We start from the raw sequence: 576716 nt of genomic DNA, 5'->3' as shown, positions 1-576716 counted from the left end.
ACCTGTATCAAGTCGCCCCTCATCCTTCTCCGTTCTAATGAGAAAAGGCCTAGCACCCTCAACCTTTCCTCATAAGACCTACTCTCCATTCCAGGCAACATCCTGGTAAATCTCCTTTGCACCTTTTCCAAAGCTTCCACATCCTTCCTAAAATGAGGCGACCAGAACTGTACACAGTACTCCAAATGTGGCCTTACCAAAGTTTTGTACAGCTGCATCATCACCTCACGGCTCTTAAATTCAATCCCTCTGTTAATGAACGCGAGCACGCCATAGGCCTTCTTCACAGCTCTATCCACTTGAGTGGCAACTTTCAAAGATGTATGAACATAGACCCCAAGATCTCTCTGCTCCTCCACATTCCCAAGAACTCTACCGTTAACCCTGTATTCCGCATTCATATCTGTCCTTCCAAAATGGACAACCTCACACTTTTCAGGGTTAAACTCCATCTGCCACTTGTCAGCCCAGCTCTGCATCCTATCTATGTCTCTTTGCAGCCGACAACAGCCCTCCTTACTATACACAACTCCACCAATCTTCATATCGTCTGCAAATTTACTGACCCACCCTTCAACTCCCTCATCCAAGTCATTAATGAAAATCACAAACAGCAGAGGACCCCGAACTGATCCCTGCAGTATGCCACTGGTAACTGGGATCCAGGCTGAATATTTGCCATCCACCACCACTCTCTGACTTCTATCGGTTAGCCAGTTCGTTATCCAACTGGCCAAATTTCCCACTATCCCATGCCTCCTTACTTTCTGCAGAAGCCTACCATGGGGAACCTTATCAAATGTCTTACTAAAATCCATGTACACTACATCCACTGCTTTACCTTCATCCACATGCTTGGTCACCTCCTCAAAGAATTCAATAAGACTTGTAAGGCAAGACCTACCCCTCACAAATCCGTGCTGACTATCCCTAATCAAGCAGTGTCTTTCCAGATGCTCAGAAATCCTATCCTTCAGTACCCTTTCCATTACTTTGCCTACCACTGAAGTATGACTAACTGGCCTGTAGTTCCCAGGGTTATCCCTCGTCCCTTTTTTGAACAGGGGCACAACATTTGCCACTCTCCAATCCCCAGGTACCACCCCTGTTGACAGTGAGGACGAAAAGATCATTGCCAACGGCTCTGCACGGAGAAGTGGAGCATCGTGAGATTATCCGTGGGCTTGCGGTAAAGCGAAGTGCTGAGGTGACCGTCCTTGATGGAGATGAGTGCGTCCAAGAATACAACCAATTTTGGAGAGTAGTCCATGGTGAGTCTGATCGTGAGATGGAGCTTATTGATGTAATCATGCAGTCCTTTCAGTGATTCTTCGCCGTGGGTCCAAAGGAAAAAAATGTCATCGATGTATCTGGTGTATAACATCGGTTGAAGGTCCTGTGTGGTGAAGAGGTCTTGTTCAAACTTGTGCATGAAGATGTTGGCATATTAAGGTGCAAATTTGGTCCCCATGGCTGTTCCGTGTGTCTGGATGAAGAACTTCTCCACATCAGGGATACTGTCAGCTGGTGCTGCGTTTGCCAGTGGTACGGTCCATGGCCCCCATTCAGTGCCCCCATAGGGGCTACAGTGACTGTTGCCATAGAGTGGGCTGCGTGATGCCTTGCCCACGGGTGGTGGCCAGTCGGGTGGGGTACGAGGGTACCAATACGGCCGGTGTCACTCTGCAGAACCAGGGGCCAATGTGGGTGGTCAGTCGAGTGCGCAGCAATTTGACTGCCTTGCAGCCCATGTCAATGGCGATCCATGCCTGGACACCGCCGCAGTCTCTTAGGGGGTCAGCTTGGCCACTCGGCCGTTTTTCCCATCAGCCCCCTGGTCCTGGAGGACTCCAGCCATCCCAGCCAGTGTCCAGCCTATCAGTCCACAGTCGTGCCTCTGTGTCCTACCTCCTCTCTGTCCCTCATCACGATTTTTGAAAGCACAAGTGAACCGTGCCGTCAGGAATTCGATCCATCGGAGATGGAGAATGGCGGAGTCCCTGGAGAATACCGGGTCAGGCCAGCTAATGATATGCAAATGATGTTTGCTATACGTATGTTCTGGAACACATTGACGCTGCTATCGATGTGATAGAGAATTGCGATTTGGCGTCATATCGGCACCTGCCGCGATTTCGGCATCAGAACCGATTCTCCGCCCAATCGTGTTTCCTGATTTCAGCGTTTGTCAACGGAGAATCCCGCCCCATAGCTTTCATTTTCCACACGTCGTTCAAGAGTGACAGAGGAGGTTCCGTTGGCGGCTATGAAGGAGTAAGTCGCACATTTGGTGGCTCCCGCTCTGGCCGGACTTTTGGACCTTTTCCCCCGATTTTTACTGGAGTGGAATTGTAAAACTGATGACAGAAGCAATTGTGTACTGAATTGCCACATCAGTGCCTGGAGAGAAGGACTAGAAGTGCTCGTAAAAGCAGAAACAGAAAGACAGAGAAGGCTTGGGCTGAAGCTGCAGCAGGAGACAGCATGGCGGAGGACCGGACCTCTGGTTTGTCGACCCAGCGGTCAACAGAGCAGCTGATGCAAGTTATTCAGGAAGGCTTTGATAAGCAGAAACGGGACTGCTTGGACCCGATAAAAGAGTCAATTGAGCGGCAGGAGCTTAGATTGGAAGCCCAAGAACGAGCGATCCAGGAGGTCGAGAAGGAGCTGGCTGAGCAGGAGGAACATCAGACTGCGGTGGAGCTGGAGGTGGGGATGCTGAGGGACCAGCAGAAGAAGCTCCTGGAGAAGGTGGAGGACCTAGAGAATAGGTCCCGCCGGCAGAACTTGAGAATCGTTGGGCTCCCGGAGGGGTCCGAATGAGCAGACGCTGAGGCATACATGTTTGAGAAGTTGCTGGGGGATGGGGCATTCCCCCAGCCCTTGGGGGTGGATAGGGCTCACAGAGCACTCACGAGGATGCCGCGAATGGGAGACCCCCCCGAGGGCAATGGTGGTGAGATTCCACAGGTACTTGGATAAGGAGCGCTTTCTACAGTGGGCCAAGCAGACACGGAGCTGTAAGTGGGGCACCAGTATCCTGCTTATTTGCCAAGACCCGAGTGTGGAGGTGGCCAGGAGAAGAGCAGGCTCCAACCAAATTAGGTTGATCCTTTTTAAGATTAAAGTGAAGTTCGGGCTGCTGTCTCCGGCCCGTCTCTGGGTCACACACGAGGAACAGCACTTTTATTTTGAGTCGCCTGAGGACGCGCTGGACTTCACGAAAAGGAAAGGACTGGTGGTGGACTAAGATCTTTTGAACTTTGCTGCAATGTTCTTGTTTCTGTTCCTTTTTAAAAAAAAGTTTCCCATTTTTTGTTTTGTGGAAGCTGTTTGTAATACCGGGGGGGGGGGGCCCGCCAACCGGCGCGGCTTGATTCCCACCCCCGCCGAATATCCGGTGCCAGAGAATTCGGCAACCGGCAAGGGCGGGATTCACGCCAGCCCCCGGCGATTCTCCGACCCGGCGGGGGGTCGGAGAATCTCGCCCCAGGTTCGGGTTCTGCCCTGAAGGGCGGGAAACCCCTGTGAACTATAAAGTAAAGCCCCCAAGTTCAAATCGTCCTTCTTGACAGGGTCACTCAGCAACGTGAAGCAACCCCTGAGAGTGAACTGTCCAGCGGCCGCCAACCAAGTAAGTCTCAAGTCACCACTCGCTACGAGATAGGCGCTCCTAGCTACCAGTCCATACCAGCTTTTGAATCCTGCGGACTCAGGACCTGAACGAAAGGCCATTTGTTCCCCTGACCTGGTGGGCCAGTCCGAAGCTAAGTATTGGCCTTTTAGTGATAGGAATAGTCTAGAAAGTAGAGTTTATGCATGAGTAGTGATTTACTGTGTATAAGAAATGTGTTTTGATTTGAATCTTACTAATTGGTGTGTTGAGTTATTGATCATTACTTGAACCTGAACCTCGTGGCGATATCATAAAGATAGCTGGCGACTCTAGAGCAAAGGTTAAACAAACAGAGCAAATTACGAATTAAGAGCCAACCAAACGTTAGCAACAATGGTTGCATGACCTATTTTCAGATCTTGCTTCACCTTCTCCTCCTCTTCTTCTTGCTTCACCCCCTCCTCCCTGGAGGATGCCACGGTTCATCTTGCAGCTCCACTCCTCTCTGCAGAACAATATTATGCAAACCAGGATCAACAACCGTTCCAGAGACCCTTCCTGATAGCTACCTCCGAACTGTTCAAGAACCTGAATCATGTCTTCAGTAATCCAATGGTTTACCCAATGGTCGTTCTCATGTCCATGTGACACCAATTGTACATTTCCTCTGAACCAGTGGGTGGATACTTCGAAGGAGTCATCAACCAGATCCTCAGAGCGTAGATCTTGGGCGGGATTCTCCGGTCGCCAGCGCCAAAATCGCATTCGGCGATTGGCCAGAGAATCCACGTTTCCGACTAAATGGGGGCGGCGACGCTTTTGTGATGCTCTGTCCCCTCCAAAGCGGCATACTCGAGGAGTACGCCACGCGCCGTATCGACAGCCTCAGGACCGTGCCTGAGGCCCGCCCCCTGATGCTCCGCCCCCGATCGGCTGAGTTCCCGATGGCCTGGGTCTCTCATGATCTTACCTGTCGGGAACTTGGCGTGGCGGCTGCGGACTCAGTCCAGCACCTCCACAGTCGGGGGAAGGCCGATCTGCATGCAGGGGTGACTTTGGCAGGAGCTGGGGGCACTGTTGGGGGGTGGTGCAGGGGTGTCGAGCCGTCCTAAGGGGGGCACTGTTTTGCATGCCGGGTCCACGCACTGCCGGCACAATGGTGCATGCCGCGGCCGCTGCAGGCCGCAGCCGTGTGCATGCGCAGCCATGGACCCAGCAAATCTCTGGGCCATATCGGCAGCGAGAGCAGGGTGCTCTACGCTGTCTTGCTGCTAGTCCTCAGCCAAACGGAGGATCGGTGGCTGTTTTGTGCCGAATCTTCAGTTGTTAAAGGCCACCTTTCCCACGCCAGCGTCAGGTCATAGCCTGAGAATCGGAGAATCCAGACCCTTATCTCCAAAGAGCTACCCACTCACATTGTATGGAGGTATGAAATGACTGCCGCAAAATGAAGGAATCATGCAGCTCCCAGGATATCTTGAAAATACATGTATGATTATCTCCGTTGGTCAACCGTGTTACCCGTTGAGAAAATGAAATCCCTTCTAATTGATAAATGTTTCACACTGCTCTGAAGGCACTTCAGAACTGCAAATTCTATGAACTCTATGAATACTTCAATTGCCACATGTGTACAGTCAGTGATGTCCTGTCCTGTGGAAATCCAGACATTTCTGTGGTAGCCTTGGCATTCATGGCATCCATGACCTGGGTGATAGATCGTGGACAGCAAATTGTGGGATCCTATGATGGTCACCAGAACATCCCTGAAAAAACCCAGAGCAAAGAAACTCTGGGCTGTTCTGATCTTTCTTGCCAACGCTCCCTCTTGGGAGGGGTCTTGCTCCAAGAGGCTGTAGTTCTCACCATCAGCCTGCTGTGAAAATCTAAACCTCCTGAACTAAGGTGGCTCAGTCATGTTGAGGAAGCTGATCCTCAGCCTTTGGAAAAGTATGTGTCTGTCGGGAAGTCAACAGCTTAAGCTATTGCTGTTGCTGCTGTGTGGCTGGTTCTGTCGTTTCTCATCTGGGGCCTCTTTTATATCTCTGCATAAACTCTTCTTATCCAGCAGTGAAAGTTGAAAACAGGGAGCATCAGAACAAGGTGAGCAAAGACCAAGGTAGGTGAAATAAATTCCAAAGAATTGGAAATCATCTGTGAAGCAGTGAAATCATGCTCACAGAACAAATATTGATGCAGAAACCTTTCCCACAGGCAGGTAAGCTACTGTGCAGTTTCACTGCTTAAAAACCTCCAAGCTCATTGGTTTCATTTATTAATGGCTCTCCATGGGTTTTCTTGTGTGGTTTACCTTGGTGAATTCCACACAGCTCAGGAACCTCATGTGCTGCTTGATAAAGCCAGAATCTTGAGTTAAAGCTACAATGAATTGCTTGTTTAAATATATATATCACTGACAATAAGTGGCATGATGGTAATGTCACAGGACTAGTAATCTAGAAGGCCAGATCAATGCTCTTGGATATGAGTTAAAATCCCACCATGGTAACTGGTGGAATTTCAATTCAATTAATACAAACTGAAACTAAAAGTGAGTCTCAGTAATAGCGACCCCATTGTTGTAACAACCCATTAATGCATCATTAGTTAACATATTAATGGCCTTTAGGGAAGGAAAGCTGCTGTCCATACCTGGTCATGTTTACCTGTGACACCAGACCAATGTGGCCAATGTGGTTGACTCTTAACTGTCCTCTGAAAAATCTGACAAGCTACTCAGTTCGAAGGCAATTAGGGCTAGGCAACAAATGCTGGCCTAGGGCGGCATGTGGCGCAGTGGTTAGCACTAGGGCTGTGGCGCTGAGGACCCGGGTTTGAATCCCGGCTCTGGGTCACTGTCCGTGTGGAGTTTGCACATTCTACCATGTCTGCGTGGGTTTCACCCCCACAACCCAAAGATGTGCAGGTTAGGTGGATTGGCCACGCTAAATTGCCCTTTAATTGGAAAGAAAAAATTTTGAATACTCTAAATTTATTTAAAAAAAGAAAAAAGAAACAAACGCTGGCCTTGCCAGCAATGCCCAAATCCCACAAAAGAATAAATAAAAATAAAGACTCGACAGCTTCACAGGGGTTTCTCACTTATCTCCAAATGTACTCCAATAAAAACCAGGTGGGGTGAGATCATGTTGGGCTTTGGCCATTTTTCAGCCATTTATCCCCCTGATCCACCCCCCATACTAAAATTCCGCCCAAACATTCTGAATTCTGAAGAGTCCACGTTAAAAATCACCTCATTCTTTCTCCTTTCTGATACTGATTGACATGTACTTCACATGTACATTGCCAGCATTCGATGCTTTGATTGCTCAACTAGTCACCATCTACATTTCCAGTTGGTTCCAAGCCTCTTCTCATGTTCGTCAATGGGTCAGTGGGCAAAATTATATGTGACATTGCCACAGCCAATGATAACAGTGGCCACAGACTCATTCTGACCAGAAATAAACAACTGAACACCGAGAGGGACAGGGGTGTTAACTTTAATAATATGAAGTCTAACTCCACAATTGTTGACAGCTCACCTCCATTAAACTATAGGGGAGAAATGAATTTGCTGTGGGTGGCCTAATTTAAATGATTCACTCCAATTTCTGCCTCTTCTGGTCCCCAGAAACCAGCCTCATAGTTAAACTGAATGCTGCCCTCGGGATACATACACAAACACACACACGCACATATGCATCAACCTTATAATGTTATAAACTGTTTATCTTTTACCACATTGCGTAACACACAGGCATAAAGTCACAAGGGGACATTTTGTTCTCTTTTAATCTTATGAAGGTTTCATTTGTGTTCACCTTTTCCATCATCTTTAATTTGACAAGTTTAAAAAAAAACTGAAAATAGTCACCAAGAGGTAACAGCACGGAAGAGCTAACAAATATATTTTGCTATGGTGCGAGAGAGAGTTTTTATGGAGATTAGCTTTGTAAAAGCAGATTTGTTATTATATCAGTTGCTGGTAAGTGCCCTGGCAGGTACGATGTTGCCTGTAAATCAAGAAAAACCTATTCTGGTGGAAAAGTAGAAAATAATGATGTGACTATTTATTGCTCAGTGTTGAAATTTAGACTAGTGATCCTATCACATATCATGCTCTGTGAAGCAATGGCCAGTAGCACTTGCTTTGGAATGCACATTCATCATTTTCATTCGTGAAATTTCAACAAATAACAGCAAAAATGATTATAGGATTCCAAAGGTTATTGAATCACAGATGGCAATATCCGTAGCTCTGTGGATTTGTTGAAGAATAAAAAAGTTCATCTGCAATGGGTGGAACATACTATAACTCATAATGAGTAATATATAGGATACTCAAAATTATGGCATTTTATGTAAATGTGGGGGAAAAAAGCAATGACTATCTGCAACATTTTGAAAAAAATACAATATTTGTACTGAAGTGGAAGAAACAGAATGGGAAAATGATTAAAGTTAAATTGCAGATCTGGAGAGACATGCCCTATCCCTAACACCTGTTCTGGTGGTTGTACTATGAGAGTGTGCAAAAATTCTTGCTTGGATCAATGTTCTAATATGTTGATGCATTTATAAAAGTATAGTACAATCAATAAGATAATCAGAAAGAGTCAACCTGGTTTTGTGAAAGAGAAATTATATTTGACAAATTATTAGGCTTCTTTGAGTATGTAACACACAGGGTAGATAAAGGAGAAGAATTAGATATGGGCCTGAATGTTCCGTCCAGGAGTGCACTCTCTTGGCGGGCCTGGATGTTGGGCTCAAAACATGCCTCCGGTTGCGGTCGACCCTGGAGCACGATTTCATGCTGCTGACAAATTAACGGGCAGTCAGCGTGAAGCACGCGCTTCGAAGGGCTGAGCGCTACCGTGGAGGACGAGAAGAGAGTGGGCGCTGCGAAAAGGGACAGTGCAGGCTATTGTTTCTAATGTGCTCCCTCAGGGCGACAACCACTGTGGAGTTGTCTCAGAGAGCAGCAGACCTGTGAAAATAAATAGCAACAGAAAAACAATGCAGAATGTCTGAGCAGCACACTCAGGGGGCTGTTTAGCACAAGGCTAGATCGCTGGCTTTGAAAGCAGACCAAGGCAGGCCAGCAGCACGGTTCAATTCCCGTAACAGCCTCCACGAACAGGCGCCGGAATGTGGCGACTAGGGGCTTTTCACAGTAACTTCATTGAAGCCTACTTGTGACAATAAGCGATTTTCATTTCAACTACAAATCTCAATGCCCAGTGTAGCCATCTGGGATGGCCACGTCCCGATTACAAAATGGGCACTTGCAAAGACTGCAGGGAAAATTGGATAATGCTAAGAAACAAGCAGGTGCAAGCTCTGTCTGTTGATTAGAACCTTAAACGCTCAGACAGGACAGAAACTACCAAACAATTTACATACTAATGAGCCATCTCCGGGGACAAAAGGGAAACATTCAGATACACAATGTTAGGACAGACTCCCCGGTGCCAGAAGAAGCTAAGACAAAGCAGACTGACAGTCACCAGGACACGCCCAGCGATCAGGGAACCACCCCTCTATTGGAGGAAAATCGATACCGATGATTGGGAAAGACCCAATTAGTTGAGGCCAGGTTCAAGGCCCGCCCAAAAGAGCGCAAAGCCCTTTGCAGTATAAGAGGTATCCCCCAAGGGAGAATCTTCCTCCTTTGGCTTTGGCTCTCAGCGAAGAGAGAGACCAGCCTAGCAGCTACAGCAGACCAAGTAAGTTCCAAGTCAACGCACGCTACAAGATAGACACTCCTAGTTGCTACCCTGTAAACAGCTCAACCCAGCAGCCTCAGAACCGAGCCACGGCCATTGTTCCTCTGACTGAGTGGGCGCCCGAAGCTAAGTATAGGCCTTAGTAATAGTGGTAGTTTAGTTTGTAGAGTTTAAGCATGAGTAGATTTGACTGTGTGTAAATAAATGAGCATTGCTTTTGAACTTACTAACTGCTGTATCGAGTCATTGATCAGTATTCGGTTCTGAGCCTTGTGGCAGTGTCGAAAGATACCTGGCGACTCTTGAGCAAACGTGATTAAATAGAGCCAAATTAAGAGCCAACCAAAGGTTAGCAACATTTACTGGCGACATCTGACGGGACTCGATTTAGAAGTGGCCTAACCACTCCAAGAGAACCCAAAATTTGAATTGAGAATCCAATTGGGAACAGAAAGAAAAACCACAAGCGTCAAAACAGTACTGATCAAACCGCTGAGATTCGGAAGTGTGTGAATGCATGCGTACTAACAGGAATATAAGGTAAACCTGAGAGATTTTGTTGCGAAAGACTGTCAGGCGTTTTGTAGGCCGGAAATTAGCGTAAGCCGTACCCGTGTTTACATCACCGCTTTATCAGCCCCTGTTCCAAATTTAGAACATAGAACATAGAACGATACAGCGCAGTACAGGCCCTTCGGCCCACGATGTTGCACCAAAACAAAAAGCCATCTAACTTACACTATGCCATTATCATCCATATGCTTATCCAATAAACTTTTAAATGCCCTCAATGTTGGCGAGTTCACTACTGTTGCAGGTGGGGCATTCCACGGCCTTACCACTCTTTGCGTAAAGAACCTACCTCTGACCTCTGTCCTATATCTATTACCCCTCAGTTTAAAGCTATGTCCCCTCATGCTAGCCATTTCCATCCGCGGGAGAAGACTCTCACTGTCCACCCTATCTAACCCCCTGATCATTTTGTATGCCTCTATTAAGTCTCCTCTTAACCTTCTTCTCTCCAACGAAAACGACCTCAAGTCCATCAGCCTTTCCTCATAAGATTTTCCCTCCATACCAGGCAACATCCTGGTAAATCTCCTCTGCACCCGCTCCAAAGCTTCCACGTCCTTCCTATAATGCGGTGACCAGAACTGTACGCAATACTCCAAATGCGGCCGTACCAGAGTTTTGTACAGCTGCAACATGACCTCATGACTCCGGAATTCAATCCCTCTACCAATAAAGGCCAACACTCCATAGGCCTTCTTCACCATCCTCTCAACCTGGGTGGCAACTTTCAGGGATCTATGTACATGGACACCTAGATCCCTCTGCTCATCCACACTTCCAAGAACTTTACCATTAGCCAAATATTCCACATTCCTGTTATTCCTTCCACAGTGAATCACCTCACACTTCTCTACATTAAACTCCATTTGCCACCTCTCAGCCCAGCTCTGCAGCTTATCTATGTCCCTCTGTAACCTGCTACATCCTTCCGCACTGTCAATAACACCACCGACTTTAGTGTCATCCGCAAATTTACTCACCCACCCTTCTGCGCCCTCCTCTAGGTCATTGATAAAAATGACAAACAGCAACGGCCCCAGAACAGATCCTTGTGGTACCCCACTTGTAACTAAACTCCATTCTGAACATTTCCCATCAACCACCACCCTCTGTCTCCTTTCAGCTAGCCAATTTCTGATCCACATCTCTAAATCACCCTCAATCCCAAGCCTCCGTATTTTCTGCAATAGCCTACCGTGGGGAACCTTATCACACGCTTTACTGAAATCCATATACACCACATCAACTGCTCTACCCTCGTCTACCTGTTCAGTCACCTTCTCAAAGAACTCTATAAGGTTTGTAAGGCATGACCTACCCTTCACAAAGCCATGTTGACTATCCCTGATCATATTATTCCTATCTAGATGATTATAAATCTTGTCTCTTATTATCCCCTCCAAGACTTTACCCACAACAGACGTGAGGCTCACCGGTCTATAGTTGCCTGGGTTGTCTCTACTCCCCTTTTTGAACAAAGGTACCACATTTGCTAACCTCCAGTCCTCTGGCACTATTCCTGTAGCCAATGATGACATAAAAATCAAAGCCAAAGGCCCAGCAATCTCTTCCCTGGCCTCCCAGAGAATCCTAGGATAAATCCCATCAGGCCCCGGGGACTTATCTATTTTCAGCCTGTCCAGAATTGCTTCCCTACGTACCTCAATGCCATCTATTCTAATAGCCTGGGTCTCAGCATTCTCCTCCACAACATTATCATTTTCCTGAGTGAATACTGACGAAAAATATTCATTTAGTATCTCGCCTATCTCTTCAGACTCCACACACAACTTCCCATCCCTGTCCTTGACTGGCCCTACTCTTACCCTAGTCATTCTTTTATTCCTGACATACCTATAGAAAGCTTTTGGGTTTTCCTTGATCCTACCTGCCAAACACTTCTCATGTCCCCTCCTTGCTCGTCTTAGCTCTCTCTTTAGATCCTTCATCGCTACCTTGTAACAATCCATCGCCCCAACTGAAACTTCACACCTCATCTTCACATAGGCCTCCTTCTTCCTCTTAACAAGAGATTCCACTTCTTTGGTAAACCACGGTTCCCTCGCTCGACGCCTTCCTCCCTGCCTGACCGGTACGTACTTATCCAGAACACGCAGTAGCTGTTCCTTGAACAAGCTCCACTTATCCAGTGTGCCCAACACTTGCAGCCTACTTCGCCAACCTATCCCCCCCAAGTCATGTCTAATGGCATCATAATTGCCCTTCCCCCAGCTATAACTCTTGCCCTGCGGTGTATACTTATCTCTTTCCATCACTAACGTAAATGTCACTGAATTATGGTCACTGTCCCCAAAGGGCTCTCCTACCTCCAAATCTAACACGTGGCCTGGTTCATTACCCAAAACCAAATCCAATGTGGCCTCGCCTCTTGTTGGCCTGTCAACATAGTGTGTCAGGAAACACTCCTGCACACATTGTACAAAAAACGACCCATCTAATGTACTCGAACTATATCTTTTCCAGTCAATATTTGGAAAGTTAAAGTCTCCCATAATAACTACCCTGTTACTTTCGCTCCTATCCAGAATCATCTTCGCCATCCTTTCCTCTACATCCCTAGAACTATTTGGAGGCCTATAGAAAACTCCCAACAGGGTGACCTCTCCTTTCCTGTTTCTAACCTCAGCCCATACTACCTCGGAAGAAGAGTCCCCATCTAGCACCCTCTCCGTCACCGTAATACTGCTCTTGACTAGCAGCGCCACTCCTCCCCCTCTTTTGCCTCCTTCTCTGAGCTTACTAAAACACCTAAACCCCGGAACCTGCAACATCCATTCCTGTCCCTGCTCTATCCATGTCTCCGAAATGGCCACAACATCGAAGTCCCAGGTACCAACCCATGCTGCCAGTTCCCCTACCTTATTTCGTATACTCCTGGCCTTGAAGTAGACACACTTCAAACCACCTACCTGAACACTGGCCCCCTCCTGCGACGTCAAATCTGTGCTCCTGACCTCTATACTCTCATTCTCCCGTACCCTAAAACTACAATCCAGGTTCCCATGCCCCTGCTGCATTAGTTTAAACCCCCCCAAAGAGCACTAACAAATCTCCCCCCCAGGATATTTGTGCCCCTCAGGTTCAGATGTAGACCATCCTGTCTGTAGAGGTCCCACCTTCCCCAGAAAGAGCCCCAGTTATCCAGAAATCTGAATCCCTCCCACCTGCACCATTCCTGTAGCCACGTGTTTAATTGCTCTCTCTCCCTATTCCTCATCTCATTATCACGTGGCACGGGCAACAACCCAGAGATAACAACTCTGTTTGTTCTCGTTCTGAGCTTCCATCCTAGCTCCCTGAAAGCCTCTCTGACATCCTTGTCCCCTTTCCTACCTATGTCGTTAGTGCCAATGTGGACCACGACTTGGGGCTGCTCCCCCTTAAGGACCCGGAAAACATGATCCGAGACATCACGTACCCTTGCACCTGGGAGGCAACATACCAAACGTGAATCTCTCTCGCTCCCACAAAATCTCCTATCTGTGCCCCTGACTATCGAGTCCCCAATTACTAATGCTCTACTCCTCTCCCCCCTTCCCTTCTGAGCAACAGGGACAGACTCCGTGCCAGAGGCCCGTACCCCATGGCTTACCCCTGGTAAGTCCCCCCCCCCCAAAAGTATCCAAAGCGACATGGCAATGAATGGCAATGAAGGCAATGGAACGCCTTATGAACCCCCAGGAATTCGAGGTCGCAGCTACCAGTAGAGTAGGACAGTGTCCCGTTTGGGAAGAAGAGATCAGGAAATATCTCAAAGGGAAAGGATGGCCCCTTTGGAGTGAATTCTGTGATAATGGGGAAACAGGACCAGGGAGTATAGGACATACTTGGTGGGCGAATCTGTCAGAGATCCACAAGAAGAGCTTAGGGAAAGCTTGCAAGCCGATGGCAATCGTGTCCTGTTTGGCACAATTGCGAGGCATAGAGGAGGTCATTAGGACGCTCCTTAGAGAGATAGAGGAGAGAGACAGAACCAGTGAGGTAGACGTGAGTGAGGTAGAGAAAGAGAATCGAGATCTGAAAGAGCAGTTAGCAGTGAGGGACAGAGAGGTGGATGATGCCAAGAAGGGCACATCAGTCTTGTCTCGCGCATTTGAACAGCTTTCAGACACAATACGATAAGGCCTACCAGGACACGCAACGCGCGGTCTTGGTAAGACAAGAAACAGAACAGCAAGTTGAGAAATTGCAGAAGCAATGCAATGATTTAAAAGCAGCCCTACGAGCATTCCATACTTCCACAACGGAACAAGAGCTCAGTAGACCATGCAAAGTGCTGGAAACAAATTGCAGAATTGCAATCTCTGCTGTCCGTGCAAAATGGCTTTCAGAGTACATTCGGACCCCAATTAGATCAAGGAAACGGTCCCGATTGGCAGGAATTGAACGAGAATGGCCATAGATACGTACATGGGACATGTACGCAGGAAAAACCCCAGAAAAGGAAAGCGCCCCAACCGAACAGGCAGAACACACCCCCATGAATTCTGTGACCACACACCGCAGGGCTGCAGGAGAAGGAGAAGCAGACTTCCTTTACACAACCCTGTTAACCGTGACCCAATTACGGGATGTGTGTGGAAAAATTACACCGTTCCTTCCCACATCCGACCCCCACCAATTTTTCGAGAAAGTCAAACAACAGGCAACCATGTACGGCCTGGACGAAAAGGAGCAAGTGAAGCTCACAGTTTTAAGCCTCGACCCTTCAGTAGTAGCAGCCCTTCCCGACCCACAGAATGTAGGAGGAGGCACATTCCAAGAGATGCACACAGCGATCCTTGATGCGATCGGCTTTAACAGAGGAGACCCATAGAAGGCCTAAATAAGTGTAGGTAAAAGAAGACAGAGAACCCCACATCGTTTGCTGGACATTTATGGATTCACTTTACGGCAGTTTTTGGAGAGTTAGCCCGTGCCCATTTGTCCCCAGATAATATGGCCACATGGACCCGAATTCTAGTCTCCCACGCCACAGAAGCAGGACGAAAAGCTTGTGCAAATTATGACCCCCTCAGATGAGGCCCACAATGAAAAATGGGTTTTGAAGAGATTGTCCTGCGCTTGGGAGCAATAAATTGCAGACAAAACCGCATTTATAATACCCGTTGAAGAGCAGGTAGAAATGAACCCAGTTAAGGCACACCAGAATCCCGCATGGGTAAATGAGGGCAGGAACAGCCAACCCCAGCCCAAAGCTCAGGAATGTTATAATTGTGGATAGCTAGGACACTTTGCACGAGAGTGCAATGCGCCCCAGAAGCAGCAGAGAAACCAACAGACAGGCACCCTAAACAAGAATAGGGCAAAGCCGATCCATAGCGTTAACGCCCGTTCAGAGAATGCAGACATGAACGGCACCGACTGATGGTGTCCGGACTCCCCAACGTGGGTCTGCGACACCCTTTGGGACAAGTCCGGTAGACCAGTAGTAGCAGGCAAAGTTCGGGGACAACCCGTGGAATTTCTTTGGGACACAGGAGGGTCCCGCACCACACTCAATTCCTCCTCGATGTTCCAGTGAAACACGTGGCCCACAACAGACACCATTACACTCAGCGGCTTTACAGGCCATTTACAACAGGGACACATCATAGCCCCTATTGCAATACAGATAGGGAACATTGCAACCAAGCACCCCGTAGTTTTAGTTGATCTGCCCCAGACAGCAGAACATATCCTTGGGATCGACTTCATGAGCTCCCATAACCTTTCTTTTGACCCAGTGAACAAGTGTGTGTGGAAAATGGCAAAGGCAGCACGAGCCCCCGCCACACTCACAGTAGGAGAATATGTAAATAGGATTAGCTCAGTAGGAGACTTTGAGCCATTAGTGCAGACAAACAGGTTAGGGCAGTCCTGCAGGAACACAAAGCAGCATTTGCACAGCACAAGCACGACTTTGGCAGTTTGATTGGCCTTGTGAACGTTACAGGTCCCGACCCTAAACCCCAGAAGCAGTACGGATTTCCCCAGGAAGCAGAGGGAGAAATCTCCAAAGTAATAGAGAGTTTGTTGGATCAAGGCATACTCAGATCAGTAGCCTCGACAAACAACGCACCAATTTGTCCCGTCATGAAACCGGATGGATCATGGCGACTGACCATTGATTACCGGGAACTGAGCAAAGTAACCCTAGCAACAGCCCCCACCATAGCCACAAGTCCCGAGACCATGCTCAAACAGGGACTTCAGTCAAAAGAAATTTTGGTTTTGGACATTAATAATGGCTTCTGGTCCATTCCATTGGCTAAAGCGTGACAGTACAAATTTGCCTTAACATTCCAAGGGCAACAGTACACGTGGACGTGCCTTCCACAAGGCTTCCACAACTCCCCCTCCATTTTCCACCGATAGCTGGCAAATGGATTAGCAAAATTTTCCCGCCCCAATTGTCTGGTCCAGTATGTAGACGACTTGTTACTACAGACAGACACAATGGGAGAGCATATTTCGCTTCTCGCCGAACTCCTAGCACTCCTAAAAGAAATTGGTTGTAAAGTCAACCCCAAGAAGGCCCAGATTCTGAAAGAAAAAGTGATTTACTTGGGAACAGTGATCACTCATGGTAAACGTGAGGTCGAGCACAAGAGAACTGACTCGATCGTCAAATTTCCCCTTCCCCACAATGTCTCAGCCCTCCGGTCATTTTTAGGACTAGTTGGTTACTGCTGAAACCATATTGATGGTTTCGTCACTAAAGCAGCGCCCCTTTCCGAGCTTCTCAAGAAACAGGCACCTTGGGAATGGCTTCCACAGCATACAGATGCCGTGGACGCTTTAAAAAGTGCACTCAGCACAGCCCCCGCACTACAGGTCCCAGATCCACATTCCCCGTACGCTATAGAGGTAGCAAGCACCGACCGAACCCTTTCGGCCGTGCTCCTCCAGTAACGCCATGACTTGTTACGCCCCGTAGCATACGCCTCACGCATGTTAGAGCAAGGACTTTCTGCCTGTGAAAGGCACCTGCTCGCAATTTTTTGGGCAGTACATTACTTCGCCATTACAGGACTCAACCCCATCACCATCCTCACAGAACACACACCGATACAACTATTGTTAGACGGCCGACTTAAAGAATGGCACAGTCAGCCAAATTCGTGCAGCCCATTGGACCCTTCTTTTGCAGGGACGGGTCATCACGGTAAAGAGAACCAAAACCCACACCTTCCTTGCTGATAATCTGCAATATGCAGGCACCCCTCACGAATGTGAGATCATCACCACTAAACACAACACAGGCCCATTTATTCCCAAAACACCTCCCAGGAAACCAGGTAGTACACCCCAGAGACCCCAGCCCACAGACACATGCGCACCCCTCAGGATTTATATGGATGGCTCATCCACAGTGTTAAACGGAAAGAGAATTACCGGTTGCGGTATATATGTAGAGGACGCGCAGGGACGCGCCCAAGGTGAAATTTCCTTGAAGTTGCCAGGACACTTAGGCTCGCAGGCAGCAGAGCTGGCAGCGATTGCGTATATTGTAGACCATCCAGACCCGTTCCTGATCCCAGCAGACATCTATTCAGACAGCTTCCATGTCTGCAGTAGTTTGACAGAGTTCCTACCACTCTGGGAAACAAGAGGATTTGTTTCTGCGAACGGTAAACCCCGACCCTCAGCTCCATTACTCCACCATATCTTAGAGACAGCGAAGGACAGGAAATATGGCATAATTAAGCTTTGCAGTCATCACCATTCTTCTCCTCCTGGAAACGTTAAAGCAGACGCCCTAGCGAAGGCACGCTCCAGGCATGGTTATTTTTGGAACCCCCCCGAAAGCACCCCAGTACACGCAGTTCAGGTCTCACAGACCAATATTCAGGATTTAGCGAAGGCCCAGAAAGAGGACGAGAAACTCAGGGAAGTTTTAAAGTGAACCTTCCCAGCCCCGTACGACAAGTTTAGAAACGCAATCACCACACACGACGGTGTGATTTTAAAGGATGGCATTTATATAGTTCCCAGCCAGGACAGGAACCAAATCATTTGTCAATCCCATGACAATCATGGACACCAAGGAATTGAACCCACCCTAGCCCACCTCAGACCGATTTTCTGGTGGCCTGATTTAAAAACCGATTTCACACACTACGTAGAGAATTGTTTAATCTGTGCCCAGAACAATCCGGACAGCTATGCTAAAAAGGCTCAACTTAGCCATACCCGCCCCGTTAATGGACCCTGGACAAATCTCCAGATAGATTATATAGGACCCCTACCCCCGTGCTGAAATGGTTACAAGTATGTGTTGGTGGTCATAGACACCTTCACAAAATGGGTGGAAGCATTTCCGTCAAGAACTAATACGGCCAAGACGACTGCTAAAATATTAACACACCACATCTTTACAAGATGGGGCCTCCCACGCAGTCCGATCAAGGCTCCCATTTCACCGGACATGTAATGAAAAACGTCCTCACGATTTTCGGAATTACACAAAAGTTCCATATCGCATACCACCCCCAGTCAAGTGGTATTGTAGAACGAATGAATAGGAAATTGAAAGCCACGCTCAGGAAAATGGTACAGCAAAATAACAGCACCTGGGATTCAGTACTCCCATTTGCTTTGATGGTTTTAAGAAACACAGTATCTACATCCACAGGATACACCCCCCCACACCCTCATGACCGGACACCCCATGAAAGGCACTGAGTATTTACTAGGACTGGATTTGGCCAGTCCCGCAGTTACAGCCCTCACACATGAAAACGCGGTCACACAACTAGTACAGAACATAAAGGCAGCCCAATTCGCTGCAGCAGTGAGACTTGGAACCAGGAAGAAACAGAGCAAGGCCTGTTTTGACAAAACAGTACACGCCACTGAGTTTACAGTAGGGCAACAAGTTATGCTTTCCCTTTACAACCCCACTTCATTCCTCTCCCCCAAATTTTCCGGACCGTACTCCATTTCGGACAAAGTCAGCCCCTCAGTATACAAAATAACCTATCCCAATGGTAAGTCTGCGTGGTTTCAAATAAACCAGCTCAAGGCTTATGGCTCACAGAATAACCACACACACCACATCCTGCTCGCAGCAGCAGACGATCACGCCCCGCCCACAGATGACGTATTCCTACCCTCCCCCAACCACTCCAGCTCGCCCTCAGACACGACTTCAACTTCGCCCCCAGAGGCACAACTCCGTCTCTCCCTTCCCTCAACCGACAGCGACAGTGATAGCGATCAAGATGACGATAGCCACAGCACACCACGTTACGCCTACACCCCTGCACCAGGCCCCACTCCCAGCGAATCTGAGCATGATTCTACCGACCCATTTGGGATCACTTATATCAAAGCCCCTGACCCAGACCGACCGCCCGACGATTATGGATTGAAGCATAGTAGCTTCAACCTCGACACACGATTCTGGCACCGAGACAATTCGTTAAGGCTCATCCGGAATGATGAGATGGACCCCAATTCGCCCCAAGCAGCTTTTGCATGGTTACTACAGACAAGAGTTTGGCAACCGGGAGAAGATGATGACTTAGAGTCTGCCTCCCACCAAACCAATCCCTTTGCGGCTCTGTTCGCTATTGAGCAGTGAGGTGTCCAGATGATGGAGAAAAAAGGAACCGATGGAGCGATACGGTGTCCTTTCTGATGGAACCTGCACCATGTTTGTTGAATGTTTGTCGTTAATGTTATCGTTAAGTGTTGTGTGTAAACTCGGAAAGTTTTTTCACAGCCCCACGTCATCACCCACTTTGACGCCCAATGGCTGTTAGAGGAACTAGTTTGTCCCCAGAAACTTGTTAATGGAACAAGTTTGTCCCAGACAATAGTTCAGAGGAACTAGTCTGTCGCGAGAACCCAATTCATAGTTGCTCTCCTAATTCGAGAGGCAGCCCCCCCATGACGACCACATTCTTACCCGTTCTTGCCAGTTGCTCAGGCAGTGGAGAAACAGCACTGGTCCCCGCCCTGCCTGAGGACCCCCCTCTGGTCAGCTACGCTCGGGTAGAGCACATACGGCATTGATCACCGTTCTACCCGGGGATTCCACCCATTTCTTACCCGCCGCGGCCCATACGCACCCCATTTTGGCTCGTTACGTTCAAAATTCTTTTGTTTGGTTTTGCCAACCCTTAGGTTGCTTCCCTATGCTATTTACATCCTCAAACACTGGGATGGTAAATCACACAGGCTGCGAGACGGCTCGCAGTACGGCAGTATTTTCTTAGATATCTTGTCCAAATATTCTTTTTTTTTAAATGAGGGAGTCACAGATGGAGACCAATTATAAAGGGAAATTGGCAGTAAAGGACAGACAGACAGACATACGAGATCTTAAGCAAGATAATAACAGAAATTATGCTTGTCTTCACAGAACACCAGAAACCCAGGAACCACAGAAGAAGACAAAGAAGTCCGACAAAGATGAAGACAGCCTTCGTGTTCACATGGATCTTAGCAGGATTCCTTCTGTTGCGCGCGGACACTACCCCCCTGACCCCTACCACACAAACCGTAAATGACTCTCACCCCTGTAATACACGGAACCCCGAGATAACTAGCCCAGCGACAGCAAGCAATACCCCAACCTGGTGTGATAAGTTTATCACCTCGCTCTCATATGTAGTCGAAGCACTCTTAGTGCTGGCGATACTTTGCAGTGTCGTGCAAACGTTTAGAGTCAGGAAATGGTGAAACAGAGCATATCGCTCTCGCACCCCGGTATACAGATTTAGGTCCCCCATTTTCGGATTTCACCAGTCCCCCGAAACCATTGGGACAGATTAAAGAGCATCCATTTTGTTTAATGTATTCTATGGAATAAAGAGATGTAAACCTCTGATTCTGACTGCCAGGCCAGAGAAATTTCCGTGCTGCTATTTTGTACAGTTTAAAATGTATAGATTATTTTTGGATTGTTTGTATTTTCGGATTGTTTAAATGAGCATAGTTTATTGAGAATAGTTTGAGGTTCCAGTTTCTTTATTTTTCTGTAATGCATGTATTAATGTCATTGCGCCCCGTAGAAATATTTGGCAATGAATGTATTTAAAATGGTTTAGGTAAAATTGTGTTGCATAGGATAGGACAGCGTAGAGCCTAAGCATGGGTGCCTCGGGGTTCAAAGGATGATGGTAATGTGATCCTTCACGCTTCGCATTGAGGATCACAAGGAGGGTGTGTAGCCATCTGGGATGGCCACAAAATGGACATTTGCAAAGACTGCAGGGAAAATTGGACAATGCTAAGAAACAAGCAGGTGCAAGCTCTGTCTGTTGATTAGAACTTTGAACGCTCAGACAGGACAGAAACTACCAAATGATTTACATACAAATGAGCCATCTCCCGGGACAAAAGGGAAACATTTAGATACACAATGTTAGGACAGGCTCCCCGGCGCCAGAAGAAGCTAAGACAAAGCAGACTGACAGTCACCAGGACACGCCCAGCGATCAGGGAACCATCATTCTATTGGAGGAAAATCGATACCGATGAATGGGAATGACCCAATTAGTTGAGGCCAAGTTCAAGGCCCGCCCAAAAGAGTGCAAAACCCTTTGCAGTATAAGAGGTATCACCCAAGGGAGAATCTTTCTCCTTTGGCTTTGGCTCTCAGCGAAGAGAGAGACCAGCCTAGCAGCTACAGCAGACCAAGTAAGTTCCAAGTCAACGCACGCTACGAGATAGATGCTCCTAGTTGCTACCCTGTAAACAGCTCAACCCAGCAGCCTCAGAACCGAGCAACGGCCATTGTTCCTCTGAGTGGGCGCCTGAAGCTAAGTATAGGCCTCAGTAATAGTGGTAGTTTAGTTTGTAGAGTTTATGCATGAGTAGATTTGACTGTGTGTAAATAAATGAGCATTGCTTTTGAACTTACTAACTGGTGTATCGAGTCAGTGATCAGTATTCGGTTCTGAGCCTTGTGGCAGTGTCGAAAGATACCTGGCGACTCTTGAGCAAACGTGATTAAATAAAGCCAAATTAAGAGCCAACCAAAAGTTAGCAGCACCAGACACCTTAAAATTTTTTATTCCAGCCCAGAGGGTTCATCCCGCCCTGGATCGAGGTTGAAGCTTAAATCGTAAAGATCACCTCGCCAATCGTAAAAACAGATGGGCTGTGTGAAATTACGTTCTACGGGCCCCTTAATGGGCTAAATTGCGCATGCCCGCTGACCGAAATATTGCGCAAGTGCGTAATGACATGGGATGCATGCCCAAAGTCTTTTCTCGCAATTTCACACTGCTTCCAGATCAGGCGCATGCCCATCTGAACAACATAAAATTCTGGCCATGGTGTATTTGGATTTCCAAAAGGCATTTGATAAGTTACCACAAAAAATATTACGAGACAAGGTAAGACCTTATTGTGTTGAAGGTGATATATAACGGATAGAGAAGTGGTTAACTAGCAGGAAATACAGAGCTAGGATAAATGGATAAATTTCAAATGACCAACAATAACTAGTGGAGGTTCACAGGGCTCAGTGCCAAGGCTTAAACTATTTATGATCTATATTAATGACTTGGATGAAGGGACCGACTATTCTGTCGCCAAATTTGCTGATGATGCAAGATAGGTAGGAAAGCACGTGGTAGAGAGGATAAAAAGAGTCCGCAAAGAAACAAAGATAGGCTAAGTGAGTGAGCAATGCATTGACAGCTGGAGTATAATGTGGGAAAATGTGAGGTTGTCTACTTTGGCAGGAAGGTTAAGAAAACAGTTCACATGGAGAGAAACTGCAGAATGCTACAGTACAGAAGGATCTGGGTGTCCTTTACGTGAATCACAAAAAGTCAGTCTGCAGGAACAGCTAATAATTTGGAAGACAAATGGAATGTTGGCTTTAATTGCAAGGGAGATAGCACATAAAAGTAGAGAAGTCTTGCTGCAACTGTGCAAGGCATTGGTGAGGCCACATCGTGAGTACGGTGAACAGTTTTGGTCACTTCACTTAAGGAGGGATATATTTGCATTGGAAGCAGTCATATATTCAAGCTGAATATATTCAAGGCTGAGTTCAACACATTTTTGATTGACAATGAAGTCAAGAGTTATGGAGATCAGGCAGGAAAGTGGAGTTAATAATCTATATTATTGTCATAGGTAGGCTTACATTAACACTGCAATAAAGTTACTGTGAAGAGCCCCTAGTTGCCACACTCCAGCACCTGTTCGGGTACACTGAGGGAGAATTCAGAATGTCCAATTCACCTAACAAGCACGTCTTTCAGGACGTGTGGGAGGAAACCAGAGCGCCCGCAGGAAACCCACGCAGACACGGGAAGAGCATGCAGTCTCCACACAGACAGTGACCCAAGCAGGAATCGAACCTGGGACCCTGGCGCTGTGAAGCAACAGTGCCAACCACTGTACTACCATGCCGCCCATAAGGCCACAGTCAGCTGAACCATGATCTTTTTTTTATAAATTTAAAGTACCCAATTAATTTTATCCAATTAAGGGGCAATTTAGCGTGGCCAATTCACTTAGCCTGCACATCTTCTGGGTTGTAGAGGCCAAACCCTCGCAAACATGGGGAGAATGTGCAAACTCCACACGGACAGTCACCCAGAGTCGGGATCGAACCTGGGGCCTTGGCACAGTGAGACTGCAGGGCTAACCCACTGCGCCACCGTGCTGCCCCGAACCATGATCTTATTGATTGCTGGAGCAGGATCAATGGGCCAAATGACCTACTCCTGCTCCTATTTTTTACATTTGTATGATTACCTCTATTTCAGACAGGAAATTATCAGATGAATGACAGCACTTCCAGGATGCAGTTGCCTCTATTGGGTTTGGAACTTAAAAAGACATGATTTGGTAAAAGTAAGTGAAAACTATTCCTGGTCAGCCACGTATGTGATGGAACCTCCACTATATCAATTCCAGGCAACAACGTTCATGTACAAGTATATTTGAAATGAAAAATGAAATGAAAATCGCTTATTGTCACAAGTAGGCTTCAAATGAAGTTACTGTGAAAAGCCCCTAGTCACCACATTCCGGCATCTGTTCGGGGCCACAGCAACTCAGGCTCCTTAGGAGGGGCTGAATGCCTCAGTTGCCTGGGAGACTTGTGAATCATATTGGTGCCAGGAGCACAGAGATGTTCCCTGTTTCAGCCGAGGTGTATTAGAAACCTGGCTCCTTGATCTACCTGTGGCGTAAGTTGTGGCACTAGGTTGGACCTGCCTTTGAGCAGAGACCTCAAGAAGAAGTGCAAGCTAAATAAACTTTTTAATTAATTTCAGTATAATTATTATTTTATAAAATAACCTGGATTGGTAAAATGGCATGGAATTGAAGACATCAAGCCATGTGGAAATTACTTTTGAGCTCCCCAGTTGTCATGATATTCATATAAACATATCATGGTACAAACACACACACACACTGATGGTCAGATCAATGGACCAATCAACACACACGCAATATCACAGCCAATCACCAGTGAGAGCACACGGACTATAAAACGGGGAACACCACAGTTCCCGCTCATTCCAGCAGGAGATAGCTCAGGGCACAGAGCTCACAGCGTGCCACTCAGACATACACCATGTGCTGAGTGCCTCTCGAAGATAGTGCAAGGGCTGGGTCCACAGGTTAACTGGTAAAGTACGAACCACAGCCAGAAGCTGTAGACTGTATACAGTAGATGTTATCAAGAATAATAAAACAGAGTTGTACCATCTACAACCGTGTTGGTTCGTTTGTATAGCAGAACACCCAACACGACACCAGTCACTATACAGTCAAAATAGCCTGAACAAAAATATGAATTAAAAAAAGCAAAAGAGAATAAGATAATCAATACTTCTCAATTCGGAAAAGTGGCCGGGATTCTCCGGTGACACCCGCTAGCCATGGGATTCGCCATGGTCCCGAATCCCGTGACGTGCCAAAATCAGGATTTGGCGAGTGTCAAAGTGATTGCGGGTTTCCCGGCTCCCCTGCCGGCCACAACCGGTTTCCCGATGTCTCAACCGGGTTTCCCTCCCCGATCCAACGGGACCATGCAAATAGACCATTAGAGTTGTTTTATATCGCATTGACGAGTAGGACTCCTGATTCACTTGCCAGCTGGGATACTCCAGGACCCGCTGCCGTGAATTGACACCAGTCTCGGGGAATGTGGACCTGGCAGCTTGCCGTCCATGAGGTGGAAAAATGGTAAGTACCCTCCCAACGATTGCTTCCAAGATGCTGAGGGGGCTGGGGATCCTTCATGGGAGGTGGAGGTCACAGGAACCTGTGCTGGGCTGGAGGGGCACAGATTGGGGGTCTTTCCTGGGATGGGACTCGTTTGACTGCTCTATCTATCTGCAGCCTTTAAACCGTTAAACAGTCAGTTTGGCTTTGACACAAACTGCAGATCTCTCCCTCAAGACAGCCAGCAGCCTCAGTGGTTGCAGCTGGAAGGAATCTAACTCAGTTCCAAACTTCATCTGACCTGCCTCCATTCTTTTGACTCTAATTGTACAGGCAAGCCATTTTTACATCTATTGAGGGCTATCTCTTGTGAAAATTGGGACTTCAATCAGGGTTTAATGGGGTTTCCTATTTTATGAACTCAGAAGATACCACCGGTGGGAATGGCTGGAAAATTCCAGTCAATGGCCAGAACATTCCGGGCATTCATGCTGGCGGGATCTTCCAGTCCCGCTGGTGGCTCACTCCCGCCGCGGGTTTCCCAGCGGCGAGGAGCGTGTCCTACAGGAAGCCCCATTGACAACGACAGGAGCAGAATGTTCCGCTTGCGGCCAAAGGAAAATCCAGCCCAATATGCTCCATTTGTTGAATGCTATTCTTCAGCTCAAAGCTCATCAGTTACTTTTCTAACCTTATGCTTAGTCACGTTTGCATCATGCTCATCGATCTAATGTCAACTTACCACATGAAAGAAACTGAGATTCTGAATTCCTCAGAATATTTCTATTAAGAAGATGAATAAATCACATGCATATTATGTATCACTCAAAAGTAACAGTCACCAGTTACATCGTAAGTTTAACAGCAGCAATTGCAATGGGTTTCACAAATGAGTTGTGCTTTAGAACCCCTCAGTAAAATTGCCTTGTAATTCACCAACACCTGTTGTACTATATTTCCTCTCACTATATTATATGGGATAATAAACAGAAACAATACTTAACTTTGAAATTTTGTCTGTCTTAGCTATATGTTTCCATTGCAGTACTATGAACCTGAATATTGGCAATCTCCGATTGTCGTGAAAAGTACAATTTCAAAATTCCCTGTCAATAAATGTCAGCATGGAATAGCCTTAATGAATTTACTATCCAGTTATGATGAACTTCTGAACAAAGAGCAGAATATGCATGTTGGATCAAGGGGAATGGTGCATCCTGTTATAAAGCAGTTTATCTTTTTTTAAGCTTGAATTTAATTGGAGCTGTGTTATGACAGGTTACTTGCAGGGCTGAGTAGGTTAACGTTTTTCTATGCACAGGTTGAGTTTCGCATTGATCGTAGCTCGAAACTGACAGTGTACTTCATCAAGATTGTGATCCTGAGACAAGACTGTTTACTGTAACTGAATTGCCTATCAAACTGCTAATCGGAAATGCTTGATCAACTGGCTGTTAATACAGCCAGGTGCCTAATACAGTGACATTTTGGTATGGCTAACAAGGTCAAGGCATAAGAAGTTTGGGCTGTAGTGCAACATAGGAGGTGATTTCCGATATGCTGATTATCAGCGCTTTCAAGGCCTATGGGCCACCCATCTGCCATCCCCATGGGAATATGGCATATTCCAGTTATTAGCATTTTAACTTCCAGTTGGAGGAAAGGTAAGCCTTCTGTTGGTGCCTCTGCTGGTCTCAACTGCTGAATCCACAGAATTGTATTGTATAATCACTATCATTTGAATGAATACAAGTTCATTATAGCAATGTCCATTTAAACAGTTACACAAGTCTTAAGACTCACAATTTGAATCAAAGATACTACGCAATTAGAGAGAACTTGGCTAGATTAACTCTGAAAGGTGTGTGCTGGTGAGTGTTCAAATTGATGGGGTCTGATGTCTTACAAATGTTGTTCCTGGGTTATCACTGATGAATCTCAGTGGTGCTGTATTTTATAAGGTTTAAATTAAACCAGGCATTTTCAAAGTTGGGGTTGCAACCCAGGGGTGGGTTGCGGGTGGGTGTCGGGAGGGTCGTGGAGCCGTCCATCGCGGTGCTCCCAATGGCACAAATTCGCGCAGCAACCGGCTTTTAACAATGCCGGCTGCGAGCGGAGTTTAAAATGACGGCCGCGGCCATATAAATAAATGCGGCCGCACTGCGCATGCGTGCCCGCTCATTGGTGCGCATGCGCAGCACCACGTGGTTCTGCGCATGCGCACCAATGAGCGGGCATGCATGAGCAGTGCGCCCGCATTTTTTTATATGGTCGCAGCCGTCATTTTGAAGGACGCTCGCAGCTGGCATTGTTAAAAGCCGGTTGCTGCGCGCAAATTTGCACAATCGGAGTGCAGGAGAAGATTTTTTTTTAAATTCAATGTAATCTTCCTGCCTGAAGGGAGGCAGAGAGCAGTTCACGCCCCCCAAACGTAGGCGTCACGTGCATTGGGCGCGATTGCAATTCCTCCATTTTGTCAACAGCAAGTAAGTAAATGAGGACCAAGCAGGCTCACCTCTCGCATTAAAGGTAAGAGAAAATGTTGGGTCACGAAGGTCGGCCCGCATGAGTTGCGAAGGTTAGCCGGCATGGGTTGTGAAGGTCAGCCCGCATAAGTCGCAAAGATCGGCCGGCGTGGGTCCCGAAGGTCGGCCGGCATAGGTCTCGAAGGTTGGCCGGTTGGTAAAAATCGGTCCCCGGAAAAAAAGTTTGGAAAACACTGAACAATACATTCAGTTCCAGATGTCAAGCCTTGTTCTCGATGTTCCCAAAACAAAGGTGTTATCACTGAAATGTCCAGCTGCAAGTCATGGAATCATAGAATTTACAGTGCAGAAGGAGGCCATTCAGCCTATCGAGTCTGCACCGGCCCTTGGAAAGAGCACCCTACTAAAGCCCACACCTTCACCCTATCCCCACAACCCAGTAACCCCACCTAAACTTTCTGGACACTAAGGGCAATTTAGCATGGCCAATCCACCTAACCTGCACATCATTGGACTGTGGGAGGAAACCGGAGCACCCAGAGGAAACCCACGCAGACACAAGGCGAACGTGCAGACTCCGCACAGACAGTGACCCAAGCCGTGAATTGAACCTGGACCCTGGAGCTGTGAAATAATAGTGCTAGTCACTGCGCTACCATGCCGCCCCCGTCTTTCTCTATGTTCCCACAAAATTCATTTTGCGGAGCTGCAGTTTTCCCACACAGACAAGTCTATTGGCATCTTTACCATGATGCTTCACAGCCCGCTATTAGCTATTGTCCACTTTTATCATCATGCCTTTCGGCCCAATGTTGTCAATTGTCCCCCTCGGCATTTCCATTCAGAGTCAGTCGTGATATATGTAATTTAATATCTGAACTAAGTGGAAATGAGCTTCTTCATCCAATGATAGATCAGGGAGGTGATATTCTAGATCTGTTGATCAGAAAATCAGAATGAAGTAGCACCAGAAATCAGACATGAGCATTTTTTGAAATCAGAGTTGAATATTGTCATTGAAAACGTATCAAGGTAGGCCTCAAAATTTACTATAACAGCATGCCTCTTCCCAGCGTACTTCAGCAAGCATACCAATGAAGAAGATATAAGGGAAGTAAACAGCCCCTCACCAGTCTGAAGAATTGTAAGAAAGGCTGAAATAAAACTTTTTTAAAAGTTAAGGAAAGTAGTAGAGAAGGTTGACTCGGAACACAAGCCCAGGAGGACCACTTGGAAAGATTTCAGTGAATGAAAAATTCCACAGAGGCCATTGGCACTGCTTGGCTTTAATAATCATGAAAGAAGGCAAAATAAAACATCCTCTTAATGAGCAGGATTATAAATGTTATCCATGTGTTGTGGTCTATCACAACCTAAAAAGTCTCAAGCATAATATGCAAGTCTAGTTGAATAATATTCTTTTCACTATAATTGATCACTTTCTGTACAATATTTAAGTCAGTAACGATATATTGGCAATAATTACAATTATTATAGAATAATACATAGGTCCACATCTTCCTGTCCTGATTATTGTGTGTATCAATCGTGAAGGCAAGTAGGAAGGCCTCATGGTATGGTGTCGCTGAAGTAAAACCTTGCGTCCTTTGTTATGTACTGATACCACGCCCTTTGAGTTTTGCCTTCAGTTCATTGTTTTCAAGCTAATTTTTCACTGGTTCATCATTCTAGCCACCCCCATCTCCATTGCCATACTCCAATGATCTGCTCTATATTTTGTCTTTATTATTTCATGAGGTGTGGGCATAGCTGGCGAGGGCAGCATTTCTTCCTTTTCCTTGAGAAGGTGGTGGTGAATCGCTACAGTCCATGTGGTGTTGATACATCTGCAGAGTTTTGTGTGGCAACATGGCTTGTATTTTATACATGGTGCACACGTGTATATGTTGTAAACCAGAATCATGAGTCATGTTGTGAATGGATAGCCCTTGTTGAACAACTTTGGTTTGCCTGGGTGATTTAAGATGTTGGTTGTCGCACACCAGCTGGACATTGAGGGAGTGAGATCGCTTACCGCTGCGGTACAGCTCTGAGTTTATATGCAGCACCTGCATTACAACAGAAAATGTTTTAGGTCCTGTCTCAATTTGTCAGCCAGACTTTTCTTCCTGCTTAAGTTTTTTTCCAGACCTGTCTTTGGTTTTCATTTTGAATCATTCTTCTGGATTTTTTGTGCAACCCTCCTTCTCATTATTCCATATTTCTTTTCACAATACTTTCTTCTACTTGCCTATCTGCTGAAGGAGGAAGGTATCTTTTGTAAGAGCCCCGAAGAATCCAGCACGAGTTTTAAGAATACAAAATAATAACGTTTATTTACTATAACAATATATACATAACAGTAGCAGTAACTTCCCTTGCTACCTTCTCCTTCCTCCCGGTTCCTGGACTGGCCAGCTTATTTATACTAGGAGTTTTTCCGCCCCCCTCATTGGGGAAGTTCATACTCCCATAGGATTGTGGGATAGTCATTAGTCCCCAGCCAATCGTCAGTAGGCAGGTTATAACATCCCTCCCCCCCAAAGTCCAAGGAATCCACTGTCGGCCCTGGCGAAGGAAGGCGTCAAACTCGTTTGGCCGCAGGCCGGACGCCATTCGAACACGGCACTGGATCAGGCGGCGTATAACGAGACGGAGAACGGCGCTTCCGTGATGAACGGCGCGGTTGTACATCCACGGCCTGTGGACCCGAGGATTCCCCCTCTGATTCATCCTGTGTCTCCATCTCGGAGTCAGAGTCTGCTGCCTCCGTCATATCAGCGTCTCTATCCCCATTCGGTCCCGTCACGACCTGTGCAGGCTTAGAGTGAGGCACCAGTGGTAGATTTGGAGGACTACCTTCCCTTGTTTCTGGTCTTTGCCGCTGTTGAACTGAGCTCCGGGGGCGGGGAATCTTTTGCGGGGAAGATCTTCTGGACCGGACGTGGTCTACATGTTTTCGCTGGAGACGACCCTGGGCTTGCACTTGGTACGATATAGGGCCCGTTTGGCGAAAGATTACACCAGGAACCCATTGGGCACCACCAGCAAAATTCCGCACGAATACTGGGTCACCGGGCGCAAACTGCCGAATCGGACGATGCCGAGACAATCCCGGTCCCTGCCGTTCTTGTGTGCGGCGTACCTTTGCGCCAATGTCCGGGAAGACCATACTAAGGCGGGTGCGAAGTCTCCGGCCCATTAGGAGTTCTGCGGGAGCTACCCCAGTCACTGTATGGGGGGTGGTCCTGTACGTAAACAAAAACCGAGCCAGTCTCGTGTCCATTGATCCGGAAGACTGCTTCTTTAGGCCTCTTTTGAATGTTTGCACTGCACGCTCTGCCAACCCATTTGAAGCCGGGTGGTAAGGGGCAGTGCGGATATGGCGGATGCCGTTCATCTTTGTAAACCTAGCAAACTCCTCACTCGTGAATGGAGTGCCATTATCCGTGACCAGCACCTCGGGGAGGCCATGCGTACTAAATGATAAACGCATTTTTTCAATTGTTGCGCAGGACGTTTTCCCCTGCATCTTATGCACCTCCAGCCATTTGGACTGGGCGTCAATTAGTAGCAGGAACATGGATCCCTGAAAAGGGCCTGCAAAATCTGCATGTAAGCGTGCCCAAGGCCGGCCTGGCCATTCCCAGTGATGTAGGGGCGCGGCCGGCGGAAGCTTCTGATGCTTCTGGCAAATGGAGCAGTTTTGGGCCACCTTCTCAATGTCGGTGTCGAGGCCTGGCCACCAGATATAACTCCGGGCCAAAATTTTCATCTTGGTCACGCCCGGATGCCCATTGTGCAAGTCTGATAATATCAGCTCCTGGCCTTTTTCCGGGACAATCACACGCGTCCCCCACAAGAGGATGCAGTCTTCCATGCTGAACTCTGACAGCTTGGAGGAAAATGCCCGCAACTCGCCTGGGAGCTGTCTATGCTGCCCACCATACAGGACTATGTGCCGAACCTTTGACAAGACTGGCTCCGTCTGGGTCCACTCACGGATCTGTGATGCCGTGACAGGCAAGGTGTCCATAAAATTTAGGGTTGCGACCACCTCACCGGTCGTGGGGGTCGACATGGGGCCAGTCGATAAAGGCAATCGGCTCAGTGCGTCGGCATTTTCTATCTGCGTACCTGGTTTGTGCTCCAGAGAATACTCATATGCAGCAAGCAACAAAGCCCAGCGCTGGATCCGTGCAGAAGCAATGGGCGGTATTGGCTTATCCTCTCTGAAGAGTCCCAGCAGGGGCTTATGATCAGTCACGATAGTGAAATGGCGGGCGTACACATACTGGTGGAAGCGTTTCACCGCGAAAACCACTGCCAGGCCCTCCTTCTCGATCTGCGCGTACTTTTTCTCCGCTGCAGTCAATGTGCGGGAGGCGAAAGCTATCGGTCGCTCGGCCCCGTTCTCCACCTTGTGGGACAGGACAGCCCCAATACCATACGGGGATGCATCACATGTGACGAGCAAAGGCTTTCCCGGATCATAGTGGGTTAGTAACCCAGACGACGACAATTGTTGCTTTACCCGCCGGAAAGCGGTTTCTTGCGGCTGACCCCAAACCCAGGTGTGATTTTTCTTTAGCAGCAGGTGTAAGGGGGCCAGCGTAGTTGCCAGATTGGGGAGGAACTTCCCGTAATAGTTTACGAGACCGAGAAAAGAACGAAGATGCGAAGTGTCAGTCGGGGTGGGGGCATGTTGAACTGCACGCACCTTCTCTGCGACGGGGTGCAGACCCTCGCGGTCCACCCGATAACCTAGGTAGACTACTTCTTTGGCCTGAAATACGCACTTTGTGTGACGTAAACGGACTCCAGCCTCCGAAAGGCGTCTAAGGACAGCCTCCAGATTTTCCAAATGCTCTTGCTCCGACGTCCCTGTAATCAACACGTCATCTAGGTAGACAGCCACACGCGGTAAACCTCTCAAAATGCCCTCCATAACACGTTGAAAAATTGCGCAGGCAGAGGATACTCCAAAGGGCAACCGTGTATATTCATACAGGCCCCGGTGTGTGTTAATTGTTACATATGGTCGGGAGGCAGGGTCCAGCTCCAACTGCAGGTAGGCGTGACTCATATCTAATTTTGTGAATGAGAGTCCGCCTGCAAGTTTCGCGTAGAGATCCTCTATGCGAGGCATTGGGTATCGGTCAAGTCGGGAAACTGTATTCACTGTAAGTTTATAGTCGCCACACAAGCGAACTGTGGCATCTGGCTTCATTACTGGTACAATTGGTGCTGCCCAGTCAGCAAAACGGACGGGCCTGATAATACCCAAACTCTCCAAACGAGTGAGCTCCCCTTCTATCTTCTCGAGCAAAGCGTAAGGCACTGGGCGTGCCCGGAAATAGCGTGGCGTGGCTCCTGGTTCAACTTGGATATGGGCTACGGCCCCTTTTATTTTCCCCAAACCAGGCTGGAATACCTCTGGGTATCGTCCTAGCACCTCAGTCAACCCTCCAGAAACTGTTTGGAGGATGTGCTGCCATTGCAACCGCAAATGGCGCAACCAGTCCCGACCCAACAGGCTGGGCCCATGGCCACGCACTACGATAAGTGGGAAACGCCCCTCCTGGCGTCCATAGACAACAGGGGTCATTGTAGTTCCTGCAATGTCCAATGGTTCCCCCGCATAGGTGGCCAACCTGGCCTGTGAGTCAGTTAATGTAAGGGTCTGTATACCCTGCTTGCTGCGGTCGAATGTACTCTGGGCGATCACGGAGACCGCTGCGCCAGTATCCAACTCCATCTCCAGCGGGTGGCCATTGACCCGTACTGTCACTTTAATGGGGGCCACACGGGGAGCTGCCACACAATGCAGCTGCAGGCAGTCGTCCTCCGTCTCCACGTCCTCAGGAGTGGTCGCCGCAGGTTCATCCACATGGAAGGTACGGCCTCTGGGCTGGTCCCAGTTACGGCCCCTGGGCTGGTCCCAGTTTCGGTCGGAACGACGGCGCCTCTGGCATCCCCAGGACCGCCGTCCGCGACGGAGTCGGCGCCTACAAGTCTGACACGGACATGGCTCCTCATCCATTGGCTCTGGAGAAGGCTCCCTTCGGGGAGGAATGTCCGATGGCCACTGGCGTCGGTCTGGTCGTTGCCTCGCCCAAGATACCGCAGGAGTGCGGGGGGACGTTTTTGGGCGGAAAGGGTTGCGCCCCAAGGCATGCACTTCCATTCCCTGTAGCTCCTGTACTCCTCGCTCTGCACTCTCTCGGGACATGACTGTTTGTATTGCCTGTTGAAAAGTCAATGTTGGCTCCGCTAACAACTTTCTCTGGGTGGCCGCATTGTTAATACCGCAAACCAAACGGTCGCGTAACATTTCTGACAAGGTCTCACCATAGTCACAGTGTTCCGCAATCCCGCGTAGCCTGGATAAAAAATCGGCAAGGGATTCTCCAGGGGTCCTCTCAGCGGTATTAAACCGGTAACACTGGACTATCGTGGACGGGATTGGGTTAAAGTGTTGCCCCACTATATTCACTAGTTCGTCAAACGTTTTGGTGTCCGGCGCAGCTGGGTACGTAAGGCTCCTAATCACCCCAAACGTCTGCGGCCCGCAGGCGGTGAGCAATATGACCACCTGGCGCTCGTTTTCAGTGATATTGTTTGCCCGGAAATAGTAACGCATCCGTTGTGTGTACTGGTTCCAGCTTTCCAGCGCAGCATCAAAAACATCCAAACGTCCGTACAGAGGCATGGTATAATAGAAAACAACTTCCAACCTGTATCCAACAAAAATCCAGGGAGGTGGCTTCAGCAGTGTAGACAGCTATTCACTTTTACCTTCGTCGCCAGTTTTGTAAGGGCCCCGAAGAATCCAGCACGAATTTTAAGGATACAAAATAATAACGTTTATTTACTATAACAATATATACATAACAGTAGTAGTAACTTCCCTTGCTACCTTCTCCTTCCTCCCGGTTCCTGGACTGGCCAGCTTATTTATAGTAGGAGTTTCTCCGCCCCCCTCATTGGGGAAGTTCATACTCCCATAGGATTGTGGGATAGTCATTAGTCCCCAGCCAATCGTCAGTAGGCAGGTTATAACAGTATCGCTGAGTGGATAGTTTCAGTTTTGGAGTTCAAGAGTTCTGTGACTCACGGCACAGTAGCACAGTGGTTAGCACAGTTGCTTCACAGCTCCAGGTTCCCAGGTTCGATTCCCGACTTGGGTCACTGTCTGTGCGGAATCTGCATGTTCTTCCTGTGTCTGCGTGGGTTTCCTCCCAGTGCTCTGGTTTCCTCCCATCTTTCCAAAGAAGTGCAGGTTAGGTGAATTGGCCATGCTAAATTGCCCTTAGTGTCCAAAAAGGTTAGGTGGCGTTAGTGGGTTACGGGGATAGGGTGGTGGTGTGGGCTTAAGTAGAATGTTCTTTCCAAGGGCTGGTGCACACTTGATGGGCTGAATGGTCTCCTTCTGCACTATAAATTCTATGATTCTATGATGGAGAAAGGGACTGAAGAAAAATATCTCTAACACATCTAAATGACTGTCAGATATCTCAAAGCACTTTACAGGTAGTTACATACTTTTGAAGTGTAGCCACTATTGTAATGTAGGAAACTCCGCAGCCAATCTTTGAACAGAATACTCCCACAAATAGCAATGTGCCATTGAACAGATAATCTGTTTTTTTTCAAACATTAATTGAGGGATAAATATTGGCCAAGAAACCTGGGATATCTCCTCAGCTCTTCTTTGACACAGGATATTTTATGTCCATTGAGAGGGCAGATGGGACCTTGGTGAAGATGTCACCTTCAATAATGCAGAACGCCCTCAGTAATGCACTGGAACTTCCAGCATCTGGAGTTGGACTTGTCCCTCAGTTTTCTGACTCAGAGGCAAGTGTAATACCAACGGAATCACTGCTGACACAGAACTCAGAGGAGGCTTCTTATGGTGGAAAAGAGAAGCCTGCAATTGTCTTGATCCTTTATGGTGATTCTGGAGGAGAAAGAGTGGGAAAGATTATACTGCTTGCATTCTTTAAATCGGGTCAATCTTGCGAAAATCAAGCCTGTATTGTAAATACTAGCTTGGCAATGCTACAATTCGAGCCGCTGTACTATGAGAACGTGTGTAAAAAATATTGTTAAGATTAGTGTTTCTGCAAAATGTTCCAATATGTTGATTCTCTGCATTTCAGACAGGGAATTACCAAATGAATGACAGTATCTCCAGGTTGAGATTCTCTTTGTTGTGTGTATATCTAAATATATAATAGAATTATAAAACTGTCATTTCTGGTGTTCATCTTGACAGCAGGCCTGTGCTGCACTTCAGTCGTGGCTCTGGTAAACCTCAAGATTAAAGTAGTTGGAGCGCATTTTGCAGTTACAAACTTAGGGGAGATTTTTCTTGCAAGGCTTATGAAAATCTGATTCCCGAAACACACATCACTTCAAAAATTATTGACTGCAATGTCATAATACTGACAGTGACAAACATGAAAGATTAATAAGTCATGAATTTCCTGCTGCTTAGGAGTTAGGAAGGCTTTTGACATTATTGAAATAATGCCAATACACTGTACTATCAATGCTGCAGCTTCTTAATCATTTAAATCTATTACTTTAATTTTGTTCCACAAAACTTACTATCCTATTATGACCCTTGAAATACACAAGAAGACAAAAATTGGGAGGAGTAGGCCATCTGGTCCCTTGAGTCTCCACTGCCTTTTGATATGATCATTTTTTTTTTAGATCAATAAGGGACTCAAGGATTAATCTTTATTATTGTCACAAGTAGGCTTACATTAACACTGCAATGAAGTGACTGTGAAAATCCCCTAGTCGCCACATTGCGGCGCCTGTTTGGGTACACAGAGAGAGAATTCAGAATGTCCAATTCCCCTAACAGCACGTCTTTCGGGACTTGTGGGAGGAAACCGGACCAAACCCACGCAGACACAGGGAGAACGTGCAGACTCCGCACAGGCAGTGGCCCAAGTCAGGAATCAAACCTGGGACCTTGGCGCTGTGAAGCAACAGTGCTAGCCACTGTGCTACCATGCTACCCAAGAGTCTTTCTTGTTTATACCTTTGTTCACATTTCTTTAATTTTATTATTTTGGTCCATAAACCCATAATCGGGATGTGCCTTTAAGCCTCAAAGTTAAAACAGCCTGTTTGTCTTGACACTGTGTTCCCAGGTTTTGTATTTTGGAAAGGAGAAACTAGACTGCTCAGCACTAAGTGGATCTCAGGAACCATCTTTGAGGGAGTCAGTTCGATTGGCAACTGGCAACAGGTGGGTTGGTTAGAGACAGGGTTTTGCCTGACAATGGTCAGTAATTGGTTCCTGTGTGATGCTTTCTGAGAGAATCTAGCAGAAGTGTTTAGACCTTGGAAGTGAAAGGAACTCCCTTTCTCTCCTGCTTGCAGAAGTGAAAGAACTGGGGTGGGATTCTCCGTTCCTGAGACTAAGTGTTGATGCCGACACAGACTCCGTGGACTTTCACAACAGAAACACTGGTGCCGCACCTGGACCGATTCCGCTACTGTCAAGGGGCTAGCACCAGCGCCACATGGAACACAATCGATTCTAATGGGAAACGGTGCTGGATTCACCAGTTTCGTGATTGACACTCAGGAGGTTGACAAGTTGTAGCTGCATATACACACTGCACTCCCCACACACACCATCCCAGCCAACAAGATAGCAGCAACGAGAGCAACTCCATGCTTCACCGATGCCGAGCTGGAGACCCTCCTGGGCGCTATGGAGGAAAGGACAGTGACCCTTTACCCGGGCCCGGGAAGGAGGCTGCCAGCTGCCACCGTTCGTCGTGCCTAGGCGAAGGTGGCAGAAGTGGTCAGCGCCACCAGAATAACTGTCTGGACCGGCCAGTCATGCCGGAAGAAACTGCAAGACCTCCTGGGGCGGCTAGGGTGAGTAGGCAGCATTGTCCCTGGCATGAAGCCACGTTCCACACACTCATAATCCTACACCCCCCAACCCGGAGGTCGATCGAACCCCGCCCAACCCCACATGCCGGCACCCATGCCTGCTGCCATGGCCGGGTGACCTGGCCACTGAGGCCACCAGCTGCCTATCCTTTGGGCTGCATGGGTCAGACTGTACAACACTGTCCTTTTCTGTTTCGCGCCCCTCCCCCACCCCAGGAAACGGCTTCGGACAACGAACAGGAATGTGAGAAGACAGGAGGGGGCCCGCCGGACCTGCGGCCCCTCACTGTGGGCGAGCAGAGGGCCCTGGACGTGGTCGATGGCCCGGAAGAAAGGGAGATCACCGAGGTGGAGCTCGTCTGCGGGCAAGGAAGTGAGACCCCAGTTAGTTGCGGCTCCCCATGACACATGTGTCAACCCCACCCCCAACACCGCCCTCACCTCCACACCACCCTCCACCCCCATATCACCCTCACCCAACACCACCCCCACACCACCACACCCCACCCTCACTTCTGTTGTGTTTGGTGTTTTACAACTTACAAAGAAATCCACCAAACACTTCGACTTGTCCAAATCAGAATCTTTTATTGAGTCTCGTGTGATAAGATATCAAGATATCACTCTGATACAGAGCACATTATCATGGAGTCTGCTTATTACAACTCTGGAATCTGCACCTCGCACCGACCATTCACTTGTATGCCTTATTACCCTCTCAATCTTCTTTTCAAGATGGCCTGATGTGTCTCCCCTTATATGGGAGTCACTAATTACATGACCTTAGTCTTGAGACCGTATGGTGTGTCTGCAACACCACCTGCTGGTTGGAGGTCACACACCATTCATCTACGATATAGTTCACAGGCATATCACCACACCCCTCACCACCCCACTCCGCCCCGACTCGCGGTAAAATCATGTGTCTTGCCTTGTGTCTCACAGGATCGGCAGGAGGTGGGGCGGGTTCATCTGGCACCCCCATCCCCAGCCAGTGTCACTGCTGTAGTCTCCCGTGAGCCGAGCATTGACACAGAGTCCAGCTCAGACATCAGCCCTCCGCCTGCGACTCAGGATACCGCAGAGCTCTGGTCGAGGATGACAGTGATTTTCCATCACAGCTGTCTCCAACACCCCCCGTATCCCAGAGACACTCACCTCGGTTGGGCATGTTAGTGAAGAGGCTCCTGGGACACTCTCTGGTGCGCACCACACAGTTCACCCGGTACAGCAGATGGAGGTAGGAACCCCCAAGGGGGCAGACAGTCGGAGGGCGGGCCGACCTGAGGAACCAGCTGCCATCCAGATGGGTCTCGAGCTTCAGGAACAGACAGCCCCATCCATAGTGGAGATGCAGTCGCAGAGCCAAGGACTACATGAGGGGTTGTCAGCGAACATCCAGTTCCTGCAGGTGCAGGAGTCCAACTGTGTGCAGCAGCAGGAGGTGGTGCCGACCATGCGTGCCACCCAGTCCAACACCCCACGGGTGGCGTCCGTACCGGAGGCATTGGGAGCGATGGTTTTGGCTATGGGTCAGCATGTCCAAGGCCTGGGCATTCTGTGCAGGCGCTGGCCAAGGCCCAGGACAGGGCTGCCACCTCACAGGTGACCATGTCCCAGAGCCACCTGGAAATCACTCCTGAGCGTGGCCCAGTCACTGCAGGCCATACCTGGGAACATCGGCAGCATTGCCCAGGCGCTGGCCGACATGTCGCAGACACAAAGGAGGTGACCCAGTCCCAGAGGGAGATGGCACAGTCACTGGCTGATGTGACACAGACCCAGAAGGTGTGATGTGGCACAGTCCCAGATGGAGAAGGTCCACTTCATGTGCTCCATGACCACGAGGGTGAGGACCCTGGTCAAAACCAGAGCGGCCCTCCGGGACTGGCAGCGCCAGGTGGCGGGGGGAGCTCAGGGGATGGCTCCGCTCACACCCCTCCCATGGAGAAGCCCGGGTGCTACCAGGCACCCGAGGGAGGAGGAGGTGATGGGGCCCGTGCTGGTAAACCCTGCAGGGGAGGAGCCGGAACCCCGCAGCATCTCAGACTCCCCCCGCCCCCTCCCCTCCTGTCCCTGAAGTATCTGGTGGGCAGCGGGCAGAACGAGAAAGCACCACCACCCGGACACCCGAGCAGCAGCCAAGCCCATCCAGGCCAGGCCACCCCAGAAGACACATCAACAGGGACTCAGGTTGCAGGATGGGAATCACAGTAGGCCGCCTCCACTCCTGCTGTACTGTCTGGGGAACCACCTAGGAATAGCAATAGGGCCGTAAAGCCAGAAAGTTAAACACCAGTTAAGTTGGCATGGGTGCAGGGCACAGTTTAGTTATAGGGGCTAGGGTACAAATCTGTGATATTTGTTCACATTAAACACCTGTTACCACAGTTACGACCTGCCTCGGTGCTCTGTCAGATGGGTGTGAGAGCTGGGCTGGGCTGGACGGGGTAGGGGTGAATGGGTGGACATTGGTGGGGTGGGGGAAGAATGGGCAGACCATGTGGATGGCCTGGCACCCCCCGACCATCCCTACGACCGCCACCCCAGGGATTCGATGTAACCATGGGACGGAACGGCCAGCTCGATGCAGGGATCACCCAGGTGGACGGAGGAAAGTGCTACCGTGGGCAGGAGTCAGAAATTGCCAAACAATGTGGAGCACCGGCTTATCGCAAAGCAGGTTGTCATCATCCTCCATCCCATGGACCAGTTACCATTGGCTGCTACTGCCAACCCAGGGCCCCCACCCTGTAGTCCGGCAGGTATATATCACGGAGGGAGTTGCAGATGTGGGGTGGCAGGGGGGTGGGGGAGTGAGGGGTTGTGGGGGTGGGATGCGGCGTCAGTACCCCTGGCTAGCTGACCCCCCCTCTACACACCCCCCAAGACGGTGAACCAGCAGGCGATCAGAGCATCCCGTGCGCATTGGTCCTAGCATACACCTGGCAATCCCATGTCTGCCTGGGCTTCATATCCCGCCCATTCTCCCCCTCTCCGACATCCTCTTCGTTGGACGAGGCCTGGTGTTCTACCTCCACCTCCAGCACATCGCCCCTCTGCTGCGCTATGTTGTGGAGAATGCAGCAGGTCGCCACGATGCGGACGACTCCAGCATCATACTGGAGAACCCCTCCAGAGCGGTCCAGGCACCTGAACTGCATCTTCAGAAGGCCAAAGCACCACTCAATCACTTTCCTGGTTGCTGAATGGGCATCGTTGTAGCATTGTCCACGTCAGTCTGTGGCCTCCGGATAGCTGTCATCAGCCATGCCCACAGTGGATAACCCCTGTCACCCAGGAGCCAAGCCACCATCCGAGGGGGGACGTCTCAAATATGTCAGGAATTGTCGGGTGTGCCAGGATAAAGGCATTGTGCACACTGCCCGGCTATCGGGCGCAGACGTGTATGATGGTCACATATCAGCTGCACGTTCGAGTGGCGCCCCTTTTGATTTTTGTAGCGCGACTTGTTTTCTGCAGGTGCTCATAGGCAGACATGCATCCCGTCAATCACCCTGCGGACCCTAGGGAATCCTCGCGATCACAGCGAACCCTGCTGCCCGGGCATCCTGGTGGGTTCGGTCCACATTGAAGTGGATGTATTCAGCCGCCTGGGCATATATATGGCCTCCGTGATGACGCGGATGCAATTGTGCACCAAGGTCTGTGAGATCACGGACAGGTCCCCACTCGGTGTCTGGAAGGACCCCGGCGCGTAAAGGTTCAGGGCGACCATTACCTTAATAGCCACCAGAACGGGTGACCTTCCCCATCCGCCACGGTGCCAGGTGTGCCATCGCCTGGCAGATATGTCGCACTGTCTCTCTGTTCAGCCGGAGACTTTGACGGCGTGCCCGGTCCGGCAGCCCCTCAAATGCCTGTACGCACGAGGCCTCGAGGTGCCTGTACACACGAGGCCTCATGCGGCGCCTCCTTGGCACCTCCTCCTCCTCCTCGGCCTGTTGGTGAGTTGCCACCTGTTCCTCTGCAGCACACTCCACTGCTGCACATTCCGCTGCTGCATGCGCTGCTACTGCAGCTTCCTCCTCCTCCTCGAGCAGCGCCAACTCGTACAGCCACTGGGCATCCCCCAGGTTACCACTGCCAAGGGGTGGACCTGAAAGGGAAGAGGCCTGAAAGGGGCATGGTCGTGAAGTGGGTGTGGGTATTAAGGGGCATGAAAGAGGAGGTGGCATGATGGTGGGTACATTTACTGACCCCATAGCAGGGTGTCTTTCACCTGGGTCCCAGAGATTTGGGAGTGGCCTGATGCCAGCTAGAAGGGGGGTCTTTGCCAGTGAGACGGGGGTGGGGCCTAAAGGAAGACCCTTTAGGAAGGCCAAGTTGCCCCAGTGCCAGCAGTCCATGGGGGGGGGGGGGCGGTTTGCGGAGAGGAGGTTGATGCTAGTGAAGATGATGGTGGAGGGATGCTCTGGAGCTCCGGTTCTAGCGATGTTTATTCAGAGTGGCCTTAACTGTCACTTACAGGTCGGTGCGCCCTATAAGAAGGGCGCCCAGATCTCTGAAGCTGGATTTGTCGGCTTCACCTTCTCAGTGCCAGTGCAAACCTCGCCCCCCAACAAAAGAAATTTGAAGTGTAGGTGGATTGCGATCTGGCTCACACCCAATGGAAACCACACCTCAAAATCCTACTGGAGACCACACTTCGAAATTTTGGGGGAGAATTCCGTACTGTGTTTCTAGCCAGAATTCCATTGTTCCTCCTTTTGACAGAGGCAAAGTGGTTATTAGCATCTCTTTCGGCATCAGTCTCAGTCTATTTCTCTTGTGACAGTTCTGGTTGGAGGAGCCAGTTCATCTGCACCTCTTCTGCTTTCATTGAATACCGGGGTCTATACAGTGCAATGTAAGATTTCATAGACTGAGTGAAGAATTATTTTGTTCTTGGAACTTCTGGTGGTAGCTCCCAGAACAAAGGTCCAACCCTGTTGGTTATATGACTTGCAGCAGCCACCTTTTTCAGTTCAGCAGGAAGTCTATTTAAAAATAAAGCAATAAGAATAAAGTTGTGAATAAAGTTATGATTTATTTTCATGCCATAGGAACCCAATAACTATCTCCATGGTACAATGTACTTCTATGATATTAAACGCACAGGTCAACAGAACATCATGGGCGGGATTCTTCCGTACCCGGCGGGTGGGCCATACCGGCGCCAAAGAGTGGCGTGAACCACTTCGGCGTCAGACCGCCCAGAAGGTGCGGAATTCTCCGTACCTTCGGGGGCTAGGCCGGCGCTGGAGTGATTGGCGTTGCGCCAACCGGCGTCAAAGGGCCTCCGGTGCGAGTTGGCGCATGCGCAGGAGCGCCAGCATATTCCCAGAACGGCTGGCGTGATTCCTGCGCATGCGCAGGGGGTTTCTTCTCCGCGCCGGCCATGGCGGAGCTTTACAAAGGCTGACGCGGAGGGAAAGAGTGCCCCCTGCGGCACAGGCCCGCCCACAGATTGGTGGGCCCCGATTGCGGGCCAGACCACCGTGGGGGCCCCCCCGGGGCCCGATCCACCCACGCCCCCCCCAAGGGCTCCGCAGGCCGCCCTTGGAGGCAGGTCCCGCCAGTGCAAACCTTGTGTAATTCACGCCGGCGGGACTTGCTGAAAACGGGCAGCCGCTTCTCCCATCAGGGACTGGAGAATCGCCGGGGGGGGGCCACTGCCAACGGCCCCCGACCAAAAAGTGATCCCCGCCCCCACCAAAAAACGGGCGCCGGAGAATTCGGCAACCAGCATCGGAGCGGCGGGGCAGGATTCACGGCACCCCCCGGCGATTCTCCGACCCGGCGGGGGGTCAGAAAATTCCGCCCCATGTATTTCCATGCATTAAAGGCACTATTTTACCCTTTTGATTGTCACAACCCTCCAGATGAGCACCCATTATATAATCACTCTGATTCACTGCAGGCAGTATGATATCTTGATGCTGCAAATGGCTGTCTCCTTCTAAAACTCTGATATTCTTGACTCAGTGTCACCAAGTGTGATATCACCAGAGGGTAAAGTACCAATTCCTTAATATTTCCCCTTATACAATCTATCTATACAGGATATACCAGCGCCAGACCTCTGAGCTGACATGCTCAATATTTCCAAACGAACATTAGTCACCCATGAGGCACATCCCCTTTATAAATTTGTCTTGTGCTTTATTGGGCTTGCTCTACCAGTGGTACATACATAATATACATACATACATCACACACACGTCATTCCTGACAACCTCATCAGAGGCGATCCTGTACTTCCAAATAATTTTGTTAACAGTCCTGGCATAATTCTCCAATTGTTCCACCACCCTCTTCAGGTGGCTGATGTTACTTTTGTTCTCTTTTAGCTCAGAGCCCTGGTTGGTACTTTCTTTCGTCAAAATGCCCTTCATTTTTCTCTCGAGGTTTTGCACCTCACCAGAGAGGCCAAATCCAAACTAGTTACTCGTGATGTACCCATGTTAAATACTGTGGCTGATTCATTGGCTCAATCTTTTTTTTCCTTCAATTTTATCCCATTCCCTGCAGACCTGTTGTACTGTCTCCATTCCATTACCCCGTCTCCGTGTCAAAGGTTTGGCCCAACACTTGTTGCAGAAGTTGTTCAGACAGACTCCTTGTATTTTACCACAGCAACCTGGAAATCCTATCCCCATTAGGTTTGTCATCACTGATAGCACCTCATGATGCACATCATGATACAATATTTTCCCAGTAGATCCTCTTCCTTCAGGTACAATGATCTAAGAGGGTATTGATAACCATGGGCTTCCATTGTATTGGTCCTTGATGATGCGTGGCAAAGTACTGCAGTGATTTGCCATTGACGTCTGCAGTATGTCTGACCAGGAAACTCATCCACCCTTACCGCCCGCCATCAGGCATATTGGAAGGATTCATAGTCTGATAATAACCTGTTTGACCATGCTTTGAATGCGCATTCTGTGGCCATCAAGTCCTAAAGGGGACTTGAATCTTGAACTTCTGACCCAGAGGTAGGGGCACCTCCAGACCTCCGCCCAGTAAATACCAGCACAAAACCATTCTTTGGATTCTTCTGTTTTCACCAGACATGATGTTATTCCCTTGTCTCATTATTGCTCTTGGTCATTCTTTCTGGCTCCAGCCCATGAGTAGGGTGATCTGCGCAACATTTTTACAGCATTTCTTTTAGATTTCTACTTCCTCTTTCCATAACCCCAGATGACCACACATGGTGAAAAATATAGAATTTATGTCAAATTCCATTATGCTCCACTATCCATTGTAGCTTGAATGTGATCCCTGAATACTATTGACTTAGGTTGATACTCGTTTGAGTCTGACAACACTCACCCCGCCACGGGACGCTCTCATCATCTTCAAGCGATGTCGATTAAGTCCTGCTATGATACTGGTGCAGCAGCCTCTGGAGATGCCCCCTCAGGCACCTCACTAACAAGGCTGACACCACATGCATCTCAGTCACAAAGCAAGACAAAGTGAGCAGACTGAGCCCATGTCCTCGGACGCCATAAAGGGAGGATCACACAAGGGTTGTTGAAAATGAACGAATTGCTGCAAAGAATACAAGGCACCTGTACTGTATATTCTAATGTATTTTTCTTTAAGGTGGACTCGGTTTAAATATACTGATTCCATCATCCCTGTGGATAGCCCCTCCCTCTGCCTTTCCTGCTAACAAAATCGAACGAATAAATAGAATTAATAACTCAGATAAATCATAATAATGGTAAATCTTTCGCCAAAAGAAGCCACATCTAACATGATTTATTTTGCCTGTAAATATCACCCATTTATCAGAACCCTTTCCTCTGCTCCAAAGTAACAGTGCAATTTAACTGCCTGACTCTGAAAAATTGATGCTTTAGTTTGTTCTCTTTTAATGTCTGTAATGGAAGTGAAAAACCACAGCTATTTTTACCATTCTTTTTTCTCAACTCATAAAAACTGACTTTTGAAAACTACGATATAAGATTTGTGTAAAGAGAAATCTGCTTCTTTGAATATTGAAAAATTGCAGATTAGTTAATCCCCACACTGGCAGTAAATAGAAAACATAGCAAAATACTTTGATGTTCTGCAACATGATGTGACGCAAAATGGATGGAAAATGTTCACTCACACATATTCAAGCCGGTTTAACTTCTGGTTCAGAATGGAACTTGACAGTCTCAGTGTTCATTTATTGCTGCCGTGAGCCTCAAGTCATTGTGGGGTCTGGGCCTCACTGCTCCAGTGGATCTTGCTGATTGAAGAGGGCAGAAAAATACCCACATCCTACACTCTGCTGGCTGGTAATACAGGCTGGGGAGAACCTCCGAGGAGAAGAAGTTGGGAGCAAGCCACATTATTTGTGTCGTGCCACAAGGAGTACAAAATTGGATTTGGGTTTTCTGAGCTGCCTCAAGCAGTCTCTTGAAGTGCAAGTGGAGGGGAATGTTATTTTTAAAACTGCTTTGGCCACTCAGGAATATAGACCACGTTAAGGAAACTGCTATCAGGTATCAATACTAAATTGCCACCAACTGGAGGAAAAGGTTTATTACTGTTCAATTAATAAGACTCTACATAATAAACTATACTGCAGGAACTAATTTTGTTTCTAAAATGCATGCAGGCTTTCATTCCCACCACCTTAGCAGGAAAGGAGTCTATTCAAAGTGTTAATCAGGCTCTTGTGAAGAGCTTGCTGGCTTCAGTCCTGAAGTTACTTTTTACAATTGAACTTAAAATAAATAGTTCAGATTTACTTTTTCCGTACCAGATATATTCTCCAAGATCAGCTCCTAGATGTCACCTTGGGAGACCGAAAAGTCCAGCTCTCCAATCTTTCCATCATAACTCAGCAGGCAGCCTTGTGGTGTCATCTTTGCATTGCCATGAGTGTTTAAATATCCTCCTTTTGTTTCAGTGACCAGAACTATTGATGTCAAAGCCAAGTTGAATTGCACAGTATGATCATAAATTCTTCCGACTCATATTCAACTGTTCCGCCGATTAAATGTTGTTTTCTCCTAGCTTTGTAGATTACCACTTTGTACTGATGGACATGTGTAGCATCAAGTCTAATAAGACTCATAGATCTTCTGCAGTAGAAAAGCAATACATTGCATGTGCTGGAAATCTGAAAAAAATAAAAATAAAATACTTTTAAATTTTTTTAATAAGGGGCAGTTTAGTGTGGCCAATTGACCTACCCTGCATATCTTTGGTTGTGGGGGTGAGACCCGCATAGACACAGGGAGAACATGCAAATTCCAAACGGACAGTGACCCGACGCTGGGATGGAACCCAGGTCCGCAGTGCTGTGTGGCAACAGTGCTTACCACTGCTCCACCGTGCCACCCTATAAATACAATCCTGAACTGGCCTGGTCGCATCTGTGGCGAGAGAAGCAGTTTCTCTCCCCATTGATTCTGTCAGACCCACCTTGAGTATTTCGAACAATTTCTGTTTTCATTTTATCATAGCTCTTTCCATTCAATGTTTATTAGAATTTCTGAATTTTCTTCCAAATTTTATAACTTATCATTTCTCCATGTACCACCTGTTTGTACATTCTAATTCTATTCTATGTTTTCCTAAAGTATTTTACAGTTGCCTCTTGCTCTGAAAAGTGTATTTACAAACTGTGTATGAAGTCTACTAATGGGTGTGACTTTTGCATGAAACAAAAGTATGTGGAACATGTACCATAAAACTGTGAAATTTGTGGTGTATATGTGGTGCTCCTGGATGTACTGAAGTTGGGTGATGGTCTATGCACCCCACCGCCGAAATCATCACAGTTATGAGCACTGTAATCCAACTGCCTATCTTAAAAATGCGAACCTAACCTATTGTTTGCACAAAATATATAAGACTCGACTTAGTTAATGCAAGTGTTAATCATCGGGGTAAACATATTTTACTTACTAGCCCATGGCCTGAAACTTCAGGCCAAAACTCCTTCAATGTTGTTTTTTAAATTAGACAAAATCCCTTCTCTAAAATCTTGCACAACTGCCCTTCAACAAAAGCGAAAGGTACTTTTTCAATGATGTGTGGCGGGGGTGCGGTTGGAGGGGACAGGAGGCATGTTGGTCGAACACAATTCAGTGAAGAAATGTTGGAGCTATAGTGAAATAAAAAAACTACCGCTTACTTTCCTCCAAAGTGACTCTTGATATAAATGATTCGACTCAGCTACTGAATATTGTTTTAAATTAAAATGGAATTGGATTGAGATTGAGACTGTTCAAGCACATTATGAATTTTTCATGTCTGGCACCAAGCATCTAGTGAGTTTCCCCGAGTAAGATTATCAACTTAATGTTAAATTATGGGTGGTATTACCCTGAATCTGTATCCACTGACAATTGGATTGGGACCATACAAAATTACTTCAAATAGGATTGCTACGGATGGAATGAACAGATCTTCGTCCTTTTATCCTGGATTGAATTCAATGACAGGGCAACAATGAATAAAGGTCAATGTAACTATGTTCTCTCTGCCCTCCTCCATCCACCCTTATACTTGAAAATTTCAATGCAAATGCCTTTTTGATTGGAGAATTCCCTCAACGGAATCTGTGTTTGAATTTCATTTGTTTTCTTGCTGAAGTTTCCAGAGAAGTTTGTTTTCATTCATATGGCTAGGGAAGCAGCTATAGTTTAATGCCAAGGTAAACAATCCATTCAGTTCCAGAGATTAATGTGCTTCACATTCTTGACACAATTAACATATAACAATGCCTTGTGCACATCTCCACGTCCAACATTATACAAAACAAGGGGAAATTTCTTCAGCTGTTTACTCAGTGACTCCACAGCCAATGGATCAGTTTGAAGCTCTGCAGTCCTGTTACATCCAGTCATGGGTGGTAGTGGACAATTAAACAACAAACTGGAAGAGGAGGCTCCATGTATACTTTGTACTCAATGGTGGTGGAGCATTTCACGTGAGTGCAAAAGACAGGGCCGAACTATTTGTAGCCATCTTCAGCTAGAATTGCTGAGCTGGCGATTCAACTCAGCTTCTCCTGACATCCCAGCATCAGAGCTGCCTGTCTTCAGCCAATTTGATTCACTCTACACGCTACATTTAGGGCAGCACGGTAGCACAAGTGGGTAGTGCTGTGGCTTCACAGCGCCAGGGTCCCAGGTTCGATTCCCCGCTGGGTCACTCGACTCATATTGTGAACCATTTATGCTTGCTTTAAGCAACATATATTCATACACAGGGACATATTTTCTGCAAATAAAGAGAATTGTTTCAAACCTTGAATTAACCAGACGTTTGGGAAGCCTATGTTGCTTATTATTTTCTCCATGCAGCAGCTTGGCCAATGAAAGTTGACTTGCCAACCAATCAGTACCATTTCTCCTGTAGTATAAATTGTTGTGATTATTTGCAATTTAGCATTCTTGCATTTGTCCTGATGAGTGTAAAATGAAAAGCTTCTGCAGCATTTTAAAAAAGGGCTGTGGAGTGATAACCAGTGAAAAATAATCCAGGAATTTACTTTAATTGTTCACTACATGTAAGTCACAAATTCTGTATTCAAGTGCAATCTGCAGTACTGACGTTCCAGTATTGTATTATATTTTTTACTTTTAATGTACCTGAATTGTAGCTTATATCTGAATTTGCATAGCCTGAGACAGTACCCATTTTTCGGCTACCTAACAATTACGCAAACATGAGAAAGTCTGAGTTAATTCCTGTAAGCAAATTACAGCATCAAAAATTTCCATTTGACCCTTAAACAAAGCCACATTATCACTTATTATTGTGAATGTAATCAAACATTAGTCCATACGGAATGAGAGCCCAATTATGGGAGAGGGCTCTGGAGCTGAGCATGTCTGGTAAAGAGATAACAGGAACCATTAACGGTAATAAAAAAATAAGATCTGTAAGTACTCAGAAGGTCAGGCAGCATATGTAGAGAGAGAAGTACTGTTAATGGGCTGGATTCTCCGTTTGGGAAGCTTCTTCCACCGGAGCTGAATCGCTTCTGGTCTGCGATAGTGCTAGGAGCGGCACCCAGAAGTGATTCACTCTCTCCAGCCATGCACATTTATGCATGGCATGGAGCGAGCGCAAGGGATTACGTTCTGAATCCCGCTATTGGGCCACTATTTTTACCGGGCGGCCTGATAGCGAGGCCCGGCAACTGGCACCCGTCCCCCCAGCAATGCAAATCCCGCTCGCCCCTTTCTAACAAGTAGGGGCAGCCTTCTGCCCCCACCACAGGAATTGCTGGCTCACCGTCCCACCCAGCATGCATGAGCGTGAACTGACCCTCCCACGACCCCCAATCAGAGACCCCCACTGGTGGATGGCAGAGAATCCCCCCATCCCAGTGTTTCAGATCAATGGCCTTTTATCATATTACGAGCATCCACAGTATTTTGCTTTTACCATTAAAGATAATTAGTGTCAAATGAGGCAACAATTGCACTCATTGTTAAAAAGACTTGAAATATATTTGAGGTACATTTGAATCTGCTTGGTAACATTCCAGCGTAGATAGTACAACATTTCTGAAGAAGGAAAATAAGGCCTGGTTTCACTCATGGAGAACCCAACAGTTAAACCCATGGTGGTGAAGTTGGGGTGTTGCTGTGTATGGGATGATTTGAGGAAAATTTCCCTGTTCACCAGTCTGGTTACATTCACCAACAGACTGTAAGACACATGTGGGAAAGTGGTGGTCCAATGCTACACGCACTGTGCATAATTCCGATGAATAGATGTAGAAGCCAATTCTGCGCTCTAGCTAAGTTACCAAGATTAATTTATGTAAAGGTTCCATTTTTTAGCTATAGTGTTCGTGTCACATTGTGCTGCCAGGTGATCTGTTACACAGTTACTGCTGGTACATGCCAAGCACTCACAATTTACAAATCTATTATTGCCTTTCATTCATGCCCACAAGGTAAACATTAAAATGGAACGTGTTAGCACTGGGACTGCGGTGCTGAGGTCCCGAGTTTGAATCCCGGCCCTGGGTCACTGTCCGTGTGGAGTTTGCACATTCTGCCCATGTCTGCGTTGGTTTCACCCCCACAACCCAAAGATGTGCAGGTTAGGTGGATTGGTCACGCTAAATTGCCCCTTAATTGGGAAAAAAAAAATGTAACTTGCAAGTCCAGGCCTTGACACATTAATATCATTAGAGGTGGGGTTCGGTTCGTTCAATTGGCTGGGCGGCTGCTTCATGATGTGGAGTGACACCAACAGCACTGGTTTGATTCCCATACCAACTGAGGTTATTCATGAAGGCCCGGCCTTCTCAGCTATTCCCCTCATCTGAGGTGCGGTGACCCTCAGTTTAAATCACCACTAGTCAGCTCTTAAATCACAGACCCAGCGACTCTCGCACCGTTTTTCATTGGAATCAATTGTGTTCCACGTGACGCCGGTGCTAGCCCCTCAACAGTGGCTGAATCGGTCCAAGTTCGGCGCCAGTTTTGCTGTCATGCAAGTCCACAAATCCTGGCCCGGCGTCAACACTTAGCATCAGGAGCGGAGAATCCAGCCCCTGGTCTTTTACAGAAGAAGGAGTAGTCTTAGAGAGGAGAGAAGGGGGAAAGTGAGGAGACCTGAGAGGTGAAATCCAGTGGCATTACCTATGTAAGAGCAGGTAGGTGACTGGGTGGTGATGTTCAAATTACTTTCTTTTCTCTAAACTGGGTAGTAGTTTAAACTAGCAACAAGGAGATATGCATCTCAATGATTGTGGCTTGCAATAACTTTCTGCAATAACTTTGCAACTGAATGAGTTAAACTACGTAATTTTAAATTTTTTTAAAATAATTTTTATTAAAGGTTTTCATAAAATATCAATAACAAAATGAGAAAGAAAAAATAACCCTACAGGGTTAAGTACAAAACACAATCTAAAAAAGCAACCCCCCAAACCCCTCCCCCCCCTACCTAAATAATAAATTAACATTAACACCCCGACTTAAGACAACAGGTGTATACACCCCCTCAGACCCTTCCAGTGTAAATAACATAAACAAAAATAAAGTAAACCCCCCTAAACTATGTAATTTAACTACAAATAATCATTGAATGCTTTTTCTAAATTAAAAAATCTTAATTTGGAAAATAAAATCCAGTAGAGATGGCAGAGTGCATAATGTGTTTCAGCTGTAGCATGTTGGGATAGTGGGAAAAAGCACAGAAACCACATCTGCAGTAACTGTCTGGAGCTCAAGTCTAAGCTTCAGACACTGCAATGCATCAAGGATGGGGAAAGTTACCTGGATACTTGTTTCAGGTGGTTATCGTATCTCTCAGGCAAAGTGCTTCAGATTTGGTCCACAGTCAGGGACAGGAGGCTGTGACTGTGATTGAGAATCATAGATAGAATCATAGAAGATTACAGCATGGAAACAGGCCCTTCGGCCCAACCAGTCCATGCCGCCCAGTTTTTTACCATTAAGCTAGTCCCAGTTGCCCGCACTTGGCCCATAACCCTCTATACCCATCTTACCCATGTAACCATCTAAATGCTTTTTGAAAGACACAATTGTACCCGCTTCTACTACTACCTCTGGCAGCCCATTCCAGACACTCACTACCCTCTGAGTGAAGAAATTGCCCCTCTGGGCCCTTCTGAATCTCTCCCCTCTCACCTTAAACCTATGCCCTCTAGTTTTAGACTCCCCTACCTTTGGGAAAGGTAACACTGGAGAAGTGTCAGCCATTACAAATGTCCAACAAGCTCAAGGTTCTTGAATTTTTATGGATAAGAGCAGGAACTGCAGGGAGGATAAGCAAACTGACGATGGAAGTAATCTTTAGATTACTATGTGAGCTACAAGCCAATTGGCATCGAGATAATAGGATCAGAGTTGAATATATAGCTCAAAGATCCATGTGGGAGAAATGGGTTTAGACTGATGGGGCTACTGGTAGCAGTGTGAGGAAAACATGGATCTGTACTGTTGGGGCACTCTTCACCCTAACCGTATTCGGACTTGTGTCCTGGGAAATTGTACAAATTGTCTTCAAACTAAATAGTGGTGATGGTGGTGAAGGTGTGGGGCGAAGGGTGTGTTTAGATGGGGAGGTCCATGTGAGGGGAGAGTTAGAAAGTTAGTGAAAAAGGGCAAGGCAAATATTGCAGTGTAATGAAATGGGGAATGATAACCAGAATGCAACAGGAAGGTACAGGGTGTATAAACATATGAGTAGACCAACAAATAGAGTCAGAATGCTGGAAATTATTTTTTTTAAATAAGAAATATATTTCCTGATCTGAATACACACAGCATTTCCAAAAAGGTAGATTAATTTATGGCCCAAATTGAAATTAATGGGATGTGGTATATGATAAACAGCACATGGATATGATAACCATTGGAGAGATTTGGTTACAAGGTGACCAAGGCTGGAAACTAAAAACTCCAGGGCATTTGACAGTTTAAACGTATTAGAAGAAAGGAAAAGAAGATGGCATAGCTTGGTTAATAAAGGGTGAAATCGGTACAAAAGTAAGAAATTATTTTGCCTTGGAATATCATGGTGCAGAATCAGTTTGTGTGGAAATAAGAAATAGTAAGGGAAAGAAGTCACTGCTAAGTGTAATTTAGACCCCCTCAACTGTCGCTACACTGTAGGTCAGAATGTAAATCAAGAAATAATAGGGGTTTGTGAAAATCATCCTGCATAATCATTGGTGATTTTAATCTTCTTATAGATTGAACAATTGAACTTGGCAAAGAAAGCTTTGAGGATGTGTGTATATAATGTACTTGGGGTAGTTTCTTAGAACAAAAATTCTGGAACTAACCAGAGAGCAGGCTATTTAAGACCTGGCAAAGTGTAATCAGACAGGCTTAATAATTAAAAACCTTATAGTAAAGAATCCTCTCGGCAAGAGTGATCATAGCATGATGGAATTTTACGTTCAGTTTGAGACGTGTGTCTGAAACTTGTGTTTAAACATAAATAAAGTCAATTACAGAGGTATGAAGTGAGAGTTAGCTACAATGATCTGGGAAAGGAGGTTTAAATGTATAATGGTAGAGAGGCAGTGGCAGACATTTAAGGAGCTATTTCATAATTCTTAACAAACATATATTCCACTGAGAAAGAAAGTCTCAAAATAGTTAAAGATGACATCTATTGAAAAGAGAGCATTTTGTATCTGCCTTCAGAGTAGAAGATACCAAAATCAACCCAATAATAATTGAGGAAAATCAAGGGGAGAAAATGGGAAGAAGGGATTTAAATCAATCACAGTCATTAGATAAAAATTATTAGGAAAACTAATAGAACAAAGGGATTGAAAGTTATTTGGACCTAATGGCCTGCATCCCAGGGTCTTAAAAGAAAGGTTGCTAAGATGTATATACATTGGTTGCAATCTTCCAAAATTCCATAGATTCTAGAAAAGTTCCAGCATATTGGAAAACCTCAAATGGAACACCTCCGTTCATGAAAGAAGGGAGACCAATAACTTTTTTTTTAATGAATTTCCAAGCAACCAATGGAAAGAAAGAAAGGAAATAATTTCACTTTTAAGACTTTTACTGCATCAAACTGTCAACAAAAGTTAATATGCAAGTGCAGCAACAAATTAGGCAACTAATACATCAAAGCAAAGAAAAGGTAGTTTTACATTAACTGACTAATGCAACTAAAATACGCCTGACAAAACCCTTTCACTATTTCTAAGATGTTATGTGTAGTTCAGTAGGTCTGACAAAGAGGCTCTGAGTCGTGTATAGTTTAACATTATGGATTTTGAACCCTCTCTCTTCGCCCCTGGGAAGCTTGACATGGGCTCAAAATCCACAGAGAATCAAAAAATGTGATTCTCTCCTGTGTGGTTGGCTTTTGGAATCATCCTCCCCACCTCACCAGAGGAGTGGTGTGAAACACGTCACGTGAGCCAGGGAACCTCATTTTAAAATATGAGCATGTCATTAGCGAGCACTGTCTCCAGACCTTCACCCCGCACAGAATATTCACTGGATGCCGGCATGATGTCATACCTGTGGAGTTCTTTGTGTTGCTAATTTTAAAGATGGTTGGCGTAGTGTAATCCAAGACCACAAATAGCTTTTAACTTGAACAAAGCTATAAATTTATTAACACTACTTAACTGGATTCGACACTTATAGTTGATACTAATCATATAATCCACACTCATTGACAACTAATCTCTACACTATTACATTAACTATGATCCACTCTCACTCACACTATGGCCGGGATTCTCCCGGAATCGGTGGGGCGGGCCGTACCGACGCCAAAGAGCGGCGTGAACCACTCCAGCGTCGGGCCGCCCGGAAGTTGCGGAATACTCCAGCACTTCCGGGGGCTAGGCCGGCGCTGGAGGGGTTGGCGCTGCACCAACCGGTGCCGAAGGGCCTCCACCGGTCGTCACGAGTTGGCGCATGCGCAGGACCGCCAGCATGTTCTGTCACATGTGCAGAACTGCTGGCGTGTTTCCTGCGCATGCGCAGGGGGTTTCTTCCCTAAGGCGGCCATGGCAGAGCTTTACACAGGCCAGCGCGGAGGGAAAGAGTGCCCCCATGGCACAGGCCTGCCTGCAGGTCGGTGGGCCCCGACCACGGGCCAGGCCACCGTGGGGGCCCCCCCGGGGCCGGATCCCCCGCACCCCCCCGAGGTCTCCGCTAGCTACCCTCCAAGCCAGTTCCCGCCAGTATGGACCATGTCTAATCCACGCCGGCGGGACTGGCCAAAAACGGGCGACCGCTTGGCCCATCGGGGCCCGGAAAATTGCCTGGGGGGGCGCTGCCAATGGCCCCCGACCGGCGCGATCCCCACCCCCGCCTGAATACCGGCGGTGGAGAATTCGGCAGCCAGCGTCGGAGCAGCGGGGTGAGATTCATGCTGCCCCCCAGCGATTCTCTGACCCGGCGGGAGGTTGGAGAATCCCGCCCTTTGTTTCCTTCAGTCTGTCCTCTATCTTTCTCCTCAACCTCTCACCCACAAGGCTTAGCATCAATGCATTATATGGTGGTACATCTAGCTCCCTCTCGTGGTTGATTTAGACATTACATTAACCCTTACAGTTCTTTACATTTATGATAATGTCACAACACCGGCATCATTTACAATAGGTTTATAAAAGCGTGAACCTGGTGGCTTCACCTCCAAGAGGGATATCAGAGGTGATCTCTCAGGCAGCCATGTTTCTCCAGGCTCTTCACTGCTCAGGGTGCACTGGAGAGGAAGTAGAGGAAACAGATAAGTTCAACTCGGGCTGGAGGTCAGTCATTCATTCTTAGGGGGAAAGATCGCTAGCAGACATTACCTTCCATTCACTTTGGGTGTTCCTTGCTTTAAGGGGGAGTTTGGGGGCTGGCATGTAGACATCACTCCCTTTGTCCTCCTTGCTGTTCTTGTGGCAGTTGCAGATCCCAGAAGTCCTTGAGGGAGTGCAGCATCTGGAGGGTTGGCTCTTCGGGGACAAAGGTACCAAATAAGGACGTGGCTGATGATGCCGGTGTGGAGGCCACAAACTGAGGTGAAGACTCGCTACAAAGAGACTCATGCTTCAACATATGTGCTGGTGGAGCAGGTGATCAGACAGTTGAAGTTACGGTTTGGGTGCCTGGACAGGTCGGGGAATACTCCCCAGTGCAGCCCCCCGAAAGTGTCCCACATTATTGTGGTCTGCTGCACTCCAGAAGGGAGACCACCTGGACCTGGAGGAAATGGAGAAGTGCCACATCTCCTCAGATGAGGAGGGGGTCAAGGAGGGTGGTGAGGGACAACTCGCGGAGGAGGAGAAGGAGGAGGATGGATCTTGGCCTGGGCCCACATTGACCATCAGGCTAGAGATATCGTTGTAGCCTCTAGTTTTGGGCTCAAGCAGGAGTAGAAGTGAGGATATTTCCAACTGTGGGAACTGCTATCTCAGCATTACTGTGGTGCCAGTGGTAGATTTCCATGGTGGTGCCCAACACGATGGGAAGGACGCTAAAGCCATTGGAGAATGATGGTGACTTGTACTGAGGACAGAGTGATGCTCCTCTCTTCCTCAGTGATATGTTTGAAACCTGCATTGCAATGATTGAGCCAGTGCACCAATGAACGTCTAGTCCGTGACTAGTTAAGATTTATTAATTTACAATAATGTGGGTGGAAAACAATACTAATACTACAAATAAACTATAAACTGTTAACAGCTGTAATACGAGAGCTAATACAAAACATGACTATCCACGACAACTCCTCACCCTGACTCTCCGAAGTTGCAGTATCACGTGGTGTAGCTCCACTGTCATCTGCTGGTTGGAGGTCTAACATATTAACATACATAGGGGGCGGCACAGTAGCACAGTGGTTAGAACGGTTGCTTCACAGCGCCAGGGTCCCAGGTTTGATTCCCGGCTTGGGTCACTGTCTGTGTGGAGTCTGCAGTTCACCCCCTTTCTCAGTGGGTTTCCTCTGGGTGCTCCGGTTTCCTCCCACAATTCCCGAAAGATGTGCTGTTAGGCAATTTGGACATTCTGAATTCTCTCTCTGTGTACCCGAACAGGTGCCAGGATGTGGCGACTCGGGGCTTTTCACAGTAACTTCATTGCAGTGTTAATGTAAGCCTACTTGTGACAATAAAGATTATTATTATACAGAATTGCTTCTGCATATAATTACAGGTGGGAGGGGGGTTTGCCAGCAGCAGTGCATCTACAATGAGTCATCAGTGAGGGAGCTGCCAGAGACGTAGTGTTGCCACTCGCACTGCACAGGGAAGAAGCATCACGTGTGCACGAGGGTTTGCAGAGCATGGCACCATGGAATGATAGGGTGGAAGATCTGGTGGTGAACAAAGGGTGTTTATTTGCAAGTGCCTATTTAAGTGGTCAGCTATTTATTTTTTGAAAATATTTTTATTGAACTTTTAACATTTTATTCAAATCGAAACAAAACAACAGCAACACATGCATCAACACCCAAATTGCCAAATTCCTATCAACAACTGTAACAACCCCTCCAAAGAAAACCTAGAACACCCCCCTTCACCCCCATCCCTCCGCTACTAATAGCTAACAGTGACTAGATCCTTAAAGTGCAATATGAACTGCCGGCATCTACAATAGAACTGTTGATCCACCCCCTCACAGTGAATTTGACCTTCTCAAGGTACAAAAACTCCATCAAAACACCCAGCCACGATGTGCACGGGGTGGTGTTGCCTGCCTCAAACTCAGCAGAATCTGCCACAGAGCCAGCAACGCGGCGAAAGCCAAAGCATCCGCCCCCACACCTGTCCTCAATTCTGAGTGGCCTGACACCCCGAATAGCGTTCGTAATGGACAGGGCTCCAGTCCACGTTCAGGATGGCTGATGTGTTAAGAAAAATGTCAGAACCACACCAACTTGGGGCAGGACTGGAACATGTGCGAATGGTTCACAGGCCCTCTCGAGCACAGCTCACACCTATCCTCAACCCCATTAAAAATCAACTCATTCTGGCCTTGGTGAGATATGTTCTGAACTCCACCTTGAGCTGTGTCAAACTTAACCTCATGCAGGCAGGATAACGTAGCGTTCACCCAGCAGAGGGACTCACTCCACACCTCCTCCTACAATATGGGTCCCAGATCCTCCTCCCACCTGGCTTTCACCTCCCCAACTGAAACCTGATCTTCCCACATAATCATTCCGTATCTCACGGAAGTGCTTCCCTCCTCCAACACCACACAGGGGAATATCCTATCCAGCAACATGGATGGCGGCACCTCTGAAAGAATTGAAAAAGCCCGCCAAACCCATTACCACCCCCTGATGCACGATCAATTACTATTAAAGACGAGGTAGTAACATAACTGAAGGCTTTAATAGACTAGTACTGTTCCCCAGCAGCTTCGGTACAGAATGAGGGCTGCTGGGACGGCACCGGTTCTTATACCCCGCCTGTCAGGGCGGTGCTACATACCAAACAGCCAATGGTAAACTCCTAGGTTTAACCAATGGTCTACAGCGTCTCGGGTACTGCAATACCTGATAATACCACATTCACCCCCTGTTAAAAAATGAGTCTGGCAGGGGTGGTGGCCAGTGGTTACAATTGCATTTAACATGGTATGATCAGATATGGAGGTACCGTGATACCTCCTTACAGGGTTGTCGAGAATATTTACAAGCGTGGAAGAAAAATACATTCAGTGTTCATTTACAGTTACAGTGAAGCAATCAGTCGGTCGGGTGGCCTGGTCGTCCTCCTGGATCGTCTGAGCTTCGGTGATGATTCTGGTGTGGGTCGGGGCGTCTGCGACTCTGGGATCGTGACTTCGGCCTCCATGGCAGCTTCGTCACCCCGAGACGGCGCTGGTGGGGCAACCGGTTGACCCGAGAGAGGGGCGCCTGTAGGGGGCGTCGGTGGGTGGGAGGGCCTAGGCAGGAGCGGCGGGAGGACTGACCCTCCTGTGAAGTGCTGTGGGGGGGGGGGGGGGGGGGGGGTAATGGTTCAGGTGCGTGTGGGGTTCCGGCGGGCGCCGGGTCCCGAAGGTAGACTGTATCTTGCCAGCCGCCAGGGAACGCCACGTAGGCGTACTTGGGGTTAGCGTGCAGCAGGTGGACCCTCTCAACCAAATGGGTCCGACCTGTGTGCCCGCAAGTGCTTCCGGAGCAGGATGGGTCCGGGTGTTGCTAGCCAGGTTGGGAGCAAGGTCCCGGAGGAAGACTGCCTGGGGAAGACAAGGAGATGTTCATGAGGTGTCTGGTTGGTAGTTGTACAGAGCAGTGACCGGATGGCGTGGAGGGCCTCCGGGAGGACTTCTTGCCAGCGGGAGACTGGGAGATTCCTGGATCGTAGGGCCAGTTCAACTGTCTTCCAGACGTTCCGTTCTCCCTCTCTACCTGCCCATTTCCCCGGGGATTGTAACTGTTCGTCCTGCTTGAGGCAATGCCCTTGTTGAGCAGGAATTGACGCAGTTCGTCGCTCATAAAGGAGGACCCCCTATCACTGTGTTTGTACGTGGGGAAACCGAACAGTGTAAAGATACCCTGGAGGGCCTTGATGACGGTGGTTGCGGTCATGTCTGGGGAGGGGATGGCGAATGGGAACCGGGAGTACTCATCAATCACGTTCAGGAAGTACGTGTTGCGGTCGGTGGAGGGGAGGGGGCCTTTGAAGTCCATGCTGAGGCGTTCAAAGGGACGGGAAGCCTTTATCAGGTGCGCCCTCTCTGGCCGGGAGAAGTGCGGTTTGCACTCCGCGCAGATTTGGCAGTCCCTGGTGGCTGTCCTGACCTCCTCGATGGAGTGGGGCAGGTTGCGGGTCTTAATGAAGTGGAAAAAACAAGTGACCCGCGGGTGGCAGAGGTCCTCGTGGAGGGCTCAGATGGCACTCCACTTGTGCGGTGGCACATGTGCCGCGGGACAGGGCATCAGGAGGCTCGTTTAGCTTCCCGGGAGGATACAAGATCTCTTAGTTGTAGGTGGAGAGTTCTATCCTCCACCGGAAGATCTTTGTCGTGTTGGGTGTTCCGATACACAAATGAACCAACACGGTTGTAGATGGTACAACTCTGTTTTATTGTCTTGAACAATAACAACTAATAACTGCTGGCTGAGGTTCGTGCTTCACCAGCTAACCTGTGGACCCAGCCCTTTCACTATCTTGGTGAGGCACTTAGCGCATGGTGTATGTCTGAGTGGCACACAGTGAGCTCTGTGCTCTGAGCTATCTCCTGGTAGAATGAGTGGGAACTGTGGTGTTCCCTGTTTTATAGTGCGTGTGCTCTCACTGGTGATTGGCTGCGATGTTATGTGTGTGTTGGTTGGTCCAACTACCTGTCCATCAGTGTGTGTGTGATTGCACCATGATATGCTGATCTGGATATCATGACATCCCCCCTTTTCACAAGGATATGTGCCTACATGGTAATAGATATTGGTGTGTACTGAGTGCATCTGAGTATGTGTGTGCAATATTTACAACATGTACATGAGGCTAAACTATATACAGAGGAAGGTGTCAGGTGCAACAGAGAAACGAGGTTGTACCAATAACAAAACAAGTGCAACCAGTAAACATCGAAAGAGAACTTCTGGAACGACAAGAAAGAAACACGTTAACAGTACTGTAAAACAATTCAGTGAGTCCAATGTGCTAACAGGCTCATAAGTCCAGTCTCTCAGGTGGGTGACGAATTCGGGTTGACCGCCTCAAGGGTGGGTCAGGATCCACCGGCTGAGGAACGGGCCTGGCCACGGGCGAGAGAGGAATAGGCAGAGTGGCAGGAAGCTCAACAAAGTCGACATCAGGGACAACAGGAGGGCGTGGCACCGGTGCATGATCTCGCAGCGAGCACGGACTCAGCCGATTACGTCGGCAAATGGAGCCATCAGGCATGCGAAACAGGAACAAGTGGGGAGCCACGTGGCGGAGAACCTCGGTGGTTGCCGACCAGCCACCCTCCGGTAGGTGTATGCGAACGCTGTCTCCAGGCACCAGGGCAGGAAGATCAGTTGCCCGAGTGTCATGTGCCACCTTCTGCTGAGCATGCTGTTGTTGCATCCTTCGCAATACTGGAGCATGGTCGGGTTCAGGAACATGAATGGACGGCACAGTGGTCCTGAGGGTGCCACCCATCAACAGCTGGGCTGGCAAGTGGCCCGTGGACAGTGGGGCCGAGCGATATGCCAGCAGGGCTAAACAGAAGTCAGATCCGGCATCAGCAGCCTTGCAGAGGAGCCGATTCAAGATGTGGACGCCCTTTTCCGCCTTGCCATTCGACTGGGGATGCAAAGGACTGGACGTCACGTGTATGAAGTTGTATGAAGTGGCAAAGGAAGACCATTCTTGGCTCGCAAAACAAGGCCCGTTGTCAGACATGACGGTGAGCGGAATTCCATGGCGAGCGAAGGTTTCTTTGCATGCCCGGATGACAGCTGATGATGTCATGTCGTGCAGGCGTATGACCTCCGGATAACTTGAAAAATAGTCAATCAGAATGACGTAGTCCCTACTGAGCTCATGAAAGAGGTCCACACCCACCTTTGCCAAGGGGGATGTGACCAACTCATGGGGCTGAAGTGTCTCAGGGGGTTGCGCCAGCTGAAACCTTTGGCAGGTGGGGCAGTTGAGCACCATGTTGGTGATGTCGTCGCTGATGCCCGGCCAGTACACCGCTTCTCGGGCCCTCTGCCTGCACTTTTCAACTCCGAGATGGCCTTCGTGCAGTTGTTCGAGGACAAGCCGGTGGATGCTGTGTGGGATCACAATCCGGTCCAACTTCAGGAGGACACCATCAATGACGGCCAAGTCGTCCCGGACATTGTAGAATTGTGGGCACTGCCCCTTGAGCCACCCTTCCGTCATGTGGCGCATTACACGGTGTAGAAGGGGGTCAGCCGCAGTCTCACGGCGGAATGTGGGCCAGACGTGCGTCAGTAGCCGGCAGATTGGCCGATGTGAAGGCTACTTGTGCGTCGACCTGACAAACGAACCCCTCCAAGTCGGGCGGTGTGTTGACCGCCCTGGACAGAGCATCTGCGACGATGAGGTCCTTCCCCGGGGTGTAGACAAGTTGGAAGTCGTACCTCCAGAGCTTGAGCAGAATGTGCTGGAGGCGAGGGGTTATATCGTTGAGGTCCTTCAGAATGATGCCGACCAAGGGGCGATGGTCGGTCTCCACAGTGAACTGCGGAAGACCATACACATAATTGTGGAATGTGTCGTTGCTGGTCAACAAGCTTATGCACTCCTTTACAATCTGCGCATAGTGCTGTTCTGTGGGGGTCATGGCCCGCGAGGCATAGGCGACCGGGGCCCATGATGCGGTGTCATCCCGTTGCAGGAGTACCGCCCCAATGCCGGACTGGCTGGCGTCAGTTGAGATCTTTGTATCCCGAGTGGTATCAAAAAACGGCAGCACCAGGGCGGTGGTGAGCTTGACCTTGAGCTCTTCCCATTCACTCTGGTGTGCAGACAGTCACTGGAATTCCGTTGTCTTCTTGACCAGGTGACGAAGAGCCATTGTGTGCGAGGCAAGGTTGGGAATAAACTTCCCCAGGAAGTTGACCATCCCGAGAAAGCGTAGCACTGCCTTCTTGTCTGCCGGCTGCGGCATGGCTGCGATAGCTGCCACTTTGTCGGCATCCGGCCACGCCCCTGACCGGGAGATGTGGTCCCCCCAAAACTTTAGCTCAGTCTGGCCAAAAGAGCACTTGGCTCAGTTGAGGCGCAGGCTCTGATCTCGTATCCGAGCAAAGATGCGCTGGAGACGACTGATGTGCCCCTGTGGTGTGGTGGACCAGATGATAACGTCGTCTACATAGATGCATACCCCTTCGATGCCCTCCATCATCTGTTCCATGATGCGATGGAACACCTCGGAGGCCGAGATGATGCCAAACGGCATCCTATTGTAGCAGTATCTGCCAAATGGAGTGTTTAAAGTGCACAGCTTCCTGCTGGACTGATCCAGTTGAATGTGCCAAAAACCCTTTGAGGCATCAAGCTTGGTGAATATTTTTGACCGAGCCATTTCGCTCGTGATTTCTTCCCGTTTGGGTATGGGGTAGTGTTCCCGCATAATGTTGTTTCTCAGATCTTTTGGGTCGATGCAGATCCGGAGCTCGCCGGAGGGCTTCTTGATGCACACCATGGAGCTGACCCATGGCGTGGCCCCGTGACCCGGGAAAGCACTCCTTGGTCCTGCAAGTCCTGCAGCTGCTGCTTGAGGCAGTCCTTGAGTAGTGCTGGGACTCTATGAGGTGCGTGAATGACCGGGGTGGCGTCCGGTTTGAGCCATATTCTGTATGTGTAGGGAAGTGTGCTCATGCCCTCGAAAACCTCCTGGTTGTGCGCGATGAGCGAGTGGAGCTACGCCCTAAAGTCTGCATCGGAGAAATCGGACGTGCCTTCTGGAGACAGAGTGTGTACCCGCTGAACGAGGTGGAGGATCTTGCACGCCTGTGCGCCTAACAGAGAGTCCTTCGAGGATCCAACTACTTCAAAAGACAATGTGGCTTTATGTGAGTTGTGTGTAACCTCGAGCTGGCAGGACCCTGTGGCCAGGATGACGTTTCCGTTATCGTCAACCAGCTGACAGTGGGATGGCAGAATCGGTGGTTTAACCTTTAAGGTCTGGAAGGCTGACCATGCGAGGAGATTGGCGGAGGCACCAGTGTCCAAGCGAAATGTGATCGGTGGATCGGTGATCGGTTGACCGTTAGGGTGGCACACCACTCATCGCCCGGATCAATGCTGTGCACTGGCATCGGCTGGTGGTTCCGACTTGGGGACATCCGGTTCTTGTTTATTACCGCAATGCGGAAGTGTTGAGAGTTGGCAGGTTGAGCTGCTCGACAGCAGGCAGCGTAGTGGCCCATCCTGCCACAGCGGAGGCATTGTTGCGCTTTGGCCGGACATTGCCGCTTTAAGTGGGCGGAGCCACAGTTGCCGCACGTCGTGACATCATGGCGTTCGTTGCACCACCACGCATGCGCGGTGCGGTCCTGCGTAGATCGTGCCTGCGCATCCCGTCCCTCTGCGTCGCCGTCCCCTCTTTTGGCGGGTACAAGCGCAGGAGGCCTCGGAAAGCGCGCAAAATTGCCGCCCTCGTCCGGGCCGCGGGCCAGGAGGAATACATTCGACTGGACCCGCTCGGCCTCGTAGGACCCCTGCCATGCCGATTCGGCCGCCTGGATTTGGGTGTACCGGCTGGTCGCGTTCTCGTGGAGGACGAAGGTCTCGATAGCAGTCGCTAGGGTGAGGCGCTTTATTTTGAGGAGCTGCTGTGTCCGAGGTGACCCCAAAAACTATCTGATCCCGAATCATGGAGTTGGTCGTGGCCTCATAGCCGCAGGACTGCGCGAGGATACGGAGGTGTGTCAAATAAGAGTGAAAAGGCTCATCCTTACCCTGCAGGCGCTGCTGGAAGGGGTACCTCTCGAAGCTCTCATTAACTTCCACGCCAAAGTGTTCCTCGAACTTTAGAATCACCGTTTTGTATTTTGTCTTGTCCTCGCCTTCCTCGAATGCCAGGGAGTTGTAGATGTGGATGGTGTGTTGCCTTGCCATGGAGAGGAGGCGGGCGATCTTCCTGGTGCCCGATGCACTCTCCCTGTCTGTGGCTTCTAGGAAGAGCTGGAAGCGCTCTTTAAACAGCTTCCAGTTGACGCCAAGATTTCCAGCAATTCGGAGCGGCTGCGTCGGGCTGATGTTTTCCATGGAGCAGGATGGCGGATTTCTGAAGAGGTGCAGGTAGGTCTCACAGTCGCTGGCTCGTTTACAGTCCTGGTATCATGTCGTGTTGGGTGTTCCGATATACAAATGAACCAACACGGTTGTAGATGGTACAACTCTGTTTTATTGTCTTGAACAATAACAACTAATAACTGCTGGCTGATGTTCGTGCTTCACCAGCTAACCTGTGGATCCAGCCCTTTCACTATCTTGGTGACGCACTCAGCACATGGTGTGTGTCTGAGTGGGACGCTGTGAGCTCTGTGCTCTGAGCTATCTCCTGATAGAATGAGCGGGAACTGTGGTGTTCCCTGTTTTATAGTGCGTGTGCTCTCACTGTTGATTGGCTGCGATGTTGTGTGTGTGTTGGTTGGTCCAACTACCTGTCCATCAGTGTGTGTGTGATTGCACCATGATATGCTAATGTGGATATCATGACAATCTTGTTTTTTATCTTGCCCCGCTGTGCATTATCGAACATGAACGCCACCGACCGTTGGTCAGTGAGGAGATTGAATCTCCTGCCGGCCAGGTAATGCCTCCAATGTCGCACAGCTTCTACTATGGCTTGTGCTTCTTTTTCGACCGAGGAATGGCGAATTCCGGAAGCATGGAGGGTACAGGAGAAGAAGGCCACGGGTCTGCCCGCTTGGTTGAGGGTGGTGGCCAGAGCTACGTTGTTCGCATCGCTCTCGACCTGGAAGGGGAGGGACTCGTTGGTGGCGCGCATCGTGGCCTTTGCAATGTCTGCTTTGATGCGGCTGAAAGCCTGGCGGGCCTCCGTCGTCAGGGTCAAGGTTGTGGACTGGATTAGGGGGTCGGCCTTTGCGTAGTTAGAGACCCACTTGGTGTAATAACTGAAAAACCCGAGGCAGCGCTTCAGGGCCTTGGGGCAGTGAGGGAGGGGGAACTCCATAAGGGGCCGCATGCGTTTCAGGGTCGAGGCCTATAACTCCACTTCACACTACGTAGACTAGAATGGCTAGGCGGTCGGTGCTAAATACGCATTTATCCTTATTAGTTAAGGATTTTCGCGGTCTGGAGAAATTTTCGGAGGTTGGTGTCGTGGTCCTGCTGGTCATGGCCGCAGATGGTGATGTTATCAAGATACGGGAACGTTGTGCGTAAGCCGTACCGGTCAACCATTCGGTCCATCTCGCGTTGGAAGACCATTAGTGACACCAAAGGGAACCCTTAAAAAATGATAGAGCCGCCCAACTGCTTCGAAGGCAGTGTATTTATGGTCAGTAGTACGGAGGGGTAGCTGATGGTAGGCAGACTTTAGATCCACCGTGGAGAAAACCTTATATTGCACGATCCTGTTTACCAGGTCGGATATGCGGGGGAGAGGGTACGCGTCCAGCTGCGTAAACCTGTTGATGGTCTGACTGTAGTCAATGACCATCCAATGTTTCTCCCCGGTCTTTACCACAACTACTTGAGCTCTCCAGGGACTGGTGCTAGCTTCAATGACCCCTTCCCTCAGTAGCCTCTCACCTGATGAACTGTACCGCCTGCTCCTCGTAGCGACGGGTTTGCAATCCGGGGCGAGGTTCGCAAACAGGGAAGGCGGGTCGACCTTAAGGGTCGCAAGGCCGCAGACAGTAAGGGGGGTTATACGGCCGCCGAATTTGAAGGTCAGGCTTTGCAAGTTACATTGGAAGTCCAACCCCAGGAGTGTAGCCGCTCAGAGGTGCGGCAGGACATAAAGGCGGAACTTGTTGAATTTCCTGCCTTGGACAGTGAGGTTTGCGAGACAGAACCAACCCCTTTATCTCCACCGAGTGTGACCCGGAAGCCAGGGAGATTCTTTGGTTTACAGGGTGGGTACCAAGTGAACAGCGCTTTACCGTGTCGGGGTTTATGCAGCTTTCCGTGCTCCCAGAGTCGATCAGGCATGACATCTCGTGGCCATTGATGAAGACCGTCGTCGTTGCTGTTGCGAGTGTCCGAGGTCGATTTTGGTCCAGTCACCGAGGCCAGATAAAGGAGTTGCGGGTTTTGATCGGGCAGCGTGTAGTCGGCCATGCTGGGGTCCTGGGGCCCCATCCAAGATGGCGGCTCCCATGGGTCGCACATGGTGGTCGGGGATGGACAAAATGGCGGCGCCCATCCATCCAGCGTGGTGTCCGAGGGGCAAGATGGCCAAGCCCGTGGGTCGCCCGTGGCCCGAGGATAGTGGGGTGGCGGTGAGTGCTGGCCGCCTAGGGACTGAAGAGAAGGTTGCTGTGGTGGTCTGGAGTCGCTGGAGACCGCGGCCACGGCTCGTGCCTGGCAGACCCCCACAAATTGGCCCTCCTTGCTGCACCCTTTGCAGGTGGAGGTGCGGGCCGGGCAGCGTGGCAGGGGTGCTTCGCCTGCCCGCAGAAGAAACAGCGGGGCCTGACGGAGTTAGCGGGCCGTCTTACAGCGCAGGCCTGCGGGGACACGGGGAAGGTCTGTGGGGCTGCCGTTGCGGGATGCCACGCAGCCCAGGGGGCTGCCGTGCGGTCGGGCGCATAGGATTGCGCGTTTCTGGAGGCAACGTCCATGGACCCTGCCAGGTCCCGTGCCTCTCTAAGTTCCAGGGTGTCTTTTTCGAAGAGTCTTTGGCGGATCTCTGAGGCGCTCATACCTGCTATGAAGGCATCCCGGATTAGGAGTTCCGTGTGCTCGCTCCCCGAAACTTGCGGGCAGCCACAGTTTCTGCCCAGCACCAGTAGTGCACGGTAGAACTCCTCCAATGATTCCCCGGGGCTTTGCTGCCTGTTGCAAGCAGGTGACGTGCGTAGACCTGATTTACAGGGCGGATATAATGTCCTTTTAACAGTTTGATCGCAGCGTCGAAGTCCTCCGCCTCCTTGATAAGGTTGTAGATTCCAGGGCTTACCCTTGAGTGCAGGAGATGCAGATTCTGTTCTCCTGAGGGTGTGCCTCCGGCCGTCTCGGGGAAGCCTTTAAAGCACGCCAGCCAGTGCTTAAATATCGCCGCCGAGTTCTCCGCGTGGGGACTGAGTTGTAGACACTCCGGCTTGATTCCATCCTTTCAGCTTAAGTGTAGTCTATTAAATTGATGCACGATCAATTACTATTAAAGACGAGGTAGTAACATAACTGAAGGCTTTAATAGACTAGTACTGTTCCCCAGCAGCTTCGGTACAGAATGAGGGCTGCTGGGATGGCACCGGTTCTTATACCCCGCCTGTCAGGGCGGAGCTACATACAAAACAGGCAATGGTAAACTCCTAGGTTTAACCAATGGTCTACAGCCTCTCGGGTACTGCAATATCTGATAATACCACACACCCCAAATGTGCCATCCAATTTCGCTGGATCGAACAGATTGTTCCTATAGATAGGGGCCAACCTTGATAGTACCCGCAGCTTAAATTGCTGAAGAGTTGCCGCCATATCTTTAACATGGCGATGACCACGGGATTCAAAGAATATTTTGCTAAAGCAAATGGCAGAGGTAACGTCACCAGCGTTTCCAAGTAAGACCCCTTGCATCACCCCGATCCATCCGCACCCAAGTGACTTCTTAGTCCCCAAACCAATCCAGCACCTTCTCCGCATTGGCCGCTCAGTAATAAAACATTAAGTTCTGCCACGTCAACCCCTTTCACCTGCCTCTCCCTCTACAAACACCCCGCTCAGAATCCGAGGAGTTCTTCCCACCCATATGAACCTTGTTATTTGATTGATTTGATTTATTATTGTCACATGTATTGGTATACAGTGAAAAGTATTGTTTCTTGCATGCTGTACAAACAATGCATACCGCACATAGGGAAGGAAGGAGACTGCAGAATATAATATTACGGTTATAGCAAGGTGCAGAGAAAAGATCAACTTAATGCGAGGTAGGTCCATTCAAACGTCTGATAGCAGTAGGGAAGAAGCTGTTCTTGAATCGGTTAGTACGTGACCTCAAACTTTGGTATCTTCTGGGGCTGGTTTAGCACAGGGCTAAAGAGCTGGCTTTTAAGGCAGGCCAGCAGCACGGTTCAATTCCCGTACCAGCCTCCCCGAACAGGCGCCGGAATGTGGTGACTAGGGGCTTTTCACAGTAACTTCATTTGAAGCCTACTTGTGACAATAAGCGATCATTATTATTATTATATGATTAGAGTGATGTATTTCTAACCATGGAATTGTTTTGCTGGGGAGTTTGGATACGGATTTGTGATCTATGTCTCACAGAGAAACTGCCACCAACCCCTTCCAATCAAAGGGCCTGAAAGGGAGAAGGTACATTTATTAAAGGCCAGAGATAAGGAACAGCAGGGGTGGCGAAGAGAGTATGTCCGGGGTGCATGGGGTCCTTAATTATGCTGCCTGCCTTTCTGAGGCAGCAGGAATTGTAGACAGAGTCGATGGATGGGAGGCTGGTTTGCGTGATGGATTGGGCTACATTCACAACCTTTTGTAGTTTCCTGCGGTCTTGGGCAGAGCAGTATCCATACCAAGCTGTGATACAACCAGAAAGAATGCTTTCAGTGGTGCATCTGTAAAAGTTGGTGAGAGTCGTAGGTGACATGCCAAATTTCCTTAGTCTTCTGAGAAAGTAGAGTCATTGGTGGGCTTTCTTAACTATAGTGTCAGCATGGGGAGATCAGGACAGGTTGTTGGTGATCTGGACACCTAAAAACTTGAAGCTCTCGACACTTTCTACTCCGTTCCCATTGATATAGACAGGGGCATGTTCTCCACTACGCTTCCTGAAGTCGATGACAATCTCTTCATTTTGTTGACATTGAGGGAGAGATTATTGTCGTCGCACCAGTTTACCAGATTCTCTATCTCATTCCTGTACTCTGTCTCATCATTGTTTGAAATCCAACCCACCACTGTGGGGTCATCAGCAAATTTGAAAATTGAGTTGGAGGGGAATTTGCAGTCATAGGTGTACAAGGAGTATAGTAGGGGGCTGAGGACACAGCCTTGTGGGGCGCCGGTGTTGAGGATGATCATGGAGGAGGTGTTGTTGCCTATCCTTACTGATTGTGGCCTGTGGGTTAGAAAGTTCAGGATCCAGTCACAGAGGGAGGAGCCGAGGCCAAGACCACAGAGTTTGGAGATGAGTTTTGTAGGAATGATGGTGTTGAAGGCTGAGCTGTAGTCGATAAATAGGAGTCTGACATAGGTGTCTTTGTTATCTAGATGTTCCAGGGTAGAGTGCAGGGCCATGGAGATGGTATCTGCTGTGGACCTGTTGCAGCGGTAGGCGAACTGTAGTGGATCAAGGCAATCCGGGAGGTTGGATTAGTGCCATGACTAACCTTTCTTCATGATGATGGATGTCAGAGCCACTGGACGATAGTCATTAAGGCACGCTGCTTGGCATTTTTGGTGCAGGGATGATGGTCGTCTTCTTGAAGTACATAGGGACCTCAGATTGTTGTAAAGAGAGGTTGAAGATGTCTGTGAATACTCCCGCCAGCTGATCCGCGCAAGACCCGAGTGCCCGTCCGGGTACCCCATCCGGGCCAGTGGCTTTCCAAGGGTTGACTTTCGAGAAGGCTGCTCTGAAGTTTGAAATGGTGGTTTTGAGGCTTCTGGGGTGGAGGGCTTGCTCTCGCTGACCTCTTTTTCAAAGCGTGCATAGAATGCATTGAGCTCATCAGGGAGGGGTGCATTGGAGCCGGTGATTTTACATGCCTTCATCTTGCAGCCCGTTATGTCTTGCAGACCTTGCAATAGTTGGCGGGGGTCCGTGTGGCTAGCCTGGGATTCGACCTTGGTCCGGTACTGTCTTTTGGCATCTTTGATGGATTTCCTTAGATCATATCTGGCTTTCTTGTATAGGTCAGGGTCGCCTGACTTGAACGCCTCAGATCTAGACTTCAGCAAGCAGTGGCTATCCCTGTTCATCCAACGTTTCCAGTTGGGAAACACGTGGATTTGTTTCTTTAGCACACAGTCTTCTACACACTTACTAATGAGCACAGTACGAAGTCTTACAACACCAGGTTAAAGTCCAACAGGTTTGTTTCGATGTCACTAGCTTTCGGAGCACTGCTCCTTCCTCAGGTGAATGAAGATCTCTTCGAACGAGACCTCTTCGTTCACCTGAGGAAGGAGCAGCGCTCCGAAAGCTAGTGACATCGAAACAAACATGTTGGACTTTAACCTGGTGTTGTAAGATTTCGTACTGTGCTCACCCCAGTCCAACGCCGGCATCTCCACATCATGACTTACTAATGAAGTCAGTTACTGTGGTGACGTACTCGTTCAGACTGGTCGCAGAGTTTTTAAATACTGACCAGTCCACTGACTCGAAACAGCCCCGTAGGAGATCATCCGATTCCTCAGACCAACAATGCACAACTTTCTTTGATGGATTCTCCAGCTTCAGCTTTTGCTTATAGGCTGGGAGCAGGAGCACAGCCTTGCAGTCAGATTTGCCAAGGTGTGGGCGGGCGATAGAGCGATAGGCATGTTTGATAGTTGCGTAGCACCATCACCTCAGCTATTGTGTCTAATGAAATGGGCGCAGAGGCCATCTTTCTTCCTATACTCTCCTAAGTCTTTCTCAAAGAGAAATTCTTCGTCGATGATTTTGATATAGTTTCATTGGCAAAAAGTTCTCTAAACCCACTAAGAGTGTTTGGCCATCAAAACCCCCCCCCCCCCCCCCCCAACAAAATGGGTAAAAAGGACCAAAAACAAAGCCCCTGCTGGTAGCCACATCTTGCATGATGTCACCGGAGGTCATGCGTTATTTTACATCAGAGTGTGTGCTGTACTGTACACAGTCCCACGTTAGCCCTTCATATGCTGGACCCTGACAGATATGCCGTGTTAAAGGAACAGTCCCATTGTCATTGCCAGTTCCCCAGCGAAGTTCATTTCTCTTCATCATTCCAAATCAAAATTTCCAGTGTCTTTTGACAATTGTTCCACTCTGACCGCATCTAAACTTCTCTATGTTCCTCATATCTTCTCTTCTGTTCCCTTCCTTTTGAACAGATGCCAAACTCTCACAAGCATCCTGCTTGGTGGTTAACACAAAATAGTTTTAATTAGTATGCTGTTGTGGTGAATGGAACTACTGTTAATTCACCAGTGCACTGTGATATCATGTTACTGCTGTATCATGTTACGTTATGTGTTTAACCCTGTGGGCTCCACCGATGGGCCATTGTACGGCTTCACCCAAAGGGGGATATGTCGGGGCATGTACGGGCTCGCCCATGGCTCCACCCCTTACAGGAAGTATAGAGGCAGCTGACCTGCGGGGCTGCATTCATTGTTGTCCCGGTCACAGGCAGGCTCAGTTGTAAGCTGATTAAAACCACGGTTTACTTCTCAACGTGTCTCTCAGTGAATTGATGGTCGCATCAATTTAATCAGCTTAAAATACTACTATGGAATCAGCCCTCAAACCTGATAGACTGGAACTCAATCCACAGGCCGCGGAGGCGAGATAAATTTTTTCGCACTGGCTTCGATGCTTCAAGGCCTATCTCGCCGCGCCGTCTACCCCATCCATCACGGACGTACAGAAACTGAATCTTCTCCTCGCACAGGTGAGCCATCGTATTTCTGTCCAGCTCGACGGTGCCGCGTCCTATACAGAGGCCCTCGCACTACTCGAATGCATATATGTACGGCCCGTGAACGAGGTCTACGCGCGACACTTCTTCACTACTCGCCGCCAGCGCCCCGGAGCATCGCTAGATGACTACCTACGCGACCTCAAAGCCCTCGCACGCAACTGTAACTACCAGGCCGTTACGGCCCCTCAGCATATGGAGCTCGCTATCTGAGACGTTTACGTGGCGGGGGTCCGATCGAACTATGTAAGACAGCGCCTGCTCGAAAAAGGGGCCCAGGATCTGGAGGACACAGTAACACTAGCTACCTCTCTGGAGGTTGCATTTCAGAGCCTTACTGCGTTCCCCGCTGACCACGCGACCCGCTCGTGGGCCCCCGACCAGAGACTACCCCAGGCTTGTGCCGCGCGGCCGCCCGCCCATCATGGGGGGCTGCCCTACTAATTTTGCGGCCAGTCCCAACACCCCCGACAGCACTGCCCGGCCCGCAACGCGAACTGTAGTAACTGCGGGCGAAAATGACACTTCGCCAAGGTCTGCCTGGCCAGGTCTAAAAGCTCGAACTCACAGACCCGATCCACAGACCCACAGACCCCGCAAAGTGGCAGCGTGTCTGCCGACTCCGCCTCCGCACAACACGTGCGACTCATGGGGGCCGCCATCTTGGCCATCCTCCATCACGCAGCCGGTCACGTGCGATTCATGGGGGACGCCATCGCCCTCACCGCCCGCCTCGCTCGACCAACGGGGGCCGCCTTCTTGGCTGCCATCTGCTACACCGCCCGAGATGTATGAACGACATGGACAGCAGCCATTGCCGCAGCACCTCCGATCACGCCGTCGGCTACCCCCAGCTCAGCACGGTCACCCTGGACCAGTCGCAACCAAAGCACCGCCGGAGCTCCTTAATGGCCGTCTGGGTAAACGGGTACGAGACACCTTGCCTTTCGACTCTGGGAGCACAGAGAGCTTCATTCAGCCGGACATGGTAAGACGTTGTTCGCTCCCAATATTCCCGATGCGACAAACTATCTCCCTCGCCTCTGGGTCGCACTCGATGCAAATCCAAGGGTGCACTACTGCAACCCTAGCGATCCAGGTCGCTGAGTACGCTAATTTTAAACTATATGTGCTCCCAGATCTCTGTGCTCCTCTCCTCTTAGGACTCGATTTTCAGTGCAACCTCAGGAGCCTAACTCTTAAATTCGGGGGGCCCCTGCCCCCGCTCACCATATGCAGCCTCGCAACCCTAAACGTCGACCCTCCCCCCCCCTCCCCTCTGCGAACCTCACCGCCGATTGCAAGCCAATAGCCACCAGAAGCAGGCTGTATAGTATGCAGGACAGGACGTTCATTAGGTCCGAGGTCCAGCGTCTCTTGCGGGAAGGGTTCATAAAAGCCAGCAATAGCCCCTGGAGAGCTCAGGTGGTGGTCGTCAAGACCGGGGGAAAGTTCCGGATGGTGGTTGATTACAGCCAGACCATTAACCGCTTTATGCAGCTCGATGCGTACCCCCTTCCCCGGATTGCAGACATGGTAAATCAGATCGCGCGTGTTCTCTACGGTAGATCTGAAGTCTGCATATCACCAGCTCCCAATCCGCCCGGAAGACCGCCACTACACGGCGTTTGAGGAAGATGGGCGCCTTTTCCATTTCCTCCGGGTCCCCTTCGCCGTCACAAACGGGGTTTCGGTGTTCCAACGAGCAATGGGCTGAATGGTGGACTAGTACGGGCTGCGGGCCACGTTTCCGTACTTGGACAATGTAACCATCTGCATCCATGATCAGCAGGACCACGACGCCAACCTCCACCGATTTCGCCAAACCGCCCAAAAACTCAACCTCACCCACAACAAGGAGAAATGCGTTTTCCGCACAACCAGGCTAGCCATCCTCGGCTACGTCGTGGAAAATGGGGTCCTAGGGCCCGACCCTGACCATATGCCAATTCCCTCTTCCAATTCCCTCTCCCTCACTGCCCCAAGGCCCTGAAGAGGTGCCTTGGATTTTTCTCCTATTACGCCCAGTTGGTCCCCCTGTACGTGGACAAAGCCCGCCCACTATTTAAGGCCACCATTTTTCCACTGGCAGCCGAGGCTCGCCAGGCCTTCAACTGCATCAAGGCGGACATCGCCAAAGCTACAATGCGCACGGTGGACGAGTCCGCCCCCTTCCAGGTGGAGAGCGATGCCTCAGAGGTCACTCGCGCCGCCACTCTCAACCAAGCAGGAAGACCGGTAGCGTTCTTTTCCCGCACCCTCACCACCTCTGAAATTCGATACTCCTCAGTCGAAAAAGGAGCCCAAGCCATCGTGGAAGCCGTACGGCACGGAGGCATTACCTCACTGGTAGGAGGTATACCCTCATCACCGACCAACGATCGGTTGCCTTTATGTTTGACAATACGCAGCGGGGCAAGATCAAGAATGACAAGACCTTGAGGTGGAGGATCGAACTCTCCACCTATAACTACGATGTGGTGTATCGTCCTGGGAAGCTCAGCGAGCCCCCAGATGCCCTGTCCTGCGGCACGATGACCGATTACGTGCTATCCACGATGACCTCTGCCACCCGGGAGTCACCCGGCTCACCCACTACATCAAGGCCCGCAACCTGCCCTACTCCATCGAGGAGGTCAAAGCTGTAATCAGAGACTGCCAATTCTGTGCGGAGTGTAAACCACACTTCTATCAACCAGATAAGGCCCACTGGTAAAGGCGTCCCGGCCCTTTGAACGCCTTAGTATCGATTTCAAAGGGCCCCTCCCCTCCAATAATCAAAACACGTACTTCCTGAACATCATAGACGTGTTCTCCTGTTTTCCGTTCGCCATTCCCTGCCCCGATATGACCACTCCCACAGTCATCAAAGCCCTGCATAGTGTCTTCACCATGTTCGGTTTCCCCAGCTATGTCCACAGCGACAGGGGCTCGTCGTTCATGAGCGACGAGCTGTGTCAGTACCTGCTCAGTAAGGGCATTGTCTCGAGCAGGACTACCAGCTATAACCCCAGGGGAAACGGGCAGGTGGAGAGGGAGAACGCGACGGTCTGGAAGACCGTCCTACTGACCCTACGGACCAAGAATCTCCCGGTTTCTCACTGGCAGGAGGTCCTCCCCGATGCGCTCCACTCTATTAGGTCCCTCCTTTGCACGGCCACAAACCAGACCCCTCATGACCGCTTGTTTGTTTTCCCTAAGGGAGCTACCTCAGGGGCCTCGCTTCGACCTGGCTGATGACACCGGGTCCAGTCCTCCTCCGAAATCATGTTCGGAGCCATAAGACTAACCCCCTGGTAGAGAGGGTCCAGCACCCCCACTCCAACCCACACTATGCGTATATCAGACACCCCAATGGCCGGCAGGATACCGTCTCCCTCCAGGACCTGGCACCCGCAGGCTCCGACACCACGACCACTACTGCATCCCCCACACTAGGTCCCGTCCAACCTCCAATGTTCAGCGCTCCTACCCCTATCCAACCTCCCATGTTCAGTGTCCCTACCCCGATATGGTTCTCACGCTCCCTCCCAACCACCACACCGGTCCACAGGAACGAAGCTCCGCAAGAGCCGCTCCAGGAGCCCACGCCTTTGTCTGCTCCGGGCCCAGCTCCACAGCCACCCAAAATGGCTGCAACACCAATGCTTCGGCGGTCGCAACGTATGATCCGGGCACCAGACCGACTGAATCTGTAAACCCGTCAACCCCGCCGGACTTCATTTTTTAAACAGGGGGTGAATGTGGTGAATGGAAGTACTGTTCATTCACCAGTGCACTGTGATGTCACGTTACTGCTGTATCGTGTTACGTTATGTGTTTAACCCTGTGGGCTTCACCTATGGGCCATTGTACAGCTTCACCCACAGGGGGATATGTCTTGGCGTGTACGGGCTCGCCCATGGCTCCACCGCTTACAGGAAGTATAAAGGCAGCTGACCTGCAGGGCCGTATTCATTGTTGTACCGGTCACAGGCAGGCTCAGTTGTAAGCTGATTAAAACATGGTTTACTTCTCAACGTGTCTCTCAGTGAATTGATGGTCGCATCAGCCGTCAAACACACTTCAGGTGTCCTTTGAGACATAGGTTATAGCTCTCTAAATTTACTTATTTTGCTCCCATTTCCCACCCAGAAATGGGGAAAACAAGGCAAAATTTCTGCCCGATCTCTGACACAACTATGCCAATCCCTTGGTCCAAACAGGAAAACAGTTTTTAAAGTTACACAAGATAACCAGATGCTGCAGCTCATACAAACAGGCCACAGAGCCCGTCACATTAAATTCTCAAGATGAGGCTCATGTAATTTCTTTAAGTAAGAAAAACTCCAGAGGCAAGCATTAATCTAACCCACTCGTTTTATTTCCAAAACATAGTAACAGGGATGTTCAAATTAAGCCAATTAATGACAGAAATGCTGAAGTAAAGTCAGTTAATACATTTACACGGGGGAATATCCTCCCTCTGGGTGTCAGTCATGGCTCAGTCGTGGTGTTCTTGAGCCTGAAGCAAAGAAGATTCCGGGTTCAGGCACTGCTACAGGAACTGAGCACAAACGTTGGCTGACACTTCAGTGTAGTACTGAGGGAATGTTAGAGATATCAGCTTTTTCACCCTTGTGTCTCGCATTTTTAAAGCTGAGCATAGCAACTTTACCCAGCTAATGGGGGCGAGAAAGGACATGAACCTGATCAGATCTAATATGCATTCATTTTAATCTCATTAGTGAGATTAAAATAGAATAAAGTGCCCTTCCGGTATGCCCCTAGGCCTCTGCTGGAGGTGGCCAGTTTGGGGTCTCCCCCGGGATAGGGGTAGCGGGGGTCTGTGAAGCCTTGATGCCTGCTGTCTTTCATGGTTAACACCCCATAACAGCGCACAGCATAGCTGCAGCCTGTTTTGTCCTAAAATCCTCTCACAGAACAGAGCAATTCTGAAGCTTGTCTCTTGGAGAAGCATTTCACTCCTCTTGAAGTTTCATGTGGTTTCACTGTTGCAGTATGCCTGCTTTTATCCTTTTCTACTTGCTTGTTTACATTCAATTTCACACTCCATTGATTTTTAGGAGTTTCTGCTGTTTAGCCAGTTGCTGCCTGCTTCATAGGACCAATAGAGATTGTTCGTTCATATTGGACTTCATGCACCATTAACTCTCAAGGGCTTCTTCGATTGCACAATTGGAGTCAATGCTTTTTTTTCACTATCCATTCTGACAGAGCTCTGTGGCTTGCTGAAAGCTTCCTTGAATGCACAGCTGGGGCCTGCCAGAGGGACTCAGAAGCCATTGTAGCATCCGGATGGTCGTGTGTGGCACCCTCTCAGTGCCAGCATGGCAGTGCCAAGGGTCAGGGCCTGATTGGAGGGGACCCACGGGGGACCTATAGAAAGCCTTATTGAGAGGGCCCCAATGCCGCCGATCCTTGTGGAGTGGGGAAGGGATTAATGCCAGCAATTCTTTCTTTTTTTTGGGGGGGGGGAGGGGGTTGATGCCAGCGATAATTGATGGGGAGGGAGGCTCCCGATGTCCATGGTGCCATGGGGGGGATCTTTACCTTCATTTTGAGATTGGGCGTCCTGTAAAAAAAGATGTGCGACCTCTGAAGTTAGGCTTGCTGTTGTGTTTAGGCCCCGCCCTCGCAATGCTGGCGCAAAGCATGCTCCCCATTTTAAAAGATGGCGAAATGCAGGAAGACCTCATTGGGAAACCTGCCTGTTTCTCTTGAGAGAAAATTACTGGTTGTCTGACTGTACTTGCCCTTTTGATCCATTTTTTGGGACAATTCCGTCCAACATTTTAGTCCTCAACCAATGCAGATTGATTGATCGTTTGTTAATTTGATTGCTGTTTGTGGAGCCTCGCTCTGAGCAAATTAGCAGCTGTGTCTGCATAGCAAAGCTGAACACATTCCAAAAATAAAACATTGGCTGAGAAATCTTTTAGGCTATCTTGAAAGAGAGAAAGATTTACAAAGTATTGGAGAAACAGAACATAGAACATAGAACATTACAGCGCAGTACAGGCCCTTCGGCCCTCGATGTTGCGCTGACCTGTGAAACCACTCTAAAGCCCATCTACACTATTCCCTTATTGTCAAGAGAATGATACAATTTTTCTCCATGAACGATCATTTCATTTTAAAAAAATATTTGTTATGTTGAAATTTACCAGAATAATCCGGGAAATGCTTGTTGCGTAATGCTCCACAAAAACAGTTCTTAAAATTCATATAGCATAAGGTTATGTTCCTACGGCCTTAGTCCCATTTATGGTGGTGATGAGAAGAATATTTTTTCTCTCTGGGAGCCATTAGTCGGTGGAATTCTCATCCCCAGGGAACAGTAGAGGCTGGATCTTGGACATTTTTAAGGCTGAATTGACAAATGAGTCAAAGGATATAAGAGGTGGACAGGAATGCAGAGTGAAGGCCAGGATCTGATCAGCCATGACCTTATCCAATGATGGAGCAAGCTCAAAAGGCCGAATGGTCCACTTCTGCTCCTAATTCGTATGCAAACAATTAATCTCTCGTGTTTAAACCATGAAGGCAATATATGCTGTGACATCGTCCTATAATATTAGTATCAGAAACTGTTTAGTAGTGCACAGATTATAAATGGAGACATTCCATTTAAGAATCCTTTTTGATGGTTGTTTCCGACTTAATTTTGAATCCAATTTGTGTGTTATCAAATAATCAGGCCGCATTTCATTACTTCTATTTGATTGGTGCTTTGTTTTATTTTTAATCAATTGATGGAAGTCGGTTGAGTTTCTATTTCCTTTCTACATTGTGCTAAGTGTGACTTTGTGACTTTGAAGGCATTTCGGAATATTAATCTTATTATTCACACTTCATAAATAGATAACTGCAGGAATAAAAGTTAAATGTTGAATTCTCCTTTCACCGATCCATTTTCTTGGTTTTTTTGAGCTGCAAAAAATTATAACCTGTCAGTTTCTAAGGGCTTTTACTTTTCATGAAGATCAATGGTTGCTTCAGCTACTTTATTGTGCCTGCTCTCATTTTACAGAAAGGATAATGCTGATCAAAAAAGGGAATTAAATAAAGATATTAACAAATGCTTAACAAAATGATATTAACAAAAGATCAACTATTTATTTAGTAAGAAGGTCAGTGCTTCCTATGATACTTTACCCATAGGCCAAGAGCTTCCAATTTGGGTGCAAACAAAACTTGCACTCAAAACTGTGCCAGTTTTACAAAGTTTGATTTTTGCTCAGGGTTTCAATCAAGTTAATTTGCATATTGCTGAACCTTGGACGTGATCTAAGCAAAAAAGCGAGTGCATTCTGGGCGGGAATCTTGGGGTTGTTACTGGCGCTACAAGCGGCGGGAACGACCCCACTATCTAACAGCACTATGGTTTTTTTTGGTGGCCCAACGGGGGACTGAGTGGGCTTCCCCGAGGCCGCACTCAGTCGCATTTCCTACACTGAGGAGCTCCGCTCGTCGGAACCCCTCAGTGCAGGAGGAGATTGGGACCCCATTTTTTAAATGGCACCCCAATCTCCCGACAGCAGGAGCCCTCAATTCCCCATCTCCGATAAGGGGTCCTCAGCCTCCCCCCCCCCTCCCGCCTCACCCTGCACCCCACCTCACACAGGCAGCGCACTCCCTGTCCAATCCCCAGCGCGGGTAAAATGGCAGACTGGTACCTTTGCAGTCCCCCTTCCAGCCTGGCAGTGACACCTGGGCACCCTGGCATTGCCAGGCTGGCACCCAAGAGGCACAGCCAGAGTGCTCAGGTGGACTGCTAGGGTGCCAGGCTGGTGGTGCCCAAGTGGCACTGCTGGTGCCAAGTGCCAAGGTGCCAACTTGCCTGGAGGCCAACCACCCTGAGACCTCAGAATCCCTGGGAGAACTCCCCCCCTCCCCAAGTGCCGTCCGCTAGGTCCCCATTTGTGGAGAGCAGTATGAACGGCACTCACCTAAGGTCTCCGAGGCAAAGAGGTTAGATCCCAAAGCCTCAAGTGAGTGCATATTCGAGTCAGACTAACGACTTACTCTAATATGCAGATTTGGCAAATACTGATCCCACCCACAGTGGGTGGGATCCAGATCGCGACATGTTACAAGATCCCATTAGATTTCGTGAGGCATGGCGAGCCAGACAAGTCTCGGAAGAGGCCTTTCCCAGCATCTACCGAGGTGGGAGGTGATTCGCCTGTACAGAGTATGTAGATGGTAAAGGGATGGTCTGTGGGGTGGGTCAGGTCTAAGGTTGTCAGGAGTTGTCAGAGAGTTATTTGGGGGGGTGGTCAGTGTGTGGTGGTCATTGAGGGGGGCATCAGAGCAGGTGGTCAATGGGGAAGCTGGTCAGTGAGGGTGGTTGGCTGATCAGTGGGAATTGGTCTGTGTGGGAGGATGGCAATCACCACTGCTGTATATATTAGGAGATGTGTGGTAAGGCCCTGTACTACAGGTACGGGGGTAGTCCCTACCTTCTGGCTCCGCCCAGTGGGCAGAGTATAAATATGTGTGCTCCCCATACAGCAACCATTTTGCCAGCTGCTGTAGGAGGCCACACATCTTAGTGTAATAAAGCCTCAGTTGTATTCAACTCTCGTCTTTGTGCAATTGATCGTGCATAAATTTATTTTATTTATTTATTTATTTTTTTAAAATAATATTTTATTGAAAATTTTTGGTCAACCAACACAGTACAGTGTGCATCCTTTACACAATATTGTAACAATACAGATAATAATGACCTTTTTTTAAATTTAAACAAAAACAACAACAAATAAATAAATATTAAATAACAAAAAAATAAAATAAAAACTAGCCCTAATTGGCAACTGCCTTGTCTCAGGCCACACACCCCCCCCCTCCCCCCCCCATCCCTCCCCCCCCCCCAAGTCCTGGGCTGCTGCTGCTGCCTTCTTTGTTCTCCCCTATCTATCTTTCCGCAAGATATTCGACGAACGGTTGCCACCGCCTAGTAAACCCTTGAGCCGACCCCCTTAGGACGAACTTAATCCGCTCTAACTTTATGAACCCCGCCATATCATTTATCCAGGTCTCCACCCCCGGGGGCTTGGCTTCTTTCCACATTAGCAATATTCTGCGCCGGGCTACTAGGGACGCAAAGGCCAAAACATCGGCCTCTTTCGCCTCCTGCACTCCCGGCTCTTGTGCAACCCCAAATATAGCCAACCCCCAGCTTGGTTCGACCCGGACTCCTACTACTTTCGAAAGCACCTTTGTCACCCCCATCCAAAACCCCTGTAGTGCCGGGCATGACCAAAACATATGGGTATGATTCGCTGGGCTTCTCGAGCACCTCGCACACCTATCCTCCACCCCAAAAGATTTACTGAGCCGTGTTCCAGTCATATGTGCCCTGTGTAATACCTTAAACTGAATCAGGCTTAGCCTGGCGCACGAGGACGACGAGTTTACCCTGTTGAGGGCATCTGCCCACATCCCCTCCTCAATCTCCTCCCCTAGCTCTTCTTCCCATTTCCCTTTTAGTTCGTCCATCATAGTCTCCCCTTCGTCTCTCATTTCCCTATATATATCCGACACCTTACCGTCCCCCACCCATTTCTTTGAGATGACTCTGTCCTGCACCTCTTGTGTCGGGAGCTGCGGGAATTCCCTCACCTGCTGCCTCGCAAAAGCCCTCAATTGCATGTACCTGAATGCATTCCCTTGGGGCAACCCATATTTCTCGGTCAGCGCTCCCAGACTCGCAAACTTCCCATCCACAAATAGATCTTTCAATTGCGTTATACCTGCTCTTTGCCACATTCCGTATCCCCCATCCAATCCCCCCGGGGCAAACCTATGGTTGTTTCTTATCGGGGACCCCCCCAGTGCTCCGGTCTTTCCCCTATGTCGTCTCCACTGTCCCCAAATCTTCAGTGTAGCTACCACCACCGGACTCGTGGTATAGTTCCTTGGTGAGAACGGCAATGGGGCTGTCACCATAGCCTGCAGGCTGGTCCCCCTACAGGACGCCCTCTCTAATCTCTTCCACGCCGCTCCTTCCTCCTCTCCCATCCACTTACTCACCATTGAAATATTAGTGGCCCAATAATACTCACTTAGGCTCGGTAGTGCCAGCCCCCCCCTATCCCTACTACGCTGTAAGAATCCCTTCCTCACTCTCGGAGTCTTCCCGGCCCAAACAAAACCCATGATACTCTTTTCTATCCTTTTGAAAAAAGCCTTCGTGATCACCACCGGGAGACACTGAAACACAAAAAGGAATCTCGGGAGGACCACCATCTTAACTGCCTGCACCCTCCCTGCCATTGACAATGCTACCATGTCCCATCTCTTGAAATCTTCCTCCATCTGTTCCACCAACCGCGTCAAATTTAGCCTGTGCAATGTGCCCCAATTCTTAGCTATCTGGATCCCCAGGTAATGAAAGTCTCTTGTTACCTTCCTCAACGGTAGGTCTTCTATTTCTCTACTCTGCTCCCCTGGATGCACCACAAACAGCTCACTCTTTCCCATGTTCAATTTATACCCTGAAAAATCCCCAAACTCCCCAAGTATCCGCATTATTTCTGGCATCCCCTCCGCTGGATCCGCCACATATAGTAGCAGATCATCCGCATATAAAGATACCCGGTGTTCTTCTCCTCCCCTAAGTATTCCCCTCCATCCCTTGGAACCTCTCAGCGCTATCGCCAGGGGCTCAATCGCCAGTGCAAACAGTAATGGGGACAGAGGACATCCCTGCCTTGTCCCTCTATGGAGCCGAAAATATGCCGATCCCCATCCATTCGTGACCACACTCGCCACTGGGGCCCTATACAACAGCTGCACCCATCTAACATACCCCTCTCCGAACCCAAATCTCCTCAACACCTCCCACAGATAATCCCACTCCACTCTATCAAATGCTTTCTCGGCATCCATCGCCACTACTATCTCCGTTTCACCCTCTGGTGGGGCCATCATCATTACCCCTAACAACCTCCGTATGTTCGTGTTCAGCTGTCTCCCCTTCACAAACCCAGTTTGGTCCTCATGAACCACCCCCAGGACACATTCCTCTATTCTCATTGCCATTACCTTGGCCAAGACCTTGGCATCTACATTGAGGAGGGAGATTGGTCTGTAGGACCCGCATTGTAGCGGATCCTTTTCCTTCTTTAAAAGAAGCGATATCGTTGCTTCTGACATAGTCGGGGGCAGTTGTCCCCTTTCCTTTGCCTCGTTGAAGGTCCTCGTCAGTAGCGGGGCGAGCAAGTCCAAATATTTTCTGTAAAATTCAACTGGGAATCCGTCCGGTCCCGGGGCCTTTCCCGTCTGCATGTTCCTAATTCCTTTCACCACTTCTTCTACCGTGATCTGTGCTCCCAATCCCATCCTTTCCTGCTCTTCCACCTTGGGAATTTCCAGCCGATCCAAAAACTCCATCATTCTCTCCCTCCCATCCGGGGGTTGAGCTTCATACAATTTTTTATAAAATGTCTTAAACACTTCATTCACTCTCTCCGCTCCCCGCTCCGTCTCTCCATCTTCGTCTCTCACCCCCCCTATTTCCCTCGCTGCTCCCCTTTTCCTCAATTGGTGTGCCAGCAATCTGCTCGCCTTCTCTCCATATTCATACTGTACACCCTGCGCCTTCCTCCATTGTGCCTCTGCAGTGCCTGTGGTCAGCAAGTCAAATTCCACATGCAGCCTTTGCCTTTCCCTATACAGTCCCTCCTCCGGTGCTTCCGCATACTGTCTGTCCACCCTCAAAAGTTCTTGCAACAACCGCTCCCATTCCTTACTCTCCTGCTTCCCTTTATGTGTCCTTATTGATATCAGCTCCCCCCTAACCACCGCCTTCAACGCCTCCCAGACCACTCCCACCTGAACCTCCCCATTGTCATTGAGTTCCAAGTACTTTTCAATGCATCCCCTCACCCTTAAGCACACCCCCTCATCCGCCATTAGTCCCATATCCATTCTCCAGGGTGGACGCCCTCTTGTTTCCTCCCCTATCTCCAAGTCTACCCAGTGTGGGGCATGATCCGAAATGGCTATAGCCGTATATTCCGTTCCCCTCACCCTCGGGATCAATGCCCTACCCAACACAAAAAAGTCTATGCGTGAATAGACTTTATGGACATAGGAGAAAAACGAGAACTCCTTACTCCTAGGTCTACTGAATCTCCACGGGTCCACCCCTCCCATCTGCTCCATAAAATCCTTAAGCACCTTGGCTGCTGCCGGCCTCCTACCAGTCCTGGACTTCGACCTATCCAGCCTTGGTTCCAACACCGTGTTAAAGTCTCCCCCCATTATCAGCTTTCCGGTCTCTAGGTCTGGGATGCGTCCTAGCATTCGCCTCATAAAATTGGCATCGTCCCAATTCGGGGCATACACGTTTACCAACACCACCATCTCTCCCTGTAATTTGCCACTCACCATCACGTATCTGCCCCCGTTATCCGCCACTATAGTCTTTGCCTCGAACATTACCCGCTTCCCCACTAATATAGCCACCCCCCTGTTTTTCGCATCCAGCCCCGAATGGAACACCTGCCCTACCCATCCTTTGCGCAACCTAACCTGATCTATCAGTTTCAGGTGCGTTTCCTGTAACATGACCACATCTGCTTTAAGTTTCTTAAGGTGTGCGAGTACTCGTGCCCTCTTTATCGGCCCGTTAAGCCCCCTCACGTTCCACGTGATCAGCCGAGTTGGGGGGCTTCCCACCCACCCCCCTTGCCGGTTAGCCATCATCTTTTTCCAGCTTCTCGCCCAGTTCCCACGCGGCTGTATTTCTCCCAGACGGTGCCCCCCCGCCCATCCTTTCCCGCACCCACTCCCCCCTTTCCCCAGCAGCAGCAACCCAGTAATTCCCCCCTCCCCCCCCCCCGCTAGACCCCCCGCTAGCGTAATTACTCCCCCCATGTTGCTCCCAGAAGTCAGCAAACTCTGGCTGACCTCGGCTTCCCCCCGTGATCACGGCTCGCCCCGTGCGGCGCCCCCTCCTTCCTGCTTCTCTATTCCCACCATAATTATCAGAGCGCGGGAACCAAGCCCGCGCCTCTCCCTCGGCCCCGCCTCCCATGGCCAACGCCCCATCTCCTCTCCCTCCCCACCTCCCCCATCACCACCTGTGGGAGAAAGAAAAGTTACCATACCGCAGGATTAATCATACAATCCCTCTTCGCCCCCCCCCCCCCCCCACTCGTCCCACCACTTTGTCCAAACGTTCATTTTCGTAGTCCAATCATTCCAATTTTTCTTCTACAATAAAAGTCCACGCTTCATCCGCCGTCTCAAAGTAGTGGTGCCTCCCTTGATATGTGACCCACAGTCTTGCCGGTTGCAGCATTCCAAACTTTATCTTTTTTTTGTGAAGTACCGCTTTGGCCCGATTAAAGCTTGCCCTCCTTCTCGCCACCTCCGCACTCCAATCTTGATAGACGCGGATCACCGCGTTCTCCCATTTACTACACCGAGTTTTCTTCGCCCATCTAAGGACCATTTCTCTATCCTTAAAACGGAGAAATCTCACCACTATGGCTCTGGGAGCTTCTCCTGCTCTCAGTCCTCGCACCATAACTCGGTATGCTCCCTCCACCTCCAACGGACCCGTCGGGGCCTCCACTCCCATTAACGAGTGCAGCATCGTGCTCACATATGCCCCGACGTCCGCCCCCTCCACACCTTCAGGAAGGCCAAGAATCCTCAAGTTGTTCCTCCTTGCGTTATTTTCCAGTGCCTCCAACCTCTCCACAGATCGTTTCTGGTGTGCCTCCTGTATCTCCGACTTCACCACCAGGCCCTGTATGTCGTTTTCATTCTCTGCTGCTTTCGCCTTCACGACCCGAAGCTCCTGCTCCTGGGTCTTTTGTTCCTCTTTCAGCCCTTCAATCGCCTGTAATATCGGGGCCAACAACTCTTTCTTCATTTCCTTTTTTACCTCCTCCACGCAGCGTTTCAAAAACTCTTGTTGTTCAGGGCCCCATATGAAACTGCCACCTTCCGACGCCATCTTGGTTTCTGCTTGCCTTCCTTGCCGTTGTTCCAAAGGATCCGCTGCAATCCGGCCACTTTCCTCTCCTTTTTCCATCCGTGTCCAGGGGGAACACCGTTCTGGTTTACCGCACGGTGTTTTCAGCCGTTAAAATTGCCGTTGGGGCTCCTATCAAGAGCCCAAAAGTCCGTTTCACAGGGAGCTGCCGAAACGTGCGACTCAGCTGGTCATCGCCGCACCCGGAACCGTTGTGCATCAATTTATTACACTAAAGTTTTCAGAAGATGGACCTCCGAATCAAGCCGGATCGCCTGCAGCTGGATCCGCAATCAAACAACGCCAAAAAGGACTTTGAACATTGGCTAGCTTGTTTCGAAGCTTACATCAGGTCTGCACCAGACCCAATTCCGAAAGCTCAGAAGATCAAGTTCCTCTACTCGCGGCTGAGCTCCAACGTTTTTCCGCTTATCCAGGACGCGCCGACCTATGATGAAGCCATGGCGCTACTGAAAGAGAACTACGCCCAGCGGACAAACACGCTCTTTGCCAGACACATACTCTCTACTCATAGTCAGCTCCCTGGTGAGTCCGTAGAAGATTTCTGACTTGCTTTAATTCCTCTGGTCAGAGACTGTGACTGTCAGGCCGTCACGGCCATGGAACATTTGAACCGCCTCATGCGGGACGCTTTCGTCACGGGGACAGGGTCAGACCACATCTGCCAGCGTCCTTTAGAGAGGGCCAGGCTCAACCTCGTGGAAACCAAAAAGCTGGTGCTATCGATGACAAATGCCTCGCGCAATATCCAGGCCTACACCCCCGGCCGCACGGCCCACTCCTCCTACTCATCGTAGGCTCCGCAGACGACCGCCCCACAGGGGACCCCACTCATCCAATCCTACGCCTGTGCCACGCGCCAGCCAGCCAACCCCGGGGGCCCAGATGTTACTTCTGTGGACAGCAAAAACACCCCCGCCAACGCTGCCCGGCCTGCAGCGCCCTTTGCAAGGCCTGCGGCAAGAAGGGGCACTTCACCGCGGTGTGCCAGGCCCGCTCAGTCGCCGCGATCGCCCCAACCCCCCCCCCCCCGCGTATGGACAGTGGGCGCCGCCATCTTCCCCTCCTCGGACCACGCGCGGCCAGTGGGCGCCGCCACCGTCCCCTCCTCGGACCACGTGCGGCCCATGGGTGCCACCATCTTTTTCAACCCCCGCCACGTGCAGCCCGTGGGCGCCGCCACCTTGTCCACCTCAGGATCTCCAGGCGCCGCCATCTTGTCTCCCCCACGGCATATGGGCGCTACCATCGTACCAGGACCCGTGCCCCCCGGGCACCCCATCGTCCGACACCAGCGATGACGAGCCGCGACTCGCCTCAGTCACGATTGACCAGTCTCGCCCGCACAATCTAGCCACTGCCTCGACAAGCGTGAAGATCGATGGGCACGAGATCTCCTGTCTGCTGGACTCCGGGAGCACCGAAAACATCTTCCATCCCGATACAGTAAGGCGCTGCTCCCTCACGGTACACCACGCCAATCAGAGAATCTCCCTCACATCCGGGTCCCACTCCGTGGCGATCCGGGGGTACTGTATAGCCACGCTCACGATCCAGGGCATAGAATTCAGCGGCTTCCGCCTCTCCGTCCTCCCTAACCTCTGTGCTGCCCTGCTATTCGGCCTGGACTCCCAGTGTAACATCCAGAGCCTAACATTGAAATTCGGCGGGCCCCTACCATCCCTTACTGTGTGCGGCCTTGCGACCCTAAAGGTAGACCCACCTTCCCTATTCGCAAACCTAATCCCGGATTGCAAACCCGTCGCCACCAGGAACAGACGGTACAGCACCCAGGACAGAACCTTCATCAGGTCCGAGGTCCAGCGGCTGCTTCAGAAAGGCATCATCGAGGCCAGCAACAGCCCCTGGAGAGCTCAAGTGGTAGTGGTGAAAACTGGGGAGAAACACCCAATGGATGTGGACTACAGCCAGACCATCAATCGGTACACGCAACTCAACGCATAACCCCTCCCACACATATCTGATATGGTCAATCAGATTGCACAGTACCGGGTCTTCTCAACTGTAGACCTAAAATCCACCTACCACCAGCTCCCCATCCGTAAGGCGGACCGCCCATACACTGCCTTCGAGGCAGATGGCCGCCTCTACCATTTTCTTACCCTTTGGCGTCACCAAAAGGGTCTCGGTCTTCCAAAGGGAGATGGACCGAATGGTCGACCGGTACGGGCTGCTGGCCACTTTCCCGTACCTAGGCAATGTCACCATATGCGGCCACGATCAGCAGGACCATGATGCCAATCTTGCCAAATTTCTCCACACCGCCACTCTCCTAAACTTCACCTATAACAAGGAGAAGTGCATGTTCAGCACAAACCGCTTAGCCATCCTCGGCTTGTGGTCCAGAACGGAGTTCTGGGGCCCGACCCCGACTGCATGCACACCCTCATGGAACTCCCCCTTCCCCACTGCCCCAAGGCCCTCAAACGCTGCCTGGGGTTCTTTTCTTACTACGCCCAGTGGGTCCCAAACTATGTGGACAAGGCCCGCCCACTCATCCAGTCCACTCTTTTCCCCCGATGGCCGAGGCTCAACAGGCCTTCAACCGTATAAGGGCCGACATCGCCAAGGCCGCAATGCACGCAGGCGACGAGACATTACCCTTTCAAGTCGAGAGCGATGCATCAGACGTCGCTCGAGCCGCCACCCTCAACCAGGCAGGCAGGCCCGTGGCATTCTTTTCACGAACCCTTCATGCCTCCGAAATTCGACATTCCTCTGTCGAAAAAGAACCCAGGCTATCGTTGATGCTGTGCGGCATTGGAGGCATGACCTGGCCGGCAGGAGATTCACTCTCCTCACTGACCAACGGCCGGTAGCTTTCATGTTTAATAATACACAGCGGGGCAAGATCAAAAACGATAAAATCTTGCAGTGGAGGATCGAGCTCTCCACCTACAACTACGAGATTTTGTATCGCCCCGGTCAGCTCAACGAGCCCCCCGATGCCCTATCCCGAGGTACATGTGCCAGCGCACAGGTGGACCGTCTCCGGACTCTGCACGACAACCTTTGTCACCCGGGAGTCACACGGTTGTACCACTTCATCAAGGCCTGCAATCTGCCCTACTCCATCGAGGAAGTACGGGCAATCACCAGAGAGTGCCAGGTCTGTGCGGAGTGCAAACCACACTTCTACCAGCCGGACCGCGCACGCCTGGTGAAGGCCTCCCACCCCTTTGAACACCTCAGCGTGGATTTCAAAGGACCTCTCCCCTCCACCGACTGTAACACGTATTTCCTCAGTGTGGTCGATGAGTACTCCAGATTCCCCTTCTCCATCCCATGCCCCGACATGACGTCTGCCACTGTCATAAAAGCCCTCAACATCATCTTTGCTCTGTTCGGCTTCCCCGCCTACATCCACAGCGACAGGGGATCCTCATTCATGAGTGATGAGCTGCGTCAGTTCCTGCTCAGCAGGGGTATCGCCTCCAACAGGACGACAAGCTATAACCCCCGGGGAAACGGGCAGGTGGAGAGGGAGAAAAGGACGGTCTGGAGGGCCGTCCAGCTGGCCCTACGGTCCAGAAATCTCCTGGCCTCCCGTTGTCAGGAGGTCCTCCCCGATGCACTGCACTCGGTCACTCCTATGCACTGCGACTAACGACACACCCCATGAACGTCTCTTCGCCTTCCCCAGGAAGTCTACATCCAGGGTGTTCCTCTCGACTTGGCTCACTGCTCCAGGACCCGTACTCCTCCGTAAGCAGGTACGTCTCCACAAGGCGGACCTGTTGGTTGAAAGGGTGCAGCTACTCCACGCTAACCCCCAGTACGCCTACGTAGCTTACCCCGACGTCCGCCAGGATACTGTCTCCCTCAGGGACCTGGCACCAGCAGGTTCCCCACACACACACCCCTCCGGCCCGGCGCCACCCTCCCCTCCCCCAGCGCACCCAGCAGCAACCCCCCCAGGACCATCAGACCTTCCCCTGCCCACGCCCAAGGATGAGGAGGATTTTGGCACGCTCCCGGAGTCACCGAGGACCAGACCGGCACCGGAATCGCCGCCACCACTGCATCGCTCCCAACGCCAGATCAAGGCCCCGGACCGGCTAAACCTGTAATTGGTTCGGGACTGTTAAAGCACCATGTACGGGACTCCAAAATTTTTTTTTTGCCTTTGTATATTGAAACTTGTTCTGTATATAGTTCTCCGCCACCTCCGCCGGACTCAATTTTAACAGGGGGTGAATGTGGTAATCACCACTGTTGTATATATTAGGAGATGTGTGGTAAGGCCCTGTACTCCAGGTACGGGGGTAGTCCCTGCTGCTGGCTCCGCCCAGTAGGCGGCGTATAAATATGTGTGCTCCCCATACAGCAGCTATTTTGCCAGCTGCTGTAGGAGGCCACACATCTTAGTGTAATAAAGCCTCAGTTGTAATCAACACTCTTCTTTGTGCAATTGATTGTGCATTGGCTGATCAGTGGGGATTGGTCTGTGTGGGAGGTCAGTGGGGAGTCGTCAAGCAGTCAGTGCAGAGGGTCAGTGGAAAGTATGGGAGGGTAGTCAGGGAGTTGGGAGTGTAGTCAAGGGTGGGCAGGGTAGTTGGAGGATGGGGAGGGTAGCCAGGGGATGAGAAAGGTAATCAGGAGTCAGGAGCGTAGGCAGGGGGATGGAGGTGTAATCAGGGAGGAGATGGAAGGATAACTGGTGGAGGGGTTGTTGAGGATGTATTGGGTGTGTGGAGGGTAGTCGGGGTGCAGTTGGAGGAGTAGAGGATAGTTGGGAGTGGAAATGTAGTCAGGAGTAAGGAGGGTAGTCGGGGTGTGGGTGTGTAGTCAGAGGGCTGGAGAGGGTAGTCGGAAGTGGAGGGAGTATTTGGGATGAGAGGGCAGTTGACGGTGGGGAGGACTTGAGGGGGGTTAGTCGTGGTTTCCTTTTGTGAGGTTGGGGCCTTAGTTGGATGTGGGGGGGGGGGGGGTTATTGGGGTTGTGGTTAATGGAGGGGTCCAGTGGGGGGAGGGGGAGGGGGGGAGTAGTCGGGAGAGGGAGGAGGGATAGTTGGGAGGAGTGGGAAGTTGGGGGAATCAATGGGATGTTGGGAGAGTCTGTACTGTAGTTACCCAGATCTTAGAAGTAGTTTTGATTCTTCTAACGTTTCCTGGTTAACTATCAATGTAGAACAGTCAGAACCATCTGAAATTTGTAATTTTGATTAGGGTTACAGATGGTTCCCAGTATAGGGCAGTTTCTCAACAGAACCTTGTTTGAACTTTGTGTGCAATTGGCTTGCAATCTTTACATGGGACCTCTGGCATGGAGGAGGGCCCCCTGCATTTCTTTGGGGTAACCCTGGGTACGCATTCCAGAACTTAGATGTTTTGGGCCTTAATGTCTTTCATGAACCCATGTAATTGGGCAGTGTTTGGAATGAAATTTTTAAAAATGTTGCATTAAGTGACTGAAAATGGCTTTAAAACGCTATTCAGAACATTCCGAACCAGTTACTGGTTATATTGGTAGGCTTAGTATTTAGTAGTGTTTCCCTCTGTAGCCTCACAGGAGGTTCACAATGATTGCAGTCGATGGTCACATTAATGAAAAAGGTTCAACAACTTTTACAGATATGGACCTCTAGAAGGTGTGGAGATTAAAGTTTGCAGAAGGCTGTCCAGTCATTAATTGTTTTTGGAAAATAGGAATTCGATAAAAGGTAGCATATTGCGGTATATACAGTTAGAGCTGTTGACTCTGATCTTGGTATGAACGGCACTGTAGCACAGTGGTTAGCACCGTTGCTTCACAGCGTCAGGGTCAGGTTAGATTCCAGGCTTGGATCACTGTCTGTGCGGAGTCAGCACATTCTCCCCGTGTCTGCGTGGGTTTCCTTTGGGCGCTCGGGTTTCCTCCCATATGTCCTGAAAGACGTGCTTGTTAGGTGAATTGGACATTCTAAATTCTCCCTCAGTGTACCCGAACAGGTGCCGGAATGTGGCGGCTAAGGAATTTTTACAGTAACTTCATTGCTGTGCTAATGTAAGCCTACTTGTGACAATAAAGATTATTATTATTATTACACTAGCCTGTTTCTTATTAAATTTAAAAAGGTCTAGCATTTAAAAACTTTTGAAACATGCCTTCTGCCTAAAAGAAACTTCAATTTTCAGATCTTCCTTGAAAACCCATAAAGATCCACTTGAAGTACTTAAATGAAGAAATCTATATGTGCAGTAATGTAGTGATGATGCAGTGATTTGGGATTTTAATATAATTTGACTTCGGTATTCCTTCTTTACATATCCCATCCACTACATCCCTGTTGCCTGTTAAATTTGTTTCTCTATTTTTGTGATTAGATGATTGTAACATGTTTCCTAGAGCTGGACTTAACCCTCCTCTGCTTGGGCTCATAAAGAGCAGCACTTTGCATGCCAACTGCCTTCTTGTTCATCCCTGCCCTGTCTCCCATGTTACAGAGGACAGTGGAAGTGTTGGGTGGCCCACTTGCCCTTGGGCTTATTGAGGCCTAATGCCTCATTCTATCCTCACTGCTATTTTACCCACAGCAGCATGAGGCCCACACCAAGTGGGTAGCCCGGCAAGGTGATGTCAGCCAATTGGGCTTGCGAAAGGCAGGGGGGGTGGTGGAGGGGGGGTGGAGGGAGACTTCCTTAGAGGGTCTCCTGTGCTCACTGTGGAGACACCCGCTCAAAGTCATACACCTCTTTATCCTTCCCCCTTCCCAACCTCTCAAAACTGTTTTGGGCGGGGAGTGGGTTAAATGGCACACCATAAAATTCAGCTCCATGTTTTTAACTTGAATACTTTGTCAATATATGAATTTATGAATGTTCTATGTGTAAGTTACAATGCAATTCAGCCTTTGGGCTGTGAATATGTTTCTAGAATAAAACACCATTGTTATTATTAGCAGAAATTTGCACGGGCAATTAATTTGGTTTCTGGGCTGGCTTCTGGTGTGATGTTTTGAAAACAATGCAAGAGGTGGCATAAACTCAATTTATGCTGTGTGTAACTTGCCATTGAAATTCCTCAATTGTTTGTGATGGCTTGAACAATTTTGGACAAACCAAACAGAAACCCCAATCCAATGTGTCCAGTTTATCATTGTTACACTGGCCCCTGTGTGGTCATTGGACCTTGTGTATTTTGATGCCCTCTAGTGGATGTTATTAAATGGATTCCTTTAGACTCTGTTAACTGAACGGCCGAATCTCAGTACAGCCCTGTGCCTGCATTGGTATTCTGACAGGCTACTGCTCAATTTACAGGACTCGGAGTTCTTAGAATTTTCTTCTGTGCCTTAAATAACATTGAAATCCACAGTTCATCTTGTTCTGATGAATTGCAAGTTAAATTATTCAAAGCTAATATCTGAATCAACTCAGATTCTTTCTTTCCCTTATACAATGCTCCTAGCTTAAAAATGAAAATAACCTGCCTGAAATGAATGACAGGTTCACAGCTTTACATCATCTTGGCTATATCTGAATTCACTGGTAATAGTCGATTGGTGGATTGTTCTATGCTGTTACTACAATTGCTCAATGCTCTTTCACACAAGTAAATACAACTACAACCTATAAATTACACCTTTAACATAATAAAACATTGCAAAGTCTTTATCAACAGGACGTTCGAACAAAATATGACACCATCAAACAGGTTGCTTTTAAGGAGTGTCTTAAAGGAACAAAGTGAGATCTAGATTTAATAATGGGAGATGAGGAAATGGCTGAGGAACTGAACAGGTTTTTTGGGTCGGTCTTCACAGTGGAAGACACAAATAACATGCCAGTGACTGATGGAAATGAGGCTATGACAGGTGAGGACCTTGAGAGGATTGATATCACCAAGGAGGTAGTGATGGGCAAGCTAATGGGGCTAAAGGTAGACAAGTCTCCTGGCCCTGATGGAATGCATCCCAGAGTGCTAAAAGAGATGGCTAGGGAAATTGCAAATGCACTAGTGATAATTTACCAAAATTCACTAGACTCTGGGGTGGTCCCGGCGGATTGGAAATTAGCAAACGTGACACCACTGTTTAAAAAAGGAGGTAGGCAGAAAGTGGGTAATTATAGGCCAGTGAGCTTAACTTCGGTGTAGGGAAGATGCTGGAATCTATCATCAAGGAAGAAATAGCGAGGCATCTGGATGGAAATTGTCCCATTGGACAGACGCAGCATGGGTTCATAAAGGGCAGGTCGTGCCTAACTAATTTAGTGGAATTTTTTGAGGACATTAACAGTGCGGTAGATAATGGGGGAGCCAATGGATGTGGTATATCTGGATTTCCAGAAAGCCTTTGACAAGGTGCCACACAAAAGGTTGTTGCATAAGATAAAGATGCATGGCATTAAGGGGAAAGTAGGAGCATGGATAGAGGATTGGTTAATTAATAGAAAGCAAAGAGTGGGGATTAATGGGTGTTTCTCTGGTTGGCAATCAGTAGCTAGTGGTGTCCCTCAGGGATCAATGTTGGGCCCACAACTGTTCACAATTTACATAGATGATTTGGAGTTGGGGACCAAGGGCAATGTGTCCAAGTTTGCAGATGACACTAAGATAAGTGGTAAAGCAAAAAGTGCAGAGGATACTGGAAGTCTGCAGAGGGATTTGGACAGGCTAAGTGAATGGGCTAGGGTCTGGCAGATGGAATACAATGTTGACAAATGTGAGGTTATCCATTTTGGTAAGAATAACGGCAAAAGGGATTATTATTTAAATGATAAAATATTAAAACATGCTGCTGTGCAGAGAGACCTGGGTGTGCTCGTGCATGAGTCGCAGAAAGTTGGTTTTCAGGTGCAACAGGTGATTAAGAAGGCAAATGGAATTTTGTCCTTCATTGCTAGAGGGATGGAGTTTAACACTAGGGAGGTTCTGCTGCAATTGTATAAGGTGTTAGTGAGGCCACACCTGGAGTATTGTGTTCAGTTTTGGTCTCCTTACTTGAGAAAGGACGTACTGGCACTGGAGGGTGTGCAGAGGAGATTCACTAGGTTAATCCCAGAGCTGAAGGGGTTGGATTACGAGGAGAGGTTGAGTAGACTGGGACTGTACTCGTTGGAATTTAGAAGGATGAGGGGGGATCTTATAGAAACATATAAAATTATGAAGGGAATCGATAGGATAGATGTGGGCAGGTTGTTTCCACTGGCGGGTGAAAGCAGAACTAGGGGGCATAGCCTCAAAATAAGGGGAAGTAGATTTAGGACTGAGTTTAGGAGGAACTTCTTCACCCAAAGGGTTGTGAATCTATGGAATTCCTTGCCCAGTGAAGCAGTAGAGGCTCCTTCATTAAATGTTTTTAAGATAAAGATAGATAGTTTTTTGAAGAATAAAGGGATTAAGGGTTATGGTGTTCGGGCCGGAAAGTGGAGCTGAGTCCACAAAAGATCAGCCATGATCTCATTGAATGGCGGAGCAGGCTCGAGGGGCCAGATGGCCTACTCCTGCTCCTAGTTCTTATGTTATGTTCTTATGTAGAGGCAGAGAGATGTGGGGAGAGAATTTCAGAGCCTAGGCATCTGAAGCTGCGAGCACTAAAGTGGAGTGATTAAAATTTAAAACTGGAATTGGAATTGGAAATTAAATTATTACAATTACATTACATTTAAAATGTCATATTAGTGTATCTACAATTCAAAAGCAAATAAACCAATGATGAATATTGGTGTTTTCCTATGGCCTGCAAAATTGAATCTGTCACATAGAAATTGAATAAGATTTTGGGGCTATTTAAAATTCATTCCTTCATGGGATGTAGGTATCGCTGGCAAAGCCAGCATTTGTTGCCCATCCCTAGTTGATCTTGAATTGAGTGGTTCGCTAGACCATTTCATAGGGCAGTTAAGAGTCAACCACATTGGACAGCATGGCGGCACAATGGTTAGCACTGCTCCCTCACAGCGCCAGGGATCCGGGTTCAATTCCGACCTTGGGTGACTGTGTGGAGTTTGTACCTTTTCCCCGTGTCTGCATAGTTTCCTTCGGGTGCTCCGGGTTTCCTCCCACAGTCCAAAGACGTACAGGTTAGGTGGGGTTACAGGGGAGTGGGCCGAGCTTGGGTGATTTGTCGGAGGGTCGGGGCAGACTCGATGGGCCAAATGGCTTCCTCCTGCACTGTTGGGATTCTATTTCTGTGAGATGGCAAGTTTCCTTCCTTAAAGGAGAATCTTTTTTAAAAAATAACAATCAACATAAACCATCATTACCAAGACTAGTTTTCAATTCTACATTTTATTAATTAATTTCTGCCAACTGCTACGGTGCGATTTGAACCCAGGACCCCAGGATGACTAGTCACCCAGGATGACGAGTCAAATGACATTACCATTACACCTCCTCATTATATCACCCTAGATATCAGGGAGAAATGATGGACATTTTAATCCCTTTGCCATTAGATCACTTTGAATGTTGGATTTCAATAAGATTCTGACTCTCGGCCATTCAGTAAAATGCCTGAGGAACAATTTCAAAAGTATGGGCATTCTCAGTGTATTCATATTCATACTCTAAATATGGTTTCCAAAATCTGAAATAAGCAAAATTTGCACAGACATGTTTTTACACTGCTGTTGAACCTTACACAGCATACAAAGTAATATCAGTAATCTCACAAAATCTGAAATAGAAACCGAAATATTCAAAGACCTGTAGCATCTGTGGAGAGAGGGAGGAATAGTCAATGTTTCAGGTTGGTCTATCAATAATGCCACCGTGATCACAAGCAAGTTATTAACTGCAATGATATCAATACGTTAAATCTAGCCTATTATTTTGTACCAATTTAGAGGGTTGTCATTTTAACAAACAGAGTATAGGCAGAAGAAAAGGAGAATGAGGGGTCATTTTCAAAGTCAGCAGGGGCAAGCAGCAGTGGTAGCAGATTGACTGACTGCTCTATGCCCCATTTTTAATAACAACCGATCAGCCACAGTGAGTTTTTCCACTTCCATTGAAGTTAAAAATAACCTTCTGATAAAATATAAGATTTCGTGAATAGACTGGTCCTATTTTATTTATTTCTTTGCACTAATTTTTTGTCCTCCCTTCCTCCATTTCTAAAAGCATCCTCTCCCAATAGTGTCAGGCATCCTCCAGTATCCCACAGAAGTAGCCATTCTTTGCCAGTGAATGTTATCAGACTATTTGACAGGATGAAGCGGCAGATTCAAGCAATGTTGAGCACTCTTGACATCTGCTCAAGGCGCTACCAATAGGGGCCAATAGCACTCAAAGGTCAAATTCTCCAAGCAGATTTTCCCCTCCTTAAAAAGACTTCACTTATATAGTACCAAAGAGAAAATGCTGGAAAATCTCAGAAAACAGAAAATCTCTTTTTCTTTCCCAGATGCTGCCAGGCCTGCTGAGATTTTCCAGCATTTTCTCTTTGGTTTCAGATTCCAGCATCTGTAGTAATTTGTTTTTATTCATTTGTATAGTGCCTTTCACAACCTCAAGCTTTTCCAAATACATTGCAGCCATTTGCCTACTTTTAAAAAATGTATTGTAGGAAATGTGGCTGCAATTTTCATACAGCCAGATCATACAAAGACTAATATGATAATGACTTAAGGATCTTTAGGGATGTTGGTTGAAGGATAAACACTGGCCAGCACACTGGGAAGAACCTTTCTGTTTTCCATCAAAATAACGACATGGGAACTTTTCCCAAAGGTACATAGAACATACAGTGCAGAAGGAGGCCATTCAGCCCATCGAGTCTGCACCGACCCATTTAAGCCCTCAGTTCCACCCTATCCCTCTAACCCAATCAACCCTCCTAACCTTTTTGGACACAAAGGGCAATTTATCATGGCCAATCCACCTAATCTGCACATCTTTGGAATGTGGGAGGAAACCGGAGCACCCGGAGGAAACCCACACAGACATGCAGGGGAGAACATGCAGACTTTGCACAGACAGTGATCCAGTGGGGAATCGAACCTGGGACTCTGGCGCTGTGAAACCACAGTGCTATCCACTTGTGCTACCATGCTGCCCCTATGGGACCTGGGACATTAGTGTAATATTTGATCTTAAAGATGGCACCTCCAACAGTGTAGCATTTTCCCAGCATGTATTGAAGTGAAAGTCTACATTTTCTAGAATAGGATTTGATTCTACAATCTTTTGACTGAGAAGTGGAAACGCTAACATTGAGCCACAGCTGACACCCTGGCCAGGATCTTACAGACATGCCAAAGTGTGTCTCTCGCCAATCAAATGGCCAGCCATTTAAATTCCCATTAACTTCGACGGGAACTATAAAATCCAGGCCCCTGAACACAGGGCTTCTGACTAAAGTTGGAGCTTTGAAAAACAAGTAAGATCACCCTTGATATGTCAAAACAGATAAAGGTAAGAGTGCAACAGAAATTGTTTCAATATGTCTTATGATTTTGACATTCACATCGAACTGGATCTTTTAAAGTTAATATTCATTTAGAATATTGTGAGCCAATTGGTATAAAGTTTAATCTCAAAATTATTCAAAAATTTCAGGGCAGCATGGTGGCGCAGTGGTTACCACTGCTGCATCACGGCGCCGAGGTCCCAGGTTTGATCCCGGCTCTGGGTCATTGTCCGTGTGAAGTTTGCACATTCTCCCCGTGTTTGCGTTGGTTTCGCCCGCACAACCCAAAGATGTGCAGGTTAGGTGGATTGGTCATTCTCATCTGCTCTCAGCCGGCGGGACCTCAGCGTGCAAGGGTCCCGGGGGGGCCTGTGTGGGAGGGGGGGGGAAAGGGGGTGATCGACCCGGGGGGGGCCTCCATTGAGGTCTGGCCCGTGATCGGGGCCCACCAATTGGTGGGCTGGCCTCTCGGGCTGGGGGCCTCCTTTCTTCCGCGCTGACCCCTTTAGCCCTACGCCATGTTGCGTCAGGGCCGGCGCGGAGAAGGGAGCCACTGCTCATGCGCGTGTTCGCGCCGGTGCCGCTGCGCATGCGCGCGTTGGCGCCGGTGCCACGGAGTATGCGTGGACCCCACGGCGCTCAGTTGATGCCGGGATCAGCAGTTGGAGCGGCGTGGGCTGCTCCAGTGCCGTGCTGGCCCCCTGTAGGGGCCAGAATTGCTGATCCTGAGGCCATGTTGACACCATCGAGAAACGCGACGCCGTTTCCGACGGCGTCAACACTTAGCCTCAGGATCAGAGAATCCCGCCCATTGTTCTAGTGCATGAGTCACAAAATGTTAATATACAGGTATAGCAAGTAATTGAGGAGGCTGGTGGAATGCTATCTTTTATTACAAGAGGGCATTGGTGAGAACAAATCTCGAATGCTGTGTGCAGCTTAAGGAAGGCTGTAAAAGCATTGGAGACGGTTCAGAGGAGATTTACTCGATTGACAGCTGGAATGAGCAGGTTGTCTTATGAGGAAAGGATAGGCAAACGAGGGATGTTTTCATTGGAGTCTAGAAGAGTGAGGGGTGATTTGATTGAAGTATATAAGATCCTGAATGGTCTCAACAAGGTGAGCATGGAAAGGATGTTTCCTCTTGTGCGGGTGAGTCCAGAACTGGTAGATACAATTTTAAAATTAGGCATTGGAATTTCAGGACAGAGATAAGGAGAAACTGTTTCCCTCAGAGGAATGTGATGCTTTGGAACACTCTGCCACAGAAGGTAGTGGAGGCAGGGTCATCAAACATTTTAATGTGGAGGCAGATTCTTGTTAGGCAAGGGGATTAAAGGGGCGCAATTCTCCCATCGGGAGGCTAAGTCCCGACGCCGGAGTGAAAACCGGAGTGTTTCACTCCGGCATCGGAGCCCGCTCCCAGCCCCCTATTCTTCCGCCCCCTGGGGGCTAGGAGCGGCGTCGTGTGATTTACGTGCGCTGGGCCTTGGCGCCGCGTAAAAATGGTGCCGCGTAAATGACGTCACCCGCGCATGCGCGGGGTGGCCGTCCTCCCCGAGGCCGCCCCGCAAGAAGGTGTCGGATGGCTCTTGCGGGGCGGCGGAGGAAAGGAGGTCCTCCTTCAGAGAGGCCGGCCCGCCGATCGGTGGGCACCGATCGCGGGCCAGACGCCTTTTGAGGCCCCCCGGTGCAGGAACCCCCCTCCCCCCCCCCCCACAAGAGCCCCCACCCCCAGCGTTCCCGCCCTGTTCGCGCCAGCAGGGACCAGGTGTGGATGGCACCGGCAGCAACCCATCGTGTTGGGCAGGCCGCTCGGCTCATCCGGGCCGGAGAATCGCCGTTCGCCCATTGCAAACGGCGAGCGGTGTTTCTCCCAGCGGCCAGTCGTGATTCTCGCCGCGCCGGTTTGGGGAGGAAGGAGAATCACGTGCAGTCATCGGGGCAGCGTGGCGGGACACGCACGGCACCCCGGCGATTCCCCCACCCGGCATGGGGGGGGCGAGAATCCCACCCATGGTTTTTGGGGTAGATGGGAACATGGAATTTGAAAAACAAACAGATCAAATGGCACAGCAGGCCTGAGAGACTGAATGGTTTACTTCCGCTCCTATTTCATGGGGGCGATTCTCCGATATTGAGGCCAAGTGTTCGCGCCGTAGTGAACGCCGGCGCGTTTCACGACGGCGCAAACAGGGCCCGGACACGACCTATTCTGGCCCCCACAGGGGGACAGCATGGCGCTGGAGCGGTTCACACCGCTCCAGCATGGCGCCGCGCCAACCCGCGCATGCGCAGTTGGGACAGCCCAATCCTGTGCATGCGCAGTAGGGACAGCCCAATCCTGTACATGCGCAGTTGGGCTGCACCATCCTGCGCATGCACGGGGGACGTCTTACGCATGCCGGCCCCTCACCAACATGGAGCCGGTGTTCTGGGGCCGGGCACGGCAGGAGGTAGGCCCGGGGGTGGAGAGGCCAGCCCGCCGATCGGTGGGCCCCGATCGCGGGCCAGACCCCATTGGAGGCCACCCCAGTGAAGGAGACCCCCCCCCAACAGGCCGCCACCCCCCAGCGTTCCCGCAGAGTTCCCGCCGGCAGCGACTAGGGGTAGACGGCGCCAGAAGGAACCTTTTGTGTCGTAGCGGCCACTCGGCCCATCCGGGCCGGAGAATCGACGCTCGCCGGTCTTCCGAGCGGCCCGGTGCGAATCGCGCGCCGCTGGTTTCTGAGGGGTGGGAGAATCGCATGCGGGGGTCGGGGCGGCGTGGCGCAATTCTCGCAGCGCCTCGCCGATTCTCCCACCTGGCATGGGGGGGGGGGAGAATAGCGCCCCATATGTTTGTATCTCTGTAACTATACCGTTTTAAAGATTTACCCCTGAATAATTGTACTCGTGTAGAATTGCACCTTTGGAAAGTTGTATCACTGGGAGCTGTATTTGTGAAACTCTATAGAACTGTATTCCTGTAGTATTGCACCCATGTAGAACTATACACTGTACACCTGTACATTTGAACCTCTGTGAAGTTGTATATCTGTTGAGTTTTACCTCTGTAAAATTGCACATCTATAGAGTTGTACTTCTGTAAAGTTATATTTCAGTGGAGTAGTACCTCTGTAGAGCTGTACCCCTGAAGTACTGGAACCAGTGCACCTGTAGACTTGTATCTCTGTAAAATTATACATCTGTTGCGTTTTATCTCCGTAAAGTTGTACATCTGTCAAGTTTTACCTCTGTAAAGTTGAATACAGTGGATTAGTACCTCTGCATACATATGGAACTGTCTATACAGTTGTATTTCTGTAAGGTTGTACATCTGCAGAGTTGCACCTCTGTAAAGTTGTATCATTGCAGAGCTACATCCTGTAGAATTATACCTTTGTAAAGCTGTATCATTGGAGAACTGTACTCATGTAGAACTTTACCTCTGTAAACCTGCATAATTGTAGAACTGTACACATGTAGAACTGTACCTCCATAAATCTGTATCGTTGTAGAACAGTACTCATGTAGAACTATACCTTTGTAAAGCTGTATCATTGGAGTACTGTACAAATTTACCTCCGTAAATTTGTATCATTGTAGAACGGTATTCATGTAGAACTATACTCTGGAAAGCTATATCATTGTAGAGCTGTACCTATGTAGAACTGTACCTCTGTAAAGCTGTATCATTGTAGAATTGTATCTCTAAAGCTGTATCATTGGAGAACTGTACCCATGTAGAACTGTACTTCCGTAAATCTGTTTCATTATAATTTGGTACGCATTTAGAACTGTACCTCTGCAAAGCAGTATCATTGTAGAACTGTACCTCTGTAAATCATTGCAGAACTGTACCCATGTAGAACTGTACCTATGTAATGCAGTATTATTATAAATCTGTATCCATGTAGAACTGTACCTTTGTAAAGTGTTGTATCACAGTAGAACTGGAGGTCTACAAGAAATTAGATCCTTCAGGGGACGAAGAGGAGAAAAAAATTGACTGTAAAAATAAAGACAAAGAAAGAGATAACCATGATAATGTGATGATTGGGCAATGGATTATAAAATTATGAGAGTGGACAGTAGCTGAAGAAAATTTTCAAAATCAAAGCTGGATTTCAGTACAGGAATTCTGTTCTAAATCTTTTGAAAATCTGGTTGCATGCCATTGATGTGTCTACATTATTTGTCTATGTAATGCAGTTCCACAGATGGTAACAATCTTCCAATTTCTCCAACAAAGTGTCAGCCAAGGAAATGACTGCCAGTAGATAGATTAATTAACGATGGGAACCATAGAGTTGTAGCCGAGCCTATCCAGCAGCATCTACACCCATATACTTTCCTGCAGCCGTAGCTGGAATAAGAGTGAGAATGTCTGAGTGGCCTTTAGCTCTCCTCAGCGCAAGGCTAATTATAGTGTTCTTACGGCTGTTTCAGTAGAAGTCAGCTAACACAACAGGCAATAGGAATATTCTTTTTGAATATTATTTCACCAAAGTCAATCATATGGGGTGTAAAATGGCCTGCCTTTTCATTATCAGTCATTTTACATAACTGTTAAAGAATAATTTTGCCCCATGCCAGTTGAATATAGCTATGGATATAAAGGAACTTTAGCAAAAACAAGAAGTAGATGGATAATTAAGGTGAGTAGGAGAGCTCTTTAGGAGCTTGCTTTTATTAATGCAGGATAATAACCAAATATTAGGCTTGATACAGGGCTTGAGAAACATCGCATTGGTAGACAACTAACTGGCTAGGTGCTAATAGCATTGAGGAAAGTCCTATCACCAGAATCACTTTTCTTTCTGAATAAAATATTGTAAATGTTACTGTTTAATGCTGAAGTGACAGAAAGTATTACTGTGGTATTTCTGTAAAATCCTTTCCAAGCAAAGTCCATGATCTTAGAGGTTTATACAGTTTTCTTGGAGGTTCACTTTTGCTGGGCTTTTTTATGCATTGCCTTCAATATTCAATAAATGCAGTTTAGAGGAGATGTGCGAGGCAGGTTTTTTTACACAGAGGTTGGTGAGTGCCTGGAACGTGTTGCCAGGGGTGGTTGTGGAAGCAGATACATTAATGGCATTCAAAGGCATCTTGACAAACACTTGGATAGGATGGGTATAGAGGGATACGACACAAGGAAGTGCTGAGGGTTTTGGCAAAGGTTGGTATCATGACTGGTACAGGCTTGGAGATTCCAAAGGGCCTGTTCCTGTGCTGTATTGTTCTTTGTTCTCTTTGTTCTTTGTTTGCTGAGTTCTCAAGCTTTTCCTCTTTTTGTTTCAGATTTCCAGCATCTGCAGTATTTTGTTTATATTTAATCTAATGATGATGATAGTGGGTCCATGAATAAGATTGTGGTATTGGAGGTGTGATGTAGAACTTCAAATAACAAGGATGGTTCCTATGATTTAATGCTGGTAAATGATTAAAATGGAAGAAGAAATTGTTGAAAATACTCAACGGACAACAGTGGAAAGGAAATCAGGGGCGTCATTCTCCGACCCCCCGCCGGGTCGGAGAATGGCCGTTGGCCGCCGTGAATCCCGCCCCCGCCGAAGTCTCCGAAGGGAGAAAAGTCGGCGGGGCGTTAATGGCGCCGCTGCCGCGGAGAATGTCACGGGTCTGCGCAAGGCAGCCGATTTTCGGCCTGCCGATATTCTCCCTTCCGGATGGGCCGAAGTCCCGTCGACGTGATGACCGTTCACGTCGACGTGAATCAAACCTCCTTTTCATCGGCGTGACCCGGTGCTCCAGGCTCACGCCGACCAGCGAGGAGGTGAGTGACGGCCTGGGGGGTTGGCTCTGGGCAGGAAATGGCGTGGCCGCAGACTGATTGCGTGAGGAGAGGTGTGTCTCGGCTTGTGTGTGTGTGTGTGCGGCGGGGGGGGGGGGGGGGGGTGGTTAGAGTAGGCTGGGCTCCGGGGGAGTGCCGGGAGGGGGTCCGTGCTGGGGTGGAGGTTGGGGGGGGTCCGTGCCGGGGTGGAGGTTGGGGGTTGGGGAGGGGGTCCGTGCCGGGGTGGAGGTTGGGGGGGGGTCCGTGCTGGGGTGGAGGTTGGGGGTTGGGGAGGGGGTCCGTGCTGGGGTGGAGGTTGGGGAGGGGGTCCGTGCTGGGGTGGAGGTTGGGGGGGGTCCGTGCTGGGGTGGAGGTTGGGGGCTGGGGAGGGGGTCCATGCCGGGGTGGAGGTTGGGGGGGGGTCCGTGCTGGGGTGGAGGTTGGGGGTTGGGGGGGGTCCGTGCTGGGGTGGAGGTTGGGGAGGGGGTACGTGCTGGGGTGGAGGTTGGGGGGGGTCCGTGCTGGGGTGGAGGTTGGGGGTTGGGGAGGGGGTCCGTGCTGGGGTGGAGGTTGGGGGGGGGGTCTGTGCTGGGGTGGAGGTTGGGGGTTGGGGGGGGTCCGTGCTGGGGTGGAGGTTGGGGGTTGGGGAGGGGGTCCGTGCCGGGGTGGAGGTTGGGGGGGGGGTCCGTGCTGGGGTGGAGGTTGGGGGTTGGGGGGGGTCCGTGCTGGGGTGGAGGTTGGGGAGGGGGTCCGTGCTGGGGTGGAGGTTGGGGGGGGGGGTCCGTGCTGGGGTGGAGGTTGGGGTGGGGTCCGTGCTGGGGTGGAGGTTGGAGGTTGGGGGGGGTCCGTGCTGGGGTGGAGGTTGGGGAGGGGGTCCGTGCTGGGGTGGAGGTTGGGGGGGGTCCGTGCTGGGGTGGAGGTTGGGGGCTGGGGAGGGGGTCCATGCCGGGGTGGAGGTTGGGGGGGGGTCCGTGCTGGGGTGGAGGTTGGGGGTTGGGGGGGGTCCGTGCTGGGGTGGAGGTTGGGGAGGGGGTACGTGCTGGGGTGGAGGTTGGGGGGGGTCCGTGCTGGGGTGGAGGTTGGGGGTTGGGGAGGGGGTCCGTGCTGGGGTGGAGGTTGGGGGGGGGTCTGTGCTGGGGTGGAGGTTGGGGGTTGGGGGGGGTCCGTGCTGGGGTGGAGGTTGGGGGTTGGGGAGGGGGTCCGTGCCGGGGTGGAGGTTGGGGGGGGGGTCCGTGCTGGGGTGGAGGTTGGGGGTTGGGGGGGGTCCGTGCTGGGGTGGAGGTTGGGGAGGGGGTCCGTGCTGGGGTGGAGGTTGGGGGGGGGGGTCCGTGCTGGGGTGGAGGTTGGGGTGGGGTCCGTGCTGGGGTGGAGGTTGGGGGTTGGGGAGGGGGTCTGTGCCGGGGTGGAGGTTGGGGGGGTCCATGCTGGGGTGGAGGTTGGGGGTTGGGGAGGGGGTCCGTGCTGGGGTGGAGGTTGGGGGGGGGTCCGTGCTGGGGTGGAGGTTGGAGGTTGGGGGGGGTCCGTGCTGGGGTGGAGGTTGGGGAGGGGGTCCGTGCTGGGGTGGAGGTTGGGGGGGGGTCCGTGCTGGGGTGGAGGTTGGGGGTTGGGGAGGGGGTCCGTGCCGGGGTGGAGGTTGGGGGGGGGTCCGTGCTGGGGTGGAGGTTGGGGGTTGGGGGGGGTCCGTGCTGGGGTGGAGGTTGGGGAGGGGGTCCGTGCTGGGGTGGGGGTTGGGGGTTGGGGAGGGGGTCCGTGCTGGGGTGGAGGTTGGGGAGGGGGTCCGTGCTGGGGTGGAGGTTGGGGGTTGGGGGGGGTCCGTGCTGGGGTGGAGGTTGGGGAGGGGGTCCGTGCCGGGGTGGAGGTTGGGGGGGGGGTCCGTGCCGGGGTGGAGGTTGGGGGTTAGGGGGCATCGTGCTGGGGTGGAGGTTGGGGAGGGGGTCCGTGCCGGGGTGGGTGATGGGAGGGCAAATGAGTTGGTCCACCTGGCCAGGTGCCAGCCTCCAACAGTTGGACCCATGCGGTCCATGCCACCTGGCTGGGGGGAGGAGGGGATATGGGCAATGATGACATGTCGTCGTTCCCCTCCCCCCCACCAGGCCGTCATGTTTTCAGACCATCCAGCGATGTTGGCCGCCGTGGTGGCAGCCGCTCATGTCTATGTTGCCCTGGATGAGGAGGAGGAGGAGGAGGTGGAGGAGGAGCGTGCCAGAGAGGCGGCGCAGGCTGCCGCAGAGGGGCAGGCGGCAGCCGCCCAGGCTGGAGGGACACCTGACCGACAGGACGAGGAGGGGGAGGAGGACGTCGCGGCCCCACGGCAACGGAGACACCCGAGGGCGCCCTGTGTGTACCGGCCCCGGCAGTCATACCAGGACCTCACGGACCGGGAATGCAGGAGGAGACTCCGGATGAGCCGGGAAACCGTGGCACACATCTGCCACCTGCTGGCACACCTGTCACCGCGTGGCACTGGCGGGGGACACCCTCTCCCCGTGTCCGTCAAGGTTACGGTGGCCCTGAACTTTTATGCAACGGGGTCATTCCAGGCACCAAGTGGGGACCTGTCCGGCATATCGCAGACATCGGTGCATCGGTGCATCCGGGCAGTGACAGATGCCCTTTATGCCATGGCGCACCGCTACATCCGCTTCCCCGTGGACCGGGCCAGCCAAGATGCCCGGGCCGTGGGCTTCTCTGCCGTTGCCGGGTTCCCCATGGTCCAGGGCGCGATCGATGGGATGCACGTCGCCGTGCGGCCACCTGCAGAGAACAGGGCCGTGTTCACTAATAGGAAGGGGACCTATTCAATGAACGTACAGGTGGTCTGCGACCACCGCATGATGATCCTGCACGTCTGCGCCCGTCACCCAGGCAGTGTACACGACTCATTCGTGTTGTCGCGGTCATCCATCCCCGGCATGTACGAGGGACGCCATCCCCGTCTGAGGGGCTGGTTGCTGGGCGACAGGGGCTACCCATTGCGATCGTGGCTGATGACGCCTATACGGAGGCCACGCAATGAGGCGGAGAACCGCTACAATGATGCCCATGTAGCGACAAGGGGAGTGATCGAGAGGTGCTTTGGCGTGCTGAAGATGCGTTTCAGGTGCCTGGACCTCTCTGGGGGCGCCCTCCAGTATCGGTCAGATAGGGTCGGCCGCATCATTGTGGTGTGCTGCGTCCTGCACAACATAGCCCAGCAGAGGGGCGATGTGCCGCAGGCAGAGGAGGGCGGAGTGGAGGAGCAGCAGGAAGAGGCCCAGTCCTCCCCAGATGAGGGGGATGGGGGCAATGGTCAGGGCAGACGGGGTAGACACAGGCGGGTGGCTGTCCACCGTTACCGGCTGGCCCAGCGGGCACGGGACAGACTGATAGACGCCCGCTTCACTGACTAGATGGGCGTGGGAATCGGGTAGTATGGCCACAGACCGCACACCATGACAACAGCCGACCACCCACACCCCCCACCCATCCACCCACCCAGCACCCTCACCCCCCTCCCCAACCCCACACACCCCACCCGCATGCACACCACCCCCCCCCAATTGCCGATCCACCGGCGGCACAACGGGCCGGGCTCACCCAGTTGCGGGTGGACGCATGTCTATCGCAGGCCATGGAGGATGATGACAACCCGCCTCCGATGAGCTCCTGGCTCTACATCGTTGGACTATGTCTGACCCATGGCCACAGTACCACCATCCACCCGGACCATCCCTGCATGCGGCTGTGACACTGCAGCGCACGGGGGATGTTTGCACGGGGGCAACATCCCTCTGCCCGGGGGATGTTGATGGCGGCCCAGGGGGAAGGGGGCAGACTCACCTGGGGCTGAGGTAAGACCACCCGTCACACACACACTTGCGCTCAACGTACATGACACGCCCGCACACTTTGGACAGAGCACAAAGGCAGCTTCGGTAGGTGTAACATTGACTTTAATAACCAAAGGAGTTCATGCACGTGCCCTAGCCCCTAAAACTCATCTGTGCCCTGCACCCGTGCCAACTTACTCAGTGTCTAATTATTTGGCCTTCCGGGCCCTTTGACTACGTCTACGTGGTTCCCCAGACGGTACAGCAGAACTGGAGGTGGACTCCTGTGATTCCTGCCCTCTGACACTGGATCCCTTTGGCGGCCGTTTCCTGGGGCGTCCTGGCCTAGATGGGCCAGGCTGCGGCCCGGGCGACTGGGATGGCGAGCTGCCAGCCTGTCCTGCCCGTTGCCCACCCAATGCACCTGGGACGGAAGGGGGGGAGTCCGAGGTGTCGCGGTGTACCGGGACCTCCCCTACAGAGGGAGCCGGGACGGACCACACCACCTCCTCCTCCCTCGGGGTGCCTGATGGCCCCCAGGCCTCTACATGGGTGGGGAATGCGAACGGACTGGCCATCCGACGCGCCCCCGACATCTGGCGCTGCCAGTCCTGGAGGCCCGTGCTGGTATCGACAGGGGTCTGCAGGTTTGCAGCCATGGAGCCCAGGGGGTTGTCGAACCCTGTCTGTGACAGTGCGACGCCGGCTCGCACATGGCCACTGGCGCTGATGCCCTCAGCGATGACCTGCTGAGACTGGGCCATGGCCTGCAGAGACTGGGCCATGGCCTGCAGAGACTGGGCTATGGCCTGCTGAGACTGGGCTATGGCCTGCTGAGACTGGGCCATGGCCTGCTGAGACTGGGCCATGGCCTGCTGAGACTGGGCTATGGCGTTGAGCGCCTCTGCCATCTGGCGCTGGCACTGGCTCATGGCCTCCTGTGAGAGGGCAGCCATTTCCTGGGCCACAGACGCCGCCTGCACAGAAGGCCCCAGGCCTCGCAAACCGTTCCCCATGTCTGACACCGTCGCACCCATTGCCTCCACCGCGGACGCCACCCGTGCGGTGTCAGCCTGGGTGGCACGCATGACCGGGACCACTCCCAGCTCCTGGACGCGGGTGGACTCCTCCACCTGCGACCGCAGCCGCCGCAAGCGACCCGTCACCCTATTCGCTCGTCTCCGTGTCGGTGGTTGCATCGGATCTATGTGTGGGTGTGGTAACTGCAGGAACCCGGGATCCATCTGGGCGGCAGATGTTCGCTTGGCCTGGGCTGCCCTCCGACCGCCCGGTCCCTCTGCTGCTCCTACCTCCACCTGCTGTACCGGGACGGCTGTGTTGTGCGCACCAGTGAGTGTACCAGACGCCTCATCACGAAAGTGCCAAACCGTGGTGAGTGTTTCTGCGATGGTGGAGGGTGTTGGTGACAGCAGTGGCGTTGTGTCGTGCTCTTCGTCCCACTCTGAGTCCATGGCACTTTGGGGTGGGGGTTCGTCTCCACCCATCCACTCTGAGTCACTGTCCGGTATTTCGTCTTCCCGGGTAGGGGTGTCCCGGGTAGTGCTGTCCCGGGTAGTGCTGTCCCGGGTAGTGCTGTCCCGGGTAGGGGTGTCCTGGGTAGTGGTGTCCCGGGTAGGGGTGTCCTGGGTAGTGGTGTCCTGGCTCGGATGTGACGGGGGCCTGTGGCTGTCCCCCTCATCGCTGGGTGGTCGCTCCCGCACGTGACGGGGGTGTCGTCTCCCTGTTGCTCCAGGTCTCTCCGTCTCCCATGGTGTGCGAGGGGCATCCTGCGGGCGTCGCATGCTGGAGGGTCCGGGTCTCTCCGTCTCCCGTGGTCTCCGAGGGGCATCCTGCGGGCGTCGCATGCTGGAGGGTCCGGGTCTCTCCGTCTCCCGTGGTGTGCGAGGGGAATCCTGCGGGCGTCGCATGCTGGTGGGTCCGGGTCTCTCTGTCTCCCGTGGTCTCCGAGGGGCATCCTGCGGGCGTCGCATGCTGGAGGGTGCGGGTCTCTCCGTCTCCTGTGGTCTCCGAGGGGCATCCTGCGGGCGGTGTGCATCTGCGGGGATGGGTGCCTGGACGTTTGGTCCTGCGATACACAATGAAGCATGCATGGTTAGACATCAGGCAGTGATCAGGTGATACGGAGGAGGGGGATATAGGGGAGGGGGGATATGGGGACGGGCTGTTGGTGGCTCACTTGCTCGTGGGGCCCCGACCTCTGCATCAGCAACCTCCCGGTCCTCAGGTCCGCCAGCCAGTTCCAGGGCCCTTTCCACGTGTACGGTCAGTGGCCTCTCATCAGCGGGCCCTCCTCCAGTCCTCACATGCTCCCTATTGTTGTGTGCGCGCTTCTCCTGTGGGGGGGGGGGGTGGTGGCAGGGGTAAAAGGCAACAGTGTTAGGCAGGTATATGAATGCACGCCATCGGTTGCGCATGCATTACAGAGGTTAAGGTTAGGGCTGGATTCACTTGGGGATATGGGGGATATGGGGGAGGGGGGATATGGGGGAGGGGGGATATGGGGAGGGGGGATATGGGGATATGGGGGAGGGGGGCTAAGGGGGAGGGGGGGAATGGGGATATGGGGAGGGGGGATATGGGGAGGGGGGATATGGGGAGGGGGGATATGGGGGAGGGGGGATATGGGGGAGGGGGGATATGGGGAGGGGGGATATGGGGGAGGGGGGATATGGGGGATATGGGGGAGGGGGGATATGGGGGAGGGGGGATATGGGGGACGGGGGTATGGGGGAGGGGGGATATGGGGGAGGGGGGATATGGGGGATATGGGGGAGGGGGGATATGGGGGAGGGGGGATATGGGGGAGGGGGGATATGGGGGATATGGGGGAGGGGGGATATGGGGGAGGGGGGGATATGGGGAGGGGGGTATGGGGGAGGGGGGATATGGGGGAGGGGGATATGGGGAGGGGGATATGGGGGAGGGGGGATATGGGGAGGGGGGATATGGGGAGGGGGGATATGGGGGATATGGGGAGGGGGATATGGGGGAGGGGGTATATGGGGAGGGGGGATATGGGGGAGGGGGGATATGGGGGAGGGGGGATATGGGGGAGGGGGTATGGGGGAGGGGGGATATGGGGGAGGGGGATATGGGGGAGGGGGGATATGGGGGATATGGGGGAGGGGGGATATGGGGGAGGGGGGATATGGGGGAGGGGTGTCTGGGGGAGGATATGGGGGAGGGGGGTATGGGGGAGGGGGGATATGGGGGAGGGGGGATATGGGGGAGTGGGGGATATGGGGGATATGGGGGAGGGGGATATGGGGAGGGGGGATATGGGGGATATGGGGGAGGGGGGATATGGGGGAGATATGGGGGATAAGGGGGAGGGGGGATATGGGGGAGGGGGGATATGGGGGAGGGGGGATATGGGGAGGGGGGATATGGGGGATATGGGGGAGGCTCACCCTGCCTGCTCTGACGAGGTCGTTCACCTTCTTGTGGCACTGGGTGCCTGTCCGTGGCGTTAGGGCCACAGCGGTGACGGCCTCTGCCACTTCCCTCCACAGACGCCGGCTGTGGCGTGGGGCAACTCTGCGGCCGTGCCCGGGATACAGGGCGTCCCTCCTCTGCTCCACCGCGTCCAGGAGCGCCTCCACATCGCGTGACTCGAACCTCGGGGCTGAGCGACGGCTAGCCATCCAGTCGGGTGTTGCGGTCGGGTGTTCCGGTCGGGTGGGGGGGGAGCTGCGCGGCCTTATGAGCCGTCACGCCGTGCAGCGCGTATGACGCTGCACGGCGTGAACTATTGCGCAAGCGCGGATCCCGTCACGTCGCTGCTAGCCCATTTCGGGCCGGAGACTATCGGCCCATTTTTATGACGTGACGCAAGTGGGATTTGCGCCGTTTTTTGCGCCGATCGGCGGACTTTCCACCGATAACGGAGAATTTCGCCCCAGAAATCAGGGACGGGATTCTCCGACCCCCCGCCGGGTCGGAGAATCGCCGGGGGGAACGGCGTGAATCTCGCCCCCGCTGGCCGCCGAATTCTCCGGCAACGAAAATTCAACGGGGGTGGGAATCGCGCCGCGCTGGTCGGCGGGCCCCCACCCCCCGGTGATTCTCCGGCCCGCGATGGGCCGCAGTCCTGCTGCTGTCATGCCAGTCCCGCCGATGTGAATCAAACCACCTACCTTACCGGTGGGACTGGCGGCGCGGGCGGGCTCCAGGATCCTGGGGGGTGGGCGTGGGCCAATCTGGCCCCGGGGGGGGGTGCCCCCACGGTGGCCTGGCCCGCGATTGGGGCCCACCGATCCGTGGGCGGGCCTGTGCCGTGGGGGCACTCTTTTCCTTCCGCCTCGGCCACAGCCTCCGCGATGGCCGATGCAGAAGTGACCCCCCCTGAGCATGCGCAGGGATGACGTCAGCAGCTGCTGACGCTCCTGCGCATGCGCGGACTTCCGCCAACTGGTGAAGTCCTTTCGGCCCCGGCTGGCATGGCGCCAAAGGCCTTTCCTGCCGGCTGGCGGCGCGCCAGCCACTCCGGCGTGGGCCTCGCCCCTCAAGGTGAGGGCTTGGCCCCGAAAGGTGCGGAGAAATCCGCACATTTGGGGCGGCCCGACGCCAGAGTGGCTCCCGCCACTCCATCCCGCCAGGACCCCCCGCCTCGCTGGGTAGGGGAGAATCCTGGACAATGTTTCAGGTCAACGACCTTCTGTCAGAACTGAGCAAAGTTAGAGAACAAAAATAAGAGAACAACATCACCCTCATGCAGAGCAAAAATGGTGACAAAAATGCAGGGCTGAGGGTATTGTATCTTAATGCGCGCAGTATAAGGAACAAGGTAAATGAGCTTGTTGCGCACATTGAAATTGACCGGTAAGATGTTGTGGGCATCACAGAGACGTGGCTGCAAGGGGATCAGGGCTGGGATCTAAATATACAAGGATATGTGTCCTATCGAAAGGACAAAGGGGGCGAGGTTGCATTGTTAGTAAGGAATGAAGTTAAATCGATAGCACGGAGCGATATAGAATTAGAAGGCATAGAATCTCTGTGGGTAGAGTTGAGGAATCGTAAAGGTAAAAAGACCCTGATAGGAGTTATGTACCTACCCCCTGGCAGTAGTCAGGATGTGGGGCAGAACATAAATCAGGAGATAGAGAAAGTATGTCAAAAAGGCACTATCACAATAATCATGGGGGACTTCAATTTGCACTTGGACTGGGAAAATTAGGTTAGTAGTGGTTCCCAAGAAAAGGAATTTGTGGAATGTTTAAGAGAAGGTTTTTTGGAGCAGCTTGTGGTACAGCCCACTAGGGAGCAGGCAATTCTGGATTTGGTGATGTGTAATGAGGCAGACTTGATTAGGGATCTTTAGGTGAAGGAACCCTTAGGAGCAGTGACCACAATATGATAGAATTTACCCTGCAGTTTGAGAGGGAGAAGCTGGAGTCAGGTGTAACGGTATTACAATTAAATAAGGGTCACGACAAAGACATGAGGGGGGAGCTGGCCACAGTTGATTGGAAAAGGAGGCGAGCAGAGAAGACAGTGGAATAGCAATGGCAGGAGTTTGGGGGGTTATTCGGGGGGCACAGCATAAATTCATCCCAAGGAGGAGGAAACATGCTAAGGGCAGGACAAGGCATCCATGATTGATGAGGGAAGTCGAGGGCAGCATAAAAGTAAAAGAAAAAACATACAAAGGGGCAAGGATTAGTGGGAAGCCAGAGGATTGGGAATCCTTTAAAAGCGAGCAGAGGAAAACTAAAAAAGCAATAAGGGGAGAAAAGATGAAATATGAGTGGAAGCCAGCTAGCAATATAAAAGAAGAGAGGAAGAGTTGTTTCTCAATATATAAAAGGTAAGAGGGAGGCAAAAATAAACATTGGACCACTGGAAAACGGGGCAGTACTAATAGGAAACAAAGAAATGGCCAACGAACTGAATAGTTACTTTGCATCAGTCTACACGGTGGAAGACACCAATGGGATGCCAGAGCTCCAGGAGAATCAGGGGGCAGAGGTGAGTGCAGTGGCCATCACTAAGGAGAAGGTTATGGGGAAACTGAAAGGTCTGAAGGTGGATAAATCACCTGGACCGGATGGACCACACTCCAGGGTCCTAAAAGAGATAGCTGAGGAGATTGTGGAGGCATTAGTGGTGATCCTTCAGAAATCACTGGAGGCAGGAAGGGTCCCAGAGGACTGGAAAGTGGCTAATGTGACACCATTGTTTAAGAAGGGAGGGAGGCAAAAGACGGGAAATTATAGGCGGGTTAGCCTGACTTCGGTCATTGGTAAGATTTTAGAGTCTGTTATTAAAGATGAGATTGCGGAGTACTTGGAAGTACATGTGAAAATAGAACTGAGTCAGCACGGCTTTGTCAAAGGGAGGTCGTGTCTGACAAATCTGTTAGAGTTCTTTGAGGAAGTTAGACAAAGGAGAACCAGTGGACGCGATTTATTTATATTTCCAGAAGGCCTTTGACAAGGTGCCACATACGAGATTGTTAAATAATTTAAGAGCCTATGGTGTTAAGGGTAAGACCCTGGCATTGATAGAGGATTGGCTGACTGGCAGAAGGCAGAGACTGGGGATAAAGGGGTCTTTTTCAGGAAGGCAGCCGGTGACTAGTGGTGTGCCTCAGGGGTCGGTGCTGAGACCACAACTTTTCACAATATAAATTAATGATCTGGAGGAAGGAACTGAAGGCACTGTTACTAAGTTTGCAGATGAGACAAAGATCTGTAGAGGGACAGGTAGTATTGAGGAAGCAACGGGGCTGCAGAAGGATTTGGACAGGCTAGGAGAGTGGGCAATGAAGTGGCAGATGTAATACAATGTGGAAAAGTGTGATGCACTTTGGAAGGAGAAATTTAGATATTGTTATAACCTGCCTACTGACGATTGGCTGGGGACTAATGACTATCCCACAATCCTATGGGAGTATGAACTTCCCCAATGAGGGGGGCGGAGAAACTCCTACTATAAATAAGCTGGCCAGTCCAGGAACCAGGAGGAAGGAGAAGGTAACAAGGGAAGTTACTGCTACTGCTATGTATATATTGTTATAGTAAATAAACTTTATTATTTTGTATCCTTAAAACTCGTGCTGGATTCTTCGGGGCCCTTACAAAAGATATAGACTATTTTCTAAATGGGAAGAAACTTAGGAAATCAGAAGCACAAATGGACTTGGGAGACTTTGTTCACGATTCTCTGAAGGTTGACGTGCAGGTTCAGTCGGCAGTTAAGAAGGCAAATGCAATGTTCACATTCATGTCAAGAGGGCTGGAATACAAGACCAGGGATGTACTTCTGAGGCTGTATAAGGCTCTGGTCAGACCCCATTTGGAGCATTCTGATAAGTTTTGGGCCCTGTATCTCAGGAAGGGTGTGCTGACCTTGGAGAGGGTCCAGAGGAGGTTCACAAGAATGATCCCTGGAAAGAATTATTGGCTTGTCGTATGAGGAACGGTTGAGGACTCTGGGTCGTTGGAGTTTAGATGGATGAGGGGGGATCTTATTGAAACTTACAGGATACTGCGAGGCCTGGATAGAGTGGACGTAGAGAGAATGTTTCCACTTGCAGGAAAAACTGGAACCAGAGGACACCATCTCAGACTAAAGGGAAGATCCTTTTAAACAGATGAGGAGGAATTTCTTCAGCTAGAGGGTGGTGAATCTGTGGAACTCTGCCGCAGAAGGCTGTGGAGGCCAAATCACTGAGTGTCTTTAAGACAGAGATAGATAGGTTCTTGATTAATAAGGGAATCAGGGGTAATGGGGAGAAGGCAGGAGAATGAGGCTGAGAAAGATATCAGCGATGATTGGATGGCAGAGCAGACATGATAGGCTGAGCGGCCTAATTCTGCTCCTATGTCTTGTAGCCTTATGATCTTATGATCTTAGAGATGTTATGTGTTTCAAACAAGTACAGAGGCAGAGAGAAAGGGGAGGGGTAGAACCACCAGTTGCCATCCAAAAGAAAAAGAAATCAGGGCAGAGGTTATGGTCTGGAATTGATGAACTGAGCGTTGAGTGACGTAGGCTGAAAAATGCCTAATCAAAGATGCAGCATGGGATTTTCCAGCACCCCCCCCCCGCCCCCCCACCCGCGCTGTGGTGTATTCCCAGCGGCAGAGGTGGCTCGCCATTGGCCACTGACAGGATGGTCCGGTCCTGCCGAAGTCTATGCTCGCCCGACCAGCCGCCAGAAAATGCCTTGGGGGGTGGTGCCTTCGGTGGAATGATCCCACCAGCTCATTGGCCGGGAAATCCCACCTGCAGTGTTGTTCTTTAAACGTGGTGTTTGAGACAGAGTAGGAGGCCAATGACAACAGAGAGGCCAGAGTGGGAGTTGGGCAGAGAAATGTCCACAAGTAATAATCAAGTTTATCTTCGAAACTAAACTGGAAGGTGGAAACATCTAAAGTTCAACATTTGTTCGGAACGTGGTATTAACAGTTTGAGGACAATACAAAGTGATATCCAACATCAAGTCGCAAATGAATTATTGGTCCTCAACTAAAATCTGTTTTGCTGTCCATTTATGCACTATCAGTGAACTCAGAGGAAAATGCTATTGCATTTGCTTGAGGATTATAGGTCCTATTCATAAAAAGCACTCCAAAACATATCTGCCTTTCATCATGTTCACTTATTGGTCAGATCATAAAGAGGTGTTTCAAGTATCAGCATAAAAGAAATCCTCCTGCAACCCCTGTACTCCCAATCAGACCAGGTGAATGTTTCCCTTTATGCATTAATTTCCCCCAAAACATTGCATCGTGATCTATGATTGGCAGATTAGCTGTGAAACATTTGCGTGCTGGAGGTTCCATGGTTGGGATTGGGTATCAAATTGATCTGTCATTTACCCTGTTTACATTTTATTCTTGAGGAGTAACGGTAAAGAGTGACTGAATAATATAAATAATAATTTGTAGCGGGTAGGTCATGCCTAACGTTTTTTGATTGAATTTTCTGAGGCATTGATTAGTGAACAGGGGGAATGCCTGTGGATGTTATTTATATCGAATTCCAAAAGGTATTCGATAATGTCCCTCAGAAGCGACTGTGAACTAATGTTGAATCTCAAGCAATTGTTTTTTTAATAAATTTAGAGTACTCAATTAATTTTTTCCAATTAAGGGGCATTTTAGCATGGCCAATTCACCTACCCTGCACATCTTTCGGTTGTGGGGGCGAAACCCATGCAAACACGGGGAGAATGTGCAAACTCCACACGGACAGTGACCCAGGGCCGGGATCGAACCTGAGACCTCGGCGCCATGAGGCAGTAGTGTTAACCACTGTGCCACCATATTGCCCTTGAGTCTCAAGCAATTGAGGGCAAATTATTTGCCTGATTAGAGGATGGGTTAAGCACCAGGCCATAAAGGTTGGAATTGTCCTAGGTGGATTGTAACCCCAATGATGAGGCAAGTTCCGGGCAATCATGAAATTATTAGCTGTCTGTACTCTGGAATCTAAACTTGCCAGGGAACAATGAAAGCCCCAGCTTCTTGTTCCCAAGGTAGTTCAAAGGGACACGAAGGCCTTGAATTACAATAAAATAACTCAAGCAGGTGGAAATCACAGAAACACAGCAATTCTTTCAAGAACTCTGATTGATCTCAATTAGAGTTATTCTTAATATACAAGAGTAAAAGAACCATGGAGTCCAAAACTGAGTCAAAAACAAGGGCCGGAGGATTCTCTTTACCTGCTGGCAGCACACTCCAGCCTGTGGATTTCATGGCGGCAAGGGGTGATTTCAATGGGAAACCTCATTGACAAGCAGCGGGAAGAGAGAATCCCGCCACCAACGATTGGCGCGCCACTGAGAAACACGCATCTGGTGGACAGGAGAACCCCGCCCAACATCTTGGACAGATGGACAGACACACATGCAGACACAGCAAATGTGATCTCCCTACCCCTCTGATTTCCAGTCGATCTTGGATAGCTTGGAGTATAAAAGTGCTTGGGATACTCTCTTCCATATCTTCGATTTTTGTGCTGTTTCTGGAGGGTTCGTTCGAAGAGGGCAGAATGTGTCAAATAATTTGTGGGCAGATATAAGTTTGGTGTATATAAAAAGTATTCAAACCAATAGCTCTGTTTGAATGCTGGATACAACATTATCTCTTTGACCCAAGCACCCAATGTTAACTGCTCAGTGGAAGAAAGAATAAAGTTCTCCTTGGAACTAGGACATGAATTCCAGAAATGCTGCCTTGCTCAGGCCAACAAAGGAAGTCTGATTTTTATTGTACAAAACAGCTTTTTATGCTATATGTGGACTGACTTAGTCCATCTCTGCAGCAGGACCCCAAGTCCAGCCATTCTGGAACTCCCCTCTTCGCAGCTGTGGCCTGAGAGGCCCACCTCCATAATCCTGAGGCTAGAAAGCCAGTTGAGGCAGGGGCCACCCATATGGTGTGAAGTCCCACTCCCTATGGAAATTCTTCAATCAAGGTAGACAAGGAAATATTGACCCATACGGTCTGGGAAAGATACGTAGTTTAAGTGTAATTGTTCTTCACAAGGAAAACATGAATAATGTACCGGAAGTTCTGAGAAACACAAGTTTCAGTGAGGAGCTGAAGGAAATTAGTAAATAAATGTTTTGGGGGAAATTAAGGGAGTACTTAAGGAAGTGGCCCTAGAAATAGTAGATCTACTGGTGGTCATTTTCCCAAATTCTTTGGATTCTGGAATGGTTCCTACAGATTGGAGGGTAGCTAATATAACCCCACTATTCAAAAAGAGAGACAGTGAGAAAACAGGGCACAAAAGACCAGTGAGCCTAACGTCGGTAATAGGGAAGTTGCAGGGGTCCATTATCAAGGATTTCATAGCACAGCATTTGGAAAGCTGTGATATAATCAGACAAAGTCAGCATGAATTTACAAAAGAGAAATCATGCTTGACAAAGCTACTGGAATACTTTGAAGATTCTAACTAGTAGAGTTGACTACGGAGAACCAGTGGATGTGGTTTACTTTGACTTTCAGAAGGCTTTCAACAAGGTCTCACATAGAAGATTATTATGTAAAGTTAAACTGCATGGGATTGCGAGTTGTGTCTTGAGATGGATAGAAAGCTGGTTAGCAGATAGGAAGCAAGAAGTTGGAATAAATAGGTCCTTTTTCGATTGGGAGACAGTGACTCGTGGGGTACTGTAGGGATCTGTGCTGGGACTCCAACTGTTCACATTATATATTAATGATTTGGAGGAGGGAACTAAATATATTAAATCCAAATTTGCAGATGATTCACAGTTGGGTGGGAGGGTGAGCTGTGAGGAGGATGCAGAGATGCTTCAGCGGGATTTGGACAGGCTGAATGAGTGGGTATATGCATGGCTGATGCAGTATAATGTAGTAGATGTGAGGTTATCCACTTTGGTAGCAAAACTAAGCAGGCAGATTATTATTTGAATGGAGATAAATTGAGAGGTGGATACTCAGTGAGACCTTGGTGTCTTTATGCATCAGTCGCTGAAAGTAAGTACGCAGGTACCGCAGGTAGTAAAGAAGGCAAATGGTATGTTGGCCTTCATAGTGAGAGGATTTGAGTATAGGAATAGGAATGATTTACTGCAACTGTAGAGGGTGTTGGTGAGGCTACACATAATTTATTAATAATAATCTTTATTGTCACAAGTAGGCTTACATTAACACTGCAATATAGTTACTGTGAAAAGCTCCCAATCACCACATTCCGGTACCTGTTCGGTGCACAGAGGGATAATTCAGAATCTGCAAATTACCTAACAGCACGTCTTTCGGGACTAAGCATTGTGTGCAGTTTTAGTGTCCTTATCTGAGGAAAGATGTTCTTGCTGTGGAAGGAATGCAGTGAACGTTTACTAGACTGATTCTTGGGATGGCGGGACTATCACATGAGGAGAGACTAAGTTTGTTAGGATTATATTCATTGGAGTTTAAATGAGTCAAAGGGGATCTCAGAGAAACTTTAAAAATTCTAACAGGATTTGACAGGGTAGATTCAGAAATAATGTTACCGAATGTGGAAGAGTCCAGAACTAGGGGTAATAGTTTGAGGATAAGGGGTAACCTTTTAGGACTGAGGTGAAGAGAAATTTCTTCCCCCAGAGAGTCGTGAATCTGCGAAATTCACTGCCACATAAGATATTTGAGGCCAAAACATTCTGTACTTTCAAGAAGGAACTCGATATTGCTCTTGGGCTATAGGAATCAAGGGATATGAGGGGCAAGGTGGGATCAGGGTATTGAACTTGATGATCAGCCATGATCATATTGAATGATGGAGCAGGCTTGAAGGGTCGAATGGCCTCCTCCTGCTTCTATTTTCAATGTATGTTTTTATGTACTAACAGGTTCCCTTACCTCAGAAATGCCACACATAAGACTAGACCTATACATACTGTTTTCTATTTGATTTCTACTTAATAAATATCCAGTTATTTCCTTCACTGGAATGAGACAATTTGAAAAAAGGTGATAGAAGGAATCAGTCTGCAAGACTGAAATATGAATTTCATATTTTCAGACAGCAGTGTTAATATTTTCTGCCAAAAATAATACTATTTCAGAACCAAAATGTGAACTATGGTGCATCTGTTTTAATTTGAATCAATTTATCACATTCGACTTTGTAATATATATATGGTAAGCTTTGTTCACATAGCGCTATGATAGCATTTGAATTACTTTGTTGATTTATTTCCCAGCATTCAGTTCCTGCCAAGCGGTTAAGAACAAACAGATACTGTAAAAAATGAACAGCTGTAAATAGCACTGATGAAAAAAACACAAGTGGGAAACAGTGAAGCCAGTACTTGTTCTTTTCACAAGCTGCATTTCAAGTGTTTGTATATGATCATTTATTTTGGATGACATACTTGAGCACATGAAAAAACTGTTTAAAGGCACTGGAGATCCCATGTTCTGCGTACTGATTTGCCATGGACATGGACAAATGCATTTGATTGTAATTATATAATGACCCATTTGCTTGGTCACATATATATAGCTTCTGCCCATGGTGAACAAATCAAATGCACAGGTTAGCCCGGTAAGTAAACATTAATTGTGCTGCAGAGAAAGTTGGATTTGAATTTTTCAAAAATAAACAGATGAGTGATGTGCGTCAGGACAGAATTCCTCAACAATGCCCATTCTTCACTTTCCCCAATTTCATAATCACTCATGAGGAGCAGCTGCATTCAGGACTGACATTGCCATGAGGCGAACTAGGTCTTTGCCTAAGGTAGCAAGATTAAAGAGGGGAGTGAAATGAAATGAAATGAAAAATGAAATGAAAATTGCTTATTGTCACAAGTAGGCTTCAAATGAAGTTACTGTGAAAAGCCCCTAGTCGCCACATTCCGGCGCCTGTTCGGGGAGGCTGTTACGGGAATTGAACCGTGCTGCTGGCCTGCCTTGGTCTGCTTTCAAAGCCAGCGAATTAGCCCTGTGGTTAGGGGGGAGGCAAAAGTCTGCCAGCTGTTTTTAAATATTTCTTTATTGACGCACGATCAATTACACAAAGACGAGAGTTGGATGCAATCGAGGCTTTATTACACTAAGATGTGTGGCTTTCTACAGCAGCTGGTGAAATGACTGTTGTACGAGGAGCATACATATTTATACTCCACCCACTGGGCGGAGCCAGCAGGCAGGGAGCTACCTCCTTACCTGTAGTACAGGGCCTTACCGTAAGGCACCTACACCGACATCCTCTATATACAATATATACATCAGTGGTGACTACCACATTCACCCCCTGTTAAAATTGAGTCCGGCGGGGGTGGTGGAGAACTATATACAGGTAGACGTTTTAAAGTACAGAGAGGAAAAAAATTGAGTCCAGCGGGGTGGAGGGGAAAATTATATACAGATGGATGATGTTTTAAAAGTCCAGGTCATGTTACAGATTCAGTCGGTCCGGAGCCTTGATCTGCCGTTGGGAGCGCCGGCGATTCCGGTGTCGGTCTGGTCTTCGGTGGCTCCGGGAGCATGTCAAAGTCCTCTTCATCTCCGGATGTGGGCAGGGGGAGGACTGATTGTCCTGGGGCGCGGGTTGCGGCTGGGTGCGCCGGGGGAGGGGGGGTTGGCGCCGGGCCGGGGGGGTGTGAGTATGTGGAACCAGCTGGTGCCAGGTCCCTGAGGGAGACTGTATCTTGGCGGCCGTCGGGGTACGCTACGTAGGCGTACTGTGGGTTGGTGTGGACTAGCTGTACCCTCTCAACCAACGGGTCCGCCTTGTGGAGTTGTACGTGTTTATGGAGGAGTATGGGTCCTGGAGCTGCGAGCCAAGTCGGGAGCGACACCCCGGAGGTGGACTTCCTAGGGAAGGCAAAGAGACGTTCATGGGGGGTTTTGTTGGTCGCGGTGCACAGGAGCGACCGAATGGAGTGAAGGGTGTTGGGGAGGACCTCCTGCCAGCGGGAGGCCGGGAGATTTCTGGACCGTCGGACCAGCTGGACGGCCCTCCAGACCGTCCCATTCTCCCTCTCCACCTTCCCGTTTCCCTGGGGGTTGTAGCTGGTCGTCCTGCTTGAGGCGATACCCCTATTGAGCAGGAACGGACGCAGCTCATCGCTCATGAATGAGGATCCTCTGTCGCTGTGGACGTAGGCGGGGAAGCCGAACAGAGTGAAGATGATGTTGAGGGCCTTGATGACTGTGGCAGGCGTCATGTCAGGGCATGGGATGGCGAAGGGGAATCTGGAATATTCATCGACCACACTGAGGAAGTACGTGTTACAGTCGGTGGAGGGGAGGGGCCCTTTGAAGTCCACGCTGAGGCATTCAAAGGAGCAGGAGGCTTCACCAGGCGCGCACGGCCGGTAGAAGTGCGGTTTGCACTCCGCGCAGACCTGGCAGTCTCTGGTGATAGCTCTGACTTCCTCGATGGAATAGGGCAGATTGCGGGCCTTGATGAAATGGTAAAAACGTATGACCCCCGGGTGACAGAGGTTGTCGTGCAGAGCCCGGAGTCGGTCCACCTGTGCGCTGGCACATGTACCTCGGGATAGGGCATCGGGGGATTCGTTGAGCTTTCCGGGGCAATACAAAATCTCATAGTTGAGGGTGGGGAGCTCGATACTCCACATCAAGATTTTATCATTTTTGATCTTACCCTGCTGTGTGTTATTGAACATAAAGGCAACCGACCGTTGGTCAGTGAGGAGAGTGCCTCCAATGCTGCACAGCTTCAATGATGACTTGGGTCTCTTTCTCGACGGAGGAATTTCGGAGGCATGTAGGGTTCGTGAAAAAAACGCCACGGGCCTGTCTGCCTGGTTGAGGGTGGCGGCTAGAGCGACATCTGATGCATCGTTCTCGACTTGGAATGGTAACGTCTCGTCGACCGCGTGCATCGCGGCCTTGGCGATGTCGGCCTTGATACGGTTGAAGGCCTGGTGAGCCTCAGCCGTTTAGGGAAAAAGAGTGGATTGAATGAGTGGGCGGGCCTTGTCCGCATAGTTTGGGACCCACTGGGCGTAATACGAAAAGAACCCCAGGCATCGTTTGAGGGTCTCGGGGCAGTGGGGAGGGGGAGTTCCATGAGGGTGTGCATGCGGTCAGGATCGGGCCCCAGAAATCTGTTCTGGACCACGTAACCGAGGATGGCTAAGCGGTTTGTGCTGAACACGCACTTCTCCTTGTTATACGTGAGGTTGAGGAGAGTAGCGTTGTGGAGAAATTTGGCAAGGTTGGCGTCATGGTCCTGCTGATCGTGGCCCTAGATGGTGACATTGTCCAGGTACGGGAAAGTGGCCCGCAGCCCGTACCGGTCAACCATTCGGTCATTTCCCATTGGAAAACCGCGACCCTGTTGGTGACGCCAAAGGGAACCCTAAGTAAGTGGTAAAGGCAGCCATCTGCCTCGAAGGCAGTGTATGGGCGGTCCGCCTTATGGATGGGGAGCTGGTGGTAGGCGGATTTCAGGTCCACAGTTGAGAAGACCCGGTACTGTGCAATCTGATTGACCATATCAGATATGCGTGGGAGGGGGTACGCGTCGAGCTGCGTGTACCTATTGATGGTCTGGCTGTAGTCCACGACCATCCTGCATTTCTCCCCAATTTTAACAACTATCACTTGGGCTCTCCAGGGGCTGTTGCTGGCCTCAATGATGCCTTCCCGAAGCAGTTGCTGGACCTCGGACCTGATGAAGGTCTTGTCCTGGGCGCTGTACCGTCTGCTCCTTGTGGCGATGGGTTTGCAATCCGGGGTTAAGTTTGCAAATAGGGAATGTGGAGTTTTTTAGGGTCGGAGGCCGCACACAGTGAGGGGTGGTAGGGGCCCGCCGAATTTCAGTGTTAGGCTCTGGAGGTTGCACTGGAAGTCCAGGCCGAGTAGCAGGGCAGCGCAGAGGTTGGGGAGGATGTAGAGGCGGAAGCCATTGAACTCCACGCCCTGGGCAGTGAGAGTGGTGATGCAGTACCCCCGGATCACCACGGAGTGGGACCCGGAGGCCAGGGAGATTCTCTGGTTAGCAGGGTGTACCGCGAGGGAGCAGCGCCTTACCGTATCGGGGTGAATGAAGCTCTCGGTGCTCCCGGAGTCCAGCAGACAGGAGATATCGTGCCCATCGATCTTCACGTTGGTAGAAGACGTTGCCGGGTTGTGTGGGCGAGACTGGTCAATCGTGACCGATGCGAGACGCGGCTGATCGGCGGCGGTTGCGGGCGGCACGCAGCCAGATGAGGTGCCGGGGGGCATGACTCCTGGTAAGATGGCGGCGTCCACAGGCCGCACGTGCCATGGGGAAACAAGATGGAGGCGCCTGACGATCCTGGGGAGAACAAGATGGGCTGCACGTGGTGGGGATCGAACAAGATGGCGGAGCCCACGGGCCGCACGTGGTCTAGGGAGGGGAAGATGGTGGCGCCCACTGGCCGCACGTGGGGGGAGCTGGAACAATAGCGGCGACTGGGCGGGCATGGCACCTGGCAGCGAAGTGCCCCTTCTTGCCACAGGCCTTGCAAAGGGCACTCCAGGCCGGGCAGCACTGTCGGGGGTGTTTGGACTGCCCACAGAAGTAACATTTGGGGTCCCCGGTGTTGGTTGGCTGCCGCGCTGCACAGGCGTGGGGCTGGCTGAGGGCGGTAGCCGGTGGGGTCCATGTTGGGGCGGCCGTCTGTGGAGTCCACGATTAACAGGAGGGATGGGCCGCGCGGTCGGGGGAATAAGCCTGGATGTTGCTCGAAGCAACCGTAAGCGATAGCGCTAGCTTTTTGGTTTCCGCGAGGTCGAGCGTGGCCCCTTCTAAGAGACGCTGGCGGATGTAATCGGACCCTATCCCCGTAACAAATCTTCCACTGACTCACCAGGAAGTTGACGCCGCGTGAAGAGGAGGTGCCTGGCGTGGAGCGTGTTAGTCTGAGCGTGGTTTTCCTTCAGTAGCGCCATGGCGTCTGCGTAGGTCGGCGCGTCCTGGATAAGTGGAAAGACGTTGGAGCTCAGCCGCGTGTAAAGGATCTGAATCTTCTGAGCTTCTGGATTTGGGTCTGGTGCAGACCTGATATAAGCTTCAAAACAGGCTAGCCAATGTTCAAAGTCCTTTTTGGCGTTGCCTGATTGTGGATCCAGCTTCAGGCGATCCGGCTTGATGCGGAGGTCCATCTTCTGAAAACTTAATGCAATAAATTGTTGCACGATCAATTACACAAAGACGAGAGTTGGATGCAATCGAGGCTTTATTACACTAAGATGTGTGGCCTCCTACAGCAGCTGGTGAAATGGCTGCTGTATGAGGAGCACGCATATTTATACTCTGCCTACTGGGCAGTGCCAGCAGGCAAGGAACTACCCCTGTACCTGTAGTACAGGGCCTTACCGTAAAGCACCTACACCGACATCCTCTGTATACAATATATACATCAGTGGTGACACCACATTTATTAGAGTATTTCTATTTTTACAAATAATGCAACAAATCCTCAGGACTGGCACAGCACAGCACAAATGTTTCAGCATACATGAATACAGAAACAGACAGGCGGTTCAGCTTAACCACTAAATTTGATGCCTCCGTATGTACCAACGGATAGGCTAGAGAATGAAGAAGAAGAGACTAAGGCCATGAAAACATGGTACAATGGTGCACATCTTCACATGTAGTGAATGCCCGAACAGCCAATGATCGAGGATAGATTGCGCATCAAAACACATCTCCCCCAACTCCAATCATACCAGAGGTATCAATATCACATCATGAAATTCTTTTCTCAGATGTAAGACTCTGTCTGTACCCCAGTGAACGATTCTCTAACCCCAAAATACGGAAGAAAAAGCTGTAAAAAAAATTCTCAAAGACTTTAGTTCTAAAAGGATATTTTACATATCACCACAGGATAGCAAATCCCCCAAATCCAGCACAGTACAGAGTGAACATCATTCCTCATGTTTATACAGAGTGGACCAACAATTTGTTCAGGTTATAATCAGGATGGTCAGCGTCTTCCAACAGACTGACAATGACAGGATAAAAAGATCCGACCAAGAGTAGAGGATCTCAGGATACCAGGATAAAACCACGAGTAAATGGCCGTATGATGCACGGCCCCTCCCCAGAATACAAAAAAGGAAAACGCTGCTCATTCAACACCTAACTCAGCCTCCCAAAACATCCAAGCCAAGAAGGAGCATCCAAAGAAAAGGGGAACAACAGGATAATGCGCTCAATACAAGACATGGCTTGGCATTGTACCTTCTCGTTATAAGAGATAGTAAACCAAGAATACCCACACCAAGCCAAGAATCGCTACACAACAGACCTGACTCCTCTCCAGCCACATCAGAGGCACCACTCTGGCCCTGTCGACACTGGAATTGTCAAGACACCCACCAATTGGGTGTCTCGGGAGAGGTATAATCCTCCTCCCCCTCGACACGATAAGCGAACCCCCTTACACCCCACCCCCACCCCCGAGACACAATATACCAAATCGGAGCCTGTATCAGCACCCTACTTACCCAAGTGAAGATAGGAATCCCAAATAGAGAGATAGCCCAGGATTAGCCAAAGAATGCGACACAATGTCTTATCGTACACCTTCACAAAAAGGATACCAGGGGCAGAACAGAGTAGCCTCATCAGAAATAGGACACTGCCTCCCCAGGGGTGCCCTGTCCTCAAGAAAGAGGGCAATCTGGAATTCTCTATATACGACCACTTGGAGGAGGGCGCCTAACTCCCAGATTCAGCCTACACCAAAGAACGACTCCAACAACGCTGATCCACAGCACTGAGACTCTTACTCAGTCCCTGCAGCCCACAGGCTACTGCCTCCCCAGTGGAATCCTAACTCATGGAGAGCAGACCAGGAGCCTCTTGGGGGAAGGGTAACCTAATCCACCACCCAACATACCCTACACCCAACCCAGGTAAACACAGTTACTCTTGCCCTAATCTACTCAACCAAGCGACCACTGTCATTACCAATGCAGGAAAGTGAATATTTAAGACCATGGAAGACTAACCAATCAAGGATTAACCAACCACAACCAGGCACGCACCATTACATACTTCCCCTTACTCCAACAACGCCAGAGACACCAACCACAAAGTAAAATCATAAGGAACCCAATCCTCTCTAGGATACATGATCGGTCCGCACCTTCAGAGGAGACAAGCAAGGATTCTATAATCCCAAAATAACAAAAAAAGAAGAACACTACACTGATCGTTCTAACTGGGGAATTTCCTCACCCATAATGAGGACTTACACGGCCTTACCAATCAGCTCCAAACCAAACCATCCACCTACCACCCTGCCATGGCGCTACTCATCTTCTCTATAAACTAGGTTAGGGGTCCCTAAACTATAATTCCTCTTTATAAAAACAAGGATTACAGCAGATTTAAAAATGTAGGTAAATACTGTACAAACCTCATGTCACACTACCAACTCAGTATGATTTTTTCTATAACAGGTGACAACTTATCTGTGCTCATATATCGTACACCCTTGTCAGGAAAAATGACAGGAACATAAAATCAGCAGCATAATCACAAGGGGATAAAGTTCAAGAATATTGATGAACTGCAGGATAAATTGTCCATTAAGCTGGGAAAGCCAGAGCCAGGACAGGATCGCTGAGCAGCATTCAGGCTCCCTCCAGAGTTCAATCGAAGCCCCTGCACCTTTGCCATGTCGGCATCCCGAAGGCCAAGTAGTGAGAAACCTAGGCCCTGGTGGGAGGCAATGATCCGTCACATTCAACTGCCTCCAAATCTTCTCAGTAATTGTCAACAATAAGATAGCGTAAAACCAGTGATCAGGGTCTCTGACCGACCCCAGGCCCCGAAGACCAGATAGAATGTGCCCCATAAAACGTGAAATGTGTCGTGATATCCACATCAGCGTATCATGGTGCAATCACACACACACTGATGGACAGGCAGTTGGACCAGAACACACATAACATCGCAGCCAATCACCAGTGAGAGCACACGCACTATAAAACAGGGAACACCACAGTTCCCGCTCATTCTACCAGGAGATAGCTCAGAGCACAGAGCTCACAGCGTGCCACTCAGACATACACCATGCGCTGAGTGCCTCACTAAGATAGTGCTCGGGCTGGGTCCACAGGTTAGCTGGTGAAGTGCGTCCCCAAGCCAGTGGTTAGTTTTTTTTTAACTTTTTCTGAGTTACCAAGCCAGGGCTCAGAGTGTGGGTCAGGGGCGAACCGATGATCCAGCTCCTCGCCTGCTCCAAAAAACTAATTCAAATTGAATCCAATTCATGGTCCCCACAAGAGAGACATACCAGATCTGAACCAAAGGCTCAATCTTCATTACACCACAGTTGTTAAGACAATAAAACAGAGTTGTACCATCTGCAGCCGTGTTGTGCATCAGAGCACCCAACACGACATGATACCAGTAGTGGACGCAAACCAGCGACTGTGAGACCTACCTGCACCCTTTCAGAAATCCGCCATCCTGCTCCATGGAAAACATCAGCCCGCCTCAGCCGCTCCGAATCGCTGGTAATCTTGGCGTAAACTGGAAGCTGTTTAAACAGCGCTTCCAGCTCTTCCTAGAAGCCACAGACAGGGAGAATGCATTGGACACCAGGAAGATTGCCCTCCTTCTCTCCACGGCGGGGCAACACACCATCCACATCTATAACTCCCTGGCATTCGCTGAAGGCGAGGACAAAACAAAATATAAGATGGTGCTTCTGAAATTCAAGGAACACTTCAGCGTGGAAGTCAATGAGAGCTTCGAGAGGTACCTATTCCAGCAGCGCCTGAGGGTAAGGGTGAGCCTTTCCAATCTTACTTGATACACCTCCGTATCCTCGCGCAGTCCTGCGGCTAGGAGGCCACCTCCGACTCCATGATACGGGATCAGATAGTTTTTGGGGTCATCTCAGACACCCTATGTCAGCAGCTCCTTCAAATAAAGCGCCTCACCCTAGCGACTGCCATCGAGACCTGCGTCCTCCATGAGAACGCGACCAGCCGGTACTCCCAAATCCAGGCGGCTGAAACGGCACGGCACGGGTCCTACGAGGCGGAGCGGGTCCAGTCGATCCAGTTCCTCCCGGCCGCGGCCCGGACGAGGACGGCCATTTCGCGCGCTTTCCGAGGCCTCCCGCGCTTGTACGCGCCAAAAGAGGGGAGGTTGACGCAGAGGGACGTGATGTGAAGGCGCGCTCTACGCAGGACCGCACCGCGCATGTGCGGTGGCGCAACGAACGCCATGACATCATGACGTGCGGCAACTGTGGCTCCACCCACTTAAAGCGGCAATGTCCGGCCAAAGCGCGACAATGCCTCCGCTATGGCAGGATGGGCCACTATGCTGCCTGCTGTTGAGCAGCTCAACCTGCCAACTCCCAACAATTCCGCCAGCCTCGCAGGGACGTGCGGGCGATTCAGCCCCCCTACACTGAGTCATATCCAGATAGTATGCAGACCAGCGATACCGAAGACAGGGAGCCCTTCCGCGTTGCGGTAATCCACAAGAACTGGATGTCCCCAAGTCGGAACCACCAGCCGCTGCCAGTGCACAGCATTGATCCGGGCGATGAGTGGTGTGCCACCCTAACGGTCAACCGATCACAGATCACATTTCACCTGGACACTGGTGCCTCCGTCAATCTCCTCGCATGGTCAGCCTTCCAGACCTTGGAGGTTAAACCACTGATTCTGCCATCCCACTGTCAGCCGGTTGACTACAATGGAAACGTCATCCTGGCCACTGGGTCCTGCCAGCTCGATGTTACACACAACTCACACAAAGCCACATTATCATTTGAAATCGTAGGATCCTCGAAGGACTCTCTGTTAGGCGCACAGGCGTGCAAGATCCTCCACCTCGTTCAGCGGGTACACACACTGTCTCCAGAAGGCACGTCCGATTTCCCGGATGCAGACTTTAGGGCGCAGCTCCACTCACTCCTCGCGCACAACCAGGAGGTTTTTGAGGGCATGAGCACACTGCCCTACACGTACAAAATACGGCTCAAACCGGACACCACCCCGGTCATTCACGCACCTCGTAGGGTCCCAGCACCACTCAAGGACTGCCTCAAGCAGCAGCTGCAGAACCTGCAGGACCAAGGAGTGCTTTCCCGGATCACGGAGCCAACGCCATGGGTCAGCTCCATGGTGTGCGTCAAGAAGCCCTCCAGCGGGGCTTCCGGTGACGGCGGGCGGGAGGCGGCCGCACAATGGAGGGCTCCCGGTCGGCAATGGCATTTTCGGGGCTTTCAGCCCGGTCCCAGGGTCCGCAGAGGCGGCAGAAGAAGGGAGAAGGCACGGAGGAGGCACAGTGGAGACACAGGAGGAAAAAAGGAACAAAGGAAAATGTCGAGGGTGAGCAAGAAAACGGCTGAAAAAAAAACAGCTGGAGGTCCGTTGGGGAGTGGAAAGGTCATCGCGGGGTCACCAGGGAAAATGGAGGCTGGAGCACCAGGGAAGGCCGCACTGCTTACGGCTGAAGAAATAACTACGGTGATGGCTGCGGAATTTGAAAAGCAGTTGGCGCAGATTGCGAAATGCATGGAGACGGTGAGGAAGGAGATGAGGGAGGTTTTGAGTGTGCTGGTGGAGGAGGCGGTTTCCCCGGTGAGGACGGAGGTGGCGAGTGCAGTGGCGGAGGTGCGAGAGCAAGGGGAGGCGCTGAAGGAAGTGGAGGAGACGTTATTGCAGCACGGTGATCAACTTGCCTCGATGGGGAAAGAGATGCGGAAGGTGATGGATACTAACAAGGATCTGCGAGGAAAAATGGAAGACCTGGAAAACAGATCCAGGCGACAGAATTTGAGGATTGTGGGGCTGCCCGAAGCCGACTAAGTACTTTGCCGCGATGCTGGCAAAATTATTGGGGGAGGGGGAGGATCCCTCCCGATATGAACTGGATCGGGCTCATCGGTCGTGGGGGCCTATACCAAAGGCGAGTGAGCCGCCAAGGGCAGTGACTCTGTGCTTCCGTAGGTACAGGGTAAAGGAGAAGGTCCTGAGCTGGGCCAAGCAGAAGCGGGTGGTGCAGTGGGCTGGAGCTGGTATACGTGTATACCAGGACTTTACGGTGGAGCTGGCAAGGAGGCGGGCTGCCTTCAACTGGGTGAAGAGGGCACTGTACATTAGCAAGGTGCGGTGCGGCATTGTATATCCAGCGAAGCTGAGGGTGACTTACAAGCTCAGGGACTTTTATTTTGGAACGGTGGAAGCAGCGGAGGAGTTTGCGAAAGCAGAAGGACCGTGGCAGAACTGACAAATTGAGGAATGGCCATGTGCCGATGTAACCTCATGACTGTATTTTCTTCTTTTTTGTATCACTGCGCACGGGTGTAGAGATTAAAGGAGCCAATGTGGTATATATTTGGACAAGGGAAGGGACGGGACTTTCACTCGAAATGAGAGTTCTTTGGGGTGTAGGTGGACATGCGGGGTTTGTGTGCGAAAAGGGGATCTTTGGGCTTTCCTAGGGCCGGGCAAGTGGGAAAGGGACCCGGGCGGGGGCCTCCACGCTGGCCGGTTTAAGCCGGCCAGTGAACGGGACTGAGGTGGGGGGAGGGGCTGCGGCCATCGGAGCCTGGCAGAACAGGGTCCGAGTGGTCTAGCCGGGGTGGAAATTTGGGGGGAAGGAACCGAGGTTGGGAGGAGGAGTTTTACAAGAGGCAGTGGACGGGAGGAGCTGGAGGCCTGGGGTGGGGGGGGGTGGGAGCTGTGTAAGATTAAGGGTGACTACGGGTAATCCCTGATTCCTTTTTGCCATTTGTTTATGTAAATATGCGGGTTGAGGTTTGGGGGTTGGTGGGTAGATGGGATCGTTGTTATTATGGGGACTGACATATCTTGCTGATTATTGTTTATTGTTGATGGATGTAAATGTGGGAGAAAATGTGAAAAAGGAGGAGAATTTAAAAAAATGTAGAAAAAAAAAGAAGCCCTCCAGCGAGTTCCGGATCTGTATCGACCCAAAAGATTTGAATCACAACATTATGAGGGAACACTATCCCATACCCAAACGAGAAGACAGCACGAGCAAAATGGCTCGGGCAAAAATATTCACCAAGCTTGATGCCTCAAAGGGCTTTTGGCAGATTCAATTGGATCAGTCCAGCAGGAAGCTGTGCACTTTCAACACTCCATTTGGCAGATACTGCTACAATAGGATGCCATTCGGCATCATCTTGGCCTCCGAGGTGTTCCATCGCATCATGGAACAGATGATGGAGGGCATCGAAGGGGTACGCGTCTACGTAGACGACGTTATCATCTGTTCCACCACACCACAGGAGCACATCAGTCGTCTCCAGCGTGTCTTTGCACGGATACGGGATCAGGGCCTGCGCCTTAACCGAGCCTAGTGCTCTTTTGGCCAGACGGAGCTAAAGTTTTTGGGGGACCACATCTCCCGGTCGGGTGTGCGGCCGGATGCCGACAAAATGGCAGCCATCGCAGCCATGCAGCAGCCGTCAGACAAGAAGGGAGTGCTGCGCTTTCTCGGGATGGTCAACTTCCTGGGGAAATTCATTCCTAACCTTGCTTTGCACACAACTGCTCTTCGCCACCTGGTCAAAAAGACAACGGAATTCCAGTGGCTGCCCGCACACCAGAGTGAATGGGAGGAGCTCAAGGTCAAGCTCACCACCGCCCCGGTACTGGCGTTTTTCGATACCACACGGGAAACAAAGATCTCAACTGACGCCAGCCAGTCCGGCATTGGGGCGGTACTCCTGCAACGGGACGACACCATATCATGGGCTCCGGTCGCCTATGCGCCGCGGGCCATGACCCCAACAGAACAGCGCTGTGCGCAGATTGAGAAGGAGTGCCTAGGCCTGTTGACTGGCATCGACAAGTTTCACGACTGTGTATATGGTCTTCCGCAGTTCACTGTGGAAACCGACCTTCGACCCCTGGTCGGCATCATTCAGAAGGACCTCAACGATACGACCCCTCGTCTCCAGCACATTCAGCTCAAGCTCCAGAGGTACGACTTCCAACTTGTCTACACCCCGGGAAAGGATCTCATCATCGCAGACGCTCTGTCCAGGGCGGTCAACACACCGCCCGACTCGGAGGGGTTCGTTTGTCAGGTCGAGGCACAAGTAGCCTTCACATCGGCTAATCTGCCGGCCACTGATGCACGTCTGGCCCACATTCGCCGTGATACTGCGGCTGACCCCCTTCTACAGCGTGTGATGCGCCACATGACGGAAGGGTGGCTCATGGGGCAGTGCCCACAATTTTACAATGTCCGGGGCGACTTGGCCGTCATTGATGGTGTCCTCTTGAAGTTGGACCGGATCGTGATCCCACACAGCATGCACTGGCTTGTCTTCGAACAACTGCACGAAGGCCATCTCAGAGTTGAAAAGTGCAGGCGGAGGGCCCGAGAAGCTGTGTACTGGCCGGGCATCAGCGACGACATCGCCAACATGGTGCTCAACTGCCCCACCTGCCAAAGGTTTTAGCCAGCGCAACCCCCTGAGACCCTTCAGCCCCATGAGTTGGTCACGTCCCCCTGGGCGAAGTTGGGCGTGGACGTCTTTCATGCGCTCGGCAGGGACTGCATTATTCTTATTGACGACTTCTCAAGTTATCCGGAGGTCATACGCCTGCACGACACAACGTCATCAGCTGTCATCCGGGCATGCAAAGAAACCTTTGCTCGCCATGGAATTCCGCTCACCGTCATGTCTGACAACGGGCCCTGTTTTGCGAGCCAAGGATGGTCTTCCTTTGCCACTTCATACAACTTCACACACGTGACGTCCAGTCCCTTGCATCCTCAGTCGAATGGCAAGGCGGAAAAGGGCGTTCACATTGTGAAGCGGCTCCTCTGCAAGGGTGCTGATGCCGGATCTGACTTCTTGTTTAGCCCTGCTGGCCTATCGCTCGGCCCCACTATCCACGGGCCTCTCGCCAGCCCAGCTGTTGATGGGTCGCACCCTCAGGACCACTGTGCCGTCCATTCATGTTCCTGACCTCGACCATGCTCCAGTATTGCGAAGGATGCAACAACAGCGTGCTTAGCAGAAGGTGGCACCTGACGCTCGGGCGACTGATCTTCCTGCCCTGGCGCCTGGAGACAACGTCCGCATACACCTACCGGAGGGTGGCTGGTCGGCAACCGCCGAGGTTCTCCGCCACGTGGCTCCTCGCTCATTCCTGGTTTGTATGCCTGATGGCTCAATTCGCCGTCGTAATCGGCGGGCCCTTTGTCTGGTTCCGCGCTCGCTACAAGATCATGCGCCGGTGCCACGCCCTCCTGTTGTCCCTGATGTCAACTTTTTTGAGCTTCCTGACACTCTGCCTCTTCCTCTCTCACCCGTCGCCAGGCCCATTCCTCAGCCGGTGGATCCTGACCCACACTTGAGGCGGTCAACCCGAATTCGTCGCCCACCTGAGAGACTTGACATATGAGCCTGTTAGCACATTGGACTCACTGAATTGTTTTACAGTACTGTTAACGAGTTTCTTTTCTTATCGTTCATTGTTCCAGAAGTTTTCTCTCGTCGTCTGTTGATTGCATTTGTTCTGTTCTTGGTACAGCCTCGTTGTTCTGTTGCACCTGACACCTTCCTCTGTATATAGTTTAGCCTCATGTACATGTTGTAAATATTGCACACACATACTCAGATGCACACAGTACACATTTCTATTTATTAGCATGTAGGCACATATCCTTTGTGAAAGGGGGGGGGATGTTATGGTATCCACATCAGCATATCATGGTGCTATCACACACACACTGGTGGACAGGCAGTTGGACCAACCAGCACACACATAACATCGCAGCCAATCACCAGTGAGCGCACACGCACTATAAAACAGGGAACACCACAGTTCCCGCTCATTCTACCAGGAGATAGCTCAGAGCACAGAGCTCACAGCGTGCCACTCAGACATACACCATGTGCTGAGTGTCTCACTAAGATAGTGATAGGGCTGTGTCCACAGATTAGCTGGTGAAGCACATACTCAAGCCAGCAGTTAGATGTTACAGTTGTTAAGACAATAAAACAGAGTTGTACCATCTGCAGCCGTGTTGGATCATTTGTGTACCAGAACACCCAACACGACAAAAACCTTCAAACCAAGATTGTGAAAGCATGGCAGCCAACTCTCAAATTCAGCTGGGAATTCGTCCCCAGATCCCCTCAGCAGACTGCGTGCATGAATACTTCCTGTTTGACCCAAAATCCATGAATCAACCAGGATATTCGACATACCGTGCAGCAGGATTTCTAAGAACTGAAAGTGAGCCCCCAGCAAGGAGTCTGCCCTAACAACTGATTGGATTCTCTCCTCCGCTTCATCCACTCTCTTAAGGATATCTCACAGTTCATCAAAGTGAGCGCCAACAACCTGCGCCATGGAACCAAGACCATAGTCCACATCATCATTCATAACAGCAACCATCACCTTGACGCCAACAGCATAGCTGAAGTGTAGGCCCTCTCACCAGCAAAACCAGCACTGCATGCTGGGCCCCACCATAGCCGCCTCCAACTGCCTCAGTCAAATGAGGATTTTGGCTCCCCATCTCCAAATTCTAGCCAGGATCTTCCAGTCACATAGCACAGGACATACACACCAGGAACAAATAATTATGGGTTGTGCATCAGGATAAGATGAGTCATGCCGGAGCTCACGAAACACGGCCGTTCCCGTGCTCACATCCCGTGAACCCCTCTGCAAGTTTATTAAAAACATCAAAACTGAAAGCCAGTCAGAAAACCAGAAAGCTGGTGAACATGAAAAGCATCTGTTCCTGCTCCGTGGGTTTGTAATAATTGCTGAGAGTAGGAAATGACTGCAGAGTGGTGATTGGAGGAGCTGCTCAATGACTGCCTGGGACAGAAAGGGAGAGTGACAGACCCAACTACTTTGTGAAAAAGAGTCTGACTTTGTGTGGTCTGACTCGATTGAGCCTGTGGATCACACTTGCCAAAAGGACTGACAGACAGCCCAATGTGGGAGTGCCAAAACTGGTACATAGCTTCTTTTACCAGTTTCACAACCAATGTCATGCTTGCGTATCCCATTCTGTCCAAAATCAGGAAGGTCACATTGTTGAAAACATGAATACTCCTTTCAGCACAGCCTAACAGTGTTTGTAGTGAGGTAGGGAGAAGGCACTGGGAACAGGAACGCATGAACTCTTTCAAATCAGCAAGGGTTTTCCTGGACGCTATTCATACACAGAAAACAGAGACGCTCCACCTGAACATTATGAATTATGCAGTCATTTCATGTCCCTTCAGAGAGCGTTCAGCAATTAAATTAAATGTTAGATGGCCTGATTTCTATGCTGTGCAGTCTTGAGAAAGTAACATCCTTAAAATTGTGAACAAGTTACTCAATTTCTCGGCATCCACTTCACGCATTATGAGGTTTAAGTGATGTCCAGGGAATTCGCCATATACAATTTCTTCTTGCAGCACTGCCTAGGTTTAGACAATAAACCATGTTACTGAATGCACAACATTGGTCAGACCCATTTGCTGCATGCTACATGTAGCACACCAATCTATCAGTGCTTATCTCATTTCATTCTTTTTTTATCAAAATAGTTGATGTTTTTTAAAATTTCACTTTGTACTCTGAAGAATAATAAAGTAGTCTGGGGTTCTGAGGCTACAATAATTTCTCAACTTTATGAGGGAAATATAAATTTAATCAAATAAACTAGATGTTGGATATTTTACTTTTGACAGTTTAATCTCATTATTTCAAACTGGAATTACATTGACAACACTTCTCTCTGTGTTAAAATCACAACTACAATTGTTGACTGTTTACAGTATCAGAATAACAGGATCCATTTTTTCCCCCTCAGAATCATTCATTAATATCACAACTCAGTCTCTACCATCTATCAATCTCAATTATTAAACAAAATCATTTTGGAATGATAGGTTTATTACAGGTACATGGTCACCAAGGAAATTAAATATTGCCAAAAGATTATTTTTTGGAGCAAACTTAAGCACTATTATATTAGAAGATTCATTTTTTAAATCTGTCATAACAATGGGAAAAGTGCTGGGACTAAATTGATGTGCCATCGTTTATGGAAATTATGATTTGTGCTGAAAATGAGAAAAAACAATTAGATTAGAAACAAATAATTATTACTTGTGTTAAATGTGATTAAAAGTACTAAAAGCTTCAATATAGGAATGTACAACTGTGTGACAGTTTAATACTGCAACAGTCTTTTAACATGCCATTTTAGCATGGTGGATCTATTTAGTTTGCCTGCATTACATTACCAAGGTATCAGCAGATGACATCCATTGAATCAGCAAAAGTGAATGCTCCGTAAAAGTTGACATCTAGCAAAGCATTCTTACATTAATAAAGGAAGCAGATATTGTGTTGCATCTGTCACTGTGGTAAAGGTAACGGAATTAGTGTGCGGTGTGCCAGGCTGAATGTTCACCTCGGGTGGCAAACACCCTTGCGCCAGCCCTGGCTGCATTAATTGTTAGCTTTGAAATTGTTCTGTTGGTCTAAAATCACACTGTAAAATGAGTAATAAAGAATTTATATGAAGTTCTTTGATACTATTTTATTGAAGGCATTAGGTTGTTTAAAGGAGATCAGCTTCCAACTTTATACTGCACAAAGCATAATTAAACTTCAAGATTTCACCCCATTCAAATAAGAACATAAGAACTAGGAGCAGGAGTAGGCCATCTGGCCCCTCGAGCCTGCTCCACCATTCAATGAGATCATGGCTGATCTTTTGTGGACTCAGCTCCACTTTCCGGCCCGAACACCATAACCCTTAATCCCTTTATTCTTCAAAAAACTATCTATCTTTATCTTAAAAACATTTAATGAAGGAGCCTCTACTGCTTCACTGGGCAAGGAATTCCATAGATTCACAATCCTTTGGGTGAAGAAGTTCCTCCTAAACTCAGTCCTAAATCTACTTCTCCTTATTTTGAGGCTATGCCCCCTAGTTCTGCTTTCACCCACCAGTGGAAACAACCTGCCCGCATCTATCCTATCTATTCCCTTCATAATCTTATATGTTTCTATAAGATCCCCCCTCATCCTTCTAAATTCCAACGAGTACAGTCCCAGTCTACTCAACCTCTCCTCGTAATCCAACCCCTTCAGCTCTGGGATTAACCTAGTGAATCTCCTCTGCACACCCTCCAGTGCCAGTACGTCCTTTCTCAAGTAAGGAGGCCAAAACTGAACACAATACTCCAGGTGTGGCCTCACTAACACCTTATACAATTGCAGCATAACCTCCCTAGTCTTAAACTCCATCCCTCTAGCAATGAAGGACAAAATTCCATTTGCCTTCTTAATCACCTGTTGCACCTGAAAACCAACTTTGTGCGACTCATGCACTAGCACACCCAGGTCTCTCTGCACAGCAGCATGTTTTAATATTTTATCATTTAAATAATAATCCCTTTTGCTGTTATTCCTACCAAAATGGATAACCTCACATTTGTCAACATTGTATTCCATCTGCCAGACCCTAGCCCATTCACTTGGCCTATCCAAATCCCTCTGCAGACTTCCAGTATCCTCTGCATTTTTTGCTTTACCACTTATCTTAGTGTCGTCTGCAAACTTGGACACATTGCCCTTGGTCCCCAACTCCAAATCATCTATGTAAATTGTGAACAATTGTGGGCCCAACACTGATCCCTGAGGGACACCACTAGCTACTGATTGCCAACCAGAGAAACACCCATTAAACCCCACTCTTTGCTTTCTATTAATTAACCAATCCTCGATCCATGCTACTACTTTCCCCTTAATGCCATGCATCTTTATCTTATGCAACAACCTTTTGTGTGGCACCTTGTCAAAGGCTTTCTGGAAATCCAGATATACCACATCCATTGGCTCCCCGTTATCTACCGCACTGTGAATGTCCTCAAAAAATTCCACTAAATTAGTTAGGCATGACCTGCCCTTTATGAACCCATGCTGCATCTGTCCAGTGGGACAATTTCCATCCAGATGCCTCGCTATTTCATCCTTGATGACAGATTCCAGCATCTTCCCTACTACCGAAGTTAAGCTCACTGGCCTATAATTACCCACTTTCTGCCTACCTCCTTTTTAAACAGTGGTGTCACGTTTGCTAATTTCCAATCCACTGGGACCACCCCAGAGTCTAGTGAATTTTGGTAAATTATCACTAGTGCATTTGCAATTTCCCTAGCCATCTCTTTTAGCACTCTGGGATGCATTCCATCAGGGCCAGGAGACTTGTCTACCTTTAGCCCCATTAGCTTGCCCATCACTACCTCCTTGGTGATATCAATCCTCTCAAGGTCCTCACCTGTCATAGCCTCATTTCCATCAGTCACTGGCATTTTATTTGTGTCTTCCACTGTGAAGACCGACCCAAAAAACCTGTTCAGTTCCTCAGCCATTTCCTCATCTCCCATTATTAAATCTCCCTTCTCATCCTCTAAAGGACCAATATTTACCTTAGCCACTCTTTTTTGTTTTATGTATTTGTAGAAACTTTTACTATCTGTTTTTATATTCTGAGCAAGTTTACTCTCATAATCTATCTTACTCTTCTTTATAGCTTTTTTAGTAGCTTTCTGTTGCCCCCTAAAGATTTCCCAGTCCTCTAGTCTCCCACTAATCTTTGCTACTTTGTATGTTTTTTCCTTCAATTTGATACTCTCCCTTATTTCCTTAGATATCCACGGTCGATTTTCCCTCTTTTTACCGTCCTTCCTTTTTGTTGGTATAAACCTTTGCTGGGCACTGTGAAAAATCACTTGGAAGGTTCTCCACTGTTCCTCAACTGTTTTACCATAAAGTCTTGGCTCCCAGTCTACCTTAGCTAGTTCTTCTCTCATCCCATTGTAATCTCCTTTGTTTAAGCACAAAACACTCGTGCTTGATTTTACCTTCTCACCCTCCATCTGTATTTTAAATTCCACCATATTGTGATCGCTCCTTCCGAGAGGATCCCTAACTATGAGATCCTGAATCAATCCTGTCTCATTACACAGGACCAGATCTAGGACCGCTTGTTCCCTCGTAGGTTCCATTACATACTGTTCGAGGAAACTATCGCGGATACATTCTATAAACTCCTCCTCAAGGCTGCCTTGACTGACCTGGTTAAACCAATCAACATGTAGATTAAAATCCCCCATGATAACTGCTGTACCATTTCTACATGCATCTGTTATTTCTTTGTTTATTGCCTGCCCCACCATAATGTTACTATTTGGTGGCCTATAGATTACTCCTATCAGTGACTTTTTCGCCTTACTATTCCTGATTTCCACCCAAATGGATTCAACCTTATCCTCCATAGCACCGATGTCATCCCTTACTGTTGCCCGGATGTCATCCTTAAATAACAGAGCTACACTACCTCCCTTACCATCCACTCTGTCCTTCCGAAAAGTTTGATACCCTCGTGACCATCCTTTAACCATGTTTCAGTAATGGCCACTAAATCATAGTCATTCACGATGATTTGCGCCATCAACTCATTTACCTTATTCCGAATACTACGAGCATTCAGGTAAAGTACACTTATGTTGGCTTTTTTACCTCTGTTCTTAATCTTAACTCCTCGATCAGTAACCTCTCCTAAGTTATATTTCCTCTTAACCTTTCTCCTAATTTTCCTTGTCGTCGAACCCATATCTTCCTGTAACAACCTGCTGTGTCGCTTACCATTAATGTTTTCACTTCCCGTTTTATTTCTTTTAGTATTCCTGGTCCTATTCACTGAGCTCCCCTCAGTCACTGTACCTTGTACTGTCGCCCTTTTTGATTTTTAACTATGGCTTCTCTGCCTTACACTTTCCCCCTTACTGCCTTTTGTTTCTGTCCCTGTTTTACTACCTTCCAACTTCCTGCATCGGTTCCCATCCCCCTGCCACATTAGTTTAAACTCTCCCCAACAGCTCTAGCAAACACCCCCCCTAGGACATCGGTTCCAGTCCTGCCCAGGTGCAGACCGTCCGGTTTGTACTGGTCCCACCTCCCCCAGAATCGGTTCCAATGTCCCAGGAATTTGAATCCCTCCCTCTTGCACCATCTCTCGAGCCACGTATTCATCCTCTCTATCCTGACATTCCTACACTGACTAGCTCGTGGCACTGGTAGCAATCCTGAGATTACTACCTTTGAGGTCCTACTTTTTAGTTTAACTCCTAGCTCCCTAAATTCAGCTTGTAGGACCTCGTCCCGTTTTTTACCTATATCGTTGGTGCCTATGTGCACCACGACAGCTGGCTGTTCACCCTCCCCCCCCCAGAATGTCCTGCAGCCGCTCCGAGACATCCTTGACCCTTGCACCAGGGAGGCAACATACCATCCTGGAGTCTCGATTGCGTCCTTCTCTGTATCTTCTCTGTATTCCCAGTAAGTACGAGTGTCTGCATAATAGTTGCCATTCTATACATTTTCTTGCCTCCCTAATGTATTTAAACTCTTAGATATTGCATGTACATCTTGTGAATGAAACATTTCCTTCCTTTTACACTTTTGATTTCCCTCATGATTTTTTCCCATTACATTATTTCTGCAAAGCTTATCTGCTTTGCTTATATCAATCAATTTCCTAAAGTTATCTCTGATTCGGTCCTCCAAGCCCCTTCCCCAAGAGAGGTAATGCTGTGACACTTGACTTTATGGTGGGGATTGCACTTTTCCCACATTTCCTATTAATCTCTTTCCATTTCATCCTGATGGACCACATAAAGCATTCATGTTTCCAAAACCAGGTTGGAGGTTCCTCTGGAAGATCTAAAGACACATTGCGTCTCTGGGCAGATTTCCTTAGGAGAATTCATGTCAGGGCATTCGATGCTCTGGACAATTTCTAGCAAGCTGCCAAGCGACAGTTGGGAATGCAGCTGTGGACTTGCTTTCTGACTGTAGAAGTGGAACTCCCGAAAGACCTTTCCCAATACTGAGTTTGGATGCCTATATTAAGCTATTAAAGTTAATTTTGTGCTTATATTATACTTTCTGACCTATGGTTGGTAATTACATTATCAGCGGACCAAGAATTTGGGCAGCACGGTAGCACAGTGGTTAGTACTGTTGCTTCACAGTGCCAGGGTTCCAGGTTCAATTCCCGGCTTGGGTCACTGTCTGTGCGGAGTCTGCTCATTTTCCCTGTGTCTGCGTGGGTTTCCTCCGCGTGCTCTGGTTTCCTCCCACAAGTCCCAAAAAACGTGCTGTTAGGTAATTTGGACATTCTGAATTGTCCCTCAGTGTACCCAAACAGGCGCCGGAATGTGGCGACTCGGGGCTTTTCACAGTAACCTCATTGCAGTGTTAATGTAAGCCTATTTGTGACAATAAAGATCATTATTATTATTGTTTTATTTATCTTAAACATCTACCCACAGAAAATATTGTTGTAAAACTTTTGGGTGGCAGAAATCTGTTTAGGATTACAAAGTTCATTCTTTGTGTCCACTCCTCTCAAAGATATTGCCAGATAGCAGCCTCGTTGACACTTCCTATACCTTCCGATAGCTTGTCACTCTGCACCCCGCCCCCCCTTCACTCAACCTTCCTGGGAGACAGCCATGATTCAGTGATAGCACTCTTGCCTCTGAGTCAGAAAGTTATAGGTTTCAAGCCCGAATGCGGAGAATTTAGCACATAAACTAGGCCGACACTTCAGTGCTAAAGGACTGTTGTACAGCCAAAGACCACCCTTCAGGTGTGATGTTAAACTGAGTCCATATCAGATGGCTAGAAAAAGTTTTATGGTATGAACTATAGAAAAGCGGGGAGATTCCTTGGGGTCTTGCCAAAATGTATCCCTCATCCAAAACTACAAAAATCAGATTGACTGGTTCACTTATCTCATAGAAAAACAAAAAATGCTGAAAAACCTCAGCCAATCTGGCAGCAGATGTGAAGAGAAAAAATAGAGTTAATGTTTCAGGTCCAATATGGCTCTTCTTCAGAACATTTGTCTCATTGTTAATTGTAAAGCATAAATTGGCTGCTTCATTTCCCTTCATTGGTGACTACAAAAGCATTCCACTGCGTGTGAAATGTTAGTGCATTCTGAGGTCAACAAAAGGACTATGTACATCCAAGATCTTTCCTTCTTTTCTTTCCTAAAGATCACTTTCCCAATGTCATGCCATACATTTTAACCTCTCTCAACATTACCTCAGAATCACGCAATGACATCTCCAGTTCAATGTCCAGTGATTGGCGCTTCCTGGACCATGTACCTCCCAGTAATTTCACACCCATGCATCCCTTTTCCCAGGGCCTATCCTGAACCAGGGTCTAGTTTGCTGCCTGCTGGATCCAAATATCAATCTCCATTTCTCATAGGTTACACCATTTCAAAAATCCAAACACGTCACCCCAAATACTTAAAAACCTTGGAACTCCCTTACCATTATTCTAGATTTAAGAGGCCCACTCCCTGTGGTTTCAAACCCCTTCACTTCTGACCACTACTGCAATACTTCTTGAACACAATGCTGACACAATAAATAAATTGATGCCCCCTCCATCCCCTCTCATTTTTCTCCAGTAGTTTTACACACCTCTTATCTTCTTACAAAACATCTTCTCTATTTTCTTCCAGGGAACCTGGGCTTTAGAATAAATTAAATAAAACTGAGTACATGTGAAAACAATAATATTCTAATGTAATTTATTTACAATGTATAATCAGCTAATATAAATGTGCAGAGAGTTATAATCTATGAATCAAGCCAGCGTTTATTGGTGCACAACCCCTAAATGGACCAGGGGGCCCAATTTACACAGGAAAAGGCAAAAGAGGAAATACAGTATTAAGAGCCTAGGCCAGACACCCAGCTTTTTGGTAAGATCTGGTTAGGGGCCAATAACATTTTCTTTAAAGTAGACAAAGTTTGAGATTTTGAATTGAATACGCCTCATGATTCTCCCAGTTTTGAACTAACAAAAATAAACTTTACTGTGCATGGTCAAGAAAGACAAAACAACTTACAATATCTGCCTTATGTGCTAGCGTAAAATGTAAATATGAGGTACTTGTGAATGAACAAACCAACTATGGGCGAACACACCACATTACACAATAAATGGCAGTTGCAACAAAGACAAAATACAGGGATTTCTTAATAATTCACCCTGATGTCAGTAAACACTGTGAGTCAACCAATCCCATTCTCTCATGAGGGGTTCTGGTCTTCACCTTCGAAGATCTAACCCAGAATTCTCTCCAAATGTCATTTTAAATCAGACTGCATCAACAATGGCCCACCTCGCAGGATTTCAATCTCATCTCCCAAGATTCTGTTCCTTTGGATTCCCAAGTACACTCTCAAACACCAAATCACAAGCACAACTTCAGCTCTTCAGCTGTATCGAGCAGAACACTACTGCTCGTAAGGGTAGCTATGGCTCAATGGACTACAGCAGAGAGTCACCAACCTCGGCTTCCTTCTTTGATCTTCAGGGCTTCTTCTGAGTCCTCTTCACTTCTACCCTGCACTTTAGGGCGGCACGGTAGTACAGTGGTTAGCACTGTTGCTTCATAGCTCAAGGTCCCAGGTTCGATTCCCGGCTTGGGTCACTGTCTGTGTGGAGTCTACACGTTCTCCCCGTGTCTGCGTGGGTTTCCACCAGGCGCTCTGGTTTCCTCCGACAGTCCAAATATGTGCAGGTTGGGCAATTTGGCCATGCTAAATTGCCCTTAGTGTCCAAAAAGTTTAGGTTGGGCTACTGGGTTATGGAGATAGGGTGTGCTTAAGTAGGGTGCTCTTTCCAAGGGCCGGTGCAGACTCGATGGGCTGAATGGCCTTCTTCTGCACTATGATAAATTCTATGATAAATTCTACTGCCCTTTTCCAGGGTGAAGGCGGTTTCTCTGTTCCTCTCTTTTTAACTGAACTGGGATCTTTTGCTGTATCTGCACCCTCACTGGGACCCTACCTTTGGGACTTCTCCCCCTGCCCCCTGTCTTTTGGACCTCTCCCTGTTCACTGCCTGGGAAGCTTTTTCTCGGTGGTGCTCTACCCGTGGTCACCTGACCTGGATTTTTGCCTCATTTTCCTTCTTCTACAGGTGCATTGGGCCCAAAGGATATAAACATTGCAGAACTGTTTATATCTCGATATAGCCCGCTCGTGGTCTGTGCCAGGGCAAAAGCCCTCAGGTCAATCAGGAGTTGCAGTTCCTGACCTCCACTCTCAATGATGTAAGGACAGTTTTCATAACAACAGTTGTAAACTATGAACCCAAATATTTATAACATCATTACAAATCTGTGTCAGGCAAGCATTTTCTGCCCAGAAATTGAACTTTCTTTTGCGTGATGTTAGCCATGATTTTCGCACAACATTTACCACAATGGATTGCTGTTTCAACATTTCCAATTCAATTTTACAACATCAAATGCAACAATGAAGTTTCAGGTTCTGCAGCTCTGTGAAACAAGTTTCTGAAGTCTCTCTCCAAATTGTATTGTCATCTTGTATATAAATTAGCTGACATGAGAAATGCAACTTATTGGTTGATAATCATCATATATCAATGGCTTTCGTAGTATTTTGTTTATTACATGGGCTATAACAACACCACAGGAGATCCATTATTGAAAAATATATGTCACACAGCATTGCTCAGGAGCGTCCTGTCCTCACGGTGCTGTAAGTCATAAGGAAATAGGTTAGGAAGGAATTTTATTAATTTGCACTCACAGTGCAGTAGGAATCTGTACCAGAAAATAACCACAGGAGCCAGTGACTCCCGCAAGATTTTCTATCCATCAATTGGTACTGGGAGCATAAATCCATCAAATTTAAGAATACAATGTGGTGGCCTTAAAGTGCCAAATACAAAAACAAATAAAGCAAAAATAAGTGTCAGCTATTCAACTTTGGAAAACAATTGTGCAGAGCAGAAATGATTGAATGCCACAAACACAAAGCCAAAACTGCAAAGCTGGCACAGGGGAGTCAGTTGCATAGTCACTGGGCTAGTAATCCGGGGTAATGCTCTGGAGAGATGAGATCTTGAACCAATTGAACATTGGGCGGCACGGTAGCACAGTGGTTAGCACGGTTGCTTCACAGCACCCTATCCCAGGTTCGATTTGCGGCTTGGGTCACTGTCTGTGTGGAGTCTGCGCGTTCTCCCCGTGTCTGCGTGGGTTTCCTCCGGGTGCTCTGCTTTCCTCCCACAAGTCCCGGAAGACATGCTTCTTAGGTGAATTGGACATTCTGAATTCTCCCTCAGTGTACCCGAACAGGCGCCGGAGTGTGGCGACTTGGGGATTTTCACAGTAACTTCATTGCAATGTTAATGTAAGCCTACCTGTGACACTAATAAAGATTATTATTATGTGTCCAAATCCCACCATGGTAGCTGGTGGAATTTAAAATCATTGAATAAATTTGGAATTGTAAAGCTATCCGCAATAATGGTGACCATGAAAACATCAGTGACTGTCATAAAAATCCATCTGGGACTTCCGGTTGCGGCTATGCAGAGCTAAGTCGCACGTTCGGCAGCTCCTGCTTGTAACGGACTTTTGGGCTCTTTTCAGGGCCCCCAACGGAATGCTTTCGACATTTCCCGGTGTGGGAAGAAGATTGCAATATTCCCCCGCAGTGTATGGCTTGGACCAGGAGCAGGGCGACTAAAAAAATGGTGGTGAACCCAAAGAAAGTGCGAGGGAAGAAGAGCAAGATGGCGGCGGGCGGGGACCAGGCAGCGTGGATGCAGTGGGCGCAGGAGCAGCAGGAGGCTATCCAGCGCTGCTTAAAGGAGATCAAAGCGGACCTGCTGGAGCCGATGAAGGCTTCTATCGATAAGCTGCTGGAGACCCAGACGGCCCAGGGGGTGGCGATCCGCGAGGTCCGACAAAAGATCTCCGATAACGAGGACGAGATCTTGGGCCTTGCGGTAAAGGTGGAGGCGCATGAGGCGCTCCACAAAAAATGTCAGGAATGGTTCGAGGAGATGGAGAATCGGTCGAGGCGGAAGAATCTGCGGATCCTGGGCCTCCCGGAGGGGCTGGACGTGGGGGCCTATGTGGTCACCATGTTAAACTCGCTGATGGGAGCGGGGTCCTTCCAGGGGCCCCTGGAGCTGGAAGGGGCCATAGAGTGCTGGCAAGGAGACCCAAGGCTAACGAGCTGCCGCGGGCGGTGCTGGTGTGGTTTCATCGGTTCGCTGATCGGGAGTGCGTGCTCAGATGGGCCAAAAAAAGAGGAGCAGCAGGTGGGAGAATGCGGAGGTTCGAATATATCAGGACTGGAGCGCGGAGGTGGCGAAAAAAAGGGCCGGGTACAACCGGGCGATGGTGGTGCTGCACAGGAAGGGGGTGAAATTTGGCATGCTGCAGCCGGCGCGACTGTGGGTCACCTACAAGGACCGGCACCATTACTTTGAGTCCCTGGAGGAGGCGTGGACCTTTGTTTAGGCCTAGAAGCAGGTCACAAACTGAGAGTCGGGATGGATAGTTGGGGATTGCTCTTGGTGTGTTACATTTTGAGGGGGGTTATTTGCTCTTGTTTCTTTTTGATTCCGTGTGGGTGGTTAGGGTGGGTTGGGCACTGTTTTGGTTGGGTCTGTCGGGTGGGCTCTTGGAGGGGGGCAAGTAAATGGAGTAGGGGTGAATGGCCAGTAGGGGGGATGGGGCCCCGCGGAGGAGGGGGAGGCCCGAGTCGGGGGTGAGGGGACTGGGCCTGTAAAAGGAGCTGCGTCAGAGGTGGCGGGGCCGGGCAGGTGGAAAGAGCGGGCTTTTTCCTGCGCTGAAGGTTGGAGGGGACGGACCGGGGAGGGGAAGCGAGGGTTGTGTCCCGCGCTTGGGATGGAAAGGGGAGGCGGAGAGCCTGCTGATGGGTAATGGAGGAGGAGGGGATATCCCACAATGGGAGGCGTCGAAGGAGAGGCGGGAGTGGCCGGGGTCAGCAGGCGTCAGCTGACTTGCGGGAGTGCAATGGGGGGAGCAAAGCAGCTAGGGGGGGTCCTAGCTGGGTTGGGGGGGGGGGTGGAGACAACCGGGTTGCTGCTGGCATGGTCAAGGGGGAGCTGGAGCGAGTAGAGGGGGTTGGGGGGGGGGGGGCCTGCCGCCGTGGGGAACGGGCCGGGCGTGGGGTGCGGGCGCGTGGCTAGCCGAGGAGGGGTTATGGCTAGTCGGCGGGGGAGGGGGGCGGGTAGCCTGGAATGTAAGGGGACTGAACGGGCTGGTCAAGCGGGCCCAGGTATTCGCGCACCTGAAGGGGCTGAAGGCGGATGTGGTCATGCTCCAGGAGACACACCTGAAGGTGGCAGACCAGGTAAGTTTGAGGAAGGGGTGGGTAGGTCAGGTGTTTCATTCGGGGCTGGATGCCAAAAATCAGGGTTGGCGATCTTGGTGGGAAAGAGGGTGTCGTTTGAGGCGTCGAGCATTGTGACAGACAATGGCGGCAGATATGTAATGGTAAGTGGTAAGCTGCAAGGGGAGAGGGTGGTGCTGGTCAACGTGTACGCCCCGAACTGGGACAATGCGGGTTTTATGCGGCGCACGTTGGGTCGAATCCCGGAATTGGAAGTGGGAGGCCTGATAATGGGGGGGACTTTAACACGGTGTTGGATCCGGCACTGGACCGCTCCAGGTCGAGGACGGGTAGGAAGCCAGCGGCGGCTAAAGTGCTGAGGGGGTTTATGGACCAGATGGGACGGGTGGACCCTTGGAGATTTGCAAGGCCGGGGGCTAGGGAATTTTCATTCTTCTCGCATGTTAATAAGCCCTATTCCCGGATCGACTTGTCTATTATGAGCAGGGCGCTGATAGCGAGAGTAGAGGATACCGAGTACTCGGCGATAGCCATTTCGGATCACGCCCCGCATTGGGTAGACCTAGAGCTGGGGGAGGAGAGGGACCAGCACCCGTTGTGGCGCTTGGAGGTGGGGCTGTTGGCGGACGAGGAGGTGAGTGAGCGGGTCCGAGGAAGCATAGAGATACCTGGAGGCCAACGATAACGGGGAGGTCCGAGTGGGGATGGTCTGGGAGGTGCTGAAGGCAGTGGTTAGGGGAGAGCACTGATCTCCTTTAGGGCCCACAAGGAGAGGAGAGAGCAGAGGGAGAGTCTGGTAGGAGAGATGGTGAGGGTAGGCAGCAGGTATGCGGAGGTGCCTGAGGAGGGACTGTTGAGGGAGAGGCGTAGCCTCCAGGCCAAATTCGACCTGTTGACCACCAGGAAGGCGGAGGCGCAGTGGAGGAAAGCCCAGGGGACGATTTATGAATATGGGGAAAAGGCAAGTCGGATGCTGGCGCATCAACTTTGGAAGCGGGACGCAGCTAGGGAAATCGGAGGAGTTAAGGATAGGGGAGGGAGTGTGGAGCGCAGTGGGATTGGCATCAATGGGGTCTTCAGGGACTTTTATGAGGAACTGTATCGGTCAGAGCCCCCACTGGAGGAGGGAGGGATGGGCCGCTTTCTGGACCAGTTGAGGTTCCCGAAGGTGGAGGAGGGACTGGTGGCGGGATTAGGGCCCCGATTGGGCTGGAGGAGCTGGCCAAAGGGATAGGGAGCATGCAGGCGTGGAAGGAACCGGGGCAGGACGGTTTCCCGGTCGAATTCTACAAAGAATATGTGGACCTGTTGGGCCCGTTGCTGGTTAGGAACTTCAGTGAAGCAAGGGAGGGGGGGGGGGGGGGCTTTGCCCCCGACGATGTCCTGGGCACTGATCTCCTTGATCCTGAAGCGGGACAAGGATCCCCTGCAGTGTGGGTCTTACAGGCGATTTTGTTGTTAAACGTAGATGCCAACGTGCTGGCGAAGGTCTTAGCTACGAGAATTGAGGATTGTGTGCCACAGGTGATCCACGAAGACCAGACGGGGTTCATGTAGGGGAGGCAGTTGAACGCGAATGTGTGGAGGCTCCTGAACATTATTATGATGCCAGCGAGGGAGGGGGAGGTGGAGATAGTGGTGGCGATGGACGCTGAGAAGGCCTTCAATTGGGTAGAGTGGGGGTACTTGTGGGAGGTGCTGAAGACGTTCGGGTTTGGGGAGGGTGTAGCCACCTGGGTTGGCCACTTCCCGACTTTAAAATGGAGATCCGCTAAGAATGCAGGGAAATTCAGTCAAATGCAGGAAAAACAAGCAGGTGCAAAGTTTCCTGTGTATTAGAACTTGCAGCAACCCAGACAGCACTGAAACTAACCACCATCTGCATATTAATGAGCGATCCCCAGGAACAATTGGAAACAGTTAAGATAAACAAAGCCAAGCCAGACTCCTCGGCGCCAGCAGGAGCCAAGACAAAGGAAGGCCAACGGACACTCAGGGATCGCCCAGCGATCATGGAACAGCTCCAGTATTGGAGAAATCGATCTAAGTGATCAGAGCTTAGTCCAATCACTTGGAACCAGGTACGGGGTCCACCCAAAAGGGTGCAAAGCCCCTGGGGACTATAAAATAGAGTCCCCAGGTTCAATTCGTCCTTCTTGGCAGGGCCTCTCAGCAGCTCGAAACAACCCTTGACAGTGACCTGCCTAGCCGCTGCATCAACCAAGTAAGTCTCCAGTCAACGCACGCTACGAGATAGGCTCTCCTAGCTACCAGTCTATACCAGCTTTGAAGCCTGCAGACTCAGAATCGAACGAAAGGCCATTTGTTCCCCTGACCTGGTGGGCCAGTTCCAAAGCTAAGTATAGGCCTCTTAGTGTTAGACATAGTCTAGTAAGTAGAGTTTTATACATGAGTAGTGATTGGCTGTGTATAATAAATGTGTTTTGATTTGAAACTTACTAACTGGTGTATTGAGTTATTGATCAGGACTTGAACTTGAACCTTGTGGTGGTATCATAAAGATACCTGCAACTCTAGAGCAAAGGTTATAAAACAGAGCAAATTAAGTAAAGACACAAAGAGCAACATTTACTGGCGACTCCGCCGGGACCCGACGTAGAAGTGGCCTAGCCACTCCGAGAGAACCCAAAATTTGAATTGAGAATCAAATTGGGATCAGAAACATTCACAAGTGTTCAAGCAGTTCTGATCAATCCTCATAATTCGGAAGCGTGTTAATGCTTGCATAACTAACAGGGCTATAAGGTAAAACTGATAGATTTTGTTGCGAAAAACTGTCGGGAGTTTGTTTTCCGGAAAATAGCGAACGCCGTACCCGTGTTTACAGCACCGCCTTAGTACCCCTCGTTCCAAATTTTAAAAGAGAGCATTCAGATAGGAAAAATGGCAATGAAGGCAATGGAACGCCTCATGAACCCTCAAGAATTCGTGGTCGCAGCGACCAGCAGCAGAGTAGGTCAGTGTTCCGTTTGGGAAGTTGAGATTAGAAGGTACCTCAAAGGGAAAGGATGGCCCCTTTGGAGTGACTGTTGTTCAAATGAGGAAACAGGTCCCGGGAGTATAGGACATACTTGGTGGGAGAACCTGAGCGAAATCCATAAGAAGAGCTTAGGGAAAGCTCACAAGCCGATGGCAATCGTATCCTGTCTGGGACAATTGCGAGGCACAGAGGAGGTCGTTCGGACGCTCCGCAAAGAGATAGAAGAGAGACATCGAATGAGCAAGGTCGATGTTAGTGAGATCGAGAGAGAGAATGTACAATTGAGAAGGAAGTTGCCAGCAAAGGACGGAGAGGTGGATGATGCCAAGGGGGCACACCAGTCTTGTCTAGCACATCTGAGCAGCTTCCAAACCCAATACGATAAGGCCTATCAGGACACGCAACATGCAGTCCTGGTAAGAGAAGAGACAGAAAAACAGGTAGAGGCATTGCAAAGGCAGTGCAGCGATCTAAAGGCAGCGTTAAGAGCACTCCACGCTTCCACCACGGAGCACAGACAAAGCTCAGTGGATCATGCAAAATGCCGGAAGCAGACTCCGGAACTGCAGCCTTTGCTTTCAGTGCAAAATGGGTTTCAAAGCACCTTTGGATCCCAATTAGATGAAGAAGACGGCCCTGATTGGCAAGAACTAAACAAAACTGCGCATAGATATGTACAGGGAACATGTGCGCAAGGAAAGCCCCAAAGGAGAAAAGCACCCCAACCCCCCACAGAGCAGATAGATCAGGCACCCATGAATCCAGTAACTACCCACCGCACAGTCACATCGGACGGAGATGCGGAATTCCTTTACACCACCCCCTTAACTGTGACCCAATTACGGAACGCATGCAAAACGATCAAACCATTCCTCCCCACCTCAGACACCCACCACTTCTTTGCTAGAGTGAAACAGCAGGCGACCATGTACGGCCTGGATGAGCGTGAGCAAGTGAAGCTCACAGTTTTGAGTTTAGACCCTTCAGTTGTAGCAGCCCTTCCCTACCCACAGAATGTAGGAGGAGGCATTCTTGCAGAGATGCACACGGCGATCCTAGACGCGATCGGTTATAACAGAGGTGACCCAGTAGAAGGCCTGAATAAGTGCAGGCAGAAGAAAACAGAACACCCCACAGCGTTTGCTGGACACCTGTGGATCCATTTTACAGCCACTTTCGGAAACTTAGACCGCGCCCATTTGTCCCGACAACATGGCCAAATGGACCCGCACCCTTATCTCCCATGTCACAGAGGCAGGACAAAAAGCTTGTACTAATTATGACCCCTCGGAAGAAACGCACAATGAAAAGTGGGTTTTTAAAAGGTTGTCCCGCCCCTGGGAGCAATCTGTCCACAACAAACCTGCGATTAGAAAACCCGAAGAACAGCAGGCAGAGGCAGATATCCAAGCAGCTAAAGTGCACCAGAACCCCGCATGGGTGAAAGAAGGCATGAACAGCCCCCCACAGAAACCACAGGAGTGTTACAACTGTGGACAATTAGGTCACTTTGCACGAGAGTGCAATGCCCCACAAAAGCCACAGAGAGCCCAGCAGGCAGACACTCTGAATAGAAACAGGACAAAGCCCATACATAGTGAAAGCACCCGTTCAGACCAGACAGACATGAACGGAACTGACTGACGGTGTTCGGGCTCCCTCACCTGGGTCTGCGACACCCTTTGGGATAGGTCCGGCCGACCAGTCATTGCAGCGAAAATACGGGGACAGCCCATCGAATTTCTCTGGGACAGAGGAGGGTCCCGCACCCCAATTAATTCCTCCACCATGTTCCAAAAAGACACGTGGCACACTACAGCCACAATCACCCTCTTCAGCTTCACAGGCCACTCACAACAGGGACACATCACAGCCCCTGTACCCCTTCAAATTGGCAACATTACAACAAAACACCCCCTAGTTTTGGTCAATCTACCCCAGCAGAACACACTTTGGGCATCGATTTCATGAACTCCCACAACCTGTCATTTGACCCAGTAAATCAATGTATCTGGAAAATGACAAAGTCAGCAAGAGCCCCCGCAACGCTTACAGTAGGTGAGTATGCTAATAAGATTAGCGCAGTCGGCGATTTTTGGTTTGACCCGACCACGATTAGCGCAGCCAAACAGGTTAGGGCAGTTCTCCAGAAAAACAGAACCGCATTTGCAAGTCATAAACATGACTGCGGCAGGATGGCTGATTCGGTTCAAATAACAGGACCTGTCCCTAGACCCCAGAAGCAATATGGATTTCCCCAAGAGGCAGAGGGAGAAATCTCAAAAGTTATTGATAGTTTATTAGAACAAGGCGTATTTAGATCAGTAGCCTCTACTAATAATGCCCCGATTTGGCCAGTGAGAAAGCCCGATGGATCGTGGCGACTGACCATCGATTACCGGGAACTCAACAAAGTCACCCCTGCAGCAGCCCCCACGGTAGCCACAAGTCCCGAGACCATGCTCAAACAGGGACTCAACTCACGATATTTTCCAGTTTTGGACATCAGTAACGGATTCTGGTCCATTCCATTGGCAAAAGCGTGCCAGTACAAATTTGCCTTCACTTTTAAAGGTCAGCAGTACACGTGGACATGCCTTCCACAACTCCCCCTCCATTTTCCTCCGACAGCTGGCCAATGGTTTATCAACATTTTCTCGCCCCGAATGTCTGGTCCAGTATGTAGACGACCTATTACTGCAGACAGACACCAAGGCAGAGCACATCGCGCTTCTGTCCGAACTCCTGGAACTCCTACAGCGAATTGGATGTAAAGTGAACCCCAAGAAGGCCCAAATTTTGGAAAACAAAGTGGTATATTTGGGAACGATTAACACGCATGGTAAACGCGAGATTGAGCATAAAAGAATTGACTCGATTGTCAAATTGCCCCTTCCCCAGAATGTTTCCGCCCTCCGGTCGTTTTTAGGACTGGTTGGCTACTGCCGAAACCATATTGACGGTTTTGCCACCAAAGCAGGAACCCTCTCGGAACTCCTAAAGAAAGGAGCCCCTTGGGAATGGCTTCCACTGCACACGGATGCTGTAGATGCTTTAAAGCGCGCACTCATTGCAGCCCCCGCACGACAGGTTTCATACCCGCTTTCCCCCTATGCTATAGAGATAGCTAGCACAGATCGTACCCTTTCGGCCGTGCTCCTCCAGGAACAGCACAAACAGTTAATTTTAGATGAAATGAAAAAATGAAATGAACATCGCTTATTGTCACAAGTAGGCTTCAATGAAGTTACTGTAAAACGCCCCTAGTCGCCACATTCCGGCGCCTGTTCGGGGAGGCTGTTACGGGGATTCCTGTGGAGCAGGAATTTTCAGCCTGTGAAAGGCACCTGCTCGCAGTTTTCTGGGCAGTTCAATACTTTTCATAAATCACCGGACTAAACCCCATCACAATCCTCACGGAACACACCCCCACCCAACTTTTACTAGACGGACGACTTAAGGACGGTACAGTAGGCCAGATCAGAGCAGCCAGATGGACCCTTCTTTTGCAGGGATGGGACATCGCTGTTAAAAGGACCAAGCCCCACACTTTCCTAGCCGACAACCTTCAGTACCCAGGCACCCCCCACGAATGTGAAATCATCTCACCGCACCACAACACAGGCCCCTTTATCACGAAACCCCCCCCAAAAAAAGATAGATAGTTCACCCCAGAGCCCCCAGCACACAGACACGTGTGCACCCTTGAGAATATATGTGGATGGTTCTTCCACTATATTAAATGGGAAGCGCATTACAGGATGCGGCATCTATGTTGAGGACGCGCAGGGACGCGCCCTAGAAGAAATCTCATTAAAACTGCCAGGACACTTAGGCACGCAGGCGGCAGGACTAGCAGCCATTGCATACACTGTAGATCAGCCAGATTCCTTCCCCAGCCCAGCAGACATATACTCAGACAGCCTCTATGTCTGTAACTGCCTACCCCAGTGGAAAGCAAGAGGATTTATTTCCGCGGACGGAAAACCCCTCCCTTCAGCCCCATTGCTCCGGCACATTTTGGACAAAGCACAGGGCAGGATATTTGGTATTACTAAAGTATGAAGTCACCACCGTTCCTCCCCACCTGGAAATGTAAAAGCCGTCGCACTGGCTAAAGCAGAACCCCCCCAAAAGCGCCCCAGTGAATGCAGTTCAGATCTCACAGATAAATATCAAAGATTTAGTGCAGGTCCAGAAGCAAGATAGTAATCTCAGGGAGATTTTAAAAGGAAAATTTCCAGCCCCATACGATAGGTTTAAAAATGCACTGACCACACATGACGGTGTGGCCCTAAAAGACACCCTTTATGTGGTTCCTGAACAGGACAGGAATCAGCTTATTTGTTTGTTCCATGATAGTCATGGGCATCAGGGAATTGACCGCATTACAGCCCACCTCAGGCAGCTCTGTTGGTGGCCGAATTTAAAGGAAGATGTCACGCACTGTGTAGAAAATTGCCTTATGTGTGCCCAAAACAATCCGGACAGATATGTGAAGAAAGCTCAGCTTAGCCACACCCGTCCCGTTAATGGCCCCTGGCCTAATCTCCAGATTGATTTTATAGGACCATTGCCCCCTTGCAGGAATGGTCACAAGTATGTGTTAGTTGTTACAGACACGTTTACAAAATCGGGAGAAGCATTCCCATCTAGAACAAACACGGCAAAGATGACAGCTAAGATTTTAACCCACCACATCTTTACAAGATGGGGACTCCCCCGCAGCATTGAATCTGACCAAGGTTCCCATTTTACGGGACGTGACAGGAAGAACGTCCTCACGATATTTGGCATTACCCAAAAATTCCACATCGCATACCACCCCCAGTCAAGTGGTATCGTGGAGCGAATGAATCGGACCCTAAAAGCAACCCTCAGGAAAATGTCCAACAAAACAGCACCACTTGGGATTCAGTCCTCCCTTTTGCACTAATGTTTTTGCGTAACACTGTTTCGACATCCACAGGATACACCCCACACACTCTCATGACCGGATGCCCCATGAAAGGCACAGAATTTCTATTGGGACTTGACTTGACCAGCCCCGAAGTGACGGCCCTCACACACGAGAATGCAGTGAAACAATTAGGCGAGAATGTAAAAACGGCTCAGCTAGCAGCTTCAGTAAAATTAGGCACCAGGAAGAAACAGCGCAAGGCCTGTTTCGACAAGACAGTGCATGCGACTGAGTTTGATGTAGGACAGCAGGTCATGCTCTCCATTTACAACCCCAGCACGTTCCTGTCACTTAAGTATTCGGGTCCGTACTCCGTTGCGGACAAAGTAAGCTCCTCCGTTTATAAGATTAAGTACCCCAACGGGAAGACCGCGTGGTTTCATATTAACCAGCTCAAGGCATATGGCTTGCAGTCTAACCACGCACACCACGTCATGCTCGATGCAGCAGACCACGCCCCGCCCACAGCCAACGTATCCGTACCCTCCCCCAACACACCCACCCCATCCACGGACTCGACCTCGACTCCACCCCGAACTCTAGACTCCGCCACGGAAATCCCACAGACAGCAGCAGCAGCGACAGCGACTGTGACACAGACGATAGCCACAGCACGCCTCCCTACTATCCCCATGCAACAGGCCCCACACCCAGCGAATCTGAACATGATTCGAGTAATCCCTTCCTGATCACATTCCTTAACAAACCTCACCAAAGACCACCGCCCTACGATGACGACCCCAACTCCATTTCCACAGAATTAGACACGACTATTTCGCACCGTGACAATTCGTACAGGCTCGTCAGAAATGACGAGATGGACCCTAAGTCACACCATGCAGCTTTAGCAACCCTCATCCACTCAAGAGTATGGCATCCGGGAGAAGATGATGACATTGAGTCTGACTCCCAAAACGAGAACCCCTTTGCGACCCTGTTTGCAACTGATAACTGAGGTGTCCAGATGATGTTTTAAAAGGAACCGCTTGGGAGAAACGGTGTCCTTTCTGATGGAATCTGCACCATGTTTGTTGAATGTTTGTTCGTTAATGTTATCGTTAAGTGTTGTGTGAAACCGCCGTGGCCCATACAAACCCCATTTTGGCTCGTTACGTTCAAAATTCTTTTGTTTGGTTTTGGCAATCCTTAGGTTGCTTCCCTATGCTATTTACATCCTCAAACACTGGAATGGTAAATCACACAGGCTGCAAGACGGCTCGCAGTACGGCAGTATTTTCTTAGATGTCTAGTCCAAATATTAGGATTTAAAAAAAAAAAAATGAGGGGGTCACACATGGTGACCAATTATAAAGGGAAATTGGCACTAAAAGACAGACATGCTAACGTACAAGATATTAAACAAGACAGTAACAGAAACTATGCTTGATCCACAGAATTCCAGAAGCTCCAGGAAGAGAGAAGAGATGAAAAGGAAGAGAAGAGAAGAAAGTAGAGAAGAATGAAGACATAACACCTGTTTTTCGTTATCATTATAATTTGTATTCGGTTACGCGCGAACGCGAACCCCCTGACCCCAACCTCCCCCGGCCGTCAATGATTCACTTCCCCATAGCACCCAGAGCCCAGTGACAAGTAACAACACACCATCATGGTGTGATAGGTTTATAACGTGGTACTCCCTTTCATATTGTTGCTAACTTTTGGTTAGTCCACTTGGCTCTGTTTTATAACCTTTGCTCTCGAGTCGCCAGGTATCTTTATGATACAGCCACGAGGTTCAAGTTCGAGTAATGACCAATAACTCAATACACCGATTAGTAAGATTTGAATCAAAGCACATTTATTATACACAGTAATCGCTACTCATGCACAAATTCTACGTCTAAGCTACTTCTACGACTAACAGGACTGTACTTAACTTCGGATTGGCCCACCAGGTCAGGGGAACAAATGGCCTTTCGTTCGGGTTCTGAGTCTGTGGGATTCGAAGTTGGTACGGATTGATAGCTAGGAGCGCCTATCTCGTAGCGAGCGTTGACTTAAGACTTACGATCTCTCGGTGGCCGTTGAACCGGTCACGGTCAATGTTGGTTCATGTTGCTGGGTGACCCAGTCAAGAAGAAGGATTTGAACTTGGGGGCTTAACTTCATAGTCCCCTGGGGCTTCCCGCCTTTCGGGGCGGACCCTGTACCTGGTTCTAGGTGATTGGACTTTGTTCCAATCGCTTGGTTCGATTTCTCCAATACTGGAGCGGTTCCCTAATCGATGGGCGGTCTTGGGTGTCCGTTAACCTCTTTTGTGTTGGCTCCTGCTGGCGCCGGGGAGTCTGGCTTAGTTTTGTTTGTCCCAAATGTTGCTATTGTTCCCGGGGATTGCTTATTGGTATATAGATGGTTGCTACATTATTATGCAGATGGCTGCTAGTATCGATGCTGTCTGGGCCTTTGCAGAGTTAAATACACAGCAAACTTGCAACTGCTGGTTTCTGCTGTTGCTCTTTCTAGCTTTATTCTATTTGCTCTGTTTAGGCCACCTTTGCTCATGAGTCGCCAGGTATCTTTATGATACCGCCACGTGGTTCAAGTTTAGGTTTTGATTAATAACACAGCACACCGCTCAGTAAGGATTAAAACAACGGTCATTTATTATATACAACAAGCAATATTAATACGCTAATACTACTTTCTATACAATAAACCTATCACTACTGGCTAATACTTAACTTAGGAAGAGCCCACCAGGTCAGGGAAACGAATGGCTTGTCCAATCAAATCTGGCCCGCGGGATTCAAAAGGGCTGCTACAGGTCGGTGGCTAGGTGTCTCTACCGGATAGCGATCGTTGGATTCAAACTTACTGCTACCGGTGGCTGGTCTTCTGAAGGTCTCGAGCAGGCGAAGATGAGAGAGAGATCTGAACTTGGACCTTTACTTTTTTAGGGCCCAGGGGCGTCCCGCCTCCCGGGGCGGCCCTTGACCCTGAGTCCCAAGTGATTGGATTCTGTCCCCAGTCTCTGGGGTCGATGTGTCCAATGGTGAGGCGATTCCTCGATCGGGGGGTGGTCGCTCACCTGTCTTTGTTTCGGCCACTGCAGGCGCCGACAGGTCTGGCCCGGTATTCAATTGCTAATATGTTGCAATTGTTCCCGGGGATAGCCGATTTAACTATGGATGTCTGAGTTGATTAGGTGTAAACAGTCCTGAATGAAACTGCGGATACCTGGGTTAAAGGGCTGTTGATAGCCCTGAGTATCGATCTGGGCTACGTTCCCAGAGCTGAATATGCAAACCTGTCTGCAGCTGCCTGCCTGTGTCTTCTTGGCTGCTTTTCCCAGCAGTCTTTCGGGTTAGCCATTTTAAACTGGGTTTTGGCCAGATTAATCAGAACGCAGCCATTTTACATGGCTACATTCCCGCCTTGTGATCCTAACGCGAAGCGTTAAATTTTGTCCTCTTCGTTTCCCGACTGCGGGGGGGGGGGGGGGGGGGGGCACCTCCCCCATGGCCACTACTCTGACCCGGGGGGGGGGGTCACCTTCCCCATGGCCACTACTCTGACCCTAGCTATGCATAAAAATTTACCTAAACAATTCTTGAGGGCGCTATGTCAGGCAGGGGCATGTATCTATAAAAAAATAAACTGGGAACCTCTAATTTTACCTAAACACTCTATACTCCTAAACATTGCATTATCCTATCTTCCTAAAACATACAACAACAATCACAACATTTAATATACTCTTTCCTGGCTTGGCAGTCAAGCTCAGGATCATACATTTTTTTTTAATGAATCGTTCCGTATATTTCTTAATTTACAGGAATAATGCACGTGAATACTCTTTATTCTTTATAGGTCGCGGGGGTCTGGGGTCTGGTCATAGCCGAATATCGGGGATCGGATCCGATATACCGGGGTTCGAGCGCGGTACGCTCTCCTTTTCCACTTGCGGAGGCGCATGGTCTGTACTGCACAACTGAGTATAGCCAATGCCAACAGTGCCTCAATGATGTATGATAGAGAGTACCAAGTTATGAACTTGGCACACCAGCATAATGCAGCGTGGTTGGTGACTGGGCCCTCGGTACTACGGGGCAGTGAAGCGTTAACGGCAGGGGGGTTTGGAGTGATGGGGTCCGCGTTCCCGCGCAACAAAAAGTCCATAACAAGCATGTTGAGCACGAAGAAAGGAGTCCTCATGGCTGTCTTCTTTCTTTCCTTTTCCTGTTTTTGCTGGTTTTCTCCGGACTTGGAGCTTCTGGAGTTCTGTAAGACAAGCGTAGTGTGTGTAAATACTTCGGTTTAATATCTGGTGTGTTAGTGTGTCTGTCCTTCTTGGGGCCAATTAAACCCTTATAATTGGTCACAGCATGTGACTCTCCCCCCATTTTTTTTTTCAAAACAAATGTTTGGACACGGCACACTTCCCAATGGTGGACCAGTGCTAACTTTATCATCCAAATGCTCTAGGATGTAAATAGCATGTGGCAGCAACCCAAAGGTTGCCTAAATAAAATAAAACGGTTTTTGAAAGTAAAGTTCGAATGAGGTGCGTGTGGGCCGCGACGGGTACGATTTGGGTGGAGTCCCCGGGTAGGACGGCTACCAATACCGTATCTTCCCTACCCGAGCGTTTTTGACCAACGGGGGGGGTCCCCAGGCAGGGCGGGTCTCACGCCGTTTCTCCACTGCCTGAGCGACCAAATAACGGACACGAATGTAGTCATCATGGTGGGGTTACTGTTCTGATTATACCATCCAATCAGAAGAGTAGCTACAATCGGGCGTCTGGTCTGGTGGGCCTCTGAGGCAAGTCCTCAGAGGTATCGGCCGAATCGGCGTGTGGCCGCGGTGGGTGTCAGCGGGAAAAGTTAAAAAGTTCAGGTGAATGGGTGTGGGGCGGTGAGAAAATTCTCCTGTAGGACGAACAACATTTAACAAACAGACAGACAACATACAACATTCTGCAGGTTCCATCAGAAAGGACAACACTTTTCACCAAGTGTCTCCTTTAAATCATCATGTGGACACCTCAGTTCTCGGTTGCGAACAGGGTCGCAAAAGGGTTGGCGGAGTCAGGCCCGAGGTCGTCACCGTCTCCCGGGTGCCAAACTCTGGAGTGGATCAGTGCGGAAAGGGCTGCGTGGTGTGAGTTGGGATCGTCCTCGTCGTTGCGGACGAGTCTGCAGGAGTTGTCGCGGTGCCAATGAGTGGTGTCGAGTTGGGTGCGGACAAAGTCGGGGTCGTCCGTGTAGTTTGGTGGTCGGTGGATGGGTTTATTTAAGTAGGTGATGAGGAAGGGGTCACTGGAGTCGAGGTCGGAGTTGCTGGGTGTGGGACCAGGATGGTAGGGAGGTGTGCTGTGGCTGTCGTCAGAGTCACAGTCGCTGTCTGTGCTGCTGCAGTCTGTGGGCGTTCCGGGGCAGAGCGTAAAGTTCGTGGGTGGAGTCGGTGGCGAGTCCATGTCTGGGCTGGACGTGGAAGGGGTGGGTGTGGTGACGTTGGATGTGGGCGGGATTTGGTCGGCTGCGTCAAGCATGACGTGGTAGGAGTGGTTTGACTGTGGTCCATAAACCTTGAGCTGGTTTATGTGAAACCATGCTGTCTTACCATTTTGGTATTTAATTTTATATACCGACGGGCTTATTTTGTCCGTAATTGAATATTTTGGAGACAGAAACGTTGTACACGGATAACATTACTTGCTGTCCTATGTTGTACTCCGTAGCATGTACTGCTTTAGCAAAACAGGCCTTGCTCTGTTTTCTTTTAGTGCCCAGTTTAACAGCGGCTGCTAGCTGAGCCATTTTTATATTTGCAAGTAGTTGTTCCACGGCCTTCTCGTGGGTGAGGGCCGTGACTTCGGGGCTGGTTAGGTCTAAACCTAGCAAGTATTCTGTCCCTTTCATGGGGCGTCCGGTCATGAGGGTGTGTGGGGTGAAACCTGTGGAGGTGAAAACAGTGTTACGCAAAAACATCAGCGCAAAGGGGAGGACCGAATCCCAAGTGGTGTTGTTTTGCTGGACCATTTTTCTAAGGGTGGTTTTTAGGGTCCGATTCATGCGCTCCACTATACCACTCGACTGAGGGTGGTACGCAATGTGAAATTTTTGGGTTATGCCAAATATCGTGAGGACGTTCTGCATGACCCGTCCCGTAAAGTGAGAACCTTGGTCTGATTCAATACTGCGGGGGAGTCCCCATCTTGTGAAGATGTGGTGGGTTAGGATTTTGGCGGTGGTTTTCGTGGTGTTGGTGCGGGCTGGAAATGCTTCCACCCACTTTGTAAAAGTGTCAATGACCGCCAGAACATATTTATAGCCATTCCTGCAAGGGGGCAATGGACCTATAAAATCGATCTGGAGGTTAGTCCAGGGGCCGTTAACGGTCGGGTGTGGCTGAGATGTGCCTTTTTGGCATACCTATCTGGGTTGTTTTGCGCGCAGATGAGGCAATTTTCGATGTAATGTGATACATCCTCTTTAAGATTTGGCCACCAACAAAGCTGCTTGAGGTGGGCTGCGGTGGGTTCTATTCCCTGGTGTCCATGGCCGTCATGGAATAGACAGATCATCTGATTCCTATCTTGTACAGGAATCACATAAAGGCTGTCTTTTAACACCACGCCATCATGTGTGGTTATGGTATTCCGGAACCTCTCGTATGAGGCTGGAAACTTCCCTTTCACGATCTCAGTGAGAGCGCTATCATGCTTCTGGGCCGCTACTAGATCCTCAATCCCAGTCTGCGCGACCTGAACTGCACTCACTGGGGCGCTCCCGGGGGCTTCCAAAAGTACCCATGCCTGGATCCTGCCTTAGCCAACGCGTCGGCTTTTACATTTCCAGGGGGGGAAGAACGATGGTGGCTGCGGACTTTTATAATGCCAAAAGTCCTGTCCTTGGCCTTTTCCAGAATATGGCGGAGTAATGGGGCTGAGGGGAGGGGTTTTCCATCCGCTGAAACAATTCCTCTTGTTTCCCAGAGGGGCAGAAATTCGGTGAGGCTGTTGCAGACGTACAGACTGTCTGAATATATGTCTGCTGGGCTGGGGAAGGAATCTGGGTGGGCTACAATGTAGGCGATGGCCGCAAGCTCTGCAGCCTGCGCGCCTAAGTGCCCGGGCAATTTTAATGCGATTTCTTCGAGGGCGCATCCCTGCGCGTCCTCCACATAAATCCCACAACCTGTTATGAGTTGCCCATCCAGGATTGTGGAAGATCCATCCACATAAATCCTGATGGGGTCACACGTGTCCGGGTGAGGGGGGTTCTGAGATGGAGTGGCTAGTTTTCTGGGGGGTGTTCTGGCTATAAGGGGGCCTGTTTTATGGTGGGGCGAGATGATTTCACACTCGTGGGGGGTTCCGGGGTACTGTAGATTGTCCGCTAAGTATGTGTGAGTCTTTGTCCGTTTTACTGTGATGTCCCGTCCTTGTAAGAGAAGGGTCCACCTAGCAGCGTGGATTTGGCTGACGGTACCATCTTTAAGTCGTCCGTCCAGTAAAAGTTGGGTGGGGGTGTGCTCGGTCAAAATGGTGATGGGGTTCAGTCCGGTAATGTATGAGAAGTACTGGACTGCCCAGAAAACTGTGAGCAGGTGCCTCTCACAGGCTGAAAATCCCTGCTCCACAGCATCTAAAATTTGGGAGGCATAAGCTACGGGTCTTAGCTGATCGTGCCGTTCCTGCAGGAGCACGGCTGAAAGGGTGCGGTCTGTGGTCGCTACCTCTATGGCAAAAGGGGAAAGCGGGTCGGGAACTTGTAGTGCGGCGCCGGCTATGAGTGCCTGTTTTAGTGATTCCACAGCCTCCGTATGCTGCGGAAGCCACTCCCAGGGGGCTCCTTTCTTTAGGAGGTCTGAGAGGGGCGCTGCCTTGCTGGCGAAACCGTCAATGTGGTTTCGGCAGTAGCCAACCAGTCCTAAAAATGACCGGAGGGCTGACACGTGTTGGGGAAGGGGCAATTTAGCGATCGAGTCAATTCTTTTGTGCTCGATCTCGCGTTTGCCGTGTGTGATGATAGTACCCAAATATATCACCTTTTCTTCCAATATTTGGGCCTTCTTGGGGTTTACTTTACAGCCAATGGAGTGTAGTAACTCCAGGGGTTCGGACAGAAGCTCAATGTGCTCTTCCTTTGTGTCTGTCTGCAGTAGTAGATCGTCTACATACTGTACCAGACATTCGGGGCGAGAAAGTTTTGCTAGTCCATTTGCCAGCTGTCGGTGGAAAATAGAGGGGGAGTTGTGGAAGCCTTGTGGCAGGCATGTCCACGTGTACTGCTGAGCTCAGAAAGTGAAGGCAAATTTGTACTGGCACGCCTTTGCCAATGGAATGGACCAGAACCCATTACTGACATCCAAAACCGTGAAATATCGGGCATGGAGTCCCTGTTTGAGCATGGTCTCGGGACTCGTTGCAACGGTGGGGGCTGCTGCGGGGGTGACTTTATTGAGTTCCCGATAATCAATGGTCAAGCGCCATGATCCGTCGGGTTTCCTTACTGGCCAAATCGGGGCATTATTAGTTGAGGCTACCGATCTTAGGACGCCCTGTTCTCATAAGCTTTCTATGACCTTTAGGATTTCTCCCTCTGCTTCTAGGGAAAATCCGTACTGTTTTTGGGGTCTAGGGTCTGGTCCGGTTATCTGTACGGAACCGGTCATCCGTCCACAGTCGTGTTTGTGGGTTGCAAATGCTGCCCTGTTCTTTTGCAGGACTGCCCTAACCTGTCGGTCCGTGCTGAGTGTGGTGGGGTTGAACCAAAACTCGCCTACGGCGCTGATTTTGTTCATGTAGTCCCCTATATTGAGCGTTGCGGGGGCTCTAGCGGATTTCGCCATCTTCCAGACATACTGGTTGACTGGATCGAAAGAGAGGTGGTGAGAGTTCATGAAGTCGATCCCCAAAATGTGCTCTGCTGTTGGGGCAGGTCGACTAACACTACGGGGTGTTTTGTACTAAGGGTGCCGATTTGGATGGGTACAGGGGTTGTGATATGCCCCTGTTGTGAGTGGCCTGTGAAGCCGCTGAGGGTGATAGTGGATGTGGTGGGCCACGTGTCCTTACCAAGGGTGGAGGAATTTAAGGTTGTGCGGGACCCTCCTGTGTCCCAGAGAAACTCGATCGGCTGTCCCCTAACCTTTGCTGCGACTACGGGTCGTCCTGACCTATCCCAAAGGGTATCGTAGACCCAGCTGGGGGAGCCTATACACCGTCATGCCGTTCCGGTTGCGTCTGTCTGATCGGGCTGGGCGCTAACGCTATGTATGGGCGCTGCCTTTTTCTTATTGGGAGTGCCTGTTTGTTGGGCTTGCTGTGGTTTCTTAGGGCCATTGCATTCCTTAGCAAAATGTCCCAAGTGTCCGCAATTGTAGCACTCTTGCGGCTTGGCTGGGGGGCTGTTATTTCCCTCGTTTACCCAGGCGGGGTTGTGAAGAGTGGTTCTTACTGCCTGCATATCTGCGGCAGCTTGGTTTTCCTCGGGTGTTCTAGTGGCTGATTTACTGTGAGCCGCTTGTTCCCAAACGCGGGACAATCTCTTGACCACCCACTTCTCATTATGAGCCTCCTCCGAGGGGTCATAATTGTTACAGGCATTCTGTCCTGCTTCCGTGGCATGGGAGATAAGGGTGCGGGTCCACTTGGCCATATTGTTTGCGGACAAATGGGCGCGATCTACGTTGCCGAAAACGGCTTCAAAATGAATCCACAAGCGTCCTGCGAACGCTGTGGGGTGTTCAGACTTTTTCTGTCTGCATTTATTCAGACCGTCTACGGGGTCGCCCCGGTTGTACCCGATCGCATCCAGGATCGCGGTATGCATTTCTGCAATGGTGCCTCCCCCAATATTCTGTGGGTCGGGAAGGGCTGCTGCGACCGATGGGTTTAAGCTGAGGACCGTGAGCTTTACCTGCTCTTTCTCATCCAGGCCGTACATGGTCGCCTGGTGTTTGACGGTGGCAAAGAAATGGTGTGTGTCTGAAGCAGGGAGGAACGGTGTGAGTTTGGCACACGCGTCCCGTAATTGGGTCACTGTGAGGGGGGTGGAATATAAGACGTCAGCCGTGTCTGCTGTGGCGGTGCGGTGGGCTGTTACAGGGTTCATGGGAGCCTGTATTATCTGTTGTGTGGGGGGTAGGGGTGCTTTCCTCCTTTGCGGTTTTTCCTGCGCATATGCTCCCTGAACATATCTCTGCGCTGTCTCCTGCAATTCTTCCCAATCAGGGCCGTCTTCCTGTTCTAAACTTTCCCCAAAGGTTTCTTGAAATCCCTTTTGGACAGAAAGCAGTGCTTTCAAGTCTGCAACCTGCTTTCGGCACTTTGCATGGTCTAAAGTACTCTGCCTTTGTTCCGTTGTTGTGGCATGGAGCGCTCTCAAGGCTGCCTTGAGATCACTCCATTGTTTCTGGAGCTTTTCTAACTGGTTTTCTGTTTCTTTCTTTACCAGGACTGCACGCTGCAGGTCCTGATAAGCCTTCTCATACTGTGACTGGAAACTACTCAAGTGCGCCAGACAAGATTGGTGACCCCGTTTGGCGTCAGCCACCTCTTGGTCCTTTGCTGCTTATTTCCCTTTCAATTCCTGGTTCTCTTTCTCAATCTCACAGATATCGGTTTTCCTTATCCGATGTATGTCTTCTATTTCCTTGCGGAGCGTCCTGACGACCTCCTCTGTGCCTTGCAATTGTGCCAGACAGGTCACAATTGCCATCGGCTTGCGCGCTTTTACTAAACTTTTCCTGTGAATCTGACTCAGGTTCTCCCACCAAGTATGCCCTATACTTCCAGGACCTGAGTCGTCGTTACAGCAGAAATCTTTCCACAAGGGCCATCCTTTGCCCTGCAGAAATTTGCGGATTTCCACCTCCCAAACGGGACACTGTCCCGCTCCTACGCTGCTGACTGGTGCGACAGCAAAATCTTTGGGGTTCATGAGGCGCTGCATCGCTTGCATTGCCTGCATGGCTCTCTCTTATCTGCTCGGTACATTCAAATTTGGAACAGGGGGTCAAGGTGGTGTGGTAGATAAGGGTACGGCTTGCGCTAATTTCCGAAATACCTACTGCCGATAGTTTTGACGCAACAAAAAAGCTATCAGTTTTGCCTTATTACCCTGTTAGTTACGCATGCATATACACACTTCCGAATTGTGAATTATTAACCAGAACCGCTTGAACACTTGTGGGTTTTTTTTTTTTGTTTCCGATTGGATTCTAATTCAAAATGTTGGGGTTCTCCTGGAGTGGTTTTCCACTTCTAAGTCGGGTCCCGGCAGAGTTGCCAATTATGTTGCTCTTTCTAGCTTTATTCTATTTGCTCTGTTTAGGTCACCTTTGCTCATGAGTCGCCAGGTATCTTTATGATACCGCCACGTGGTTCAAGTTTAGGTTATGATTAGTAACACAGCACACTGCTTAGTAAGGATTAAAACAACGGTCATTTATTATATACAACAAGCAATATTAATACCCTAATACTACTTGCTATACAATAAACCTATCACTACTGGCCAATACTTAACTTAGGAAGAGCCCACCAGGTCAGGGAAACGAATGGCTTGTCCAATCAAATCTGGCCCGCGGGATTCAAAAGGGTTGCTACAGGTCGGTGGCTAGGTGTCTCTACCGGATAGCGATCGTTGGATTCAAACTTACTGATACCGGTGGCTGGTCTTCCGAAGGTCTCGAGCAGGCGAAGATGAGAGAGAGAGAGATCTGAACTTGGACCTTTACTTTTATAGGGCTTCCCGCCTCCCGGGGCGGCCCTTGACCCTGAGTCCCAAGTGATTGGATTCTGTCCCCAGTCTCTGGGGTCGATGTGTCCAATGGTGAGGCGATTCCTCGATCGGGGGGTGGTCGCTCACCTGTCTTTGTTTTGGCCACTGCAGGCGCCGACAGGTCTGGCCCGGTATTCAATTGCTAATATGTTGCAATTGTTCCCGGGGATAGCCGATTTAACTGTGGATGTCTGAGTTGATTAGGTGTAAACAGTCCTGAATGAAACTGCGGATACCTGGGTTGAAGGGGTGTTGATAGCCCTGAGTATCGATCTGGGCTACATTCCCAGAGCTGAATATGCAAACCTGTCTGCAGCTGCCTGCCTGTGTCTTCTTGGCTGCTTTTCCCAGCAGTCTTTCGGGTTAGCCATTTTAAACTGGGTTTTGGCCAGATTAATCGGAACGCAGCCATTTTACATGGCTACATTGCCTGTGTTGGCTGAATTTCCCTTCAGCCTTTGCCGCTCGTCATTTTAAATCGGGACTTGGCCAACTCAGGTGGCTACAATATGTAATTGAATCCCTTTTAGCATTGGCGATATTCTGCAGCATTGTGCAGACTATCCACATGAGAAAATGGCAAAGGAGAGCCTACCGCTCTCGCACCCCGGTATACAGGATAAGATCCCCTATTTTTGGTTTTCACCAGGCCCTCGAACTCCTTGATCTACAATAAAGGACATTTGTTTTGCGTCATTTGTGAATAAAGAAATATGTCTCATTTGCAACTGAAAGATTGTACAACTCTGTGCTTGACCGCCAAGCCAGAGGAAAATGTGAATGCTGCTATTATTTTTCTATTGTTAGGAAGTTAGTATGATTGGATGTTTAAGTGAGTGTAGTTTATGGAAGATAATTAGAGGTACCGTTTTTTAAATATGTTGTACTGCATGTCCCTGTTGTGACATAGTGCCACTTAGAATTGTCAGTTAAACTTTTCTTGCATAGTTATGGTCAGTGTAGAGGCCATGGAAGAGTGCTTGCTGGGTCAGGGAGTGAAGACGATGCAGTTATGTGATCCTTCACGCTTCGCATTGGGGATCACAAGGAGGGCTTGTAGCCACCTGGGTTGGCCACTTCCCGACTTTAAAATGGAGCTCCACGAAGAATGCAGGGAAATTCAGTCAAACGCTGGAAAAACAGGCAGGTGCAAAGTTTCCTGTATATCAGAACTTGCAGGAACACAGACAGCACTGAAACTAACAACCATCTACATATTGATGAGCGATCCCCGGGAACAATTGGAAACAGTTAACATAAAAAAGGCCAAGCCAGACTCCTCGGCGCCAGCAGGAGCCAAGACAAAGGAAGGCCAACGGACACTTAGGAACCGCCCAGTGACCAGGGAACAGCTCCAGTATTGGGGAAATCGATCCAAGTCATCTGAACTTAGTCCAATCACTTGGAACCAGGTACAGGGTCCGCCCAAGAGGGCGCGAAGCCCCTGGGGACTATAAAATAGAGTCCCCAGGTTCAATTCGTCCTACTTGGCAGGGCCTCTCAGCAGCTCGAAACAACCCTTGACCGTGACCTGCCTAGCAGCTGCACCAACCAAGTAAGTCTCCAGTCAACGCACGCTATGAGATAGGCTCTCCTAGCTACCAGTCTATACCAGCTTTGAAGCCTGCAGACTCAGAATCGAACGAAAGGCCATTTGTTCCCCTGACCTGGTGGGCCAGTTCCAAAGCTAAGTATAGGCCTCTTAGTGTTAGACATAGTCTAGTAAGTAGAGTTTTATACATGAGTAGTGATTGGCTGTGTATAATAAATGTGTTTTGATTTGAAACTTACTAACTGGTGTATTGAGTTATTGATCAGCACTTCAACTTGAACCTCATGGTGGTATCATAAAGGTACCTGGCGACTCTAGAGCAAAGGTTATAAAACAGAGCAAATTAAGTAAAGACACAACGAGCAACAAGGGGTTCGTCAGGTGGGTTAGGCTGTTGTACGAGGTCCCGATGGCGAGCGTGGCCATGAACAAGAGGAGGTCTGAGTACTTTCAGTTGCATCGAGGAACGAGTGTCCCTTGTCCACCCTGCTCTTCGCACTGACGATTGAACCCATGGCTATGGTACTGAGGGAGTCGAGGAACTGGAGGGGTTGGTGCGGGGTGGGGAGGAGCATAGGGTGTCGCTCTATGCGGACGACTTGCTGCTATATGTGGCGGACCCGGTAGGGGGAATGCCGGAGGTAATGAGGATCCTCAGGGAGTTCGGGAATTTCTCAGGGTACAAGCTCAACATGGGGAAGAGCGAGTTGTTCGTGGTTCACCCAGGGGACCAGGAGAGGGGGATTGGCGAGCTCTCACTAAACAGGGCGGAGAGGAGCTTCAAGTATTTGGGGGTCCAGGTGGCCAGGAGCTGGGGGGCCCTGCATAGACTTAATTTCACGAGGCTAGTGGAGCAAAGGAGGAGGAGTTTAAGAGGTGGGACATGTTGCCGCTGTCCCTGGCGGGTAAGGTGCAGTCAGTTAAGATGACGGTGCTCCCAAGGTTTTTGTTCCTGTTCCAGTGCCTCCCCATTCTTATCCCGAAGGCCTTCTTTAGGCAGCTCAACAGGAGCATAATGGGGTTTGTGTGGGCGCGAGGGACTCCGAGGGTGAGAAGGGTGTTCCTGGAGCGGAGTAGGGATGCGGGGGGGGGGGGGGGCTGGCACTGCCCAACCTCTGAGGGTACTACTGGGCCGCCAATGTGGCGATGGTGCGCAAGTGGGTGATGAAGGGGGAGGGGGCTGCATGGAAGAGGCTGGAGATGGCGTCTTGTGAGGGTACGAGTCTGGAGGCGCTGGCAATGGCGCCGCCGCCGCTCCCTCCAATGAGGTATACCACGAGCCCGGTGGTGGCGGCTACCTTCAAAATCTGGGGGCAGTGGAGGCGACACAGGGGGGAGGTGGGGGCCTCGGTGTGGACCACTGGTTTGTCCCAGGGAGAATAGATGGAGGGTTTCCGGGGTGGCACAGGGCAGGGATAAGAAGGTTGGGGGACCTGTTTGTGGAATGGAGGTTCGCGAGCCTGGGTGAGCTGGAGGAGAAGTATGGGCTCCCCACCGGGGAACACCTTTAGGTATCTACAGGTAAGGGCGTTTGCCAGGCATCAAGTGGTGGAATTCCCACATCTGCTGCCACGCATGGTACAGGACATGGTGCTCTCAGGGGGGTGGGTTGGCGAGGGGAAGATCTCGGCAACTTACCAGGTGATGCAGGAGGAGGAGGAGGCCTCAGTGTGGAGTTGAAAGGTAAGTGGGAGGAGAAGTTCGGGGAGGTGATCGAGGAGGGGACGTGGGCAGGGTGCCCTTGGGAGGGTGAACTCTTCCTCTTCGTGCGCGAGGCTCAGCCTCATACAGTTTAAGGTGCTGCACAGGGCACACATGACCGGAACAAGGATGAGCCAATTTTTTGGGGGTGAGGACAGGTGTGTTACATGCTCAGAGTGCCCAGCAAACCACACCCATATGTTCTGGGCATGCCCAGCGCTGGAGGAGTTTTGGAAGGGCGTAGCAAGGACGGTGTCGAGAGTGGTAGGATCCAGGGTCAAACCGGGCTGGGGGCTCGCAATATTTGGGGTTGCAGGGAAGCCGGGAGTGCAGGAGGCGAAAGAGGCCAGTATTCTGGCCTTTGCGTCCCTGGTAGCCCTGCGAAGGATTCTTCTTCAGTGGAAGGATGCGAGGCCCCCAAGCGTGGAATCCTGGATCAACGATATGGCGGGGTTTATTAAATTGGAGAGGGTGAAATTTGCCTTAAGGGGATCGGTGCAAGGGTTTTTCAGGCAGTGGCAACCGTTCTTGGACTTCCTGGCAGAACGGTAGACAATGGTCAGCAGCAGCAGCAGCCTGGGGGGTGGGGGGGGGTCTATTTTATTTTTGTTTGTCTACACTGGGTGATCTGAGGGGGTGTATATATTTGCTATGTTTGCTATGTGTTAATTCAGGGTGTTAATTTATTATTTATGTATGGGGGAGGGGGGCATGGGGGTTGTTTTATTTTGTTCTGTATTTAACTCTATTGGGTTCCTTTTTCATTTTGTTGATATTTTGTGAAAACTTCAATAAAAATTATTTTAAAGAAATAAAAATAAAAATCCATCTGATTCACTGATAAAGGAAATCTCCCATCCTTACCTGGTCTGGCCTACGTGTGACTCCAGACAACCTTGGCTATGCGGTTGACTCTTAACTGCTCTCTGAAATGGCTGAGCAAGCCACTGATTTGGTGGGTGACAATAAATTAATAAAAGATATTACAGATACCTGTGTGTCATCAGCAGTTTTTAAAGTCATGCACAGGTGGTTTATTCTAAAGGTAGAATCCAGAGGTTTATTTGTTTGCATGAAATATCAGTAATTTTTGATTGAATGCGTGCTGCCTGAAGCATGGAAAGCCACAGAAGTGTTTAATTCACAAAGGGAAGGGCATTATGCTGCGAAAATGGTTAAGCTGGTCGAACGACTTATTACAGCTATTCAATAAAACTACTAAATGGAACAAAATGACATAATGAACAGATGCAGAGACATTTGACTGAACAGGAATTAGGCTTCAAGATGAAAACAGGAAACCTGAACTAAAAACCGAAAAGCAATTTGCCCTGTCATTATCTGCAAAGAGAATACATGGATTGATGTTTTGCCTATTAACCCCCAGAAGAACTGAAAACTGAAAGCGAAGAATGCCTCTTGCTGGGATTTAAAATACTAAACAGAAAACAACCAGCAACACAACCAGAAAGAGGGAATTAATGGGTTAAATGGCCAGCAGACATTTCCTGATTTTATTTCAATGGTCCCAGAATGATTATTTTTCTAATGCCCCTTCCTAAACACCACTTTCAGTGACACCATAGGAGATGCTAATGCTTGGCCCTCTGTAAATTGTGGTTTAAAGAAGGGCGGAAATGGCAGCTCAACTAGTTACAGCGTTTTCAGATGGGATCATAAGGGGGATAGAAAAAGGAAGGGGGTCACAATACTGGTTAAAGAAACAATCACAGCTGTGAGGAGGGATGATATTTGAGAAGGAACATCAAATGAGGTCATATGGTTTGAACTGAGAAAAAAAGAAGGGCAATCACACTGCTGGGAGTATATGACTGTATAGACCTTCTAAATAGTTGGAAGCAGACAGAAGAACAAATATGTTGGACAAGTTGCTGAGAAATGCAAAACCAACAGGACAGTAATAATAAGGGATTTCAACTACCCTAATATTAATTGAGAAAAATTCAGTGTGTAAGTATAGGGGGAGCAGAATTCCCAAAATGCATTCAAGAGAACTATTTTAGCTAATACATAGCGAGCCTAACAGAAGAAAGGGCAGTTATGGACTTAGTTTCAGGGAGCAAACCTGGGCATGTAGCAGAGGTATCAGTAGCAAAGCATAGGGGCTGGTTTAGCACATTGGGCTAAATCGCTGGCTTTTAAAGCAGACCAAGCAGGCCAGCAGCAAGGTTCAATTCCCGTACCAGCCTCCCCGAACAGGCGCCGGAATGTGGTGACTAGGGGCTTTTCACAGTAATGTTATTGAAGCCTACTTGTGACAATAAGCGATTTCCATTTGAGATGGGGGTTGGAAACAGTTACCTGGAGATCATTAAGTATCAAAGCAGTAGGAAGCATTCAAGGAGGAGAACAAAAAGGGTTCAGATTGAATATGTTTCCACTTAGAAAATGGGTGGTACTCCCAAATCTAAATCACCTTGCATGTCAAAGAGCATGCTGAGTAGGATAAGGTAAAAAAAAGGAAGCTTACGTTAAATGTCAAAAGTACAATACTGCAGAAAGCCTAGAATAGTACATGCAGGGGTGAAATTACAAAAGAAATTTGAAAGCAATGAGGGAGCATAAATAATATTAGCAGTTAAAATCCAAAGGTATTTTATAAATGAATAAAAAGCAAGCGGATGACAAAGGAATGAATAAGGTTAGTTAGACGCCAAGAAGGTAACTTGTGAATGGAGATAAAAGATGTGATTCGGGTTCTTAATGAAATAATTGCACCTGGGGTCACCAAAAAATGGAGAACAAAGCAGGCAATGTAATTAAAGAGGAGTGTGAAATATTGAATGGGATAAACATAGTGAGGGAGGAAATAGTAAGATATTTATTAACATTATTGAATGTGGATAAACCACCAGGCCCAGATAGAATGTATCCCAGGCTGCTAACAAAGAACAAAACAAAGAACAAAGAAATGTACAGCACAGGAACAGGCCCTTCGGCCCTCCAAGCTCGTGCCGAACATGCTGCCCGACTAAACTACAATCTTCTACACTTCCTGGGTCCGTATCCTTCTATTCCTATCCTATTCATATATTTGTCAAGATGCCCCTTAAATGTCACTATCGTCCCTGCTTCCACCACCTCCTCCGGTAGCGAGTTCCAGGCACCCACTACACTCTGCATAAAAAACTTGCCTCGTACATCTACTCTAAACCTTGCCCCTCTCACCTTAAACCTATGCCCCCTAGTAATTGACCCCTCTACCCTGGGGAAAAGCCTCTGACTATCCACTCTGTCTATGCCCCTCATAATTTTGTAGACCTCTATCAGGTCTCCCCTCAACCTCCTTCGTTCCAGTGAGAACAAACCGAGTTTATTCAACCGCTCCTCATGGCTAATGCCCTCCATATCAGGCAACATTCTGGTAAATCTCTTCTGCACCCTCTCTAAAGCCTCCACATCCTTCTGGTAGTGTGGCAACCAGAATTGAACACTATACTCCAAGTGTGGCTTAACTAAGGTTCTATACAGCTGCAACATGACTTGCCAATTCTTATACTCAATGCCCCGGCCAATGAAGGCAAGCATGCCGTATGCCTTCTTGACTACCTTCTCCACCTGTGTTGCCCCTTTCAGTGACCTGTGGACCTGTACTCCTAGATCTCTTTGACTTTCAATGCTCTTGAGGGTTCTACCATTCACTGTATATTCCCTACTTGCATTAGACCTTCCAAAATGCATTACCTCACATTTGTCCGGATTAAACTCCATCTGCCATCTCTCTGCCCAAGTCTCCAAACAATCTAAATCCTGCTGTATCCTCTGACAGTCCTCATCGCTATCCGCAATTCCACCAACCTTTGTGTCGTCTGCAAACTTACTAATCAGACCAGTTACATTTTCCTCCAAATCATTTATATATACTACAAAGAGCAAAGGTCCCAGCACTGATCCCTGTGGAACACCACTGATCACAGCCCTCCAATTAGAAAAGCATCCTTCCATTGCTACTCTCTGCCTTCTATGACCTAGCCAGTTCTGTATCCACCTTGCCAGCTCACCCCTGATCCCCTGTGACTTCACCTTTTGTACTAGTCTACCATGAGGGACCTTGTCAAAGGCCTTACTGAAGTCCATATAGACAACATCCACTGCCCTACCTGCATCAATCATCTTAGTGACCTCCTCGAAAAACTCTATCAAGTTAGTGAGAAACGACCTCCCCTTCACAAAACCATGCTGCCTCTCACTAATACGTCCATTTGCTTCCAAATGGGAGTAGATCCTGTCTCGAAGAATTCTCTCCAGTAATTTCCCTACCACTGAAGTAAGGCTCACCGGCCTGTAGTTCCCTGGATTATCCTTGCTACCCTTCTTAAACAGAGGAACAACATTGGCTATTCTCCAGTCCGCCGGGACATCCCCTGAAGACAGTGAGGATCCAAAGATTTCTGTCAAGGCCTCAGCAATTTCCTCTCCAGCCTCCTTCAGTATTCTGGGGTAGATCCCATCAGGCCCTGGGGACTTATCTACCTTAATATTTTTTAAGACACCCAACACCTCGTCTTTTTGGATCTCAATGTGACCCAGGCTATCTACACACACTTCTCCAGACTCAACATCTACCAATTTCTTCTCTTTGGTGAATACTGATGCAAAGTATTCATTTAGTGCTTCGCCAATTTCCTCTGGCTCCACACATAGATTCCCTTGCCTATCCTTCAGTGGGCCAACCCTTTCCCTGGCTACCCTCTTGCTTTTTATGTATGTGTAAAAAGCCTTGGGATTTTCCTTAACCCTATTTGCCAATGACTTTTTGTGACCCCTTCTAGCCCTCCTGACTCCTTGCTTAAGTTCCTTCCTACTTTCCTTATATTCCACGCAGGCTTTGTCTGTTCCCAGCCTTTTAGCCCAGACAAATGCCTCCTTTTTCTTTTTGATGAGGCCTACAATATCTCTCGTTATCCAAGGTTCCCAAAAATTGCCGTATTTATCCTTCTTCCTCACAGGAACATGCCGGTCCTGAATTCCTTTCAACTGACACTTGAAAGCCTCCCACATGTCAGATGTTGATTTGCCCTCAAACATCCGCCCCCAATCTATGTTCTTCAGTTCCCGCCTAATATTGTTATAATTAGCCTTCCCTCAATTTAGCACATTCATCCTAGGACCACTCTTATCCTTGTCCACCAGTACTTTAAAACTTACTGAATTGTGATCACTGTTACCGAAATGCTCCCCTACTGAAACATCTACCACCTGGCCGGGCTCATTCCCCAATACCAGGTCCAGTACCGCCCCTTCCCTAGTTGGACTGTCTACATATTGTTTTAAGAAGCCCTCCTGGATGCTCCTTACAAACTCCGCCCCGTCTAAGCCCCTGGCACTAAGTGAGTCCCAGTCAATATTGGGGAAGTTGAAGTCTCCCATCACCACAACCCTGTTGTTTTTACTCTTTTCCAAAATCTGTCTACCTATTTGCTCCTCTATCTCCCGCTGGCTGTTGGGAGGCCTGTAGTAAACCCCCAACATTGTGACTGCACCCTTCTTATTCCTGATCTCTACCCATATAGCCTCACTGTCCTCTGAGGTGTCCTCCCGCAGTACAGCTGTAATATTCTCCCGAACCAGTAGCGCAACTCCGCCTCCACCTTTACATGCCCCTCTATCCTGCCTGAAACATCTAAATCCTGGAACGTTTAGCTGCCAATCCTGCCCTTCCCTCAACCAGGTCTCTGTACTGGCAACAACATCATAGTTCCAAGTACTAATCCAAGCTCTAAGTTCATCTGCCTTACCCGTAATACTTCTTGCATTAAAACATATGCAGTTCAGGCCACCAGACCCGCTGTGTTCAGCAACTTCTCCCTTTCTGCTCTGCCTCAGAGCCCCACTGTCCCTATTCCCTAGTTCTCCCTCAATGCTCTCACCTTCTGACCTATTGCTCCCGTGCCCACCCCCCTGCCAACAGAAGGAAGTGAAGAAACAGCAGAGACTCTGGCCATCGTTTTCCAAACCTGTTTGACTACAGATGTGGTACTGGAGGACAGTTGATTTGTACCATTGTTAAAAAAAAGAAAAGTATAGCCCAACCTTGATGGTGAGCAAATTTTTTCAGAGGCACGGTGGCACAGTGGCTAGCACTGCTGCCTCACAGCGCCAGGGACCCGGGTTTTAATTCCGACCCAGAGTGTAGTTTGTGTGGAGTTTGCACGTTCTCCCCGTGTCTGCACGTGTTTCCTCCGGGTGCTCCTGTTTCCTCCCACAATCCAAATGCGCATGTCAGGTGGATTGGCCATGCTAAATTGCCTCTTCGTGTCAAAAAGGTTATGAGGGGTTACTGGGTTATGGGGATAGGCTGGGCGCGTGGGCCTAAGTAGGATGCTCTTTCAGAGGGTCGGTGCAGAATCGGTGTGCCGAATTACCTCCTTCTGCACTGTAGTGATTCTTTGATTCTATGAGATGTTATGAATTGCAATTTAAAAAGTCACAAATTAACATAGAGAATCTGCATGGATTTGTTAAGGGAAGGTTGTGCCTGACTAACTTGATTGAAATGTTTTGAGGCAACTGGCCGGGCCCGTGAAGGTAGCACATTTAATGCAGACTATATGGATTTTAGCAATGCTTTATACAAGGCAGACGAAACAGAAAATTAAAAGCTCATTGGAACCAAGGGAAAGTGGCAAATTGGATTCAAAATTGGCTCAGTAGCAGGAAGCAAAGAGGTCATTGGGTGCTTTTGTATCAGGAAGACTATTTCCAGTTATGTTCTGCAGGGCTCATTACTAGGCCTCTTGTTCTCTATAGAATATATCAATTATTTTAGGGGCTGTGATTAAGAAATTTGCAGTTGTCACAAAAAAAATGGTTGTGATTGATAATCAGGAAGAAAGCTGTAGACTGGAGGAATACATCAATGTATCAATCAGAGCCTACTGGGCAGAACACAATGGCAAATGGAATTGAATCTAGAAAAGTCTGAGGTAATGTGTTTGGGGAAGACTGATAAGGAAAGGTAATAAACAATAGATGGTCAGAGACTGAGAAATGCAGAGGAACAGGGGGATCAGAGATTGCATATTCATGGCTTCTTGAAGGTAGCAGGCCAAGTAGATAAGGTGGTCAAAAAGGCATAAGCTATATTTCCTTTATTGACTGAATCCCAGAGTATAAAAAGGGGGCTTTATTAAAACTGCAGAACAATAGTTGGACTGTAGATACAGTAGTACTGTGTTCAGTTCCGATCACCACATTACAGGGATGATGTGATGGCACTAGAGAGGGTACAACGAAGGTTTAAGAGGATGTTGCCAGGAATGGAGAATTGTAGTTGTGATAAAAGGCTGGGGTTATTTTCTTTGGAACAAAGAAGGTTGAGGAGTGATTTAATTGGGATGTAAAACATTAGGAGGAGACTGGATAGAGGGAATAGTAAAGATTTCCCTTATTGAGAGATCTATAACTAGAGGGCATAGATGTAAATTAATTAATGGAAGGATTGGAGGGGAGTTAGTTTTCACCCAGAGACTGATGGGGTCTGGAAATTGCCTGAAAGATCGCAGAGGCAGAAATCCTCATAAAATAAAAATAAAAACGCTTGAATTTTCACTTGAGCTATCTAACCTACAGGGCAGTGGACCAAGAGCTGAAAGATTTTGTGTGGATCGCGCGCTTTTTCCACCGGCATGAACATGATGGGCCGAATGTCATGTCTGTCTTGTAAATCCTTCTGTTTCTATCATGGGTGGGAGGGACAATGGGGAAAAACTTTTGCTCTCACTGAGAAATCTTGGTGCACTTTAATCACAGTGAGTGATACGAGGGCTTTTTAAAAATGATCTCTTCTAAATGGTCACTGATATCGAAATAATATCAGCATTGCATTTGTTTTACTAACATACATTCTATAATACCAGAGCACAGGGGAAAAGCATTTCGTTTAAACTAATTACACTTTGTCTATCTTCCCTGCCAAGAGACAGATAAATACAACGTCTGCATAATGAACGGAGAGTGCCTGTGTCAGCCTCAGCCCACTGTTTTTTTTTTCGCTGTGATACAGCACAGTGCTGAGAGGACTGTGCCAGTCTTGGAGAGGGTAGCTTGACAGTCAGTGCGCAGACTCGCTGGATGTTCCCTGGACTGTTACACTCGAGTTCACTGGTTGGAGCCAGTGAAATTGTTCAGGAGCGATCAGCAGCCCCAGAGCACTGCCGGCTCTCTCCAGCTCCCCTCTGATTCACAGTCTGGCTCTGTCTCCAGTTACAGACAGCTACCATACAAATGAGCGGCTCTTTCTCTGAAAGATGGCAAACGGGTTCACACAGCCTTTAGCCACATTGTACAAAGGAAGACAACTTGCATTTGTATATTCCGGTGCGTTTTATTTGCAAACCTTGCTTTGGATTATTTGTTCCGTTTGTGGCGAGGAGCAGCCCTTCAGCGTGGAGGTAAGTTTTCAAGACTTCTTTTTTCTGCCCTGGTTCCAGTGTTGGATGAGAATTTTCTGACGCTCCGGCACAGTGTTATATACACACTGGGATCTCCATAAATGACTAAAATAGAACTAAAACATGTTTCTCCAGCTAACAAATCGTGCATACTTGCTTGCGGGGGGGGGGGGGGGGTTGTTCCTTTAAATGCTGAACAAAGACGTTCTCATGTAGAACAGTATTCATTGGAGGGTAACGATATACAGCTTATTGTAATTCTTAGAAATGTAAAAACGAACGCAGTCTTGGTGTGAAAGGACTTCTTCGGAGAGATTTTTTTTCAAACCAAAGAACCTTTGTCGTCTGACTTGGTGGAAGCCGCTTTTGTTGATCAATTTGTGGAGAAGGGTTTTTTTGTTGTTGATTTATTATTCATTGCCCAGCCAATGAGAATAAAGCGTGTTGGGGGGGGGGGGGGGGGAGGGGGTGCTGGCTACTTTCTATTTAAGGCAGAGTTGCCTCTTGCAACCATGGCTGATGTGCCACAATCTCACTTTCCCACTCCTCAGCCCCAGCAGAGCCCGTGTCTTGTGAGTGTGACTCCGGGCTTCTGACATTGCTCCAGTCGGCAGGCTCCGCTGTGTTCACGGACACTACATCCCAAGCAGATTGTTTTGAGTTGATCTGCCTTTTCAGGTTTGCAGACATCAGAGGGAGAGAGAGACCAGTTGCCATTAGCACACGCGCAACAACGATGGTTTAACTCTGCAAACTTTATCGCTCTCTTATTTATCGAACCTCCTTATTGTGACCGACTGAGTTGCAAGCGATCCCAACCCCCGCCCCCCTCCATCTTTACATCATTCACTTTATATTCGTGTAGTAAAGCCATCCGAAGTTTGAGAAGTGGCCAAGTGGAGTTCAAGCCCTTTTAATTGAGCGCGTTTCTGGTCCAACAAACCAGATTTGATCGTTTCATCCGAGAAGCATCCTTTAAAAAAAAATAAAGTTCCCGCCTTTCCATTAACCATTTAACTATCTTGAAAAAAAAAGTCCCTTTCTTTCTCACCCCGGTCGGATAAGGCAGACCATGAGACTGCAAGTCGCGCCCCCCCCTCCTCCCATGTGGAGGTGGCTCTGTGTCCGGGTGGGTGTGAAGCAGCGTCGCCTAGGCGAACGAACCTTCTGGAAATAAAAAGTAGCCAGCAATCCCCCAAATGTGACTTAGCAGGGGGAGCATTACCGATGCTTTCTCAACATTGCCCAACTGCTTTGCCTTCGGCCTGTTGGACGGGGCAGTTTTAACGGAGGCTGAATCAGACCAACAACAATAAAAGTTAGACAGGGTCCACTTAAGAATCTCCAGTCGAATAGACCCCCCCCCCCTCCACAATAAGTTTTGAGTTATCAAATATTCATGTCAAGAGCTGAATTTGGAGAATTGTGGTAGCGATCGTCCTGGCATGTCACACGCGCTCGAGATTCCTGAATTTGCAGTCACATGGAATTGATGATTTACCAGCGGTCATGTGTAGCGGAATTTGGGATTGCTGGGTGCAGTAAGCGTATACCGCATGGTTTTCCTCTCACTACCATCACCGTCAGACAGCCTCTGCCAAGATTGCTTTTCTGAGCGTCGCACAGCATGATCATTGTCGGCAGTGAGCGGACGGCATTTCGAAGGGGAATAAACTATTCTGCAAACATCAGTACATTGGAGTGGGAGGCGGATGGCAGGATACCGCCTGGTGTTCAAGGAGGCTCCCGCCCCTTTTCTTCTGACTGTGTGACAGGGCGGAGGCCCCCTGGGTACTTCAGTCCTGTCCAGCAAACAGTTCAGTATGTTTTCCGTGCTGTTTCTGTAATTTCTTGAAATTACTCATGCTCACTGAACAAAAATACTTTAATGACGCCATGTCAGCAAACAATTCTTGCCTTATTTATTTTTTCATTGTACACATGGATGTAAAACTGTCAGAGGTGAATCAAAAGTGAGTATTAGCCTCGGATGTGATCAAACAGCACTGTCACTACGTGGCTGGGGCTGGCAACTTAGATTGGAGGCAATCCTGGAGGGTTGATCAGGTGTCATTCTGACCACATGATATCACAGAATTCTTACGGCACAGAAGGAGGCCATTTGGCCCATCGAGTCTGCACCAGCTCTCCAGGCGAGCTCCATGACCAGGTGCAATTCCCGTGCCTTTCCCCGTAACCCATGGGATCACTTGGCGTCTGATCATGTGATATTTGATGTCGTGGCATCTGATCACAACTTCCATATAAATTATAGAGTGGGACCCGTGTAGAAAGATGGGGAATTTGTTCAGGGCTTTGTGCCTGCAGCTGCTGAGCAAAAAAAATCAAGAGCCGTGATGGCACCAAAGAGCAGGCAAAAACTGGGTGCAGGGGAGCGAGAAAACTGAGGCTGGGGAAATGAGATTGAATATAGGAAAGGGAGGAGTGTGGGCAGGGAAGGAGGGAAGAGTGGACAGGGAAGGAGAGGAAGAGTGGGCAAGGAAGGAGAGGAAGAATGTGGGCAGGGAAGGAGGGAAATAATATGGGCAGGGGAGCAGGGAAAGAATGTGGGCAGGGAAGGAGGAAGAGTGTGGACATCTTTTTCTATTCTTCCTTTCCAAACATATAATATGCATATATATTATAAAATGCCCCATTCCCTTTGACAGGAAGGGCTAGTGTTTACCTCAATAACCACATGTTAGTGATGTATTGCTAATAGCCTTCAGTTCAAAACGTTTCTTTCTCTTTTCCTGCTTGTTGCTTCCAGTGAGAATCCTGCTTTCTTTCCTAGTTCCTTACTCTCCCTCCAATTAAAATGATCTTCCACTACTTAACCACAGTGGGCTCTGAGGGTTTCACTTGCTCTGTGGAAAGAAAACTTGTCACACCCACAACCCATTTTTTCTTAAACCCTCAATCCTCTGACCATGTAGGCAGGCCAGCAGCGCGGGTTCAATTCCCATACCAGCCTGCCCGAACAGGTGCCGGACTGTGGCGACTAGGGGCTTTTGATAGGCTTTTCATTTGAAGCCTCCTTGTGACAATAAGCAATTTTCATTTCATTCATTTCATGTTCCCTCAACTTGCACAAGGTAGGATTTTGCTTCCTACCTTGTGCAAGGTAAACTGAATGATTACCTCACAGTGTCATCAGGAATTCAGGGGAATAGAAAGTTTGAATATGAGTTGCACATTTTCATAGTGCTTTCCTTAATGCTACAGCATTCCGCTCCTCAAAACAACCAGAAACTTGCAACTACAGATTCACAAACCTGTGGTATAACATCTCGATGGCAGAATAACTTTCTTCCGTGTCTTAATTAGCTTGATACTTCTGTGACAACAATACTCTGAATGCATGTAATAATTCCAGGAGGTGTGGACTGAAAGGCCAAACTGGTTTATTTTAAAGTGAAGATAAAGCCGCTACCACGGCACACAAAAAACAAACATCCCAGCCCAGGACCACCGGGAACTGTTGGTCCGTGTCCGGGAGCTACATTTAAAGGTCCTGCTAACGAGCCCCAACTGGCCTGGCCTCCGCCCGTTCACCACAGGAACACGCATTCTACAAAGCCCGCAGGGTGATCAATCAGTGATCCCCCATGGTTCTCATGAGGATTATCACATTCCTTCCCGCTTCAAGTCCAAATCATCCTGATAGGCTGAGTCGCCTTGCCAGAGGTAGTTGCAACAGGCGTCAAGGGTGTTGTATTTGCTGAAACCATCTCTGCTGGAGTTGGTTCCCTGCTTTTCAGGTGGGTCAAGGTGTTTCTTCACTGCCTTCCCTTGGACTTTGACTTTGTAAGAAGCCGGATCAGTCTTTTCCAGCAGAGTTCCTGGGATCCATTGGTCACCACCTCCAAAGTTCCGCACGTAGACAGTACCTCCTGCCCTGAAAGTCCTTTGTGGTCTTCTGGTGCCGTAGTTCCTTTTTTTGGTCTCCTGCTTTGACTCTTCCCCCCCCCCCCCCACACACACACACAAGTTGGGAAACAGCAGGCTCAGCCTGGTGCGCAGTCGTTGTTCCATTGACAATTCTGTTGGTGCTGCTCTTGTCATTGTGTGCTGCATGGTTCTATAATCAGAGGAACCAGCCCAATTTCTTATCCAGGGAACCAGCAGACTATTTCTTCATTCTTGTTTTGAATGTTTGAACTGCCGGTTAGGAGATGCCATTAAACTATGGATGCCATTCGGATGTGTTTAATGGAGTTCAACTTCATGAATGCCTGAAATTCTCCACTGGTAAACGGAGTACCATTATCTGATACGAAGACCTCTCGTATGTCATGGGTACAGAGACCTTGCTGGAGTTTTTCTATTGTTGCATGAGAAGTCATCGAGGATGTACAACATACTTCTAACCATTTTGAGTGGGCATCGATCATAATAAGGAACATCGATCCCAGGAATGGGCCAGTGAAGTCCACATGCACCTAACTCATATGTCTTGATGGCCATTCCCATGGCTGCAAAGAGGCCAAAGATTGGAGTGTCTAGTTCTCCTGGCACAAGGAGAACTGCTTCACCAGATTCTTAATGTCTGTATTGAGCTCGGGCCAACAGACGTAGCTCCTTGTGATCATTTTAATCTTGAATACCCCAGGGTGTCCATTGTGTAATTCTGTCAGGATTGGATGCCAACCTGGGTGGGGTTGGGCTACCCATAGGATGATGCCATCTTCTACACTCAGCTCTGGTCATTTATTGAGGAAGTGCTTCATGTAATTCAGGGGGTGTCCTCTAATTCCGCCGCTGAGGATCATTTGGAGCAATTTTGCCAACGTGGAGTCCTTCTGGGTCTACACTTGAATCTGCTTTGCAGATACCGGCAAGATATCCAGGAAGTTCAAGATCATGATGACTTCTTCCAAGCCGGCAGAGGGGCCAAGCTTGTGGGCAGCGGGAAGCGACTCAGGGCATCCACCTTGGCAATGTGTGTTCCTGGGCGGTGGTTGAGAGAATATTCGTACGCTGCTAACAATAATGCCTAACATTGGATCAGAGCCAAGGCGATGGGGGGGGAACCATTATATCCTCATTGAAAAGGCTCAGCAGGGGTTTGTGGTCTGTAAAATTGTGAAATGTCGGTATGGGTAGAATTTCTTCACTCCAGAAATAACAGCCAATCCTTCCTTTTCTACATGAGAATAGTGTCTTTCTGCGTCCATTCTCAGCCGTGTCTTTCTGCTGCCAGTTTTCACTTGGGGTAGTAAGGAGCCAGGGTGATAGTGATTGCTGCTTCACTCACCTTCGAGAAGGCTTCATCCTGCGTCGCCAGCCACAACCACTTCTGGTGTTTTTTAATAGTGTGTGCAAGGGTGACAGTAAAATGGCCAAGTTTCGGATCAATTTCCCATAGTAGATTATGAGACCTCGGAAAGATTTTAATTCTGTCGTATTTTGCGTGGTTGGTGCCTCTTTGATGGCCTTAACTTTATCCTCCACTGGTCTTTTTTATCGGTACTCTCGGTAGATCACTTCACTTGCTTGGAACGCATAGTTTCTCATTTGAGAAGGAGACCTGCATCAGAAAATCATCTCAAAACTTCCACCAGATTTGCGAGGTGCTCTTTTTCTGTAGCTTCTGTGATTAGTATATCATCTTAACTATATTGCCACCATGGGTAACCCTTAGAAAATGTTCTCCCTCGCGCATTGAAAAATGGCGCATGGCGACAAAACTCCGAAGGGGAGGTATGTATATTTGTATAAACCCTTATGGGTGTTAATTGTCATGTATTTCCTTGATGATTCATCTAATTCTAGTTGGAGCTAGGCATGGTTCATATCTAGTTTGGTGAAGGTTTGACCACTGCCAGTTTGGTATATAGATCAGGCTTTATTAACCATTAGTTTATAGTCCCTGCAAAAGCGGGCTGACTTGTCAGGCATGAGGCCGGGTCTATTGGTGTAGCCCACTCAGCGAACTGTACTAGATACTGCTCATATTATCCTGAGGCTTGCTAACATAGAGTTTAGTCTGTATAGTGGTAAGTAAAGTGTATGGGAATGGCTGTGCCCTGAAATATTTGGGAGGGCATCGGAGTCCACATAAACCTTTGCCCTTTCTCCCTTTATTCTACAAAGTCCATCTTGGAATACCTCGGGGTATTTGCCAATGACCTTGGACAGTCCATCGGCTCCTACTTTAAAAATTTGTAGCCAGTCCAGACGGATCCTCCGGAGCCAGTCTTTGCCCAAAAGGCTAGGTCCTGGTACTCGTACAACTGTGGGCAGGAGTGGGGCCATCTGCTGCCCATCGGTAACCAAGGTCACAGTGGTTCCCATAATCTTCAAAGGTTCCCCTGTATATGTGGAGAAACTGGCACTGGTGTCTCGCAGGCTGAAGGGCAAGATACCCATCCAGAGATGCCGGAAGATCTGATCCCAATGATGGACACAGCAACTCCCGTATCCATCTCTTTCTAGGGAGTGACTACTGACCGAGAGTGTTATCTTTATTGGGGAAACTTTTGTGGGGCTTTGGCTTCTGATCCGTGTGGCATGTGTACTGCTGATTCTAGCAGCCTTGCCTGGGTGGTGTCCTTTGGCCATACTTACAGCAGCCTTGTAGCTGCCACTTGTAGTTCTGCAGAGAAGCTTTCCTGGTACTTCAAGGTGTATCTGGCCATCTTTTGAGATGCCAGGATGCCCTGGTTGACTGTTGAGTTGATGGTGGGTGAGGCACATGGGAGCCTTCACTGGGCATGCTGGCTTCTCCCCCCCCCCCCCCCGCCCCCCCACACACCCAGTTCCTCCACCTGAGAATTACTGTCAATCTTCCCTTGGATTTCTTGGGCTTCTGCCTCGGCGTTCTCCAGGGTGGCAAGCGGCACAGTGGTCAGCACTGCTGCCTCACATGCCATGGACCTGGATTCAGTTCCAGCCTTGAGTGACTGTGTGGAGTTTACACTTTCTCCCCGTGTCTGCATGGGTTTCCTCCGGGTGCTTCATTTTCCTCCTCCAGTCAAAAGATGTGCAGATTAGGTAGGGTTATGAGGATAGGGCAGGGAAGTGAACCTAGGTAGGGTGCTCATTCAGAGGGTCGGTGCTGACTCAATGGACCAAATGGCCTCCTTCTGCACTGTCGGAATTCTATAGTTCTATGGATAGTGCTAATTCGAGATAATTCTATGAGGTCTAGCGTGGGTTCTGCCAACACTTCGTTTTTGTATTGTGACATTATTGATCCTACAGACTCGCCAGTCGTGTAGCCTCTAGTCAGGGGTGGACCAAACTCACTGTATTCGACTAGCTTCCTTCATCTAGTCAGGAATTTTCTCACAGGTTCCCCAGGCATCCTCCAGTCGTATTGAATAGGTAATGCTGGACGATTACTGTATCCAGCTAAAACTGAAACTTAAAAGCTTTTCTACCTTAAAAGGGCCTCTGGTTGCTAATGGACAGCTTTGGCTAATAATGGTTCTTAACTAGATTCACAAGCTCTTTGACGTTTTAGTGTCGGGGCTGCAGGAAAAGTTAAACTGAACGTCAGGCTCCACATGCTGTCAAAAGGATTACTTTATGTCTGTCATATTATTCTATGTTGTTGACGCGGAAGACATAATGCATGGGTTTGGCATACTGGGCCAGTTCTCCATGTCCTTATAAGGCTTAAGTTTCCCAAACAAGGGCATTTCTGGGTTTTTCTTTTTGTTTCTTACCAGACTTGTGATCAGGGAGTTTCGATAAGGCTGCTCAGAATCCCGTGCTTGATCCTCGTCACCAATATAATAATTCAAGGTGGCGCGGAGTGAAAGGCCAAACTGGTTTACTTTGAACGGAAAATAAAGCCGTTATTGTGGCACACAAAACAAATGTCTGTGGGTGTGTCCTCACAATACTCCCAGGTGATTGCCACATGAGAGTTACCAAACTCCACTCCCAAAAACATCCTTTAAAATCTTTTTTCACAACAATGTTTTCCATTAATGATTTGCATTTTGGGAAATCCAGTCCAGATTTTCCAAAGTACTCTTTTAAACTCCACTTTTAACAGCGAATCCAGTCCAGGATTTAACTATCCTCATTAGGATTTCTTCATCTCGACTGCTGTACAAGCTGTTGTTCACAATTGCTTTAAGTCACGATTCCTAGACTGTATTGAAATAGCATCAAACTTTTGATTTACCTCTGAACTCTGCTTTCCCACTGTAAATCTGGTTACTGCAATTATCTCTTTAACTCTGAACACATTGTTTAGATTTACTTGAATTCTACTGGACAACACCTTGGTCTCTGTTCTCTTAATCCCATTAATTTTAAGACATTCTTTCTGTCCTGATTCTCTGATTATCTGGACTGTGTCTGGTTCTTTAAGAAGTGATGCACGATCAATGACCACTAAAGCGAGGTTGTAGTGCAACTGAAGGCTTTAATAAGGTAGATGTTTCCCCCAGCAGCTCAGGTACAGAATGAAGGCTGCTGGGGCGGCACAGGCTCTTATACCCCGCCTAGCAGGGTATTTACAATTTATGGTTTAAATTTACAATTTAAAATGAAGCAATCAGTCGATCGGGGGACCTGGCTGTCCTCTGTGATCGTCGGAGCTTCGGTGCTGACTCTGATGGAGGCTCGGGCATCTGTGACTCCGGGGGCATGGCCTCGATCTCTGTGGCAGCTTCGACATCCCTAGACGGCGCTGGTGGGGAAAATGGTTGACCTGGAAAGGGAGCGTCTGCGGGGTGCATTGGTGGGTGGGGGGAGGGGTGTGCCTAGACCGGGCCGGCGGAAGGACCGATCCTCCTGTAAGGTGCCCTGGTGGAGGGGAGGGTGGGACTGGTGGCTGGGGTGTGCGTGGGGCTCCGGCGGGCGCCAGGTCTCGTAGGGAGAGCGTATCTTGTCGGCCGTCTGGGTACGCCACGTAGGCGTACTGGGGGTTAACGTGGAGAAGATGGACCCTCTCGACCAATGGGTCCGACTTGTGCGCCCGCACGTCATTTCGGAGCAGGATGGGTCCGGGAGCTGCCAGCCAGGTCGGGAGCGAGGTCCCAGAGGAGGACTTCCTGGGGAAGACAAGGAGACGTTCGTGAGGTGTCTGGTTGGTTGTGGTACAAAGCAGTGACCGGCTGGAGTGGAGGGCATCCGGGAGGACTTCCTGCCAGCGGGAGACCGAGAGATTCCTGGACCGTAGGGCCAGTAGGACGGTCTTCCAGACCATTCCATTCTCCCTTTCTACCTGTCCGTTACCCCGGGGGTTGTAACTGGTCGTCCTGCTCGAGGCGATGCCCTTGCTGAGCAGGAATTGACGCAGTTTGTCGCTCAGAAAGGAGGACCGCCTATCACTATGTATGTAAGCGGGGAACCCGAACAGTGCAAAGATGCTATGGAGGGCCTTGATGACGGTGGTTGCGGTCATGTCGGGTCGGGGAACCGGGCGTATTCGTCAATCACGTTCAGGAAGTACGTGTTGCGGTCGGTGGAGGGGAGAGGGCCTTTGAAGTCCATGCTGAGGCGGTCAAAGGGACGGGAAGCCTTTATCAGGTGCGCTTTCTCTGGCCGGTAGAAGTGCGTTTGCACTCCGCGCAGATTTGGCAGTCCCTGGTGGCTGTCCTGACCTCCTCGATGGAGTAGGGCAGGTTGCAGGTCTTGATAAAGTGGAAAAAGCGAGTGACCCCTGGGTGGCAGAGGTCCTCTTGGAGGGCTTGGAGGCGGTCCACTTGTGCGGTGGCACATGTGCCGCAGGACAGGGCATCAGGAGGCTTGTTTAGCTTCCCGGGACGATACAAGACCTCGTAGTTGTAGGTAGAGAGTTCGATCCTCCACTGCAAGATCTTATCGTTTTTTATCTTACCCCGCTGTGCATTATCGAACATGAAAGCAACCGACCGTTGGTCAGTGAGGAGGGTGAATCTCCTGCCGGCCAGGTAATGCCTCCAATGTTGCACAGCTTCTACTGTGGCCTGGTCCTCCTTTTCGACTGAGGAGTGGTGGATTTCGGAGGCATGGAAGGTACGTGAGAAGAAGGCCACGGGCCTGCCTGCTTGGTTGAGGGTTGCCGCCAGAGCTACGTCGGACGCATCGCTCTCGACCTGGAAGGAGAGGGACTCGTCGATGGCGCGCATCGTGGCCTTTGCATTGTCCGTTTTGATGCGGCTGAAGGCCTGGTGGGCCTCTATCGACAGGGGAAAAGCTGTGGATTGGATCAGGGGACGGGCCTTGTCGGCATAGTTGGGTCCCACTGGGCGTAGTAACTGAAAAACCCTAGGCAGCGCTTGTGAGCCTTAGAGAAGTGAGGGAGGGGGAACTTCATAAGGGGGCGCATGCGCTCAGGGTCGGGGCCTATAACTCCATTTCGCACTACGTAGCCGAGGATGGCTAGGCGGTTGGTGCTGAACACGCATTTATCCTTGTTGTATGTAAGGTTAAGGATCTTTGCGGTCTGGAGGAATTTTCGGAGTTTGGTATCGTGGTCCTGCTGGTCGTGGCCGCAGATGGTGACATTATCGAGATACGGGAATGTTTCCCGTAAACCGTACCGGTCAACCATTCGGTCCATCACGCGCTGGAAGACCGAGACCCTGTTGGTGACACCGAAGGGAACCATTAAGAAGTGATAGAGCCGTCCATCTGCCTCGAAAGCAGTGTATTTGCGGTCACTAGTGCAGATGGGGAGCTGGTGGTAGGCGGACTTAAGATCCACCGTGGAGAAGACCTTGTAATGCGCGATCCTGTTTACCAGGTCGGATATGTGGGAGAGAGGGTACGCGTCCAGTTGCGTAAACCTGTTGATGGTCTGACTGTAGTCGATGACCATCCTATGCTTCTCCCCGGTCTTTACCACCACTACTTGAGCTCTCCAGGGACTGTTGCTAGCTTCAATGACTCCTTCCTTCAGTAGCCTTTGGAACTCTGACCTAATAAAGATCCAATCCTCGGCACTGTACCGTCTGCTCCTGGTGGCAACGGGTTTGCAATCCGGGGTGAGGTTCGCAAACAGGGAAGACAGATAGTCCTTAAGGGTCGCGAGGCCGCAGACAGTGAGGGGGGTGGTTATACGGCCGTCGAATTTGAAAGTTAGACTTTGGAGATTACACTGGAAGTCTAAACCTAGGAGTGTGGCCGCGCGGAGGTGGGGAAGGACGTAGAGCCAGTAATTTCTAAACTCCCTTCCCTAGACTGTGAGGTTTGCTACACAACACCCCTTTATCTCTACTGAGTGGGAACCGGAGGCCAGGGAGATTTTTTGATTAATGGGGTGGAGGAGGAGAGAACAGCACCTTACCGTGTTGGGGTGTATGAAGCTCTCCATGCTCCCAGAGTCGATTAAGCAGGATGTCTCGTGCCCGTTGATAAGTACAGTCGGTGTAGCAGTTGAGAGTGTTCGAGGCTGGGGCTGATCCAGAGTCACCGAGGCTAATCGCAGCAGTTGAGTGTTCTCTTCGGGCGGTGTGTGGTCAGCCGAGCTGGGGTCCTGGGGGTCCATCCAAGATGCCGGCTCCCATTGGTCGCACATGGCTGGGTGTGCACAAAATGGCGGTGCCCATCCATCTAACGTGGCGTCTGCGGGACAAGACGGCGGCGCCCGGGGGCCGCACGTGGTCCTGGAGTAGGAAAATGGCGGCGCCCGCTGGCCGCACGGGGACCGTGGAGAGGTTTGTGGTGGCGATCCCCATTCGCCTCCGGAGACCGCGGCAACTGCACGGGCCTGGCATACCACCACAAAATGGCTCTTTTTGCCGCATCCCTTGCAGGTGGATGCGCAGGCCGGGCAGCGCTGGCGGGGGTGCTTGGCCTGCCCGCAAAAGTAGCAGCGGAGCCCCCCGGGGTTGCCAGGCTGCCTTGCAGCACAAGCTTGTGGGAGGATGGGGGATGACTCGGGGTCGGTTGCGGAGGGGTTCCACGCTGCCCAGGGGGCTGCCGCGCGATCGGGAATGTAAGTGCGGGCGTTTCTGGATGCCACGTCCAGGGAGCCGGCAAGGGCCCGTGCCTCCTTGAGGCCTAGGGTGTCTTTTTCCAGCAATCGCTGGCGGATCTGGGAGGACAGCATATCTGCCACGAAAGCGTCCTGGATCAAGAGTTCTGTGTGGTCACTCGCCGAAACTTGTGGCAGCTGCAGTTTCTCCCCAACATCAGGTGTGCACAGTAGAATTCTTCCAGCCATTCCCCAGGGATTTGTCGCCTCCTTGCTAGCAGATGTTGGGCGTAGACCTGGTTTACTGGGCGGATACAATGTCCTTTTAGCAGCTCTATTGCCGCATCGAAGTCTTCCTCGTCCTCGATGAGGGTGTAAATTTCCGGGCTCACCCTCGAATGCAGGACTTGCATTTTCTGCTCTCCTGTGGGTGTGTTTTCGGCCGTTCCGAGATACCCTTTAAAACACGCCAGCCAGTGCTTGAAGATTGCCGCTGAGTTCGCCGCGTGGGGGCTGAGTTGCAGACACTCCGGCTTGATTCGGAGCTCCATCCTTTTAAATCTAGCTTATTAAATTGATGCACGATCAATGACCACTAAAGCGAGGTTGCAGTCTAACTGAAGGCTTTAATAAGGTAAATGTTTCCCCCAGCAGCTCGGGTACAGAATGAAGGCTGCTGGGGCGGCACGAGCTCTTATACCCCGTCTAGCAGGGTGGAGCTACCATACAGCTTGACCAATAGGAAGCATACAAACTCTACCAATGGTGTTCCAGCATTACCAGGTATCGTAATACCTCTACACAGACTACCACAAGAAGCTTGCATCTTTGAAACTCCCTCATCCTGCCCAGATTCTCCTGGAAACCTGAGAGATCTCCACTCCCTGGTGTCATGTCTCCAACTTCAATGTATCCAGCTGTATCCACTTAAAAACCTTTCTACCTTAAAAGGGCTTCTGGTTGTTAAGCAACAACTGCTAGCTCTATTTACTCTTCAGGCCATAGCCTCTCTAAGCACAATAGAATCACAGTTGGACTTGAAACCACCCTCACACAGACAAAACCTTTGGTTCAGCATTGATGTAACTTTAGGTTTTACCCTTCCAGGCAGAGACGCATTAAATTAAACACACTTTAAACTATCCCTTATTTCTAATGTTTACCAATACAAACATAAATCCCTTAAAACTACGTTTGTTTTCCTAACATTTGTTCTCAATTGCCATCCTGCTCTCAGTTGCATTTTTCCAATTTTCTCCTCTCATCTGGTTTTTCAATGCCCGTTCTTTGTGAATACTCTGGACATGCATTAATTCAAACTCGGGGTATTTCGCATTGTATCAGAGTATGAGGCAGGGGTGCCCGATGTCCCACCCTTCTGTTTGCATTGGCCAGGGACCCCTTGGTCATTGCTTCAATGAGCTCGGGGTTGTGGAAAGGGATAGTGAGGGGTGGGGCAGAACATTGGGTGTCCCTATATGCAGATGATTATCATAGATTATCATAGAATTTACAGTGCAGAAGGAGGCCATTCGGCCCATCGAGTCTGCACCGGCTCTTGGAAAGAGCACCCTACCCAAGGTCCACACCTCCACCCTATCCCCATAACCCAGTAACCCCACCCTACACTAAGGGCAATTTTGGACACTATGGGCAATTTAGCATGGCCAATCCACCTAACCCGCGCATCTTTGGACTGTGGGAGGAAACCGGAGAACCCGGAGGAAACCCACGCACACACGGGGAGGATGTGCAGACTCCGCACAGACAGTGACCCAAGCTGGAATCGTACCTGGGACCCTGGAGCTGTGAAGCATTTGTGCTATCCACAATGCTACCGTGCTGCCCACGGCGGCCCATGATCTGCTCCTATACGTCTCGGAGCCGAAGGTATCAATGGGGGGGTATAATGGCGCTGCTTCAGAGGTTTGGGAACTTCTCGGGAAGTTAAACATAACGAAAAGTGAGGTTTTCATGGTGTCTCCACTGGGAGTGGGAACGTGGGTGGGAGGATTGCCATTCCGCTTGGCGACATCTCACTTTAAGTATCTGGGGGTGCAGGTGGCTCGGGACTGGCCAGGGCTCTGGAAGTTTAAGTTTACCAGTTTGGTAGGGAGGGTGAAGGCTGATTTGGGAAGGTGGGGCAATCTTCCTTTGTCATTGACAGACCAGATACAGGCTGTCTAATTGAATGTGTTGCCGCGGTTCCTGTTTCTGTTCCAGTGTCTGCCGGTCTTTCTACCTAAATTGTTCTTCAAGGAGGTGGATAGGTTAATCTCCTTGTTAATTTGGGGGGGGGGGGGGGGGTGGGTGGGTGGGTGGGGGAGGTTCCCAGGATTAGAAAGGTGATATTACAGAGCAGAAGGCGAAAGGGAGGCCTAGGCCTCCCGAACCTGCTTTCCTATTATTGGGCGGCAAATGCTGAGAAGGTGAGAGGATGGTGCATGGAGGGGCGGGCTCTGGATAAGGATGCAAGCAAGCTCTTGTAGGGACTCGGGGTTGCGGGCGTTGGCAATAGCACCGCTCCTGATGGCCCCAGGAAAGTATTCAGGTAGTCAGGTGGTGGTGGTCACACTGAAGATTAGGAGGCAGTTTAGGCTGCACTTTAAACTGAGGGCAGGGCCAGAGGCGATGCCAATTAGGGGGAATCATGGGTTCAGGCCAGAAGGATGGACGCAAGGTTAGGGGGTTGGGAGGAGAAGGGTATTAGTGAAATGAAAGATTAGTTAATTGGGGACGATCTGCGAGGCTTCGAAGAGTTGGGAGAGAAATATGGGTTGACTCAGAGAGAGGGGTTTAGGGATATGCAGGTGTAGGACGTCACAAGGAAAGTGTTGCCGACCTTTCTGGTAGCGCCGGCTCCTTTGTTGTTGGAGGAAGTGTTGTGAGCTGGGGGACTAGAGAAGAGAGTCAGCTCGGCGATTTATGGGAGGATCCTGGAGGGGATTAAGATGAAATGAGAAGAGGAATTGTGGATGGTGCTTGAAGCAGGACTGTAGTGTGAGGTGCGTGTAGGGTGAATGCCTGAACTTCTTATGCGAGGTTGGGGCTGATACAGCTGAAGGTAGTGCATAGAGCTTACCTCACTAAATCAAGAATGAACCGGCTGTTCGAGGGGGTGGGGGATACCTGTGAGCGATATGGGAGGGGCCCTGCAAATCATGTGCACATGTTTCGGTCCTGTCCGAAACTAAATGATTTTTGGAGGTCAGTATTCAGGATAATTTCAGGGATCCTGCATGTGGGTGTGAAGTCCGGCCCCCGAGAAGCCATATTTGGTGTGTCGGACCAGCTAGAGCTGCAGGCAGGCGCGGGGGCAGATGTCTTAGCCTTCGCCTCGTTGATTGCTAGAAGGCGGGTTTTGTTGGGGTGGAGGTCAGCCTCTCCACCCAGCGTCTCGGTGTGGCGGGGGTATTTATTGGCGTTTTTGACCCAAGAGAAGGTAAAGTACGAATTGAGGGGGGTGAAGGAGGGATTGTACAATTGTTGGGGTTTGTTTATTATGCATTTTTCGGAATTGGTTTTCGTTGACTGTTGAGGGGGGGTGTGGTGAGACGGGATGTCTTTGTTTGTTTGGGGCTGTTTGGGTGCTGTATTGTGAAAATGTTGAAAATTTGTTGAATAGAAATACTTTAAAATAAAAGATGTCTTACTTGATGAAAATGTCCCATTGATTACTTTTGACTACACAGGATTTAAAACTGGAAAGCAACTGTTTATTTAGCACTCCTATACATTACTAATATGGAATCATGGAGGTACTAATATGGAATCATGGAGGTACTAATATGGAATCATGCAGGAATGTTCGGGAATGTTTTGGTCTTTCTGCAGGAACATCATTAATTGTATTGTACTAAGTGCGCATGGAGACATATTCAAATTAAAATGTATTAATCAGCATGATGGCACTAAAAGTACTGCCATATGATATGTTCTTCAAGCTCTGTAAAGTGGCACGTGCATTCATTCAAATATCATTGGTCCTAACACCAGAAACATCAAGCACTGTAAAACCTTTTTGTTGACCTTATTTTCTTCAGTTAGTTATCTGGGGCGAAATTCTCCCCCAACGGTGCAATGTCCGCTGACTGGCGCCCAAAATGGCGCCAATCAGACGGGCATCGCGCCGCCCCAAAGGTGCGGAATGCTCCGCATCTTTGGGGGCCGAGCCCCAACATTGAGGGGCTAGGCCGGCGTCGGAGGGATTTCTGCCCCGCCAGCTGGCGGAAATGGCGTTTGTTGCCCCGCCAGCTGGCGCGGAAATGACATCCCCGGGCGGCGCATGCGCGGGAGTGTCAGCGGCCGCTGACAGTTTCCCGCTCATGCGCAGTGGAGGGAGTCTCTTCCGCCTCCGCCATCGTGGAGACCGTGGCGGAGGCGGAAGGGAAAGAGTGCCCCCACGGCACAGGCCCGCCCGCGGATCGATGGGCCCCGATCGCGGGCCAGGCCACCGTGGGGGCACCCCCTGGAGCCAGATCGCCCCCCCCAGGACCCCGGAGCCCGCCCACGCCGCCTGGTCCCGCCGGTAAATACTTACTTTAATTTACGCCGGCGGGACAGGCAATTTCTCGGCGGGACTTCGGCCCATCTGGGCCGGAGAATCGAGCGAGGGGGCCCGCCAACCGGCGCGGCCAGATTCCCGCCCCCGCCGAATATCCGGTACCGGAGACTTCGGCGGGGGCGGGATTCACGACGGCCATTCTCCGACCCGCTGGGGGGTCGGAGAATGACGACCCTGATTTCTAATCTCATTACAATTAAATGGTAAATTATGTAATATACAGATTGTCTCCTTTCAATTCATATACAATTCCTATCGTTATAAATTGGGTCGATATCTAGGTTACGGTCCCGCAATATTAAAGCATTTAAAGTTATGTCACACCTTCGTGTTTAAATGTCACACTTAACTGACCGAAAATGGACTTGGGTGAAATAAGCATAAAGTAGAAAGACCACGTTTATGGGAAATTGAGATCGAATATCACTCTTGGGATCACTGAAATGACTGATAGTCCATCTGAAAATCCATCTGACTGTTCTTGCATTATTCCTCAATGGGAGGGGAGCATGCTTCATGACAAATGTAACACATCAAAAGGTATATTTTCCAGAAAAATAGCTCATTACGAGGAGCTATTCATAAACGTGTAGTAACCTGGAGAGAAGGACAGCCCTAGTCTATGTGTAGTGAAATTGTAAGCACTTACAAAAAAGCATTATGATGTTGTGCTCAGGGACTGGAGCAATTTTTCTTCCTTGATTGTTATATTTAGAGATGGTGGACATAACTCTTTCACACTCATACATACTATTGAAGGATTTCAATTATTTTCAATGGAAAATTCTCTCTCAGTTTCAATTGCTTTGAGTGAGGAACAGGCAGCATAATGGGTTTGTTCAGTTTCTCTGCGAGTGAGAAATAGGGTTGGATATATTTTAGTGCAATGAATTCTAAATATCACTTCAGTGCCATTTTGTTTTGACTTTTTGCCTAAATTGTTAGTTAACATGTGTTCATTAGAAGATGCAGAATGTAAGTGTTGAGGAGGGGATTTTGCACCCTCCTCTGCACCCAAACCATGCCTCCACCCACACTTCAAAATGTTGTGCCCAGTGTCAGCATTATACATTCCCAGTTCAGATATATATGGAATGGATGCATGTATAGGCGGCACAGTAGGACAGTGGTTAGCACTGTTGCTTCAAGCGGCAGGGAATCGGGTTCGATTCCCGGCTTGGTCACTGTCTGCAGATTCTGCACGTTCTCCCCGTGTCTGTGTGTCCGGGTGCTCCGGTTTCCTCCCACAAGTTCTGAAAGACGTGCTTGTTAGGTAAAATGGACAATCTGCATTCTCCCTTTTTTTCCCCCCCTATCAGGCGCCTGAGTGTGACGACTAGGGAATTTTCACAGTAACTTCATTGCAGTGTTAATGTAAGCCTACTTGTGACACTAATAAAGATTATTATTATTAAAGCACCCAGGCTCTACTTCAACAGTAAAGTTCATTCTTTTTTACCATTGTATAGTGTGAATATTTATCTTTGACACAGCAGCCATTCTCATTAGGTGGTATGGTTTTTCAACTATGCTGGCATGCTGGAATACACACATAAGACTCATAAGATGAGGAGATTTCCATTTTAACAGTTTCAGCTTGACTCAAACCAAGTTCCTTGTGATAAAACCTATTGCAGTATCTCGTACCTGTGGTTATCACCTTTATTTTCGGAGTCATTGAATGGAGTGTTTTTAATTAAGTATTTCAATTGTCTTTGGAAACAGATGTTACATTATCTGAATTTCAGTCATTTCTACTTGGGTTTGTGGAAGTGTCACATGAAACTATTGCTGCAAGTGCTAGTTTCATAAATACTGAGATCTAAGTAGTCAGATACAATTACAGTTGGTGCTCATTGTTACCATAATGATCCTTTCCTAGCCTGATTATCCACTCATTTTGCTTCATAGACTAAGAGGTCTTTAAACTTTTGAAACACGCAAAGCTATCTTTCCAGACAAATCTCAGTCAATAAGATTTTTTTTTACATTCATCATTGTCAATACTGCTAAGAATAACTTGAGAAACAGGCCAAACTACAAGAAATTCTTAATTCAGAGCTGCCATCGTTCAAGCTGATTTTAAGTTTTGCTGATGTGCTGGTGCTGATTGTACAAACATAGAATCCTAACAATGCAGGAGGAGGCCATTCGGCCCATTGAATCAGCACCACCATCTGAAAGAGCACCCCACCTAGGTGGCAATTTAGCATGGACGATCCACTTAACCTGCACATCTTTGGACTGTGGGAGGAAACCGGAGAACCCGGAGGAAACCCATGCAGACACAGGAACGATGTGCAAACTCCACTCCGACAGTCACCCGAGGTTGGAATCGAACCCGGGTCTCTGGCACTGTGAGGCTGGAGTGCTAACCACTGTGTCACCATCCCACCCCTCAAAGAGTTAAGGCAGTGCTTTGTTTTAAACAATGATATGCATTGTAAATTAAACCACACTTTCTTTATTCAGTGCTTTGCAGTGGTTCAAATAGTTTTTCAGTTGCGGCCTATACAATAGCACGATCCATGGAGAGGTGAGGACCCAGTAAATAGATGTTCAGAGGGAAATGCTTTTATTAACGATGGAATTAAATTATCAATAGACAATAGAGAGCCAAAAAGGTTTCCAGGAGGCCTGTGATCCTATCAGAGATAAATCAAACCCAATATAAAGCATTTTATTGTTTAAATATGTTGTAACTGATTTTAAAATGTTCTTGTTGAAAATAAGTTACCTTGTTTATTTCGACCCAAATGTGTAGGTAGTCACAACCTGGAACTGGATTGTGACAGAATAATAGGCAGGTTGCTACAATCAATAACAGGCTACAGAGTATTGATGCTGCAGAGTTATGGGGCTGTTGTAAGTACAAAATGTTAATAGCTAATTTCATTGTTTAGCCCACACACTATTAGAATATTATATGTTTTGGAGGAGTTGCAATTCATGATTCCTGGGGGCTCAGCACCAAGAACAATTTAAAGCTAGCCACAGCAGCAGTCATATTAGCATTAGTAATATTTAGCTAAAAATATGCACTGCAATATTTAATGACTTTAGCAATTGACCATCGTCACTGCTATCCGTTACCTCTGGATTAACTATAGCTTCTGTAAGGTAGACCACTCCACATTTGAGAGCCCACTAGCTGTTTTGATAGTGCCACATTTCAGTCTGTGAAAATTAATTCATTTTAAGTGACCACATTTTAACCAGTCAAGATTCTAGCCCCAGGATGTGATAATATTCTCTAACCTAAATGTAATATAATCACACCTCACTTGAGTAGTGATAATTGCCTGAAGCACATGCTCAATTTCTAGAAAGAGGATGGTGCAGTTTGTTTAGGGATGTCATAAAATGCAAGCTGTCCTGATGTCATACTAGACTCAACCATATTTTGAGGGGGTTGTTCTGGAATCATTATACAGTTAACAGGTTAAAATAAGTAAATAGAATTGACTTACAATGACTAGAGCTGTAGTCTCAGTAATGGACTGTGTGCGCGCTACCCCTTCCAACTGAGGATTGCCTGGATGATTGACAGACTAGACCTTTGGTCTTGTCCTTCAGTTGTTCGACCAGTGCTCTGTTTGGCAGGGCTACACAGGCATGCCCATTAGTGTTTAAATAATTGCTGGCAAACAAAATAATGCTTTGCATCTGATGTGAGCTTCAGAACTGAAATTAAAAACTATCATTCATGCCAGTGAAATATCACTAAAGGGTCAGTGTTCTTTTGCAAGATCCTCTTATAAAATATCCCTCCTTTGGGAAATACAGTGTTCCTGGTAATATTAACACCCCATCTCGTTCACATGTAAGGTCATTTTGATCATGTATTAGAAAGAAAGGTCATTAAAGACAAAGCACTACCTGAAGAATCACAGTGCAGCAGTAGACTACTAATATGTAGAATTAAATTATCTTTTTTATCTTTGCCACTGTAAACATTTTCCAGCATTAATCATGGCTCCTTACCCTAAGACGTGTGCTTACACAAAAAGCCCCCCCCCCCCCACTGCCCTTAAGAAGCCAACAGATTTATTCATAGGGCTGTATGTCATACTTTGATTCAGATTCAAAGTAATGAGAGCAACGCAAATGTCTGTCGGTTTGGATGTTTCCTATCTCTTCCCAAACTCAGACTTGAAAGATATGCATAATCCACTGAGGTAAGAATAGCCTCTGTGTTGATTTCCATGACTTATGTCTTAAGAACTGAAGCTATATTTTAGAACTGCTCTCAGTCACAAAAGGAAGCCAATGAAAATAACCTTAAGTGGACAGTCACTTTTAACATTGCGCACAAAACCACGTTTATGCAATACAAATCCTGTTTCATAAGAACATAAGAACTAGAAGCAGGAGTAGGCCATCTGGCCCCTCGAGCCTGCTCCACCATTCAATGAGATCATGGCTGATCTTTTGCGGACTCAGCTCCACTTTCCGGCCCGAACACCATAACCCTTAATCCCTTTATTCTTCAAAAAACTATCTATCATTATCTTACAAACATTTAATGAAGGAGCCTCTACTGCTTCACTGGGCAAGGAATTCCATAGATTCACAATCCTTTGGGTGAAGAAGTTCCTCCTAAACTCAGTCCTAAATCTACTTCCCCTTATTTTGAGGCTATGGCCCCTAGTTCTGCTTTCACCCGCCAGTGGCAACAACCTGCCCGCATATATCCTATCTATTCCCTTCATAATTTTATATGTTTCTATAAGATCCCCCCTCATCCTTCTAAATTCCAACGAGTACAGTCCCAGTCTACTCAACCGCTCCTCATAATCCAACCCCTTCAGCTCTGGGATTAACCTAGTGAATCTCCTCTGCACACCCTCCAGTGCCAGTACGTCCTTTCTCAAGTAAGGAGACCAAAACTGAACACAATACTCCAGGTGTGGCCTCACTAACACCTTATGCAATTGCAGCATAACCGCCCTAGTCTTAAACTCCATCCCTCTAGCAATGAAGGACAAAATTCCATTTGCCTTCTTAATCACCTGTTGCACCTGTAAACCAACTTTTTGCGACTTGGTAAGAATTTTGGTTTCCTAGCCATCTTCTTCATGCCTCACTCTGGCAGCTGTCTGAGGCTGAAGCAAACCTTTCAACCTGGGTGTTGTATTTGGCTGAACTTCCAACTACATATCCACTCCGTCACCAAAACCACAAACTCCAATTCCATTATCTATCTTTGTTACCTCGAGACTGTACTATTTCAATGCTCCCTTAGTTGATCTATTTTCTTTCATCCTACTTTCTTTCATCCTATATGAACTTGAGCTCATCCTAAACTCTGCTGTCTATATTTTAACTTGTGTAAAGCCTCTTCTGTCACCCCTGCACTGGCTAATCTATATTGGTTCCCAGTTTGCAACATCAAAATTCTTACTTTCAAATCCCTCCATGCCTTATTCTTCTACCTATCTCTGTAATCTCCTCCAGCCCTCTGAGATCGTTACATTCCTCCAATTCTGGCCTATTGAGCATTAATAGTTTTAATTAATCCACCATTCCCGGTTATGCTTTCAGCTGCCTCAGCTGTAATCTCTGGAATTCCCTCCCTAAACCTCTCTCCTGCTCTCCTTGTTTTCCCCTCCTTTAAAGCACTCCTTCAAACCTACCTCCTTGACCACGCATTTTGTCATTTGGCCTAATATCTCCTGATGTGGTTTAGTGTCACATATTGTTAGATAATGCTCTGTGAAGTACCTTGGGATATTTTACTGCGCATGCTAAAGCACTATATAATGTAAGTAGTTGTCTTTAAGATTGGGTTTCCACCAAACTTGCACCAAGGTTACAGCTGGCAATTATATGCTTTCTTGACAAAGGCTAATATCAAAATCTATTTTGAGTGAGCAGCGCGTAGGGTTGAATGATAAGGTTCATGGGAAAACATTTTTAGAGTTGAAGGGCCAAGTGGCTAGTATTGAGCTATTTGCCAGCCTGCTAGTATGGACTTAGAGCTGAACTTGGAACGTTCTGCTCTGTCACTCAAAATAATGCCTTTATCCTTTTGACCATCAGTAAAGAAAATGACTTCCTCTTTCACAAGTTGGCAGACATGTAGAAACTTTAATTTGTCGGTTCCTTGCTATATGCCCTTCTGTACAATAGTTAGTCTGAACCTACAAATTCTTTTTGCAGTGATAGTTTAGAAACTTTAGAGTTTGTAAACCGAAGAATGGATAACTGGAAAAACAAGACTTGAAGTTTTAACCTTGTGTTGTACCAAAATAGAAATGGAATTTATTTTACCAATGTGTATTTTGCTGTCTCAGTTTTGATAGATTCATAGATTCCCTACAATGCAGAAGGAGGCCATTCGTCCCATCGAGTCTGCACTGACACTTTGAAAGAACATTCTCCCCCTGGCGCTGTGAGACAGCAGTGCTAACCACTGTGCCGCCCCGATGCAAAGCTTTTTCTTTTACTGAGGCCATTGAATGTAACAAATATAAACAACACATAGCCCATGGGCTGAATCTGTGGAACTGCACATTTAGGGCTGACCCAGCGAATTTCCATAAAATTGGTGGGAGTTCATAGCAATTTTCTTTGTAGCTTACTTTCTTCTTGCACCATTCCTTGTGTATCAATGCAGCCAATGTCTTTCCTGCAGTGCTACTGGGATAAACACGAAGGAACTTGCATGCCACTAGGCTTTGTCCATGAGGCAGAATAAAAGCCAAAGCAAAACTTTGTAGACTTTGCTATTTCCCATATGTACTTCAAAATGAAATAGCGGATTTGTGCAAAAACGAGAGAATTGCTTGAAGGGTTCCGTTGACACACTCTGTAAGACCATGTGGACAGAGAAACTGTTATTATGGCTTAATGGAAAAGAAGGTCATGCCTTAACAATGTAACTGGACTTTTTGAAGAAGTTACTAGCTTTATGGCTGTAACAGCAATCACTGAACTTCAAAGTAATTCTTTGTGGGGAAGAGCAATGGCATGCTTCTGAGAGACATGAAACGGTGCTTTATATACAAAAGTCTTTATTTGTGGGCAGGCTTGTTTGTTACTAAGTGGCACGAAAAACATTATATAAATGGAAATATTTTCTTTCATTTCTGTTGGAGCTTCACCTCCACAGTTGTGACCAGTGATATTGTTGTGGAGATACCGGCATTGGACTGGGGCAGGCACAGTAAGACGTCTTACAACACTAGGTTAAAGTCCAACAGGTTTATTTGGAATCATGAGCTTTCAGAGCGTAGCTCCTTCATCAGGTGAGTAAAGAACCTACCAGGCAGCACGGTGGCGCAGTTGGTTAGCCCTGCTGCTTCACGGCGCCGAGGTCCCAGGTTCGATCCCGGCTCTGGGTCACTGTCTGTGTGGAGTTTGCACATTCTCCCCGTGTTTGCGTGGGTTTCGCCCCCACAACCCAAAGATGTGCAAGGTAGGTGGATTGAACACGCTAAATTGCCCCTTAATTGGAAAAAAAATGAATTGGGTACACTAAATTAATAAAAAAAGTAATGAACCTACCTCTTCACTCACCTGATGAAAGAGCTATGCTCCAAAAGCTCATGATTCCAAATAAACCTGTTGGACTTTAACCAGGTGTTGTAAGACTTCTTACATGACATTGTTGTCAGTGTATTTTCCATGCGATTGTGGATTATATGACAATATTAAGGACTGTTTACATTGTGACACTGAAGTCAAGTTCGAATTAGTTTGAGCTGGCAGGAAGGTCAACAATCGAAGGGAAACTACACATTGTTTTTGCATACATACACATTAGACTACGTTTTAAGGTCAAGGCTGGGAAGAAAGGTCCAGTTACATTATTGAGACATGACCACCTGTCCACCATTCTGGACTCAGAAAATTTACCATCGCTATCAGTTTCTCACTATCAAGTTCACTGGCGTCTTCTTAAAGGATAAAGTTTGTGAAGAAAAATCGCTTTTGTGTTCAAAGTGCAAATAGTGAAAATATTACCTCAGCAGAATTGAGTTGGTGGCGTGTTAACAATCTTTCCAATGATGTGCACAATTCATGCCATCACTAAACAGCAGTCACACTTACCACTTCAGTATCTGAACTGGATTTTTGTGACAGAGAAAGACGTGTCTTTTATTATTGAGGATGACCTTGACATTGGCCTGTTGCCTTCAGTTGGGTCTATATACAATGCTGAATTATTTAAACATATTGGGGGGAAAACAAATCGCACCAGTGATCCAGTGAGTAATTGTAGAGAGCCCCAGAATGACGTCACGAAGACTTGACTGGTGTCAGGTTCTCAACGATCTCATCTGTTTAGTCTTGATGTTGTGGCTCCTGTTTGAACATGGATGTTTTCCAGAATTATCAGGGCAGCACTGTGAGCAGAATGGTTCACGGGTTGCAATGTTTTCTCAAAAATCCCTTTCCTAGTGTTCCTATAGATTTGTCACTTTAAATATAATGGAAAGTTAAACCATTTTGTAAATTAAGTTTTTTTTTCTAAGAATCTGTATTAGGTTTTTTTCTACAGTTATTAAGTTCATGACAATGTAGGGAAGGCAGCCTTATGAAGGAAAAGTATTATTACAGTCCCAGGTGGCTTAAAACAAAAGAAAAGGCAAATGTCACTGTATTTGTGGCAAGAGCCATATTCAAAGGAAACTGAAAAGCTCCCAGCTGATTTGACATAGATCTGTCTTTTTTGTTACCCAGTTTAACTCTTTCAGGACCACTATTGTTTGGCATCTTTAACAGATCAAACAATTAGTCAGCGGTTGAATGGGATGATAATAAGGGGGAGGGGGTGGCGCAGTGGTATTGTCACTGGATACATAATCCTGAGACACACCACAGAAGATGGTACAATTTGAATTCAATTTAAAAAAGTCTAATATCTATTAAATGTTCAATGGTGACCATGATACCATTGTCAATTGTTGTAAAAACCCATCTGGTTTATTATTGCCCTTTAGGAAAGGAAATGTGTCATCCTCACCTGGTCGGGCTTGCATGTCACGGCAAAGCAGTTGACTCTTAGCTAATGGTCTCGCAAGGCACTCAGTTACATCAAACGCTTAAAAAATATTCCTGAAAAGGAAAGAATGAAACCAGATGGACCTTTTGGCATTGATTGAGGTCAGACATAGACAAGGAAACCTCTTGCTGATTACCATGTACTCCAACCCTCCTCAGCTGATGAATCAGTACTCCTCCACGTTTAACAAAGCACTGAGGGTGGCAAGGACACAGAATGTACTCCGGGTCTTCAATGTCTATCACCAAGGCTCGGTCGCACCACTCCAGACCAAGCTGGTCAAGCCCCAAAGGATATATCTGCTAGACCTGGTCTGTGGCAGGTGGTGAGGGAACCAACAAGATGGAAAAACATACTTGATCTCATCCTTACAAACCTGCCTGCGACAGATGAATCTGTCCACAACAGTGTCGGTAGGGGTGACCATCGCACAGTCCTTGTGCTCACATTGAGGATACCCTCCATTGTGCTTGTGGCACTACCACCGTCCTAAATGGGATAGATTTTGAACACATTGGACTGGACATCCATGAGGTGCTGGGACCATCAGCAGGAACAGAATTATACTTAGCCACCATCTATGATGTCATAACCTGGCATATCCACCTGCGCACCATTACCACCAAGGTAGATGACCTCATGTCTCAGCATATACCTCTGTCCTCCATTACCACCAAGGCAGATGACCTCATGTCTCGGCACATACCCCCTGTCCATCATTACCACCCAGGCAGTGACCTCGTGTCTCGGCATATCCCCCTGTCCACCATTACCACCAAAGTAGGTGGCCTCATGTCCCAGCATATACCTGTATTCATCACTACCACCGAGGCAGATGATCTCATGTCCCGGTATATCCCTTTTTCAGTCATTACCACCAAGACGGGATGAACCCTGTTTCAATGAAGAGCGCACAAGAGCATGCCAGGAGCATCACCAGGTATACCTGAAAATGCGGTGTTAGTCTGGTGAAGTTACAACACAGGACTACTTGCATGTGAAACAGCAAAAAAACAAGTAATAGACAAGGCTAAGCAATTCCACAACCCATGAATCCAACCTAAGCTGTGCAGTCCACCACATCCAGCTGGGAACAGTGGTGGACAATTGAACAACTCAGTGGAGGAGGGAGCCCAGCACATCAGTACAAAAGACAAGGCTGAAGCATTCCCACAATCTTCTCGGCATATCCCCCTGTCCACCATTACCACCAAAGCAGGTGACCTCATGTCTCGGCATATACCCCTGTCCACCATTACTACCAAAGCAAATTATCTCTTGTCCCGGTATGTCCCCCTTTCAATCATTACCACCAAGACAGATCAACCCTGGTTCAATGAAGAGCGCAGGAGAGCATGCCAGGAGCAGCACCAGGTATACCTGAAAATGCGGTGTTAGTCTGGTGAAGTTACAACACAGGACTACTTGCATGTGAAAAAGCAAAAGAAACATGTAATAGACAAGGCTAAGCAATTCCACAACCCATGAATCAGACCTAAGCTGTGCAGTCCGCCACATCCAGCTGTGAACACTGGTGGACAATTGAACAACTCAGTGGAGGAGGGTGTCCAGCATATCAGCACAAAAGCCGAGGCTGAAGCATTCCTACAATCTTCAGTCAGAACTGCTGAGTGGATGATCCATCTCTTCCTCCTTCTAAGGTCTTCAGGCAATTCGATTCACTCCACATGATGCCAAGAAACGGCTGAGGGCACAGGTTACTGAGTAAGCTTTGGGCCCTGACAATATTACAGCAGTAGTAACAAAGATTTGTGTTCTTGAACTTGCTGTACCCCTAGCCAATCTGTTCCAGTACAGCTGCAACATTGACATCAACCAACACAGCCCCATCAATCTACTATCAACCACCAGTAGTGATGGATGAGGTAATCAACAGTGCTATCAAGCGTCACGTGCTGAATAACCTGCTAACACTCAGTTTGGTTCCACCAGAGCCACTCACTCCTGACCTCATTACAGCCTCAAACATGGACAAAAGAACTGAACTCCAGAGGTGAGGGTGGGAGCTAGTTACTGCCCTTGACTTCAAAGAAGCAGTTGACCTGGGATGAAGGGGGTCGCAGAAAAACTGGTGTCAGTGACCCAGAGGCAAGAGGGTCATAGAAAAACTGGAGTCAGTGAGAATCTGGGAAAATCTCTCTGCTGGTTGCAGTCATACCAAGCATAAAGCAAGATGGTTATGGTTGTTGGAAAGCATTCATCTCATTTCCAGGGCATCGCTGCAGGAGTTCCTCAAGGTAATGTCCTAGGTCCAACTATCGTCAGCTGCTTCATCAATGGCCTTCCATTCTTCAGTGCCAGGCAATGACCATCTCCAACAAGAGATAATCTAACCATCTGCTTGACATTCAATGGCATTACCATCGCTGAATCCCCGGTTATCAACATCCTGGGAGTTACCATTGACCAGAAACTGAACTGGACTAGCCATATAAATACTGTGGCTACAATAGCAAATCAAAAGCTGGGATCCTGCTGGTGGTAACTCACTGACAACCCCCCCCCCCCCCCCCCCCCCCTCAAAAAAAAAACCTATCCACCATCTATAAGACACAAGTCAGCAGGAGTGTGATGGAATACTCTCCACTTGTCTGGATGAGTGCAGCTCCAAGAACACTCAAGAAGCTTGACGCCATCCAGGACAAAGCAGCCTGTGATTGGCACCACATCCACTAACATTCACCTCTCCACCACTGATGAACAGTGGCAGCTCTGTGTACCATCTACAAGATGCATTCACCAAAGTTCCTCAGACAGCACCTTCCAAACCCACAACCACTACCATCTAGAAGGACAAGAGCAGCAGCTACCTGGGAACCCCATCACCTGGAAGTACCCCTCCAAGTCACTCACCACCCTGACTTGGAAATATATTGTCGTTCTTTCACTGCCGCTGGGTCAAAATTCTGGAACGCCATCTAACAGCACAATGGCTGTACCTACACCTCAAGGACTGCAGCGGTTCAAGAAGGCAGTTCACCACCGCCATCTCAAGGACAATTAGGGATGGGCAATAAATGGTGGCCTAGCCAGAGATGCCTACATTCAGGCCGGAATTCTCCATCCGTTCATGCCAGTGGGATTCTCCGGTCCCGCTGTAGTGAATGAAGTTTTGGCTGAATGGCAAATTCTCTGTTCTCGCTGGTAGCGAGGTGGGACAAACTCTGATCGCCGAATCCCAGCCTCAACGATCGAATTTTAAAAAATATCGATGAGCCAAGAGAAAGTGTCAGGAAAATCAAGTGCATGCGGCCTCTCGTTTTCTGCTGAAACCTTAAGCAGCCTCCATTGTGCTGTCTGAGAACACAATTTGAAAATATAACCATCAGTACAACTTTTGCTGTTAGTTTCATGCCCAAACTGTTTTACTAGTACTGCGTAGCCTTTTCAAACTTTGTTTCACTATTGCCGTGGATTGGCGATAATAATGAAGGAACTATCGTTTTGTCGTAATTACTTCACAGAAACTGACAAAAACTTCAGGTGTCGGCATCTATGCTGAGTGATGTGGAAATCCTGAAGTTGCTGACAGTAGTTCTACATCTCACCAGAGGGTGTACCCTTGAGGAGTCCTGAGAATGCAATCCGTCAGTATCAGTGAATTTGCAAAAACTTCCATGTTTCTGAGCGTCAGTTGCTACCACTCTGGCCTCTGAATCACATGTTTCCGTGTATGCATGTTATTTTGAAGAACTTATCTTGGTGACCTGGCCAATATTTATCCCTTAATAAAATTGACAAGAACAGATTACCTGTTCCTTATCATCTTGTGTTTGTGGGTGTTTGTTGTGTATATCTTGGCTGCTACATTCCCTATATTACAACAACAGTGACAATATATCAAATCGTACTTCATTGACTGTAAAGTGCTTTTAAGATGTTAAGTGGTCTTGGAAAGTGCAATATAAAGGCAGGTCCTTCTTTCTGTTACACTGTTAGTCTCACCATCAAATGCCTCTCACTTTGTTGAATTAAATATATCTGAGTTTTTAATGGTGTGCTGTGGTCACAATTACTGCTAATCACTGGCCCTGAAAAATGAATTTTATATTGTGCAATGCCAAACTTTTCATCATGATCAGAAATTGCTCATTTAAAAAATAAATACCCAAATCTTTCAGTATCATTGGACACCGGATGCATAATGGAAAATGCCATCAGGACACTGCAGAAGCCCCGATGCATGAACCTACGTGGGAAGTTCCCTGGAAGTTTTAACACTGATACAGGGAACTCGTCACTCAAATAGATGTAAACGAGTATGATAATCAGGATTACGGAGACATGGTTGCAGGGTGACCAGGGATGGGAACTGAATGTCCAGGGGTATTCCATATTTAGGAAGACCGACAGAAAGGAAAAGGCGGTGGAGTTGCAGTGCTGGCTAAAGAGGAAATTAACGCAATAGTGAGGGAGGATATTAGCTCCGAAATGTGGAATCAGTATGGGTAGAGCTGAGAAACAGCAACGGACAAAACACATTTGTAGGTGACATATGTTGACACCCAAACTACAGCGGTGATGTTGGGAATGGCATTAAACAGGAAATTAGAGACGCATGCAATACTGAACATCTGTAATAATGGATGATTTTAATCTGCAAAGGTTGGGAAAATCAAATTAGCTACAATGCCGTAGAGGAGGAATTTCTGGAGTGTAGAAGGGATGGTTTTCTGGACCAATATGTTGAACCAACTAGAGAACAGGCCATCCTAGACTGCGTACTGTGTAATGAGAACAGAACCACTGGCAATCTGGTTGCGCGACACACCTTGGGGATAATATGATAGAATTTTCCATCAAGGTAGAGAGTGAAGTAGTTGATTCTGAGACTAGGGTCCTGAATCTTAATAAAGGAAACTACGATGATATGAGACGTGAGTTGGCTATGATAGATTGGGGAATGCCACTTATATGTAATGGCAAACATTCAAGGACCTCATGGGGAAACGGTAACAATTGTTTATTCCTGTCTGGCACAAAAGTAAAATTGGAAAGATAGCCAATCCATGGCTTACAAGGGAAATTGGAGATTGCTTCTTCCTTGGATCGAATACTTACTAAGTGGCCAACAATTCTCCGCAACCGGCCTGAGGATTGGGAGCTGTTTAAAGTTCAGCAAAGAAGGATCAAGGGATTGATTAAGAAGGGGAAAATAAAGTATGAGAGTAAGCTTGCAGGAAACATAAAAAATTACATGAAAAGTTTCTCTTGGTGCGTGAAGAGAAAAAGATTGGTGAAGACAAATAAAGGTCCCTTACATTCAGAAACAGAGGAGTGCATAATAGGGGACAAAGAAATGTCTGAGCAACTAAATACATACTTTGGTTCTGTCTTCACAAATGAGGACACAAATAAGATACCAGAAATGTTGGGGAACACAGGGTTTATTTGATGAGAGGGGGACCTGAAGGAGATCCAAATTTGTAGAAAAATGGTGATGGGGAAATTGATGGGATTGACGGCTAATAAATCCCAGGGCCTGATAATATATTAAGCCAGGTACTTAAGGAAGTGGCTCCAGAAATAGTGAATGCTTTGGTGGTCATCTTTCAGGACTCTAGACTCTGGAACAGTTTCTGCAGATTGGCGGGTAGTTAAAGTAACTGCACGATTTAAAAAGGGAGGTAGAAAGAAAATAGGAAATTACAGACCAGTAAGCCTGACTGTGGAAAAAATTCTAGAATCCATTATCAAATATTTTATAGCCGAGCACTTAGAAAACAGTAGCAGGATCGGACAGAGTCAGTATGGATATATGAAGGGGAAATCATGCTTGACAAATCTACTGGAATTCAAGGATGTAACTGGTAGAGTTGACCAAGGGGAGCCAGTGCCTGTGGTTTATTTGGACTTTCAGAAAGCTTTTGACAAAGTCCCGCATAAGAGATTAGCGTGTAAAATTAAAGCGCATGGGATTAGGGGTAGTGTATTGAGATGGATAGAAAACCTGTTGGCAGACAGGAAACAAAGAGTAGGAATTAACGGGTCTCTTTCAAATTGTCAGGCAGTGACTAGTGGGGTACCGCAGAGATCAGTGCTAGGACCAAACTATTCACAATATATATTAATGATTTAGATGAGAGAACAAAATGTAATATCTCCAAATTTGCAGATGACACCAAGTTGGGTGGGAGGGTGAGCTGTGTGGAGAATGCAGAGATCCTTCAGTGTGACAAGTTGATACAGTGGGCAATTGAATGGCAGGTGCAGTATAATTTGGATAAATGTGAGGTTATCCACTTTTTGGTAGCAAAAACAAGAAGGCAGCCTATTATCTAAATGGACATAAATTATGAGAGGGGAATGTGCAACGAGACCTGGATGGCCTCGTACATCAATCACTGAAGGTAAGCATGCAGGTGCAGCAGGCAGTAAAGAAAGCAAATGGTATGCTGGTCTTCATTGCAATAAGATTCAAGTACAGGAACAGGGATGTCTTGCTACAATTATACAGGGCGCTGGGTCGGAGAATCACCGGGGGCTGGCGTGAATCCCGCCCCCGCCGGTTGCCGAATTCTCCGGCACCGGATATTCGGCAGTGGCGGGAATCGCGCCGGTTGGCGCCCCCCCCCCCCCCCCCCCCCCCCCCCGGCGATTCTCCGGCCCGGATGGGCCGAAGTCCCGCTGCTGGAATGCCTGTCCCACCGGCGTGGATTAAACCACCTCTCTTACCGGCGGGACAAGGCGATGCGGGCGGGCTCCGGGGTCCTGGGGGTGGGCGCGGGGCGATCTGGCCCCGGGGGGTGCCCCCACGGTGGCCTGGCCCGCGATCGGGGCCCACCGATCCGCGGGCGGGCCTGTGCTGTGGGGGAACTCTTTTCCTTCCGCCTTTGCCACGGTCTCCACCATGGCGGAGGCGGAAGAGACCCCCTCCACTGCGCATGTGCGGGGATGCCGTGAGCGGCCGCTGACGCTCCCGCGCATGCGCCGCCCGGCAAAGTCATTTCCGCGCTTGCTGGCGGGGCACCAAAGGCCTTTCTCGCCAGCTGACGGGGCGGAAATCAGTCCGGCGCGGGCCTAGCCCCTCAAGGTTAAGGCTCGGCCGCTCAAGATGCGGAGAATTCCACACCTTTGCGGCGGCGCGATGCCGGACCTATTCGCGCCGTTTTTGGCGCCGGTCGGTGGACATCGCGCCGGTTGCGGAGAATTCCGCCCCTGAAGTCAGAAATTTGGTCAGATCCCAGGTACTTACCGAGATAGTTACCCAGGAAATGTTGCAACTTCGTCTAACATCTCGGTAACTCCGTAATCAACACCCGTACTCTCCCTCTCCCAATCATGCCCCCCATCGAACTACCAAGAATTCCCATCTGCCCGCCGACCTGTAGACCGCATTCCTGACCACTCGATTTACCCTGCTAACAAGACCCAACTACCCCCAACCACCTGTATATCCCTGACCAACTTACTACCACCCTGACCAGACCTGACTGCCACCCTGACCCGACCTGACTAACCCCAGAACCTGATCTGACTACCTCCCTGACCTGACTATCCCCCTCGCTCAACCTGATTACTCCGCCCACACATCCTGACTAACCTGGCTAACTATTCCACTACCCCCACAACCAGGTCTATCTTCAACCACACCCAGACCCGAGATGACTAATAACAATCTAATAATCTTTATCAGTGTCACAAGTAGGCGTACATTGCACGTTGCCTGTTCAGGTACACTGCGGGAGAATTCAGAATGTCCAATTCACCTAACAAGCACGCCTTTTGGGAAGAAACCGGAGCACCCAGAGGAAACCCACAGCAGACACGGGTAGAACGTGCAGACTCCTCCCAGACAGTGACCCAAGCCGGGAATCAAACCCAGGACGTTGGCTCGGTGAAGCAACAGTGCTAACCACTATGCTACCGTGCCACCACTGCCTGGCAAACCCCAATCCCCAATACGACCCCCTACCCAACGATTTAAACCCCCGATGCGAAGACCTGACTACCCCTCAACTGGACCCAACTACCCCTTGACCACCCAACTACCACCCAACCCTGACCCGACTACCAACCTGACCACCTGACGATAATCCCCCCCAGACCGGACCCAATTATCTCCCTCCTGAAGCAATAGCCTGACTACCGCCCCATGACCAGACCCGACTATGCCTAGACTACCCAGCCATTCCCCCCACCCCGCTCCCGTCTTTATATAACTTAATTCTGGTGTGCAGGACTGCAGGAAGAACTCTGAGAAACAATTTCTGAGGTTTACCCACCAAGGGTTGGCAAAGAGGAAAGTTTTAAGAAATCAACTGCTGTTCTGCTGAGTGAGACTAAGCAAGTGTCTCAAGTGCAAAATTAGTGCAGAATAGGAAAAATCTCTCCCAAAAACTGACCTGCTGAGCCCAACTGCACGGCAGCACAGTGGTTAGCACTTTTCCTTCAAACGGCCAGGGACCCTTTTGATTCCCGGCTTGGGTCACTGTCTGTGTGGAGTCTGCACGTTCTCCCTGTGTCTGCGTGGGTTTCCTTTGGGTGCTCTGGTTTCCTCCCACAAGTCCTGAAAGATGTACTTGCTAGGTGAATTGGACATTATGAATTCTCCCTCAGTGTACCTGAACAGGTGCCGTAGTGTGATGACGAGGGGATTTTCACAACAACTTCATTGCAGTATTAATGTAAGCCTACATGTGACACTAAAAAAGATTATTATTAGAAGGCAAATATTTGAATATTTGTTCAGTTGGCGAGAAAGCTGGTTCATGATGCAGAGCGTGGCCAGAAGCGTGGGTTCAATTCCTGTACCGGTTGAGGTTATTCATGAAGGCCCACCTTCTCAACCTTGCCCCTCGCCTGAGGTGTGATGATCCTAAGATTAACTCACCACCAGTCAGCTCTCTCCCTAAAAGGGGAAAGCAGCCTATGATCATTGGGACTATGGCGATTTTACACTTAAACTTACCAATCATTTAGGGCGGCACGGTGGCACAGTGGTTAGCACTGCTGCCTCACAGCTCCAGGGACCCAGGTTCAATTCCAGCCTTGGGTCACTGTCTGCATTGAAGTTCGTATATTCTCCCCGTGTCTGCGTGAGTATCCTCCGGGTGCTCCGGTTTCCTCTCACAGTCCAAAGAGGTGCAGGTTAGGTGGATTGGCCTTGCTATTTTGCCCTTAGTGTCCAAAAGGTTCGGTGGGGTTACGGGGATAGGGGTGGGGGCCTTGTCCTCGGTAAGATGATCTTTCAGAGGGTCAGTGCAGACTCGCTGGGCCAAATGGCCTCCTTCTACACTGTAGGGATTCTATGATAATTTTTTTCTTTTATTTGCTTTTATACTTTGTAACAGTATTTTAGCTAATAACTTTAGCACTTTAACTTAAATAGTTTTCAAAAGACAAGACAGGATTCTTGTTTGAGATTTGTCTGCTGGGTTATTTTTAAATTGATTCGTTCATAAAGTAAAAGAGGTGCCACATACATACTCAAATCAAATTCTGTGCTCAGAGACCACTTTAAGGAAACTCCTTTTATGTCTTCATCATACCTTGCTAATGACTTTACTCGACCGATAACCCCAAGCCATGGTTAAACATTACGCAGCACTCTCCATGGAATTACTATCCTTTTAGTCCACAGTCCCTCCCAGCTTCAAGTGGGTTCGTGACTCCCTGTTTCGCTGAGTAGTAACTCTATGTAGATTTCCCTTTGTTGTCAGAGAGTTTTCAAATCCATTACCAGCAGTAAAGTCTGCTCTGATGATTCGTCCTCCCTGGCTATGACAGGACAAATCTATCAGATTCCCTTAGATAGGGCGGGAAGTGACTCTTCAGCTAGAGACCCTCTTTTCCCTCATCCTGTTTCAGTAGCTCACAGAGAATTTGCAGCTTCTCTTCTGCTGACTACACTTACTGCAATGCTTTCCCCCTCTGTCTCTCTTTTGCATCAGAAAGCCTGGAGACTGCAAATCAGTCCTTGCCTTTGTTTCCAGGTGAACGAACTTCGCACCTTGCTCAGCAAGTCTCTTTACTTGGACTCCTCTTCGCCCCATAGCAATCACGCCACTGAGGCTTGTTATTGGACAGAATCCAGAGCAGGCCACATGATCCCTTTCGCTCTATTTTACTTTAAATTAAACAGTTTCAAATGTCACAATCTTTTGCAATCTTGCATTCATAGCAACTTAAAGTGTTGATAGTCACTTTGGGATTTTCACAATGCTTGTAACTTAGCCTCAGATTTAGATCAGGAAATTGAAATTATACTGCCATACTCACAGCTTTGACTTTTGATGAAGTGTAAAAGGGGCAATATTGGTCTGACCACCTGTCAGTCACCTCTCCTGAGTATTGTTTCGATGGAGATGAAATTTTGCATTTTTTTAACCACTTTATGGCCAAAAGCCAAAATTACCACCTCCGGTCAACATCACTAAGTCATAATCTTTTCTGATTTCAGTGCCTAAATCATCAAGAAATAGTTAATTTTTAAAGCCACTTGAAACATTGAATGCCTCCCAGTGAAATGTGATTTTCATTCCCACTAACGAGATTGACTACAATTCACTTGTGTGTTTTCACAGAATGCTTTCAGTATCCTCTTAGACCATGTGCCTGGCTGTTGTAGACAGAAGGATGAAAAATTATACTCAAGGCTGCTGAACACTGTTTTGAAATTAAGCTTTTTTTTTTTGCAAGGGTAACTGATACATTTATATTCCCCTGTTCTTTCTATCCCTAAGGTGCGCCTCATCAGAACATTTTATCTGGCAGCCCAACCTATTCACATCTATCTGGCTGCCATGAATTTAGCTCGGCAAAACATCAAATGACTCTGACTGTTCCAAATTAGACTGTCAACATTTTTATCCTCTGTTTGGTCCTCGGCCTTTTGGTTTCACTTGCTTTCGTCCACATTGGCCCGAGGGTTTCACCGGTCGGGTGTGTGCACTGGGCAGGCCTGCAAGAACCAATTAGTGGGCATGCAGCGTGAAATGCACACGCTATGAAAGGCTGAATGGTGTCAGGGAGAGCGGGAAGAGAGTAGGCACCGCGAGAAGTGACGGTGCAGGCGGCCCAATCCACTGAGCTCCCTGACAGCTGCATTTCACACAGAAGCTGAAGAGTGTGAAAGCTCGCGTTAGGAGGCAGGAGCCAAGGGTTGCTGGGAATGACCACCAGCAACTGGGAAAAATCAGGGGTTCGTTTGAGGAAGTCGGATGGACAATCGAGAATGAGGGAAGACTGGGGGAGGTGATGAGAAAGGAGGGGTGGAGGGAGTTGGGTTGTCTGTTGGGAGAGAGACATCATGGGGTGGGAGCTGGTTGTGGGTGGGGGAGGGGGCATTGTCAGACCCAACCACCAATAGAGAATGATGTGGAGATGCCGGCGTTGGACTGGGGTGGGCCCAACAGCTTTATTGTTATTCCGCCCTCACAAGCAGTGTTTGATCCAACAGCTCTCATCTCCATTTCGCAGCTGGGCTCCCTGAGCAAGCACATTCATAGCATGGCTAAACAGGTTGCGTATCAATTTGCAATTTCATTCAACTTTCTGTCAATGGCAGGTGATAGGAGCGGGAGAGATTCCTGCTCAGCTATGTGATGGAAAGAAAATTGGAGCCTCTATCGTTACTAGACCCCAACATGCTTGTAAATGTGCCTGTTGCCACAGCAACTCAGGCTCCTTGCTTGGTTCAGCTGGCTGGAGTGGATCACAAGTGTGAATCAGTTGGTGCCAACAGCATGGGCTTCAATCCCTATTCCAGAGGTGGATTCAGATCTGCTTTCCTTGCCCTACTCCTGGCTGTGTGGGCCACACCTGCCTGCGGACAGAGAATGGAGGAAGTTGTTTCCTGAGCACTGGGGAACCTGGCTGCCTGGCAACCGCTAAATTTAAATTGAACTCCCACATTCACTGTGGGTGTCCTTAATTTAAATATTATAATGAACTGTGTTGCCTCTCAAAAGCTGAACAGCCACACCATGCAACCCAGTGCTGCAAAAAGGTGGCAGGCATGTACACAGTGGGTCGTGGTTATCTTCTGTGAAATGTTTTATTTTCAACTCCTCCCCCCTGACCTTCTCTCACTCATTGGGCTGGTGTTAATCCAGTGGATGAGTTCTCTGTTTTATTCTTGATATGCATTTCGGCTGCTTTCTAAACGGCATCACCTTCATTCATAGTCTGATGGACTTCCCAAAGGCAACTTCATTGAAACAACAACAAAGGGCGGCACGTGGCACAGTGGTTAGCATTGCTGCCTGCTGAGGACCCGGTTTCGAATCCCGGCCCTGGGTCACTGTCCGTGTGGAGTTTGCATATTCTCCGCGTGTCTGCATGGGTTCCACCACCACAACCCAAAAGTTGTGCAGGGTTGGTGGATTGGTCACGCTAAATTGTCCCTTAATTGGAATAAAAATAATTGGGTACTGTAAATTTATTTTAAAAAAAATTTAAACAACAACATGGGCGCAATTCTCCCATCGGGAGACAAAGTCCCGACGGCAGATTGCAAACAGGAATGTTTCACTCCGGCGTCGGAGGCTGCTCCCTGCCCCCCTATTCCCCCCACCACACCCCGGGGGGCGAGGAGCGGCGTTGCGTCATTTGCGCGCGCCGGGCCTTGGCGCCACGTAAATGACATAAACCGCACTTGCGCGGTTGCCGTCATACCGAGGCCGCCCTGCAAGAAGATGTCGGATGGATCTTGCGGGGCGGCGGAGGAAAGGAGAGGCCGGCCCGCCGATCGATGGGTACCGATTGCGGCCCAGACCCCTTTTGAGGCTGCCCCGGGAGCAGGAACCCCCCCCCCCCCCCCCCCCTCCTCACAGGCCACCCCCCCAACGTTCCCGCACTGTTCCAGCCGGCAGCGACCAGGTGTGGACGGCGCCGGCGGGAAGCCGTCGTGTTGGGCAGACCACTCGGCCCATCCGGGCTGGAGAATCGCCGGTTGCCCGTTACAAACGATGAGCGCCGATTCTCCCAGCAGCCAGCCGTGATTCTCGCCTCGCCGGTTTGGGGAGGGTGGGAGAATCACGTGCGGGTGCCGGGGCGGCGTTGCGGGACTCCCATCCGGCATGGGGGGGGGAGAATTCCGCCTGTTATATTTGTATAGCCAATTTAGATAATTTATATTTACAGTTGGTAGCACAGTGGAAGCACAGTTGCTTCACAGCGACAAGGTCCCGGGTTCGATTCCTGCTTGGGTCACTGTCTGTGCGGAGTCTGCATGTTTTCCCTGTGTCTGCGTGGGTTTCCTCCGGGTGCTCCGGTTTCCTCCCACGAGTTCCGAAAGACGTGCTGTTAGGTAGTTTGGACATTCTGAATTCTCCCCCTGTGTAGCCGAACAGGCGCCGGAATGTGGCGACTTGCGGATTTTCACGGTAACTTCCTTGCAGTGTTAATGTAAGCCTACATGTGACAATAATAAAGATTATTATTATTAAAAAGATTACCTTCATGAAATGGGCTTTTGAGAAATATTTTATTACTACAAGTATACAAGGGGCAATGTAAACGTATGAAAGAATATCACTTCCAGTCATGACAAAAATGATGCAAAACATTCTGATCCTTTCCAAAAATGTTTTACCAAACCCTTTTAATAAAATACATTGATAACATATATCTGCTGTCCTCTGAATTCTGGTGTATCATTGCATTACTTAGAGGAGTTACAATTTTACTTTGAAACGCAGTAGGAAACTGTTACTCTCTTTTATCTTAATACATAATGGGCAGCCTTTTATTAATAACCCAGGCAAAATGAATTACTTGAGAAAAAGATGTAAGTTTACAAAGACAAAAATTGTAGGGCATCTTTGTGATGTGTGTCTGCTTAGTTAGACAGATTCCTGCACCCTTCAGCTTGCAAAGCTGCTGGAAATGCAAGTTGATAATGATGGACGGACGGGCGGACAGGGTGGATGGACAGGGACATTGGTGAATGGCAGGATCAGTGAGATAGATCCTTACAATGATTGTGAAACAAGTCAAGGAAGGTGAGTTAGAGTGGGTGAATACAGTGACAGATCAGGGATAGAAAGAGGAGTAAAGAGAGAAAGAACATTCAAAAAAGACAAGAACATTTCTTAAATTAAAAAAAATCTTCGAACAACAATTCTCCACCTCCATTCTTTAAATAGTTTATTTTTCTGTGACAAAGTGCTTGATTGGCAGTCATTACCAATTATCACATTGTTAAAAGGGTAATTACTCTGTTAATTACTGAACTTAACTTTCTCTAGTAACTTGAATCAGCAATTAATGTGTAAATGAAGCAACTTGATGAAATTGACGGGGAGATTAAATGTAAGTTGATGTTTCCAAGAAACTAATAGTGAAGCAGTGTAAATTGGCTAGCAACTTGACATGTTTGCTATTCGTGGGATATCTTGTCACTGCCACAAAATGCTGGCCAATTTTCACATTAATAACAATTAATTAGCTCACACCCTGCTTCTTGCAGGGCCACCATCCTATTCTCCCAGTTTCTCTGTCTTTGTTGTTTCTGTTGATGCTACCTTCCACACCAGTACCTCTGACATGTATTCCTTTTTCTTCAATCAAGGATTCCCACCCAGTGTGGTTGACAGGCTCAGTCCACCATGTCCAATCCATTTCATACGCTTCCTCTCCATAGGGCCATAATTGGGTTCCACTGGTTCTCACCTTCCATTTTACTAGTCTCTGTATTCAATGGGTCATCTCATCCTCTGCCATTTTCACTACGCCCAGTGTAATGCGGCCATCAAACGCATCTTCCCCCGACCTCGTCTTTCAGTTTTCCAAAGGGACAGTTCCCTCTGTGACACTTTGATCCACTCCTCAGTCACCCCTAACAGCTCCTCCCTTCCTTGAAGCACATAAATGTTCAAGCACAGAAAATGCAACGCCTACCCTTTCACCTTCTCCCTTCTCACCATCCAAGCTTTCAAACACTCCTTCCAAGTGAAATAGTGATTTATTTGCACTTCTTTCAATTTAGTATACTGTTCACTGTTCACGCTGTGGCCTCTCTGTACTGGGGGGACCAAACATTGAGTGGGTAACCACTATGCTGAACACTTCTGTTCAGTCCGCAAGCACAGACCTGAGCTTCCTGCTGCTTGATATTTTAATTCTTCTCTTTGTCCCAACTCTGACCTTTCTGTCCACGGCTTACCTCAGTTTTCAAATGAAGCTCAACACAAGCTTGAAGCACAGAAGCTTATTCTTCATCTCTGCATTCTACAACATTCTGAACTCAATATTGAGTTCAACAGCTTTAGGTTGTAACCTCTGCTTCTATCTTGTTCTGTGTGTTTTGTTTTTGTTGTGTTTTTTGCTGGTTTCCTTCTTTCTTTATCTCTTCACGTTGCATAGAGGTGGATTCTATGTAGCCATGCATGCCACATTGGACACTAGTTTTGTTTCTCTACTATACCCATTACCATTCTCTTTGGCTTTTGCATCATAAACCTTTGTCATTTAATCTCTTCTGCCCTCCACCCTCTGACTGACCTTTCCTTTTAGCACAGTGTCAGGGACCTGGGTTTAATTCTCGACTTTGGTCACTGTCTGTGTGCGGAGTCTGCACGTTCTCCCTATATTTGCATGGATTTACTCCGGGTGTTCCGGTTTCCTTCCAAAAGTCCCAGAAGACGTGCTTGTTAGGTAAATTGGACATTCTGAATTCTCCTTCAGTGTACCCGAACATGTGCTGTAGTGTGGAGACTAGGGGATTTTCACAGTTACTTCATTGCAGTGTTAATATAGAACATACAGTACAGAAGAAGGCCATTCGGCCCATCGAGTCTGCACCAACCCATTTAAGGCCTCACTTCCACCCTATCCCAGTAACCTAATAACCCCTCCTAACCTTTTTGGTCACTAAGGCAATTTATCATGGCCAATCCACCTAACCTGCACGTCTTTGGACTGTGGGAGGAAACCAGAGCACCCGGAGTAAACCCACGCAGACACGGGGAGAACGTGCAGACTCCGCACAGACAGTGACCCAGCGGGAATCGAACCTGGGACCTTGCCGCTGTGAAGACACAGTGCTAATCACTTGTGCTGCCCTGTAATGTAAGACTACTTGTGACACTAACAAAGATTATTAATCTATACCTCGATTGGTAAAAGCAAATATCCCATATGCCTTTTTCACAACCCTATTAACCTGCCTTTAGGCTATCAGAAATCTATCGACAAACACAGCCGTTGTTCCTCGGAACTTCCCAGTGTCAGGCCATTCATTGAATATTTCCTTGTCAAATTACTCCTTCCAAAGTGTATCACCTCACACTTTAAAGGGTTAAATTTCATCTGCCACTTACCTGTCCATTTGACCATTCCGTCTATATCTTCTGGAACCCAAGACAATGAACCTCACTCTTAGCCACCAACCAACCTTTGTGTAATCTGCAAAACTTACTGATCCTACCCCCCACATAGTTATCAATGACATTTATATAAAAGATGAATAATAGGCGACCCAGCACAGTTCCCTGTAGTATGCCACTGGACACTGGCTTCCAATCACAAAAGCAGCCGCATGTCATTACGCTGTGTCTCCTGCAACTGAGCCAATTCTGAATCTCCAGTAGATTCCCTAGCACTGAAGTGAGATACGCTGGTCTGGTTCCCTGGTTTATCTCTACAATCCTTCTTAAATAGCGCATCCACATTCGCTGTTCCCCTGTCCTCTGGCACCTTGCTGGTGGGCAGAGAGGAATTTAAAATTTAGGTCAGAGCCCCTGAAATCTCCTCCCTCCTCCCAAAGCAGCCTGTGGAACAATGGATTCAGATCTGTAGATTTCTCCGCTTTTAAGACAACCAACATCTCCACTACCTTGTCCAACCTTCTCCACTCCATGACTCCTATGTCACTTTTTCAAGAACCTCACAGTTTCTCTCCCTGAGATCCATACATACCCCCTCATTCTCTTGGGTGAAGACAGATGTGAAGTATTCATTCTACACTCTACCAATGTCCTTTTTTCCTTCTCATCGTATCCTGAATATCTCTGGTTATCCATGGTTCACTGGCTTGTTCTTCCTTATACCCTGGAGGAAACATGTTGGGCCTGTACCCTCCCCATTTCCTTTTTGAATGCCCCCCACTGCTCTTCTGTAGATTTCCCCACAAGTAATTCTTCCCATTATACCTTGGCCAGATCCAGCCTTATTTTACTAAAATCCGCTCTCCCCAACCCACAATCTTTTTTTTTGCAACTTGTTTATTTATTTGTCCATAAGAAACTTAAATGAAACCATGTTGTGGTCACTATCTGTAAAATGTTCCCCCACCAACACCTCAACCACCTGTCCAGCTTCACTCCCCAGAATTGGGTCCAGCACTGGGCCATCCCTTGTTGGAGCCTCTATATATTGATCTAAAATGCTCTGCTGTATACATTTTAAGAACTCCATTCCATCTAAGCCTTTAACGCTATGACTATCCCATTTAATGTTGGGAAAGTTGAAATCACCTAATATAATTACTCTATTATTATGTTTACAGACCTCTGCGAATTGCGCACATATTTGCTCCTCAATTTCCCGCAGTCTATCTGGGGGTCCCTAATAAACACCTAACAATGTGGCTGTCGCTTTTTTATTCCTAAGCTCTACCCACAAAGCTTAATTTGATGTCTCCTCCAAGATATCGGGGAGAATTCACAGTTTGGGAGACCTCCGGAGCTGAATTGCACTCCTTTACGATCCGCTTGTGGTCGTAAAGCAGGATGCAATTCAGTTTTCCACACCATGCAAATTTAAGCATGGTGTGGAATACGAGGTGATTCTCAGGGGCTCCCACTATCGGGCCGCGGCGGGCAGCTTGACAGCGGAATCCCGCGGCCAGCGACCCCCCCCCCCCCCCGGCCACGTAAATCAACCACGACCCTCCCCCCTTCGGCGCAACCCCCGGATTGCCTTGGTGATCCCCCCTTCCCCCAAGCATGTGGGTGACCTGACCGTCCCCCCTCCCGGGTCCCCTGTAACATGGGCACCTCCGTCAGGGACCCCTGTGATAGAAGGACCCCCACAGTGACCTCTGTAATAGGGGGACCCTCCCAGGGACCCCTGAAATAGAGAGAGCCCTGTAATGGGGCACCCCCCACAGGGACCCCCTGCCTAAAGGAACCTCCCCACAGACCTCCCTCAAACATAGACCCCCCCCCCCCCCCCCCTCACACAGACCCCCTATCTCCCATAAAGACCCCACCCTCGTGAAAAGAAACCCCTGTCTGGAAGCTAGAGAGCAGTCTAGACAGAGGCAGCGGGAAGCAATCTAGCTGCAATACTTACCTTGCAGCTCCACATATCCATTCCTTGAACGTGAGCAGTTGTGCCTGCGTCTGGTTCCCAAAGATTCAGTCTGCAATACATTCGTAGCTTGCTGATCCCGATTCTCCGTGCCATCGGGGAATGCATTCTGGGCGTCCCGGGGACAGAGAATCACGCCCATCAAATCTCTTTACTACTGTAACTGATGCCTTAAGTAATAATGCAATGACTCTTCCTCTTTTAACCCCTCCTCTGTCTCACCTGAAAATTCTATTTCCCGGGATGTTGAGCTGCCGATCTTGCTCCTCCCTCAATTACGTATCCGTGATGGCTACTGTATCACAGTTCCACGTGTTCATCCTTGCTCTTAACTCATCCGTTTTACCTGTAATGCTCCTGCCATTGAAGTAAAGGCCATCCATCCGGATCCACCTCAATCACGGCCTTGTTGAGTTCACCTGGATCATGGCGTCGCCGATATCACCTGGATTACGGCTTCAGCTGGATCCCAGTCTCACCAGCCTCACCTGGAATCCGGTCTCAGATCTCTGATTTTTATACTTTTCTGCTCTGAATATTCTTTAGAAAAGTCAGATCTTGTGTTCTGCTTTGAGATGCTGAATGCCGTATTTTTTCTAACCAAAGGCCCATCCTTCAGACATCGGTCTTCCAGTTTTCAGACATTGTGGTCGCAAGTGAACATTCCCACAGTTATAAGTTCCTGTTTAAACTTTGATTTGTGCATTGCAAACTCCTTTTTGCACGTTGCAAACTTTCCTTAAATAGACCAGGTCTCAAGGTCCCTGAATATTGTCATTTGAAGTTGACCAGATCTCCCAATCGACCTGCAGTAAGCCATTTTAGCATAAGCTGGGCCTTATCGCTGCAGTCTCTCTGGAGATTTTTATATTTTTTCCTGTGCCCTCTTCCTCCTCATCCTCCTCTTGAGGTGGCCTCTGTCTGCCTGATAGCAATGGCTGTGCACTTATAATAGTGATGCTAAGTCAGATGTAACTGAGCATGAGGACCTTGCAGCCATATTCCAGCCAGTATTGCAGTGCCCCCACCAAGTGGTCCAGGCGGTGAAATATTGCCCAAGTGTGTCAATTGTTTGTTCCACAATGTTTCAACTGGTGACATGGCTCTAACTGTAGGCCTTTTCTCCCCGGATGATTGGGTGGCAGAGGGGAATCATCAGCCAAGTGCACAAGGTGTGTCCGTCGTCTGAGCAGCTGCCACATGGCTCTTTGTGGTGGCCCAAAGAAGATGGGAAAGGCAGACTGCCTCAAAATGAAGGTTCTGTGGTTGCTGTCTGGATAGTGAACATTAACCGCCAAGATTCTTTGGGTCTAGGTGTGCATCAACTGCTAGTTAATGGAGTGGAGCACTTTACGGTTCTTATACCTCTTCCCATCGACATGTGGAATCGAAAGAGCTGATGGCTCCCTGTAACGTTGGAACCCAGCGAGCCTGGCAAAGCCGTATACCTTTGACTCATAATGTTTGAGATTTGAGTCCCATTCCAGTTCAGCACTGAACGAATGTTAGACTTTTGAGTTGCTGGGTGCAATTTAACCAAAACATTTCTCAGGGTCGTTTGGGGTGGGATTGGCGGGGTGTTTCCCACCGGCTTTTTCGGTGAGATCCACACCAGTATTCACCCACACTTAATCATTTCTTTGGGCCTTGGGGAGTTTCCCCACACTCTGGTCAACACTTCGAAATGTTTTCAGCAATGGGGACCTGAACGCACCGGCGAGACCGGCTCCTCAGATCGGGCCGCCATTTTGAAAGGGCTTATGGGTCTTCCCCCGCCCCCCCCCCCACCACCACTGACAATGTCACCCCCTGCACACATGGGCATTAACCTCCCTCCCCCCCCCTACCCCCCCCACCCACCCACTGACAATGTCACCCTCTGCACACATGGGCATTAACCCCCCCCCACCGCAGCCCGAAGTGAGGACACCTTGCTATGGGGTCACTGAGGGCCTCTCCATCACCCCCTTGTGCCCCGCCCCCCTTAGGACACCCACCCTTCACCCCTCTCAATTTTTATGAGGCCCCCTCAACCCCCTTTCATGCTCATGGTCCTCCCTTCGGCTAGGCTCTTGGCAGTGCCACCCTGGTACCCTGGCACTGTCACCCTGGCAGTTCCCATGCCAGCCTGGCAGTGCCACACAGGCACCTGGGCAGTTCCATGATGGCAGTGTCAGGCTGGCAGTGCCTAGGTGCCAGGGTGCCAGAGGGAGAGCCAGGGCGCCACCCTGCCCTGTACCTAACCACCTAGGGATCACCAATGGCCTGGGAAATCTCCCAGGTGCCCTTACGGCTGGTCCATGTTTGTGTAGATCAGCAATAAACGGCACTCGGTCGAGGCCTCACTGGGGAGGCCGCTAGTTCCCGGGCAGCAGGAGAATCTGGCTTAATGGCTCATTTAAATATGCTGATCTGGATCTCGCCCAGCGCGGGAGAGATCCAGTTCGCGATGTCTCGCGACATTCAGCTGACGCTCACAAGATGTCTTGAACAGGGCGTATCTCACAAGAAGCCTCTTGCGAGATTAAATGGCCTTGTCGCGACACCAGATTAGGCGTGACGAGGCTGTTAAATTGCACCTGCTGTCTTTCAGGTGCGACATTAAACTGAGCTCCCATCAGCGTTGGCGAAAGTGGGTGAAGGTTGGGAGGGGTTGGAGAGGTGTGGAGGCTGGTGCTGTTGATCTTAAAATTGGATTACAGACTGTGGTGCATGGGGAGTGGTTTTGCTGGCGACAATAAATGGTTGCTGTGGGAGCTTAACATGTTTTATAATTTTGTAAAATTATTTGCAATGTCTGTAAGCTGTTGCAACATTGCATTGAAAGATAAACAAGCAAACAGACAAACATTAAATCACTATTGAATTATATTCCTTACACTGTGGTTGGATTCAAACCTACCATCTTTAGGTTTGGCTGCCCTCTGGGGTCTCCAATGACAGTAGGAGAATAGAGAGGCTGTCTAATTAACAAAGAGACATGGAGCTGCAAGATGAGGCTCCGGGCAGTCTCCTAAATCTCTGCTCAAACAAAGCTTTAAAAATACAGCACAAATGCTGTCCTGGGAAGAAAAACATTGGGACGTGGAACAATCAGTGAAATTATGGTACAATCCCGTAAAAATAGACAGGGGGCGTCATTCTCCGACCCCCCAGAGGGTCGGAGAATGGCCGCTGGCCGCCGTGAATCCCGCCCCCGCCGGTTGCCGAAGTCTCCGAAGGGAGAAAAGTCGGCGGGGCGTTAATGTCGCCGCTGCCATCGGAGAATGTCACGGGTCTGCGCAAGGCAGCCGATTTTCGGCCTGCCGATATTCTCCCTTCCGGATGGGCCGAAGTCCCGTCGACGTGATGACCGTTCACGTCGACGTAAATTAAACCTCCTTTTCATCGGCGTGACCCTGTGCTCCAGGTTCACGCCGACCAGCGTGGAGGTGAGTGACGGCCTGGGGGGGTTGGCTCTGGGCAGGCGATGGCGTGGCCGCAGTCTGAATGCGTGAGGAGAGGTGTGTCTCGGGTTGTGTGTGTGCGGCGGGGGGGGCGGGGGGGGGGTGGTTAGAGTAGGCTGGGCTCCGGGGGAGTGCCGGGAGTGGGTCCGTGCCGAGGAGGGGGGTGGGGGGGGTCCGTGCCGGGGAGGGGGATGGGGGGGGGGGTCCGTGCCGGGGAGGGGGGTGGGGGGTCCGTGCCGGGTTGGAGGTTGGGGGGGGGGGGGGTCCGTGCCGGGGTGGAGGTTGGGGGGGGTCCGTGCCGGGGTGGAAGATGGGGGGTCCGTGCTGGGGTGGAGGTTGGGGGGGGGGGGGGTCCGTGCCGGGGAGGGGGATGGCGGGTTTGTGCCGGGGTAGAGGTTGGGGGGGGGGGTCCGTGCCGGGGTGGAGGTTGGGGGGGGTCCGTGCCGGGGAGGGGGATGGGGGGTCCGTGCCAGGGAGGGGGATGGGGGGTCCATGCCGGGGTGGAGGTTGGGGGGGGGGTCCGTGCCGGGAAGGGGGATGGGGGGTCCGTGCCGGGGTGGAGGTTGGGGGGGGGGGTCCGTGCCGGGGTGGAGGTTGGGAGGGGGGTCCGTGCCGAGGTAGAGATTGGGGGGGTTCGTGCCGGGGAGGGGGATGGGGGGTCCGTGCCGGGGAGGGGGATGCGAGGGCAAGTGAGTTGGTCCACCTGGCCAGGTGCCAGCCTCCAACAGTTGGACCCATGCGGTCCATGCCACCTGGCTGGGGGGAGGAGGGGATATGGGCAATGATGACATGTCGTCGTTCCCCTCCCCCCCCATCAGGCCGTCATGTTTTCCGATCATCCAGCGATGTTGGCCGCCGTGGCGGCAGCCGCTCATGTCTATGTTGCCCTGGATGAGGAGGAGGAGGAGCTTGCCATAGAGGCGGCACAGGCTGCCGCAGAGGGACAGGCAGCAGCCGCCCAGGCTGGAGGGACACCTGACCGACAGGACGAGGAGGGGGAGGAGGACGTCGCGGCCCCACGGCAACGGAGGCACCCGAGGGCGCCCCGTGTGTACCGGCCCCGGCAGTCATACCAGGACCTCACGGACCGGGAATGCAGGAGGAGACTCCGGATGAGGCGGGAAACCGTGGCACACATCTGCCACCTGCTGGCACACCTGTCACCGCGTGGCACTGGCGGGGGACACCCTCTCCCCGTGTCCGTCAAGGTTACGGTGGCCCTGAACTTTTATGCAAAGGGGTCATTCCAGGCACCGAGTGGGGACCTGTCCGGCATATCGCAGACATTGGTGCATCGGTGCATCCTGGCAGTGACAGATGCCCTATATGCCATGGCGCACCGCTACATCCGCTTCCCCGTGGACCGGGCCAGCCAAGATGCCCGGGCCGTGGCTTCTCTGCCGTGGCCGGGTTCCCCATGGTCCAGGGCACGATCGATGGGATGCACGTCGCCGTGCGGCCACCTGCAGATAACAGGGCCGTGTTCACCAATAGGAAGGGGACCTATTCGATGAACATACAGGTGGTCTGCGACCACCGCATGATGATACTGCACGTCTGCGCCCGTTACCCAGGCAGTGTACACGAATCATATGTGTTGTCGCGGTCATCCATCCCCGGCATGCACGAGGGACGCCATCCCCAGCTGAGGGGCTGATTGCTGGGAGACAGGGGCTACCCATTGCGATCGTGGCTGATGACGCCTATACGGAGGCCACGCAATGAGGCGGAGAACCGCTACAATGATGCCCATGTAGCGACAAGGGGAGTGATAGAGAGGTGGTTTGGCGTGCTGAAGATGCGTTTCAGGTGCCTGGACCTCTCTGGGGGCGCCCTCCAGTATCGGTCAGATAGGGTCGGCCGCATCATTGTGGTGTGCTGCGTCCTGCACAACATAGCCCAGCAGAGGGGCGATGTGCCGCAGGCAGAGGAGGGCGGAGTGGAGGAGCAGCAGGAAGAGGCTCAGTCCTCCCCAGATGAGGGGGATGGGGGTAATGGTCAGGGCAGACGGGGTAGACACAGGCGGGTGGCTGTCCACCGTTACCGGCTGGCCCAGCGGGCACGGGACAGACTGATAGACGCCCGCTTCACTGACTAGATGGGCGTGGGAATCGGGTAGTATGGCCACAGACCGCACACCATGGCAACAGCCGACCACCTACACCCCCCAGCCATCCACCCACCCAGCACCCTCACCCCCCTCCCCAACCCCACCCACCCCACCTGCATGCACACCACCCCCCCCCCCATTGCCGATCCACCTGCGGCACAACGGGCCGGGCTCACACAGTTGCGGGTGGACGACTGTCTATTGCAGGTCATGGAGGATGATGACAACCCGCCCTGCGGTGAGCTCCTGGCTCTACATCGTTGGACTATGTCTGACCCATGGTCACAGTACCACCATCCACCCGGACCATCCCTGCATGCGGCTGTGACACTGCAGCGCACGGTCCCGTCCTCTGCCCGGGGGATGTTGATGGCGGCCCAGGGGGAAGGGGGCAGACTCACCTGGGGCTGAGGTAAGACCACCCCTCACACACACACTTGCGCTCAACGTACATGACACCCCCGCACACTTTGGACAGAGCACAAAGGCAGCTTCTGTAGGTGTAACATTGACTTTAATAACCAAAGGAGTTCATGAACGTGCCCTAGCCCCTAAAACTCATCTGTGCCCTGCACCCGTGCCAACTTACTCAGTGTCTAATTGTTTGGCCTTACGGGCCCTTTGACTACGTCTACGTGGTTCCCCAGACGGTACAGCAGAACTGGAGGTGGACTCCTGTGATTCCTGCCCTCTGACACTGGATCCCTTTGGCGGCCGTTTCCTGGGGCGTCCTGGCCTAGGTGGACCAGGCTGCGGCCCGGGCGACTGGGATGGCGAGCTGCCAGCCTGTCCTGCCCGTTGCCCACCCGATGCACCTGGGACGGAAGGGGGGGAGTCCGAGGTGTCGCGGTGTACCGGGACCTCCCCTACAGGGGGAGCCGGGACGGATCACACCATCTCCTCCTCCCTCGGGGTGCCCGATGGCCCCCAGGCCTCTACATGGGTGGGGGATGCGAACGGACTGGCCATCCGACGTCCCTCCCGACATCTGGTGCTGCCAGTCCTGGAGGCCCGTGCTGGTATCGACAGGGGTCTGCAGGTTTGCAGCCATGGAGCCCAGGGGGTTGGCAAACACTGTCTGTGACTGTGCGACGCCGGCTCGCACATGGCCACTGGCGCCGATGCCCTCAGCGATGGCCTGCAGAGACTGGGCCATGGCCTGCTGAGACTGGGCCATGGCCTGGAGAGACTGGGCTATGGCGTTGAACATTGAACATAGAACATAGAAAATACAGCACAGAACAAGCCCTTCGGCCCACGATGTTGTGCCGAACCTTTGTCCTAGATTAATCATAGATTATCATTGAATTTACAGTGCAGAAGGAGGCCATTCGGCCCTTTGAGTCTGCACCAGCTCTTGGAAAGAGCACCCTACCCAAACTCAACACCTCCACCCAACACCAAGGGTAATTTGGACATTAAGGGCAATTTATCATTGGCCAATTCACCTAACCCGCACATCTTTGGACTGTGGGAGGAAACCGGAGCACCCGGAGGAAACCCACGCAGACACGGGGAGGACGTGCAGACTCCGCACAGACAATGACCCAAGCCGGAATCGAACCTGGGACCATGGATCTGTGAAGCAATTGTGCTATCCACAATGCTACCGTGCTGCCCTTAAGAACAAATAAATCTACACTATATCATTTTCCCGTAATCCATGTACCTATCCAACAACTGCTTGAAGGTCCCTAATGTTTCAGACTCAACTACTTCCACAGGCAGTGCATTCCATGCCCCCACTACTCTCTGGGTAAAGAACCTACCTCTGATATCCCTCCTATATCTTCCACCTTTCACCTTAAATTTATGTCCCCTTGTAATGGTGTGTTCCACCTGGGGAAAAAGTCTCTGACTGCCTACTCTATCTATTCCCCTGGTCATCTTATAAACCTCTATCAAGTCGCCCCTCATCCTTCTCCGCTCTAATGAGAAAAGGCCTAGCACCCTCAACCTTTCCTCGTAAGACCTACTCTCCATTCCAGGCAACATCCTGGTAAATCTTCTTTGCACCTTTTCCAGAGCTTCCGCATCCTTCCTAAAATGAGGCGACCAGAACTGTACACAGTACTCCAAATGTGGCCTTACCAAAGTTTTGTACAGCTGCATCATCACCTCACGGCTCTTAAATTCAATCCCTCTGTTAATGAACGCGAGCACACCATAGGCCTTCTTCACAGCTCTATCCACTTGAGTGGCAACTTTCAAAGGTGTATGAACATAGACCCCAAGGTCTCTCTGCTCCTCCACAATGCCAAGAACTCTACCGTTAACCCTGTATTCCGCATTCATATTTGTCCTTCCAAAATGGACAACCTCACACTTTTCAGGGTTAAACTCCATCTGCCACTTCTCAGCCCAGCTCTGCATCCTATCTATGTCTCTTTGCAGCCGACAACAGCCCTCCTTACTATCCACAACTCCACCAATCTTCGTATCATCTGCAAATTTACTGACCCACCCTTCAACTCCCTCATCCAAGTCATTAATGAAAATCACAAACAGCAGAGGACCCAGAACTGATCCCTGCGGTACGCCACTGGTAACTGGGATCCAGGCTGAATATTTGCCATCCACCACCACTCTCTGACTTCTATCGGTTAGCCAGTTCGTTATCCAACTGGCCAAATTTCCCACTATCCCATGCCTCCTTACGTTGTGCAGAAGCCTACCATGGGGAACTTTATCAAATGCCTTACTAAAATCCATGTACACTACATCCACTGCTTTACCTTCATCCACATGCTTGGTCACCTCCTCAAAGAATTCAATAAGATTTGTAAGGCAAGACCTACCCCTCACAAATCCGTGCTGACTATCCCGAATCAAGCAGTGTCTTTCCAGATGCTCAGAAATCCTATCCTTCAGTACCCTTTCCATTACTTTGCCTACCACCGAAGTAAGACTAACTGGCCTGTAATTCCCAGGGTTATCCCTAGTTCCTTTTTTGAACAGGGGCACGACATTCTCCACTCTCCAATCCCCTGGTACCACCCCTGTTGACAGTGAGGACGAAAAGATAATTGCCAACGGCTCTGCAATTTCATCTCTTGCTTCCCATAGAATCCTTGGATATATCCCGTCAGGCCCGGGGGACTTGTCTATCCTCAAGTTTTTCAAAATGCCCAACACATCTTCCTTCCTAACAAGTATTTCCTCGAGCTTACCAATCTGTTTCACACTGTCCTCTCCAACAATATCGCCCCTCTCATTTGTAAATACAGAAGAAAAGTACCCATTCAAGACCTCTCCTATCTCTTCAGACTCAATACACAATCTCCCGCTACTATCCTTGATCGGACCTACCCTCGCTCTAGTCATTCTCATATTTCTCACATATGTGTAAAAGGCCTTGGGGTTTTCCTTGATCCTACCCGCCAAAGATTGTTCATGCCCTCTCTTAGCTCTCCTAACCCCTTTCTTCAGTTCCCTCCTGGCTATCTTGTATCCCTCCAATGCCCTGTCTGAACCTTGTTTCTTCAGCCTTACATAAGACACCTTTTTTCTCTTAACAAGACATTCAACCTCTCTTGTCAACCATGGTTCCCTCACTCGACCATCTCTTCCCTGCCTGACAGGGACATACATATCAAGGACACGTAGCACCTGTTCCTTGAACAAGTTCCACATTTCACATGTGTCCTTCCCTGACAGCCTATGTTCCCAACTTATGCACTTCAATTCTTGCCTGACAACATCGTATTTACCCTTCCCCCAATTGTAAACCTTGCCCTGTTGCACGTACCTATCCCTCTCCATTACTAAAGTGAAAGTCACAGAATTGTGGTCACTATCTCCAAAATGCTCCCCCACTAACAAATCTATCACTTGCCCTGGCTCATTACCCAGTACTAAATCCAATATTACCCCTCCTCTGGTCGGACAATCTACATACTGTGTTAGAAAAGCTTCCTGGACACACTGCACAAACACCACCCCATCCAAACTATTTGATCTAAAGAGTTTCCACTCAATATTTGGGAAGTTAAAGTCGCCCATGACTACTACCCTATGACTTCTGCACCTTTCCAAAATCTGTTTCCCAATCTGTTCCTCCACATCTCTGCTACTATTGGGGGGCCTATAGAAAACTCCTAACAAGGTGACTGCTCCTTTCCTATTTCTGACTTCAACCCATACTACCTCAATAGGGTGATACTCCTCGAACTGCCTTTCTGCAGCTGTTATACTATCTCTAATTAATAATGCCACCCCCCCACCTCTTTTACCACCCTCCCTAATCTTATTGAAACATCTATAACCAGGGACCTCCAACAATCATTTCTGCCCCTCTTCTATCCAAGTTTCCATGATGGCCACCACATCGTAGTCCCAAGTACCGATCCATGCCTTAAGTTCACCCACCTTATTCCTGATGCTTCTTGCGTTGAAGTATACACACTTCAACCCATCTCCGTGCCTGCAAATACTCTCCTTTGTCAGTGTTCCCTTCCCCACTGCCTCATTACATGCTTTGGCGTCCTGAATATCGGCTACCTTAGTTGCTGGACTACAAATCCGGTTCCCATTCCCCTGCCAAATTAGTTTAAACCCTCCCGAAGAGTACTAGCAAACCTCCCTCCCAGGATATTGGTGCCCCTCTGGTTCAGATGCAACCCGTCCTGCTTGTACAGGTCCCACCTTCCCCAGAATGCGCTCCAATTATCCAAATACCTGAAGCCCTCCCTCCTACACCATTCCTGCAGCCACGTGTTCAACTGCACTCTCTCCCGATTCCTAGCCTCGCTATCATGTGGCACCGGCAACAAACCAGAGATGACAACTCTGTCTGTCCTGGCTTTCAACTTCCAGCCTGACTCCCTAAACTTGTTTATTACCTCCACACCCCTTTTCCTACCTATGTCGTTGGTACCAATGTGCACCACGACTTCTGGCTGCTCACCCTCCCCCTTAAGGATCCTGAAGACACGATCCGAGACATCCCTGGCCCTGGCACCCGGGAGGCAACATACCTTCCGGGAGTCTCGCTCGCGACCACAGAATCTCCTATCTATTCCCCTAACCATTGAATCTCCTACAACTATTGCTTTTCTATTCTCCCCCCTTCCCTTCTGAGCCCCAGAGCCAGACTCAGTGCCAGAGACCTGGCCGCTAGGGCCTTCCCCCGGTAGGTCATCCCCCCCAACAGCATCCAAAACGGTATACTTGTTTTGAAGGGGAACGGCCACGAGGGATCCCTGCACTGTCTGCCTGTTTGTTTTTTTCCCCCTGACTGTAACCCAGCTATTCTTGTCCTGTACCTTGGGTGTGGTTGCCTCCCTGTAACTCTTCTCAATCACCCCCTCTGCCTCCCGGATGATCCGAAGTTCATCCAGCTTCAGCTCCAGTTCCCTAACACGGTCTTTGAGGAGCTGAAGTTGGGTGCACTTCCCGCAGGTATAGTCAGTGGGGACACCGGTGGTATCCCTCACCACCCACATCCTACAGGTTGAGCGCCTCTGCCATCTGGCGCTAGCACTGGCTCATGGCCTCCTGTGAGAGGGCAGCCATTTCCTGGGCCACAGACGCCGCCTGCACGGAAAGCCCCAGGCCTCGCAAACCGTTCCCCATGTCTGACACCGTCGCATCCATTGCCTCCACCGCGGACGCCACCCGTGCGGTGTCAGCTTGGGTGACACGCATGACCGGCACCACTCCCAGCTCCTGGATGCGGGTGGACTCCTCCACCTGCGACTGCAGCCGCCGCAAGCCGCCCGTCACCCTCTTCGCTCGTCTCCGGGTCGGTGGTTGCATCGGATCTATGTGTGGGTGTGGTAACTCCAGGAACCCGGGATCCATCTGGGCGGCAGATGTTCGCTTGGGCTGGGCTGCCCTCCGACCGCCCGGCCCCTCTGCTGCTCCTACCTCCACCTACTGTACCGGGACGGCTGTGTTGTGCGCACCAGTGAGTGTACCAGACGCCTCATCACTAAAGTGCCCAACCGAGGTGAGTGTTTCTGCAATGGTGGAGGGTGTTGGTGACAGCAGTGGCGTTGTGTCGTGCTCTTCGTCCCACTCTGAGTCCATGGCACTTTGGGGTGGGGGTTCGTCTCCACCCATCCACTCTGAGTCACTGTCCGGTATTTCGTCTTCCTGGGTAGTGCTGTCCCGGGTAGGGGTGTCCTGGGCAGTGCTGTCTCGGGTAGTGGTGTCCCGGGTAGTGGTGTCCCGGGTAGTGGTGTCCTGGGTAGTGGTGTCCTGGGTAGTGGTGTCCTGGGTAGTGGTGTCCTGGGTAGTGGTGTCCTGGCTCGGATGTGACGGGGGCCTGTGGCTGCCCCCCTCATCGCTGGGTGGTCGCTCCCGCACGTGACGGGGGTGTCGTCCCCCTGTTGCTCCAGGTCTCTCCGTCTCCCGTGGCCTCCGAGGGGCATCCTGCGGGCGTCGCATGCTGGAGGGTGCGGGTCTCTTCGTCTCCCGTGGTGTGCGAGGGGCATCCTGCGGGCGTCGCATCCTGGAGGGTGCGGGTCTCTCCGTCTCCCGTGGTGTGCGAGGGGCATCCTGCGGGCGTCGCATGCTGGAGGGTGCGGGTCTCTCCGTCTCCCGTGGTGTGCGAGGGGCATCCTGCGGGCGTCGCATGCTGGAGGGTCCGGGTCTCTCCGTCTCCCGTGGCCTCCGAGGGGCATCCTGCGGGCATTGCATGCTGGAGGGTTCATGTCTCTCCGTCTCCCGTGGCCTCCGAGGGGCATCCTGCGGGCGGTCTGCATCTGCGGGGATGGGTGCCTGGACGTTTGGTCCTGCGATACACAATGAAGCATGCATGGTTAGACATCAGGCAGTGATCAGGTGATATGGGGGAGGGGGATATAGGGGAGGGGGGATATGGGGACGGGCTGTCGGTGGCTCACTTGCTACTACGCCCCCGACCTCTGCATCAGCAACCTCCCGGTCGTCAGGTCCGCCAGCCAGTTCCAGGGCCCTTTCCTCGTGTTCGGTCAGTGGCCTCTCATCAGCGGGGCCTCCTCCAGTCCTCACATGCTCCCTATTGTTGTGTGTGCGCTTCTCCTGTGGGGGGGGGGGGGTGACAGGGGTAAAAGGCAACAGTGTTAGGCAGGTATATGAATGCACGCCATCGGTTGCGCGTGCATTGCAGAGGTTAAGGTTAGGGCTGGATTCACTTGGGGATATGGGGGATATGGGGGAGGGGGGGATATGGGGGAGGGGGGATATGGGGGAGGGGGGATATGGGGGATATTGTGGAGGGGGGATATGGGAGAGGGGGGATATGGGGGAGGGGGGATATGGGGGAGGGGGGATATGGGGGAGGGGGGATATGGGGGAGGGGGGGATTATGGGGGATATGGGGGAGGGGGGATATGGGGGAGACTCACCCTGCCTGCTCTGATGAGGTCGTTCACCTTCTTGTGGCACTGGGTGCCTGTCCGTGGTGTCAGGGCCGCAGCGGTGACGGCCTCTGACATTTCCCTCCACAGACGCCGGCTGTGGCGTGGGGCAACTCTGCAGCCGTGCCCGAGATACAGGGCGTCCCTCCTCTGCTCCACCGCGTCCAGGAGCGCCTCCACATCCCGTGACTCGAACCTCGGGGCTGAGCGGCGGCCAGCCATCCAGTCGGGTGTTGCGGTCGGGTGTTGCGGTCGGGTGGGGGGGAGCAGCGCGGCCTTATGAGCCGTCACGCCGCGCGGCGCGTATGACGCTGCACGGCGTGAACCACTGCGCAAGCGCGGATCCCGCTACGTCGCTGCTAGCCCATTTCGGGCCGGAGACTTTCAACCCATTTTTCCGACGTGACGCAAGTCGGATTTGCGCCGTTTTTTGCGCCGATTGGCGGACTTTCCGCTGATAACGGAGAATTTCGCCCAGGCTGCTTGGTTACCCTGGTGGACAGGTCAGTAACTCCTTTCCCCTTGCTGTACGGATGCAAAAACAGTCCTTGCCAAATTAATCAACTTGCCCCAACACCTCCAAAAATGCTTAGTATTTAAGCATTTCCAGAGCAGAATCAAGTCAAAGGCACTTTATCTGCAAGTTGGATGACTGGCCTTTTAAATAACCGTAGTTGTGTCCGTGGGGTGCACTTATTCAGCAGTAAGTGATTAGTGCAGGCGTACACTGGACCTCCACGGTCCAGTTTTCCAGAATATCAATCAAGTCAGCTGGAGAAGCTGTTTGACATCCCAATCTTTCCACTGCAAAAGATTCTGTTGCATGTATCGCACACCTGTGGCAGCACCTTGCACGGCATGGGATACCACTGGGACCACTTAGAAAGTGGCTGCAAGTGCTGCGTCGGTCTTTTTTTCACATTTCATGACCGAGGTACTTAATGCTCTTGTGACAAGAAAGATTGTACAAACACTTGGAATTCTAAGTTAGATGGTGGTCGTACAACTTCATTTAGAATACCATGAGCGGGATTCTCCCAGCCCTGGGCTGGGCCGGAGAATCCCCGCGACTGGGCCATGCTGCTTCGACTCCAGCACGCGATTCTCCGCAGAGCATGGTTGACGCGGCGCCGGTCGCGGGCCGCTTTACGCGGCTGGTCTGCCGATTTTCTGACCCGGATGTGCCGAGTGGCTGCAGTTAAAACGTTGAAACCCACCGGCGCCGTCCACACCTGCTCGCAGCCGGCGGGAACTCTGCGTGCAATGGTCGGGTGGCGACCTGTGAGGGGGGGGCTCCGACCCTGGGGCGGGGGGGGGGGCACCGATGCGGCCTGGCCCGCGATCGGGGCCCACCGATCGGCGGGCCGGCCTCTCTGTCCCCCTGGCCTCCGTTCCAACGCGCCGGCCCCTGTACTCCTGCGCCATGTTGTGCAGGGCCGGCGCGTTGAAGGAGGCCACCGCGCATGTGCGCGTTGGCGCCACTTCACGTGCGTGTTTGCACCGGCGCCACTGCGCATGCACGGATCCCGCGGCACACAGTTCGCACCGGGATCGGCAGCTGGAGCAGCGTGAACTGCTCCAGTGCCGTGCTGGCCCCCTGTAGGGGCCAGAATGACTCCTGGCAGCAGCCCGTTCACGCCATCGTAAAACGCGACGACCTTTCGACGGCGTGGACACTCTGCTGCGGGATTGGAGAAGCCCACCCCATAGCTTGCAAATGAGCCACATATTTTGAATCAGTCAGTGAACCAATTGGAAAGAAGTCAGTGTGGTGATGGTTACGGCCAGCTGCTTCAAACTGATTACTCTTTTCTCCCAGGCTTTCTTGGCACTGAGTAGTCAATCCAGGCCTCCCCTACTGCTTGAATATCTCACAGTTTGATTTGTATTGCTCATTGACCTTGTTTATCAGATGGCACTGAAGTAATTCTCATGTTATCAAAAATCAACCTTGGCTTCTGATTCAACTTCATTGAGCTTTCACGCACATAACAGTGTAACTGTTCAATTTCCCTCGCATCCATTCTTTATGTTCAGCGCATGTTTTAACATTGATGATGCCTGCTTCTGTCTACCTTTTGCTTTTCAACAGTTTCAAATCTTCTTCTCTTGTAGTTTCCTGAATCTTGGTCATTTTATCTTTGGGGTAACTATTGTATCTTTGAGTTTGCCGCAAAGAGAAAAGGTACGGAGATACCCACACTCTGGATTCTTGCAAATGCAATGAGAAGTTCTATTTGGGATGTTGCTCGTGCAATCTAAGATAGAGAACTGAAGCCATTGCAAACACTCACTGCTGACATCATTCCAGATCATGGGCAAAATTCTCCGGAAACGGCGCGATGTCCGCCGACTAGGGCCCAAAACGGCGCAAATCAGACGGGCATCGCGTCGCCCCAAAGGTGCGGAATGCTCCACATCTTTGGGGACCGTGCCCCAACATTGAGGGGCTAGGTCGGCGCCGGACAAATTTCCACCCTGCCAGCTGGCGGAAAAGGCCTTTGGTGCCCCGCCAGCTGGCGCGGAAATGACATCTCCGGGCGGCGCATGCGCGGGAGCGTCAGCGGCCGCTGACAGCATTCCCGCGCATGCGCAGTGGAGGGAGTCTCTTCCGCCTCCGCCATGGTGGAGACCGTGGCGGAGGTGGAAGGGAAAGAGTGCCCCCACGGCACAGGCCCGCCCGCGGATCGGTGGGCCCCGATCGCGGGCCAGGCCACCGTGGGGGCACACCCGGGGCCAGATCGCCCCACGCCCCCCCCCCCCCCAGGACCCCGGAGCCCGCCCGCGCCGCCTTGTCCCGCCGGTAAGGTAGGTGATTTAATTTACGCCGGCGAGACAGGCATTTTAGCGGCGGGACTTCGGCCGGAGAATCGAGCGGGGGGGGCCGCCAACCGGCGCGGCGCGATTCCCGCCTCCGCCGAATCTCTGGTGCTGGAGACTTCGGCAATCGGTGGGGGGCGGGATTCACACCAGCCCCCGGCGATTCTCCGACCCGGCGGGGGGTCGGAGAATTTCGCCCCATGTGACACTTCACCAGCAGGGGTGTATTCTCTGATAAAACACCCCTCCCCTTTACTTCATTAGTACGACAACTGCTTAACATTTATACAACAGGCCCACTTTTGCATTTTAAAAAATGTATTTTTTATGGAACGTGAGCTTTGCTGGCTAAGCCAACATTGTTGCCCATCCCTAATTGCCCTTGAGAAGGTGGTAGTGAGCTGCCTTCTTGAACCACTGCAGTCCCTGAGGTGTAGGTACACCCACTCTGCTGTTAGGGAGAAAGTTCCAGGATTTTGACCCAGCAACAGTGAAGGAACAGCAATATATTTCCAGGTCAGGATGGCGAGTGACTTCCAGGTGGTGGTGTTCTCATCTGCTTTCCTTGTCCTCCTAGAGGTAGTGGCCGTGGGTTTGGAAGTTCCAAGAGTGCATCTTGTACACACTGCTGCCACTGTTTGGCTGTGGTGGAGGGAGTGAATGCTTGTGGAAGGGGCGCAAATCAAGCATGCTGCCTTGTCCTGGATGGTGTTGAGCTTCTTGAGTGTTGTTGGAGCTGCAAGTGGAGAGCATTCCATTACACTCCTGACTTGTGCCTTGTAGATGACAGACAGGCTTTGGGGGTCAGGAGGTGAGTTACTCGCCGCAGGATTCCTAGCCTCTGATCTGCTGTTGTAGCCACAGTATTTATATGGCTAGTCCGGTTCAGTTTGCGGTCAATGGTAACCCCCAGAATGTTGATTGTGGGGGATTCAGTGGTGATGATGCTATTGAATGTCAAGGGCCGATAGTTTGACTCTCTCTTATTTGAGAGGTTCATTTCTTGGCACTTGTGTGGCACGAATGTTACTAGCCACTTGTCAGCCCAAGCTTGGATATTACCCAGGTCTTACAACATTTGCATCTGGACCACTTCAGTGTCTACGTAGTTGTGAACGGTGCTGAACATTGTGCAATCATCAGTGAACATCTCAACATCTGACCTTATGTTGGAAGAAAGGTCATTGATGAAGCAGCTGAAGATGGTTGCATCTGGGATTTGCCCTGAGGTAATCCTGCAGTAATGTCCCAGGACTGAGATAACTGACCTTCAACCATCACAACCACCCTCCTTTGTGCTAGGTATGACTCCAATTAGTGGATAGTTTCCCCCTGATTTCCATTGATTCCAGTTTTGCTGGGGCTTATCTCTAATATTTCTAAGCACGTATGTACAACTCAACAGGACAGTCTCTCAGGTGGACGTCTATTCCTTTGGACTGTATTCGACGTTCTGGAACCTGGCAACTCGCAACCTTGGAAGTATCCTCTTTTCCTTCAGTAGATTGTACTACAGAAATTATTGCAGCATATTGATGTTACCCATCTCGCTCTGCTTCTGAATCTGTGTCAAATTGGCATATCATAAAATCATAGAATTAACAGTGCAGAAGGAGGCCATTCGACCCATCGAGTCTGCACCAGTCTTTGGAAAGAGCACCCCACTTAAGCCCACACTTCCAACCTATCCCCGTTACCCAGTAACCCCACCTAACCTTTTTGGACACTTAGGGCGCTTTAGCATAGCCAGTCCACCTAATCTGCACATCTTTGGACTGTGGGAGGAAACCGGAGCACCCGGAGGAAACCCATGCAGACATGAGGAGAACGTGCAGACTCCGCACAGACAGTGCCCCAAGCTGGAAATCGAACCCGGGACCCTGGAGCTGTGAAGCAACCGTGCTAACCACTGTGCTTCCGTGTGCCCGTACTCACTATATACTTGCCTTTCCTGCAGACAACCTCATAGTCACAATCTTGGAGGTGGGATCTCATTCTCTGGAACTTTGGGAATATTTATTAGAGCCTTCTTCAAAATGAACTTTACCAATTTTTGATTACTTTCTATACTTGTATTACCAAAAAAACTTCCGGTCAAGGAGACCACCCGCTTTTGCAGGCCTAACCCATTCCTGGACAGTGATATTCCAGCCCAAACGACTCCTACTGAACAGCAATAGCTCCAACACACGCCTCTTATGTCTAAGGCCATGCAGTTAAAGATCCGGTGCTGGCTAAAGAACCAACCTTGAAAAATATTAATAGGGAGATGACTGATGCATTTGGCACCACCGAGTTGCAGTTGATGCAGCCAAGCCAGACAGGGCCACCCCAACCTGAGTAACCATTGTACCAGGCTCCATCTCCCCATCTGCTGTGAATTTTCTTTCAACCCACCACCATTTTGTTGGTTCCTGCATAGGAATATGCAGATGAATAAAAGTTACACTGCAGGTTAATGAGGCCATTTTTAAAAAAAAACCAAAGTGGTGGGGGTTCATTTCGAGAAGCATAGAATGGAAAAGCAGAAAAGCTATTTTCAACTTGTGGAGAACTTTGGTTCGGCCATACTTGGAGTAACTGAACAGTCTATGTTAGAAAAAGGACAGAGAGGCACCAGCGAAGGGGAAATAAAGATTTACTTCAATTTTTGTTCCTTAACTTCATCCTCTTTTGTTTAATTTGACATATTTTTGTTGACATTGTTTTATCAGAGCTTTTAGTTTCTGATCATGATCTTGTTCATCTGTAACATGTACGGAACTGACAATCACTCCCCCCAGGTTTCAAATGCCTGTCGAAGCCTTTCCTCAAATTCATCAGGGGCAAGAATGATTACAAAAGCTATCCTCAACCTGCTGTATCAGACAGCCCTGAAAAGATAGTCAACTAATTCACTTCTTTGGCAAATACTATCTGCTAAAGTCCATTCTCTCTGTAGACACAGCACAAATATTTTAACTTTCACAAGTTTAGGTTGCTCTGTAAGCAGTGATTATGTTTGAGGCTTAGCTCAGCAGCGTTATATCAATGCTTGCGTGCACTTTATCATTTTCTTTCATGACTAGCATCACGGGACGGGTCCAGTTCATCAGGTTCACTGGCTGGTGAACGAACAGTTACATCAATGAGGTTGCTAATATGCATTTTAACAAGGCCGTTCGCAGCTGGAGGTAGTTTCTTGGTTGGCATTTGTGGAGTTTAGACTTTTGCAATTAATTTGAAGCTACAGGCTGCCTTCTCACCTCCTGCTCCTCTGAAGACTCCCTGATACTTGGTCAATGCATCTTGTTTGTGTGATTTGACAAATCATCCATGATCATAATGTTATGTAATGAGTCACTGGCACAAGACAACTGAGCGACTCTAGCACCAAAAGCAGGACTATATCTATCTTTTACTGTGTAGTCCCATCGAAAACTGGCAACATTCACCTTCATATCATCATCTGTGCCCACCTCATCTCTATCCACCTGCTGTCAAAAGTCTCTCATCCATGCCTTGATTCCAGTCCTCTTCTGGCCAGACATCCATTCTCCAACTTCCATAAACTTCAGCTCATCCAAAACACTACTAACCAAATACCTACACTAAGTCCTATTCACCCAACACCCATGGACTAACTGATCCACATTGGCTCCCAATCCCTCGATGACTCATATTGACAATTCTTGACCTCGAGTTCAGATCCCTTCATGGCCTTGTCCCCCTGCCCTTCTCCCTTTATTGGATTGTACAAATTTACAATCTTCCGTGAGCTACACATTCTTCCAAGTCTTATGCCCTCCTATTCATTTCTCTCCACTCTTTGTGACTGTGTGTTCAGCCACCTGGACATTACAATCTGCAAATCTCTCCCTTACCTTCTCCCATCTTCACATCTCTCTCTTCCTTTGGGACCCTACTTCAAAACTAGCTCTTTGATTAAGCTTATAGTCAGTCTTTCTAATGTTGAGTTTTGTCTGATTAAGCTCATGTGAGATACCTTGTAACATTTCTCTATGTTAAAAGCATTCTGTAAATATATGTTGTTGTCATCAATAATCGATAATGATTGATGAAGAAGAAACTCTGTACACTCTGTTGTCGAGTTTTTAACAATGACCCTCCTGTTCCTCAGTGATATTATTCCTGTTTTGTTGAATATGACTATGAACAGCTAATTATCACAGTCCTGAAACTCTCTACAAATTGGATCACAAACTTACTATTCATTCTCAGGCAGAAGGTTCATGACAGCAATGAATTCCAGCTGAATTTGTGCTTAATGGGCTGGATTCTTCGATCCCCAACGCCAAAATCGTGTTCGGCGACGGGTGGAGAATCCCCGATGATGCCGAAAGCGGGGGTGGCGTCGCTTTTGAGATGCTGTGCCCCCTGAAAAGTGGCATACTCGCAGAGAACGGCGCACGCCTTATCACCGGTCGCCATACATTGCTGAGGCCCGCCCCACGAAGCTCCGTCCCCAAACGGCCGAGTTGCCGACGGCATGGGACACGTATGATCTCACCCGTCGGGAACTCAGTGAGGCGGCTGCGGACTCAGCACTGTGGTGGGGCGGTCTGTGACTCATGAGCCGGCTGAAGTGGGGGACAATTTTGCGGGCCCGGTCCGTGAGCGGCATCCGCCATGAAGCACAATGTGGCCACTGCAGGCCGCCATCGTGTGCATGTACGGCCATGGACCCGGCAACTCTCCAGGCCGTATCGGTAGCTAGAGCTGGGAGCTGTAAGCTGCCTGGCTTCTAGCCCCTCCCCCCCCCCCCCGGGGGGGGGGGGTGGGGAACAGGGAATCGGTGGCCGTTTTGCGCCAGTTTTCCAGGCGTAAAACGCTACTGTTTTCACGCCGGCGAGGGGACTTAGTCTCCAGAACAGAGAATCCAGCCCAATGTTTATGAACACGTTACCATCTTTTTTTGTTTGGTACACTAGTCTTTTACACTCCAACAAATACAAATAATGTTATCTTCATCAGAGTGACCATTAACCTCAGTTTGTCTTTTGTCTGATTTCTGGACTTTGGCTATTTGGCTGAGAATTGGTACAGAGGTATAAAAGCCAACATAAGTGTACTTTACCTGAATGCTCGTTGCATTCGGAATAAGGTAAATGAGTTGATGGCGCAAATCAGCGTGAATGACTATGATTTAGTGGCCATTACTGAGACATGGTTAAAGGATGGTCACAACTGGGAGTTAAATATCCAAGGGTATCAAACTATACGAAAGGCCAGAATGGATGGTAAGGGAGGTGGTGTAGCTCTGTTATTTAAGGATGATATCCGGGCAGTAGTGAGAGATGACATCAGTGCTATGGAGGATAAGGTTGAATCCATTTGGGTGGAAATCAGGAATAGTAAGGCGAAATAGGTCACTGATAGGAGTAGTCTATAGGCCACCAAATAGTAACATTATGGTGGGGCAGGCAATAAACAAAGAAATAACGGATGCATATAGAAATGGTACAGAAGTTATCATTAAGATTTTAATCTACATGTCGATTGGTTTAACCAGGTCGGTCAAGGCAGCCTTGAGGAGGAGTTTATAGAATGTATCCGCAATAATTTCCTAGAACAGTACGTAATGGAACCTATGAGGGAACAAGCAGTCCTAGATCTGGTCCTGTGTAATGAGATAGGATTGATTAATGATCTCATAGTTAGGGATCCTCTCGGAAGGAGCGATCACAATATGGTGGAATTTAAAATAAAGATGGAGGGTGAGAAGGTAAAATCAAACACTAGTGTTTTGTCCTTAAACAAAGGAGATTACAATGGGATGAGAGAAGAACTAGCTAAGATAGACTGGGAGCAAGACTTTATGGTGAAACAGTTGAGGAACAGTGGAGAATCTTCCAAGCAATTTTTTGCAGTGCTCAGCAAAGGTTTATACCAACAAAAAGGAAGGAAGGTAGAAAGAGGGAAAATCGACCGTGGATATCTAAGGAAATAAGGGAGAGTATCAAATTGAAGGAAAAAGCATACAAAGTGGCAAATATTAGTGGGAGACTAGAGGACTGGGAAATCTTTAGGGGGCAAAAGAAAGCTACTAAAAAAGCTATAAAGAAGAGTAAGATAGATTATGAAAGTAAACTTGCTCAGAATATAAAAACAGATAGTAAAAGTTTCTACAAATATATAAAACAAAAAAGTGTGGCTAAGGTAAATATTGATCCTTTAGAGGATGAGAAGGGAGATTTAATAATGGGAGGTGAGGAAATGGCTGAGGAACTGAACAGGTTTTTTGGGTCGGTCTTCACAATGGAAGACACAAATAACATGCCAGTGACTGATGGAAATGAGGCTATGACAGGTGAGGACCTTGAGATGATTGTTATCACTAAGGAGGTAGTGATGGGCAAGCTAATGGGGCTAAAGGTAGACAAGTCTCCTGGCCCTGATGGAATGCATCCCAGAGTGCTAAAAGAGATGACTTGGGAAATTGCAAATGTACTAGTGATAATTTACCAAAATTCACTAGACTCTGGGGTGGTCCCGGCGGATTGGAAATGAGCAAACATGACACCACTGTTTAAAAAAGGAGGTAGGCAGAAAGCGGGTACATAAGAACAGAAGAACATAAGAACTAGGAGCAGGAGTAGGCCATCTGGCCCCTCGAGCCTGCTCCACCATTCAATGAGATCATGGCTGATCTTTAGTGGACTCAGCTCCACTTTCCGGCCCGAACACCATAACCCTTAATCCCTTTATTCTTCAAAAAACTATCTATCTTTATCTTAAAAACATTTAATGAAGGAACCTCTACTGCTTCACTGGGCAAGGAATTCCATAGATTCACAACCCTTTGGGTGAAGAAGTTCCTCCTAAACTCAGTCCTAAATCTACTTCCCCTTATTTTGAGGCTATGCCCCCTAGGCAAAATCTTAACCTTGTAATTATAGGCCAGTTAGCTTAACTTCGGTACAAGGGAAGATGCTGGAATCTATCATCAAGGAAGAAATAGCGAGGCACCTGGATGGAAATTGTCCCATTGGGCAGACACAGCCTGGGTTCATAAAGGGCAGGTCATGCCTAACTAATTTAGTGGAATTCTTTGAGGACATTACCAGTGTGGTAGATAACGGGGAGCCAATGGATGTGGTATATCTGGATTTCCAGAAAGCTTTTGATAAGGTTAAGATAAAGATGCATGGCATTAAGGGTAAAGTAGTAGCATGGATAGAGGATTAGTTAATTATAGAAAGCAAAGTGGGGATTAATGGGTGTTTCTCGGCTTGGCAATCAGTAACTAGTGGTGTCTCTGAGGGATCAGTGTTGGGCCCACAATTGTTCACAATTTACATAGATGATTTGGAGTTGGGCATCAAGTGCAATGTGTCCCAAGTTTGCAGACGACACTAAGATGAGTGGTAAAGCAAAAAGTGCAGAGGATTCCGGAAGTCTGCAGAAGGATTTGGATTGGTTAAGTGAATGGGCAAGGGCCTGGCAGATGGAATACAATGTTGACAAATGTGAGGTTATCCACTTTGGCAGGAATAACAGCGAAAGGGATTATTATTTAAATGATAAAATATTAAAACATGCTGCTGTGCAGAGAGACCAGGGTGTGCTAGTGCATGAGTCGCAAAAAGTTGGTTTACAGGTGCAACAGGTGATTAAGAAGGCAAATGGAGTTTTGTCCTTCATTGCTAGAGGGATAGAGTTTAAGGCTCGGGAGGTTATGCTGCAATTGTCTAAGGTGTTAGTGAGGCCACACCTGGAGTATTGTGGTTCACGTTTGGTCTCCTTACCTCAGAAAGGACGTACTGGCGCTGGAGGGTGTGCAGAGGAGATTCACTAGGTTAACCCCAGAGTTGAGGGGGTTGGATTACGAGGAGAGGTTGAGTAGACTGGGACTGTACTCGTTAGAATTTAGAAGGATGCGGGATGATCGTATAGAAACATATAAAATTATGAAGGGAATAGATAGGATAAATGTGGGCAGGTTGTTTCCACTGGCGGGTGAAAGCAGAACTAGGGGGCATAGCCTCAAAATAAGGGAAAGTAGATTGAGGACTGAGCTTAGGAGGAACTTCTTCACCCAAAGGGATGTGAATCTATGGAATTCCTTGCCCAGTGAAGCAGTAGAGGCTCCTTCATTAAATGTTTTTAAGATAAAGATAGATAGTTTTTTGAAGAATAAAGGGATTAAGGGTTATGGTGTTCGGGCCGGAAAGTGGAGCTGAGTCCACTAAAGATCAGCCATGATCTCATTGAATGGCGGAGCAGGCTTGAGGGGCCAGATGGCCTACTCCTGCTCCTAGTTCTTATGTTCTTATGGTTTGTACATAAATTCCATTTTGAGCCTTCTTCCTGTCTGCCATGACAATTTCCACATTATATAAATGCATTTCAGGATCTTTCAAAAAATTTCAGCGAATTTCTTCTTTTTTCTCATGAACAATTGTGTTCCATTTTTAAAAACTTATTCCTGGGATGTGGGTATCAAGGACAGAATTTGTTTCCCATTCTTAAGCAGTGGTGGTGAGCCATCTTCCTGAATTGTTGCAGTCCATCTGGTCTCGGTACACCCGCCATTCTGTTTGGAACAGATTTCCATGGTTTTGACCCAGTGACGCAATGGTCAGATAATTCCGCAATACGATAGTGTGTGGCTTGGAGGGGAACTTGTAGGTGGTGGAGTTCTCATGCACCTGCTGCCCTTGTCCTTCTAGATGTTAGAGGTTGTGGGTTTGGAAGGTGCTGTTGAAGAAGTCTTGATGAATTGTAGATGATAATCTTTGATCCATCTTTCATAATTCCTTCAGCTGTTGATACAAATTATTTACTTTCCTTTATTCGTTCACGAGATGCGCGCATTTCTAATTGCTCTTACTGAATCACTTGTTCAGCTATTTCAGAAGGGAATTAAGAGTCAACCACATTACTTTGAGTTTGGAGTCATATATAGACCAGACCAGGTAAGGGCAGCAGATTTCCTTCCCTAAAGGACATATATGAATGCAAGATTTTTGATAATGTTAGTTTCTGTGAAAGTTACTTGTACTATTGTGGTGTTACTATTCTACAGAGTTCCATGTTTGTAAGCTCTATTTATCTGCCAAAGGCATAGAAAATAATGAGGGGAAAAAGTTCTAACTGAGCATGCTCCAAAGGTGCAGAAGTATTCTTTATTCTCTTTCACTGAATTTATCTATCTTGCTATCAATTGGTAAAAATCTGATTCTCACAGGTTTCATTGGTGCCTCGAACATGGAACATGAACCATCAGTGTGCATCTTGTCTTTATCTGACTCAAACTGAAGATTATCTCCAGCACCTTCTGCTTTGGTGCCAATTAGTGTTGTAGTTCTGACAATTTTTGGTTGCTAGATACAATCTCATGGTTTTAACATTTTAAGTGTGATTTAATGGCCGTGTTGAGCTCAAGTGAGAGCGTGACGAGGCCGTTAAATCGAGAGAGGGGGCCGAATCGAGAACTGTGCTGGGCACCGATGTGTTTGTGATTGAACAGGCCCACTACCATTGGCAAAATCAGGATCTCGCGTGCGTGAGGCAAGGAACCAATAATCACCACTTCCGCCGAATCTCCATACAATTAACAGGAGCGACCCCATATCTAACGGCCTCCCGTGATCTAACCCCCTCCTCAGCAAATGGTGACGCAGTCACCGATTCATACTCCTTTTTAAAAACGTGAAGCTGGTGGAAGGACTGCCTTGGGGACGCGAGGAGGTGAGCAGCCATCTTCACTCATGGGCAGAGAACCCGAGGGCTTTGCGATTGCTGCCCTGGTGCTTGGAAGGTGGGTTTGGCCGCCCTCAGCGGGAGGGGGCAGTTTGCGGGGCAGAAGGGCGTGGCCGCCCATGGCCTTCGTTGGGATTAACGGGTGGGGGGGGGGGCGTGGAGATGGGTGTCCCAGCGCCTGCGGGCCCGCCATGCAAACCCCTGGACCCATTCGAGGGGAAACCCCAGTCCCTGCCTGCTTGGCCCACCGGGTCGGATAGGAGGGTGCAGGGTGTGGTGCAATAGGGGGACTGGAGGGCCCCAGGGTGGAAGACACTGCTGGTTGCCTGTCTAAAATGTTCTCCCAATTCCTTACAGACATTACACGGGATGAATGATATCTTGGGCCCTGTGGAAATTGCCCTCGTGGTGCTCCTGGCAGGTCAGACGCCAGAGAAGGTGGCAACAGCAGTGTCGACAGAGGCTCGGGGCAATGGCTCATGTTCAGGTTGGACCAAATCCAACAAGATGCCCAGGCAGCAAGATCCTTCCTCATCGCCGGGATGCCCCAGGTGCAGGATAGATGGCATGCATGTCGCCTTGTGCTCACCTGGCCGCCTGGGAATGCCCTACATCAACAGGAAGGTGTTCCACTCCCTGAATGTCCAGTTCACATCCCACCACCACATGAAGATCATGTATGTGTGTGAATGCTTCCCAGTGAATGTGCACGATAGCTACATCCTGGGGCAGTCAGACAACCCTAGGATGGCCAGTTGGCCCTTGGGGGATAGAGTATACCTACTGAGAACCTGCCTAATGATTCCAGTATGGAGGCCTGAGAGTGATGTGGAGACCCACTACAACGAGCCCCACGTGGCCAACCGGCCTGCCATTGAGTGGTGCATTGGACTGCTCAAAATCTGATACCGATGCCTCGACCACTCTGGTGGTGCACTACAGTACACCCCCCAGAGGGTAGCCCGCTTTGTGGTGGTCTCCACAACCTGGCACAGTAGCGGGGCAATGTGCTGGAGGTGGAGGAGGCGGAATATGTGGCCATCTCTGAGGAGGAGGATCAGGAGAGGCTGGAGAATGAGCCTGGGGATGACTTGCAGGACCTGCAGGAAGATGGAGGACAGGCAGGAGCAGTGAAGGTCAGGCAAGCCTCAAGGTCCAGGGAGGCCGTCATCCTCGCCCACTTCATGCAGAACGTGGCCCCATTCGTCATTTCCCCTCTCCTGCCCCTCCCCCATCCCTCTGCCAGTCCCCCTCACCATCCTCCTCCTACCCCACTCCACCTCCCCCCTCCTCCCTCCCAACCCGCACCCTCCATTCCAACACACCCAGGGTTTGTGTAATGTCACTCCAGGCGCTGTGTCGGCACTGTCAATGGGTCACGGTCGAGGGGAGGAGGGGTGATGATAACCCGCAGAGAGCTGGGCACTGGAGCTCCTCATTCAGTGCCATAGTCTGCATCAGGCAGAGACAAATATTGAGCGGTGGAGGTTGGGCTTGTGAAAATATGTAAATCAAAAAAAATATGTGCAATGCATTTGAACACAACGTTGCAGAAGTCTTACCCAATGGCCAGTGTGCCAGTAAAACCTAGCAGTATTGGTCCGTTAGATTCAAAGGTATAATACACAGGTAATTGGATCAGAGGATTTATGTGCCATTGTGTTGTTTGGATTGGCACAAAAGTTTCCAGCTTCGAGACTGCTTCTATCAGACATTTTGTTTGCCTTACTTACTCCCAGTAAGATCAATCTGCTTTATATGTGTGCTGTTAGCACCAATTTCATTTGGATGGTGGGACAGGTGGAGGGGGAAGAGCAGCAACAGCTTGAGGAAGCCAGAGCAACTGGGCCTATTAAGAATGCAGCAGGTTAGGGGGACTATCAGAGGAGGCCATGCCCAGTGACATGGCGTGCCTGTCAAGAGGGAAACCTGGAGGTAGTGGTTGTGTTTCCACACATCTGCTGCCCTTGTCCTTCTAGATGGTAAAGGGATTGCAGGTTTTCAAGGTGCTGTCAGAAGAGACGTGGCGAGTTGCTGCAGTCCATCTTGTACACGGTACACACAACTGCCACTCCACACCAGTGGTGCAGAGTCAATGTTTAAGGTAGTGGGTGGGGTCCTGGTCAAGTGGGTTGTTTTGTCCTGAATGGGGTCAAGCTTCTTGAATGTTGTTGAAGCTGCACTCATCCAGGTTGGTGGAGAGCATTCTGTCATACTCCTGACTTGTACATCAAGTGCACCAGTTCAAGAAGGTGGCTCACCACCTCATTCTCAAGAGAAATTTGGGATGGGCAACAAATGCTGGTCTTGGCAGTGATGCTCACTTCCCATGAAAATATTTTTAAAAATCATAATGGGCATCCATTGAAGAGTCAGGAGGGGAGGGGTCAGTCACCAAATTTCCCTGTCTCCAGTACCACAGTTGTCTTAAACGAGTCAGAGATAACCTGATCACCAGAGCTAAGTAGTGCATCACCTTCCATATTGCCGTCAGCAGTCAAGCCAAGGGTTTTTCTTATGACCAGAGCATTGTTAACTGCACACAGGTTGCCCTCAGCTCTCCAAAGGACGGGCTAGCAGCATCCATAAATAAGAAGGACCACAAATCAAGCAAAGGTTCGTGCAATGTGCCCAGACTGATATACTATTCTCCAGCACTCAACTAGCCCCCAATATTTGATCCTTCCACCATCTAAAAAGGGAGACTGCTGGAGAACAGGGAATATCTTTAAATATGTGTTTCTTAATTTCCCAGGGCAACCGCAACCCTAATAGGTAACACAGTTCTAATAGTTGTCATTGCACAACAGCATTATCATCGATCATGCACTGGACTGGTAATAGAGAGATTCAGGGGTCTGAATAGATTGGAGAGATCCCAAGACAAGGAATCATTTACTGAATTCTACACAACCTTGTTATACTGGGAGGCATTCAGTGCTTACAGAACAACACGAAAAGTGTTCATTGGATGATAAAGGGGTTCCTGGTAACTCTACCTGTCTTCATTATGAACAGGAGGCTTAGTTTTATCTGTGCAAATCTCTTTGCCTGGTCCTGGCATAATTACAGTTGTGGTCTTGATAACATCCTGGTTATGGTGTTGAAGTTATGTGCACCAGAACTGGTCACCCCGTAGCCAAGCTAGTTCAGTACAACTGTGACACTGGCATGTACCCAACAATCTGGAAGTTTCCTCAACTATTACCAAAGAAAAGGGATAAGTTTAACCAAGCCATTAACTGCCCTATAAACCTCCTCTCAGTTATCAGGGACGTAATGGAAGGAATCATCAATAGTTTCATCAAGTGATGCCTACTCACCTTCTCACACTTAGCAGTTGATTTTAACTGTTCTCAATGGGCAGGCAATAGGTCAGCTGACCATTTTACACCCTGGGCACGTTTCCTATCGATTATTTTAAGTTGATAATTACACAGTGTCGTGTTGGGTATTCTGATGCACAAATGATCCAACACGGCTGCAGATGGTACAACTCTGTCTTATTATCTTAACAACTATAACAACTAACTGCTGGCTTGGGTACGTGCTCCACCAGCTAACCTGTGGACCCAGCCCTATCACTATCTTAGTGAGACACTCAGCACATGGTGTATGTCTGAGTGACACGCTGCGAGCTCTGTGCTCTGAGCTATCTCCTGGTAGAATCAGCGGAACTGTGGTGTTCCCTGTTTCATAGTGCGTGTACTCTCACTGGTGATTGGCTGTGATGTTATGTGTGTGCTGGTTGGTCCAACTGCCTGTCCATCAGTGTGTGTGTGATTGCACCATGACATGCTGATGTGGATATCATGACACATAGTAGGATAATGGAAGCTGCCAACACTATTTGCTTGTTTAAAAGAAAATATTCTCCAGAATACATGAAAGCTGAAAGGAGATTGCATTTGTAAATAGCTCAAAATGTAGGTGGAAGGAGGCAGTGGCTGGTGGGGGATTATCTGAGGGTCTGCTTCCACCCAGAAATGTTAATTTTTGACACTTTATGTGGTCTTTTTCCACAATTGCAAAATCTCCATTTTCTTTTCATCGTAAAAGCGATATTTGCTACATTTTATTGTGACATCCAGTTCATTAAAATAATATTGTGTAAAATTTCACTCAGTTACAAACAATCAGTTATTTGGAAAGGAAACGCATTAAGAAAATAGCAAAAAGGGATTTGAATCCTGTTTTATTGACCACAGGATCATTCAGGCTGTAGAATTCTGCATATTACTTCCAAATGTAACATCCCACTCACCCTCTCCCGCCACCCTTTCAGTGCTTGTATCAACTTGTGTTGCATTTCTAGGCCGATCCCCCAGACAACTTTCCCTGGAAAATGTTGGTGTTAAACACTGTAAATTCTGAATAATTTCTAACAATTTTATAATTCCCAAATAATAGATTTTTAATGAGAAAGGAAAAACAAAGCGACAGCTTGAATTTTCATCAGAACACAAAAGCAACTTCCAATCATTCTCTTATCCTACCCCAGTTTCCAGAAGCAGCCTATCATCCTTGTACCCAGCTCACAAAGGTACTGTACTCTATTCAATTCCTCTCCTGCTTCTCCAGTTCAAATTAGCACCTCCCTTTTCTCCAACTTGAAACTTCTCCCTGCCATACATTACCAAGCCAGTGTTCATGTCTTCTTCCCCGCACAGTGAAAGTTCAGCTTTTCACCTTCCCCACCCCAAAAAAATAATTCTTGTCTCCTACCCAGTTAGTCTTTTCCACCACAAAAGCATTACTTTGATTTATTTTCATCCCATCTGCGTGGGTTTCCTCCGGATGCTCAGATTTCCTCCCAAAAATGTGCAGGTTAGGTGCTGTGCTAAATTGCCCTTTAGTGTCCAAAAGGTTAGGTCGTGTTACTGGGTTACGGGGATAGGGTGGAGGTGTGGGCTTAGGTCGAGAGCTCTTTCCAAGGGCCGGTGCAGACTCAATGGACCGAACGGCCTCCTTGTGCACTGTAAATTCTATCATCCTTCCCTGGCTCCTTCCACCATCGTCATTCCCCTTTTTCCTTCATCCCCCTCTACCACATCCCGTCTCCCATTTTAGTTTCTGTTTCCTTTTCCCTCTCTGCCTCGCCACCGCACCACCCCTCGCCCTCTCCTCTCATACTGCCACATTTGTTCACCTAGGTAGCACTCTTGTCTGGGCTGAAGCCTTCCCAGAGTCTGGACTTAACACTTAAGAGTAACACTGAGCGTTAGGATGAAGAACTATTGCCGAAGTCCAGTTTTCCGCCAGAAATAAATACTTGAATTATCATCAAAACTTCAATTTAGTTATAACTCATAACAGAATTTTGTAGGTGGCTGCCTTCCATTAAATTCTGGGTTAATTGTATCAATGGACATGCTCAGTTCAATTTGTAGCTGTAGTCTGTCACAGTAAAATGTTTTGTTGTATCTGGGATTCAACGAGCATTTACTGTTCGATGAACTTATTGGTAATACACGTCCATTTGAAATACCTGTATAACATTTAAATGTTAATCTCATTATCCCACTGTTTACTCAGCCTTTCCTGTTATCCTAAATGTCTGTTGGCTGAAAAACTTAAACATCTAATCACTTATTAGAAATGTGAATGAGATTATCATTTTAATGAGGTTGTTTGGTTTAATCAGCCTCTGACAACTCATCAGTAAATGTCTAGGCCTTTGAACAGCAAATGACCTTCTAGTTCAGTTAAGCTGACAGGCTAAAGTAAGAGTGGGGTGAATTTTGAAACCTTCTTGTTATGGGGAGGCGTTTTCAGAACCCCAAAATGTATCATGGAGTTCAACCAACCCCTCCCTCCCTTTAATGGATTTGTTGTTTTTCCTAGCACACGGCTTGTTCCCTAGGTGTGGTATTTCAATTATGGACACGTAGGTTTTTTAAACACAAAACACTGTTTATTCCATGAACTCAACTTAACATCTTAAATAAACATTGGATCCCTTAACACCCCTTACTTCAAAGATAACTCAGAAAATATTGCAACAGTAAATAATTCCTTAAAATGTTCCTTCAAACTTCCAAGAGACTTAACACCTTTAAACAGTGTCACATCAGGTTAAAGGATATATATATTTTCTGTAGAATGGCACAGATATATTAGCTTGGTTGACTTCAGCTCCAGCAACTTGCTTTCTTCCTTCAAGCAACTCACAGCAAACCAGAACTTCTCAAGCTGCTGTCTCAAACTGGCTTTCTCCTTTTTAGGCAGCTCACAGCAAAACAGCCAGGCACTTTTAAACTGCTCTCAGCAAAACCAGCCAGGCACTTTTCAAAACTGCAAAACCAAACTGCAAAATGGCTGAACTGAGCTGAGCTCAACCCACTCTATGACATCACTGTTTTCTTAAAGGTACATTGCTTAAACATCCAGTTCTTAAAGGTACTCTCACATGACACCTCCCCCGAAGAAAAAAAACCCCATCAACTTCAAGATGGTTTCATTTTTCACTTTTGCACCATCCACTAAGACATGTACACAGTAAATATACATTTTCATGTAAAGAAAACAACACACTCAAACAGGTATAATAATATAGTCCATTTTCTTTGTTCTTCTTCCTCCAAGGAAAATCCTTCTCAATTGACAGTCTCTTTGAACAAAGTCTCTGCACAATCCATCCATTCCTCTACTCCTCGGCATTTCTCTTTAGAATCAGATAATTTAGTTCAATCTGACCACAGAGCCCCTTGCAATTCTCCAATACAGGAACATTGGTGATCACAGCTTTCAGGCAGTCAAATGCCTGTTGAAAGTCCGCTGTCCATTGAAATTTTTTAGGTTTCTTTAGCAATTCCATCAGTGGAGTAATCACGCCACAAAACTTTTGCACAACTGTTCGATCAAATTCATTCATTCTAGGAGATCGCATTATTTCCCATTGCCTCGAGGATATCGGAAACTCCGCAAGGAAAGTGATTCGGGCTTCTCCAAATTCACTTTTGGCTATGTTCATCACCAAACGCCACATGAAGTCGATCGAAGAACTCCATCCGATGTTTTAAATGTTCTTTCCATGTCTGGAAGTTGGAAATAAAAGCAGATTGTCCCATTTTCTTCATGCAATCCTTCAATTGTGGGACAGGATAAGAGTCCGTTCTTGTAACTGCATTCACCTTTCGATAATCCACACACAACCGTTGGGTACATTCTGGTTTAGGTACCATCACTATGGGTGAGCTCCATTGGCTACAACCCACTTCAATTATGCCATTCTTCAGCATACTCTCAATCTCTCTGTTAACCTGTGCCAATTTTAAAGGATTAAGTCTATATGGATGTTGTTTGGTAGGAACAGCATTTCCCACATCTACATCATGTATAGCCATTTTAGTACGTCCCAATTTATCTCTACAAACTTGCCCATGTGATATCAATAATTCTTTCAGGTCAGTTTGTTTTTCCTCTGGAAGGTAACTTAACAATTCATCCCAATTTTTAAGAACATCCTCATTTTCCAATTTAATTTGAGGTATGTCAAATTCACAGTCATCTAGATTTGGTTCGTCACTTTGAGTTAGAATCATTAAAACCTCCTTTTTCTCTCCTTCCCTTTCAAAGTACCTTTTAAGCATATTCACATGACACACAGGCAGCACGGTAGCATTGTGGATAGCACAATTGCTTCACAGCTCCAGGGTCCCATGTTCAATTACGGCTTGGGTCACTGTCTGTGCAGAGTCTGCACATCCTCCCCGTGTGTGCATGGGTTTCCTCCGGGTGCTCTGGTTTCCTCCCACAGTCCAAAGATGTGCAGGTTAGGTGGATTGGCCATGATAAATTGCCCTTAGTGTCCAAAACACCCTTAGTGTTGGATGGGGTTGCTGGGTTATGGGGATCGGGTGGAGTTGTTGACCTTGGGTAGGGTGCTCTTTCCAAGAGCCGGTGCAGACTCGATGGGCCGAATGGCCTCCTTCTGCAATGTAAATTCTCATTCTATGATTCACTCGGTGAGTCTTCCTTCTATCTGATGTTTTTACCTCATAATTCACCTCACTTAACTTCATTTAAATCTGATACGGTCCACAAAACCTAGCTTTTAAAGGCTCCCCTACCACTGGTAACAACACAAAAACTTTATCCCCACTGGCAAAACTACGAACTTTGGATTTCTTGTCCGCTACATTTCATCACATTTTGTGCAACTTTCAAATGTTGTCTAGCCAATTCACCTGCTCTATTTAATCGTTCCCTAAAATTTGACACGTAATCCAACAGTGTAATTTCTGATTTCTCACCCACCAATTTTTCCTGAATCAATTTAAGTGGTCCTCTTACCTCATGACCAAAAATTAGTTCAAAAGGACTAAATTTGGTAGACTCATTAGGTGCATCCCTAATTGCAAACAATGCGAATGTTATTCCTTTATCCCAATCCTCTGGATAATCTTGACAATACGCCCTCAACATTGTCTTTAATGTCTGATGCCACCTTTCTAACGCTCCCTTCGATTCTGGATGGTACGCAGTTGATTTAAATTGTTTTATTCCTAAGCTATCCATAATTTCTTTGAATAACTTTGAAGTAAAATTTGATCCTTGATCCGATTGAATTTCTGTGGGTAGTCCATATCTAGTAAAGAATTTAAGTAATCCTCCACAATCCATTTAGCTGTAATATTACGTACTGGAATGGCCTCTGGCAACCGAGTAGACACATCCATTACAGTCAAAAGATATTGATTCACACTTTTTGTTCTGGGAAGCGGTCCTACACAATCGATTAGGACCCTTGTAAAAGGTTCCTCAAATGCTGGAATGGGTATTAAGGGCGCGGGTTTTATCACTGCTTGAGGTTTCCCTATCACTTGACATGTTTGTCATTTTTATAAATGACCTGGGGGAGGGGTAGAAGGATGGGTGAGTAAATTTGCAAATGACACTAAAATCGGTGGAGTTGTGGACAGTGCGGAAGGATGTTACCAGTTACAGAGGGACATAGATAAGCTGCAGCGCTGGGCTGAGAGGTGGCAAATGGAGTTTAATGCAGAAAAGTGTGAGGTGATTCATTTTGGAAGGAATAACAGGAAGACAGAGTACTGGGCTAATGGTAAGATTCTTGGCAGTGTGGAGGAGCAGAGAGATCTCGGTGTCCATGTACATAGATCCCTGAAGGTTGCCACTCAAGTTGAGAGGGTTGTTAAGAAGGCATACGGTGTGCTCGCTTTTATTGGTAGTGGGATTGAGTTTTGGAGCCATTAGGTCATGTTGCAGCTGTACAAAACTCTGGTGCGGCCACATTTGGAGTATTGCGTGCAATTCCGTTCGCCGCATTATAGGAAGGATGTGGAAGCATTGGAAAGGGTGCAGAGGAGATTTACCAGAATGTTGCCTGGTATGGAGGGAAGATCTTATGAGGAAAGGCTGAGGGACTTGAGGCTGTTTTCATTAGAGAGAAGAAGGTTAAGAGGTGACTTAATTGAGGCATACACCATGATCAGAGGATTGGATAGGGTGGACAGTGAGAGCCTTTTTCTTCGGATGGTGATGTCTAGCACAAGGGGACATAGCTTTAAATTGAGGGGAGATAGATATAGGGCAGATGTCAGAGGTAGGTTCTTTACTCAGAGTAGTAAGGGTGTGGAATGCGCTGCCTGCAACAGTAGTGGACTCGCCAACACTAAGGGCATTGAAATGGTCATTGGATAGACATATGGACGATAAGGGAATAGTGTAGATGGGCTTTAGTGTGGTTTCACAGGTCGGCGCCACATCGAGGGCTGAAGGGCCTGCACTGCGCTGTAATGTTCTATGTTCTATGTGTGACATGATTGATAAAATTTAACTACATCTTTATGTAGTCCAGGCCAATAAAATTGTTTCTGGATTTTAGCTTGAGTTTTCCTTATTTCCAAAATGGCCTCCCACTGGTACCTCATGTGCAACTCGCAACACCTCCTTTCTATACCCTACCGGCAATCGTGCTTGATGAACTTCTGACCACTTTTCATCCGCCTGCATATGTACAGGTCTCCATTTTCTCATCAAGACATCATTTTTACGGTAATAACACTCTGGTATACTCTCAGATTCCTCTTCCGTATATGCTTTCTGATATATCCGTTTTATTTCTACATCTTTCTGTTGTAACTCCGCCAATTTTCCTGAACTAAAAATATCTGCCTCATCCGCCACCTGTTCTTGTTCCTTTTCAACCATCTGATCAAAAATCTTTTCTGATAATTGCACTTCAACTTCATCTTCACTCTTTGATTTCTCCTCTTGTCTTATCCTGTGACTTTGCGACCTTGTTACTACACAATCTGGAAAAATCCCAGGATATTCATCCTTCAACACTTCAGTGGACTGATTTTCCACTGTCTTATCAAGCACAGTAGGCATCACTCCCACCTGCGATCCAGCTATATCATTACCCAAGATCAACTGTATTCCGGGACAAGATAGTTTATCTATTACTCCTACTACCACTTCACCACTCTTCACTGGACTTTCCAACCTTACCTTATATAATGGAACGCTACTCCTCTCACCCTGAATTCCACATATCACCACCTTTTCTGGCAACATTCTTCCCAAACTACATAATTCCTCATCTCTTACCATTAAAGATTGACTAGCCCCTGTATCTCTTAAAATTGTGACTTCTTTACCTGCTCCTCCTGATACACATGAGTAAACTTTACCCACACAAGTAAATTCTTTAAAGACATCTGGCACCTTCTTAACAATTACTTCTTGAACAGGCTGTACAATCGTTTGCACCTCCTTCGCTTCCCTTGGGCTTTCCTTTTCCACTCTAACAAACCCCACTATCTTATCCTGTTTTACCACATCAGCCTTCCCAGTGCTTTTCTTCAACCACCAACACTGTGACTTTACATGACCTAGTTTATTAAAGTGAAAACATCTGAAACTTTTCATTTCTTTTCCACCCTCCTGGATTTCTTTTTTAATCTGAAGTACACTCTCTTTATTGTCTCCCATCAGATCACCTTTACCTTTACCACTTGAGTATTTCTCATGTCCTCAGTTTCTATCCCTCACCGGCTGAAACTGATGTCGGAAACCAATCTTTGATTAATGAACTAATTCATAATCATCTGCTATTTCCGGTGCTAATCCCGCAGTTTTAACCCTCTGTTCTTCCACATGAGTTCTCACTACATCAGGAATTGAATTTTTAAACTCCTCCAAAAGTATAATTTCTCTGAGAGCTTCATACGTTTGGTCTATTTTCAAACCCCTTGTCCACCTATCAAAATTACTCTGAGCCTTTCAAACTCAATGTATGTTTGACCAAATTCTTTCCTTAAATTTCTAAACCTTTTTCTGTAAGCTTCAGGCACTAGCTCATATGCACTTAAGATGGATTTCTTCACCTCCTCATACCTTCCAGGTACCTCCTCCGGTAGTGATGCAAACACTTCACTAGCTCTACCTCCCAGCTTTGTTTGAATCAGTAACACCCACATGTCCTGTGGCCATTTCATTTGTTTAGCTACCTTCTCAATTGAAATGAAAAAGGCTTCCACTTCCTTCTCGTCAAACCTTGGCAATGCTTGGACATATTTAAATAGATTCCCACCAAGCGTTCGACTGTGACGCTCTTTCTAACTATCCTCATCACTATCATCCAACTGTACGTTTCCCTTTACGTCTACCAATTTGAACCGATTGTCATGTTTCATGGCCATTTTCTGAAGTTCAAACTCCCTCTCTTTATCTTTTTCCCTGATTAGTATCTCCCTTTCTTTTTCTTTTTGTTCCGCTTGGGCTATTCTTTCTTTTCTCCTTTCTTCTCTCTCCTTTTCTTTTTCCTCTCTCTCTCTTTCTCTTTCTTTTTCCTCTCTCTCTCTCTTTCCCTTTCTTTTTCCTCTCTCTCACTCTCGTATGCAAGCCGCTTTAATTCTGTCTCATGTTCCATTTGTTTAATTTGAAACTGAGTTTTTGCCATTTCCAATGAGTCAAACTCTATCTCAGGCAACTTTAAATGCTTAACCACCGCCATAATTACCTCATCTTTTCGCACTTTGTCAGGTCATGTTAACTGCAATGTTCTTGCCAAATCTAATAGTCTGCTTTTCGTTTCTGTCCGTAAAGTACTACGTGTGACAGTCTCCACCCCCAAAAACTTCTGAGCCTCTGAAAGAGCCATTGTTCACAACACTCTCCCCACTTAAACTAAAATACCACACCGGAAAAGCAACAATCCTTCACTGTCTTTAAGTTCACAAAAGCCAATCCAATAGATAGACTTTTATCCCCCTCGAGCCCCCAATTGTTATGGGCGAGGTGTTTTCAGAACCCGAAAATGTATCATGGAGTTCAACCAACCTCTCCCTTTAATGGATTTGTTGCTTTTCCTAGCACACGGCTTGTTCCCTAGGTGTGGTATTTCAATTATGGACACGTAGGTTTTTTAAACACAAAACACTGTTTATTCCATGAACTCAACTTAACATCTTAAATAAACATTGGATCTCTTAACACCCCTTACTTCAAAGATAACTCAGAAAATATTGCAACAGTAAATAATTCCTTAAAATGTTCCTTCAAACTTCCAAGAGACTTAACACCTTTAAACAGTATCGCATCAGGTTATAGGATATATATTTTTTCTGTAGAATGGCAGAGATATATTACCTTGGTTGACTTCAGCTCCAGCACCTTGCTTTCTTCCTTCAAGCAACTCACAGCAAACCAGAACTTCTCAAGCTGCTGTCTCAAACTGGCTTTCTCCTTTTTAAGCATCCCCCAGCAAAACAGCTAGGCACATTTAAACTGCTCTCAGCAAAACCAGCCAGGCACTTTTCAAAACTGCAAAACCAAACTGCAAAATGGCTGAACTGAGCTGAGCTCCACCCACTCTCTGACATCACTGTTTTCTTAAAAGGTACATTGCTTAAACATCCAGTTCTTAAAGGTACTCTCATATGACACTTTTGCATGATGGAAACGGAGCAGTAGCACCCTGAAAATGATGGCCAATTGCTTTTGCCTTGTTGGCAGCATCACTGTGGTCACAGCAGTCTTCATCAGGGCCTCCTGTTGGGTAGCCTGAGTCAGGTGGGAGGAACATTTCAAGTGGTTATTCAGACCCTACAGCTATCATGGACTGAGCTAGGTGGAGTGTGTACCATGCATGCTTTGAACGACATGAAGTATGGCTGGCAAGGTAGCATAGTGATTAGCACTGGTGCTTCACAGCTCTAGGGTCCCAGGTTCGATTCCAGGCTTGGGTCACTGTCTGTGCAGAGTGTGCATGTTCTCCCCGTGTCTGCGTGGGTTTCCTCCAGGTGCTTTGGTTTCCTCCCACAGTCCAAAAATGTGCAGGTTAGTTGGATTGTCCAATAAGGTAAGGTGAGGTTACTGGGTTACGGGGATAGAGTGGAGATGTGGGTTTAAGTAGGGTGCTCTTTCCAAGGGCCTGTGCAGACTCAATGGCCTCTTTCTGCACTGTAAATGTTATGATTATATGATGATAAGTGGCAGTCTGCCAAAAAGGATCCCTCAAGTGAATTCCTCTTCATTTCTCTTGGGCCTGGAGAAGTACAAGTGCCTGACCTCAGTGGCTGTGCTGCCTTTTTATCTCTCCACAGATTGGAGACCTCACAGGGGTCCGAGGACCAAGGGCTGCCTCAGAAGTGGCGTCTGGGCTGGGGAAAAGATAAACACAGTGATTCAGTCATTTCTGTACCTTAACAAAGATTTGAATGTGTGTAGAACCTGGTAAACTGCTCTTCAATGATAATACTTTTTGCTGTTTGTAAAGGCCTCTGAGTCTCTTCCATAACTTGGAGCCAATATTCCAGCTGAAAATTGCCGACTCCATGCATTCCCACAGGTCCAGTGAAGAGAATTTGTTCTGATCTACAAAGTAGCACATTTTGTGTTAATAAATGATAATTTCAGGCAACTCTGCTCTGACGGAGGATTTCCTCTCTTTCCCATCTGGAGCAAAACGATAAATATATTGCTAAATTCCCCAGAAAGGATGGGCAGAGGCAGAATGATTGCAATAACACTGCATATAAAAACTGGCTTTCCTATCTCTCCCTGAATGAAGAAAACTCCACCAGTGTGTCCATGAGTCAGTGTTCGAATTTGTGCTTGTTCGAATTATATGTGCAAATCTCATTGGCTGTGATTTACTTCAGATAAAATGGAGCGAGGAAGCATGTTTATTTGTTTACCTGAATCTAGCATTTCTGCTTTTATTGCACACACAATCAGGTGCCTTTAAATTTATTCTGTCAGTATGTATTGTGCAGCAGCAGGTGCAGGAGCACAGCTGGTGTGAAATATTAGCACTCCGGCTGGTTGAATGACGGAAGTTGACAATGATTCATACAGGGAGATTCATGCAACAGCACCAGACCTCAACGTACCAGCTGCTAACACAAATATTGCTGCATTACCAAATTCTGGTTTTAATTGAGCCTCGTGTGTGGGATGAGTTAACTTGTGCACATTTCACCTGAAGGGCCAACTTATTGACCCAAGTCCAAAACTGGATGGAAGACAGAATGGGAGCAGAGCAAGATGTGGACTTGTGATGGGACTTCTGATGTTTTCTTTGTGCTTGGTGAAATTAATTTGAAGCACTTTTTAGTCATTGCCTTTAACTGAAGGCATTTGTTTCTTAAAGCTAGAGTGAGGGAACAAAATAGAATTGTTCATTTACCATCAGATTTGTTTGGGGTCAATTTCAAAAAGAACATAAAACAGAAGAAATAAGAGCAAGAATAAACCATTCAACCCTTCGAGCCTGCTCCAGGAGTCGGTAAGATTGTGGCTGATCTGATGTAGCCTCAAGTCTACTTTCTTGCCTGTCCCCCATAACCCTTGATTCTTTGTCAATGAAAACCTGTCTGCCTCAGCTTTGAATATATTCAGTGACCCAGCCTTCACTGCTCATTGGGGAAGAGAATTTCAAACGCTGGTGACCCATTGAGATAAGACGTTTCTCCTCAACACCTTCTTAATTGGAGGACCCTCTATTTTAAAATGTGTCCCAATGAGGTAAAGCACTCAGCATCGACCTTGTCAAGCCCCTCAGAATCTTCCTTATTTCAATAAGATCACCTCTCATTGTTTTAAACTCCATTGAGTATCTTTGGTCAGCTTTACAGTGCAGAAGGAGGCCATTTGGCCCATCGGGTCTACACCGGCTCTTGGAAAGAGCACCCTACCCAAGGTCAACACCTCCACCCTATCCCCATAACCCAGTAACCCCACCCAACACTAAGGGCAATTTTGGACACTAAGGGCAATTTATCATGGCCAATCAACCTAACCTGCACATCTTTGGACTGTGGGAGGAAACCGGAGCACCCGGAGGAAACCCACGCACACACGGGGAGGATGTGCAGACTCCGCACAGACAGTAACCCAAGCCGGAATCGAACCTGGGACCCTGGAGCTGTGAAGCAATTGTGCTATCCACAATGCTACCGTGCTGCCCCGAAAAGAGAGTAATTCTGGATCAAATCGTGGAAAAATGGATAGGGACAGGAATGGGCCCACCGGCAAAATTCCTTACGGACAATGGGGACGAATTTGCTAATGATGAGTTTAGGGATATGTGTGAAAATGTGAATATCACAGTTATGAATATGGCTGCGGAAAGCCCATTTAGTAATGGTGTCTGTGAAAGAAACCATGTTGTAATCGATGACATGCCCTGGAATATTTTGGCAAATAGACCGAATTGCAAGCTAAATTCAGCTTTAGCATGGGCGGTACATGCAAAGAATTCATTGCAGATGGTTGGGGGTTCTAGTCCCTATTAATTAGCGTTTGGTAGAAATGCTAAAATTCCATCCATTTTAGATGACCAGCTTCCAGCTTGGGAAGGGACTACAATTAGCTCTGCTTTTGCTGAGCATTTAAATGCATTACATAGCAGTAGAAAAGCTGTTTTGGAAGCAGAAGTCTCTGAAAGAATTTGCACAGCTTTAAGGCATAATTTACAGCCATCAAATACCGTTTTTCAGCAAGGAGACATAGTATACTATAAGAGAGACAATTTTAATGAATGGAAAGGCCCAGGGAAGACCATAGGCATAAATGGCAAAACAATTATTTTGCAACATGGCAATCAAACTGTTAGGGTACATTCATCAAGGATAATCGGTACAAACTACAAATTTCCAAATTTAGATAAAGAAGATAGACATAATGAGGAACCAGGTTCATCTGGTACGCACATGTTACAGAACTATGAGAACCAGTTAACTGATATAGACAGGGTTTCTGTAGAGGAACACAACACTTCTGATGAATTAGAACAGGCCATTTATCTGAAAGGACAACTGCCAAAAGTTGGTACAAAAGTGACAAACTTGCCAGAAGGGTCTAGTCAATGGAAGGATGCAACTGTTATTAGTAGAGCAGGGAAGGCCACTGGAAAGTATAAACATTGGTTGAATGTACATCATTCAGGGGAGGGAGTCAAGACAATGGATTGGGAACACGAAGTTCAAAAATGGAGGGCACAGAAATGCAGTGCCAGTTCAGATAGTACATCGGATAGTGAACAGGTCTGCAGGAAGAGGTTGGGAACTATTGAAAGGACATCCCGCAGCAGAAGGGAAAGATCAAGCAATTGCAGTACAGAACGAGATACCAGGCAGGAGAGGGGACGTAGTTTATCAAGGTCTCGGAACATGAGTAAGACTACGAATACTATTAGGAGTAGAAGCCCACATGCACGTGAGATTTTGGTGGCTTCCAATAAATTAGATGAAAAAGTTATCAAAGATGCCAAACAGCAAGAACTGCATAGTTGGAATGAATTTGGGGTGTTCACGGAAGTACCGGATAGGGGACAAAGAGCTCTATCCCACAGATGAATTTGCACGGAAAAGGTTATTCCGGATGGAACTTATAAGGCAAAGGTCAGGCTTGTGGCAAGGGGATTTGAAGAAAACTTAGAAGATCAGGATTTAAGGGTAGATTCACCTATGGCAGGAAAGGTGATTTTAAAGATCTTCTTGGCTCTATTAGCCACAAAGGCATGGAAATGCAAATCTATAGATATAAAATCTGCCTTTTTGCAGGAACATCAGCTCCAGAGAGACATTTTTCTCCACCTCCTAAAGAGGCAGCTAACACAGAAGAGGTACTCTGGAAGTTGAACAAATGTGTATATGGATTAAATAATGCGTCTGGAGTCTGGTATTTTTCTGGTATGTTACCAGTTTTGTTAAAATTAGGCTGCTGCCAGTTGATAGCAGATCCGGCAATGTTTTACTGGCACTATAAAGGAAATCTTTCTGGCACCTTTATGATACATGTCGATGATTTTTTGTGGGGTGGGACTAGTGATTTCGAAGCTATTGTAATCTGATTTGAGGAAAGAATTCAGGGTTGGCAGTCAGGCTTCCTGTGCATTTAAATAGATTGGACTGGAAATCGGACAGACTAAGTTATTAGGGCAATTAGTTGTGACCAGGTTTCACAAAAAGACGCAACGGTTTCAAAGATGGAAAAAGAGCAACTGCGAAGTTTAATTGGGCAACTGAATTGGTTAGGTAGACAGACTAGACCGGACGTGAGTTTTTATGACTTAGAGTTGAGTACAAAAATCAATGATCCCAAAGTGAAAGCCATAATAAGAGCAAATAAAGCATTGATCAAACTAAAAATGTAGGAGTGTGTTTTGAGGTACCCGGTTTTAGGTGACTGTCGGCACTTGAAACTCATAGTTTATAGTGATGAGTCCTATGCAAATTTATGTGATGGGGTTTCAAGCGCAGGAAGTTTTATAATTTTCCTTTTGGGGAACAATGGTAAATGTTGCCCTCTTGTGTGGGAAACAAAGAAAATAAGGAGCGTGGTCAAAAGCACTTTGGCTGCTGAAATGTCTTGTAGAGGCGGTGGATATGGCCTTTTATATATCTCAGATAGTGACAGAAATTTTGGAATTAGGGGATTTGGGTAATATACCTATTGAATGTCACATTGACAATAAATCCCTGTGGGGAAATGTGCACTCCACAAAAGGTTAATGATGGAGATCGCAAGTTTGAAGGTGATGTTGGACAGAAGGGAAATAGCAAAAATTAAATGGGTCGACAGTAGCTATCAATTGTCAGACTACTTGTTAATAGGACAATGCCTACTTTCTGGTCACTATCTTTTTTCTCTTCTGACTCTTCCGTGTCATGTGTCGCTTCAAACACTCTATTATAATGTGTTGGACAGTTGAAAGCATAATGGTATTGAGAGTCACATCGAAAACATCAATTTATCATGCCCCATGCATTTCTGGGGTTCATCTTCCTATTGTAGGTTCTAACTGGGTTTCTGTCTTCATAGTTTCAGGGTCCCGATCTCCTTCTATAGTTTTGGAACCTGTTCGTAGCCGTACGATTTCGCCAACCTGTTAGTAGTGTATCTTCCATATTCTGCTTTATTGCAGGCTGACCTATTTGGGTCATCAAAGCCATCGGAAATGAATGTTTCCCCAGAAACCTTTTTAAAGCTTCTGTCATCTGTTCGAATAAGGTATCCTTATCCACAAACTGAACTCCTGTCAAATCCAGGAGCCTATCCATGTTGTTCACTCTAGCACAGTCAAGTAATTTAAAGGCCAACACAGACTGTGGAAATTCCAGGGTTTGTTTCTGCAGCCTTTTATATAGTCTGCCAAATTCCATTATATAGTCTTCAATGGAGAAATCCTCTATTTTCCGGAACCTATCAAAATCCAACCATGCTTCATACCAAGTCATCCTTTTTATAATTCTTATCCATATAACGTAATAGAGTCTGTAGACCTTCTTCTGAGTCTAACTCTTCCAATTCCAGCTCAGAAAACACTTTGCTCTGGATTTTACTGTCATATGGTAGAGAAAGAGCCAATGCCATACCTTGTTTTCTCTTTCCCAAGGCAGTTAACTTAGTCCACATAACTACTGCACTTCTCCATTGGTCGTACGATCCTCTTTCAGAAAATAAGGGGGGATAGTCATATCCGGCCATCTTTATCCTAGGTTCAGCCATATGTATATTTTTTTCTTCTCACTCACTCCTTGATTTGGTCTGGAAAAGTTGTATCTTTGAACCCTCCACATTTGCACAGCAACCATTCTCGGCTACCAATTGTTAGGCGTTTAGCTGCTGTTGTATAGTCCAAGTTTCTGCTCCTTTTCACCAACACTCTATCATCACATCACCTGACACAAAGGCCACCTGAAGCCCCTTTACATATCAGTGTCAATTATTGGATACTTAACATAAATGAGACAACTAATTGGAATGTCTCTTAACCCATTACTTAACATGACTGACTATGTGGAGTTTGCACATTCCCTCTGCGTCTGTGTGGGTTTCCTCTGGGTGCTCCGGTTTCCTCCCACAGTCCAAAGATGTGCACGTTAGTTGGATTGGACATGCCAAATTGCCCCTTAAGGTGAGTTTACAGGTTGGGGGATTGGGCCTAGGTAGGGTGGTCTTTCAAGAGGTCGTGGCAGACTCAATGGGTCGAATAGCCTCTTTCTGTGCTGTAGGGGTTCTAAATATATATTCTTTAAATAAAAGCCATTGTAATTCTCTCCTCATTGGCTGCAGCTCTTCCTCCATGATTGTTCAGGTTGCCTTCTTATTGACTGCAGCTTTCCTTTCGATTGTCTTGTCTGCAATCACAAAGTCCCGTCAACAGCTTCCTTTGTATCTTTTCCATTTGATGTTGGAGAGGGTGTTACATTGCCAAGACCTCACTGACCTGTCTATGATAACCTTAGGTCTTGATTACTCATAATATCTTGATTTGTCCAAAACGTAAAGCTGTAAGGGTCCTTCCTGCTGATTCCATTATTTCCCCTTTCTTTTGCCGTCATTATTTTTGATCCATGGATGCTTAATGGACATGTGTCTTTAAGTCAAGCAGCAGAGAAAAGGAGGAATTCAAAAAGTTGCAACATAATATGTGGTGCTGCTAGCTTTGGATAGCAAGACCCAGACTTCATGGCTCCCGAGAGATGGGATGGGATTCGATTGGTTGGCTGATGGCCAATGAAATGTCAGGTAACAGGTGGTGATTGGATCCTGCCTGAGTATTTATTTCCAGAGACCCAAGGAAAGCGGAGTCGAGACCTGGACACACAGAGAAAAGGACCTGCGCTCTCTCCCTCGTGTTTTCTCCAGAAATGTATTTCTGAAACTGCAGAGACCTGAATGAATCTACAATAAAAACCATTACAGACTGGAAAGCAGAACTCTTGACCTGAAAGCTTGGTTTGAAGGACAGTGTGCTAAAAATAACCATCTGAAGCAAAGACTTTTATTCCCTTCATTACTATTTTTCCACACCTCCTCCTCTTAGTGTTTGTCTGTATTTTGTGTGTAGATTGTCGGGGCAAGTTAAAGTGGGGGATTAGGAATTAGATAATAGTTAACCAGTTTATTTGTTTAATATTTCATTATAAGTCTTGTTATTAATAAAACGTAATTGTGTTTAAACTTACAAACTTGGAGACTAATTATTGGGCAGCCAAGGACAAAAGACCGTGGATATTTTTCGAAGAACTATTTGTAAATTCAATTGTGTTGCAACTCTGACCAAGGGGACTGGAATTAATTGTGCGCTAACCCAGGTTCTTGTAACATAATTTGGGGCTCAGGTCCAAGATCTTAGGAATGACAGACAGTGAAGCTTGGGTGTTAATTAAAACAAGATACCGGGTTTGTAGTAATGTAGCTCTGTAAGCTGCGAAGATTTTTCCTAAGGTGGACAACTTGTCTCTGATTTATTTAAAAGGGCTTCAAAAAGTCAAGCTCGTTGAATTGGTAGGTGAAATAAAAATAGAGCAGCCAGCCAAAGCTAGGAAGGTAGAGATGACTGAAATGATTGCTCAACATTGAAATCTGAAGGAGATGCCAGAAACACAGCTTGGGTCATGGCAACCATCAGTAAAATCCAAATGAAACAGTTAGAGATACAGCAAAAAGAAAAAGAAATGAAGATGCAGGAAAAAGAAAAAGAAATGGAGATGAAATGAGGAGGCTGGAATTAGAGAGAGATGAAAAAGCGACAAGAGAGAGAATTTCAGCTTAAGGCACTGGAAATCTGAGGGGATCAGCCAGGACCAAGAGGGGAGCTAAACCTTAGAACGAAACCCAGTGCATTATGACTAAATTTATATAGGCCCTCCCAAAATTCGGAGAGAAAGAGGTAGAAACTTGTTTTAGGGCTTTTGAGAAAATAGCAACCCAAATGGAGTTGGCAAAAGAAAAGTGGAGATTACCCATGCAAAGTAAATTGATGGGGTGGGCACAGGAAGTTTATGCTTCCCTGTAAGAGGGGGTGTCTAAGAATTATGATGAGGTAAAAAAGGCTATTATGGGTGCATATGAACTAGTTCCCAAAGCATATCGACAAAGATTTTGGAGTTTACGGAGACAGCCGAGACAGATTTGAAAGGGTTAAAAGCAGAACAATTTTGATAAATGGGTACGAGCATTGGGTTTTACAACTACTTGTGAGGCTTTTAGAGAGGTCATTCTCTTGGATGAATTTAAGAATGTCCTACCTTCTATGATAAGAACCCATGTTGAAGACTAAAGGGTGATGACTACCAGACAAACAGCAATAACAATTGATGATTATGAGCTGATTCATAAATGTAAACTTTTGTTCCATCACTTCTATCATTTTGAAAAGGATAGGAAGTGGGAAAGTGAAAGGAAGGCATGTAGCCAAGCTAAAGAGTAGATAGCTGGAAATGCTCTGTGATATCCTACTCAAACCAGGAAGGAAGGTACTGAAGGTGAAGGTGCGATTCAAAAGCCTAGGTGTTACCATTGTAATAAGGTGGGACATGTTCCTTCAGCATGTTGGAAGTTGCAAGGAAAGTCCACAGGATGTGTTGGAGTTCATAAGGAGGATTTGAAAAGGGAACAAAAGTGGAGAATACTACAGGGCATTCTGTAGCTTTAACTGGACTTAGGAGACCTGAGGTAAGCACTGCTGTGGGAGCAGGTATGGTGAATGAGGTAGATGAGAGATATGCAGGGTTTTTGTCTCAGGGGAAGATGTACCCATTTTCTTCAACTGATGTAGTCAAACCCATAACTATCTTAAGGGATACGGGTGCTACTCAAATCTCTTACTGAAGAAGGATTTGGTTTCCCCTCCAGAGTTCAATGAAAGCTAAGGTATTAGTGAATGGGATAGATTAAGATTATATCCCAGATCCATTGTTTAAGGTACAATTGAAGTGCGATTTAGTATCAGATCCAGTAGTTGTCAAGGTGGTTAATAAATTTCAGTGAACGGAGTAGACTTACTTTTGTGGAATGATTTGGCAGGAGTGAAGGTTGTAGCTTCACCTGCGATTACAGAGAGTCGAATGATGTACTGTGAATAGCACATGAGATGCCAATGGCAGAGCATGTGGGAATTAGGAAATCTCATTGGGCATTAAATGATTCAAAAAAAGAAATGTTGAAAGATATTAATCACGCCCCACATGACAATGGTAGTGAATCTGATTCTGCTAATACTGATGAAATTATCTCTACGAGAATGATTCCTCACAGAAATTTGTCAAAGATAAAATCTAGTAGAGAACCAGATTCTGAGACCTACAAAACTGAAGGAGGAGTCTGAATCTAATAGGAATAACAGTGATGAAGATTCAGATGAGAGTTCTGAATCCAATTTGGATTCTGATTATGAAGAACAACTGCTACTGAATAGATCTGTCACCAACTGATCTTGAACAAATGGCAAGTAATTATTTGAAAGCTAGGAAAGAAGACAGCAAATGAGAAGAAGAAAGTGAATTAGACTCTTTGAAAAGTAATCTGTTACAGCATCTTGCAATAAACCCAATGCCATTCACTCAGGTGCAAATATTTCCCAGAGCATGCCTGTTTTGAAGGAAAATATACACAATAGCGTGGCATGAGCTATTCAGGACAAGGACAGCAATGACTTTGACGTGACACCGAGCAAACTGCTGATTAACCCACATTCTCTTAAAGGCCCATGGTGCCTCTTCAAGGTAAAGGAAGCCAATAGCAAAGGAGATGATGAAATAATTAGTGATCAATTTCTTGTGAAAATGAAAAGGAAAGTGGATGAAGAATCATACAATGATTCTGTCGCCATATCTGTTAACAAAAAACAGAAAATTCATGAAACCAATAATGTGCCACCCTCTGATTCTGAGAATGATGGGGAAAGTGGTTGCACGTCACCACCATTAAAGGGAACAATATGTACTCAATTCAACACATCCACTGTGGACACGCCTAGTCACAGGCTTCACCTTTGTATATCTGAAAGTAAATAAGGAATGTTGAACTCTCGAAAGCATAAATTGTATATGTCCGTATTACTAAGTAGAGATAAAAACTGTTGATTACGAAGACTCCCGAGGACGAGGTAAAAGCTGTAAAACAAAGATTGAACCCTCAGCTTTACTTGTCGCTGAAAGTAACCATGTGAAAGAAAAGAGAGAACGTAAAGCCCGAGGGATTGAAGATGTTTATTGATTAAAAATGTTTAAATATTTCCCTCAGTATTGACAATACTGCTAGTAGTTTGATTGTAGAAGATCCTCAAAATTTGGATAAACTTTCATTGGATAATCAGGAAAGACTGGCTGCATTACACGAGAGACAGAAATACAGAAGAAACTCATTCACGGGGTCCTCTCCAATATGGACTGTCAGAAACCTGACAAAAGGATGCATGTTGCCTTTGACTTTGACGAAGAAAGTGAATACAAGGCTCTGTTTGAAAATATTAGAGGGAGATCTAAAACCAAATATACAAACTTATCAGCAGAAGAACAGAGAGAAGATCTAATGAAGATACTGGAAAAATATAGACAGAGATGTAGGGAAACACCAGAGTGTACTCCATTAACTAATCATGCTGTAGATCTAAGAAACTCTGAACCAATAAAGCCACATCCATCTCAACTAAAACCATGGAGATTGGCTCAGTTAGAGACTGAAATCCAGTGACTGTTGGATATGTTGCGGAAACAAGCGAAAACGCTGTGGTCCACAGAACACCAAGTAGATTTGGGAGATTGAAGGCTGTGTTAGTGGTCGAACTGGCCGCCCTAGACTTATCCAGAGCATTAAAATGGCCACAAATGCAAGTAAACTGGGGGTAGAGGCAGTGCTACAACAGTCTTCAATTGTGACGCAGGCAAATTTAAGTCGATTAAATATAATAATTAAAATAATCAGTTATGGTTAGGAGTTGGTGCTCTGCTATAACACAATTCGGGGATTTTAAATACTGCCATGAATTATTATTTAGAAATAGGGAAACAGGTAGCCCATGGATTGGCCTTTTACTTCAGGATATCAAAGCCAGTCCAGGTTAATGGGATTTTCGTCATTTGTCTCAGATAACCCTAAGGGTTGAAATGTGTTTGAGCATTCTCAGTCCATTTAGGCCTTCCGCAAAAAATTAAATCAGAACTAATTGGCAAACTCACATGACACATCTGGGGAATAGGGAAATGCTATAATCTGCAGTGAAACAAAATTGTAGGAAATGGACATCAATCAGTCAAAATCTGGAAAGAGAAAAGTTAACAGTTTGGATTTAACCCTTTGTCAAAACTGGAAACTGAATGATAATGAAGCATTTTAATAGGGTGAATAAAAAAAGAAAGAGAAACTACAGATATGGAAACCTTAGCAAGGAAGTTATCAGATCTGTGAGATTATTAGTCTCAGTGGCAGCATTCTCACCTCTGACTCAAATAATTTGTATATGGTTTACATAGGATTGTATAGGATATGTAGCACAGAAATAGGCTGTTCATTTCAATCAGCCCATGCTAATGTTGATGTGCCACTCAAGCCTGCTCCCATCTACATTATTAATCTAAATATATTCTTGTAAACACCTATTCCCTTCTTCGCCATTTGCGTATCTAGTTTCCCCTAAATGCATCTATACCATTTGCTTTAACACACACACTTTGAATGAAGAAGTTGCTACTGAATTCCTTACTAGATTTCTTGAAGACTGTCTCACATTGATGACCCATTGTCCTTTGATTCACAAGTTGGCCATCTGTTCAGCTTCCTTCAAAGGCTTCAATATATTTAGCTCTAGAGTATTTGTTTCGACAGCGCTGAGATCAAATCCCATTATGAATGCTTGGATGATCTCTAAGCCTCACTAATGAATTTAGTTCTGTGGCAGTTGTTCAAATACCCATAGAAGGGACTGTATGTGTGTTTGATTAACAGTTTTATGAGTTACTGTGAGGATTGTGTGTCTTTGAAGGGGTTTTTGAAAGCCTGTTTATATATTATATGAACATGTCATATGATTATCTTCAAGAAGAATTTAAATGATTACTTGTTTATTTTGACAATTTTATGAACATTCAAAGACTTCTCAGTGTTATTATAGTATTCTAAGTTATTGTGAGTTCTGCCCATCATCGATTTTGGAATGTACTTCTGAGGTTGAACAGATCTCTGGATTTTAAATCAATGGGAAAGATGAAATCATCAGACGACACATTAAGTCAGATTCTAAATATCGTTGAATTGAATGCAGAAGAGGATTTTATCCTCTGGATAAAGTACTCTGATACATGCAAGCAATGCTGGTCGCATTAATAGTCGCATATCTTTTAAGGACAGAGCCCTGTGATCAATCACTACATTACATTAATGTTCAAATTTTCAGATAGCATCTACTTAGTTGAAGTTAGAAAAACCTTCAAACGTACCTGTCAAATACTTTGTGACTCCACAACAGCCTTCCTCCAAGGTTCATGACTCCTTTGAGCTACCATTGATCATGGGCTCGATTCTCCGTCATGGAGACTAAGTCCCCACGTAGGCATGAAAACTGTGGTCTTTTACTCCAGGAAAACTGGCATTAAAAGGCTCCGAATCCCTGTTTTTCCAGGGGCTAGCAGGGAGCCGTCTTGGAGCTCACAGCTGTTGCTGCCGTTGTGGCCCCCAGTACTTCCGGGTCAGAGGCCGCGCATGGGCATGGTGGCGGCCTGCAGCGGCCGTGCCCTGTTCCATGGCGGACTCAGCCCGCGGACCTGGACCGCCAAAATAGTGCCCCGCATCGGCCGCTTGCGCGCCCCGGACCATCCGCTCACATTGCCCCCAGCCCCGAAGAAGCCCCCCTGTCCGCCAATTGTCCCTCCCCCGACTGTGGCGGCCCCGGACTGAGTCCGTAGCCGTCACGCGAGGATCCCGGGTGGTGTGAGCTGGTCGGCAACGGAGCATTATCGCGGGGTGGGCCTCAGGCAATGGCCTGAGGCGGTGGATACTTGGCACGGTGTACTCCTCGAGTACGCCGATTTTCAAGGGGCAGGGAATTGAAAAACCGGCGCCAATCCTGATTTTGGCGCCAAAACGGATTCTCCGTCCCGTCGACGAACGCGATTTCGACATCGGGGAGCGGAGAATCCAGCCCATTTACGAACATGAAAATAGCAGGGATTTACACCTTATCCAGGAACCATTAGAACCCACAAGGGGGAAATGGGGACAGGAATCCCAGATTTAGACCACACCTGCCATTTTTAATTCTTGCCCATCTCCATTCCGACATGGATTGAGGCATGAAAATCTGAATACTGGTTATAAATCCTTTCCTGGTATGTATACCCACACATTTCTGGTACCACGCCTGTTTTAATGTTCTCTGCACCCATCACAATGCGTCTGTATCCTTCTTATTATATGGCAACCAGAATGGCATGTTGTACTCTTAATCTAACCAAGATTTGATACATGTTTAGAAAAACGTCCCTACTTTTCAGTTTATCTCTCTGGCAATGAAGCTGAGTCCTTGGTTTGCTTTTTATAGCCTTTTTACACTGTGGGCAACTTTTAAAGTTCATTTATTTGTAGTCTCTGAGATTCCTTTGTTCCTCTATCCCACCTTTTTTTGTTTTTACATATTGGTTAGAAAGGAATCCTGTACATATTGTGGGAAATCTATTCCATTATGCCTTTTAGATTCCTCTTCTGTAAAATCATATCAAGGTGGTTAAAATCCCTGTAGGTTAAAAACTGCCGGTGGTGGCCATGGAGTGAGTGGTCGCACATTTGGTTGCTCCTGCTCGAGGTGGAATTATTTGGTACTTTTCACCTGATATAGGGGGCGTTTGCTGGTACAAAGTGCATGAACAGTGAAAGATAGAAATTCTCTTCCGGTAGGGCCTGTTTATGGCTTTTCAAACGCAGAGTGGAACAATCAAGGGGCAGCAGTCTGGCCGGGAGGATTTTCGAAGTGCAACAGAGGGAAATGTGGCAGAGAGCTCTGGGCCGTTGTTGCCGGCCCAGTGGTCTACTGAGCAATTGGTGCAGTTTCTGAATGCCAAGCTCCAACAGCAGAGGCAAGAGGCCTCAGAGAACCTGGCTAAGGTGGCGGAGCCAATGAGGGCCGCTATTGAGAGTGGAGCAAAGGCTGGAGGCACAGAGTTCGGCGCTCCAGAGGGTGGAAGAGTCAGTGGTGGATCATGACGACCGGCTGGCCTCATTGGAGGCAAAGATGGTGCACGTGGTGGAGGGTCGGAGGGAGAAGGTGGAGACCCGGAGAATCCAGGAGGCAGAATCTCCGGAACTGTGGGGGTGCCTGAAGAGATTGAGGGAACGCAGGCCACAAAGTATGTGGTGAATATGTAATAGAGGTTGGTGGGGAAGAGGGTCTTTGACCCATCTCCCAAAGTAGATTGGGCACACAGCGTTGAAGAGGAGGCCAAAGGCGGGGGAGCAGCTCAGAGAGATGGTGGTGCAGTTGCATTGTTTTAGGGATAAAGAGAAGGTTCTGCGGTGGGCGAAGCAGATGAGAGCAGGTACCTGGGAAGGAAACATGCTTATCTACTGGGACTTGTTTGTGGACTTGGCCAAGCAGTGGGCTGGGTTCAATAGGGTCAAACTGGCCGTCTACAGGAAAGCGGTGAAGTTCGGTGTATTATATCCTGCTCGTGTGTGGGTCATGCACCAGAATCAGGAATTCTATTTTAATATGCCAGAGGAGGGAGTAAATGTACGAGAGGCAGACCGTGAGGTAGATTTGTGATGGTGAGTGGGAGGGGACTCCCGTGGTGCTGGTGAATGTGTATGCCCCAAATGGGATGATGTAGAGTTTTTTGAGGCGGGTTTGGGAAAAGATCCCAGACCTTTATTAGTGTCACAAGTAGGCTTACATTAACACTGCAATGAAGTTACTGTGAAAATCCCCTCGTCGCCACACTCCGGCGCCTGTTTGGGTACACAGAGGGAGAATTCAGAATGTCCAATTCACCATATGCACACTTCGCAAATGTATTATCAGCAGCGACCGTGATTCCTTCATATATTAGGCAATAAGCTGAGCTTCAGCCTCTTACTTATCACAGATAGCTGTATAACCTGTGCTGCAGGCAGTTTATCATTACACACGTCCACCTAGCCCGTTAGTTATCCGTTGCACGTGTCACACCGGTTGAAAACTTTCCCTTTCCAACTTTTTTTTACAACCTTTCTTTGCAAATTTCTTCTTCCCAGGTAGCTAGCCAGCATACATTCATAGTCCTCATTGACAGTTTTTATGGTGGGCTTTTGAGGTGTGATACTAGGGAGTGCAGAGGAGACACAGGGGATACGTATTGGCTGATTATGGGGAGGATTTTCATGCAGTGCTGGACCCTAGGTTAGACCAGTCATATCCCAGGCCCCTGAAGATTTCAGGCAATGGCAAACATGGGAGGGGCAGACCCATTGCGGTTTGTAAGGCCGAGGACAAAGGAATTTTCGTACTTCTCGTACGTCCAATGGGTGTTCTCCCAGATTGATTTTTTTGTCCTGGACAAGGCGATGTTGGCGGAGAGGTCAGCCCGGCGTATTCGGCGATTATGGTGTCTGACCATGCGCTGCAGTGGGTGAAATTGCGTGTGGCAAAGCAGAGACCCCAATGGCCGCAGTGGAGGTTGGATGTGGGGTTATTAGCGGCTAAGGAGGTTTGCAAAAAGATAGGGGTGGCTCTTCAAAACTATGTGGAGCAGAATAAGATGGGCGAGGTTTCCGCCTCCACGTTGTGGGAGGCGCTGAAGGCGGTGGTAAGGGGTGAGTTTAGCTCAATCCGGGCGCACAAAGAGAGAGTGGAGCAGGCTGAGAGGTTGAAGTTGGTTAAGGTCTTTCTGAGGGATGACCGGAGGTACTCAGCGGCACCAGTGGAAGCACTGTTGAAGGCGAGACAGAAGCTCCAGATGGAGTTTGGACTTGTGTCCACAGGTAAGTGGTGGGGCAACTGCACAGAGCAGAGGGGCAGTATCTGAATATGGAGAGAAAGCCAGCAGGATGCTTGCGTATCCACTGAGGAGGCAGACGGCGACGAGGGAAATTGGACGGATGAGAGATTACGGTTGTATGGTGGTAACGGAGCAAGAGGAGGTGAATGGGGTTTTGTGGCTTTTTACTGGAAATTGTACAGCTCGGAGCCTTCGCTAGGGGATGAGGGCATGAGGCGTTTTGGATTGGCTGGAATTCCCGAGGATGATGGAGGTGAAGGTGCAGGGATTGGGGGCCTCGATCGAGCTGAGGGAGGTACTAGATTGCGTGGGGTCGATGCAGATGGGGAAGGCCCTGGATCTGATTGGGTTCCCAGCGAGTTCTACAAGACATTTGGTTTGGAGCTGGGCCCCTGTAAGTCGAGATGTATAATGAGTCGATGGAGAGCTCCCCCCACGTTGTCTCAGGCCCCGGTATCTCTCATTTTAGAGACAGGGACTCGGAACAGTGTGGATCGTACTGCCCGATTTTACTGTTGAATGTAGATACAAAGCTGTGGACGAAGGTGCTGATGACATGGATAAAGGATTGTGCGCCGGGGGTGATAGCTGAGATCCAGACAGGATTTGTGAAGGGGCGGCAACAGCAGATGCATGTCTCGAGGTTTCCGAATGAAATTATGATGCCCTCGGAAAGCCAAGACGTGAAAGTGGTTGTGGCGATGGATGCAGAGAAAACTTTCAATCTGGTTGAGTGGGCGGACTTATTCGAGGTGCTGGGGCGGTTTGGGTATTGGGCAGGAATTTGTGAACTGGATTTGACTGTTGTATAAAGCACCTAAGCTGAGTGTTCGGACTAATAAGGTCAGCTTGGAGTATTTTGACAAAGGGTCATCTGGGTTCAAAACGTTATCAGCTTTGACAAAGGGTCATCTGGACTCAAAACCTTAGCTCCTTTCTCTCCCGACCGATGCTGCCAGACCTGCTGAGATTTTACAGCATTTTCTTATTGGTTTCAGATTCCAGCATCTGCAGTAATTTGTTTTTATTTGGCGTATTTTGGGTTGCATTACGGGTTGGGACAGGCTGCCCACTCTCCCCGCTGCTCTTTGCCCTGGTGATGAGCCGCTGGCAATGGCACTTAGGGTCTCGAAGGGGTGGAGGGGGTATTGAGCTGGGGGGTGGGGGTGGGGATGGTGGCAGTCGAGCACCGAGTTCTTCAGAATGATCTTCTGCTGTATATTTCGGACTTGATCGGGAGCTTCAGCAGGATCATGGGCTTTTGGGGGAGTGTAGCCTCTTTTCACGGTATAAGGTGAACATGGGGAAAAGTTAGATATTCCCAATTAATGCCCCGGGGCAGAGGAAGAGTTTGGGGAGGCTGCTGCTTCAGCTAGGGGCGAGCTTTCATTACCTGGGGATACAGGTTACGAGGAGTCGAGTCCAGCTGCATAAGTTGAATTTAGAGTGGTTGGTGGAGGGAATGAAGGCGGACTTTAAGAGGTGGGATCTTGGCTGCAGAGGATGCTATTTATCCCCCTAACTATAATGTCCCCTATTACTATCGAATTCCTAATACACTCCCCCATCCCTCCCCCCAGTATCCTGAACCACGGTTTCTTGGTCTCATTGTGGCTGTCCTGCCTGTAGTTTTTCTCCTTGTTGTTGCATCATATCTGTTCGACAGAACCAAAGGCTCTGCCAATCATCCTGAAAATTCACAGCAGTGGATTGGGAGAGGGAGTAGCTCTAACTGTCTTAAAACAATACCCTCCCTATGTGAAAAAGTAACCCACTTCCCTCTGTCATTGATCTTACATTGGATTGGATTTGTTTATTGTCACGTGTACCGAGGTACAGTGAAAAGTATTTTTCTGCGAGCAGCTCAACAAATCATTAAGTACATGAGAAGAAAAAGGAATAAAAGAAAATACATAATAGGGCAACACAACATATACAATGTAACTACATAAGCACTGGCATCGGATGAAGCATACAGGGTGTAGTGTTAATGTCAGTCCATAACAGGATCATTTAGGAGTCTGGTGACAGTGGGGAAGAAGCTGTTTTTGAGTCTGTTCGTGCGTGTTCTCAGACTTCTGTATCTCCTGCCCGATGGAAGAAGTTGGAAGAGTGAGTAAGCCAGGTGGGAGGGATCTTTGATGATACTGCCCGCTTTCCCCAGGCAGCGGGAGGTGTAGATGGAGTCAATGGATGGGAGGCAGGTTCGTGTGATGGACTGGGCGGTGTTCTCGACTCTCTTAAGTTTCTTGCGGTCCTGGGCCGAGCAGTTGCCATACCAGGCTGTGATGCAGCCTGATAGGATGCTTTCTATGGTGCATCTGTAAAAGTTGGTAAGAGTCAATGTGGACATGCCGAATTTCCTTAGTTTCCTGAGGAAGTTCAGGCGCTGTTGTGCTTTCTTGGTGGTAGCGTCGACGTGGGTGGACCAGGACAGATTTTTGGAGATGTGCACCCCTAGGAATTTGAAACTGCTAACCATCTCCACCTCGACCCCATTGATGCTGACAGGGGTGTGTACAGTCCTTTGCTTCCTGAAGTCAATTACCAGCTCTTTAGTTTTTCTGGCATTGAGGGAGAGATTGTTGTCGCTACACCACTCCACTAGGTTCTCTATCTCCCTCCTGTATTCGGACTCATCGTTATTCAAGATCCGGCCCACTATGGTCGTATCGTCAGCAAACTTGTAGATGGAGTTGGAACCAAGTTTTGCCACGCAGTCATGTGTGTACAGGGAGTAGAGTAGGGGGCTAAGTACGCAGCCTTGCGGGGCGCCGGTGTTGAGGACTATTGTGGAGGAGGTGTTGTTGTTCATTCTTACTGATTGTGGTCTGTTGGTCAGAAAATCGAGGATCCAGTTGCAGAATGGGGAGCCAAGTCCTAGGTTTTGGAGCTTTGATATGAGCTTGGCTGGGATTATGGTGTTGAAGGTGGAGCTGTAGTTAATAAATAGGAGTCTAATGTAGGAGTCCTTGTTTTCGAGATGCTCTAGGGATGAGTGTAGGGCCAGGGAAATGGTGTCTGATGTGGACCGGTTGCAGCGGTATGCGAATTGCAGTGGATCAAGGCGTTCTGGGAGCATGGAGGTGATGCGCTTCATGATCAACCTCTCGAAGCACTTCATTACGACTGAAGTCAGGGCCACTGGTCGGTAGTCATTGAGGCACGTTGCCTGGTTCTTCTTTGGTACCGGTATGATGGTGGTCCTCTTGAAGCAGGTGGGGACTTCGGAGTGGAGTAGGGACAGGTTAAAGATGTCCGTGAATACCTCTGCCAGCTGGTCCGCGCAGGCTCTGAGTGCACGACCAGGGATCCCATCTGGGCCCGTCGCCTTCCGAGGGTTCACTTTCAGGAAGGCCAATCTGACTTCGGAAGCTGTGATGGTGGGTATGGGTGAATTATGGGCTGCTGGAGCACTCGCCAGCAGATTGTTGGCTACCTGCTCGAACCGAGCATAGAATGCATTGAGTTCATCGGGGAGGGGTGCGCTGCTGCCAGAGATACTGTTCGGCTTCGCTTTGTAGCCCGTTATGTTGTTTAGTCCTTGCCACAACCGCCGAGAGTCTGTCTGTGACTCTAGCTTGGTTTGATATTCTCTCTTGGCATTCCGGATGGCTTTGCGGAGGTCGTACCTGGATTTCTTGTGCAGGTCAGGGTCGTCTGCCTTGAACGCCTCAGATCTGTCCTTCAGTAGGGAGTCAATCTCGCGATTGAGCTATGGTTTTCGGTTGGGGAACGCACGTGCTGCTTTCTTTGGCACGCTGTCGTCCACACATTTGCTGATGAAGTCTGTGACGGTGGTGACATACTCATTTAAGTTGGTCGCTGAGTTCTTAAATATGGACCAGTCCACTGTCTCTAAGCAGTCACGTAAGAGCCCTTCTCTCTCCTCGGACCAGCACTGCACAACCTTCTTAGCTGGATTCTCCCGCTTGAGTTTCTGCTTGTATGCCGGGAGAAGGAGCACCGTCTTATGGTCTGATTTCCCAAAGTGCGGTCGGGGGATGGAACGGTAGGCACCCTTGATTTTTGAGTAGCAGTGGTCAAGAGTGTTGTCGCCCCTGGTGGGACAGGAGATGTGCTGGTGGAATTTTGGCAGTACACTCTTGAGGTTGGCCTTGTTGAAGTCTCCGGCCACGATGAACAAGGCCTCCGGGTGTTCCAGTCATGTTGTGGAGTGGACTTTGAATTTAAATAAAAGCTGGGACTTACATGAATCTTTAGCACAGTCTGTGCCCAGGTGCCTGATGTTACATTCTTGGTCCTTCCCGTATTGGTCCAGTATTTCGCAATATCACCAGTCATGTAAATCATCAGAGATTGTCACAATTCTTAAATGTTGATTTAAAAAAAATAATCTATGCAGTTTAATTTTTATGAAACATCCATTTGCTTCTAGCTCTGACTCCGCTAGCCTCTCAAATGACCTCTCAAGCCAAATCTGCGGTGTACAATTTCAATTTTTACTCCTTAACTGAAAACATTTAGACCCCACATCGGCATCACTCTTTCTGCATCAACGGGGCCAAGGTGGAGATGGTTGACAGCTTCAAATCCCTCGGTGTGCACATCACCAACAATATGTCGTGGTCCACCCACGTCAGCGCCATGACATAAAAAGCACAACAGTGCCTATACTTCCTCAGGAAACTAATGCATGTCCACATTGACTCTTACCAATTTAAAAAAAAACCATTTGGATTAATGTTTTCCAGTTTTTACAGAGTAACAGCCCACGAGTATCTGGTGTTTACAAACAAGTTTGTGTCTTATTTACAACGTTTATTTAATTAAATTTAGAGTACACAATTAATATTTTCCAATTAAGGGGCAATTTAGCGTGGCCAATCCACCTACCCTGCACATATTTAGGTTGTGGGGCCGAAACCCACGCAAACGCAAGGAGAATGTGCAAACTCCACACAGACAGTGACCCAGGGCCGGGATCGAACCTGGGACCTCGGCTCTGTGATGTAGCAGTGCTGACCACCGTGCCACCATGCTGCTCCATTTACAACGGTTTTTACATGAGGTCCGCCCTCCCTCCCCCCCCCGTTGGCAGTTTAGTTCCCCTCTTAGTATTGCCATCTGCCCTGAGCAGATTGTGCTCCGTTTCTTTCTGCTGGGGCTTTTAGATTTTATTGTTGCTGGGGGGGCCTACGTGGCCCATCCCCTCCTCCCCTTCCCCTCGTGCTTCGTTTTGTGCTTCCCTTGGGTTCCCTTCCATCCCCTTCCCCCTCTGCCCCGTTCTCCTTGTGTGCCTTCCCTTGTCTTCATCCCTCTTCCCCCCGCCCCCCCTCCTCTTCCTAGTCGCTGTTAGCCTTGAACAGGTCTTGGAATGGCCTCCACTCTTTGTGGAAGCCCTCGTCCGACCCTCGGATGGGGTACTCGATCTTCTCCGGGTGGAGAAATTCGGCCATGTCTGCTAGCCAATCTGCAGCTGTGGGTGATGCTGCTGATCGCCAGTCGAGCAGGATTCTCCAGCGTGCAATTAGGGATGCAAAAGCCACATAGTCGGCCCTGTTCCCCATATGAAGAACTGGTGGTCCGATACACCGAAGACTGCCACTCTCTGACTCCACCCTCACCCCACAACCTTGGACATCGCCTCGAAGAAGGCTGTCCAGAACCCGACAAGTCTGGGGCAGGCTGAGAACATGTGGGTGGCCGAGCCTCCCTGGCACCGTTCACATTTGTCCTCCACCTCTGGGAAGAAGCTGCTCATTCAGGTGCTAGTCAAGTGGGCTCTGTGCACTACTTTAAACTGCATGCGGCTTAGCCTATTTTGACTGATTTGGATTTGTTTATTGTCATGCGTACCGAGGTACAGTGCGAGCAGCTCAAACAGATAATTTATTACATGAAAAGAAATTAAATTTAAAAAAAATACATAATAGGGCAACACAAGGTACACAATGTAAATACATAGACACCAGGAGTGTAGTATTAATCAGGCCAGTTCATAAGAGGGTCATCTCGGAGTCTGGTAACAGCGGGGAAGAAGTTGTTTTTGAAGATGCACCATAGAAAGCATCCTTCTGGCTGCATCACAGTCTAGTATGACAACTGCTCGGCCCAAGACCGTAAGAAACTACAGTGAGTTGTGAACACAGCCCAGTCCATCATGCGAACCCGCCTCCCTTCCATTAACTCTGCCTACACGTCCCGTTGCCTTGGGAAAGTGGGCAGCATAATCAAAGACCCCCTCCTACCTGGGTTATTGTCTCTTCCAACCTCTTCCATCGGGCAGAAGATACTAAAGTCTGACAACATGCACTAACTGGTTCAAAAACAGCTTCTTCCCCGCTGTTACCAGACTCCTGAATGGCCCTCTTGTCGACTGAACTAATCTCTCCATGCATCTTCTCTATTTTTTGTGGCACGACACTCCATACGCTTTAACTGATGCCTATGTCTATGAATTTACATTGTGTATTTATCATATATCCTGTATGTCATGTATGGAATGATCTGCCTGGTCTGTATGCAGAATAATACTTTTCATTGCATCTCAGTACACGTGACAATAAATCTAAATCTAATTCACTGGAAAAACCTCATTTCATGACCTTGCCATCTCAAGAACAGGAGCATTCACAAACAAAATTTGTCACCATCCATGATTATTACCCAAACTCTGCCTGTTCCTCAACAAATCCCAGTAAGATTAGATATGCCTTAGGTTTTTTTACCAGAATTATCTTCTCTAACCATGGGCGGAATTCTCCGTCCCGCCGCACCCATTTTCTGGTGCGGCGCACCCCCGCCGGCAGCGAGATCTTCCGTCTTGGCAGCCGGCCAATGGTGTTTCCGATTGTGGTGTTGGGAAATCCGCAGGCGTGAGTGCGCTGCTGCCAAAGAAGAGAGTTCTGCCGACGGAAAATCCAACCCCATATCTCGAACCACATCTTTTCCTTTAACTCCAGATTATTAAAACTTCCTCCAATTCACCATTAGTTACCAAACTTCTTGAAAGCTAATTCCACTTCACAATTAGATGTTACCTTTGTGGTTGCTGTTCTCCTCTACTTTGGTATTCTTTACAAAACCCTCTGCTATCCCTCGAGTCTACAAAAGATCCCCAAAATCATCACCAGCTATGTCTGGTCTGCTCCTGATCTTTTTCCTTTTTCTGCTTGGGATACATACCACCTTGAATAATAAAGTTTTTACTTCAATGGAGAACTCTACGTTAATGTATATTGTTGATACTTGAGTCTAAGGAAAACTGAAAAATTATGGCCAATGGTGATCATCCTGCTGCAATCGCCACTGGCCATCATTTCTCAACCTTCCTTCGCCTCAGTGGTGGTGCCAGAAGACTTGGATTGGATTGGATTGGATTTGTTTATTGTCACGTGTACCGAGGTACAGTGAAAAGTATTTTTCTGCAAGCAGCTCCACAGATCATTAAGTACATGAGAAGAAAAGGGAATAAAAGAAAATACATAATAGGGCAACACAAGACTGGAGAATTGCAAACATTTCACCCTTGTTCAAAAAAGGCTGTTCAAAAAAGGATGAGCCCAGCAATTACAGGTCAGTCAATTTAACTTTGTGGTGGGGAAACCTCCTGAAACAATAGTTAATAGTCACATGGAAAAATGTGGGCTAATCAAGGAAAGCCAGCAGGAATTTCTTGAGGGAAAATTATATTTAACTAATTTGCTGGGGTTCTTTCAAGAGTTAACAAAGAGTTGAAGAGAGCAGTGCTATTGGTGTGGTGCACAATGGACTTCCAAAATACATTTGACACCATGTCGGACAGCAGAAGTGTGAGCAAAGTTACAGCTCATGGAAGAAAAGGGACATTAGGAACATGGATATAGAATTAGCTGAGTGGCAGGAAACAGAGTAGTGATTAATGGATGATTTTAGGACTGAAGGAAGGTTTGTAGTGAAGTTCCCCAGGGGTCAGTGTTGGAAACCTTCCTTTTCCTAATATGTAATTAATGACCGAGATGTTGGGATACACAGTATAATTTCAAAGATTGCAGATGATACAAAACTCAGAAGCAGTGTGAACTGCCAGAAGGATACTGTAAAAAAAGAGATTGACAAGTTACTGGACAGATGAAGTTAAATGTAGAAAAATGTGAAGTGATTCACTTGGGTAGAAGGAACATGGAGAGATGGTATAAACCAGGGCATACAACTCTAAAGATGGTGCAGGAGTAGAGGGAGCTGGGTGTATGTGTATAAGTCATTGAAGGTGGTAGGACAGGTTGAGAGAGTGGTTAATAAAGCATTATACATCCTGGATTTTATTAACAGTGACATAGAGGACCAGGAGAAGGAGGTTATGTTGGACTTGCATAAGTCAGTTGTTCAGCCTCAGCTGGAGTATTGCATCCAGTTTTAGGCACCACACATTTCAGGAAGAATGTGAAGGCACTGGAGCAATTACAGAAAAGATTCATGAGAATAGTTCCTGGGATGAGGAACTTCAGTTACGAAGATAGATTGGAGAAGTTCGGACTATTTTCCTTAGATAAAGAAAGGCAGGGGAAATTTGCGAGAGATATTCAAAACCATGTGGGAACTGGGTAGAGTGGATCGGGAGAAAAAGTTCCCACTCGTAAAAGGACCGAGAACAAGAGGGCACAGATTTAAAGTAATTAGTAAAAGAAGCAATAGTGATATGAGGAAAACCTTTTTCACACAGTGAACAGTTGGGGCCTGGAATGCTCTGCCTAAGAGTGGGGTGGAGGCAGGTAAAATTGAAGCTTTTAAAGGTGAATGAGACTTTTATCTGAAAAGGAAGAATGTGCAGGGTTACGGGGAGAAGGCGGGAGAATAGATCTTTGTGAGTTGCTCCTTCAGTGAGCTGATACAGACATGATAGGCCAAATGGCCTCCTGTGTATACCAGATCTGTGATACTTTAATGGAGATTCCACTATGGATTTAAATGCAAAAACTATTCTGTTGATATTACCAACCACTACTGTTATTGCTACGTTTTCAGCACTAAAAATGGCTGTTCAATGCATCAGGGCTTCCACCTGCTCAGCCAAAAGGTCAACCTGCTCGCGATCTGGCAGATTAACCCACAACAATCTATCATGCAGAATGTTGATGACACTTAAATGCACAAAACAAGATCTTAACTTGTTTTTCACAGTAACTTCATTGCAGTGTTAATGGCTTTGTGAGGGACTGGTGATGCATCACAAGCCTCATTGAATTCTTTGAGGATGTGACGAGACACATTGATGAAGGTCGGGCAGTGGATGTGGTGTATATGGATTTCAGTAAGGCATTCAATAAGGTTCCCCATGGTAGGCTCATTCAGAAAGTTAGTGGGCATGGGATGTAGGGAAATTTGGCTGTCTGGATACAGAATTGGCTGGCTGAAAGAAGACAGCAAGTGGTAGTGGATGGAAACTATTCCGCCTGGAGGTCGGTGATCAGTGGTGTCCCGCAGGGATCTGTTCTGGGACCTCTGCACTTTGTGGTTTTTATAAATGATTTGGATGAGGAAGTGGCAGGGTGGGTTAGTAAATTTGCCGATGACACAAAGGTTGGTGGAGTTGTAGATAGTGTCGAGGGCTGTTGCAGGTTACAACAGGACATTGACAGGATGCAGAAGTGGCAGGTGGAGTTCCTCCTCGATAAATGTGAAGTGATTAATTTTGGAAGGTTAAATTTGAATGCTGAAGGCAGGGTTAAAGGGAGGATTCTTGGAAGTGTCGAGGAACAGAGGGATCTTGGGGTCCACGTACATAGATCCCTCAAAGTTGCCACCCCGGTTGATAGGGTTGTTAAGAATGTGTTTGGTGTGTTGGCTTTCATTAACAGGGGGATTGAGTTTAAGAGCTGCGAGGTTTTGCTGCAGCTTTATAAAACCCTGGTCAGACCACACTTGGAATATTGTGTCCAGTTCTGATCGCCTCATTATAAGAAGGATGTGGATGCTCTGGAGGGGGTGCAGAGGAGATTTACCAGGATGCTGCCTGGACTAGAGGGCATGTCTTATGAAGAAATGTTGAGTGAGCTAGGGTTTTTCTCACTGGAGCGAAGAAGGAAGAGAGGTGACTTGATAGAGGTGTACAAGGTGATGAGAGGCATGAATAGAGTGGATAGCCAGAGACATTTTCCGAGGGTGGAGCTGGCTGTCATGAAGGGACATAATTTTAAGGTGATTGAAGGAAGGTATAGGGGAGATGTCAGAGGTAGGTTCTTTACACATAGAGTGGTGGGTGTGTGGAATGCACTGCCAGCAGAGGTGGTGGAGTCAGAGTCATTAGGGACATTTAAGCGACTCTTGAACAGGCACATGGACAGCAGTAAATTGAAGGGGTGTAGGTTAGGTTGATCTTAGATTAGGATAAATGGTCGGCACAACATCGTGGGCCGAAGGGCCTGTACTGTGCTGTACTGTTCTATGTTCTATTGGCACAACATCGTGGGCCGAAGGGCCTGTACTGTGCTGTACTGTTCTATGTTCTAAAATAGTGACCAAACTTCATTGCTTGGAGAGTTTGGGCATCATTAGACCTGTGCGCTTTGCCCATTGGGCATTGCCTATGGTCCCCCTCATGAAGCCGGATAAGACAGTCCAGCTCTGCGATGACTATAAATTGATGGGGAACACAGCTTTGAGGTTAGACCCTCAAGGATCTTTATGCTACATTGGCTGGTGGCTGTACATTTGTGAAATATCTACAGCTGGAGCCCGATAGGTCCTCAACACAAGTAGGTCATGATCAATGCGCAGAAGAGTCTCTATGAATGCACCCGGCTGCTATTCAGAATATCCTCAGCATGTGTAGTTTCTCAGCGCATAATAGAGAAATCCTGCATGCGTTGCCATGCATTGTGGTCTACCTAGACAATGTCCTAGATACAGGAACCACGGACCAGGAACATTTACAGAACCTCGAAGTTGTATTGAAATGCTTTTCCGAGTATGGGGTCTACCTGTGATGCGCAAAGTGCATGTTTCACGTAAAATAAGTCATTATTTGGAGTATCCGATGGACCAAGACTGCCTGCAGCCAGTCGCCATGAAAGTAATAGCCTGGCCCCTGACCCGCGAGACGCCACGGAGCCTTGCTGTTTCCTTGGATTGGTCAATTATTATGGCAGATTCATTCCGAATTTGGTAACTGCCCTGACCAACCCCCCCCCCCACACACCTTCATTGCTCCTGAAGAAGCAGCACCAGCCTTGGGTGTGGAGCAAGGCCCAGGATGAGGCGTTTAAGAAGGTGACACGGCAGTTGTCCTCTTAGCTGATGTTGACACATTTCGATCATTCAACGGCATTATTCAGCACATGTGATGCATTGCCGCATGGGATTGGGGCAGTCCTGTCTCATCGGATGAGCAATGGCCGTGAACATCTGATCACCTTTGCCTCACAGATGCTGGCTGCGGCTGAGCGAAAGTACGCTCAATTAGAAAACGAAGGTCAGGCGGCTGTTTTTGGAGCGAAACTAATTTATCATTCCGTCTATGTCCGCCATTTCTTTATCATCACAGATCACGAGCCATTGCTGGGCCTCTTCCATGAAGGCAAGGTGATCCCACCAATTGCTTCTGCAAGACTTCAGCGCTGGGCCTTGTTATTGGCTGCTTACAAATACTCGTTCGAGCACCGCCCAGGTACCCAGGTTCCAAATTATGATGTGTTGAGTCATCTACTGCTGCAGACCGATTGCACAAACCCTCCTACAATGGACGAAGTGGTCGCTGTCCTGAATTTTACGGACTCTTTGCCCATCACTGCATCGCAAAATTCATTACAGGGCACAAACAGACCCTGTTCTTGCCAAGGTGCGGCATCTGGGTACTATGCGGTAGCCAGCATCTACCGCTACCAGGCGAGTTGAAGGCTTTCTCTTTTTTTGAAAAGGTTTTTATTCAGGTTTTTCATTTTCTACAATACAAAATAACAAGTCTGTGTTGACCAGATACAATTTACAAAAGCCAAACATTGGAACTAACCCCCAAGATCCTTTAAACTCCCCGCCCCCCAACCCTCTTCTTTTTTTAATTTTAATTTAAAGTATTTTTGTTGAATTTTTACATCTGCACACTGTACAATAGGTGAGCAAGGCGGTTCATATGTACAATTTTGTTACTGGCTGAAGGCCTTCTTCTCGAAGTTCACAGAGCTGACTAGGGAAAACAGTGTCCTCCTGTGGGTCACTAGGGTTCTTGTTCTGGCGAAGGACCAGATAATTGTGTTGAAGGGCCTTCACAACGGGCATCCCAGAATATCCAAAATGAAAATGCCGGCGAGGGGTTATGTCTGGTGGCTCAGTTTAGACACGGATATCAAGACGTTGGCTTAACAGTGCTCCATCTGTCAAGAGCACCAGACGTTTCTCACTGCAGCACTCCAACACCCTTGGTAGTAGCCGGGGCGCCCTTTGGCTTGCATACATGCCGATTCTGCCGGTCCGTTCCTGGTTTAAATGTTTCTCGTCCTGGTGGATGCCCACTTCAATTGGCTGGAGGTCCACAAGATGGCGACGATCACCTCCTGGGCGACCATCGAGCGATTGCGCATGTCTTTTTCCACCCCTGGAATCACCGAGGTGCTCGTAACAGATAATGGGGCCTCTTTCATGAGAGAAGAATTTTCCGCTTTCATGAAAAACAACAGCTTGTCTGCCCTGCCCCATACCAAATGCCATCAAATGGCTTGGCACCCTCATGACCTCTGGGGTATGAATTATTATCTTACCCGTGATTCTTACGGAGTATGAACTCCCCGCTCCCCCATTAAGCATTGTATAAATGCCAGTAAGGCACCGACCAGAAAGAGACTCAGTAAGGATCAGAAAGTGTCTCTACCGTTATTGTAAATAAATCAAAGTTCTCTATTTTACGCAGTGTGGATTCCCCGTGTCCTTATTACATTTTATTTGCAGGCAGTTAGATGAGGGCTAAAAAAACAAACTTTGGGCTCGATGGACACCATGCTGGCACATTTTTTATTGTCATACAGGACCATGCCACACGCAGTAACTGGTGTGGCCCCCGCTGAGATAGTAATGGATCATAGGCTTTGTATACAACTTAGTTTGATTCTCCTGGACATCGGCGTGAAGGTGCGCCATCACCAGGATTTGCAAGGGAGTTGCCTAGTTTTATGTCGACCTCTCCGACACTTCACACCTGACGACGTGCTGTTCACTCGCAACTTCAATGACGGTGCTCGCTTGCTCTCTGGGATTGTCGTCCGTCAAACGGGACGTGTCCCTTACCAAGTTTGGGTCGGGGGCACTGATGAGACAGAATTTAGATCATATTTGCTTACGGAGGCTGGTCCCTCATGAGGATCCTCCGAGTCCATTGCTGAATCCGCCTGCTGTGAGGTCTTCAGCCTGTGTCGGCGCCAACATGCCCAATGTTGTATCTTCGGATTCAGAAGTCTTGGATTCCAATTCAACAGTTCAGCCACCACGTGCCAATCATGCACCACGGCGTTCCTGCCGCAGATAACGTTCAACTGCGAGGTATAAACTGATAAACCGGCGCATCAGCTACACGACGAGCGACGTACCAGATCCGATGTCCCCCACCTGCTCCTCATCGGTCGTCAAGGGGCTCTTTGGGAGGGGGTGTGTATGGTGGAATGTAATATCCCTCTCGTGACTGACGGGGTGTGAATGATTCTTATGGAGTATGAGCTCCCCCATTAAGCATTGTATAAATGCCAGTAAGGAACCGACCAAACAGAAACTCGATAGGACCTACCAGGAAATGTATATACCGTTATTGTAAATGGGCAGCACAGTGGTGCAGTGGGTTAGCCCTGCTGCCTATGGTGCTGAGGACCCGGGTTCGATTCCCGCCCCTGGGTCACTGTCCATGTGGAGTTTGCACATTCTCCCCGTGTCTGCGTGGGTTTCACCCACACAACCCAAAAGATGTGCAGGATAGGTGGATTGGCCACGCACAATTGCCCCATAATTGGAAAAAATAATTGGGTACTCTAAATTTATTTTTAAAAAGAAAAAGTTATTGTAAATAAATCAAAGTTCTCTATTTTACTCAATGTGGACTCCTTGTGTCCATAATAAATTTGTTTGCAGAAAAGTCAATTTGTCTGTGTGTGAATGAATCTGGTTTTTTTGGGGGTATTATTTAATAGATCCCAAATTTATCCCAAACAAGTAGACTTACATTGACACTGCAATGAAGTTACTGTGAAAACCCCCTAGCCGCCACACTCCGGCACTGTTCGGGTACACTGAGGGAGAATTCAGAATGTCTAATTCACCTAACAAGCACGTCTTTCGTACTTGTGGGAGGAAACCGGAGCACCCGGAGAAAACCCACGCAGATACGGGGAGAACGCGCAGACTTCGCACAGACAGTGATCCAATCCAGGTATCGAACCTGGCTCCCTGGCAGTGAAGTAACAGTGCTAACCACTGTGCTACTGTGCCGCCCTGTGCCCACAAGCAGCAAGACTTTGACAACATCTAGTTTTGCGTGGATAAGTGGAAAGTAACATTACTGTTAGGGTCAGAGTTCCATAATTTTGTTCTCGTGGCAGTGAAGGTACGGCAATATGGTTCCAAGTCGGGATGGTATGTTAATTTGAGGTGAATTTGCAAGTGGGCGATATTTCCATGCATCTGATGCTCTTGTCCTTCTCGATGTTTAGAGTTTGCAAGGTGCTTTCGAAGGAGCCTTGGGGGTTACTACAGTGCATTTTGTAGATGGTACACACAGCTGCAGAATCCTTGCTATTTGACCTGCTCTTGTAGCCACAGTGTTTATATGGCTGGTCCAGTTCAGTTTCTGGTCAATAGTAAACTCCAGGATTTTTTTTTTAAATTTAGAGTACCCATTTATTTATTTTCAATTATGGGGCAATTTAGCGTGACCAGTCCACCTAACCTGCACATCTTTTGGTTGCGGTGGTGAAACCCACGCAGACATGGGGAGAATGTGCAAACTCCACATGGCCGGGATTTGAACCCGGGTCCTCAGCGCCGTAGTCCTAGTGCTAACCACTGTGCCACGTGCTGCCCTTAACCCCAGGATGTTGATAGTGGGGGATTCAACGATGGTAATGGCATTGAATGTTAAGGGCAGATGGTTGAATTCTGACTTGTTGGAAATGGTCATTGCCTGGCACTAATGGGGCAAATGTTACTTGCCACTTGTCAGCCCAAGGCTGGATATTGTCTGGGTCTTTTTGCATGAGGCCACAAACTGTATCATTGTCTAAACAGTTGCGAATGGTGCTGAACATTGTGCAATCATTAGTGTACATCCCCACTTCTGACTTTATGTTGCAGTGGAGGGCATAGATGAAGCAGTTGAAGATGCTTGGGACTGGGACTTTTGCACACCCAGGGTGCAACATAGAGATAAATCACCCTGATTTTTTTCTTTGCACTTAAATGTCCAGTGTCAAAACAGATTAATATGTTTTCTCCACCAAAATGCTGTAACTGCAAACTTTACCAACATGTCATTTGTGAAATTGTGGTTCCAGAGTTTGTATTTCTTTGAGACAGTTGAAAAGGGAAACTGTGAAAGGAAACTTGACCCTTCCAGTTACTATGGGAACTAAGATTGAAACTGAGATTGGAAGTCAAAACACCTGGCAGACTGAAACGGGTTGAAACTGGATAAACGCACACAGAGGGCTGGATTCTTCTGCCCCGCCCGCCACAAGATCGCCACGGGCGGGACACGGGCCATGTAAAGTTCCATTGACGTTGGGCAACAATATCTGGTTGCCGGCCGGAGAATCCCTTCCAGAGTCTCAAGAGCTTTGTTACTGACCACAGTGGTGCAGTATAGGTAGGCTGAAGTTAGATCCAAAAGCTGAGAGCAGGCAAATATACAATAGCTACAACTGTTTCTTTATTTGAAGATAACTCTGGTGGATCTAAACCATCCAGGCCACTGTAAGCAGAGTTGAAGAGGTTCTGGCGGTGTGTTCCATTTTTGGTGAAGACATTTAATTGTGGAACTTGGGTTGATTGTCCACTGATGTTGACTGGAGATCAGGCTAAGTTCTTTCAGAAGCGGATCTGATATTCTTTGTGAGGGAGACAAAGTTTAAAGGACTTTGTGACTGAGATTGATTTATATACTGAGTGAACTACTGATTGAATTCGTACGATCATCTTTAGTTGTATCTGCTCTTTAGTGTGTATTTTTACATTTATAATTAAGCATAATTTGCCTGAAACTTCATGTTTAACTTGTTGTGGTTCTAGGTTTTAGAGTATAGGTTGTTACCAAAGATTGTGGGTGGAAGCTTACTAGAATTTGGCAAAGTTTCAGGCTCAGACAGAAAGCTGGCGTGTAGCTCTCCAGTTGCACAGACCAGTTTTCTCACAGAATCGAGAGCCTCGTACACAAAAGAAAAGAGTGGGTGTGGTTCATGACGTCACTCTTGCGGGGCCTCATACAGTTGGGAACGTAATGGCCCCCAGCCCCCATCAGGGAGCCTTCGGGGGCTCTCGCTCCCCCCTGACAATCCTCCCTGGCATACCTCTCTCCCACCCCCGCTCCTGACATTCATTAACGGCATACCATCCGAAAATCCTCATCGACATGAGGACCCCCACTAATATCGCAGAGGTATAGCTGGCTTTTGCCCCGGCAGTTCCAACCTTGCAGTGTCAACCTGTGCCGGGGCAGTCCGGGCATGACCCCCTTCCCCCAGCCCGCTGCCCCAGGGGGCTATACTTACCTCTGCTCCCCAGGAGGGATCCTCTTGATTGCCCCACATCTGGCCAAACCTGATGTAAACCTCACATAGGTGAGATATAATATTTAGTGAGGGAATTATTTGGCGGGGGGGGGGGGTGCGCTTTTCATAATATTTAATAGCATTCAAATTCATTAAAATAAAGTTCACACCCTTTGTGTGCATGAATCTCATGACATCACCGCCGAGGGCCAGGGAAAATCGGGAAACACGACCTCTTCAGGGAGAACTTGACTTTTCCATTCTTGTGAGATTTTCCACCCATGCCGCCTATCTCACGAACGGCAAGTGCAGGCTCAAGATTGCGCAACATATCTCGTGCTTGCTTTGTTTGACTCTTGTATTGTAAAAATTATTTTGTTTCAAACTGGAATCTTCTGACTTCATTCTTTCGGAAATAACTAGAAATTTAGATTTTTTTATTTAGAAATAGCTCTCAACTCAAGATCATAACTCTTTTCAGAACAATGCTATTACATTACTGAATTTTAATCATCTTGTTACTTATTTTGGACCAGGCAAATATATAGCTTAGTGTTATTTGTCGTCTAATAGTTAGTAACAGTTAACAATGCACAACTGATGCTTCATTTTAAATAACTTTGAATGACATAGGAATATCCTGTTGCACCATTTTGCTACTTTGCCTTTGAATCCCAATTTTCTGACCATTCTCAATATCCTTACTTGTCAAGTCAGTAATTCCCTATTGAACAATGTAATTCATTCTCCTTCTGGGGCTTTACAGAGAGCAAGTCCTGCTACCCATTGTGTGAAGAATGGCTTTTTAGATTTATACTTGGTTCTGATTGTAAGGTTATGCTAGAAACAATTAGCAGGTCAGGCATCAGTGGAGGTAACAGACAAAACATTTAGGATATCAATCCTTTCTCAGAATTCAACAGTCCATAGTTGAAACAGCTTGTCTGTTCTGACCGCTTAACAATATGTTGCGTTGGTGATTTTAAAATGCTATGCCACCATTGCTTAGAAATGTATGCTTTTTTGTTTAGAAAATATTGATTTGAATGGTTTTTCAATGGGCTGATCAGTTGACGTCTCTTTTTTTGCAGATATGGTTACAGAAGTACGGCTATCTTCAAGCTAGTGAACCCAGAATGTCAGTATTGCGCTCTTCACAGTCCATGCATTCAGCTGTAGCTGCTATGCAGCAATTTTATGGAATTAAAGTTACGGGGACTTTGGATGAAAACACAATAGAGTAAGGAACATCTGTTTTCCTCTTTAACCAGCACCGGCTCACAAGTGCTGCATACGTCCTCTCAAAGTCACTGATCAACTCCTACTTGTAATTCACAGAGCAACCTGTAATTTCCAATAAAACCAGAATACTGTATGAGTTCTCCATTGCATCTTAAAGGAAAATACAACTTATTTAATGCAGTGGTTGGAGGTAACAGGAAATGTAGAATAATCATTTATATTCAGCACATACCTTCCAATCACACAGATCAAGGGTTTGCTTCTTTTTTGTTCCATGGTTGTGAACATCCATTATCTAGGCAGACCTTAGCCCTAGTAAAAAAAAAATCAGTAAGTTACAGATGCACAAAATTTAAAGATAACTTTCAACCTTGAAGAAAGATGTCAAGGTAATGTGAGGTTCATAGCAAGTTAGTTCTGTGAGTTGACCAGGCCAAATCTGAGAAACCAAAGTGATTGATGAAAATTTAGCTTGACTTTAACAATAAAGATCTTTCAGGACAGTTTCCAGTCTGTATATATTCATCCATTTTTGGGGGAATTGCCGAAGGTCAAGCATATCCAGACTGCCCAAAATGCTATCCTGAGGACTCAATCAGCAACTATTGCTTATGCTATTTTCAATATTCCAAACTAGCTCCCTCTTCTTTCAATGTTGACCAGTGGGAAGATGACTAGTTTCTGGATGCCAGAGTATCAACCAGATGTGGCAGATTGATGTCTATGAGCAGTGGGTCCCTCGGGTGCATTTTCCATATCTCTTGTCCAAGCCATTCGATGCTGTATGTAAAATGGCAGCAACTTCACTCGGGAGGCAGCAGGAAGAAACTTGAATCTGACATGCCTTGTCTCAGTCAGAATGGCAGTCAACAATTTCTTGGACAAGCCAACCCCTCCAAGCCCCTGGTTGCAGAGGGAAAAGTTGCATTCAAGAGAAAGAAATTGAGGGTTTTTTTCAAAGTAAGAAAGCCAACGAGTGAACCTTTCCTAAATTTTTAAAAACAAGCAATACATGAGACTTGTTGTCACAGCCAGTTGGAGCTCAGTCAGGTGCTAACCTCACTCAGTCAGTACTTTTATCTCCACGAATTGAATCTGAATTCCAACTTGTCCAACTAGTTAAAAGCTATGGCTGAGGTTTGCTCGAGAAATATCATAGCATAAAAATACACTTTAAGTTGTTTCAATAATCTCAATTTAGGAGGGTTTAAGATTGCATTAGACCAGATCTACCCTAGGGACATTACTTACTCTCACTGTCCTGGGTGTGCTTTAATAACTGTCATGATATGCAAACATGCAACCAATGAAAACTCAGAATAGGACACAATTAATGGGCAGTAAGGACACTCAGAGGTGGCATCACCACAAGGGGGCATGACATAAACACTATAAAAGGGATGAAGCACTCACACCCTGCCTCTTTCCACAGACAGACATCTAGAGAGTTAGGCAGGGTTGATCAGCAACATCACACCCCAGCATGTGGCTTAGAGCAAGCTGGTACAGTTAGACTGAGTTACTACAGTTAGATTAGCAGAGAGTCAAACTCATTTAAGAACTGTGTTAATAGTTCAATAAACACGTTGAACTCATTTCAGAGTCTGGAGCATTCTTTAGTTAAGACTGCATCAAGTAGCAGCCTGTGTTATCCGAAGCAGCATAACACAACATGATACCAGGAGTGACTGTTTAATATATTTAGTTCAACTCAGCAAGATCCGTGACAACCAGCTACTGAATACAGGCACAATGGACAAGATTCAGGCTCCTCATCAGCTCAGGACCACCGGCAATCTTAGTGCCAACTGGCGATCATACAAGCAGAAATTTCAACTATACGTGGAAGCATCCAACCTCAATGGCGCGACTGATGCGCGGAAGATAGCTCTTCTACTCACCACTGCGGGTGACCATGTGATAGAGATCTTCAACTCCTTTCACTTTTCCGAAGGGTAGGACAAACTATCCTGGACAAATTCGACAGCCACTGCGAGGTGGACACCAACAAAATCTTCGAGCGCTACATCTTCAAGCAGAGGATGCAAGGTAAAGACGAATCCTTCAACTCCTATCTAACTAAACTTAGACTGCTAGCGCAATCCTGCAACTTCGGTGATATCACTGACTCCATGATCAGAGACCAAATCGTTTTGGAGTCCACTCTGATCCTCTGCGAGAGCAATTGTTGAAAATCAAGCACATAACCCTGCCAGTCGCGATTGAAATGTGTACTGATGTGGAGATGCCGGCGTTGGACTGGGGTGAGCACAGTAAGAAGTCTTACAACACCAGGTTAAAGTCCAACAGGTTTGTTTCGCTGTCACATTTCGAAATGTGTACTGTGCATGAGCACTCTAAAAATTGCTATTCACAGTACAAAACGGCAGGAAGTGAAAAACAAGCCTCCCACGAGGTGGAGAGTGTTCAGGCCATCTCCCGAATGCAACATCTCCACATTGACGAAAGCGGCCATTTCGCGCGCTCTTCCCGGGGCCCGACCCATGCGCAATGCGATTGGGAACATGAAGCAGCTGAAAACTGCACGACGCAGGTGTAGACTTCCGAAAACCGCACTGCGCATGCGCAACAACGCACTGAGCGTCATGACGCCGACGTCATGATGTGTGCGAACTGCGGCACCGCCCATTTAAAAAAAAACTGCCCTGCAAGAGGCAAACATTGTTTAAATTGTGGGAAACCAAACCACTATGCAGCCCTGTGCAGATCTGCACCACCAGTCAGGAGCCACGCTCCCAGTTCCGAGAGCGGCACATCAGAAGTGTGCAACACCGAATGCATGACTCTGATCCAGGCAGTGCGACGGATCCAGATGATGAATATCTGGACAACACTTACCGAGCGGGCATTATTACGAAGTGCGAATACGCCACACCGGACTCATTGCGAGTCCAATCAATCCTGGCCGTAGATTCTGAGGACGAATGGCATGCAGTGATGAAGGTCAACCACTGCCCCATCCGGTTCAAACTGGACACAGGTGCCTCCGCCAACCTGATTTCGCAGGTGGACTTCAAGAGAATCAAGGAGCCCCCAACAATCCTTCCAGCTGCCTGCAAACTCCTGGACTACAATGGAAACGCAATCAAGGCACTGGGGTCCTGCCATCTGTAGGTGTCCTGCCGACACACACAATCAAGCATACGCTTCGAGATTGTTAAACCAGACAGAGCGTCCCTGTTAGTTGTGCATGCCTGCAAGCAACTGAACCTCATTCAAAGGGTCTACACCACGACGCCATTCCATTTGGATCTGCAAGCCAGCATCGACGACATCCTAACCCAGTACCCAGATGTATTTAGCGGGATGGGCACGCTGCCGTACGAGTACAAGATTCTACTGCGGCTTGATGCCAAGCCAGTGGTCTACGCACCACGACGTGTCCCTGCTCCACTGAGAGGGCGCCTGAAGGCAGAGCTCACGAGTCTACAACAAAAAGGCATCATCTCCAAGGTCACTGAACCAACCGACTGGGTCAGCTCGATGGTGTGCGTAAAGAAGCCTTCGGGGGACCTACGCATCTGCATTGACCCCAAGGATCGAAACAAAAACATGCGGGAACATTACTCCGTCCCGAAGAGGGAAGAAATCACGAGTGAGATGGCACACGCGCGCTTCTTCACAAAATTGGACGCACCCCAAGGATTTTGACAAATCCAACTTGAAGAATCCAGCAGAAGGCTCTGCACCTTCAACACGCCTTTTGGCAGATTCTGCGCCAACCGAATGCCAATTGGCATCATCTCGGCATCATAGATTTTCCATCGCATCATGGAACAGATGATGGCGGGTATAGAAAGGGTTTGTGTCTACGTTGACGATATCATAATCTGGTCCACGACCCCAGAGGAACATGTGTTGCAACTCAAGAGAGTATTCCGACGCATACATGAACATGGCCTCAAGCTAAACAGGTCCAAGTGCTGTTTTGGGACATCCACGCTGAAGTTCCTGGGCATTTCACAACACGATGTGCGCCCGGACACAGACAAAATGAAAGCCATCGAGGCAATGAAAGTCCCCGAGGCCAAGAAGGCAGTACTGCACTTCCTGGGAATGGTCAATTTCCTTGGCAAGTTCATCCCGAATTTGGCCACACACACCACGGCCCTACGCAACCTGGTGAAAAAAATCAACCGCCTTTGAGTGGAAGGCGGAGCACCGAACAGAGTGGCTGGAGCTGAAAGCCAAGCTCACCACTGCACCCGTCCTTGCATTCTCTGACCCAGATCGAGAGACCAAGATATCCACAGATGCGAGTCAAGATCGCATTGGGACGGTGTTGCTTCAAAGAGACGACACGTCATCCTGGGTACCAGTAGCATACGCGTAACGGGCAATGACTCCCACTGAGACCAGATATGCGCAGATTGAGAAGGAGTGTTTAGATCTTCTCGCCGGCACCCTCAAATTTCATGATTATGTCTACGGCTTGCCAACATTTACTGTTGAGACGGATCATAGGCCACTGGTCCACATCATCCAAAAGGACCTGAACGACATGATGCCTCGTTTGCAGAGAATTCTGCTCAAACTCTGGAGGTATGATTTCAATTTGGTGTACACAAAGAACAAAGAAATGTACAGCACAGGAACAGGCCCTTCGGCCCTCCAAACCCGTGCCGACCATGCTGCCCGACCAAACTACAATCTTCTACACTTCCTGGGTCCGTATCCTTCTATTCCTATCCTATTCATATATTTGTCAAGATGCCCTTAAATGTCCCTATCGTCCCTGCTTCCACTACCTCCTCCGGTAGCGAGTTCCAGGCACCCACTACCCTCTGCGTAAAAAACTTGCCTCGTACATCTACTCTAAACCTTGCCCCTCTCACCTTAAACCTATGCCCCCTAGTAATTGACCCCTCTACCCTGGGGAAAAGCCTCTGACTATCCACTCTGTCTATGCCCCTCATAATTTTGTATACCTCTATCAGGTCTCCCCTCAACCTCCTTCGTTCCAGTGAGAACAAACCAAGTTTATTCAACCGCTCCTCATAGCAAATGCCCTCCATACCAGGCAACATTCGGGTAAATCTCTTCTGCACCCTCTCTAAAGCCTCCACATCCTTCTGGTAGTGTGGCGACCAGAATTGAACACTATACTCCAAGTGTGGCCTAACTAAGGTTCTATACAGCTGAAACATGACTTGCCAATTCCTATACTCAATGCCCCGGCCAATGAAGGCAAGCATGCCGTATGCCTTCTTGACTACCTTCTCCACCTGTGTTGCCCCTTTCAATGACCTGTGGACCTGTACTCCTAGATCTCTTTGACTTTCAATACTCTTGAGGGTTCTACCATTCACTGTATATTCCCTACCTGCATTAGACCTTCCAAAATGCATTACCTCACATTTGTCCGGATTAAACTCCATCTGCCATCTCTCCGCCCAAGTCTCCAGACAATCTAAATCCTGCTGTATCCTCTGACAGTCCTCATCGCTATCCGCAATTCCACCAACCTTTGTGTCGTCTGCAAACTTACTAATCAGACCAGTTACATTTTCCTCCAAATCATTTATATATACTACAAAGAGCAAAGGTCCCAGCACTGATCCCTGTGGAACACCACTGGTCACAGCCCTCCAATTAGAAAAGCATCCCTCCATTGCTACTCTCTGCCTTCTATGGCCTAGCCAGTTCTGTATCCACCTTGCCAGCTCACCCCTGATCCCGTGTGACTTCACCTTTTGTACTAGTCTACCATGAGGGACCTTGTCAAAGGCCTTACTGAAGTCCATATAGACAACATCTACTGCCCTACCTGCATCAATCATCTTAGTGACCTCCTCGAAAAACTCGATCAAGTTAGTGAGACACGACCTCCCCTTCACAAAACCGTGCTGCCTCTCACTAATACGGCCATTTGCTTCCAAATGGGAGTAGATCCTGTCTCGAAGAATTCTCTCCAGTAATTTCCCTACCACTGAAGTAAGGCTCACCGGCCTGTAGTTCCCGGGATTATCCTTGCTACCCTTCTTAAACAGAGGAACAACATTGGCTATTCTCCAGTCCTCCGGGACATCCCCTGAAGACAGCGAGGATCCAAAGATTTCTGTCAAGGCCTCAGCAATTTCCTCTCCAGCCTCCTTCAGTATTCTGGGGTAGATCCCATCAGGCCCTGGGGACTTATCTACCTTAATATTTTTTAAGACACCCAACACCTCGTCTTTTTGGATCACAATGTGACCCAGGCTATCTACACCCCCTTCTCCAGACTCAACATCTACCAATTCCTTCTCTTTGGTGAATACTGATGCAAAGTATTCATTTAGTACCTCGCCCATTTCCTCTGGCTCCACACATAGATTCCCTTGCCTATCCTTCAGTGGGCCAACCCTTTCCCTGGCTACCCTCTTGCTTTTTATGTACGTGTAAAAAGCCTTGGGATTTTCCTTAACCCTATTTGCCAATGACTTTTTGTGACCCCTTCTAGCCCTCCTGACTCCTTGCTTAAGTTCCTTCCTACTTTCCTTATATTCCACGCAGGCTTTGTCTGTTCCCAGCCTTTTAGCCCTGACAAATGCCTCCTTTTTCTTTTTGACGAGGCCTACAATATCACTCGTCATCCAAGGTTCCCGAAAATTGTCGTATTTATCTTTCTTCCTCACAGGAACATGCCGGTCCTGTATTCCTTTCAACTGCCACTTGAAAGCCTCCCACATGTCAGATGTTGATTTGCCCTCAAACATCCGCCCCCAATCTATGTTCTTCAGTTCCCGCCTAATATTGATATAATTAGCCTTCCCCCAATTTAGCACATTCATCCTAGGACCACTCTTATCCTTGTCCACCAGCACTTTAAAACTTACTGAATTGTGGTCACTGTTCCCGAAATGCTCCCCTACTGAAACATCTACCACCTGGCTGGGCTCATTCCCCAATACCAGGTCCAGTACCGCCCCTTCCCTAGTTGGACTGTCTACATATTGTTTTAAGAAGCCCTCCTGGATGCTCCTTACAAACTCCGCCCCGTCTAAGCCCCTGGCACTAAGTGAGTCCCAGTCAATATTGGGGAAGTTGAAGTCTCCTATCACCACAACCCTGTTGTTTTTACTACACACCTGGCAAGGAGCTCATCATCGCCGATGCATTGTCCCGTTCCATCAACTCACCCAGTGAACCACTGGAGATCATCCAGCACATTGAATTGCAGGTACAACTGTGTGCAAGCACTCTCCCGGCAACAGATGAGAAGGTTGTTCTCATCCGAGAAGAGGTGGCCAAAGACCCCCTGTTGCAGCGAGTCATCCACAACCTCAGCAATGGCTGGCAGAAAGGACAATCCGCTCAATTCTACAACGTCAAGGATGACCTGACGCTGATCGACGGCATCCTGCTCAAGCTGGACAGGATAGTCATCCCACTACGTCTCCAGAGCATGGTGCTGTGGCAGATTCATGAGGGTCACCTGGGCATAGAAAAGTGCAGACGCAGGGCACGGCAAGCTGTCTACTGGCCCGGCATCAACCAGGCCATCACAGACATGGGGCGAAATTCTCCGGAAACGGCGCGATGTCCGCCGACTGGCGCCCAAAACGGCGCAAATCAGATGGGCATCGCGCCGGGGCCGAGCCCCAACATTGAGGGGCTAGGTCAGCGCCGGACGAATTTCTGCCCCGCCAGCTGGCGGAAAAGGCCTTTGGTGCCCCGCCAGCTGGCGCGGAAATGACATCTCCGGGCAGCGCATGCGCAGGAGCGTCAGCGGCCGCTGACGGCATTCCCGCGCATGCGCAGTGGAGGGAGTCTCTTCCGCCTCCGCCATGGTGGAGACCGTGGCGGAGGCGGAAGGGAAAGAGTGCCCCCACGGCACAGGCCCGCCCGCGGATCGGTGGGCCCCGATCGCGGGCCAGGCCACCGTGGGGGCACCCCCCCGGGGCCAGATCGCCCCACGCCCCCCCCCAGGACCCCGGAGCCCGCCCATGCCGCCTTGTCCCGCCGGTAAGGTAGGTTGTTTAATTTACGCCGGCGGGACAGGCATTTTAGCGGCGGGACTTCGGCCCATACGGGCCGGAGAATCGAGCGGGGGGGCCCGCCAACCGACACGGCACGATACCTGCCCCCGCCGAATCTCCAGTGCCGGAGACTTCGGCAACCGGTGGGGGCGGGATTCACGCCAGCCCCCGGCGATTCTCCGACCCGGCGGGGGGGTCGGAGAATCTCGCCCCATGGTCCTGAACTGCGAAACCTGTCAGAGGTTCCAACCAGCGCAGAGCAAGGAGACACTCCAACCACATGACCTAGAGACCTCACCGTGGTCCAAGGTTGGCATTGACCTATTGCACGCGAATATATCTTAATCATCGATTACTTTTCGAACTTTCCTGAGATGCTGAAGCTGCCAGACCTCACCTCACGGAACGTCATCAAAGCGTGTAAAGAGACATTCTCACGGCATAGCATCTCGAACACCGTCATGAGCGACAATGGCCCGTGCTTCCGCAGTCGAGAATGGTCCACGTTTGCCAAGAGCTACCATTTCAGGCATGTCACCTCCAGTCCGCACTCTCCGCAGTCCAATGGCAAAGTCGAAAAAGGGGTTCACATCCTGAAGCAGCTCACCCGCAAGGCCTCGGACTCTCCTTCCGACATACACCTTGCACTACTTGCATACCGGGTGACTGCCTTGTCCACTGGCATGTCGCCAGCTCAACTACGGATGAACAGGGACCTGCGGACGGCGCTTCCAGCCATACACCTGCCCAACCTTGATCACCTCCCGGTGCTCCAGAAGATGCAGCAGCTTCGCGACAGCCAGAAGCAGGGCTATGACGCACATGCCACTGATCTGGACTTGCTGTCCCCGGCAGACATGGTCAGGATCAAGATACCGGATGGGTTGGGTGGTCTGCTCCGGCTGCCATTGTTCGACAGGCCGCGCCCAGATTCTATGGCATACCTATGGCTGATGGCTCCATTGTGCGAAGGTATCGAAGGGCACTGCAAAAAGTTGCTTGCCCACAACCACTTTCCCTCCATTTCCACATGTCGAATTGCCACCTCCAGATCCCGTGCACCAAGAGGCCACCAGTCGTGCCTCCCACTCGCCTGTCTAGACACCGTCATCCCCTCCACCACCTCTCCGGCGGTCGACGAGGATCAGACACAAGCCTCAGAGACTGGACTTATGAGCATTTGTTTTGTTTGTTCTGTTCTGTATTCCTCTGTCAGCCACATTAGGCAGCCACATTCACATGTATATACATCTATATTAAAAAATGGGGGGCGACGTCATGATATGCAAACATGCAACCAATGAACACTCAGAATAGGACACAACCAATGGGCAGTAAGGACACTCAGATGTGGCATCACCACAAGGGGGCATGACATAAACACTATAAAAGGGATGAGGCACTCACCCTGCTTCTTTCCACAGACAGACATCTGGAGAGTTAGGCAGGGTTGATCAGCAGCATCACACCCCAGCACGCGGCTTAGAGCCAGCTGGTACAGTTTGAATTAGTTACTACAGTTAGATTAGCAGAGAGTCGAACTCATTTGAGAACTGTGTTAATAGTTCAATAAACACGTTGAACACATTTCGGAGTCTGGAGCATCCTTTAGTTAATATCCGAAGCAGCAGAGCACAACAATAACTTTATCGTTACTTCAGCAAGGATTAAAATGAACTGTTAGCCTGTGGGATAGGTAAAAAAAACACAATATTTTTGTCAGTTTGTAAAGTTAACAGTACAGCAAGGTGATTCTCTTAAGTGTATTTCAAAAAAGCATTTCTAATAGTTTAATTGTTGAGTGAAAGTCCAAGATTTAAAGATTCTAAAACTGAATGGAGAATTGTGACAGGGCTGCTTCAGAATATGAGAAGAGACATTTGTAACAATGATTGTGACATTAGCAGCACCACTATAGCTGTGAGGTCAGAATTACAATTTTCTTATTGCAGTTCAGGTCAAATGATGATGCTATTCGAAGCAAGAATAAAGACATATTTTGGCAGATAGCTGACTGTCGAAAAGGGAAAAAGCGAGCTGTATTAATTTTTGTTTATTACAAAATGGCAGTAAAAAAATTTCCTCATGGGTGTCTATTGTATTATGCATCTGATGCTCCCTTCCACATGGTATATGGAGCATAGGTCATGTTGAGTTGTACTGTGAAAACAAGATTTAGATGTATGCACTTGGCATTTTGCCAAAACCACCATTAATATAATCACTGAATTTGAATTAATGCTGTGCTTTAATAAAGTTGATGCATCAAGTTGAACTGATTTTGATGCACTAAGCAGTGAGAACGTACCTGACTGATGCTGAAAGTGGAGTCAAGGGCACTGTTGAGATGCAATACACTGTAACGAGGTAGGACATTGGTCCACAATGCACTATTTCATATCCAGTGATAACTTGCCTCTTCCAAGAGGAGCAGAGGCCATGGGTAACAATAGAAAATCATAGGCTTCAGTCACTTGGTGCATTCACAATTTTTTGTTTTCATATCCACCCATATTTTATGACATGAGAACAAAGACAGGGTATAAATTAATTTAAAAGAAATTAGATCTATCCTACCAAAATAGTGATCGAAACAATCTCTTCTTGTTCGCGCAGATATTCTTTGATTCTGAACAGTTTAATTTTGCTCTTATATATTGGTTACATAAGGAAAGCAAGTACATGTTTAAGCATTTACGATTGCAACATTAATAATGGTTGCCCCTGGCAGCTTTGTAACCACTCCAGGCATGGATTCTCTTTTTGTATTCAATAGTGCCTAATTCTGACTTGAAGTACAGGATTTCTTCTGGAGGGAACATCTGTAAAGGTCCATAGTTCCTAGATTAAGAATAAGTGTGAGAATTCTGATTGTTTCTGTAATGCCCATGAATAGAACCGTCTTCACAGGAATCATCCATTTCAAAGACTTGCATGACCAGAATTTTTGTCAGCAAGTTACGACTTTTAGATAAAATAGGTATTCTTTATTTTTTCAATAAAGGAGGCATTTTATAATAGTGTGTCAGCCTGCCTGTGAAGAGTGTTAGATTATTTTCAGTGAATCAAATTGTGCTACCTTGAAAAAGACTTGGTTGAGCAGAAGGGCTTAACTGCTTCTTCAAAATATGTACAAAAGGCAATGTATTAAGTATTGCTCAGCATTTTCTGGACAAAAACATACTCCAGAGAGGTCATAGAGTAGAGTAGGAGGCCATTTAAGCCAACTCTCTGCTAGAACAATCCAAAATGAACCGACTGACCCACTTCCTCCCCATTACCCTCTACCTCCCTCTGCTATAATGTTAAGTTGATATTTGTTCCAGTTTTATGTCCGATATCCACACTTTCAATCCCTGGCTGGCACTTTGGCTCCTGAGCTTGTGAGCTCATGATTGATGCCTGCTCACTAGTTAGACCTCAGCTGGAATATTGTGTACAGTTCTGGGCGCCACACTGTAGGAAGGATGTGACCACATTGGAGAGAATGCAGAAGAGGTTTACAAGAATGGTTCCAGGGCTGAGTAATTCAGTTATGAGAATTGATTGGAGAGGTTGGGACGGTTCTCCTTGGAGAGAAAAAGACTAAAAGGAGATTTGGTAGAGATGTTATAAATCATGACGGAGCTGAACAGAGTAGATAGGAAGAAACTGTCCCCCTCATACGAGGGTCAAGAATGAGAGGGCAAAGATTTAAAGTGATTTGCATAAGAAGCGAGTGTGATGTGAGAATTTTTTTTTTCACACGACCAGTAATTCGGGTCTGGAATGCAGTGCCTGGAAGCGTGGTGGAGGAAGGTTAAATTGAGAATGATGAGCTGACTTTCCTGCAGCAGGCCATCAAACAATTTCTACTGTTGAGTAGACGCGTCACTGCAGCCTTCCGCTCAAAAATATTTCCCCAGTAAGTTGTTAAAATGCAGCAATGGAAACAGGCTATACTGCAACCAGGGCAACTCCTTAATCAATCAGATTGAGAAATAAATGTAGAAGAATTCAATACAAATTAGAGTGGGAAAATTAAATTCAAAATGAGGTACAGAGAGAGAAATAAAGAGAGAGAAAGAAAGATTGGATTAAGCGAGGGGAAAGAAAGATAGGAAAATTCTTAGAAAACAAAAACGTTAAAATTAACATTTTAAAAATTCTCCAACATGTAATACCTGTAGGAATGAGACTCCTCATTTGTTAGTTATTTTTCAGTGCCAAGGGACGTCAAGTTGATTGCCATTTGAAAGCTTTCTTACATTTGTAATGTAAATCTTATCTTTCCGTAGCCCATTCCGTTCGTATCCACCTTGCAAATATAGCAACTCCTTGTCATTCACTGCACGTCAATAGTTAGGGAGGTAGCGAAATGCTTTTTCATAAAGTAAATGGCAAACTGTTGCAACTCTATCAGCAATTTTTGGATAGTGGCATTTATCCCATATCTGCTTGTTGCCTGAATTTGCCACATCACGTATGCATAAATAACAATGAGTGTCATTAACCTCATGCTAATTTTGACAGAAAGCTGTGGCTCAGTGAATTTGCCTGGAAACCTGTAATTGCAATTGTCTTAAAGGAGAAAACCCTTTAGTTCTTGTATTATGATCCCAGACCAGACCCTAACGGTGGCTAGGATACTGGACTAAGACCCCAATATTTTATTTTATTTTGTAAGACTGTGCAGAAAGAATACTTTGTTCCAGTAGTGATTGCCCAAAGAAATAGTGATTTGGTATTTTAAAACAAAACTTTATTATTAACACATTATTAAACTCTAACATCACACCCGAAAATAGCTTACCTCTTAAACAATACTAGTCAATACAATACCTTTAATTACTATCTCTATTGCCAATTAAACAACAAGAAAGGAAAAAAAAACATGTAGCTCTCTGTCTTTCCCACATCCCAATGGTACAGAGTAACATTTGCTTTCCAGAACAGATTTGGCTCCTAGTCATAGAATTTACAGTGCAGAAGGAGGCCATTCGGCCCATCGAGTCTGCACCGGCCCTTGGAACGAGCACCCCACTTAAGCCCACATCCCTGTAACCCAACCTAACCTAAGGGCAATTTAACATGACCAATCCACCTAACCTGCACACCTTTGGACTGTGGGAGGAAACCGGAGCACCCAGCGGAAACCCATGCAGACACGGGGAGAACGTGCAGTCTCTGCACAGATAGTGACCCAAGCCGGGAATTGAACCTCGGACCCTGGAGCTGTGAAGCAACTGTGCTACCATGCCACCCTGCACAGTTCCCCTGCAGACTCTGGCTGGATGTCTTCAAAAAGCTGTTCCAACTGCTTTGTTTCAGCTTTCCCCTTGTCCTCAGACAAGTCTGCTCTGCTTTAAAAACTATTACTCTTTTTTTAACTATCCTTCTGTGAGTGCAAAATACTTTACTTCTGGTCTAAAAGGGTAGCCAGATCAGTACTCAACTCAAATTGCTTTGTCAACATGTCTGAATTCCGTAGCTCCACCCAGCAATTACATAATTTCCCCAAACCAAAAATATATTAACTCCCCAGGGACTCTCCCCAGTCAAACAACAGTGCATCAGGATTTTACTCTGGTCAATTTCACCTCTGGCTCCGAAAAGCTTTCTGGTCTTGCAAAACAGGATTATTTTAGAAACATAACTACTGCAGCAAAACACACTCTAATCCTTAAATTGCCAAATGTTCATAATCCAATGTATCTAAAATCGTGCATTCATCGCACTTGTAATAATAGCAAACTAGTTTTCTAAAATGAATACCATTTAAACTCTCTTGAAATTTAAGAAATACTTCTGTCATTTTTGCGAAATAAAGCAGGTACAGCCTCCTGCTAATCCTGCTACTGTCTTGCACAGTTTGCATTGCTATGAAGCAACTCACACATAATTAGAACAGTAAGTGCAACCCAATTTGCAGAAATCTGGGACACTGCACTGAGTGTGAGACCACCCGAAGGAGGTGTTCTCACACATCTTTGCCTCCTGGTTTGGAATGACTGTTACCTCAAATGCACAAAACCATCTCATTAACTTGAGTGAAAATGATTGAAATGGATAATCATGTTTATTTGATTATCTTTACACAGGAAGATGGGCATGTCATGGTGTGCAACTTTCCACAACTTTGCAAATGCCAATTTTATGAATTTCCATTTTCTAGGGAACCAAAAATCTAAACTGCCACATCTAACTTGTTAATATCTGTGTGCAGCATTGCTCTTTTAGAGTAAACCAGTTTGATAAATATAAATCTACACATTAGCCAGTGAACCTTGCTGATCACACATACTCATTACAAGCTTTGAAGAACATTTTCTTTAACCGCCTTCACACTGACACGTGCTCATCATTTTACTGGAGTGCATTACTCTCCGGAAAAGATGTTGGGACCCCCAAACCACACGCAAATTAACAACCGATGAGTGATGGCATGGGACGGTCGTTCTGTGTTGTCAGAATGGAGGAGGATTTTCAGCAAACAATATTCCAGAGGACAGAAACCCAATACCTGAAATCTTCACCATGTGTACAGGCTACATTGGTCCACTAAGAATCTCGCCATTGAACTGTGCACCTGATACCTTCCCCTGGGATGCTTTTGGACAGTTCTGGCACATAAAAGTGACAAGAGCCCATGGTATTTACACCACTGCACCTCTCCAAACTGGCACAGAGAATCTATGTGACTTTATGCAGGTGATGGACACTGTTTCATACAACAACTAAATTCCTCCAAATGGGCACTATACTCAGGCAGCAGATGCACAGATTCAGAAACGTCTTTAGCATCTGATCACCTGTATTGGCAGCTCCTCAGCTTCACCTTCTACCTGCCCTCCCAGCTGGCACCATAGAAACACTTTGTCCCAACATGACTTTGTCATGATCCATTGCTTGAGTGACAAAGGATACAGCATTTGAGTATACCCTTGAAAGTAACAACACAAGATCAAGAACCAGATGTCACTGATTTAAGGCGAATAATGGAGGCTTGAGGAAAGGCTTCGTACACAGCATTAAGATCTGCATTGTAATGGCTGAGAGTATCACGGAGGCAAGTTCAATCATGACTTTCAAAAGATAATTGGATGATTATCTGAAGCAAAAAGAAAATGCAGGGCTACTTGGAATGACAGGGATATGGAACTAGGTAAGTTGCTCTTGCGGAGAACTGGCACAGACACGATGGGCCAAATGGCCTCATGTGGTGGAACCATTCTATGATTCTATGATAAGTATAGTATATTCAGAGCAAATTTTATTTACATTAAAACAATTAATTTTCATCCAACACATACAACTTGCTGATCTTTTTCAATGCTACGCTTCCCCTTCTGGACCTGACCATTTTTTGGCAAGGGCTGTGGAGATTTGGCATGTCCTGCCCTCCTAAGATTTGGCAATATCAGCCACAAAGACTCTAGCACCACTAGTCTTGGAGCCTAGATCTGCAGCCCCACTGATTTAGTGCTGATATGTAGACACAGATGTTGTGTTACCTACTAGCCCTGACAAGATGACACCAATTACCACTCCTTCCACAGCCATGGCGAGGACTATGGCCTTCTACGTTTCGAGTGGAAGTGGTGAGATCATTGTTTTTTCTTTATTGTTCTACTGTGCTGGAAGAGAGGGTACCAGTACCATCTCACCTCAGGTGCCATAAATAACTTACTTGTCAAGCTTGTAAGAGTACTGTCCCAAGAAGCATTGCTTCTTTTCCTCAATCTTGCCTTAAAGATCATCTGTGTCCTCTTATAAGTTCATTATAATGCATTTCCCACTGCTTCTGCCTGCTTTCCATGAGTGGGTACAAGTGATATCTGCATTGCCATTATCCAGCCAGCTTAGAATAAAGATGTGGACTACTGAAGCCAGGGAGATATTTGACCAGAAAGGAGAGAAAATAACATTCCCAGGGTTATGATGAAGATATCAGAACAGTTACACCATTAGTGAAGATCCCTAAAAGTTCAGCTGCTTGCACTTGTTTTACATGTGAACTGTGCTAATGACAGTTCTTATACTAATTATCTTAGGAAATTTGCATGGCACTTCCTCTGCTGGCGAATGATATAACTTTCCAGTGCAATGGTGGACAATCACAACATAGCAGATATTGAGGAATATTGGGGCATCACATAAAACATTGAGAAAGGTGAACATTTGGACCACAGTACGTGGTAGTAGTATCCTTCATAAGGTCATCATAAAATCGATAGGAAGAGGTAGGTGCAATGCAGTTAAAACATTCAGTTATGAACTGGACCCATTTATTCAACTGGCAATCAAGTAAATATGTTCTATTTTCGATTGAACTATCAAAAGGATGATGTTCACCCTGTTGTACTTCACTCAATGTCATTTTATTCATGTATGACTATTGGTATCAGTAGATGATTTAGATGGGGGAGGGAGGGCAGCACTAAATAAAGCTCCATAATGGCCAAGTGACCCACCTGCTTAGTTATCCTCCACATAATTAGTTGTTTGTTGCCATGTGCAATAACAAGAAGATTTATCTTAGCATGGCCTATGCCAAAGAAATAAAGTTAATGTTAAAGTGACCACAGCAGAGGTTCTTTCAGTCTTTTTGCTGGCCATATAAGTTACTGTTCCAGAAAGCTGTACGTCAACGTGCAGAGGATGATCTTGTGATTGAGCTTGCTTGTTAAATCTGCTGCAAGTGACGTGCCCGTGGTCAGATCAGTGCATCACACTTGGCTGCTCTTTATACACATGCTGATCTAGAAAATTCTTTGTTTCCTTTGTTCCTTTCCTGGAGGTGGAAATGTAGCTGAGACCTAGTTCTGTGGCCTGATGCCTGAACAAAGTGGCCATTCTTCATGCGAGAGTCTAGACTGATTGTTGGCAGGCTACCTGATGACAGAATATCACAATTGAGTTTCACCTTGCTGAAACCATTAGATGGCAATCAAATGTCACTTTTCGCGTTTAGGGAGGTAGAGACCAATTGTAGCTCCTTCTCCACCCACTGCTCCTCCAGTGAAATTGAGCAAACTGGTTCATTTGAATCTGACACATTCCTGATTAGCATTACACAATTTACTTGCTCTGCTAACAATTTGCCATTTGACAGAACTTTGAGCGCTCGATACAAGTGTTAAATTGTCTGAGAGCTTCTCATAATTTAGAATGAACTATATTTGCATAATTATTGGTGAATTATTATACTTACATGCAATTCTACTTAACTACACCCAATCTAATGTTATATTAACTTCTGATATTAGATTTGACATAATGATGGAACAAGTGCACCACTTTGACACTGTACGTGTTGCAGTGAAGAGAAATGTAAAATGAATGAGAAATTCGGATCATACTCCCACACACCAAGGAAATGAATAGGTTGGAATTATTGATCCAATGGTCAAAAAATGGCTGCTTTGTCCACTTTTTAAAAAGTAAACACGCGCCCTTAAAATTCAGTGAATCAAGTCAAATTTTTAAGCATCAGTGTTGAACCCGTCCCCCTATCAGATGAGCGTGAGGTCAGGTGTTATGCCTGAATCTGGTATCTCTCTCTTGTGGGGACATGAATTGGATTCAATTTGAATTGTTTTTTGGAGCAGGCATGGAGTCGGATTCGGGGTTTGCCTCGTCCACACTCTGAGCTCTGGCTTTGTAACTCTGACAAAGTAATAAAAAGAAATGGGCAGTATCATTTGCCAAAGGCAGATGTAGCACAAGGTGCTTGAAAATCAGGTTTCGGTTTGATGTAATTTCAGTGCATGTAAAGCTTGCTTGAATTCACTTTATTATGTGGTTGGTGACACCTTAATAGCTTCATTTTTTTTTGTTCTGTGCTTCATGTGATAGTGATATCACCTTGAGGTGAGAATCTGTTTTGTTTGTCTTGTTTAAATATCTCCTCATTATTAAATGTGTTTCAATTTTACTCTGGTGTGAAATCAATTACTTTAAATTGTAATGACTGTCTTTGGCACGATAAATGTGGCCCTCCAGATATTGTTGCATATTTTGAAAGTGAAGTGTAATTAATAATAATAATAAGCATATTTCAGAACTGTTTAGTGCTATGAAATTAAACAAGTCTGTCAGGAATGATGGTGAGCGGGCTGGATTAAGACATCATGCCAGAATTTGTGAATTGTTTTCAGAAAACAGTAAAGCATACCAAGCAGTTAGCAGTTGTGAATTGAAAACTACACATTAGTAAGTGGTTAATGCAATCCTTAATTAATCATGCTGTGAATTGAAGACATTCTACATTACATTGAGGATTTTTCCTGTTAAACAATCAAGATTATTATTCAAACGATGATGACTGAAAATGGAACTTTTGTCTTATTCTGTTCTACATTTCACTAATTAACATGACATGGGGCCCATTAAGTATATCCACCTGGTGGTTTATCCATTACACCAAAAAAAACTGTGGGATGGATATCATAGCTTTGAAAGAAAAGGTCTTTGATGACTGGGTTTAATCTAACGAAATGATAAAAGCACTAAAACTGTCGCTATCAGCCGCAGTATTAAACAGTTATCAACTGATGGAGAATGAATTTATGAGTAATGAATGGATCGTGAAGTTCTAATCTACTGATTAAATGGCCAATATAATCCATTGATAAATACAATTGAATTACTTTCAGGGCCATTACACCTGTGTCGTGTTCATTTTAAATCTGACTTTGGGGACATCTTGAGATAAAACCAAAGCCTAATTTTAAAAGGGATTTAAAATCTAATCAGATTTATTGAAGAAGAATGACAATTAGAAATGTGTTGGGAGTTGTGGGGGTTAATTCTAAGTGTCCCTGCAGGGTGGGAAGGCTGGCTATCTGTTTTGCAACTCACCTGAAATTGTTTTCCATTGACTTCAAAGGATAATTGCTTTCAGTGTAAATCATGCAGTGAGGCCACTCCTGCTAGTTTGATGCTTGTGAAATCCACCTCATAGGGTCTGTTAAGGAGCCACAAGTAATTATGCCATGGGCTCCAGAATGGAGATTTTGGTTTAAAAGCATGCAACGCATTGAAAAGAAATGAAGCAATAACACTCACTGTTAAATGCATCTGGTTTAAGGATGTATTCTTTTATCTTTCACAGCTGGATGAAGAAGCCCCGCTGTGGTGTGCCCGACCAGTTTGGCAGCAGCATTAGATTTAGTGTTAGAAGAAAGCGTTACGCATTAACTGGGCAGAAGTGGCATCATAAACATATCACCTACAGGTACCTGTACTCACACATCACTGAATAAGCAGTTCCATGTCATTTTCATCGGGATTTGTACTATGAAGTTGGAAAAATAAGTTTGAATACTGTGAATCTGAAATGTAGGCAAAACGTTCTGGAAATGCACAACCTGAAAGAGAAAGATCTCAGACACGGGTTAGACTACTACTTTTTTCATTTTTAGGCATTGACCCTCAGCATTTTTCTTTCATAATATCCGTGATCTGTGAAGTATTACTTCCGAGAAATCTAACAGCAACATGTTTGTCACTGACCAGAAAAAATCGATTTTCTGTAGGTTATGTGTAAACCAGAAGATAGAAGTGGGCAGCACAGTAGCACAGTGGTTAGCACAATTGCTTCACAGCTGCAAGGTCCCAGGTTCGATTTCCGGCTTGGGTCACTGTCTGTGTGGAGTCTGCACTTTCTCCCCGTGTCTGCGTGGGTTTCCTCCGGGTGCTCCGGTTTCCTCCTACAGTCCAAAGATGTGCAGGTTAGGTGAATTGGCCATGCTAAATTGCCCCTTAGTGTCCAAAACAGTTGGGTGGGGTTACTGAGTTATGGGGATAGGGTGGAGGCGTGGGGTGCTCTTTCCAAGGGCCGGTGCAGACGTGATGGGCTGAATGGCCTCCTTCTGCACTGTAAATTCTATGATATCTATGATCTGTCAGGGAGCTTTATGGTATATTTGCTATTTTAGGAGTGAAAAACATTGTCAATTGTTTGGTGAAATTATATACATTTGCTGTCCTGTTTTGCAGTCTGCTCTCACATTCAGCTGTTTGAGACTGAAATCCATTAAACATAATTTTGGCAAAAAGACGTAATGACGACTAGCATTCCAAGACTGGAAGCTGTGACAAAATGCAACTTGTAGGGTAATTTTCTCACTTTGTGTTCCTGGGAGGAAGCCTAACCTGTTGTTAGTGCATTTCAGAAATTTGGATGGATAGTTTTCAATTATTTAATTTGAAAGGAAAGTGATACTCTCGATGAACAGAGATGCTCAACAATCGCATAATGTTGTGCATCAGCTGTCAGTCCAACCTGGCTAGTGAACAGCCAACTTTCTTGACAGGTGGGATACAAACCAATTTGCATTCCTCAGCTGCAGAGTAAAAACAGCTTGCCCCTTTCAGTAACTTATTACAAAAAGGAAAGTAATAGTTTATAAAATAACAGATGCATATTTTATGGATTATGTATAAACTAGAGCCACATCCCATGTATATCTTTTGAACTCAACCTGGCTCAGGATATTTCCAGCTTCAGGGGATGATGAAAGATCCCAGTCATTTGCCCATTGCGATCCTTTGGTTCAGTAACTGTTAAACACAAAAACAGATTAGTGAGAAATCACATGTGGATGAAGATTGTGCTGTACAATAATGGCAACAAAAATGACTGAATGCGTTCATGAAATTTCTCTATTTTCTACTTTAACAAAGGTATTAAGATATAAATGGATTAAAATAGAAGGGAAAAGCAAAATCTTACAGACACTTCAATAAATTTGCTGCTAATGTCATACAGCATAATTGCAAACCAATGAGTTCACCATGCCAATCTTATTAACTGATGCAGTTTAAGAGGTGAGAGTTAGATAACGCTGCCTGCATTCTCTGGTGCGGCTGCTATTTATTTTAAAGGCAACTCGATTTCAAAGATTACTCAATAATGAGAAATGAATCCCTGGAAGGCCCCAGAGTGCTTCACAGCCATAGAATTACTTTTGAAGTGAATTTATTGTTAAGTAGACAAACATGGTAGTTACTTTGCAAGTGAGCAGAAATGAGTTGCTTAACCGGTTTGTCGTGGCAGTGAGTGATAAATACTGGCCAGAACTGATTAAATATAGAAATTGAAAATGTCAGACTATGACTCCTGAGTGAATTTTGTTTATTTTCTCCCTTTTCTCTTTAATGTGTAGAATCATGCTGATATACAATACCACAGTCACTAGCTATCCTGCAGTGTCTCACCCAATGGTTCATGCTTCATATGTGATCCTAGAAAGGGAATAGTGGCAGGCTTTTCAGGTCCAGAAGCCATCACAGCCAAATCCACTTGTAGCCTCACTCAACTTGCACCAACATACCTTCTCTAGGATGGATCATTGGATACTAACAATGGCCGGGATTCTCCCCTACCCGGCGGGGCAGGCGGTCCCGGCGGAAGGGAGTGGCGTGAACCACTCCGGCTTCGGGACGCCCCAAAGGTGCTTTCTCCGCATCTTTAGAACATAGAACATAGAATTTACAGTGCAGAAGGAGGCCATTCGGCCCATTGAGTCTGCACCGGCTCTTGGAAAGAGCACCCTACCCAAGGTCAACACCGCCACCCTATCCCCATAACCCAGTAACCCCACCCACCACTAAGGGCAATTTTGGACACTGAGGGCAATTTATCATGGCCAATCCACCTAACCTGCACATCTTTGGACTGTGGGAGGAAACCGGAGCACCCGGAGGAAACCCATGCACACACGGGGAGGATGTTCAGACTCCGCACAGACAGTGACCCAAGCCAGAATCGAACCTGGGACCCTGCCGCTGTGAAGCAATTGTGCTATCCACAAGGCTACCGTGCTGCCCCTTGGTTTAGGGGCCAAGCCCTCACCTTGAGGGGCTAGGCCTGCGCCGGAGTGGTTGTCGCGCCGCCGGCCGGCAGGAAAGGCCTTTGGCGCCACGCAGTAACCACGCCGGCCGACGGAAGTCCGCGCATGTGCGGGAACGTCAGCGGCTGATGACGTAATCCCAGCGCATGCGCAGGGGGGGGTCACTTCCGCATCGGCCATCGCGGAGGCTGTGGCCGAGGCGGAAGGAAAAGAGTGCCCGCACAGCATAGGCCCGCCCGCGGATCAGTGGGCTCCAATCGCGGGCCAGGCCACCATTGGGGCACCCCCCGGGGCCAGATCGCCCCCCGCCCCCCCCCCCCCAAGACTCCGGAGCCCGCCCGTGCCACTAGTCCCGCCGGTAGGTTAGGTGGTTTAATTCACGCGGGCGGGACTGGTATGACAGAAGTGGGACTTCGGCCCATTTGAATGCCCTTAGTGTTGGCGAGTCCACTACTGTTGCAGGCAGGGCATTCCACGCCCTTACTACTCTCTGAGTAAAGAACCTACTTCTGACATATGTCCTATATCTATCTTCCCTCAATTTAAAGCTATGTCCCCTCGTGCTAGACATCACCATCCGAGGAAAAAGGCTCTCACTGTCCACCCTATCCAATCCTCTGATCATCTTGTATGCCTCAATTAAGTCACCTCTTAACCTTCTTCGCTCTAACAAAAACAGCCTCAAGTCCCTCAGCCTTCCCTCATAAGATCTTCCCTCCATACCAGGCAACATTCTGGTAAATCTCCTCTGCACCCTTTCCAATGCTTCCATATCCTTCCTATAATGTGGCGACCAGAATTGCACGCAATACTCCAAATGCGGCCGCACCAGAGTTTTGTACAGCTGCAACATTACCTCATGGCTCCAAAACTCAGTCCCTCTACCAATAAAAGGTAACACACCGTATGCCTTCTTAACAACCCTCTCAACCTGGGTGGCAACTTTCAGGGATCTATGTACCTGGGCACCGAGATCTCTCTGCTCATCCACACTGCCAAGAATCTTACCATTAGCCCAGTACTCTGTCTTCCTGTTATTCCTTCCAAAATGAATCACCTCACACTTTTCTGCATAAAACTCAATTTGCCACCTCTCAGCCCAGCGCTGCAGCTTATCTATGTCCCTCTGTAACTTGTAACATCCTTCCGCACTGTCCACAACTCCACCGACTTTAGTGTCATCTGCGAATTTACTCACCCATCCTTCTACGCCCTCCTCCAGGTCATTTATAAAAATGACAAACAGCAGTTGCCGCAAACCAGATCCTTGTGGTACACCACTGGTAACTGGACTCCAGTCTGAACATTGCCCATCAACCACCACCCTTTGTCTTCTTCCAGCTAGCCAATTTCTGATCCAAACTGCTAAATCACCCTGAATCCCATGCCTCCATATTTTCTGCAGTAGTCTACCTGGGGAACCTTATCAAATGCTCTACTGAAATCCATATACACCACATCAACTGCTTTACCCTCATCCACCTGTTTGGTCACCTTCTCAAAGAACTCAATAAGGTTTGTGAGGCACGACCTACCCTTCACAAACTGTGTTGACTATCTCTAATCAAATTATTCCATTCCAGATGATTATACATCCTATCTCTTAGAAACCTTTCCAAGACTTTGCCCACAACAGAAGTAAGGCTCACTGGTCTATAGTTACCGGGGTTATCGCTATCCCCTTCTTGAACAAGGGGACATCATTTGCTATCCTCCAGTCTTCTGGCACTATTCCTGTGGACAAAGATGACTTAAAGATCAAAGCCAAAGGCTCAGCAATCTCCTCCCTAGCTTAAATCCCATCCAGCCCAGGTGACTTATCTATTTTCACACTTTCCAGAATTGCTAACACCACCTCCTTATGAACCTCAAGCACTTCTAGTCTAGTAGCCTGAATCTCAGTATTCTCCTCAACAATATTGTCTTTTTCCCGTGTGAATACTGACGAAAAATATTTATTTAGTACCTCTCCTATCTCCTCGGACTCCACGCACAACTTCCCACTACTGTCCTTGACTGGCCCTACTCTTACCCTCGTCATTCTTTTATTCCTGACATATCTATAGAAAGCTTTAGGGTTATCTTTGATCCTACCTGCCAAAGACATCTCATGTCCCCTCCTGGCTCTTCTTAGCTCTCTCTTTAGTCCTTCCTAGCTAACTTGTAACTCTCGAGCACCCTAACTGAACCTTTATGTCTCATATTTACATAAGCCTCCTTCTTCCTCTTGACAAGTGTTTCGACTGCTTTATTAAACCACGGTTCCCTCGCTCGACCACTTCCTCCCTGCCTGACAGGTACATACTTACCAAGGACATGCAGTAGCTATTCCTTGAACAAGCTCCACATTTCCATTGTGCCCATCCCCTGCAGTTTTCCTCTCCATCCGATGCATCCTAAGTCTTGCCTCATCGCATCATAATTGCCTTTCCCCCAGATATAACTCTTGCCCTGCGGTATATACCTATCCCTTTCCATCACTAAAGTAAACGTAATCTAATTGTGGTCACTATCACCAAAGTGCTTACCTACCTCCAAATCTAACACCTGTCCTGGTTCATTACCCAGTACCAAATCCAAAATGCCTCGCCTCTCGTTGGCCTATCTACATACTGTGTCAGGAAACCCTCCTGCACACATTGGACAAAATGAAATTAGCAAATTTTGGAAACACCCAGGCAGCAGCTGTAGATTATCATAGAATTTACAGTGCAGAAGGAGGCCATTTGGCCCATCGAGTCTGCACCGGCTCTTGGAAAGAGCACCCTACCCAAGGTCAACACCTCCACCCTATCCCCATAACCCAGTAACCCCACTCAACACTAAGGGCAATTTTGGACACTAAAGGCAATTTATCATGGCCAATCCACCTAACCTGCACATCTTTGGACTGTGGGAGGAGACCGGAGCACCTGGAGGAAACCCACGCACACACGGGGAGGATGTGCAGACTCCGCACGGACAGTGACCCAAGCCGGATTCGAACCTGGGACCCTGGAGCTGTGAAGCAATTGTGCTATCCACAATGCTACCGTGCTGCCCTTTTTTTTTTGCCCAAGGCACAAACATGATTTTAATTGAATCATTATCCTGACAGGTATACAAACAAAACTGGTCAATGATCATCATTTCTAAAGTAATTCAACATTTCCTCACGAATTCACTTCAGTATGGTACAAAGTAAATGATTTTTCATTAATCAATACAGTAAAATCTGAAATGGGCCTCCTTAGGGGAAGTGGAACCTTTCTCCATCCCACTTGCCCGGTTACTGTAATCCTGTGTTCAGTGGAACCCACAATTCCTTTAAACAGGAAGTGAGAACATTTGTTTTTTAGAAAAGGAAACAATGTAAGGTGGTTAGTTCATCAGCATCTTCCACTCCGTGCTGTTCTCCACCTCCATCCAGTCCCTTCCATGTTATGGGCTGGTTCCTCCTTGCTTAGCCTTCCTGCTCCAGTAACTCTGGTAGCGAGAGAGAAGCAGAGTTAGAGTTTGACCTTTTATCAAAACTGGGAAAAGTTAGGAATAATATCATAAAGCGTTGGAAACATTCAGCAATGTCCGGCAGAATCTGTGAAGAGAAAAAATCTAACATTTCTGGTTGGGCTGGGACAGGGGTTAACACCAGGAATCCGGGTTTGATTCCCACCTTGGGTGACTGTGGAGTTTTCACGCTATCCTTTGTCTGCGTGGGTTTCCTTTGGATGTTATGATTTCCTCCGACAGTCCAAAGATTAGGTGGGTTTACGGGGATAGGCGGAAGAGTGGGCTTTGGTAGGATGCTCTTTCTGGTGCAGATTCAATGGGTTGAATGGCCTCTTTTTGCACTGTAGGGATTCTACGGATCTAAGTCAGGGTCATCATCGACCCAAAACAATCTGTTTATTTTCCATAGATGCTGCCTGACCTGCTGGGTATTTCCAGCATTTTTAGTTTTCATTTTGGATTTGAAGCATTTGTAATATTTTGCTTTTTACTTGGAAAAATTTAGACATGCAATGATTTTCAACGGGGAAGGGTGAGAAACAAATCAAAGGGAAGATCTGTCATAAAACAAAAGACAGGAGAAATTAAATTTTTAAAAAGCAGGGTCAAAAAATAAACAAACAATGTGCCCAGCGCAGTTGTGGATGGCAGAATGATAATGAATGCCGTCTGGATGCAAAAACAAGAGAAAAATAAGGATAAGATCAAAATATGTAAAAAAGGAAAAGCAACATGGCGCGGGTTTCTCCCTCCCGCCAGCCCCATTTTCCGGCACAGCGTACTCTCGCTGGCAGCAGGATCCTCCGTTCCCACTGCCGGCCAGTGGGTGCGCTGCCGGCGAAGTGGACAATCCCACCGATGGAGAATCCCGCAGATGGTGCTGTTCCTCAAGCTCATATCAAGCTTCATTGTCACACTGCAATAGGTCGAGGTCAGGAATGTCAGTGTTCGAGCAAGGTGGAGATTGAAAATGACAGGTAACCTGAAGCTCTGGGTCATAGGAAATAGGAATGGTCCCTTTGGAATGCTGAAGAAAGAAGCAGGGAATGAGGTGCTTGGTGATGACATCATACTGGAGGTGGCATAATGGCCGAGAATGATCTGCTGAATATGGATAAAAGGTGAGGACAAGGGGAACCCTATTGCAGTTCTTAGAGGGAGGGCAAGGAGTGAGAGCAGAAGTATGGGAAACAGAATGGACATATTCAAGGGCCCTGTCAATCAGGGTGGGGGAGAATCCTCAGTTGAGTAAAATGGAAGATGGGTAAGATCTGCTGCTATGAAAGGTTGCATTATCAGAACAGGTGCAATAGAGGCAGAGAAAATGGGAACATGGAATAGAGTGCTTTCAGTGTACACGACGTGAGGAACTGTGGTCATAGAATCATAGAATTTACAGTCCAGAAGGAGGCCATTCGGCCCATCGAGTCTGCACCGGTCCTTGGAAAGAGCACCCCACTTAAGCCCACACCTCCACCCTATCTCTGTAATGCAGTAACCCCACCTAAACATTTTGGACACTCAGGACAATTTATCACGGCCAATCCACTTAACCTGCACGTCTTTGGACTGTGGGAGGAAAGTGGAGCACCCGGAGGAAACGCACACAGACACGGGGAGAACGTGCAGACTCCGCATAGACAGTGACCCAGCAGGGAATCGAACCTGGGACCCTGGCGCTGTGAAGCCACAGTGCTATCCATTTGTGCTACCTCAATTCCACAGCTCTCTGGCACCAGCCCATGGAGCACAGATTGCATTATGGAACTGCTTGGAATGAACCTCAACAAACGCCATTGCATCTCTTTCCAGACCTGCTTTGCAAAGACACATTCCAAAAAGAGGTGGACAACAGTCTCTTCCCCACTGCCGCTATCTTGAGGGCAGTGTGTGTTAATACAGAGACTCAGGGCGGGTAACAAGGGTCTGCTGAGAGGGCCCTTCTCATCACCAGCCAAACTATCACCTTCCCATGTATATCCGTTTGTTCAATCATCGTTTGTATATCGTCAGGCATATATACATATATATATATATATATATATAGACATACCTCAGTATTTGTTTAACTCAAAATAAAAAGGGGGAGATGTCATAATATCCACTCATGTGTATAATGAGATGCAGACAGGCAGTGATTGACACATAGGATGACCAGTAAGCATACAACATAACACAGCCAATCACCAGACAGGACACTACCACTATAAAGCCAGAAGGCACCAGGTTTCCCGCTCTCTCGGGACCCAGCTACTGAGACAGTCAGAGTCCATGAGCTAGCCAGCACAAACACCATGCGGTAGCTTGTAAGTCTGGTTAGGCTACTACAAGGTCACTAGTCAGATCAGTATAGTGTCGACCCACAGCTGAATATGTACAGCAATTCATCTAGTTGAATAAAACAGTGTTGGATCTTCTCCTGTGTTAGACGTTTGTTTCTAACTTCCCTGCATCGAGTGCAGTCCACATCGAACCAATCTGCCTAACACATCATGGTACCAGAGTGATATTGAACTTGACGGACCTACATCGAGTGAATCAGCATCGACCAGCAAGCAGCCATCCAGCGAAATGGAAAACATCCAGCCTCCTCCGCAACTCCGGCAACCTCGGCGCCAATTGGAAAATCTTCAAGCAAAAGTTCCTCTTGTACATCGAGGCCTCCGACCTCGAGGCAGCATCGGATGCCAGGAAGATCGCGCTATTTCTCTCCACTGCGGGGGACCATGCCATCCATATCTACAATTCGCTTACGTTCGTTGACGGCGAAGACAAAACAAAATTCAAAACAGTCCTGCTGAAGTTCAACAGCCACTGTGACATTGAGGTGAATGAGAGCTTTGAACGGTTCATCTTCCAGCAGAGGCTTCAGGGTAAGGATGAACCTTTTCAGTCCTTCTTGACCCATCTCCGCATCCTAGCGCAGTCATGTAACTATGACTCGACGGCTGATTCCATGATCTGGGATCAGATCGTTTTCAGGGTCCACTCCGACTCCCTGCGGCAGCAGCTCCTTAAAATCAAACAGTTGACCCTTTCTGTCGCTATCGAGACGTGCGTTGTCCATGAGCACGCCAAGAATCGTTATTCCCACATCAGGACGGCAGAAACTGCAAAGCTGGCCTCCCACGAAGCAGAAAGGGTGCAGGCCATTGCACAGATGCAGGGCCTGAGCAGCGAGGAGAGTGGCCGTTTCACATGCTTTTCTCAGATCCCTGCGCATGCGCGCCACGACCGAGTGGACGACGAGACCAAAAACCCGACTGCGCAGGTGCGTACGTCGGCCGACTGCACTGCGCATGCGCGATGGTGCATGGATCGCGCTGCGACAGCGTCATGAAGTGTCCGAATTGTGGCTCCGCCCACTTAAAGTGGCAATGTCCGGCAAGAGGATCCCGATGTCTCCAGTGTGGCAAGCTTGGCCACTACACAGCCCTCTGCAGATCCGCTCCACCGCTCAGCAGCCAGCGATCCCAGCTGCAGCGCAGAAGTATCCGCTCAATGCAACAAGGCATGCCAGGTTCTGATCCCGACAGCCCAACGAACCCTGATGCTGACTGCCTCAAGTCTCTATATTGGGTGGGCATCATAACCACACATGAGCTGGCCTCCACCACACCTGCACAACGCCTCTCGATCCTCAGTGTAGATCCCGACGACGAGTGGTGTGCTGTCCTCTCAGTTAACAAGGCTCGCATCCGATTTAAACTGGACACCGGCGCGTCTGTGACCCTCATCTCACAATCCGACCTCGACTCCATCCGGGCCCGACCAAGCATTCTTCCACCGGCCTGCCAGCTCCTTGACTACAATGGCAATGCCATAGCTGCCAGTGGCTCACGACAACTAGGGGTTTCCAACAAGGCGATCAAGGCAACGTTAGGTTTTGAAATCGTCGGGCTTAACAGGGGGTCCCTGCTCGGTGCTCGCACCTGCAAGCTCCTGAACCTGGTTCAGCGAGTCCACACCATGTCATCGTCACCGGCGACGGCCTCGCCCGATGGAAATTTGCAAGCCGACATAGATGACATTATCACGCAGTACCACAGCGTATTCGATGGAATGGGCACGCTCCCATACCGATACAAAATACTGCTCAAGCCGAACGCCACCCCTGTAATCCATGCACCATGCCGGGTGCCGGCGCCCCTCAAGGATTGTCTGAAAAAGCAACTACAGGACCTCCAAGACCAGGGCATCGTCTCGAAGGTCACAGAGCCAACAGACTGGGACAGCTCCATGGTATGCGTAAAGAAGCCATCAGGGGAGCTCCGCATTTGCATTGATCCCAAGGATCTAAACCGCAACATCATGCGGGAGCACTACCCGATCCCGAAGCGTGAAGAGTTAACCAGTGAGATGGCTCATGCCAAATTCTTCCCCAAGCTGGACGCCTCCCGAGGTTTTTGGCAAATACAGCTGGACGCGTCCAGTCGCAAGCTGTGCACGTTCAACACCCCGTTCGGCCGCTACTGTTACAAACGCATGCCTTTCGGTATCATATCTGCCTCCAAAGTGTTTCATCGCATCATGGAGCAGATGTTGGAAGGCATTGAGGGGGTGCGAGTGTACATGGACAACGTGATCATCTGGTCCACAACACCCCAGGAACACATCGCTCGCCTCAAGCAGGTCTTCCAGCGAATTCATGAACATGGTCTCCAGCTCAACAAGGCCAAGTGCTCATTTGGTCAATCTGATATAAAGTTTCTAGGCGACCACATCTCAAGGCAGGGTGTGCGGCCAGACGCCGACAAGGCCTTGGCGATCAACGCCATGCAGACCCCGGAGGACAAGAAGGCGGTCCTCCGCTTCCTCGGGATGGTCAACTTTCTCGGGAAATTCATTCCCAATATGGCATCCCACACCACGGCCCTCCGCCATCTCGTCAAGAAGTCAACGGAATTCCAGTCGTTGCCCACACATGAAGCGGAATGGCGTGAGCTGAAGGCAAAGCTCACCACAGCCCCAGTTCTAGCGTTCTTCGACCCAACCAAGGAAACCAAGATATCAACTGATGCAAGCCAGGACGGCATTGGGGCGGTGCTCCTCCAGCGAGATGACTCCTTGTCCTGGGCTCCAGTGGCATATACTTCCAGGGCCCTGATGCCCACTGAGCAACGGTATGCCCAGATCGAAAAGGAGTGTCTGGGTCTCCTGACAGGAATAGTCAAGTTTCATGACGACGTTTACGGCCTGCCGAAATTCACGGTGGAAATGGACCACAGGCCTCTAGTCCACATAATCCAGAAGGATTTAAATGACATGACACCTCGGTTACAGCGAATTCTTCTTCGACTCCGCCGCTATGACTTTGAACTTGTCTACACGCCAGGCAAAGAGCTGATCATTGCAGATGCCCTATCCCGATCCATCACCGCACCGTGTGAACAAGGTGACTTCATCTGCCACATAGAAGCGCAAGAGCAATTGTGTGCCATCAACCTCCCAGCCTCTGATGAACGGGTGGTCCAAATTCGTGAGGAAATAGCCAAGGATCCTTTACTGCAGTGTGTGATGCAGCACCTTACCCATGGCTGGCAGAAGGGACAATGTCCCCAATTCTTTAATGTTAAAGACTAGCTGACGGTTGTGGAGGGAATCCTTCGGAAACTCGACAGGATCGTTATTCCTCAAAGCATGCAGGCTATGGTGCTGGATCAACTCCATGAGGGTCACCTTGGAGTCGAGAAATGCCGACACAGAGCTCGGGAGGCGGTTTACTGGCTCACGGTAATGAGCGACAACAGTCCATGCTTTTACAGCCAATGGTCTGATTTTGCACAGTCCTACAACTTCCGTCACGTTACCTCCAGTCCCCACTACCCGCAATCAAACGGGAAGGCCAAGAAAGGGGTCCATATTGTCAAGAGGTTGCTGTGCAAAGCTGCAGACTCAGGCTCCGACTTCAACCTGGCAATGCTGGCATACAGGGTCACCCCACTGTTATTTGGGTTGTCCCCAGCGCAGATGCTCATGAATCGCACTCTGAGGACCACAGTTCCAGCCATCCATGTTCCAGACCTTGACCACCTCACGGTACTACAAAAAGTGCAGCAGTCCCGGGCCCAACAGAAGGCCACATATGATGCTCATGCCACGGATTTACCTGAACTGGCTCCAGCCGATCATGTTCGCGTCCAGTTGCCTGAGGGCGGTTGGTCAGCCACAGCTGTTGTTGTCAAAAAAGTTGCCCTGAGGTCTTTCATTGTTTGCATGGCTGATGGCTCCCTGCTGCAGCGCAACAGACGGGCACTGCGAAGAGTTCCACGCCCACCACCTGACCGCAGTGCTCCGCCGGCTATCATGTTTCCTCCGGACATAGCCTGCCACGAGGCCACCGATCTGCCAGCGATCCTGCAGGCCCACGCAACCACCGCAATGGCAGCGATCCCACTTCTCCACGTGCAGGCGGCTCCTGATCCACCTCTGCGGCGATCGACAAGAATTCGTCGCCCGCCACAAAGACTGAATCTGTAGACTTAACTTTTGTAAATTTTTGTGACTGAATCCATCGACTTAACTCTTGTAAATATTGATTAGTTTGCCATGTATCTGCATTATCAATACCTTCCCATGTATATACGTTTGTTGAATCACTGTTTGTATATCGTCAGGCATACATATATATATATATATACATACCTCAGTATTTGTTTAACTCAAAATAAAAAGGGGGAGATGTCATAATATCCACGCATGTATATAATGAGATGCAGACAGGCAGTGATTGACACCTAGGATGACCAGTAAGCACACAACACAGTGCAGCCAATCACCAGACAGGACACTACCACTATAAAGCCAGAAGGCACCAGGTTTCCCACTCTCTCGGGACCCAGCTACTGAGACAGTCAGAGTCCACGAGCTAGCAAGCACAAACACCATGCGGTAGCCAGTAAGTCTGGTCAGGCTACTACAAGGTCACTTGTCAGATCAGTATAGTGTCGACCCACAGCTGAATATGTACAGCAGTTCATCTAGTAGAATAAAACAGTGTTGGATCTTCTCCTGTGTTAGATGTCTGTTTCTAACTTCCCTGCATCGAGTGCAGTCCACATCGAACCAATCTGCCCAACACATCAGAGGCCAATTCAAACTCAGTGCAGATGTTCATCAGTTATGCAAACTGACAGTGGACCTGAGCTGAAGATGGTGATTTCATTCATGCACAGGAAGATTCTAACCTGAGTGCCTTTGCTGCCTGGGATTGTCACCAATCCTCTGCCTGAATCCTTCCTGATGAACTCTTCACAGGGTTCAAAATGGCAAACAAACAAGTCTAGGCGGAGGGACAGGCCTGCCTGTCTCCCAGGTTTGATTGAAGCTGTTTGATTGATGTTTGTATCGAGCAGTGAATCCAATTGTAGATTCTGTCCCGAACCCCAATAGTCAAAGTGGATCACCAACTCCCAAGCAGAATTGACCTGATTGGCAATTACCTCAGACAGAATTTTGTCGTACACATTAAGCAGTGAAATGGGACACCAATTTCTGATTTCCTCTCTCTCCCCCTTCTACTTGTAAATGCTGGTGGTGATGGCTTTCCTCGTGGATTCTGATATGTTGTCAGCCTGAAACATACCCTTATACATTTGCAGGAGCCCCGGGCCAATCCAGCCCTGCTGGCAAATCGTCACTTCCAGGACATTCACTTGGCTCAAGGTCCCCACAATCTTCTGTCACCTCATCCAGAGTTAACAGTTTGCCCAGACTCTCCTCTGTGCTGTCGTCATAAGACCTCCCTGATAGAGGACAGGAATGACTGACAAACTGTGTTGTCAGTGAGCTTCACGTCATACAGTCTGGCATAAAAGGATTTGCTGAGTTTGCCAACATTGATAGTAATCTCACCCCGAGTTCAGAAAGTTGCAGATTCAAGAGCAACACCAATGTTTGTGTTTCAGATTAGGGCTCGTGTGATGCTGAGAAGTGCTCCTTTTATCATCGTGTGGATGTTGAGAAACAAGTTAAGCAAAGGTTAGAAACGAACAAAATTGCTGGAAATACTCAGCAGATTTTTTTTTTAATGTGTTTATGGGACGTGGGTGTCGCTGGCTGTGTCAGCATTTATTGCCTGTCCCTAATTGCCCTTGGGCGGGCAGTTAAGAGTCAACCACATTACTGTAGGTCTGGTGTCACATGTAGACCAGACCAGGTGAGGACAGAAGAGTTTCTTCCCTCAAGGTCATCAGTGAATCAGATAGGTTTTTATGATGATCAACAATAGTTTCATGGTCATCATTACACTTTTAATTCCATATTTTTATTGAATTCAAATTTCACCATCTGCAGTGGCGGGATTTGAACCTGGGTCCCCAGAGCATTACTCTGGGTCTCTGGTTTACAATACCACTATGCCACCACCTCCCACTGATCAGGCAGCATCTGAGAGAAACAGTTAACAGACTAAATTTTCCTGTAACCTTGGAGATGGATTTGGAAGTGGGGGCAAGGGGGGAGGGGGAAAATCAAGAAAGTAATGGGAAACCTCATTGGGATGATCCCACAATGCTGTCCCAAGTTCCAGCAACTTTCCCAGGTTGTGATGAGAATTGACAGCCTACAACACCAAGTTGAACAGCCAATAGCACCAATTAAGGCCCCAATCAACGGCCATTATGCCACACTGACAGAATGTTCCTAGCTTTGGATAGGCTCCCCGCAGAATCTGGAGATCAGAAGCTGCATGGAGGTGACCACTAGGTGGCAGATCAGAGGACCTTCTGAGCTTCCTCTTCAATAACCAATGATGGAGTCACAAGGCTGATACAGCCACAGCTGTGGCCATAAACATTCCTGTATGCACTGATGGGCCGAACACCGCTGAGGCTTCCTTCTTTAAATATGTTCAATAAACATCTGAGAGCGCCTCCAATTTCAGCCTGCTCTCCAACCTCCCTCCCTTAGCAGCATCCGCCTCTCGCACTGGGCTGCTGGTTGTCCAACACTCATTTGGGCCTCCAGCATTGCGATACTGCCTACCATCCTTAACCGGGCAGCAAATGCGGAGGTGGTCAATTTGGAGACTGCCTCATGTAACATTGCTCTGGCATGTGCATTGAGGCCATGTGCAAGCTTGGAAACCTTGAGCTGACGTTAGGACCCTGACACCCGCTGGAAAATTAAGCTCAATGTTTCGAGTCAATGACCTTTCAATGAAAGGTTGAGCAAACATTAATCAAACATTCTTTGCAATAGATGTTAAAGATTCCTTGTCAATATTTGAAGAGCGGGGAGTTCTTAGATATTCTGACCACTGCTTTTTTCTTAACTATTGAGAAAAAAGTATTTTAGCTTCACATTTTCTCATTGGTATTTGTGAGACTTTTCTGGTGTGCAGTATGTACTGTATTTGCTTAGCAAAGAACGTAGTTTATAGAATGAAATTACTTGAGATGTCTTGTCATTAAAACGTTTTAATCTTATGATAACTATTGCGGCAAGTTATTATATTGAATAAGGAAGTTCAAAAATTTTCAGCGAAGTTTTCTGTCTGGATTTTCGTAGTTTCTTTTAAAAACTGGAAGAAACTATAATAGACTTAAGGCAGCTGAATTTTGCTGGAAAACTCAGAAGTCTCCACAATAATTATGGCAAGTTTTAATCTTCTACTGAGATAGCCACAATTTTTATTGTGACTACTTTTTTAAAGGTAGGGGGAAGCCTCCAAAAGTAAAATAAGAATATTTACGAGGTTATACATATCCATTGGGTGATTTTCAGTAGCCCAGGCCAGCTGCCGACTGGCCCCGAGGAATAAAATAAAATGCTGTTCTGGTTTAGCAATGCCACAGGCCCGAACCCTTTTCATCAAGGTTACCATTTGCTTTCTGATTTCACCCACAGCATTAAGAACTTCACTCCTAAAGTAGGAAAATTAGAAACTCACAGAGCGATACGCCGTGCCTTTGATGTGTGGCAGAATGTAACGCCCCTGACATTTGAAGAAATACCATACGTGGAGTTGGAAAACAAGAAGAGGGATGTGGACATTACAATTATGTTTGCTTCTGGTTTCCATGGTGACAGCTCACCCTTTGATGGAGAGGGGGGCTTCCTTGCACATGCTTATTTCCCTGGACCTGGCATTGGGGGTGACACGCACTTCGACTCCGATGAGCCTTGGACATTAGGAAACCCAAATCATGATGGTAAGCACTTTTATTTACAAAAATAATCTGTGTAGAGTGTTTGAAAGTTCTATGTTAATGCAAAACAGATTACAATGGATGCAATCATTATGACTCATGTCATCTTGCTTTGAAGCTCTCTTGATGTTAATGAACATTACCTGGATACAGGAGAGAAATTGCTGTAACAGGAGGCTATTATCAACAGATAGTTTATTATCGGAGCTGATACTATAAATACATTAGACACTGACATTATTGCATTTACCCTTTAGAGACGACGCAAAAATAAACAGTAAATCCAGGACACAGCTGTTTCCTTTCAAAGGATGCTGTAAATTAAAAATGTATTATTTTGACATTTCTCTGATAATTGCATACAAGAGGTACCAAATCATATATTTTCCACAATTTACTTTGCTTATGTTACGGGCCAGGGTTTAGAGAACCCCAAAGTGTATCCTGGAGTTCACCTGACCCACAACTTTTAATAGATTGCGATATGGGGAGCACACGGCTCACTCTACAGCTGTGGTACAGCAGAAATGGAAAAGTATTTTTTAAAGCAAAACAATGTTTATTCTATGAACTCAAGTTAACCTTTTAAAAACATACAGTGAACATCTTAGCAACCATTATTCAAATACAACCCCCAAAGACTACAACACTAAGTGAACCTTTAAGCTTTCCTTTTTAACATCCATAAGACTTAAAACACCTTTCAACAGAAGCGCATTAGGTTTACATTCATTACAGTCTTCACAGTGGAAGACACAAATAACATGCCAGTGACTGATGGAAATAAAGATATGATAGGTGAGGACCTTGAGATGATTGTAATCACTAAGGAGGCAGTATTGGGCAAGCTAATGGGGCTAAAGGTAGACAAGTCTCCTGGCCCTGATGGGATGCATCCCAGAGTGTTAAAAGAGATGGCTAGGGAAATTGTAAACGCACTAGTGATAATTTATCAAAATTCACTAGACTCTGGGGTGGTCCCAGAGGATTGGAAAGTAGCAAACGTGACACCACTGTTTAAAAAAAGGTCGTCAGAAAGCGGGTAATTATAGGCCGGTAAGCTTAACTTCGGTTGTAGGGAAAATGCTGGAATCTATCATTAAGGAGGAAATAGCGGGCCACCTGGAGGGAAATTGTCCCATTGGGCAGACGCAGCATGGGTTCATAAAGGGTAGGTCGTGTCTGACTAATTTGGTAGAATTTTTGAGGACGTTACCAGTGCAGTAGATAACGGGGAGCCAATGGATGTGGTATATCTGGATTTCCAGAAAGCTTTTGACAAGGTGCCACACAAAAGGTTGCTGCATAAACTAAAGATGCATGGCATTGAGGGTAAAGTGGTAGCATGGGTAGAGGATTGGTTAACTAACAGAAAGCAGAGAGTGGGGATAAATGGGTGTTTCTCTGGTTGGCAACCTGTAACTAGTGGGGTCCCTCAAGGATCAGTGTTGGGCCCGCAGTTGTTCACAATTTACATAGATGATTTGGAGTTGGGGACCAAGTGCAATGTGGCAAAGTTTGCAGACGACACTAAGATGAGTGGTAAAGCAAAAAGTGCAGAGGATACCGGAAGTCTACAGAAGGATTTGGATAGGTTAGGTGAATGGGCTAGGGTCTGGCAGATGGAATTCAATGTTGCCAAGTGTGAGGCTATCCATTTTGGGAGGAATAACAGCAGAATGGATTATTATTTAAATGGTAAGATGCTAAAACATGCTGCTGTGCAGAGGGACCTGTGTGTGCTGGTGCACGAGTCGCAAAAAGTTGGTGTGCAGGTGCAGCAGGTGATTAAGAAGGCTAATTGAGTTTTGTCTTTCATTGCTAGAGGGATGGAGTTCAAGACTAGGGAGGTTATGCTGCAATTGTATAAGGTGTTGGTGAGGCTACATCTGGAGTATCGTGTTCAGTTTTGGTCTCCTTACCTGAGAAAGGACATATTAGCACTGGAGGGAGTGCAGAGGAGATTCACTAGGTTGATCCCAGAGTTGAGGGGATTAGATTATGACGAGAGGTTGAGTAGACTGGGACTGTACTCATTGGAGTTTAGAAGGATGCGGGGGGGATCTTATTGAAACATATAAAATTCTGAAGGGAATAGATAGGATAGATGCGGGCAGGTTGTTTCCACTGGTCGGGGAAAGCAGAACTAGGGGGCATAGCCTCAAAATAAGGGGAAGTAGATTTAGGACCGAGCGTAGGAGGAACTTCTTCACCCAAAGGGTTGTGAATCTCTGGAATTCCTTGCCCAGTGAAGCAGTTGAGGCTCCTTCTTTAAACGTTTTTAAGAAAAAGATAGATACCTTTCTAAAGAATAAAGGGATTCGGGGATATGGTGTACGGGCCGGAGAGTGGAGCTGAGTCAACAAAGATCAGCCATGATCTCATTGAATGGCGGAGCAGGCTCGATGGGCCAGATGGCCTACTCCTGTTCCTAGCTCTTATGTTCTTATGCAACATTTATAATTCTGAATTCACCAAATGATCAAGAGATAGTCTTTTGATGGCAGAGAGAACAGCAGTACATCTGTTTGGTCTGGCTTCAGCTCCAACACTGAAAACGAAACTAAAACATACCCTGCAGCAAACAGCCTAAAACGAATGTTAAAAACTGACAGACAGCCCAGTTCCACCCACTCTCTGACATCACTGCAGTAATAAACATCCATTTCTTAAAGCGACATTCTCATGACTCATAGTAACACTACAGAAAACTTATTCGGGAAGGAGGTGGTTTGCTACATGCAACAGAGTAATGTTTCAATGTTATGGGAGATGCAATTGACTCCTCTTGTTTAGAGAAAGTCGTTGGTCGTACATTCACCTCTCAATCACAAGGTTCTGGGTTTAAGTCCTGCATCAACACCTTAGCACAAATGTCAGGGCTGTACTGATGGATTGCCAGAGGAGATGGGTGGGATTCTCCGTTGTGCGATGCCGAAATCGGGAAATCTGATTGGGCGGAGAATCGGTTCTGGCGCCAGAACCACGGCGGGCGTCGATTTGATGTCAAATCGCAATTCTTCATCACCTCGACATCAGCGTCAATGCGGTCCGGAACACACGTACAGTTAGCACCATTAAATATCATTGTCATATATCATATCCTTAGCGGGCCTGACCCGGTATTCTCCAGGGCCTCTGCGATTTCCTGCCTCTGATGGGCTGAGTTCCCGACGACGCGATTCACTTGTGCTTTTAAAAATCGTGAAACGGGAGTCTGTGGACGGGCACGGAACACCATTGCAGCAGCCGTAAAGGCAGCAATGCAGCTGTGCACGCCATTGACAGCCCACTGTGAACTTAGGGCCACGGATCATATGGGTGTCCCCCCCAGGCTACCCCCCACCCCAGATGCCCTCTGGTCCCAGCCAACCCATCAGCTATATGGCGAGCACCAGCACAGCCAGTGCCATGTCATCTTGTTGGTTGGGATGAGTGTGTGTGGGGATTGTAATTTGGAAATGCAGCTGCAGCTTGTCAGCCTCCCAAGTGTCAATCACAGACCCGTCGAATCCCGCACCGTTTTTCATTGGAATCGATTGTGTTCCACATGGAGGCCGGTACTAGCCCCGCCACAGTCGCTGAATCAGTCCAGGTTCGGTGCCAGTTTTGCTGTCGTGATGATCCACGAATTCTGAGCTGGCGTCAACACTTAGTCTCAGAAACGGAGAATCCAGCCAATGCGTTTCAGGGGCGAGATTCTCCGACCCCCCGCCCCCGTCGGTTGCCGAAGTCTCCGGCACCGGAGATTCGGCGGGGGCGGGAATTGCGCCGGTTGGCGGGCCCCCCCGCTCGATTCTCCGGCCCGGATGGGCCGAAGTCCCGCCGCTAAAATGCCTGTCCCGCCGACGTAAATTAATCCACCTACCTTACCGGCGGGACAAGGCGGCGCGGGCGGGCTCCGGGATCCTGGTGGGGGGGGCGCGGGGCGATCTGGCCCCGGGGGGGGTGCCCCCACGGTGGCCTGGCCCGCGATCGGGGCCCACCGTTTCGCGGGCGGGCCTGTGCCGTGGGGGCACTCTTTCCCTTCTGCCTCCGCCACGGTCTCCACCGTGGCGGAGGCAGAAGAGGCTCCCTCCACTGCGCATGCGTGGGAAGCTGTCAGCGGCCCCAAAGGCCTTTTCCGCCAGCTGGCGGGGCGGAAATTCGTCCGCCGCCGACCTAGCCCCTTAAGGTTGGGGCTCGGCCCCCAAAGATGCGGAGCATTCCGCACCTTTGGGGAGGCGCGATGCCCGTCTGATTTGTGCCGTTTTGGGCGCCAGTCGGTGGACATCGCGCCGTTTCCGGAGAATTTCGCCCCAGATGTGACATTGAACTGAAGCCCCATCTGTCTGCTCGTGTGGGTGGGAAAGGTTCCATGGCACTATATTGAAGAAGATTAAGGGAGTTAGCAAATTAGCATAGGCATACATACACAAATTAGGAGCAAGATTAGGCCAATTGGCCCCTCCAGCCTGTTCTGTCATTCAATGAGCTCATGGTTGGACTGATTTTGGCCTCCACTTTCCTGTCTATCCTCTATACCCTTTGATTCCCTTTTCAATCAAGAATCTATCAAACCCTGTCCTAACAATTTTCAATGACTCTGCCTACACTTCCCTCTGGGGAAGAGATTTCAACAGACTCATGACCCTCTGGGAGAAAACATTTTGCTTCATTTCTGTCTTAAATGGGAGACCCCTTATTTTTAAACTGTTGTCCCCTCATTCTGGTCTCTTTCACAAGGGAAAACAACCTTTTAGCATCCTCCCTGTCATGTCCCCTCACAATGTTATAGGTTTAAATAAGATCGCCTCTCATTCTTCTAAACGCCATTGATACAGGTCCAACCTGTCCAACTATTCCTCATAGATAACCCTCCTCATCCCAGGAATTTGTTGAGTGAACCTTTATGAATTACTTGCAATTGCGTCAATTCTTAAATAATGAAACCAAAACTGTACACCATACTCTAGATGTGATCTCACGATTATCCTAACCAACTGAATCAAAACATCTCTACTTTTACATTCAATTCCCCTTGCAATAAATGACATTACATTTGCCTTCCTAATCACTTGTTTCACCTGCATATTAACCTTTTTCAGTTTATGTACCAGGTCACACCGATTCCTCTGTACCTCAGATTTCTGCAGTCTCTCCCTATTTACATAATATGTTGTTTTCTTATTCTTCCTACCAAATTGCACAAGTTTGCATTTTCCCTCATTGTCCTCCACCTGCCAATTTTGGTTGACTCGCTTAACCTATCTAGATCCCTTTGCAGACTCCATATGTCCTCTTAACAACTTACTTTCCTACCTATCTTATTGCCATCAGCAAATTTAGTAACCATACATTTGGCCCTTTCATCCAGGCCATTAATATAGATTGCAAATAGTTCAGGCCCAAGCATTGATCCTGGTTGCATTGTACTCATTACATGTTACCAACCCAAAAGGAACGCATTCATACCTGCTCTCTGTTTCCTGTTAGCTAACCAATCTCCTACCCATGCTAATATGTTACCCCCTACATCATGAGCTCTTATTTTATGTAGTTACCATTGATGTGGCACCTTGTCAGATGCATTTTGGAAATCTCTGTATGCCACATGCAAAAGTTTCCCTGTACCGCATTGCTTGTTGCTTCCTCAAAGAAATCGAGTAAATTAATAAACATGATTTCCCTTTCACAAAATCCCCAGTGTCCTGGCCAATGTTTATCCCTTAATCAACATAATAAAAAACAGATTATCTGGTCATTATCAGATTGCAATTTGTGGCAGTTTGCTGACTGAATTAGTTGCTATCTTTCTTACATTACACAGCCACTACACTTCAATGAAAGTACTTCGCTGTAAAATGCTTTGGAACATCCAGTGGTCATGAACAATGCTACATAAAATCAAGTCTTTATTAAACTAATGAAGGACCAAGGCCCAAAGTGCAACGTATCGACGTGTCTAAAACAAACAGTGCAGGACGAGGCCTTACAGATCATTCGAAAAGCCGAATACTGCAGATGCAGAATTACAAACTTTTCACTTTACAGACATTGAATATTATTTGGTGCAACTTTCAAAGAGATGAATGTACATAAAATAATTTAGCTCTATGTGTAAGGTTAAAGACTAGCTTCCAAAAGATGCTCTTGCATGCCTGTCATAACTTTGATGCATGTTTGGTGGGAATCCTGGAGAAAAGATATAAGTGCTTGTGAGTGTCCGGGGTTCCCCCACTACAGTCATCCCCCCCCCCCCTCCCCCCATTCTCCTCCCAACCCAACATTGCAAATTCAAATTCTCAGATTCCTTGGATGAATTGGGAATTCTGAAAATTCTTTTAATAATACTTTAGTAAAAGCGGTTTTCTATAATTTTACATGTGGAACTAAATACACCAGAAGAAGAAGCATAATGGGGGTCAATATTTGTCTTCCCCGCCTTGCCAGAAATCTGGCGGGGTCACCTCCATGTAATAGAGCTCACCCACTTTTTATTCCTTTGTAATAAACAGACTGAAAACAGGACAAGTTCTATAGTGGGTGTCAACTTCTCTGTCTGGCTTACCAGAGAAGACCGTGAATTTCCCCAATAAAACTTCTCATTCCTTAAATATTAAATTAGGAAAGATAGTATCAGGAGCAGTTGCTGCAGCCCTGCAAGTCTGTCCAATATTCAATTAGATCCTATTTATTGAACAAGCTCTTGAAATTAATAGGACCCTGGCTAGTTTAGTTTGTAACTACAGGAAAGAAGGTTAATTAGCCGTATATATATGTATGAAATATATATATATATATACACAATGATGTTTTTGAATCAAGTACATTCCCATGTTTTTTCTTTGCAATGCAAATCAATTAATCAACTTTATTAATCTCATGATAGGTCTGAAATCCTTGTTTGTTTTAGTTAAATGTGAAACCAATTCTCAACCACTAAGAGCAAATATCAGCAAGAAAAGGGAAATAAATTGCTGTGGTGAAGAGGTGCTTATCATGAGAAATAATGTGTACGCATGTGTGTTTGCACGTACGTGTGTACACCTACATCTCCACTGTGCATATTGTATGTACATAAAAATTGAACTAAACAGGTATCATTATGAATTTTAATTTGACATCCATTAAGTCACATCAGCTAGGAGTCAAGCAAGGAGAGTCCACTGGGAAACTGATGGGAGTTGGTGAAGCACATGTTTGACTTCAATGAAAGGAAAACCAGCTGGGTATAAAATGGGTCCACAGCATGATCTCATCAATGAACATCAGATAAGTTAGATTAAAATTACCCCTTTAAATGCCAATCAGATGACTTAATTATTTCAACCACTTTTTAAAATGTTTTCACAGGATGTAGGTATCACTGGCTAGGCCAGCATTTGTTGCCCATCTCCATTGCCCTTGAGAAGGTGGTGGTGAGCTGCATTTTTGAACTGCTAGATACACCCACAGTATTGTTGGGGAAGGAGTTCCAGGATTTAAACTTGGTGACATTGAAGGAATGGTGATATATTTAGATTTATTGTCACATGTACCGAGGTACACTGAAAAGTATTGTTCTGCGTAGTCCAGGCAGATCGTTCCATACATGAAAAACATAGGACATACGATAAATACACAATGTAAATACGTAGACATAGACATTAGATGAAACACACAGAGTGTTGTGCTACATGATAGAGAAGATGTGTGGAGAATCAGTTCAGTCCATAAGAGGGTCATTCAGGAGTAACAGTGGGGAAGAAGCTGTTTTTGAATCTGTTGATGCATGTTCTCAAACTTTTGTACCTTCTGCCCGATGGAAGAGAGAATATCCTGGGTGGGAGGAGCCTTTGATTATTCTGTCTGCTTTCCCAAGGCAGCAGGAGGTGTAGACACAGTCAAGGGATGGGAGGCGGGTTTGCGTGATGGACTGGGCTGTGTTCACAATTCTCTTTAATTGCTTATGATCTTGGACCGAGCAGTTGCCATACCAGGCTGTGATGCAGCCAGGTAGGATGCTTTCTTTGGTGCGCTGACTCACTACGGTCGTGTCATCAACAAACTTGTAGATGGAGTTGGAGCTGAATTTTGCCACAGTTTAAAAAAATATATATTTTTATTCTCTTCCTTTTACACATTTTCTCCCAAATTTGCACCCAACAATAAACAGTAACAAATGTAATGTCAATTCCCATATCAATAACAACGATCCCATCCTCCCACCAAACCCCAAACATTAACCCGCATGTTAACATAAACAAATGACAAAAAGGAATCAGGAACCACCCATAGTCACCATTAACACATACAATCCCTCTCCCCCAAACTCTCCCAGCAGCCCCCCCAATGTTCGATGTGATCCAATTCTCGAAAGTGCATAATAAATAACGCCCATGAATTGTAGAACCCCTCCATCCTTCCCCTCAGTTCAAATTTGACCTTTTGAAGTGTTAAGAATTCCAGCAGGTCCCCCCGCCACGGCACAGGGTGGAGAGGTTGACCTCCACCCTAACAGGATCCCCCTTCGGACGATCAACGAGGCGAAGGCTGCAACATCTGCGGTGCCCCTGTATAGAGGACTATCGTGGAGCTGTCGTTGTTTATCCTTACTGATTGTGGTCTGTGGGTCAGGAAGTCGAGGATCCAGTTGGAGAAGGAGGAGCCGAGTCCTAGGTTTTGGAGTTTGGTATGAACTAGGCTGGGATTATGGTGTTGAAGGTGAAGTTGTAGTCAATGAACAGGAGTCTGATGTAGGAGTCCTTGTTGTCGACATGCTCCAGGGTTGAGTGTAGAGCCAGGGAGATAGCATCTGCTGTAGACCGCTTGTGGCAGTAGGTGAATTGCAGTGTATTAAGGCATTCTGGAAAGATGGACTTGATATGTCTCATGACCAACCTCTCAAAGCACTTCATAATAATAGATGTCAGAGTCACCCGTCGTTAGCCGTTGAGGCACGTTGCCTGGTTCTTCTTTGGCACCGCTGTAATCTTCTTGAAACAGGTGGAAACCTCAAAACAGGTGGGAACCTCGGAACGAAATAGGGAGATGTCGAAGATGTCTGCAAACACACCCAACAATTGGTCCACGCAGGATCTGAGTGCACGACTAGGGTCTCTGCTTGGACCCGTTGCTTTCCATGGGTTCACTTTCACTTTCGAGAAGGCCGATCTAACGTCTGAGGCTGTGATGGTAGGTATGGGTGTGTCCGAGGCTGTTGGGGCAGTTAATATAGTTTGTTGACTTTCTGCTCAAAATGTGCATAGAATGCATTGAGTTCATTGGGGTGTGGTGCTCTGTTGCCAGAGATTCTATTCGGCTTTGCTTTGTAGCCCATTATATTGTTTAAGCCTTACCACACCCGGTGAGAGTTCATTTGGGCAGCACGATAGCACAGTGGTTAGCACAGTTGTTTCACAGCTCCAGGGTCCCAGATGCGATTCCCGGCTTGGGTCACTGTCTGTGCAGAGTTCTCCCCGTGTCTGCGTGGGTTTCCTCCCACAGTCCAAAGAATTGCAGGTTAGGTGGATTGGCCATACTAAATTGCCCCATGTGTCCAAAAAGGTGGGGTGGGGTTACTGGGTTGAGGGAATAAGGTGGAGGTGTGGGCTTGGGTAGGGTGCTCTATCCAAGAGTCGGTGCAGACTCGAGGAATGGACTCCTGCACTGTAAATTCGATGATTTTGTGACGTTAGTCTGGGACTCTAGCTTAGTCTGGTATTGTCTCTTGGCGTCCCTGATGGCTTTGCAGATTGTGATGAACGGTTACTGCCTTATCATCATGTAAGGTGATATCCCCTTTAAGACCAGGCTTGGAATCCTGGGGACTCCGCCTCTGGCTCCGCCCATCTGGGAGCCATACATAAAGGCCTGCCTCATGGTCTGTATAGCAGTCAGCTCTCGTCCATATCTGTAGCACAGTTATTAGCCTAATAAAGCCTTCTTTACAGTTTAATCTCTAAGCATCATTATTGAGGGTACCTCACAGATGTCGTACCTAAATTTCTTGTATTGGTCAGGGGCACCTGCCTTGAATGCCTCAGACCTGGGACTTCAGTAAGGAGTTGATCTCCTGGTTAAACATTGGTTTCTGGTTGGGGAATGCGCATACTATCTTCTTTGGGACGCAGTCTTCGACACACTTACTGATGATGTCCGTGGTAGTAGTGGCATACCTGTCTGGGTTGGCCGCTGAGTTCTTGAATATGGACCAGTCCACTGACTCCAAGCAGTCGAATATGAGCTCTTCCGTTGCGTCGGACCAGCATTGCACAACCTTCTTAACTAGAATCTCCCACTTAGGTTTCTGCTTATATGCCGGGAGAAGGAGCACCGTCTTGTGGTCCGATTTTCCAAAATATGGTCTGGGGATGGAGTGATAGGCACTCATGATGTTTGTGTAGCAATGGTCAAGCATGTTAAGGCCCCTTGTGGGACAGGAGATGCTTTGGTGGAATTTTGGCAGTACACTCTTGAGGTTGGCCTGGCTGAAGTCCCTGGTCACGATGAACATGGCCTCCGGGTATTCTTTTTCACTATTATTTATGGCAGTGTATAATTCATTAAGCGTCTCCTTCACTTCCGCCTGGGTTGGGGTGTAGCCCGTTGTTGCGATGGCAGAAGTGAATTCCCATGGTAGGTAGTATGGGCGGCACTTCACAATCAGGTATTCGAGACCCAGGGTATCCCTGTCTGCGCAGCTGAAGGAGTTGACGAGGCAAACCCCTCCACCCTTTGCCTTGCCAGAGGATGCCGTGCGATCCATCCCTCAGGTTATATGGCACAGTCCAGTGAGTCAGGAGTGAGCCATGTCATTTACCTCTGAGAGGTTGTCTAACATTAAGTTTGTACAGTTTGTTTTCGCTCACTTCGATGTTTGCCAGGAATATGTTGGGGAGAGAAGACTTGAAACCACATTGCTTCAGTCTCACCTGCAGACCGGCGTGTTTCCCTCATTTCCGTTTCAGAAGCCAGGTTGGGCACTTCGGAAGCCGAGTCGGGCACTCTTCGGGTCTTTTCCGCTTCCAGGTCGGGTGGGGCTGTGCCGGATCATGTGGGTCGGTTCACGGGAGTCGGAGCATTATAGGAAGGATGTGGAAGCATTGGAAAGGGTGCAGAGGAGATTTACCAGAATGTTGCCTGGTATGGAGGGAAGATCTTATGAGGAAAGGCTGAGGGACTTGAGGCTGTTTTTGTTAGAGAGAAGAAGGTTAAGAGGTGACTTAACTGAGGCGTACAAGATGATCAGAGGATTGGATAGGGTGGACAGTGAGAGCCTTTTTCCTCGGATGGTGATGTCTAGCATGAGGGGACATAGCTTTAAATTGAGGGGAGATAGATATAAGACAGATGTCAGGGGCAGGTTCTTTACTCAGAGAGTAGTAAGGGCGTGGAATGCCCTGCCTGCAACAGTAGTGGACTCGCCAACATTAAGGGTATTCAAATGGTCAATGGATAGACATATAGACGATAAGGGAGTAGTGTAGATGGGCTTTAGAGTGGTTTCACAGGTCAGCGCAACATTGAGGGCCGAAGGGCCTGTACTGCGCTGTAATGTTCTATGTTCTATCTCCAAACCTGTAAGTAAATGTAAAAGAACAAGGTCAGAGAATGTATTGGTTAAGGTTTAAAAGTTTTGAACGGTTATAAAATAAGTAAGAAGAGGTTCTGTGGGGGAGAGCTTGCAGAGTCACCGCGCTCCGGCGCCATCTTTCACTTTCTGTAATGATAGCACTTCATAGGCTATAAAGTGGTTTGAGACATGCTGTGGTCATGAAAGGCACCAGACAAATGTACGGCTGGGATTTTTCGGCCTCCCCACAGCCTGTTTTCCAGTGGCAGAGGCAGCTCGCCATTGGCCACCGGCAGGATCTTCTGGTTCGTCAAAGTCAGTGGCCATTTATGTTGCTCGCTAGCCGTGCCACGGGGGAACCTGCCACGGGATATTGCCTTCAGCGGTGCTGGAAGATACAACTGGCAGGAAGGACTGGAAAATCCCAGCCCAAGACTTTTTTTTTCTCTCTCGTTCCTTTTGTGCAACACAGTTGAATGCCAAAAACAATCAATTCATTCGGACCATCCCAAGCCAGGTCACTTGTCAAATACTAGTAATTTTGGTACAAATATTCTCAAAGTCACATAAGCTGGGAAAGTGTTTCCAGCATTTTCTGTTCTGTTTTTATTGCAGATTTCCAGTATCTACAGCATTTTGCTTCGGGATCATTTCTATCACACCTGTAGCAAAGCCACTGATCCATGCACTTAATGAGCTTAAATCGGTCGAAACTCAGTAATCATGCTGTGGAGTGTTGAAGTCTCTAGTGTCTTTTATCTGTCTGGCTTGGTTAAACGTGCACAAAACAAAATGCACCCAGTAGATTTTGAATTCTCTTGAACCATGTAAAGCAACTCTTTATGGCTTTAGCAAATAACACAATGCAGCCATTATTTATTAACACGATTGCTGGCTGGAATGCTGCCTGTCACTTGTAATACGTTATAATATCAGCATCAATACATTCTCTGACTCCTCAGCCAATTAATCATTTTTTTTAACTGTAAAGAGTAAAGCTGCTTCAGTGTTCATCAGGCCTTGGAGAAATGCGATGGGATTTTTTACAATGTAAAAGAGAGGAGATGTGATTAATTTTCAGCCAAGATTGGATGGTTTGAAAATCTCGGTGCTTTTTCTGTTACCTTTAAAAGGTATGTTAATTTTGTATTATTGACAGTAATACAAATGTGCTGCAACATGCTTGTATTACTGCACTTCAATGGAATATGAAGTGATAAAAAGAAAGTTTAGCAAAGTACTTGTATATCACATTATTTATGAAAGAAAATGCGGACTGGACATTCCTCCACTATCTCAGCAGAGATCAGGCGAGATATCAATTATAAAATGAAGAAGTGTGAGGCTTACCATTGGCGCCCTGCCCAACCTGGATTTCCTTGCCCTACACACCAATAGGCCATCCCTGCCCGACTTTCAGTGTGTAAATGCTGCAGGCCCTCATTCCTAGCAGATATTCCTGACATGCATCATTCTCACTATGATTTTCAGGACCATTCAGAGTGGGAAGGCCCAGATTAACAATGGGACTGGCAGATGCCATCATAATGGCTTAACTACCACTGGGAACCTGCTGTGGATGGAAAATGAGCTCAGCTCAGCAAAAAAGTGGTTGCAGTTGTGGTCGGGTCTGAGGTGCCACTGCATAATAGAAAATCCACACCTGTAAGTTTTGTTATGATGAATTGCAGCTCCATGTTTAGCATGGTCTTTCATCGATAGATATCTAAATGGGATCACAATGCATGATTAGTCAATGCTCATTAGCTGTAATGCAACGGAAGGTGTATTTTAGCTGGAGTAGGTGCTGGCTTGCTGAAAAGGCGAGATTACACATGGATTCAACACAGGTGGCCTTGCACAACTAAATGCTTGGTGCATTGTGAATCCTGTCAGAACGTTTGCGTGCAAGATCAAGGAAGATGAAAGAGTTCAGCACCAACTTGGCTCAGAGCTTTTACAAAGTTTGGAACCCATCGTTGCCAGCATGGAAATGATGGCAACATGAGAACCCAACCATGATGCAGCATCTGATGGATGATGTTGCGGCTTGCATTGCAACATAAGAAACAGCCGCCCAATGCCTGAGTGTTTGCAGGCTTCTGCATCATGGGTTTAGAATTCAGTGTCCAAAGGGCTTCCTGACTCCCACTGCATTTCTTTTTCCTTCTCCTCTTTTTCTTCTTTATCCTACTCCTCAGCTTCTCACCATCTGCCTAGTGACGAGGGCTGTATCCACATGATGGCAAGGCTGAGAAGCATGCAGCAGACCACCATGAATCTTGATACTTGCACTGTTGAGTATTGCAGGGCACCTTCAGAGTAGGCCAGGCAACAAAAGTGTTGTTTTAGCATCACAATCACCTGCTCTGTCACATTTCCTGTGGCAGTGTGGCATTTATTGTATGCATGCTGCACACCTATTCATGGGTGGTGCACCAGGGTTAACCCTTGTTGCCCAGGAGGCACACTTTGTTTTCCTGTGACACAGCAGACTGCCATAGAGTGAAGGTGCCATGATTCCTCCAGGATATTGGGCATAGATCTGCCTGATTTGTTACTTATGTTCACACACGAGTTGGACGACATAGGTTCAATCCTCCTACCAGCTGCGATAGTTCAGAGGCCTACCTTCTTAGCTTGCCCCATGCTTAATGTGAAGTGGTATGACCAGTTGAAAGAGATGTCCATTTCCCTCCTGAACCTATTAGAACAGAGCTGATACACGGTACTGCAAAAGGAAATGCATATAGTTAATCATATCCTGCACCATGAGGAAGGCTGCGATCTGGAGAAGCCACGTGCTTGCACCACTCACTTGTTTTCAGCAAGCAAGAATGAAATGTAGTTAGCTGTCAATGAATTGAAGGCATCATAGTGACCTTTTTATGCAACAGTTAACGTCAGACTGTAAACTGTTGTTAATATCTCCAGCTCCTGTGTGGAATGAGCCAGATACATAGAAGTTTATCAGTCACCTTCACAGGCAAGGCAATCTTTGCCCTGTTCTGAATTTGCTGTTTGTAGCTGCAGCGGATTAAAGATTATAGTGAGAACCTCATTAGGGAAGTGCCTACATGGGCACGATTCTCCGGGCCCCACCGGGCCAGAAAATCGCCGCAACCGCGCCACGCCACCCCGACGCCGCCGCGCGATTCTCCGAGGTGCGGAGAATTGGTGCCATTTGTGCCGCCGCGTTTGGCGCGGCGCCAGTCGTGGGCCGCTGTACAAGGCTGGGCCGCCGATTTTCCGGCCCGGATGGGCCGCGCGGCCGTGCGGAAACGGCAGAGTCCCGCCGGCGCCGTTCACCCCTGGTCGCTGGTGGCGGGAACTCTGGGTGATGGGTCGGGGAGCGGCCTATGGGGTGGGGAAAAGCGCTCCTTCACCGGAGGGTGGGGGTCTGTCCCGCGATCAGGGCTCACCGTTCGGCGGGCCAGCCTCTCTGCTCCCGGGCCTACTTTGTTCCGCTTCCGGCCCCAGAACCCCCGCGCCATGTTGCTTCGGGGTCGGAGCGTTGAAGAAGTACCCCGCGCATGTGTGGGTTGGCGCGGCGCCCATTTGGTGCCGGGAAAGGAGGCTGGAGCGACGTGAACCGCTCCAGCGCCATGCTGGTCCCCTGTGGGGGACAGAATCGGTAGTCCCCGCACCCGTTTCGCGCCGTCGTGAAAGGCGACGGCGTTCACGACGCGCGAACACTTAGTCTCCATTTTGGAGAATCGCGCCCAAAGTTCCTCACTAAGCTTCAGGTTGGGAAATTGCTCTCTGGGCAACTGCTTGGTGGATGTGGCCTCATATTGAGAGCCTTTCTCCCCCTCCTCTACCTCCCTCTTCCAGCAATGTATCCTTTTCTGCATGGCCTCTAGTCATGCTTCAAGTCATGCTGTATCCTACCAGGAATACCTGCTAGTGTACACTTACTTATCTGTGCGCAGAAGTTTGAAAGCATAAATCTTTAAAGTCCTTTAGCATCTGCCATAACACTCCCTATAAACTTTGGCAAATTTAAATAAGTATAAAAAGCATCAAAGAGCCAGAAGAAAGCAACCAGAAACTAACCTGGTAATTATTCTTTTAAATAGCATGGAGCTCTGTGAGGGCACTTGAAGCACCCAAAAAAACAGACACTTTCAAACCAATTTCTCAACCAGCAGCACCACATTGCTGCCACGAGGTCATGGACATTCTTGCTGCTGATATAAATCTCTTCCGTCTGTCTGAAGTGTATTAATGCAACAGCATCAGTAAGGTAGAATGGAATGGCTTTGTCCTTGAAGATTGAAGAACTTTGCTTCTTAAATAATGAAGGATTTGACAGAAACAGTAACTCAGGCACCAACTTAATGTTCATGGCATGTGAAACATTTTCCCCATCAGGAAAGACTGAGCATTTTTCTGCCTTTAGTGTAGCAGTCTATGTGTCTCTGTTTCTTCACAGCCCCGCTTACTCTTCCTGTTTGTTTAGTTCTACATCTTCTTGGTACTTCAGCTGCTGCAACTCCATCTCTGAACAGATACCATCCATACATAAGATGAAGAGAAACTGCTGGAAACACTCAGCAAGTCAGTGTCTGTGGAGCGAGAAATAGAGTTAACATGTCAGGTTCGAGCAGCTTTTAAATAAGTACCCAGCCATGGAAAGAAGGGGCAAGGCTAAAGCAAGCTGCCTGTGATTGGGTGATAGGTGTGGCTAACTACAAAAGGAATGATGCTGTTTTGAATAATTGTCCATAAGACATAGGAGCGTAAGTAAGGCCATTCGGCCCATCGAGTCCACTCCACCATTCAATCATGGCTGATTTCAACTCCATTTACCCGCTCTCTCTCCATAGCCCTTAATTCCTCGAGAAATCAAGAATTTATCAACTTCTGTCTTAAAGACACTCAACGTCCCGGCCTCCACTGCCCTCTGTGGCAATGAATTCCACAGACCTACCACTCTGGCTGAAGAAGTTTCTCCTCATCTATCAGTTAGCTCAGTTGGCTGGATGACTGGTTCATGGTGGAGAGGGACGCCAACAGTGTGGGTTCAATTCCCGTACCGGCTGATGTTATTCATGAAGGCCCTGCCTTCTCAACTTTGTCTGAGTTGTGATAACCCTCAGTTCCTCAAAGGGGAGAACAGCCTTTGGCCCTCTGGGATTGTGGTGACATTTACGTGGGCAGCACGGTAGCATTGTGGATAGCACAATTGCTTCACAGCTCCAGGGTCCCAGGTTTGATTCCGGCTTGGGCTGTCTGTCTGTGTGGAGTCTGCACATTCTCCCCGTGTGTGCGTGGGTTTCCTCCGGGTACTCCGGTTTCCTCCCGCAGTCCAAAGATGTGCAGGTGAGGTGGATTGCCCATGATGAATTGCCCTTAGTGTCCAAAATTGCCCTTAGTGTTGGGTGGGGTAACTGGGTTATGGGGATAGGGTGGAAGTGTTGACCTTGGGTATGGTGCTCTTTCCAAGAGCTGGTGCAGACTCGATGGGCCGAATGGCCTCCTTCTGCACTGTAAATTCTATGTATGTATCTCTGTTCTAAAGGCTGTGTCCCCAGCTAATGGAAACAACTTCCCTACGTCCACCCTATCTAAGCCATTCATTATCTTGTAAGTTTCTATTAGATCTCCCCTCAACCTCCTAAACTCCAATGAATATAATCCCAGGATCCTCAAGACGTTCATCGTATGTTAGGCCTACCATTCCTGGGATCATCCGTGTGAATCTCCGCTGGACCCGCTCCAGTGCCAGTATGTCCTTCCTGAGGTGTGGGGCCCAAAATTGCTCACAGTATTCTAAATGGGGCCTAACTAATGCTTTATAAAGCTTCAGAAGTACATCCCTGCTTTTATATTCCAAGCCTCTTGAGATAAATGACAACATTGCATTTGCTTTCTTAATTACGGACTCAACCTGCAAGTTTACCTTTAGAGAGTCCTGGACTAGGACTCCCAAGTCCCTTTGCACTTCAGCATTATGAATTTTGTCACCTTTTAGAAAATAGTCCATGCCTCTATTCGCTTTTCCAAAGTGCAAGACCTCGTCATTTAAGCACAGCCATTATTGCAATCAATTGAATGGCTGTTACACAGGTTGGGTCTGAAAATGCATGGAACTGCTCCACTGATTTAAATGCAAAATAACAACCATCAATATCATACACTTGTGACGCTGCTGCTGTCTGGAGTCATGAGTAGACCGCTTCATTCTAATATTACTGTACAATATCCACAGGAGTCCAGAGAAGGTTTAACCTTAAAGGTTTATATAGTCAAAGAAAAATAAGACTGCACTGTGGCATACAATACATCATAGCCAGCCGGACTATCCATCTGCCGGTTCCAATCCGGGCCGGCTTTTAAGTGCCTGGTTCACGAGATCCAGCTACTAGATCTCCGCCCCTCAGCGGGGGAGCTCGTATTCCATGAGCCCCATGGGGAGATCAATTGGGTCATCCCGTGGATCTTGTGAGGGTTATTATATTTCTGCCCCCCCCCCCCCCACCCACTGAAGTCCGAACGTCCTTCTGTCGTTCAGAATGGAGTAGGTCTACTTCGCTGCTTCATCCGCGGCTGTATTTCCAGCGGTTGTGGGCTGTGTCGGGTGTGTGTAATGCATTGGGGATATCTTTGGCATATCAGCAATTTTGCCGTTGCTACCCTGGTCATTATGCGTAATAGTCCAATAGCTAAACAGGAACTGTGCCAATTTTGTCTCCATGGACACCTTAGCTTGTTCCTTTATGCCCCTCTTAAAAATCTGTACTGCCTGCTCAGCCAGGCCGTTTGAAAAAGGGTGGTACAGGACAGTCCGAATGTATTTTACTCCATTTGCTTGCAGGAACTGCGAGGATTCCTCACTGGTAAAAGGAGTGCCGTTATCAGTAACAAGCACCTCTGGGATACCATGGATGCTAAACGACTGGCGTAGCGTCCCAATTGTAATCCTTGAAGCGGTGGATGCATCCGGTAAACGTCCATCCACTTTTGATGGTCCTGGTGTATTCATGCCTGTGGGTATTGATGATCACATATTTCCTGAACACTGCATCCAAACCCAACTAGAGGCACGCGAGGTTCATGGCCAATTTGTAGAAAGCATGACCCCCAGCCAACTTCACATAGAGGTCCTCTGTGCATTGGGTACCCACCCAACCTGGAGGCCTTGTTCACCGTCAATTTATAATCCCCACACAGGCGGACAGTCTTATACGACATCAGCACTGGGACTACGGTGCTGCCCACTCCGGGAACTGCACAGGACGAATAATCCCCAAACTTTCCAGCTGGCTGAGCCCGTCATCAATTTTCCACACAGGGCATTGGAACAGGGTGAGACCGAAAATACTTTGGTTGGGCTTCCGAGTCGATGTAACATTTTGCAATGGCACCCCTTATTTTTCCCAATCCATTTTGGAAAACGTCCGGGTATTTTCCCAGGACCTCACGCAATCCACCTGTGCCCGTTTTGAAAATCTGGTGCCAATCCAGGTGGAGTCTCTCCATCCAGTCACAGCCCAATAGACTGGGTCCAGGCCCCTGTGCCACTATCTGTGACAGGCGGACAGTTTGCTGCCCGTAGGTAACTGAAGTCATCAACGATGGCCAACAGTTCTCCGATATATGTCGCCAATCGTGCCTTAGTGTCCCTTAAGTTCAGGCACTGGATTCCTGTACTAGGTGGTGATGTTGATGGGGACTACTCTTCGTGCTGCAGTGCAGTTTAGCTACATGCACTCATCCTCCTCAGGTTGTGCTAAGTGTAAAGCCCTGGCCCTGGGAGGTGTATTCCCCCGACCAGGGCAATGCACTCACTGTTGGTTCTGGCATTCCTGGTCTCAACGGTTCCTTCGACCACAGGTGCAGCATTGTTGTGAGTCATCCTCCTGGAGTTCAGGTATCGTCGGGTTGCCATGACTGTTGGCCAATGGGTCTGCCCCTGATGCTGCTCTGACGATGACTGGGCTCTACTGTTAGGTGGTGTTACTCACCGGAATGAAGGGCACCCTATGCTATTCACCTCCATATCCAGTGAGCCCTGGAGTTCCTGGACTCCGTTCTCTGCCTTTTCACGCAAGAGGGATAACTCTCTGGCCTTTTTCAAGTCCAAAGAGGTTCTACCAACAACTTATTTGGGACGTAATTTTGTTTATTCCACACACGAGGCAGTCCCGCAGCTTCTCCATAAAGGATGGCCCATAGTCACAATGCTGGCCAGTTTGTGTCAGCCGTCAAGAATTCCATGACCAATTCCCCCAAGGTTCGCCTGGCCGTGTTGAACCTGTATCTTTGTACTGTCACCCAAAGTTTGGGGTCATAATGGTCCGCCACAAGTACTACCAGCTCGTCAAAGGCTTTTGAATCTGGGGCCACCGGATAGGTTATGCTTTTGATAATGTTAAAGGTAGGAGCTCTACAGGTGGTCAGGAGTATCACCATTTATTGGTCATCTCCTATAATGGCATTCGTCTGAAATAAGTATCGTATCCATTCAGCATACTGGGCCTCATCTTCTACAACTGTGTCAAAAGCTTCAAACCTCCCAAAAAACGACATTTTTAAACTTACTCTGACCTGGCTCTTGTGCGGCGGAATTCAAACGCGGTCTGGACGCCCAGAATTGCAGCCTGTAGTTCTGTTTTTCCTCATCACCAGTTTAATATCCACAGGAGTCACGGAAAAAAAATAAGACCGCAATGCGGCATACAGTACATTGGTCCCAGCCGGGACTATCGATCTGTCGGTTCCAATCCGGGCCGGCTTTGAAGTGGTTCACAAGTCCCAGCTGCTAGGTCTCCGCCCCTCAGCAGGGTAGTTCATCATCCCCTTGGGTCTCGTGAGGCTTATTACAAATACTTTCTTCACATTGTAGATTCCCACCAGAGGAGAAGGCACAAGAAGTGGAATATTGTTAGAAATGCAAGTCAAATGAAGAAGCAACATCCCAGAATGAATAAAAAAGCATTCCAAGACCACAGTTATTCATTCCCTTCTTACCTCTAAACTTAATTATTCCAATGCAGCCTTGCCTGGTCTCCCGCATTTTATCCTCTGTAAACTTGAGGTCAACCAAAACTACGATTCATGCATACATCATGCATACACATCACACTTAAGTCCCATTCACCCATCACCCCTGTGCTCGCTGATCTGCATTGGCTCCCAATTATGCAATGCCTTGATTTTGAAATTCTCACCTGTGTTTTCAAATCCCTCCATGGCCTCACCACTACGTTTTATGTATTCTCCTGAAGCGCCACAAGCTTGAGATATTGCCACTCATTGAATTCTGGCCAGTTGAGAATTTGTAATTATAATTGCTTCACCATTTCTGGCTATGTCTTCAGCTGCCTAGGACCTAAGGTCTGGATTCCCTCCCTAAATCTCTGCATCACCACCTTTCTTTCTTCCTTGACACTCTCTTTTAAACCTTTCTGTTTGACTAAGCATTGTTAATATCACTTTATGTGGTTCGGTGTTTAATTTTGCCTAACAATGCTTCTATGAAGCGACTTCTGATAAAGATTCTATGAATGTAAAATGTTGTTTTTGTTATAGCAAAAAGAACACGGTTAATTTGGTGAGTCTGCACTGCAAATGGGGAGCTGGCTCCAGCCATGCCTCATCTATAATGCATATTATGTGTGAACAAGGTTTTAAACTATATTCAAGCAATATGTTTAAGAACATAAGCAATAGGATCAGGATCAGGCCAAATGCATCTCAATGCAGCAAAACACTTCACTAAGTTTATGGTTGATCTTCTGTCTCATCTCCACTTGCATGGTCTATCCCCACATTCCTTAATTCCTTTAGAGTCCAATATCTATCGATCTCACTCTTGAATTTACTCATTGACTGGATAGCAACAGTCCTCTAGAGTGGAGAATCCAAACGGTTCAAAACCCCCTGGATGAAGAGATTTCTTCGCATTATAGTCCTAAATGGCTGACCTCTGACTAGACGAAAAACATCAACCATTGATTGCTTTTCATGATAGCCAGCAATGGGTGCCTGTTAAATCTTTACATTAAATAGTGCAAGGGCAAATTTTAACTGAGAATCAAATGCGATGATTGGAATTAATTTACGTCCTTCATGACCCCAGCTTAATTTGTTAATTGTGAAATAGGAGAGTATTTTTAAAAATTCTTTCATGGGATATGGCCGGCGCTGGCAGTATTTGTTGCTGTAGAATCCACGCAGACTGAATACACATGGAACGACAAGCTGGATGCAACATTACTGGTTTATTCTCTGTGCACGATAACTCTCCGCTCCTCAAAGGGTCTCCCACTGGCTTTTATACAATGCAGATGCCCATCATTAAAAGGGAAGCCCCATCCCATTACCGGGGAAGTTCATATTCTGTGGAGGTCATGGGAAACCAGATGGTCCATACCCCATTGACTTCCATGGTGATTATAACAGTTGCCCATCCTCATTCCCCTTGCAGAGGGCAATTAAGAGTCAACCACATTGCTGTAGGTCTGGAGTGACATGTAGGCCAGAACACTCACTTGAGTACTGAGGGGCTCAGGGGTTATGGGGAGAAGGCAGGAGAATGGGGATGAGAAACATATCAGCCATGATTGAATGGCGGGGCAGACTCGATGGGCCGGGTGGCCTAATTCTGCACCTTTGTCTTATGGTCTTATCATGAGGATGGCAGATTTCTTTCCCTAAAGGTCATTAGTGTACCAGATAGATTTTTACAACAATTGGTGATAGCTGTTACGGTTACCATTACTGCAATTAACTTTATATTCCATTTTTCCTTTGTGGAATTTAAATTTCATCAACTAGTACAGTGGGATTTGGGCCCATGTCTCCAGTCTATTAGTCTAGTGACATTAACATTACTCCACCATCTCCCCTTGTGTTAGGTAATTGGCATATGAACAGACCAGCTTAAATCATAAACATTTTTGTAAATTGTTAATTTAGAATTGGATATGTTATGTGGGTCCATATAAAAAAATAATAACACAACCTTGGTTTACCTCTGGCGGCAGTAACTCGCTGGGTCCAACTTTATGGATCGGGAGCAGGATCCAGCTCTCACACGAGTGAATGGATCTTGGATGATTGCTTAGTTTTTTGGATCAGAGAGTATAACAGAATTTACAGCACATAAACTATTTGATGCAGCTAGTCTCTGTCAGTGTTTATGCTCCACGCTAACCTCCTCCCACTTCATGTCATCTAACCATATCAACATATCCTTCTATCGCTCTCTCCCTCATGTACTTACCCAGCATCCTCAGAAATGCATTTTGATTAAGTACTCCCAATCTATTTTGTGTTTCTTGAAATGTGCTATTTACAGTTGACAACATAATTGTTGAAAATAAGGTAAGATATTCTGGTGCGTCCGTAAGCACATTACTTTTGAGTGATTTGCAGTAAACAGAAAGTCCTAGGCCTGAAAAAGGGAGACAGAATTGATGCCATTGCTATCCACAGCTCTGGTTCCAAAATTCTTTAATTCACAACTTGTTTTACTTTGGAATGCCTATTATTACCATGTCAAACTATCCTCAACTCGTGTCAGCATATAGTTCATCACTTCTCATGCAAAGCAAGGGCTGGATTCAGCAATTTTTTTGAACCAAATTTAAGGAGATGGATTTCTGCAAAGTGTTCTGCTGCTTAAGTATTTATACCTTTTTTTTCTGGGGCTTATTTGCTGAGGTTACATTGGGCAAGTGGGTAAATGGCTGTAGAAATTCATCCTCAACATGTCTGTGATATTTTGAAGAGTGGAGTTTATGTACAGTGTATGAAAGAATGGAGCAATGTCAAATTGATTCTCAATCAGTAGCAATCGCTGCATCTGCAGCTTACAGCTCTGTGCATTATACTATCCAGAGATGGATTGTCTTTAGTCCTTCAATTGCCTTAGAGCGATGTCCTTTCCCTCTATGACTCCAATCCTGAATATATTGAATAACAATCGCCTATGGCTAGGGCTGCAATTTTGGTATTATGAACTTTGGAGGAAAGCATGGATTAGCCATAGTGAAAAATATCAATTGCTCTAAAAATCACGAGAGGATCACAGACCTACTTATTGTAATCAAAGTGTCTCTCTTTTTTTAGAGTTCCCTAAAACCTATCTCTTACCTGCCCCAATATTTCCTGTTGAATTCTCTTTGATAACACTCCTGTAAAGCACTTTGTGATATTTTACTATGTCACAGATGTTATACAAAGGCAAGTTGGTGCTGTTGTTTTTGCAGTCTTGTATAATTGCTTGTTTGCTGCATGAGCAATACCTCATCCATCTTCATTTTAAAAAAATGAATGAGTCAGTATAGTGGAAGATCACTCGCCTTTTTGCCATTTTTTGTGGAATTCTTTGCAATGAGCCACAGCGTCTTTAATAAAAACACATCACCCTTTGAGAATATAGCAATTATGTAAAATAAAAACTATACTGAATAAGTATCAAACAAAGACGATCACATTGCAAAAAGTAAATCAATTAGTCCAGCACTGTCCACCTTTCTGCCTACACCAGCCACCAGAGCAATGAGACAGAGCTGATTTTCACTCTGGCCTGAAGAGTCAGAATAAAGCCTGAAGGGTTTTACCAGTAAGACTGATGGCACCAGATTGTTGTGTAGCACATTTTGTTTTAACATTACACTGCCATTAACTGCCTGGTGTTGAATGACCAAAATTAACTGTTAAAAGCTACAACAGCAAGAAATGTGCCAGGCTCGTAAAGATTGGGAGCAGGGAGGCAATTTGTACAGTGTTGCAGGGGAATGAGAGCGTATCGGGTAAAATGAATTAAGTGCTATTTAATTAACAAGTACAAGGGTAACTGAATGAAAACAAAAATTACTTTGATTTTCATTTCAGGGAGTAAATTAAATTAATCATGAGATTTTAACTCCTGACTCTGCAGACATAGACAGCTTTGCTGAGAGCCCAGCGGCAGTGGGTGGACTAGGCCTATTTTAATGCCCAGCCCAATTTAAACTACCAAATTGGGAAGTATGCCTGACTATTAAATTAGGTGCTCTGCTCAGTTAGCAGTTGAAAATATTGTCAGGTTCCTAATGACATTACAATAATTTGAATGTATTCATTTTTTTATTCATTTGCGGGATATGGGCTTTGCAGGTTAGGCCAGCATGAGTCTTCTGCCTAAGCCAGGCCCAAGGCTGTCCAAGATAAAGGATGGCAGCAGATGGGAATCGAGGAAGAGTAAGGTGATGAGTTTTTACACAATCACACTTGCATGCCCACCTCATTTCTGCCAGGTGGGTAGGATACAATTCACCCTTTAGTTTCTAATTGCGATCTATGACACCGAGACAACAAGTTACAACAAGTTACAACCCACTGACTAATCCAAAAGCAAAAACGGTGACGCTGGAAATCTGAAATAAAAACAAAAAAGCTGGAAATGCTCAACAGGTCAGGCAGCAGCTGTGGAGAGAAACAGAGTTAACATTTCAGTTTGATGATCTTTAATCAGAACTCAGGCTGAACAAGGGGAGAAGAAATAGATTCAAGATAGGAGAAAGTGCGTTCACTGGGGCAGGAACAGGTTGAAACAATGGGTTGACCAGGGCAGTCTTGTTTATGGATTTTGAGAAGGAGGTAGAAGCAGGCTAATCGGGGTTGGGGGTCTGTGAGATTGGAGGGTGTGGAGGGAAGATCTGAAGAGGAGGTGAGGTAAGTGACAGTCCAGGACACACTGGCTTGTGGTAGTGGAGTCATGGTCCAGGGAGAGATAGGAAACGTGCCGGAGAGTTGTAATTCCGCCTCTGCTAGGTAGAATAGTACATTGTAAATTTCCCTTAAAACTACCATAATCAGCAGGACTCACTGGTAAGAACTGAAAAATGCACAATTTAAGAAGTGCTTTCCAAATGATAAAGCGTTCAGCAAAAACATCCATTGTCTGGAGATGAAGAAGTGTCCAAAACACCGGGCGTCATTCTTGTTACATTGGTGCATGATGGGTCGTTAATAGAAGAAAGGTTTGCCAAACACTTTCCCATAAAACAATCTCTTTAATAGAGAGAGTCTCATCATTGTTTTGAGAGACCATAATAAACGCTCTTGTTTTTGATCAAACCCAAGTAGGTCAGCAGAATGAATTAAGAGATAAAAACCACAGAGGGAAGCAGATCAAGTAGTGCCTGAGGTGTTCCTAACATGTGTCTGCTGAACAAAGCAATCCATTCTGTCACTTGCTGAGTTCTCGAGGCAGGAAATGTTGAGAGAGCAAGTCCCTGACTTTTTCTTTGGTAGATGTGTTGTAAATATCACATGGCCAGTTCAGCAATTATGTGAGCATTCAGTGGTTTCTGTGCAATCGCTGTAGGGCAGCTTCAAAAAGAAGGGAGGCACTGTGATATTCTAGAGATGCCCTTGTGTTTTTAAATTGAGGAATTAAGGTGAAGGGTCAAGGCCTATGGTACGGACACCAACAGATTTAAAAGCAATAAAAGGCATAAGAGATATGATGGATAGAATTTAATGCCCTTCCCCAAGGTGAATTTAGTGGTGGTGGTGGTGGTGGTGGTGGGGGGGGGGGGGGGGAGTTGGTGCTCAACATCGACTCTGGAGCCCATGAAGGCTCATGGCTTCAGGTTAAATATGGGCAAGGAAAACTCCTGCTGATTACCACATACCGGCCACCATCAGTGTAGCGCACAAAGACTCCGAGAGACGAATAGAGTGAAGTCGATGAGGCTTTATTAAGCGTGACTGTTCCCCCGCAGTTCAGTAGTAGACTGGCCTGCGGGGGAGGACTCCTGGTTCTTATACTCCGCCTTCAGGGCGGAGCTAGAGGTCAACGGCCAACCAGGACCCGGGATCTGTCAGCCAATGACATCACGGCTTCACAGTCCCACATGACCCCTAATGCATACTACCACATTCACCCCTTGTTAAAAATGAACCCGGCGGGGTGATGCTTCGCATGGTGGTAAGGGTTTACAAGGCTGGTCCTGGGAGGAAAACCTTCGCATGTTATTACAGTATGTACAAGGTTTTTTTTTGTTTCGAGCTATTTACAGTAATCGTCAGGAGAAAAAGGACAAAATGTTCTCGTTAAAAGTCCACATATTGTAGTGTTAAATCGACGCCACGAGTCGGTCGGGCGGTCTGGTCGTCCGTGTCGATCGCCTCGGCCCCGGTGGTGGTGGTGGTGCTTGTTCCGGTGTTGTTGTCTCCGGGAGCCTTACGGTTTCAGCTTGGGCTTCACTCTTGGTCGGGCCTGGGAGGAGGACCGATCCTCCTGGGAAGGGGGCGGTCGCGGGGTGCGGCGGTGGCAGGGAGGGGGTGATTGGTGTCGGGGGGATGTGTGTGTTGCCGGCGGGCGCCAGATCTCGCAGGGAGACCGTGTCCTGTCAGCCGTCGGGGTACTCCACGTAAGCGTACTGCGGGTTCGCGTGAAGGAGGTGAACCCTTTCGACCAACGGGTCCGACTTGTGCGCCCGCACATGTTTTCGGAGCAAGATGGGTCCTGGGGCCGCCAGCCAGGTCGGCAGCGACGTTCCAGAGGAGGACTTCCTGGGGAAGACAAGGAGGCGCTCATGGGGCGTTTGGTTAGTGCTAGTACACAGTAGTGACCGGATGGAGTGGAGGGCGTCCGGGAGGACCTCCTGCCACCGTGAAACTGGGAGGTCCCTGGACCGTAGGGCCAGTAGGACGGTCTTCCAGACCGTGCCATTCTCCCTCTCTACTTGCCCGTTCCCCCGGGGGTTGTAACTGGTCGTCCTGCTCGAGGCTATACCATTGCTGAGCAGGAACTGGCGCAGCTCGTCACTCATGAAGGAGGACCCCCTGTCGCTGTGGACGTATGCGGGGAAACCGAACAGTGTGAATATGGTGTTCAGGGCTTTAATGACTGTGGCCGTGGTCATGTCAGGGCAGGGGATGGCGAATGGGAAGCGGGAGTACTCGTCCACCACATTAAGGAAGTATGTGTTGCGGTCGGTGGAGGGGAGGGGTCCTTTGAAATCCAGACTAAGGCGTTCAAAGGGGCGGGAAGCCTTAATCAGGTGTGCACCATCCGGCCTGAAAAAGTGCGGTTTGCACTCTGCGCAGATGTGGCAGTTCCTTGTGACTGTACGGACCTCCTCCAAAGAGTATGGGAGGTTGCGGGACTTAATAAAGTGGTAGAACCGAGTGACCCCCGGGTGGCAGAGGTCCTCGTGGAGGGTTTGGAGGCGGTTAATTTGTGCGTTGGCACATGTGCCGCAGGATAGGGCATCGGACGGCTCGTTCAGCTTTCCGGGACGATACAAGATCTCGTAGTTGAAGGTGGAGAGCTCAATCCTCCACCTTAAGATCTTGTCGTTTTTGATTTTGCCCCGCTGTGCATTATCGAACATGAAGGCTACCAACCGTTGGTCCGTGAGGAGAGTGAATCTCCTGCTGGCCAGGTAATGCCTCCAATGTCGCACCGCTTCCACTATGGCTTGGGCTTCCTTTTCCACTGAGGAGTGGCGGATTTCTGAAGCGTGGAGGGTTCGGGAGAAAAAGGCCATGGGTCTGCCCGCTTGGTTAAGGGTGGCCGCTAGAGCTACGTCGGAGGCGTCGCTCTCGACCTGGAAGGGGAGGGACTCGTCGATGGCGCGCATCGTGGCCTTTGCGATATCCGCTTTGATGCGGCTGAAGGCCTGGCAAGCCTCTGTCGACAGAGGGAAGGTCGTGGTCTGTATTAGGGGGCGGGCCTTGTCTGCATACTGGGGGACCCACTGGGCGTAGTATGAAAAGAACCCCAGGCAGCGTTTTAGGGGTTTTGAGCAGTGCGGGAGGAGAAATTCCATGAGGGGGCGCATACGTTCGGGGTCGGGGCCTATTATCCCATTGCGCACTACGTAGCCCAGGATGGCTAGCCGGTTGGTGCTAAAAACGCACTTGTCCTCGTTGTACGTGAGGTTCAAGGCTTTAGCGGTCTGGAGGAATTTTTGGAGGTTGGACCCGTGGTCCTGCTGATCGTGGCCGCAGATGGTTACATTGTTGAGATACGGGAACGTGGCCCGCAACCCGTGTTGATCAACCATTCGGTCCATCTCTCGTTGGAAGACCGAGACCCCGTTTGTGACGCCAAATGGGACCCTTAGGAAGTGGTATAATCGCCCGTCTGCCTCGAAGGCTGTGTACTTGCGGTCACTTGGGCGGATGGGGAGCTGATGGTAGGCGGACTTGAGGTCCACGGTGGAGAAGACCTTATATTGGGCAATCCGATTGACCATGTCGGATATGCGGGGGAGAGGGTACGCGTCTAGTTGTGTGTACCTGTTGATAGTCTGGCTATAGTCTATGACCATCCTTTGCTTCTCCCCTGTCTTTACTACTACCACCTGTGCTCTCCAGGGACTATTGCTGGCCTGGATTATGCCTTCCTTCAGTAGCCGCTGGACTTCGGACCGAATGAAGGTCCGGTCCTGGGCGCTGTACCGTCTGCTCCTAGTGGCGACGGGTTTGCAATCCGGGGTGAGGTTTGCAAACAAGGCCGGGGGTTGCACCTTGAGGGTTGCGAGGCCGCAGATAATGAGTGGGGGTATTGGGCCGCCGAATTTGAAGGTTAGGCTCTGTAGATTGCACTGGAAGTCTAATCCCAGTAATGTGGGGGCGCAGAGTTGGGGAAGGACGTAGAGCCTGTAGTTTTTGAACTCCCTCCCTTGCACCGTTAGGGTAACGATGCAGAAGCCTTTGATCTGTACGGAGTGGGATCCTGCAGCTAGGGAAATCTTTTGTGCGCTGGGACGGATGGTCAAAGAACAGCGTCTTACCGTGTCGGGGTGGATAAAGCTCTCCGTGCTCCCGGAGTCGACCAGGCATGGTGTCTCGTGCCCGTTTATCAGCACCGTTGTCGTCATCGTCTGGAGCGTCCAGGGCCGTGCTTGGTCCAGCGTCATTGAAGCCAGACGTGGTCATAATGGTTGAGCGTCTTCTTCGAACCCCGTGGAGCCGTCGACACTGGGGTCCGTTGTTGCCGTCCAAGATGGCGTCGGGGGTGAACAAGATGGCTGCCCCCATGCATCGCACATGGCTGGGGGGGTCACAAGATGGCGGCGGGGTGGACAAAATGGCCTCCCCCATGCGTCGCACAGGTCTGGGGTGGTCCAAGATGGCGGCGCCCCTCCTCCCCTCGTGGTGGCCGGGACCTAAAATGGCGGCGCCTGCGGATCGCACATGGGGCGCTGGGGGGGTTGGGGAGCGTTAGGAACACGCAGGACTCCCTGTTCTCTGGGGACAGCGGTGGCCGGGACCCAAAGTGGTAGCGCCGGCGGGTCATACATGGGGCGTGGGGGGGGGGGGGGCGGTTGGGGAGTGTTAGAGACGCGCAGAACTCCCTCTTCTCCGGGGAGAGCGGTGGTCGGGACCCAAAGTGGTTGCGCCTGCGGGTCGTACATGGGGCGCTGGGGGGGGGTTGGGGAGCGTAAAAGGCGTGCAGGGCTCCCTGTTCTCCTGGGACAGCGGCGACCTCCCGGGACCGGCACACAGCCGCGAAATGGCCCTTTTTCCCGCAGCTCTTACAGATCGCTGCGCGGGCCGGGCAGCGCTGCCGGGGGTGTTTCGCCTGGCCGCAGAAATAGCAGCGGGCTCCCCCGGTGCGACTTGGCGTTTGAACCGTGCAAGCCTGTGGGGTGTCCGGGTTGGGGGGGGGTGGGTTTGTCGCGACGGGTGCATACGGAGCCCAATGGGCTGCCACGCGGTCGGGGCCGTAGGCGCGGGCGTTTCGCGCGGCCACGTCCAGGGAGGCTGCTAGGGCCCGTGCCTCTGAGAGTCCTAGCGACTCTTTTTCTAAAAGCCTTTGGCGGATTTGGGAGGAGTTCATACCTGCCACAAAAGCATCGCGCATTAACATGTCCGTGTGTTCATTTGCATTCACCGGCGGGCATCTGCAGGCCCATCCCAGAATTAGTAGCGCGGCGTAGGATTCATCTATCGATTCTCCGGGACTTTGCCGTCTCGTTGCGAGTTGATAGCGAGCGTAGATCTGGTTTACTGGGCGAACATAGAGACTTTTTAGTGCTGCGAATGCCGTCTGGAAATCCTCTGCGTCTTCGATGAGAGAGAAAATCTCCGTGCTTAACCTCGAGTGCAGGACCTGTAGTTTTTGGTCTTCTGTGACCCGGCCGGGGGCCGTTCTGAGGTAGGCCTCGAAACAAGTCTGCCAGTGCTTGAAAGCTGCTGCTGCGTTCACTGCGTGGGGGCTGATCCTCAGGCATTCCGGGATGATCCTGAGCTCCATAGTCCTTTAGTCACGCTTAATAAATTGGAGCGCACAAAGACTCCGAGAGACGAATAGAGTGTAGTCGAAGAGGCTTTATTAAGCGTGACTGTTCCCCCGCAGTTCAGTAGTAGACTGGCCTGCGGGGGAGGACTCCTGGTTCTTATACTCCGCCTTCAGGGCGGAGCTAGAGGTCAACGGCCAACCAGGACCCGGGATCTGTCAGCCAATGACATCACGGCTTCACAGTCCCACATGACCCCTAATGCATACTACCACAATCAGCTGATGAATCAGTACTCCCACACGTTGAACAACACTTATAGGAGGCACTGAGGGTGGCAAGGGTGCAGAATATGCTCTGGGTGGGGGACTTCAATATTCCTCACCAAGAGTGGCGCGGTAGTACCACCACAGACCGAGCTGTCTTGGTCAAAAGGACTTAGCTGCTAGACTGGGACTGCAGCAGGTGGTGAGGGAACCAACAAGAGGGAAAAACATACTTCACCTCATCCTCACCAATCTGCCTGCTGAAGATGCATCTCTCCATTACAGTATCGGTAAAAATGACCACCACACAGTCCTTGTGGAGACAAAGTCCCATCTTCACATTGAGGACACCCTCTGTCGTGTTGTGTGGCACTACCACTGTGCTAAATGGCATAGAATTCGAACAGACATAGCAACTAAAGACTGGGCATCCGTGAGACACTATGAGCCATCAGCAGCAGCAGAATTGTACTCAACCACAATCTGCAAATTCATGGCCCAGCATATCCCCCACTCTACCATTACCACCAAGCCAGGGGATCAACCCTGGTTCAATGAAGAGTGCAGAAGAGCATGCCAGGAGCGACATAAGGCATACGATTCACTCAATGTGATATCACGAACCAGCCGAAGGCACTGGATACTGCAAAGGCTATGGGCTCTGCCAATATTCCAGCAATAATACTGTAGATGTGTACTCCAAAACTTGCCACACCCCTAGCCAAGCTGTTCCAGTACAGCTAAAACACTGGCATCTACCCGACAATGTGGGAAATTGACCAGGTGTGTCCTGTACACAAGAAACAGGACAAATCCAACCCAGGCAATTACCACCCTATCAGTCGGCTCTCCATTATCAACAAAGTGATGGAAGGAGTCATCAACTGTGCTATCAAGCAGCAATTACTCAGCAATAACCTGCTCACGGATGCTCAGTTTGGGTTCCGCCAGGGTCACTCAGCTCCTGACCTCATTACAGCCTTGGTTCAAGCATGGACAAAAGAGCTAAATGCCAGATGTGAGGTGAGAGTGACTGCCTTTGACATCAAGACAATATTTGACTGAGTACGGCAAGAATGAGCCCTCGCTAAACTGGAGTCAATGGCAATCTGGGGGGAAACTCTACGCAGGTTGGAGTCATACCTGGCACAAAGGAAGATGGTTGTGATGTTGGAGGTCAATCATCTCAGGACATCACTGCAGGAGTTCCTCAGGGTAGTGTCCTAGGCCCAACCATGTCCAGCTGCTTCAACAATGACCTCCTTTCCATCATAATGTCAGAAGTGGGGATGTTGCACCATTCACGCCTCCTCAGATAATGAAGCAGTCCATGTCCAAATACAGCAAGACCTGGACAATATCCAGGCTTGGGCTGACAAATGGCAAGTTAAATTCGCGCCAGTCAAGTTCCAGGCAATGACCATCTCCTACAAGACAGGATCTCACCATTGCCCCTTGACATTCAATGCCATTACCAATCAACATCCTGTGGGTTACCATTGATCAGGATTTGAACTGGACTAGCCATATTAATACTGTAGCTACCAGGGCAGGTCAAAGGCTACGAATCCTATGGCGCGTAACTCATCTCCTGTCCCCCCCCAAAGCCTGAACACCTTCCCCAAGGCACAAGCCAGGAGTGTAATGGTTGCAACCACTTTCCTGGTTGAGTGCATTTCCAACAATGCTCAAGAAGCTCAACACCATCCAGGACAAAGCAGCCTGCTTGATTGCTTCTCCTTCCACAAACATTCAAACCCTCCACCACGAATGAACAGGGGAAGCCGTGTGTGCCATCTACAAGATGCACTGCAGTAACTCACCAAGATTCCTTAGGTAATCTTCCAAACCCACGGCCACTACCATCTAGAAGGACAAGAGCAGCAGATACCAGAAAACCCCACCACCTGGCTCATCCCCTCCAAGTCACTCACCCCCCTGAGTTGGAAATATATCACCGTTCCTTCACTGTCATTGGGTCAAATTCCTGGATCTCCCTCCTCAACAGCAAGGGTGGGTGTACCTACACCTCAAGGACTGCAGCGGTTCAAGAAGTCAACTTACCATCACCTTCTGAAGGGCAAATAGGGATGGGCTAAAGATAACCAACGACCCCCACATCCGTAAATTATTTTTTTTTAAAAATTAGTTGGATGGCAGGTTGCTGGATGAGGACTCCACTGCCTTCCTCTGCCCGAGTAAGTCTGGGGTGGGAAGGCTAGTTGCCTTTCTGCCAGATTGCCAATTGAGGTCATTAAGAGGCAATAAAAGTCCACTTAACGGCCTCATCTCACCACTGCTAGTATTTAACCAGTGGCAGGCAGGGGAATCACCACGTGGGTCGCCCAAAAAGCAAACTGGAATGCTTGCTGGATCCCGAGGATAGAGAGGGCCGGGGACAAGTCCTAGTTGAACGGCATTCAGTGTCTGATTGAGAGAATCATCGTCAGGAGGGGGTTGGGCCTGCTGCGAGCCACCCGATTGCCCTTTCTACTGAACCACATTCCTCCCGCCTCCCCGATCCTCAACTCGCAACCCACCCCCCTCCCCTAACTCGCCTGTAGCATGGATCCCTCAAAAGTCCTAGATCTTTCCCCGGGTGCACTGCCAGCAGCTGCCGCTGCGTCCATTGACTCTGTCTGCAATGGACAGCTGCTGGCTTCTGATTGGCCAGTAATTCTTGGGTGGCAGCATTTCTGACTCCGTGGCCCTTGATCCAGTGGGAGGCCCACTGTTGCCCTGCCGGCAGGTCCACCAGCCCCTGCTTTAAATACTGCCTGATGTAGCAGTTGGATGATACTAAGCTTGGGATTTATAAGCCTGAAGACTGTGGGGTAATCTTAACCTCACCAACCCAATAAGAATGCCCAGGTGCTCAATTTTCATACCACCAGATTTATTTACCTTTGTTTTCCTTCTTGGAAGATGAGGAGGAGGGACATGTGGCCTCGTCTGAGGAGGATGATGATGAGCCAGACCTGAAGGGGCTGGAGGACGAGCCTGGGAAAATCTGTAGGAGCAGCCGGAGGAAGGAGGGCAGGCAACAGTGAGGGTTCAGCATGCCCAGAGGTCCAGGGAGGCCCTCATCTTCGCCCGCTTCTCATCGGACAAGACTTTGTCATCTCACCCCCACTCACCTTCCCCTTTACCCTCCCAATCCCTCCTTCCCCTCCCCCCATTGGCCACCCCAAAGTGTGGAGTAGGTCTACTTGTTGGCGGGGCTCTCTGCTGACTGGAGTGGGTTTGGAGGAAGCGATTATGAGCAACTCCTCGTCGTTAACGGGGAGCTGCTGGATACGGTCCAGGTGAATCACCTGGTGGGACAGCTATTTCCACAGTGAAGATCGTGGTGGATCATTTCCGACACTAAGTGCCGATAAATACGGGCTGCGGTCTCGCCGGGTCAGGTGTCGGGAGGCACCCGGAAAGTCCTGCCTGATATGGCACTTAGAACCTTTCCTATTAAATCGTGCCCCTATGTTTCATGTTTCATATCATCTGTACATTTTGAAATGGTACCTTGGCACCCAAGTCATTAATATATATCAAGAAACACAATGGTTCTTGTGCTGGGGAACTGGACAGTGCATCTTCCTGCAGTCCAAAATAACCCTTCACCACTGTTGTCTGCTTCCTGTCACTTAGCTGACCTTTAACCATGCTGCTACTGCCCATTTTACTCCTAAAAAGGCTTCTACCTTTCCAGAAAACCCACAATGTGGCACTTTCATTAAAGTGGTCTGTTACCTATTGTAATATCTCTGATATATACACTTGATGCCTATCCAAAAAAGACCCTTCCATGCAGCTTTTTTCCTCTGGTTATGTGCTGACATCCCATGGAAAAATGAAGGGGTTTTGCAGCTGGTATTAGCAGGAGGTCAGACACAGATACCATATAGTGGCCAGCTGCCCACAAAGGGTGAGAGGTTAGAAACATGCATTATTGCATTACAGTGGATGAAAGGGTTTGTTAGAAGCAAACGATTGTTAGGGAATGAACTGTTATTGTGAAAGAAAGCTGTTGCAAAAATGTACCCTGGAGCACAATGAACAATCATGAGAATCTATCGAAGTGCTTTCGGGCTGTGTGGGTGGGAGGGAAGTACTCAAGCTATGAATAATGAATCAACTCCATTAAAATAAGACTGCAATGGGTCTTCATATGATACAGCTGCCGAGGTGGTTAAATGTCTTCCAGACCCGCAGCCGGGACATAGTGCCGCTTCTATTGGCATGCATTAATACCTCATGTCACACGTCATCATCTACTCTTCGGGGCACCAGATGACCATCTGGTAATTACCTCCTCCAGCGTGGTTAATCTAACAATATTTTTACAGTCCCACCTGTGCAACAGGACACCCTACTGCTCCCAAGACTGTTGGTTGACATGGCTAATGGTTTCATTTTTATTTACCTTTGATTGCTACTGCAGCAATTCCTTTTAAAAAGATGCAGGCCTTGAAGCACATAGTTCTCCTCCACAAACCATGCCTGGAGCGTGCTTTCAATGTTCATCAAAGTCATGCTTCAGCTTGTAGGGCATTTGCTAATATTTCAATATCTGACGTACACACCAAGAAACGTGCAGCATGAAATTTGGATCAAGTGTACAGCTGGGCCTGCGAGGAGCCCAACTTATCCTTATCATCTGTACTGATACAGAAGTCTTGGCTATAGTTAGATTCTAATCTCCTAACTCTATAGGTCACTGGCTGGGATTCTTCACCCATTGCACTAAGTGTAATACAAGATTATGAGGGGCATGGACAGGGAGCAGCTGTTCCCCTTAGTTGAAGGGTCAGTCACGAGGGGGGCGCAAGTTCAAGGAGGGGCAGGAGGTTTAGGGGGGATTTGAGGAAAAACCTTTTTACCCAGAGGGTGGCGACAGTCTGGAATGCACAGCCTGGGAGGGTGGTAGAGGCGGGTTGCCTCACATCCTTTAAAAAGAACCTGGATGAACACTTGACACATCATAACATTCAAGGTTATGGGCCAAGTTCTGGTAAAAAGAATTAGGTAGGCAGTGAGGTGTTTTTCACGTGTCAATGCAGACTCAAAGGGCCTCTTCGACACGATATGATTCTGTGATTCTGTAAAGTGTAGGAGCGGGCGTGAAAAACTATTTGTCCCACTGGCTTTAACGGTGGTCTTTTGCACTATATAGTCCACTTCGCTCCTGCACGGGAAACATGTTGGATTGCTGGCAGGCGTCCTCTGATTAGTTAACAGTAACTTTGAAAAAATTTTAAAAAATATTTAAAACATTTAAAAAAAACTTTTAATTTTAATTAATTGATGCAATGTCAGTTAGGGGGGTGCAGTGCTCTGACTGTGAGATGTGGCAGGTCCGGGAGGCTTCCAGCCTCCCGGATGGCTTCATCTGCAGAAGGTGCACCCAACTGGAGCTCCTCACAGACCGCATGGTTCGCTTGGAGCAGCAATTGGATGCACTTAGGAGCATGCAGGTGGCGGAAAGCGTCATAGATCGCAGTTATATAAATGTGGTCACACCCAAGGTGCAGGCAGAGAAATGGGTGACCACCAGAAAGGGCAGGCAGTCAGTGCAGGAATCCCCTGTGGTTGTCCCCCTCTCGAACAGGTATACACCTTTGGATACTGTCGGGGGGATAGCCTATCAGGGGAAAACAGCAGCAGCCAGAGCAGTGGCACCACGGCTGGCTCTGATGTTCAGAAGGGAGGGTCAAAGCGCAGAAGAGCAATAGTAATAGGGGACTCTATAGTCAGGGGCACAGATAGGCGCTCCTGTGGACGTGAAAGAGACTCCAGGATGGTATGTTGCCTCCCTGGTGCCAGGGTCCAGGATGTCTCCGAACGGGTAGAGGGCATCCTGAAGGGGGAGGGCAAACGGGCAGAGGTCGTTGTACATATTGGTACCAACGATATAGGCAGGAAGGGGCATGAGGTCCCGCAGCAGGAGTTCAGGGAGCTAGGCAGAAAGTTGAAAGACAGGACCTCTAGGGTTGTAATCTCGGGATTACTCCCTGTGCCACGTGCCAGTGAGGCGAGAAATAGGAAGATAGAGCAGCTAAACACGTGGCTAAGCAGCTGGTGTAGGAGGGAGGGTTTCCGTTACCTGGACCACTGGGAGCTCTTCCGGGGCAGGTGTGACTTATATAAGAAGGACGGGTTGCATCTAAACTGGAGAGGCATAAATATCCTGGCCGCAAGGTTTGCTAGGGAGGGTTTAAACTAGTATGGCAGGGGGGTGGGCACGGGAGCAATAGGTCAGGAGGTAAGAGCATTGAGGGAGAACTAGGGAATAGGGACAGTGTGGCTCTGAGGCAGAGCAGACAGGGAGAAGTTGCTGAACACAGCGGGTCTGGTGGCCTGAAGTGCATATGTTTAAATGCAAGAAGTATTACGGGTAAGGCAGATGAACTTCGAGCTTGGATTAGTACTTGGAACTATGATATTGTTGCCATTACAGAGACCTGGTTGAGGGAAGGGCAGGATTGGCAGCTAAACGTTCCAGGATTTAGATGTTTCAGGCGGGATAGAGGGGGATGTAAAAGGGGAGGCGGAGTTGCGCTACTGGTTAGGGAGAATATCACAGCTGTACTGCGGGAGGACACCTCAGAGGGCAGTGAGGCTATATGGGTAGAGATCAGGAATAAGAAGTGTGCAGTCACAATGTTGGGGGTTTACTACAGGCCTCCCAACAGCCAGCGGGAGATAGAGGAGCAGATAGGTAGACAGATTTTGGAAAAGAGTAAAAACAACAGGGTTGTGGTGATGGGAGACTTCAACTTCCCCAATATTGACTGGGACTCCCTTAGTGCCAGGGGCTTAGACGGGGCGGAGTTTGTAAGGAGCATCCAGGAGGGCTTCATAAAACAATATGTAGACAGTCCAACTAGGGAAGGGGCGGTACTGGACCTGGTATTGGGGAATGAGCCCAGCCAGGTGGTAGATGTTTCAGTAGGGGAGCATTTCGGGAACAGTGACCACAATTCAGTAAGTTTTAAAGTGCTGGTGGACAAGGATAAGAGTGGTCCTAGGATGAATGTGCTAAATTGGGGGAAGGCTAATTATATCAATATCAGGCGGGAACTGAAGAACATAGATTGGGGGCGGATATTTGAGGGCAAATCAACATCTGACATGTGGGAGGCTTTCAAGTGTCAGTTGAAAGGAATTCAGGACCGGCATGTTCCTGTGAGGAAGAAGGATAAATACGGCAATTTTCGGGAACCTTGGATAACGAGAGATATTGTAGGCCTTGTCAAAAAGAAAAAGGAGGCATTTGTCAGGGCTAAAAGGATGGGAACAGACGAAGCCTGTGTGGAATATAAGGAAAGTAGGAAGGAACTTAAGCAAGGAGTCAGGAGGGCTAGAAGGGGTCACGAAAAGTCATTGGCAAATAGGGTTAAGGAAAATCCCAAGGCTTTTTACACGTACATAAAAAGCAAGAGGGTAGCCAGGGAAAGGGTTGGCCCACTGAAGGATAGGCAAGGGAATCTATGTGTGGAGCCAGAGGAAGTGGGCGAGGTACTAAATGAATACTTTGCATCAGTATTCACCAAAGAGAAGAAATTGGTAGATGTTGAGTCTGGAGAAGGGTGTGTAGATGGCCTGGGTCACATTGAGATCCAAAAAGACGAGGTGTTGGGTGCCTTAAAAAATATTAAGGCAGATAAGTCTCCAGGGCCTGATGGGATCTACCCCAGAATACTGAAGGAGGCTGGAGAGGAAATTGCTGAGGACTTGACAGAAATCTTTGGATCCTCACTGTCTTCAGGGGATGTCCCGGAGGACTGGAGAATAGCCAATGTTGTTCCTCTGTTTAAGAGAGGTAGCAAGGATAATCCAGGGAACTACAGGCCGGTGAGCCTTACTTCAGTGGTAGGGAAATTACTGGAGAGAATTCTTCGAGACAGGATCTACTCCCATTTGGAAGCAAATGGATGTATTAGTGAGAGGCAGCATGGTTTTGTGAAGGGGAGGTCGTGTCTCACTAACATGATAGAGTTTTTCGAGGAGGTCACTAAGATGATTGATGCAGGTAGGGCAGTGGATGTTGTCTATATGGACTTCAGTAAGGCCTTTGACAAGGTCCCTCATGGTAGACTAGTACAAAAGGTGAAGTCACAGGGGATCAGGGGTGAGCTGGCAAGGTGGATACAGAACTGGCTAGGTCATAGAAGGCAGAGAGTAGCAATGGAAAGATGCTTTTCTAATTGGAGGGCTGTGACCAGTGGTGTTCCACAGGGATCAGTGCTGGGACCTTTGCTCTTTGTAGTATATATAAATGATTGGGAGGAAAATGTAACTGGTCTGATTAGTAAGTTTGCAGACGACACAAAGGTTGGTGGAATTGCGGATAGCGATGAGGACTGTCAGAGGATACAGCAGGATTTAGATTGTTTGGAGACTTTGGGCGGAGAGATGGCAGATGGAGTTTAATCCGGACAAATGTGAGGTAATGCATTTTGGAAGGTCTAATGCAAGTAGGGAATATACAGTGAATGGTAGAACCCTCAAGAGTGTGGAAAGTCAAAGAGATCTAGGAGTACAGGTCCACAGGTCACTGAAAGGGGCAACACAGGTGGAGAAGGTAGTCAAGAAGGCATACAGCATGCTTGCCTTCATTGGCCGGGGCACTGAGTATTAGAATTGGCAAGTCATGTTGCAGCTGTATAGAACCTTAGTTAGGCCACACTTGGAGTATAGTGTTCAATTCTGGTCGCCACACTACCAGAAGGATGTGGAGGCTTTGGAGAGGGTGCAGAAGAGATTTACCAGAATGTTGCCTGGTATGGAGGGCATTAGCTATGAGGAGCGGTTGAATAAACTCGGTTTGTTCTCACTGGAACGAAGGAGGTTGAGGGGCGATCTGATAGAGGTCTACAAAATTATGAGGGGCATAGACAGAGTGGATAGTCAGAGGCTTTTCCCCAGGGTAGAGGGATCAATTACTAGGGGGCATAGGTTTAAGGTGAGAGGGGCAAGGTTTAGAGTAGATGTACGAGGCAAGTTTTTTATGCAGAGTGTAGTGGGTGCCTGGAACTCGCTACCAGAGGAGGTGGTGGAAGCAGGGACGATAGTGACATTTAAGGGGCATCTTGACAAATACATGAATTGGATGGGAATAGAGGGATACGGACCCAGGAAGTGTAGAAGATTGTAGTTTAGTCAGGCAGCATGGTCGGCACGGGCTTGGAGGGCCGAAGGCCTGTTCCTGTGCTGTACATTTCTTTGTTCTTTGATTCACCAGTCTTGCCATCTGCTCAGCACTTCCTCACTCCGGGTGCCATATTTAAATGGCACCCATGCTCAGCTTTGGTAATCACTGGAGGCCAGGACTGCTGGAGATAGAATCATAAAATCCCAATAATGCAGAAGGATGCCATTCGGCCCACCAAGACTACATCCAAAAGAGCACCCTACCTTGGTCCACTCCCCTGCACTCTCCCCTTAGCTCTGTAACCTCTACCTAACCTGCACATCTTTGGACCCGAAGGGGCAATTTAGCATGGCCATCCACCTAACCTGCACATCTTTGGACTCATGGAGATCACACACCTGGCCTCGAAAGGCAAGAAGACAGCAGCTCCTAAGTTTAGTGATACCCTCCTTGAATACCTGTTGGACACCGTGGAGGCACACCATGATTTCCTCTAACCCAGTGATGGCCACAGGAGATCCGCCAACCTCATCGTGCTGGATTAAGATGCAGTGACAGTGGTGGTCAGTATTAATGCTGCCCATAAGAGATCAGCCACCCAGCAGAGAAAGAAAATGAATTAACTCATCCATCCTGTCTGGTTCAGTCAACCATCTGATCACTCTCAACTCACTCATTCGTAAGCCCACCACACAATCACCGGGCTCTCACTCACTGCCAGCTCAAGGGACATTTCCACTCACTGTCACACACACCCTCACATCTCCAACTGGCCTCATCTACTCTGGAGATCGCGTCTTCATTCCGCTATTGGCTTCACTCACCACCCACACATGCAAGGCATCTTTATCATCTACCCTGGCATGTGTCTTGCTCACACTCTTTCCATCTGTCTTTATGTAGGACAGCTTGCACAAAATAAAAGGGAGAGGTCCCAAACCGGGGATGGAGTGTCAGAACTCAAGGTCCTCACTCCCTTTGAAAACCATGTTATAAGGCTCGCCGGAGAATATGTTGACCATTCCTGCGGCAACGGTGAGGTTGGTGGCAAACATCCACTTGAACATACTGCACCAGCTCATCCCTCATTCAACACTACTGAGCGTGCATTGTCAAATTTTTTATTTGGCTACAATGCACTAATTATCTCTAGTTTTTTCATAGGTGCCTCTGCCAATCACCTGATGCCCACAAATAGCCAGGCCCTCAGCTCTCGGCCTGAGGAATCCTCCTCCAAAGAGGAGCCTGAGGACAGCACCTTTTATGATCCCTCACAGTGCTCCCCCACACCCTCCACCAGAATAAAGGCATACACCTCGGTGGTACCTAGTTCCAGAACAGCGCCTCGTTCACAATCTGGTGAGCACAGCGCACAATCTGGTCCACAGCAGGCAGAACCAGGGACATCCAAGGTCACTGGCACTCAAATAACTGCTGGAGGCTAGGAATCTGCTGAATTTGAGTCAGATGGCACGCCTATCTGGTCCTAAATCAGTTGCTGGAGCTGCAAGGATAATCACAGGAACATCAGAAAGGGATGTCAGCTGAATCCTCAGATTGCAACGGATGATGGAGGAGTCCTTCTGCCTTAGGAGGTCATAGTGCTGACATGCCAACACATCCAGACTAACACTGGTATGATGGTGCCATCATGGAGACCTTGTTCTGAGACATCAGTCTTGCACTGTTGCAGGAGCTGAACTCCATTGCTGTAGACTTAGTGGCATCCATCAGTGAGTGAGTGCACAGTGGGGGGTGGGGGTGGGGGTTATGTCAACCACACTCCAGCTGCCCCTTATCCTAAAGGAGTCAGCCAGGGGCCTTCGGGCACTCATCAGGAGGAGGACCAGTGACTGGACACCCCGGGGCCATCCACCCAGGTGACTCTGGGACTCTCTGGCCGATCCAAATCTCTTCTTCCAGTTACTCCATCATCTCAAGCTCCACAGACCAAGGAGGGAGCACATTCCCCATAGCAGTACACATAAAGCAGGCCATGGACTTCATCTATGTAGTTTATATCACCACAGTGTGTGGCTCTTTACCACATCATTCTCCACATCAGTGATACCTGAACCTTAATGTTAAGTGTGCTTGTAGAAGAATCCTCGTTCTCATGCTTTGTAGAGTCATGTCATGTTTATTCTTGGCTGTTTAACTCTGAGGTAGAGGTATTCTCCTATCTCGTCAGCATTCTTGAAAGGTGAAGGTATGGTGTACAAGGAGAGATGTGTTCACATGTGGAGAAGCATCATATACCGTGCAACCACACCCGCTCTCTGCCTCTTTCATGCTATGAGCCCCTACCCAGAGCTTGAGTGTGCTGCTGTCAGCCAACCCTTTTTGACTTTCGGGATGCATATCTACTAATCTTATCAATAAGTGGAGGCACCTTGCCACCTCATGATGATTTTGCTTGACCCCTCACAGCTACATTATTGTCCTGCCGCTCAAACCTCCAACCTTGAGTGTCTCTCAGCCTGTAGTTGTGTCCATTGTGGGGACAAGGCTCTCGTCACAAACTAGAGATACAGCGCTGTACATCCCCTCACCTGAGCACTCACTGAAGTCACTGACGATAATTCCAAATGCTGATTTCTGGTGGGCAGTCGAGGTTTTGAGCGTGCTTTGGAAGCAAGCATCATTCCTTTAGACAATGTGGAGGGAAGCAATAGGTTAGGATCGAGGATGTATAGAAGCTGAAGTGTGCTCTTCATTAGCAGTGACATGCTCTTGAGAGCTGCATGGTGTCTGAGTATTTTGGACTTGACAAGGGCCAGGGTTGGCCATGAGGCCACAATGTCTGTGTTAAAGAGGAGGCATTTTAATGTCTGGCAGGCATGTGTTTGACGTCATCATGCTCAGTTGTTCCACACCCATATTAAGATGGGGATAAATGTAGCCCAGGATCCCAAACTGATATCAGTGTAATTTGGAAGAATGGATGACGGAGTCATCTCTCAATGGATTCAGAGTAGCAGAACGTCATCAGCTGCCTTGTCCAAAGTGATTTATCTGATTCACCATCCATGTTACACAAAGTGCGTTGTTCCATTGCATGAGATAGATCTTCTTGAGGAGCCTTGTCAGATTGAAGGCATACATCTACTAGCTCTTGTAGGATGCCATTGTGACTGAGATGCTAGAGAGAAGCATGAAGCAGCAGCACTTTATGACTTCTGATGCCAAGACTCTCTCCTCCGTTAGCACCTCATCTCAGTAAGGACACACACCGCCAAGGACTCATCATCCTTCAAAGGATCAGAAAAATGTGAGTCTGATGTGTAATTATTCACTCTCATAGTGAAGTGCATGGGTGAAATGAGAGGAATTGCAATGCTGGTGTTCATGCTGATCCATGATGGAGGCACCCCAAGAGGGTACTGACTACAACTCGTCATCCTGGTTGTATCTGTGGCTATCAGGACCTTATGCACGCGCTTTCCACATCTGCCCTGTGCTACAGCCTCTTCTCCTGAAGTCGCGGTTTCCTCAAGCTCATCACCCCCATAACCTTTCAGGTCCACAGCAGAGGAGAAGTGCAGCTGCTCAATTTTGTCATCTGGCAAGCCCTCCCCCTTTGGAGCGCCAGGTTGTGCAATGCGCAGCAAGCCGCGATGATCTGTGAGATCCTTTGGGGACTGTACTGGAGTGATCTTCCAGATTGGAATTGCACCTTCAGGATTCCTGTTGTGTGCTCCATCAATGCTTGTCCAGTGGCATGAGCCTCATTATACATTCTTTCTGCAGGAGTCTGAAGCCACTGTGTGCATGTCATCAGCCAGGTCCTTTGTGGGTATCCGTTGTGATCAAGGATTCAGCTCTGGATCTTGTTTGATCCCTCAAAAATGTCCAGGATCTGCAACTATTCAAGATGTGTGAGTTGTGGATGTTTCTTGAGTATCTGGCACAAACCTGCATGATATGTATGTTTCTTGTGGTTTTGGATTAGCTGTATATTGAGAAAGTGGTAACCGTTCCGGTTTATATATAGCAATACCTGTTCCTCCAGAGATTTTATAGCCATATGAGAGCAATTGATAGCACACTACACCTGTGAGAATCCAGAATTCTCAGCAAAGCTCAATGCTCTGGTGTCCTGGCTTGCTTGATCTCTGTCGAATTTGTGAGCCTTGACATAAAGTGAGCCTGTGACCTCAAGAATGCATTTGTGCATGGATGCTTGAGAGATCCCACAGAGGTACCCAGTATAGCCCTGGTTGGAGCCACTGGCATAGAGGTTCAGAGCAGCTGTTACTTACACAGCCACTGGCAATGGATGCCCTCCCACTCCCCGTGGTGCCAATTCCTGGAGAATGTGAGAAATGTGAGTCACCAGATTCTTGGACATGCAAAACACTTGGCGTCACTGTTTATCACTCATCTGCCGGTAACACATGTGAGTTCTGTAGACCCTGGGTCTTAAGAGCTGTCCATGCTGTGAGCCTCATCTCATTTGTCCAGAGGAGGTCCTGTTGGGCCTTGGTATTGTGGCTCTTGCTCCTCACTTTGGCGACCCAGAAGCCTTCACTACAATCTTCTCTCCTGCCTGGAAACGATAATACAGCAATAAGTCCAGCCTCCCATCTTCCTGATGGTCTCCTCTCTGCAGTATCAATGAGAAACAATCTCCAATGATTCTCTTTTTGTCAATAACTCCTCAGCGAATATGCATTCAAGGCATTTGTTTCCGTATCGGAGAGTACTCACCACTGAAATGAAGGGTAGTGTGGGAAACGTATCAAGGTCTTCCCCAACATGGCCGACTGCTATGACATTGCTTTGGCCAGATGCTTGGATGTGCTGCTTTCAGCCCAGGCTCTAGGATTCCCATTTATTGCACGCTAACAGTGCACTCTGTAATAAATATGAGGAGGGTAAATGTTCACTCTGGAAAGGAAGTTACTTAAGAAGGAACTGAGGCTTCTCTTCAATGAACCATGAACTAAATCAAATGAACTGAGGGACAAAGTAAAAGGGGCAGCCCCTTAAAAAGATGCTTCTTAAACAAGAACCAACCACAAAAGAAACTTCAAACATCAAAGTAAAATGTGATTAAGGTGGTCGATAAAGCACCCAGACCACATGGTTCCCACCTAGCATGGAAGGCCTCGACGGTGCCAGTGGACATCCTCTCCAGGGTGCGCTCCCTCTCCAGGGACACCCAGCTGCAAATATAGCCACGGTAAAATGACAAACAGTGGGTCAGACAACTCCCCCAGTCGCCACTGCCTGGACTTGTTTATGGCGAGTTTGGCCAGGCCCAGGATTGACAGTTCTTCAAGGCAGTAGTTCCATCCAAGTGGGAACGGAAGTCCTGCCTCCTGCCAGGTAACGGTCGTTAGAGAGTGAAATCCTGAAGGTGGCGATCCCTGCCGACATTCCAGATGATGGGGCCGGGTGGAAGAGCTTCAGGTTCATGTTTCCCTCCCTCACAGACGTCCTCATCCATGTCCTGTATTCCTGTTCTGCTCCTGCTGCATGTCCATTGCCCTAGTACAGGCCTAACTCTGCTGCCCCTTCTCCTGACTCAGGCCAGTTTCCCTCGTTCCCCAGTGGAGCCCTAACCATGCAGTCCATTAAAAGCCACTCCCGCCTTACCGCTAGTCTGGTAGGTAGAGACTTGCCTATGACAACCCACTGATAGCAATGTGGTGCTGCCTGCGAAGTCTGGTGTTGATTCCTGTGAGAACTACATGATCCAAGGCAAGCTAACTAACCTCAAAGTCCGGAGCATAGTGTGGTCACCAGGTGCACTCCACCTATATCCGTTGTGAACCACACGGTCCTAATTGCAAGCTGGCATATCCAGATGCTCCAGCATGGGGCTGATCCTGGCGATGAGACATTATAATGAGTTGCAAAGATTTTAAAATGATGTTTCCGATGTGCCTTGATGGGAAACACGGCCCACCACTGAAGGCTGGAGTACACAATCGTGTCCTGGTTTTACAATGATGTAAAACTGATTTTTGGCCTCGTGATATTTTCCACTTGAATCCCGTCACAAGCATGGATGGAAAATCCCAGCCTTTACTACATTAGCATCTAGACATGTTCTGGGGATACACTGAGTACAAGTATCAACAATGTTATGATAAATAGTGCTATTTCCTGTAAGATAAACTGAAAAAATTTAACTATAGTTGTTCTCAAACTCATACGTTTCATGTGATGTAACATTTATATTTGCACTGATTCGAAGCAACAGGTAACAATTTTGACAGTGCATAACACTCAATCATATTTGCTTTTTTGATAAAGATTACAATTGAATGCTTCAGCATTTGTTTCAGTTTAAATATATTTGGAGATTAATCTCTACATCTAGTATTGTGCTGTACAGTTTACCGCTCGTCCTTCGCGTTACTTCATTTGTCATATTTTAGCAATTGATAGGTGCTCAGCTGTTACTATTTTCACAGAGAAAATTCTGCCCTGGCAACTGAACGGAGAAGTAGTTGGAACACACGCACACCTTTATATTAATGGCCAATACACAACTTGACACATTCCCGGGCAGGAAAGGATTCTTTCTGTCACTGCTACCCTCAGTCTAATGATTGCTGTGCTCTATCCCAGTCATTCTCCTTTTCGGTACCCATTAAAGATACATTGCAGTGCCTCGAGCTACCTAGAGATGTTTATTACTTGTCTGTACCTTGCTGGCCTGATGGTAATGAGAGCCAAGGCCTAATAATACATGTGCCTCAGGCCCATCCATTCAGGTGCAGGGATTGCTCCCTGTGCCCCTTGCATCAGACACTGACTAAAGGAAACAGATTTCAGAGCGGAGTTTGAAGGAATTACTATCTGAGCCTGCTATGAATACAATTTCGGATTTGGAACAAAAAGGGACACTTTCAAAGACAGTGTGATCTGTCACACTGAAAGAGCTTACAGTGTGGGTGTCTTCGATGGAACACTTCAAGGAATTTTGAAATATCTGTGCAAATTATACTGCAAGCATAACAGCTGAATTCCAGCATGTCCCAAGCCTAACAATATCAGCAATCACAAAAACAAAGTTTGAAAATTATTCCACTCACAAAGTTGTCATAGAGTATGGGCAAATCTAGAAGAATTCTTGTCTTGTAGCAACCCCTCATGACAGCTGTGTTATGAGTCACACAATTGCATGAGCTACGGTGATTCAGTAACTCCCAACTGAATTTATGCTTAATATTCTATAGTCATTTTTTTTATTCGTCCATGGGTTGTGGGCATTGCTGGCTGGGCCAGCATTTGTTGCCTATCTCTAATTGCCCTGAGTGGCTTGCTCGGCCATTTCAGAGGGCATTTAAGAGCCAATCACATTGGGTCTGGAGTCACATGTCGGCCATACATGATTGCAGATTTCCTTCCCTGAAGGACATCAGTGAGCCAGATGGGTTTTTATGACAATCAACAATGGTTTCATGGTCATCATTAGACTTTTAATTCCAAATTTTTATTGAATTCAAATTTCAACATCATGGTGGGATTTGAACCTGGATCCCCAGAGCATGACCCTGTTTCTCTGGAATACTACTCCAGTGACAATACCACTATGCCATTGCCCATCCCCATTGTTGCAGGGTTATGAAAATATATTGTGATATTATTGGACAACTGGCCTCATCCGGGACCAACGTCAAGGAGATGGCTGCAAATCATCGCTCAATTTCCTATGAGGAAATGTAAACTTAACGCCAAATGGAATTGGTCTCTGACAATACGACAGGAAGCACACATTCATCCTTGAGCAGTTTGTTGAGATAATGTGTGTTTCTTGCCAATCTAGAGTTGGGGTTGTAGAGAGCAACGAATAGGTTCAATTTCATAAGGGAAATCCTGGAAACCAGCTTCATTTTTCAAGCATTCAGTTTTAAGTGATCGTTTACAATATCTCAGTTTGATGGCCAAACAGAAAGTTCAATTGCTCAACACAAGTCTTCTGCACTTTACAATAATAATAATAATTTTTTTATTAGTGTCACAAGTGAGCATACATTAACACAGCAATGAAATTACTGTGAAAATCCCCTAGTCGCTATTTTCCGGCGCCTGTACGGGTACACAGAGGGAGAATTCAGAATGTCTAATTCACCTAACAAGTACGTCATTCGGGACTTGTGGGAGGAAACCGGAGCACCTGGAGGAAACCCACGCAGACACGAGGAGAAGGTGCAGACTTTGCACAGACCGTGACCCAAGCTGGGAATCGAACCCTGGTCCCTGACGCTGTGAAGTAACAGTGCTAACCACTGTGCTACCATGCCATCCATGTACAGTGTAGCTATGGGTTCAGTAAGTAGACTAATTGTAGAGTACCCAGAAAAGTGTGTAAAAATAAAAGACTAGCTTCATATTTGATGCAATTGTGGAATGTGCCTGAGTGCTACGATTTTGGAGATGTATTTTTTAGGTGTAGGAGGAGAACCAAAAGGAACTTCTGAAAGTATCTGAATTGAAAAGTGTGAAGTTATGAAATGTTAATTTCCATGAAGATAGTTTGTTATGGAAATGTGGCTCTTGCTCCTAGTTCAATGACAGATGCAAGAATCAAGGGCTCCCTCTGGTGTGTGCCAGGCTTTAATGAAAATCATACAATGTATCTTTTACTCAGCAACACAGGATTCAAAGAGGCTCATTTAGGTAGATTAAGTACAGTTTGCAGTGTCAAGGAATATGTGGAGAGACTGCAGGGCATCTTTGCAATTTTGAAAGAGAAAAAGTTTGAACAATACATAACTTGTGCAGTTAAACTGCTTGTTAGTTGGTAAAACCATTTATCAGTGAGAGGAGTGTTATACTCTTGTCTTGTCTATCATTGACCCTGAAACTCTGTGGCGAATCCATTGATCTTGCCACCTAGAAGAAAATGTGCCTTGACTTTACACATCCTCGGATCTTCTGACATGTTTTGAAAGAGAAAAAGCCTGCAACTGCTCTCTTCCAAGGCAGCTATCTGCAGGGATGGAGATCACCTACCACAATGGATTTCTATTTGCTTCACTCAATCGGGATGTAGCATAGTATTAAGGGCTGATGAAATTGAGAGGAACGTGGACAAAGTCCGTGGAAAAAATGAACATTTTTGTGTGTGACAAAAGGGGACGGTGTTAAGGGTGGCAAAGAGGAGACCGTGCAGCCCAGCTCCTGCCCTAACAACCCCAATATGGGCATGCAGCAAATTGTCTGGCTGTGTGGGAAAGAGGACCACTGGAGATACATTTAGAACATAAGAACTAGGAGCAGGAGTAGGCCATCTGGCCCCTCGAGCCTGCTCCACCACTCAATGAGATCATGGCTGATCTTTTGTGGACTCAGTGCCACTTTCCGGCCCGAACACCATAACCCTTAATCCCTTTATTCTTCAAAAAACTATCTATCTTTATCTTAAAAACATTTAATGAAGGAGCCTCTACTGCTTCATTGGGCAAGGAGTTCCATAGATTCACAACCCTTTGGGTGAAGAAGTTCCTCCTAAACTCAGTCCTAAATCTACTTCCCCTTATTTTGAGGCTATGCCCCCTAGTTCTGCTTTCATGCTCCAGTGGAAACAACCTGCCCGCATCTATCCTATCTATTCCCTTCATAATTTTATATGTTTCTATAAGATCCCCCCTCATCCTTCTAAATTCCAACGAGTACAGTCCCAGTCTACTCAACCTCTCCTCGTAATCCAACCCCTTCAGCTCTGGGATTAACCTAGTGAATCTCCTCTGCACACCCTCCAGTGCCAGTTCAACCTTTCTCAAGTAAGGAGACCAAAACTGAACACAATACTCCAGGTGTGGCCTCACTAACACCTTATACAATTGCAGCATAACCTCCCTAGTCTTAAACTCCATCCCTCTAGCAATGAAGGACAAAATTCCATTTGCCTTCTTAATCACTTGTTGCACCTGTAAACCAACGTTTTGTGACTCATGCACAAGCACACCCAGGTCTCTCTGCACAGCAGCATGTTTTAATATTTTATTTAAATAATCCCTTTTCCTGTTATTCCTACCAAAATGGATAACCTCACATTTGTCAACATTGTATTCCATCTGCCAGACCCTAGCCCATTCACTTAGCCTATCCAAATCCCTCTGCAGACTTCCAGTATCCTTTGCACTTTTTGCTTTACCACTCATCTTAGTGTCGTCTGCAAACTTGGACACATTGCCCTTGGTCCCCAACTCCAAATCATCTATGTAAATTGTGAACAATTGTGGGCCCAACACTGATCCCTGAGGGACACCACTAGCTACTGATTGTCAAGCAGAGAAACACACATTAATCCCCACTCTTTGCTTTCTATTGATTAACCAATCCTCTATCCATGCTACTACTTTCCCCTTAATGCCATGCATCTTTATCTTACGCAGCAACCTTTTGTGTGGCACCTTGTCAAAGGCTTTCTGGAAATCCAGATATACCACATCCATTGGCTCCCCGTTATCTACCGCACTGGTAATGTCCTCAAAATTATTTAGGCACGACCTGCCCTTTATGAACCCATGCTGCGTCTGCCCAAAGGGACAATTTCCATCCAGATGCCTCACTATTTCTTCCTTGATGATAGATCCCAGCATCTTCCCTTCTACCGAAGTTAAGCTCACTGGTCTATAATTACCCGCTTTCTGCCTACCTCCTTTTTTAAACAGTGGTGTCACGTTTGCTAATTTCCAATCCGCCCGGACAACCCCAGAGTCTAGTGAATTTTGGTAAATTATCACTAGTGCATTTGCAATTTCCCTAGCCATCTCTTTTAGCACTCGGGGATGCATTCCATCAGGGCCAGGAGACTTGTCTACCTTTAGCCCCATTAGCTTGCCCATCACTACCTCCTTAGTGATAAAAATCCTCTCAAGGTCCTCATCTGTCATAGCCTCATTTCCATCAGTCACTGGTATGTTATTTGTGTCTTCCACTGTGAAGACCGACCCAAAAAACCTGTTCAGTTCCTCAGCCATTTCCTCATCTCCCATTATTAAATCTCCCTTCTCATCCTCTAAAGCATCAATAATTACCTTAGCCACTCTTTTTTGTTTTATATATTTGTAGAAACTTTTACTATCTTTTTATATTCTGAGCAAGTTTACTCTCATAATCTATCTTACTCTTTATAGCTTTTTTAGTAGCTTTCTGTTGCCCCCTAAAGATTTCCCAGTCCTCTAGTCTCCCACTAATCTTTGCTACTTTGTATGCTTTTTTCCTTCAATTTAATACTCTCCCTTATTTCCTTAGATATCCACGGTCGAGTTTCCCTCTTTCTACCGCCCTTCCTTTTTGTTGGTATAAACCTTTGCTGAGCACTGTGAAAAATCGCTTGGAATGTTCTCCACTGTTCCTCAACTGTTTCACCATAAAGTCTTTGCTCCCAGTCTACCTTAGCTAGTTCTTCTCTCATCCCATTGTAATCTCCTTTGTTTAAGCACAAAACACTAGTGCTTGATTTTACCTTCTCACCCTCCATCTGTATTTTAAATTTCACCATATTATGATCGCTCCTTCCGAGAGGATCCCTAACTATGAGATCATTAATCAATCCTGTCTCATTACACAGGACCAGATCTAGGACTGCTTGTTCCCTCGTAGGTTCCATTACATACTGTTCTAGGAAACTATCGTGGATTCATTCTATAAACTCCTCCTCAAGGCTTGACCGACCTGGTTAAACCAATCGACATTAGATTAAAATCCCCCAAGATAACTGCTGTACCATTTCTACATGCATCAGTTATTTCTTTGTTTATTGCCTGCCCCACCATAATGTTACTGTTTGGTGGCCTATAGACTACTCCTATCAGTGACTTTTTCTCCGTACTATTCCTGATTTCCATCCAAATGGATTCAACCTTATCCTCCATAGTACCGATGTCATCCCTTACTATTGCCCGGATGTCATCCTTAAATAACAGAGCTACACCACCTCCCTTTCCATCCACTCTGTCCTTCCAAATAGTTTGATACCCTCGGATATTTAACTCCCAGTCGTGACCATTCTTTAACCATGTTTCAGTAATAGCCACTAAATCATAGTCATTCACGATGATTTGCGCCATCAACTCATTTACCTTATTCCAAATACTACGAGCATTCAGGTAAAGTACACTTATGTTGGCTTTTTTTTCCTCTGTTCTGAATCTTAGCACCTCGATCAGTAACCTCTCCTAAGTTATATTTCCTCTTAACTTTTCTCCTAATTTTCCTTGTCGTTGAACCCATATCTTCATGCAACAACCTGCCGCGTCGCTTACCATTAATGTTTTCACTTCCCGTTTTATTCCTTTTAGTATTCCTGGTCCTATACACTGAGCTCCCCTCAGTCACTGTACCTTGTACTGTCGCCCTTTTTGATTTTTGACTATGGCTTCTCTGCCTTACACTTTCCCCCTTACTGCCTTTTGTTTCTGTCCCTGTTTTACTACCTTCCAATTTCCTGCATCGGTTCCCATCCCCCTGCCACATTAGTTTAAACTCTCTCCAACAGCTCTAGCAAACACTCCCCCTCGGTCCCACCTCCCCCAGAACCGGTTCTAATGCCCCAGGAATCTGAATCCTTCCCTCTTGCACCATCTCTCGAGCCACGCATTAATCCTATCTATCCTGACATTCCTACTCTGACGAGCTCGTGGCACTGGTAGCAATCCTGAGATTACTACCTTTGAGGTCCTACTTTTTAGTTTAACTCCTAACTCCCTGAATTCAGCTTGTATGAACCTGGCTGCTGCTGCCTTCCCCTGGTGAGCCATCTTCCTCAACAGTATCCACAGCAACAGTTTTTCTTTTTACCCACCTACCCCAACCTCAAGTAAATTTAATTTCCACTCATTTACTCTGTAGACTTTGACAGGGTCAATGCTGGAGGGCACCTGTGGGCACAATCACAACATTTATCACATTCCACTGTTTATCGGGGCCTTTATTTTTCCTGATAATACTCAGTGTGGAGTTTGTTGGAGACCTAATAAAAAGCTGCATGGCATCATCAAAAGTATGGTATCATTCTGATTTAATTTTGAAAAATTTAATTTTAACCATCAACACTGATAATTCATTGCTCTTGACCGCCAGAGAGTATGATGAAATAAAATGTGCAGAATCAACAATTTATCATTAATAAGACTACCTGGTAAATATTTCCCATCATTCCCATGTAGTGATGATCAGAGGAGCAAGCTGAGTTTCCAGTCACCTGATATTCAATATCTGCTTTTCTGATGGGTATCCATGGCAATAATCTATTAGTCTTCTAATCTTAGTTTTATATGAAAGGTGAGATCATGTTGGCTTGACCTGAAAAGTTGATACAATGGATGGTTTCTCAACTCATTTATTGAACTGGTCAGTTATCCTAATGGTCCACCAGCATGAGATGTGCGTAGAAAGCTTTTCATGCAGAGAGTGTTGGGTGCCTGGAACGCGTTGCCAATGGAGGAGGTGGAGGCAGGCGTGATAAAGTATAAGATGTATCTTGATAGACGCATGAACGGGTGGGGAATGGAGGGATACAGATCATTTATGCAATAAGTAGTACGTCTAAATAAGGAATCTGGATCAGCATAGTCATGGTGGGACAAAGGGCCTGTTCCTGTGCTATTATGTTCTTTGTTCTCTGATTTGAAAGCACTATGACTCGCATCATTGAGTTATACAATTGTTGTGGTGGACTTCTTCCAAATAACCACACGAGACTCAGGGTCAGGTTTTAATAGTTTATTCATAATTCAAGCATGGAGGGAACAGCCCCAGAGAAGCCTATGGAGGAGCATCTTCCTCTCACACAGTTTCAGCTCTAAGTCACAGACACAGACTACTTGCACAATTATTCCGTACACAGAACATTGTTTTATAATTCTGATCTTGCATTTGTGGGTTTATTATTAAACCTTCACCCAAAAGCTTTTCCGGAATCTTCGAGCATGAAAACTGTCTTCTTCTTTAAAAAAAAGCAAACAACCTTGCTGGCAAGTTCTGCTGATATTTGGACCTTGTGGTCGAGCATTTGACGAGCATGTGATTTTATTCTAATGCAGGAGTGGTTAGAACTATCCCCCGTTGTACTGAACATGTCGTTAGGATACAGGACCAGACTCAACATTTGCTTTCGAGACATTCGAGACGAAAACTCCAAACATTTTTTTAAAATTTGTATAACTATGAGGAAAGGATACTTCACCCCAAGAGCAATGACACTGACTAATAGATATCTTCTTTGTTTAAAAAAACTTTCATGTAAACAAAAAATTAACCATATTAACATCAAAGAAATAACTTTACAAATTATCAGTTAAACAGTTCTTAAACACAAAGAAAAACTTAAACTAAACTATCTATACCTGCTACTTGTTAGACGTTTAGCTGCTGTTGTAGAAAGAGTCAAAGGTTCTTCTCCTTTTCACAAACACCTTTATTTCACTTTATCCAGACTCTGCACAAAACTCAATCTTCACATCACCTGACACAAAGGCCACCGGAAGCCCCTTTACATATCAGTGTCAATTATTGGATACTTAACATAAATGAGACAACGAATTGGAATGTCTCTTAACCCATTACTTAATAGTCCCCCCTTCCTTGGAGAAAAAAAAAATGATTAGGTGAAACCAAAATTACAAGGAACTTAAAAACACACATGCAATTTCCCCTCTTTTTTGGGGGGAAGAAAAAAAACAGTCACAGAAACAGGCGCCCTTCATTAATAATATCCAAATGTTTCTGTGAGCTAGCCCCTCTTTTTGTAAAACAGTCTGACAATTGATAGCTACTGTCGACCCATTTAACTTTTGCTCTTTCCCCTCTGTCCAACATCTGCTTCAAACTTGCGATTTCAATCCTTAACTTTTTTTCATTTACACATTTTGTAGAGTGCACATTCTCCCACAGGGATTTATTGTCAATGTGACAGTCAATAGCTATATTACCCAAATCCTCTAATCCCAAAATTTCTATCAATATCTGAGATATATAAAAGGCCATATCCATCGCCTCTACAAGGCTTAACGTCTCAGCAGAAAAAAGTGCTTTTGACCACTCTCCTTATTTTCTTTGTTTCCCACACAAGAGGGCAACATTTACTATTGTTCCCCAAAAGGAAAATTATAACACCTCCTGCGCTTGAAACCCCATCACATAAATTTGCATAGGACGCATCACTATAAACTATGAGTTTCAACCTAAAACCAGGAACCTCAAAACACACTCCTGCATTTTTAGTTTGGCCAATGCTTTATTTGCTCTAATTATGTCCTCCACTTTGGGATCATTCGTTTTTGTACTCAACTCTAAGACATCAAAACTCAGGCCCGGTCTAGTCTGTCTACCTAACCAATTCAGTTGCCCAATTAAATTTCGCAGTTGCTCTTTTTCCATCTTTGAAACCATTGCGGCTTTTTGTGAAACCCGGCCATAACTAACTGCTATTGGGCTGATGCTTTCCAAATAAGATTGCTGACGTAAAGCTGCCCCTAACTTAGTCTGTCCGATTTCCAGTCCAATATATTTAAATGCACTGGATGCCTGACTTCCAACTCTGAATTCTTTCCTCAAACCAGAGATTACAATAGCTTCGAAATCACTAGTCCCACCCCACAAAGAATCATCGACGTGCATCATAAAGATGCCAGAAAGATTTCCTTTACCGTGCCAGTAAAACATTGCCGGATCTGCTTTCAACTGGCAACAGCCTAACTTACCGAAAAATACCAGACTCTAGATGCATCATTTAATCTATATACACATTTGTTCAACTTCCAGAGTAAACCTTCTGTGTTAGCTGCCTCTTTAGGAGGATGGAGACAAATGTCTCTCTGGAGCTGATGCCCCTGCAAAAAGGCAGCATTTATATCTATAGATTTGCATTCCCATGCCTTTGCGGCTAATAGAGCCAAGAAGATCTTTAAAATAACCTTTCCTGCCGTAGGTGAATCTACCCTTAAATCCTGATTTTCTAGGTTTTCTTCAAATCCCCTTGCCACAAGCCTGGCCTTTGCCTTATAAGTTTCATCCGGAAGAACCTTTCCGTGCAAATCTATCTGTGGGATAGAGCTCTTTGTCCCCTATCCGATACTTCCGTGTATACCCCAAATGTACTCCAACTATGCAGTTCTTGCTGTTTGGCATTTTTGATAACTTTTTCATCTAATTTATTGGAAGCCACCAAAATCTCACGTGCATGTGGGCTTCTACTCCTAATAGTATTCGTAGTCTGACTCATGTTCCGAGATCTTGATAAACTATGTCCCCTCTCCCGCCTGGTAACCCGTTCTGTACTGCTACTGCTTGATCTTTCCCTTCTGCTGTGGGATGTCCTTTCAATAGTTCTCAACCTTTTCCTGTAGACCTGTTCACTATCCGATGTACTATCTGAACTGGCACTGCATTTCTGTGCCCTCCATTTTTGAACTTCGTGTTCCCAATCCATTGTATTGACTCCTTCCCCTGAATGCTGTACATTCAACCAATGTTTATACTTTCCAGTGGCCTTCCCTGCTGTACTAATAACAGTTGCATCCTTCCATTGACTAGACCCTTCAGGCAAGTATGTCACTTTTGGACCAGCTTTTGGCAGTTGACCTTTCGGAAAAATGCTCTGTTCTAATTCATCAGTAGTGTTGTGTTCCTCCACAGAAACCCTGTCTATATCAGTTAACTGGTCCTCATAGTTCTGTAACATGTGTGTATCAGATGACTCTGGTTCCTCGTCATGTCTGTCTGTTCTGTCTAAATTTGAAAATTTGTAGTCTGTCCCCGTTATCCTTGATGAATGTACCCCAACAGTTTGATTACCATGTTGCAAAATAATTGTTTTGCCATCTGTGCCTATGATCTTCCCTGGGCCTCTCCATTCATTAAAATTGTCTCTCTTATAGTATACTATGTCTCCTTGCTGAAAAACAGTATTTGATGGCCGTACATTATGTCTTAAAGCTCTGCAAACTCTTTCGGAGACTTCTGCCTCCAAAAAATATTTTCTACTGCTATGTAATGCATTTAAATGCTCAGCAAAGGCAGAGCTAATTGTAGTCCCTTCCCAAGCTGGAGGCTGGTCATCTAAAATGGATGGAATTTTAGGATTTCTAGCAAATACTAATTGATAGGGACTATAGCTCCCAACCATCTGCAATGAATTCTTTGCATGTACCACCCATGCTAAAGCTGAATTTAGCTTGCAGTTTTGTCTATCTGCCAAAGTTTTCCAGAGCATGTCATCTATTACCGTATGGTTTCTTTCACATACACCATTACTAAATGGGCTTTCCGCAGCCGTATTCATAACTGTGATATTCACGTTTTCACACATATCCCTAAATTCATCATTAGCAAATTCTCCCCCATTGTCCGGAAGGAATTTTGCCGGTGGGCCCATTCCTGTCCCGATCCATGTTTCCACGATTTGATCCAGAATTACTCTCTTTTCTTTACTTCGTACAATCGTTGATTGACTAAATCTGGTTGCTAAATCTACAAAATTCAAAATAAATATATTATTGGCTTTATCCCAGATCTTAAGGTCCCTGGCCACAATGTCGTTAAAATCTCTGGTCAAAGGTAGGGTTACTATCGGTCGTGCTGGTGTCCTTCTGTACTTCCTACAAACTTCACAGCGATCACTAACCTGTTCTATCAGTTTAGTATAGTCTTCATCCCTTACCCCGCATCCTTTAATAAAACTTTCAGCCTCCGAGGAGATGGATGCGCAAATTGCCTGTGCAGTTTTAATACAACAAGCTTTTTATCAGCTAAAGTCCCATTATCCACTGCCATTAACACATCCTTAACAACTGTACTTGAAATATTATTTGTCAGTCATGGTATACAATAGTGTCCCGACTGTATAAATTATAAGTCCACCGTCTTTCCAAAAACTGTTGCCGTATCCTGTTCCATATCCTGTCTGCTCAGAAGCAAAGGTATCCCACTTGATACAACATCCTGCTAATAAAATGATTCACTCCGGCAATATTGCAAGGGATCACCACTCTTTTCAGCGACTTCAGAGTATTATCATCCCCAAACCTGAAACTTGTGGAACTTTGAAATTCCTTCACCTTGTTACAATTTTCAGCATTCAAGGAGTCCAGGTAACATTTTAACCAGTCAATTCCACACACAGTAGATGTGCAGCCAATACAGCACAATTGAAGGATTCTGCAACCAACACCTCATTACCGGCATAAAACTGCTTGTTAATAGGACAATGCCTTCTTTCTGGTCACTATCTTTTTCCTCTTCTGACTCTTGCATGTCATGTGTCGCTTCAAACACTCTATTATAAAGTGTTGGACAGTTGAAAGCATAATGGTATTGAGAGTCACCTCAAAAACATCGATTTATCATGCCCCGGGCATTTCTGGGGTTCATCTTCCTATTGTAGGTTCTAACTGGATTTCTGTCTTCATAATTTCCGGGTCCCGATCTCCTTCTATAATCTTGGAACCTGTTTTTGGCCGTGCGATTTTGCCATCCTGTTAGTAGTGTATCTTCCTTATGCTGCTTTATTGCAGACTGACCTATTTGGGTCATCAGAGCCATCGGAATCAAATGTTTCACCAGAAACTTTTTAAAGCTTCTGTCATCTGATCGAATAAGGTATCCTTATCCACAAACTGAACTCCTGTCAAAACCAGTAGCCTATCCATGTGTTTCACTCCAGCACAACAAATAATTTAAAGGCCGACACAGACTGTGGAAATTCCAGGTTGTGTTTCTGCAGCCTTTTATATAGTCTGCCAAATTCCATTATATAGTCTTCAATGGAGAAATCCTCTATTTTCCAGAACCTATCAAAATCCGACCATGCTTCATATGCACTTAACAAGTCATCCTTTTTATAAATCTTATCCATATAACGTAATAGAGTCTCCACGCCTTCTTCTGAGTATAACTCTTCCAATTCCAGCTCCGAAAACACTTTGCTTCGGATTTTACTGTCATAAGGTAAAGAAAGAGCCAATGCCATACCTTGTTTTCTCTTTCCCAAGGCAGTTACCTTAGTCCACATAACTACTGCACTTCTCCATTGGTCGTACAATCCCCTTTCAGAAAATAAGGTGGGGTAGTCATATCCGACCATCTTTATCCTAGGTTCAGCCATGTATCTTCTTTTTTTTTTCTTCTCACTCACTTCTTGGTTTGGTCTGGAAAAGTTGTATCTTTCAACCCTTCACATTTGCGCAGCAACCATCATCTGCTACCATTTGTTGGACGTTTAGCTGTTGTTGTATAAAGAGTGAAAGGTACTGCTCCTTTTTACAAACACATTTATTTCACTTTAACAGACTCTGCACAAAACTCTGTCTTCACATCACCTGACACAAAGGCCACCTGAAGCCCCTTTACATATCAGTGTCAATTATTGGATACTTAACATATAGGAGACAACTAATTGGAATGTCTCTTAATCCATTACTTAACACTACTAACTCCAATTAAGCAACCCAATATAGTTCAAATGCTACTTATAAATAAAGTTAACAAAGCAGGTTTACTTACTCAGCTGTGCAGACCTTTGCAGAGAGTTCATTTCAAGAGCAGATTCAGTACACTTCTGTTCAACCTAACAACATTTGGTAAAATCTGCTATTCAACGTAAAATCCTGTAACAGTCTGCATAACTATAGACAGACCTATTCCCTTTCATTAATTACATCACCTGTATTCCATTAAGTTCCATGACCTGCTTAGCGAGAACTAAACACTTCTCCCTCCATAAATTATCTACACTCAGGGAATCTCCAGAATAATAACAATATTCCATTAGACCTTTATCTGTAATCAAGTAAGTGGTTGGGATGATCATGTCCTCACCTTTTACGACTCCTTAATTACAGCTTTAGCAGACATATTGCCTGTAGGTATTTTAAATCAGAGTTTTCAAGAACGTTACAGCCACAAATATGAACTATAACATATGACAATTTCTACAACCATAACACTATTAATTCACTTGTTACACAACCCTGCTGACATTGTTTGCACATCTAGACAAAACAGAAATCTGTAATTATTTAGGTTTGTCCAAATTACCCTGTAGTGAGTTTCCCACCATTTGAGTCCAGTGAATAGATTTCTTGGGCCCATTTCAATGTATTATTAATGTTTAATATGGTAGCACAGTGGTTAGCACTGTTGCTTCACAGCACCAGGGTCCCAGGTTCGATTCCCGGCTTTGGTCACTGTCTGTGCGAAGTCTGCATGTTCTGCCCATGTCTGCGTGGGTTTCCTCCGGGTGCTCTGGTTTCTTCCCACAAGACCCGAACTATGTGCTGTTAGGTGAATTGGACATTCTGAATTCTCCCTCTGAGTCGAACAGGCGCTGGAATGTGGCAAATAGGGGCTTTTCACAGTAATTTCATTGCGGTGTTAATATAAAATAAATAAATAATCTTTATTGTCACAAGTAGGCTTACATTAACACTGCAATGAAGTTACTGTGAAAAGCCCCTAGTCGCCACATTCCAGCGCAAGCCTACTTGTGACAATAAAGATTATTATTACAACAGGCTGATTTCACAAATTCAAAGAGATATTAATAAACTTCCTCAAGATGCTCTGAAGTCATATATAATATGCTGAACTGATACCAATTCAGTTACAATTATATTTGATGCCATAATGTTACATATCAGCATTGTAAACATGGAGTTACCATTTTAATGACTACTTAATTGATCCTAGTTCATTAATAATTGCCCAAACTGATACAACGATGAAGACAGGGAGAGAATGAGGAAACACTGAAATTCCTGATACACACATGTCCTGCCAAATGTAACATGTAATGGCATTCTGCTCTGGATCCCCTACTATCAATATCCTAGTGGTTGTCATTGACCAAAAACTCAACTTCACTAGTGCTATCAATATTGTGGCTATGAAAGCAGGCCAGAGGCTAGCAATCCCATGGTGAGTAACTCACAAAAAATCTCTCCAAAACCAGTTCACCATCTATAAGGCACAAGTCAGGAGTGTGATTGCATACTCTCCCTTGCTAGGATGAGTGCAGCTCCAACAACACCCAAGAAGCTCAATGACTTCTAGAACGAAGCAGCCCGCTTGATTGGCACCCCTTCCATAAACATTTACTCCCTCCATCACTAACACATAGTAGCAGCAGTGTGTACAATCTACAAAATGTCCTGCAGGAACTCAAGGTTCCTCAGACAGCACCTTCCAAACCCATGACCATTACCATCTAGAAGTACAAGGGCAGCTGATACATTGCAACACCACCACCCGGAAGTCCCCCCCCCCCCCCCCCCCCCCCCCCCAAACCACTCACTGCCTTGGAAATATATCACCGTTGCTTCACTGTGGCTTGTTCGTAATCCTGCGACACCCGCTGTAACTGCTGTCATAATATACACCAGTATATTATGGTGCAGACACACACACACACTGATGGACATGCAGTGGGACCAATCAGCATACATAACACCGCAGCCAATCACCAGTGAGAGCACACACTATAAAGACAGGGGACGGGAGAGTTCCCGCTCTTTCTTACACAGACATTCACCATGTGCTGAGTGCATCACCTGATTAGGACTAGGCAAGGGTCAACAGTTAAAGCTGGTATTGCATTTACCCACAGTTCAAGTATGTTAATATAGTTAACCTTATAATAAAATAGAGTTGCACCACTTCCAGTGTAGGTGACCTGTTTGTGATCCAGAACACCCAGCACATCATGATACCAGGATTGGTTGCATACTAGCACTTCTGAGACCCAGCTGCAACTAATCAGCATTCCGGCATCCTGAAGTGTGGAGAACATCAACCCGCCGCTCCGCATCGCCGGCACCTCAGCGTACAGTGACAACCAGCAACGATACCCAGGCAAGATGTTCAAGATCCGGGTCCCGCAGCAGCTCCAGTGCAACGGCGATCTCCGTGAAAACTGGCGGGCATTAGGGCAAACGTTTGAAATCTTCCTGCTGGCAGCCGAACTAGAAGACCTGGCCAATTCTAAAAAAACAGAGCTTCTCCTCACCATCGCCGGTGCCAGAGCAGAAGAAATCTTTTAAAAATTCAAGTTCACCAAGGGGCAAAAGAGGAGCGACTTCCAGGCAGTCCTAGACAAATTCGGCAAATACTGTGAGTAGAAAACACTCCAACCAGCAAGGAAAGGTAAGAGAAGTGCCAGTACTCACCTCGAGGCCAAAATCCCGGAACACAGAACAATTTTGGTCGGTGGCCATCTTTGTAAAGGAACTGCACATGCGCAGTTGCGCGACGCCACGCATGCGCAATCACGAAATCGGGAATCAGTAAAGGAACCGCAATCTGCGCATGTGCAAACGCCTCCTACGTGCTACGTCACACGCATCATGATGTCAGAGGCCCCGGACCACGCCCATTTAAAGGGGAAACGTCCCAAATCAAAGAAAAAATCTTTTAAAGCTGTAAAACAACCTTCCTTCCCCTGGAATGACAGCACAATCCCTCAAATTGAACCAGGAAATGAAATAAACCTCCGAAGGCTGTGCAGTCTGGTCCGAGGAGACAGAAGAGCTCTTACGTGACTGCTTAGAGACAGTGGACTAGTCCATATTTAAGAACTCAGCGACCAACTTAAATGAGTATGCCACCACCGTCACAGACTTCATCAGCAAATGTGTGGATGACTGCGTGCCAAAGAAAGCAGTACGTGCGTTCCCCAACCGGAAACCATGGCTCAATCGCGGGATTGACTCCCTACTGAAGGACAGATCTGAGGCGTTCAAGGCAGACGACCCTGACCTATACAAGAAATCCAGGTACGACCTCCGCAAAGCCATCAGAGATGCCAAGAGAGAATATCAAACCAAGCTAGAGTCACAGACAGACTCTCGGTGGTTGTGGCAAGGACTAAGCAACATAACGGGCTACAAAGCGAAGCCGAGCAGTATCTCTGGCAGCAGCGCACCCCTCTCCGATGAACTCAATTCATTCTATGCTCGGTTCGAGCAGGTAACCAACAATCCGCTGTCGAGTGCCCCAGCAGCCCATAATTCATCCATACCCACCATCACAGCTTCCGAAGTCAGATTGGCCTTCCTGAAAGTGAACCCACGGAAGGCGACGGGCCCGGACGGGAATCCCTGGTCGTGCACTCAGAGCCTGCGCGGACCAGCTGGTAGAGGTATTCGCGGACATCTTTAACCTGTCCCTACTCCACTCCGAGGTCCCCACCTGCTTCAAGAAGACCACCATCATACCGGTACCAAAGAACAACCAGGCAACGTGCCTCAATGACTAACGACCAGTGGTCCTGACTCCAGTCGTAATGAAGTGCTTCGAGAGGTTGATCATGAAGCGCATCACCTCCATACTCCCAGAACGCCTTGATCCACTGCAATTCGCATACCGCTGCAACCGGTCCACATCAGATACCATTTGCCTGGCCCTACACTCATCCCTAGAGCACCTCAAAAACAAGGATTCCTACATCAGACTCCTATTTATTGACTACAGCTCCGCCTTCAACACCATAATCGTAGCCAAGCTCACATCAAAGCTCCAAAACTTAGTACTTGGCTCCCCACTCTGCAACTGGATCCTCGATTTTCTGACCAACAGACCACAATCAGTAAGAATGAACAACAACACCTCCTCCACAATAGTCCTCAACACCGGCGCCCCGCAAGGCTGCTTTGTTAGCCCCCTACTCTACTCCCTGTACACACACGACTGCGTGGCAAAACTTGGTTCCAACTCCTTCTACAAGTTTGCTGACGATACGACCATAGTGGGCCGGATCTTGAATAACGATGAGTCCGAATACAGGAGGGAGATCGAGAATCTAGTGGAGTGGTGTAGCGACAATAATCTCTCCCTCAATGCCAGCAAAACTAAAGAGCTGGTAATTGACTTCAGGAAGCAAAGTACTGTACACACCCCTGTCAGCATCAATGGGGTCGAGGTGGAGATGGTTAGCAGTTTCAAATTCCTAGGGGTGCACATCTCCAAAAATCTGTCCTGGTCTACCCACGTCGACGCTACCACCAAGAAAGCACAACAGCGCCTATACTTCCTCAGGAAACTAAGGAAATTTGGCATGTCCACATTAACCCTTACCAACTTTTACAGATGCACCATAGAAAGCATCCTATCGGGCTGCATCACAGCCTGGTATGGCAACTGCTCGGCCCAGGACCGCAAGAAACTTCAGAGAGTCGTGAACACCGCCCAGTTCATCACACAAACCTGCCTCCCATCCATTGACTCCATCTACACCTCCCGCTGCCTGGGGAAAGCGGGCAGCATAATCAAAGATCCCTCCCACCCGGCTTACTCACTCTTCCAACTTCTTCCATCGGGAAGGAGATACAGAAGTCTGAGAACACGCACGAACAGACTCAAAAACAGCTTCTTCCCCACTCACCAGACTCCTAAATGACCCTCTTATGGACTGACCTCATTAACACTACACCCTGTATGCTTCACCCGATGCCAGTGCTTATGTAGTTGCATTGTATATATTGTGTTGCCCTATTATGTATTTTCTTTTATTCCCTTTTCTTCTCATGTACTTAATGATCTGTTGAGCTGCTCGCAGAAAAATACTTTTCACTGTACCTCGGTACACGTGACAATAAACAAATCCAATCCAATCCAAAGAACCCTGCAACAAGCAGTTACCTAGCCCCAAACCGAGTCCGATTCCGACTTCCTGCAGACCAGTGACACTGAGGACCCGAGGGAGCTTTTACCAGTTGCTGTTATAACAAAGAACAGGCTGTCCCCGAATCAAAACCACCAGCCATTGTCCGTGCACAGCATTGATCCAGACAACGAGTGGTGTGCCACCCTGACTGTCAACCAGAATTCGTTACCCACCTCAGAGACTTGACTTATGAGTTTTACGATGTTGGACTCTTTGATCTGTTCTGTTATCCTGTTTCATCATTCCAGTAGTTTGTATATAATGTTAATTTCGTTGTTGGTGTGACACCCTATTTCTCGGCACCGGGCACCTTCCCGTGTAAATAGATTAGCCTCATGTACATAGTCATGTAAATAACACGCACACACATAGTCAGGTACATTCATTACACGATATTTATTGTCAGGCAGGCACATGGTCTTTATATAAAAGGGGGGTTGTCATAATATACACCAGTATATCGTGGTGCGGACACACACACACACACACTGATGGACATGCAGTGGGACCAATCAGCATACACAACACCGCAGCCAATCACCAGTGAGAGCACACGCACTATAAAGACAGGGGACGGGAGATTTCCCGTTCATTCTAGTAGCAGCCAGCTCGGAGCACAGAGCTCACAGCCTGCAACACAGACATTCACCATGTGCTGAGTGCATCACCTGGTTAGGACTAGGCAAGGGTCAACAGTTAAAGCTGGTATTGCATTTACCCACAGTTCAAGTATGTTAATATAGTTAACCTTATAATAAAATAGAGTTGCACCACTTCCAGTGTTGGTGACCTGTTTGTGATCCAGAACACCCAACACATCAACTGCATTGTGGGTCTATCCCACATTGGGAATTGTGTTGACATGTAAAATCCAGGTCTGAGTGTTGATTGGCTGGTGGAAAAATCACAGCATAACTAATCATGTCCTAACTGAATGTCCATTTAATAAGGACATGGGGAGTCCACACTGAATAAAATAAAGGAACAAAGTTTTTACTTACAGCACAATGTTTACACAACCCAGTAGATCCCTACCGGTTCCTTTCTGGTCAGTGCCTTACTGGCCCATCTTTTATACAAAGGTCAATAGAGATCCCCACCTCAGTGGGGAAGATGATCAATCCCACCCCTTAGGCACTGTGCAGGCGATTGCAGAACACATACGTGTTCTGCAAATTTCCCTACATTGTGGTCAGGGGCAGGAACTACAACACATCGCACAAGCTGAGATCAGTTAACTGAGCACAAACAGTACACTGAACAGGATATTCCTGGTGTGTGTGGCACAGCTAGTCACTGTGTGGACCCACTGAACCGTCAGTGAAGCAAAACTATTTTGTTTTGGACATGTACTGTACAGCTTACATCCGGGGAAATACAAAATAATATTGGTGTGTCAAATGAAAACGCAACTCCTGGACTGAGAGCGAGCATTTCAGAGAATGGAGTAAGGCAGGAGTTTCAGAAAAGAACTACTTCATAACAACGTTCCAGTCGTCACATACCACTTGGATTTTAAATTGTTTTTTTCAGCTTTAGTGGGTGGGATCATAGAATCCCTACAGTGCAGAAGGAGGCCATTCAGCCCATCGAGTCTGCACCGACCCTTCGAAAGAGCACCCTATCCATGTCCACTATTCCATCATGACCCCAACCTTCCTGCTGCTTGCCATTTCAACTCAGCATCTTGCTCTCATCTTCACCTTGAAACTAGGCATGTTACAGCCCTCAACATTGAGTTCAATTGTGATGTTCTCCTCCATCTTAATCCTTTTTTGTTCCTGTGCAAAAACTCTCCCTCACCCTCCCCGATCAGGCCATGTATTTCTTGTTCGTACATTTTCCTACATCTTTGTTGCAATCTCTCCTGGCTCCCACTAATCACTGTTCCATCTTTTCAACCCCCCCCCACCCCCATTTTATACAATATATAATCCAACACGATTTTTCCCTCTCTGTAGCTCTGAAAAAGGGTCATGTGGATTCAAAGCGGTAACTCTATTTTCTCTCCCCACTGAACCAAAGATGTGCCGGTTGGGTAGATTGCTCATGCTAAAATTGTGGTGCAGCCAGGTTCAATCGAGACATTCATGCGGGAATTTGATTATTATCTGTAAAGGAAGAATATTCAGGGATACAGGGAGAAGACGGGGAATGGAACTAGATGCATTGCTCATGCAGAGAGTCAGCACAGACATGATGGACCGAATAGCCTCTATCTGCACTGTAACAATTCTGTGATTCTGTGATGGTCATATTACAATGTTGTTAACTAATGTGTAATATTCAGATGATTATCCAGTCAATCAAGGATTTGAAAATGTGTGCAACTAGACTGATGTTGGTTTCTTTAACATCGGGAAATATTCCAAAGCACTTTAAGTATAATGAAACAAAGTTGACATGGAGCCAGAGAAACATTTGGACAATGACTAGGTTGGATCTGTAGTTGTAAGGAGTGTCTTAAGGATTGCATTGGAGATGTTTAGGGAGGGAACTCCGGGGCTTGGGGGCAATCAGGCTGAGGGCACTCTCACCAATGGTGGGGCAAAGGAAATAGGGTAAGCACAAGATACCAGAGCTGAAGGAACACACAGATCTCAAAGGCTTGTCGAACTGGATGATGTAAATCAGATAATGAGGTGCAAGGCGGTGGAGGAATCTGAACTCCAGGATTTTGGCAGACAGTATTCATGAATTGGAAGAAAGTATAATTGTAATGGATATAGGGCAGGGCGAGTAAGTTCAGCTCGGGTGAAGCTGAAATTTTGCGACATCCCATATTCATATCAGCCAGCAGATAGATACTAGCAGTGGCCTTCAGATCAATAGAACTAAGTGAAACCCAAGGATATGCAAATGCTGACCACATGCAGTTGGACAAATTAATGCTAGAAATTCAATATAGGGCAACTGTTCTAGGTGTTAGATATGTTCTTCCATTAATAGAATATGTCAGTTAAAATGTTAAACCTGAGAGTATCACATTGTATTTGGGTTGCAATTTCACTCCTTGACTCAAAATTTGAACTGGATCAAGGAAATGCTGAAAATAAATTAGAGGCCAGACAATGTTGCATACAACAACAACACCTTGCATTTATATAGTGCCTTTAATGTGGTAGAATGTCCTAAGATGCACTATCAAACAAACTTTGACACTGAGCTACATAACAAGATCCTGTGATAGATAACTTGAAGTGTGGTCAAAGAGGAAAATGTTAAGGAGCATCTTATTGGAAGAGAGGGAAGTAGAGGAGCAGAAAACTTCAGTGAAGGAGTTCCAGAATTTCGGAATTATACAGAATTCACAGCCCCCAAGCAATTTAAATGAGGGATGTGAAGAACGCTAGACTTGGAGGAGCATGGGGATCTCAGATAGTTGTGCAGCTGGTGGAGGTTGCAACAGAGGGATGTGTGAAGCCATGAGGAACTTAAAAACCAGAATGAAGAATTTAAAATAATAATAGTCTGTATTAAATAAAATTCAAGCGTTGCCAGTAATCAGTGTAAGTCAGTGAGTGCAGGAGCGACGGATATATGGGACTTGGTGCAAGTTACGTACAAGAAAAATATTTCTGGGTAAGTTCAGGTTTATGGAGAGTGGAAGATGGAAGACTTGCCAGGAGAGTGATGGAATAATCGAGTCCAGAAGTAACGAAGACATGGATACTGGTTTCAGCAGCAGGTGAACTGAGGCGAGGATGGAGTAATTGGGTGGAGTTATGGGGGTGGAAGTAGATGGTTTTGATGATGGTGCGGATATGTGATTGGAAGCTGATGTTTGGCTCAAATACAGGATTGATTTGGTAGCTAGGGAATAGAATTTGTTGCAAAGACTGAAAGCAATGGATTTAGTCTCCACAATGTTTAATTGGCAAGGGCTTTAATTTCCATGTTTCTCATTACACCTTTAGCATTCACTCCATTCAGCACTGGAGTACCATATATTCAGTGTGTACCATCTACAAGATGCACTCAGCAATTCACCAAGACTTCTTCATCAATACCTGCGAAACCTGTGTCATTTGCCACCTGGAATGGCAAGGTCAACAGTTGCATGGAAACACCAAATTTCCCTCCAAGTTATACACCATCTTCATCATCACCTGGTCAAAATCCTGGAACTCCCTTCGTAGCATCACTGTGGGTGTACCTTCACCTCACAGGCTGCAGTGGTTCCAAGGTGGCTCACCTCCACCTTCTCAACAACAATTAGCAATGGGCAATAAATGCTGGCCTTGCTGTGGTATACAAATCCCATAAGGAATGAAAATAAAATTGTATCAAAAAATAGAGTTTTGGTATATACCATGCTGCAAACTCCTGGTGACTCTGATACACAAACCTGGAACATTGACAAGTGGAGAACATAAATAAGGTGCTGAATTTTCATATGACCAACTCTGGCAGCTCTGATAGCATCGGCAGTGCCATTGGAAGAGCTGGCCTATATAAGAAATCCAGGTACGACCTCCGCAAAGCCATCCAAGATGCCAAGAGAGAATATCAGACCAAGCTGGAGTCACAGACTAGCGTTACAGACTCTCGGCGGTTGTGGCAAGGCCTAAACAACATAACTGGCTATAAAGCGAAACCGAGCAGTATCTCCAGCAGCAGCGCACCACTCAATGCATTCTATGCTCGGTTCGAGCAGGAATCCAACGATCTGCTGTTGAGTCCCTCAGCAGCCCATAACCCACCCATAACAACCATCACAGCTTCCGATGTCAGATCGGCTTTCCTGAAAGTGAACTCTTGGAAGGCGACAGGTCCGGACAGGATTCCTGGTTGTGCACTCAGAGCCTGCGTGGACCAGCTGGCAGATGCGTTCGCGGACATCTTTAACCTGTCTCCGCTCCAAGGTCCCCACCTGCTTCAAGAAGACCACCATCATACGGGTGCCGAAGAAGAACCAGGCAACGTGCCTCAATGACTACCGTCCAGTGGCCCTGACTTCAGTCATAATGAAGTGATTCGAGATTTTGGTTGTGAAGCGCATCAACTCCATACTCCCAGAAGGCCTTGATCCACTGCAATTCGCATACCGCCGCACCCGGTCCACAGCAGACGCTATCTCCCGGCTCTACACTCATCCCTAGAGCACCTCGACAACAAAGACCCCTACATCAGATTCCTATTTATTGAATACAACTCCGCCTTCAACACCATTACCCCAGCCAGGCTCGTATCAAAGCTCTAAAAACCGAGGACTTGGCTCCTCATTCTGCAACTGGATTATTGGCTTTCTGACTCAGGCCACCATCAGTAAGAATAAATAACAACACCTCCTCCACAGTAGTCCTCAATACCGGGGCCCCGCAAGGCTGTGTACTTAGACACCTAGTATATTCACTGTACACACACCTGCGTGGCAAAATTTGGTTCCAACTCCATCTACAAGTTTGCTGACGATACGACCATAGTGGGCCGAATCTCGAATAACGACAAGTCAGAATACAGGAGGGAGATAGAGAACCTAATGGAGTGGTGTAGCGACAACAATCTATCCCACAATGCCAGCAAAACTAAAGCTGATCATTGACTTAAGGAAGCAAAGTGCTGTACACACCCCTGTCAGCATCAATGGGGCCACGATGGAGATGGTTGACAGCTTCAAATTCCTAGGGGTGCACATCACCAACAATCTGTCCTGGTTCACCCACGTCGATGCTACCACCAAGAAAGCACAACAATGCCTATACTTCCTCAGGAAACTAAGGAAATTCAGCATGTCCACATTAACTCTCAGCAATTTTTACAGATGCACCATAGAAAGCATCCTATCTGGCTGCATCACAGCCTGGTATGGCAACTGCTCGGCCCAAGACCGCAAGTAACTTCAGAGAGTCGTGAACCCAGCCCAGTCCACCACACAAACCTGCCTCCCATCCATTGACTCCGCTGCCTGGGGAAAGCGGGCAGCAAATCAAAGACCCCTCCCACCTGGCTTACTCACTCTTCCAACTTCTTCCATCGGGCAGGAGATACAAAAGTCTGAGAACACGCACGAACAGACTCAAAAACAGCTTCTTCCCCGCTGTTACCAGACTCCTAAACAACCCTCTTATGGACTGACCTCATTAACATTACACCCCTGTATGCTTCACCCGATGCCGGTGTCTATGTATTTACATTGTGTACCTTGTGTTGCCCTATTATGTATTTTCTTTTCATGTACTTATTGATCTGTTGAGCTGCTCGCAGAAAAATACTTTTCACTGTACCTCGGTACACGTGACAATAAACAAATCCAAATCCATTGCTTGGACACGTCAGAGACCACAAGGGTGCGTTAACATGGAGGTGCCCCCAGAAAAGTGCATTTAAAGACGGGTTGAAGTTATTAGATCCCTCGAAGAAAAGGGGAGGCATTTTCAGGTGGATCCCCTCTTTGCAGTATAGAATCTGCTGGTGCATCCACAAAATCAGACCTAATTGTATATGGAATTGGCTGCCCTTCTCTGTGGTGTCGGCAGCTGCTCTGGGTTCTAGTCCATCCATGGCAAATTCGTCCAGTGATGGGCATGCATCAGGGAGCTGTCCCTTGTAGCCCTTCCCTATTTTCCCAGCTCACCTGCCTCCCAGCCAGCTGGTAGTGCTGAGAAAATTCAGCCCAATATGTGCAGTGAATATTCTAAGAAGTAAGGTGGCTATAAATGGAAATGAATCTGATATCTAACAGGGCGAATTCCCTGTTTGAGAGACTAAATGCGGACGCCGGATTGAACAGCGAGTGTTCTACATGGACGAAAGCAGTGCCAGTCCCAGAGCGGTTCAGGTCCCGTTAATGGGCTAGCAGCAGCACCACGTAGAACTCGCGCAATGCCGATCCTCACCCCAGCCAATATGGTGGCACTGGTTGTGCTGGAGAATGCCCATCCCATTGATGGGTTGGCTGTGGCCAGAGGCTATCTAGCGGGGTGGCCTGGGGGGTGCACCAATATGACCCTGGGCTCTAAGACCCCAGTGGGCAGTCAGTGGCGTGCACAGCCACATTGCTGCCTTGCAGGCTGCAGCAATGGCCGTGCCCAGCCACTCTGACCCACAACCCACCTCCAAGCCACCCCCGCTCCTACCCCTGGCCCTGGCAGACACCCCACAGCCAGCGGCACAACTGTCAGCACACTATAACGATATTGGACACTGTATGTACCCTCTCCTGCACACTCGGCTGCCATGGCGCCTGGGTACTGATTTGAAATATCACAAGTGAACCTCGCCATCAGTAATTCCTCCTGGTGGAAGCGGAGCATCGTGGAAGACCCAAAAGATGTCGGGTCAGGCTCGTAAATATATGCCAATGGTCTTTACTATACAATTTGCATGCTCATGACAGCATGCGGTGTGGAACGCTTTTACTTCGCTGTCGGGGGACTGGAGCATGGCATTCCGTTTGGCGCATGGCACCAACCTCAGTTTTCCGCTGATACCGAATTCTCCACCAAATTTGTTTCCCAATTGCGACATCAGCCAGGCGGGATTCTCTAAAAATGGGGCTATGTCCCCAGGCCAGCGTAAAACGCTGGCTTTTCACTCCAGACTTTATTGAAAAAAATAAAGAACAATTCACTTACCTTCAGGGAGCTGGCAGGGACCCGGAATGATTCTCGCAGCTTAGCTGTGGATACGGGTCCCCGCACGCCCGGTTCCAAGTCCGCGCCTGTGCACGGTGGCGGCCTCCAGCAGCCGCTCAGAACGCAATGGTGGACTCAGCCGGCGGATCTGGACCAACAAACAAGGTCCCACCGATCTGCCCCCCCCCCCCCTTCGGTGCTTGATCCCCGCGCCCCCCCCCCACTAGGGCAGCCGCAGACTGAGTCCGCAGCTGCCGCGCAAGAGTCCCGACTGGCCAGACATGTCTCGAGCCATGCCATCGGGAATTCGGCCAGTCAGGACCGGAGTATTGCTAGGAGGGCCTCTGGCAATGCCCCCCCCCCCCCCCCCCCCCCCCCCCCAGCCACGCCGCGTAATTCGCATGTGAGCGATTCTCCAGGGACCGGAAAATCGCGGCAGCAGCGCGGGCCCGAGTCGGGCTAAACGCCGATTCTCTGCCCCCATGCCAAACGTGATTTTGGCACGGGGCTGCGGAGAATCCAGCCCCATGTCTTTATACAGTAGAGGCCACTTTAAGTCGGCACATATATGATCAGACAAATATTCCATTTCCCTTGAAGTAAAGATTAGTGGGGTGCGTGTGGATACAGTGGGTGACTTCAAGTAGAGCCAAATCATTTGTTCACAGCAAAAAAACTTCACGCAATTTCATATTACTGTGATCTTGGCCAGGAAAGAAAGAGGAGCGTGAAAGGAAGCCAATGTAGGACACAGACAGCAGGGAAGATTCAGTGCACAGTTACCTTGTATCATTGCCACATATCACATCATAGAGTCTTATAGAACACAGAAGTAGATTTGGTCATTTGTCTTACTGACTTACTTGCATTGAGCCTCATTACCGAGGATGCTCATATATTAATGTGATTAAATTGTAAATGTTTTATTTCACATTTCATTGTGGGAATTTTTACTTCTGGCAAATGAACTTATTAGTCCCTCCACAATGGAAAAACAAACATTTGGGAATGTATTATTTATTCATTATTCTATGGAGAGTAGTTAGGTTGATGAGTCTATTTTAATTTACAGTGAGATTTTCAAGTCAGCAGCTTCTAATTAATGTGATATTTATTATAAAGCTCTGGGGAAGGCCCAGGAAATGACTGATGTAAGTTTTCCAGCTGCCACTTTATATTTCATGTGCCTTGTGTGGACTGAGAGCAAACTCTTCAGCAAACTAATATCTCACTGGAACAGTGCCCTTCTTCTTCAATAGCCTGGAGCACGTTGATCGGGAGGGTTTTAAAGCAGAAATACTTACTAGGGGAAGATATAGTTCTTGTCTTAGGTGTAGCAAAATGCTGAATCCATTTGCAAAGAGGGTGTTACAATTTCCCTGCACCCAGTGGTAAATAGAAATCTTCCACTGCTGTTAAAAAAAATGCTGTTCTTATTTGGAATGTAATAATATATCATAGAATTATACAGCATAAAAGTGGGACATTCAGTATATCATGCTTGAGCCAGCTTTTTGATCTGACAAATTTAAGCCACACACACAAGCCTTTTCTCTATAAACCTGCAAATTAATTCTTCAATTGGATGTCAAGTTGCCTTTTTAAAGTTACGCCGAAATCTGATCCGACCACCTTTTCAGTCCAGAGTTCTTTTTTCAATTATTTCAAATCTATGACTTGGTTACTAAACCACTTGCCAGAGTAAAATTTCTCCCGATTGACTCCATCAAAACACCTTATCGCTTTGAATACATCAAGAGGTCGCCCGTTAGAGTTTTCCGCTCTTGAGGAAACCAATCCCAATCTCTTGACGTAACTAAAATTTTTGCACCATCCTAATAAACCACCTCTGTGCCCTTGCCATGATCTTGACATCATTCCTAAAGCCCAAGATGCACTACATCAATTTACCACACGTTCAGTGAAAGCGGGCAGAATTTTATATTTCCCTTACCAATGGGTATTTAGTTGGGGCTTGGCCATAAAATTCCTTAGGTGGCCTTCCCACCAGTTTCCCGCCCACCCTGACCTAGGTTGGCCCACCTGCCCTTGAATCAGTTGAGTCCCTTAAGTGGCAATTATTAAGCACTTAAGGGTCATTTCCTGCCCAGCCTCAATTTTCAGGCTGGCAAGAGCCCGACAAAGCCCAAAGTAAAAAGTAACCTTAGCCAACCCAGGGTGAGAACACAGCGGGGGGGGGGGGGGAGAGCGGGGCTTACTACCATCAGCAGCCTCCCTTTAACATTGGGTTCTGCCCTCTCCAAAAAGGATTGGGCCATACAGATACCTCCTCCCTGTTTCCTATGCCTCCACCCAGCCTTCCACCAACATCTCCAGCCCTTCTCTTCTGCCGTCAACCTTGGGCCTCACCTCCCCTCCCCATGATGAGACCCATAAAACTTAACTGGAGATAGACATGGAAATAGGAGGAGGACTCTGGATCGGGCACTGCAGAGGATCAACTCCACCTCCTCCTGCGCCAGGCTAAGCCTAGTTCAAGGTGGTGCACCAAGCACCTTTCAAGTCACACATGAGGGGGTTCTTCCCAGTGGTGAAGGATAAGTGCGAGCAGTGTCAGGGGGGCCTGGCCAACCACACCCACATGTTTTGGTCCTGCGCCAGACTCGGGTAGTTCTGGATGGCCTTCTTCGAGGCTATGTCCAGAGTGGTAGGGGTTGAGATGGAGCTGTGCCCATCTGTGGCGGTCTTCGGGGTGTTGGAGCACACAGAGCTCTGGATGGGGAAGGGAGAGAATGCCCTGACCTTGGTCTCACTGATCGCCAGGTGGAGACCTCTCCTAGATTGGAAGTCGGCAGTACCGCCCAGGACCCCAGAATGGCTCTCTGGTCTGGCCGAGTTGCTGAGACTAGAAAGAAATTTCAATAAGAGGGTCCGAGGAGAGGCTCCAACGCAACGTGGAAAAGGTTCACAAGTCTCTTCACAGATCTGTCCGCAAAAACCAGCTAACTGGGAGGCAGTTAGGGAACGGGGGTAGAAAGGGGGGACAGGGACAGCTGCCTGGCAGGAAGGGAGCTTGCAAATAGTGGAGGCGGAACGGAGAGGAGGGCCACCCATGGGAGGGAACGCAAATCCTTCCCTCACAGGCTAAACCTGGAAAACAGACCGGCCCACCCTCCCTCAAAAACTCTGAGGGGGAACAGGACATCCCTCCCCTCCCCAGCGAAATGAAGACAATCAGCAAGCGAGAAGAAGGGTCCCAGCAACGTATGTTAATATATGAGCAAAGCTGGGTGCAACTCCTACCGCTAAGCTGTAAGAGCAACAGGAAGAACCCTTCAAAATACTCTACAAACAAACACGATTGTAAACAATGTTAAATAGTACTGACACCTCAGTCATGGACATGGTGACAGCGTGGGGCTCATGTTTTGTCGTTTGTATTGTGTTAACTTCTATTACCGTTGTTCTTATATTGTTCTTTGTCTATGTAGTTCTTTTTAAATACAAATGCCAATAAAAATATATTTTAAACCTGTCCACTGCAGCACTGTATGGACTAGAGAGCTGCTAGCCAATTGGTTTGGCCAGCAGCTTTTTGAAGTAGGACTATGTCCCGAATTAGGGTATAATGTCCCGCTCCCAAGCAATTTACACTTGTGTTGGTGCGTTAAATGGCTGCAGGCAGGCAGCATAGGCCGGGGTGCATTCTCCTCCGACTCCTTGATGGCAGGGAGGAAACCTCGCTGTCCTAAAAATCCTGGCCAGCATCTTTCAAACCCACGGCAACCTGCCTTTTCCCCTCCAAGTTACACAATCCTAACTCAGAATTGCCCTGCCATTCCTTCATCAACTCTGGGTCAAAATCCTGGAACTCCCCTACCTACCAACACAGTACACCGAGAGGCAGCAGTTCAAGAAGGTGACTAACTGTCACCTCATTGAGAGCAATTAGGGAGGGGAAATAAATATTTCCCTTGTCAGGAACACCCACACCCATAAACGAATGAGAAAAGAGTTTTACACAATATTTTAGCTGAGGTTCAGCCAGTGATTTATAAAGTATTAGCAAGACTTCTGTATTTTTATGTTCACCGTCCTATTTACAAAACCAAGTATCCAAAACACTTTCTCCATTGCCTTATCAACCTCCCCTACCACCTTCAAGGATTTCTAATGTATACATCCAGATCTCTCTCCTCTCCTTCGAAACGGTGCCATTTAGATCATGTTGTATCTCCAGGTTGTTTCTCCCAAACTGAGCACTGCACATTTATCTGTATTAAATTGCATCTGCCATGTGTCTATGACCTCCTGAATTCACCTATTTATTACACTCACTATTTACTGCGTTGTCAACTCTTGTATCGTTCACACACTTCAAAACTAGATTCCCTGAACTCAAGCCTGGGTCAAAGAACTACAATCTACCACACTTCCTGGGTCCGTATCCCTCTATTCCCATCTTATTCATGTATTTGTCAAGATGCCCCTTAAATGTCACTATCGTCCCTGCTTCCACCACCTCCTCCGGTAGCAAGTTCCAGGCACCCACTACCCTCTGCGTAAAAAACTTGCCTCGTACATCTACTCTAAACCTTGCCCCTCTCACCTTAGAACATAGAACATAGAACAATACAGCGCAGTACAGGCCCTTCGGCCCACGATGTTGCACCAAAACAAAAGCCATCTAACCTACACTATACCATTATCATCCATATGTTTATCCAATAAACTTTTAAATGCCCTCAATGTTGGCGAGTTCACTACTGTAGCAGGTAGGGCATTCCACGGCCTCACTACTCTTTGCGTAAAGAACCTACCTCTGACCTCTGTCCTATATCTATTACCCCTCAGTTTAAAGTTGTGTCCCCTCGTGCCAGCCATTTCCATCCGCGGGAGAAGGCTCTCACTGTCCACCCTATCCAACCCCCTAATCATTTTGTATGCCTCTATTAAGTCTCCTCTTAACCTTCTTCTCTCCAACGAAAACAACCTCGAGTCCATCAGCCTTTCCTCATAAGATTTTCCCTCCATACCAGGCAACATCCTGGTAAATCTCCTCTGCACCCGCTCCAAAGCCTCCACGTCCTTCCTATAATGCGGTGACCAGAACTGTACGCAATACTCCAAATGCGGCCGTACCAGAGTTCTGTACAGCTGCAACATGACCTCCTGACTCCGGAACTCAATCCCTCTACCAATAAAGGCCAACACTCCATAGGCCTTCTTCACCACCCTATCAACCTGGGTGGCAACTTTCAGGGATCTATGTACATGGACACCTAGATCCCTCTGCTCATCCACACTTTCAAGAACTTTTCCATTAGCCAAATATTCCACATTCCTGTTATTCCTTCCAAAGTGAATCACCTCACACTTCTCTACATTAAACTCCATTTGCCACCTCTCAGCCCAGCTCTGCAGCTTATCTATATCCCTCTGTAACCTGCTACTTCCTTCCACACTATCGACAACACCACCGACTTTAGTATCGTCTGCAAATTTACTCACCCACCCTTCTGCGCCTTCCTCTAGGTCATTGATAAAAATGACAAACAGCAACGGCCCCAGAACGGATCCTTGTGGTACTCCACTTGTGACAGAACTCCATTCTGAACATTTCCCATCAACCACCACCCCTTGTCTTCTTTCAGCTAGCCAATTTCTGATCCACATCTCTAAATCACCCTCAATCCCCAGCCTCCGTATTTTCTGCAATAGCCTACCGTGGGGAACCTTATCAAACGCTTTGCTGAAATCCATATACACCACATCAACTGCTCTACCCTCGTCTACCTGTTCAGTCACCTTCTCAAAGAACTCGATAAGGTTTGTGAGGCATGACCTACCCTTCACAAAGCCATGCTGACTATCCCTGATCATATTATTCCTATCTAGATGATTATAAATCTTGTCTCTTATAATCCCCTCCAAGACTTTACCCACTACAGACGTGAGGCTCACCGGTCTATAGTTGCCGGGGTTGTCTCTGCTCCCCTTTTTGAACAAAGGGACCACATTTGCTATCCTCCAGTCCTCTGGCACTATTTCTGTAGCCAATGATGACATAAAAATCAAAGCCAATGGTCCAGCAATCTCTTCCCTGGCCTCCCAGAGAATCCTAGGATAAATCCCATCAGGTCCCGGGGACTTATCTATTTTCAGCCTGTCCAGAATTGCCAACACCTCTTCCCTACGTACCTCAATGCCATCTAATCTATTTACCTGGAGCTCAGCATTCTCCTCCACAACATTATCTTTTTCCTGAGTGAATACTGACGAAAAATATTCATTTAGTATCTCGCCTATCTCTTCAGACTCTACACACAACTTCCCATCCCTGTCCTTGACTGGTCCTACTCTTTCCCTAGTCATTCGCTTATTCCTGACATACCTATAGAAAGCTTTTGGGTTTTCCTTGATCCTTCCTGCCAAATACTTCTCATGTCCCCTCCTTGCTCGTCTTAGCTCTCTCTTTAGATCCTTCCTCGCTACCTTGTAACTATCCATCGCCCCAACTGAAACTTCACACCTCATCTTCACATAGGCCTCCTTCTTCCTCTTAACAAGAGATTCCACTTCTTTGGTAAACCATGGTTCCCTCGCTCGGCACCTTCCTCCCTGCCTGACCGGTACATACTTATCAAGAACACGCAGTAGCTGATCCTTGAACAAGCTCCACTTATCCAGTGTGTCCAACACTTGCAGCCTACTTCTCCACCTTATCCCCCCCAAGTCACGTCTAATGGCATCATAATTTCCCTTCCCCCAGCTATAACTCTTGCCCTGTGGTGTATACTTATCCCTTTCCATCCTTAACGTAAACGTCACCGAATTGTGGTCACTGTCCCCAAAGTGCTCACCTACCTCCAAATCCAACACCTGGCCTGGTTCATTACCCAAAACCAAATCCAATGTGGCCTCGCCTCTTGTTGGCCTGTCAACAAACTGTGTCAGGAAACCCTCCCGCACACACTGTACAAAAAACGACCCATCTAATGTACTCAAACTATATCTTTTCCAGTCAATATTTGGAAAGTTAAAGTCTCCCATAATAACTACCCTGTTACTTTCGCTCTTATCCAGGATCATCCGCGCCATCCTTTCCTCTACATCCCTAGAACTATTTGGAGGCCTATAGAAGACTCCCAACAGTGTGACCTCTCCTTTCATGTTTCTAACCTCATACTAAGCCCATACTACCTCGGAAGATGAGTCCCCATCTAGCATCCTCTCCGCCACCGTAATACTGCTCTTGACTAGCAGCGCCACACCTCCCCCTCTTTTGCCTCCTTCTCTGAGCTTACTAAAACACCTAAACCCCGGAACCTGCAACATCCATTCCTGTCCCTGCTCTATCCATGTCTCCGAAATGGCCACAACATCGAAGTCCCAGGTACCAACCCATGCTGCCAGTTCCCCTAACTTATTTCGTATACTCCTGGCATTGAAGTAGACACACTTCAAACCACCTACCTGAACACTGGCCCCCTCCTGCGACGTCAAATCTGAGCTCCTGACCTCTATACTCTCATTCTCCCTTACCCTAAAACTACAATCCAGGTTCCCATGCCCCTGCTGCATTAGTTTAAACCCCCCCAAAGAGCACTAACAAATCTCCCCCCCAGGATATTTGTGCCCCGCAGGTTCAGATGTAGACCATCCTGTCTGTAGAGGTCCCACCTTCCCCAGAAAGAGCCCCAGTTATCCAAAAATCTGAATCCCTCCCGCCTGCACCATCCCTGTAGCCACGTGTTTAATTGCTCTCTCTCCCTATTCCTCATCTCACTATCACGTGGCACGGGCAACAACCCAGAGATAACAACTCTGTTTGTTCTAGTTCTGAGCTTCCATCCTAGCTCCCTGAAAGCCTGCCTGACATCCTTATCCCCTTTCCTACCTATGTCGTTAGTGCCAATGTGGACCACGACTTGGGGCTGCTCCCCCTTAAGGACCCGGAAAACACGATCCGAGACATCGCGTACCCTTGCACCTGGGAGGCAACATACCAAACGTGAGTCTCTCACGCTCCCACAAAATCTCCTATCTGTGCCCCTGACTATCGAGTCCCCAATTACTAATGCTCTGCTCCTCTCCCCCCTTCCCTTCTGAGCAACAGGGACAGACTCCGTGCCAGAGGCCCGTACCCCATGGCTTACCCCTGGTAAGTCGTCCCCCCCACAAGTATCCAAAGCGGTATACTTGTTTCTCAGGGGAACGACCGCAGGGGATCCCTGCACTGACTGTTTTTTCCCAGTCCCTCTTACAGTTACACATCTATCTCCAATCTTTGGTGTAACTAATTCCCTGAAGCTGCTATCTATGACCCCCTCTGCCTCCCGAATGATCCGAAGTTCTTCCAACTCCAGCTCCAGTTCCCTAACTCGGTCTTGGAGGAGCTGGAGATGGCAGCACTTCCTGCAGGTAAAATCAGCAGGGACACTAACGGCATCCCTCACCTCAAACATCCTGCAGGAGGAACATTGCACTCCCTTCCCTGCCATCCCTCTAACTTTCTACCAAGATCTGGCTAACAACTAAATTAAATTTTTTATATTAAAAAAAATATTGATAATAATAAAATATGGTACTTACCTCACACCAATGGGTTTTATTATTAGGTTAGAGGAGGAGGGCGGGTGGGAGACACTACACGTGTAGTGTCTCGGGTTTCCTCTCCACCAGAATTTATTGGTGAGGGTCTTCCCAGAAGTCCGCGGGTCGACTTCCTGTTCCCACCTTAAACACTAAAATTTTTTTTAAAATTTAAAGGAGAGACTTACCTCCCAGAAATCACTTCCGCACTGCCACCGCTGAAATGGACTAGCCTTCTCCGCTCCGCTCCTTAAACCTATGCCCCCTAGTAATTGACCCCTCTACCCCGGGGAAAAGCCTCTGACTATCCACTCTGTCTATGCCCCTCATAATTTTGTAGACCTCTATCAGGTCACCCCTCAACCTCCTTCGTTCCAGTGAGAACAAACCGAGTTTATTCAACCGCTCCTCATAGATAATGCCCTCCATACCAGGCAACATTCTGGTAAATCTCTTCTGCGCCCTCTCCAAAGCCTCCACATCCTTCTGGTAGTGTGGCGACCAGAATTGAACACTATACTCCAAGTGTGGCCTAACTAAGGTTCTATACAGCTGCAACATGACTTGCCAATTCTAATACTCAGTGCCCGAGCCAATGAAGGCAAGCATGCCGTATGCCTGCTTGACTACCTTCTCCACCTGTGTTGCCTCTTTCAGTGACCTGTGGACCTGTACTCCTAGAACTCTTTGACTTTCAATACTCTTGAGGGTTCTACCATTCACTGTATATTCCCTACCTGCATTAGACCTTCCAAAATGCATTACCTCACATTTGTCCGGATTAAACTCCATCTGCCATCTCTCCGCCCAAAGTCTCCAAACAATCTAATCCTGCTGTATCCTCTGACAGTCCTCATCGCTATCCGCAATTCCACCAACCTTTATGTCGTCTGCAAACTTACTATTCAGACCAGTTTCCTCCAAATCATTTATATATACTACAAACAGCAAAGGTCCCAGCACTGATTCCTGTGGAACACCACTGGTCACAGCCCTCCAATTAGAAAAGCATCCTTCCATTGATACTCTCTGCCTTCTATGACCTAGCCAGTTCTGTATCCACCTTGCCAGCTCACCCCTGATCCCGTGTGACTTCACCTTTTGTACTAGTCTACCATGAGGGACCTTGTCAAAGGCCTTACTAAGGTCCATATAGATAACATTCATCTGCCTTACCCGTAATACTTCTTGCATTAAAACATATGCACTTCAGGCCACCAGACCCGCTGTGTTCAGCAACTTCTCCCTGTCTGCTCTGCCTCAGAGCCCCACTGTCCCTATTCCCTAGTTCTCCCTCAATGCTCTCACCTTCTGACCTATTGCTCCCGTGCCCACCCCCCTGCCATACTAGTTTAAACCCTCCCGTGTGACACTAGCAAACCTCGCGGCCAGGATATTTATGCCTCTCCAGTTTAGATGCAACCCGTCCTTATATAGGTCACACCTGCCCCGGAAGAGCTCCCAGTGGTCCAGATAACGGAAACCCTCCCTCCTACACCAGCTGTTTAGCCATGTGTTTCGCTGCTCTATCTTCCTATTTCTAGTCTCACTGGCACGTGGCACAGGGAGTAATCCCGAGATTACAACCCTAGAGGTCCTGTCTTTTAACTTTCTGCCTAGCTCCCTGAACTCCTGCTGCAGGACCTCATGCCCCTTCCTGCCTATGTCGTTAGTACCAATATGTACAACGACCTCTGCCTGTTTGCCCTCCCCCTTCAGGATGCTCTCTACCCGTTTGGAGACATCCTGAACCCTGGCACCAGGGAGGCAACATACCATCCTGGAGTCTCTTTCACGTCCACAGAAGCGCCTATCTGTGCCCCTGACTATAGAGTCCCCTATTACTATTGCTCTTCTGCGCTTTGACCCTCCCTTCTGAACATCAGAGCCAGCCGTGGTTCCACTGCTCTGGCTGCTGCTGTTGTTTTCCCCTGATAGGCTATCCCCCCCGACAGTATCCAAAGGGGTATACCTGTTCGAGAGGGGGACAACCACAGGGGATTCCTGCACTGACTGCCTCCCCTTTCTGGTGGTCACCCATTTCTCTGCCTGCACCTTGGGTGTGACCACATTTATATAACTGCGATCTATGACGCTTTCCGCCACCTGCATGCTCCTAAGTGCATCCAATTGCTGCTCCAACCGAACCATGCGGTCTGTGAGGAGCTCCAGTTGGGTGCACTTTCTGCAGATGAAGCCATCCGGGACGCTGGAAGCCTCCCGGACCTGCCACATCTCACAGTCAGAGCACTGCACCCCATTGCGTCAATTAATTAAAATTTTTGTAAAACAAAAAGGTAATTCTGACCTCCATGGGACCCCACTGCATACTTCAGCACAGCCAGTTCAAAGTGAACACGTTAGGAAAACAAATAAACAGTAAAGCCAGTCAATTTTTATTCCTCCCCTATTAAATCTGCGGTATGCTAAAATCTGAAAATGTACGTGCTGTTACGTTTTCTTGAAATATGAAGAGGTAGGATTTCAATCTCAATTGTTGCAGAATGGGCAGTATCAAATTGGTCACATGTTGCACACAGCATCTAATATTCAGTTCTATTGCAATTCGTGGAATGAAAAATTGGGTTTTGCAAATAACCCATGTCCTATCTGATAATTGCCTTCTCACCAATCTGATAATTCCCTTCTCTGCCTGAGATGAATTTCTATCCAAAAGCACAGTCCGCTGCATCTCTGTTCTAATATTGTGCAATGTCAGCCATTGTCAGGCTTTCAAAATGTTTCTTGTCATTCTGTTGCACTGTCAAGTTAGGTGCTGGAACTATGTTTAAATGAGAGTGGCCTTTGACTGTGATTCTTCAGTTTTAGCTGCTCCTGGAACTTTGACATTTTTCGCTTGCTTGATTCAGGCATTCAGAGGCAGCATTGTGAATTTGTTCAACCATCACTCACAGATCTGTATGTGTATGAATGTGCGTGAAGGACTGTGTGCACATCTGTCAAGGCAAGGACTGTTACAGGCTAAAATGAGCATGGTTTATTTTCCTAGTTGATTCATGAATATTAAATATCCTGGATCATTCTATACAAATTTACATAACGGTTCATCGAGTAATTCATGGTCATTCATGCCTTTCCCTGATTTCATTTTCCCTGTCCCGAAGGCAGTTACTCATGCTTTGATATGGGTCAATAGATGCTGAGTACCCTTCAGACCCTCAGCAGACAGGCTTTTCTTCATGTCTAAGCCTAAGCAACGAATGTCTGCAGGCTTTTTGACCATGGGGAACATTGCAGCTGAGCCAAATCATGTCTTCCACTCAGTATCCACATAGGATCATTTTATATCAGATCGTGATTAAGAGTGGAAATCACAACCAAATGTTCCCCTTCCTACTTCAGAGGCATGGAGCAGAAATTTTCCCTGAGCTTATCCTGCTTTGCAGATACCCTTGTAAGAATTAGCTTAAAGCTTGCCTTCACTGCCCCAGAATTGGCACAAACCCAATACCAACTGCCAAAGGTGTAAAACATTTGGGCTGGTGGACTTGCAGGACAATTATTTGTGCCCCGACTGACTCATGCACACAGGTGCCAGGAAGAACATTGCGCTCAAGAAGTGCACTGCACCTTGTACAAATGAAGTTGGAGATGAGCATGGCACCGTTGCACATAAAGACCATAGAAACCAACCATTCCCAGCAGCTGGAGGTCAGTGGGAAAGTAGAATGTTACAAGGAAGAGTCTGCTGCCTATGCACCAGGAAGGAGAAAGATTAGAGGCAGGATAAGCAGTTATCAACGCATGGAAAGGGTGTACAGACCTAGGACGTCTTACCTAAACTGAGGTTAAGCCGTGAGTGGCGACAGATATATATCACGTGGCCCAGCAGCACCTCGAGTTACAATCCATCAACCCCCATGCCCTGCCGATGGCTGGGAAGGTAACCAGCCACTCTCAACTGTTGTGCCTCAAGATGTCCTTTAGGGAAGGAAATCTGCAATCCTTACCTGGTCTGGCCTACATGAGACTCCAGATCCACAGCAATGTGGTTGACTCTTTAGGGGTGGCACGTAGCACAGTGGTTAGCACTGTGCTTCACAGCTCCAGGGGCCCAGGTTCGATTCCGGCTTGGGTCACTGTCTGTGCGGGTCCGCACGTTCTCCCCGTGTCTGCGTGGGTTTCCTCCGGGTGCTCCGGTTTCCTCCCACAGTCCAAAGACACGCAGGTTAGGTGGATGGGCAATGATAAATTGGCCTTAGTGTCCAAAAAGGTTCGGTAGGGTTACTGAGTTATGGGGATAGGGTAGAGGTGTGGGCTTAAGTAGGGTGCTCATTTCAAGGGCCGGTGCATGCGCAATGGGCCAAATGGCCTCATTCTGCACTGTACATTCTATGATTATATGACTCTTAAATGCCTTTTGCATTGGTGTGCAGCAGTCACCCAATTCAACAATCACTGTGGCAACATTGCAAGCATCCCATTAAGGGGATGCAGTTTTTTTCCCTCTCTCTATTGTTTATAGGATGTCAGTATTGCTGGCTGGACCATCATTTATATCCCATCCCTGCCTTCCCTTAAGCTGAGTGGCTTGCTCGGCCATTTCAGCAGGCAGTTAAGAGTCAACCACATTGCTGTGTGTCTGGAGTCAGGTAAGGACGGTGGATTCTGCATTATGGTCACTGTTACCAAGATACTGTTCTTCCATCCACTTTGAGTGTTGCTGCATGTATGTCTCCAAGGGAGTGGCCAGTCTCTTATGGTCAGAGCAGATGTGGTTGAGTCCCGGAGAAAGTGTGGATCTCAGGACAGTTATGGACTCCTTCAATTGCATCTAAGAGCTCACGCTGCCTCAGGGAACTCTACCAGATGTCTTCACATCTGTGTCTGATTGGCCAAATTGGATACATTGGGTGGCAGGTTTGGCACAATAGTTAGCACTGCTTCCTCACAGCCAGAGACTTGGGTTCCATTCCAACCTCGGGTGATGGTCTGCGTGGGCTTCTTCCGGGTGCACCGGTTTCCCCCACAGTCCAAAGATGTGCAGATTAGGTGGATTGACTCAGCGAAATTGCCCCTAGGTGGGCTTACAGGAATCATAGAATTTACAGTGCAGAATAGGATGGGGAATTGGGCCTAGGTAGGGTACTCTTTCAGAGGGTCGGTGCAGACTCAATGGGATGAATGGCCTCCTTCTGCACTGTAGGGATTCCATGAAATCTATGAAATAGCAAGCCCCAAAATGTGACTCCTGAGGTGCCACATTCCTGCATACTGGAGCATCATCGTGACTTTCCTCCTTCCTTTGAGGGCACAGTACACAGATGCCTCTGACTCTGACACCTCCTTCACTCTGTCACTCTGGTGCCGTGACTTTCACCCTATGCTACGGACCCGACACACATACTACATCCCTCCAAAGTGTTGGTATTTGAGTTGGTGGAGTGTGAGCTAGGAAGATGTAATCTCTTCCTTCTCCTGATGCCAATGGGAAGAGGTGGCATGAGCTGTGATGGGGGTGGGGCAATGTTTAGTGAGTAAACAGAGTGGAACCTACTCGAAACACAAAATGAGAGGGCGGCATGGTGGTGCAGTGGTTAGTACAGCTGCCTCACGGTGCTGAGAACCCGGGTTCGATATCAGCCCCGGGTCCCTGTCCGTGAGGCGTTTGCACATTCTCCCCGTGACTGGGTGGGTCTCACCCTCACAACCCAAAAATGTGGAGGGAAGGTGAATTGGCCACGCTACATTGCACCTTAATTGGAAAAAAATGAATTGGGTGCTTAAAATTTTTTTTTTTTTTAAAGAAACACAAAATGAGATATTTATGCATAGTCTTTCACATTGTGAAAGCACTCTTTGACGCATGCCATACCTTAACTATGCTTAATGACACAACTCATTGCATGCCCTCTCAAACCAATGTCCCATTTGTGCTCTGTGAACTGACATCATGACTTCCATCATTACCAACATGTTCCAAGGTTAGTTTAACACTGTCATTATCACCTGCTAATGGTGATTCACCATCACCAACAGACAGCAAATTGTTCTCAGCCAGGCTGCTCCACCACAGTCTGGGCCATCTTTTTATCATTCTTCACCCTTTTGGTTAGCAACGCTAACATAAATTGATGTTAGCCTGATATTTGTCCGCACAGGGGTATTTCACCCCATCTGTACATCACAGTACTTCTTCACATGTGTTTGTACGTACATGAGCTGCTTACACTTACAAGCCTGAATGCTGAAACAGATGTATATGCCAGTTATCACAACTTTGCTGCTGCATGCAAATATGACACTTCCATTGGGGCTCTCTGTGGAAAAGCCAAGCTCCTCGCCTTGCTGGAACACAGCAGGTCATTGAACCCAGGAATGCATATGCTCTTCTGCCAAGCTTGCTGCAGTCATTATTGTAGCCATATCTTCTTGATTGTGGTAGATGGATTTCAATGGTGAGCAGGGTAGAGGACAAATCTCCTCCTCTGGACTTCATCCACTAACACTTGAAGATCCTGGTTAGAGAAGCTTGGGGCAGCTGGGCCCATCCTTCCCCCTGCGTCTCCTCTGAGAGAAATTCTATCAATGTAACGCAAAAGGGTCATGAGCAATTCAGATTACAATGCTGTCATTCAGTTGTTGGTGCTTACTGCACATCATCAGTGATTACTGTTACGGTACAGTGGAGAGAGAGGCTGTGCACTTACTTGGTGCCATGGATGTTGTGGTTATGACTTCAAGGTCACATCCTCTGCTCCATGACCACTGGCAGTCCAACTAACTGCTTTATTCTCTCTTAGTCACACTCTTAAGCCATGACAGTATGCATCCATGATTGACCTAGTCAAGGGTCAACAGTGTGGGTGCATCCTTAAAGATGGCAACGGGCAAGTGGATGGCGAATTAATATCACACTGTTGACCATTCATCCACTGAATCTTGGCAACGAACTACATCACTTCAAAATATCTATACCAGATAGTGGTGGTGAGACAATGCCATCTCTGTGGCTGTGCCTGGTGAATCCACTCCATGCTTTAAGTGATCAGTAGAATACACTTTGATGAGGCAGCAACAATGACAATTCTCCCACAGGGAATGCCCATGATGGGCATCTGCTCTAGGGTCAGTAGACAACATTTACAATGTTCACATTCACCTGACAAGGCAATGGCGTATCCTCTAAGGCACAGAAAGCTATCCATGGACAAGCAACCTTTTTCTGAAACCATGATGTGGAGATGCCGGCGCTGGACTGGGGTGAGCACAGTAAGAGGTCTTACAACACCAGGATAAAGTCCAACAGGTTTGGTTCGAATCACTAGCTTTCGGAGCACTGCTCCTTCCTCAGTTGAATGTTCACCTCACAATCACCTGAGGAAGGAGCAGTGCTCCGAAAGCTAGTGAATTTGAAACAAACCTGTTGGACTTTAACCTGGTGTTGTAAGACCTCTTACTTTTTCTGAAGGACCACTTTTTATATGTGCCTAAGTCACCCAGCCTGCACCAGACCTGCCTCCAACTCCTCACTACTTCCAGACTGGTACACCTTTTCTCCCAATATAGCCTGGCTCCCCAGAACAAAAACCTGACACGTGAATGCACATTGTTAAAAGTCCGGTTAACAGAGCCAAGAGTTCTCCTGACTCTACACTTGACCCGTGGATGAAAATCTGGATCTTGTGTTACAGTAACTTTAAAGATTTATTGCTGCTGTCCCATAGAAGCAAAACCTGTGAAAATATTAAACAGACTAATTTATATTCAAGTAACAAACCAAACCCCATAGTCTCTGTACAAAGTTATTAATGCTAAAATAACCTTGATTGTAGCTCATTTAGCAGTGAAAATATAGTAATATTTTTATTCCATTTGTCACCCAAAGCAATGAAATACTCAATTCATAAGTACTTCTGACACAGCAGAGGAAAGGAATTTCATGTTTAAACATGCTATGTAACAATGGTTACTCTTTCCTCTGTTAGGGTGGCACAGTGGCACAGTCGTTAGCACTGTTGCCTCACAGCTCTGGGGGCCGAGATTCAATTCTGGCATTGGGTGACTGTGTGGAGCAGTTTGCATATTCTCTCCATGTCGCGTGGGTTTCCTCAGGGTGGTCTGCTTTCCTCCCACAGTCCAAGATGTGCAGGTTAGGTGGATAGGCCACCCTAAATTGTGACCAGAAATGTGTAGGTTAGGTTAAGGGGTTATTGGGATCGGGTGCAGAAGTGGGCTTGGATAGGGTGCTCTTTCAGAGGGTTGAATTGCTTCGTTCAGCATTGTAGAGATTCTATCATTGTAAAAAAATTCTGGACATGATTGGAACATCATTCAAAACTGAGGGAAAGGCCTTTGTGCCCATCAAAGCTTTTCTGGCTAGTACAATAACTCTATCAAAGCAACCAATTGGATTTCAAACAATGAAATATGCTTCCCTTTACTACTCTGACTGTTCATTCCAAACATTTATCATTTGAGGAAATGATTACCAGTGGGTGATCACTCTGATAATGAACTTCTGATAACAAATGAAACCATGCAAGTGCATGGTTTTGAAACCCCAAGGAGCTCTTAGTTTGCTTTCACAACCATTCTACGTTTTGCAAGGGTCATGCTGTGGACTTATGTGATTTTGATAAATTCTGTTTTTGGATTGTATCCACATTTATTGAGAACAGTGGAGTAGTAAAAGTAATGAGCTTAGTATTTGGTAAGTCGTGGCTTTAACACTCAAAGGTTAACATTTGTATTGCAATGGCTTCAGGATTAACAAGTTACACTCCACACTTTTATTACCAAGAAGCCAGAGTAGAACATGTTACATCATATCTGGCTAATTAAGTGGAACTTCTAAAATGTGAGAAGCGATCATCACCATAATGATGGCAACCATTCATCTCAGCATCCTTGTTACAAATTCAGCTCTGCCATTTTTGGGGTTGGAATAAAACTTTGTTTTGTGCTTTGAGTGTATTAATTTATATAATAGTCTCACACTTCCCTATATCAATTTGAACAGTGATGTAAGAGCATTCACTAATGATTTATACCTGAGGAAGGAGCAGTGCTCCGAAAGCTAGTGTTTGAAACAAACCTGTTGGACTTTAACCTGGTGTTGTGAGACTTCTTACTGATTTAAATCGGACATTTGTGTCTTTTGCACATGTACCCCTTCAATCTCCCCGAAGGCAGACCCAGCCAATGCTTGGTGAGACAAGGTTTGAGTAAATGGCTGTGCTGTCCTATTTCACAGGGATAGATTTATGGTGGGTTTGTGGGTTGGGGGGGGGGGGGCTTAAAATTATTTGAATGGTTTTCCTAGGTGCGGCATGGGCCAGTCACCAACCACCACCACCCACCCACCCACCCCCATCGCCGCTCCACCCTATACCTTGCCCCAGTTGAGGTCCTTAAATGATCTGTTAACAGTAACACTTAATGATTATTTCCCACCCAGTTGAAATTTTCTGGCTGGCGGGAAGAATTCAAGGTTGAGAGAGCCCAAAAAAGTAACCCTATATTCATGCTTCAGGGTGGGGCAGGAGACACAACGTCAATGGCTGTTTTTTGGCATCGGATATTCCCTCAAATGTGTGGCCCCTGCTTCCACTACCCCGCCTTGAGCCTGTCCATCAACACCCCCCCCCCCCCCCCCGCCCATCCCCGGGCTTCACCACCTCAGCCTGGCCAGAGACCCCCAACACTTGTCCTGCCCTAGACTCCCACAACTGCGACTCTGCGGACTGCTGCACTCCCAGTCCCATCCACTGCAGATTCTGAGATCAGAGAGTAGCCAACAATCAGATTGTCAGGGCAGCGCAGTGGGTTAGCCCTGCTGCTTCACAGCGCCGAGGTCCCAGGTTCGATCCCGGCTCTGGGTCACTGTCTGTGTGGAGTTTGCACATTCTCCCTGTGTCTGCGTGGGTTTCGCCCCCACAACCCAAAAGATGTGCAGGTTAGGTGGATTGGCCACACTAAATTGCCCCTTAATTGGAAAAAATTAATTGGGGAATCTAAATTTATTTTAAAAAACAGTCAGATTGTCTGGTAGCTCAGTGAGGCAGAATTCCTCTGGAATGAGGAGCATCGCCAGTCAACCAATGCATGTTGGAGCATTGAATATCTGCAGGGCGGGCAGTATCGGCAGCAATGTGTTCACTGCCCACTGCAGCAAGGGAAGCTCCGCCACCTGAAATGTTCTAGCCGTTGAGTGATATTAATTGGCCCTAACTTCCTTGGAGCATCAGATTGCCAATCCATCTGCTCTTGCCTACCCCACATTTCTTCTGAGCCTGTCTCACCCAACCTTCCGACTCGGGCCGAGCGAGATCCAGGCAGCAAAGCTACCTCTGAAGCCCAGCAACACAATCCGGCAGAGTCGGATTGGAGGAGGACATGTCCCTTTTTTAGGGCACTAGAAACCTAGGGTGTGATTCTCTGGATAAATTCCTAAGTCTGGTAGCGAGCAGGAACTGCCGTGAGCTTCTCGATACGAGGCCGACGAGGCTAGAAACGCTATTCAATATTAACTGGTCCACTAAACAAGGCCGTATGAGCCTCTCGCCGCAAATGAAGGCTCACCTGCCGATTTGTCAACTCCCAGCTAACAAGGTTGAGCAGCACTTAAGCACATGCTCAGCCAGCTCACAAATTGGCGCCCAGGAGACCAGCCCCAAGATTTAGGAATGCAGATCTGTGGAGGCTCCTAGACGCACTGGAGGCCAGGAGGGATGCCTGTTCCCCTGAGGATCCCGATTTTGCCGATGGGAGTCGGCCGGCTGCATCGCAACTGTTTGCCGCCTGGCACGGTTTTCGTTTTCGGTCTCACCTGCTATTCACCGGCCTCATTTTGCTCAAGCGAGGGCGCAATGAGGTTGGAGAATCGTGCCCCTAGTTTCTAGGTTTAAACCGGGAAACTTTAAAGATCCAATTGAAATTGACCAGCCAGGGAGAAGGTAAGGGGATAGGATTGGAGGGGTGGGGAAGGACAGACATTGGGTGGGTGGGACAGAGCTGAGCGGGGGGGTGTTGAGCCATCGGGTGAGGTGGGGATTCGAATATCAGGGATGTGGGTCGGTGTTGAGAGAGGTCAGATCTGGGAGGGGTGGGGGAGGTGGTTGAGTTGCAGGTGGGGTCTTGTTGGGGGCGTTGGTGGATCTGCAGAGCTGGAGGAGAGTTGGGTCAGGAAGGTATCCAGTTAGGTTTGGGATGGGGAGGTGAAAATCAGGCCAGCGCAGGGCGGGGAGTGGTCGCCTGAGGGTTACCCAGAAGTTAGAATACGTTTTAATTCTTCTAACTTCTTCTGAAAAGCTATTCATACAACCCTGCCGGAACGATCAAAGTTCACTATTTAAATCATATTTTTGGATGGTTCACAATATGGTTCAGAGAAAGTCTACACTTCTGGGAATTAACATGCAAATGTTTGAGTAATGACACAAAATAAAGCACGGAGGAACACGCAACAAGAGCCATGGAACTCAAAGCCCAAGCATTTTCTCAAATCAAATCTTATTCAAAGTTCAAAGAAGAGAGATAATTTTAAATACTTTTATCCGAACATTTGACCTGTTAGCTTGTGAGACTTAGCAAGTGAGACAAAAATGGGTCCACCAAGATAAAATATATCAAAGCAGGAAATCACTTCATTTTTTCAGTTTCATTATGCTGATTGTATGGACAAGAGTATTAGAAAGCGTGATTTTCTCATTTTCCATGGTTTACTGCCTGAAGAACATAGTAGAAATTGAAGAAAGTAAATTTTATCCCAGCATTTACCAGTCAGCATTAATGGGGTGGCTGAAAGATAATTGGGATTGGGCACCGAGACAAGATAATGGCCTGAAGTATTCAGATGGTGGGATTTCCTGTCCCGCCATCTAAAAAGTCAACAAAGAACAAAGAAAGAACAAAGAAAAGTACAGCGCAGGAGCAGGCCATTCGGCCCTCCAAGCCTGCGCCGACCATGCTGCCTTAAAACTTCCGGGGTCCGTATTCCTCTATCACCATCCTATTCATGTATTTGTCATGTATCTGCTTCCACTATCTCCTCCAGCACCGAGTTCCAGGCACCCACTACCCTCTGTATAAAAAAACTTCCCTCGCACATCTCCTCTAAATTTTTGTCCTCGCACCTTAAACCTATGTCCCCTAGTAATTCGCACCCACCCAGGGAAAAAGCACTCTGTCCATGCTCCTCATAATGTTGTAGACTTCTATCAGGTCGCCCCTTGATGCACGATCAATAACTACTAAAACGAGGCTGTATTAGTACAACTGAAGGCTTTAATAAGCTAGAACTGTTCCCAGCAGCTCAGGTACAGAATGAGGGCTGCTGGGACGGCACGAGTTCTTATACCCCTCCTATCAGGGTGGAGCTACTATACAGCCAATGGTAAATCACTAGGTTTAGCGCAGATTTGGCAGTCCCTGGTGGCTGTCCTGACGTCCTCAATGGAGGAGGGCAGGTTGCGGGTTTTAACAAAATGGAAAAAGCGAGTGACCCCCGGGTGGCAGAGGTCCTCGTGGAGGGTTCAGAGGCGGTCCACTTGTGCAATAACACATGTGCCGCGGGACAGGACGTCAGGAGGCTCGTTTAGCTTCCCGGGACGATACAAGATCTCGTAGTTGTAGGTGGAGAGTTCGATCCTCCACCGCAAGATCTTATCTTTTTTTATCTTGTCCCGCGATGCATTATCGAACATGAAAGCAACCGACCATTGGTCAGTGAGGAGCGGGAGAGTGAATCTCCTGCCGGCCAGGTAATTCCTCCAATGTCGCACAGCTTCTACTATGGCCTGGGCCTCCTTTTCGACTGAGGAGTGGGGGATTTTGGAAGCATGGAGGGTACGGGAGAAGAAGGCCACGGGTCTGCCCGCTTGGTTGAGGGTGGCCGCCAGAGCTACGCCGGACGCATCGCTCTCGACCTGGAAGGGGAGGGACTCGTCGATGTCGTGCATCATGGCCTTTGCAATGTCTGCTTTGATGCGGCTGAAGGCCTGGCGGGCCTCTATAGACAGGGGGAAAGTTGTGGATTGGATCAGGGGACGGGCTTTGTCTGCGTAGTTGGGGACCCACTGGGCGTAGTAACTGAAAAACCCTAGGCAGCGCTTCAGGGCCTTGGGGCAGTGGGGGAGGGGGAACTCCATAAGGGGGCGCATACGTTCAGGGTCGGGGCCTTTAACTCCATTTCGCACTACGTAGCCGAGAATGGCTAGACGGTCGGTGCTAAACACGCATTTATCCTTATTGTATGTTAGGTTAAGGATTTTAGCGGTCTGGAGAAATTTTCGGAGGTTGGTGTCGTGGTTCTGCTGGTCGTGGCCGCAGATGGTGACATTATCGAGATACGGGAATGTTGCCCGTAAACCGTGCCGGTCAACCAGTCGGTCCATCTCGCGCTGGAAGACCGAGACCCCGTTAGTGACACCGAAGGGAACCCTTAAGAAGTGATAGAGCCGCCCGTCTGCCTCGAAGGCAGTGTATTTGCAGTCACTAGTACGGAGGGGTTGCTTGTGGTAGGCGGACTTGAGGTCTACCATGGAGAAGATCTTATAATGCGCGATCCTGTTTACGAGGTTGGATATGCGGGGGAGAGGGTACGCGTCCAGCTGCGTAAACCTGTTGATGGTCTGACTGTAGTCGATGACCATCCTATGCTTCCCCCCGGTCTTTACCACCACTACTTGAGCTCTCCAGGGACTATTGCTGGCTTCAATGACCCCTTCCCTCACTAACCTTTGGACCTCTGACCTAATAAAGATCCGATCCTGGACACTGTACCGTCTGCTCCTGGTGGCAACGGGTTTGCAATCCAGGGTGAGGTTCGCAAACAGGGAAGGCGGGTCGACCTTAACGGTCGTGAGGCCGCAGACAGTAAGGGGGGGATAGGGCCGCCGAATTGGAAGGGCAGACTTTGCAGGTTACACTGGAAGTCTAAACCCAGGAGTGTAGCTGCGCAGAGGTGGGGAAGAACATAAAGGCGGAAATTTTTGAATTCCCTTCCCTGGACTGTGAGGTTTGCTAAACAGAACCCTCTTATGTCTACAGAGTGAGAACCGGAGGCTAGGGAGATTCTTTGATTAACAGGGTGGATAAAGAGGGAACAGCGCCTTACCGTGTCGGGGTGTATAAATCTCTCCGTGCTCCCAGAGTCGATCAGGCAGGACGTCTCATGGACGTTGATGAAGACGGTCGTTGTTGCTGTTGAGAGTGTTCGAGGTCGAGTTTGGTCCAGGGTCACCGAGGCCAGGCGCAGTAGTTGTGGATTTTGTTCAGGCAGTGCGTGGTCGGCCGAGCTGGGGCCCTGGGGCATCCAAGATGGCGTCTCCCATTGGTCACACATGGTGGTCGGGGGTGGACAAAATGACGGCGTCATCCCTCCAGCGTGGTGTCCGTGATACGGGGTGACGGCGACCGCTGGCCGCCCGGGGCCCCTGGAGAAGTTCGCTGTGGAGGTCCGGAGTCGCCGCTGGAGACCGAGGCCACTGCTCGTGCCTGGCAGACCCCCACGAAATGGCCCTTTTTGCCACACCCCCTGCAGATGGATGTGCGGGCCGGGCAGCGCTGGCGGGGGTGTTTTCCCTGCCCGCAAAAGAAGCAACGGGGTCCATCGGGGTTGACGGGATTCCTTACAGCGCAGGCCTGCGGGGAAGCAGGGAAGGTCTCTGGGGCGGCCGCTGCGGGATTCCACGCTGCCCAGATGGCCGCCGGGCGGTCGGGCACGTAGGATCGGGCGTTCCTGCAGGCAACGTCCATGGACCCATGCACCTCAGTCCCAGGGTGTCTTTCTCTAAAAGACGCTGGCGGATTTCTGAAGAGCTCATACCTGCTACAAAGGCGTCCCGGACTAGGAGTTCCGTGTGCTCGCTCGCCGAAACCTGCGGGCAGCCACAGCTTCTGCCCAGCACCAATAGCGTGCGGTAGAATTCCTCCAACGATTCCCCGGGGTTTGTCGTCTTGTTGCAAGCAGGTGATGAGTGTAGGCCTAATTTACTGGGCGAATATAGTGTGCTTTTAAAAGTTCGATTGCTGCATTAAAATCTTCCGCCTCCTCGATGTGGGTGTAGATCTCTGGGCTTACTCTTGAGTGCAGGACGTGCAGTTTCTGCTCCCCCGAGGGTGTGCCTCCAGCGGTCTCAAGGTAGCCTTTAAAACACGCCAGCCAGTGTTTAAAAATCGTCGCTGAGTTTGTCGCGTGGGGACTGAGTTGCAGACACTCCGGCTTGATTCGGAGGTCCATTCTTTCTACTTAGTTCTAGCTTATTAAATTGATGCATGATCAATAACTACTAGAACGAGGTTGTAGTCCAACTGAAGGCTTTAATAAGCTAGAACTGTTCCCCAGCAGCTCAGGTACAGAATGAGGGCTGCTGGGACGGCACGGGTTCTTATACCCAGCCTATCAGGGAGGAGCTACTATACTATACAGCCAATGGTAAACCCCTAGGTTTAACCAAGGTACACCACACCCCTCAACCTCCATCATTCCAGTGAGAACAAACCGAGTTTATCTAACCTCTCCTCATAGCTAATACCCTCCATACCAGGCAACATCCTGGTAAACCTCTTCTGTACCCTCTCTAAAGCCTTTACATCCCCTTCTGGTAGTGTGGTGACCAAAATTGATCCAAGTGTGGCCTAACTAAGGTTTTATACAGCTGCCGCATAATTTGTGAATTTTTATACTCAGTGCCACTACCGATGTAGGCAAGCATGCCGTATGCCTTCTTGATTGCCTTCTCCACCCGTGTTGCCAAAACAAAAGTGGAGCAAGGGTAGGTATAGAAACAGAAAAATAGGAGCAGGAGTAGGCCATTCAGCCCTTCAAGCCTGCTCGTTCATTCAGCATGATCATGGCTGATCCTGTATCTCAACACCATTTTCCTGCACTTTCCCCAAGGCCTGTGATACCTTTCGTGTCTAAAAATCTATCTCTTTCATTCCTAAATATATTCAGTAATTTGACTCCATAACTTTCTGTGGTAGAGAATCCCATTGGTTCACCACCCTCTGAGTGAAGAAACATCTCCTCACCTCAGTCATGAGTGGTCTACCCCTTATCTTGAGACTGTGACCCCTTGTTCTAGCTCCCCCAGCCAGAGGAAATAACATCCCTGCACCCAGTGTCATGGTAGCACAGTGGTTAACACTGTTGCCTCTCAGCGCCAGAGACGCAGGTTCGATTCCCAGCTTCGTTCTCTGTCTGTGCGGAGTCTACATGTTCTACCTATGTCTGCGTGGGTTTCCTCCGGGTGCTCCGGTTTCCTCCCACAGTGCCATTGGGTAATTTGGACATTCCGAATTCTCCCTCCGTGTACCCGAACAGGCGCCGGAATGTGGTGACTAGAGGCTTTTCACAGTAACTTCATTGCCGTGTTAATGTAAGCCACTTGTGACATTAAAGATTATTATTATAGATTTCAATTAGATCCCCCCTCATTTTTCTAAATTCCAATGAATATAAGCCCAGTCAACCCAATCTCTCCTGCCATCCCAGGAATCAGTCCGGGGCATTCCTTCTATGGCAAGTATATGCTTTCTAAGATAAGGAGATCCAAACTGCACACAATGCACCAGCTGAGGTCTTATCAATACCCTGTACAATGCAGTAAGACATCCTCAAGTCCTCTGGCATTGGAAGCCAACATACAATTTGCCTTCCTATCCACTTATTGTACCTGCATGCTTTCTTTCCGTGACTGGTGTACTAGGATACTCAAGTTCCCTTGTATGTCAACATTTCTCAGTCTATCACCATTTAAATAATACTCTGCTATTCTGTTCCTCTGTTTGAAGTAGATAACTTCACATTTATCCACGTTAATTTATCCTGTATCCTGTCTGAGGCCTTAAAAAATAATAATCTTTATTAGTGTCACATGTAGGCTTACATTAAACCTACTTAATGCGGGAAGCAGCGTTTCACTTGCACCTCTTTCAATTTGGTCGATTGCATTCGCTGCTCCCAATGTGGTCTCTATATCGGACAGATCAAATGCAGACTGGGTGATTGCTTTGCTGACCACCTTCGGTCTTTGCGCATTCAGGACCCTGACCTTCCCGTTGCTTGCCATTTTAACACAATACCCTGCACCCATGCCCACATGTCTGTCCTTGGCATGTTGCAATGTTCCAGTGAAGCTCAAGTAAACTGGAGGAACAACATCTCATCTTCCGGTTAGGCACGCTACAGCCTTCCGGTCTCAACATTGAATTCAACAACTTCAGATGGTTAACTCTACCCCACCTCGACCCATTTGTTTTCATCCCATTTAATTTCAATTGTCTTTTACCATTTCTTTCTTTCTTGTCTTTCTTTCTACATATTTACCCCCCATCTTATAATAATAATAATCGCTTATTGTCACAAGTAGGCTTCAAATGAAGTTACTGTGAAAAGCCCCGAGTCGCCATATCCTGGCGCCTGTTCGGGGAGGCCGGTATGGGAATTGAATCCGCGCTGCTGCCTTGTTCTGCATTACACGCCAGCTATTTAGCCCACTGTGCTAAACCATCCCCTGATTATCCAGCCCCTGGTTATCTTATCCACCTTTCCTTACCCTTTCTCCTTTTTGCTCCCCCCTTCCCCTCCCTCGACATCTGTCACAGTTCATCCTCTGATATTAGTTTCTCTGCTGTTTGGCCTTTCACACCTTTTGTTCTCTCTGGGGACTGCCGTTAGCACTCTTTACCCTTGGTTTCTGTGGCTATTAGGACCCCATTTCCCTGGGTTTCTGTGGCTATGACTCATCTTTCACTCTCACTCCACAGTATAAATATCTCCCACTTTCTCTGTCTTTTAGCTTTGAGAAAGGGTCATCTGGACTCAAAGCTAGCTCTTTTCTCTCCCTACAGATGCTGCCAGACCTGCTGAAATTTTCCAGCATTTTCTCTTTGGCTTATATTAACAGTGCAATGAAGTTACTGTGAAAATCCCCTCATCGCCACACTCCGGCGCCTGTTCGGGTACACTGAGGGAGAATTCAGAATGTCCAATTCACCAAACAAGCACCCCTTTCGGGACTTGTGGGAGTAAACCGGAGCACTCGGAGGAAACCCACGCAGATGCGGGGACGACGTGCAGACTCCACAAAGACAGTAACCCAAGCCGGGAATCGAACCCGGGTCCCTCGCACTACAGTGCTAACCACTGTGCTGCCGTGAAAGTTATAGTAGTCCCAGAGGCTGCTCTCCCCTTTGAGAGAGAACTGACTGGTTGTGATTTAACCCGAGGGTCACCACACCTCAGCTGAGGGCAAGGCTGAGAAAGCAGGACCTTCAAGGATAACCTCAGCTGGTAGAGGAATTAAACCTGATCTGATGCTGTTGCTCTGCATTGCAAAGCAGCCGCTCAGCCAACTGAACTAATCACCCCCTGAAGCAAATACACTTATGTCGAAAAATACATATCTGGGCTAATATGATGAATTGTAAATTCTAAATTTTATTTGGAATGGTGATGGTATCAAATGTTGGTAGAAGATTTTTGTCAGTGACTTCTCAGATATTCTCCCACACTGGGAACACTTTGACTGCTGCCATGCAGTTTCAGTATAGGGGAGGAAAGCTTGAGAACTTTCCAAAGAGTATCCTACCAATATTACAACTATCAAATATGAAGTTTAAGATGCCTCTGAAATGTGCTTAATAAACGTAAAATAATCTTCTCATATGTGTTTTTGACAGTTCCCTTCTCTGTAATTATCTTATTTCCTTCGCTCTTCAGCAGTATCATTTTCACCCACAAATTACCACAACTGACAGCATTGTTAAAAAAACAATACAAGTTAACAGTCAATTTAGACAATTTTTCTTTCTTATTTTCAGGTAATGATCTATTCCTGGTTGCCGTTCATGAACTAGGCCATGCACTAGGCTTGGAACACTCCAATGATCCCAGTGCAATCATGGCCCCATTTTATCAATATATGGATACAGAAAACTTCCAGCTTCCTCAAGATGACTTACAAGGCATCCAGAAGATATATGGTGTGTAGCTGCATTTCATGGTATAGACTTTCAACTTGTCATTCAGGCATAAAACTGACGTTTCCCATTGATTTCAGTGAAAAGGATAATTCGATGAAAATGAGACTACGAATGAGAAACATATCAGTCATGATTGAATGGCGGAGCGGCCTCGATGGGCCAAATGATCTAATTCTGTTCCTATGTCTTATGGTCTTATAGATGGTCTTTATAACAGGTTATGTTCTTCAATTATAGTTTTATACTCAGATGGCAAGTTGGAAATCTAACCCAAATTTTAATATCTGAAAGTAAGTAGCTATTATTCTTGATTTAATAGGTGTCTGTCCACACTTTTAAATAGGTCCACCAGATAAGATTGCACATCCTACAAAACCCTTACCTACAGTACCACCACATCGTTTTAATCCACCATCCGATCCAAGAAAGCCTAGCAGACAACCAAGACCTCCTCGACCACCGACTAGGGATAAACCTTCCTTTCCAGGTGCCAAGCCCAACATCTGTGATGGAAATTTCAACACTCTGGCTATCTTACGGGGTGAAATGTTTGTTTTTAAGGTAAGAGTTGTTCAAATATTATTAATGTGTATATATGAGCTTGTGGCCCAGATTGTGACTGGCAGTTATGATGTGGTAGGCATCACAGAGACGTGGTTGCAGGTGGTTCAGGACTGGCATTTAAACATCCAGGGATTCACAACCTATCGAAAAGACAGGGAGGTGGGCAGAGGGGGCGGGGTTGCTTTGTTAATTAGGAATGAAATTAAATCAATAGCACTAAACGACATAGGGTCAGATGATGTGGAGTCTGTGTGGGTAGAGTTGAGGAACCACAAAGGCAAAAAAGCCATAATGGGAGTTATGTACAGACCTCCTAACAGTGGTCAGGACCAGGGGCACAAAATGCACCACGAAATAGAAAGTGCATGTCAGAAAGGCAAGGCCACAGTGATCATGGGGGACTTCAATATGCAGGTGGACTGGGTAAATAATGCTGCCAGTAGACCCAAGGAAAGGGAATCCATTGAATGTTTACAGGAGGGCTTTTTGGAACAGCTTGTGATGGAGCCCACGAGGGAACAGGCCATTCTGGACTTAGTGTTATGTAATGAGCCAGACTTGATTAAAGATCTTAAAGTAAGGGAACACTTAGGAGGCAGTGATCATAATATGGTAGAATTCAATCTCCAATTTGAAAGAAAGAAGGTAGAATCAGATGTAAAGGTGTTACAATTAAATAAAGGTAACTACAGGGGCATGAGGGAGGAACTGACGAAAATCGACTGGGAGCAGAGCCTAGTGGGAAAGACAGTAGAACAGCAATGGCAGGAGTTTCTGGGAGTAATTGAGGACACAGTACAGAGGTTCATCCCAAAGAAAAGAAAGGTTATCAGAGGGGGGAATTAGGCAGCCATGGCTGACAAAGGAAGTTAGGGAATGCATCAAAGCAAAAGAGAAAGCCTATAATGTGGCAAAGAGTAGTGGGAAGTCAGAAGATTGGGAAGGCTACAAAAACAAACAGAGGATAACAAAGAGAGAAATAAGGAAAGAGAGGATCAAATATGAAGGTAGGCTAGCCAGTAACATTAGGAATGATCGTAAAAGTTTCTTTAAATATATTAAAAACAAACGGGAGGCAAAAGTAGACATTGGGCCGCTTCAAAATGACGCTGGTAATCTAGTGATGGGAGACATGGAAATAGCTGAGGAACTAAATAAGTACTTTGCGTCAGTCTTCACAGTAGAAGACATGAGTAATATCCCAATAATTCAGGAGAGTCAGGGGGCAGAGTTGAATATGGTAGCCATCACAAAGGAGAAAGTGCTAGAGAAACTAAGAGGTTTAAAAATTGATAAAACCAGATGGGCTACATCCTAGAGTTCTAAGATTGATAAAACCAGATGGGCTACATCCTAGAGTTCTAAAGGAGATAGCTGAAGAAATAGTGGAGGCGTTAGTTATGATCTTTCAAAAGTCACTGGAGTCTGGGAAAGTCCCAGAGGATTGGAAAATCGCTGTTGTAACCCCCCTGTTCAAGAAGGGAACAAGGAAAAAGATGGAAAATTATAGGTCAATTAGCCTAACCTCGGTTGTTGGCAAGATTCTAGAATCCATTGTTAAGGATGAGATTTCTAAATTCTTGGAAGTGCAGGGTGGGATTAGGACAAGTCAGCATGGATTTAGTAAGGGGAGGTCGTGCCTGACAAACCTGTTAGAGTTCTTTGAAGAGATAACAAATAGGTTAGACCAAGGAGAGCCAATGGATGTTATCTATCTTGACTTCCAAAAGGCCTTTGATAAGGTGCCTCACGGGAGACTGCTGAGTAAAATAAGGGCCCATGGTATTCAAGGCAAGGTACTAACATGGATTGACGATTGGCTGTCAGGCAGAAGGCAGAGAGTTGGGATAAAAGGTTCTTTTTCGGAATGGCAACTGGTGACGAGTGGTGTCCCGCAGGGTTCAGTGTTGGGGCCACAGCTGTTCTCTTTATATATTAACGATCTAGATGACGGGACTGGGGGCATTCTGGCTAAGTTTGCCAATGATACAAAGATAGGTGGAGGGGCAGGTAGTATGGAGGAGGTGGGGAGGCTGCAGAAAGATTTAGACAGTTTAGGGGCGTGTTCCAAGAAATGGCTGATGAAATTTAACGTGGGCAAGTACGAGGTCTTGCACTTTGGAAAAAAGAATAGAGGCATGGACTATTTTCTAAACGGTGACAAAATTCATAATGCTGAAGTGCAAAGGGACTTGGGAGTCCTAGTCCAGGATTCTCTAAAGGTAAACTTGCAGGTTGAGTCCGTAATTAAGAAAGCAAATGCAATGTTGTCATTTATCTCAAGAGGCTTGGAATATAAAAGCAGGGATGTACTTCTGAAGCTTTATAAAGCATTAGTTAGGCCCCTTTTAGAATACTGTGAGCAATTTTGGGCCCCACACCTCAGGAAGGACATACTGGCACTGGAGCGGGTCCAGCGGAGATTCACACGGATGATCCCAGGAATGGTAGGCCTAACATACGATGAACGTCTGAGGATCCTGGGATTATATTCATTGGAGTTTAGGAGGCTGAGGGGAGATCTAATAGAAACTTACAAGATAATGAACGGCTTAGGTAGGGTGGACATAGGGAAGTTGTTTCCATTAGCAGGGGAGACTAGGACCCGGGGCACAGCCTTAGAATAAAAGAGAGTCACTTTAGAACAGAGATGAGGAGAAATTTCTTCAGCCAGAGAGTGGTGGGTCTGTGGAATTCATTGCCACAGAGGGCGGTGGAGGCCGGGACGTTGAGTGTCTTTAAGAAGTTGATAAATTCTTGATTTCTCGAGGAATTAAGGGCTATGGAGCGAGAGCGGGTAAATGGAGTTGAAATCAGCCATGATTGAATGGTGGAGTGGACTCGATGGGTCGAATGGCCTTACGTCCGCTCCTATGTCTTATGGTCTTATATCTAAGTTTAGACTAGAGCAACAGATTTTCCACAGTGATCAAAATGTAAATGTCACCACAATCCCAGAGGGCCAAAGGCTGTTCTCCCCTTTGAGGAACTGAGGGTTATCACACATCAGACAAGGTTGAGAAGGCAGGGCCTTTATGAATAACATCAGCCGGTACGGGAATTGAACCCACACTGTTGGCGTCCCTCTCCACCATGAACCAGTCATCCAGCCAACTGAGCTAACTGATAGATTCAACAGAAGGGCAGCTTCTTTTGATCCTATTGCAGCTATCGACCTCAGGCCATTACATGTAGTGGAAAGTCAATTTGCAACATCAAGTTACACTGCCAACTTTGCCTTCTACTGAGACTATTGGCAAAGGAGCTTTGCACTTCAATGCATGGAGAGCATTTTACTCACTTGCTGGTTAATTTTCAATATTAAAGAGAGAGTGGTTGGAAGAAGGAGGAGAACTAAATGGTGTAGCCAAAACTGGGACCAGGATCATCTGAGCATATTGGGAGATTGATGTGGCCTTCTTTGACACTGTTCATTTATTACTCAAATAAATCTCCTTTCAGAGAGAAAAGATTGTGTAATTTTTTTCTTGTTACTTTGGAGTGAGTTTTAAAAAGTTGCATTCAATATACTTTTCTTCTTCCACACAATCTTGTTCTTTTTTAGTCTAGAGAGATTTCTAAGTTGGAAACTAATACCATCTGAAAATCATATAAGAAACATTGGCCAGAACTTTCTGGCTGTTCGTACCAGCAGGATCTTTGGGCTAAACGACACCAGGGTTCATCTGCCAATTTGGATATGATACAAAGTCTCCGCGACTGCACAAACATCCAGGCCTATGATACTCAGCACTCAATATACAGGCAGCTGTTATTATTAAAATTATAAGTCCACTTTCGTAATTTAAGAAGTGTTAATTTTCCTTCACATCGTATTGTAGTTCTGACGTTGTTTAATGACCACCCTGAAAGGAAGAGAATGAGAGCACAACTTTTAAATGTTTAATCTAAAATTTGTTTTCACTCAAGTAGCTCCACACACTTCTGTCCAATATAAAGCTGAATTTTCACATCAAAAGCAGCAGGAGTGCATATTTTATAGATTGATAGTTTATTGCTGGACAGTACATTGTTACAGCAAATCATTACAATTGGGGCCAGATGGCTGGGAGAAAGATACATTTCATAATTAACTATTTTATTATACATCATTTTGCTCATTTAATTATTCTCACTTCATACAATATGTTTCCAACTGTGCTGAAGTGGGGCTCAGCAGTCTGTTGAAAGTACAGGCCCTGTTGTATTGAATTCTGTAAATGCAACCTCTTTACTGAGGCATCAATGTTTTCAGGGACATGTATAAATACATGGAAGACTGACTGAATTAGCTTTCTGTAAAAGAACAAGTGGGATACACATCGTCAGCCTGTCCAGGAATAATTTGTTGTGCTATTCATTTTTCTTCAGCTCTTTATAATTTACTGAATAAATAACAAAGTTATCCTGCAGGATTGGAACTAGGCTCTGCTACATTCTGTTAACTGGGTCAATCAGTTAGCAGAGCTTATTTTGAGAAGATGTTGTGTACATAGGATTGTTAGATAAACCTGAATTGGTCTTGAGATTACTTAAGTCCTTAGTCCAGAACACTTTCCAGAATTTTGTCGTGGCTTTGTTGTGTTTAATCAAGAGGTTGTAATGAACAATTAACTTTGGCAAGTTGGATGAGTACTGAAAAATCAAAATTTATCTTGTTTGGGTTCATGATTGACTTTAGACCTCAACTGTACTGAATGTGGATGAATAATTCTTGTAGTCCAGTCAGAGACCAGGGGAGAAACGAGTATGGGAGAAACCCATAAATTAAGGGTGTATTTTAACCCTGCCTGCCAGACCTGAACAACTGTAAGTTTACAATATGGTTGGAATGTGTGGTTTACATCGCGTTGCATCATGTTCCTGACATGTTCATGTCCTCCACCACCTCAACGGACCGGACAGGCAGGGGAGGTCACCCACACCAGGCAGGCAGGGGCTTAACCAACATACAAGAGTCATTGGTGTCCCATTGCCAATTTAATTAAAAATCTTGGTAAGTCTTTATAGACCTAACAATGAGGTTCTGCACAGCAGTCAGAGGAGACCAGAGTAAGTGCGAATATACTTTTCTGAGGAAGCCCGCCAGACAAAATGGCTTTCACAGAGCATGTAATGCTCTGAGCAGCACGGTAGCATAGTGGTTAGCACAGTTGCTTCACAGCTCCAGGGTCCCAGGTTCAATTCCCGGTTTGGATCACTGTCTGTGTGCAGTCTGCGCATTCTCCCTGATCCGCGTGGGTTTCCTCCGGGTGCTCTGGTTTCCTCCCACAGTCCAAAGATGTGCAGGTTAGGTGGATTAGCCATGATAAATTGTCTTTAGTGTCCAAAAAAGGTTAGCTGGGATTACTGGGTTACGGGGATAGGGTGGAGGTATGGGCTTGGGTAGGGTGCTCTTTCCAAGAGCCGGTGCAGACTCGATGGGCCGAATGGCCTCCTTCTGCACTGTAAATTCTATGAAATGATTGCTAGGTAAGACAGTAAATGAGTAATGCAAGACCTTCAAAGAGGAGATGGTTTGGATACACATTCAATGGGGGGGGAAAGAAAAGGCATCTAAAAGGTAAACTCCCTAGATGAGATTAAAATGAAATAAATTCAGTAAAAAAACAAACTGATTTTTTAAAAAGAGAGAGAAGAAATGAAAAAGGAAATAAACAGAGAAAAGAGAGTGAATTAGAATAGATTAGGGGCAACATAAAAGCAAAACAAAAGTACTTTATAAAATATACAAAAGGGTAGTAAATGAAATGTTAGGGCTTATTGGGATCAAAAAAGAGATTTTCTTGTGCAGGCAGATAGCATAGCTGAAGTAATGAATGGGTACATTGCATCGGTCTCCAATAAAGAAAAAGAGTCTGTAAATTTTACAGTAAAGGAGGAAGTAATGGAGTCATTGGGTAAAATAAAAATAGTATATGGAGGTACTTATAAGGTGATAGCATGCAAAGTAGAAAACCATCTGGCCTGGATGAGATGCATCCTGGGTTACTGAGGGAAGTAAGGATGGAAAGTGCAATGCTCCCGCCACAATTTATCAATCACCTTCGATATGCAAGTAATGCCAGAGGATTGGAGGACGGCAAATGTTACACCCCTATTCAAAATGGAGGGTGTGATGGACCTGGCAGCTATAGGCCAGGTAGCCTAACATTTGTCATGGAGAAACTAACAATCCAGTACAAAATTAATTAACACTTGGAAAAACACTGGGTTAATAAATGAAACGCAGCACAAAGCTGTGAAAGGCAAACTGAGTTTGGCTAATTTAATTTAATTGATTTTTTTAACGAAGTAATAGGGGAGAGGTGATGAGGTTAGTATGGGTAATGTTGTGTCAAGGTGCTTGACAAAGTACCACATAATAGACTTATTAGCAAAATCCAAGCCAGTGAGGTTAAAACAACAGTTGCTGCATGGATGCATGATTGGCTTAAGGACAGAAAGCAGAGAGCAGTTGGTGAATGGTATTTTTCAGACAAGAGGGAAGTGCTGTCCCCAAGGTATTGGTGTTGGAATTACTGTTCTTTTTGATATATATTCTTGATATAGACTTCAATATAATGGGCATAATTTCAGAGTTTGTAGATGACACAAAACCCAAAAATGTACTTAACAGTGAGGAGGGGGGGGGGGGGGGGATAGTATGGATTGGTGAAATGGGCCGGCACATGCAAATGAAATGTACTAATTGTCATGGAAATGTCACTTTAAGAAATGTTTGTCTTCTCAAGTGGCTGCAGTGATGTCATTGTGTGGGTGGAGCTGGGCTCTGGCTCTGCTTTTTACTTTTGTTTTGAGCTGTTTGTGGCTCTGAGTTTTACTTTTGATTTTCAGTTGGCGAGCTGAATTCATACCAAGAGGGTGTATTTTGGTCTCTCTCTCTCTGCATGCTAAAGAATGTCTCCGGATCACTAAGTAATACCTGTTTCTGTAACGAATGCAAACCTACTGATTTTGTAGGAAAAAAGGGTGTTTGGCTTATGGATGTTGTTAAGAAATTACTAAGGGTTACCTATAGAGTACTGTATCTTTGGGGGGGGGGGGGGGGTGGTATTTGTGTCGGTAGTTGATAAGATGTTTAATGTGTGTTTATAAAATGTTAACTGGATTCATAAAATAAACATTATTTTGTTTTAAAATACTTTAGATCTCTGTTGCATAACACCTGGAAAGTATGCCCTTGTGCTCCTCATAACCAAAATCTATTAAAAGTTGTGGGTCAGGTGAACTCCATGATATACTATGGTGTTCTCTAAACCCTGGCCCATAATACAGTGAGATGTGCAATGTATTGCATTTTGGAGGTGGGAGGAATATATATGGTACAATTTTAAAGGGAGTACAGAAAAAGAGAGATCTGAATGGTATGTACACTGAAGGTACTGGAAAAAGTTGAGAAGGCTGTTAGAGAGATTGACATCATTCTAAAAGCAAGGATATTAACCTAAATATAAGGAAAAGATAATTATGCGGTAAGTTATTATCTGGAATGGAATGTACAGTCTGAAAAGGTGGTGGAAGCAAATTCAATAAAACATTTCCAAAGGGAATTGGATGAATCCCAGAACCTCAGAATTGTTGCAGCGCAGAAGATCATTTGGTCCATCGTGTCTGCACTGGCTCTCCAAACAAGCACTGTGTTTTAGTGCCATTCACCTGCTTTTCCCCATACCCCTGCACATTGTTTCTATTCAAGTAATCATTTAATACCCTCTTGAACCTGCCTCCACCACGCTTCCTGGCCGTGCATTCCAGACCCAAACCACTCATTGTGTGAAAAAGTTTTTTCTCACATCACATTTACTTCTTTGCAAAGCACTTCAAATCAGTGCCCTCTTATCCTTGATCCTTTTACGAGGGGGAGCAATTTCTCTCTATCTACTCTGTCCAGCCCCCTCGTGATTTTGAACATCTCCATCAAATCTCTTTTCAGCCTCCTCCCCGCCAAGGAGAACAGTCACAACCTCTCCAATCTATCCCCATAACTGAAATTTCTCATCCCAGGAACCATTCTTGTGAACCTCACCTGAACTCCCTTTAATGCGTTCACATCCTTCCTATAGTGTGGCGCCCAGAAGTGTACACAATATACCAGCTGAGGTCTAATGAAGGGGGAGAATTTCCAGATGTATGAAGAATGGGTAAGGAGGTGGAGTTAATTGGCATCAGCACAGATACAATGGACTGAATGGCCTCCTTCTGTACTGTATCATTCTATAATGATATTTTTTGCCCCTCAGGAGATGCACTTTAATGAATTCATTGTGTGAGAAGTGCCTCAAAATGTCCTTGAAAGGTTGGATAAGGTGCCATATAAATATAAATGTTTCGAACAGGAAAGTCTTGTGTTTCCCCAGTTATCAGGCAACCGTCATCACCATTATATATCACCTCTTGCTATTATATTATGTGCCAGTTTTTTTGCTTAAACATCGTGTAGAATTCAAGCTGCTTTTCAAACCAATTCTTAATGAGTAATTTTCTAGGTTTGCAGTGCCGGGAACATATAGTAATTTAAATGAATGCATGGAAATGTTGTGCAGTGCATGCCTGAGTTTCTGGTATGTGCTCCTGGCAGTTAAGACTGCCCACCTAGAGAGGCAGAATAATTATCTCTTTAGTCTTTATTGATAATAAGAGCTCCTTGGCTCAGTCATTAGTTGCTGACTCACACACTGCCTCAGTTACCACAGTGGTGGTTGTGAGCAAATACACAAGCATAGATCATTGATCACCGTACTATAGATGGCTTTAGACATGTACATGTACAAGGCCCAATTTCTGGGACTAACAATCGTTGTGTTAGGCCTAAATTTCAGAAGTTCCTAACAGCCCCTAAAACTAGCAGTGTTAATCCTTATGTATGTTAGAATTCTGGCTCCTGTTTCAGATCCACTGAGCGAAATTAGGGCCAGGATTCTCCCGGAATTGGCGGGCCGGCTCGTACCGGAGCCAAGAGCGGCGTGAACCACTCCGGCGTCGGGCCGCCCGGAAGTTGCGGAATCCTCCGCACTTCCAGGTGCAAGGCGCCGGCGCTGGAGGGGTTGGTGCCGTGCCAACCGGCGCTGAAGGGACTCTGCCAGCCGGCGCGAGTTGGCGCATGCACAGGACTGCCAGCGTGCTCTGGCGCATGCGCAGAATCGCCGGCGTGTTTCCTGCGCATGCGCAGCGGGTTTCTTCTCTGCGCCGGCCATGGCGGAGCCCGACAGAAGCCGTTGCGGAGGGAAAGAGTGCCCCCACGGCACAGGCCCGGCTGCAGATCGGTGGGCCCCGATCGCGGGCGAGGCCACCGTGGGGGTCCCCCCGGGCCGGATCCCCCCACGCCCACCCGAGGACTCCGCTAGACGGCCAACAAGCCAGTTCCCGCCGGGATGGACCGTGTCCATTTCACACCGACGGGACTGGCCAGGCCCATCGGGGCCCGGAGAGTTGCCGGGGGCGTCGCTGCCAACAGCCCCCAACCAGCGGGCCCGATCCCAGCCCCCGACCGAAAACCTGCGCCGGAGCATTCGGCACCCGGCGTCGGAGTGGCGGGATTCACGCCGCCCCCCCCCCCCCCCAGCGATTCTCCGACCCGGCGGGGGATCGAAGAATCCCGCCCTAGGTGTCAATGAGCATGCAAAGGATTCATCAGCAGCTGGTGTGGCCGCAGAAGCAGCAGGACCGATGAAAGGAAAGTTATTTTTTGTCAACATTTCTTAAAAATTTGCCTGTGGAGGGAGAACTTGATGATCAACCATGATCGTAAAGAATGGCGGAGCAGGCTCAAAGGGCCGAATGGCTGACTCCTTCTATTTTCTTTGATTCTATGAGAACAGGAGGAATACCTTAAATTCACAAGTGAAACACAACCAAAGTGCATTCTTGTTGACACCACCTAAATCCACCTGTATTTCTGGTCATTTACACAGCCTGAGCTACGAAACAAATAATAAAAACTCAATTTTGGCATCCAAGCATCCTTGATTAAACAACCTCCCACACTAATTCTTTCCTGGTTTAACAGATGACATTTCACACTAGTTACTGTTTGCAACAATGCCCTGTGGTGTCCAAATGGGTCATAAATGGTCAATTCCTCAAATTACACAGCAGACTTTGTTCTTAAATCATCCGTAAATCTATTTTATTAAGGTGTTGAGGGTAGACCTGACAGTGGAGGTGCTGACCTTCAGGTGGAACAACTATTCACAGCAGTCTCTAAAAAATGAGCTGAAGCCAAAATAATCTGTTGTTCGATTTTCACTGCGTATTCCTGTGGCACATTCGGTTTTGCTGTGAAGCCAGCTGAACAAAACCCATTATTTAAATTTTTTTAATATATATTAATTTAGTGTACCCAATTCATTTTTTCCAATTAAGGGGCAATTTAGCGTGACCAATCCACCTTCCCTGCACATCTTTGGGTTGTGGGGGTGAAACCCACGCAAACATGGGTGTCATGATATTCAAACACACACATCATGATAGACACACCAACAGACAAATCAGCACACACAACACGACAACCAATCATAGACAAGGACAGAGACAGTATAAGAGAAGAAACACGATACCTGGTGGCCAGTAGATCTGGAGACCAGGACAAGGACAGGACCTGATTAACATCACACACAGGGAGTCACCACGTGCAGAGTATCAAGACAGAACTGTAAATAACAAGTTGAAATAAAACAGCGTTGTACCAAATACAACCGTGTTGGCTCATCTGTACATCAGAACACCCAACACTACAATGGGGAGAATATGCAAACTCCACATGGACAGTGACCCAGAGCCAATGCTAACCACTGCACCACCATGCTGCCCCACAAACCCATTATTAATGTTCAGCACTGAATGGTGGCATTCAGCATGGATGGATGCATTTGTTTATTGTCACGTGTACCGAGGTACAGTGAAAAGTATTTTTCTGCAAGCAGCTCAAACAGATCATTTTGTACATAGGAGAAAATAAAATAAAAACAAAATACATCAAAGGGTAACACAAGGTCCACAATGTAAATACATAGACACCGGCATCAGGTGAAGTATACAGGAGTGTAGTATTAATCAGGTCAGTCCTAAAGAGGGTCGTTTTGGAGTCTGGTAATGGTGGGGAAGAAGCTGTTTTTGAATCTGTTCCTGCGTGTTCTCAGACGTTTGTATCTCCTGCCCAATGGAAGAAGTTGGAAGAATGAGTAAGCCGGGTGGGAGGGTCTTTGATTATGCTGCTCACTTTCCCCAGGCAACGGGAGCTGTAGATAGAGTCTACATTTGAAACTGCTAACCATCTCCACCTCGGCCCCGTTGATGCAGACAGGGGTGTGTACAGTACTTTGCTTCCTGATGTCAATGACCAGCTCTTTAGTTTTGCTGGCATTGAGGGATAGATTGTTGTCGTTACACCACTCCACTCGGTTCTCTATCTCCCTCCTGTATTCTGATTCGTCATTATTCGAGATCCGACCCACGATGGTCGTGCCGTCAGCAAATTTGTAGATGGAGTTGGAACCAAATTTTACCACGCAGTCGTGTGCATACAGGGAGTATCATCGGGGGCTAAGTACGCAGCCGGTATTGAGGATTATTGTGGAGGAGGTGGTGTTGTTTATTCTTACTAATTGTGGTCTGTGGGTCAGAAAGTCGAGAATCTAGTTGCAGAGTGAGGAGCCAAGTCCTCGGTTTTGGAGCTTTGCTATGAGCTTGGCTGAGATTATGCTGTTGAAGGCGGAGCTGTAGTCAATAAATAGGAGTCTGATGTAGGAGTCCTTATTGTCAAGATGCTCTCGGGATGAGTGTAGGGCCAGGTAGATGGCGTCTGCTGTGGGCTGGTTGCGACGGTATGCGAATTGCAGTGGATCTAGGCATTCTGGGAGTAACATGTTCATGACCAACTTCTCAAAGCACATCATTACAATTGATGTCAGGGCCACTGATCTGTAGTCATTGAGGCATGTTCTTCTTTGGCACCGGAATGATCTTCTTGAAGCAGGTGGGGACCTCGGAGCGTAATAGGGACAGGTTAAAGATGTCCGCGAACACATCTGCCAGCTGGTCCGTGCAGGCTCTGAGTGTCATTGATATCTAATTAAATATCTCACAATTACAGATGGTCATTTCTTCCAGCTACGATAATTGTTAACTTTGCACCAAATGCATCTCTCCATAACCTGTATAATTTAGATGTTGGATTAAAAGCAAACCTTTTCACAAGGAAATACCAAACATCATGCTTATTTACAGTAGTCTGATTCTGCGCAAAACCTATTGCATTTTCACTTCCTTCTCACTAAAGTGTAAGTTAGGACAGTAAGTTATATCTTCATTTGAAAGAATTAGAACATAGAACATACAGTGCAGAAGGAGGCTATTCGGCCCATCGAGTCTGCACCGACCCACTTAAGCCCTCACTTCCACCCTATCCCCTTAACCCAATAACCACTCCTAACCTTTTTGGACACTAAGGGCAATTTAACATGGCCAATCCACCTGACCTGCACGTCTTCGGACTGTGGAGGAAACCGGAGCACCCGGAGGAAACCCACGCAGACATGGGGAGAACGTGCAGACTCCGCACAGACATTGACCCAGCGGGGAATCGAACCTGGGACCCTGGCGCTGTGCTACCGTGCTCCCCCCAAAAAATTTGTTTTTTTTGTAAAAATGCATTATTTAATGTGCTGGCACTTAAATAAATCATGGAAACCCCACAGCGCAGAAGGAGGCCATTCAGCCCATCAGGTCTGCACCAACCCTCTGAAAGAGTACCCTATCTATGCTGATCTATTCCCCCTAAGCCTACTAGACACAAAGGGGCAATATATCATGGCCAATCCATCTAAACTGTATTTCTTTGGACTGTGGGAGGAAACCTACGCAGACACTGGGAGTATGTACAAACTTTACTCAAGACAGTCACCCGCAGCTGGAATTGAACCCAGGACCCTGGTGGTGTGAAGCATCAGTGCTAACCACTGTGCCACCATGCCACCCTAAAAATTTAAAATCTAGCTAGACTGGAAGATCTCTGGGCAAAATAACCCTTTGTTCTCTGTGGCAGATGTTTGAATTTTTTCACGTCTCCCTTTGCACAGTCTCAGGTCAGTTATGTGGGGTGGACTTCTCTGCTCCCACCAGCGGAAGGAATTGTAGCGAGCGGGAGCATGAAATCAGGCATGATGGAAAATGTCAGTTTCCCGCCAGCAGCAATGACGGCTCCCATGGGAGATGAAGGCTTTCTTCTCAAAATTGTCGGAGCTGATGTTGGACGTTGCGATCCTCCTGTGGGGCACAAGGGTTGTTGTCCCAGCGAAGGGCGAGGGAATCGTGTGAAGGATCTTCACAACCGACACCGCAGAGGATCCAAAATGAAGATGCTGACGAGACGCTACGCCTGGTGGTCGGGTTTGGTCACGGATATTGAGCCATTGGCCCCGCAGTGCTCCATCTGTCAAGAGCACCAGCAGCTCCACACGGTGACATCCCTACACCCTTGGGAGTGGCTGGGGCCCCCGTGGGCTCATGTAAATGCTATTATGGGCCAGGATTTAGAGAACCCCAAAGTGTATCATGGAGTTCACCTGACCCACAACTTTTAATAGATTGTGGTATGGGGAGCACACGGGCCACTCTACAGGCGTGGTACAGCAGAAATGGAAAAGTATTTTTGAAAGCAAAACAATGTTTATTCTATGAACTCAAGTTAACCTTTTTAAAACATACAGTGAACATCTCAGCAACCATTAATTCAAATACAACCCCCAAAGAATACAACACTAAGTAATCCTTAATAACGTCCCAAACAACATCCAGAAGACAAAAGAAACACCTTTTAACAGAAGCACATCAGGTTTACATTCGCTACTGAAAACATTTATAATTCTGAATTCACCAAATGATCAAGAGATAGTCTTTTCATGGCAGAGAGAACAACAGTACACCTGCTTGCTCTGGCTTCAGCTCCAACACTGAAAACAAAACTAAAACACACCCTGCAGCAAACAGCCTAAAACAAAAGTAAAAAGCTGACAGACAACCCAGCTCCACCCACACTCTGACATCACTGATAAACACCCATTTCTTAAAGGTACATTTCTTGAACACCCATTTCTTAACGGTACTCTCACATGACAATGCTGATTTCGCTTGTATCTTCTTGGGTTCGATGTTCTGCATTGACACGACCAGAGTGACCATCGAGTGATTGCGCATTCCTTTATCCACCCATGGAATCCCTGAGATACTTGTGACCGATAACGGGGCCTCTTTCACGAGCAAGGAATTTGCCACTGAATAATAATAATATTAATAGCTTCAATGAAGTTACTGTGAATAGCCCCTAGTCGCCACATTTCTGCGCCTGTTCGGGAGGCCGGTACGGGAGTTGAACTTCAAACTTTACAAAACAATGGGATTCGCCACATCCGCACCGCCCCATACAATACAGCATTGAATGGTTTGGCAGAGCGGGTGGACAGACGGTTAAACGGAGGCTCAAGAAACCGATGTCTGGCTTGATGGACATATGACTTGCAAGATTTTTATTCTCGTTCAAGACCACGCCAATGCAGTAACTGGGATAATCTTGCTGAAATGTTAATGGGTCACAGGCTTCGTACACGACTGGGTTTGATTCTACCGGACATCTGCACGAAGGTGCGCCGTAATCAAGATTTGCAAGACGTTGCAGCGTTTGACATCGACCTCTTCAACACTTCGCACCTGACGACGCGGTGCTCGTTCGTAACTTGAGCAACGGTGCTCGCTGGCTCTCTGGGTTGTCGTCCATCAGACTGTCTCGGGCAACAATGACATGGTATCTGGATACATTCGCTCATGGAGGTTGCTCCCTCGTGAGGTACCTCGGCTGAAAACCTCCACCAGATAAACTGTCAGCCTTAAAAAGGTGTTTCAAACAACCCACCCTGCCAGAAGCCGGTGCTGGACTGGATTTTTCTGCAGGTCTCACAGGCTGTGCAGCGAGAAAGGCCTTTTCTTCAGGTCTTTAAAGAGAGATCAGGACCATGGCCCTCTAGTTTCATGATCAAAACGAAAACTGAAGGCAAACACAGGGTCTTACAAAGTAAGGAACATTCAGAGATGATCACCACCAATTAGCATTGAGTGTCAGTCAAGACCCGGGGAAATAAAACCGCTTTATGGCTGCCAGCAAAGTCTATTAAGTTAAGTCATCACCGATGTCAACATATTCTGCTGAACTCCTTTTTAAAATTAAAGGTGAAGTCCATCTTAAAGGTGCAGGTTCCAGTAATTGTCCAGGTACAAAAATTCTGAAAGCCTATAATGACGAAAAATAAAAGGAATACACAGGGAAAACAAGGTTTAAACAGGAGGATCCTTACAGTGTGCAGAAGCAGCATGGGATGCACAAGCCAGCATGTTCCCAGTGCACTGGTCATGGCATTAAAAGCACAGCATTTGCAGTCATGGCATAAGTGCATGGAATGGAGGGCAGCACGTGGCACAGTGGTTAGCACTGTGACTACGGCGCTGAGGACCCGGGTCTGAATCCTGATTCTGGGTCACTGTCCATGTGGAGTTTGCACATTCTCCCCCTGTCTGTGTGGGTTTATACCTAAAGATGTGCTGTTTAGGTGGATTGGCCAGGCTAAATTGCCCCTTAATTGGAAAAAAATAATTGGGTACTCTAAATTTGAAGCAAAAGTTCAAGGATTGGATATCAGTAGTCATTGTCAAGACCGCTGAAGGCTGATTGGTTCTCAGGACGTGGGTCTTTTGATCCTAATTAAGACCCGATTTGTGACAGCGCAGTCACCTATGAGGGGAATGATCAGCCACTTCTCGTCCTCCAGGAAGATAACAGCCTGCAAGGAGTGGCCTTAGTATGTGAGGTGCAGACTGAGAAAGTCTGGAGACTGCATTCCTGCCTTGTATATGGAGGAAGGCCATTCCACGAGAACCACCATCAATTGCTCAATTGAATCCATTCACACATACAAGGAGGAGTGGAGAATGCAGACTGCAGGCAATGCTGCCTTCTTGCTAGTTATAATTAGAATGAGGACCCATCACATTTTGGCACAGCTCAGGGAAAATTGACACCCTGAGGAACAAGAGCCAGCGAGGCTCCAGGAAGACCCAGATGCTGACAAGAGGAGAGGCACCCTCTTTGGTGTGACCAAGAGTTGACAGAAGATGCAGCTTATAAATGGAGATAAGCGACACACAAATACACAAAGGATGGCCTTTTCAATAAAGCTCACCATTATGTGCAGTTCCACATGGATGAAGCAAGCTGTGGGATTTGCTACGATCTCAGGCTTCCTACAATGCGCACACGTGGTCTTCAGAGCCCTTACAGCAGCCTGCGGGATCAATTAATAGAAAAGGATTTCACTCTGGACATTCAGCTAATTTGTTACCATAGAAAGCAGATCCAGCAAGTTTGTGCTGGGTCCGACATAACTCCTACATTTTGAGTCTCTCCAAGGTGCTTGAGGTATTTGAGGAAGCTCAGTGGCAGAGTTGGCTCCTCGGTGATGAGGGGTACCCCCAGACGACATGGTAATGACCCCAGTTCGACAGCCACAGAGTACATCTGAGGAGAGATACAATACTGCACATTCAGCAATTTGGTCTTTAATAGAGCAGACTATTGTCCTGTTAAAGATACATCAAATGCTTGGGCTGGTCAGGCAGAGCTCTCCAATGCTCACTGCAGAGAGTGCCCCCCCCCATCATTGTTTGCTATGCCCTGCACAACCTTGCGCAACAAAGCAGGGATGTGTTGCCACAGGGAAACATGGAGGATCCAGACATCTCCTAGGAGGAGAAGGAGGACTTGGAAGGGAATTTATATGCAGAGAGTGAGGATTCAAATGAGCCACATGAGGATGCAATAACATGGGCACGATGCACATAGCAACCTCCTGGCTACAAGATTTCAGGAGGAATAAGGTGAAGAAGAGTTTTCACGATCGCAGTTCTCTTCAGACTCCGATGCAGGGGACACAACACACATTCATTGTCAACATCAGATTATCATAAAAGGTCATCAGTCTCACAATGATCCCAGAGGCAAAATAAGCCAGCTTCAATCTTAGCAATGGAGTCATCCTTGGAAGGCGCAGCAGCCTAGGGAACATGTAGATGCTGTGGACTGTGATCTACTCACACATACCCTGAAGTAACTACACATAGTACAATTCCTTCAACCAAGGCAGTGGCCATGGCAGCCTCCAAGACATAGTAATGCTATTGCACACACAGATGCACTCACGCCAATGTAACAGCAGCTTAGCAGGGGAGCTCTAAGAGGAAATACATCATCAATGGTTATCGCTTGACCACCGGAAACAGAGCCATGTCCCGACAGCACCACTCTCCAAACGCCAGCTCTCATGCATGATTAGTACGGAGGCCGCATCTTGATTTTGAGTCTCAAGACACAAAGGATGCGATTCTCCAGCCTCGTTACGCTCTCGCTCGAGGGAAATGAGGCCGGTGAATAGAGGAAGAGGCTGAAAACGAGAACAAGTGCCAGTTTGCGATGCAACCCGCACGCTCATGTAGGCCAAATCAGGATCTCGCTTATGCGGGACGAGAAACAATTATCACCACTTAAGCCCTCTTTCCATATAATTAACGGGAGCCACCCATTGTCCAACGTCCTCCCATGATTCATCGGCCCCCCCAGCAAGTGGTTACGATGGCGCCGATTAGTACTTCTTTTGAAAAATGTGAACCTGGCAGAAGGGCTTCTGTGGGGAGCAGAGGAGGTGAGTAGCCATCTTTGCCCACATGCAAAGAGCCATGGGACTGGGCTTGCTGCCCCAGTGCTCAGCGGAGTGGGGAACCCTCGGTTGGGAGTGGAAGACCCTCCGCAGGGGTGAACCATCATGGGAGGATGGGGGGGGGAACGCAACCACACATGGCACCACCATGCTGACCCCTGGATCGTGTGTATCCATTCCTTGTCCCTGCCCGTTTGCCCCACCAACCACTACAATCCCACTGACTGCCGAGGCCTTTGGGAATTGGAACTTGTAGTTAAGTGAGCACTTCACACAACTCAAGGGGAATCCCGTGGGTGGGTGGGCCATGTAGTAAGTGGGAGTCATTGCCGAACATCCCAATTAGACCGTGATGCCTGGATACTGTGCCGGAACAATACGGAGGCAGCACCACACATGCAGCAGCCAAGATCCGAACACCCAGGGGATGGGACACAGCTCTGGGGCATGTCCACGGCTGGAGAGTGGGTGAATGCCATGGGGAGGGGGCCAGCGCCTGATCCAGGTGACATTATGCGCGGTGTCGTAGAATCATAGAATCCCTACAGTGCAAAAGGAGACCATTTGGCCCATCAAGTCTGCACCGGCCCTTCGACAGCGCACCCTATTTTAGCCCACATCTGCACCTTATCCCTGACACCCAGTAACCCCACCTAACCTGTTCAGGGTATAAGGTCTGGATCCGGTGACGGGCCTGCTGTGGCCAGGAGTGCATGGGCAGCGCGTTCCGGGTGGGGAAGGGGGGAGAATCAACAGGGGACTGGTTGGTCCCGGGGTGAGAGCCACCGCTGTTTGTCAGTCTAACACCTTCTCCCAATGCCTTACAGATATTGAACACTATGAAAGGATTTTGGACGCAGAACTTGCCCTAGTGCTGCTGCTAGGCCGGATAGCCAGATGCCGGAGACGGCGGCAGCTGCAGTGTCTGCAGATACTCAAGGTGGTGGCCCGTGTTCCGGACCCTGCCCCACACCTTGAGGACCTGGCCGCCCATCAGGCCAGGGAGGGACCCAGAGGGGGAGTCCCACGATAGCCCACGGTATACAGGCATCGCTGATCATTGGAACAGATGATGGACAGCACGTGCTGCAGGAGGCTCCTCCTCGATAAGGATATGGTGTGGCACCACGTGGAGGGCAAGGACACCTGCTCCGGTGGTCTTCAAGGTCACCGCAGCCCTGAGCTTTTATGCCTCAGGATCCTTCCAGGGCTCGAGAGGTGACCTGTGTGGCATCTTGCAGCCCACGGGTGCATCCAACAGGTCATGGGTGCCTTCTTTGCCCAGGCGTGAAACTGTGTCAACTTTTACATGGACCAAGCTCAACAGGTTGTCCAGGCAGTAGGTTGCTCCACCATCGCCGGGATACCACAGGTCCAAGGGGTAATGAATGATTTGCATGTTGCTGTCCACTCACCGGGCCATCTGGGAGTGCCTGATGTTAACAGAAAGGGGTTACACTCCCTGAACATACATCTCGTGTGCGACCACCATATGAAAATCATGCACATGTGTGCCCGCTTCCCAGGGAGTGTGCACGACAGCTACATCCTGGGGCAGTTGGTGATCCTCGACCTCTTGGCGGACCATCCCAGGATGGGCAGCTGGCTCTTGGCGGGGGTAAGGGATACCCACTGAGGACATGGTTAATGATGCCAATCCGGAGACCAATTCGGAGATGCGTTACAACGAGGCCCATGCGGCCACCCGGGCTGTTATTGAGCGGTGCATCGGGCTCCTCAAGATGCGGTTCTAATGTCTTGACCACTCCGGTGGTGCCCTGCCTTACAAACCCCAGAGGGACGCCAGCTTTGTGCTGGTCTGCTGTGTCCTCCACAAACTCGCACAAAAGCGGGGTGACGAGTTGGGGGTTGGTGGTGAGGAAGGTGTGGCAACCTCTGAGGCGGACGAGAACAATGAGGTGGCGCCGGCCCAGCAGCAGCTGAAGGACCAGCCCAGGGAGGCACCGGAGGAATAGCTGGAGGCTGCAGGGAAGGCGGCAGTGGCGAGGGTCCAGCAAGCCCAGAGGGCCAGGGAGGCCTTCATACTTGCCCCGCTTCACTTAGGCCGTGGCCTGGTCCATCATCGATTACCCCCCCCCCCCCAGGGTATGTGTCCCAGCACTCCAGGGTGCTCATCAGTGGGTCACTGTTGAGGGCAAGGGAGGGTGATAATAACCCACAGAGAGCTGAGCACAAGTACTCCTTAATCTATGCCGTAGCCTGACCCCTGCCTCTCTGCTGAATGCTTACTCATACCCATCACGTGCCCGCAGTGTTCCTAGGGGGGGAGGGGGAGCTGCCTGGAGAAATGGGTCAAGGGTTCGGAGATCGGCCCGCATTGGATTGGATTCGATTTGTTTATTGTCACGTGTACCGAGGTACAGTGAAAAGTATTTTTCTGCAAGCAGCTCAACAGATCATTAAGTACATGGGAAGAAAAGGGAATAAAAGAAAATACATAATAGGGCAACACAACATATACAATGTAACTATATAAGCACTGGCATCGGATGAAGCATACAGGGTGTAGTGTTAATGAAATCAGTCCATAACAGGATCATTTAGGAGTCTGGGGACAGTGGGGAAGAAGCTGTTTTTGAGTCTGTTCGTGCGTGTTCTCAGACTTCTGTATCTCCTCCCCGATGGAAGAAGTTGGAAGAGTGAGTAAGCCGGGTGGGAGGGATCTTTGATTATGCTGCCCGCTTTCCCCAGGCAGCGGGAGGTGTAGACGGAGTCAATGGATGGGAGGCAGGTTCGTGTGATGGACTGGGCGGTGTTCACGACTCTCTGAAGTTTCTTGCGGTCCTGGGCCGAGCAGTTGCCATACCAGGCTGTGATGCAGCCCGATGGGATGCTTTCTATGGTGCATCTGTAAAAGTTGGTAAGGGTTAATGTGGACATGCCAAATTTCCTTAGTTTCCTGAGGAAGTTTAGGCGCTGTTGTGCTTTCTTGGTGGTAGCGTCGACGTGGGTGGACCAGGACAGACTTTTGGAGATGTGCACCCCTAGGAATTTGAAACTGCTAACCATCTCCACCTCAGCCCCGTTGATGCTGACAGGGGTGTGTACAGTACTTTGCTTCCTGAAGTCAATTACCAGCTCTTTAGTTTTAGTTTTACTGGCATTGAGGGAGAGATTGTTGTCGCTACACCACTCCACTAGGTTCTCTATCTCCCTCCTGTATTCGGACTCGTCGTTATTCGAGATCCGGCCCACTATGGTCGTATCGTCAGCAAACTTGTAGATGGAGTTGGAACCAAGTTTTGCCATGCAGTCATGTGTGTACAGGGAGTAGAGTAGGGGGCTAAGTACGCAGCCTTGCGGGGCGCCGTTGTTGAGGACTATTGTGGAGGAGGTGTTGTTGTTCATTCTTACTGATTGTGGTCTGTTGGTCAGAAAATCGAGGATCCAGTTGCAGAGTGGGGAGCCAAGTCCTAGGTTTTGGAGCTTTGATATGAACTTGGCTGGGATTATGGTGTTGAAGGCAGAGCTGTAGTCAATAAATAGGAGTCCAATTAGGAGTCCTTGTTTTTGAGATGCTCTAGGGATGAGTGTAGGGCCAGGGAAATGGTGTCTGATGTGGACCGGTTGCAGCGGTATGCGAATTGCAGTGGATTAAGGCGTTCTGGGAGTATGGAGGTGATGCGCTTTATGATCAACCTCTCGAAGCACTTCATTACGACTGAAGTCAGGGCCACTGGTCGGTAGTCATTGAGGCACGTTGCCTGGTTCTTCTTTGGTACCGGTATGATGGTGGTCTTCTTGAAGCAGGTGGGAACCTCGGAGCGGAGTAGGGACGGGTTAAAGGTGTCCGTGAATACCTCTGCCAGCTGGTCCGCGCAGGCTCTGAGTGCACGACCAGGGATCCGGTCTGGGCCTGTCGGCTTCCGAGGGTTCACTTTCAGAAAGGCCAATCTGACTTCGGAAGCTGTGATGGTGGGTATGGGTGAATTATGGGCTGCTGGGGCACTCGCCAGCGGATTGTTGGTTACCTGATCGAACCGAGCATAGAATGCATTGAGTTCATCGGGGAGGGGTGCGCTGCTGCCAGAGATACTGTTCGGCTTCGCTTTGTAGCCCTTATGTTGTTTAGTCCTTGCCACAACCGCCGAGAGTCTGTCTGTGACTCTAGCTTGGTTTGATATTCTCTCGGATGGCTTTGCGGAGGTCGTACCTGGATTTCTTGTATAGGTCAGGGTCGTCTGCCTTGAACGCCTCAGATCTGTCCTTCAGTAGGGAGTCAATCTCGCGATTGAGCCATGGTTTCCGGTTGGGGAACGCACGTACTGCTTTCTTTGGCACGCAGTAAATTTTAATTAATTGACGCAATGTCAGTTAGAGGGGTGCTGTGCTCTGACTGTGAGATGTGGCAGGTCCGGAAGGCTTCCAGCGTCCCGGATGGCTTCATCTGCAGAAAGTGCACCCAACTGGAGCTTCTCACAGACCGCATGGTTCGGTTGGATGCACTTAGGAGCATGCAGGTGGATGTTGGATGCACTTAGGATCATGCAGGTGGCGGAAAGCGTCATAGATCGCAGTTATGTAAATGTGGTCACACCCAAGGTGCAGGCAGAGAAATGGGTGACCACCAGAAAGGGGAGGCAGTCAGTGCAGGAATCCCCTGTGGTTGTCCCCCTCTCGAACAGGTATACCCCTTTGGATACTGTCGGGGGGGGGTAGCCTATCAGGGGAAAACAGCAGCAGCCAGAGCAGTGGCACCACGGCTGGCTCTGATGTTCAGAAGGGAGGGTCAAAGCGCAGAAGAGTAATAGTAATAGGGGACTCTATAGTCAGGGGCACAGATAGGCGCTTCTGTGGACGTGAAAGAGACTCCAGGATGGTATGTTGCCTCCCTGGTGCCAGGGTCCAGGATGTCTCCGAACGGGTAGAGGGCATCCTGAAGGGGGAGGGCAAACAGGCAGAGGTCGTTGTACATATTGGTACTAACGACACAGGCAGGAAGGGGCATGAGGTCCTGCAGCAGGAGTTCAGGGAGCTAGGCAGAAAGTTAAAAGACAGGACCTCGAGGGTTGTAATCTCGGGATTACTCCCTGTGCTTCCATGAGGAAACTGGGAAGGCGGACAAATCCCTGCACGGCCATGAATTTTGACAAGCTCCTCATTGGAGCATAATTAATGAGCTGAAAAGCAGAAGATTGGGTGCATAAATCTGACCCATTGCCCAGCAGGAATCACATTGACTTTCCTCCCCACTACCACAGCATGGAATTGAAACTTCCCCCTGTTGCCCCCCCCCACCCGTCTATCACGTATTGGGGTTCCCGCAATGAAAGTTGGGGAAACCATTGGGGAGCTAGTACCAAGGGCGATGCCTGGCAATTGCCAGAGGGTAGTATCCGAAGAAGCCTTGTGGTGGGGAGCTCGTGTGGGGGAGTGCTGAGGGTCCTATGTCCATGAAAGGGAAGGATTTCCCCATGTACATGGGAAAGTGTGAATTCCCCACTTTTTGGGGGGGAGAGGGGTCTCCATTTTCAGGGGGTGGGGAATCTTTGTTTTTAACAGGGTGCCCTTTGAAAAGGGTGCCCTGATCTCTTGAAGGCTGAGGTTGCTGGTGGGGTGGGTTCATTCAGAGCCTGCCCTGCCAGGGTGACGCCATGGGAACTGCCTCCAGGATTTCAACTCAGTTTCAAAAGTATGGTGGTAAAGCCAGTAGGAAGGCCGACGGGCAACATTATTGCTGCCTACTAACTTAGTTTAAAAAAAAATTCCGTGATATCCTCGGGCCAGTGAGGATAAAATTTGTAAATGTTGCCTCAGTGCTCTTGCTTAGTGTCATGTATTTGATGAGATTGTCTCCACGTCAGCACGGTAGCACATGTGGATAGCACTGTGGCTTCACAGCGCCAGGGTCCCAGGTTTGATTCCCCACTGGGTAAACTGTCTGTGGCGTCTGCACGTTCTCCCCGTGTCTGCGTGGGTTTCCTCCCGGTGCTCCGGTTTCCTCCCACAGTCCAAAGATGTGCAGATAGGTCGATTGGCCATGATAAATTGCCCTTAGTGACCAAACAGGTTAGGAGGGGTTATTGGGTTACAGGGATAGGGTGGAAGTGAGGGCTTAAGTGGGTTGGTGCAGACTCGATGGGCCGAATGGCTTCCTTCTGCACTGTATGTTCTATGTTGTATGTCATCTTGCACACAAATGATTGAATCCCTATGGTGCCCATCGAGTCTGCACCGATCCTTTGAAAGGGCACTCCACCCAAGCCCATATCCCCGTTCTTTCCAAATAATCCCTTAACTTAACCTACACATCTTTGGACACTAAGGGACAATTTAGAACTTTGGACTGTGGGAGGAAACCCACGCAGACACAGGGAGAAAGTGCAAACACCACACAGTCAGCCGAGGCAGGAATTGAACCAGGGTCCCTGGTGCTGTGAGGCAGCAGTGCTAACCACTGTGCCACCGTGCACCCTCGAGCTGGAGTAGAGGGGCTGCAGATTCATCAGAATATCTGCAGTAAGAAAAACAAGATTTATACATTAGTGACTGTACAAACTGCAGAACAATTTCACTACAGCAAGGTTTCCAAAATAACCAATTACTGGCCATTCCAGGGATATAATAATAACAATAATCTTTTTGAGCATTGGTTAGTAACACTCAGACTTTAAAGCACTTTACTGACTAAAAGCATTTCAGCATGTAGATTTTTAGATACTTTAAGTATTAAAATCTTTCTCTGAATGGGGATGGTAGATGTGTTTCAAGAAATTAATGTTTGAAAAGAATTGTCAAGCAGCAATCAAAGTTTGACGTGTGCTTGACATTCCAGTTTAAAATATGATTTAATGTGAGGGAATCTGACATCAAAAATAACTTCTATAAGGACAGCATAGTGGTGCAGTGGTTAGCACTGTTGCCTCACGGCGCCGAGGTCCCAGGTTCGATCCCAGCCCTGGGTCACTGTCCGTGTGGAGTTTGCACATTCTCCCCGTGTTTGCGTGGGTTTCGCCACCACAACCCAAAAGATGTGCAGGGTAGGTGGATTGGCCGCGCTAAATTGCCCCTCAATTGGAAAAAAAAAGAATTGGGTATTCAAAATTTATTTTAAAAATTACTTCTATATAGTTTGGAAAAATACACTTCGCATTCATAGAATCATAAAAACCCTACAGTGTAGATTGAGGGCATTCGGCCCATCGTGTCAACACTGACCCTCTGAACGAGCACCCTACCAAGGCCCACACCCCCACCCTATCCCTGTAACCCTATAACCCCACCTAATCTTTCGGACAGTACGGGCAATTTAGCTTGACCAATCCACCTAACCCGCACATCTTCGGACTATGGGAGGAAACCAGAGCACCCAGAGGAAACACACACAGACATGGGGAGAATGTGCAAACTCCACACAGACAGTCACCCGAGGCTGGAATTGAACCTGGGTCCCTAGCGCTGTGAGGCGGCAGTTCTAACCACTGTGCTACTGAGCCACATTACTTGTGAATTATCTAATAGACTGGTGCAAAATCCCCTCATGAACTTGTTCTTCCTTTCTATCTATTATGAACTGCTAATACATGTTGTGGAACAAATTTGCATATTTTGTTGTGATTTAAGTCTTTCGTACTCCAATTAACTTACAATTGTTGGAATTATTAACTTGCCGGCAGTTGCTGGTCTCCTTGATGCATGATGGCAAATTGTGAATTTGATTCTGTTTAGTTTTAACAGCCTTTCCCTGTGCTAATGTAGCCTGCAGCAAAAGCATGCAGAGCCTGGCTGGAGTGATCGAGCTGGAGATTCATCACAAGACACTGTTGCCCAAAAATTGGGTTTCGAAGTGTAGCGTGATATAGAAATGCGCATTTATTTTCACTGCTGGTAAGATTCTATTCTGCAACATGAATTCTGAATATTCTTGAGATTTGAGTTCACTTCCTGCATCCTTTCTGGGAAAGAGTTATTGCATGCCATTTCTTTCTTATACAAATAAAATAACAGATCTTGAAGTCATATGTATTTTTAGGCTCACATGTTGACATGTTAAGGGAATAGGGGTCATTTTCAGATATAATCAGAACATCACAATGCTCGCTAAACTGGGGTGTGCCACGGCCAGTAGGTGCTGGGAGAGGCTTCCCCCGGCTTCTTGACAGCTGGTACGTCTCATGATATCTTAACTAGATCTCGCGAGGCATCACGATCAGGGTCCTGCCACCACCCGGTCTCACACGGCTAAGTGGGTTTAAGCACCCATTTAACTATGCTGATGCCAGATCTTACCAGCTCCTGGCATCTACCAGCCTCCCCAGGGCGGGACCCAGTCTTGCATGACTAAGTGGGTTTAAGAACCCACTTAACCATGCTGATGCCAGATCTAACTAGCTCCCGGCATCTACCAGCCTCCCAGGTACACCCTATTGTGTTCTTTGTTTTTGTTCTTTCAGGATGGTGAAGGTTGTAGTGTTGACAAAGAACAGCAAGCAGTGTTTAACAAACAAAGCTAATTTATTACACTACACTGAATTAGATTTGAACATGTTCCTGAGGAATAGTTAAATAAAGATGACACTACACATCGACAATACTAAACTGTGCTATCAGTTAAACTAGCTCACACCTACTGTGTCTCTAATTCTCTTGCTCTCTCCCACTCTCTCTCAGAAGTCAAAGAGGCATGTGATACTTATATGGTCGCTCTATAGGACCATCTAGTGACTAGAGTAGTGACATTACATCAGCACTTTATGAACGCTACAATATCCACATATTACGTTAACCCCAGCTGGATGCTGTTTAGTACTGGTCCACGCAAATGTGGACCAGACAAAACGGTAGCTGGGGTGTCTCCCAGGCTGTTGGAGGACCTTCGGTGATCAGGGAAAAGACATAGTGACACCCTGACTCTCCCCTTGGCACCAGGCACCTTGGCACTGCCAGGCTGGCACCTTGGCACTGCCAGGGTGCCCGGGTGGCATTACCAGGCTGGATTTACTTAATTTACGCAGACTCCCGAAACTGGGAATGTGTGGACATGGGTGCAGTAGCCCTCAGGAGCCTGTCTTATTATGTTCCAGTTGCCTGGTAAGTTCCCAAAAATGAAAAATTATTTACTTTCAATTATTGTTTTCTAAATAATATGCAAGAAGAGCCGGGAGGTTATTATGGAGCTATATAAATACATGTTATGCCACAGCTATCGTGCTGTGTGCAGTTCTGGTCTTCTCCGCAGTATAGGAAGGGCGTGATTGCACTAGAAAGGGGGCAAAGGAGATTTACCAGGATGTTGCCTGGCCTGGAGAGTTTCAGCTATGGAGAGAGGCTGGCTGGGCTTGGGTTGTTCTCCTTGAAGCAGAGAAGGCCGAGGGGTGATCTAATTGAGGTGTACAACAGTCTGAGTGACATAGATAGGGTAGATAAGAAGAAACCTTTACCCTTAGTGGAGGGGTCAAAAACCAGGGGACATAGATTTTAGGTAAGGAGTGGGAGATTCAGAGAGGATTTGATGAAAAACCTCTTTATCTAGAGGATGATGCAATCTGGAACTCGCTCCCTGAAAGGGTGGTAGAGGCAGGAACCCGTCAACATTATGGAAACATTTAGATGAGCACTTGAAACACCAGAAAATACAAGGCTACGGACCAAGTGCTGGAAAATGGGATTAGAATAGCTATGTGTTTGATGGCCAGTATGACACGATGGGCTGAAGGGCAGTAGTTTCCCCCAAATATGGCTAAGTGTCAGGTTCTGACTGAAAACCGGTGTGTTTCTGCCTAGAAATTCAGCCAGGTTTTCACTCCAGATATTCTGACTTTGTCAAAAAAAGCAGAGGGTGGGGGTGGGGGTGGGGTTGTGCCGTCCCTCTGTCGGGGTAGGGCCTCATAGAGCCGGGAAACCCGGTTCCACGAAGCTTGGGGCACCATTTTTAAACGGTGCACTGATCGCAAAGTGCAGTTAAAGCCCACCTGTGGCCCAGACATCGGGCCCCCCGGCAGACAAGGAAAATTCCCAAACCCTCGAACACAGGGCCAATCTCCCACCCACCCCCACACCTTGCCTCCACGACTCACTGGTAATGTCACGGCCCCCTCCCTCACACATAGCAGGCATCAGGGTGACCTGACCTAGCCCCTCCTTCCATTTCCACAAGGGACCCCACGGCCATTCTCAGTGAACGCCTCCCCGCCACACAACCCCACCTCCCTCCCCACATAATGGGAACCCCTCCATAGGGAGCTCTCTTTTGACCCGCCACTGGCCTTCCCCTGGCACCGACACCTGCACAGCCCTGGCAATACCAAGCTGCCAGTGCCAGGGCTCTGCCAAGGGGATAATGCCAGGGTGCTAGACCTGGGCCTCCACTTCACTTGCCTCCTCATATCCCCAGATTCCGTCAGAGACCAAACATCTGTGTGTTTAAGCGTTAAAAATATTCAGTGTTGGTGCATTCATAGCCCTCAGGAGTAGAGAATTCTAAAGATTCGCAACACTTTAAATGAGGAAATGTTTCAGAATGATTGTCCACTTACCTTGAAACCATGCCCCCTTGTTCCTGATTTCTCAGCTAAAGAAAACATTTGCCCAGGTTTTTGCTCCCATGTCGGGTGCGCAAAACTCCCAATGCTGCAAACCCAAACTTTAAAAATGGCAGCCAACAGTTCCAATTTTTCTTCCGAAGTGGGGGAGCGGCTGTGTTAGACTTCTGTGCTCCAGCACTTTGTTGAATTAAATTTAAAAACTGATTAAAACAGAATATAGCCCTCCAGCCTTCACCAACATCAGCCCCACACATGCTCCCAATGCCCCATCTGTGCCAACCTACACCACCTTATGGCGCACCCACCTCTCTTGGCCCATCATACCTCCTGTGCCACTACATACCCCTGGTACCCAATCTCATGGCTCCTTATACTCCCATGGCAACTCATGACCCTCTCCCAAACTCATGGCCCCTCATACCCGCTGTGCTTCCGACATACCCATGGCTCTTTATTTCCCATATTCCAACTTCGTGCCAACCCATGTCCCACTCACCATACTTTTACCTTACTCCCTCCATGTCAACTTACTGGGAATCCACCGTGAACAAACCTCAGAAGCCACACTGACTTAAAATGAAGTTATATGTTGACTGATAACATCACTATTTTAAACAAAAAAACATTAATTGATACAAAAACATTCAACTAATCTCTTCGGAAAACAAATATTTCTATTTTACAACCACTTGTAGCTGTCAATCAAACTTCTCTTAAAAGGGCAGGAGGCAGGGAAGATTTCAAACCGAGATGTCGCCAGCTCAAATCCCATTATAGCCCTCTCGCGAGATTAGTGCCCTCTAAATTCCACCCGTGGCCTGCCAAAATCCTGTGGAGGAAGGTAATGATTTAAATGGCTAGCTGCCCCTGGGGAAGTGGTGGTACAGTCACTGGACTAATAATCCAGAGACCCAGGCATGATCAGAGGACCCACGTTTGAATCCCACCATGGCAGGTGTGAAATTGAAATCTGGAATTGCAAGTCCAATGATGAACACGAAACCATTGTCGTAAAACCCATCTGGTTCACTAATGTCTTTTCGGGAAGGAAATCTCCCACCCTTACCTGGTGTGACCTACATGTGACTCACCCAACAATGTGGTTGGCTCTTAAATGCCCTCTGAAATGGTCGAGCAAGCTATTCAGTTCAAGGGCAATTAGGGATGGGCAATAAATGTTGACCCAGCCAGTGATGCACACATCCTATGAACAAATTTAAAAAAGCCCTAGTCCTGCTCCCCTCTGCTATCCGCCAAACAATAAAAAATAACATGTTCGGAAGCTGGCCACAGTATTTTCGGCCAATTCCACAATTTTTGTCACATTATTAATATATGAATACAACTAAAATTGAGTCCAGGTGTTTTAAAAAATGATGTGTTTAAGATTTATTTTTATTTATTCTAAGTATTAATGCGATCATATTATGAATGATAATTATTTGAATGCTTTGGTGTTTTTGTATTTTGTTTTATTCCATTGTGACAGTCTTTTTTCGATTTTACATGGCCCCAAATCAAGCCTGCATTTCAGCCCCTCAGAATCATTACCCATGTAAAAGCCAACTTCATGAATTTTAGACCCCAAAATTTGACTTCCACACAGCATGTGCAGTACGTATTTTTGACATTTTTAAATATCTGATGAAAATTTACAGATAAAACTTGATTTGCATTTTCATATAATGATCTACTTGGGTGAACTGTTTTGACAGAGGGAAAATTATATTTCAGGAGAAATGTATTGCCGTTTTATTTAAAGAAATTGATGCAATTATATGTAATGTAGCTTTAATTCATACCTTTACTGGTTTACTTTGAGCAAATGTCATTAACCTTAATCACACATACATTTACACCAATCAAATGGTGATTATATGGATTATTGCAGTATGTGTGATAGTTAGTGATACAAGAGATTATAATTAGGGGAATAAAACCTGAATTTCACAAACATTACTAATGTTGTAATAATATATAATAGCTGAATGATTAAAAAGAAGACTTTGCATTTATCAAAACATCTTTATCCTTGTGATGTCTCAAAAAGCAAAAGTTCAATGAAGGTTTCAAGTGTAAAAGTGAAATACTGCGAATGCTGGAGATTTGACATAACAACAGGAAGTGCTGGGAAAGCTCAGCAGTGTGGCAGCATGTGTGGAAAGAGAAACAGAGTTCACGTTTCGAGTCCAATATGACTCTTCTTTAGAACTCTGGAAGAAGGGTTGCATTGAGGTTTTCAAATGTAGTCACGCACGGTAGCATAGTGATTAGTGCAATTGCTTCACAGCTCCAGGGTCCCAGGTTCGATTCCCAACTGGGTCCCTGTCTGTGCGGAGGCTGCACGTTCTCCCCGTGTGTGCGTGGGTTTCCTCCGGGTGCTCCGGTTTCCTCCCACAGTCCAAAGATGTGCGGGTTAGGTGGATTGGCCATGCTAAATTGCCCTTAGTGTCCAAAAAGGTTAAGTGGGGGTTGCTGGGTTGCGGGGATAGGGTAGATACGTGGGCTTGAGTGGGTTGCTCTTTGTAAGGGCCGTGCAGACCCGATGGACCGAATGGCCTCCTTCTGCACTGTAAATTCTATGATTCTATGATGTCGAGAAAGATAAGCTATCCCTTTTACTGCAAAAAAATTTCCACTATTACTTTGGCTGTGATAACTATGTTGCTTAATGCGTTAATGATTCCAGGCTTCAAAGTCAGGGAAACGTCAAATTCAATTGACATCAGTAACAAATATCCTCAAAGCTGATCTCATGTGAGCAGGTATTCATCCTGAGTCCCAACACATTTAAAAACAAAAGAGTTCTATTAAAATATTTAAGACAGTTTAATCCGTGTAAAATCTGTTCAATTTAAATGATTTCTTGTTAATCTAAATGATTCTTTTCTTATCTACCCTTAACTGGCAGTGGTTTCCCAAGTCAGCCCACTCAAAATGGCATGAGTTCATTCGAAATCTTGTTTAGGCTTTGCAAGTGCAATCAGCTGAGTGAAGTCTGCAATATACTTTCTGGCACATAAAACTACATGAATATCACGCGAACAGCCTGGCCCCAGTAATAACTTGGAGCTTTCCTCCAGGTCCTTCCAAATTCAGGGAATGGAAGACACTGGAAAAACACAAAGCAAATTGGCGATGGAAGCTATGAGGTGGAGGGGCATTAAAGACATTAAAGGAGGAACCAGCGGCACATTGTAGAGGCAGGGGAGCAGATGCAGTGGGATGCAGGAGAACGGAGGTCGAAGATTAAGTCAGAATGATGAGAGATCATGGTATAATTTAATATTGGCACTGCAGGATGTGTTACCACGATTGGTGAGTTGTTTTACTGCCTGTTTTTACGCTTAGCTGAAAATCGTTCATTTTCCCTTTTGGTTTCCAGGCTTCAGAGAAGAGCTAAGGTTTCCAAGCTTACAGCAGGTTGAGGAACATGTCATGAGTCAACTAATTTATCCTTTGTATTTCAGAGTAGTTGACTATATTACCCTGCATGCCTCTTTTCTACTATATACTAATACCTCAATATTATAGGATTCTCACTGTATATTAATACATGCATGCATCAAGATGGAAGAGCCAAAGGAAAAAATCTTTGATGAAGGATATGAATGGAGAGCCAACATCTGCCTATTTAACTTAAGCATTGGGACACTGACTTGAGCTGCGCAGCAATACACTCCCCACCATAGTTAAAACCATTGGTCTGAATTCTCTGGCAGTTTCTGCTGGAAAGATCTTCCGGTCCCACCGACCTCCACCGTGAGTCCCAGGTGGCGGGAGTGCAAACAGTGGGAAACCCTGTTAGCGGTGACGAAGATCCTGATGCCGAACAATGGCGGGCCGCCTCGGCCACTGCTAAACATGTCGTGGGCGGTGCGGAAAATCCTGCCCATTGTGTGCTTTCAGTTTAGAAACAGTAAAATACTATAACTTGGGTATTTAAATATAAGAACCTTAATAAGAATTATTCCTGCGATATTTTGGTGGTTACATTTTTTTAATGTATTCGCGGGATGTGGGAGTCACTGGAAATGTCTGTATTTATTGCTGTGATAATGCTGGTGATCTTCCTTCTTAAATGGCTACAGTTTGTAGAGTGAACATTCTCTCATAGTCCTGTTAGGTTAGGGAGTTCCAGGATTTTGGTCCAGTGGCAATGATAGAACAGCAATATATTTCCAAGTCAGGATTGTATGTGACTTGGGCAGGGGGGGCGGAGAAATTTGCAGATGGCAGCATTCCATTGCAGTTAATATTCCTGTTCTTTCAGCTGATAGGAGCTGAGGATTTCAAAGGTGTTATCAAAACAGCCTAATGGATTGTTTCAGTACATCCTATCAGGAAACACACTGCAGTCCCTGTGCATCATTGATGAAGGAAGAGAATTGTTAAAGTGGTGGAAGATGTTAAGTGGACAGCTTTATCTTAAATGATGCTGAACTTCCTGAGTGTTGTTCTAATTGCACACATCCAGAAAAGTGGAGTATTCCATCACACTCCTGAAATGTGCCTTGTTTATAGTAGACAGGCTTTGGAGAGTCAAGAAGCGAGTTACTTGCAGAAGAATACCTGGCCTCTGACCTGCTCTTGTAGCCACAGAAATTATGCATTGTAACTTGTGTCAAAAGGTTAATTTATAGATTGAGTAATCAAGTTAAATACATGGGTACATGTGACATTCATAAAATAACAAAAATAGATAAACAAACTCAGAAGGAATAAAGGAAGTGGTGAACAAAAATTAAAATAAGGAGTATTGATTTAAAATATTAAAATTACAATCCAATACACTACATTGCAGGCACTGAATTACATATAGATTTCATCACTGAAGTATTGAATTGAGAACCTGAACCACACAAGCAATAGTGCTACTTCGATGCCTTCCTGCCCTGCAACTTTTAGTTCAACCTTTGAGTTGACTCGATTGCTCTGGCCTGGATAACCAGCTCTGAAATTGAGTCAATTGCATATAGATTTTCTGAACTTAGTACAAATGTGACCTCTTCCTGTTTGTAAATTTTCAAACTTTATGACAGGAAATATGGTGTCATATGACTGTGGATCCTTGATCAATTTCAGGGCGTTTCTGTATTTTTTTGATTTGGGTAGTTTGTGCGGCTAGGGTGCCAGAGAGGCTATGTGGATTCGACCAAGGGACAGATGTTCATGGGATGTGGGCGTCACTGGCTGGGTCAGCATTTTTGCCCATCCCTAATTGCCCTTGAACTGAGTGCCTTGCTTGCCCCATTTCAGAGGGCAGTTGAGAGTTAACTGCATCGCTGTGGATCTGGAGTCAGATATAGGACAGATCAGGTAAGGGTGGCAGATTTCCTTCCCTGAAGAACATTAGTGAACCAGATGGGTTTTTACAACAATCGACAATTAGACTTTTAATTCCAAGTTTTTCCTGAATTCAAATTTCAACATCTGCCATGCAGACCATGACTGTAGGTTTCTGGATTACTAGCCTAGTGATAATACCACGACACCATTGCCTCCCCTCCGCAAGATATAGCCAGTGCAGATCAACAACAAGCCATGGAGAGGGATTCTGAAAGGAAGAGGAACCTTATCATGATTGTCCATTTACATGTTTTTTTTAGTGTACTATCCACTTGGCAATCCCACTTCAAGTCAGCCTGAATATGTATCCCCAAAATTTTCAGGGCTTTCAACTCTGCCGGGGTTTAATTGCCTAACTTTAAGGAACATGTGCTCATGTTGACCAAAGTCTACGCACATGGCATTAAACTTAATAACTTTTGACTGCATACTATTTTCCCCGCACCATTAATTGAGGGTGTTGGGAGTTTCCTGAAACTCATTGACTCTCTATGGCTTCGACTCCACGACTGTCATGTCACCCATGTAGCTCCAGTATTTGAGACTAGGAAAGAGCATCATTACTAAGTTAGGTAAGATTAGGTAAATAATTGGTCCGAGCCGTGTGCTCTGAGGCACAGCCACTGTGCTAATTAAACACTATTTAAAAAGGTAGCCACAGTAACTGACACACTGAATGCAGTCAGTGAGGAAGCCTGAAATCCATTGAACAAGAATCTCATGCCATTTAACTTTATCAACTTATTAACCACAACTGTATGATCAATCCTTTCAAATGCTTTTGAACAATTGTTCTAATTTTGGTTGAGGTAATCCCCAGTTTATTGATGTTATTCACAACATCAATCAGCCAGTAAGTTGTCCATCTTCCAGCCTAGCTCCCAAACAGATGGCAGTCACGAAGAGGATTAACGCCTGACGGTAACCACGTCATCACTAACAATCCCACAATCTTAGGGAAGCAGCCTGTCTGGGCAATGGGGTATTGTTTCTCTCGTGTTGTTTCTTTGACAGTGTAACAATAATTGATTGTTTCCATTGACCTGGAGCTACTCCCTCAGCAAAGGAACCATTCAAGACATTGCAGAACAGGGCAGCACGTTAGCATTGTGGCTAGCACAATTGCTTCACAGCTCCAGGGTCCCAGGTTCAATTCCGGCTTGGGTCACTGTCTGTGCGGAGTCTGCACATCCTCCCTGTGTGTGCGTGGGTTTCCTCTGGGTGCTCCGGTTTCCTCCCACAGCCCAAAGATGTGCAGGTTAGGTGGATTGGCCATGATAAATTGCCCTTAGTGTCCAAAATTGCCCTTAGTGTTGGGTGGGGTTACTAGGTTATGGGGATAGGGTGGAGGTGTTGACCTTGGGTAGGGTGCACTTTCCAAGAGCCGGTGCAGACTCGATGGGCCGAATGGCCTCCTTCTGCACTGTAAATTCTATGAATTCTATGAAGAACACTAAACAAGTAGGTGAAGACTTGGATAAACTTGGCTGGAACTCCATCTGGAGCAGCTGACTTTCCAGGTTTAACTCTCAGTAGCTCTTGGGAGAATTCCCACGATTGGATCAGAGGAGGCCTCCTCACCGGTCAAAATGTCAGCAATTGGAAACGTCCAGAGATCTCATCACCAGCAACATCTACAAAGCGTTTATTAATGATGTTGGTGCTGGAAAATGGATGGGACTAATCTCTATTAGGAACAGCAATGATCTGAAAGTACTGGGAAGATTATGTCATCAGTTTAATATGTTGATACCATGACGACGGATTATCCTTTTTCAACTGCATTACCCAGTCATGATAGAAGTGTGCTTCTACATTCGCAGTAGCATGTTAGACCAGTCATTTTCAAAATCGGGGTCGCGACCCACGGGTGGGTCGTGGGCGGGTGTTGGGAGGGTCGCGGAGCCATGCATCGCGGCATTTCCGATCGCGGGAATTAATGCCCAATGGATGCAGCAGCCGGCTTTTAAAAGTACCGGCTGCGATCGTTTTTTTAAAATGACGCCTACGACAGACTTTCAGAATGGCAGCTGTGCTGCGCTAGCGTGCCCGCTCATTAGTGCGCAGACCCGGAGCCCAGTGAGAAAGACCGCCTCCTCCTGATGTCAGCACTCTGGCCCGGGAGAAGATTTTTTTTTTCATTCAATGCAGTCCTCCTGCCTAAAGTGACGACAAAGAGCAAGTCACGCGCCCCGAACACTGACAACATGTGCTCTGGGTGCGATTGCGATTCCTCCATTTCGTAAGCAGCAAACAAGCAACAGGACTGTAGAAATTAGAATGGATTGTTTTGTAATAAGGAAGCGAGGGCCAGAGACACAAACAGGCCAGGATCTCACAACTAAACTTACTGGAGAGAGTGGCTCAGGAGATCCACAGCAGGACAAAGCAGTGCTGGTGTAAGCTGTTCAGGAGGGTCCACAAAAGGACAAAGCAGTGTTGGTGTGAGCTCTAGGGCCTCTGCTGAACAGCCCATTAAGAAGAAACTGAAATCAGGCACAAAGCAGTATAAAGATGATTTTTTTTAAGGAATGGCTTTATTAATTGTGCCAATGCAATCAGGATGCTGAGCCCATGTGTGTTATATGCAGGGAAGTACTGGCAAATGAAAGTTTAAAACCCTCAAAACTTCAAACGCATTTGAAGACTAACCATGGTGTGTTTGAGGACAAACCTCTTGATTTTTTTCAAAGGATTCAGCAGGAATTTTAATCGTCAGCTGAAGTCCTCAGCAGGAACGTTACATTGAACGACAAAGTACAATTAACCACTTACATGGTAGCTTACCGTGTAGCTAAAGATAAAATGTCCGATACTGTAGCCAGAGAGATTAATTCTGCAGCAATAGACATAGTTTGTACGATCCTAAATGAGAGGTTAGCTGAAAAAGTGAAATGCATCCCAGTTAGTGATAACACATTGACTTGCCAAATTTGTGATATTGATGACCATTTGGAAGCCCAGCTTATTTCTCGTTTGAACTCAGACAGGAGTTCGCAATACAACTGGATGAAAGTACAGGCGTTTCAGATTGTGCAACCTTGATAGTTTACGTTACGTATGTTTGGCACAATGAATTTGTTGAGGATTTGCTGTGCTACCTGACATTACCAACCCCATGACTGCCGCAGACATTTTTGAAGTTTTGAATAGTTTGAGGTTGGAAAGTGTGGGCTCGACTTCGTTCATTGCAGAGGAATCACAAGTGATGGAGCAGCCAACATGACTGGAAAAAACAGCGGACTTATAATACGGATTAAGGAGCAGCTGGTCATGACATTGTTCAGAATCATTGTTCTATTCTCCATGAGGCATTGGCACCAAAAGGAATTTCATCCAATATTGAAGTGGTGTTGAAAGGAATTGTGAAAATTGTAAATTTCGTGAAATGCAACGCACTCAATACCAGACATTTTGAGACTTTGTATTCCAATGTGGGCCAAGCACACACATCCATTATTCCATACAGAAGTATGTTGGCTGTCAAGGGGTTGGGTGCTTGTCAGAGTTTACAAACTGAGGTATCAAATCCACGCTTTACTCCTCGACAAATCATCCCCTCTGGCTGATTCATTTGCTGATGAAACTTGAATGCTAACTTTGTCTTACCTTTTCAATCCTAAATGAACTGAACCACCAATTGCAAGGGAAGGATGATGATTGTTTTCGGCATCGTGAAGAAATCAAAACTTTCCAAAAGTCATTGAAAGTTTGGCAATTGCGAGTGCAAAGCCAAAATTACTACATGTTCCCGATACTGTTACAACACATTGAAGAAAACAGTGTTAGTAAGGGAACTGTCACTGGACTGCAAAACTTATTCAGTCGCATCGAGCTGAGCTGATCAACAGTTTTTTTCGCTACTTTCCAGAGAAGTTTCAGATTTTGAGAGGGAAGAGGTGGGTGAAAAATCCCGTTGAGTTTGAGACCCCAGAATCAGTTTTAACTTGCAGCTGACTCCAAATGAAGAAACTGAACGTCTGCGCTCAGCTGTGACAGCATATTAAAAACATGGCACAAGTCAATGAAGCTGTCAGCATTCTGGAGTAGCGTCTCCGTGGAATATCCAGAGCTGGGTAAAACAAACATTTTGTTGCTTTTACCCTTCACAACGACCTACATGTGCGACGTTGTATTTTACGTCCTCACAAAGATGAAGACAGCACAAAGGAATCAACTGAATCCTGCACTCGATATGCGCATAGCCCTCTCCTCCTGTGAACCTGCTTGGAGTGAGATCTTGAGGACCAAGCAGGCTCACCTCTCACATTAAGGGTAAGAGAAAAAGGTGGGTAACGAAGGTCGGCCGTCATGGGTCGCGATGGTCCGTCGGCATGGGTCATGAAGGATGGCTGGTTGGCAAAAATGTGTGCCGGGCAAAATAATTTGAAAAATACTGTGCTAGACCTTGTTTTGGTGCTCATTTTATTGCTCGGAGCCCCCACTGAGAAAAAGTTTATGATATTTGCAGATAAGTGACTTCACTCTGGGGGTGATTCAAGCTTTGTCACTTTGATGAATTGAAACACTTCGAGAATGGGTGTTTAATGCTGAGAACATGGAGGTGTAAAAGGTGTCATATTTACTAGAAGCGGCAGAAGAATTGAGTACTTCAAGCCAAGAGTGGGAAGATATACAGCAGCTGAAAGCTTGGGAATCAGAGTCACTCATCAGTCTCACAAAGTGACTTATGGATGCATTGAGGCAATGTCCAGTTGGCATTTGAGGAGATCATGAGACAATTATGGTCACTGTTAACAAGAGGCCACACAATCTAACTTTCTAACGTGGACACAGGTTGTTTGAATTCTTATTCAAAACAACATTGATTCTTGTAGGTTTATATAATAGCTGTTGAACGGCAATACTTCTACAAATCAGGTTGGCATTCACTTGATTTAATTGCCCAATGATGACAAATCCTCCTTTTTGGTGGCCAGATCTGGTTTCATTGACAGTCAGGATTAGGTGCCCAATTGCAAACAGTGGGTGAGCACATAGCAGTGATGTAGATTCCTGAGACATCTCTGGGCAAATGAAGTGGGTTTTGACGGACCCACATTACCTCAAGATCAGCTGGAGCTGTGATGTTAATGGGTGAGGTTGGATTAAATTCCTATTTAGCATATATCAGCGGATACTTTCACCACTTTTTCAATTTGAGCAGCACCTTGAGAAATTATGAAACCCACCATTGAAAAATAATTAACTGATTCACTGCTAAACCAGGATTCACTGATGAATAAGCGAGGATCCCATGGCCCGTCCCTTTCCACGCGCCTTGCATCCAAAGGTCGATGCAGAGTTGGACTGCTTGGAGAATCTGGGGATCACAAGACAAGTACAATTTTCTGACTGGGTGGCGCCGGTCATACCAATAATGAAGCCCGAAGGGTTGGTGCATCTCTGCAAGGATTATAAAATGACAGTAAACCGGGTTTCACGCTTAGACCCATATCCAGTCCCCTGGATCGAGGACCAGTATGCCAAGCTTAGAGGTGGGCTTACATTCCCCAAGCTAGATATGGGCCATGTGTGTCTCCAGCTGGTCCTGGCCCCCAAGATGATTTTTCACCATCAACATGTATTGGGGGCTCTATGAGTATAACTGGCTACCATCTGGTGTCTCCTTAGCGTACGTAATATTTCAGAGGATCATGGAAATAATTTTGAACATGGCGGCCTACTTAGGCGATGTGTTGATAACCGGTTCATCCGACCAGGAGCACCTCCGCAACTTGGGAGAAGTGCTGCAATGCTTTGAGATGCCTGGCGTCTGCCTTTGTGTTTTCAATGCAGCCGAAGTGGTACCACGTGGACCGCCACAATCTGCACCCATGGGAGAGAAGGTTCAGGCCATCCGGCACGCCCATCTGCCAGGGGGACCAGTGGAACTTGGGGCTTTCCTGGGGTTGGTCAATCGTTCTGGAATGTTCCTCCCCGAGTTGGCCATGACAATTGCTCCCCTCCATAGACTACTGAAGAAAGGACAAATCTGGGCCCGGGGCGCCGAGCAACAGGCAGTGATTGCCACAGTAAATCAGCAGATTTCCTCTTTAAGACTGCTTACTCATTTTGGCCACTCTAGGCCACTAATATTGACCTGCGAGACATCCCTTATGGCGTCAGGGCAGTGCTAACCCACAAAATGGAAGATGTTTCCAAGTGACCTATTGAGTTTGCTTATAAGACATTGGCTAATACGGAGAAGTAGTACACGCAAGTGGAGAAAGAAGGACTGGCAGAGGTATTCAGCGTAAATAGATTCTACCAGTATGTCTACAGGCACCACTTCACCATCCTGAGGGACCAAAAGCCCCTTCTGGGGCTCCTCAAGGAGGACTCCCATAGACTCCGCCCTCGTCTGCTGCTGGGCGCTATTACTGACAGACTTACCTCATCGTTCCGGGGCGCGCATACCCCCCGCGGACACTTTGAGCCACCTACCACTACCCACTACACCAACTTCTCCCGCACGGCCGATGATGTACTAGCTGCCCTCCATTTCATGGACTCACTCCCAGTCACGGCATCTCGCATTCATGGCTGGACCCAGACCAACCCGTGTCAGGCACATGGTGCAATACGGGGCCCAACACTGGACTCCACCTGAGGTCCAGCCACATCAAATGACCTCCAGGTCATTTATAAAAATGACAATCAGCAGTGGCCCCAAAACAGATCCTTGTGGTAAACCACTAGTAACTGGACTCCAGTCTGAACATTTCCCATCAACCACCACCCTTTGTCTTCTTCCAGCTAGCCAATTTCTGATCCAAACTGCTAAATCACCCTGAATCCCATGCCTCCGTATTTTCTGCAGTAGCCTACCATGAGGAACCTTATCAAACGCTTTACTGAAATCCATATACACCACATCAACTGCTTTACCCTCATCCACCTGTTTGGTCACCTTCTCAAAGAACTCTATAAGGTTTGTGAGGCACGACGTACCCTTCACAAAACCGTGTTGACTATCTCTAATCAAATTATTCCTTTCCAGATGATTATACATCCTATCTCTTATAAACCTTTCCAAGATTTTTCCCACAACAGAAGTAAGGCTCACTGGTCTATAGTTACCGGAGTTATCTCTACTCCCCTTCTTGAACAAGGGGACAACATTTGCTATCCTCCAGTCTTCTGGCACTATTCCTGTAGACAAAGATGACTTAAAGATCAAGGCCAAAGGCTCAGCAATCTCCTCCCTAGCTTCCCAGAGAATCCTAGGATAAATCCCTTCCGGCCCAGGTGACTTATCTATTTTCACACTTTCCAGAATTGCTAACACCTCCTCCTTATGAACCTCAAGCCCTTCTAGTCTAGTAGCCTGAATCTCAGTATTCTCCTCGACAACATTGTCTTTTTCCTGTGTGAATACTGACGAAAAATATTCATTTAGCACCTCTCCTATCTCCTCGGACTCCAAGCACAACTTCCCACTACTGTCCTTGACTGGCCCTACTCTTACCCTAGTCATTCTTTTATTCCTGACATATCTATAGAAAGCTTTAGGGTTATCCTTGATCCTACCTGCCAAAGACTTCTCATGTCCCCTCCTGGCTCTTCTTAGCTCTCTCTTTAGGTCCTTCCTAGCTAACTTGTAACTCTCGAGCACCCTAACTGAACCTTCATGTCTCATCTTTACATAAGTCTCCTTCTTCCTCTTGACAAGTGTTTCGACTGCTTTAGTAAACCACGGTTCCCTCACTCAACCACTTCCTCCCTGCCTGACAGGTACATACTTATCAAGGACATGCAGTAGCTGTTCCTTGAACAAGCTCCACATTTCCATTGTGCCCATCCCCTGCAGTTTTCCTCTCCATCCGATGTATCCTAAGTCTTGCCTCATCGCATCATAATTGCCTTTCCCCCAGATATAACTCTTGCCCTGCGGGATATACCTATCCCTTTCCATCACTAAAGTAAACGTAATCGAATTGTGGTCACTATCACCAAAGTGCTACCTCCAAATCTAACACCTGTCCTGGTTAATTACCCAGTACCAAATCCAATATGGCCTTGCCTCTCGTTGGCCTATCTACATACTGTGTCAGGAAACCCTAATGTACTCGAACTGCAGCGTTTCCAGTCAATATTTGGAAAGTTAAAGTCCCCCATAACAACTACCCTGTTGCTTTCGCTCCTATCCAGAATCATCTTTGCAGTCCTCTCCTCTACATCTCTGGAACTTTTCAGAGGCCTATAGAAAACCCCTAACAGGGTGACCTCTCCTTTCCTGTTTCTAACCTCAGCCCATACTACCTCAGTAGACGAGTCCTCATCAAACGTCCTTTCTGCCACTTTAATACTGTCCTTGACTAACAATGCCACCCCTCCCTCTCTTTTACCACCTTCCCTGAGCTTACTGAAATATCTAAATCCCGGCACCTGCAACAACCATTCCTGTCCCTGATCTATCCATGTCTCCGAAATGGCCACAACATCGAAGTCCCAGGTACTAACCCATGCCGCAAGTTCACCCATCTTATTCCGGATGCTCCTGGCATTGAAGAAGACACACTTTAAACCACATTCCTGCCTGCCGGTACACTCCTGCACCTTTGAAACCCTACTCATGACCTCACTACTCCCAACCTCCTGTATACTGGAGCTACAGTTCAGGTTCCCAACCCCCTGCTGAACTAGTTTAAACCCTCCCGAAGAGCATTAGCAAACTTCCCCCCTCAGAATATTGGTACCCCTCTGGTCCAGGTGCAGACCATCCCGTTTGTAGAGGTCCCACCGACCCCAGAATGAGCCCCAATTATCCAGAAATCTGAAACCCTCCCTCCTGCAACATCCCTGTAGCCACGTGTTCAACTCATCTCTCTCCCTATTCCTCATCTCGCTATCACGTGGCACGGGTAACAACCCAGAGATAATGACTCTGTTTGTCCTAGATCTAAGTTTCCACCCTAGCTCCCTGAATTCCTGCCTTACATCCCCATCCCTTTTCCTACCTATGTCATTGGTACCTATGTGGACTACGACTTGGGGCTGCTCCCCCTCCCCCTTGAGGATCCCGAAAACACGATCCGAGACATCACGCACCCTGGCACCTGGGAGGCAACACACCAACCGTGAGTCTCTCTCGTTCCCACAGAATCTCCTATCTATCCCCCTAACTATGGAGTCTCCAATGACTAATGCTCTACTCCTCTCCCCCCTTCCCTTCTGAGTAACAGGGACAGACTCTGTGCCAGAGACCTGTACCCCATGGCTTAACCCTGGTAAGTCCCCCCCCTCAACAGTATCCAAAGCGGTATATTTGTTACTAAGGGGAACGGCCACAGGGGGATCCCTGTACTGACTGCTTTCTCCCAGCCCCTCTCACCGTCACCCATCTATCTTTATTCTTCGGAGTAACTACATCCCTGAAGCTTCTATCTATGACCAACTCTGCCTCCCGAATGATCCGAAGTTCATCCACCTCCAGCTCCAGTTCCCTAACACGGTTTCTGAGGAGCTGGAGATGGTTCCTGAAGATTCATTAAGTAATGCACTGTTCAGCAATTCTGGGGGCTTTAAAGGGGTTCCTTTAACTAGAAACCATTCATTTGGCAGATAGCGACATGCCTGCTCTCTGTGGTTGGTTGGAAAACCTGGAAGTATGATGCTAATACCATAGCTGAGTTAAAGAGCCATGGCAAGTCTGTTTCATTTACAAACCGGTTCCCAACCCTCTGCCTGTGTGCCCTGCTGCATGTGGGTCTGGTAGATTAAAATTCCACCCAGTGGGCGGGATTTCCCACCCCTCGGCTTTTTTTGCAAGGGTAGTGGCGGCCCGCCATTGGCTGAAGGTGATCAGCGGGTCCGGAAGATCCCTCCGACAGGAACAGTGAGAACGTTTTGGCCAGTGTCTTCATTATATTTTGCTTTCTATTGCGCCTTTTACTTTGTATTTTACTTTTGTCCTTCTAATTTTATTTGAAATTAGTTACAACTTTAGACTAGAATTCGTTCATCCAAAAGAATTGAACAGGATTGCCACCTAGAGTTTCTGTCTGCTCAATTGCTGCTCAGCATTTATGCAATATGTTTCCGGAACCTGACATTAAACAGAAACTGTGAAAGTCATTTTAAGAAATCTGTGGAATTGTGAAAATAAATGTATGACTAACTACGGGGACCATGACATAATTTTTTTGTCTCAGTGACAGTGTTGTCAGTGCAGTCAAAAACCATCCAGTTTTAATCCAGTGTAACACCTCTACCCTCATTACAGTGTTCACACCTTTTGGATTATGGTAGTAATTTATGTAACAACAAAACATTTTTAATATTTACTGAGGAACTGAAGGAACATATGCAATTTATAATCTGAAATGTATTTTAATTCTGCTCCAACTGGCTTTCTAGGTCGGAAATATTATGAAAGGTACCTTTTTAGTTCTTTGGAGATTACAGAATCAACTGACATCAATATCTGATTTCATAACACATAGATGGCAAACATTGCAAGGTGATAAATTATTTAGAGAGTTATGTAGTACAAGATTTTCTGCACATCGGATTTTCAGAACCTTTGCACAGGGAAGAGAACTGATATTGCCTTATTAGGTTTTCTTCACTACAGAGGCAGCACGGTGGCGCAGTGGTTAGCACTGCAGCCTCATGGCACCGAGGACCCGGGTTCGAATCCTGGCTCTGGGTCACTGGCCGTGTGGAGTTTTCACATTTTCCCCTTGTTTGCGTGGGTTTCGCCCCCACAACCCAAAGATGTGCAGGGTAGGCGGATTGGCCATGCTGAATTGCCCTTAGTGTCCAAAAAGGTGAAGTGGGGTTACTGGGTTACGGGGCTAGGGTGGAGGTGTGGGCTTGGTTAGGGTGCTCTTTCCAAGGGCCGCTGAAGACTCAATGGGCCGAATGGACTCCTTCTGCGCTGTAAATTCTGCACTGTAAATTCTATGATTCTATGATTCTAAAGGCTTCACATAATTGAACACTTGACTGCTGACGAAAGAGCAAAAAACATAAAAGCTGGTTATCCTCAAGCTAATAAATTTGAAAGTGAGTATGCGCTCATCACAATAAGGAATTCAGCTGCCCCAGTTCGAGGATGTATCTACTCAAAGTTGAGGGTTTCTGCTATGGGTCTTCATGTGACTGAACAACAAGCTGATTCACAATCCGCAGATCTGTGGACACATCAGGTAGTGGGATTCAGAATGCAGGATGTTTTTCCTTTTCGTCTCTTCTGGACAATCGGTCACAAGCTGCACCCTATCATTATTAATCAATGCCGCTGCACTTCAGTGAGAGCTTCAGAGAATTTCTGAAGCGTTTAATTTGTCCGTTCCTGGAACACTGGCCTTTTGAGAGTTGGGGAAACCGGGTCTGTTGGGGCATCTGGACACAATGTCCAGCCCATTGAAGACGATATTGAAGGAGTTTCGCCTGAATGCTTGTCCAACTGGCTTCAAGAAGGACATTAGCATTTGTTCAATGATCCTCCCATTGATTCTGGAGGAATTATTTTGTTTATTCATTTTTACGGGATGTGGACCTAGACCAATATTTATTGCCCATCTCTAGCCGAGCCTTGCTGATGATATTTCTCTAGCACTCCTATGTGTCGCTGATACACAGTCCAGGTCTCACTGCAGTGCAAGATTATGGTGATGGAAACTGTTGTGTACTGTGCTGAAGTCTTTCTTGTCAAACATTTGCAGCTGTAGTTTCTAGAGGGCTGAACAGTTGTAGCTGATACAGTGTTGGATTTCCTCGTCAATGGTGGCCTTTGAGAGAGGTGGCTGCTAAGATCTGGGAAATGTTCAGCGTATTCCAGAGTCTCTTCAACATATAAGAGAGGTAGGATATTTGGCTGACTAGGTATGGAGTGATGTATGAGTTTTGTTTTGGCAACATTGAAGGACAGATTAGTTTTTTTTATACAGAATTGAAGAGTGACTTGCAACTCTGGCGCAGAGCTGGAAAGACTCTGCAGCCATCCGGAAACTGTAGATAATGTATGCCTATGGTGGGGTAATAGGAACAAAAATAGGCCATTCAGCCCTTTAAGCCTGCTCCACCATTCCATAAAATCATAAAATCATGGCTGCTCTGATTGTGGTCTCAGCTGCCCCCAGAACCTTGGACTCCCTTGTCTATCAAAAATGTGTCTAACTCAGCCCTGAATAAATTCAATGCCACAGCTTCAACTGTTTCTGGGGGAGAATTACACAAACCAATTACCCTTTGGAGAAAAACAATTCTCCACATCGCTGACTTTAAAGGGAAAACACTTATTTTTAAACTATGTCCTATGGTTTTAGTTTCTGATACAAGAGGAAATACTCTTTGGATATCCACCCTGTCAAGTCTGCTCAGTGTCTCATATGTTTCAATAAGATCAGCTCACATTCTTCTAAAATCCAATGGCCCAAACTGTTCAACATTCTTTCAGAAGACAACCCCTTTATCCCAAGAATGAGTCGAGTCAACTTTCTCTGAATTGTTTCTAAATCTAATTTAAATAATAATAATCTTTATAAGTGTCACAAGTAGGCTTACATTAACACTGCAATGAAGTTAGTGTGAAAATTCCCAAGTCGCCACACTAAGGCGCCTGTTCGGCTACACAGAGGGAGAATTCAGGATGTCCAATTCACCTAACAAGCACGTCTTTCGGGACTTGTGGGAGGAAACCGGAGCACCCGGAGGAAATCCACGCAGACACTGGGAGAACGTTCAGACTCTGCACAGACAGTGACCCAAGCCGGAATTCGAACCCGGGACCCTGGCGCTGTGAAGTAACAGTGCTAACCACTGTGCTACCATGCCGCCCAATACTGCACACAGTACTCCAGATGTGGTCTCACCAAGGCCTTGTGCTGCTGCAATAAAACTTCCTCACTTTTATATTCCAGTCCTGTTGCAATATATATTGCATTCGCCTCCCTAATCACTTGTACCTGCAAACTAACTTATGTGATTCATGTACCAGGGCACCCAGATCACTTTATGCCACTGAATTATACAATCTTTCTCCATGTGGATAGTGTGCTGCCTTTCTATTCTATGTGAACCAAGTTACACTCCAACTGCCAATTTTTTGTCCACTCACTCAACTTACCAGTATCCCTTTGAAGACACTCACCTCTTCTTGACCATTTACTTTCCTGCCTATCCTGGTGTCACTGACAAATTTAGCTCCCATACATTTGGTCCCTTCATCCAAGTTATTGATACAGGATTGTAAATAGTTGAGGACCAGGCACTGATCCCGATGGCACTCCACTAGATATGGCACTAGTTATGGCTTGTCAATCAAAAAAGGACTGTTTAATCCCTACTCTTCTTGATAGCTAACCCTCCTTTATCCATGCTAATATGTCATCCCCTACAACACATGATCAGTTTAGTTTTGGCAAGGAGGCAACTGAGCTTAAAGCACTTTTCAACTCGGCAGTATTTAATGTTGTCATTAGAAGGCAGTTGATCTTTGATTCCTGAAGTCGGGGGAGGGGGGTTATTTTTCCTCCTAAGCCCATAGGATATATCCATTAAGTCTCTCAAGGCCACAGTCTTTGTTATTTGTCATCTGTTTCACTTGATGCAGTGGTTCACTGTTGATTCGCCCATGGATTCTACCACAGAGTACTGGAGAGTATCTGCTGACATTATGGATTCCTGGTTGTTCAAAGTATTATTTCCAACGTGGATGGGTGTTATTGTTATCTCGAAGAAGAGAAACACCATCCTGCGAACGAAGGTGATTTTGTCCATTTGAACTTGGTCTATAGATGGCCATAATGGCTTCAAAAAAAAACTTTGTATATCATGATGGTCAGCATATTGTTGGAGTTCTTGGGCTTTCTCTTCTCACCACACGTCCTTCATCTTTGCGTGTTAGCCTTGAGCTGCTGCAAAAATGTTGCCTTATGAGATGTGATCTTGGGTTATTCTGCCAGGCAATGAAGAATATTCATTTTTGTTCTAGATCACATATTTCAGCATCATTTTCATTGAATTAGACCTGGCGTCAATGATGCTCGAAACCAATGATCTGTTCCCCCCCCCCCCCCCCCCCCCCACTCCCCACCCACTCCCTCCCCACCCCATCACACACCTCCTGCTCCTGAGGGTGGAATGAAATTGAAGCGGTACCTTATCAACAGAATTTCCCCCCATTGCGTCTGTTGAGTTTCTCAATTCCACAATCACGCTTTGCTTGATTTACTTGGGCAGCACGGTAGCACAGTGATTAGCACAATTGCTTCACAGCTCCAGGGTCCCAGGTTTGATTCCCGGCTTGGGTCACTGTCTGTGTGGAGTCTGCACGTTCTCCCCGTGTGTGCGTAGGTTTCCTCCGGGTGCTCCGGTTTCCTCCCACAGTCCAAAGATGTGCAGGTTAGGTGGATGGCCATGATAAATTATCTTTAGTGTCCAGAATTGCCCTCAGTGTCGGGTGGGGTTACTGGGTTATGGGGATAGGGTGAAGGGATGGGCTTGGGTAGGGTGTTCTTTCCAAGAGCCGGTGCAGAGTCGATGGGCCGAATGGCCTCCTTCTGCACTGTAAATTATATGATATAATTATATGATAAGCAACTGGGTTATGTGCATCACAAAATAGCTTTTTTAAAAATATATATTTTTATTCGATTTTAGCAAATTTTCAACAAACAGAAAAAAGAAAAGCATACAACACCCAGATCAACATCGTACACTTATATCGCGAATTCCCCGAATGTACAAACCCCCTCATGAAACAATAATAAACACATGCCTGAACCACCCCCCCCCCCCCGGGTTGCTGCTGCTGACCACCTCCTAACATTCCGCTAGAAAGTCTAGGAACGGTTGCCACCGCCTGAAGAACCCTTGCACAGACCCTCCCAAGGCAAACTTTACCCACTCCAATACTGTAGCAGAATCTTCCGCTGGGCTACCAGGGACGCAAAGGCCAGAATACCGGCCTCTTTCGCCTCCTGCACTACCGGCTCGTCCGATACCCCAAATAGTGCCAACCCCCAACTCGGCTTGACCCGGGTGTTCACCACCTTAGACACAGTCCTCGCAAAGCCCCTCCAAAACACATCCAGCGCCGGGCACGCCCAGAACATATGGGCGTGGTTTGCTGGACTCCCCGAGCACCTCCCACATCTGTCCTCTACCCCAAAAAACCTACTCAACCTCGCCCCTGTCATATGCGCTCTGTGAAGAATCTTAAATTGTATCAGGCTAAGCCTGGCGCAAGAGGAGGAAGAATTAACCCTACCCAGGGCATCAGCCCACAGACCCTCATCTATCTCCTCCCCAAGCTCCTCCTCCCATTTACCCTTTAGCTCCTCCACCGAGGTCTCCTCCTCTTCCTGCATCTCCTGATAGACCGCCGAGACCTTGCCTTCTCCAACCCACACCCCCGAGAGCACCCTATCTTGAATCTTACGTGCTGAACGCAGCGGAAATTCCCTCACCTGCCGTCTCACGAACGCCCTCACCTGCATGTACCTGAAGGCTTTTCCGGGGGGCAGCCCAAATTTCTCCTCCAGCGCCCCAAGGCTCGCAAACGTCCCATCTATAAACAGGTCCCCCATTCTTTTAATTCCTGCCCGATGCCAGCTCAGAAACCCCCCATCCATTCTCCACGGGACGAACCGATGGTTCTCTCGGATCGGGGACCAAACCGAGGCCTCTACCTCACCCCTGTGGTGCCTCCACTGCCCCCAAATCTTCAGAGTCGCCGCCACCATCGGACCCGTGGTGTACCTTGTCGGCGTGAGCGGCAGCTGTGCCGTCACCAGCGCTCTCAGACTCGTGCCCACACAGGACACCATCTCCAGCCTCTTCCACGCCGTCCCCTCCCCCTCCATTACCGACTTACAGATCATCGCCACATTGGCAGCCCAGTAGTACCCACATAGATTGGGCAACGCTAGCCCTCCTCTGTCCCCGTTACGCTCCAGAAACACCCTTTTTACCCTCGGGGTCTTATTCGCCCACACAAATCCCATGATGCTCCTGCTGACCCATTTAAAAAAGTCCTTAGGGATCAGGATGGGAAGGCACTGGAACACAAGAGGAACCTCGGAAGGACTGTCATTTTCACCGACTACACCCTACCCGCCAACAACAATGGCAACATATCCCACCTTTTAAACTCCTCCTCCATCTACTCCACCAGCCGCTTGTGTAGGGCCCCCCAGCTCCTGGCCACCTGGATCCCCAGATACCGAAAACTCCTTTCTGCCCTCTTCAGCAGAAGCTTGTCTATCTCCCTTCCCTGGTCCCCTGGGTGTATCACAAAGAGCTCACTCTTCCCTACGTTTATAAGCTTATATCCGGAAAGGTCCCCGAACTCCCTGAGAATCCGCATAACCTCCGGCATCCCCTCCACTGGGTCCGCCACATACAATAACAGGCCATCGGCATACAGCGACACCCGGTGTTCCTCTCCCCCCCCCCCCCCCCCCACCCCCCACCCCGAACCAGTCCCCTCCAGTTCTTGGACTCCCTCAGTGCCATGGCCAAAGGCTCAATTGCCAATGCGAACAACAAGGAGGATAGGGGACACCCCTGCCTCGCCCCCAGTACAGCCGAAAGTATTCCGACCTCCGCCGGTTCATGGCCACATTCGCCACCGGGGCTTCATAAAGTAGCCTAACCCAACTGATGAACCCCTCCCCGAACCCAAACCTCCTCAGCACTTCCCAAAGATACTCCCACTCCACCCTGTCGAAGGCCTTCACCGCGACCATAGCCGCCACTACCTCCGCTTCCCCCGCCACTGCAGGCATCATAATTACGTTAAGGAGCCTCCGCACATTGGTGTTCAACTGCCTACCCTTCACAAATCCCGTCTGGTCCTGGTCCTCGTGAATCACCCCCGGGACACAGTCCTCAATTCTGGTAGCCAGCACCTTCGCCAACAACTTCGCGATCTCATTGAGGAGCGAGATTGGCCTGTACGACACACACTGTAATGGGGCCTTGTCCCGCTTCAGGATCAGCGTGATCAGCGCCCTGGACATTGTCGGGGGCAGGGCCCCCCCCTCGCTCGCGTCATTGAAAGCCCTCACTAGTAGTGGGCCCAACAGGTCCATATAATTCTGATAGAATTCCACCGAGAACCCATCCGGCCCCGGGGCCTTCCCTGCCTGCATGCTCCCCAACCCCTTAACCAGCTCCTCCAGCCCAATCGATGCCCCTCGCCCAGCCACCTGCTGCTTCTCCACCCTCGGGAACCTCAGCCGATCCAAAAATCGGCGCATTCCCCCCCTCCCCGCCGAGGGCTCAGACCTATACAGCTCCTCATAAAAGTCCCTGAATACCCCATTTATTCCTACCGCACTCCACACCGTGTTCCCCCCTCTATTGCTAACTCCCCAAATCTCCCTCGCTGCCTCCCGCTTCCGAAGCCTTTGTGCCAACATCCGGCTCCCCATATTCGTACACCACCCCTTGCGCTTTCCTCCACTGCACCTCTGCCTTCCTGGTAGTCAACAGGTCGAATTCGGCCTGGAGGCTTCGTCGCTCCTTGAGTAATCCATCCTCGGGGACCTCTGCATACCTCCTATCCACCCTTAATATCTCCCCCACCAATCTCTCCCTCTCTCTCCTCTCCTTCCCTCCTTATGGGCCCTAGTGGAGATTAGCTCTCCCCTAACCACCGCCTTCAGCGCCTCCCAGACCACCCCCACCTGCACCTCCCCATTGTCGTTAGCCTCTAAATATCCTTCAATGCACCCCCAGATCCGCCTGCTCACCTCCTCATCCGCCAACAGTCCCACATCGAGGCGCCACATTGGGCGCTGGTCCCTCTCCTCCCCCAACTCCAGCTCCACCAAATGCGGGGCATGATCTGAGATAGCTATGGCCGAATATTCTGTGCCCTCCACCCTCGGGATTAGTGCGCTACTCATAATGAAGAAATCTATCCGGGAGTAGGCTTTATGGACGTTGGAAAAAAAGGAAAATTCCTTGGCCCCCGGCCTGGCAAACCTCCATGGGTCCACTCCCCCCATCTGGTCCATAAACCCCCTAAACACCTTGGCCGCCGCCGTCCTCTTACCCGTCCTCTTACCGTCATTGGAGCGGTCCAATGCTGGGTCCAACGCCGTGTTGAAGTCCCCCCGCCCCCCCCATTATCAAGCTCCCTGTCTCCAGGTCCGGAATCCGACCCAACATGCGCCTCATGAATCCGGCATCGTCCCAATTCGGGGCGTATACATTCACTCGTACCACCCGCACCCCCTGCAACTTACCACTCACCATCATGTACCGACCTCCATTATCTGCCACGATGTTCAGCGCCTCAAACGACATACGCTTCCCCACCAAGATCGCCACCCCTCGATTCTTCGCGACAACCCCGAGTGGAAAACCTGCCCTACCCACCCGTTTCTCAGCCTAACCTGATCTGTCACCTTCAAGTGCATCTCCTGGAGCATAACCACATCTGCCTTCAGTCCCTTCAGGTGCGCGAACACACGGGCCCTCTTGACTGACCCGTACAGGCCTCTCACATTTCAAGTTAGCAGCCGGATCAGGAGGCTTCCCGTCGACTAGCCATCTCCCTTTCTATGCCAGCCACATGCCCGTGCCTCCCGCACCCCCCATTCCCCCAGGCGGCAGACCCCCGCCCCGACTTTCTCTCCGAACTCCAGCTCCCCTTTGGCCAATGCAGCAGCAACCCAGTTCTCCCACCCCCCCCCAATCACAAAATAGCTTTGATAATTAGCAGCACGATGGCACAGTGGGTTAGCACTGCTGTCTCACGGGGCCGAGGGCACAGGTTCAATCCCGTCTCTGGGTCACTGTCCGTGTGGAGTTTGCACATTCTCCCCGTGTTTGCGTGGGTTTCGTCATAACAACCCAACGATGTGCGGGGTAGATGGATTGGCCACGCTAAATTGCCCCTTAATTGGAAGAAATGAATTGGGTACTCTAAATTTATTTTAAAAAACAAAATAGCTTCGATAATAACCACTGGTGCTGGTTACCCAGCTCTTCCTGCCCTCCTCATTGAAGGGGGCTATGTGGCGGTGACAGTCTAATGGTGAATAAAGATAAGGCAAAACGAGGCAGTTAATACATTATGGAGGAGAAAAATTCTGAGATTATTGTAATTTCTTCACAAATCTGTGAAATCATTTTTGAAAGGTTTGTAGCAATAAGAATTATATCTTGTGAATGAGTATAAAAAGCATGGTAAAATCATAACTTGTAGTAATAAAATGGTGCTGCAAGGCTATGTGATCTTGGTGTAGCAAATGAGTAAATAAGTTGTGAAAACTTCATATTAGCCTTCAATGCCTGAATTTGATATTAAGAAGCAGTTCTGCTTGCAAATTGTAGTGTCGAAATATCTCAGTTAAGAAATATTCAAAATTCTGTCATCACTTCATAAAACTGTTTTGACAGTGTAAAATTGGTGCATTAATGGAAATGAAACTCAGAAGAAGTGTATAATGTGGGATTGTATCCACACTACATATTTTTACATTATCACCCAAAGTCAAAATTGAAGTATTGAAAGGCAGCAATTTGAATGTAAATCCCTTCTCAATGTTTTCTATTCAGAATAAATCTTGCTTGAGATTTTTCAACACTAAGAGATTTTAAGGCACAAAATTACAGTTTAGTAGGGGTTGTCATTTGTCGCAGGAGCTTCAACTTATACTTACATGATTGACGCATTATTTAGCATATCTTTTGTAAGGATTCGTAACAAGCAAAATACTCTGTCAAAATGGAGTAAGAACAGAAATAGTGGAAATATATAGAAAGACACTGCAAAGAGTAAAGGATGATCAATGTTACACGTTGCATCTGAAATGAAAACTGAAAGATGATCAAGCATTTTAATAGGAAAAATGAAATGAGAAAGATCGCGACATTCGGAGTTCTGTTGAAAGGTCTTTGACCTGAAACATTACCTTCCGTTTCTGTCTCTCCACAGGTGCAAGCCAGACCAGCATTTTCAGTCCTCGCATGAGAAATACTCTGTGCCGAGAAAGCAATTAGCGTGTTAAATAACTTACGGCTTCTTTTATAGTAAACTGTGTTTCGAATATTTCCTATTCTTCAGGTGATTTTAAACTAACCTGCCCCAAGCAAACAGGTATTGAGTAGGTCACCCGTTTAACATCCCGCCCAATTTTACTTTCCATGTGTAAATGTACACAAATCTATAGAGAGCATACAAATTCCAAAGAAAAACACATTTAACCAGTGAACTGTCTAATTGCAGGACCATTGGTTTTGGCGTGTTCGAAACAATAGAGTTTTGGATGGTTACCCCATGCAAATTGCTTATTTCTGGAGGGGCTTGCCTTCAAACATTGATGCAGTCTATGAACGGCCTGACGGGAAGTTTGTGTTCTTTAAAGGTAAGTGTGAATTTTTGTTACCAGAACAAAAAATGATTGTGCTGTCTACAATGCAAAGGAACTGTTCCTTTTTTTAATGTTGAAGACTCCAGGAAGATTTTCCTTTTTAGTATCTGTTTAGTATTTAATTTTAGATTGGTCCCATTTTAACAGTTTATTTGATGATGAAAGTTGAACTTTAATATCCGAAACATAATTCATTTAACAAATTTGCTGAATAAAAGTTATATTAGCTTTGTCCTGCTATCGTAAAAGATGTTCATCTACATGTGTATGATGAAGTGGGGTATTGAAAATCAAATAGACTATAGCCAGTTGATTGATTTCTAGAATTGGAATTTATCAAACTATTGATTCTTTTAGTTGGCCCTTGTTGCTACATCCATTGAATTTATATTCAGAACTGAACCTTACGTAAAACTAATGTATTGCATCATCTTATTAAGTACTACAATCAGGAAAAGTGACAATTTCTTTCAGTTGGCTCAGTGGCTTAATGCATGAAATATGATGATATCATGCAATAGACTTGTCTTTAGATACAAGCATTAAATTGAGATCTGTACTCTGAGGTGAACATAGAAAATTTCACAACGCTATTCAAAGAAAATGCTGATATTCTGCCATTATTTCAGCCAAGTCTCATTTCAAGAATTCAGGAACCTGAAAGCATGAAATGTTCCAATCTGGCAGCAGGACACCTGGAAGGCAGCCAATTGTGAAGGACCTTAAGTGATCCATTCAAGGGATGTGTATGTGTGTGTGTAAGCACTGGAAGTAAATGGAATCGTCACTTTGAGGAGCAGGCAGCATTTTTGCAATGCTTATAGAGTTTTAATTTTAGAATTTTAAGGGCCATATTTTCATTGAAGCAAGAAGCTGAAATAGGCAAAGCTCCCCATTCAGCAAATTTGTCTGCTTGGAAAAGTCCCCAGCATGCACAATTTTTAATTCAAGAGGAGCAGGAATGTAATAGAGCCTCTGGAGCCAGTTTTGAGGCAGCCTTGGAGGGGAGCAAATGCCAAGACGGGACTGGTTCTCTGTGACTTCGGCCCATTTGTATAAAGGGATGTTAGTCCCTACATCCCTCACCTCTCGCCCCCACATATCCCACATGACTCCTCATAGATCCCATTCCACATTCATACAACCTCATAACTCCATGCCTCCTCAAATTCCCCATGCCACTTCCATTTCCCCATTTGTTCCCTCCAAGTCTCAACCATAGCCATTCATGCAGTACCAATGATGGGCAGACCTCTGGAACCATGTGGAAGTGGAAAAAAAAACTTCTACCAATCGAAGAAATCGCTAACTCATCCTGGAAAAAAAGACTCGCATTCATGAAACCCACTCAAAGGTTTTCCACTCAAGTTTTATTGAAACAAAGAAACTTCTATTCATTAACCACATCAAAGAGAGCTAATCCTTTAATGCCCTCTTAAGACTGTCAATCAAAATATAAACTGCCCAATCCTTCACACTTAGATAAGAACTTTTGAAACATAGCCAAGAATTCATAATAGGCTCAGATCTATTTAAATTTGTCACGGCACCAAGGTACAGTGAAAAGTTTTGTTCTGCGTACAGTCGAGGCAGATCGTACCACACATGAAAAACATAAGGCATACAATAAATACAGTAAATAGATAGACATAGACATCAGGTGAAGCATACGGAGTATAGTGCTACACAGTAAAGAGGACGCCTGGAGATATCAGTTGATTCCATAAGAGGGCCATTTAGAAATCTGGGCAGCAGGGAAGAGTTGTTTTTGAATCTTTCAGTGTGTGTTCTCCAATTTCTGTAGCTTCTGCCTGATGGAAGAAAGAATACCCCAGACGGGAGGGGTCTTTGATTATGCTGACCGCTTTCCCAAGGCAGCGGGAAATATAGATAGAGTCAATAGATGGGAGGCGGTTTTGCATGATGGACTGGGCTGTGTTCACAACTCTCTGTAGTTTCTTAGGGTCTTGGGCTGAGCAGTTGCCATACCAGGCTGTGATGCAGCCTGATAGGATGCTTTCTATGGTGCATCTGTAAAAGTTGGTAAGAGTCAATGTGGGCATGCCGAATTTCCTTAGTTTCCTGAGGAAGCATAGGCATTGTTGTGCTTTCTTGGTCATAGCATCAACATGGGTTGACCAAGACAGATTGTTGGTGATGTGTACACCTTGAAGCTGTCAACCATCTCTACCTCGGCACCATTGATGCAGACACGGGTGTGTATAACGCTTCGCTTCCTGAAGTCAATGCCCAGCTCCTTAGTTTTGCTGACATTGAGGGAGAGGTTGTTGTTGCACCATACCACTAGGTTCTCTATCTCCCTCCTGTACTCTGACTCATCGTTGTTTGAGATCCGACCCACTACGGTCGTGTCATTACAAACTTGCAGATGGAGTTGCAACCAAATATTGCCACACAGACTTGTGTGTATAGGCAATATAGTAGGGAGCTAATTACGCAGCCATGAGGGGCCCTGGTATTGAGGACTATCATGGAGGAGGGCCCTTGTTTATCCTTACTGATTGTGGTCATGGCTGAGGAAGGCGAGGATCAAGTTGCAGAAGGAGGAGCCAAGTCCTAACTTTTGTAGTTTGGATATGTGCTAGGCTGCGATTATGGTTGTTGAAGGTGGAGCTGTATTCAAGGAATAGGACTGCGACGTAGGACTCCTTGTTGTCGAGATGCTCCAGGGATGAGTGTAGGGCCAGGGCATCTGCTGTAGGCCAGTTGTGGCAGTATGCAAATTGCAATTGATCAAGAAATTCTGGGAGTAAGGAGTTGATGTGTCTCATGAGCAACATTGGGGGAAATTACAACAATGAAGTTGATTGAAACTGCAGGAACTGATGACTTATGTTTTGTTCTCAGCTACACCAGATGGCCTGTTAATGCGCTCCAGCAGCAGGTATTTTTAATGTGGCTAACAGCTGCAGCATAGTCTTTTTATGTTTGAAGGGCTGGGGATGAAATAATGTTGCATCATGACGTATAAATAGATCTCATCCATTCACCATGAGCATTGATGCCTCCTCCATTAATTTGTGATTTGCACACTGCTGGTAAAGACCCTTGGAACACTGAAAGCTTGTTCGGTTTGTTGTCAGCCCTTCCCCTTCCAGCAAAAATCTGAAAAATGGGGACTTAACTTCCGCATCAGGTCCCATACGCTATTTTTATAAGTCTCTGAAGTTGGCCTAACTTCGTGGAAATCAGGCCCTAAATTTAAGGTTTTTGAAGCATCAATTAAATAAGTCACCCTAGGGCATGGGACGGGAGGGAGGGGCATGAATCTGACATTCTGCATCTGGCTTTCTTTGACTACAGCTGATGATGCTAATAATGATCACTCAAAATTGCTCGTCTCTAGTTATGCAGAGATGAAAAGAGCTTTGTGTGTTGATTCCCAAATTTCTTTCTCCGTCAGTCTGGCCTCAATAAAAGTTGAGATTGATTTGCACGTAAAAAGAAGTTATTTATTTAGCTTGCAAGCTTGATTCATCTTACAGAAACATAAGAGACATCCAGCCTCTTACACTCCAGAAAGCGAATGAACAAAGAGACAAAGGGATCTCTGCAAATCAATTCAAATGGTATCAAGTTTCACATACTCGACGCCCATAGGTCAGCCTATATCCCTCCTGACCTGTTTGATCTATTCTGATTGGCTCACTTCCAATCCCTTTCTCTGGCCCCTATCAATGCAGCATCACTCTCATAGACACACCTCTTCCTGCTTTTTCCATGCGGTCTCAATCCCTTTGTCTCTATCTGCCAGAATCAAAGTGGCTTATTTCTACATTACATTAACTAGTATCTCTAAAGTAACTATTTTATATCACATTCGTCATTCCCTCCTTTTATCATTCCATGATAACCGAACTACCCAATCCATAGCTACGGTTCCTCATCTAAAAAGATCCGTCGCTGCATTTCCAATTCCTGTCTTAGCCCCCCTTCATCTGCCTCACCCTCATGGATTTTAACAGTTAAATTTTTTTTTTCGGTGATTGGGGCGGTGATCTGATCCAGTGCACCCCGCATTCTACCCATCACACATTTAAGGATGGCCAGGCCCACAAAGATGCAGCCGATAGCTACCACTAGATACATGGCCATATTTATCAACCAGTCCTTCCATCCTCCAAATCCCCAGTTACCCCAAGAGCCAGGATCCTGCATCCCGTCCAAGTGATCCCGTATGCGATCCATAAATTTAGTGATGTTAGCGCTCAAGTCCTGAACTCCCATGATACACTTGCCCTGTACTATGGCGCATACCCCACCCTCACGGGCCAGAAGATAGTCAAGAGCATACCGGTTCTGCATTGCAAACAACCGTAGCTGAGACAACTCCTTAGTTATTGCCCCGAGGGCTCCCAAGGTTTCATTTCCCAAGATGGTAAGGCCGCAAATAAAATAATTCCGATCACTGACTACTACCCGGGTTTTCCTCAGTTTGGCCTTTAATTAACTTAAGTGTATCTCCCGGTAACCTACGTTCTAGCTGTACTTTCCTTCTCATACGCCCCATCCTCTCTCTAGTCCCTTTCTCTTTCTCATAGCCTCTTCCTACACTCTTCTGACAGCCTGATTTTACCTTTATTGTACCACTCTTAACACATCCAAAATCAATTTTACATGTATTCCAAAAACAAGGCAATGTCCATATAATGTTCCCTTCCCATCGCCGGGACCGGTGCAACTGCTTCATGACTCCTGCATTCTCCTTAACTTTGATGACCTTCCATGAGTCGATACCATGTCCTCGTATATGGGGGCAGCGAAGAACATCACCTTTGCATAGGTGATGTATCCTTGTAGATTGGTTGAGGCTACACAGATACATAATATTCCCCTTTTCCATGTCCATCGCCAATAACACGCCAAGCGAAGTGAGGCCAAATATCAGACAGACGATGCGTAGCCACTCCATCATGCTCCACACCTGTAAAATAGCACTGGAGAAGGGAGGCAGGTTAGTATCAGACCTTTTACAGTAGTGGAGATGGACTCAATTTACAGTGATGTAGGTGGACCCAAGCACTTCGCCCCTCCACTTTAACTGCTGTGGGGGTGGTAAGGAGAACTTGGAAGGGCCCGTCCCATCGCGGCTCCGACCCCTTCCTAGTCCAATTTTTGACTATGACATAACTACCGGGCTGGACTGAAAGTGAGCTAGGTACTGGGGGCAATGGCTGGTGAGCCGCGCGGACTTGGCCATGGAGTTCCTTGAGCACTTGCGTGAGGGCTAGAACATAGGTGGTCATTTCTTCAGTCATCTGATGAAACTGAACCAGTCTGGGAACCTGCAAGCTCCAGGGAGTTCTAAGAGGCCTGCCATAAAGAATCTCGGCGGGAGAGAGCCGGGCCGGTCCCGCAGGTGTAACCCGCAGCTGGAAGAGGGCAACGGGGAGCAACTTAAGCCATGTCAGTCCCGTGTCTGCTCTTAATTTAGCCAATTTAGTTTTGAGGGTCTGATTGTGTCTCTCAACCAACCCGGCCGCCTGCGGTCTGTAAGCACAGTGTAACTGCTGGCGCATGCCCAACTGGGAGCAAAACTCCTTGTTAATTTGTCCAATAAAATGAGGCCCATTATCAGAACTTAACTGAGCTGGTATACTGTACCGGGGAATGATTTCCCTCATCAAGACTTTAACCACAGTAGCAGCTTTATTATCGATAGTCGGATACACCTCAACCCATCTGCTGAACACATCCACAATGACCAAAACATATTTGTAACATTGACACCTTTCCAACTCAATGTAATCCATTTGGAGCGTCTCAAAGGGACCACTGGGCAACGGGGTTTGCCCCTTCCCACAAGGGATACTTTTTCCGGTGTTATATTGCTGACAAATCAAACACCGATTACTGATACTTTGGGCCAACCCCTGCATTTTAGGGTTCCACCAAGTGTCCAGCAACAAATCACTAGTCCCTCGAGCCCCACAATGAGTTGCAAAGTGTACACATTCAATGACCCATAAAGCCAGCACATCAGACATACAAGTCTGATGTGCAGGCGTGGTCCATGAAGAGGAAACAGAATCATATGTACAACCTAACCGTTTCCACATTTGTTTATCACTCTCAGGAGCGTCCTCCTGTAACCTTATGACGTCTTGGATGGTTGGCATTGACTTGTCAGAAGCAGACATATTTATAGTAGATTGTTTAGTCTGACTTAACATCTTAGGCACCATCACTTGCTGAATTTGCGCGGCTGTTCGCGCTGCACGATCTGCTCGTTCATTACCAACGTCAACTGGGGTTGTACCATTCGTGTGGGCAGCGCATTTAATAACGGAAATCTGCGCTGGCATAAGGAGGGCCTGCAGTAGGTCATTAACTAAACCCCGGTTGGATATTTCCATGCCGGCCGAGGTAAGGAATCCCCTATTCTTCCAGAGTTGTCCGAAGTCATGAACTACCCCGAAAGCATATCGGGAGTCAGTGTAGATATTTACCCGGCGATCTCCCCCAAGTATACATGCACGGGTGAGGGCAAAAAGTTCGGCTTGTTGTGCTGAGTAAGGGGTCTGGAAAGCTGCCGCTTCTAAAATCAGACCATCCTGATCTACGATTGCATAACCGGACAGTCTCCGGCCAGTGGGGCTTACTAATGCACTGCCATCAACATACATAATCATGTCAGGTTGTTCTAAGGGAATATCACTCAGATCGTCCCTTATTGTGGTAGTTTCCTGAATCAAGGCTAAACAGTCGTGGCCAGGTGCGTCTTCATGGACAGGGGGACCGCTAAGAAAACAGGCTGGATTGATAGTGGTACAGTATTTAAATGTCAGACGTGGATTGTTCAAAAGGTATATCTCATACCTATTCTGACGAGCTGCGGTAAGATGCTGAGTCTGCAGTTGCCTCAGTAGTGCGATGACCGAGTGGGAGCTATACACCGTAATATCCTGTTGGAGGGTGAGAGCATGTAATGGCTATGCGATGGCATTGATTGAACGTAAATCCTGTACTAATCGGTACTGGTCTGGTTTGGCTGGTTTAGGCACAGCAAGTATGGGGGTGTTACATTCTGATTGGCAAGGGACCAAAATACCCTGTTTCAACAGCTCTTGAATTAATTTATCTATTGATGGAGCAGCTTGAGATTTCAGGGGGTATTGTCGAATGGAAGGTAGCTTTACATGATCCTTAATCATCACCTTAATAGGTGTAACATTCGTCTTTCCCACTTGTGATGGGTATTCCGCCCAGACCTGTGGATTGACATATTCCAACACATCATGTCCCCTGTGATGCTGCAGTCGAGTGTTAATCGTTTCAGGGACCTCAAAATATTTTATGGTAGTGCCGTCCGGCATGACTTGAAGTGCGTAGTCTGTTGGATCTTAATGATCCACTGCCCTCCTGACCATTCGCCCCATATCCCTGGCATGGTACTGGTCATGGACCTGACGTGTAATATGAGGGCTTACCGAAGCTGACTGTGGCCATAAATGTGGTGATATTGTAACAAAATCGGCTGTACCTTCTTTTCCCGTGACTGTGGCTGTAACCTTGACTGGCCATTCGGTCTCAAGTAATGGCCTGTATTTGTCCTCCAACTCCCTGTTTCGTCCAGTTCTGTCATAGGCCAGGGTAACGTGATGCAGTGACTGTTTAACGTCTAACGTCCACCACTGGGGGGTGATAGAAATATAGCACTGTTGTCTCATCCTCCTCTTCGCTGATCCACCCACCCAAAGTCACTATATTGGGGCTTCTGCTGGTAAACTACCATTTCTGCCGCTTGTTGGGGTCGCAGATCATCCTTTTTCATTACATACTCAGTCCTTGACCTTTGTAACTGAGCCTCCTTCTTGGCCTACACCCTCCTTCCAGTAAAATCTGACTGCCCTTGCCATCTGGGAAGGGTCGTTCTCTGTCCAATTCATGTTATTACATTTCACAGCAGTAACCACAGAAGGTGGTAGGCAATGCATTAACATAGCACAGTATTGAGGGGAATTCTGACCATTTTGATACAGCAAATCGCCTGACTGCCCCCGGTAGATTTCATTAAAACGCTCCAGAACTTCCTCTGGCTCTTCAGTCTTCCTAGGTTTTAGGTCTAAGATAACAGAAAGATTTATGGGCCTTTGAAATGTGCTATTCAACGCATTCAAGATCTGTGTCCTTCTTTTCTCTATTTGCTCCTTTTTTTTTTAAACTTAAAAATGTTTGAAAATTCAAATTGAATTACTGCAACTTGCAAGCTTAGCTCTGATCTCAACTCAGAACTAAATTTACAATTTGCTTAACACAAACTTGTATAACATTTACAACTTAATTATTTCTTTATCTTAACAATTTTTCTTTTAACAAGTTTTTTTTCTTTTACATACACATAAGTATTAGCAAAATCAACTATCATCTCCAGATTGACACTTTTTAAAATGGTGTCCATGATCTTCTTTAAGTTTCTATTAATCTCCAGATAAAATGAGATAAACCTTATTTCAAGTAAGTAAAACTTAAGATTCTGGCAATTTCAATCAATTGCTTTCGAAAATAATAACTTTTATCAAAGAGGTGGAGAAACCCACTGGTTTCCTTTAATTAATTCAAAACGTAACTTTGCTGGAGTTCACTGACTCAAAGGAAAGGTATCCGATTACACTAGCGACTGGCGCTGTTATCTCAAGGCCTGAGTGAGAAGCACTGTCTGGCATGACTTCGCCTGCTGCTGTTAACCCTTTGAGAGACTTCTGCTTCAACCAATCTGCAGCATTCCCCACAATCTCAACTCGCCCTCGGAACTGCGTTTTTCGCCAATACAGTCCAAGGAGACAATTTTAGCTTAATCAACTATATTTTTAACACACAGACATATAGAGGTGAACCATTTTCAATTTCAAATGTTACATCTACCTCTCATAACGTAACCCAACTGAATTAACTCACAAATAAAGTTGAACCATTTATATTTTAAATGTTACATCAACAATACAGCCTACCCCAGCCGAATTAACTCACAAATAAAGTTGAACCATTTATATTTTAAATGTTACATCAACAATACAGCCTACCCCTGCCGAATTAACTCACAAATAAAGTCCCATCAATTAAAATGCTAATCCCCAGACTGACCTGTGATTTCGTCGAGGCGGTCTTTCTGTGCCAACCGCGAGTGACCAGACTAATCAGACGATAAGAAGAGGGGAACAATCAATGCGCGGCCGTTTTCCAGTTCTATATTGAGGGCCCTTTGTTCCCCATCCTCCTGTTCATAATCAGTCTAATTCCGATTTCGCAGTTGGATCAGGATCGCCCTGAGAAATCCCGGTTTTCGGCACCAAATGTTGATTCCCAAATTTCTTTCTCCGTCAGTCTGGCCTCAATAAAAGTTGAGATGGATTTGCACGTAAAAAGAAGTTATTTATTTAGCTTGCAAGCTTGATTCATCTTACAGAAACATAAGAGACATCCAGCCTCCTACACTCCAGAAAGCGAATGAACAAAGAGACAAAGGGATCTCTGCAAATCAATTCAAATGGTATCAAGTTTCACATACTCGACGCCCATAGGTCAGCCTATATCCCTCCTGACCTGTTTGATCTATTCTGATTGGCTCACTTCCAATCCCTTTCTCTGGCCCCTATCAATGCAGCATCACTCTCATAGACACACCTCTTCCTGCTTTTTCCATGCGGTCTCAATCCCTTTGTCTCTATCTGCCAGAATCAAAGTGGCTTATTTCTACATTATATTAACTAGTATCTCTAAAGTAACTATTTTATATCACATTCGTCATGTGGAAGGGGCAGGGTGGGGTGGGGAGAGAGATGATGTGTGTAATTACATCATTTGACCCTTATTAACCTACAGCTCTGACCTATTTCTGCCCTGAACATAAGTGATCCAAAACAAAATCCACCCAAAATTTGGAAGAGGCAGAAACCAGGGGCTGAGTTTTTAATTTGGAATCAGGAACTGGTCTGATTAGTAAGTTTGCAGACGACACAAAGGTTGGTGGAATTGCGGATAGCGATGAGGACTGTCAGAGGATACAGCAGGATTTAGATTGTTTGGAGACTTGGGCGGAGAGATGGCAGATGGAGTTTAATCCGGAAAAATGTGAGGTAATGCATTTTGGAAGGTCTAATGCAGGTAGGGAATATACAGTGACTGGTAGAACCCTCAAGAGTATTGAAAGTCAAAGAGGTCTAGGAGTACAGGTCCACAGGTCACTGAAAGGGGCAACACAGGTGGAGAAGGTAGTCAAGAAGGCATACGGCATGCTTGCCTTCATTGGCCGCGGCATTGAGTATAAGAATTGGCAAGTCATGTTGCAGCTGTATAGAACCTTAGTTAGGCCACACTTGGAGTATAGTGTTCAATTCTGGTCGCCACACTACCAGAAGGATGTGGAGGCTTTAGAGAGGGTGCAGAAGAGATTTACCAGAATGTTGCCTGGTATGGAGGGCATTAGCTATCAGGAGCGGTTGAATAAACTCAGTTTGTTCTCACTGTAACGAAGGAGGTTGAGGGGCGACCTGATAGAGGTCTACAAAATTATATGGGGCATAGACAGAGTGGATAGTCAGAGGCTTTTCCCCGGGGTAGAGGGGTCAATTACTAGGGGGCATAGGTTTAAGATGAGAGGGGCAAGGTTTAGAGTAGATGTACGAGGCAAGTTTTTTACGCAGAGGGTAGTGGGTGCCTGGAACTCGCTACCGGAGGAGGTGGTGGAAGCAGGGACGATAGTGACATTTAAGAGGCATCTTGACAAATACATGAATAGGATGGGAATAGAGGGATACGGACCCAGGAAGTGTAGAAGATTGTAGTTTAGTCGGGCAGCATGGTCGGCACGGGCTTGGAGGGCCGAAGGGCCTGTTCCTGTGCTGTACATTTCTTTGTTCTTTGTTCTTTGAACCAGATATGGAGGCTAGTTCCAGATCCCAATCCCCCAAGGCGTGCTTTACACCCACCACTGCAATTTTCAGCGTGTCAGCCAGTTAAAGCCAGAGAACTGGTTCGTCATCCAATCAGGAATGGAGGTCAGGCTGTCGACACTGGAGGCCTCTAGCACTCAGTGATTGGCACCCGTACCAGCTGAGGTGGGAAGCTGCTATTGTGAGATTGCAGACAGCGAGATACCTTTAGCTATCCTGGTTTATGGCAGCTAGTGCTGCAAAAAAGGGTCCTACTTCACTTTGACAAAGTTGTACTGTTGACGGTGGGCCTCGCGGAACGCTGCACTGCCTGGATCACACCTGGCCTGAGTCAGAAGGAAGGGCGAGACAGGTGTGGAAGAAAATCACAAAGGTAATTAAGTAGGGAGTGGCAATTGGACTCTGATTGCAACCTTGTGTCAGCTATGGCTCAGTAACTCAGATTCTCCAACCACCGGTTCCTTCAAGCAGGGTTCCCACTTGGAGCCCAAGTTCTATGAATGAGCCGAATAAAAATTCCAATTTCAACATAACCCATCTGATAAGGATGGTGTGGGTTTGAGTCAGACACCAATTTTAGGCCCATCTGTTTGTTACACTGCTTTGGCTTGAAATTCGGACCAGGTATAAATTGGACCCCTGACCCCAAATTTCTCTGATTGCATTGGCTGAGTAATCTTAAAATTGGGACTGTAATATTACACTTAAGGTAGCCAGTAAAATAATAAAATGACACTATAAAATTTGCATAAATGTCCACATGGAGCTTTAACTGGATTTTGAAGTAAATTGAATTTAATACAAACCCAATTTTAAATAACAGTTCAAAGGAAACAAAAGGTTTACAGACCATTCTGCCCCTAAACTCAGTCTGTCATTTTTATTAGTCATGGAAGCTAATTCCATTTACTCTTTATTCTCCATAATCCTTTAATACACTCACTTCCCAGGCAATTAGCTTCTCTTTAAATACCTCAAATAATTTTGCATCGTTTTTTTTCTGACACAGTACATTCTACATCGTCACAACCCAATGTTTCTAAAAAAATTGCCTTTTATTTTGTTTGAATTCTAAGATTCGGCTACCTTCTTCTGAATTTGTCTCCGTGAAAGAAAATTGCCTATTCGTCCTTGTTAATACCCTTATTATTACAAAACATAGACCAGTACAACACAGTACATGCCCTTCGGCCCACGATGTTGTGCCGATCATTTATCCTAATCTAAGGTCAACCTAACCTACACACCTTCAATTTACTGCTGTCCATGTGCCTGTTCAAGAGTCGCTCAAATGCCCCTAATGACTCAGACTCCACCACCTCTGCTGGCAGTGCATTCCACGCACCCACCACTCTCTGTGTAAAGAACCTACCTCTGACATCTCCCCTATACCTTCCCACAATCACCTTAAAACTATGTCCCCTCGTGACAGACATTTCCGCCCTGGGGAAAAGTCTCTGGCTATCCATTCTATCCATGCCTCTCATCACCTTGTGCACCTCTATCAAGTCACTTCTCTTCCTTCTTCGCTCCAATGAGAAAAGCCCTAGCTCCCTCCATCTTTCTTCATAAGACATGCCCTCCATTCCAGGCAGCATCCTGGTAAATCTCCTCTGTACCCTCTCCAAAGCATTCACATCCTTCCTATAATGAGGCGACCAGAACTGGAAACACTATTATACACCAACCAATCAGACCATCCCTTCATCTGAAACAAATATCATTTATATATTAGTATATATTTGTTAGAGACCCATCCTTAAACAGAACGGTGTTTTTGATTTTTGATTTCCCCCTTTATAAGCAGTGGTGTTTTTTCCCCAACCCTTCAGTCGGGAGTGAACCGATCGTTCATTGATAACCCCGACTTGGGGAAAACTCGGTATAAGGTAAAATAAGAGGATCGCTTTATTTTCCATACACACAAAACATGGGGGGTTTTAGCAACAATCCCCCTTTTCCGCTTGTACAATAAATAAGGGATAAGGAAAAGAAAGGGGTACGACCACGATACAAATAAGAGTTATGGTTTCACGTGAGTTCAGAGTCCAGAATCAAAGGTCCAATGGTGTATTTTTTCAGAGGTTAGCAGGAGGAAACTGTTGCAGGGTGATGCTTCTTTCCAGAAGCAAGGACTTTCACAGTGGAAGAATGCGCACAGAGATGAATGAGTCTTTCAGGCACCGATACAGGAGTTCTGATGTTCTAGTGGTACAGTGTAGATGAGGGCCAGACAATTTACCTGGACAGAGTTCTTTCTGCTGCTACCTGTTAGATGGTAAAATGGTAGACTGCATGGGTTCAGTTACACATGGCAATATTACAGGTTCTAGCAGCTTGGGGAGATCATGTGCCCTACCTCCAATGTTTTCTCCTGGTTTTGGACAAAGGATGTATTTTTCTGGATCTTGAATCGAGAGAGGATTAATAGAGGGGTCCTTGCAGACATGCCATGTCCTTGGCCAAAGCTCTACCTTAGAAATCCGTAGAGTGTTGGTGCATTTCTTTGGAACTTGATGTTCTGCAATCATAGTGACATTAGTGCCTCTTTAACGATAACATAGAATAGAATCATAAAATTTACAGTACAGAAGGAGGCCATTCGGCCCATTGAGATCTGCACCAGCTCCTGGAAAGAGCACCCCACTCCAGCCCACACCTCCACCCTGTCCCTGTAACTCAGTAACCCCACCTATGGACACTGAGGGTAATTTAGCATGGCCAATCCATCTAACCTGCACAACTTTGGACTGTGGGAGGAAACCGGAGCACCCGGAGGAAACCACACAGACACTGGGAGAACGTGCAGACTCGGTACTGACAATGAGCCAAGCTGAGAATTGAACCTGGAGCTGTGAAGCAAAGTGCAAACCACTGTGCTACCGTGCCGCCCTAACAAGGTCCCTGTTGGTTTTCTGGAGGCTAGAAATTCCTCAGGTGCATGTCATGGCTAGTGAGGGATGTCAGGGGGCTTTGTCCATTTTTGGGACCCTGCTGCCCTCTGGGGGATGGTCAGCTCTTGAGGACCTTCAGGTGGCATATCAACTACGTGAGGCATTATCCTCATTCTTTCTGGGCCAATTTAGGAACTTTTTTGCTCCACATTTAATTTCACCATAAAGTGATCAACAAAATTAATCACTGGCTTCCTGGCCGGTGTCATGATATGCAGACACACACATAATGATATACAGGCAGGCACAGACAAGCAGCGTATGGACACAGAGAACAGGTCATGACCAATAAGCAGGCAGGACACTCAGGGGTGGGATCTAACTATAAAAGACACGAGGCACTCACACTCTGCCTCTTTCCACTGATGAACCATGGAGAAGATTCAAGCTCCTCACCAGCTCAGGACTCCGGCAATCTCAGTGCCAACTGGCGGACATTCAAGCAAATGTTTCTGCTGTACATCGTAGACTCAGACCTCGAGGGTGCGTCTGAGGCAAGAAAGATCGCGCTTCTCTTCTCAACAGCGGGTGATCATCGAACTCTTCAACTTGTTTAACTTCACCGAAGGCCAGGACAAGACAAAGTTTCAGACCATCCTGGACAAGTTCAATAATCACTGTGAAGTGGACACCAGTGAAATCTTTGAGCACTACATATTCAAACAACATCGTCATGGTAAAGATGAATCTTTTAATGCCTTCTTAACTAACCTCCGCCTGCAAGCGCTGTCCTGCAACTTTGGTGATATTGCTGACTCCATGATCAGAGACCAAATCGTGTTTGGAGTTCACTCTGATCCTCTGAGAGAGCAGCTCTTAAAAATCAAGCATATGACCCTGCCAGTCGCAATTGAAACATGTACAGTGCATGAGCAAGCAAAAAATCTGTATTCCCAATACAAATCGGCTGAAAATGAGAAACTTGCCTCCCACGAGGCAGAGAGTGTGCAGGCCATCTCCCGGATGCAGCGCCTCAGCATTGAAAACAGCGGCCATCTCGCGTGCTTTTCCCTGAGCCCCACGCATGCGCGATGCGAACGGGATAGCGAAGCGACCGACACCCACATTGCACAGGTCCAGACGTCTGCCGACCGCACTGCGCATGTGCGACGACGTACACTGCGTCACGACGTCAACGTCATGACATGCCCGAACTGTGACAATACCCACCAAAAGGGACACAGCCCTGCAAGAGGCAGGCGATGTTTAAACTGCGGGAAGCCTGGACACTATGCAGCCTTGTGCAGGTCTGCACCACCAGTCAGAGGCCAGCACTCCGAATTCCGACGACGGCGCGTCCAGAATGTGCAACGACAATTACAGGATTCTGATCCTGGCAGTACAACGGATCCAGAGGACGAATGCCTGGAATCCGCCTACCGAGTGGGCATCATTACTACACGTGGACATGCCACACCTAACTCATCTCGCATTCAGTCCATTCTCGCTGTGGATTCGGAGGACGAATGGCGTGCGATGATGCAGGTCAACCGATGCTCCATCCAGTTCAAGCTGGACACAGGTGCTTCTGCCAACCTCCTCTCACAGGCAGACTTCAAACATATTAAGAAGCCCCCAAGGTCCTTCCAGCAGCCTGCCAGCGCCTGGACTATAACGGTAATGCCATCACGACACTGGGGTCCTGCCATCTACTCGTCTCCAACCAGAGTCCCCGTGCACGGCTAAGGTTTGAAATTGTCAAGCCGGACAGGGCATCCCTACTGGGCGCACGTGCCTGCAAAAAGCTAAACCTGGTGCAGCGGGTTTATTCAACGACATCCTCCAACGTGGATCTTCAAGCTGACATTGATGACATCCTCCCTCAGTATCCAGATGTGTTTGACGGGATGGGCACTTTGCCACATCGGTACAAGATCTTACTGCGACCTGATGCCAAGCCAGTGGTCCATGCACCACGCCGGGTCCCGGCTCCGCTGAAGGAGCGCCTGAAGGAGCAGCTCAAGGAGCTGCAGCAGCAGGGGATCATTTCCAGGGTAACCGAACCGACTGACTGGGTCAGCTCGATGGTGGTGGTTAAAAAACCCTCTGGAGACCTGCGCATCTGCATTGATCCCAAGGATCTCAACCAGAATATAATGCGCAAACACTACCCCATCCCGAAGCGGGAGGAACTTACCAGTGAGATGGCACGAAGTTGGATGCGTCACATGGATTCTGGCAAATCCAGCTGGATGAGTCCAGCAGAAGGCTCTGCACCTTCAACACACCGTTTGGCAGGTACTGCTAAAACCGTATGCCGTTCGACATCGTCTCAGCATCGGAGATGTTTCATCGCATCATGGAGCAGATGATGGAGGGCATCGAAGGGGTTCATGTGTACGTGGACGACGTCATTGATGCTCGATCAATAACTCCAGAAGCGAGATTGGAGACAATTGAAGGCTTTATTACACTAGATGTTTCCCCCAGCAGCGCAGGTACAGAAAGCAGCTGCTGGGGAGACACTGGTTCTTATACTCCGTCTTACTGGGCGGAACCAGCAGGCAGGTTTAACCAATGAAAAAAGTACCTCCTACACCAATGGTCTTACAGCATTACAGGGTACCGTAATACCTCTAATACCGACTGCCACATTCACCCCCTGTTAAAAAAATAGTCCGGCGGGGGTGGTGGCCTCGCATTACACAGTGGTAGAGGTTAAGGTTATGGAGGTACTCGGTATACATCAGTACAGTGGTTTTGCCTCGTTACATCGCAACTATATACAAAATTTATTTGCAGTTCAGAATGAAGCAATTAATCGATCCAGGGGGCCCTGGTCGTCCTCTGCGATCGTCGTAGCTTCGGTGGTGATGCAGGTGCCGGCCCGGGCATCTGTGGCTCCGGGAGCGTGGGTTTGGCAGCTTCATCACCCCTAGACAGGACCGATGGGAGGACGATCCACCTGGGAAGGGGGCGGCTGTGGGGTGCGGTGGTGGGAGGGAGGGTGGGATTGGTGGTGGGGGTGTGTGTGGGAATCCAGCGGGCGCCAAGTCCCATATCCTGTCGGCCGTCGGGGTACGCCACGTAGGCATACTGAGGGTTAGGGTGGAGGAGATGGACGCTCTCGACCAATGGGTCTGACTTGTGCGCCCGCACGTGTTTGCGGAGCAGGATGGGTCCAGGAGCTGCCAGCCAGGTTGGGAGCGAGGTCCCGGAGGAGGACTTCCTAGGGAAGACAAGGAGACGTTCGTGAGGTGTTTGGTTGGTCGTGGTAGAAAGCAGCGACCGGATGGAGTGGAAGGCATCCAGGAGGACCTCCTGCCAGCGGGAGACTGGGAGATTCCTGGACCGTAGAGCCAGTAGGACGGTCTTCCATACCGTTCCGTTCACCCTCTCTACCTGTCCGTTTCCCCGGGGATTGTAACTGGTCGTCCTGCTCGAGGCAATGCCCTTGCTGAGCAGGGATTGACACAGTTCGTCGCTCATAAAGGAGGACCCTCTATCGCTGTGTATGTAGGCGGGGAAACCGAACAGCGTAAAGATACTGTGGAGGGCTTTTATGACGGTGGCTGCGGTCATGTCGGGGCAGGGAATGGCGAATGGGAACCGGGAGTACTCGTCAATCACGTTCAGGAAGTACATGTTGCGGTCGGTGGCATACTGAGGCATTCAAAGGGACGGGATGCCTTTATCAGGTGCGCTTTCTCTGGCCTGTAGAAGTGCGGCTTGCACTCCGTGCAGATTTGGCAGCCCCTGGTGGCTGTCCTGACCTCCTCGATGGAGTAGGGCAGGTTGCGGGTTTTAATGAAATAGAAGAATCGAGTGACCCCCTGGTGATAGAGGCCCTCGTGGAGGGCTCGGAGGCGATCCACTTGTGCGTTGGCACATGTGCCGCGGGATAGGGCATCAGGAGGCTTGTTTAGCTTCCCGGGACAATATAAGATCTCATTGTTGTAGGTGGAGAGTTCGATCCTCCACCTTAAGATCTTGTCGTTCTTTATCTTGCCCCACTGTGCATTATCGAACATGAAGGCCACCGACCCTTGGTCAGTGAGGAGATGCCTCCAATGCCGCACAGCTTCTACTATGGCCAGGCCCTCCTTTTCAACTGAGGAATGGCGGATTTCTGAAGCGTGGAGGGTGCGTGAGAAGAAGGCCACGGGTCTGCCCGCTTGGTTGAGGGTGGCCGCCAGAGCTACGTCGGATGCCTCGCTCTCGACTTGCAAGGGGAAGGACTCGTCGATGGCGTGCATTGTGACCTTTGCGATGTCCGCTTTGATGCGGCTGAAGGCCTGGCGGGCCTCTGTCGACAGGGGGAAAACCATGGATTGGATTAGAGGGCGGGCCTTGTCCGCATAGTTGGGGACCCACTGGGCATAACAAGAGAAAAATCCCAGGCAGTGTTTCAGGGCTGTGGAGCAGTGAGGGAGGGGGAACTCCATGAGGGAGCGCATGCGTTCAGGGTCTGGGCCTATAACTCCATCATGCACTACGTAGCCGAGGATGGCTAGACGGTCGGTGCTGAACACGCATTTATCCTTGTTATATGTGAGATTAAGGATTTTTGCGGTATGGAGGAATTTTCGGAGGTTGGTGTTGTGGTCCTGCTGGTCGTGGCCGCAGATGGTGATATTATCGAGGTACAGAAACGTGGCCTGCAAATCGTACCGGTCAACCAATTCGGTCCATCTCTTGTTGGAAGACCGAGACTCCATTAGTGAAAACGAAGGGAACCCTTAGGAAGTGGTAGAGCCGCCCATCTGCTTCGAAAGCAGTGTATATGCGGTCGCTAGGGCGGATGGGAAGCTGGTGGTAGGCAGACTTTAGATCCACCGTGGAAAAGACCTTGTATTGTGCGATCCTGTTGACCAGATCGGATTTGCGGGGGAGAGGGTACGCGTCAAGCTGCTTTTACCTGTTGGTGGTCTGGCTATAATCGATGACCATCCTATGCTTCTCCCCGGTCTTTACAACCACTACTTGAGCTCTCCAGGGACTGTTGCTAGCCTCAATGCCACCTTCCCTCAGTAATCGCTGGAGCTCCGACCTAATAAAGGTCCTAGGCACTGTACCGTCTGCTCCTGGTGGCGACGGGTTTGCAATCCGGGGTGAGGTTCGCAAACGGGGAAGGCGGATCGACCTTGAGGGTCACGAGGCTGCAGACAGTGAGGGGGGGTAGAGGACCGCCGAATTTAAAGGTTAAGCTTTGGAGGTTGCAGTGAAAATCTAACCCGAGGACTATGGCAGCGCAGAGGTGGGGAAGGACGTAGAGCCGGTAATTTTTAAACTCCCTTCCCTAGACCGTGAGGTTCGCTATGCAGAACCCCTTGATCTCCACTGAATGAGACCCGGAGGCCAGGGAGATTTTTTGGTTAACTGGGTGAAAGGGGAGAGAACAGCGCCTTACCGTGTTGGGGAGTATGAAGCTCTCCGTGCTCCCAGAGTCGATCAGACAGGATGTTTCATGCCCATTGATGAGCACGGTCGTCGTTGCAGTCGAGAGTGTTCGGGGCCGAGACTGATCCAGGGTCACTGAGGCTAATCGTGGCAGAAGTTGGATGTTCTCCTCGGGCGGTGTGTGGTCATCCGAGTCGGGGTCCTGAGAGTCCAGCCAAGATGGCGACGCCCACTGGTCGCACATTGCTGGGGGTGCACAAGATGGCGGCGCCGATCCATCACATGTGGTGTCCGAGAGACAAGAGAGCGGCGCCCGGAGGTCACACGTGGCCCTGAAGGAGGAAGATGGCAGCGGCAGCTGGCCGCACATGGCCCATGGAGAGGGTTGTGGAGGCGGTCCTGTTTTGCCTCCGGAGACCGCAGCAACCGCCCGGGCCTGGCATACCGCCATGAAGTGACCCTTTTTGCCGCATCATTTGCAGAGGGATGAGCGGGCCGGACAGCGCTGTCGTGGGTGCTTGCCTTGCCCGCAAAGATAGCAGCGGTGCCCCCCGGGGTTGCCTGGCAGTCTCACTGCACAAGCTTGTGGGGAGATGGGGGATGCATCGGAGTCGGTCGAGGGGGGGGGGGGTTCCACGCTGCCCATGTGACTGCCGCGCGGTCGGAGACGTAAGCGTGGGCGTTTCGGGAGGCCACATCTAGGGAGCTAGCAAGGGCCCGTGTGGGAGGACAGCGTACCTGCAACAAATACTTCCCGGATCAAAGGTTCTGTGTGGTCGCTGACCGAAACATGCGGGCAGTTACAGTTCCTCCCCAAGACCAGGAGCCTCGTCGCTAGTAGATGTCGGGCGTAGACCTGGTTTACAGGGCGAATATAGTGTCCTTTCAGCAGATTCATTGCGGCCTCGAAATCGTCCACGTCCTCGATGAGAGTGTAGATCTCTGGGCTCACCCTCGAGTGCAGAACTTGCATTTTCTGGTTCTCCATGGGTATAATTGTGGCCGTCCTGAGATATCCATTCACGCCAGCCAGTACTTGAAGGTTGCCGCTGAGTTTGCCGCGTGGGGGCTGAGTTGCTGACACACCGGCTTGATTCTGAGCTCCATTCTTTAAAATCTAGTGTAATAAATTGATGCTCAATCAATAACTCCAGAAGTGAGATTGGAGACAATTGAAGGCTTTATTACAGTAGATGTTTCCCCCAGCAGCGCAGGTACAGAAGGCAGCTGCAGGGGAGACACGGGCTCTTATACTCCGCCTTACTGGACGGAACCAGCAGGCAGGCTTAACCAATTAAAAGAATATCTCCTACACCAATGGTCTTACAGCATTACAGGGTACTGTAATACCTCTAATACCGACTACCACAGTCATCATATGGTCCACGACCCCTGAGGAGCATGTTTCCCGTCTCCAGCAGGTATTCCGCCGTGTCCACGCCAATGGCCTGAAGCTGAACAGGCCAAATGTTGCTTTGGCATGTCAACACTCAAGTTCCTAGGAGACCACATCTCTCAGCGGGGCGTGTGCCCCGACACAGACATGGTCAAGGCCATCGCGGCCATGAAGGTCGCGGAAGACAAAAAGGCGATATTGCGCTTCCTGGGCTTGGTCAATTTTCTGGGCAGTTTCATCCCAAAACATGGCCTCACACACCACGGCCCTACAAAACCTAGTGAAGAAGTCCACGGCCTTCAAGTGGAAGGCGGCCCATCAGGCAGAGTGGTTGGAGCTGAAATCCAAGCTCCCGTATTGGCATTTTTCACTGCACCCGTATTGGCATTTTTCGACCCAGACAGGGAAACGAAAATCTCGACAGATGCGAGCCAGGATGGCATCGGTGCGGTCCTGCTGCAACGTGATGACACCTCATCCTGGGCACCGGTTGCCTGCGCATCAAGGGCAATGATGCCCACCGAACAAAGTTATGCACAAATCAAGAAGGAATGCCTGGGCCTTCTCACTGGCATTCTCAAGTTTCACGATTATGTCTAAGGCCTGCCGACATTCACAGTCGAGACTGATCACAGGCCCCTGGTCCACATTATCCACAAGGACCTTAATGACATGACGCTCGGTTGCAGCGCATCCTCCTCAAACTCAGAAGATACAACTTTGACCTGGTCTACACGCCTGGCAAGGAGCTAATCATTGCCAATACACTGTCCCACTCTATCACTGTGCCTCGTGAACCACTGAACGTCATCCGGCAAATTGAGTCACAGGTTGAGTCACAGGTGCAGCTGTGTGCTAGCATCCTCCCGGCATCTGAAGACAAGGTGATTCGTATCCGTGAGGAGACAGCCAAAGACCCCCTCTTGCAGCGTGTTATGCAACACCTAGCCAATGGCTGGCAAAAAGGGCAATGCCCTTAATCTTTCAATGTAAAGGACTACCTGACGGTGGTTGATGGTATCCTCCTCAAACTGGACCGGTTTGTAATTTCACACAGTCTCCAGAGCTTGGTGCTCCGTCAAATCCATGAGGGCCATCTGGGTGTGGAAAAGTGCAGACGCAGAGCCAGGCAGGCTGTCTACTGGCCCGGGATCAGCCAGGACATCTCGAACATGGTCCTTAACTGTGCGACTTGTCAACACTTCCAGCCAGCGCAGAGTAAGGAGACACTTCAGCAGCATGAAATCGAAACCTCTCCGTGGTCCAAGGTTGGCATCGACCTCTTTCATGCAAATGGTCGTGATTACATGTTAATCATTGATTATTTTTCCACTTACCCTGAAGTGGTGAAGCTCTCAGACCTCACATCTCGGACCGTCATCAAGGCCTGTAAGGAGACGTTCTCCAGGCATGGTATCTCACTCACTGTCATGAGTGACAATGGCCCGTGCTTCAGCAGCCATGAGTGGTCTCTGTTTGCCCAGTCGTATCAGTTCAAACACGTCACTTCCAGCCCACACTATCCTCAGTCAGTTGAGAAATGGGTGCACATAGTGAAGCAGCTCATCTGAAGGCCATGGATTCTGCATCTGACATTCACCTTGCGCTGCTTGCGTACAGGGCGACCCCACTGTCCACTAGCATGTCGCTGGCTCAACTCCTGATGAATAGGGACCTGCGAACGACACTTCCAGCCATACACTTGCCCAACCTGGATCACGGATCACCCCCCGGTGCTGCAGAAGGTGCAGCATCTCCGAGACCGGCAAAAACAGGGCTATGATGCTCATGCCACCGATTTGCCCGGGTTATCCCCATCAGACACTGTTCGGGTCAAGATCCCTGATGGAGGCTGGTCAGCTCCAGCTGTCGTTGTTCGACAGGCTGCCCCCCGCTTGTATGTTGTGCGTCTGGCTGATGGTTCTGTTGTGCGACGAAACAGATGGGCACTGCGCAAAGTTGCCTGCCCGCAACCACATTCTTCTCCGTTTCCTTCTGTTGTTTTGCCACCTCCTGATACCTCGACTCACGAGGCCACCAGTCAGGCTTCAACCCCGCCCATCAAGGCGCTGTCGTCCCCACCACCACCTCTCCGGAGGTCGACCAGGATCAGATGCAAGCCACAGAGACTGGACTTATGAACATTTGTTCTGTTTGCTTTGTTCTGTGTTCTCACATTAGACAGCTGTTTTCACATGTACATATGTTCACATCCACTGCATGTATATAGGTTAATATTGGCCTATTCTTGTAAATACGTTCACATATGTCATCCAAACAAAAAAAGAAAGGGAGATGCCATGATAGGCAGACACACGCATAATGATATACAGGCAGGCACAGACAAGCAGCTAATAGACATAGAGAACAGGACATGACCAATAAGCAGGCAGGACACTCAGGGGTTGGTTCTGACTATAAAAGACACAAGGCACTCACACTCTGCCTCTTTCCACTGATGAACATCTAGAGAGTCAGTCAAGTGTGTTGTTACAATCTCACACCTCCAGCACGTGGCTAAGAGCTAGTCTGGTTCAGTCACACAGAGGAACCACACTTAAGTTAGCAAAGAGTCGAACTCACAGAGAACTGTGCTAACGGGGGAGTACCAGGATGCTGAGAAGCCCTGTCCCTGACCACCCAGGCGGCTCCAATGGCCTGCGAGACCTCGTGTGGCCACCACAACTGCTTTCCGCTTGTGGAGACAAGTACTAATCGGCGCCTGGTCGAGGCCTTGTCGGTGCGGCCGGTGACTCCTGATGGCTCATTTAAATATCATTATCTGGATCATGCCCAATGAGGGAGTGAACCAGATCGGGTCAGACTCAATTTGGGCCTATCCTGGGATTCACCCGTCATGCCCGGCTCTGCGCTCTGCACAAAGCGGTGGCTGGATCACACCCCGGTGGCTGACCATTTTAGCAGAGAGCCAATAAACATTAACCAAGGAAGTAATGCGCAACCAAGGAAGTATTGCGCATAAGGCAATTTCTGTTGCCATTTTACGAACAAAGTAAACATTTCACTTGCATACACCATGTCGATATGAATATTGAATTTATATGCCCCATGACGGTGTCCATTATCCATTTTTTACTTGCAAAACTAAATCGGATTGACTTAACCCCCAAGAATGTATATGTTGAATCAGGTGAGATATTAAAACTTTACAAATCTCCAAGCAACCTTAAATCACCCTCTTTGTGGTTAACAGAAGAAAGACAAAGGAAGGGCAGCCAACTCACCCCCCCCCCCCCCCATTAAATAGATGATAAGACATAGGAACAGAAGTAAGTCATTTGGCCCATTGAGTCAGCTCCGCCATTCAATGAGATCATGGCTGATCTAACATGATAATCCTCAACTCCACTTTCCCGCCTTACCTTCATAACCCTTGACTCCCTGATTGATTAAAATCGGTCTCTTTCAGCCTTGAACATACATAAAATATTTGAATGAGGCTGGCAGGCTCTGATTTAACCTAGACCAGCCAGGTTTATCTAGCCTCAGGAAAACCCACAACTGAAGGGCAAAGCAAACACTGGGAGAATGTGCAAACTCCACATGGACAGTGACCCAAGGAAAGCTGTGGGGAAGAGGTAACTTCTTCCTGTGGCCCCCCAAACTCCTCCCACTAGAGGCATTTGCCCATACAATGCCCCCACACTCCCACTAGCAGCAGCAAGTGTCTTACCTTCAGGATTCATCAGGCTTACATCTAGGCGGGGCAATTGTCCAAGCAACCCTACAAGCACGGTGAAATCAAAACTCCACAGCGGACAGGGACACCCAAACTTATATTTTTCCCACTAGAAACTGCCTGTACCACAGAAGCATGCCATTCTCCTCAAATGGTGACTCTGCTGTACATGAGGCCTCTTCCTACCCTATTTCATCTATCCCTAAAAGCATATTCTCCTGTTTCTTTATCCAGCATGTGCTCATCTAACTTCCCTTTAAATACATCATTGCTATTCATCCTGACTACTCCCACATTCTTTTTAAAAAACAATTTGTATCCCCAATTCATTTTTTCCAATTAAGGAGCAATTTAGCGTGACCAATCCACCTACCCTGCACATCTTTGGATTATGGGGGTGAAACCCATGCAAACACCAGGAGAATGCGCAAACTCCACACGGACAGTGACCCAGGGCCGGGATCGAACCTGGGACCTCGGCGCCGTGAGGCAGCAGTGCTAACCACTGTGCCACATTGCTGCCTTCCACACCCAAATTCTTAGCACTCTTTTAGGTAAAGAAGGTTCTCTTGAACTGGAACAAGTGAAAACATTGGGGCGGATCATATCATAGATTATCATAGAATTTACAGTGCGGAAGGAGGCCATACGGCCCATTGAGTCTGCACCGGCTCTTGGAAAGAGCACCCTACCCAAGGTCAACACCTCCACCCTATCCCCACAACCCAGCAACCCCACCCAACGCTAAGGGCAATTTTGGACACTAAGGGCAATTTATCACGGCCAATCTACCTAACCTGCACATCTTTGGACTGTGGGAGGAAACCGGAGCACCCGGAGGAAACCCACGCACACACGGGGAGGACGTGCAGACTCCGCACAGACAGTGACCCAAGCCGGAATCGAACCTGGGACCCTGGAGCTGTGAAGCAATTGTGCTATCCACAATGCTACCGTGCTGCCCTATACTGAGGGTAGGCTCCCCAATGTAAATATCAGGGGCAAGCCTACTTCAAGGTGGCCAGCTTGTCTACTTTAACTTTACAGCCTTTAATTATTGTGAGGTGAGAATTCCATCACTCTACTGGAGATTGTCCCGACTCATAGAGCTGCCGGTCAATCAGAGGCCAGCAGCCCTGTAGTACTGGCAGAGCCACCAGAATTGGTGGTCACTGCCAGTACTGCAGCCAGGCCGAGGAGGAGGTGCTCAGTGGTAGGCCGAGGAGGAGGTGCTCAGTGGTGGACCGAACCTACAGCTAAGTCCAGGATTTTGCTCGGGCCAGGTTGGCTCCATAACCCTCCGAAATGTCTGTGCTCAACTAATTCTGGCCTCGAGTGCATCGCTGATTTTAATCACTTCACCATTGATGGTCATGCCTTCACTCACTGACCCCTAAGCTCAGGATTCCCTCCCTTCACCTGTATTTCTCAACCTCAGTTTCCTCTTCAAAGACACTTCTTGAACCTACCTATTTGACTAAGCTTTTGGTCATCTGACCTAATGACTCCTCATGTTGCTTAGTGTCATATTTTGTTTTATAATTCCTCTGTGTAGCATCTTGAGACGTTTTATTATTTTGACAGTGTTATATAAATATAAGTTGTTTTTGTCCATTTTGTCCACTAATTTTCTCCAATTAATACTCCTGGGGGGACCGGTTTAGCTCAGTTGATGCAAAGCAAGGCCAACAGCGTGGGTTCAATTCCCCTACCGGCTGAAGTTATTCATGAGAGGCCCTGTCTTCTCAACCTTGCCCCTCGCCTGAGGTGTGGTGATCCTAAGGTTAAATCACCACCAGTCAGCTCTTCCCCTCAAAGGGAAGGTGACCTGTGGTCATCTGGGACTATGGCGACTTTATCATACCTTACTATTGAAATAAAACCTGAATAAATTTCATCTCCCCTGAAATCCTGCGTTGTTAAGTTGAGACTAAAAGTGACACCAATGACTGTTTATAAATCTCTGTTATTTTTGTTAAATTTATGCTTGTACAGAATAACATCTCAACGCAGGTTAACACAATTATTCTTATTATTGATAGGGATATTAAAGCATTTTAATGTACGAGCGTTGAATGTATATTCCAGAGCCAGTGCACAATTAACAAAAGGCTGAGACTCCGATCGTATAATTTTACACTAATAGCTTTACCGCACATCTGCACAGTAACCCGTGGCAACATGCCTCCAATTAATTAATATTCATAAATATAAAAGTAAAGGGACTGGTGCATTTTCCACAAAAATTAACTAATATGTATATTTAGTAATATCACAATAAATCACTTTTGCTACAAATTGCAAAAAACGGCACTGAAAAGCGCCCAAAGTCAGCACTTATTGTGTTCTATCAAGCATTTGCATTTACATAGATTGACTACTTATATTTTCCATTTTCAAATTTGCCGTTGAAAGGGTTTATTCTTTTTAGGCAGCATCCGTTCCATAACAAGGCTTCCTCACTGAGACTGAAAGTTGTTTGCTACACCCATCAGTCATCCAATTTAATGGCCATTAGCCTGCGGATAGGTCTGCAGCTCCACACAGACGATTTGATATAATGTTCATCCACCAATGCTAAGAGGCTAAGAAGTACAGCCTGTTACTAAGTTACAGGTTAGTTTATTAGGACATTTTTGTCTTGTCTGTTCGATTAAACAAAAAACCGCCGTTAATCCACAACTGGAGCAATGTCCTGTACTGGAAGAGCAGTAGAAAATTGAAAGTTATTGCAGCTCTTCCCCCTGCGACAGGAAACCAGTGCTCTCCCAGCATAACAAATCAGCTGGAATGTGTATGAACAAACTCAGGTAGAATGACAGGAAATTCCTTGCGGAACTGCTAACCAGCAGCAGTCAGACATTCAATTTACGCTGATGTCAAGGAAAAGTGAAGAGCTCAGCAACTCAGAAACCCCCTTGGAGCAGAAACCGCTGCAGTCTCACTGATGTGAGTTACAGTGAAGCTGTGACTAGTGAACGGGTTGTTCCAGCCGTGAGTGGTCTGGAGACTGGGTGGTCTGTAAACAACCACCCTAAACTGAAAAGAATAAGAATGCAGGAGGAGCTTCAGCTAAAATGCAAAGCTTCATTAAACTACTGAATCAGAGTTGACGAGTTCTTCACATTTTATACATATTTGTATTTTTTAAATTTATACTCTGCGCATTCAGTTTTTCCTGTGGGCTTCTTCAGTTCCAGAGCAATTTCCACATAGCTGTGACAAGAATTTATTTCCATCTTCAGTAATAGTTTTTTCCCCCCAATTGATCTTCTCAGGAGTTATACCTGCAGGACTAACTTGTTGGTTCAGCATATTTTAAAAGATTGTTTTCTCATGCAACTGCTTTGCCAACAGAATGGGGTTGTGATAAAAATGAAAATTCTTTCACAATATTTGAGGGCTTTTCATAACATTCAGTAATGACCCTGCTCTGGCTACTTCTGGCAGCAGAAATAAATTCCCCTTGAAAATTCCATATTGTTTTCTTACTTCCAATCAGAAGCGTAATAAGCCTTGACCAACAATCTGATTAGTAATCTTTGACATATTCCACGAGACGAACCAATGTTTGATGGTATAATTTGATTGATTTCTGACATGGGTTAATGAACATGGAAATAATGTGTGCAATTTAGTCAGTCCGTTAGCCACAGGCACGAAGCCCCGACAAGGCCGAAAATATCGCAAGGGACCAAAAACGGGATTTGTGCTGACGATGTTTCCGATTGCGATCTTCCCGGGCCCTTCCCGATGACGCGATCAGGTTCGCAACCAGGAAGGATGAGAACCAGATTTGAATGAATTTGAATGTTTTTTAATCTAATCAGCAAGTTTAATCTTCCACCCAACAGTGTGAAGTCACGCGGGCATAAATTACAGCTATCTTTTAAAAACAGGAACTAGGCGCCATGACCTCGGGGAGGGAGGAAGGAGGCGAGCACCACACTCCATCTTGCACCAGGGTATACAAGAGGACAGTTCCCGATGGCCAGCTCCAGCGGAGGGGTGGTGCAAGGGTGTTGGGGTGAGGGGGGGGGAAGGGCGGTTGAGGATGGGGAGGGTTTGGGGGTGGGGGTCAAGGACCTCATCTGGGATGGAGGTAACAGCTGGTGTGTTGTCCTGAAGGCTATGTATTTTTTAAAGTTCTCGGAGCGCTGTGTCAGTCTGCAGGCTGTGTTGTCAGGAAATGAAAATGAGTGCGGAGTTACTCAGCCGTTAGCGGCATGGGAGTATGGGGTATCTGTGGGTGCAGGGCTCATGAGGTGGGGGGGGGGGAAGAGTGTGATGAGACTGAAGGAGGCCAATGAAATACACAGCGCTGTAGCGCAGGGCCTGGCCATTGTGGGGGGGCCCGTACGGATAAGTGACTGTTTTGGTGTGGACACCATGGGAACACCAATCAGAACCTTGATAGCTCGAAATTTGCTGACAGGAAATTCCTTGAGGAACTGCAAACCAGCAGCAGTCAGACATTCAATTTATACTCATGCCAGGGAAAGTGAAGCGCTCAGCAACTCAGAAACCCCCTTACAGCAGAAACCGCTGCAGTCTCACTGATGTGAGTTACAGTGAGCCTGTGATTAGTGAAGCCTATCAGCAGGCAATACAGAACAACATCGGCTCTGATTGTTGGGCTCCCTTTAGAGCAGGAAGACAGTTTGCCAGATGTTGAGAGTTGGTGGAGACATAGTGCAATTCAGAAACGCATGTCCTGAATTGGTGTGAAGTTTCTGAACTTTCATTGAGTAAAGATGCAAAGCATCAGCCACATTTCTGGCATTCGGCCTGGCTGGTATCCTGAGGCAAAAGTGAGGTTGCTGATGTAACCTTGGGGTGTGAGCCTGCGATGCACTCAGCGAGGCCAGGAGGAGGTGCTTGTCAACGGCTGTCGAGGGGAGCAATGGGGCTACTCCAGGCCACAGAGAGGGAGACCAACGAAGCAACCAAAAAGATCAGAGGCCACCAGGCCATATAGCCAGCAGCAGCTGGCACCCAGCCAGGAGTATATATGGTTGTTGAGGCTCGAAGCCTGGCCACGCGAGAGAGAGCCTAAAGGTGAACAGGGCGTTAGTCGGGAGGTGTGAAGAAGGCCAGGCAAGCGCCGGCATCATGTCTCGGGGAGCAACGGTCAGCTGAGGGCAGGCGGGGTCAAGAGGGCATTGACATAATTCAGGGTGGGCCCTGACATCATAGAATAGAACCATAGAATTACTACAGCGCAGAATGAGGCCATTTGCCCCATCAAGTCTGTACTGATTATCTGATAGAGCTCCCTACCAAGACCCACTAATCTGCCCTATCCCGTAACCCCATCTAACCTGCACACCCCTAGACACCAAGGGGCGTAGCATGGCCAATCCACCTAATCTTTGGACTGTGGAAGGAAACTCACAGACATGGGGAAAAAGTGCAAACTCCACAATGTCACCCAAGGCCGGAATTGAACCCGGGTCCCGGGGTCTCATTGGGGTCGGGCTTATTGCATTGGGGCTGGGGCTTGATGTCAATTGGGCAGGGCTCTACATCATTGGGGGCGGGCCGTCACTTCACCAGGGGCTGGAGCGTGACATGGGGACCCCTCAAAGAGGAAGAGCGCAGGGGCCCCAAAAGTGTAAAATCACTTCTGGGTGCAGGGGATCAAGAAGGAATGTGTAAGCATGATTGCTGGACCCCAGCGCCTGCCATAGACACTCCATTAGCCCGCAAAGCGTACATAAGCATCCGGTTGAACCTGCCCAGGAGGGATGGGCAATCAATGAAACAGTCTGTCAGAACCTCCAGTGATGTATATATTAAGGAAGGGTACAACCAGACGGAAGCTCCCAGACTGGCGAGAGTGAGGGCATTGACCTGGGCTGGTCAAGCGATGAAATGGGGAGACTTCTGGTAGAAGCTGTGAGCTGATTGGTCACACACAAGCGGCGGGATTCTCCCCTACCCGGCGGGGCGGGGAGTCCCAGTGGGACGGAGTGGAGTGAACACAGAGTGAGGCCCGCCCCAGAGTGGTTTGCGCCCCTCCGGCCGGCGGGAAAGGGGCTTGTCGCTACGCCAGCCGGAGCCGAAGGGACTCCGCCGGTTGGCGCGAGTCCGCCCATGCGCGGGAGTGTCAGTATCTGCTGATGTCATCCCCATGCATGCGCACATGGAGTCACTTCCGCATCGGGAATGGCGGATGACCACGGCCTCCGGTGCGGAAAGAATAGAGTACCCCCACAGCACAGGCCCGCCCACGGATCGGGGCACATCCCCCCGCGACCCCCCAATAACCCCGGAGGCCGTCCACACCACTAGGTCCCGCCGGTAAGGGACCAACTCCAATTTACGCCGGCGGGAGTGGCTACAGGCGGGCAGGACTTCGGCCCATTGCGGGCCGGAGAATTCAGGCGGCCCCGGGGCGCATTGAGTCGCACCGGACCCCGCCATTCTCCGAGGCGGGTGGCACGACTCACGCCACGCCGGTTTTTGGGGTGGGTAGGAGAATTCGGAGGCCGGCGAGTGCGGGATTTACACCGCCCCCCGGCGATTCTCCGACCTGACGAAGGGTTGGAGAATCCCGCCTAAGGTGTCCCCTGCCTGGAGGCTTTAGCATTGACCTTTTCTGCCCAGTCAATGGAAAAGGTTGCAAAATAATTTTTATTTGCCAAATAAAAAGGTTTCTCCTCCAAAGTGGAATATCAGCGGGCTACAACACCTGGCAGAAGTCGAGTAAAGCTTTGGCTCAAGAGGTGGAGGATCGGCGTGGCGCAGCAACTGAGAGCATGTCAGAGTGGGAACGTCGCCATCGCCTACCCCACTGCCTGTAGAACAGTTGATGGAGTTCGTCAAGGGGCAGTTTAGGCATCATCGACTCGAGATGCAAGAGGACTCGTCCAAGGTGATTGAGAGAGCAGCAGCCCCTCTTCGCAGGACTTTGGGATGGTGGAGAAACATTTCGAGTTGCAAGGTACGATGATCTGTGAGGTAGAAAGGGTGGTACCTTTTCACAGTGATCGGATTGTGCCGTTGGAAGCAGAGGTGGTGATGCTGGGAGAGGCCTGTAAGGTGGTGAAGGTGGACGATCGGGAGAATCGGTCCAGGCGGCAGAACTTAAGAATCGTAGGACTGCCGGAGAGGGAAGTGGTGCCATGGTATATGTGTCGAGGATGTTTGAAAAGTTGGTCGAGAGAGGGTCTTTGAGAAGCTCCCGGAGGCGGACCGAGCCCTCCAATCGCTGCGACAGAGAGCTGGGGAGCTGCCATGGGCGATGATTGTCCCGTTATGTAAGCTTCAAGAGAAGGAGAGGACTTTGGGGTGGGCAAAGTCGATGCGAGAATCTAGTTGGGAGGGTCAAAGGATTGAGATCTACCAGAACTTTGGGGCCTAGCTAGCCAGCAGCGGACAGGTTTAAACAGGGCCAAGGCGGCGCTCTTTCAGAGCAAGTTTTGGTTTGGGATGTTGCACCTGGCCAAACTTAAGTTGACATTTAAGGGCAAAGAACATTATCTCACGATGTTAGAGGAGGCGAATAACTTTGTCAATGAGCATGGGTTGGGGGAGCTCGAATGGTGGGAATTTGTGGTTTAGATATGTATGTACAATGTTTGTACGTGTTTGATTTTGCACATGTTGGTCTTTCTTGTGGTCTGGTCGATGGGGGGATGGTTCCGAATCCTGGGTTTATTTCTCCAGCTGGAGAGGGGGAAGGAGGGAGCTCCGGTGGGGAGGGGCTTACCGAAGGGTGAATGGGGAAGGCAGAAAGGGGGAGGGGTGGTTTGGGCATTAACGATGGTGTTCTTTGTGTGGTTCTCCAGAGGGGGTTGCCATGCTAGCTGGGATGCTGGTAAATGGAAGTAGTGTGGGGAAAGGGCTGCAGCGGGTAGGTAGAGAGGGAGGGGAGCAGTTAGGTAGGAGACGGTTTGGTCAGAGGGGTGGTTCGAAGGGGAGAGGAAAGAGGGAAGTGGGAGGGCATGGCAGGGGGCATGGTGGAGAGTTGGGAGTGGAATGTGCTGGTGATGCAGGTGGCTTTCTGTAGGTGACAGTTTGGGTGGACCCGGATAAAAGAGGGGAATGGTAGTAGGGAGAGTTTCTTGTTTGGTTGGGATGACATACGTTAATGTGTTGGGGAGGGGGTTCAGAAACCCCTGATGAGGATAGTGATGTGGAACGTGCGAGGACTGAATGCCTGGTTAAACTATCCCGCGTGTTTGCACACTTGAAAAGTTTAAAGGTGGATGTGGTTTTCCTGCAGGAGACGCATCTGTGGGTAAAGGACCAACGAGGTTAAGAAAGGGTTGGGTGGGGCAGACGTTCCACTTGGGGTTTGATTCCAAGTCGAGAGGGGTTGCAATTTTGTTTGGCTAAAGGGTGGTATTTGTTGTGGCGGGTGAGGTGCGGAACCCAGCAGGGTGGTCAACTTGCGCTGTCAGTCCTGGAGGCCCACCAGTGTCTACACCATCGAACCCGTCAGACATGGTCCTCAGGGATTGAGCCATGCTTCGGAGTGCTCCAGTCATGGCTCTGATGTCTTGCCCCAGGCTATCTACTGCGAACGCCAGCCTTGCAGTGTTGGCCTGGGTGCCATGCAATGCCGGCGACATCTCCTGCGACTGACGGGTTTGGGACTCCGTCTTCGGCCTTGCAATCACAGGAATGTCGCTGACAACCCCTCCTGGTATTCCTGGCTCCGCCTTTGCATCTCAAGCAACTGAGGGATTAACTTGTCCAGAGGCACAGCACCTTGCTGGGGCGCAGCTGCACCCTGGGAGCCAGCAGACCTCCAACTGACCGATGCTTGGGAAGCTCCTGCCTCCATTTTGTATGCCTCAGAAGCAGTGTGGTTCTCACCGGATAATGGCCGAGAAGCCTGTCTGCTCAGTTCATCCACCGAGGTGCTTGTATCTGCGATGTTGGATGGTGCGGGTGATAGCTGTGACACATCATCCGTGACTTCTTCGGAGATCTCCTCCAAGGTGCTGTTGAGGGTGACTGGGTGGGGCACTGCTGGTTGGCAGCCTAGGCTCATTGGTTGATGTTCCTGAAAGGCAAGGGGCATGGTTTTAGTCCATGACCTGGTCAAGGGTTTGGACAACAAAAACTCACTTGAGACTGGTCATCTGGATGAATATTCAGTGCCTCTCACTTTTCTGTCACAGGCCAACTTTGCTCTCTGTGCAGACCCCCTCCTGGTCCTCCCATGCGAGCCACATGACCCTCTCCTCGAAAAAGGTCAAGATTCTTAGTTCGAGCATTCCATCACCCGTCTTCTCTCTCTCTCTGCTGTTCTGAGCTAACTTCTCCTGCAGGAACACAAAAGGGGATAATATGAGTCGGACGGCTGGCAGGTCAGAGGTCGAGGACAACTGGCATGTTTGGGCACTGCACTTAAACAGGGAGGGTTCTGATGAGAGTGCAGGGAGAGGGTTTGAGGATGATATTGGGAGGTCGGGTGCTGGGAACCTGCGAGAAAGAGGCATGTGGGTTCATGGTGGCATTCCGAGGGTTGACGGAAGGCTGAGGTGCCAAGGGGAGACAGGGGGCACTTACTTACCCTGGCAGCTATCATAGTAGGTCATTCATTTTTTTCCTACGTCCTCTCGGTCAGGCTGCTGGCATTGGGCAGTGCTGCCACCGTCTCCCAGGCAGAATTGGTGACCTTGTTGGAGGGTCTCCTGCCAACCCGTAAGTAAACTGTGGCCCGCCTTTCCTCCTCCCCATCCAGCAATCAAGTGAGGCCCCCATTGAAAATCTGGGAGCTGGTCTTCGAGCTGCCATCTTCCTGGTTTGACTGTGAGCAAGTGCTGCCCAGCCATTTAAATGCATTGATTGAAGTGCCCAGATGACCCTTGGGGCGGGAGAATCAGACATTTTGCGTCTCAGGTGTGGTGTTTTCCACGTGGGGAAAATGCTTTTTTCACAAATGCCTAAAAAGTGCAATCCGGATTGCACTACCAGGGCCGGCAGGATATGCGCCACTTTTCCGCGCTGAAAATGACATTTTTCTGGAATAATTTTAGATTCTAATGATAAGCATCTGTGAGAATGAGCAGCTTTATGTGAATTCCCAAATGTGCATAACTGACTGCACCTTCTTGATAAGCTCAATTAAATAGTGATGCTTGGTAGCACCGAGGGCTGGAAACAGCAATTCGCCACACAGCAGGATCACTTACTAGTCTGGTCCCTGCCATCATAGGAAGGTTATCAGGCTGTGAGAATAGCAGCAGGGTTGAAAAGTGAAAGGATAGCAAATTAGTCGGTGAGTCACCTTGAACTAGCCTCAGACATCCCTTAGCTGCAGCCTAAGAGTTGGGTATGTAAGAAGAGATCACAAAGCAGTTGTACCTGAACATTTTGCCCGCCGCAGTTTGCTCTCTCTATGCACCGTATAAACTCCCCCAGTTGTTCCACTGTTCCCTTATTTAAATACAAGTGGTGCAGGGGTCTGGATAGCTTTAACAAGAAGAATTGGGTCTGTCGCCTCTTAACGTGGTATCTGCACTTCCTGTTGATGATAGTGTTTCAAACTTTCTGCTTTGTTTTGTGCGGAGGTCAGGAAGAAGTCTAAAGCCCAGGGGACAAGCAGCTCAAATCATGTTAGGGGAAATCTTTGAATGGTTGGAACAGCAAAGTTCAAACCCAGTAGCAACAAATAAACATTCAGTGGTGCAAAGTCAAGAAACAAAAGGGATGGCACGGCAGCACAGGGGTTAGCACTGTTGCCTCACAGCGCCAGGTACTGGGGTGACTGTGTGGAGTTTGCATGTTCTTCCCGTGTCTGCGTGGGTTTCCTCCGGGTGCTCCTGTTCTCTCCCCGCTGCCGCCGCCGCACCCCCGCCCCCCCCCCCCCCCCCCCCCCCCCAGTTCAAAAATGTGCAGGTTGAGGTGGATTGTCCGCACTAAGTTGCCCCTTAGTGTCCAAAAAGGTTGGGTGGGGTTACGGGGATACGGTCGGCATGTGGGCCTAGGGGGAGTACTCTTTCCAAGGGTTGGTGCAGACATGATGGGCCTCCTTCTGCACTGTAGAAATTCTATGATTCTATGAAGGGCAGAAAAGAATAACATTAATCTAATTGAAAGGTTAGTTGGGACAGTATTAAAACCGTTTCCCGTTGCTACATTGTAGTTTGAAAGGCACACAAGGCGAGCTGATGAAATAGGAGTAGGAGTAGGCGATCGATCTTGAGCCTGCTCCCCATTTAAGATGATCATGGCCGATCTGTTTGTGTTTCGAATTCCACATTCTCATCTACACCTGGTAACCTTTGATTTCCTTGTCCAACAAGAATCCATCTACCCTCACCTCAAAAATATTCAATTACTCCGCCTGCAATGCATACTGAGGGGAGAGCGTTGTGAAGTCGCACAGTCATTTGACAAAAAAATTATTTTTACATCTCTGTCCGAAAAAGGTGATGCCCAATTTTACAAATGATGGAACTCACCCACAAGCAGAAACACCCTTTCCATGTTCACCTTGTCAAGACCATTCAGGATCTTGTATACTTCAATCAAGTCGCCCCTCATTCTTCGAAACTCCAGTGGAAATAAGTCCAATCTTTTCAATCTCTCATTCAGCCCGTTCATTCCAGTTATCAATGCAGTAAAGCTCTTGTAATCTGCCTTCAACACATTTGCATCATTCCTTAAATAAGGGGACACAAATTGCACAATCTTGTCCTGCCAAAGGCAACCCCCTCCCGCGGCGGGTTCCGCAGTGGCAGGACGAACGAGCCACACAAAACGGCATGGACATCGGCGGGACCAGAAGGTCCTGCTGGTGGCCAATAGCAGGCCACCTCCACTCCTGGAAAACACGCCACAAGGAAGGGGAGGAAGCAGAACATCCCACCCATGGTCTTACCAATGCCCTAACTTTTATCTTCAATACCTCTCTTAAAAAAGGATGGCACTCCATTAGCCTTATTAATTTTGTGTTGTACCTGCATACTAACGTTTTGTGACGCATCCCAGAACACCTCAGAATTCTGCACCTCAGAATTCTGCAATTTAAGTAATACTTTGCTTTGTTATTCTTCCTGCCGAAGTGAACAACTTCACATTTTCTCATGTTAAATTCCATCTGCCAGATTTTTGCCGACTCACTCAACCGACCCATATCTGTCCACAACCTTCTTATGACCTCTTCACAACACACTTTCCTACCTATCTTTGTGCCACCAGCAAATTTACCATACCTTCACTCACCTCATCTCACTCATTGATATAAATTGTCAAAAGCTGAGGCCTCAGTACAGACCCCTGCAAGACTGTACTCGTCACACCTTGCCTATCAGAAAAACACCGATTTATGCATACTCTCTCTTTTCTGTCTGCCAGCCAATCTTCCGTCTCTGTTAATATATTACCCCTACACCATGAGCTACTGCTTTGCACAATAAACCTTCATGTGGCACCTTGTCAGATGCCTTGGAAATCCATGTACAGTACGTCTACTGGTTCCCCTTTATCTACAGCGATTGTTACCCCTTCAAAGAACTGCAATAAATTGATTAAACATGATTTTCCTTCCATAAAGCCATTCTGACTCTTCCCAATTATCTTGAGTTTCTCGAAGTGTCCAGCTATAAACTCCTCAATGATCGATTCTGAAACATTCCCCACGACAGACATCAAGCTAACTGGCCTATAGTTTCCTATTTTCTGTCTCTCTCCAGTCTTGAATAGAGGGGTTATATTTGTTAATTTCCTGTCTGGTGGACCTTTGCAGAATGCAAATAAATTTGGAAAATTAACACCAACGCATCTACTACCTCATTAGCCACCTCTTTTAAGACCCTATATTGAAGTTGGACCCGGGGTTTGTCAGCCCGTGTCTCCATCAGTTTGCTCAGTACCCCTTCCCTAGTGATTGTAATCTCACCACGTTGCTCTCTCCCTTCCACCTCCTGATTTACAGAAATGACTGGAATGTTTTTGTAGCCTCTCTAGTGAAGACAGAAGCCAAATATGTGTTCATTGTATCAGCCATTATTATCTACAATTAAGAACATAGAACATACAGTGCAGAAGGAGGCCATGCGGCCCATCGATGCTGCACCGGCCCACTTAAGCCCTCACTTCCACCCTGTCCCCGTAACCCAATAACCCCTCCTAACCTTTTTGGGTCACTTATCATGGCCAATTTACCTAAACTGTACGTCTTTTGACTGTGGGCAATTTATCATTGGGCAATTTATCATGGCCAATCCACCTAAACTGCAAGTCTTTTGACCATGGGAAGAAACAGGAGCACCCGGAGGAAACCCACGCAGACACAGGGAGAACGTGCAGACTCCGCACACACAGTGACCCAGCAGGGAATCGAACCTGGGACCCTGTGAAGCCACAGTGCTATCCACTTGTGCTACCGTGCTACCCCATTCTCACTCTTTGGGGGACCAACACTCACTTTACTTATTATTTTCCTTTTGAAATACCTGTAGAAATCCTTGCTATCTGTTTTTACATTTCCAGTTATCTTTTTTTTAATATAAATTTAGAGTACCCAATTCATTTTTTCCAATTAAGGGGCAATTTAGCATGGCCAATCCACCTAGCATGCACATCTTTGGATTATGGGGGCGAAACCCATGCAAACAAGGGGAGAATGTGGAAACTCCACATCCCGGACAGTGACCCAGAGCCAGGATCGAACCTGGGACCTCAGCGCCGTGACGCTGCAGGGCTAACCCACTGCGCCATCGTGCTGCCTATTTCCAGCTATCTTTCTCCCATACTCTAATTTCTTTCTCCTGGTTAACCTTTAATCGTTCTCTGCCATTCTTTATATCCTCACCAATCACCGGACCTGCCATTTATTTTTGCGGAGTTATATGCTTTTTCCTTAAGTTTGATGCTTTCCTTAATTCTTTAGTTAGCCACGGATAGTTGATCCTCCCCTTAGAATTTTCTTTACAGTAGGAATATGCATCTATTTTGAATATTCTGAAATATTCCCTTCAATGTTTACCACTGATTCTCTATTGATCTATCCCCTAGCTAATATCCCAGTTCACAGCTAGCTCAACGTTCTTGCCCAAATAGTTGCCCTTATATATGTTTAAAATGCTAGTCTTTGATCCACTCTTCTCCCTTTCAAACTGGTTGTAAAATTCAATCATATTGTGGTCCCTGCTACAATAGTGGTGCCTTTACTAAGGTTATTGATTAATCCTGTCACAGTACACCATACCAACTAGCATTCTCCGTACTCCTCATCCGGGTTGCTACTGCCAATCTGATTTTCCAGTTTATATATAGATTAAAATCACACATGGTTATCGCCATCCCATTATCACAAGCACCCAATATTTCTTCTTGTATACTTCATTGTCACTATGGTTACATTTAGTGGCCTGCAGATCAGTCCCACTAGTGACTTATTTGCCCTACTATTCCTCATCTCTACCCAAACCAATTCGACATCCTGATCCAAGGTCATAATGACTATTGTACACCTGCCATCCTAGATTAAAAGTGCTACCTCTCCACCTTTACCTAGCTTCCTATTTCTCTTGAATGTCATAGACCCCTCAATAGGCAGGACCTAATCCTTGTTATCCTTCAGCCACATCGCCACAATCGCTAGCAGATCATATTTGTTTACTTCAATATGCGCTGTCAATTCAGTTACTTTGTTATGAATGTTGCATGCATTCAGATTGAAAGACTTTAGTTTTGCCCTTTTTTTATCTTTGTAATACCTGGTCTTGACTGTTGGCGTATTGTTAGGTTTTTTTCTCTCAGGCCTGTCCTGCCATTCTTTGACCTTCATTTCCCACATTACTGTTTGCTCTCCAGCCTTGACTCAACCACTTAATTTTTTACATTTACCCATACTTGATCCCTCACCCCCATTTAGACCATAAGACGTACTAGCAAGAATCAGCCATTCAGCTTATTGAGTCTGCTCTGCCATTCAATAAGATCATGATTGATCTGATTTGCTGATCCTCAACTTAACATTCCCGCCTTATTCTCATAACCCTTGATTTCCTTACAGAATAAAAATCTGTCGATCTCAGTCTTAAAAAAAATGAACAATCCAGCCTCCAGGGTGGCATGGTGATGCAGTGGTTAGCACTGCGGCCTCATGGCGCCGAGGACCCAGGTTCGATCCTGGCCCCGGGTCACTGTCCGTGTGGAGTTTGCACATTCTTCCCATGTCTGCGTGGGCCTCACCCCCACAAACCAAACCGATGTACAGGGTAGGTGGATTGGCCATGTTAAATTGTCCCTTGATTGGAGGGAAAAAAAGAATTGGATACTCTAAATTTATTTTAAAAAACAGCTTCCACAGCTCCCGGTGCTAAAGAATTCCACAGATTCATACCCTCTGAGAGAAGAAATTCCTTCTCATCTCTGTCCAAAATGGGCTACCCCTTACTCTGAGATTCGGCCACTGGTCCTAGACTCTCCCACAAGATGAAACAACCTCTCAGTATCTATCCTCTCAAGCCCCCGAGAATCCTCTATGTCTCAATAAGGTTGCCTCCCATTCTTCTGAGTACTTACTAAACTTCTCCTCATAAGAAAATTCTTCTGTACCCGGGATCACCCGAGTGAACCTTCCCTGGACTGCCTCCAGTATCTTTCCTTAGATAAGGGGGCCAAAACTGTTCACAATATTCAAGATGTAGTCTAACTAGTGTCTTATATATTTTAACAGGACTCCCCTATCTTTATACGCCATTTCCTTTGAAATAACGGCCAGCATTCCATTTGCCTTCCCTATTCCCTGCTCAACCTGCCTACTGGCGTTTTGTGATTTAGGCACCTGGACCCCAAATTCCTCTTTGTGGCACCTTTTTGCAGTCTTTCTCCATTTAAATAATATTCAGCTCCTTTATTCTTCCTACCAAGTCATCCCGGCCAATCTGGTGACACATTTAATGCTGTGAACTTTACTAATACTAATAAGGGTGGGGGGGGGGAGAGGCACAATTCAGCTCAGTTGGCTGGGCTGCTGGTTCAAGGTGCAGAGGGAGGCAACAGCGGTTAAAGTTATTAATGAAGGCCCTGCCTTCTCTACTTTGTTCTCGCCTGAGGTGTGGTGATCCTCAGGTTAAATCACTACCAATCAGCTCTCCCCCTCAAAGGGGAAAGCGGCCCCTGGTTGTCTTGGACTATGGTGATTTTACTTACTTTCACTTAACTATTAAGACCTTAAAATGACCAATAAGTGACTTAAATATTGAAGAAGAAATTAACAAAATGAACACCAGTGAATCCTTTATCTGTTTCCCAATGGCACCCTTTGCATCTTTCGCAGAATGCACTCCACTCACAGGTTGAGCGCCTGCCAGCTATTTAAGCTCTCGGACCTCTCCAGTTCTTACCAGTTGCTGATTAGGCTATTCCTTCTGCATCAAAGTGAAATTCAAATGCTGGACATTGTAAAAGAGTAGAAAAAAGTAGCACCTCCTCCAACCTCCACCCCCCCCCCCCCAAAAAAAAAAGTAGCACCTCCACCACCCCCACCCCCCCTTGACTGAACTTAAAACATAGAACATACAGTGCAGAAGGAGGCCGTTCGGCCCATCGATGGGTAAGCGTTCTCCAAGGCGGCCTTCAGGATACGCGACAACGCAGAATCACCGAGCAGAAACTTAGAGCCAAGTTCCGCATACGTGAGTACGGCCTCAACTGGGACCTTGGATTCGTGTTGCATTACATTCACCCCCCACCATCTGGCCTGGCCTTGCAAAATCCTACCAGCTGTCGTGGCTTGAGATAATTCACACCCCTTTAACCTGTGATTATCCCTCTCTCCAGTTGCTCCGTCTGGATCTGTAGACATAATTACCTGCAAAGACTTGCATTCAAAGTATCGTATTGCATCTTTGACTTTGTCTATATATATGTTTCTGGAACCTACCTCTTGAAAAAATGAAATGAAATGAAAATCACTTATTGTCACAAGTAGGCTTCAAATGAAGTTACTGTGAAAAGCCCCTAGTCACCACATTCCGGCGCCTGTTCGGGGAGGCTGTTACGGGAACTGAACCGTGCTGCTGGCCTGCCTTGGTCTGCTTTCAAAGCCAGCGATTTAGCCCTGTGCTAAACAGCCCCTTACCTCTTCATTCACCTGAGGAAGGAGCAGTGCTCTGAAAGTTAGTGATTCGAAACAAACCTGTTGGACTTTAACCTGGTGTTGTAAGACTCCTTACTGTGCTCACCCCAGTCCAACGCCGACATCTCCACATCATCTTTGGACTGTGGGAGGAAACTGGAGCACCCGGAGGAAATCACGCAGATACTGGGAGTAAGTGCAAACTCCACACAGTCACCCAGGTCCAGAATTGAATTGCTAACCACTGTGCCACCGTGCAGCACTTGACTGTGACACTGGAAGTGTTGGTCTGGATATCTGATTTAGATATTAATACTTGGTATGATTTTTGCTACTATTGTTCAATAAGATCTTCCTTACCTCCAAGCCTCATAAGAAAAAAACTCATGGCATGATCTTACCACCATAGTCCCTGTTGTAATGGCAGGACCACTTTTTGGATTTGAAGCCTGGTTCTCCACACAATATACACACAGTAGTTTTTCTTTTTACCTGATCAAACCAATTAGTAGCCCACCTCTCAGCCTTCTGACCAATTGGGGGAGGGGAGGGGTATTGACCCGTTTATTCTGTGAAATTCAGGATTTCCAATTAAAAAGTCCACAATATGTTCTGGGTGCAGTAACGACAGGGATGAAGAGAATGCCTGGGAAGGCTGCTCCTGGATCTCTCGCTCCTATTGGGATGCCCAGCTGCACAGTCTGAGAGAATACAGTAAAATAAGAATTCCCAAGGGCAGGAAGAAGAGGATAACCTTTCTAACCAAACAGCGTGTGTGGAATTGGCCGAAGGAGTGAGCACCAGGAGTGTGTTCCCTCCAACCTGGAGACAGTGCTAAGAGGCTCCAGGACCTCAGAAGGCTGGGAAAGTTGAGTGTCATTACCTCACATTCTGACTTACCCAGCATTCTCCTGCACAGCGCTTCTCAGCAAAACACACTTGAAGCTCCACTCATTTATTTCTCTCCAGGCACAGTTGGAGCTCCATTAGCTGCTCCATGCCATGACGAAAGCTGGCAGGAGAGATGTGCAACTGAAAGTGAGTGAGGTGCCTTCCAAGAAATTGACAATCGCCTGACAACTGGTGATTGTACACTCTGAGAGAAGAAGTGCTTTGACCAGCAGGGTCTCAATGGACACGGCTTCAGCATAACTGATCAAATGCCAGGCTTGGCAGTTTCACTGAAAAATCTCTTCCTGCTATTCTCTCATCTCAACAATCCTGGCAAGATGCTGACAGCTCTAGAAACAAATTCCTTAACTGGGAAATCCAGGATTTAGTGCGAAAGCACCTCACGATTGTCTTTGTAACAACCTCAGGACAAGTCTTAATTACTTACCCGATAGATCCAAGGTTGTTCTAGCTATTATTCATCAAATGTGGCTGTCGCTGGCAAGACCAGCCTTTGTTGACCATCCCTAATTTCCCTTGAACTGAGTGGCTCACTGTGCCATTTTAAGGGTCTACCACATTACCGTAGGTCTGGAGTCACGTATTAGCAAAATAAAGTAAAGATGGCAGGTTTCCTCTCCTAAAGGGTGTTTGTGAACAAGATGAGTTTTCATCATAGTCGATGTTAGTTTCATGGTCACTATTATGGAGGCTAGCTCCCAATTCCAGATTTTTGAATTTAATTAATTTCAATTCCAACAACCGATGTCCCCAGAACATTAGCCTGGGCCTCTGGTTTATTGGTCTAGTGACATTACCATGACATGACCATCTCCCTGTTACTCTGGGAAAACCCAGAAATGGGTGAGATCATGTCATGATCTTTACCTAATGTCAGTTTGCAGGAATTTCTATCGTGTTGACCCCAAAGTTGCTTCTAATGGCCAAGGAAAATTCTGCCCTGTGTTTTAATGAATTTGCTCATTTGCAACTCCAATGAAACTATTTTTCTAATTGTCAAGATAGTCTACAACCCACTCCAATGAAGGATTTGGTTCATGGAATAACTGATTATGTTAGCTGTGTTGATACCTATAAAATCTGTTGCAATGACATACATTCATTTCTTATGATCCATCATAACCAATTACAGGTGAGTAATTCTTAAAATCTGAACCTTGCTTCAGAAAAACTGTGGTAAGCTATACACAGCGTGCGTACCAGAAAGTGGTGGCATTTCCACAGTGCGATAATGCCAAGAGCTCTTCAGTATATAAATAGTGTGCATGAGGCCTTCATAATTTCATCCCAGATACTATAAATACAGTCGAAATTAGAGGATCTAAGCAGCAATTCTTGCCCAGTTATTTGTCAAATTACTGTTGAAGGAAAAACCTTGCCTCATTATACATCTCATGATCAACAATCTCCTCCTGTCTGATACGTATCAGCTTCACAGCTTACAAAATATTTAATTTATTATCTGAATATTGGTATTTGACTTGTCTTTATTCCAGTCAAGCTTTGTTGCTGTAACATACAAGGCGAAATTGTAGATTATACGCAAGTATCTTATTAGTCACCCTTCTTTCTGGTAATAATAGCAGTTTGGAAAATGCTACAATAAAGGAAGTGGCGGTCTATCCTGTGCTTTTAGAGCTTCGAGTCAATGAGTTCTCTTGATTGTGAATGTATCAGGCACGCAGCAAAATGAAGGCCATTTATTTTAATAAGACACAGTTAACATAGGAGGTGCATTATCATAATCATTTACTCAATAGAACTAAACTAAGAATGTTACAAATTATTTTCTTGTAGGGAGTAAGTACTGGGTCTTCAAGGAAGCTACGTTGGAGTTAGGATATCCTCAGAATGTAGTGGAACTCGGAAGCGGAGTGCCTTCTCAGGGTATTGATACAGCAGTGTGGTGGGAAGATGTTGGTAAAACCTACTTCTTCAAAGGAGACAGGTTAGTGCCTCTATCAGTGGTCTGTGCATGATAGATCAAAGTGATTAATATGCTTTTAAATGTTGATCTGGGTGGCTTATCACATATGTGACAGCTTTTAACAAGAGAGTAAAGATGAAGGACCTCCTTGAATACGAGTTTTTTCACACAACTCATTACACAAGTTAATATTTGTAAAATGATACCCAAGCAATGTATTATGCTTTCGAGTTATGTTTATTGAACTCATCATTCAGTGCACAGACTGACCTCTGGTAGAAGCTGAATCCCCGTGGAATTGCACTGTACAAGTGTGTGCAGTTGCTTTAGATATTGTTTGTGCTTGTCAAGCTTCCTCTTGTCAAGCTCTTATGCAATGACTTAAGATACTGGAGAATTCTCAATTGCATCACAGATGCACATCAGTCACTCCCATTGTTGTTTGATTCGGGCTTTACAACATAAAAAATTGCAACTTCCCATCGTCAATGTTAAATATTTTACTTGAAACGCCACCAGCCTATTTTGAGAATGATTTACATTATGTAGATCATTCTAGAGCAGCCCTAGTATGAATTTACCACAATAAATGTTTATAATAGATATTTTCTGTGTTGGTAATTGTTAAACTGACAACAAGAACTACAACTTTGTCTGATGGCTTCATAACTAATATTGGCATAAGGTAAATATGTTAATTGTGTGCAACCTGAATCTTCCATTGTTTGCAAACTTTTAACTGGGCAAAAGAGGATATCAATGTGATGATGTAAATATGAACACTCTTTCAGCCAGAGGCCTCTCTCTGCAGGGGTGTTATTTGAGATATGGATGTGGATGGCAGAGAGGAAGTATGAGGGATGGGACAACAGAGGCTCCACTCCTGTCTTTGGCAGGTACAGGATAGGGTGTGGATAGCGAGCCTGCATGAAGCACCCTCAACCTTGCCGGCTCTATTTCTAGGGAGGGCATTTCAAACACCGTGTGATTTTCATGAAATTGGACTGACGTTTGCAGTAGGCAGGGTTCACGGTTCCTCAGAGGAGTCATGAACCATTGAGGGACTCTTGTCTGGAATTGGGAAACTTTTGGAAGGTAAGATTAAAAGGTGCTTAAGATGGTGTATGATAAAAATGTTTATGTATTTAAGTATCAGTTTAAGATTTCTGTGTGACTTTACGTATGTTTTCAATGCAATGATTATTCATAGAGCTCTATCCTTAAAAGGAAGGAGACAGTAAATTGACAGGAGCTATATAAGAGCTCAGGTGCATAAAAGTCCATTCTCCAATGGATGAAGCCTTCTTCTGCATTCTACAAGACAGAGAATCAATTATGAATGCATGTTTTTTACATTGATTTAATGTCCTGCATCTCAGCCTTTGAAGCATTCTTCCAGTATCCATTAGGTATAGAACGAAAGAGGCAAAAAACTCAAATCTTTGAAATGCTCATGAATAAAAAAAATAATAATCAGGCATTTTCTTTGAAAACAATTGCCTCTCTTAAATTCTCATAAAACTGTCAATCAAATACAGTCCATTAATATTGCCCAAATAAACACACCAACATTGAAAATGTTGACTTCCCATGTCGGAGCAACATCGTGGGCCAAAGGGCCTGTACTGCGCCGTATCGTTCTATGTTCTATGAAAATCCATTTCAAAGAAAGAAAGTTATTACAATCCCATAAAACTGTCAGTCAAACAAAACAAGATGCCTTCTTTGTAGCCATGTAAAGAACCCCCAAACCGACTAAATCCATTAGCCATTCTTGGAATGCAGACAAGTATTCATATTGAGGCTATGTGGAAAACGGGGGCTGGATTCTCCGTCCTGCCGTGTCAGATTTCGGGTTCAGCACACTTACGGGATGCTCCGTTTCGCCGGCTGGTCAATAGGATTTCCCATGGTGGGGCAGTCCCACGCCGTCGGGTAACCCCCGGGCTGCCGGCAAAACGGAGTATCCCAACGGTGGAGAATTCAGCCCCGATGTCTGACCAGCTCTTTAGCCTGCTTCTGTTGATATAGTTGCCTGCTGGCACTTAGTTTCTGACCGCTGACGGCCCCATCATTTGTGCAGGAGCTACCATTTGAAAAATTCTCACAATGTTGTTATAAAGTGTTAATGAAGTCTTGACAAACTTCCCTATAAAGTCTCCCAATGTAGCCTTCACAGTTCCAACAAGTGAACAGGACATGGCGAGTACTTCTTTAAGTAACACTTGCAATCCACATCAATGGCTTGTTTGTTCCCAAACAGCTGGTCACTATTTGCAGTGACATAAAGACAAGCAATCACCACCAAAATAGCTTGTAGCCTCCTCAGTGAATGCCTGAGGGGATTTTAAGTGGCAATCAATGCCGCTAATGTAGTCTTCAACATCTTTACCAAGTTCTTGCCTTCCACTCAACGTGGGTTAAACATGCACTTCAGTTCAACACCTCATCTTGGCTATTCCAGGCGATCTTTTGCACCTGAGCGTTCTGCCAAGCCTTTGGTCACTTGTCCTAATATCGCTTTATGTGGCTTGATGTCAAATTTTGTTTGATCTCGTCACTGCAAAGTGCCTTGGAATGTTTTATTTTGTTAAAAATGCTACACAAGAGCAAGTTGATGGTCTTTTTGCTATTGCCTATTTTTTTTCACTTTTCCCAAGTAAATGGCCAACTTTCTTAATGTTTCCTCATAGCATAAATTCCTGAGGACCAGAATCATTTGCTTGTTCTTCCATGCCTTCTCAATGTCATCATATCCTTGCTTTGATCAGGTGACCTGAACTGAACATGGAACGCAAATTGCAGCCTGAACAAACCATATGCAACAAGAATATAACCTTGTTTTTAATTTGTGCTTTGTCCATCTACCAATGAAATTCCATTCTTTATTTGCCTTTTTTATGTACAGGCTGATCTGATCACAAACAGAGAGGCAGGCAGGAGGCAAATTGGCTATTTCACACTGTTGAATTGCTGTAGTGGATATGATGGAGACCCCTACCACTACCCCTTTGGCAACTACTTCACAGAATAAATTTTAAATCAATAAAATACACTCAGGCCAGGAATTTCCCCACAGCTGCTCTTTTTTTTTTTAATAATATTTTATTGAAAATTTTTGGTCAACCAACACAGTACATTGTGCATCCTTTACACAACATTGTAACAATACAGATAATAATGACCTTTTTTAAATTTAAACAAAAACAACAACAAATAAATAAATATTAAATAACAAAAAATAAAAACTAGCCCTAATTGGCAACTGCCTTGTCTCAGGCCACACCCCCCCCCCCATCCCCCCCCCATCCCTCCCCCCCCCCCAAGTCCTGGGCTGCTGCTGCTGCCTTCTTTGTTCTCCCCTATCTATCTTTCCGCAAGATATTCGACGAACGGTTGCCACCGCCTAGTAAACCCTTGAGCCGACCCCCTTAGGACGAACTTAATCCGCTCTAACTTTATGAACCCCGCCATATCATTTATCCAGGCCTCCACCCCCGGGGGCTTGGCTTCTTTCCACATTAGCAATATTCTGCGCCGGGCTACTAGGGACGCAAAGGCCAAAACATCGGCCTCTTTCGCCTCCTGCACTCCCGGCTCTTGTGCAACCCCAAATATAGCCAACCCCCAGCTTGGTTCGACCCGGACTCCTACTACTTTCGAAAGCACCTTTGTCACCCCCATCCAAAACCCCTGTAGTGCCGGGCATGACCAAAACATATGGGTATGATTCGCTGGGCTTCTCGAGCACCTCGCACACCTATCCTCCACCCCAAAAAATTTACTGAGCCGTGTTCCAGTCATATGTGCCCTGTGTAATACCTTAAACTGAATCAGGCTTAGCCTGGCGCACGAGGACGACGAGTTTACCCTGTTTAGGGCATCTGCCCACATCCCCTCCTCAATCTCCTCCCCTAGCTCTTCTTCCCATTTCCCTTTTAGTTCGTCCATCATAGTCTCCCCTTCGTCTCTCATTTCCCTATATATATCCGACACCTTACCGTCCCCCACCCATTTCTTTGAGATCACTCTGTCCTGCACCTCTTGTGTCGGGAGCTGCGGGAATTCCCTCACCTGCTGCCTCGCAAAAGCCCTCAATTGCATGTACCTGAATGCATTCCCTTGGGGCAACCCATATTTCTCGGTCAGCGCTCCCAGACTCGCAAACTTCCCATCCACAAATAGATCTTTCAATTGCGTTATACCTGCTCTTTGCCACATTCCATATCCCCCATCCATTCCCCCCGGGGCAAACCTATGGTTGTTTCTTATCGGGGACCCCCCCAGTGCTCCGGTCTTTCCCCTATGTCGTCTCCACTGTCCCCAAATCTTCAGTGTAGCTACCACCACCGGACTCGTGGTATAGTTCCTTGGTGAGAACGGCAATGGGGCTGTCACCATAGCCTGCAGGCTGGTCCCCCTACAGGACGCCCTCTCTAATCTCTTCCACGCCGCTCCTTCCTCCTCTCCCATCCACTTACTCACCATTGAAATATTAGCGGCCCAATAATACTCACTTAGGCTCGGTAGTGCCAGCCCCCCCCTATCCCTACTACGCTGTAAGAATCCCTTCCTCACTCTCGGAGTCTTCCCGGCCCAAACAAAACCCATAATACTCTTTTCTATCCTTTTGAAAAAAGCCTTCGTGATCACCACCGGGAGACACTGAAACACAAAAAGGAATCTCGGGAGGACCACCATCTTAACTGCCTGCACCCTCCCTGCCATTGACAATGCTACCATGTCCCATCTCTTGAAATCTTCCTCCATCTGTTCCACCAACCGCGTCAAATTTAGCCTGTGCAATGTGCCCCAATTCTTAGCTATCTGGATCCCCAGGTAACGAAAGTCTCTTGTTACCTTCCTCAACGGTAGGTCTTCTATTTCTCTACTCTGCTCCCCTGGATGCACCACAAACAGCTCACTCTTTCCCATATTCAATTTATACCCTGAAAAATCCCCAAACTCCCCAAGTATCCGCATTATTTCTGGCATCCCCTCCGCTGGATCCACCACATATAGTAGCAGATCATCCGCATATAAAGATACCCGGTGTTCTTCTCCTCCCCTAAGTATTCCCCTCCATCCCTTGGAACCTCTCAGCGCTATCGCCAGGGGTTCAATCGCCAGTGCAAACAGTAATGGGGACAGAGGACATCCCTGCCTTGTCCCTCTATGGAGCCGAAAATATGCCGATCCCCGTCCATTCGTGACCACACTCGCCACTGGGGCCCTATACAACATCTGCACCCATCTAACATACCCCTCTCCGAACCCAAATCTCCTCAACACCTCCCACAAATAATCCCACTCCACTCTATCAAATGCTTTCTCGGCATCCATCGCCACTACTATCTCCGTTTGACCCTCTGGTGGGGCCATCATCATTACCCCTAACAACCTCCGTATGTTCGTGTTCAGCTGTCTCCCCTTCACAAACCCAGTTTGGTCCTCATGAACCACCCCCGGGACACATTCCTCTATTCTCATTGCCATTACCTTGGCCAAGACCTTGGCATCTACATTGAGGAGGGAGATTGGTCTGTAGGACCCGCATTGTAGCGGATCCTTTTCCTTCTTTAAAAGAAGCGATATCGTTGCTTCTGATATAGTCGGGGGCAGTTGTCCCCTTTCCTTTGCCTCGTTGAAGGTCCTCGTCAGTAGCGGGGCGAGCAAGTCCAAATATTTTCTGTAAAATTCCACTGGGAATCCGTCCGGTCCCGGGGCCTTTCCCGTCTGCATGTTCCTAATTCCTTTCACCACTTCTTCTACCGTGATCTGTGCTCCCAATCCCATCCTTTCCTGCTCTTCCACCTTGGGAATTTCCAGCCGATCCAAAAACTCCATCATTCTCTCCCTCCCATCCGGGGGTTGAGCTTCATACAATTTTTTATAAAATGTCTTAAACACTTCATTCACTCTCTCCGCTCCCCGCTCCGTCTCTCCATCTTCGTCTCTCACCCCCCCTATTTCCCTCGCTGCTCCCCTTTTCCTCAATTGGTGTGCCAGCAATCTGCTCGCCTTCTCTCCATATTCATACTGTACACCCTGCGCCTTCCTCCATTGTGCCTCTGCAGTGCCTGTGGTCAGCAAGTCAAATTCCACATGCAGCCTTTGCCTTTCCCTATACAGTCCCTCCTCCGGTGCTTCCGCATACTGTCTGTCCACCCTCAAAAGTTCTTGCAACAACCGCTCCCGTTCCTTACTCTCCTGCTTCCCTTTATGTGTCCTTATTGATATCAGCTCCCCCCTAACCACCGCCTTCAACGCCTCCCAGACCACTCCCACCTGAACCTCCCCATTGTCATTGAGTTCCAAGTACTTTTCAATGCATCCCCTCACCCTTAAGCACACCCCCTCATCCGCCATTAGTCCCATATCCATTCTCCAGGGTGGACGCCCTCTTGTTTCCTCCCCTATCTCCAAGTCTACCCAGTGTGGGGCATGATCCGAAATGGCTATAGCCGTATATTCCGTTCCCCTCACCCTCGGGATCAATGCCCTACCCAACACAAAAAAGTCTATGCGTGAATAGACTTTATGGACATAGGAGAAAAACGAGAACTCCTTACTCCTAGGTCTACTGAATCTCCACGGGTCCACCCCTCCCATCTGCTCCATAAAATCCTTAAGCACCTTGGCTGCTGCCGGCCTCCTACCAGTCCTGGACTTCGACCTATCCAGCCTTGGTTCCAACACCGTGTTAAAGTCTCCCCCCATTATCAGCTTTCCGGTCTCTAGGTCTGGGATGCGTCCTAGCATTCGCCTCATAAAATTGGCATCGTCCCAATTCGGGGCATACACGTTTACCAACACCACCATCTCTCCCTGTAATTTGCCACTCACCATCACGTATCTGCCCCCGTTATCCGCCACTATAGTCTTTGCCTCGAACATTACCCGCTTCCCCACTAATATAGCCACCCCCCTGTTTTTCGCATCCAGCCCCGAATGGAACACCTGCCCTACCCATCCTTTGCGCAACCTAACCTGATCTATCAGTTTCAGGTGCGTTTCCTGTAACATGACCACATCTGCTTTAAGTTTCTTAAGGTGTACGAGTACTCGTGCCCTCTTTATCGGCCCGTTAAGCCCCCTCACGTTCCACGTGATCAGCCGAGTTGGGGGGCTTCCCACCACCCCCCCCCCCCCCCCCCCCCCCCTTGCCGGTTAGCCATCATCTTTTTCCAGCTTCTCGCCCAGTTCCCACGCGGCTGTATTTCTCCCAGACGGTGCCCCCCCGCCCATCCTTTCCCGCACCCACTCCCCCCTTTCCCCAGCAGCAGCAACCCAGTAATTCCCCCCTCCCCCCCCCCCCGCTAGACCCCCCGCTAGCGTAATTACTCCCCCCATGTTGCTCCCAGAAGTCAGCAAACTCTGGCTGACCTCGGCTTCCCCCAATGATCACGGCTCGCCCCGTGCGGCGCCCCCTCCTTCCTGCTTCTCTATTCCCGCCATAATTATCATAGCGCGGGAACCAAGCCCGCGCCTCTCCCTCGGCCCCGCCTCCCATGGCCAACGCCCCATCTCCTCTCCCTCCCCACCTCCCCCCATCACCACCTGTGGGAGAAAGAAAAGTTACCATACCGCAGGATTAATCATACAATCCCTCTTCGCCCCCGCCCCCCCCCCCACTCGTCCCACCACTTTGTCCAAACGTTCATTTTCATAGTCCAATCATTCCAATTTTTCTTCTACAATAAAAGTCCACGCTTCATCCGCCGTCTCAAAGTAGTGGTGCCTCCCTTGATATGTGACCCACAGTCTTGCCGGTTGCAGCATTCCAAACTTTATCTTTTTTTTGTGAAGTACCGCTTTGGCCCGATTAAAGCTCGCCCTCCTTCTCGCCACCTCCGCACTCCAATCTTGATAGACGCGGATCACCGCGTTCTCCCATTTACTACACCGAGTTTTCTTCGCCCATCTAAGGACCATTTCTCTATCCTTAAAACGGAGAAATCTCACCACTATGGCTCTGGGAGCTTCTCCTGCTCTCGGTCCTCGCACCATAACTCGGTATGCTCCCTCCACCTCCAACGGACCCGTCGGGGCCTCCACTCCCATTAGCGAGTGCAGCATCGTGCTCACATATGCCCCGACGTCCGCCCCCTCCACACCTTCAGGAAGGCCAAGAATCCTCAAGTTGTTCCTCCTTGCGTTATTTTCCAGTGCCTCCAACCTCTCCACAGATCGTTTCTGGTGTGCCTCCTGTATCTCCGACTTCACCACCAGGCCCTGTATGTCGTTTTCATTCTCTGCTGCTTTCGCCTTCACGACCCGAAGCTCCTGCTCCTGGGTCTTTTGTTCCTCTTTCAGCCCTTCAATCGCCTGTAATATCGGGGCCAACAACTCTTTCTTCATTTCCTTTTTTATCTCCTCCACGCAGCGTTTCAAAAACTCTTGTTGTTCAGGGCCCCATATGAAACTGCCACCTTCCGACGCCATCTTGGTTTCTGCTTGCCTTCCTTGCCGTTGTTCCAAAGGATCCGCTGCAATCCGGCCACTTTCCTCTCCTTTTTCCATCCGTGTCCAGGGGGAACACCCTTCTGGTTTACCGCACGGTGTTTTCAGCCGTTAAAATTGCCGTTGGGGCTCCTATCAAGAGCCCAAAAGTCCGTTTCACAGGGAGCTGCCGAAACGTGCGACTCAGCTGGTCATCGCCGCACCCGGAAGTCCCCCACAGCTGCTCTTGTTTGAATTCTTCTTATCAGCAAGTCAACTGGAAAGACGATTCAGTCCATGGCTTAACGTGTTTGATAAAATGATCAACATGGGAAATTTTAGCTTGAGAATGTTAATTTATTCTGGAATGTACAGATGTTACTTCAGAATTCTTCAGACCCTGAGTGTACAAAATGACACCATGGGCGAAATTCTCCCCCAACGGCGCGATGTCCGCCGACTGGCGCCAAAGACGGCGCCAATCAGACGGGCATCGCGCCGGCCCAAAGGTGCGGAATGCTCCACATCTTTGGCGGCCTAGCCCCAACATTGAGGGGCTAGGCCGACGCCGGAGGGATTTCCGCCCCGCCAGCTGGCGGAAATGGCGTTTGTTTCCCCCCAGCTGGCGCGGAAATGCGGCGCATGCGCGGGAGCATCAGCGGCTGCTGACAGTTTCCCGGCGCATGCGCGGGAGCGTCAGCGGCCGCTGCAAGTTTCCCGCGCATGCGCAGTGGGGAGAGTCTCTTCCGCCTCCGCCATGGTGGAGGCCGTAGCGGAGGCGGAAGGGAAAGAGTGCCCCCACGGCACAGGCCCGCCCGCGGATCGGTGGGCCCCGATCGCGGGCCAGGCCGCCGTGGGGGCACCCCCTGGGGTCAGATCTCCCCACGCCCCCCCCAGGACCCTGGAGCCCGCCCACGCCGCCTGGTCCCGCCGGTAAATACCAGGTTTGATTTACGCCGGCGGGACAGGCAATTTCTGGGGACTTCGGCCCATCCGGGCCGGAGAATTGAACGGGGGGTCCCGCCAACCGGCGCGGCCCGATTCCCGCCCCCGCCCAATCTCCGGTACCGCCGGCTTCGGCGGGGGCGGGATTCACGGCGGCCAACGGCCATTCTCCGACCCGGCAGGGGTTCGGAGAATGACGCCCCATGCCACTGTGGTTTTATACTTTTTGTATAAACCTTTTTGTCACATCGGTTTCACAATGAAAATCAATATTCAGGGGAGGCAAAAGCTCTGGATTATTGCTTTGTTATGTTGTTTTAGTATTGATTGTTTTGTGCTAATCAGACGATCATTACAGATAAATAGTTAAAAATCGAATAAATGGAAAAGCAGAAAAAGGAGAATCAGATCAGTAGAACTACGGAAAATACTCAAAGAAGGATGTACATAAGGAAATGTCAAAGTCAAAAGTGAAATGAAAACATGCAATGAAGACAAAATGACATAAGACATTAAAAAGAACGTGAGAAACAATCTTTTCAAAGAGTGGACAGAAAAGAAATGAAGATTAAAAACATGTTTGCAAAAATGTAATACCAAAGTGATAATTTGATAGTTTGAAGCTAAGAGGTAATCATGATAATAATTGTATCCTAATTTTTCACAAATAGATTGAGCTGACCAGTGGTGCAAGCTTACCCACACCAGCAGCCCAGAGAATGATTTGCACTGACTTTGCTGATTTGAGTCGGTTACTAGCAAATGAAAAGCTTGCCAGAGACCAGCACTTGACAGGGAAATGAATAATCCAACAACGCTCCAACACAAATGGGATGGTGGTTTGATGATTTTCTGCTCCTGGTTGGAAGCATGCGTCAGAAACCGAGGGGCACACTCAATTTCATTCGTCTATCATTAATATAAAATCGTCAGAAAATTGTGCACAGCAGCTGCCCAAATTTTTCATAGCTCAGTCAGCAGGTGAGGGTTCCAATTGTTCATAATGGTGCAGTGGAATTATGTGAGCAACGCTGAACAGTTGGAGGTCCTGCTGCTGGACATACATTAAAGGTGGATGACCCGATTTGAGACTGGAAGTCACATTCCGATAAAAGCACAAGTGCATGATGCATGTAGTTAGATCAGGGGCTGGATTCTTCGATTTCCAGACTCAGTGCTGATGCCGGGGTGGGAACAGTGGCATTTTACGCCAGAAAAAACGGCGCAACAGCTGCAACGCTCCTCCGTCCGGTGAGGCGGCTAGCAGCCGCACAGCGCAAAGCCACCGGCTTTACCTGCGGATACGGCCGGAGAATGGCCAGGTCCATGGTTGCACTTGCACATGGCGGCGGCCGCGCCGTTCAACATGGCGCTGGCCGCACACGGACCTGGCCTGCCAAATAATGTCCCCCAGTAACTCGCTTCGCCACCCCCGGACAACCCCCCACCAGTCCCCTCCCCCAGTCTCCCGGCCAGCGGCATGGCTCTCCCCCCCCATCACCGCCCCCGACTATGTCGGCGCTGGACACAATCCGCAGCCGCCACGCGGGGTCCACGGAAAAAAATACCATAAGTCGGGAACTCGGCCCATCAGGAGCGGAGCATCAGGGGAGGGCCGCAGGTGATGTCCTGAGTCCGTCCCGACGGCGTGCAAAAGAGTATGCCGTTTTTGAGGCCTGTGCCGTGGGGGCACTCTTTTCCTTCCGCCTTCGCCATGGTCTCCACCATGGCAGAGGCGGAAGAGACTCCCTCCACTGCGCATGCGCGGGGATGCATCGCAAGAGCGGCACACACAGGGATTCTCCGGCCAATTGCCAAATGCGATTTCGGCGTCAGCGATCGAAGAATCCCACTCCAATCAATGCGTTCATCCGAGTTGCTCCCACCTGGGGCGAAATTCTCCGTAATCGGCGTGATGTCCGCCAACCGGCGCCAAAAACGGCGCAAATCAGTCCGGCATCGCGCCGCCCCAAAGGTGCGGAATCCTCCGGATCTTGAGCGGCCGAGCCCTAACCTTGAGGGGCTAGGCCCGCGCCGGACTGATTTCCGCCCCGCCAGCTGGCGGGAAAGGCCTTTGCTGCCCCGCCAGCTGGCGCGGAAATGACATTGCCTTGCGGCGCATGCGCGGGAGCGGCAGCGGCCGCTCACGGCATCCCCGCGCATGCGCAGTGGAGGGAGTCTCTTCCGCCTCTGCCATGGTGGAGACCATGGCGAAGGCGGAAGGAAAAGAGTGCCCCCACGGCACAGGCCCTCCCGCGGATAGGTGGGCCCCGATTGCGGGCCAGGCCACCGTGGGGGCACCCTCCGGGGCCAGATCGCCCCGCGCCCCCCCCCCCCCAGGACACCGGAGCCCGCCTGCGCTGCCTTGTCCCGCCCGTAAGAGAGGTGGTTTAATCCACGCCGGCGGGACAGGCATTCCAGCAGCGGGACTTCGGCCCATCCGGGCCGGAGAATCACGGGGGGGGGGGGCGCCAACCGGCGCGGCGCAATTCCCGCCCCCCGCCGAATCTCCGGTGCCGGAGAATTCGGCAACCAGCGGGGGCGGGATTCAAGCCAGCCCCCGACGATTCTCCGACCCGGCGGAGGGTCGGAGAAACCCGCCCCTGGTTACAATCAGGAAGAAAGAAATAGGGTGCTATTTTCCCCCCCCCACGCCGGGTGGGAGAATCGCAGGGGCGCCGCGCAAATTGCGCCACAGCGTCCCGACCCCCGCACGCGATTCTCCCACCCCCTGGAAACCAGCGGCGCACGATTCGCACTGGGCCGCTCGGAGAACTGGCGAGCGCCGATTCTCCGGCTGGATGGGCCGAGCGGCCGCTATGACACGAAAGGTTCCCGCCGGTACTGTCGACCCCTCTGCCGGCGGTAACTCTGCGGGAACGCTGTGGGGGGCGGAGGGGGGGCTCCTTCACTGGGGTGGCCTCCAATGGGGTCTGGCCCGCGATCGGGGCCCACCGATCGGCGGGCCGGCCTCTCCCCCCCCCGAGCCTACCTCCTTCCGAGCGCGGCCCCAGAACACCGACTCCTTGTTGGTGAGGAGCCGGCGTGCGTATGACGTTCCCGCGCATGCGCAGGATTGGGCTGCCCCAACTGCACATGCGCGGGTTGGCGCGGGCCCATTTGGCACCGCCTAAGGACGCTGGAGCTGCGTGAACCACTCCAGCGCCGTGCTGTCCCCCTGTGGGGGCCAGAATAGACCGTGTCTGAGCCCTGTTTGTGCCGTCGTGAAACGCGACGGCTTTCACGACGGCGTGAACACTTGGCCTCAATATCGGAGAATCGCCCCCATAATGTCTGCTATTAAGAAACAGCCCGAGAAAAACTGACAAGACTTCACAACTGATTAATTACATTTTAAGTTAAATATTGTTGTCTTTTAGGCAATTTCAGTCATGTGTGCTCTCTGCAAAGGCTGGTCCTTGGCTCATTATTCACTGACATTTCATCCCAAGCCACTTGATGGTTTTCTTTAGTGGTGGATTGTTTTAAGCAAACATGATGGCCAACTTGCAAAGAACAAGGCCCTGCAATGAGATAAATAATCAGTTGATCTTTTTTGTAATGTTGGCCATAGGAGGAATTCTGACCCGGTCCCCTGGAGATTTACTTGCTTTTCTTTGAAGAGAATCATGAATTGTCTAATCGGCAGGCAGGGATTTGGGTTGCCATTTGAAAGAAAGAAATTGTCAGAGTTGTACTGACATGTCATCTTGAATTCTGTAATCATGTTTCCGAGCCACAATTATTTGACCAAAGTGACAAAAACTGAGCTAATCTAAGGGAGTAATTTAGAATATTATCTAAAATTGGATGATCAAGGGTTTAGTAGAAATGGCATTGAAAGGGCAAGGACAAGCTTAAAGGGTATGGGGGTGAAATAAAAGAAAATAAGGTACCAGACTATAGTGTAGATGGAGCTGGAATGTTTTTTTCAGTATCATAATCTTTATTGTCACAAGTAGGCTTACATTAACTAACACTGCAATGAAGTTACTGTGAAAAAGCCCTCGTTGCCACATTCCAGAGCCTTTTCGGGTACACGGAGGGAAAATTCAGAATGTCCAAATTACCCAATAGCACATCTTCGGGACTTGTGGGAGGAAACCGGAGCATCCGGAGGAAACCAGACAGTGGGTTCCTCTGCAGACTCTGCACAGACAGTGACCCAAGCCGGGAATTGAACTTGGGACCCTGGCGCTGTGAAGCCAAAGTGCTAACCACTATGCTACCGCGCTGCCAGTAGGTGGAGAGGTAAGCAGGAGAAGCTGCCGAATTGTCAGTCTCGATCATGGAGATTAATTCCTGCACTTGTTGTTCGAAGTAGATGGATAGGAAAGGAAGCTTAAGGAGGCAGTTTCGGCATGGAAAAGAAGTGTGCGGTTATCTTTGCTCCTCAAGGTGGTCCCCATAATAATGGGCTGCTGGGGTAGAGGAGAGAGTTGACCAATTGATTTGGTCAGCTAATCGGAAGTCGGTACCCCTTGGACTTGATGGAGCGAAGAAGCTACCTATACTGGGGAACTGATTGCAATGGAGGTTTTGCTGGTGATAAGAACAGTAAAGGTGGAAACAATTTTTTAAAAAGCTCATCTGGTATCATGCATTAACTCTGTTTCTCTTCAAGGATGCTGGCAGATCTACTGAGTATTTCCAGCATTCACTGTTTGTATTTCTGCTTGGAAATCTGAACCTGGCAATGCTGAGCTCCACAAAGATAGCTTCAATTCATGTTCCTGGCGAGCGAGACTCTGTCAGGAGAGTTTTAAAATTTTAGGACTCCAATGTTTGAGAACATTATTAGAATCAGATTTAGGATATCACATTGTTTGCTGTAATTTTTTTCGTCTTTTTATCTATAGGTACTGGAGGTACAATGAAGAAACACATGTTGTAGACAGTGGTTATCCCAAATCCATTTCAATATGGAAAGGAATTCCCAAGTCTCCACAAGGGGCCTTTGTCAGCAAAGAAAGTGGTAAGAGCGAACGTAACCACGGTCAAGCTGTCAAAGTTGTAATTTTCTTCAAACATTTACATTGCTGTAAAAAAAACTTCAATCAACGTGTGATTCAATCAGTTTCAGGTCAATGATTTTTTAAAATAGTTTTCATCAGTATAAACAAGATACTGCACTGGATTTCATATCCTTGTAGATTTTTATGTTAAATTTTCATATTTTGTACTGCCTTATTTTCAAATTTAACACTGAATGTTAGGGAAAGCCTTTAGAAAGCAGCACCAGTCATCGTTGTAACACCCGAGTGAAGTCTGAAACCCCAATTTGAAATTGGCCCAGTCTGAATAGATAGAAGGCTCTTGTTAATTTGTAAGACTCTAAACTTGCGGTCTCAAACTTCTTGGATTAAGACACTAGCTGTGCCTGACTAGTTCCGATAGCTCATTTTTTTGCACACATCTTCCTCAGAAATGTAATTGCATGGATGGAAAATCAAGTGGGCTGCATTGGAGGCATGTTTTCTTCCTATTCGTTGTGCCACAGTAATGCTATATGCACAAGCTAAAGAGGAAAATCCACCTTAAAATTATATAAAGATCATGCACTCTCACAAAATGGGGCTGGATTTACAGCATGTGAAAGGGGGTGGTGGGGTGTTTTTAAAATGCAATGCATGGCCTTCCCACTGTCTTATAGCCTGCCCGACCTCCCACTTTACAGTGAATAGGGAAGGCAGCATCCCATCTGCATGCCCTTGGGCCAGTTAATGGCCGTTTTTGTGCTTCCTTCTACATCCACTGCTATTTTATCCACAGAAGGGGGAGGCCAACACCAGGTCGGTAGCTGGTTTTGACCCATGCCTCTAATTCCACACCCCAATGGCCCATCATATTCTTCATGCCAAACCAAGCTCTCTTCCCATCCCCTTGGTCCTTTATAGCCCCTCTGCCAACTTAATGCCAGCCCATACCCCCACCCACCACTCTTTACCCTTACACCTACCATGTCAACTCATTCAGTATCCACCATGTGAAGATCTCAGGATTAGTACTGAGATTAAATAAAGTTCTTAAGTGTCTATTGATGAATTCACTATTTTTAAAAAACGTTGATTAAAAATATCACTACTTTTACTGTTCATTAATCACTTAGAAAAACAAACATTCAGATTCAGGGCGTCATTCTCCGACCCCCCGCCGGGTCGGAGAATGGCCGTTGGCCGCCGTGAATCCCGCCCCCGCCGAAGTCTCCGGTACCAGAGATTGGGCGGGGGCGGGAATCGGGCCGCGCCGGTTGGCGGGACCCCCCGCTCAATTCTCCGGCCCAGATGGGCCGAAGTCCTGCCCAGAAATTGCCTGTCCCGCCGGCGTAAATCAAAGCTGGTATTTACCGGTGGGACCAGGCGGCGTGGGCGGGGTCCTGGGGGGGGGGGAGGGCGCGTGGCGATCTGACCCCGGGGGGTGCCCCCACGGTGGCCTGGCCCGCGATCGGGGCCCACCGATCCGCGGGCGGGCCTGTGCCGTGGGGGCACTCTTTCCCTTCCGCCTCCGCCACGGCCTCCACCATGGCGGAGGCGGAAGAGACTCTCCCCACTGCGTATGCGCGGGAAACTGTCAGCGGCCGCTGACGCTCCCGCGCATGCGCCGCATTTCCGCGCCAGCTGGCGGGGCAACAAACGCCATTTATGCCAGCTGGAGGGGCAACAAACGCCATTTCCGCCAGCTGGCGGGGCGGAAATCCCTCAGGCACCGGCCTAGCCCCTCAATGTTGGGGCTCGGCCCCCAAAGACGCGGAGCATTCCGCACCTTTGGGCCGGCGCGATGCCCGTCTGATTGGCGCCAGTCGACGGACATCGCGCCGTTGGGGAAGAATTTCGCCCCATGTTTCTACTTCAAGGAGTTTATAATCACTTTGAGCTGTCAATTTAACAATGAATTAACAGGCACCCCACTGTGATAATGATAGGGGCTGGTTTTGCACAGTAGGCTAAACAGCTGGCTTGTAATGCAGAACAATGCCAGCAGCGCGGTTTCGATTCCCGTACCAGCCTCCCCGAACAGGCACCGGAATGTGGCGACTAGGGGCTTTTCACAGTAACTTCATTGAAGCCCACTTGTGACAATAAACGAATATTATTATTATGATAGGTTCTAAATTCAAACATGCATCACGAACCATATAATGATAATCTCAGGATTATGTCAACAAACAAAGAGAAATAGCAAGCACTAATTTCTTGCAACACTTTAGACAGATCAGCAGTTAAAGTAAATGTTTTGATCACTTGCCAGTTCCCTTTAGAAGTTCCATTTAACATCCATCTTGACAGTTCCAATTAAATTATGCACATTTTACACACACATTTAAATATCCCAAAGGGCACCTGACCTCCGCCAAAGGTATTCTCGGACCATATCCAAAGGTGTTCCATACCTCTCCAAAAGGATACCTTACCACTCCAAAGAAGTCAGTTAGCTTTAGACTTCCTCTACCAGGTATAAAGGGCACAAGTTATGTTTTGGACATCCCACTGATGAAAATCAGATCAGTCTGAGGCAGTTGCACTTTCACATGTGCCATTGCCTCTGTGAACAGTGGATGTGTCCCATTACCCCCAATGTGAAAATGGTAGGTGCTGTGTTTGAATGAGGGAATTCCTGATCCAGGCCCCGACCACCAGTTTTGTGATGGCAGAGAAATCAGGCCTTGGTATTTATGAAAATTCAGGCCTTGGTATTTAACATTGAGGGGGGGTGCAATATGTTTGAGTAGTGTTGCTAGAAGCTAATCCACGTGAATGAATTTCTACCGCCAAGATTTGTATTTTATCCATCTCACAACAACACCTGGCACGACATTTCAAAGAGACACAGGGAAAGATTCGTGAGAAAAATAAGGAGATATTAAGAGAAATAACCTAAAAATTAGTCAAAGGGTGTGATTTAAGAAGCTCTTCAAGGAAGAAAGCCAGTTGAAAAGGTAGGGAGAGAGTTGAAGAGAGTGCAATTTCGGTAATGGTGAGGTAAAGTGGGGGAATGCACAAATCATACAAATAGCTTCAAGGGACTTGTAGGACTGGAAGAGGGAACTCAGATAGAGATGGGAGATGCCATTAAGGATTTAAACAAAGGCAAAGGCCGAGAATTTCCAGAGGGACCATCCCATCTCCTTTGTAGCTTTGGTGAGAACTAAAATGAAATAAATGTTTTGAATCGTTTACATCTTTTTTTCCATATGATTTGCTAATCTTCTGCCAAAGTTGCAGCAATAGGTCAAAGAATCTACTTAGAAACTCAAGGCAGATCATTTTAATTTTGAGACAATGAGGAACAGAGAGCTCATGTAGACCATTGGGGTGGTGCTGATGAGTGAGTGGGACTTGGTATGGCACAGAGCTTTAGACGATCTAAAGATTATGGAATCAAGGCTGCAGGAGGAAAAGAAATGGAGGAGGGATTTTCAATGACAGATGAGCCAAGGCAATATACAATGCAAATTCAAAGTGGAAGTAGGGACTCTTTGTGATAACAAGGATGTGAAAATCTTCTATGCCGACATAAAAATTAGCCCCTCTGATAGGCAGCACTCATTCAATATTTCACCGATGTCAGCCCAGGTTATGTATTCATGTCTCTGGAGCGGTGATCGACCTTATGACTCAGGAGTAAAAGTTCCACCACTAAGTTAGAAACTTACTTTGCTGATCCTCAAATCAACACTTGGTTTCCTTGGGTTTACATTCAATTAATGTTATCATTGCCCTTCCATTTTGATGCAGGCATATGAAGTCAACAGAAAAAGAAACAGCTGTACAACAGTAAGATGCTGATAACTGATAACCAAATCAGTAATTCTAATGAACACGTAACTCATCAGGGATTTGAAAGCTACCTTCTCTCACTCCTAGTGCTAGGAAAGACTTAGTGAGAGCACCTAAACTACACTGTTGTGCTTTACTTTTGTACAGTACAATACACATTAGAGTGAGCAATAAATCAGTGACGCCCTCATCCCATGAACGTATATAAAAAAGGTTAGCGTCTCATAGATAACTTCACTTTCTCACGCAGGTGCATTGTGGCTTAATCTGTTAATTTGTCTCTGGACATTTTACAGACTTGAATGGTCAAACTGGCCTTTACTGAGCTGCACTTTCTCCATTATAGTCCTCTTAAACTCTCTTAAACTTACACAATGTGATACATTTTCTATCCAAGAGTCTGTTGCCTAGAAAAATACAGTTAATTACACCTGCACAACTATTTTATCTTTTGAAATTGTCTGCGTTTGTATAGAGATATCTCTGGTTTTCAGATCCCCTCACTATCTGTCTCTGTCTCACCTGCCTACACATTCAACCGATACCCATATCAATTAACCCATGATGGTTTCGGCTCATGTTGAATTATCTTAACTTCATCATTTTCTGAATTTTGTCCCTAAAACTTCAAACAGAAACATAGCTACTTTAGAGTGGCACAGTGGTTAGTATTGCTGCCTCACACAGCAAGAGACCCAGGTTCAATTCCGGCCTTGGATGACTGCGTGGAGTTTTCACGTTCTCCCCGTGTCTGCATGGGTTTTCTCCAGATGCTCTGATTTTCTCCCACAGTCCAAAGATGTGCAGATAAGGTGGATTGACCATGCTAAATTGTCCCTTAGTATCCAAAAATATGCAGCTTTTTAAAATAATAATCTTTATTATTGGCACATAGGCTTACATTAACACTGCAATGAAATTACTGTGAAAATCCCGAGTCGCCACATTACAGCGCCAGTTCGGGTACACTGAGGGAGAATTCAGAATGCCCAATTCACCTAACAAGCACATCTTTCGTGATTTGTGGGAGGAAACTGGAACACCCAGAGTAAACCCATGCAGTCATGGGGAGAACGTGCAGACTCTGCACAGACAGTGGCCCAAGCCAGGAATAGAACCTGGGACCCTGTAGCTGCGAAGCCATAATGCTAACCACTATGCTACCGTGCTGCCCACAAAAAAAGTAATAATCGCTTATTGTCACAAGTAGGCTTCAATGAAGTTACTGTGAAAAGCCCCTAGTCGCCACATTCGCCTGTTCGGGGAGGCCGGTAGGGGTATTTCTCTGCCGTATCTGCATAACCCCACCTAAGCGGCACGGAAGTAGTGGTTAGCACTGTTGCTTCCCAGCATCAGGGTCCCAGGTGCGATTTCCGTGTCTACGTGGGTTTCCTCTGGGTGCTCAGGTTTCCTCCCACAGTCCAAAGATGTGCAGGTTAGGTGGACTGGCCATGTTAAATTGCCCTTCGGTTAGATGGGGTTACTGGGTTACAGCGATAGGGTGGAGGTGTGGGCTTAAGTAGGGTGCTCTTTCCAAGAGCCGGTGCAGACTCGATGGGCCGAATGACCTCCTTCTGCACTGTAGGGATTCTAGGATTATGTACATTGATTGGTATTATCCAGGAAGCAGCTATGATCCCTTAATTACATGTAGCTCATCATTTGAAGAAGAAACACTGAGTGGGTAGCTCTTCAAATACCAAAGTTGACATTTAGATTCACAACTGTTGACTGAACCACGAAACTTAAAAACAGCAGAGGAGAGAAGAAAATTGAGTTGAATTCGAATCATGTTTGCTACCTCCACCATGTGAAACACAAGTGTGCAGCTAAGCGTTGAAACAGTGGTAAAGTGTGTCCAAAATGGAAAAGGATTGTATAATGTTTTCAATGGTACCCCCCAAAGGATGCACCTGGTCCTAAATTAAGGGCTTTAGCCACAGTTCACAAATTTCATAAGAAATGTGAGCAAAAAATGAAAAGCAGTCTTTCTTCTGATGCGAACAAGCATATTCTTCAGTTCCAAAACACCTGGATGGCAACACTGATTTAGCTCCTGATCTACCTCAATGCAACTGCTTTTGCTGGAAAGCCTGATGTCAGGACACGCTTTTCAGAAATCTTCCTGCAGTAACACCTCCAGTTCTTCAGCGTGAAAGGAACCAAGGTTAATCGCATGGGGCGGAGTTTTAAAAACTCTGATGATGGGCTTGCAGGCAGGGGGATGGTATAACATTCCCCACTTATTGGCCACCAAAAGGCCACAATTTTCCAGCCACCAAAAGATGTTCAGAGTCGGAATGAATCCAGGCAGATCACCCTGCTTGGAGGTTGGGGGGGGAGGGGATGAACACCTCAATCGCTGGCACCCTCTCCAGATCAGACCACCATCTGCCACTTCCACAAGATCTGCCCCACCCCCAGGTACCCCCTTTTCCTGTCCTTGCCATCATGACACCCAGTTCTCTTCCCTTCCCACGAGACACCGCACTTACCTCGTCCTGTGGGCTCCGACACTTTGACTGGGGAGGGTCATGATTTGAATGGCTGGCAGCTCTCTGAAGGCGGGATTGCTCCTGAGTAGAGTCGGAAGAATTCCGTATTCATTCAAAAATGATGGGCAGGATCTGATTCTCTAATTTCTGCCCCCATTCGAGGCACCTCCAATTTTCACCAACACAGTATAGGGTTCGAGGGAACAATCCTGAACCCTGTACTCCCAACCTGGCTGGCTCCAATGTGGAAGTAGGCATCTCCTAGGCCCCCCACATTTTTCAAGGAGTCTGATCAGATTCTCCATGAGGTCTCAGAGAAATCCTGAACCACCATCGGGCTTCAGGAACCTTTTGAAAAGTAAGTTTGAAAGGTCTTACCCATGCCCCCTCCATGTCAACCAACGCCTCTGCACCCATCCCCATGATGGGCAGATGTTGGCGTTGGACTGGGGTGGGCACAGTAAGAAGTCTTACAACACCAGGTTAAAGTCCAACAGGTTTGTTTTGGATCACTAGCTTTCGGAGCGCAGCGCATTACCTGATGAAGGAGCTCCACAACCCTATAAACATGTCAATCAAACAGACCATTAAATTGCCAATAAGCTTTACACACTTCACACCAAGTAACCTTGTACAAATGAGCATTAAGATATTGCCATAAGTTATTGCCAAATAAAAGTATTATAACGATACAAAGATGTCAATCAGATAAAGTCAATAGTCCTCTTCACCTGTGTAAGGAGGACTCCCACAGAGCTAATCCTTTATGAGACTGTGCTTTCAGCCAAGCATGTATACCAAGGTTTGACTTGAGTTGGCACAAGGGCACGGAAGTGGCATGGTGAATAGTGGGTGACGAGGGTAAGAGCTAGAGGGTCTAAACTGCAATCAAACAACTGGGATACAGTCCCAGCGAACTAAAGTCAGCCTTTTAACCAGCCAACGTTGGCATTCGGTTGCCCTTGGGTGTCCATCCAGAGCAAACATCTTGCCATTCAGGGCATGTTCTACTTTCAATGATTCCAAAATTATAACTTTTCATTGGAACAGTCACCGATCTGAAATATTAGGAAACATTTTACAGTCTTCTGCCAGCGGGTTAAGTCTTATGAAAATAATTAGAATCTCAATCTTCGATCTCTCCTCCTGCTTCACCTTCTTTGGGTCTTATAAAGGAACTTTGCTTGTAGCTCTGATGGTTCTGATGAAACAGCAGTTTCAGTTTTTTTGAGCTACCTTTTATTGTGTTGAGCCGTGAGACTGAATGACTTTGTTTTTGTATTTCCAGGCTATACATTTTTTTACAAAGGAAAGGAGTACTGGAAATTCAATAATCATAAACTCAGGGTGGAGCCTAGCTATCCAAGGTCAATACTTAAAGAATGGATGGGATGTGACCGAACTAAGACTGGAGACAAGGACAGGCACGATACTCAAGATGATGTTGACATCGTGATTAAAATTGATAACACTTTGAGCACTGTGAATGCCATCGCCATTGTTATCCCCTGTACGCTGGCCTTGTGCTTTCTGGTGTTGATTTACACAGTGGTTCAATTTAAGAGGAAAGGAACGCCACGCCACATATTATACTGTAAGCGGTCCATGCAAGAGTGGGTGTGATGTAGCAGAAGCAACATGGGATTTCAACAAGTGGGCTGTAATGCTGGAACCCAGCAATAAGCAGGCATATCTCTCTGCCTGAGACATGTGAATCATGGCTGATTTTCTCAGAGTCGTCTGTACTGAGCATGAGTGGAGATTATAATAGAGCGAGGGGGAAGCTTTCATGATACACAGTATCAGCTGTATTTCGGTCCTTTGTCTTTCTTTGGTGCGCCATTCCGTATAGGCCTTTTAGCTGCACGCTTGATGCCCTCGTGAACATTTGAATCCAGATTTCAAAAAGGAAAAGCAAGAAAATACTTCTCAAAATCTTTATCTGGTACTATAACTCATTGAGGAACCTGGTCTCGTCCCTAGTTTGAGGGCCCAATTGAGAATCCTTTTGCTGACTTAATTCTTTTTCAGAACCAGACAAACCCATCTCCTTTTGCATCCGTTTTCCAAAGAGGATCACGATCTGTCTAATAAGGAAATATCATTGCACTTGCTCCTTTCAAGTAGGAGACCAGGATTATAAAGCATAGAAAATTGGACTGTTCTGTGACTAAGTAACAGGGACCAAAATATCTGCAATATTGTTAACAGCCTTAAATATGTTGTTCATTTTTGTTATGTTAAAGCAGTTCTGATCAAAGTCAATGTGTGGAGCTTTCAATAGCTATTGCTGATGTAGATTTAAATGCGGTGTGATGGGCATATAGAATTACAGTAAGGGAGTTCCTATACATTGGTTTTCCTGCTACCACACACATAGGGCTGTTCAGACTTCTATGAACCTATTAAGAGGGATTATTTTTAGCATTGAAGACTTGAAATTGTAGTAGAATGCTGAAAATGGAACAAAAGGTGATTTTTACCTAAAACTGTTGTCAGAGTCACATCAGCATTAATATACATGTACAATGTCATGGCTAAATTCCTGATTGGTTGAAGAAATATGCATTAATGGACCACATATACTCCAGAGTATGGTTAATGTCTCAGTCAATTGCATTTTAATGTTCATAAGATATTTTTAACTAGGGATATTAAATAAGTAAGTGTGTTGATTAACACATGAATCCATTGAATCTGGCATGTCTTAATTGCCGATGAATCCATGTATTCTCATTGGTTATTGTTTTTATACAAAGCCTGATACCTACAGGCATTAGTGGTGACCAACAGCAACATCAGTTCCAAGGTGCCATAGTTAAGCATTGCAGTTTCACATGGATTAGGTGTACAGTGTACAATTAATAAATTTACAATGGCCCACAGTTACCCATCAATTAAACTGGCAAACAAGATAGAAGTTAGTAAACTTGAAAGAACATGCGTCAAGAACTGTATGTCTTTACATTGAAATTTGAGATCATTAAATTGGTGTTTGTACATTAAAACCCCCATTTTTCACCTCTGCATTGGTTCCACCGCTATGAAGACCAGAAATTCAAGTGAAGAGCAGAGATTATTCATTAATAAGAGGATGGAAATGTGCTTCAAAGATTTCCGAACGGATGCTTCAATGAATGAAGCATCTTCAGAGATGGTCTTCTTTCAGCTTTCTCCTTTTAATTACAGAGCTACAGTCGTTTGCTCCAGCATTAAATGAACCTGCAGCAAAGATTGTTTTATTCAGTATTTTAAAACTCATCAGCTAACAGAAATCTTTGTTAATTTTAAGAGTTGCTTCCCCTTGGGGCCAGCAGTAATTGAGCCATGCACTGATGTAACAGATGGCTATTTCATCACCAATATGATTAGCTTACACAAATCAGAACTTGCTTTTTGTGGAAACATGAGTGATAAGTGACTTTTAAAACAGCTAAAGGTTTGCCTTTAATTTTACTCAATACATTTTCAAGCTGTTGCAATTGCTGATTTTTTAGAAATGTCTTTATTTGGAAAATATTACTGTACCACATCCTTAAAGAATTTTCTCTGTCTTCCTGTCTCTTGTCTTTGACCTTTAACTGTCGAGAAATTAAATAACAGGAAAATAAACTATATTCACATAATTGACCTGCCTATTATTTCCTGTTATTACCTGCAGTGAAACGTAATTGTACATTTTAATAAGGACTATCGGTGACATATGTTGTAGAGTACTCCCAATGCAATTTGAAGACATCGTCAAAGGATATGTTCACTAAATCTTAATTCAATCATTAATATTCTGTCCATTATAATTGAATTATTGCACTGCACCTCTTTTTTTCAGAATCTCCTTTCAGTATGTGGCTTTAGTAAAATGTTAAAACAAATGGCTTCCTTGATCGTAAAATATTTTGTGATTGACAGGCTCAGATACGTCCTGTGTTCATAGCAAGGGAAACATAACCTACTTCTCCCCCAACTACAAGACATTATGGTTCCTTAGTTGCTACTTCCTTAATGCATGGTTCTGATGAGTATTAACATACTGAACAAAGATAGAGAATTCTTCCTGTAGTTGCTTCTAATTAGTGAACCCTTTGATTTCTTGTGGATAGAGGTCAAGGAAGCCGGAGGAGAGTGTTACTCCAGACATAACTGGTCATATGTAATGGATTATTCATCTTTCTATTTGCTTGCTATAAACTTTTGACTGCTATGGGTGGTCACAATCAATTAAATGCACATCAAGCATTGAACAAAACATTTCTTGCCCCCACACAACCCAAGCAATCAAAGAGTTAAAGACTGTGCAGTGATTGTTTTGTATTTATTGATTCATATTTATTTTCAGACAGTTCTTACTGTCAGCTGTAAGTGTCTTTTATCGGGAAGGTTAAATATCTTTTTCTATTGTTATATATCTTACATACTCAGCATCACTGTTCCACTGTGTTGTATTAAAATTTTTAAAAACGAACCTATCAATAAATGGGAATCCAGACTATAAAATGACCATAAGAATCCTTCGCTAATTCTGTCATGAAATATTTTTCTGTAATTTGCGTTTGAGATTTGGTCAGAGTAAAATGAATCTTGCTGGGAGATCTGTTTATTATTACCAACCCCGAGTTACTCAATGATATAAAAGGATGGAATGAATAGAAATATAGTTAGTGGCACAAATGTTTATTAATCTGCAATCAAATCAAGCCCTTTAACTACTGAGATTTTTAAATTCACCATCAATTAGTTCACTGTTGATGAATTATAGGAACAAGTCTGCAAACATCAATGCACAGAGCAGTGTAGCATTTTAACATTGTCACCATTCTCATTCACATAGAACAGGAGGCCATTTGGCCCATCGAGTCTGCACCGATCCACTTAAGCCCTCACTTCCACCCTAGATCCCCAGAACCCAATAACCCCTCCTAACATTTTTTGGTCATGAAGAGCAATTTAGAATGGCCAATCCACCTAACCTGCCGTCTTTAGACTGTGGGAGGAAACCAGAGCTCCCGGAGGAAACCCACGCAGACACGGGAAGAACGCGCAGACTCCGCACAGACAGTGACCCAGCAGGGCATCGAACCTGGGACCCTGGTGCTGTGAAGCCACAGTGCTAATCACTTGTGCTACCGTGCTGCCCCAACATGATGATGGATTTTTGTCAGAAGCATTAAATATATGCACATTCTCCCCATGTATGTGTGGGCCTCACCCCCACAACCCAAAGACGTACAGGGTAGGTAGATTGGCCACGCTAAATTACCCTTAAGTGGAAAAAAAGAAGTATTAAATATAAAGGGAGTTTATTAAGTAATTTTTACTCTCTCGGGATCCGACGAAGCCAGGGCCAGGAAGTAGCCATGATGTATCCTGTCAATGTAGTGAAATAAAGGTTTAACTATCTTTGAAATGAATGAAGGAAATAAAAGGAATGTGATATTAAGATGTCTTAACATGTTGGTCAAACTAAGATACCCATTCTTCATGAGCAAGCTTCTCAAATCACATAAGTCATCACGATCAAGCCCAATCCTGTACTGACCAACATTCATGGACACACATTATCAGCAGATGTTGCTAATCAATAGCGGTAACTTGAGACAATGAGCTGGATTCTCTCATCCCCCAGTCGCAGGTTTCTCGATGGCGTGCCATTCGTTGGCACTGGGATGATCTATTCCCGCTGCATGTCAATGGGTTTTCCCATTGAAACCACCCCACGCCACCAGGAATCCCGCTGGCAGGGATGCGCTGCCAGTGGGAACTGATAATCCCAATGGTCGGAGAATTCCAGCAAACGTTCCTCTCCCTATTCAAAGGCCACATGTAACCTTAAATTTGTTGCCCAAAGTAAAATCATGGCCGGGATTCTCCGCGCCGAAATCGCGCTCGTCGCGGGGTGGAAAATGGGGCGCCAGACCCGCGATCGGGTCCGGCGCCACGACGCGTAGCTCCGGCGACCGGAGAATCGGCGGCTGCAACGCGCAGTCGACGCGTCGCCGGTCTGGGACCGTTGAAAGAGGCATCCGCGGTCGACCGGCCGAGTTCCCGCCAGTGTGGTTCATGTATGATTCCACTCGGCGGGAGCTTGGCGTCGTGGCTGCAGTGGCCATCCTGGTGATGGGTGGGGGGATCATTCTCCAGGGGAGGGCCTCCACGACGGCAGGCACACGCGATCTGGGGGGGCCTACCTTCTTCCGTGCCAGCCTGCTGTGTGAGGTCAGCCATGTCGCGTGGGGCCGGCGTGGAAGCGGGCACCACGCGCATGCGTGGACCCGAAGCCGGAGGTGCAGGGCCGCGTATCGGCAGCCAGAGCTGCGTGGAGCACTCCGGCGCCGTGCTGGCCCCCTGTGGGCCACGGAATCGCTGGCCAAGAGGCCCATTGATGCCGACGTGAAATACTCCGGTGATTACGCCGGCGTCAACACTTATCCGTTGTTTTGAAGAAACCCGGCCCAGATAACTGAGCAGAAATCAGGGATTGATTGTGGGACCTTCCTGGTCTTTTCACTGAGTGAAGTACTGGGCCAGTAAAGAAAGAAAGACTTGCATTTATAGAGCACTTTCCATATCCACAGAATGCCTCAAAGTGCTATGCAGCCAAATAAGTGCGTTTGAAATATTGGGGTGATTCTCCAAAAAACTGACCAAGGCCGGAATTCTCCAGCCATTCGCTGGTGGTGGGATTCTCTGTTCCTGCTGGGAGCGGATCCCTGCCATGGGATTCCCGGCGGTATGGGGTGGCTTCAATGGGTAATCCCATTGACAGTGGCGGGTGCAGAGATTCCCGCCGGCAGCTAACAGCACGTCGCCAAGAAACATGCGGCTGGGAGGCCGGAGAATCCCGCAGGTCATTTCGCGCAGGCAAACCAGTGAGAATCCCACTGGCTGTTCCGGTGCAATTCCTATTGCAATTTAGTCATTTCTTTAGAGCTTGGGGAGATTCTCACTGAATTTTCCCACGCTTCGAATTATTTTTGGAGCGGGGGCCGAAAGATGCCGACACGACCGGCTCCTGTGGGATTAAAAGGGTGCCCTGGGGTGAAATTCTCTGGTATTGGCGCGATGTCCGCCGACTGGCGCCAAAAATGGCGCAAATCAGTCGGGCATCGCGCCGCCCCAAAGGTGCGGAATGCTCCGCATCTTGGGGGGCCGAGCCCCAACCTTAAGGGGCTAGGCCCGCGCCGGCGAATTTCCGCCCCGCCAGCTGGCGGAAAAGGCCTTTGGTGCCCCGCCAGCTGGTGCGGAAATGACATCTCCAGGCGGTGCATGCGCGGGAGCGTTAGCGGCCGCTGACGGCATTCCCGCGCATGCACAGTGGAAGGAGTCTCTTCCGCCTCCGCCATGGTGGAGACCGTGGCGAAGGCGGAAGGGAAAGAGTGCCCCCACGGCACAGGCCCGCCCGCGGATCGGTGGGCCCCGATCGCGGGCCAGGCCACCATGGGAGCACCCCCTGGTCCAGATCGCCCCGCCCCCCCCCCCCCCCCCAGGACCCCGGAGCCCGCCGCGCCACCTTGTCCTGCCGGTAAGGTAGGTGGTTTAATCTACGCCGGCGGGACAGGCATTTTAGCGGCGGGACTTCGGTCCATCCGGGCCGGAGAATCGTGGGGGGGATGCCCGCCAACCGGTGCAGTGCGATTCCCGCCCCCGCCAAATATCCGGTGCCGGAGAATTCGGCAACCGGCGGGGGCGGGATTCACGCCAGCCCCTGGCGATTCTCCGACCCGGCGGGGGGTCGGAGAATCTCGCCCCAGGTCTCAAAATTAAGGTGAAGTTTCCACCCTACCCCCACCAATGGACATCGCGACCTCTGACCCAGGAAGGCAACCTTCCCCTCCTCCCATCTCTAAATTTCCTGGTCAGTCCCCCACACCACGCAGGCATGAGGGTGATCTGCGCATCTCACCACCCCCATCCACTCTCGCAAGCACCGGGGCATGCCCCCCCCCCCCCCCCTGCTTTTGTGTTCCGTGATCTTGTCTAGCAATGTATCTACAGAACTGCTGGTGACTTTGCCAGAACTAGGATTTCTTAATGTTCAGGTGGTAAGGTTATGCTTAGATACAGACCAAGTTATCATAGAGTTACATTAGACTCTCCTGGAACTACCCTTATGCACAACTGTCCTCATGTACGCCTCACAAACGTCTGAAGATAGTCGAATATCACCTGATATTTATCTGCCGCCATCTGCTGGTGGAAGTTCACACTGCTGAATACATGTAATGTTATCTACAGGCATATCACCACATCTCCAATGCCCCACTATGGGGTTGCGTAGGGCTCCCCTTTCAGCTCCAACCCCTTTCAGGTCCTCCCTGCCACAGGGAATTAAATAGATCTCCTCTTTTAGCAGCCATATCTTGCTTCAGCATAATAGCTGGGCTGCTGTCTCCTCGGCTATAGGCTGTTGCTTCAGGCACCCTCACCTTTATGTCCCTCACATTCAGACCCCCTTCCTTCACACTCCCCCTCAACTCTCCACCTCCCTCCTTTCATGGCCATTACCCTTCTCAGGCCCAGCCCCTTGGCAGTGCCCCTTGGTACCCTGGCAGTGCCAATCTGCCCTGCCCTGTCCTGCCCCTGACAATGTGGGAGCTACCCGGGCCCCCGGGCCCCTCGGCCTGGACATCATGACTGGTTTCTGTTTTTTCCCAGCAAGGGCATGAACCAGATTGCATCAAGTGCCACGGGCCGGGAGCATCGCGCACCGTTCAACGCCCAGTATGAACCCCGTTCAGGGACTCTTGCTGTGGGACGTGCACAGGGCATAACGTGGTGGTGGTGGAGGGTGGGTGCGTGAATCGTGTTTCACTGTTGAAGAAAACATGACAGTCATTATGTCCACAGCAAGCTCACACAAACAGCAATGTGATAATGACCAGATAATCTGTTTTTGCGATGTTGATTGAGGAATAAATATTGGCCAGAATACCAGGGATAACTTCCCTGTTATTCTTCAAAACGTGCCATGAGTCCAATGACATCAACACAAGCAGGCAGACAGGGCCATGGTTTTTTAACATCCCATCCAAAAGACAGTGAATCATAGAATTTAGAATTTACAGGACAGAAGGAGGCCATTTGGCCCATCGAATCTGCACTGGCTCTTGGAAAGAGCACCCTAGTTAAGCCCACCCTATCCCCGTAACCCAGCAACTCCAGTTATCCTTTTTTGGACACTAAGGGCAATTTATCATGGTCAGTCCACCTAACCTGCACATCTTTGGACTGTGGGAGAAAACAGGAGCACCCGGAGGAAACCCACGGGGAGAACGTGCAGACTCCGCACAGACAGTGACCCAAGCTGCGAATCGAACCTGGGACCCTGGAGTGTGAAGCAACAGTGCTAGGCACTGTGCTACCGTTCTGCTCCCTCAGTACAGTACTAAATTACCCATCTTCATTTTAGTGCTCAAGCCCTGGAGTAGAACTAGAACCAAGAATGCTTTAATTTTGAGGCGGGACTGTATCAGCAGAGCCACTGTTGCCAGTGGATTTGAAGGGAAGCCTCAAAAAGAGATGTCAATTAGACTATGAGTACGGATTGCAATATGGAAAACTTATTTTAACTGTGGGTTGGGTTTTACGGAGAGGGGGGCGCATTGCTCGGCCACAACTCCCACCCCCACCCATTGGAAAAGTCAGTTGCAGGTAGCCCCCCAGCACCACCAGTGGAAAGAAGTCCCATCCTTCAGAGCTGTCAGCCAGTTTGAATGGCCAGCAGCTTTTGCAATCCCAGCAGAGGCAGACTCAGTAGTGGGCACTGCTGTGCCTGCAAAAACCCATCTGCTTCACTAATATCCTATCGGGAAGGAAATCTGACATCCTTCCCTGGTCTGGCCTACATGTGACTCCAGGGCCGCAGTAATGTGGTTGACTCTTAACAGCCCTCTGAAATGGCCGAGCAAGCCACTCAGTTCAAGGGCAATTAGGGATGAGCAATAAATGCCAGCCAAGCCCACATTCCCTGAACAAATATAAAAAATAACACTTGCACAACAAAGTGCAATGGTGACTGGACCCAACTAAATAACTTTTTGGAAGAGGAGGGATCGGGCACCCAAGGGAAGGGGGTGGGAGGGGAGGGGTTGAATTTTGGGGGCCAGATAGGAGGCCCACATGTGGTATGTCCCTGTGCACCCCCAAGAATGCACCCCCCTTCCTGCCTTTTCACCAATTTTGGTGAGAAAATGGCCTTCCTAATCTCACCCACCTTCTATTTCCCAGTGTATTATGGCAGTGGAGACAGTTTGAGACTCATAATGGCCACTTAATTGAGCAGCTATGGGCCTCATTAAGCCTAACAGCAGGCAGAATAGCTGGTGCCTTACACATTTATTGTGGGGACAAGCTCGAGGATCGCTGGGAGGTCGGAAGGCTACCCACCCATCACATTTTACATGCCCTCTACTGTCTGGTGTGGAGCTGTAAAACCCAGCTCCACATCATCTTTCAATATGACTGCGAAAAGTCATCAAAATAAAATGTTTGGGAAAAAAATGAAAACTATTCCCCAAACGTTATCTTTCCAAGGGCATTGATAGGATTAAGTGGGCATTGATGATGTTATTGATGCAAGGCAGTAATTAGAAAAAACAATAGCCATACAACCAAGAAACATCTCAAACCCGTGCATGAATGTCCCTCAGCCCTATTTAACAGGGTGGCAATGTTAGCATCCCTCCATTTTCAAATAAACTTCAGGCAAGGCCAAATTAATAAAACTTGATGGATTTATAGCTGCTTCTCAGTTAAAAGGACCTTAAGTAAAAAGTACGCTTTTATGTAACTCTTTAGATTAAAAGGCTCTTGAATGAGTAAATATTTGTTGAACTGTCATTTTTAGTAAAGTGCCTAAAAGATTAGCTCAGTCAGCCGTTCCAAATTTTCACAAAATCTGAGATTAACTTTGATTAAAATAATTAGACAGCATTCCCATTGAAATTCAAGAATGCTCTATTAATCCTTCTTTCAAAACACTTCTATTTAATTTTTCCCAAACTTAATTTATCAGATATAACAGACAGAGCAATTCACTGTTAAGAGTTGCTCAGTTGTTGGTGTAGTAATTTGACCTCTGCCTGTTGTTTCTCCTTCCCCTCATTGGTTTTGCCTCACTTCTTTACCATGACGGATATCATGAAGGATCATATTGTATCATTCCCTTTTAAATGCTTGTCTGTGTTTCCACATTTTCTATTTTTATTTCAGATTTTTCACATTCTCAGTTTTTTTCTATTTATTTCTGTTACTTGGTGCGATGCCCTCAAGTACGGCTAGATGGAGATCATCCATGTACCAACCAAAAGTCATCTTAAGTCAGTGCAGACACCAATCTGGTTGAATGTTGTCATTTTAACTTCAATCACATGTCTTCTTTTTAAATAAAGGTGAATTCTCATGCGGGTTCAACCTGTTATGAGCTCCAAGAGTACATTGCTTCAAGAACAATGGCTAGAATGATCCTATCGTTCACGCTGGCGGGATCTTCCTGTTCCACCAACAGCGCACTCTCGCTGCAGCCTCCCCGGAGGCAGGGGGTGCATTCAATGGGAGACCCCATTAACAAAGTGGGACCAGAAGATCCTGCCGCTGGCCAATGGCAGCCGCCTCCACACCATGAACCACACGGCAGTGGAAACAATCACACCCAATTCTAATAAATGCTTTGGCAGTCAGGACTCTGACATCCTAAGCACATCACTGGTCCAGCAAAGTTGGTCTCAATTTTAGTGCTCTTGGCTCCTTCATCTGATGCGGAGAAGCCATCTCAGTGTTGATGGTACCTCCCCAGACCTTGAGGTGACGTCTGTGATTAATCCAGGTTTCTAATCCGTATGGAAGAGTTGAGAGGACAACTGCCTGGTACACAAGGATCTTGGTAACAGCTCGGATATCGTGGTCATCAAAGACTCTCATCCTTAGGCATCCGAAGGAGGCAATCATGGATTGGATACGATGTTAGATCTCTGCATCAATGTCAGCCTTAGATGAGAGGTGGTTCCCCAGGTAGGGGCAATGTTCCACATTTGGTAGGGTTTCTCCATTGATCTTGATGGAGGGAGTGACTAGATCTTGCCCCGGGGTGGGTTGGTAAAAGACTTGAGTCTTCATGAGGCTGAGGCAGATTCTTTGGTATGTGTCACGCATGGATTGGAGATTGTCTCCTGAGAGAGTGTTGATGACGATGTCATCCACATACTCATAGAATCCCTATAGTGCAGAAAGAGGCCATTCATCCCATCAGGTCTGCAGCAGCCCTCTGAAAGGGCACCCTACCTCGGTCTATTCCCCTATGCTATCCATGTAACCCCACCTAGGGCAATTTAGCTTGGCCAATCCACCTAACCTGCACATCTTTGGACTGTGGAAGGACACTAGAGCATCTGGAGTAAACCCACGCAGACAGGGGGAGAATGTGCAAACTCCACACATACAGTCACGCAATGTTGGAATTGAACCCGGGTCTCTGGCGCTGTGAGGCAGCAGTGCTAACCACTGTGCCACCACGCTGCCCAAATGAAGTTCCATGAGCGATGTCGATTTCGTTTTCTTCTTGGATTTCAATCGGTTGATGTTGAAAGGTGTTTCATCCATCCTGGAATGTCCACTCCACTGGGAAGGTGAATGATGGTGGCAATGAAGATGGAGAAAATGGTGGGAGTGATGATCCATCCCTGCTTGAATCCAGTCTTGACCTCAAAGGTTTCTGTCCTTTTTCCATCAGTGAGGATTGTCGTCAACACCTTGTCATGGAGGAATATGAGGATTTTGATGAATTTCTTTGGACAGTTGACTTTTGACAGGGTCTTCCTTGGCATTTCCTGATTGACTGAGTAACAAGCCTTGGTCAGATTGATGAAGGCCATGTAGAGTGCTTGATGGTGCTCCTGGCATTTCTCTTGAAGTTGCCGAGCAGTGAAAATTTTGTCCCCTGTTCTATGGTTTGGTTGGAAGCCACACTGGCTTTCCAGAAGGATTTCTTCAGAGACTGGGAGAAAGTGGATAGTGAGAATTCGGGTGATGATGTTCCTGGTGATGGAGAGTAGGGAAATTCCTCAGTAGTTCCTGCAGTCCTCTTTGTCTTCTTTCTTGAAGATGGTGGCATTGATGGCACCCCTGAGGTTGGCAGGAATTTCTTCTTCATCCAAGATTGTCAGGGACGACTGATTGAGATGCCAGGCGATCTCTTCTTCTCCAAGTTTGAAAATCTCTGTTAGGATCCTGTCCATTCCTGCTGCTTTTTCATTTCTCATGTGTTCAATGCCGGCTTTGACTTTATGCAAGATCATCTTTGCTGGGTAGGTGGGGGATTTGCTCAAACACGTCTTTATCTATGATTGTATCATGGTTTAGGAGTTTTTGAAGTGTCCAATCGAAGGGTAATGTTTCCTGTATCTCACAAGAGGGTTCTGTTCTTACTCTGCACCGGTTTGAGGCCTGGGGTGTAGAGTGGGGGCGAGATTCTCCGCCCCCCCCCCGCCGGGTCGGAGAATCGCCGGGGGCTGGCGTGAATCCCGCCCTCGCCGGTTGCCGAATTCTCCGGCACCGGAGATCAGCGGGGGCGGGAAACGCGCCGCGCCGGTTGGCGGCCCCCCCCCATCGATTCTCCGGCCCGAATGGGCCGAAGTCCCGCTGCTAGAATATCTGTCCTGCCGGCGTGGATTAAACCACCTCTCTTACCGGCGGGACAAGGCGGCGCGGGCGGGCTCCGGGTTCCTGGTGGGGGCGCGGGGCAATCTGGCCCCGGGGGGTGCCCCCACGGTGGCCTGGCCCGCGATCAGGGCTCACCGATCCGCGGGAGGGCCTGTGCCGTGGGGGCACTCTTTTCCTTCCGCCTTCGCCACGGTCTCCACCATGGCGGAGGCGGAAGAGACCCCCTCCACTGTGCAAGCCCGCGGGGATGCCGTGAGCGGCCGCTGACGCTCCCGCGCATGCGCCGCCCGGCAATGTCATTTCCGCGCCAGCTGGCGGGGCACCAAAGGCCTTTCCCGCCAGCTGGCGGGGCGGAAATCAGTCCGGCGCGGGCCTAGCCCCTCAAGGTTAGGGCTCGGCCAGTCAAGATGCGGAGGATTCCACATCTTTGGGGCGGCGCGATGCCGGACTGATTTAGAACATAGAACATAGAACAATACAGCGCAGTACAGGCCCTTCAGCCCACGATGTTGCACCGAAACAAAAGCCATCTAACCTACACTATGCCATTATCATCCATATGTTTATCTAATAAACTTTTAAATGCCCTCAATGTTGGCGAGTTCACTACTGTAGCAGGTAGGGCATTCCACGGCCTCACTACTCTTTGCGTAAAGAACCTACCTCTGACCTCTGTCCTATATCTATTACCCCTCAGTTTAAAGTTATGTCCCCTCGTGCCAGCCATATCCATCCGCGGGAGAAGGCTCTCACTGTCCACCCTATCCAACCCCCTGATCATTTTGTATGCCTCTATTAAGTCTCCTCTTAACCTTCTTCTCTCCAACGAAAACAACCTCAAGTCCATCAGCCTTTCCTCATAAGATTTTCCCTCCATACCAGGCAACATCCTGGTAAATCTCCTCTGCACACGCTCCAAAGCCTCCACGACCTTCCTATAATGCGGTGACCAGAACTGTACGCAATACTCCAAATGCGGCCGTACCAGAGTTCTGTACAGCTGCAACATGACCTCCCGACTCCGGAACTCAATCCCTCTACCAATAAAGGCCAACACTCCATAAGCCTTCTTCACAACCCTACCAACCTGGGTGGCAACTTTCAGGGATCTATGTACATGGACACCTAGATCCCTCTGCTCATCCACACTTTCAAGAACTTTACCATTAGCCAAATATTCCACATTCCTGTTATTCCTTCCAAAGTGAATCACCTCACACTTCTCTACATTAAACTCCATTTGCCACCTCTCAGCCCAGCTCTGCAGCTTATCTATATCCCTCTGTAACCTGCTACATCCTTCCACACTATCGACAACACCACCGACTTTAGTATCGTCTGCAAATTTACTCACCCACCCTTCTGTGCCTTCCTCTAGGTCATTGATAAAAATGACAAACAGCAACGGCCCCAGAACAGATCCTTGTGGTACTCCACTTGTGACTGTACTCCATTCTGAACATTTCCCATCAACCACCACCCTCTGTCTTCTTTCAGCTAGCCAATTTCTGATCCACATCTCTAAATCACCCTCAATCCCCAGCCTCCGTATTTTTTGCAATAGCCTACCGTGGGGAACCTTATCAAACGCTTTGCTGAAATCCATATACACCACATCAACTGCTCTACCCTCGTCTACCTGTTCAGTCACCTTCTCAAAGAACTCAATAAGGTTTGTGAGGCATGACCTACCCTTCACAAAGCCATGCTGACTATCCCTGATCATATTATTCCTATCTAGATGATTATAAATCTTGTCTCTTATAATCCCCTCCAAGACTTTACCCACTACAAACGTGAGGCTCACCGGTCTATAGTTGCCGGGGTTGTCTCTGCTCCCCTTTTTGAACAAAGGGACCACATTTGCTGTCCTCCAGTCCTCTGGCACTATTCCTGTAGCCAATGATGACATAAAAATCAAAGCCAAAGGTCCAGCAATCTCTTCCCTGGCCTCCCATAGAATCCTAGGATAAATCCCATCAGGTCCCGGGGACTTATCTATTTTCAGCCTGTCCAGAATTGCCAACACCTCTTCCCTACGTACCTCAATGCCATCTATTCTATTAGCCTGGGGCTCAGCATTCTCCTCCACAACATTATCTTTTTCCTGAGTGAATACTGACGAAAAAAATTCATTTAGTATCTCGCCTATCTCTTCAGACTCCACACACAATTTCCCATCTCTGTCCTTGACTGGTCCTACTCTTTCCCTAGTCATTCGCTTATTCCTGACATACCTATAGAAAGCTTTTGGGTTTTCCTTGATCCTTCCTGCCAAATACTTCTCATGTCCCCTCCTTGCTCGTCTTAGCTCTCTCTTTAGATCCTTCCTCGCTACCTTGTAACTATCCATCGCCCCAACCGAAACTTCACACTTCATCTTCACATAGGCCTCCTTCTTCCTCTTAACAAGAGATTCCACTTCCTTGGTAAACCACGGTTCCCTCGCTCGACGCCTTCCTCCCTGTCTGACCGGTACATACTTATGAAGAACACGCAGTAGCTGATCCTTGAACAAGCCCCACTTATCCAGTGTGCCCAACACTTGCAGCCTACTTCTCCACCTTATCCCCCCCAAGTCACGTCTAATGGCATCATAATTGCCCTTCCCCCAGCTATAACTCTTGCCCTGCGGTGTATACTTATCCCTTTCCATCATTAACGTGTCCCCAAAGTGCTCTCCTACCTCCAAATCCAACACCTGGCCTGGTTCATTACCCCAAACCAAATCCAACGTGGCCTCGCCTCTTGTTGGCCTGTCAACATATTGTTTCAGGAAACCCTCCTGCACACACTGTACAGAAAACGACCCATCTATTGTACTCGAACTATATCTTTTCCAGTCAATATTTGGAAAGTTAAAGTCTCCCATAATAACTACCCTGTTACTTTCGCTCATATCCAGAATCATCTTCGCCATCCTTTCCTCTACATCCCTAGAACTATTAGGAGGCCTATAAAAAACTCCCAACAGGGTGACCTCTCCTTTCCTGTTTCTAACTTCAGCCAATACTACCTCGGAAGAAGAGTCCCCATCTAGCATCCTCTCCGCCACCGTAATACTGCTCTTGACTAGCAGCGCCACACCTCCCCCTCTTTTGCCTCCTTCTCTGAGCTTACTAAAACACCTCAACCCCGGAACCTGCAACATCCATTCCTGTCCCTGGATTTGCGCCGTTTATGGCGCCGGTCGGCGGATATCGCGCCGATTACGGAAAATCTCGCCCCGTATGTTACTTTGCTGACACTGAAAAATCCCTGGGTTCGTGTTTGTCGGCAAGGAGCTGCAGGTCCTTAGCTTTCTCAATCTACCATTGGTTCTTGATTTCTCTAGTTGCCTGATTGAGGAGCTCTCTTTGCCTTCTTGGTTATGTTATTTTGCCAGGTGTTGTGCGCTTTCCTCTTCTTGTCGATGAGGTCTTGGATGGTATGATCGTTATCAACAAACCAGTCTTGGTGTTTCCTGGTCTTGTAGCCGATGGTTTCTTCCCAGCTTGAGCTGATGGCTGTCTTCAGTTCTTTACACTTTTCCTCCACTCCATTAGAATGAACGTCTTGGAGATTTTGGAGAAGACATTGTTGGAAGTTTGCTTGCGTGTTTGGCTCTGGAAGCCACTCAACGTTGATCATTTCTCTGAGATGTTTCTTCATCTTCCACTGCTTCTGATGGAGTTTGATGGACATAGAGAAGCTGGTGGTCTGTCCAGCAATCATCTGCACTGGTCATCGCTTTGGTGATGAGGACATCCATTTGGTTGTGGGATCGGACGTTGACAAAGTTGAGCATGTGCCAGTTGTTTGATCGTGAATGTCTCCAGGAAGTTTTGAACTTGTCTTTATTCTGGGAACAGTGTGTTACTGACGACACGCTGGTGTTCCATGTATTTGGTGAGCAGGAAAACGCTGTCGGAGTTACATTTTCCAACTCCTTCCTTTCCTGTGGTTCCTTTCCAGCGTTGGGAGTCCTTTCCAATCCTGACATTGAAGTTCCAAGGAGGCTGATCATTTTTTCCCCAGGAATGTTGGAGAGTATGATGTCCAGGGTGGAGTAGAAGCCTTCTTTGGTCTCATTATTGGCATTAGGGTTGGGGTGTTGGCATTCATGACCGTTGCCTGATGTTTCTTGGCAAGTTGTAGACGGAGAGTCATGAGGTGCTCATTCATGCTGACGAGTTCCAAGAGCCGGTTGATGACCACCATGAGATCAAGATGAATACTGTTCTCCGCATGACCCAAGTTTCCACGTAGGCTGATTCCTGCAGAGAATTGCAAAGGTCTGTACCCTGATTGGCTCAACAATGCTCAATTCTGTCATTTTTGTCAAAATGAAATTTGGGGTGTGATCTAACCAAAACAAAACAGAGGCCGTTCTGGACGGGATCAGCACCGGGAACGACCCTGCTATCTAACGGCACTCTGTTTTCATACCCCTGTAGGGAACACTCCCTGAGGCCACATTAGCTTCCTGTGTTGAGGACCTCTGGCGATCGGTGCTCCTCTGAGCAGGAAGAGATCGGGACGCGATTTTTTATCTTCGTAAGGAATGTTGGAGCCTATGTTGTCCAGGATTCATCATTGACATCAAGGGTTGGGGCTTAGGCACTTACAACTGTTGTCTGCTGGTTCTTGGCAAGTTGTAGATGGAGGGTCATGAGGTGCTCATTAATGCAAACAGGGAGCTCTGAGAGACGGTTGGCAAGTTCATTCTTGATGGCGAAACCAAGTCCATATATCCTGGGCTGATCCTCGGGATTTCCTATCCAGAAGAAGGTTGCTGCCCTGTTCCTTCGCCTGCTCTTCACCTGCTCTTCGGGTCTCTTGCAGGGCAGCAACGTCAATGTTGAATTGCCTGAGTTCACAGGAAACAAGGGCAGTTCTCCGTTCCAGACAATTGTTTTGCTCATTATCCGTGAGGGTTTGTACATGCCAGGTTCCGTAATTGAGTTTAACTTTGTTTTTCTGACTGCAGGTAGATGAGCCTGCTGGAAGCGGTTTTCCAGCTAGATTGGGAACTGAACAGACTATTTTTAGGGCAACTTTTCTCACCCTTTTTCCACGTGGGGTGATCAGAGTAGATCCTGAAGAGGGCTACTCACACGAAGAAAGCTGCTGAATCATTCTCCCGTTCGTATTCCAACAGTGAAACGTCGGAATCAAACTCCATCACCGACATGCGGGTCCGAAGCTAGGGCCTTCCAGATCTCATGGTCCTTTCCCTTCTCACCTCTCACCAATTGCCACAGGGTTCGTCTGTGTGAGGAGTATGTTGGTTTCCTCAAGGTAGACACATGGTGTGGGACATCTTTTAACGTGGGTATGCTGTTGCACACCATTAAACAACCATTTTGCTGCGCACCCCACCGATCACCCACCGTGAACCCTGGTTCTGCTGAGTGACACCGGCCGTATGGGTGACCCCCCCCACCCCAACCCTCACCCTATCACCCCTGCACTTCAGCCCCCATCCTACCACTCCCCACACTCCAGCCCCCACCATACCACCTATGGGACCTGGTTGGGCAGGGGGGGTATGTACCATGCCAACATGTCTGTCTTTCAACCCCTGCAGACAATGGATATTGGAATTCAACCAGCAATGGTGGCCTTCTGCGAGTCACCACAGCCCTGGGGCTGCCCTGCAGCTCTACGAGCTGGAGCTGCTTGAGGAGGAGGAAGCTGCAGCAATGGAGCGTGCACTAACGGAACAGGAGGCAGCCGCACAGGATGGAGTGCTGGCTGCCCAACAGGCCGAGGAGGAGGAGGTGCAAAGGAGTCACCACATGAGGCCTCGCGTCTACCGACAGCACCCGTCATTTGAGGACGTGCCAGACCGGGCATGCCGTCGAAGACTCCGTCTGAGCAGGGAGACAGGGTGACATATCTGCCAGATCATGGCACACCTGACACCGCAGGAGAATGGGGGAGGACACCTGCCCCCGGTGGCCATTAAGGTGACGGTAGTCCTGAACTTCTACGCCACGGGGTCCTTCCAGGCACCGAGTGGGGACTTGTCCAGGATCTCACAGACCTAGGTGCATCCGTGCCATCAAGGAGGTGCTATACGCCCAGTCAGTGCAATTCGTCCACTTCAATGTGGACCGAGCCCCACAGGATGCCCTGGCAGCAGGGTTCACTGCCATCGCTGACATGCCCGGGTCCAGGGGGTCATTGACGGGATGCATGCCGCCCTAAGAGCAGATGACAGGCCTATCTGCATAAACTGAAAGGGGTTCCACTCGATTAACATGCAGCTGGTGTGTGACCATCAGATGTGCATCGTGCCGCCTGCGTCCAATATCCGCCAGTGAGCACGATGCCTTCATCCTGGCACACTCGATGATTCCCGGCCTCTTCGAGATGCCTCCCCGGCTGGGGGTTGGGCTCCACAACATCGCGCAGAAGAGAGGTGACATGCTGGAGGAAGAGGATGAATGCCCGGCCTTGTCCGGCTAGGAGGATGCAGAGGGAGGGCGAGGATGGTCAGGACACGGGGCACAGGCAGGCACGGGAGGCCGCACAATTTGTGCACCAGGGCCAACGCGCACGGGACGCTCTGATCACTTCCAGGTTCACCGACTGGGGGAGGGGGGACTGACCAGGGGCACGGATACCGCATTCGACCCCCCCCCCCCCTCCCCCTCCCGCCCTGCAATCGCTCCGTGATTTATACCTGCCGCACTATGGGGTTCGGGCCCTGGGTTGGCAGTAACAGCAGGTCTGGTACATGGGATGGAGGATGATGATGACCCACTCTGCGATGAGCCCTCGTGCTCCACATCGCTCGACAATGTCTGACTCCTGTCCACAGTAGCACTGTCCACCATCTATCTGGGTGATCCCTGCATGCGAGCTGGTCATTCCATCACACAGTCCCATTGGATCCCTGTGGTGGCAGAGGTGAGGGTGGTGGAGGGGAGGGGAGGGGGCCCGAGGGGCTGCGTAGTTCCGGCACCTCCCCTGCTGGAGTCAGTAGCACGGGCCCATCACCTCCTCCTCCCTCGGTGTGCCCACTGGCCCCAGGCTACTCCACGGGACGGGGGTGTGAGCGGAGCTAACCCTGAAGCTCCCCTGCCACCTGAAGCTGCCAGTTCTGGAGGCCCGCTCCCATCTCGACCAGGGTCTTCATGCTCATGGCATTGGAGCACAGGGAGTGGACCACCTCCGTCTGGGACTACATCACATTATCCATTGACTGTGCCACCACCTTCTGGGTCTGTGCACATCAGCCAATGACTGCACCATGTCCCTCTGGGACCGGGCCACCTCCCTCGTGCCATTTCGGCCAGCGCCTGGGCAATGCTGCCGACGCTCTCAACCCACGGCCCGCTGTGACTAGGCCACGATCAGGATGTCCAGAGCAATGACAAGGTGGCTCTGGCACGTGGCTGCCTGTGTTACAGCAACCCTGTCCTGGATCTCGGCCACTGCCTGCACAGTTTGGCGCAGGCCTTGGATATGCTGACCCACAGCCAAAATCCTCGCCCTAAAGCCTCTACCGCGGACGCCATCCGTGCGGTGTTGGCCTGGGTGGCACGCATGGTCGGCACCACCTCCTGCACCTGCACACGGTTGCACTCCTCCAACTGCACCTGTAGGTGCTGGATGCTCGCCAAAAAAACCTCATGTAGTCCCTGGCTCTGCAACTGCAACTCAACAATTGATGGGACTACCCGCCTAGAAACCCATCTGGACGGCAGCTAGTCCCTGGGGTCAGCCCCCCTTCCCACTATCCGCTCCCTCGGGAGTTCCTACCTCCACCTGATGAACCAGAGCATGTGTGTGGTGCGCACCAGATAATGTCCAAGGAGCCTCTTCTCACAAAAGTGCCCAACCAAGATGAGTGGCTCAGATGTATGAGGCAACTCCGTGTCGGTATTGTCATCGCTGCTCGGCACACAGTGGGGTGGTTCTGGTTGGAGTACTGGGTGAGGCTGGGAGCAGGAGACACCAGATGGACTCGCCCCATCACCAGAAGCTCCTGCAAGAGACGACGCATGATTAGACTGCGGGCCAGGGGGATTGGGGAGGAGGGGTGTGGGGATGGTGTGGGGGTGATGTCTGGGTGAGGGTGACGTGAGGGTGGTGTGGGGCTGAGGGTGGTGTAAGGGTGGTGATGGCGTGTTGATACATGTAGCACGGGGAGCACAACTGAGCGGGGTCTCACTTCCTCGCCCATGGCCGATCTCACCCAGCGACTGCCCTTTCCTCAAGCCCACCAACCACGTCCAGGGCCCGCTGCTCTGCCATGGTTATGGGGCCAAAGGTCCGACGGTCCCCCTCTAGTTTTGTCCCACTCTTTTCTCCTCGAGTGGGGGGGGGGCGTGTAAACAGATAGCTCACAGTGTTAGACTGTCCGCCACATGCAGCCCAGGGGCCGGGTAGCTGGTGGCTACAGTGGCCAGGGCACCAGGCCATGGCGGCCAGTCTGGGTGCCGGAAAGTGGCGCAGGGTGCGGTTCAGCTGCCCGCCTGTTGGGGGTGGTGGGGTTACGGGTGTATGGGACGGGGATTGGTGCCATGGACACAGTTCGGCCCAGGGTCAGGGTGGCTCATCTCTCCAGGAGGGTCTCGAGCTCATAAACCATTGGGCTGCGCGTCTTGCTGCCATCCTGTTTGCTGGGATGGTGTGTGTGGGGAGTGCAGTGTGTATTTGTGGCTGCAGCTTGTCAGCCTCCTGAGTGTCAATCACAAACTCGACAAATCCCGCACCGCTTCTCATTGGAATTGATTGTGTTCCACGTGGCACTGGTGCTAGCCCCTCAACAGTCACTGAATCGGTCCTGTTTTGTGGTTGTGAAACTCCACGAACCTGCCCCGCCGTCAACACCGCCGCCGTCTCAGGGATGGAGATCCCCCCCCCCCCCCCCTCGTATGTTTTTCTATCAGAGGAGAATTGCGACCAATTAGCGTTCCCCTGGTGAGCACAAATCGGGAAGTAATTCCATATCCCATGGTGAGGAATACAAGGGAATCCCACTATCGGACCGCTATATGGAGTGGGCAGCCCCAAAGCGAAGTTCCGTAGCCGGCCACCCGCCCCCCTCCCCCCCACCACAAATCTGCCCCCTCCACACCTCCCACCAGCACTGAATGCCAGCCCTCAACCCCCAATTGCCGAGATGCCACCCCCTTTCCCAAAGTACAGGGGTGACCCGACCCCCCCCCCCACAGGGACTCGGTAACTAGAGAGACTCCCCCAGGGTCCCGCTGAAAAAGGAGACCTTCCCAGGGACCCCCTGAATAGGACGATCCGCCACAGGGGGAATCTCCATCCCTGAGACGGCGGCGGTGTTGACGGCGGGGCAGGTTCGTGGAGTTTCACAACCACAAAACAGGACCGATTCAGTGACTGTTGAGGGGCTAGCACCAGTGCCACGTGGAACACAATCAATTCCAATGAGAAGCGGTGCGGGATTTGTCGAGTTTGTGATTGACACTCAGGAGGCTGACAAGCTGCAGCCACAAATACACACTGCACTCCCCACACACACCATCCCAGCAAACAGGATGGCAGCAAGACGCGCAGCCCAATGGTTTATGAGCTCGAGACCCTCCTGGAGAGATGAGCCACCCTGACCCTGGGCCGAACTGTGTCCATGGCACCAATCCCCGTCCCATACACCCGTAACCCCACCACCCCCAACAGGCGGGCAGCTGAACCGCACCCTGCGCCACTTTCCGGCACCCAGACTGGCCGCCATGGCCTGGTGCCCTGGCCACTGTAGCCACCAGCTACCCGGCCCCTGGGCTGCATGTGGCGGACAGTCTAACACTGTGAGCTATCTGAATATGGTAAACTCCCGAGACCCCTAACTGAAGGAACCGAACATAGAGACCCTCTAACTAAAGAAACCCCCACAGAGACCACTAACTAAAGGAAACCCCCCACGGAGACCCCCAGACTAAAGGGACAACCCACAAGGACCTTCTGACTATAGGGACCCCCACAGACCCCCTCCCCACATAGACCCCCCCCACCCCAGCTAGAGAGCAGTCCAGACAGGGGCAGTGACAGAAATTACAGCTGTAAGACATACCCACATACCTGGAAGTTCCACGTGTCCATTCCTGCAAAGAGAACAGCTATGGGCAGCACGGTAGCACAAGTGGATAGCACTGTGGCTTCACAGCGCCAGGGTCCCAGGTTCGGTTCCCCACTGGATCACTGTCAGTGTGGAGTCTGCACGTTCTCCACGTGTCTGCGTGGGTTTCTTCCGGGTGTTCTGGTTTCCTCCCACAGTCCAAAGACGTGCAGGTTAGGTGGATTGGCCATGATAAATTGCCCTTAGTGACCAAAAAGGTTTGGAGGGGTTATTGGGTTATGGGGATAGGTTGGAGGTCAGGGCTTGGGTGGGTCGGTGCAGACTCGATGGGCCGAATGGCCTCCTTCTGCACTGTATGTTCTATGTTCTTGACCCGTGTTTCAAACCCTCAGATCCATTAGCTGCAAGCCATTCATTCATTTCTAGTTGTGGACTGTGATTGACAGCTTCCACAAAAGAGCTGCAGCCTTGATTCATTCATCTCCCCTCTTGGATGATTGACTATAAGTGCTGAAACCGCAATGTTTACAAACATCAACCACTTCAAAGAGCGGTAAATGCATAGTAATCACACGCTTGAGTGACTAGAACGCACTTAGTGATTGGAATGCACGTACCTCTGTTTTACCCTCTTCCTTTATGGGGGAATCCAATACTTTATTGATATAAGTAATATTTGTGACACACAAGTGCCAGCCAATGACCATCTCTAACAAGAGAGGATCTAACCACTGCCCCATGACATTCAATAGCATTACTCTCACTGAATCCTCCACTATCAACGTCCTGTGGGCCATCATTGACAAGAAACTGAACTGGAATAGCCATGTAAATAATGTGGCTACTAGAACAGGTCAAAGCTGAGGAATCCTGCACTGAGCAAATCACCTTCTGACCCCCCAAAGCCTGTCCACCACTTACAAGGCACAAGTCAGGAGTGTAATGGAATACTCTTCACTTGCCTGGATGAGTGCAGCTCCAACAACACTCAAGGAGCACGACACCATCCAAGATAAAAGCAGTCTTCCATAAACACCACCGATGCACAATAAAAGCCATGTGTACCATCTGCAAGATACGCTGCTGTAACTCACCAAGGTTCTTTAGACAGCACCTTCCAAAACCACGACCACTACCATCTAGACGGACAAGCGCAGCTGATACCTGGGGACCCCACCACCTAGAGATTCCCCTCCAAGTCACTCAGCATCATGACTTCGAAATATATTGACGTTCCTTCACGGTCATTGGGTCAAAATCCTGGAATACCCTCCCTAACGGCACTATGGTACCTATACCTAAGGGACGGCAACAGTTCAAGAAGGCAACTCATCACCACCAGGGCGGCATAGTGACACAGTGGATAGCACTGCTGCCTCACAGTGCCAGCGACCTGAGTTCAATTCTAGCCTTGGGTGACTGTGTGGAGTTTGCACATTCTCCCTGTGTCTGCGTGCATTTCCTCTGGGTGCTCCGGTTTTCTCCCACAGCCCAGATGTGCAGGTCAGATGGATTGGTCATGATAAAATTGTCCCTCAGTGTCCAAAGATGTGTAGGTTGGGTGGGGTTATGGGGGCAGGGAAGGGGAGTGGGCCTAGATAGTGTGCTCTTTCAGAGGGTCAGTGTTGACACGATGGTCCAAAAGGCCTTGTTCTGCATTGTAGTGATTCTATATTATGATTCTGAATGGTATGTGCAATAAATGCTGGTCTAGCCAGTGACACCCACATCCTGTAAGTGAATAAAACAAAATTGCAT

General features: G+C 47.8%; 1 protein-coding gene and 1 long non-coding RNA gene across 5 annotated transcripts; one reads left to right on the top strand and one right to left on the bottom strand.

The window, feature by feature from the left end:
- Positions 1-179961: 179961 nt before the first annotated feature.
- LOC140385628 (matrix metalloproteinase-16-like) lies at positions 179962-554889 on the top strand. 4 transcript variants are annotated; one of them, XM_072467963.1, is made up of 12 exons: positions 180136-180277; positions 199469-199569; positions 296419-296567; positions 314386-314400; positions 315644-315766; positions 331725-332029; positions 431729-431890; positions 432234-432451; positions 486265-486403; positions 530475-530625; positions 544851-544966; positions 552552-554889. In XM_072467963.1, the coding sequence occupies exons 2-12, from the start codon at positions 199546-199548 to the stop codon at positions 552884-552886; spliced, it is 1737 nt and encodes a 578-aa protein (XP_072324064.1). In that variant the 5' UTR covers positions 180136-180277; positions 199469-199545; the 3' UTR covers positions 552887-554889. The 4 variants fall into 4 exon arrangements, with proteins under 4 accessions (XP_072324062.1, XP_072324063.1, XP_072324065.1 ...); XM_072467961.1 differs by lacking the exon at positions 199469-199569 and having other exon boundaries at positions 179962-180277; XM_072467962.1 differs by lacking the exons at positions 199469-199569; positions 314386-314400 and having other exon boundaries at positions 179962-180277.
- LOC140385629 (uncharacterized) lies at positions 296536-298804 on the bottom strand. The gene is made up of 3 exons (XR_011933411.1): positions 298471-298804; positions 296802-296881; positions 296536-296671 (listed from the first exon to the last, which is right to left on the bottom strand). It is a non-coding gene; the product is annotated as an uncharacterized lncRNA (long non-coding RNA).
- Positions 554890-576716: the final 21827 nt, after the last annotated feature.

Source organism: Scyliorhinus torazame, chromosome 11 (genome assembly GCF_047496885.1).
Source record: "Scyliorhinus torazame isolate Kashiwa2021f chromosome 11, sScyTor2.1, whole genome shotgun sequence".
In the NCBI taxonomy this organism is placed as follows: domain Eukaryota; kingdom Metazoa; phylum Chordata; class Chondrichthyes; order Carcharhiniformes; family Scyliorhinidae; genus Scyliorhinus; species Scyliorhinus torazame.
Note: the sequence above shows the minus strand (reverse complement) of the source record. Positions and strands in the feature narration are given on the sequence as shown.

Bases quoted from the DNA above. Each gene is read 5' to 3' on its own strand.
- LOC140385628 (XM_072467961.1), top strand. From the start codon at position 180,134: ATGGCAAACGGGTTCACACAGCCTTTAGCCACATTGTACAAAGGAAGA. The intron at 315,767-331,724 runs GTACCTGTACTC...TTTCACCCACAG, and splicing joins CATAAACATATCACCTACAG to CATTAAGAACTTCACTCCTA. The intron at 432,452-486,264 runs GTAAGAGTTGTT...GTCTAATTGCAG, and splicing joins GTGAAATGTTTGTTTTTAAG to GACCATTGGTTTTGGCGTGT.